Here is a 576,716-nt window from a genome sequence, read left to right as displayed (position 1 = left end):
ATTGTAGAAATTGGCCAGTTATCACTAATTCATGTAGTCTGCATTTTTGATTATAAAGCAGCTCATATACCTTTGTAGCTGTTGATAAAGGCAGGCTATGAACAAGCAAAAGAAGGTGCCAGGAAGTCCGTTTTTAAGTCCTAAGCCATGATGTCTGCAATATAATCAGTATGAGCCGCCACTTCCCTGAAGATTCACCTGCGTGGATGATGTCATCAGTGTAACCTTGAACTAAATCTAAAACCAGTGATGGTACAGGAGGTGCTGCATGTTTCTGCTGCCTTATTCCCGATTTCAACAGAGATCTTCATAAACACATGAACTGAGTTACATCATGTGGCTGTCGAGTAGAAGGGGTAAGCTTAGTGGCCCAAGAGTTTCATGAGACTCGGAAGGGACCCCTTGAATAGTTAGATCCAGTTTTCTATCCCTTTAGACTATATAATGCTAGTATTTAATAAAAACAATGACTCTTAACTCAGTCCAGTTCAGCTGTTTGACAATATTTATAATATTTAAAGCTGTCTTAGAAATTTCCTGACTGCTTTGTGACAGTTAATATCTTCTTTCTGTATGTACTCTTTACCAAAACATAATAATTTTTTTCTGTGTTAAGATTGTCTCTGAATTTAAATAGTACTTCCCCTACTCTAGTGCTTAATGCTATATTTTTAAAGAAGACATCTTTAGATTGTCATCTTCCCTCTTAATTTTATTGGGATAACCAAAATAAGTATATTTTAGCCTTCTATTCTGAGACAGATCACCTATTCAAAAAAAATGTGGGTTTTCTCTTCTTCCAAATCCACATCACATAGTTCCGCTACCTAAAATTGTATATTTTATTGTATGCATCTATTTTGCCTTAGCCAATTATGTCTTCCTCATCTCACTCCTGTAAGTCTCAGATATGTTCTTTCATTGACTAAGATACATATACCTTTCTTTATCTTTCCATTGCAGTAGCTCTGTTCACAGCAGAAATTCTGGTTGTACCTGAGTGCTTGACCTCTGCACTTTTGACTTCACATTAGTACTTGTTCCTTAGATAAGTGATACACAATAAAAATTCACCATTCTTGCTCTCACAGCTAGCAGTCCTAACCTGTGATACTTATGTTTCCTTACGATTACTATTCCAAGTTTTCTAATATCCTTGATTGAAACCAGACTAATCCAGCTCCCACACTTTCAAACCGTGACTTCAATTAGTATACAAACTTTGCAGCTAATTCTTTCTAATTTCATTAGTACTCTGGCTGTTTTGGGTCAAATCCTTTCATTAACCAAACGATATTATGTGAATTGTGTTGCTACCAGTTTTAGAATATATTTCCTCTTGCAAAGGGATAAAATACCACTAAGTAAATTTTACTTCCCAGTGTGAGTAGGTTCCATAAGTCTTACTGTGTTTGTAGTTCACTTTCTGTGTCTTTGCTATCAGAGAAACAATCCCTTCTCCACACTGATAACATAACATAAAAAAAAAAAAAAAAAAAAAAGCCTTTAAGGCTGCAAACATTACCAAGTGAAAACAGGAAGATAAATATTTCAAGCAAAAAGGCACTGAAGATGCAAGGTTATTAACATCCTAACAGTAAAAAGCTCAGACAACTCAATATTTCACTCAGTTTACGACTTTCATCTTGCACCTTGATTTACATCAGGAGCTGTCATGGGCTTGGAGGCATTTATTGTTCAGACTTATTTGTATTTGAAAAGATGTAAGTATTGCAAAGAACAGTCTACATCTATAATTGTTAAATTCTGAAATAGATCTTTCTTTAACTTAAATCAACATAACGAAGGATGTGTCTACTCACAAAAAAATAATGGGGGTATGTATATGGCAATAGATATATATGTTTCAAGTCTAATAATGCAAAATTATTCATTTTTAACATATCTTAGAACTCATATTTAACTGGTTTATGCAACACATGAGAAGCTCGTTATAATCATTTTATATACAGCAATGAAATTTTTCGTTCTCCAAGACAGCTGCAAGAATTTTTACAATTTAATCAAAAATAATATGAGGTAGGAACTGTATTTTACCCACCCTCTTCTCCTCCTACATCTAAGCTCTATATGCATAAAACACCTTGTTGTGTGCGTGTTGAGATGAAAAATTTCTGCCTCTGTTCCAGAATTTGCATATTATGCTAGAGCTTGGGATATAAAAGTTTACTTACAACCAAGAGTATAGATTTTAAAAATTAAGGTCTCTCCACATCTCTTTTTTTTTCCCCTGCTCTGCCAAAAAATCAAGTTTCCCTTGGAACATCACATCGATAAAAATAAAGTTTTCATGTTCAGGTTTTTGGGGGGTTTTTTTGGTTGTTTTTTTTTTTTTTTAATGAATCTACTGCTGCTGATGCCGAAATTATGCCCCAAAAGGCTCTATGAAACTGCTCAGAGACAAAGTTTAGTCTTTAAGCAGCGAGGTATTTATTTTAGGCAACGTTGGGGAACCCCCGGCTCGTGCCGGACAAAAGAGTTCCAAAGCAGTACGTGGAAATCGGACTATTTATACAATTTGCATAAGAGATTACAACATCTTTTCATGCATATTCATATTATTGCAACATTTAATTATAATATTCATAGCAGGCGGAGTTAAGGCGGAGTTATAGGCATGGTCTTCAATTTGGGGAGATTTTGAGGGGTCGTTCCGTTCTTCAGCTTCATGAACCCAGTGTCCTTTCATCATCATCTTCATAAACTCTTGAACTTTCCTTAATTTGGATGGTTTCCCTATGTACCTGGCAAGGATTCCTAGTGTCTTGGCAAGAATACTTGATTTCTTGGCTCATCCTTTTTCTTATCTCCCTTTATATATATATGTTAGCATTTTTCAGCTCTCTCTGTTCCTACTTCATGTCATAGCGTCCCAGGCCATGTCATAGCGTCCTGTTCCTTAGTGAATTATTATCTCCGCTTGTTAATACTAAATTCTCTAAGTTTTTGCTTAAAGCCTACATTTAAACTTTAACTCTCTGATTCCTGTATTGCTACACTGTATTCACTTTCCTGGCTTCACTGCTGAAGTGTCCCATTATTTCAGTTCTTTAGATACATTCAGAATGCATCTATTAGAATGAGATCTTGGGCATCCTAAGTGGTAGCTAGCTGAAGAGTTAAAGTTCTTCAGTCCTAAGCGCAGTCATCGCATCATCTTCCTGGGCAACAATACATCTACATGAAGATTCTGTTGTTTTCATTACTGAAAAGGTAGAAGTGTAGTCTGGGATGACTATCTTAGGTAGTTAAGTCCTACCATAATTCTAATTTTTTTTCAATAACTAAACCTTAATAGTTTTCTTAGATGGTTTATATTTAGTTTTAGTATTGTAATGAAATCATGTTTTCCTAAACATTCAGAAAGCTGAAGAACTGTGTAGTCAATAGACACAAAGTTATTCAAAAAAACCTTCTGTTGATGAAAACATGAAATGCAACTACACTATGATGATATAGTTGAAAACTTCTGCTTGGTAGACATCATATGACTTGTCTCATGTATGCACCAAAGTATTGCCTTCGGACATGGTGCTTTGGTGCATTAATTGTCTTTGCATTAATTGTCTTTGCATTCCAGGAGATGTCCTGTCTCTAGCAGTCATGAGAATACTCTATAGACACTGCAAAACAAGCCCAAACATAACAGGGACTACACAATGAATAGGTGGAGTGACATTACTTGTCTGAATCCTTGCCTTGATTCTTAGTTTTGCCAAGTTGCACACATATGTTCAAGAATAATGCTAGAGAATGTTGGTCTTCACTTTAGGCTTAAATCTTGAACCATCTGTGAGGATAAAAAATTTTTTTACTACTTTGGGTTTTTTTTTTATCTTGACAATATCAGTCTGGTCAAGAAGGCTGGAAAAAGGTTGGAAACAAAACATTTGTAACCATCACAGCAGAGCAATTGATGAAAAGCCCTGAATATGAGTAACATCACCAAAGAAATGGAATAATTTTTAAATGGGGCTCGAACATTTTTTGTGTCATATTAAAAATGCTGTTCCTAATGAGCTCGGAGTTACCTTCCAGCTCTATATTTCTAATCACACTACTATCCACCCAAAAATATATTTTAGGTATTTATGTGAAATTTGCAAAAAAATTACCAGAAATTACAGACAGAGAAATTCTCTGAAAAAGGAAGAAGTATACATGACATCTTAGAGGAAAACCAAGTATGAAATCTGTCAGTGGTATTAAATACAATGCATAACTAGCTCCTTTTTTCTTGATGAACAATCTCAAGAAATTTGAAAGCTGCAAATCATAGTCTCAGACTTGACACAGTACGGAAGCCTGACACAGAAGTCTTCAATTAGTACTGCAGAAAAATCACTGGAGCTGTATCCCCTCTGAAACAGCACTAATAATCAAAACCGTTCTGTAGGTGACAAATGTTCCTTTGTACTTTACTGTCACACATTGAAACTGTCTGTGCTTTGCCTGTACATAGTTGCTTTGTAGTGAAACCAAAGCCAAAGACCGAATAAATGTCACACCTCAAATTGACTCACAGGAATAACGTAAGTATCTCTTTCTCCTTTGCAGTTTTTAGCTGACGAGAAGGTGTCTGCTGGCAGAATTTCTTTGCACTTTATTTCTTAAACACATTATTTCAAAGTTATTGAAATTTATCTTATTTCTATTTCTCTGTTATTCAAAGCAATCCATTGTTCTCGCATATTTTATTCCTTCCCTGTGATCATAATGACTCCCAAATATTATGCTGTCACTGAGAGCACAATATCACTGATTTGGTGTTCAAATCTTTTTGTTAGAAGTCATCAATTAAATTATGGTTTGTTCCCTATTTAGACTTTTGAGTACCTCCCCTAATAAATGGCCTCCAGTCTTGTATTTCCTCTTTCAATGCTAGTGCCTTGTTTTTTACTGGTATTTCTCACCTTATAAACTTTGTGTTGATACTCTTAAGTTTTATGCAAAACTGGAGTAGCTAGACAATAACAATAATAATAAGTGAATTTTATATCTTTTGTGGTGGAACCAAGCAATAGTAGCCATGACGAGCCATCTAATTAAAGTCTGCAGAAAGAACCCAAGAATATTTAACTCAAAACTAAAAAGTGGATAGAAAATACCTTGTTAGTAATGTTCAAGATTCATGAGAACAATCTTTGAAGTCCAAGGTTTAGGCACCTTTCCCATCTGAAAAATTCCTATGGCATGTTCTTTTCTTTACATCTTAAAATTGGCTTTAGAAATTAGTTTTATCTTCTGTGTGCCTGGAAAAATAGTTTATCAATTTAAAAATATTTGCTTCTGAGGAGAGATTAAGACCTTAAGTTTTAGAGGAAGCCCATGGATTTGCATAGTGATCTATGCAGGCCTAAAATAAATTTCCTGGTTTTAACTTCAACTTATTATCCTGAAAATGAGAAGATATATATTACTCACGTATTTAAAGCCATTTAGTAATAGATGATGAACATTTGTAAAGAAAATCCATAATTGAGCATCTAAGTAAGAAGCCTAATTTTTCAGAATGTCACTCAAAATTCTCATTTCAATCAAAACTTACAACTGTTCAGGACACCTGGATATAATCAACTAAAAAAATCTTTTGAAATTCAGCTTTTTGCAGCTCTAGATAATCTGGATTTTACCAAAGTAGGCTTGTATGGGGTAAAAAATGGCAAAATGCTGTCTTCATATTTATCTTCCATTTCCGATCTACAGTCTGTACATTGGGTTAAAAAAGAAAAAAAGCTAAAAGGGCACTTGGTGAGCTTGTGAACAGATTTAATATTTTCTATATCTTAGCATATCAATACGCTTATTGAATTGAGCAGCTAATATTTATGTCCAAATGTCAAAGTATACCTACATTGCATAAAGTTTTTTTAAGGAGATTTATTTATATGAAGCATAAGTTTTTCATTGACATTTAGGACACTTCTGTTCATATATTTCCTTCGAATTTGCATCTTAGTTACGTTATGCTTAAAAAGTAATTGCATCACAATGCAGGTAAATAATCAATGATCAAAAACCATACCATTATGTTCTGCAGCAGAAGTCCTCATGTATTCATATACGCAGAGACCTGGTTGCTTATCACCACACTGCATTCAGATTATATGCATATGCACTAAGTAGTTCCTCCCCACACCCCCCAGTAAGCAATTGCTGCAGTTGCCAGAGAAAAAATCTAGTATCACAGACAGAGGACAAGATAACTAATGTGACTGAAAACAATGGGTGCTCTTACTACTCATCAGGGAAGATATTCAGGACTAGGTGTTTCATCTGAAAACATCTGGAGATTCAGTGTATACTTCTATAACCAGAAAAGGTGAATCTCTCTACTACATCAAGATAGATTATGACTAAATATTACCGTCCATTACCATATGTAAAATTCACAAATAAATTTACAAATACAAAATTGAAGTTCAGATTATAGGAACAGAACTGGAAAGGACAACTTGGTGACAGAATCCGGTCTCCTAGGTATACAGGTAGCCATGTTACATCAACCCCCTCACTAAAAAATTAAGGTTAGCTTAAAATTTTTATTTAAAAATGCCATGATTTTGGGGTTGGTTTTCTCATTACCTCTGTTGAATAGCTGCATCAGAAACCAACTCACTTTTCAATTTTCCAGCATCTTTTATTCATTTGTATTTTATTTCCATTTACTTTTGTGCTGTTGGCTAAGCATGAATATTTCTTCTGGCTTACTTCTTTAATTCTCCTCTTATTTTGAGTTTTACTAGGTGAAACAAGACACTGTTATAGATTCTGCTTTTATTTAATTTCCAATATTGTATAACTAACCCTTCTCCATATAGGTCTAGTGTGAATTGATGTTTCTCACTGATGGACATCAGGTATTACACATGATTATACATATATATGTATTTTTTTATTGAGTGTTAATGTACTTTATGCACGAGTAATCCCTGCTGAACTAAACTTCATGTATGAATTGCTGCAAGTGCACTCAGGCAAATTCATAGTTGAATCAACTGTAGGTTTTGTGTTTTTCTTAAGGAGAGTAAATTCATGTCCAAAGTTATAAAATTTTTGTCAATGAAGTTTATTTTCTTAGAGTTGTCATGTTAAGGTAGCAATAGTAATATTTTATTACTTACTTTCAAACACTGAGTTCTACTAAAGCTGATAACATGGTGTATAAAGCACCAAGTAACTGCAGCTTCTAAAATGTAGCACTTGTTCTGTCTGGACATGACAGACTGCAGTAATGGCAATCTTTTATTTTATCAGTAGGAAGCGCTGAGTATTGTTTCATATTATTCTTACAACAGTAAGAGAGTCAATTTATTTTGTTAGTTATAGCACAATAATTGCACGTCAAGAGGATAATGCTTCACATGTAGATTGCCTTGAGATTTGAAGGGTAATAATATGAAACACTGACAAAAAGCAGGATAGTGAAAATGAAGCTGTGTTCTGGTTTTCAAAGTAGATAATGTTAAACACTTGCATACAGTACCTAATGCAACTACAAGGGCTATATGTGAGAATTTTATACTCTTGAGCAGCTGGTTTTATACCTGTTGCTTCATTGCTTATGTACTGGATAACCTGTCAGAGTTTTCCAGATCTTCTTTGCAGTGAAGTAGATAAGTAATGTTTATTTTTGAGCTTACTGAAGCATTATGGTATCTACAAGAGCATACGGAAATGAAAAAACAGCTCAATTTCAGTAATTTATTGCCTTTTTCTAAAAATTATTCAGTCCATTTTTAAAATACAGTTAGATTTAAATTCTTTATTAAAAAAAAATCCACAAACAGGAAAGAGCTTGCTTTCTGTAATGGTACTTGCATGCTTTTCCTTTATCACAAAAAATATATGTTTCAAATATGTAAACTATCTGATAGCTTTATGTACTAATACTGTACAATTATTTATTACTGTACTAATAAAGCTCCCCTGTACTTTCATAAAACCACTGTAAATCCCACAGATAACTGAATAGTTCTAGCTTAGTGATTGATACATGGCTGGTGTTTCTGGTTGTCCAATAGATGTATCGATAACATGCTGTTGCTGCTACCTCCTAGCACAGGGTAAGAGCAATGGTTCCTGTACTGAGTATGGGAAATGCCTCCAGGCCACCCACTCCAGGTGCTCAGCTTTTGGAGAGAACAGGAATTCATGGACCTGGCAGGTTCAGTGTTTTCTCAGTGAGTAAGTTGCCATTTAACTTGTTCGCTTCTGTCCTAGCCTGACATATCGACTGATACCCCCTTTATACTATGTGGGGATGCTACTCACCTAAAAGACCTCTTTTCTAGAAGGCAGATGCCAAGGTCTCTTTACCTTATATCTCATTTTCTAAGTGTTTTTGTTCCTGCGGTTTCTGCCTTTCTCCTGAATCCTTTATCCAGCGTAGTGTTGCAGATATCTCAGAAATAAGCTTAATTACCTTTTTATGCCACTAAAATTAGCATGAAATGTGTAATTAGAGTAAGACCAAGATTAAAGTAAGTATCAAGAAGGCCATCAAAGAATTGGCCAAGAAGGCCAATGGCATCCTGGGGTGTATTAGAAGGGGTGTGGTTAGCAGGTCAAGAGAGGTTCTCCTCCCCCTCTACTCTGCCCTGGTGAGGCCGCATCTGGAGTATTGTGTCCAGTTCTGGGCCCCTCAGTTCAAGAAGGACAGGGAACTGCTAGAGAGAGTCCAGCGCAGAGCCACGAAGATGATTAAGGGGGTGGAACATCTCCCTTATGAGGAGAGGCTGAGGGAGCTGGGTCTCTTTAGCTTGGAGAAGAGGAGACTGAGGGGTGACCTCATTAATGTTTATAAATATGTAAAGGGCAAGTGTCAAGAGGATGGAGCCAGGCTTTTCTCAGTGACATCCCTTGACAGGACAAGGGGCAATGGGTGCAAGCTGGAACACAGGAGGTTCCACTTAAATTTGAGGAAAAACTTCTTTACGGTGAGGGTGACTGAACACTGGAACGGGCTGCCCAGAGAGGTTGTGGAGTCTCCTTCTCTGGAGACATTCAAAACCCGCCTGGACGTGTTCCTGTGTGATATGGTCTAGGCAATCCTGCCCCGGCAGGGGGATTGGACTAGATGATCTTTCGAGGTCCCTTCCAATCCCTAAGATTCTGTGATTCTGTGATTCTGTGATTCTGTGAAGTTGAATGTTTCGGTTTTCCTTTTGTTTCCAACCTTCTAAAGTGCCACTAAAATCATAGCACTTTGTTAAATAAAACAAGGACAGCCTGAAGTAAAAAAAAAAAACCTTAATTTTTTTTTCCAGTGTGCAACATACAATATCTTTTTAAGGGACAAATAAACGTTTAATAACTAAAAGCCTTAGATTGTATTGCTACATGTTAAAACTGACCTTAGTCACAGATTATTTAAATGATCAGTGGTGACATGTAAATAATTACAGGAGGATCATTTATGGACACTGTAACATATACTGCAGCATTTTTTTTAAATTAAAAGAAAAAAAGAATTATTTATTTTCTTCCTTGTCTATTCCCTTCGCTTCCACTAGCTTTTTCACTTTATTTTATCTTTTGCCACTTGACTACGTCCAAGGTCAGGCTGAATGAGAGACAATCTTAGATGAGAGATGACAGAAAATGCATTCAAAACCAAATAATGGAATAATCTGTTAGTGGCAGTAAAGGAGATGTTACCAAACCAGAAATTATGCTATAAGTAATAATTTTTAGTCTGTAATTTCAACCTCTACTAAATACTTAATAAATATTAAGAGGATATGAATTGGAAGAAAATATGAAAAATAAAAATAATTCTAGGGTTTGACAAATTGTTTAAATTGAAATGATGTGCCAATCCGTTGTCTGGCTCTGTGATTTCATTCACTGGCTAAACTGCTTCATTATAAAAGATAACACTAAATTGAGAGAAGAGTTTTAGTGGTTGGAGACTCCTTCCTAAAGGGAACTGAGGGCCCAATATGCAGAGCTGACCCCCATCACAGGGAGGTCTGCAGCCTGCCTGGAGCCCGAATCAGGGATATCACCAGGAAACTCCCCAACCTGGTGAAGGCCACAGACTACTACCCCCTGCTGATCTTCCAGACAGGTGGGGAAGAAGCTGCATCCCGTAGTCTGAGGGGGATGAAGAAAGACTACAAGGCCCTAGGACGGTTGGTGAAAGAGTCTGGGGCACAAGTTGTTTTCTCCTCCCTCCTTCCATTTTCAGGTGATGACGTGGGATGGAACAGTAGGATTCTCTCTATTAACGCCTGGCTACGAGACTGGTGCTACAGGCAGGGCTTTGGATTCTTTGATAATGGCTGGTTTTATAGGACAACAGGTGTGACAGTGATACATGGGAAAGGTTTATGTCGTAGGGGCAAAAGGGTTCTGGGACAGGAATTAGCAGGGCTCATTCGGAGAGCTTTAAACTAGATTCGAAGGGGGATGGGGTAGTAGCTGGGCTTGCACCACTGGGGCAACGCTCTAGTGTTGAGGTAGACCAGGAGGCCTCCCATCCCCCTGGGGTGAAATCGGTGTGCTCAGCTCGCTCCCTGAAATGCCTGTACACCAATGCACGCAGCATGGGGAATAAACAGGAGGAGTTAGAAATCCGTGTTCGGTCGGGGGGCTATGATCTAGTGGCAATTACAGAGACTTGGTGGGACACCTCGCATGACTGGAATGTGGTCATGGATGGCTATGTCCTGTTCAGGAAAGACAGGCCGCTAAGGAGAGGTGGTGGAGTTGCTCTTTATGTGAGTGAGCAGCTAGAATGTATTGAGTTCTGTCCAGAGGCGGATCAGGAGCGAGTTGAGAGTTTGTGGGTGCGAATTAAGGGGCAGGCTGGCAGGGGTGATACTGTTGTGGGTGTCTATTACAGGCCACCGGATCAGGATGAGGAGGGTGATGAGGCCTTCTACAGGCAGCTGAGAGCAGTCTCGCAATTACAGGGCCTGGTTGTTGTGGGGGATTTCAACTACCCTGATATTTGCTGGGAGGCCTACTCAGCCAGCCATCCCCAGTCCAGGAGGTTCCTCCAGTGTGTTGATGATAACATTCTGATGCAAATGGTGGATGAACCAACTAGGAGAGGAGCGCTGCTGGATCTGATCCTCACTAACAAGGAGGGTCTGGTTGAAGAGGTGAAGGTTGAGGGCAGCCTTGGTTGTAGTGACCATGAGATGGTAGAGTTCAGGATCTCATGTGGCAGGAACAGAATAGCTAGCAGAATCACAACCCTGAACTTCAGGAGGGCCAACTTTGGCCTTTTCAAGCAATTGCTAGGGGAAATCCCATGGGACAGGGTACTAGAAGGTAAGGGGACCCAAGATAGTTGGTTAGCATTCAAGGACTGCTTCTTCCGTGCTCAAGATCAGAGCATCCCAGCAGGTAGGAAGTCAAGGAAGGGTACCAGGAGACCTGCATGGTTGAACAGGGAACTGCTGGGCAAACTCAAGTGGAAGAAGAGGGTGTACAGATCGTGGAAGGAGGGGCTGGCCACTTGGGAGGAATAGAAGTCTGTTGTCAGAGGATGTAGGGAGGCAACTAGGAAAGCTAAGGCCTCCTTGGAATTAAACCTTGCAAGAGAGGTCATGGACAACAGAAAGGGCTTCTTCAAATACATTGCAGGTAAAGCCAACACTAGAGGCAATGTAGGCCCACTGATGAATGAGGTGGGTGCCCTGGAGACAGAGGATAAAAAGAAGGCGGAGTTACTGAATGCCTTCTTTGCCTCTGTCTATACTGTTGGAGGCTGTCCTGAGGAGCCCCGGACCCCTGAGGCCTCAGAAGAAGTCAGGATAGAGGAGGAATCTGTCTTGGTTGATGAGGGCTGGGTCAGGGACCAATTAAGCAACCTGGACGTCCATAAATCCATGGGCCCTGATGGGATGCACCCGCGGGTGCTGAGGGAGCTGGCGGAAGTCATTGCTAGGCCACTCTCCATCATCTTTGCTAAGTCGTGGGCAACGGGAGAGGTGCCTGAGGACTGGAGGAAAGCAAATGTCACTCCAGTCTTCAAAAAGGGCAAGAAGGAGGACCCGGGTAACTATAGACCGGTCAGCCTCACCTCCATCCCCGGAAAGGTGATGGAACAACTTGTCCTTGGTGCTGTCTCTAGGCACATCAAGGATAGGGGGATCATTAGGGGCACTCAGCATGGCTTCACCAAGGGGAAGTCATGCTCAACCAACTTGATAGCCTTTTATGAGGATGTTACTCGGTGGATAGATGATGGTAAAGCTGTGGATGTGGTCTATCTCGATTTCAGTAAAGCGTTTGACACTGTCTCCCACAGCATCCTCGCGTCTAAACTGAGGAAGTGTGGTCTGGATGATCGGGTAGTGAGGTGGATTGTGAACTGGCTGAAGGATAGAAGCCAGAGAGTAGTGGTCAATGGGACAGAGTCCAGTTGGAGGCCTGTGTCTAGCGGAGTCCCGCAAGGGTCGGTTCTGGGACCAGTTCTATTCAATAGATTCATTAATGACTTGGATGAGGGAATAGAGTGCACTGTCAGCAAGTTCGCTGATGACACCAAACTGGGAGGAGTGGCTGAGATGCCGGAAGGCTGTGCTGCCATTCAGAGAGACCTGGACAGGCTGGAGAGTTGGGCAGGGAGAAATTTAATGAAATATAATAAGGGCAAGTGTAGAGTCCTGCATCTGGGCAAGAACAACCCCATGTACCAGTACAAGTTGGGGGCAGAGCTGTTGGAGACCAGCATAGGGGAAAGGGACCTGGGGGTCCTAGTGGACAACAGGATGACCATGAGCCAGCAATGTGCCCTTGTGGCCAAGAAGGCCAATGGCATCCTGGGGTGTATTAGAAGGGGTGTGGTTAGTAGGTCGAGAGAGGTTCTCCTCCCCCTCTACTCTGCCCTGGTGAGGCCGCATCTGAAGCATTCTGTCCAGTTCTGGGCCCCTCAGTTCAAGAAGGACAGGGAACTGCTAGAGAGAGTCCAGCGCAGAGCCACGAAGATGATTAAGGGGGTGGAACATCTCCCTTATGAGGAGAGGCTGAGGGAGCTGGGTCTCTTTAGCTTGGAGAAGAGGAGACTGAGGGGTGACCTCATTAATGTTTATAAATATGTAAAGGGCAAGTGTCAAGAGGATGGAGCCAGGCTCTTCTCAGTGACATCCCTTGACAGGACAAGGGGCAATGGGTGCAAGCTGGAACACAGGAGGTTCCACTTAAATTTGAGGAAAAACTTCTTTACGGTGAGGGTGACCGAACACTGGAACAGGCTGCCCAGAGAGGTTGTGGAGTCTCCTTCTCTGGAGACATTCAAAACGCGCCTGGACGCGTTCCTGTTTGATATGGTCTAGGTAATCCTGCCCCGGAGGGGGATTGGACTAGATGATCTTTCGAGGTCCCTTCCAATCCCTAACATTCTGTGATTCTGTGATTCTGTGATTCTGTGAGTATTACTTTCATGGCCATATGTGCTTACTTTTAATTAAAAGAAATTGATGTACAAATCAATATGTGATATTAAGTAAAAAAACAATGATATTTTCAGCAATTTTGATCAGAAAAAATAAACAACTTTTCCTGATATAACTCCCATTCTGCCTCCCCCCCCAAAAAAAAAAAAACTTTTAAAATAGTTTTAAAAAACAATAATGGGATTGCATAACAGTTTGATAGACCGTGAGGGGTTGCTAGAAAATTATTTGTGAGTTAGCATTATTTCAACATGGTTTCATTTACTTGATCCATTTTATTCCAGTGCACAGAACAGACATGTAATAAGGCAGAACTACGGTGGATACGGGTATCATAATAGTGATGTCTTTTAACTTATAAATGTTTGCCTTCACTGCTTAATATTCCTCTTTAATTTGAGTAATTTGCTAATAATTTAGTGTAAGCAAGGCATAAACAGAGGCTGAGAATAAAGTCTTTCTGGCAGTGGAAAGCCTTCTTAAAACTGCAGGCAGATGGGACAAGGTCACCCAAGTGGTACTCCTCCCCAGGAGGTCCACGCTGCTGTGGCTTCAGAGAGAACCACACAGGCTTACTCGGGAGGTAAAAGAATAAGGACTAATTAGCCCTACTGGACAAAAAATTAAAAGCAAATCTAATTAGTAGGTAAAGCTCCATGCTCTATATTGCTTCAAGTTTTGCAGACTACCTTACTCATAGTTAGCTTGGCAGTAGTGGACTGTACTATGCAGTCATTACGCTAAAAAACTCTGAAAGTAGGTTCTGTGAAGTCATTTCTGGTTTTACTTTCAATTTTCTGTTATAAATGTCACCCAATACTCTCACCTATTCGTTGTGTCAGAGCCCCTGGCTTTATTATCAGTAATACCACAAGTCATATTTTTAAAGATAGGGGTTTGACTTAATGAGCTACAAATGGACAAAGGAGAGGACAGAGCATACACGCCCTCTAGTTTTGTTTAAATCAGTGTTAGATTGGCTTTTTTACTGTAGCAGATGCTTAGAATTCATAAAGTTATTATTAGTTTCCACTTCAAGCATGAGCACATGTAAGAGTCATACATCCATCCGTATCTGACACTGACGAAGGCAGCAAACCATTTTAACAGATAACCATTATGTCCATTCAGCATTTGTATTCCAGGAAATACGCCACACTGTAAGCTGATCATAAAGTCTTCCCTTTATTTCAGTCTACTGTGGAACAGAATTTGGATGTGGCTTTCTTTTTTCATTTTAGTATGTTTTTGTTGGTGTTTTTTTTTTCTCTTAATGATTATTATAAAATAAAGAAAGCACATTCTTCTTTAACAGATGAGACACAACTGTCTGTGTACTTTTATTAATGATACTCTAGCATTTTGGCAAGGAAATACTACGCATTGACTATTAAGTATTTATTCTATTTATTAAGTAATAACTGAGGACAGAATACACGGGTCAATGTCTTGAGTGAAGGTTAAGGTCTGTCCTGCCTGAATACTGTGGGCTAGATTGCACTTCTGTCTTTTTGGATTTTATACAGTTATAACTTAATTAAAAATAAAAGCAGTGGGGCTGCATGGGTGTAATACAAGTATAATAAGAGAGTAAAATAATCTTGTAAGTATTAGATATTCCCAGAAAGCTTTTTAACATATGCTGTGGTGTTGCTTTTAAAGAGGTTCTTGAAGAAATCTACTAAACACCATTATTTATAACACTTCTTAAGTACAGATTGGTGGTCCCCTCAGGGATGCATCTTGACTAGTGAAGTGCAACAATATAGGTTGCAGCAGGTACTTCTAAACATCATGCCTGAGAGCTTGACAATAAACCAAGCACAATATTTAAGTGTTTCATATACCAGAGGGACAGGATGAACTGCTTTCAAAATTCAATGTTCATGTTCCATTGCAAAATATGTACAAGCATCCGTGCATAAGCAAAGGCAGACAATAGGTACTCAGTCTCAGCTGAGTGCTGTTATCCTCAAAATTTTTCTCTTTCAGATTTCTCTTTCTCTTCCAGACATGGACCTATGCAGAGGCTTATCTTCTTGGAGCTTACGGTGTGTCTGCATCATCTTTGGAGACAGACCTGTGGTTGCTCCTCCTGGACTTTACGGTAAATGGACAAATGCTGGCACTAATCTGAAGGCAGTGTGCCTGATCTAATACCATAATCTCTGCTGGGAGCACAGTGGATTTGGATTGGAGCTGGTGGGCACACAGCCAGCTGGAAGGGAAGATGGAGCAATGGCAGTTCTGTCTGCCAAAGACAGTGATGGCAAACCTGTAGGCTAAAAATTGGTTGGTCCAGATAAACACCTCAGGATTTAAAAATTTCTGAGTGTATTTAAAGCCCAAAATTAGGACTGCAGCCCTTGTTCAAGCAATATTTAAGTGCAAGTTTTAGGTCTGCCAGGAGCACATAAATTTTACAGACTGATGTGAGGCAAGAACACTCGATAATTTAATCAGTGTTATTTGGGGAAGTTTACATTTTCAAATCTAAGTTGGTATGATTTTTTTTTATATATCCCCAAGAAGAGACAACAGCTTTATTCTCTCTTGTCCATCGTCCGCAATGAGAAGCAATTCGTTATATCCACTTTGCAGTAGGCTTGATAACTACATAGGGAGCACATCAAAGTGCAATTAAGATGCTTTATCTTGTTACCTGATGTTTAAAAAGAGAATAAAAGGAATCCTTTAAGATAAAGTCAAGGTTACCAAGGAAACTGAATCTTCCTAACACAGGTGTAGTTTTGAGTGGGGTTATTTAAACAAAAAAAAAAAAAAAAAAAAAAAAGAAGTGAGAAGATATCAGTGGAGGTAGGAAACTAGAATATTGTCTTGACCTAGGAACATGACTAGGGATGGGTAGGTTAAGAGTCTCAGTCTCTTCTTAAAGCAGATAAACAACTGGTGTCCAACACAGACTAAAAAATTAAATATCCTTTTATTCCATTTAATTGGCTATGACAACTTGAACCATCCCTTGCTAGCTTATGAAGACAATTTATCACACTTATTTGCATTAAATGGTCAAGTGAAAAATGTGTGCAAAAATTTTTTAAAGATTCTAACTGTTAGTCTTGATTAGGCTGCTGCAAATTAAGAATATTCACATAAAATCAAGAGTACTATATTTTTGTCAGTCCCTCACTGGAAACAAGTTACTGTAGCTTAATAAAACTGTCCAGAAGTGAGAGCAGATCACCTCTAGCATTGCATGTCATCTGAGTTTGCAACAGTCAAACTGTCTATTCAATGCCATAGCTGCAGCTTCAAGGAAAATACCAAATATTTTTAGATGTACAGAACATTTTAACATTTTATCTGAAAGATTTTTCTTAAAATTACTCTGTCTTTAGTAAGCCTTGGTTTATGGACAAAAGACCCTCCTACATGTTCATGTGCATGTGCTCACACACTTGGACACAATCGTATTTCTTCAAAAACTTTTCTCCCAAGTAAATCAATGACAACATGCAGAATACTGACAGATAATGACAGGGGACACAGTACATCGACTTTTCTGTCAGTACAGTGAAGAGCTGTGCTGTAGACAAATTGCAGCTACATAACTAATTAGTTTGTGATGTGTAGTGGTGTAGGTTTGCAATGGAAAGGAGTATTCAGCAGAAGTGAATAACCTGTGCACCAAGTGCAAGAGGTATATATGGAAGGAAGGAAAAGCATAGTAAAATTCCCCACATAAAAGATAAAAATAGTTTCAAGAAAACTCAGAGTGTGCAATAAGTGTTCAAAGAATTCTGGGGACAGGGGTAAATGCTGGTTTTAGACTGAAATATTCTAAAGTTTTTCTAGCTTGGGTGCATCTCTAATATCTCTACTGCCAAGATATTGGCTTTAAGGGGAAAGGATGAATGTGCAGAAGGAATGTGCATCAAAGATTGAAATAAGGATGGGAAAACTGTTTTCTTATAATCAAAACTAGATCAACAATCAAGAATAGATTTTTAATGGAGGTCATCTTACCTTTTAGTATTCGGACTACTGCATAAAACATGGCATGTAATGACAGTGGTGTATCTCATGGGTACATTTAAATGGCATACTACTGTTAAGGCTTTAGAACATGAATTCGAGTCATTTGCATATAACTCAGAAAAACATTTTAAGTTACTACAACTTGAGTCACCGAATACCAAACTAAATTGTCTATTTTATACAAAAAGGACTTCCTGATTCCTTTTCTCACTTCATATCTATATAAAATGAAAGCTTTATATGGCTTTTCTGCCTGTCTGAGATACAGGGATGGAAGCAACATTCTGATTTCCATGTCATAGGAGTAATTATATCAACAAATAAAAGTTATAAAGATCTGATATTTTTAGATATAAAGCTTAGATTTTGTTCTGCAGCAAGGATGGATTCTGTACCTGTTTTTAGAGGTATGGAATTTCAAATTAGTGGACTGCATTAAAAACAAATATCAGTGTACATAGTTATGATGAAGCGTAAATCTTGTAGAGCATTTTTACTGTTAGCTTAAATCTTACTTAATTTGTTCCTTAATGATCTGGAAAAAAGCAGAAATAACAATAAAATTTCATTTTTGGATCTTTAAAAAGAAATCCATGGCTATACAGAAATGCCAAATTAAAGTGTAAGTTTGGGAGAGATTCTTTATTTGCAAATTGTGACAATTATTTTCTACTGTGGGAGTATCCTTAAAGAAATAATAATAATGTCTGTATTTGGGCAATAAAATAAAATAAAAAGAATGTAGCGCATTTAAAGCTCATACGTAATTTCAAACATTGGAGAGCGGTCCCCATGAATGGGGGCCAAAGTGGGGGACAATCACATGTGGCATCCATTTGTTGTGAGAAATAGTCTGTGAAAGAATAGCTTAAAGTAAAGACTGCCCAAATAAGGAGATGTGAGCTTGTGATAAGACATAAAATGTGATCTAGGGAGAAAATATATCTGGGTGAGTAAGAAGATGTTTGGGGGAGAACAACCCTTCTCTGAGAGGACCCACACATATATGGCACACAGTTTTGGGCTTATTTACTATTTTAAAAATGCTGACATACATTTGAAACAGCAGAAGTTCACAAAGGGCTAAAATCGTGGTTCTATCAAGAAAAATCTGCAGATCAATATTCCCTAGTCAGATCAGCAGCGTTTAACACTTCTGCAAGTATTGTACTTACAATGGTAGAGTCCCAAAGGAATTGTAACAGAAATTTATCAGCAGATCTGACAAGCTGAGGCTACAAGAAAAATTACAGTGATTTAAAGTTGTATTTCACAATGGTGGTATCTACTTGTTTAAAGGTAGGCAAATGCTGGAAGCCTCTTATTTTGAGATTTTGGAAACTAGGAGTTCAGTCTTCTGGAGAGACAAGAAGTCATTGCTTCAGCCTGTCTGCATCATCTGTGGGGCCCATGTTAGTCAGTCCGAAAATTGAAACACGTATCCAGAAATTGTATAGAAGTAAAGTAAATTTAAATTATAATTTGATGCACATGCTGTTAAATCAAACCTTAAATCTTAAAATAAAACTGAGAGGCAACTTGACAATGGTGTCACATAACTGAAAAACTAGTAAGAGGGAAGAAGAGCCTTTAAGCATCAATTAGCACTTGCTGCCTTTTTGAAGAATATTATCAGCCAATGGTTTATTACTGATGGTACTTCATCCCACTGCCAGACTCCAGTGAGGTGTTATATGACCATTGATATGAAATAAAACAGGTAGAGTGTTCCCCTTTCTTTCAAGTTATATTACTCATTCAAATGGATGATATATCAGTTGAAAATTAAATCAGATGTTTCAAATAAGGTGAACACCTTATGATCAAGATATCCACATTGTAACAGCCATAGAAACATACAAGACTTGAGTACAGGTATCCATACCCATCTGCAAACCAAATCAAAAATTTGGAAGCAGACTACATTTGTACGTAAAGCAATGAAGTCCATTTAATGATTTATTCTCTACAGTGGATTCTCTGTATGGTAGAGATACTTCAGTCTGTAGAATCATTTTCCCTTTATAAAGACTGTAAATGCTGCATGGTAATATTTGGAACAGAATATTAAAAAAGCAATTACAAATTGCTGTGTACCAAAGAGTGCATGCTTGCAAGGTTAAATGACTAATCGCATCGTAACAGGCTTTTGTATTCTCATAGAACATCTGTGACAACTTCTGCACTACATTTGGGAGTGCCTTCTGAGAAGAAGTTTTACAAAGATTTCTACGGAAGCTTTGCATCCTTCTGCTGTCTTGCACTTTGAGACAGGTCTCACTTGTACTGAGAGACGGAATTTTGTGGAACACACAAATGGACCGAGGTCAGAGCAATCTTGTTGTGTGCTGTATTCCTCTCATTCTTTTGTTTCCATACCATTCTTTCTTTTCATGTATGTATAAGACAGTTCGATTTTAATTCAAAGAGAAACTTCAGTAAGCTTGTGGCATACTGGGCATAGCCCAAGACAAAATAATATTAGATATGAAGTGTAACCATTGAGAAATATAAGCATTTTAAAAATTATAAATGACACGGAGTTACAGACTGTCTAACCTCAGGTGAAGGCAGTAAAAAAAATCCTAGGGGGATTAAAAGATCAATATGGAAATAGATTTTATGATATGTAAAAATGGTATGTAAAAAGGTTCAAAGAACTTCTTTGAAATTCTGTTATGAAGAGGGAGTTGAAAAAGGGTGTGGACTGGGTAAAAACCCTAAATCTAAAAGCTATGCTACACTAAATAATTGGTAAAATCAATGTATGAACAAGAGGAATTAATTTTAAACTACAAATTATTATGATTCATCTAGTCACATGAAAACAAACTTCATGTCAAAAATGATAATAAAGGGACCACAATTTTTATGCTTGATAAATTTCTTCTGAAACTTCTGGCAATGGCTTTTGAATGTTACTACAAAGAGGCTTTCTGTATGAAATGGGAGATAGCAAAACTAAGGATCAGTTCAAAATATTTTTAGTAATGGCACCATCTCTGGATGTGTTTAAGAAAAGACTGGACATGGCACTTAGTGCCATGGTCTAGTTGACAGGGTGGTGTCAGGGCAATGGTTGGACTCGATGATCCCAGAGGTCTCTTCCAACCTGGTTGATTCTGTGATTCTGTGATTCTGTAACATGATAAAACAAGATAGAAAGAAGGAGTCATGACTCAAACTTTGAGTTGGTGCTATCAGAGAACCTTGTCTCATGTATTAGAGAGGTGGACTCAGAATGCAATATTTCTGATTTGCTTCAAATGCACTCAGTGTGAGAGACTGATACCCTAGTGTATATTAGAGCACTTTAGATTTTGAAGAATATAGCTAGGTTAATACGCTTTACGATTTCTGCTGTGAATGGAGTAGCTTCCAAGCTGTGCCGATAAGCAATTTTAAGTTCACATTTGTAAGTTTTGTTATGTAAAGTAGTAGTACTGGACCCCACATAATTCCTGGGCCACTTAAAGTACTTATTTCTACTGCAACCAGATGAGTGTCTAAGTGGTTGGAGTTTTCACTTGCTTTGTGCCATGTTCACACAACTCTGCTGAAAGAGTTTTAATCCCACATGCAGGAAGAGGAGGAAAGAAAAGGGAGAGATACTGATCTGCTGGGAAGGAGAGAAAGGAAAGGTTGTTTTATCTTATTTGACTCGTTAAGCAGGGATAACTTGACAAAGGAAGGACAGTGCAGTACAAGGTCGTTAAGACAAGGAAACCTCACTTGAAGTGTAAGCAGTTCTAAAATACATCAGGGAAACAAAGCAATTATACTTGAAAGCAGAACGTCAGCCTGAAAACTGGGAATCCAACGCCAGGGGATGGGAAGTAGATCAGGTGCTGTGTAAGTGAGAGGGGAAGTGTGGGCAAGACTTTCCATAACCTCCCCTGTGCCAAATAATTTCTCTTTCATGCTGTGCCCACAACCATGCCCTGACTACATTCTTATACAAGGCCAGAGCCTAAAAAGAGCCAGCAGGATTTTCCCCGTGGTTAAGCTTCAAGGCCAGCTCAGTAGGAAGGCAGGCTGGTTTACATTTTCCCTCTCTCCTGCCACGCTCTAGTTCCAATATTACAATCACATGTGCAGAGAGATTAAGACTGGAAGTGTTCATTAGGTCAACCAATCTGGATTTGTGTATCTTAGACTGTTTAAATTTCACAAGATATTTGAGAGTCCAAATTTTTCTGTAGTTGACCAAAATGATCTTTCAGAAGAGCAGCCAAGCTGAAGAGGTGAAGAAACCCAATTTATTGGAAGCTTGTTCTAATAGTAGAAGCATTCCTACTTTTTCCTGAAAAAAAAAAGCCCCTGAATTTCTCCAGCTTCAGATTTCAGCAATTTGTTCTTGTTCCTTAGAAAGAGAAGCCAGACAGTACTTAATTTAGGCTGTTCTTTCTTCCTCTGAAGTGATATGCTGTAAGAAGATATCCTTTCAGTCCTCTCTTCAGAAGTTAAATGCATTCCTATCTTTAAACATTTGTCTTTGAGCCATGGACCTTATTTGAGAGCCAATTCTCTGTACTTCATAAGTCCTAAATTCTATATCTTGCTGCCTATTAAAACGGTTTCTTTCATTTTTTTCTAAATTCTAAATGATATATAGCTTTCTCTACTGTACTAGGATAGGTCTCAAGGTCAAAGTATTCCCCTTTATTAAATGTGGAAACTTTGGTTTTGGCAAGTAAAACCATTCTCAAAATATTGCTAATTTTCAGTTTTCATTTCTGTCTAGACCTTTCACTTGACTGATTGCAGATAGAAAGGTAAAAAATAACAAAACAATCAAAATATAAAGCACCTTTTCAAATAAAAGGAAGCAGGCAATCACAGAATCACAGAATCACAGACTGTTAGGGATTGGAAGGGACCTCGAAAGATCATCTAGTCCAATCCCCCTGCCGGAGCAGGATTACCTAGTTCATATCACACAGGAACGCGTCCAGGCGCGTTTTGAATGTCTCCAGAGAAGGAGACTCCACAACCTCTCTGGGCAGCCTGTTCCAGTGTTCGGTCACCCTCACCGTAAAGAAGTTTTTCCTCATATTTATGTGGAACCTCCTGTGTTCCAGCTTGCACCCATTGCCCCTTGTCCTGTCAAGGGATGTCACTGAGAAGAGCCTGGCTCCATCCTCATGACACTTGCCCTTTACATATTTATAAACATTAATGAGGTCACCCCTCAGTCTCCTCTTCTCTAAGCTAAAGAGACCCAGCTCCCTCAGCCTCTCCTCATAAGGGAGATGTTCCACCCCCTTAATCATCTTCGTGGCTCTGCGCTGGACTCTCTCTAGCAGTTCCCTGTCCTTCTTGAACTGAGGGGCCCAGAACTGGACACAATATTCCAGATGCAGCCTCACCAGGGCAGAGTAGAGGGGGAGGAGAACCTCTCTTGACCTGATAACCACAGCCCTTCTAATACACCCCAGGATGCCATTGGTCTTCTTGGCCACAAGGGCACACTGCTGGCTCATGGTCATCCTGCTTTCCACTAGGACCCCCAGGTCCCTTTCCCCTACACTGCTCTCCAACAGGTCTGTCCCCAACTTGTACTGGTACATGGGGTTGTTCTTGCCCAGATGCAGGACTCTACACTTGTCCTTGTTATATTTCATTAAGTTTCTCCCTGCCCAACTCTCCAGCCTGTCCAGGTCCCTCTGAATGGCTACGCAGCCTTCCGGTGTGTCAGCCACTCCTCCCAGTTTGGTGTCATCAGCGAACTTGCTGACAGCGCACTCTAATCCCTCATCCAAGTCATTAATGAATCTATTGAATAGAACTGGTCCCAGAACCGACCCTTGAGGGACTCCGCTAGACACAGGCCTCCAACTGGACTCTGTCCCATTGACCACCACTCTCCGGCTTCTTTCCTTCAGCCAGTTCACAATCCACCTCACTACCCGATCATCCAGACCACACTTCCTCAGTTTAGCTGCGAGGATGCTGTGGGAGACAGTGTCAAATGCTTTACTGAAATCAAGATAGACCACATCCACAGCTTTACCATCATCTATCCACCGGGTTACGTCCTCATAAAAGGCTATCAAGTTGGTTAAGCATGACTTCCCCTTGGTGAAGCCATGCTGAGTGCCCCTAATGATCCCCCTATCCTTGATGTGCCTAGAGACAGCACCAAGGACAAGTTGTTCCATCACCTTTCCGGGGATGGAGGTGAGGCTGACCGGTCTATAGTTACCAGGGTCCTCCTTCTTGCCCTTTTTGAAGACTGGAGTGACATTTGCTTTCCTCCAGTCCTCAGGCACCTCTCCCGTTGCCCACGACTTAGCAAAGATGATGGAGAGTGGCCTAGCAATGACTTCCGCCAGCTCCCTCAGCACCCGCAGGTGCATCCCATCAGGGCCCATGGATTTATGGACGTCCAGATTGCTTAATTGGTCCCTGACCCAGCCCTCATCTACCAAGACAGATTCCTCCTCTATCCTGACTTCTTCTGGGGCCTCAGGGGTGCGGGGCTCCTCAGGACAGCCTCCAGCAGTATAGACAGAGGCAAAGAAGGCATTCAGTAACTCCGCCTTCTTTTTATCCTCTGTCTCCAGGACCCCCACCTCATTCATCAGTGGGCCTACATTGCCTCTAGTGTTGGTTTTACCTGTAATGTATTTGAAGAAGCCCTTTCTGTTGTCCTTGACCTCTCTTGCAAGGTTTAATTCCAAGGAGGCCTTAGCTTTCCTAGTTGCCTCCCTACATCCTCTGACAACAGACTTATATTCCTCCCAGGTGGCCAGTCCCTCCTTCCATGATCTGTACACCCTCTTCTTCCACTTGAGTTTGCCCAGCAGTTCCCTGTTTAACCATGCAGGTCTCCTGGTACCCTTCCTTGACTTCCTACCTGCTGGGGTGCTCTGATCTTGAGCTCAGAAGAAGCAGTCCTTGAATGCTAACCAACTATCTTGGGCCCCCTTACCTTCTAGTACCCTGTCCCATGGGATTTCCCCTAGCAATTGCTTGGAAAGGCCAAAGTTGGCCCTCCTGAAGTACAGGATTGTAATTCTGCTAGCTATTCTGTTCCTGCCACATGAGAACCTGAACTCTACCATCTCATGGTCACTACAACCAAGGCTGCCCTCAACCTTCACCACTTCAACCAGACCCTCCTTGTTAGTGAGGATAAGATCCAGCAGCGCTCCTCTCCTAGTTGGCTCATCCACCATTTGCATCAGAAAGTTATCATCAATGCACTGGAGGAACCTCCTGGACTGAGGATGGCTGGCTGAGTAGGCCTCCCAGCAAATATCAGGGTAGTTGAAATCCCCCATGACAACCAGGCCCTGTAATTGTGAGACTGCTCTCAGCTGCCTGGAGAAGGCCTCATCACCCTCCTCATCCTGATCTGGTGGCCTGTAATAGACACCCACAACAGTATCACCCCTGCCAGCCTGCCCCTTAATTCGCACCCACAAACTCTCAACTCGCTCCTGATCCGCCTCTGGACAGAACTCAATACATTCTAGCTGCTCACTCACATAAAGAGCAACTCCCCACCTCTCCTTAGTGGCCTGTCTTTCCTGAACAGGACATAGCCATCCATGACCACATCCCAGTCATGCGAGGTGTCCCACCAAGTCTCTGTAATTGCCACTAGATCATAGCCCCCCGACCGAACACGGATTTCCAGCTCCTCCTGTTTATTCCCCATGCTGCGTGCATTGGTGTACAATGTAAGGTTAACTCAAAGAATCAGGTGATATAAATATATGTAGCATTAAACAGAGGAAAAAGAACAGTATGTTAAGAAGTACATATATTGAATATGGATTGCAAATTTTCTCCCAGCAAGTTTGCATAAGTTCTCATGTCTTCCATAGTAAAGATAATTATGTTCGAGGTTTTATCTTTATCCATTTTTAACCTGACTTAAAAAATTGATAACAATTAAAAATTGATTACAAGATGGTTACAATATGAGAAAAAGAATTCTGATGGGAAAAAATGTAAAAGTTAATATACTAAGTCTCATGGTGCTCCAACAAGTGCTGATATTTTCACTTAATTTCCACGTCATTAATACAAGCCTCAATCCCAGCACATCCCACAGTCTTTTCCTGTTCCTACTTGAATTGCCACCTAACAATTCTCCCATGTGTGGAGAACAACCTCATAGCCTAAGAGCAGAAGTGGTAGCTGAGGTGGGATCTCAATCAAAGACAGATGTGAGAAGGATGCCCCAGAGATGCTACCAGCTGACACTGTTTGGAGGCAGGAGAAGGCTGTGAGCACAGTGGCCTGCAGAAAGTGGGAGATTTCCCTAAACAGAAACCTTTAGGTTCAAAGACTTTCATCAAGAGAAACAAATCATGAAGAAAGGGACAACCACACTCCGACTTCATCAAAGAGGGAGCTATTGACTTTCCAACAGGAAAACTGGGAAGGGAGGAATTAGACACTGACTCAAAAAGAAGACATCATGGACAAAGCAGAGCTAAAAGATGTTCTGTATGACTTTGAAAGAAATGTCATGTCCTAAGAAACATGCTGGGTTTTTTTCTTTAAAGGAATTGAAAATAGAGATGAGGAGAGTAAATTTATAACTAGGTTCTGAGAGTGTTTGAAATACATCACAACATCAAAGATGAATCCACAGGGTCAGCAGTAAGGTGTCATCCAAGGGAGTTCAACCAAACACAAATGGCACTTCTGAAATAAAATATTTTAAGATGGAGAGAGAGGACAAGCACTATGCAACAAGCCTCAGTGTTATGACCAGCTTGTTTGCTGAAGTAGAGACATACAGCAAGACAACTGCATGTCATTGTAAAACATGCATATAAAGTTGAAATAAGATTGGAAAAAGAAGAACATTAATGATGATAGTAAAATATTTGGCTAGAGAGTTGAAATTTGCTTCCTGATGGAAATTCTCAAAAAATACTTTTACTTTCCAGAATAAAAAGAGTACGTTCTGATTTTTTTCCATGAAAGAAAATCCCAGATCCTTAAGATTTAAGTCAAGGTGATGAATTCATACAGAAAAAAATTCACTGAAAATATTTTCCCTTTCAAGTGTTTCAATTACGTTGCCTTCAGGAGCCTGGGACCACTGAACCTTGTCTTAAGCTGATGAATTTTACTTTACATTGAGATGAGCACGGCTTCATTTGATCTGCATTTTCATGTCACTACATTTGACCTTCTCAAATGGATGAAACTAAATTATCTGATAACATCCCATGTGACAGTTTGAATTTCTCTTACCCTCTACATTTGTAATTTGTTCATAGTAAAAAAACTAGGAAAATTCCAATGCTGAAACCTATTTTTTTATGAGGAACTTGTTGAAGGATTTGTCTGAAATTGAAGTGACTGTAGAACAGATTATGGAACATATTGACACAATGAACAATTAGAAATCACCAGGAACATATGGAATTCACCCACTAAATTAACTGAGGGATGAAATAGCAAAGTTACTATAAGGGGTTTGTAACATCTCATTTGAAAGTCTTTTTGGTAACTGAAAAATGAAAGATGGTATGAAAGGCACAAGCATAAGAGTTTCAAGGGGGACCTGGAGACCTACAAAACTTAAGCCTTACCATCCATGCCAGACTAAAGACAAAAAATTACCTTAAAAAAATAGACTTTTGAGATGGTCTCTTTCTGATGACTTTTAAGAAATTAAGCAGTTATAGTATAAAAGGGAAGGATGTTGTTTGTATGCTACTCCTACTTTTATTCATTTTTAGGTACTTACAGCTAGCTACTGTTGGTGACATGATCCTGGGCTACTTGTAGAAATGACTGTGTCCTTACTCTCATGTGTTTTTCTGCCACTGCTTGCTTTGTTAACTTCATCATGTCTCTTAACCTCCCTGTGCCTGCCCTGCTAAGTCACACAGAATATATAAATGAGTTAGTTATTGTGTCTATTGCTTTGAAAGGAACAGCAGCTTCTTAAGTGAGGTGAACATATACTATCTGGGCCATATTAAGCTTTCTTTCCACACTATCCCAATTTAAATTTACAAATCTGAACATGGATGCCTGAAGACTAAAACTTGCAAAACCTTTTTTTTTTTTAGTCAGAAATATGAATAACTTCTCACTAAACTGGAGATGGTTTAAACAGGGAGGTTTAAAAACATTAGGCTGTTCTTGGGGAAATTGTTCTGAAAAGTTGTGCAATTATGCAATTTTCAAGGTAGAGATAAACTCCTAAATTACCTTTACAACTTGTAGATAAGACAGGTTCAGCAAAGGCAAGTTTTGCCCTCCAGTCACCCATTCATATTCATTCAATGTGCATATGTCACGGTTTAAAACTGGGCCGGCTATTAAACCTGTGGCAGATGCTCTCTGTTAACCCTCCCCCTCACCCCCGAAGGGAAAGGGATAGGGAAAAGGGAGAGAGACTTACTGGTTGGAAAGTTAAAACAGTTTTAATAAACTATAATAATGAAAAAGAGTATAATAATAATAATAGAAATAATCAAATATATACAAATATATATATACAAAACCACGATCGAGCTCCCCTGAAGTCAGCCACGTCACCACTGGCACTGCAGGGCAGGCTCCGGGAAGGCCCAGGCTGGGCCCAGCGATGGTCGAGAGCTGGATTCAGGAATGCACAGATCGGGATCAGGAGCAGCAGGAAAATGGACAGAGTCCTCTTCGGATACCGGCCATAGCAGAAAGAGAGCGAGACCCTCGTGATCCCCCCACTTTATACTGAGAATGACGCGTATGGGATGGAATACCTTTGTTGGTCAATTTTGGGTCACCTGCCCTGTCCACTCCTCCCTGCAGGTGCGACCCCCCTTTGGCTTTTCACTCGTAAGCAGTGAGGAATTTAGCAGTGACCTTGGTTTCTCTAAGACTAAGTACAGCAAGAGCCTTTCTGCATAACGTCCCTACCGGTGCCTCAGCGATAACTACAAACTTCGAGCGTTATCAGTCCTGGAAGCAGACACTGTCTGCAAAACATGCAGTTAGTTTCAGAAAGTGCAGTTACTTAGAAGAGACTTAGCTGAAAGTAAAAATCACTGAAAGGAAAATTGGCCTGGTTTAGGCCAAACCAGGACAGCATAATACTGAATGAGCTCCAGAAGACTAGCAAAAAATCTCTCAGATTACATACTAATTGAGAATCAGGTTTTGGTTCAGTATTAGTAAATTAAATTAAATTGGTTTTGTTATTGTTGTTGTAGTTACTTTTATATACTTTAAGGAATGTTTTTTTTCTGTTCATCATAGCTCCTTGTACTTCATTCTTTTGCCTTCTAGTATATTTTCCTATCCACATCAAATGTCTTAAGAGTTCCCTATTCTCCACCACACACTTTTTTTTACCTCCTTTTCTTGCCTCTTTCTTGTCCCTTCAGTATCCAGATGGACCCTATCTCAGCTGTGCTCTCAGTGAAGTCTCCATGTGGGAAGAGTGACTGCTGGCTGCCAGGAAAGTTCAGAGTGCTGGATCCTGATCTCAGCTTGACAATCTCACACCCATTTAGAGAAGTAGCTATTGGCTGTTCGGAGTTTCCTTCACTTTCATCCCACAAACCTGAGCGATTCAGCATTTCAGTTCAAGCAGGAGAACAAATGGCAAAGTATCTTTCTCCCCTCAACTCCAAACAAAAATTTCTGTTTCCAGCTGGTTGTCGTAATGAACAAATCTGCCACTGCAGCATCTAGAGGCATCTGCAGTTATTACTCTTGAATGGGAAAGAGGTTCTAAAAACTTGGGTGTTCTGGGGTATGTACTTGTGGAGAGTACGGGTGCTCCATAAATGATGGTACGAACAGGAAATCCCCTGAGAGACAGTAATATCCAGCTGACTGCACATTGTGAGGTTTCTGTTGGTAAACAGTTAAAAGGTGTTAAATTACTCTACAGTCAGGAACATTTTCATGAACCTTAAATGAATAATTTAACACCAAGAGTGGGTGTATTGTAAACATTATATAAATAGAAATTGCAAAAACATTGTAATCTTCCTAAGGTTCATTTTTTTGACAATGCAAAAGGCTTGTGGAATCAGCTGTTAAAGCTACAGTAAATCCTAATTCACCATACTTACATAAATATATGTTTATATATTTATTATTTGTATATGCTTATACTTATTAATTTGTATATTTAACACAAATTAATACATTTGCACATTAATATATTTTATATTAGTATATTTTATAGAAAAATTTATATTGTATGAAATATATTTTTATATTTATTTATGTACTTAATCTGCTGTTGAACATTAATGTCAAGTCAAATGATTTTCCACATACTTTGGTCTTTGAGCAGAATATCAAAATTCAGCTGCTTCCCCAGCATTAGTCCCTCCTATTTTTGGCCCTCACTCCCTATTTCGGCCATTCATCACTATAATTTTACTGTCCCACATGGGTACAGGTTCCCAACAGTTCTCCATCTCCTTCTTTACTTGCTTTTCCCTATCACCTTATTTGCAGGGTTCTCATTTTCAAAGTTCCTTCATTCAGTTCAGTCTCTCAAAATTTGCCACAGTTCTTTCCTTTTGTAAGTGTAAACTTATTCTTTTAATACCACAGCCAGATGCTTCATTAAGCTCATCATGATGGAATCAAGAAGTATCAATCTCTTTTCTTTCAATCTGCTTCTTGATCAGTTTGTTTCTTTTGAATTATATTTCTTGAAATGTCTTAATTTTTTGTGTCAAGGTTTTCATATTTTCCTTTCTGTTAAACTTTTTTTTCCATTCTTAAAATCCTTGGTTTAGCCTTCTTTTCGTTTTCCTTTAAATTTTTCTATTTTGTTTTCTTTATTTTAAATCTGCAAATCTTCAAATCATTTGTAAGTAGATCCAACAGAGAGGAACACAGCTTCCCAGCCCAGGCCTACAAGTATTGTTTCCTTCCTGTTCCTTCTGCCAGGAGTATATATAATGTGTGTGTGTGTGTGTATATATGTGTATGTATATACATATATGTATATATATGTGTGTGTGTATATATATACACCCCCCCAAATATGCACTATATATATTAAATATTTATATATAAAAACAAAAAAGCATAAATATTTCTATATTTATATAGTATACATATACCTATAGTATGCACTAGAAATATAATTTATAAGTAAAATATTAAGGTTATATATAAATAAAAAAATCTAGATATAAAAATATCAAAAGTGAGATAATGAACTTCCTTTTTAAATTTTTTTTGCATTTAATATATCAGAGTTCAATGAAGAATTAATATCTAGGGAATAGAACACAGTTCTTAATGGACCTCAGTAACAATAACTCCATCCATTTTTTAATTCAACGAATGAAATAAAAAGAACTTGAGCTGTGAGTCACCACTATCTGTGATAAATTCTTATCACTAATACAGTATTTGTAACATCCCACCATTAACTTGACTAGTCTGTGTTCTCCATTTTTGGATAACAGCTACTGTATACAGAACCTGACATTTTAATTTCCAATATTTTTTTAATTCTTCGTTGTATACAGAAATCAACAATTCCTATCTATTTATCGAAATTTGTTTTACACACACTTAGACAACAATATCCTTAGTCTCTTCATTTAATTGTTTAAATTTCCCATGCTAGGCAGGGGATCAGACAACGCAAACATATTGAACTTGCCTTCCTCTTCTGCTAAGACTTTTCCAAATTTGAAGGCAGACATGGCTGCTGCCGAGTATCAGTCTTTCATATTTCATATTTCATGAGTATGAAATATGATTTGGTCTGTCTCAGCTTCTGTTGTGCATGTCCTTTTATTTGAAAACTCCCATTTGCTATGCCTTTAAGGACTCTCTTGCTCTCTTGAGTTCTTTCACTTCAGACAATTTTGTGTGTTTTCCAAAATCATCACTTTTTTTTTTTTTGAGATAAAGAAGCCTCAGCAACTTTAACATTAATTGTAATACTAATTCTAACAATAACATTAACACTTTGATCAAGATAATTAATAATCTTACAAAGGGCTGTAAAGAAGGAGGTAGTTTACGCTACTCCTAAATAGCATATTCATATTAAAGCATTCATATACTCTAAATGTGTCATAAATCAGCTCCCTCTAATGGCTACAGTTAGAATATTTATTACAGATTCTTCTTCAAAGCCACATAGCTAAACTCCCAAAAAAATGAGTCTTTGTCAGAGATTTCGATAGTGCATTCACAAGCATAGCTAGCTGGCTTTGCCAGCTTAGATGAGTAGTGTATCCGTAGAAGCTTAGGGAAATTTGTCCTTATCAGCTGCAGATTAGATAGAAGCCTATGTCCTTTGAATGTCCTATAATTCTACAAAATGCAGTGACTGAGAAGACAATTTTCCCCTAGCATTAATCATGTGGTTTACTGAAATGCTCCCATGTCTGGTAAGACTAGATCAGTACATTAAGACAGCCTGTCAAAAGCTGGCTGCTTAATGTTCTTTACAATCCACTGCCAGACTCCAAGGCTGCCTATAAGCATTAAGATCACAGTCCTCCTTTGCATTTCCCTCACCTTTTCTTAGAATCTATCTTTGTACATCTGTTCTTCTGGTTTAATCATTCAAACAAGGAAACATCCCTACCTGATTTCAGAAAAAAATGCTGATAGTTTTATATAGTTAAGGGTCTGGCTGGAAATAACTAATAGCATAAAATATAAAGCATATGTTGCTTGTTGCAAGTAGTTAATAATATGATGTCAGATCAATATGATTCTGTCTATTCCTTTTACCATGCCTCTGAGGAAGACAAAAGCTTATGGCAATATTTTCAGACCTCATACAGGGATTCTGATTTGTGCAAGGCAGTAGTGTTCTTTGTCAGTATATTTTGGTGCTATTTTTTTTTGAAGCCTTGTTTTGCATGGATTTTAAATATCCAGTATTGTTAGAACTATCAGATCTAGTGTGCCTTCTCAAATGCTAGTAAAATCTAGCAATGGGTTATTTTTATGCTGTTATTCCAGTCAACATTAGCTACATCTACCTTATCATTTCAGTTCGGAGGCATCCTCAGTTACTGTGCACTGGCTATATTGACAGAATGGTTTTGGTACCCACTAGTTAGGCTCCTTTCTGAGGAAACTAGATCTTAGCTCCACAACAAGCATGCACCAAATATGATCCCCAAGGGACTGCATGAAGTGTTGAATTAGTGACTGGTTAGCTTAACACCATGTGTATGGGGAGGATATTTGGCTCAGAGGACCCAATTAAAGCTAATCCCAAGTCAAGTCCCCAAACAACCTACAGATTGGCTGTAAGGCTTCCAACCCCAGCTGTTCAAATCTAGTGATCTTCTCCAGTTATGCTAAACTATATGCTAATATAAATCTAGACATATTCTCTCAACAGCACTAGGTTGCTCTCTATTTTGTCTTGGCCTGCAGAAGAGTGAACATATTGTAGAAAAAGGAATTGAAGAAAATGTTCTGCTTGAAGGTCCCTTAAAAATTCATAGTATTTATGAGTGATTTCCACATTTCATAGAGATACAATAATGCTCCTATTACAATAGTGTACAAAAGATTTTCAATGGCTTCAAATATAGATCATCTATAAATTTCAATGAATATTTTAGTTCTTTAAATAAAGTGAAGATTAGTGTCTCCAACATAATATTTGGAATGAGATTAGTGACTGCTTTTTTTGGTGTTTCAGTAACTGAGCTTGGAAGCCTCAGGACAAGCCATTCTGTCAATACAACCAGTGCACATCCAGGCTGTAATCTTCACAAAAGCATAGTTGTAACATGCTGAAACTTTATTGTTTCTTTGAATTGCTTTAAGCATTTCTTTTATCAATATTAAGACCATTCTGATGCTCTGAATGTCTTTAGATATTGCATAACAGAGCTGTGATATTTAAACCTAGGCTGTGGAGTCTACTATGACAAAAGGACATCTTATGTTCTATACTGCCACACTGAAGTTCTTTTCTGGAGGTGCTTTTTTGTAAAATTGCGACTCCATTCATGATGCAACGTGGCTAATCTTTGTTAGGGAAGCAGCCATCAAAGAGACCATATGAAAAGCGAGAAGAACATGTGGACAGGGAAAAAAAAAACAATGAATAGAGTGAGCAGGAGCCCATGCCATACACTTCTTAGTTGTCAACACCAAATGTAGAAATAGGAAGGAAAGAAGTATAAATTGTCCACCTATGACTCCACAAACAAGAATTTATGGACTACCCAGTGTACGTTGCATGTCAAATTCATACTACATTCTAACAAGATGCATAGGAGAGCTTTTCGGTAGCTATTCTCTGAAGGTGCTATGAAGTCTGTACTTTGGCATGGCTAACAACTTTCAGAGAGGAAAACTCTTGTGATTCTAATATAAAAACATGTTTTTTATTAGGTATAGTACCATGGGACCACTTTAAAAATCCCTACTGGACATCACAGACAAAACACATGCACATGTTTTATGAACTAAATTTGAAGACTGGGATAGTATTGCCCAAAATATATTTGTTGTTGTTCTTCTTTTCTGTGTTTTTTTTTCCACTTCCAAATTTCTTAACGTTCTTAAAACTGATAGTAAAATAAAAGCATAATTATTTAGTGAAAGCAATTTTGGCATTCCAACGAGACTGAGAAATCTGTAATGTAGTAATTATGTCCATGATTATAACCAAAATGTAGTAAAACAAAATACCATAATATTTGTAGCTTGATTTACATACTCATAATGACACAGTTTAAGAAACTCCAGATCTCTGATGTTAAGTCTCTTATCTGGAATTTTTTTTTCTTCCTTCCTCTGCCTTGTAGAGATTGGCATTTTCTTTTGACTCTTTGCTGCTTTATCGTGTCTGACTTTAACACCTTCCCATATAACTTTGTTGTATCATCTAGTCTCTTCACAAAGCCTAAAATAAGCAATATAATTTATAATCCTTTATAAACTTTCTTCCTATGAGCAATGTGGCTGCATTAATAGAATCTACATTCTGATTTAATAATTTGTTTTAATATAAATCCATTCATGTTGTACAATTAAAGTCTGGACTGGAATTTGGGGGAAGGAACAAGTGGAAGAAAATTCCATTGTGTCTATAAAAGAATTAAAAAGAAAAGGATAACATAGTACAGATTTACTGTAGGCCTTCTGTTATAAAGAGAACGTGCATGAGGATATCTGAAAGCACCTAAAGCTTCCAGAGGTTTTCGCATGATAATAACAGTTACTTGTTCTGAAAGTTATACAGGGTGATAGAACAGAGCAGTCCAAAACTTCTTGAAATATTCCTGGCACATTGGAAAGGAATCAGAAATTTTATTTTAATTAATATTAAAGAGGAAGGTGCTAATTTGAAGTTAGTAAGAAGTCTGTGTCAATTATTAAGAAATAAGATTTACAGAAAGAGAAGCATTACAAGAACAGACTTCATAAACCAGTTCAACAGACTCAGGAACCTGATGGCTTCTAAAGGAGACATTGAATATGAAATGCTAAAATGCACAATATGCAGGAAAAGTTTAGAAATAGACAAACACATCTATATTATAAAGTCTTTAATGACCTGCAAATAGGGAACTCAATAATGGGAATAGCACAAAAAGATACAGAGAGTAAAGTCAGAAAGGTGAAGCTGCAAGATGACTTACCACTAGCAAAGAACATAGAAAGAAACAAGAAATGTTACCTGTGTTTCCACATAAAAATATACATAACTACATTGGAAGAGAAAGAAAAGAAAAGCATCAAACCTGTACTTAGGCAGACAGAAGTGTAAATGATGGATTTATGAAATAGAGAAGAGTGAAATAGTCAATGTCTTTTCCTCTTTTCATAAAAATTTTTAATCATTAAAATGATAGATTTTCAAAACAGAATGTTTCAAAACAGAAGTGTGGATCAAAAAAAGAAAACAGGAGGTTGGAGAATATTTAGATGAATTAGGGATGCTTAACTTCAGAAGGCCTGATGGATTCATCTGATATTACCAGGGAAACTAATTACAACAGTTTAGCTGTGCTGTGCTTAAGACATTAATTATTAGCAGTACAGGAAGAAGGGGAAGGGGGCAGGTAAATATAGCAGCTCTCTAAAGAACAGCAAGGGTGAGAGGAGGATGTCCTGGATAAATCTGTTCCAGCCAGCCCAGCTTCGTTTTTGGAAGAACGCTATAAGAGATCATAAACCGACCCATTTGTAAGTACCTAGCAAATAGTGAGACAATGTTAAAAAAGTAGTGTTGATCTATCAAGAACAAATCATGTCAAACTACTCGAATTTCTTTCTTTGACAAGGCAACTGACCTGATGGATAAAAGGGACTCCAAGGTTATGTTATACCTTGACATCAATAAGGCTTTTGACACTTCCACGTGACATGTTCATAAGATTAGTGTTAAAAACCTGGATCACAGAATGGAGAGTACACTTATAAAATTTAATGATGATACTAAGCTAGGAATATTTGCAAGCTCTTTGGAGGACAGAATAAGAAATCAAAATGATCTTGACAAAGTGAACAGATTGGGTAAAAATGGCAAAGGTCAGATTCAGTAACAAGAAGAATAATTCCCTCAATTGATTCTGTTTTGAACAGAAAAAAGAATCCTAAGAAAGGACATGGGGTTTCAAGACTTCCAATATTGTAAAATGATATGAATGATTGTTCTTGGTCCTGAGTGGTAATTTCAAGCTGGAAAAAAGACTTATTTTAAAGGAAAACATATACTAAATAATTATTTAGATTTTTTAAGGAAATTTTCCAACTGCAACAGTCCTCTTCCTCTGATGTGAGATTCCCTTCAGTGGTGCTTTTAAGAAGTATAGTAGATAAATATCTGGTGGGGATGATGTAGGTACATTTTGTTGTGCATCAAAGGATGAGTATGGACTGGATATTCTTGAGAGATCCCTCTCTGTTGTTCTATCATTTCTGCTGTAAAATATGAATTTAAGTATTTTGCTAGATGAAAGAACTGCTGAAAAGAGCCTGAGTGGAAACAAAACATCTTAATATCTCTGTCACATTTTGTTCTTGTTAAGGTAGAAATACCACAACAGTATCTTAGCCTGCATTTTTTTTCATATTTGCCCTTCAGACCAGAACCTGTGAATGCAGAAAAGAACAGTTTTAAAACATGGTTTTTTTTAAATATGCCTTTGAATGTTTTGAAACTTGCAGAGTTTCCCTTCTGTTTCTGTTTTGGGTTATTTAATTTTATCAGCATTACTTCTTCCTAGTAATAACACTTCTCATTTAAATAGGTTCTCTGATGTCCTCCCTAATATACTGTATTAGAGAAGAGATTATTTCACTGAAAAACTAAGACTGAAAGATTTGCATCTGGGAATGTATCCAGGTAGTTTGGGAAGGATTTTCCAGCACATTATTAAGCTGTTTGTATGTTTCCATTCTACTCTTCCTCTTTTTTGTTGTGAATAGGAATGGGAGAGAAGGAGAGAATTAAGGTAGAATTTGGAACAAAATTATTCAGGTGTGTTTAACAAAATTTTCTTGTGGTCACTCTAGTCATAGGAATATAGAACAAACACATTTAGAAAAGCACAGAAAAGTAATTTCCTTTGGGGATTTTTAAACGAGCAGACTTCTTTCTGATTTCATCTCAGCTGTTTTGTAAAAACAAGCAACTCGTCTGAACAGGAAAGCTGGGCTTAAAATTAATAATAGCAACATAATTTTCTAAAGAAAAAAGTGCAAAGATTTGTTTGGGGAAATAAAAGGTTTGTTATGAACCAAATCTGTATGTTACCTTGACAAGTAACACTTTAGTTAAACATAATAAAAATAGCAATATGCTTATGCGTATAAATAATAAAAGAACATTAGCTCTTCTATCATGGTTATTACAACTGTTTCCAAGAATTCTGCAGTTGTTCTTTTCCATTTAAAAAAAAAGGAAATGTGTTTTAAAAGATTGTAATGGAAATCACGGATTTTAAAAAATTCCAGCATGAAAATGCACTTTTGAAATTCAATAGATAGACATAAATAATATTAATAACTTACCTGTCACTGACAAACATGTACCTTTGTCAAATATAAACCTCTGGCTATGCTGCAAAATGAAACCAAGTCCCCCACAGCTTATACCAAGCACCTCACTCCTAGATCCCAGTTTTGTTTAAGGCCAGGTAAGGCGGTTAACAGTGGTCCTGTGCTAACGCAGTCATTGTGGTATTAAATTAAATCTAGGCTAGTGTTTTATTTATTGCACAACGCACAGAGGACTTTGGACACATATGAGCTTTATCAGCAGTAGTTCACTATTCTCTGTATTGGACTGCACTGGTTGATTTAGATGTGTCCTTAATAAAAGATACTGGGTAATTAGTGATTATCAGCATAGCACAACTGACAACTGGAAGAGCTATTTCGGGCCTTGCTAGAAATGAGAAACTCAGAGACAAGGGTTACTTGATCTCAGGTAGGAATCAGTTTGTCTGTGATTAACTTCAGTAGATATAAATGATTTAAGATGATTTCTTAGTAAATTGGAAAAACTCTGAAGTGAGTACAATATTTTATAAAAACTTTGCTAGCTATTGTAGGGATGAGAAGTTGCACCAACCAAACAGGTTTAGCTTCAGAGACTGCAACTTTGCAGGTACGTTTCTTGGGACATAGCTCTCTTTTGGTGGATTTTATAACACCTATACCCCGAAAATGGAAGGTCTGAATTACAGAGAAACTCCTCACAGCCACCTAAGCTGCACTGCCCCCGGAAAAAGTAGCCAGGCCTCTTGTCACACCCAGCCTCCTGTTCCCACCTCTATATTGACTTCTTCAGGTGTGTTTCTTAATTTGGAAATACCAATACCATGACCAGTATTTTAAGGAATGTGTCCATTGATATCAATTACATATTTTTCAAAAATTCTGAATGCGTGGTGTGACCTAACATTGAATTAGAAAATTGTATTTTATCCACAGAAAGAGAAACATATTTTAATGAAGTATTTATTCATTATATTTATATATTTCTAACTATTTTATTCAAGCAGAAGCACTAATCGTTAGAGTTATGCTCTTCTGCCTTCAGTTTCATAACCTGGTATTGTTTTTCACCTGAACATCATTTCACTTTTTAATTTTTTTTGACATTAATGGTTTTTCTTTGCCTGTGTCAATGGCCTAATGGGGAAATAGGATCAGCTCCAAAGGATGGATGATATTGGATGCGCTTAAATTTGAGAACTGAGAGTCTCATAGAGGCTTCTGGGCGGAAAAAAAGAAAGAGGGGCAAAAAAAAGAAAATTAGACTAAATAGCACAATGCACATACATACACAATTGGAAAGAATAAATTAATTGATATTGTTACAGTCTGTTCAAAGTCATAGTGTTTGCACAAGTGTATGTACTGAAGCATATAGATAGATCACACATAGCTATGCATGTGTGGGTTTGTGAAAAGCAAACTAAATAAAAGATCAATTAGTTTCTTCAAAATTTTAAAGTTTTTTTTCCAGTGTCTTTGCAATGATATGACAAAGTAGTTCCTACTTCAGGTCTGTCTAGAGGAATCCTATTTGTATATTGTCATTATATTTAAAAAAAAGTATTTTCTTCAATGCAAGTGCCTACTCACAGACCTCAGAAGCTCTGATTGACTTCAGATATAGTGGCCTAACCGTTAACTCCAAGAAAAACTTGAATCACATGAAAGATTCAATATTGAATTAATCAAAAGATACAGTCAAAGAAAATCCACTCCTCATTTGTCATTTCTTAGATGAGTGCAGCTTTTAAGTTTGTTTTAAGTACATGAGAAAACCTACTATGCTTCTGTAATGACTTTTTAAAATCAGATAATTAAATATTTACATTACAACTCAGTTTGTAGTTTCAACAATCATACAGACTTTCCTTACTAAATTCCTTGGAAGTTGTGACATTTTAGTTAGATGCTCTTGCTATCATACTAATACTTCTGTCGTGTCCCTATATCTCCCATGCACATTTTTGCCTCACACTCTTTATTTGTCATGTCTCATGTGATTAATATTCAAACATAACCATACCAGTTGCTGTGAATCGGTTTCTCGACAAACACACAGAGTCCAATTCACTTCCCAAGGGTTGTGTTTTCTCAGCAATTAAGAAAATTAGTTCATGTATTTATAGTGATCATTGTTTTAAAAGTCAACAGTTACCAAAAAGTAGTATCTGCAATAGTGAGATTTTTTTTTCTTATAGGAATCAAAAACATACCCAAGATAACATTTAAAAAATCAGCAACTAATTGTAACGTGATGATTTATATGCCAAAATGTTTCATAGATTTTGAAAACTTAAATCAATCACTGTCCCTTTTATATCATTTCATATGGTGTTTCCAAAGGAGGAAACTGACTTGGAGAGTTTGAGTGCCCTAAATCACAGAAAAATAACTAGTTTGTTATTCAAAGGCAAAAAGTCTGATTCAACTATATTAGAGAAAAGCTGCACACTGTGATGCTTCACAGGTACGGAAAGGCAAGCTCATTAATAAAGCTCATGGGACTTTGAATTATTTCAATTAGTTGAAGAGCATCAAAATATCTTGATACTTCTCAGTTTTAAAGGTGAGCTGTAATGCTGAGAAATGGTAGGATTGTAAATCATTTAAAGAACAAGAGAAAACTTTTAAATTATGCTTGTTTTAAAGGTGCAGCTAGGTTCTTCCATTTTCACAACTACCTAGGTGCAGTAGTCTGCTCCGGAACTATTGTCTCATGCTGTAGTGCTGTCAACTATTACCAAATAAAAAAAGAAAAGAAAAGGAAAAAATGGAATTTTTAACTATTTCTTGGCAAAAAAGCAGAAGAGTAACATCAAAAATATTGCATATTAAATCATCTTTAATTACTAACACAAATCTCACATTTATTTTTTCAGATTTTAAATTTTTTAAGTCATTTGAGTCATCTTTAAGCATTCATGTAAGGAAAACCTGGTGCCTTATCAAGAGAGGATGGAGTTCACAGATTCCTTTTCCTTTGCTTTTATGTGTTGCTCTTACAGTGCTGCCTGAAGATCTTGTGACATTTAAAGTAGAAGTAAACAAAAGCAGGTCAAATTGAGCAAAGCAGATTGTAATTGCTGTGGCATACATTCCTACCTGAGATCAGGTAAATCCCCCCCAACTCCAAAAGCATCTTCTGAAGAAATCAGATTTGTATGTCCTAAGAACTGCAGGAAAATATGGAAAGATTTTCAGTTTGGTTATCATTATAAAGCAAACTCAAAAGGTCTGGTGCAGAATATGTAAGATACCTAAGTCACTGATGCAAGCGCAAAGATTCAGCAACACTGCAGTGACCAAAAAGTCTTTAAGTCTTGGTAAAATAACTGCATTCCAAAAGATAAAAAGCTAAAACAAATTTTCTTTCAAAACAGAAATTCTTATTGTTCCCATACTCTGTCTGCAGGCAGCCTGAGTTGCCCTTGTTCTTTACAAGATGTGTAGGTTGTAATGCCCCAAAGCTGGTAGTCATTCACACTAACCAAACTGGAGACCCACAACCAGAACAGTCTTTCATCTCCTTCTTTTGGTCCACTTTGAGATTTAATTCTGGGTTAAATTAAATTAATTAGATTAAATCTAGTGTCTAGATTTAATTCTGCTCACAAACCTGAGGTTGGCATGCTCCCCTCATGAAACTCCCCCCTGTAAAAAATGAGAAGTGATTCAATTTTTTTTTGTGTAATAATATTGCTGCAGAACTAGAACGGGAATAAAGCCCAAAGATTTGGGTATGAATATGTACTGGGGAATCTTCAAAGCCTGAGTTAAGCGCTGCAGAAGTCTGATAACAGGCATTAAATAAAATGCACCTTGCTAGCTATGCAGTGGCATTCACATCCTGATATTCCAACATCACTCTAGCTGGAGGGCAAACAGTGAGTCTCCTAAAGATATCAATTAAAATTTTGCAATCAGAGCCTGCTCAAGCATATGATTTTTCACTCATCGAGTATACCCAAATCATGCTCTTGCATAACTGGCTCTTTATATGCTATCTTTTGACTCAGCCTATCCCCAAGCGCCCTGTCTAGCAGGCTGAAGTTGGAATACGGACAAGGGCAAGAAGTAGCGAAGGTTGGAAGCCACTCTTTGATCAGATCCAGCCTTTTCAGAGTAGGCTGGAAAACATGCTCCTCCCCAGCCACTGGGAATCTCCTCTCTTGCCCATGACAACAGCCCTTTAGCTGATAGGCTTAACTGAGCAAATTTCAGCCCTTCTGGTGTCAGAGTGGCTGTATCTCGGCCACCAAAAAAGAACTTTTTGCTAACTCTCAATAATGGATTAACCAAATGGATATATTTTGACATGGATTGTGGTTTTATGTAATATAATGCTTGTAATTTGTAGTACTAACTACAGGACTGAATAATCAGGTTTTTTTTGTGTCCTATGATAATGCCATAATTTTTTTATAGTAATATAAATAAATTAACAGCAAAAGACGTTAGTCATTGGATGCACTGCAAAAAGTGCATATTCACTTAGACTGGACCTGCTACTAGTGTTCTTTCTGTATATGTATAAGGATACTTGCTCGTGCTTCAGGAGAATTTTTTCAAAAGTACTTACATACAGATTGCTTTTGGAGATAAATGTGTTTAAAATAATGTTTGTTGATTATTTTAGTGCTCTTTTGGAAAAGTAAGCAGTATTTATGTTCGTATCTGATCTACGTGATCAATAATAAGTTGAACTTATAACATAAGCATTTTTCAGGGCAAATAAATACCAGTTATTATTTCCACAGAATACAGTCGGTAGCTCTTCTGATAATACAATATTAAACTGTCAGGTTAAATAAGTGCAATTTTGTCATCTAAAAACAAGGAAAGCTGCCATCTCTTTTATGAAGAAATTCTAAAGGTTATAAGATTCAGAACCTAAAGGCAGGACAATAAGCGTGTGAAATTGCTTCTTAAAGCTCTGCTTGCTTATTTCTGCATCATCTGTGCTCTAGGTCTTTTTATTAATACACAGAAGTGGGGCTAATTTCGACATATTTTAAAGTTGGCTGCCACCTGCTGGGGATCTGGCCTTGTTTCTTTTTTAAGGCAGTTTGGAGGGTCTAAGGGAGGTTGGGTTTGTGTTTTAAATTCATAACGATGGTAATATAAACTGTGGGTGCCTAAATGTATGAATTTAGGAATAACTGACTTGAAAACAAAAAATACAACTCCCTGCCTGGTGAAATATGTTTAAAGGGAAATAAAAACTATTCTCTCTGCTGCTTGTCACATATAGGGCTGTTATTCCTTGAATCAGCCAAAAAAAAAAAAAAAAAAAAAGTTGAGTCTAATGAATAATGTCCTCCTAAGGCAATGAAAAACAGCCAAACCCTCCTTTCCTTTTACCAGCATGCAGAAACTATATCTAAAATCATCTATTAGTCAATATAATTTACTTTAACAACTACAAAAGCTCTGCATTATAATGACACTGCCAGAACTTTACCCAAGAGCATCTACCAGTAGTTAATGAAGAAAGGACACTGTGTATTATAAAGACCTACTGCTTTGTGGATGGCGGTATCCGAAGCATCAGGGAAGCTGTCACTTGCTTGGCACCTTGCAGAATCATGGCCTTAATTATTGAGAATAAATTATTTTTTTATTTTATGAAGCCAATTATCTAATATCCCTGCAGTTTGCAATGCCAGTGTGAGATCCAACATGCCCTACTCCTATGGGACCCTTTTTGCAGTCTGCTGTACAGTAGCAGGAGCACAAATCTTAAACCATTTCCAAACCTCTGTAATTATTATTAGCTTTTTATGCTAAACCCAGTTATCCCAGCCAACAAACCCCATCCCACCACTGGCTGCTTCCAGTCTTCAGTGTATAGTAGACATACTGCCAGCATCACTGCCAGAAAAGCTGCACTTTGTGTATTAAAGTTGATTGCAGACAACTGTTTTAGTCAACCTGTTTGTTTGAGTAATTCTTCACAGGATGATGGCACGCCATCCTCAACAGAGGTGAGAATCAGGCTCTTAAACTCTAGGCTTGGATTAACCACAGAGGACAGTGAATGCTCTTGGTATGTGAAGACAGTCCTCAAAAATGAAATAAATCTCAGATAAAGTAATTAATGATCTGCTCAATGAAGAGAAAGACAAACTTGAGAAGTAATGTACCTTGCCTTTCCCTTGATGAATCAGCACTCATCCAGATCACAAAGCTTAAAAGTGCTTTAAACTCTTAGAGAGAAGCAGCAGCCTGGCTCCACTGTAGGGGAAGACCTCTCTGTGTAGGAGCCTCATCTAATCCTCCTTTTCTATAGTCTGCCTGGGAAACACAACACATCCAGAAGATATGTTTGGGTACCTAGAGGAACTCTTCAATTTAGAACTACTTTTTATTAGATTTAGTAAATGCAGAAGTTCTTCTAAGATGACACTGATAGTTAAGCTGTAAATAGTAATTAGCATGCAACTGTTACATACCTCCTTTAACTAGATTTACACAAAGAGTGAGAAGAGATTTTTTTCCAGTTCCTTAGGAGCAGGAGTTATCTGAGTGTGCTTGGCTCAAAAGACAGATGAGACTTGATACTGTCAAGCTTTATATTGGCTCATGGGTGACAAGTTCAGTAAAAATCTGATGAATTGTATTACCAGGAACAGTGAAATAATTTAGGAGAATCATGAACAGATACCCTCTGTATTTTTGCCAGTGAAATTTAGGTAATAATTTTACCTAGTGATTGTATGTTTAAGTTTCATATCTCCAGTACAGTCCACCCCTGCAGAATATTTTCAAAACATGTTATGAATCTGCTGAAATAAGTTAGTGTAGTTAGTCTTAATGACATTAAAAAAAAAAAAAAAGGAAATATTTCCTTACACTACTGTTAGAATATAATAGTTCAGTTCAGAAGTAAGGACAGTGAACATTAGACAGCTGATGCTGGAGCAAAACCTAGATTTGAACACACTAATTGCCCCTCCTACTGTTCAGTTCAAATCTAACAAGCCTCAAGCTGTTAGTACATACTTTATGAACAGATGAGCACAACAGTCTGTGTCCTACCCTATGAGCAGACGGAGTGTATTATCATGTGTAACTGAGGAAGTGCATTGAGAGTGTCACTGGTAAGTCTTGCAACTAACACTGCAGGCAGTGACCCACCAGGCAGAAATCTCCTCGTTGGCACTGCACAGCAGCAGTCTGGGCAGAAAGCAGAATAGTTGTCTCATCGAGGTGTGGGCTCTGAAGCAAGGCTGTCCTGCGGAAATCAGACTAATACTCCTTCCCTGCACAGTGCAGATGTGCCAGGTTGCTGAGAGACAGCTCCTTCTCTGACTTGCCGAGGGGACGTTCCATGCAGAAGCGCACTTTTCCTACTTTGGAGTTCCAGCCCTTCCTGTCCTTTTCACATTCGTCCTCTCCCTCCATCTATCTTCTTTCCTAACATTCACTTCACAGTTAGTCCTGGGATCAAAGTGAATATTCATTACTTCACTCATCAGCCATTGCAGCATGTTACTAGGACTCCTCCTTCAAGGGTACTATAACACCATATCAGTTCCCTTCAGCAGCCTTCCTCTATAGTCTTTGTCATGTATCCTCAGATACATTTTTATCTGCTAGGCAAAGGTAACATACATTAACTACATTTCCCTAGTGCAATGTCACATAACAGGATTGTATTATGCTGTCAAGTAATTCTTACAAAAAAAAAAAAAAAAAGGAAAAAAGGTAGCAGTAATGGTTGTCAGCTTAGTTAGAAGTTGTAATAACATTTTTTTGCACTCAGAAGGTACAGATGCAGCTTTAGTCCACTGATAGATTATGTATCATCACATTTTATCTTATCATTGAATTTACAATTGTAATAATATTTAAGCAAATATCCTCTATGCATCCCTGATCTGTTGGTTTTGTTTTTGTTAAATATGCCTGTATTAAAATTTAAAGTTTACTCCTCTATAAAACTGCTGACCTTTTAAAAAAAGATCGGTTACAGGGAAAATACTCATGTGTAAAATGGCACCAGTAGTATCATTAGAACTGCCATTAATTATCTATGTTCTTCGCTTAGTGGGTGATTTATATGTTAAATGTATATCAAAAAGACTTTTTTCTCTTTTACATTCTTTGCAGATACTATTTTCCATACTAAAGACACGTCCACACTGCAGTTTAGAGCAGGAATTTCCACACTACTTTCAGACAGCCTAGCAGCAGTAGCACAGAGTAACTCCTAAGATAATCTACCTTTCAGGGTATTATGAAAATAGCCTGATATTCTAATTGTATTTAAAAACCTGCTACAGAAAGACATGCCTTGTGAGTTGTGGTGGTAGTCACATTCAGGCACAGAGCTGTGCTTGGTACAAATTAAAGCAGCTAGAAATCTAGGAGCGTAAACAAACTTTAATTTTATTAATTTCTTACTTCATGAGTTCTTTTTTATATTTGAGGAAACATTATCTGAAATTACCATAGACTTTCTCTTCCAGTGTGAGTTTGTGGCTCTTCTCCGCTTGCCTATTGTATGCTCAGTAAATTATCTTGTAGTCAGTCAGATAACCTGCCTGAGAATTGAGCATATTTTTAGTAGAAGCAGGCAGCAAGTAATTGATTATTTTCACCTCTGCAGTCTTTGAATAAAGAAAATGTGCTTGGGGGGAAAATCAACAATCGTTCCTAAACATATACAAGAATTTAATTGTAGTAATTAATTTATCTGTACAACTCAGTGTACTTTTAAAAAGCTTCTTGACTGAGAATGAATGCCTCATCAGTCTTAAATATTACAGCCTGAAAGAACAAGTGAAGTCAGTAGAATAACAAACAGTATTGCAGAAACCTCAGGCACTTGCAGGAAACAAAAATACCTTTCCAACTCTGTGCAGAGCAAAATTATGAAGAATTTGACAAATAAAGGCAGCAGAAGGAACGTCAACTGATAGAGCCACAAAAATGAAGTACATCATTGTATACATTGCCATGTAAAATAAATGAAAAAGCAGAGAAGCCTTGAGTTGCAATTACTGAAACAATTTTGTAGGGTCGTTTAAAGAATGCCGTAGTTATGGATCCCATTTTTATAAATGTCGTGTTCCCCATCAGTTTATCTGTTTGCTACAAATGAGTATGGCTGTCGGAATGTGAGTCATAGGCAGCAGCTGATGGAAAACAAACATCCAGAGAAAGGCAGTAAAGACAGACCAATAGCTTCAAAAGAATCAATGTTACAATGGCTGTGCCATTAGTTGGGAAGGATAGACAAGCCTTTGCCCTCTCCAAGCTTGCAAGGTTCACCCCACCCAAAGATGACAGCCTAAAAATACTGGAGGAAAGCAAACTGAAAGTATACTATCTCAGGAAAGAGGAAGAGTGATCAGGTTATAGGTTATCAATCACCAGGTGACCCCAAACTGGAAATATCACATAGAGAAGGCACTCTGCCAGCAAGAAGGTTTATTTTTTTACAGGACGATGTGGAAAGAAAATGAGATAGTGAACAAGCAGAGGTCTTGGAAGGACTCTGTGGGAGAGACTGAGGGAGCAAACCTGTACAGGAAGAACTGTGTTGAGTAGAAACAGATTTCTACTCAAGAGATCTATTTTGAGTGATTTTAATCAACAGCCTGATCACAGCTTTCTTAATACGGATGGCAGATAGGTACAAATATCCTGTGAATGTGGATCAACACAAAAAGGGAATACGTTTCTGACATCTCGTATTTGAGTTGTTGACCTTCAGAGCTTTACCTAGAAACTAATGTAACCACCTATGAAGTACACCCAGGAGAGACCAAAAAGATCTAAGATATAGCTCAGTGATTAAGGTACTCTCTCACAATGAACTCTGCTTCAGCAGGATTTACTGCACAGCTACAACTTTTCTTTTTCCTCACAGGAAGAAGAAAGAATTATGGGGAACAAAAAGACAGTGGAAGTGAGCTAAAAAATACAAAATGAGTACTTTATTACCTAGTTGTATGCTTCCTCTAGCTCCTCAATGCCACCAAACTCCTTGATATTCACTTTTAGTCAAGTGTGACAGGTAATGTCTGTGACATTAGTCAGAAAATCGTATGAAATTTCCTTACATAATCAGAAATGCAATGATACAGGGACAATATATTAGGGAGCATAACGCAGACGTCAGTCACATATCTGGTGTGGGCATTTTTATCTTTTACAACTGTATGAAGTAGCATGCATTTCTGAGAGAGACAGCAGCATTCAAGTTCATCTAGGAGAGAATTCCAGGATTCTTCAGGTTTTTTCAAAAGTTAAATCTAAAATGTTTAGGAACAGCTAAATAAGACCTTACAACCTTTTTTTTTTGTTTCTTTCCATAAATAACAATTTCAGCAAAATGAATTGTAGGATATTTTCTTAAAGTTTTTCTATGAAAGAGAATGTTTGAGTGATTTCAGTTTGCAGTACTGTAGATACCCATGTATATTTGTAGTCTTCTTTTTCTTTCCGTTGATAATATTTATAACATCTGTTATAAATACCCAGGGAAATTCTTAGGATTCCCTGAGGAGAAAGAGAAAAAGGGAAATATTTTTTTCCCTCAAGAGGCAGAACTGCTGCTGCAGACAGCTGGCTGAAATTATTCCCACAGTCTTCTGAAGAACAGCCAGTCCCATGATAAATCCCATCACCTGATCCAAATATGACATAGTTCCAGGTTGAGTGGATTACTTCAGATTTCCTTAAAACAATGCAGAAATTCAGGATTGAGTGTGAAGTCTAGACTTCATTGATAGTAACACAGCGCTTTTTGTATTTTTTGGTCTATGGTATCCCAGTACAGCGAAAAGACTAATATGTTGAAATTTTCAATCTTTTATGTAATCAAAATTTAAGTAGAGACCTAATGGTCCCTGTCATTGCAGGCTACATTTGCTGAAGTAGTATGCCAGAAGGTAATAAATGTGATTGACAAGAACAAGGAAGGTCTCCCTAGTGCATGAATTCACATTCATGTGAAGTTGCAGAGCTAACGCAGTTGATGGTGGAGCTCAGGATAATAGCGACGATGTAGCACATTATCCTAAGTGAAGAAGCACAGAGCTCTGAATGTGCCTTTGAAGAGAATCGAGAACTACTAGCTTCATATAAGTCAGTTCAGGTGCAGCAGGACTTTTTCTGGTTTTGCTATACATAACAGGAGGAAATGCTGCAGTTAGCAAAAAAAAAAAAAAAATCAATGCAAGAAGCAGAAGCCTTATTTACAGAATCACAGAATCAACCAGGTTGGAAGAGACCTCTGGGATCATCGAGTCCAACCGTTGCCCTGACACCACCCTGTCAACTAGACCATGGCACTAAGTGCCATGTCCAGTCTTTTCTTAAACACATCCAGACATGGTGACTCCACCACCTCCCTGGGCAGCCCATTCCAATGTCTAATGACACTTTCTGAAAAGAAATTCTTCCTAATGTCCAACCTGAACCTCCCTTGGCGAAGCTTGAGGCTGTGTCCTCTTGTCCTATCACTAGTTGCCCGAGAGAAGAGGCCAACTCCCACTTCACTACAGCCTCCCTTCAGGTAGTTGTAGACGGCAATTTGTTATTTGTTATATTCCAGACAGGCTGATGGATGATGACGAATGACAGAACAGATTAAATATTTTCAGTTATTTTATTGTGCCTACTAGCAGGTGTCTAGAGCTTTCATTTTACTTGTTCTACTGGATCTAGGTTGTACATAAACCATAATACTAAAGCTGATACTGAGGCATTTAACCATTAATGAAATTGTTAGCCAAAGCTAAAAAAATAAAATTATAATACAATAAGGGCACACAATTTAGCTTGGCCTGGTACCAAAACTTAATATAAGTATTGCATTAATAATGGAGTACTGAAAATTCAGCAATGAACAGAGAAAATATACAAAAAGACAAGTAAGCAGAAAAGAATAACCATTCCTTTTCTTATATCAAGAAAGATACAGATACAGCACTTACTAAATTGCCAATGAGAAAACCAACCACTGAACAGATGTTTTTCTTTTTTGTGAGTGAGAATAGATGTCTGATCTAATGGGCTGAGAACTAGGAAACAGCAAAAGACATGTAAAACTGAGTGAAACAAAAGAGCATGTTTCTGCTCACATTTAGAATAGGGCAAAACAAAATAGCTCTTCTGAAATCTATAAAATCATGCAGTACAAAACAGGTCGGAAAGAAGTTGTTACCCAATAACCAAAGCAAAGCAGAACAAATATTAACACAGCAACATATTTCATGTAAATAACCTGCAATTAGTAATTTTTATGGTATCTTTTAAAACATGACCTTATTCTCTGGAACTATTTCCGTCATTTGAAATACTTTCCATACATATTATTTATATATTATTTCATAAATTTTTTTTATTATTTGCTTCTTTTGGATTTTAAACCATGCTTGAATTTCTGGAACACATTGATAGAGATTACGAACTAGTCTTTCAACACATTTAATATTACAAAATTGGGGACTTTTATCCCTCCTTATATTCTGCAAAATAGTTGGTCCTTAATATTTTGTGTTTTAAGTTTCTGTAATTATACTGCGAAATTGTTGCACATATATTCTCTGCACAGAAATTTTCATCTCTCCAGGCTGAAAGCAACACAAACGAATTTGCTATAAAGTCTTGGGAGAGAAGGATGCAAACATCTCTGACCTTGGAAGAGTTAACCAGACCCCAAAACAAACAGTTAGTGAGCTCCTTGTACCTGGAGAGCTGCCAGGTCCAATTAAAGATGGGTCCCAGCCATGAGTAGTTACTAATAAAGGGCTTTGGGAATAACCAAAGCTCTGACTCCCCTCAGAAGATATGAGTGTTGAGGAAAGATGAGAGGGTTTGTTATTTATTTATCTCTATTGTCATTAACAATAATGTTACAGTAGGTTGTTGGAATGGTAGTAGTGTTTGTGATAGTGATAAGGTCGAATAGAGAGGCATTTCTGAGCAAGTGTGGTTCCTGGATGTAGTTCAGAGAAACTATAAGGCCCACGGGAGGATACATCTTGCCTGTGAGAGCACCTCTGAGTTTGAACACAAAACTGGATTTTCCCTGTATACTGGGAAAATTGCATAAAAGTCTTTTTGAGGGCTCTGAGGAGAGTGAAACGAAGTTATTAAACTCTGAATCTAGCCAAAGTTGAAGACCTGATGTCAAACTTCAGACTTTCTACATGTGAAAACCACAGTATCAGAAGTCAGCTGTGGTTCAACTGTCTTCAAGGGGAGGAAAACAGTTGTCAAAAAGTGGCTGCTAAGGGAAACGTTTGGCTTTGTGGTGGCCAGCTGTCATGAGACGTACCTTATGGTAAGTTGTCTTTCTACAAATCTAGAAGTGCTAGCTCTTAAAATTACTGCAATTTACCTGTTGGTGTTTTTAATATTACAAGAATTATATTAAAAGCTGCCAAGACATTTTTTTACTCTATAAATGTGCAGAGACAGTGAAATAATGAACCAAAACTATGATCTTGTGCCTTTAGAGAAGTGTGCTCATTTAGATACATTTCCCCATACTTTCAGCAATAAGACTAGGAGTGCTGCTCTGTGGGTGCTTCCTTTCACAGCACCCCTTCATTACCAATCTTGTGGGCAATGCTAAGACAAGGTCAAACTACAGCTGAACTGTTATCTTCATGTGTAAGACAGCATCCACCTGATTCTACTGCCTGCCAAATAGCAAGGAATAACAATTTTTATTCCTGAAAACTAGTGCAATTACCAACCTGTAGGAAATTTGAGGGGCTGTAAATACCCCAACTTGGCAGAGTGGAGGTGGGGAGGAACACAAATTCAAGTTTCCTTCTCTTTCACTCTCAAACTGCCACTCAGCTAGGTAGAAAGCAGTAAGTACTTGGCTAAAGCAACACCCAACTTTTGGCAGCTGTAAAGGAGATGAAGCCAGAAGGGCTACACTTGAGGTGAGAAGCAGCAGTTGATAACATAAATTTCTGACATGATATTGGAATATGAGTAATCTGTGTAGACAGAAGCAGCTCCTGTTGGGAGGGTTTTAATTCTAGAAAGAAGGAAGTAACTCACCAAAAATGTGTGATGATTGCTCAAAAGACTAGAAATAAGCTCATATTATACAATTCCTGTACTCTATATTCTGTTCATATTTTTAACCTAGTAAAGGGACTAAAAAAAAAAAACCTACCAAAACAAAAAGCTAACTACTTATTGGAGATGTTTGGGTTTGTTTTCTTTATTTGCAAGAACAATCTTCCTAGTTTTTGAGAATAACATATTGCTCATAATGTAAATGAATGAAATCCAAAATAATATTGTTGTTCTATAACAGAGGTAAATTACTGTATTCCATGTGTGAAGCGCACTTCTTTGCATGCACCACTTTACTAAAAAGGACTTGTGTTCATCAAAATTGAATCTTAATGCCTATAGTTGGGGACTGAATTCTGCTTGAGCTTTGGATTTTGCCATACTAAAAAAACTGCCACAGTCCTGAACTACATCTAGTCCCTTTCCACCTCTCTATAGTATTTCTGATTGTTGTAAGAAACAAGGGAAGTTACTTGATAAGTGTTATTATAAAAGCAGATATCAGTATTTTTAAGTATTTCAGCTGCTATTGGAGGTTTTAAAAGTACCTGACTGTAAGAGGTTACTCCTTCCAGAAGGTGAGATATTGAATATGTTTCTAGCAGCTCTTTATTAATGACTATCTGTGATCCATGTTCCAGTGCTGTATTGTTGACAGTTGTCCAAAAGTGATGCTGATTTGTGTAAAGGAAGGAAACGTCAGTATTGCAGAGAAGTCATGGGAAATTTGCAAGGGGCTGGGAGGTCAAACTTAATTCTCGTTGCTTCCAGCTGGCTTTCCCACTGTGTAGGCTGCTGTGAGAAAAGTTCGAAGAAAGATGAAGTTTGGGACAAAATAGAACACTGTATGTGTAGTACGCACAAGTCTTGCCATGCATATGCAATGCTTCAGTTTGGAATACAGATAGGAAACACCTGGCCCATATGGCACAACTAACATTCGGTATCTGCTTTGCAAAAAGGAATGGACCAAAAGGTCAGTGTAAAATGATTATCCTATCCAGTGCACAGACCTTGTGATGCCAATTTCTTAATAACAAAATACTCAAAGTTTTTATAGAGTGGATTTTTGAGCTGTGTGAATTGTACCTTTAGGCACTGAAACCCCTGAGAAGAAATAGAAAATAATAAAATGGTTTAGTTCTGTGAAGAACTGTTACCCTGGAAGCTATAACCTTGTTATTTGGAAAAGCTTCTATAAAAAAGGTTAAAAAAGTCTTCAGTGTTTTTTCATCTCTTGTTTGAAGATATAATTTGCTTAATGTACACAGGACTTCTCATATTTCTTGCATACAGAGCACATCTAGCTCATTTTAGATTAGTAACATTTTAGAATTGCTAGCTGCTTTTAATACTTTATCAGAAATGCTGTGCAAACCAGTCTGTTTAACCTGTTTTGAAAATACTATAGCTAACGCAAGCATCTGATGTTCATTTTCAAGTAGACACAAATTTGAAAGCCAAGGGATTTATGTGCAACGTGTATTATTTGTGTAAAAGACGAATAACTTTGGAGTTGAGAAGCAGTGAATATTCCTTTACCAAGTTCATTTTAGCACCAAGTTGTTAGAATACACTTTATTCTCAGAGACTATCTTCATTTCTGAACATGAGTATTGTCCCTTCTTCATGTGGTATCTGGCTTGTCAGCTCCCTATCATGACAAGTTGATATGACCAAGAGAAATGAAATACAGGCAGTTTTACATGAATTGGTTTAGTTTATTCTTCTGCACGTTTCTTGGGCTACAGAAACCTAGGAGAAGCAGGATGGAGTAAGATTCTTTTCTTTGTATGTCTTCTGATTAATTTGACAGAATAATTAGGAAACTAAATGAAGCTTGTCATTGTCTCAGAATTAGGAGCCTTTGTTACCCAGCAGTAAGCTAAGGGAAGGAAGTACTAACTAGCAATTCCATGGAAAAATTGTAGGGATGTGAGAAAAACAGGTGACTGTGCAATAAATGGCTTTCTGATCCTTAGGAGAAAATAGCACTGTAGAGAAGAAATAACTCTATATTTTTTATATATATATGTATATAATATATACACACACACACACACACACAGAGTGTAGCTGGTTGGGACACAGGAATATTCGATTTCTTTCATGCTGAATATGAGTTCTCTAAAGATAATTCTGTGTCTTGGGTTATACTGACAAATAGCCCAGATGTAGCATCCCATAATGCGATGAATGAAATAAGTTTTCCAGCATGAAGCCAAAGACATGTCACATGTCTCCTAATGTTACATTCTCGTTAATCTATTCTAACTTTCTTTTTTCTCCCCCGACCCTGTTGCTGTTCAGAAAGGTATCAATGAAGTACTCCTTACTTTTTTTGAAGCCCATTTTATGTCTTTCCTTAAAATGGCTTGTGTACATGCCCTCCAGAAAGCACAGATAAAATTTTAGAGTTGCTGCTAGTAAGTGTGGTGATACCGGGGAGAGAAAAGAAGATTCCTCACTAGCAAATACGGTTTTGTCAGCACTCAAAATCCAGCAGTGTGCATGCTGTGAACTACCCAGAAAATGTCTTGCTCAGGACCTGTGAACTTAATGAATAAACCCCCTTCATCTCCTGTGCTGTCAAATAATATAAGTCCCCTGTGCGTTACTGATGCTGCAGTCCCAGGAAGTATGAGCCATCTTTCTCCTGTCACTAACTACCCACCTGGGCATTATCTGAGTACTACGATGTCCTAGGAGATTTCAAGCCATAAATATGCCTCTTGTCACACTGGCTACATATCTGATAGAAGACTGGAAACAGTTAACCCTATGGAATATTTCCTAGGGAAAAAAAAAAAAAAAAACAGACTAAAAATAGTAAACCTGTATCTCATTTTATAGACAAAACTGTTTAAAGAACAGGACAGTCTTCGTAAAATAGCTTAGTGTGTGCGTGTGTAAGACCAAGCTTACAGCAGTGCTAAACATAATTTACAAAATTTAGAGTTCTATTAATAGTGATGTAAGTGTCACTCAAAGATTACTCTTCTCCAGGACTGAAAGAGAAAGACACTTAAATATAATAATTAAAATCTCTTGAACTTCAACTCATTGGTAGCTTCCTAAGAGGGAAGAAGGATTTGGTAGGACATACAAGTGGCTTAGACCTACTTTTTTACCACTGCACATGGCTTTTCTACAACTTCAGAGATGCTATGATGTGTTCAGAAGAGAAGGCTTTATAAATGCTTCAAAAACTGTCTAGGTTCTAGTCTTGGTATTTTTAAAGTTGTCAGTTAAACCTGTTCCTAGTGTGAATTGTGGTTATGTGTTTTTTACTTTTCTTCTTAACTACATTTAATAATTCTTTCCAATGAAACATTGAAGGTTCAAGCACAAATAAGACAAAAAGTAGTGTTTCCACTTTATGCATCCTGCTTCAAATACTAATAGATTAGAGTTAAGAACCAAAAGTTTCTCATGCTTTAAAAACGGGCTGCAGAAGTTTCTAACAGCGACTTTCAGAAGTGTATTGCAGGAATCCTGCCACTCGATGTCACTGTTTGTTCTACTTTCTTGTTTTAGGCTCTTAACAGTATAGTCAACTCAGCTCTTGAAATGCTTCCATGCCAGTAACAATAAACGATTCACTTTGAAGTCAAGTCTGCAAGACATAAGAAAGGTGGGGACAGGTAAATCTGTTTCGTGGTCTCGTTTTCACTCTTTCTCCCCCCTCTTGCCCCTCATGTGGAGTCAGGAGCTGTTACTGATTCATCTTGTGGTATGAAACAATTCTGTCTCTACTCTAGCCAAAGCAAAAGTATAGGTCTCCCTTCTGAAATTGCATAATTTCTTATTTTCTTTTTGCCTCTACCTGCTGCCAGGCAGAGGAAGTGAGACTGGCACGTATGTTCCCCTGTTTCTTAGGTCTTAGATATAGCTTAAGTGACTTGTCACCAGAGTACTGCTAGAGCAAATGCTTAAGAATTAAAACAAACATGAATTAGTAACTAAAGCATTTCTGCTTCTGAAGAAATTTGAGCATCTATTTCTTAAATAACAGTACTTGTAAACAAATCTGCTCTTAGAATTAGCCTATTTAGTTAACGTAATCTTATACACAGGGAGGAACTCTGCAGAGAAACTGGGGAGGTTGTGGGGGGAAGAAGGACTGAGAGCTCTCAGCTGATTTTTATTTTAAGCTTTCATACTTCAATGCTATATCAAGTAATACAAGTCTTGAGCCTTCGTTAAGGAATCATAACCTAGAGCTTCATAATTTTCTATATTGATATTTTCTTTATAGCTGGTACTATTTTTTTTTTCTGGTCACCTCTGTATCTTATGAATGACTAGGCTCTTATCAGTCAAGAAATATTGATTCTCCTGATATTTTCCTTTTTCCAGAGTCTTACTGGAATAAAATGTACATAATATAATTTGATCAGAATAATGTCTGATATAAGTTGGTGTGATTTGCCAAACTAAATGGAGTTACGTTATTTGCTTCTGAAGATTTTTAAGTTAGTGACCAAAATGCTGTTTTGTAAAAGAATGGTTTTTAAGGCCTTTCTGCAATGAATGTCAACTGCAAGTTCCATGAACACCGACATGCAGGAGCATCTTGGAAGTATTGTTTCCTTCTAATACAATCAAGTCATACATTTGCACCTGTACAGCTGAAAGTGATGTTGAAACAGACTTCAGCAGAAATAATCCTTTTTATTGATTTCTTGGACTATACATATTTATGTATCTAACTTACCAACTGCTTTGTTCTAGGCATTTAGTTACTTGTGAATTTACCTGAACGTGAAGTTTGTAGTAATAAATGCAAATATTTCTTATCTGTAAAAAGGCCTACATGCCTGGTGGATAATATGAAAAATATGAATTGAAATAATCACTGTCATAAAGAACTGTGTTCTTTCTGACAGCTTGCTATGGTCATACAGTCTTACAGAAGTGCACTAATGCACCTTACTAAGTGCCTACCAGCTGAGCTGCGGTAACTCACTCTGGATGCTCCTGGACCACCCAGCCTGCAAAATGTGACACATTAGCTTAGTGTCCTACTACTGTATGTAACAGTAGGAGGTGGCAAAGAGCATGCATGTAACAGGTTACTGGACCCTGGAAAATCACCTCCTCACTATCACAATTTCTGCAGCTTGAACTGAAAGGTATTCAGTTGCACGCTTACATTTGAACCACAGAGAATTCTTTTCTGCATTATTCCATGGTTAAATCTGAGCCTTGAGACTTTTGATAACTTCAAAAACTTGTTTATTTTGGCTGAGGAAAGAATATGAAATTAGAAGTTTAACTTGAGGACAAGAGGGCAACAAGAATGGTGATTTCTCATATTGTCAACATAAGATGACAATAATGACAGATGATTTCCAGATGTCTTCTGGTACAACTTCACAAGAATACCTTTTCAACACAATTATCTCTCTTTAACTAGAGCTGGGGGAATATATGTACAAGCATCATCTAAAATTCAGCTGAACCTTGACTGACAGAGCTGCTCTGCAAAAGCTTTGGTGTGGGACCATCCATGCCTTGCCACTTTGACAGAGAAGTGTGTGCTAGAGTTCTTTGAGGAAAAAGAATACCTCCATTTGGTAGATCATTTAACAGCATTCATCCTCACCTTTTTAGAGTCAATCTCAGAAGGGTTTTGAGAATATAATATTTTAATAATTAGGTAGTACTGGGAGAAACACTCATAAGCACTCTTGCTCCCAGTTTACTGTATTCAGGATAGAAATCTTGTCTCTGGGAGCAATGGAAGCTTCTTATAGGCACGGATTGACAGGGAACACAAATTTCCCTTTGGATATTTAATTTTTTCTCAAACTGCTTTCTTCCTTTCTGCTGATCTAGAGCACTTAGTTTCTAATTTCCAAGTTAGACAAAATATTTGTCAAGTTTATCTGTTTTATTGTTTTTCCAATCCAGTACCTATTATGAGTGGGAATGCCTCAGGCTGCCACTATGTAATGGGCAGTGTAAAACAGGCATGTGCTCTGATACTTAAGGGGAGTGAGCCTAGAAAGATTTGGAAGATAATAGTTAACCTTTTAATCACAACAGATGATACTGAACTGATACTCCAGTTATTTAATTACAACTTTTTTTTCCAGGATAACTTACTAAAAGAGCAGGAAAAGGGTCAGCAAGAAAGGAAATGCAATAAAAACAGGGTTTCCAGCTGCTTGCCCATCTATGTAGGTACATAATGATTAGGGCTCTAGGAGAGAAGGAGAAATGTAGTTCCAGTTTAAGAGTAAGATATCTTGCATCACAAAAGTGTGTTGCCATAACAGCCAACCTGGTTTTACACTGAGGAACTAATCTTTACCTGCTGCTCTAGCAGGGAGATTTGTTATCTCCATATTATGAGATGATTAATCAATCACAAACAGTGTCTTGTATCATGCAAGCATTAGGGCTAATCAAACTGTAAGTTAGTGCTGATAAGTTATGGACAACTTTGCACATTATATAATGTCTTACTTTGAGAAGAAAATGTTCGGATCAACAGCAAAATTTGGATTCAAGCAGCAAACAAACATGATTTTGTTACACCCTTTGGCAGCTGAGACAAAGTGATACAGTCAGTTCTGCCTTACATGCCCCAAGTCACGTGTTGTTTGTGACTCATTTCATTTCTACAACTGGCTCTATTGTTCTGCAGAGCACAACAGTATGAAAGGATGTCTGTTCAAAGGCAAGAAACAAGTATTGCATTATTAGAAGGAAAAACAAGTCCATTTTGAAGTCATTCATGGCTTAGTCTTTAGAGAGAAATGATAAAAGACAATTAAACTGTTCTTTGTAAGAGGTAATTCTCTTGTTACTGGAGTAGATGGAAAATACATACATACTTTGACTTTGGTTATAACCATTCCCACTTTAACTTGATCTTCAGTTAGTGGCAATTGAAGGTAGTGCAGTTCTCAAAGGGAGGTGAGCCATGATTACATCTGTGTTCTTAGCAGCCTCTGTCTTCCCATGAAAGCACTACTAATGGAATGAAATAATAAAGCGACTATATGAAAGAGGACTTTCTTGCCTAGTAGTTACGGTACTTCAGTGTGGTCCCGGAGAGGAAGAATCACATCTCTGCTTTGAATTGTACTAGGTGTTCTACAGCATTGGCCAGAAACAAGAAGCTTGCAGGAGTGAGGCAGATGCTGAGGAGCACTTGGTTTAGATATTCCTTCAGAATTTATCAAATGTGTATCTTTCTAAAGAATTTTCCAGAACAGTAGTGATGCTTGCTTGCCTGTTATTTATCACTTGCAAAATTGCTGGCTTTGGTTGAATGTAACTGGTGGTAGTTGGCTGGCAAATCGTGGTTAGGTTGGCGTTCAAATAACAAACTTGTTTATCCAATATCAAAAGATTATCAGGATCAGAGCATGTTGTGCATTGTTAATGTTAATGTATAAGAGATGCTAAGCTGCCAAGGCTTTTGCAATGGTGATTGTTTTCAATAGCTGTAGATAAATGCTTTAAAAGGGGAAGATGTAAAAATGACCACTGTGTGATTAAAAGTAACACTACTCATACAAGAGTTACAGCAGTCAGGATCTATTTTTGGGAGCTGGAGTGTCAGGTACTGTCTAAAATTTACTCCAGTTATTGTTATCTGTAAGGTGTTAGTGGGTGTCTTGGAAATGCTCTTTGTGTCCTGACAAAACAGTGATTGCAGAGTGCTGGCTAAGCACTGGTATTATTTTTGTTTTCCATTACACAAAGGACTGGAGGATTTAAGCTGTTCTATGAAATGCAGATAGGGAGCCACAGTAGGGCTGGACATAAGGATAAAGTCATCTTGGTTTGATTCTTAAACTTTGTCTTAACATTATAAGAGGACGTTTTAAAGTCTCAGCTTAGTTTCGTGGGTTTTTTTTTTTTTTTTATGCTGCTGGAACCTGTCCCAGTGTGTTTGCTTGTTGTTATGGCTTGTATAGATGACTTTTTTCATCCAATTGTCTTGAGCAGCTTTCCAAGGTGTTTAATAACTTAAATATAAAGTGGTTAACATTTTGACTGCATTCTCATAACACACTGTTAAATATATATTTAAAACTCCCCTGCAAAATATTTCTATCCAACTGGAATTTAACAGATATGAGTAAAACAACAGGCTATTTCTTGTATCTTGCATGACTGACACTTGAGAGGGAAGCTTATTGGATGAAAGAAGTGCTAACATCAAGATAATGTATAAAAATATTTTATGTTGGAATATTCTGTTTTACTAGGACCTCAATATCTGGGCCCTATTAAATTGCACTTCAGTATGCATGTTTTTAATATCCAATGTAACTATAAATTTATATCCTTGAATTTTTACATGAAACTGATATAAGATAGATATTTGGCAGGATGTGTATAACAAGGTTTAAGACTAATAAAAAAACAAATACCAACACCTGAATCTTCTCAAAAATTATTGCTGAAAATGTTTTTTGCGTTTCTCTTCTGAACAAGCTCCTCTCCTTCTCCAGGGTTACATGTTTACTGTAGCTGCATTCTTGTAAGGACTCAGAATAGCTATCTTAAAAAATATTTACCTTGAATCTTGCTGGCAAGGAACCTAGAGTTTAAGATGTGTTAACAGCATTAATTAGTATTCTTCTAATCTGCTGTGACTTTTCTAAAGCTTTAGAAAAATACAGATGCTTTCAGGATATGCGGTGCAAGGTGTTTAGTTTCAAAAGAAACAGTTGTATGCATGAAGATCTCTTCAGTCTTGGGATCACAGAAGGTACATTCTGATTAGACTGCAAGACCTTTTCTAGCAAGAACAAATAGAACACAATGTCCTGGGATAGAAGCTAAAAAGACCTGAAAGTGTCATCACGAGGGACATATGAAACATTAGAAATTTTCTCTCCACTCCATCATGTAATCATAGTGTATTTTTCTTGACTGAAAACTGTAGTAACTTCATATTTCCCTACTGCTTTGGAATCCTGTAACACAAATGTAACTCTGTGTGGTGATATGTTTGAACTTTGCTTCTGACACTTGAAAATAGAGTTGTGGAAAAACCACTGACATCTAGGCATGAGGTGTACATGTAAATACCATCTAGTAGGAACAACTCCCTTGGGAAGAGGGAGCAATGTACAGAGCTATGTGAAAATAAATTTGGAATAAACAGCACAGCAAGTAACAATGCAGAGGAATGGACAAAGTCCAGATGTGCATTTGCAACACAAATCTCTGAGTAAATTATAATTAGAATCTGCAGGCCAAATACATGCGGAGTAAAACTTATTACAGTCCTTGTCACTAAGTAAAAATGTTTCCTTTTCTTTCTACACATCTACTTATGTTCTTTATCTTGCTTGCTTCATCTATTATCTTGGTCTTGCAAGCTCTGAAGTGACAAGATGTCACGTTACCATGGAGTTCACCATAGGGCATCTGCAATTGTACCTTTTAAAAAATAAATAGATAATAATTCTTCTGTGCACTGTTGTGAAATGACTGAATTCTGGGGTCAAGAAAAAATATGGGGGGGTTGGGGAGGAAGAAAACACCAGACCTGCCATTTCTAACCCCAAGCCTGGCTTCTTAGCAGAAGGAGGAAAGAAATCTAAACATTCTTTCGCTTTTATTTTTTTAATTGAAATCCTTACTTACCTATTTAAACAACAATGAGAATAATATGGATAACATCTGAGTCCCATGCGATGAGCTGTAACTAATGTGCAATTGTGGCCTTATACTTTGGCACCATGTTATAACTCTGATTATTTCCTCCTGTGCTACTGCATGTTCTGCCCTATGTGCACTTTGCACCTCTGGCACTGCAGGAAATCTGCCTGGATCTCTCATATCCCTCTATGCAGAAGCACATAACCTCTCTTCAGCCTCTCGTCACAGCTTCCCTGGCAGTGGATTTATGTAGATCAATAGTTTGAACTTCAGGATTTGTTAATTTCCCCTTAGTGCTGTGGTCCCATCATTGTGAGACTTTGGGACTTCTCTACTTAAAAACAAACAAAAAAGCCACCTACCCAAGCTCAAAACCTAAACACAAGCAGCTATTTTGATGCTTTGTTGGAAAAAGATAGGAAGTATAAGACCAAAAGACCTGATCCCAAATGTAAGCCTAGTGCTTAATTATTTTTCTTTATTGTTTGTTTATTTTGATACCAAAAAGAGTAATGATGATTTTGGATTGACTCTATCACAAAAGAAAAAAAGTCCAGGATATAATTTTAAAAACAATAAATAAATTAAAAAAAAAGCCCATGACTGCAAGGAAGTGGGGGTGGAGGGGAAAATAATAACAATAAATGAATGCTGAGTTTAAATTAGTTCTTATTGTTTGAGATACAAGCTTTCATCATGTAACTTTTCCATTTGTAGGTGCATTCACCCTCTCGCACTTTTCTATGGGTTTTTCTCAGAAAGGCCAAGTCGATATTTTAGTTCAAAAATAAATAGAAATTCTTGCTGAGATTGGACCTAAATGTACTATAAACTTCTGCCACTTTTCCCTTCCCAAAAACTGGAGAGAGAGGTGATAGCTTGTCATATGTCTTTATCAGATTAACATGGTCCCTCACTACTTATTGAGGTAACTGCATTCTGGAATATTTGCTTTAACTTTAAAAGAAAATGTGATGAAAACCTATTGACACTTTCTGTCTTGACTGGTGAGTGTGTGTTTTGTGAAGAACTTTTAAGGCTTGATCATCAGTCTTATAATATATATAGGGAATAAATCAGGACTCAGTCTTTTATTTTCTTCTTGTAAGGGTAAACTGTAAATTCTACCTACTGCATGTTAGTTTCAAAATAATAATATGAATGCTAGCCTTGTACTCCTATAATGCTTTGATGTCAATACCTTAAAAGGAGAACTTGGTGTTGTAATAAGTTGTGATAAATAGCTTAACAAAATAGTACTTTACATCTTCAAAACTTCTGTACAAACTCTATATTCTCCATTCTGGGGAAGGGAGCATTATTCCATTTTTACCACAGAAACCACTGGAAGTGATCTGCCCATGTCAACCAATGCCATGCTGTTTCCTAAACCTCACCTTTATTTTTAAATAATTACTGGAATTATTTGTTCTACCACACCCACTTCAAAATAGATGTGAATCCTACATCTCAAGAAAATACTCTTCTCTGCTCACAGGATCTGCTCTTCTGTCAACAGGATAGCTTTTTTCTAGTCTTGCACTAGGTACTGTTAAGAATACTATCTTGGCATACTTCTAAGAAATAATGGATGTTCTGCAGAAGCAATTATCTCGTGATTTATAACTCTCCCTAATCTATGCTAAACTTTAAATAAAGATAGTTACTATTTCTGAAAAACTTCAACCTACTCACACCTGTTATTTTGGCTTACATTCTGCCCCTCAATATAGTAGATGAGAGAGTACTTAGTGAAAATCTCTTTTGCAAAAACAGATTTTGAAAATGTGGTGGAACTTATGGAGACAGGCCTCCTTAACATAGGCTATGTATCCGGGAGTAGTGTTCATTGGTACAGCCACAGTATTTAGGTTGCACTTTGTGTCCAACAAACAGATAATGTTTGCTAATAAATCAAGCGGTAAATCTGACACAATTTTTTTGTGAATCTTCTGTGGTTATATTAGCAACGTGGAGGGGAAACTTGTTCACTGCAACGGAACCCTAAGTGTCCTTTGTGCTGTGGTGGTAAAGCAGTTCTGAAGTATGGTCTTGGAATCTGAGGAAAAGTTAGGTTGGAAGTAACTTCTGGAGTTATCACCTACAAATTCCTTCTCAAAGAAAGGTTAATTTTAAAAATAAATCAGTTTTTTCCAGTTGTCTTACAAATCTTCAGGGATGGAGAATACACAGCTACTCTGGACAATGCTTCAGTGCTTAACTGCTTTCATTATTTAAACATTTTTTCTTTATATCCAACATAATTTCTCTTGCTGCTACTCATGACTGTCACCTTAACCATTTGCTCTACTTGCCCGAGCAGAGTCTTGCCATCTCCTCTAGATCTCTCCCCTTAGTCAGACTGCAACCAGTTTCTCCTTAGAAATGTCTTTTCTAGCCTAAACAAGCTCAGTTCCCTCAGCCTCTCCTCATACATCATGTGCTCCAACCCCAATCTTAGTAACCCATCACTGCACTCTCCCATTTGCCAGTATTTCTGCTGACAAACTATTTCTCCTGTGGGCAGGCCAAAACTCAGCACAGCATATTTCAGGTGCAGCCTCACCAGTTGCAGGTGCAGAGGAATAACCCATTCTCTTGGTCCATCAGTAGGGCTCTTTCTTTGCGGCCCAATAAGCACGTAGCTATGATTGCAGCAAGGGCTCACTACTGGCTCCTGTTCAGCTTGTTTTACACCAGGACCCTTGGGTTCTCTTTGGCTTACCAGATCAGTCTATGCCTGGCCTTTACTTTGCAATGCACAAAGTTGCTTTTGCCAGGTGCAGGGCTTTTCATTTGTCTTTGAATCTCATGATGTTGCTGATGGCCTGATACTGCTCTCCTCCAGTGTTTCAACAGCGTCCTCACACTGAACTTGGTGAGTGTGTCTTCTGCCTTCTCTAATTTTATGATAAAAACGCTTCTAACTCCAGTACCATCTCCAGGGAGTGCCACTTGTAAGCAGCTACTAATCCAAAATGCTGGCTGCTCATGAAAGTCATTCGGGCTATTTCCTAGAGGCAGATAAACCCTAAAGGTGAGTTTGTTTCTGCAGAGTGTCATGCCAGCAAGTCATACTTCTGAAAAGACTCCTTTCACTACAGTCATTATACTGAATAACCCAGTTCAGTTAGTCACTGATCTCTGGGTTTTTTTCTAGCCTACTTCTTTAAATGTTGCCTCTTAGATAAGATCCAGTGTGTGGTTTGTGCATCTGTTTTATTTAAAACAACCTATCCTAAAAAAAACAAAAAAACAAAAAAAAAAACCAAAAAAAAAAAACCAAAAAAAAAAAAACAAACAAACCACCAAACAAAATGCACCACCATCTGTTACAACTTTGTCAGTCTTTGCATTGTCTGCACGTTGTGTAAATTTTTATATTTTCTTCTTATATCTTACTGCTATTTTGAAGATTGCTATAGCATACTAGAAAAATATTGTTTTACCAATGAAAATTAGTTCTAATGCACCATTTAACTAGTTTTAAGGATTTAATGTCCTATGTTCACCTCTTATGTCTTAATCCAGTTCATTCCCCCAGGCCTCAGAATAACTATGTGAAATGATTTTTTTTTTTTAAGATACTGTATGTATTTCTAAAAAAGTATATGTGCTCAAAACAAAACTTGTCAGCATAATGGATGAAGAGATGTCAACTAAAGGCAAGTAAACCAGGTCATAATAGTTCACAAATATTTGAAGAAGTTCATACAAAGATGGTAAAACCTGGCCTTGTAAGCAAGGCAAAAAAAATGCATCAGAATATGACCAAAGAAAAAAGATAAGCATGGGAAGAAAAGAAGAAAAAACAAAAAAAGGATGGAAAAACAACAAAATAGTCTCTAAACATTGATCTTAATTCTGGTTTTGGCTATTTTCATTTTCACAGAAACTAGGAGAGCAAAAAAAATCCCCTTCTCAAAGGTCACTAAGAAAGATTTCAGATGGAAGTCATGGGAAACAGGAAACTCAGGGAATGCTATAGTATTTTGATATCAGTCTATGAATATCGAAGTGAAAGTATTTATAATCTGTTTAGTTATTCATGCAAAATGCAAAAACTTCTGCAGTATCAAGAGTTATTGGGAACACTTTCCAGTGCTTTTGAAGCAAGACAACAAAACTGTAGTCCATTCTTACTTCTGTCAAGTGGCCATGGGTTTAGATTTATTCCATGAAGTAATTATTCAGTTTACCCCTGTCTCAGAGTTGTTTTGTTTGTTGGGTTTTTTATTTGTTTTTGTTTTTTTTGGGGGGGGGGGGGGCAGGTGGATGAGGATTGTTTGTGGATTTTGGTGGGGTTTTTTTGAGTTTCTTTAAGAACAAGTACTCTCTAACACAGCATGATGGCTAAAAACCTGGACCTGTTCAAATCAGTGATAAAGCACTCTTCAATATCATGGGGTTATGATTTTATCTAATAATTACAGAGTTCTACATCCTTCGTTATACTGCCTATAGGCATATGTAGACCAGAGCTTGATTTCAGAAAGGAAGATGAGCTCTCTTGGTTTAATCTCAGTCTGTCTCTCCATGAAATGTCAGAAGTCTTTTTCTTCCTACTCCCATCTGAGGTTTCACTTCAACAGATGACCCGGACTTCAATGTGTATTCTGCAATACGATGTATGTCTAAAAACTTTGCCACTCTACCTAGGTTTCCAGTAGCAGTCACCTAGGAGATATAAACTGGGAAAATAATAGCCTGAGGGCAATCACTTTCTTTCCTCCACAAAAGTGGTCCTACAACTGGACCAACTCTATAGCTCTATCTGGGCAGGAATAATTTTTGAAATGTATGTCTTAAAGTCGTTTGAGTTAGGAGCTTCTCTCACCTTTTTAGTGAAGAATGAAGCTACGTATAAGATCAGACAGCAAAAGAATTAAAAAAAAAAAAAAAAAGTTGAACCTGCTGCTTAAAATGGAGTTCTTTCTCCAGCAGAGTCTTGAAAACTTCGAGGATGGAGACCGTACGGTGTCCTTGGGCAATTTGCTCCAGTGTTTCATCACCCTCTTGAAGGAACAAATTCTTTCTAAATTCCAGCTTGAACCTCATAAACTTCAATTTTTGGCTACAATAGATCCTTCTTACTACCTTCAGTCTTTCTTGCCCACAAAAATTCTTAATGCCTATGCTGGTCAGCACTGATGAGGGGAAAAACAAGAAACCTAGGTTCTGACTGGGGTCTCGGCTGCTAAATGTTTTAATATCCAGACTTGCAAACATTCTGAAATAAGTTTGTTCTTTCTAGTAACATTGGAGTTTTGTGTAAAATAATTACATAATAATTTAATATGTAGAAATTATTTCTTCTTATCTGAACCTGGCAGTTTTTAGCTGTGTTCTGGTTCATGTACTAATGAATAAATAACTTCAAAAAAAAAAAAAATGGAATAAGTCAACACAAGAGATTTAGAATTCCCTTACATTCTGTCCTTTAATACCTTTTTCACCATCATTTACTGTGTAGAATAAGGGTAGTGAGGAAGCTTTCCTGGAAGCTGCTTTAACAGCATTTTGAGCATGATGGTTGTCCCTCCTCAGTGCCATGAGAAGCAAAGCAGGACTCTGTTGAAATGTTAAGTGGCATAATTAAAGGAAACACACTTGATATAACTAAATGTTGCCTTTGTGCAAATAACATGGGTAACTTAAGCAGCCAAATTCAGAGTTCCAAATAAACAAGTGAAGACAGTTTAACTCTTCCATATTTTATCTAATTAATTATTGCTTAGTGGTACTTAACGTATAGCAGTGTTTCCCTTATTTCTCTACCAGTCTGAAACCTAACGTGCTTTCCTTTGGGTTGGTGAGAAAGGAAAATTTCCAAGGCAAGTAATGCTTAAAAGAAGAAAAACTGTCCTCTTCATTTTAATAACCATTAAATGATATTACACCTTTTAATTAAACATAGGGAAAGCTGTTCTGAATTTCCTGTAATGAGACAGGAGGCTTAAATTCTTTGTAGAAAGAAGTCTCATTAAGGTGTATTGGGTTGCTTACATTTCAGTGCCTAGTTTTCAGAAGAGAGGAGATGTAACTATTTTTGCTTGCAGTATAAATAGGGCGCCAGTGCAATGCTCTCAGTGCTGGCAAGAACTGATGCTGCCATTGAAGTACCCCACGTGATCTGAAGAGAGGAAGCACTGCCCACGCATATAGGGCAAGGAGGTTAGGCGCAGCTATGTAGTCAATGAAAAAACAAGGTATCCTCAGAAAAATGTATGAGAATTACTTCATCCACAAGCTGTAAACAAACTTATCCTAGCAACAGGAATTCATTAAGAATTGTGTCGACATAAACACTGTAACACTGGGGCTTAAAAATTGTGTGCTTAGTAAAAGTTTGGGAAGCAGTTTGTTCAATGTGCCAAGTAGTACGCTAGAGCAGTGATGCACCTCCAGAAAAACTGTGGAAAGCAAAACAGGTCTTTTCCTTGAAGTTTCTAAGAACATTAGGCTCTCATTAACAACTAATGATCACACATGAAATTGATTGTGTAAGTCAACTGGAAAACGCGTAAGCTTTTGCTAGCCTTCTCTGTAGCAGCTTATAGAACTTTTTCTCACTGCAGCCTTTTATTTCACAAATTAAGCTTATTACAGCAGCACAGAGGAGTATATTTAAAAAAAAAAAAAAAGATGACTGAAACCCCTTAATGAAGCGAATGTGCACAGGGGTTTTTATTACCTGTTTCCCAGTGTAATACTGTTTGGTGTATTCTAGTCTGCTTGTAGCATATAGATCAGTCTTGTGCTTTTTTTCATTAACTTCTTCCCTAAAATCATATGACTTTCTGAAATTATTGGGTTTTTTTGGGAAGTATGTTTATGGTAAAAGTGTATGTCTCCAGACTTTATTAGTTAGACTAGGCATCCTGTATAGCCAAACCTCTGCAATGAAAACATTTTTTCAAGGTATTTATATTATGGTACAGGATGGCATTTTTTTTAACAGGCTTTCTCAAAAATACCTCTAAGTATGGTTCTGCAATCTCTTTAGTTAGGTACACCAAGGTGACTCTGCAGAGGGCTGTCCCCAGTTCTCTTTTGACAGCTCTTGTTACAAAGACATCCGAAGTAGGCTCCTGACGAATACCTGTGGTGGTACTTTTTTCCCTGGAGAGGTGGTGAGCGCTCTGCTGTTTTCCTGCTGATCAGAAGAACTTACTCCACACAGAAGCCTATATATCACCAGAGCAAAAAGTGGTAGACATCACACATCATCAGTATTTTATTGAAATATAGAATCCATGGGAGCTCCATGTAGGATGCTCTTATGTAAGGAAAAGCAAGGAAAATGATCGGAGATCTTGTATGTTTTCTAGAGATGCATATTGAGCACTTCTGACTGGGAAGGGAAAAGAACAGAAAACACTGATGTGAGAAGATTTACTTATTTGTATTAAATGCCACTGAACTATGATTCTCCTCAGATTTGTTTCTGACAGCTGGAGTGTCTGTTTACAGCCTGTAGATGATATGCACTTTCCAATAACTAAAGTGCTTTGTGTCTTTCACCGAAGCATTCATCAGTTTGATGATGTGCAGGTATTGCTAAACACTGGTTACGGTTGTCCAACACAATACTAGTAAATCAAATCAGTGTTTGCAGAAAGATGGCATTTTATGAAATTTAATTTCATTTATCAAAGGACACTTTCCACTTACAAAATGCTGCAATTTAATGTGATTAAAGAACAGCTGTATAGAGGACTTGTATCCATTACTGACTAGTAACTGCTATCAAACAGCAAAAGCGTAACTGCGAGTTTGGGGATCTAAGAGTAACAAAGGCGGCTGCCTGTAATTTATTTACTTAAAAGACAATACCTTTGCTGTCTTGCATGACTTTTCCACAAAGTAATTTATCAAGTAGATGAAAACGAGTTAGGCAGTAATTTAATATAAGCAATGCACAAGCCAGAAGGTGAAATCGCATTTCAACTGTATTGTAGATCAATAAAAGAAGGTCTTAAGTAAAATTTGTCTGTTAGATCAGAATAATTAAGTTCTAAGGTCTACCAGGGTGCAATTACTTCATACAAAGAGCAGAACTAAAGTGCTTGGAGAAGTCTAGTACACCTCACACATAGGTTTTGTTCTTACAGCTATGTAAAGCAGCTTTAAATGCTCCAAATTTCTATATAAAATTGGGAAAGTAACAAGGTTAATTTAAATAAATAGCCTGTATTATTTTAGTTATTCTAAAGTAGAAGGTAAAGGCTTTTGAATTAATGAAGCAAGCATATATTTAAGTTGAGTTGAGATGATAAATTAGTGTTATATTGCTTTTAAGACTCTCATTAGCAGGATGACATTCATACTTCTATTGACATAAGTAATTCCTATCAAAATAATTCTTTTGAACTTTTTTACAAGTTAAAAAAAAAGTATACTTGTGCTTTGGATAAATATATTTCTGAGAGCAATATGCTTCATTTCTGCGTGCTAAATATGCAGAACTTGGACTGAAACCTTGTGTAGACATGTACAGGTCACCTCACCAAGCCTCACCTCACCAAGCTCAGCTCGCTCCCTGAAATCGGTGTGCTCAGCTCGCTCCCTGAAATGCCTGTACACCAATGCGCGCAGCATGGGGAATAAACAGGAGGAGTTGGAAACCCGTGTTAGGTCGGGGGGCTATGATCTAGTGGCAATTACAGAGACTTGGTGGGACGCCTCGCATGACTGGAATGTGGTCATGGATGGCTATGTCTTGTTCAGGAAAGACAGGCCACTAAGGAGAGGTGGTGGAGTTGCTCTTTATGTGAGTGAGCAGCTAGAATGTATTGAGTTCTATCCAGGGGCGGATCAGGAGCGAGTTGAGAGTTTGTGGGTGCGAATTAAGGGGCAGGCTGGCAGGGGTGATACTGTTGTGGGTGTCTATTACAGGCCACCGGATCAGGATGAGGAGGGTGATGAGGCCTTCTCCAGGCAGCTGAGAGCAGTCTCTCAATTACAGGGTCTGGTTGTCATGGGGGATTTCAACTACCCTGATATTTGCTGGGAGGCCTACTCAGCCAGCCATCCTCAGTCCAGGAGGTTCCTCCAGTGCATTGATGATAACTTTCTGATGCAAATGGTGGATGAGCCAACTAGGAGAGGAGCGCTGCTGGATCTTATCCTCACTAACAAGGAGGGTCTGGTTGAAGCGGTGAAGGTTGAGGGCAGCCTTGGTTGTAGTGACCATGAGATGGTAGAGTTCAGGATCTCATGTGGCAGGAACAGAATAGCTAGCAGAATCACAACCCTGGACTTCAGGAGGGCCAACTTTGGCCTTTTCAAGCAATTGCTAGGGGAAATCCCATGGGACAGGGTACTAGAAGGTAAGGGGGCCCAAGATAGTTGGTTAGCATTCAAGGACTGCTTCTTCTGAGCTCAAGATCAGAGCATCCCAGCAGGTAGGAAGTCAAGGAAGGGTACCAGGAGACCTGCATGGTTGAACAGGGAACTGCTGGGCAAACTCAAGTGGAAGAAGAGGGTGTACAGATCATGGAAGGAGGGGCTGGCCACTTGGGAGGAATAGAAGTCTGTTGTCAGAGGATGTAGGGAGGCAATTAGGAAAGCTAAGGCCTCCTTGGAATTAAACCTTGCAAGAGAGGTCAAGGACAACAGAAAGGCCTTCTTCAAATACATTGCAGGTAAAGCCAGCACTAGAGGCAATGTAGGCCCACTGATGAATGAGGTGGGTGCCCTGGAGACAGAGGATAAAAAGAAGGCGGAGTTACTGAATGCCTTCTTTGCCTCTGTCTATACTGTTGGAGGCTGTCCTGAGGAGCCCTGGACCCCTGAGGCCCCAGAAGAAGTCAGGATAGAGGAGGAATCTGTCTTGGTAGATGAGGGCTGGGTCAGGGACCAATTAAGCAATCTGGACGTCCATAAATCCATGGGCCCTGATGGGATGGACCCACGGGTGCTGAGGGAGCTGGCGGAAGTCATTGCTAGGCCACTCTCCATCATCTTTGCTAAGTCGTGGGCAACGGGAGAGGTGCCTGAGAACTGGAGGAAAGCGAATGTCACTCCAGTCTTCAAAAAGGGCAAGAAGGAGGACCCGGGTAACTATAGACCGGTCAGCCTCACCTCCATCCCCGGAAAGGTGATGGAGCAACTTGTTCTTGGTTCTGTCTCTAGGCACATCAAGGATAGGGGGATCATTAGGGGCACTCAGCATGGCTTCACCAAGGGGAAGTCATGCTCAACCAACTTGATAGCCTTTTATGAGGATATAGCCTGGTGGATAGATGATGGTAAAGCTGTGGATGTGGTCTATCTTGATTTCAGTAAAGCGTTTGACACGGTCTCCCACAGCATCCTCGCAGCTAAACTGAGGAAGTGTGGTCTGGATGATCGGGTAGTGAGGTGGATTGTGAACTGGCTGAAGGAAAGAAGCCAGAGAGTGGTGGTCAATGGGACTGAGTCCAGTTGGAGGTCTGTGTCTAGCGGAGTCCCTCAAGGGTTGGTACTGGGACCAGTTCTATTCAATATATTCATTAATGACTTGGATGAGGGAATAGAGTGCACTGTCAGCAAGTTCGCTGATGACACCAAACTGGGAGGAGTGGCTGACACAAAGGAAGGCTGCGCAGCCATTCAGAGAGACCTGGACAGGCTGAAGAGTTGGGCGGGGAGTAATTTAATGAAATATAATAAGGGCAAGTGTAGAGTCCTGCATCTGGGCAAGAACAACCCCATGTACCAGTACAAGTTGGGGACAGACCTGTTGGAGACCAGCGTAGGGGAAAGGGACCTGGGGGTCCTAGTGGACAACAGGATGACCATGAGCCAGCAATGTGCTCTTGTGGCCAAGAAGGCCAATGGCATCCTGGGGTGTATTAGAAGGGCTGTGGTTATCAGGTCAAGAGAGGTTCTCCTCCCCCTCTACTCTGCCCTGGTGAGACCGCATCTGGAATATTGTGTCCAGTTCTGGGCCCCTCAGTTCAAGAAGGACAGGGAACTGCTAGAGAGAGTCCAGCGCAGAGCCACAAAGATGATTAAGGGAGTGGAACATCTCCCTTATGAGGAGAGGCTGAGGGAGCTGGGTCTCTTTAGCTTAGAGAAGAGGAGCCTGAGGGGTGACCTCATCAATGTTTATAAATATGTAAAGGGCAAGTGTCATGAGGATGGAGCCAGGCTCTTCTCAGTGACATCCCTTGACAGGACAAGGGGCAATGGGTGCAAGCTGGAACACAGGAGGTTCCGCATAAATATGAGGAAAAACTTCTTTATGGTGAGGGTGACTGAACACTGGAACAGGCTGCCCAGAGAGGTTGTGGAGTCTCCTTCTCTGGAGACATTCAAAACGCGCCTGGACGCGTTCCTGTGTGATATGACCTAGGTAATCCTGCTCCGGCAGGGGGATTGGACTAGATGATCTTTCGAGGTCCCTTCCAATCCCTAACATTCTGTGATTCTGTGATTCTGTGAATATAAAATCAAGTCACCCTAGATTGTTTATGATACTTTTTTTCAACCTGCTCTTAGAGCCTCCCAGGCAAGCTGGAAGACTGCAGAGTCTCCATCTTTACTGGTAGATTCATGTTATGCATTGGAAAATCTATCTTCCTGCAATGTAAACTCATTGCTTGTTATACTATCTGCTATAAAGATGGGAAACATATCTCTTCTTGCTTTTGACATAGTTAAATATTATCATTCTCTTCCCTCACTGCTCTTTCTTCACCTTCTGCCCTTTGAGTTAAGCAGCTGTAAATTCTTTTCATCTCTCTTGAAATAAAATCCTCAAAATTCTACTCTAGATAAGGTCATTACCTGTTATTCAGGTCATGCTCGTGTTTGAACTTTCTAGGATGATGTTTATTCTTTTGGTCTGTCTTAAGTAGCTCAGATTCTTGAGTGTTGTATCCCTGTTGGGACAGTTTCAAAAGAAGGTGTGATAAGCACACAGACCACTTCATGACTTGCTAGTTAGGACACTTGTATGGAATTGGGAAATGTGGGTTGCATTTGAAGGGGAGTTGAATTTGTCTTCCACACCCCGGATGAATGCTGGAATGTATGCAGAAGTTTTCTAGTCTACTTTTGCATTTTGAAAGAACTAGCTGGCAAAATTCTCAACCTTACCATCAGTTGAACATCCATGAATATGCACCAAAGTGAATCTAGAGGTATGAAGGAAATTTTATTTTTATTTATTCAGTTGATTCCTTTAGAGCTTCTCCTGATTTAAATATTAGATAAGGCTTGAGAAGGGGTGCTTTTAATTTGGGTATCTTAAATGTATCAAAGTCCTATCTTTAAATTGCTGGTTTTGCGTTGTTTTTAGATGTGGACATAAGTTTTGCTTTGTTTTGCTTTTTGTCTGTGAATGAGATAAGGGAAGTGCTGGATGATTTAGTAAAGGCTGATATGCTCACTTAGTCCAGTAATGGACTCATATGACCATCTTTCTTACAGCTCCACTAAAGCGGTTGGCTGAATACTGGGACACTTCTTCACCCTTTGTCACATTCACTGCCATAACCTTGCCAGACATGTCTGTTTTTCAGCAGACTTATCGATTTGCTCTCACGTTTGTTGTCTATTATTTTAAGTGACCACACATACTCTCCAAGGTTTTTTTCTCATAAATCTTAATAATAATCACTACAAACATCACCGCTCTTTGTCAGAGAGCTTGTAGGAAGCTATTTTTGGCATTATTGGGTTAACATATTACAGAGCTTCTTCATTAGATCTGTGCTGTCACTGCACAGGGGAAATTAGTGATTGTCGATGGGGTGGATGTGCATCTGCTTTTTATGCAGTTAGTCATTTAGGGTTAAGAAACATTTAAATAATTTTTTTTTATGTGAGGATTGGCATACTTGACTTTGAGTTTCTGTTTCTCAGATTAAATGGTTAGAATCACTAATAGACCCAGGCATGCTATTTTGCCACACCCATATAGACTAAATAAGCAATTTTCTCATATTTACCTTTTGTGGCTCTCCTTTTTTTTATATATACAAAGTGTATATATGTACACATATATGCATACACTTTCCCTGTAAAGCATACTGCAGTTTTCAGCCTGTTTGTCAAAGCTTTAGCATACAGGAAATATTTGAATCCATGTCACTCTATGTATGTACATGTACTTACTCTCTGCATCTTAACCTAATCATCCAAAAGCTTGTGACAGTAAATATAGAGTGGTTTCCTTGTCTACAGCAGCATTCTTTGAAAGGGAAGATTCCCTGGTGAATTCATTATTACACAGAAGTCCCACCCCCATGAAACTGTTGTAGGCACATAACAGGATTACTGCTCAAGAGTTTACTGGGATGCAAGTAAAATTGTTCCAGTCAGTCAGAAGCAAGCATCTTTGACTAAGGTAGGAGAATGCTCTATCTTATACAACTCATGACTGAATAAGGAAGCATTTCTAGTTTATTTTCTATAAATAAAATTTCTTTAGATATTGCAGTATCTGTTCAATTTATATGAAAAATAAATGGTAATCTTTTGAATACTCTAAACCTTGCTTTGTAAAAATGCCTTGTTAGGGTTAATATATTCTCATTCAAACAACCAATAGATGTGAAGTTTGCTTTACTGTTTGGAGTAGAAATATTGTTCAAAAATATTTAAAAATAGTAAAGAGAGGGCTTTTGTACTTAATAGGTTGAACTACTTATGGTTTTGACATTTTTTTATGATGATTTGTTTGAGATTTATGATTTAGGGTATGTTTGTTGCTTAACTTTGTTACCTTATACCTTGTAATTTCATAGCAGCATGGAAATGACAATTTTAGTTTCAAAATGTTGTTCATTTTATATTATATCTTGAAAAAGGATACATATTTTGTCTCTGAATTAGTGTTTTGATAATTGTAATTTGTTATACTAAGAGAAAGGGTTTGATACAAATCTTCTAACTTTCGTAATTAGCTAATGTGTCAAATGCATTCATGTAATTCTAGGAAAACAAATTAGCCAGATCTAATAACCTAACGGCATAGAAGCACTCTCAAAATGTACAGCTGCCTAATCGATGTGCTGACAAATGAAATGATCTGTGGCCTTCAAGGTTAGGAGTTAATTGAATGAGTAGACAGTTTTTTGGGTTTTTTTAAGCTGCCCATATATTCCTAATGGAGAGCTTGGTTTTATTCTTCCTTAAAGTAATTGCACATTCATCGTTAATTGAAATTCCCTGGTTTTATCCAGAAAGTTGCTTTTATATGGGGCAAGGGTCTTTGACATTTATACTTTGGAGATTTAAGTTGTCAATATGATGTATAGAGCACCTACTTGTAGCTATAAGTGACTAAATATCATTTTAACCTGCACTTAAAGTATTCCCCTACTCACAAATTTTAAAAACTGAGTGTGTAAGAGCTGGGAAATATCTCAGTTTATGAAATATATTCCATGTTTCAGATACTGTTTGTTCTTCTCATTACTGTAAGAGGAAATATAACACAATTTAATTTTATTGGAGAAACAGATTATTTATTTGCATAACCAGCTACATACAGTGTAAATTACTTATTCCATGGACAGCTAGGTCAAGATGACTATGTAATGAGATCTAGACTCTTATAAGTAAGTTCTGTTACTAGGATTCAGATATCAGAAATGTCATAACAATTGTTAATGTTCATGTGATCATCTATCTCTCAAAAAAAATTATGAAAGCCAGCTGGTTTTCTCGCACTTTCTCCAAATGCTCCATCTCTGGGAGACACAGTGATCAGAACTAACTTCATTTTTGACTGCTAACCCTGCACATCCACTTGTGCTCGATGAGAGCCTACATCTGTCAATCAGTTTTGGCCCATGTCATGTCTTCTCATCACTCCTCCAACAGCAACCATCCTGAAAGTCTGGATGTAATGTCTTCTCAGACTGAGGAAAGGAGGAAAACAAAGATTCAGAAAAAATGCTGTTCAGCTGCAGAAGCATAAATGGAGTCATTAACTCATGTTCAAATGGGGTCACAATCGGGACTCAGTGAATTACAAAGTTAAAACAATGAGAGAGAGCAAGGAATTACCTGCTGCCAGTGGTCCAGCCACCTGTCAATGATATGACAAGCTGGAGTTTGGCATGAGGTAACAGCATCATCCTGTCCTTTACCTCAAGAGTGACTGATGAACTGAAGAAGCAGGTGATGTCATGACCAGCAATATGTATGAAGCTGTGCCCAAAACCTGGGGTACAATTTTAATACAGAGATATCTGAATGGCTCTTCAAAGTTGGAGAAGGAGGGGAGGGTCTCAGTGGCAACCATGAACAGCAAATATTACTGATACTGGACAGTTTGGCAGCCCTAGTTTCACCCTTCTTACCTAGAACCTTCTCTGGATTGACCTAAACACATTGTGGTTCAGTGTGTGCAGTGGCATACAAACATGCCAAATAGCCTGACCAGCAGATTGGCTTTGCTGCCTGTGGATTTTGGGGCTCAGTTATGCTAAATCCAGAAACCAATAGTTCATCCATACCACTGCACCTACTGAAAGTTTCATATACTATGTCTATTTGATAAAGCAATTGTTTGTTTTATCAGTTTAAACCTTAAACAGGAAATAAAGTGTTGTTAAGGAATTAGAAACTGTTTATTTCTCAACACCCAAGTTCATTTCAGAACATCACTAGTGGCACAGGAATTTTGAACATGTTTTGGGGGTTTATAAATTTTAGATAAACAACTTCATTCTGCTGTTGCTGGATCTGACTCTCACGTCCTGGGCCTATTGAGCGGGGGCTTATTACATTTCAGCTACTTGGTTTCATGGAGGTACTGTGCAATGCAACAACATGAACAGTGTTCTCCACTGGTACCTGATAGTAACAAAGCTGTCCCTGAGCACATGGAAGCAAGTAGTTCTTTTGTTTCTTGATTTATATACAGTTTGGACATATTCAACACTGACAAAACTGCCTGTTAGCCTTAACATTTCACTGTGCTCCAGTGCTTAACACATTTGTGAATTGAGCAGGTTCCCTCCATTCCCATTCCTGTAGCTTAGAAAAAAGCTCTGGGAATCGTATCTCTGAACTGTGCAGTGAAATAAAGTCTGTTTCCTTGGAAACTTGACAATGAAAAATAACCTGTCCTTTGCTTTTCATACTTGAATGTCATCCATATCCAAAAAGTGTGAAAAGTTTCCACATTGTTTGCTTTATTCTTTTTTCCCCACTCTCCCCCTTTGAAACAAAGCAGAAAACACACAAGTATCTTGCATGCTTTGGACTGGAGGTGGCTTTCCAGAGTGAGGAACAAAAGGAGGGAGGAAAAAAAAAAAAAGAGCCAAAGGAAGAGCTTTCCTTTGTCTAAAATGTGTATCCACAAATAGATATCCCACATACTTATAATTCATTTTTTTTTTGTAGTTGGTAAATTACAAAGAAAAGGAGGTCCTACATATTTCTGTATCCCTCCCTCTGGCCAAAGAGCAATCTCACTGTATGGTGAAAAGATAAGTTCCATACATTAGAAATTCATGGAGGTATGCAAAATGCAAGCATATTGTGTAGGGAGAGAGGGAGGGAGAAATCATTCCACCCTTCCTGTGCCTGGCAAGGGCAGAATCTGTGTTACCACTTTCGTTTACTCCAGAGTGAAATGTTATCCTGCCCCTACTGCACAAGTTTTACAGTGGTGTAAAGAGTAAGTTTGTCAAAAGTGGTGTCTCCATGATGAAATCACCTTCAGCAATCCATTCTATTACACTTTTAATATTAAATAATAATAAAAAAAAAAACAGAGTGCAATACAGAGTGTAATTTGGAGGGGAGAAAGGAGAAGAGGATTGGTTTGGGTTTTGGTTGTTGTTTGGCTTGCTTTTTTGTTTTTAAATCCAGAGTCCAGTAAAAAGCTGCTTCAGCTATGTTTTCAGAAGGCAAGAGGAGAATTAATAGCAGAAATCTTAATACACTGTTGGTAATATTATCTTCCTAAGCACCTCATCCACTTTTTCATCAGAGAAGCAGTAAGCAGTTTTGAGTTCTTAAAATTCCTGTGTGCTGGGTTCTTGAACAAGTCCATGCTGACTATGGTAAAGTTGCCACACAGGCAAGGCTTGGAGCATGATAGTGATTTGTTTTTTCTCCAATTCTGTCTCTGAGGTCTGGAGAAAAGTGAAAAAAATGTTTATAGGAATACAGATTTTACTGATAATCTAGTGTAACTTGTGTGAAGAGCCTTGAGGGCAAGCAGTCTTCATAGAGTATACAGACAGTATCTTCTTAATAACTCACCTATATTTACTCATACCAAACTGGCTAGTAACTGATGGCTAACAAGGCTGTTAACTTGCTGGCTTTGATAAAGGCACCTCTGAATGAATGGGGGAATACTAATGCTGATACTTGGCCTTATAAATGCTTACTGCAGACCACCAGAAAACAATCCCTTTGTTATGTCAAATATTCTGAGTTCAGTTTATATTTCCAAAATTACTATATGACCCTTTCTCAGGAGTGAATCATACAGAAATTAGATGCATAGTAGAAAGAAATATTTTTGGACCATCTTCTTGCTCCATCTTGTTGTTTTCTATCTTATTTCTGTTCTTCACTTGATTCATCTCTAGGGAGAAAATGATGCAATTGCAAATGTTAGAGCCGAAATTACTTGTTAATACAGTGATTGGTGTGGAAATCTCCAGCCATCCAGTAGCTAAAGGCAAGTAGATGTGCACAAGCTTCATTTACTCTTCTACTTGTTTCAGCATGGGACATTTTTTTCCCATGCCTGGTTGTCTCTTAAGCATTTGAAAAGGGTGACCTTTGAAATGCAACAGCTGTTCTCACATAGGAAACCACCCTGTAATGCCAAAAGACTAGTAGCTATGTAGAAGAGCATAGAATAGTAGTATAGGATATAACTAAAGCATATTTTGGGGGATTCTCCTGTTTTGAAAGTGGAAATTTGCAATAAAACAGAAGTGAGATGTTCCTGTAGTTGAATACTGCACGTAGAGCCATAATGGGGAAGGAGGCACCAGCAGAAAGAAAACAAATGGCGCTTGACCAAATTTCCTTCTTCAGACCTTCTGTCTATACAGCAGGCACCTCCTTCCACTCTATTATCTTTGTTCTGGCACAAGCTAATTTCATATTGATTAGTTTGAAGTTGTAATGATGAACTATTTGTCTTTTAAATAAATCTTCTTGTGTGATAAAACCATTGATATGGTACAAATACACACGTATGTATTGAGACTATATGTGCTACTTGAGGTCTAACAATTACAACCAAAGAAAATCTTTTCTTGGCTTGAGATGGAAAGACTTATTTTCCTATTACCAAAAAATCAAATGAATGGGCAAGTTTACGTGATTTCAAACTTATCTTAACAATCATCTGTAAGCTAATGAGCTACTTTGAATCCCAAGCTTTATGTATGGTTGTGTATTATATAGATGTATGAATCAGTGTGCTTTGTCAGATGGAGAACAACTTATGTGCTATTTAAAGCACACATAAATATACAAACATATTTAGATTACTAGTTTGTTTTCACAATGCGAACATTAGCATAGCAAAGTAAGAAGCTATGAATTCAGATATCGAAACATGTATTTCCATAGAAAATTCTGGGATTAACTTCTGTTATGTATATGACAATTCTGATGCATGTGTTTATGCAATGTGAGAATCATTCTTTAGTCTTTTGAAATGCAAAGATATCTTTGAAATGCAATACTCTTCATGTACCACTTAAGAAAGATGTGCTTTTGGAAGGATGATTAGACAATGTATCACAATCTGTATCGATGTATGCAGGAGAAATGAGGTAGTTATTCATTATCAGCAATAATGTGTTTAATGTACTTGGTGTTCTACCCTTGGTTTTATTCACTTTACATATAGCTTCCCTGTGGTAAAGTCCTGTTAAAAGCCTTCTATTCTAACAGTTTTAGCAATCAGTTTTGCAGAACCAGTCTGGATAATTTATCTACACTGTTAATTCTGTTTAGACTCCCCTGATGCTACTGAAAGTTATCCGACTTTATTTGACCTTATATTCACTTAATTGAGAGCTCTATTGAAATCAGCAAAAGTCACATGAGTGTAATTATGTATATCCCACTAGAAACTGGTATAAACTAGGGTAATATTTTTCAGCCAGCTCTCTGCTACGCTGTGTTTGTGCCTTGACTTTTTACCAGTAAAACAGCTTGATCTTGGGCATATACTGGGAGGTGCCAAGGGTATCCTGCCTAACCAGAAGGACTGCTGCTCCAGAAGGAACAAAAGTCATCTTCTGCGGAGTTTCAGAGATCTTTTGGCATCTAAAAGAGTAGTAGAAGCCTAGGTGTAAATAACCGAATCTCAAGCTCCTTTATCTAGAGATTTGCAGTAAACAAACACACTTGTCAGCACAGCTGCTTTGTTCATAAATCTAGTCTGAGGTGGCTTTGTGCCTCAATCTCACTTTCCTATTTTAATTTGGGATTTTAAAAGGGAAGTCTCCACAAGTACCAGTAATGTAAACATGACTTACACACTCTCCATTCTCCATATAATAGCTGTTGACAACAAAACGGCCTTGAATGCTATAGAGGATATAGCTATGTATGAGATTAAGAGTTAGAATCATAGAATGGTTTGGGTTGGAAAGGACCTTAAAGATCATCTAGTTCCAACCCACATACCATGGGCAGGGACACCTTTCCTCTAGATCAGGTTGCTCAAAGCCCCATTCAACCTGGCCTTAAACACTGCCAGGGAGGGGGCAGCCACAACTTCTCTGGACAACCTGTTCCAGTGTCCCACCAACCTCACAGTAAAGAATTTCTTCCTAATATCTAATTTAAATCCACCCTCTTTCAGTTTAAAACCGCTCCCCCTTGTTCTGTCACTACTTGTCCTTGTGAAAAGCCCCTCTCCCGCTTTCCTGTAGGCCCCTTTCAGGTACTGGAAGGCTCCTATGAGGTCTCCCCAGAGCCTTCTCTTCTCCAGGCTAAAGAGCCCCAACTCTCTCAGTCTGTCTTCATAGCAGAGGCGCTCCAGCCCACTGATCATCTTTGTGGCCCTCCTCTGGACTCGCTGTAACAGCTCCATGTCCTTATGTTGGGGGCCCCAGAGCTGAACGCAGTACTCCAGGTGGGGCCTCACGAGAGCGGAGTAAAGGGGCAGAATCACCTCCCTTGACCTGCTGGCCATGCTGCTTTTGATGCAGCCCAGGATGCGGTTGGCCTTCTGGGCTGCAAGCACGCACTGCCGGCTTATGTTGAGCTTCTCGTTAACCATCACCCCAAAGTCCTTCTCCTCAGGTCTGCTCTCAATCCATTCTCCACCCAGCCTGTATTTGTGCTTGGGATTGCCCCGACCCACATGCAGGACCTTGCACTTGGCCTTGTTGAATTTCATGCGGTTTGCACAGGCCCAGCTCTCAAGCCTGTCAAGGTCCCTCTGGATGGCATCCCTTCCCTCCAGCGTGTTGACCACACCACAGCTTGGTGTTGTTGGTGGTTTGAAGTTATTAAATATAATGCTATAGTTTGCTGTATTTCATGCAGTTGCCAATCACGTTATTTGAGTTCTATCAAACATACAATTAATGGATTTTTAAACTTGACTGGGCTGTAGTGCAGTATAGGCTTGCTCCTGGCACTTCCTTATGTTGACATGTCATTACTCAAGTCTTGCCTCAAAGTCTTTCTGCTGACTCACCTTGGTTCTGGACTTTGATCAGGCTGAGCGGGTGATCCTTTGGACAGGTTGCTGTCAAATGTGATGAAGGCATTTCCCACCTTTAGTCAGGAATTACTCTGGGTAGACTGTCAGCTCTTGCTGCTTATATTTTCCCTCTCTCTTGCTGGGTGGGATTTGAGCTCTCTACCCAGGTTACCACTCACAGACCAGCGATGCACTCAGATTGTGATAGGTATTTGTAAACTGGGCCACTAACTAGCACTGATCTACACTTCTATAGTGCCTTGGGCTGAGAAAGACATACAGCTATCAAATTCTTAAAAAAAGAAGTTAATAAAAATAAAAAAATCCAGAAGTCAGAAGCCGATTCCAGCCTTTGTGAGTAGGAGGGCAGCTATATTGTTCTTGAACTAGGACACCTAGAACATGTGAAGACATAGATCAAGATACTGTAAAGCAAAATAGTTGGGAGAAATTTATATAATTATTTTCTTAAATGCTATCTTATTCTGAAACTTACTTGTCTTTGTCAAGGATGGGAAAAGGATCGTGAGGAGAGTAAGAAGAATTATTTTGATTCTTTAAATAAATGAGGAAGAAAAATAATATGCCATTAAGGTACTGGGTGCATCTTTTCTTTTTTTTTTTATTCCCCTTGATGTCAAGACACAGATCTGTTACTTTGACACAAAAAAAAAAGAAGCATTTTCTTTCTTTCTCATGCCAAAAGTCATCAAGTAAATCTCTGTCAGGTGAATCTAATGTTTGCAGAAAAGAAGTTCCTGTAAGAAGCATCCATTTAGCCTACTTATGTCACTTAGTACTCTCTGCTTTATCGTTCTCTGACTATAGATTAGTTTCTGTGCTCTAATTCCTACCATTAATATTCACCTGCCATAAGCTTGTTTTGCTATGCATTATTTATCAAGTTTTAAAATTGTTATAGCAAGTTTTAACTAGGAAACAAGCAAAAATGTCGTGCTTTTAACCTAAACAGCTCACACACTGAAGAAGAAACGTGAAAAATGCTGTTAAAAATAAGGCAACTTTACAGATACTAGTGTCATGTTGCTTGCTTGCTTTTTTTACCTGCCTGTATAGCCAGCTATTTCTTTAAACGTTAAGAACGGAACTAAGTTTCTATAGACTTGAATTTGGAAAGTTAGAAAAAAACCCTCAAAGTATATGAAAGAGAATCTTTGGTCCCAGAGGTGGAATCAAGCAACTAACAGTTAAAGGGGCTTTTATAGATACTTCTATAGTTTGCTGGGCAGAAGGGGCTCTTAACAGATGCTTCTATAGTTTGTTTTGCAGAATATGATTGGATCCTCTAACTGATGAATGTAAATCACTAATGCAAATCTACTAGTTAGTCTATGCTATTATTTGCTAAATAATATTCATAGTTTTGATCATGTATCTGAAATTCTTTTTATAAAAAAAGGAAATTTTAAAACCTTTTATGAAGGGCATTTGGATTGGCTGAAGGAACAGAGGTATGTAGAATCCTTTTGGGGAATATAAGCTTTTACAAGGTCTTTGGATCAGGCCAGTCACTAATTTTGGAGAGAATCCATGAAAATTGTCTGTGTTCAATGTGTTTTGGAGCTTGTTTAGACTCAGAACTCAATATAGTAATCATGAAAACACAAGGAAACAAACATGGGAGTTTCACTCCTATGAATTTCATGCAACCGCTTTCTGAAAACAGGGTAGAAGCCTAGGCACAGTCAGTTAAGTGAAAGTTGAAGAGAAGTAAATATCTGCCTGCATGAATGTGATTCAAAAGTGATCTATTTATTTGAGTATTCAACTAATAAACCAGGGTGACCACTGGGCTTGTTGCATCAAGTATCCATTATATATCAAGTTAAGAGCAAGCTAGCTATGTAAACTTGTGAAAGCAGTTCTTCAGAAAAATTGTTTGAATAAATATTTAACCGTATTTAGATGAGTGATATGGCTATACATATGAATACACACATACAGGTAGACACACAAAAAGATGTAACCTGTAGGTATCTGGGTAGAGTTCAAGATCTTATGTTAACTATCTAGAGAAAGGGATATTTAAACATTTGAGAAAGTAATTCATTCAGGAGGAGCTGTCAAATCTGTGTTTAATGTATGACTGGTGATCATATAATGTCACCCTTAAAGAATAGCCTAATGATTAGAGCACTAAAGTAAGGAAATCGGATACTTGTGTTATGCTCCCTTCTCTGTCTCATTAATTATCTATAACAGTTATAGCTCGTAGTAGCCCCCAGTACTTACATTTTTTTCACGAGTTACATTGCTGTTCACTCTATTGGTCAGGGACATTACTGAAGGTTTAACCTCAATCCATATATTCCTAGTGTTTAAATTTCCATCAAAAAGGAAGGGGTCTGAGCTGAAAGTACTGTGGGAAGCTGGACCTGCAGTAGATCTACTTTTAATATATTTGCTTTGACTGAAAAATACTTTTGTCATTCAGAATATCTGGCATTTGGGATTTGAGGAAAAATGTGTGATTTGGAGAAAGTATATAAAGTTTTCGGTCACTAGTTAAACTTTAAACTCATATAAGAATATCTTAGAGCTGATGTAATGCATGAGTTGAAGGAAATTATAAATTGCTGGAGGTTGTTGTCATAGACTTATCCACACTTGTGGTTTAGGAATACATCTAATGTTGTCTTTGTGAAGCCAGTTTGTTTCTATGAGTCACTTTTAAGGCACTTCATAATCCTGAAATTTATTGACTGATTTCTCTGCTTTCTTTAGTAAATAAGTTATTTATTATTACAGATGATGATATAATATGTAGCCCCAAAACATCTCATTTTGAAATTATAAAATTAGAAAGGCTGGTTTTCTATATATTCAATAAATACCCTCCAAATGAAGTAAGACATAATGATGATATACAGTCACACCTTTAAACCAATCCAGGAATTAAAAGGTTCATGTTATTTCACTTAGAAAGATGAAAGTATGTTTTGTGTGGAAACCCACCTTATTCTACTTCTACCATGAAATATCTGTTTTAAAGACATGTGAAGCTTCTCTGAATACAGTATTTAACGCTTCAGCTGTTCAAAATCTAAAGCTTTTAAAGATTTAGATATATAATCATGGAGCACAAATGAAAGCAAACAGGTAATACCTGGAAGTGAAGGGCTTTGTGCGTCCCCTGTGTCCTGCAGTGCACTCTGTGAATCATTCACTTTCCAAGCATTAACCTAAGATTTCTTTAAAAAATATATCCTCTTACTATGTTTTTATTTCTTTTAAACTAAAACAACAACAACACACTTTGTTTTCCCTGCCACACTACCATAACTACTGCTAATGCCAGAATTAAAATGGGAGGAGGGCCTATGTGCCTGGGCTGACTCGGTGAGTGAGTTCTACTGGCTGAACCTGTTTTATTTCTGAGGTATATCTATAATTCCTCCCATAACCCCCAAACCTATCATGTGGGTGACTGTGATACATAGAAGGGGTATAAGGGACCAAATTCTGCTTTCTCTTGTCAGCTCTGTAAGACTTCATACAGTAGGATGTTTCTGTCTCTGTTCATAACTGGCAGCCTCAAAATTCTGAAATTCCAAGCTTGTTTTCTCCATGGGACACCTAAATAATCCTATAGCTCCAATGGTGAGGAGGGCTTGTCTGGTTCAGCACTGGAGAGAATATCCTTTGCTTTTCAAAGGATTGCATCCTCATGTTAAATGTCCAATACTGTTCTGGATGCAGAAGGGTTAAGCAGCATGTCTGGGAAGATGGTAAGTGTTGGTTTCAATGCTGTTTCCAATTAGGTTTGATAACTAAATGTATACAAGAGCAACAGTCAAGGGCAATGGGGAGCTGCTTTAGAAGAAAGAACAGATGGTGAAGATGACAGATTTATGCTCCAGGTGATTGGTATAATAAGCTAAAGGAAACAACGCAGGAGAAAGCACAGCGTTTTAAACAAAGCTTCATGCATTTTTTTGCTGTGCTTTTTGTGCGTGGGCTGCATTAGTCTGTGGAATATCTGACATGCTGTAGTTCTGAATGTACCTGTACCCACCCTGGGAGAGAAGTTGTGGCTGACCCAAGTCACTTAAGCATTAGCACATGCTTCATACTGTAATAAGGAATGCATTTCTTACCCTATTAGTGTTTTTCTGTTTGTATGGAACTTAGAGGCCAAGTTGAAAACTCAAGGAAATATTTTTTTAAAGACATTTTGCATCTTCTGTTTTAATTTCTCTCCTAAGATCTCCCAAAAAGCATAGAACCAATGGTACCAAAAGCAGTTTATATTTATTTTCCAAAGCTGAAAACTTCCTATTACTTACCTAGTTGAGAGCCTATTTCTCCCCGCCCTTGGATTTGAGGATTCCTACCTTCTGTTCCTGGTGTGCTGAAAGATATTCCTACTGTCTACATCTGCTATGCTAATTGTCATCCAATAGAGCAGGACTGGATAGATACAAGATGATGGGGGGTGGGGGGAATGATCTAATCAGCAATGAGCTAAAGGCTGTGTCTTAGACATTGTCCACATAGTTATGTCTTTTTACTATGTGCTTATGGCTGTGTCCTCATGATATGTCCTCCATATTAAGTGTTCAGCATCATCTGAGGAATATTGTGCTTCTTTGTCCGATTGCAAGGCTAGGGCTCCTGGTGTTGCTGCACTTTGGGATGTACCATAAAAGGTAGCCAGACCTGACTGCAACCTCTAGCCTCTGCAGTTGCACTCCAAATCCCATGGTTTCTCTCTCACCATCCCATTACTCATCTCTTTTGTGAAAGCCTACACACCACTTTCAATGGGATAAAGAAATAATATGCATTTGGTGACTGTAAATACACTGCTTGAGATGATGTATTTGACAGCTCACTACTCTCTGGCATCAGCTCTGCAAACTAAAGTCCTGCTAAGAAATTCCACATCAGTTTTGGCAGTATTGTGGGCAATTAATCTACCATTGGAGAAGAGACCAATGATATAGACTGCTTGCTTTGGGAAGATTTTTTTAATGTTTTAGAGTCCTTTTTTCTGAGCTCATGAGACAAACGGATGGGTAGGAAGTTGCTGTGCCACATTGCTGAGGTGACCAGCAGCAGGTGCAAAAAATCAGGATAACAAAATGTCCTTTGCTGAAGGTCTGCACAGAGCTCACCTCGGAATTGCAGAGTAATGGGAAATCTCCCCAAGCAATTCAGAAGCGTGCATCTCTCAGTGTATGGAGGGTCACTCAATCTGATGGCAAACAGTGTCAAAAATTTTAGGGCAGACATCTCCTGAGGCAGGAGATAAGTGACTTGCTTTTAAGACAGTACTGCCATCACATAATTTATCAGTTCTCAATCCAGTTTTAGTAACCTGTGTTACTTTTAACAGAGGAAAAAACAAGACATTTAAACTTCTGAAACATTAATAGTACTGTGATTCCTCCTTGTTTAGGATGACAGCAGGCAGTGTTCCAGGACAATACACTAAAGAAAAATAAGGAATTTATTCACTACTTCCCATCAGTGGGCAGTTGTTTAACCACTTCCTGTAACACAAGGCTTCACCATGCATAACAGTTACTTTGGAGACAAATGCCATAACCATGAATGTCCTCCCTTCCTCCTCCTTTCCCTGAGTTTTTTATTTCTCAGCATGATGTCATATGGTATGGAATATTCCTTTGTCCAGTTTGAGTTAGCTGTACTCTCCCAACTTCTTGCAAACCCCCAGCCTAATCACTGAGTGGGGTAGAGCAGGGAGAAAAAGAGAAAACCTTAATGCTGTGCAAGCACTGTTCAGCAACAGTCAAAACATTGCTGTGTTAACAACACAGTTTTAGATATAAATCCAAAACACAGAACCATATGGGCTGCTATGAAGATACTTAACTCCATCACAGCGAGACAGAGTACAGGAGTTTTATTTGGGTTTTTGTCTTTTTTTTCCTCTTTTTTATTTTAGTTGGGGAAAAAAAGTAGTTGAGATGCCATGGAGTAATGTTGTTCAGCAGAAGGGCTCACAGAAGCGACTGGGTTTCCTAATGTCAAATGGACAGAGAGTTCTTTCCAAGTTATGTGTGCTTGCAGCCCAGAAGACCAACCATATCCTGGGCTGCATTAAAAGCAGCGTAGGTCAAGGGAGGTGGTTCTGCCCCTCTACTCTGTTCTCGTGAGGCCCCACCTGGAGTACTACGTCCAGCTCTGGGGCCCCCAACATAAGAAAGACATGGAGCTGTTGGAGTGAGTCCAGAGGAGGGCCATGAAGATGATGAGAGGGCTGGAGCACCTCTCCTATGAAGACAGGCTGAGAGAGTTGGGGTTGTTCAGCTTGGAGAAGAGAAGGCTCTGAGGAGACCTTCTAGCAGCCTTCCAGTACCTGAAGGGGGCCTACAGGAAAGCGGGAGAGGAACTTTTCACAAAAGCATGTAGTGGTAGGATGAGGGGTAACAGTTTTAAACTGAAAGAGGGTAGATTTAGATTAGATATTAGGGTTACTAATATCTTTCTAATAATTCTTTACTGTGAGGGTGGTGAGACACCGGAACAGGTTGCCCAGAGAAGTTGTGGATGCTTCCTCCCTGGCAGTGTTCAAGGCCAGGTTGGACGGGGCTTTGAGGAACCTGGTCTAGTGAAAAGTTGTCCCTGTCCATGGCAGGGGGATTGGAACTAAATGATGTCTAAGGTCCCTTCCAACCCAAACCATTGTTTGATTCTATGATTCTCTGCTCTGTTGTGTGCAGGAAGCGGTAGTGGATATTATGGATGGCTACCCCTTGATAGGGTAATTCTTTTAACATTTGGCTATGTGAAGCTGCAGTACTACACCAAATAAAGATATAAACCATGCCAGAGAGTGAACTATTTAGGTGTGGATTCTGTGTAAGGCAAGAAAATTACTCTCAGTTTAACAGTTTTTCTTTTCATCCTTGGGAAATCGCATAGCCATTTTACAGTGGTGAAAGAGACTAAAAGCAATACCTTGCTTTCCATGTGCTTTTTGATCTTTGATGTAGTAAATTCTGTACATAACCCCTAGAAGGCTGAGTTCTGACTGTCTCTTGTGGGTTATTGTTACAGTGAAGGTCAGTGTGCCTGCAACTCCTAATAGATCCTTGGCAAGAGTTTTGAGAAAGGGAGAACAGGGACTGGATTTTGAACACTCATAGGCAAAGTCTGGTTAAAAGAATGTCACTAGTTCAACATGACTTCAAGACAGGAATCTTCAAGAATTGATGATAAGATACTTGAAAATTTCTTAAGGCACATGGAAGGCTGATCAGTTTCACAATCTACCGGTGGTTTCTAGGTCCTACTGATGATTTCTAGGTTTTAGGGAGAGCATCATTCTCTTATTTTGGAATAATTTAAAGAAAACTTCATCCCATAATATGCTCATCATACTTTATGCACCTACACATCTGAATTTATATTCCTCATGAAATGCATGAAGTTACAACAGTGAAATCAGAGAGCACGAGGTGAACTGCATTATTTGGGCATTTGGAGTTCAGTGCAGTCAGATCTTACTATTGTAAGCAGGTTTCTTAAATGGAGTTTTACTACTAATGTAATGTAAAGTCTGTACTGGGGGAGAATATCTTACAGCTGAAATGTTGCAATTAAAACATGCAGAGAAAATACTATTTCAAGAGATTCTGTGCCATGCCTTTCATGTATTACACGATGTTAATCCCCAACTCCACTTCATAAAATTGGTTTGCACTCTGCTCAAAGAAGATCTTGTCGTTTTGAGTAGATGCAACGAAAAGATAGTGCCAACAGTGATCTGCTTGATGATGAAGAGAAAAGGATGGATAGGATGCACAATGTGGCAGTAAATTACTACTGTGATGCTGGTCAGTTTCAGAAAGTAGGAGAGCAGCAGTGAGTTGCTGTAGAGGGAATGACAGGAAAACAGGTAAGGACAGATGAGGGTACTTTATGAAGGTATTGCTTAGTTTCAGGCAGTGAACTTCTTAGTGTGCACGGGGAGAACATGATTCTATATAAAACCTAAAATCTAGCTGCTATTTTTACCACTTTTATCACGTGGAATCTGCTGTGGTAGTTTTCAGAGTATAATCTGGAAAAATAAATGAGAGGCATTCACTTAGCAGAAGACCACTTACTTATAATAAAGTCTATTAAATCGAAAGATAAATAGCTACCAGCTGACACATCCAGTGAAGTGGGTAGTCATGTCCACTTTGTGCTCTATGGTACAGCCTCTTTCATAGCAGGGAAGTCTTGGCCCTTAGTCAATTTTTCCTTTTCAAAGTCAGCAGAAACTGTCTTCATTTTTTCTTCCTTTGCCTAAAATGGTCATATCTGTCCAAACCTCAACCTGCAGTGTGTCTTGCAGCAAAATCTTAATGTGGGTGGATTGTGTGAATGTTTTTAAGGCTAGATTCTCGTCCTTGTTCGAATCATTGCTTTTGATTTGACAGTAAATTATATCCTGGTTATGACCCCGTCCTTTAGCAGTTCTCAGATCTATTCTGGTTGTTCTGTTTCATTTCAGGAGCTTACTGAATCTGACTGTTCCTCAACTGTGTGGAAATTTATCTGCGGTTAAGGTTACAAAGTCCAGTTGCAGAGTAATCTGAAGCTTAACGTTTGCTTTTAGAGCAGGTACCCCTCATAGTCTAGTCTTGACTATAGACCAACATGTAAAGAGGCAGGGGGCGTCCAATTATTATGTTTCTCAAAGAGTAGAGACTACACTGATAGGTAGATTAATCCACTCCACTGGGTTATAAAGAACTATTGGATGACAGCTGCAGGATGCACAAACATCCATACCCACCAATTTCATGTGCTATGAGCTTCCTTCACTTTCAGATACAGAATAGACTTGTTAACGGATATTAGAACTGTGTGGTATCTGAACTGAGAGTAATCTGGGTTGTGCACACCTGACTGTTTTCATGTAAATTTAAAATAATTGAAATAATTAAATAATTAAAACATTGGTTTTCCTGTGTGATTTCATATATACCTGTGGATGTAGTGGCAGAGCAGCTGAAGTGTTAGGTAGTACGTATGGAGAATCAGTTTGAGCTTTCTGCTGATTTCAAGGTAACTCAGCTTCAAATGCCAACTGCATCATTACAACACTGTTGAGTGTGACATGTCATACTGATGGGCTACTTAGTTTCAGGATGGTTTTCTAATATTTTGATTTTTATATTTTTTTTATTTTTATATATATTTGTCCGGTAGAAAAGATACACACTTAGCTCTAATTTTCTCTCTTATATTTCCAGTCTCCTCTGCAATTTTTGCCTTTTTTTGCTGGATTCCCTTTACTTTACTAACAGTCTTTTGACAACAATGCACTGATATAGTTTTGCTCTCCACTATTTTGGCTGTATGACTTTGAGAAGAAGGGTTCTCAAGAGTAAGCTATGCAGGAACATCCTTAAAATCCAATGTGGGGGTTTTTTTTGGTGGTTTCCACTTTTTCTGTACTGACCACATGGGACTCTGAACAGTCAGACTGAAGTCTATTTGAAGCAGCTAGAAAGTGCCTGTATCTTACTCATACTGACTGGCCACCCACAAATCCTCAACAAAATTGTTTAAACTTCATCCACCGTTTTTATTGTCTTGGGTCCAACAAATGGAATGACCTGGATATTAGTCACAGATGTATGTGTTACTGCATAGTGAGTGTGGGCACTGCCCACACGTTGCTTGTACATGAGCTTTTTGGAATTCCGTAGTCCAAATAGGAAGAGGGAGAGGGGGCATATATATATATATATATATATATGTAGATAGATATAAGTTGTGAGTGAGCTCATCATCCAGTATTTTTTGATGGTGGGCTTTGGGAAGATTTACTGAAGCAGTTATATTTAGGTATGTTTAACTTTTTGTGAGCACACAGACAAATATTTGCTATAGCTCTATTTCACCTTTCACATAGTACAGTGTACTAAACCACAAAACCACACTGGCGTAAAGGGTGGATATTTAACATTATGCCTTTCTTGGAATAGATGTGTTTGGGGAGGGATGGGGAAGGGGGTTCTCTGTGTGGTTTTTTGTTTTGTATGTTTTGGGGTTTTTTTTCCCTGCAACTGTGCATACTTGGTAGTAACTACTTCTCGTCATTAAAATCTTATCGCTGGTTGCACACCACAACTCAGATGTTCAAATACAATAGATGATATTTCTTTGTTATGTTGCTGTTGCTTTGCAATTTGTCTTTGGCTCCCTTTTCTTGAGTCAAGTGTCATTGATTAACAGTGAAATCCAAGAGAGAAGATGAGATTACATTTAATAAGAGAGACCTTTTTTAGCCAGCAATCTTCTTGAAAAACTCTTGCATTCACCTCAGGAAGAACACTGCTAGCAACAGTTCACTTGGTTTGCTTTTGCATCATTTACAACTTTCATTTTGTGATGGCTCGTGTTTCTGCTGCTTTCTTCTGGCAACCTTCACTCTCATCAAATAATTTCCTCATCAAACTTGCCTCGTTGTGCCCCCTTAAAATGCAGCAGTATCTATTGACGCTGTCCAAGTGTTCACTTAGGATTAGAGTCACAAACTCCTGTTGTGACAGATCTTAGCAAAACTTACTCTCTTTGCCAGGAAACTCATCAAATACTAAACTCTACTGCAGGAGGCAGAGATGCAGAAACTTATTCCATATATTGTGCCCCTTTGCTATATATATATATTGGTTTTGTGTAATAAAGAATATAGGTCATGGAGGTAAGTTTGTAAAAGACACATAAATCTGGACTTCATTTAACTACACATGCCCTTTTATATTTCCACTAATAACTAGTTTATATCCCTGAGTGGCACAGGAACATACTGCCCACAGACAATTTCAGTTAAATAAGGAAAATGCATGAAACTTCTGTAGTGTATCTTCGATGCAGTTAAACTTTATAATAGGAAAATGTTTCCTTTGAAATTACTTTATTAGGATTGAATCATTGCTAATATCGTAAGAGACTACATGCTTATTATTCTTACCTCTCTTAAAGCTCCAGTAATACAACAAATTGTCAAGGTAGACGCTACACTGAATATTGTGCTATCACTGAACTCTGTAGATTTTGTTTATCTCCAAAACTGGTAATAGTATTTTACTCTACAAACAAACTTATATTCCTAACCTTGTATTTTGAACAATACTGAAGGTTTTTGTGAAAATGTTCTGAAAGTGTATTTGCACATATGACACTTTCAAGCTATGTGTTAGTGGATAATATGTATCCCACTTCCATTGTTGCACTGTTTTCTTTTGACTAAACACCTTTTGAAAAATTCTGTACTTTCATTCATATGGAATGTTACCCAGTCACATCATCTTTGCTGCATATATGTGCCGAACTGGCAAATGATTACCATAAAAATTCATAAACCTCACTGTGAAAGTATGATTGATGTCACTGAATCACTCTAAATTACATCTTTTGCCATGCACAAGAGATCTTCTAAGAAGGATGTTTTTGAAACAAGAGTGTAAAGGAATGATTTATATTTTTTTTATAATAACAGGTAATAGGTGCTAAGGGAGTATGCATTAGTATGTGGCAGTCATGCTCCTGGTGAGAAACCTCATGATCCTCTGCACAACTCCTACTTACATACTTTCTTGCGTCTTAACAATAATTTCTTCACTAAAACTGAGCCAGCCGTAATACATCAAACTAGGCCTTGAATCATAGCCAAAAGCCAACACCCAAGTTTACACTCCATATGATTAATAAAAAAAAAAATAAAACCTGGAGTATCTGAATTTATTATTGGATATAATCCAACATAGCTCAACACACTCTATGGGCATCTGTTAAGTTTGTTGGATGGTTACAGCACCCAGCCTTTAGGATGCATAAATGTTGCACACTGTGTACCAATATGCATTTCGGAGCTTGGAATAAATCAGGAATTCCAAAGCATGGCTGTATTAGATTGGTAAAAAGTTATGGTGAGGTGAAGTAGGTCTGGTATCTGTTGCCACTAATTATGGTCTGACATGTTTAGGCTTTGCTTCTCCTCTCTTTCTTCCATCTAAGTTTGCAGCATAAAGTAAAATGATAGAAAATAATGACTAGAAGAAACTATAATCTCAGACTCATCTGATAGGTGATTGACTCTGTGCCCTATGCTCTACAGTGTGTTTCATTAATCATTGTAGAGTCTGCAAAAAGCAAAGCTTCTGTCCCTGCTCCTTCATTGCTAATTAATCCTGAACGTTTGAGAAGCTTCCTTACTGTTCTCTTGTTCTGCTTAATCTTTACACTGACTCAGCTTCTGCGTTTTAATTAGGCTGCAAAACTCAAGTCACTAATGGAGAATGAAGATCTCCATCTATTCTGGACTCACATGGCCTGCGTATGCAGGTTGGACAGCAAGAAGAGAGAACCTACACGAGGTCCTTTAACAACCTGCTGTGACCCTTTTGATAGGCAGGAGAGCTTAAGGGGTTCTTTGAACTGGATGAAGGAAGGAAGTTGTGAAGTATTTCATTAATAAAATAATTCTTTGAAGCAGCAGAGACTAAATCTTCTGAATTGTGATTAGTGATACCTGGAACCCACAAAAAAAAAGAGATAAAGGTGGGAAAGAAACCTTCAGGATGGAAGCTCTCCCAAAAAAAATGCCATTTTTCAAGGGAAAGTATTGGGAGTTCATCTAGTTCATTACATCTGTCAGGATGACTTTCCAAATCTTCCAGATGTTTCCCATTTTAAATAGGCTTTATACATGCTGTATTCCACTTTGAATTCTGCTGGAATGGGAAAATTCTACTCCAATGTGAGTAAAATCTCATGAGCTGAGAAACTGTTTGGATTCGAACACTGAGCTTGTAACAAATCAGTTGTTTCTCAAGATTTTTCATCCTGCAGACTAGCTCATTTTTCTAGTTGTCTTAGACCATATATGATCTATGATTGCTTCCATCTGTTTATGAGGTGAAATTTCTGAACTGTAAGTAAGTGTAGAAGGAGAAATTCAGTTATGCATGTTGCTAACTGAATAGGTCTACTTAACAGAGAAAAATGTTTTTGTAACTTTTACTTTCTTGAGTTGTAGTCACTGTAAATCACTTATTGCATTAATTTATAAATGTGACATAAATCAATTACAGTATAAAAGTGCATTCCTCTTTCTATATTTTAGTATTATCTGTCATGTCCTCAGAAATGACAATGGAATTACACCTGCCTGAGGAGAGTCATCCAGGTATCAGTCCTTGATGACAGCTGCTAAGCTGACTCTTAAGAGGGTTTCTTTCTTACTGAGGAATGTGTCTTAAAGTCCCAAGATTCACAAATCTTAAGATTTGTGTTACTTGGAAGGCTTGCCTCTCCAAACATGAAAGTATTACAGATTTGCCATTTTTCTCTGGATTACTCAGCCTAAAAATAACCCCCACACACATTTATTCCAGTGATTTAAGGAGCTGAGCGTTTGATTATAAAATTGGAATCAGTGACAAAGTGAAATGTAAAACATTAGATACAAGTTGCATTTAACAAGGCTGTTACTGAGATGCTGCAATATTTCAAATGGTACAGTTCCAGTTTAGTTGGAGTGTACTTTATTTTGGATCACTATACTTTCTTTTCAGAAGGAACTTGTCTGTCTTTCATTCATATGCCGTTCTTAAGTACTTTTTTCCTAGTTGCTCTCCATTAGGAACCCTGCTTCAGTAACAGAGCTCTGTGTCAGACTTGGCTATAATGATTTGCAGATCTTCCCTTCAGTCCTTTGGAATTCAGATTTTCTCCCTTTGTTCCTGAAGTTCAGCTAGAAAGCATGGGAATATAGGAAGTATACCCAAGAAGGTAGTGCTGACTAAAGTGAACAGTTCTTTATTATCACCCTTTCAGGTTGATAAAATGAATATGTCATTTGCAAGGCCAACTACTCTATAAATCACATAAAGAATTATATCAATTGTACACAAACATATCTTTAGCATTTCTAGCTCATCATACTGACTGCAGTTAATCCCATGATACAGACAGTACATTCTGCGTTTTTCTGTTTTCCTCTATTTTTCCTTTTCCTCTTCCTTTCTTCAAGTTTGACAGCTTTGTGGTGTAATACAGAGCTAGTACACTGACGAAGAATTTGTCTTCATGAGTTTTCTCAAAATATTTTAATCACAGGGGTCACTGTGTATCTAGAACACCTTCTCTCCAAAAGACATGATTTTTGAGAAGGTTAGTAGTAACTATATCTTCTTTCTAACTGTAAGATGGGAAAAGGATTTAGAATATCCCTTTGATCTTTGCAAATTATACCTAATGCACTCTGTGGGTTACAAGATATGCAGAAAAAGCATACTCCAGTGTTTCCATTCGTGCTCTGCTTTGAACCTCCCTTAGGTTAACGTAACAACTTTGCACTACTCCTGTTAAGTGCTTTACTTTTGCTTTCAGGTATCTTCTAGGTAATTTTGGCAGACAGTGCTGAATCACTACTTAGTATTTTGAAGGGTACGGAAGGAAAAGAAATAGCATCTGTCCTTAATGCACAAAGGAAACTGAGTCACTGAGAATTTACCATAATATTTTCTTTAAAACCATGCTGATGAGCATAAAAAGGGTCAGTTCACTGAAAACAGGGTGCCTATCAGTCTAGCCAAGACAAATAATTCAGCCGTTGATCTTGGTTAGACAGACAAGAGCTCATGTCTAGTATACAAACATTGGCCTTTTCTAGTGCAAAATTTGATTTATTAAAGACAACAACAACAACAAAAAAAAGCATTGTGGAATTCAGTCGATGTGAAAGCGTTTGATATACCTTACCTTGATATATCTTTGCAAGTGTATGTGACTAAACATGTGAATAAAGAAAACAACTTGCAATAAAAGCTTCATGCAAAAGCCTTTGCCATATTTATCACTTTGAGCAAATAGAAGTTTTGTTTGAAAAATTTGTATGATGTCCAGAATACATTCCAGATGTCTGCCTCTCTCTCAGAAAAGCTGGTTTTAATCTCTCTTTTCTCTAGTTTGTAATCTAAAAATCTAGTATGGGGTGAAGGGCATGGAAGTTGGGCTCCTATCAAACATTGATAATCTTGCATTATTCTTCTTTTACTACTCGGATGACAAAAAGCTGTTATCCAAAATTCTCCTTTTGGTTAATTTTAATCTCTTGGTAAAGCATACCTTGTTTCTCTTATGTTTCCTTTAAACCTAAATTTGTCATAGGAGGTGGAGCAGAAACAGTTCCTTTTCTTTGCTTTGAATATGTTATCAGCTGAAACTTCCGAGTCTGATTCACACCATTTTAGGTGAGCACATGTCCTGCTGGAGCCCTCAGATCTTAACACAATATATACTCTTTTTTCCTTCCTTTCCATTTTACCAATTTTAGCTTATTTTTTAAAATATATAACTTGTATCTTTTTCCCTTATGTGTTACTACTCTTTGATCTTCCTCCAAAGTATTTGCCATGTATAATTCATCACCATTTCTCAGGTGTCTTTTCATTATCTTCTCATCTCAAGTCACTTGATAAAATATCTTTTTTTTTATTTTTTCCCCGCTTTCATACCATGATGCATTTTCCTTTTCTAGAGTCTCATTGCTCCTTTGTCCTTTAGAGAAATCTCATTATTAAATCAGGTAATGATAAACTATATGAAATAAAATAGGATTTTACATGCAATGATGAGTTGCACTGTGTGCCAATGTTCATTTTGTTCTGAATCTGGATTGTTTTATCAGTATAAACTTCTGTTTAAAAGACCAGATTCCACAGCTATCTAATTAGCTCAGCAGGGACGTTCCTTGCAACTTAAATATTTATGTTTATATAGAAACACTAATTGGGGTTACTCTTATAAATGATGGAGTATGGGAATAAAAGAGAGTCTCATTCTCATAATGAGAGACAAACTGGATACAATGCTATTATTTACTCCAATATGTTTTATTTATTTTGTCCTTTGTATTTTGAGATCAGTTCTCCCTGAGGAACAATCATTGTTTCTCTAATATTACATAGACTCAAAGCCTACTGTTGTGCTTATCCTGGTTTTGCTCAAGTTAAACATACGGTCTTGAAAAAAGCTGTGAAAACAGTCTTTATCATTGTCAGTTTTGCCATTTCTAGAAGGACTAGCAGCTGGGAAGCTCTGAACAATCATGGCAGTCAGACTAAGAAAAGAAGGAAATCTGAGAGAGAGGAAAAAATGTCTTACTAAGCTAAATTTGGAGAAATGTACTCTAGTTTAAAATACCATGCAAGAACCAAATATTGCCAATGAAAATATCAAGAATGGAAAGAGGAAGAAAGCATCAGCAAGGGATGAATAGAATATTTATTCTGCAAAAAGGGAAGAGGAAACCCTTCAAGATGAAAGCTGTGTGTGATCTTATTTTCTACTAAAAATCAGCAACATATTTTTAGTGGGAAAATATCATAATGGTAATTATAATGAATTCAATACATTTCATCTTTAAAGACAGATTAACAAAACACCCCGATATCTAATCAAGATCAATAAGGGCTTAAGCTCACCCCTCCCTCTGGCAAAACTAACAAAACTTCCCTTGAGACAGGTTGTTTCAGAAACTCCCTTACTGAGGTTTCTTCTTTTTTTTCCAGACTCCTGATACATCTACTTCAGCAGGTTAATGCAAATCAGGAGCATATTTTGAAGCAAATTTCCAGTCATCCCTGTTTACTCTGTTTTGCACTGCATTACAGAGTCAGCTCAAGGAGCATACCACCTTGCAGATGAAACAAAACTGCATCACATGGAGCACACATAATACTTTCAGCCCAGGGCACCCAACTAGCATTAGTTCAAAGAAATAAAACCTCTGAAATGCATATAATGTAGATCTTACTTCCTCAGCTATTTTCCTCTACAGATTTACTTTGATTGGTCAACACTAATTACCAATGTAGACATAATGTGGTCCAAGACCAGATTAAATAGAGCATAAGATCATGTAGACACTGGTACAGCAAGTGTTGTGTGAAAAGCTCAGTGAACAGCTGATATTCTGGCTCATTGGCATTTTTTAAAAAATGGAAGAGGACTTGTCTGGACATAAAATTTTATATGAAAGGAATCAAAACATGTCTCTCTAGTTTTTCACAGTATTAGCTGTTAAAGACAAGTAATAAGGAAGGATTTTAAAAAATAAAGCTATTTGGAGTAAAGGAACTTAAAATTTCCATTTTCGAAAACTGTGGATGAAATTTTGTCTTTCGGCTGTTTCTTCCTGGTGCGTGTTTGTTTTTTTTTCCCCCAAAAAGTCTCAATGCATTTTGGCTGTTTAATCTTTGTTTTTCAAAACCAAATTGTTTAGGCCCAGCCCTTTCTTCAAAGTGCTTTCTTTTTAAGGTCAGTTTCTTAAGTGAGATGTATGTAACTCTCAGTAAGTCTGTCTTGCCTTTAACTTCTGAACCTATTGGCTGGTTACTGCCAATTTAGAAATGCTAGCTCAAAGAGAGTTGAAGGAGAGTGAAAGCTACTGAGAGTGAGTATTCTGTGAGAGCTCAAATACTTTTAGGCATTGAGAATCTAAGTGTAAAAGACAATCCCATAAGAAATCAGGCTTAATTATCCCTGTGGTTCATGGAGCAACTTGCCATTTGTGTGAAATGAACTAGCTAAATGTTATACAGAAATGATAAATTTTAACTCTTAATCATCAACATATTTTTTTTCAAGTTACATATCAGATATATTTCATCTCAGCTCATAGAGACATTACTTGCATTTTATTTTCCTTATGGGTTCTGGGGGCAGATTAATGTGGAAACCACCAAATCTACCAGCTTTAATTTAAACGTTGAGGGTTTTTGTGTTTTGTTGGGTTTGGTTTCTTAAAAAAAAAAGCTTTTCCAAGAAATATATTCTTGCATAAACTGAGATGTATGCAACTTGGTTGCACCGGTATGTAGTGTATGGCTGTGATTTCCCAGCTCACTTCCCAGCAACTGCAACTTTATGTTGCAGGTATGTCTTTGATCATATTTATAAAAAAGTGAGCATATGTCCTGATCCACTAAGAAAATCTGCATTAAATGATTGCACTGTCCCCTTAGACTCTTATCCCATTCCTGGATGGAAGCCACATTTGAAAAATCTGCTGCAGCTATTGATGGCCTCTTTGTTTTCATCATTGCATCCTTCTAATTACTATCTGGCAACTAGAAAGACTAGAATAAAAATATTTTCTCATGTGTGTCATTGCTTTCTGTACTTTTGGATTACTATGTGTACACTTGTGTTTTGAAATTCCTCTTAGCTGTCTTTGTAACAGCTTATCTCAAACTATGCTGTAGGGAGGTAGAGGAGTCTAGAGAACAAACAGGTTTTGATGTCTTTTGTTCTGAGGTTTCCGTATTAGCAGCCAATTGAGATGAATGAGAGGTATTTCTGTAGTTAGTTGCAATTTTAATATCTGCTGGAGTTGGGGGAAGGAGATAGAGGGTAAAAAAACAAACAAAAAAAAAAGCCAGATCTTTTTCTCCCAGCGTCATCTAGCTCTGTGTTATGTGGATCAGACGCTGCCCTTCATGCGGAAAAGACTGGAGGAAGTCTTCCCCCAGGAAGTGTCATTAATTCCTTGGAGGGGGTGAACAATTTTATCCTCCCTACAGAAAGAGGCAGGAGGAGTTACCTTCACCAAGCATCTGTGGTGAGTCAAGCCATCTCATTTAGGACACAGCAACAGGCAGACTTCTCGACACCAGCCCAAATGCTGGAGTGGCCAAACACATTCCTGACACTGAAACCTCACCCACAGCTCACAGAATCACAGAATCACAGAATCAATCAGGTTGGAAGAGACCTCGGGGATCATCGAGTCCAACCGTTGCCCTGACACCACCATGTCAACTAGACCATGGCACTAAGTGCCATGTCCAGTCTTGTCTTAAACACATCCAGGGATGGTGACTCCACCACCTCCCTGGGCAGCCCATTCCAATGTCTAATAACCCTTTCTGAAAAGAAATTCTTCCTGATGTCCAACCTGAACCTCCCCTGGCAAAGCTTGAGGCTGTGTCCTCTTGTTCTATCACTAGTTGCCCGGGAGAAGAGGCCAACTCCCACTTCACTACAACCTCCCTTCAGGTAGTTGTAGACTGCAATAAGGTCACCTCGGAGCCTCCTCTTCTCCAGGCTAAACAACCCCAGCTCCCTCAGCCGTTCCTCGTAGGTCAGACCCTCCAGACCCTTCACCAGCTTGGTCGCCCTCCTCTGGACTTGCTCCAACACCTCAACATCTTTCTTGAAGTGTGGGGCCCAGAACTGAACACAGTACTCAAGATGTGGCCTCACCAGTGCCAAGTAGAGAGGGATGACCACTTCCCTAGACCGGCTGGCTACACTATTCCTAATAGAGGCCAGGATGCCATTGGCCTTCTTGGCCACCTGGGCACACTGCTGGCTCATGTTTAGCTGGCTGTCAATCAACACCCCAGGTCTCTTTCCACTGGGCCGCTTTCTAACCACTCTTCCCCCAGCCTGTAGAGCTGCATGGGGTTGTTGTGGCCGAAGTGTAAGACCCGGCACTTGTTCTTGTTGAACCTCATGCCATTGGTCTTGGCTCATCTATCTAACCTGTCCAAATCCCTCTGTAGGGCCTTCCTACCCTCCAGCAGATCGACACTCCCACCCATCTTGGTGTCATCTGCAAATTTGCTGAGGGTGCACTCAATCCCTAGGTCTAGATTATCTATAAAGATATTGAACAGCACCGGCCCCACATCTGAGCCCTGGGGAACACCGCTAGTGACCGGCCGCCAGTTGGACTTTGCCCCATTCACCACCACTCTCTGGGCTTGGCCATCCAGCCAGTTTTTAACCCATTGAAGAGTCCACCCATCCAAGCCCCGGGCACCCAGTTTGTCTAGGAGGATGCTGTGGGAGACAGTGTCGAATGCCTTACTGAAGTCTAGATAGACTACATCCACAGCCCTGCCCTCATCTACTAAGCAGGTCACTTGGTCATAGAAGGAGACCAGGTTGGTCAAGCAGGACGTGCCTTTCATGAATCCATGTTGGCTGGCCCCGATGCCCTGATTGTCCTGCATGTGCCTTGTAATGGCACTCAGGATGATCTGTTCCATCACCTTGCCTGGCACCGAGGTCAGGCTGACAGGCCTATAGTTCCCTGGATCATCCTTCCGACCCTTCTTGTAGATGGGCATTACGTTTGCTAATTTCCAGTCATCTGGAACTTCTCCAGTTAACCAGGACTGCCAGTAGATAATAGAGAGTGGTTTGGCAAGTTCATTTGCCAGTTCTTTCATTACTCTGGGGTGAATCCCATCCGAGCCCATAGCCTTGTGGGTGTCCAACTGGCACAGCAGGTCACTAACCGTCTCCTCCTGGATCATGGGAGGTTCACACAGCCCCCTGTCCCTAACTTCAGGCTCTGTGGGCCGAGTCTCCTGAGGACAACCGGTCTTGACATTAAAGACCGAGGCAAAGAAGGCATTGAGCACCTCTGCCTTTTCCTCATCCCCTGACACTACACTACCCTCCTCATTCAGCAAGTGGTGGAGGCTCTCCTTGACCCTCCTTTTGCTGTTGATGTATTTGTAAAAGCTTTTTTTGTTGTCTTTGACTGTAGCAGCCAAATCGAGCTCTAATTGAGCTTTGGCCCTTCTAATCTTCTCCTTACACGACCTGGCCACGTCCCTATAGACCTCCCAAGTTACCCGACCCTTCTTCCAGCGCAAATAGGCTCTCTTTTTTTCCTTAAGTTCTAGTCTAAGTTCCCTGTTTAACCAGGCCGGTCTTTTTCCCCAAAGGCTTGCCTTCCTACAGACTGGGACAGCCTGCTTCTGAATATTTAGCAATTCCCTTTTGAAGCATGTCCGGCCTTCCTGGACTCCTTTGCCCTTCAGGACTGATTCCCAAGCGACTCGGTCCACCAACCTCTTAAACAGGCTAAAGTCAGCCCGCCGGAAATCTAAGGCAGAAGTTCTACTCTTGCCCCTCCTTACTTCCCCCACTATCGAAAACTCTAACATTTCATGGTCGCTACTCCCAAGACGGCCACCGACCCTCACATCTCCCACTAGTCCTTCTCTGTTCACAAACAACAGGTCAAGAAGGGCCCCTCCTCTAGTGGGCTCATTTACCACTTGCATGAGGAAGTTGTCCTCCACACATTCGAGGAATCTCCTAGATTGCTTCCTCTCTGCCATGTTGTATTTCCAGCAGACATCCGGCAAGTTGAAGTCACCCACGAGTACAAGGGCCGGCGACCGGGCGGCTTCTGACAGCCGCTTGTAAAACGCCTCGTCCGCCTGCTCATCCTGGTTGGGTGGTCTATAACAGACTCCCACCGTAATGTCCGCCCTGCCGACCTTCCCCCTGATCTTCACCCATAAACATTCAACCTTGTCATCCTCACCAACTTCCTCAATTTCAACACAGTCCAAGCACTCCCTAACATACAGCGCTACCCCACCGCCTCTCCTGCTTCGCCTGTCCCTCTTAAAGAGCTTATAGCCATCCATAGCAGCACTCCAGTCATGAGAGTCATCCCACCACGTTTCTGTGATGGCAACCACATCATAACCTTCCTGCTGTACAGTGGCCTCTAGCTCTTCCTGTTTGTTGCCCATACTGCGTGCATTGGTGTAAACGCACTTCAGCTGGGCTAGTGGCCTTGCCCCTGACGCAGGCCTGTCACCCCAGGTTCATTTGTGGCTGCCCTGGTCTTATCCCCCTCCCCCATCGAACCTAGTTTAAAGACCTCTTGATCAGCCCTGCCAACTTCTGGGCCATAAACCTTTTCCCCTTCTGATTCAGCTGTTCCCCATCCGGCATAAGCAGGCCCGGTGTCATGAAAGCCGCCCTGTGGTCAACAAACCCAAAATCCCACCTATGGCACCAGTCTCTTAGCCACATATTAATCTGTTGTACTTTCATAGTCTTTTCCCTATTTTCACCAAATACCAAAGGAATTGAAGAGAATATCACCTGCGCACCTACCCCCTTTACCAAACGCCCCAGGGCCCTGAAGTCCCTTTTGATAGCCCTGGGACTTCTCTCTTCAATCTCATCCCTACCGACCTGGAATACTAATAGCGGGTAGTAGTCAGAGGGCCTCACCAGCTGAGGAATCCTCCTGGCAACATCCCTTACCCGAGCCCCAGGGAGGCAGCAGACTTCCCTGTGAGTCGGGTCTGGCCTGCATATGGGGCCCTCTGTTCCCCTTAGCAGGGAGTTGCCTATAACAATTACTTTTCTTTTCTCCTTTTTGGAGCTGGCTGCAACCCTCTTACTTGGTTGCTTCTGTTTACGTAGCCCCGTAGAAGGTCTTTCACCTAGATTTGTATCTTCCTGACACTCAGGAAGACGCTCAGGCTCCAGTACCTCATACCTATTCTGCAGGGGGACGTGGGGAGGGGAGGAAGGTCGGGATGGGATTTGCCTGCAACCCCGAGCAGGGACCTGCCTCCATTCCCCCCCATCCCCTAGGTCTCCTCCTGCTCCATGTGGAGGAGGAAGAGGATCCTCCACTATCCGGGGAGCTTTAGGCCCGTCCGTTTTCCCCAGGACAGGCAGGGAACAGCACTGCCCGCCATCCTCTTCCTGGGATACTCTTGTACTCCTTAACCTTTCCACCTCCTCCTTGAGTAGGGCCACCAAGGAGATCAGGTCGTCGACCTGTTCACACCTCACACAGGTGAGGTCTCCATTACCCTCGAGTGCCAGAGCCAGGCTCTGGCACTCCCTGCAGCCTGACAGCTGCACCTCCGCATGCTTCCGCAGCAGGTCCGTTTGGGTTGCCATGTCTTTTCTGGCACCTGCAAGGGACTTAGGGCCCCGCCGAGTGGAAACCATACCTTCCTGCCCGCCTACTCTGCTCGCCCTGCCTGCGCAAACTGCTGCGCAAACTGCCACACCCCTGTTTGCACGCTCCTGTTCACCATGCTCCGGGTCGCTCTCGCTCCCCAGGGGGCCCTTCAAATCTCCCACGGTGCCTCCGGCTACGCCCCCTCCTCTCTTGGGATGGGACTCGGGGGGCTGCTGCTCGGGTGGCCCTGAGTACGGAACCTGCCCGGTACAGCCCGATCTCACCCTTGCCCACACTCACCTCAGTCGCTATCGCTGCCGCCGCTGCTGCCGACTGACAGCAGAAGATTCACACCTCCTTGGCGCCTTCCTCTCCTTGTGCACTGGGAGAGAGTCAGCGCTCTCCCCAACGAGCTGCAAACAGCTGTGTTCTCCCCTGCCCTGGGACACACCCAGTCACTGCTGACTCCCCCTCTACCCTCTGGGCAGGGACCCTCCAGGAGGCTCTTTATCATCCGATCACAGGGAGTGGTGCTACGCCCCCTTCTCTCCTGATTCATTGCCAGGAACTTCCGGGTCCAGGCGGGTCTCGAGCTGCTGCTCAGGGGGGCCCAGAGCACGGAAACCGCTCGCCCGCTACAGCCCGACCTCGCCCCACACTAACCTCAGTCGCTGCCGCCGCTGCCGCCACTGCCGCCGCTGCTGCTGCTGTCGCTGCTGCCGCTGTTGCCAACTGGCTGTTTGTTATGATTTCACCACGTTTAAATCTCCCGTGGTGCCTCCGGCTACGCCCCCTCCTCTCCTGATTCGTTGCCGGGAACTTCCGGGTCCAGGCGGGTCTCGGGCTGCTGCTCAGGGGGGCCCAGAGCACGGAAACCGCTCGCCCGCTACAGCCCGATCTCGCCCCACACTAACCTCAGTCGCTGCCGCCGCTGCCGTTACACAGTGTGTGCATTTGCCTGGTAAATCAAGGAAGCTCATCTCTTTTTTGAGTTCCAGCAGACCCTGTCCTTACTGTATTCAAGTTTTCAGAAAGACCAGTTAGAAAAAAAGCTCGTTCATAAAAAGTTAAGTTTTCTCAGTTTTTAATAAGCTAGTAAGTAGATAAAACCAACACTTAACTAAAATGTTAACAATTATTGTAAGTATCAGCCTTTTCTTCTATCTCTCCAAGAGGGAAATAAAAACAGGCAAAAGGTTGCCAGAAATGTTTTCTTGACTTTGTAATTGGATATCCTGTACAAGATGGAGGTAGTCATAAGAAAACATGACGTAAGAATGGTGGTATTGTATAGCAAGACTGGGTCAGACCAAAAGTACATCTGGCCCAATATCTCACAGTGGCCAGGAGCAGATTCCTAGTAGTGGCAAGTCATGAAAGAATACAAGATCAGGACCAACTCACAAAGAGGATTCCCTTGGTAGTTCTTCTCTTTAGCCCTCTAGTTTCCTCAAAAGTCTTCAGTTCAGCTCAGAAACTAGAGCCAGAGTGTGTATCTTTGCTTGATAACCTTTGATATATCTAATTACAAAAGGAAGAAAGGTTGTCTCTATTGTGTTGCCTTAGATAATGTCAATCACAAATTGGGACCTTCCTTAATTCATCAGAATTCTGAATAAAATCGTAGTAAGATTAAAGAAGAGCAGCATGCAATTTCATATATATTTTTGTACGAACATTTATATTATGCTTAAATGCCTATCTTTGCAACCTGGAGGCTTTTTACGTCTGTAGTATTAGTAAAGTGTTATAGTAAAGTGATTCTCTCCCACAAAATCTCATTGATCTTTATGGTTACTATATCCTAAGTATTTTAAAATCTGCACCTATAGAATTCCTAATAAAAATGAAAAACATGCATCTACACCACACTTAGTTTTTCAATAATTCTTTCTCAGCAGACACATCCCAGATCCCATTTCCTATCTGAAATCTAGCCAATGTCTTGTAGCATGTCAATCTTTCTACATCTTTTGTAATTGGTATGATCTCAACGCTAAGTATGGTACTAACAGAAATTTTATACACAGCTGGGAACCTCTAGTCTATAAATAAAAGCATTCTTGGAACCAAACCTGTGCTGATTTATATGGTTGTTGATTTGAGTTTTCTTTTTTGGAAAACATAAGTAGAAATTTTTTGAATACTGCAAAAATATTCATTAAAACAAATATAAAAGTTATCAATAGGGAATTAAATAGCATTTCTGAAAATATTGTGTCATCTAGAATTTCTATATTTATATGTTTACCAGAGGTTCATGTTAAAGTAAATTCTAAAACCAAACCCTCCTTCTGCCTCTCTTTATGGAAATAAAAGCTGTACATTAAAAACTTCAAAAATCAGTGTTAGAAGGGAAGGGATGATCTGTCGTCACAGAGTCATAGCTGAAAGAAAGATTAGAAAACACACGCATTGTAGAGTTTAAAATACTATCCAGATTGATATCTGAAATGTAGAAATTATTTTTGTTTGCTGCTGTTAGCAGACTGAGCTCACTGACTAGATTCCTTTATATTCTGATCTAGACTGAATTTTGCAAAAGCAAACCAAGTTGCAGGAGAACTTTAAGCTGTTTTCTCAGAGCTCTTCAGGAAGCCATGGGCCACATCAGTAAGGACAGGTTGAGATGATGAGGCCTAGCTTAGGCACATGGATGGGGAATTGTGCCCCCATCTGGTGTGGGGATGTGGACAATCAGTGAACAATTCCTTTTTGTTTCCATAATTAAAACACAGTCTGAGGCAGCACTCAACACTACATACATCTTAAGTAACACAGTGACAACGTTGGTCTTAACTCCAGAATTAACTTACATGTCTTTCAACTCCATGGGTTGGCATGCACTGAGACTGTACTGATATGCATGGCCAAATTTCACCCACATCCCACATGCCTGATCATTTCAAGTTTAAAGGCAGGTTCTTGTCCATGACTTAGTGTAAATATGCTCTTGGTATTAAAAGAATATTTAATTTGTTTGTAAGTTATTTATAACAATTATTTTTCTAATTGGTAATTTAGTAATTATTTCTTTAATTAGTAAATATTTTCAAGTTGTGGCTTTTTTAATTGAGATAGCTAATAACCTTATGTCTAAATGCATTATACTGTGAAGAGATTTGCATACTGGCTGCACATCTACTTTAGTTGCTATCATATTACTAGTTTTTTATTTTTCTGAGAAACTTCCATTTTAGCTAAAATATCTAAAGAGCATTTTATATAAACATTTTCTCCTCCAGGACTACACATTCTATATACATCTTTGAAAGTTTTTGAGATTAGGTGGATGTGGTACCTTTTAATTCTTACCACTTTTCAGAGCCTATATGGCTACTGACAAAACCACTAGAAACAGACCACTATTCCTTCTGTTGTGTAAAATCCTGACAACATGTACAGTCATCTACAGACTCCAGTTCTCTTTAAATTTCAGTAATGTTGATGTAACAGAGATTTTCATATTGTGGTGTTTTGTTGAGGAGCTGCTGCCTTTGATTAATGAATAATATGTTTCATAAAATGAAGGAAGTTAAGAAAGCATACTTTTTTAATACATGTCTGTTAAGGAAGTGCAGCATCTTAGCTTTTTTCAAAACTTTGTTTGTTAGCATAAAGAATTAGACTGTGCACATGATACTAGAAAAATAAAATACTGATATGAGCTTGTTCACAGAAATGAGAATGACTACCTCTTTGTCAAAGAAAAATCCTTATGTCTGTAGAAAGACAACTTTCTTCACACATTCTAAGCATAGTACTGTAGGTACAGAATTGTTCTGAACATCCTTCTACTTTGTATTGTTCTGTTCAATGGAAAGAAAAATACCAGCTTAGACTCTTTTACTTTATCTAATTAGGATTTATCAGTTGCCACTCATAAATATAGTGTTCGATACATGCTTCAGTATCCAAATATATTTAAATAAATCTAGCTGCTGCAAATAACTGATTATCCTATAAGAAATGTAATTTATAGTTATTTGTGTACCAATATTGCCTGTACTCTGAAGTGATAAGCCTGTTCTCATTTCCTACCTAAACTGAATGTCTCTGGTGCCCATTTTTTTTTGTGAAACTACCCCTTTTGCCCCTTTTGTTGAAAGATTCCTGCTATGTAAAAACACAAACTGTAGAAGGATTTTTCTCAGCCAAAAATATATTTAATTCTTTTTTTTTTCCTAGTCTTTCTCTAAAAAACACAGAAATCTTCATCTTTAAGGCAGTAACTCCTAAATTTGATTCCATAAGGACAATATTAAAAGCTATAAATATATTAAAACTATAAATGTGTTTGGTCCAAATTAAATGTATTTCAGGAATGTAAGTTTATCCTTTTGGAAGTCTGGATCTCTCATGGGATGTACCCATGCAGTTCTTGCTGTATTCAAAACTTACAATTTTGAGCTGAATGAATGCTGTGTTTTGTATAGATTGATTGTTCAGTCATCATATATGATGATTTATATTGTCATGTAAATGATCACTTATCAAATAATATATTTCTTCTAATGATTATACAAACTGCTTTAAGGCAGCACAGCATAGCTAAGGTTAATGACACTAAATAAAATGACACCAGGAAGAAATCTATCTGAAGTAATCCAATAATTCCCTATTGTTTGGGAAGTCTGAATTTATTTTGAGTGATCGGTGGTTTCTACAAGAAAACAGTGGTAATTATATTTATGTCTCCCAAGTATTTTCTCAGGAAACAGACAAACAGCCTTGCTTGGTTTGTTTTAAGAGCAAACACAGTACCACTATAAGTATTTTCTTGTTGACTCTGAAGATGAAACGGATTACTAATGGAATGAAATGTGATACTGAAAGACTGAATCTTTAGGGTATTTTTCAAAAAAGAAAATAAAGGCAGAGTTTGCACAAACTTTATGGATTATGGAGAAATGTTAAACAGCGTGTACATATCAAAATGCAAAAAAAAAGTCATTTTATGCTGTTTAGGATGAAAACTGACAATAGCACCACGTATTCAGCTAGGTGTGCATCTTAAAATCATGATCTTCAGTGGACTGAGAACTTATCTGGAAAGTAGATTAACATTATTGAAGTCACAGATAAGTTAGTACAACACGTTGGGTTTTTTTAATGTGATATTTGGCACAGCTTTAATGAATGAAAAGTACTCCCTAGACATTTGAATAAAATGTGCTTTTCCCCAGACATATATAGGGTTGTACAATGTTCTCCAGAACAGCAGTACTGAAGCAATAAATATTTTAAGATTTTGCATTTTGCAAGATGGAGTCCACTGGCCATCGTCCACATAACCTAAGCTATAACTGGACATCCGTTGAGTTAAGATATAGACTGAAGTGATCTTAACCTTAATTTGCATGATTCTCCTCAGGTCTCTGACCCTCAGTCTGTCAAGTGGTTGCAGATAGATCATTATAAGCAGGAGACTTGACATACATACTTTAAAACAATTTTTTATCACATTTAGTTTTTAGTTTTCTGATTTTAAGCTCTGATACAAAATTAATAATGGACTATAATAACTAGTTTGTCATAGTCTCTTGCTAATAATGATCACCAAGACATTTGTTTCATTATTAAATGTGTATTTAGTTATCATTTAGAAGCTCTATAGAGGTTTACAAATAACTTTTTTCATAGATAGGCATGTAGTAACTGAATAATCTAGAAATTATCTTTGTTATACATTACTATCATAATCTTGTTTCTCAGTGTTTGATATTTCGTTCAGAACCACATGTGAAGCCGGAAACAGCTAGAAAAGAGTTCAGTATTTTCAGCAATTATTCATTGACAATGATGAGGTTAAGGGATACAATCGTACATAAAAGTGATGGTCTGTAAATTCCTAATTCTTTCTGGAAATAGCTGTGTGGTTTTAATAGCCTTATAACGCACATAGAAAACTCTGCCAAAGATCACAGAATCACAGAATCACAGAATGTTAGGGACTGGAAAGGACCTCGAAAGATCATCTAGTCCAATCCCCCTGCCAGAGCAGGATTACCTAGACCATATCACACAGGAACGCGTCCAGGCGGGTTTTGAATGTCTCCAGAGAAGGAGACTCCACAACCTCTCTGGGCAGCCTGTTCCAGTGTTCGGTCACCCTCACCATAAAGAAGTTTTTCCTCATATTTAAGTGGAATCTCCTGTGTTCCAGCTTGCACCCATTGCCCCTTGTCCTGTCAAGGGATGTCACTGAGAAGAGCCTGGCTCCATCCTCATGACACTTGCCCTTTACATATTTATAAACATTAATGAGGTCACCCCTCAGGCTCCTCTTCTCCAAGCTAAAGAGACCCAGCTCCCTCAGCCTCTCCTCATAAGGCAGATGTTCCACCCCCTTAATCATCTTTGTGGCTCTGCGCTGGACTCTCTCTAGCAGTTCCCTGTCCTTCTTGAACTGAGGGGCCCAGAACTGGACACAATATTCCAGATGCGGTCTCACCAGGGCAGAGTAGAGGGGGAGGAGAACCTCTCTTGACCTGATAACCACACCCCTTCTAATACACCCCAGGATGCCATTGGCCTTCTTGGCCACAAGGGCACATTGCTGGCTCATGGTCATCCTGCTGTTCACTAGGACCCCCAGGTCCCTTTCCCCTACACTGCTCTCCAACAGCTCTGTCCCCAACTTGTACTGGTACATGGGGTTGTTCTTGCCCAGATGCAGGACTCTACACTTGTCCTTGTTATATTTCATTAAGTTTCTCCCTGCCCAACTCTCCAGCCTGTCTAGGTCTCTCTGAATGGCTGCGCCGCCTTCCGGTGTGTCAGCCACTCCTCCCAGTTTGGTGTCATCAGCGAACTTGCTGACAGTGCACTCTATTCCCTCATCCAAGTCATTAATGAATATATTGAATAGAACTGGTCCCAGTACCAACCCTTGAGGGACTCCACTAGATACAGGCCTCCAACTGGACTCAGTCCCATTGACCACTACTCTCTGGCTTCTTTCCTTCAGCCAGTTCACAATCCACCTCACTACCCGATCATCCAGACCACACTTCCTCAGTTTAGCTGCGAGGATGCTGTGGGAGACCGTGTCAAACGCTTTACTGAAATCGAGATAGACCACATCCACAGCTTTACCATCATCTATCCACCGGGTTACGTCCTCATAAAAGGCTATCAAGTTGGTTAAGCATGACTTCCCCTTGGTGAAGCCATGCTGAGTGCTCCTAATGATCCCCCTATCCTTGATGTGCCTAGAGACAGCACCAAGGACAAGCTGTTCCATCACCTTTCCGGGGATGGAGGTGAGGCTGACCGGTCTATAGTTACCCGGGTCCTCCTTCTTGCCCTTTTTGAAGACTGGAGTGACATTCGCTTTCCTCCAGTCCTCAGGCACCTCTCCCGTTGCCCACGACTTAGCAAAGATGATGGAGAGTGGCCTAGCAATGACTTCCGCCAGCTCCCTCAGCACCCGCGGGTGCATCCCATCAGGGCCCATGGATTTATGGGCATCCAGATTGCTTAATTGGTCCCTGACCCAGCCCTCATCAACCAAGACAGATTCCTCCTCTATCCTGACTTCTTCTGGGGCCTCAGGGGTCCGGGGCTCCTCAGGACAGCCTCCAGCAGTATAGACAGAGGCAAAGAAGGCATTCAGTAACTCCGCCTTCTTTTATCCTCTGTCTCCAGGGCACCCACCTCATTCATCAGTGGGCCTACATTGCCTCTAGTGTTGGTTTTACCTGCAATGTATTTGAAGAAGCCCTTTCTGTTGTCCTTGACCTCTCTTGCAAGGTTTAATTCCAAGGAGGCCTTAGCTTTCCTAGTTGCCTCCCTACATCCTCTGACAACAGACTTCTATTCCTCCCAAGTGGCCAGCCCCTCCTTCCATGATCTGTACACCCTCTTCTTCCACTTGAGTTTGCCCAGCAGTTCCCTGTTTAACCATGCAGGTCTCCTGGTACCCTTCCTGACTTCCTACCTGCTGGATGCTCTGATCTTGAGCTCAGAAGAAGCAGTCCTTGAATGCTAACAACTATCTTGGGCCCCCTTACCTTCTAGTACCCTGTCCCATGGGATTTCCCCTAGCAATTGCTTGAAAAGGCCAAAGTTGGCCCTCCTGAAGTCCAGGGTTGTGATTCTGCTAGCTATTCTGTTTCCTGCCACATGAGATCCTGAACTCTACCATCTCATGGTCACTACAACCAAGGCTGCCCTCAACCTTCACCGCTTCAACCAGACCCTCCTTGTTAGTGAGGATAAGATCCAGCAGCACTCCTCTCCTAGTTGGCTCATCCATCATTTGCATCAGAAAGTTATCATCAATGCACTGGAGGAACCTCCTGGACTGAGGATGGCTGGCTGAGTAGGCCTCCCAGCAAATATCAGGGTAGTTGAAATCCCCCCATGACAACCAGGCCCTGTAATTGAGAGACTGCTCTCAGCTGCCTGGAGAAGGCCTCATCACCCTCCTCATCCTGATCCGGTGGCCTGTAATAGACACCCACAACAGTATCACCCCTGCCAGCCTGCCCCTTAATTCACACCCACAAACTCTCAACTTGCTCCTGATCCGCCCCTGGATAGAACTCAATACCTTCTAGCTGCTCACTCACATAAAGAGCAACTCCACCACCTCTCCTTAGAGGCCTGTCTTTCCTGAACAGGACATAGCCATCCATGACCACATTCCAGTCATGCGAGGTGTCCCACCAAGTCTCTGTAATTGCCACTAGATCATAGCCCCCGACCCCCGAACACGGATTTCCAACTCCTCCTGTTTATTCCCCATGCTGTGCTGCATTGGTGTAGAGGCATTTCAGGGAGCGAGCTGAGCACACTGATTCACCCCAGGGGGATGGGAGGCCTCCTGGTCTACCTCAACACTAGAGCGTTGCCCCAGTGGTGCAAGCCCAGCTACTACCCCATCCCCCTTCGAATCTAGTTTAAAGCTCTCCAAATGAGCCCTGCTAATTCCTGTCCCAGAACCCTTTTGCCCCTGCGACATAAACCTTTCCCATGTATTACTGTCACGCCTGTTGTCTTATAAAACCAGCCATTATCAAAGAACCCTAAGCCCTGCCTGTAGCACCAGTCTCGTAGCCAGGCATTTATAGAGAGAATCCTATTATTCCATCCCACATCATCACCTGAAAATGGAAGGAGAGAGGAGAAAACAACTTGTGCCCCAGACTCTTTCACCAACCGTCCTAGGGCCTTGTAGTCTTTCTTCATCCCCCTCAGACTACGGGATGCAGCTTCTTCCCCACCTGTCTGGAAGATCAGCAGGGGTTAGTAGTCTGTGGCCTTCACCAGGTTGGGGAGTTTCCTGGTGATATCCCTGATTCGGGCTCCAGGCAGGCTGCAGACCTCCCTGTGATGGGGGTCAGCTCTGCATATTGGGCCCTCAGTTCCCTTTAGGGAGGAGTCTCCAACCACTAAAACTCTTCTCCTCTTCCTTGTGGAGGAGGTAGCTATACGCCTGTCAGGTTTTTCTGACTGTGGTGGGACCTCTGATATAGGTTGCCTCTCCACCACATCCCCATTGGACCAGCTGTATTCCACTAGGGCTTCATATCTATTGCTCAGAGGCACCTGTGGAGGTGAGGTAGGCAAGGAGGGCACTTGCCTTTTGCCACTGCCATAGACTTGCCTCCACTCACTCCTTTCCTCTAGGTTATTGTTTTCCACCTGAGAGGGGCAGAGTACAGGGGTCCCTCGATCCTGGGAGCTCTCCGGCAGGTGCTCCCATTTTTGTTGCAGGGAGGGCAGAGCCTGGCTCCACCAGTCTATCTGCATTTCAGCCTCCCGAATGCTCCTAAGCCTTTCTACTTCGGCTTGAAGCCTTTCAACCTGGTTTTGCAGCTGTGCCGCTCGGCTGAGCAGATCATCTACCTGTTCACAGCGCACACAGCCCCCTGTCACCACAGAGACGGTGTAGCATTCCCTGCAAAAAGATACGGTTAACATCATCAGAAGACAATACTACAAACAGTGGCAGCATAAGAATTTTATGCCTTTATACTGAGTAAGAAAAACAAAACCAGCAACAATTGAATATACAGTGTTTTTACTTTTGTGTTCATAATCCATTCTTTTGCAAATAGCCTACGGGTTGATGAAGAGTTCAGTTTTCTTATCCATTCCCTTTAGACATAGCCATGGTAATAATTTTACTAATGCAGATTTTTGTCTCCTGAAACTGAATAGCACTGTTGAAATATACCTGTCTGAACTGGATTTAACCTAATCCACTGAGCATTTCCTGTACTTGTTAAATTCTTTTGGTATTCAGGTAATTTTTTTAGATTAATTCCTGGAAAGAAGTCCACTGCCATAGTTTCTTACTGCAAGCACTCCCAGAATTTGGGCAGAGGACTCTGTGTTTCTCCATTCACCACTGCAAACTTACATGTTATTACAATGAGAGAGAATAAGATCCTGGATGTTATTGAATGCTCTTATGCATCCAGCCACAGAAAGAGGGGTTAGGAAGTGGATCAACAGCCTTTATGTTCTTAGATTCCTCTTTGAATAGGTGGACAAAAATAAAATAATTAGCAATAAATATAAATACAGAGACACAACAACAAGAACAAATCAGTAGAGGATGAGAGGAAATGGCCTCAAGTTGCACCAGGGGAGGTTTAGATTGGATATTAGGAAAAATTTCTGAATGAAGTGGTTATCAAGCACTGGAACAGGCTGCCCAGGGAAGCAGTTGAGGAAAAACTTCTTTACGGTGAGGGTGACCGAACACTGGAACAGGCTGCCCAGAGAGGTTGTGGAGTCTCCTTCTCTGGAGACATTCAAAACACGCCTGGACGCACTCCTGTGTGATATGGTCTAGGTAATCCTGCTCCGGCAGGGGGATTGGACTAGATGATCTTTCGAGGTCCCTTCCAATCCCTAACATTCTGTGATTCTGTGATTCTGTGATTCTGTGATCATCCCTGGAGGTATTTAAATGATGTGTAGATGTGGTGCTTAGGGACATGGCTTAGTGGTGGATTTGGCAGTGTTATGTTTACAGTTGGACCCGATAATCTTAAAGGTCTTTTCCAATCTAGAAGATTCTATGATTCTAGGTCTAAAACGTCTCACGTAGGTTATGCTGAACAGACACAGTCATTGAGAGATTGTGTCGTTCCACAGGCCTGAAAGCAATTAGGAAGGATGAATCCAAATAGCTTGCAAAAGTCTGGAATAAATGGACCACATCCTCAACTGCTGTAAATTGAAGTATCTCCCCTGAGTTTAGTGCAGCTATTTCAATTCTATCACAAGAACAATAACAGCAACAAAACGTGACTTTTCAAGTAAATGTACTTCAATGTCCTTCCAAGAACATTCATATAAATGAGATTTAAGGAAAGAATTGTCTTCGCTGAGAGCTGAAGACTGTTGAAGAACCTGACTGCATACTATCTACTCACACCCCATATTTAATGGCACTATCCTTAATATTTACCATATATAAATGTGTGTCCTGCTTTATTAGTGCCTGTCAGCTCTATGGAAATAAAATGTACCACCCGTACCCATGCAATCTTTTTTAACACGTCTTGTAACCACAATACCTTTGTACAGTACTTGAAAACAGAGGGCAGTAACTTATATCTACATGCTTTACTTTTGATTGAATTTGCGAATTTTAAAACAAAAGTTATCTTCACAGGGGCATGATTTAAAAATTAATAATTGCTTGAAAGACATCCCCAGAATAGAAGATACAGAGTCTTCACAACAGGAAATGTAAGATATAGTTCAGCAATACACAGCTTTCTGAGTTTCTAGCCAAGTTATGACAGAAACGCTGATTGATTACTAAAAGGTAGAAGCAAGGCCAAAATCCGGACAGCATATTCCGGTGAGGCTGGAACCACTTATTCTTCGATTAGCTCTTGAAACTGTGGTTTAACTTCAGTTTACATCATTGTGTAACAGTATTGACCAAAGAGCTTTGCAATGTCTTGCTGAACTTTAGTGTTACTTATCTAGAAACCTGAAGCTGTAGATTGCAGTAATTGTACTCTTATAGGTTTTGTCATCAGTTTGCCAAGCCAAGAAAAGGTGTGTTCATCAACCAGCATGTCCACTAACAGGTACACCTGAGAGCTAATTCGAGGAAAGTTTCATTGCCCTTAGGACATTTAATTGAATCCGACTTTGTTGTTTCTAAAATTGTTCCCCCTACAAAAATAGAGTAGCATGAAAGGATTTAATATGAAAAATTATGAAGAAAAGTTTTTAAAATAGTAACACAGAAATTCCTACCAATATTTGGAGCTTGTGAAGGAGTGAGATTTGCTTGAAGCGGTGGCTAACGAGCCATGTCAGGGAAAATGTAAGCAACTCTAACAAACACACTTTAAATAGCTTAATATATTATAAACAAAATTCTTCTTTTGATCATTCAAACCCAAATTTGAATGATCAAAAAGTCCTAAACAGGAAATAGAACAAACAGTACTAAAAATAGGTAATCTGCGTAAGGATTATCATCTATCCATTTTGGAAGTTATTCCATTCTTTTAATCAATGTTAATCCTCATTTGGCATATTATTTTGGTGCTTGTGCCTGCCTCAGGAGCAGCTTCAGATTGCAGAGTTTTATCTTCTATGGAAAAATTAGGACCTTTGAATAAAAAACAAAATGACCTTAACTTTCTTCTTTACCTTTGATGGCTTAATGACAATCTTTGTTAACATGTTCCTGAGAACAGGAAGGTATATAAGCACATTCAGGACTAAAGGCATTTAAACAATTATCTAAATGTTTCTGTCTAAATTATTGAAAAGTTTAGGTTCTTTGCCAAATAGAATTCAATATTCCAAATTGCAGAAACATAATTAGCAAATTTCAAATGAACAATTTCTTTAGAATTGGGTTTATTTGCTATTTTGTTTTAAAAATTATACATTATTTCTCATAGTGGTACACACAGATATTGTTGCTTCTCCTAGTGAGTGTGAGTCCTGAAAAGTGTCTGTCTAAAGGTTGATGAGGCCATTTCTCAAGTAATTCCAATTCTATCCTGTTCATAAAGTCTTGGCAGTGAAAAGTTTTGCATATAGATGTAGCCTTAACATATTCGAATGAGTGACATTTTGCTGAAATAACCATTTGTAAATTTATTGGAACTGGGAAATTGTAAAGAGCCTTTTTTAGACTTCTTCATGCAATGCATTTATACTGTAGTCCAGTGCAGCAGGACCCAGCAAGGACATAGAAGACATGCTCATGTCCCTGAACAGAACAAGTACATGAAATCCGTGTTTCTCTTGTACCTGGCGACTGCTCCCAGCCTCTCTGTTATGCCAGTCTGTGTATGCCTGATGAATGCTTCTCTGTCCCTCTCTTTCCCTTACTCTCTCTTGTGTTTTATCCCTAATGATTTCATCAAATCCAAAAGTTCTTCATGAAATGTCTTGGCATGAACAAAATAATTTATTTTATACAGTATGAAACGCAAAAGTATGAAATTTTAGGTGTATTAGAAGGGGTGTGGTTATCAGGTCAAGAGAGGTTCTCCTCCCCCTCTACTCTGCCCTGGTGAGACCGCATCTGGAATATTGTGTCCAGTTCTGGGCCCCTCAGTTCAAGAAGGACAGGGAACTGCTAGAGAGAGTCCAGCGCAGAGCCACAAAGATGATTAAGGGGGTGGAACATCTCCCTTATGAGGAGAGGCTGAGGGAGCTGGGTCTCTTTAGCTTAGAGAAGAGGAGACTGAGGGGTGACCTCATTAATGTTTATAAATATGTAAAGAGCAAGTGTCATGAGGATGGAGCCAGGCTCTTCTCAGTGACATCCCTTGACAGGACAAGGGGCAATGGGTGCAAGCTGGAACCCAGGAGGTTCCACATAAATATGAGGATAAACTTCTTTATGGTAAGGGTAACTGAACACTGGAACACGCTGCCCAGAGAGGTTGTGGAGTCTCCTTCTCTGGAGACATTCAAAACGCGCCTGGACGTGTTCCTGTGTGATATGATCTAGGTAATCCTGCTCTGGCAGGGGGATTGGACTAGATGATCTTTCAAGGTCCCTTCCAATCCCTAACATTCTGTGATTCTGTGAAATAATTAATGAAATCAGGTAATTCTACTGTGAAGCAAAAGAGAATATAGAAACTTTGAAAATGGTTAGAAAAATAAAGCTGTCTGCCCGTGTCTTACTTTTCTTTCAGCAGTTTCCAGATGTGTTTAAACAAAACAGATTTTTTTTTTTAATACTTCAGTCACTAGGGGAAATATCTTAAGTTTAACTATATTCTTTAGGAAAAAAAAAAAGGAAGATGTCAGCAACAGCTTTCATGTTTTTCTATGAGCCATATAGCAACTTCTGCTGCTGAGAGTAAGATGTCAGGTGCTCTTTTCTTTTTTTTTCCTAATTTTTTTTTTCTTTAATACACTTTACTTTCTCAGCAGGATTGCTTTTTAAGCATGAAAACAGATTGGGTCAGTCCACAAACCCTGGTGATTCTGTTTCACTGAAGAAGCTTGAATTTTGCATGCAATAAACCATAGCTATACATTGTGTTAATTATTTTCTATACACCAGCTGCATGATTTAGACAAATTCCCATTGATTTATATAGGCACCTGACTGAGCAAGAACCGAGTTATGGAAGAGTCCTACCACCATGTGTAGTTCTAGGTCTAGAAAGAACAGTAACATCTTCAAACAAATAAAGAGCAGCTGAAAATATCCCTGTCTGCTTTGTACTAAAATCTGTGTACAGCTACAACAGAAATTGTTTGAATATTTTGAATTTTTCTCAGTTTTTAACTGTTTTGGTAGTTCATTTTACGTAGGATCATATAAATAACATATTATTAGTTTCTCTTTCCATAATATATCATGGAGTATACTCGGCTTATGCTAGTATGACAAAAATATTCTATATTTATGGATCAATAACATTATATCTATGATAACATTTTCTACATTATTATCATTTTATAATAATTTTAGAACTAAAATATAACTATAATAGGATATTATAATTTTTCATCTAACATTATCTAAATAGAATAATTTCTACTGTTGTCTGAATACCTGATTTATATGACCTAGCTTTGCCATATGGTTTTCTGAACTACAGAGGTACCAACAAAAAAGGCCATCTTAGTGTTTGATTAAAACTCAGAAATAGCAAGGAGCTAAATTATAACGTTTTAGCATAGTCAGGCTGATTGAATATGAAGTGCATTTTATTACTGCATATGAAGTACAGCAGTGCTAACACCTTGTCTCATTAGTGAATTACCTTGTTTCTCGTTACTCCTCCATTCCCCTATTTACATTTTTCAGTTCTGTTGATTGTCCAAGATGCAACAGGATTACTAAGATTTTTAGACTTAGATGTTCTGATTTCAGGTGTTCTTTATTTTTCCCTTTTCACCATAAAATACTGCTATACTTTTCTTTTTATTATTGTTATCATTATAAAGTTTTATTAAAGCAACTTAGAACAAGTGTTCAAACTCTAGTTATTCTCCTCCTTTATGTAGATGCAGTAGTCTGTCCCCGGTTCCAGAAATGAAATCGACAGACATCGTCTACAATGTCCTTCTTTTCTCTTTTTTAGCTATTCATCAAGCATTAGAATATTTGAAAGCAAGTTGTCTTTGTGAAACTGTTTCACAGACAGACCATATCTTAATAATTTCATAACTTTTAAATATGTCCTCACTTACAAATTTTTTTATTCTGTCTTATTCCTGTGACCAGTTTCAAAAAAAAAACCCCTATTTTATTGAAATCAAACTTTCTGATGGAATATTAAGTTCAGCTGAAGAAAAATAATTAGAAAAAAAAAAATTAAAATTCTGTCTTGAAGTATCTGGGGTTTTTTTTGGAAAAATGTATTTCAATTTTTTATCACTTTTTTTGGTATTGTGAAAAACAACATTCTTAGTAAATTTTAACTGTAAGAAAACTAAAGAACTTTTGTTTTATTTTGATTCCCATAAAAACAAATTTCAAAGTTGTTCAATTTATGTGGTTGCATAATTGCAAATAAAACGTGTCCCTTCATAGCCTGTAATTTATTCAGTGAATTCCAAACTGGAAATCTTTCAGGAAAATAGTATAAATCACACTTTACAGTAGAGTAAAAGTTATGCATTTGGATCTCGGGCTAGCCAAATATAGTTAAAAATAATTCTGAAAAGTTATTTACCTCTGGGGTTGCACTTCTAACTGTTCAGAGTTTAGCACCACATATGCCATTTCCTTTTATGGGCTTCAAAGACCTCCTACATTGAAGATGCAGAGGTTGGGCTACTAAGTCATTCCACTTAAGATTGTCTACCTCCACTATAGTGTACATGAAAGCTACTGGGAAAAATTTCAAACCCACTTCCATTTGGGCCTGCATAATTTTGCAACTAACTTTTAAAGTTAATACGGTAATTTTAAGACTGAAAAATACATATATAAAATTACATGTCCAACAATGAAGACCACATTCAGCAAATTTAGCAGACTTTAGCACAAAGTTCCACATGCTGAGGAACTAAAGCTTAACAAATTAGCTCCAGATATGACCATGTTAGTGGAAGCTGGAGACAGCCCTACAGGGCTGGCTTTTCCTTGACTAAAGAAGTGCTCTCGAGAAGGCTCACTTGAGCTAATGAAGGCATTATATAAACAGTTAAAAGGCAGTTGTTGGAGGCTGGTAGAAAGCTCATGTATCAGCAGTTACTGATTATTAAGGTTTCCTATCTTCTTTCAGAATAAATATCCTGTCCCAGTTGTGGCAGGCCTGCTGAATGGTCGCTAAATGTCCAGGCACTATTTTGTGTAGCGTAGAGTATGCGGTGTCTTACCTCTGCATCTCTATAGTTCTCTCTGAAGGCCAGACAAAGGCCAAAGATTCCAATCAATAACCTGATCAGTAACGGTAAAATCATTTACTCAGAGCAATAATTAATAAAGAGGGTTCACACTGGCTGAAGGAGTCATCAGAAGGTAAATGAGGTATGACCAACCCACCTGGGAAGACTATTAAACTCAGCAACAACGCTTCTTTCTTGCTTTAAAGAAAAGGAAAAAGAGTTAGCTTCAGCCTGTAGTTTGGAAATCGTACGTGGTCATTACCATTATGATTCACATGCAATTAAATGAAATAAAAATTGAGTAAGTTATTTCACCTAAATATGAGACCAGTGACCAAAGATGTTTTTTGCATGTGTTTATTAGTAGAATTTGTTATGTGAATAGCTAATATTTATTATTAATAGATACACTAATTAAAGCCAAATTAGTAATTTCCATTAGCTTACCCTCAAACTTCTACAGAGCTGTCCGTCTGGTTTTAATCAAAACCAAATGGTAATCCAGGTTCTCAGGCTGGAACAGCTAAGAGGAAGTCATTCAGAGGAGGCAGAAGAAAGCAGAAAAGATAAACAGATGATATTCGCTAAATTTGTATAGAGCAAAGGACGTAGATGCTGTGGGTTACTCTGGAGACGTGATTCAGGCACCCTGTCAAACTGGAACAAAGTAGTTACAAGTGTTTTATGTCAGCAAAATCCTAATATGATCAAGATGGAGTCTGTCCTTTTGCTTTTGCAGAGCTGGATTTGTGCGACTCTGGAGGATTCTCAGAAGAGGTAAATCAACATATACCACTGCTTGCAATATGACTGTGTTTAAATTGTAGCATTTATTTTCTCAGGTCCGGCTTATTCTCCTGAGTAGGAATACAATCCTAGCATGCGCGTGTAAACAGTATCTGTCTAACTGCATGTATTTTCTCGTCAGAATAGCACTAGACCCTTTGTCAATATGATGTGTTAATTGAGTTTAGACCGTGTTCTCTGCCTGTTTTTCACTACCTGGTGCAAAAGACCAAGCGTTTTGGAGACATTCTCCTGTTGTTCTGGATAACGGCTATCTTTGCACAAACATTAAAGATGCATAAAATATTTTTTCAAAGAAAAAAAACAGGAGGGGAGGGGTTTGAAAACACTTTTACATTATGTAACTGTAGCACAGATCTTCCCATTTGACAGAAAGAGCCCAGCATTAAACTGAATGTCTTGAAATGCTTCGTCTTGTCGTCTTTTTTCTTTCCCCCATCTCTGTGCGCTCTCTCTCTGGCGCAGGCAGGCAGGCTCGCTGTCTCTCTCTCTCCCTCTCCCTCTCTCTCAAAGGCAGGAAATACTTTTCAGGCAATCTGGGCCTGGTTGTTGAGGCCCCTTTCACAAAACATCAGTCTGAATTTAGTAGACAGAAGTCACTGGGAAAAGCTTGACAGGCTCATGCTTAGTTAAGGCTCCCTCAAGCTGCAGAGGGTGTTTTTGTTAGAATCACACATTGAGCAGAACTGCTTAGAATAGAGCAATGATCTCAGTAGCGAAATCTGAACTTCTATGCTAGCAGGAGCTAACTGGGACTGGGCTCTTTTGTTTGTTTGCTCCTTCATTTTGTTTTGTTGTTTGTTTTTTTTTTCTTTTATTGACCAAAGATTCTAGGGAGGTCATGTCCGAACTCCAGATTCTCTTCATCAAGGTAAGGCTGTCTTGGAATCTTTCTGTACTTTAAACTATTTAAAAAAAAAAAAAAAAAAAAAAAAAAGAAAGAAAGAAAAGAAAAATCAGCAAAGAAACAAGCAGTATCCAGCACTGGAGCTTTCTGCGTTCAGGACCTCAGCACTAAAACTGGAGGTAAAAAAAATGATAATCATTAAAAATGTACATTTAGTTGTAGACTGTGCCAATTCTGTTTATCAAAATGAGCCAGGTCTATGAAAAAATCTTGTGAATTTTTCTTCATATTTTAAAAAATATGCTTGATATGCTGAACTCTATTTATTTCCATTCATATATAAATAGAGCTGCATGGTCTTGCTTGGACATTAGATAGGAAAGGTAGACATGTGAATGATTTCTTTTTTCACCTCATTTGCCAACAGGAAGGGCATTTAGGGCAATGTTTTCTTCTCTCCCCCCACCTTCCCTTCCCTCCCCTCCAGCGGTAATGATGATGAGGAATGTTTTAGGTAGATATATCAGTTATACCTCTGCTGGGCTTGGTCTCTAGCCTTTTCTCAGACCTAGATGAAATTTGTGGCATAACTGACAATACATTCTTAAATGTGTATACTCTACAGATGAAATTCCAAGGTTTATTTCTTGGCATTAGTTAAATTAGGTTATTTTTAGTAACCTATGACTAGATACGCAGTTTGGGGTGTGCTGTGCTAGCATTTAGAAGAAGGAAAGCAAGATTCAGTAAATGTCATCTGACTATAATTTTTGGTGAAGATATATGAATTTACTCAGTCTTTTCCTTAACCTAGTAAACATTTAACTATTAAAAATAACAAGAATCTGCTGTGAAGGAGTTTAGGTGGAAATTCGAGATATTATCTTTAACTGATGTGTGAATGGAACTGCTGCTATTTTACATAGAGGCGTGATTTAATTATTAAATTGTTACGGACATCAGAAGCATTTTTCATGGCAATCTATGTAGTATCCTTTGTCTTCCTGAAAATCTGAAAGGACAGTTGTTGCTTATAAGTAATATGAGAATTTCTTTCTTTCTTATGTGCATCATTAAGGCTCCATATATTTATTGGCCAGATCGGTAACTAAACAGGAGTCATCTGTTCACTTATTTCAAGAAGTTTTTAGCTGTGCTTTTACTGAATATTGTTTCAGAATGATTGGAGAGTAATGAAATGACTTTGTGTGAAAGTACTTGAAGGACCAGTAAATACTCCAGAATAGAGTCAAATATCTCCTCTGCAATAGATTGAGAATTGTACACTTTACTGCCATTCAGGTGGAAGAAATTTGTTCATGGTGGTCAGAAGTGGCTCTGGGTTGTGGAGGGCATGGGTCTGAAGGGGACAGGGAACAGCTGGTAGGCAGTAAGTTGTCGCTGGGTATATTGTGGGGTGAATTTTAAAGTTGCAATCACTCGTATGATTATGGACAAGCCTTCTCCAGTTCGGTACCCTGAGCTGGCAGAGCTGTGGTAGATAGGTTGTGGGACTGAGAAGCTGAGAGGAATCTGAACGGCTGAGTCTCTGCATTACTCCCATGAAATTTGTGGTGAAACTTTGATGTCTCGAGGGATTTAGTATTAGCGGCTTTTACTGGACTGTATTCCCATACTAGTTCCTGCATGTGTGTATGTACTTAGTATTAGTGAGTACTCTAGTTAAACAGAAGAGAAAATACCAAATAATAAAAATAATTATTCCATACCAAGGGGCTCCTCCTTCTGCAGCACTGGCTTCTGTGTTTTAAAGGATATAATAACCTCATCTGACCTCATTTGCACATTGAAATACTTGACACCTGAAACAGTTGAACTATAGGGTAGAAAACAAAGTAGAACCTAGAAACTATTTTTTCATTTAACGCCGAAGTTTCTTATAGACTATAAGAAAATGTAACACAGATATCTCTCTATCTTTTTGATTTAGAAGGTTTATTTAAAAGTCCTGAAGAAAAATCACTGTTCAACTCTTGGTTCTACTTAGTCTAACTTCTCTGTTATGCTAACCTGTTTTTGTTTTTTAAGATATTGTGGTTCCAGAAAAAAACAATTCACAGAAAGTTTCCTCTCTAAAAAACCCTGAAAATTATTTTATAGATATATAGCAATAATGAACATGGAAAATGAACATCTAAAGTTATCAACCTTGCTCTGTTCCTTCAGAAATGTTCATCTTCTTAATTTGAAACAATAAAATAGCCCAAGTAGTTATATCAGATGAATCCTTTGAACAATTAAGCACATGAATTGAGGTCTGCAGCCTTAAGAAAAATTAATGCAAGTGGTTACATTCATGTCATAGAAATTATTCAGATAGCTTTCCTTCACCATAAATTTATGTACCTGCAAGCTTATTTTCTTTTGAATCTTGTACCTGTTGACCTCCATGTTAAATTCCATAATCAGAGCACTTGAACAAAATGAGTTCGTATATTTGGGCATAATTCATGAAGATCTCTGTAATACAAAGCAAAATGTATTTCCTCCCAAAATAAAATTAAAAGCAAAGATAACAGCTTGGGTAGACAGTTTTTGAATAAGCAAGGTTTATAGTAATTCTTTTAAATTGCTGACCCTAAAATAAATTTTTAAATTATTCTTTAGGTAGTGGAACAACAGAAGGATGCCCATTTTGGCTTTTTCATAAGTCTCAAAAGTTAATTCATTTTTATTTTTTTAATTGTCAGAAGTGTTAAGCTGAATTTTATATTTTTCTGTTGCTCTTAACATGAATTTTGTTGCTGAAATCTATCTTCTTTGATATAAATCATTCCTGATGAGGGCAGTAGTAGAAGTAGGAAGAGAACTTCCAGTTTTCTCTTTTCTCAGAAAGGAGATATATTTTAGAGTATTCTCTTTTTTTTTTTTTTTTTTAGTCATCTGGTTCCATTTTCTGTTGGTTGTTTGTCTGGAGAAAAAAATTAAAAGATGTTTTTTTATGTTGGTGTTCTGTTCCTTTTACAGGAGAAAAAGGAAAAAGACAAAAATGGAGTAACATAGGGACAAGAGCAATTGAAATAGCATATCCAGAAAGGCTAGATCTTGATTTCCTTCCTGATAGGAAAGAGCCTCTGGAGGTCCCTGGTCCAACCCCTCACTCAAAGCAGAGCCAACTAGAGCAGGTTGCCCAGGGCCTTGTCCACTTGAGTTTTAAATATCTCCAAAGATGGTGATCTGTGTGAATACTTAGTAAGGACTTTAATCTTGGCTGTGTACACAGGTGTATTTTTTATATATGTGTGTGTATATGTATATGTACATGTATACATATGTATGTTTATATATCTAAATAAATTATACCCCAAACCAAATTGGTATAAAATTTTCACATGCAAATCCTATGTATAGTAAGATTGTGAATATTATTTTTACAGAAATAATTACCAATATTGAATTTGAATATGTGGTTATTTTATCTCCCACCCTCTCGCTCACTCTTCATCAGCTCTAGGCCTTCCAGGGTAGGTACCATGTCTTATCAGTGAGATTTTTGTACAGTCTGTTGCACTAGATCTCAAGCATGACAAATAATCTTTAATGCTAGAATAAATAAAGGTTCCAACTTGAACATCACTGTGCTTGTGGAAAGTTTGCCTGATGATCCAAAATTTCACTTTGGATAAGGGGGAGTCAAAAAGAAAATTTCATTAGACTGAGAAGCGAGAAAAATCTAGAGTAGTATGGAGGATTGTTCCAACGTGTTGTTCTGGTAAAGGAGCTGAAAGAAAATGGAAGAGGCAAAATGAACCAGTGGGAAATTTGCCTAGCCAAAGCAGCTGGAGTTACATTATTATAGCTGTATAACTGCAACTTATTAAAGAGCATCCAACAACCTTACTTTTGTATTATTAGTATCTTTGCTAAGACCATCACAAAATATGAAGCTTTTTTCTTCTCCTCATGAACTTTCTCCTGCAAGACACAAACATGTAATGGACAAGGAAGACTTGTTTTGGATTCACTGGTTTAACCCTTCACTTCTGAGCAGTCCTGAGAGGCTCAATGCACTGCAAGTTGTACTGTAGATTCATTACACACTTTTTTGTCTGCAGCTAAATGGACAATAACCCTTTTCATTTTGCTTGAATTGTTTATCTCTGGATAACGCTGGTTTATAAGAGAGAGGTGACAGCTCTCAATAATATAGTGCACTAAAATAAGAAGTTTTTGCTGAAAGGATGGTCTCATAGAGTTGCACCCTCCACAGCAGAAGCTGCACTTGGAGGATTCCATGTGCAGAGACAAATCTACATTTTAATCCTGTTAAATACCTATGTGCAGGAGATGTCAGTGCCTTCCTGGCAACTTCCAAACCTTGAGTCACTGTCAGCTTAACTGGAAATAACTAAAGATTTTAAAAAAGCTTTTGCATGTCACGTGAGAATTGGTAGCTGGTAAAGGAAATAGACCTGAATTAGTTTTCAATTCGAGGGAACATATCTGCATGAGCTCAAGAGTCATCTGGTTTGTTTTTTTTTCCTGTACTCATGTACTCAAAAACAGTAATTTCTGGGGCTGGGTATGTCTTTCCAGGCAGGCTAGAGATGCTGAATAGAAGAGTATCATCATAAAAATGGGAGACCAGCTGATGAGTTTGGAATTGAGGTATCTCTGGAAAATATAGAATCACAGAATCACAAAATCAGTCAGGTTGGAAAGAGACCTCTGGGATCATCGAGTCCAACCATTGCCCTGACACCACCATGTCAACTAGACCATGGCACTAAGTGCCATGTCCAGTCTTGTCTTAAACACATCCAGAGATGGTGACGCCACCACCTCCCTGGGCAGCCCGTTCCAATGTCTAATGACCCTTTCTGAGAAGAAATGCTTCCTAATGTCTAACCTGAACCTCCCCTGGCAAAGCTTGAGGCTATGTCCTCTTGTTCTATCACTAGTTGCCTGGGAGAAGAGGTCGACTCCCACTCCACTACAACCTCCCTTCAGGTAGTTGTAGACTGCAATAAAGTCACCTCTGAGCCTCCTCTTCTCCAGGCTAAACAACCCCAGCTCCCTCAGCCGTTCCTCATAGGTCAGACCCTCCAGACCCTTCACCAGCTTGGTCGCCTTCCTCTGGACTTGCTCCAACACCTCAACATCTTTCTTGAAGTGTGGGGCCCAGAACTGGACACAGTACTCAAGGTGCGGCCTCACCAGTGCCGAGTACAGAGGGACGATCACTTCCCTAGACCGGCTGGCTACACTATTCCTAATAGAGGCCAGGATGCCATGGCCTTCTTGGCCACCTGGGCACACTGCTGGCTCATGTTTAGCCAGCTGTCGATCAGCATCCCCAGGTCTCTTTCCGATAGGCCGCTTTCTAACCACTCTTCCCCCAGCCTGTAGCGCTGCATGGGGTTGTTGTGGCCAAAGTGTAAGACCTGGCACTTGTTCTTGTTCTCATGCCGTTGGTCTCGGCCCATCTATCTAACCTGTCCAAATCCCTCTGTAGGGCCTTCCTACCGTCCAGCGGATCGACACTCCCACCCAGCTTGGTGTCATCTGCAAATTTGCTGAGGGTGCACTCAATCCCTACATCTAGATCATCTATAAAGATATTGAACAGCACCGGCCCCAGAACTGAGCCCTGGGGAACACCGCTAGTGACCGGCTTCCAGTTGGACTTTGCCCCATTCACCACCACTCTCTGGGCTCAGCCATCCAGCCAGTTTTTAACCCATTGAAGAGTCCACCCATCCAAGCCCTGGGCAGCCAGTTTGTCTAGGAGGATGCTGTGGGAGACAGTGTCGAATGCCTTACTGAAGTCTAGATAGACTACATCCACAGCCCTGCCCTCATCTACTAAGCAGGTCACTTTGTCATAGAAGATCAGCTTGGTCAAGCAGGACCTGCCTTTCATGAATCCATGTTGGCTGGCCCCAATGCCCCCATTGTCCTGCATGTGCTGTGTAATGGCACTCAGGATGATCTGTTCCATCACCTTGCCTGGCACCGAGGTCAGGCTGACAGGCCTATAGTTCCCTGGATCATCCTTCCCAGCCTTCTTGTAGATGGGCATTACATTTGCTAATTTCCAGTCATCTGGAACTTCTCCAGTTAACCAGGACTGCCAGTAGATAATAGAGAGTGGTTTGGCAAGTTCATGTACCAGTTCCTTCACTATGGAGAAAAGTCTATTGACTATGACTATAACAGTCATATTCACATTATGACTATTATAGAGGCAGAGAGAAAGGGGATAAAGAGGTGAGATACAAACACCCTGTACACAAGTCCTTTGAAAGATAAGCTTCCAGAATTCTGAAATAAGAATATTATAATGGAAAATGGTCAATGGCAAGGTTTTGTTCCGATGCAGACTTTTTTGCCCCCAATTTCACCAACTTGGGAAATAAACTAAATTTTTACATTCCCTTCCTTGAAGGAAGTGGACTTAATTGAATCCTTCAGTGCACTTTCAAACACTTAGTGTGCACTACACGTTATTTCTCTCTCTAGTTTCAAAGAAATACCTGACCTGGTACAGCAGTCATTTTGATTAATTTTTGGTTTCACATCTTCAGTTACATTCCAGAAATACTTGCTCAGTTTGCTTTCAGTACTTTTTTACAGGTGCATCAAAATGGGATTCCAAGTGACACTGTTATTGGTTCATTCCCATCAAAAGCACAGCCATCTCAGTAGTCATTCTCTCTAGATGCTTTATCAATAGGACAAAATAATTTTCAACACTTTATGTACAAAGTATATGCATAATAACATCAAAAATACTTTTTAGTCCTTTCTACACCAGGAATTAAATCATGCCCCTTACTGTTCAGTAAGAGGACTGGTTGCCAAAAGTCATTGTCCATAGTGCCTCAGATTTCATAGCTCATGGCTATAACAAGCACCAGCAGCTTTTCTTTAAATGGAAACACTATATTAGAACCTTAAATCTGAAAGGCATCAGGAATACAATCTGGTTAATTTGTATTGTTTTCAAAAGGACTGCCTGTAGCTAGAAAATTAGTGTTTTAATGGAGTTGGCTAGAAAATGGGATTTCTTCCATCCTGGGAAAAAAAAAAAAAAAAAAAAGAAAAAAAGGTTTGGGAAAAAATTATCCAAATTGAGGACCAAAAATAATAGCCACAGTTTTCTGGGTTGCTATGTCCTATGGGATGGCCTTTTCTCATTTCACGTCTACTTTTCAAGACGCTTCCAGTCAAGGGAGGGGGGAAAGGAAGTTTAAGGAATCTGCCAAGTACGTTGTTTTTTCCGTTCTCTGGGAATGCAGAGCAGAAATTATTTTGAGAGAGGATTGTAAGGGCAATGAAACTTCCATATAGAAGACCTCCATTTTGGAAAAAGAAAAAAAAAATTCCATTAAGGAAAGAAAAACCTGTGCAAAAAGAAGAGTCCAAACCTTTACATCTTAGATTACTTTTCTTATTCCAAAGAAATGAGCAATTTATATTATGTTGAAATCAAGATGGCATAATATCTTTCAGACTACTAAATTTTGAAGTCCAGTAGACTCACAAATCAGAATTGCTAGATATCATGGCTCTGATTTTCTTCTAAAATATTCCATGCTAGGAATGCCTTTTGGCTTAAAACCTCTTCTCTTTCTAGTGGTCAGAATTGAATTATAATTGAATAATGAATTGAATTCTAGTGGTCATTGAATTATAATTCAATGGCTGTTGTCACTCTGAGAGGATGCTGTGCTGAAGGTGATGGATTATCATAACAGCTAATAAGAATTTAATGATGTTCATTAATATATTAAAGTGCCATTAACAAAATTACAGTAAAGTAGTATAATTACACTATAAATACTTGAAAAAATAGTATTTCTCTGTTTTATTCACTGTTCATCAATAACGAATAGTACAAAAACATAAAGTTGGGTATTTTAAAGTGTCTTTTAAATTGTTTTTTATTTTATAATTAAATTGGGTGTACATAATATAGATCTTAAGTAAGCCTGGATAACTGTGGATCAGTTTGGATCCTATCATTTCCCCTTTCTCATCCTTGAGGAAGAGGCTCACTTGATCTGAGGCTCAGCACTGGAAATGAACCAAATACAAATGCAACCAAGCTAAAACCCGCTGTAATCACATGTTGGCTACAAGTAAAATCCCCTAGTATGATGATGAGCACTGGTAATGCAGCTACTTTTTGTGAAGGAATACAAAGTAAAGCAACTGCATGCTGTTTTATGGTTTCTAGCAATAAATTAAAGCCTATTAACAAAGTTTGGGATCATACCTTAGGAACCAATAATATTTTCACAAAACAAGCAAGAATTTGGATGTCTCTGAACAAATAACTTGCCAACTTAACTTTATAGTTTGGGGCATCTAATGTATTGAGATCTTATAATGCTGCCGGACAGTATCACAATTTTTGTTAAATGTCTTTTAAAGAATGGATGTTAACAACCTTAACAGTATTACACGTTTTCCCTGACAGTAAACTATAATGAGCATATCTGATATATGTCAGAATCTATAAAGGACAAAAGAAAAAAAGCTTGCTAAAGGGATAATGAAACTGATCCCCACAGGAAAGAGGAAATCCTTATCAAGTCACAAGAATGACTTCAGGTATATGGCTTGATTAACTTCTTGTGTGGTTTTTCTTCTGTCAGAAATCACAAACTTTTTGCGGTGTATAATTTATATTTACTATACATTATAGTATAGTATTTCTTTACATGTATAAGCAAAAAAAAAAACTTCTGTTTTAATATTTCTGCTTTCTCTTTCTACTTTGGTCCTCTGCAAGTTGCTGTAGTATGAGGCACAATGAATGAATGTATGAGGCACAATGTAGTATGAGGCACAATGAATGAAACAATCTTCATGATACTGTTGATTTTTATATGTCTCTAAGTCCTCTCTTTCCCAAGTAGGAAATCTTAGCCTATTTCATGGCTCCTCACATAGAAGATGTATCATACTTTTCATTCTCTTTATTGTTTGTTGCTATGCATTTTCCTGCTCCATTTCTCTTTCTGAGATGAAATTACCATAACTGCACAGAATTTTCAGTTCATGGCCTGATGAGAACTTAGAAAATATTATTATGCCACTATATACTCAGTCTCTCTTTTGCCTATTGTGCTACATACTTTCTAATCTTCACTGAGCTTGAACTTCAGTTCCAGATTACCAGCCACAGTGATTCTTAGTTTGGGGTTTTTTTTCCTGATTGGTAGCAGATATCATAGAGACTTTTATTATGCATTTATAGTTAGAATAATTTTTTTATAACTGCATACCATTATATTTATTGGCACGGAATTTCATATGCAATTTTATCTCCTAGCTCTCCACTGCAATTAGGTCCCTCTGTATCATTAACAAATATGGTCATTTCACTGCTTTTCTCCTTCTGAATAACGTAAAAAGCAAAGGTTCTAATAGCTGCTTTGCAAATCTATTGATAGTCTCCCTCTTCATAAAAAAAAAAAAAGAATCATATATTCTCACTTTTGGTTCTCCGTTTCCTTTTTTTTTATTTTTAAATTTTCATTCTTCATTAGATTTTCAGCAAATTTACTGCATATGGAGATCAGACTTGCAAGCGTATAGTTCAGGACCAAGTGGTCATTATTTGATTTGATTTTAAAACCAGCTTTTGATGCATCCCACCATTGCTCGCAGCACCCCAAGGCTGAGTGTGCAGGGCAATTCCCCCTGTTCCTTCAGCCTTTTCATTTCGTGGAGATATCACCCCTGAGGCTTAGTAAGGAGATGGGGATTTGTGGGCCAAAAATCCCTCTGCTGCTTCTTTCTTTTCATGTTAAGAGAGAAAAAGTGTCTCTCTCTTACCCTAGAAAGGCTGTACTTCCAACACCTACTCTGAGCCCTGGTCAGGATCCCTTCTGGTTCTCTGCATCTCCCTCTTCAATTAAAACGCATCTCTGACTCCAAAGATATTTGCCATTAGTTTGGAAGAACATCCCTCTTGCAGCTCCCTAGATTTCCACCCTCTGCCTTCAAGGCATCATAATTGTCCCCTTTTGTTCCCGTGTAGGGTATGTGCTGGTAGAAATGTTTGTGTTGCACTTAGTTCATACCTCTGTAATAAACACTGATACCAAAGCCACACTGTCCAATGCAGTGCATCCTTCTGGTGTGTTTTGAAGGCACAATGCAATATCATTCCAATGCTAGTATTTGAGAGTGTTTCATAAGTGGGTGGTTTTTTTTAATATTGTCTTATTTTAAAGTATTTTACCAGAAAATAAGGACCAAGAATAATTCCAGAAAGCACTGTTTATTATAGTTCATATGGTAGAATGTCACACTGTCATGTTGCAAAGAAATATTTCATTTAAAAAAATACGATTTTCTGTGAAATAAAATGACTATATTTTGTCCATAGCTGTTATTCATTCTCCTTCTTTTAGAAAACTTTTGGGATTGGCACTTGTTGTATTAGAGTATCACCAAAAACTTAGCCTATGGCTTTTACTAATCCTAAATAAGGTAATGTATCATTCAGTTCTTATCCATCTAAGACTGTATTATAAATACTTTCAGAAACTCTCCCTATCTGTGTGGCTTTGTATGCACCAGATTATTAAGTCGCTGAAATACTTCCATTTGGATAGTTATAGCTGAGCCAAACTGTTAGCAAAATTTGTATTAATTATCTCACAGGTGACAACAACTTCTGTCAGGAGACAACCTATGATCCTAAATGTTATGTATCCAACATGGCTGCTAGTATTACCTTCTCAGAAAAAAAAAAATCAATCAACAAACAAAGTGTAAGGAAAGATAGGGGATGGGATTTTTAGTTTTTGTCATTCACTTCACTTTTAATACTTTTTGTCTTGAAAGCCTACAGAATGAAGAAGAGAAAAATTTTAGGTGAGCAGTGTCTAGTAAGCTGTACTCTCTCTATAGTTATATGGATTGCATTGATTTGAGCCCTTTAAAAATAATTTTTAAAGCAGAGCCATATATACAACATACCTGAGTCAGTCAGTTTTAATATACCTATTTGTCTTACTGGAGGCAGGACTTCCTTAGCTTTTCTTGAAAAATGGGAATATCAAGTATGCATACTTTCATAGAAGCCCCAACTCTTCTGTTGGAGCCAATGGGACTTGGGCTATAGATTTCAGTCAAGTATTAATTACTTACCACCTTTCACTGCTACACAAAGACTCTATTTCTATTTCTATTTCTTTTCATTTATTCATGGGCGAAAACAAACAGGAAAAGATCTCAAAGGAAAGGGCAACTACCATGTGAAAAGACACTATTGGGCTATATTTGTGTTTATCTGTCAGCAACAGCTATATAACTGACCTGTGTTCACATTTATAACATATAAGTGTATCGCATGCATACACCTGCAAACCCTACCATTAACATTTATATGAAAGATTTCAACTCTTTTACGATTTCATTCTGAAGAAATACTTGTCTTAAAAGTACATTTTTTCTGATTTTTAGAATAAAGGTGTAAATATTTTCAAAATAGTTATTCATTCAAACAGGTTTTAATATTTGATCTTATATAATTATCTTTTATATATAAAAGCAATTAGGAAAAATACACCTGGTATTTACTAGATTAATTACCCTACAACAAATAATCCTTATATTACTATTCTAGGACATCCAGGTTTAGAACGGCCTATACCTATGCACTACAAAGGCTGTTTATATAGAAACTGCAGACAAGGTGAGCCTCCATGTCAGTAAAATCCGAAGGGTGGTATATATCCAGGAAAAAAAGAGAAGGAAGGATTGTAAATTCTAAAACAGGAGATATTTTGAAATAACTAGCTGAGTGAAGATCCAGAGGCTTATGTTTTATCTCGAATTATTTGTAAACAACATTCTGTCTCAGAGCTTGGTATGGAGTTACTGAGAGAGCTGAATGTAAGCCAGACCAGGAAGATGTGATCTGAGTTTATAGGAAACAGACCCTGTTCACTCAGACTTCCTTAAACAAAGTTTGCTGACTGGGGTCACAGACCAACGAAGATAAAATAATGATAACAAAATAAATATTTCTGCTTGATCTCTGTTGCTTACATATGCCTGCTATGTAAAAAATTTAATGAAACAGTCTTTCATCTCTGTGTAAGTTCATAATCTAACATTTTGCCTTATTTTTTTCACAGAAAATATTTGCATCCCCTGTAAAGCATTAGCAAAACCTGAATTCCACTGGCAGGATGGCAGGGCTTGTACTGCCTGGGCCACCCTCTCTGAAACTCTCCTGCCACTTATACTTAGTCAACTCTCCCATATTCTATGTAACTTTCTCCCGTCCAAAACATTTCTATTTATTGCGATGTAGAGGAGGTCATGCATGGTGCAATGAATTGTCAGTGTGATGGATCTGGTGGGGCCAGCAGGGATGTCAGACCTGGGTCAGTGACTGTCCTTGCCTTGGCCAGCCAGAGATGCCACCGGGGTGTCCTCCTGCATGGCAACTGACATAAAAGACAATAAAAAATGTTTCTATAAATACATTAGCAACAAAAGCAGGGCTAAGGAAAATCTCCATCCTTTATTGGATGTGGGGGGGAAACATAGTGACAAAGGATGAGGAAAAGGCTGAGGTGTTTCTTGCTTCCTTTGCCTCAGTCTTTGATAGTAAGACCCATTGTTCTCTGGGTACCCAGCCTCATGAGCTGGAAGACAGGGACAAGGAGCAGAACAAAGCCCCCATAATCCAAGGGGAAATGGTTAGTGACCTGCAACGCCACTTAGACACATACAAGTCTATGGGGCCAGATGGGATCCACCCAAGGGTACTGAGGAAACTGGTGGAAATTCTCACCAAGTTACTTTCAATCATTTATCAGCAGTCCTGGCTAACCAGAGAGGTCCCAAGTGACTGGAAGTTAGCAAATGTGACACCCATCTACAAGAAGGGCTAGAAAGAGGATCTGGGGAACTACAGGCCTGTCAGTCTGACCTCAGTGCCGGGGAAGGTTATGGAGCAGATCATCTTAAGTGCTATCACGGGGCATGTACCAGACAAGCAGGTGATCAGGCCCAGTCAGCATGGGCTTATGAAAGGCAGGTCCTGCTTTACTAACCTGATCTCCTTCTATGACAAGGTAACCCGCTTATTGGATGAGGGAAAGGTTGTGGATGTTGTCTACATAGACTTTAGTAAAGCCTTTGACACTGTCTCCCACAGCATTCTCCTGCAGAAAATGGCTGCTCATGGCTTGGACAGGCGTACTCTTTGCTGGGTAAAAAACTAGCTGGATGGCCGGGCCCAAAGAGTTGTCATGAATGGAGATAAATCCAGTTGGCGGCTGGTCACAAGTGGTGTTCCCCAGGGCTCAGTATTGGGGCCAGTTCTCTTTAATATCTTTATCAATGATCTGGACGAGGGTATCAAGTGCACCCTCAGTAAGTTTGCAGATGACGCTAAGTTGGGTGGGAGTGTTGATCCGCTGGAGGGTAGGAAGGCTCTGCAGAGGGATCTGGACAGGCTGGATTGATGAGCTGAGGCCAACTGTGTGAGGTTCAATTAGGCTGTGTTGGGTCCTGCACTTGGGTAACAACAGCCCCATGCACCGCTACAGGCTTGGGGAAGAATGGCTGGAAAGCTGCCTGCTGGAAAAGGACCTGGGGGTGTTGATCAATACCCAGCGGAATATGAGCCAGCAGTGTGCCCAGGTGGCCAAGAAGGCCAACAGCATCCTGGCTTGTATCAGAAATAGTGTGGCCAGCAGTACTATGGAAGTGATTGTCCCCCTGCACTCAGTACTGGTGAGGCTGCACCTTGAATACTGTGTTCAGTTTTGGGCCCCTGACTACAAGAAAGACATTGAGGTGCTGGAGAGAGTCCAAAGAAGAGCAATGAAGCTGATGAAAGGTCTAGAGCACAAGTCTTATGAGGAGCGGCTGAGGGAACTGGGGTTGTTTAGTCTGAAGAAAAGGAGGCTGAGGGGAGACCTTGTTGCTGTCTACAACTACCTGAAAGGAGGTTGTAACAAGGCGGGTGTTAATCTCTTCTCACAAGTAACAAGAGATAGGACGAGAGGAAATAGCCTTAAGTTGTGCCAGGGGAGGTTTAGGTTGGCTATTGGGAAAAATTTCTTCACGGAAAGGGTTATCAAACATTGGAACAGGTCTGCCCAGGGAAGTGGTGGAGTCACCATCCCTGGAGGTATTCAAAAGACATGTAGATGTCGTGCTCAGGGACATGGTTTAGTGGTGGACTTGGCAGTGTTAGGTTAATGGTTGGACTTGATGATCTTAAAGGTCCTTTTCAACCAAAACAATTCTATGACTCTGTGATTCTATGGTGGTGTCTTATTAGTGCCTGCTTTTGCCATAGCCCTCCCATCCTAATGGTGTGGGGTGCACGGCCCGGCTCGTGGGGTGGCCTTTGCTGCTGAATGTCTCTATGTTTCTCTCCTTACTTCTTCCACCCTGGGAAAACCAGGGTGGACTCTGCTCCTGTGTCCTAGGAGGCACAGGGAGGAGGTGGAGGACCAGAGAGCTCTGGTTGTGTGCCCCTACCTTCCCACTCTTGTGACTGGGAGGTTTTCTTGTCCCATCCTGTGCCCCAGAAAGGGAGCCGAGTCTCTGACACGTCTGGGTAGTCACAGATACAGACTTTCAAGTAAGTCTCCTTTCTTTCCTTTCCTTTCTCACTCTAGCTCCAACTCCTAGGTCTTTCTGCTGCAGCTTGCACAGCTTTCATGGGGTGTCAGTCATAGGTATCAGGGCTGTTTTGTTTAAAGATACTTCTTCTAGGCCATCATATTGCCTTAAGGAGGGAAGCAAGAAAAGGTAAAATGTATCTTGAAAAATGTGCAGCACCGCCAAACCTGAATGGAATTTCATGAGATAAAGAAAGGGTGTTTCTCTCTGAATGTTGAAAGCCTGCTGGAAACAGTTTAATTTGAGCTTCTCAGAAAAAAAAATCACAGGACTACTCCTTGAAAGAAAATGCTAGACAATCTAATTACAGGACAGCCTACCAGTTCATCTTATATATCACTTCACTCTGTGCTTTATCTGCTGCAAAGTAACTATTAGTTCCATGAGACCTGATACAAAGCTTCCAAAAATAAACAAGCATAAAAGCTTGCCCTATTTTTCATTTCCATTATATCTTACAGTAAAAGTAGACAGGCAGTAAATTATTACAAAATCCATCTGAAATGACATCTTGTTTTGTAAACTGAGTGAAGCATCACAGAGTGTGCTTGAAGGGGATTTTGCTGCAGTGTGATAGCCCACTGCTCACTTCCATTTCCTTTGGTTGAGAATTGCCTATTGAGTCAATATTGCCAATATTCCTTAAGTCACACCCAGGATCAAGATTTTTTTGTCCAGGAGAAGTCTTTGTCATTCATATTTTGTTTCAAACCTTATTCTTCAGAAGTTTAGTATTATTAAGCAGTACCAAACTCGGGGCTATTGAAAAGTAAAAGCAAAATATGAGTCTGAATTATGGGAGCAGCTGAGTGGAGTGTATCACACTGATAGATGCTTTGACCAGTAGACCAAAGTCTTTTCACTCTACAAAACATTTAACAGACTGCTAAGAGTTCATCTGCCTGTCTGAAAAATATGGAAAAAAATCAGACGTCCCCAGTTGTGGGATGGTAATGATGGAAAGGGAGAGAGAGGGATGCTTCTTCCCTTGGTGAACACTACATATGGACTTGAGAGGGACATTTCTCAGAGGACAAAAGATGCTGCAAGTTGAGAAAAAAGTGAGTAGCAATAACAGAAAAGCCATGATCAAGGTAGGAACCCTTTCTTCTGCGAAGTGGCGGTGCACTGTAATCTCTGGCAGAGAAAGGAGCAGAGTTATGAATCTCATTCAGAGATCTAGAGTGGTGAATCCTCCAAACCTCAGCTTATGTGCCTGCATGTGAGTGCAAAGGAAAAAGGTTATTCTGAATACAGAGACAGAAGAGAGAAAAAAGTTCCGTGTTGGCCTGTAACTGTCAAGCAATTATAGCAGGAAAAGAATTTCTAAACTGAATTGTGGCAGATAATGCAGACTTTGAGGAGTGGAGAGGGAGAGGAAGAAAAGTGAGCTTCCACCGAACTATGGGCTCCTCCATGTGCCATGGGAATGAGGGGATTTCAGGGATTGATAGCTGAAACTGCCTGGAGAGGGGGTGTATGTAAAGTACATTTTTCGTGCTAGTGCTAACTTAAGTTCATATTTTAGAGAACAATGAAAGTACCCTTGTCATATATTTATTTGTCTTGCATTTCAAGCAAAGTATTTGATATTCTCCTGTTTAATCATTTTTTCTGCAGTCTGTGAGGCAGCCAAAACTAGTGATAGCGCAAGTAAAACAGAAGGGTTCCTAAAGTAAAATTTATTTGGTTTTCATCCCCCATGAAATATAACTCTCCACATCCAAAAAATGAAAAACAGTAAGGGATCTGTTCTCCCCTTTATGCACACAAGTAACTCCATTTAGCAGAAGCAAGAATAACACACACCCATTAACTCTTTGAATGCCTGCCTTCTGCACTTTAAGAGCAGACTAATTCTTAGGTAGATGGATGCATGTATGACATTAGGAAGTCGTATTTTTTAGATTTTTACGCTTAATATTACTGGTGTCTTGTCTTGGTTTTTTTCAGAAATTCCGCTATATGGCTGGAGCAACTGTGTTTAATCTTCTGTAAAGCAGATGGAGCTACTGTTCTCATAGAGGAAAAGAGAGGGAAGCTACGAATGAGTTGCACTCACGTGCAACTCCAAGCAGTTCTAATGGAGGGCAGCAGAAATCATAGAGCCCCTTTTAGTAAACCTGCCCCTTTTCAGAGTTTGAAACAAAACACAGTGGTGGTGTAAAACTAATTTAATTGCTTCTGAAGAGCTTTAGGGTCCATCAGAAAAAGGTGCTGCAGAAGTTAAAAGTATTATCATTATTGATTTGCATCCTGTGGTAATTTTGGACCATGCACACTTAGAAATAGTAGGAGAATAAAAATAGAAATGAAATCAAAATAAGAATGCAAATGCACTGCAAATTTGTGCAATAATTTGACTATACATTTTAATATTTAGGCTTGCTCTCATATTGAACTAGGAAAGAAAAGAGAATCTTAAAGTTGTATTAACTTCTTACTACCAAATTTTGCCTCTGAAACCAGATAATTTTTTTTGGCCTGGCTCTGTGTGTTATTTTCCGTTTTCCTCAGCCTCCCACACGCTAATGACTTCTGCATGTCATTCTATTACCCTATGAATATATTTTCTTTTTAAGCACAGTCTCCACAGAGGTGGAAAATGTGAATATGAAATGAAGCTTGCCATCCTCAAAGAAAGTTAAAGATCTAGGAGCGTGTACGACTGTATCCTGAAAGTCAGTTTTTCAAGACATAATTTACAAAGGTTCAGTTGCGCAAGCATAATTCTGCATTTCTTTCAAGATGAATACTTTTATACCTTCAGGCATGCGATTTGTCAAGGCCGCTTTGTGGCCTGGTGGGCAATCAGAATTTGCCTTAGTGGACTGAAATGACCCAGAACAAACTCAGTACTTAATCTTCTTTATTGCTGAAATCAATAAGCAGATCCGTGCTAAGTGCTGACAGTTCTTATGTCGGAGTGAAAAGGAGAAGTGTCTGCTCCTTGAACATCTAATGTTTTATGAGCTAGAAGTTTTGTTTCGTTATTTGACAAAGAACTTGTTGATTTTGTTTTATAATGCATAAATTCATATGAGGTGTTTTCTTTGTGCTAATTTGTACATGCAATCTTGCAAGATTAATGTATCTCACATGCCATCATCCAGAAGGCCTGATACAGCAGTCAGTGAAAAGTACCCACCTAGGTAATCGAGTGTGGACAGCGGGCTCTGGAAGAGCCTGACAGTCCAGGTGAGTGGCACTGTTAGGGCTGACCACACTGGCTCACAAGCCACCCTCCTGGAGAGCCCCCGTCCTAAACAAGGATTTCCTCCCTTCCCTACGTTAGTAGATCCCAAATATATTCACCAAGGTTTTTTCAGGTTTCATAATGTATTTGAGGTAAGGAACATGCCAAAAGCTCAAATTAGTTTTCCTAGGGTTGTAATTATTTTACTCCACAACAGCTGATTCCCCCTGCAGTTCCATGTAACACCTGTAATTACAGCTTCTCCTGAAGAGAGTGAAAAAGTAACAGTGAAAATGAGAGCCACTGAATGGGCCAAAGCTACTCATAAGACAAGTGGTTTATAACTTCAGTAAAATTCAGAATAACCCTCAAGTTCTGCTCTACCTCTTTGGGAAACAGCCAAAATTCTGCATTCTACGGGTATCTCTGGATGAGGAAGAAATACAAAACAACTTTGTGTGCGAAGAAATCATAAGATGTAATGCCATTTATATCCATGGAAATTAATATCTTATGACAGACATGGTGAAGAGATACTTATTGTCAAGTTTTGGCTCTGGAGCTACTTGCCTGTCCATGTGCCTGTTTATACCATTTTTGTTTACTTGATATTGGAGACTAATCAGAAAAAAAGTTATACTGAGTTATGAGTGCTGTCAAGTTTTGTATGAAAAGTATTAAAACTTTAAACAAAACGATCTTCTAAATTCCTGTTCTTCTGGTCCCTCCGTCTTATCTTGCATTTACACATTTGTTTAAACTGTTCTTTCCCTTTCTTCTTTTTTTATTTGGAGTTGATTCAATAACCCGATCTTTTTTATTTCTTGCAGATGTTAAAATGAAACCCTCTCTCCCTCTGGAGCAGCGCACAGCAGCCATGACATCTCCTCTGGTCCTCCGTGGAAGGTACGTTGCAGCCTGCTGCTGAACTGTTATGACATGTCTCTAGCAATCAGAAAGAAAAGCTGGGAAGAGCATGTGACCCAGTGGATGGGATTGGCTTTGGAGTCTGTGGAGTACAATACAGCATGTTGTCACGGACTTGTAGCTGATAACTTGCAGACAAATATGGAAAAAGATGAGGTTTTGAGTGTGGACCGGAAAGAAAAATGCGCTTCATTTCCAGAGTGCTGTTATAGTGGAGAGCTGATTGGCTTTCCTGCAAAAGAGCTGGGAAATGTATCAAAGGAGGTGGATGAAAATGATAACCACGAAGATGAGGAGCATTTTCTGGAGGCCAGCACAGAAACTCTAGTCCATGTGTCTGATGACGATGATGACTATTCAGCACTCAACCTGGATAGTGTTAATTACCACATCACTGCAGCAGGAAGGGAACCAAAAGATGAAGAGAATAATTTAAATGGAGTAGGCTCATTGACACAGATGGTATCAATAACAGAGAGTAACAAGGCAACAGAGGCATCTGGAATAATTGCAGATATAAGTAAAGAACCTGGCTGTGACATAATTCTTAAAGAGGTGATGGAAGAAGATGATGTTTGTGGCAGTATTGGCCAAAGCCTGGAGCTTTGTAATTACGAAGGCTTAAATGAAGTAGTAGATGTAGAGAAAGAAAATCTTTCTAATTCTCCAAATGTGAAAGAATTTATTATGCCTGGGAAGCAGCTGCTTCATACTGCTGTAATTGCACAACAGCGCCGGAAATCTGATGCTTTTAAAGATGGGCTTGGAAAGTCTGAGTGTAATGTGGTAGAGAGTGGGATTTCTTCTGAATCATGCACCAGCAGTGACAGACAACTATGTTCAGCAGTGGAATACAGCGACTGCCTTATGCAATCTTCTCCTTGCTCTCTCATCCCAGCAGTGGAAAATGGTCTGGATGAAAGTGGTTTCACAGAAGCCCAAGTGGCCCCTGAAAACAAATGCCTTTCAAATGTCAGTTCAGCAGAAGACATTCAGTGTTTACATGTAGGGGATCATTTGACCACACAAGAATATTCAAACAGTCAAGTGAAGCTGCGCAAAAGAAAGGTAGGATGCTCTTAAACTGCAGACATTTTTTCTAATGTTTTCCCCAAAATTCTTATGAAGGTGATTCCATGATTAACTGTTTGGAGATAAAATGATTTTTTCAGCCTTATGTCAATAACTTGTCAGATTTCTATTCAAAAGGTTCCGAGAATAATGTGTCTGTACAACAACCAAGTTTAATGAGCTGTTTTTAAGGTCTGAAAATAGCTGAGCTGTGCATTTGGAAGGTGCCTTATATCCACTTTATTTTTATATATATATATATAATTTTATATATTTTATATATGTTGTTCAAGGCTAAATGAATAAGTATCTTCTGTGGGTTTAGTTTTATTTTTGGTTTTCTGCTGCTATCAGGTATCATTAGCCCTCTTAGGAAGCAGATTGTGTCTAGAGGTTTGGAAGCCTTATTGAAAAAAAGAAGACGGGGGAGGGGAGGAAGTGCAACAAAACTTTCAAAGGGAAAAAAGGAGTGGAAATGTTTTGCAGTAGTTCTTTGGTTTTCATCTCAGCCTCATGAGCATATGTTCTTGCAAAAAGAAGTATTGCTGAGTTTGAAACAACGTTTTGTAATTTTAAAGCAACCAGAGAGTTTCCCTGTCTACACAGAGAAAGGAAGAGTGTCATTACAAAACTTTAATGGATAGATTCCCTGGCAATAAAACTCCTATTGGCTTTCATGGGAAGAGATGTGCTGGCTGTGGCACCACAGAATTCATCTTAAAGTCTGGCTTTCCCAGCTATGCTGCTTGTTCTTGCTAATAACCAGTTTGTAATTGTTTACTCATCTCTCTGCCTTTTTTCATTTGACATCATCCAGCTTCTTTTTTCTTTTTTTTAAAATCTGGGGGGGGGGGGAGGGGGTGTCTGTCAGCTGTAGCGCCTCAGTAGCCGTTTCATTAAAGCACAAATTCACATATCTGAAGTGCTGCATGCCAACACAGCAACCTGAGCTGCTGGCCTTTGCTTCCTTGTGCAAACCTTTTATTAATATTAACACTCAATTGATATGGTTGGAAGCTGTATGTAACTTTTGCAAAAGGTTTCAGGAGCCCCCACAGCCAGTCTTCCTTTGGTTGTTCATGCAATCACAGTTAACATGGTAACAGTTCAATTGATCTTGCATTAAGTATGGGCTCTGAGTTACGATTAAAAAACAGAAACCTGACTAGCAGTACCAGAAATGCTAAATTTACCCATCTATAGAAAACAGTTCAAATTTAAAACAAAAAAAACAACCAAATTAACATCATAGTTGAGAACTAATTAATTGACTATTATAACCGTATACTCAGCTGCTCTACTTTAGCATCTTTTTCTTTTTTACTAAGCATAGTTGTTAATATTGATGTGCACTTTTCATATTGTTAGTAAGATTAATTTTTATAATGTAATTTCCAAGTCCTATAATTATTATTTGAAAATACATATAAAACTTCTTTTTATTATGTACAGACAGTCACTGTGCTGTGACTCTGCCCCCATTAGCTTTCAGTGTACCATGCTATACCTTTTAATAGCTTCGATGTTGCTAGTTTCCATGTATCTCCTTGTATCTTGTTTTGAGGTCACTTACTCATCTTTTAAATGTACACTCATAAGAATTATATTTGAGAATACATTTGTGATTTGTGTTTGTGCCATTCAATATTTAAAAAGACAATATAAAAATTCCAGTGAGACTAATGGTGAGAAAAACTAAGAAAGGATGTGAGCGTAGAAAGGAGCAAAACAAGGAGTTTCTTCAAGGTTGAGAGTTACGTGGCAGCAGCAACTGCAAAGCTGTGTGTACTGTAAAAGGGGATGGAGTCTGTAGATATGAGGGAGTGGCCTTGTACCACTTTGGTTAAAGAAGTCTTTACCAACTGTAAAATGTTAGGCAAAAGGGAAAAGATATGATCTGCTGTTGCTTCTGGCATTATATATCTCTAAGTTCACAGGACACTTCTACAGATAATGATCCTACATGAAGGATTTTATCACTTCTCTCTAATCATACACTATTTTACAAAAGCCTATTTGTGTTGGTAATAATCTGTAATGAAAAATGTGCCTATGTTTACAAACTTTCCCTGAAAGCCACTTTTGTAATTTTAACAAAACATTAGAAAAACAACAGACTTGAAACTGCATCCGTCCATAAAAGTCAAGTATTCGCTTTGCAGAGACAGAAAGACTTAAGGGATTGGGAACGGTATATAAAACCTTTTCTCTCAAGGTCAGCAGTTCAAACAGTGCAGTTCAGGCCTAAAACACACCACTGTCTGATTAATGCTCATTGTCAATTATAGTTGCACATAAATATGTGCCCATGGAGATGAATTGCTAAAGGTATTTTGGCACCCAAACCTTGGGGTGGCACCTTGGGCCTTCATAGAAAGGTGCTGAACTTCAGGTATTTCCATGACAGCTAAGATCTTAGGACCTTTGAGGAGACATCATTCTGCTCTTACTGGTACTAAATTCTTCTGAAAACCTGTTCCTCATTAACATATTTTAAACTGCTTTTAATTGTGACAACAGAGCATGACCTCCCCTCTTATCTTTAAATCTGCTGTCTTCAAACTGAAGCTGAGGTGAGACAGTGTGGATCTGTCATGCTTGCTCTGCAGATGAATGCAGGTTTGAGGGCTTGAGGGCTTAAGAGCTTAAAGTTTAGCATCTTTGACCAGCACTAGCTCCATTTCAGTAAATTGCTTTAGTCATGATGGATGTACTGACACTGAAGATACTTTTTGCAAACAGGTCCAGCTGTTACAGCATTCTTTGCTCCCTCAAGTCATCAGAGTTCAGATGGTTGACACACAGCACCCTCTTTTCCTCTGCTTCCTCAGAAAGACTTCCTGAGGCTCGGAAATAGGAAGTGCCTGAATTTAATTGTGAGACGTTAATCATGTTAGGTCTAATTGAAAGATCCCACAGTAATCGAGCTGTTCTGGTTTTGTGTTGACTGATAATCAATTCAGTTTATCCACAACACGAAGTTGATGATTACTAATGGTTCAGAGTAGCAAAAGTATAAATGGATTAACTATATGTAGCTACACCAACTAGTCCCTACTGTGTCATTTCCTGCATTAAATAAATTTTAGATTTTAAAACAGTCACTTGAGATTTATACTTTTTGAATTTCCAAAGATTGGAATAATCTTTGGAACTAATGAGCAAACTCTAATGCTTTTAACTTGGGGCACCCCAACACCTCACATGTATGTTCACATGTGTAATGCAATGGAGCTTTTAGAGAACAACATCATACAAAACCAGAAGAGTATCGATTATTTGTTCTCAAGGGAATACCAACAAAAGGAGAGTATTTAGTTATTATACACGGATTTTAAAATGGGAAAAAAATGGTTATTACCTTGTAAAGGATCTTACCAAATTTTGCATGTGCCCCATTTTATGTTTTCTTCAAGCTGCTTATCTCATCCACCTTAGAGATAGCAGGCAAAATCCCTGCTGGGGGTTATTAAGTTGGTGCACAAATACACCAGAACTCTAACACATTAAATGAAATTGTTTTTCAACACAAAAAAAACCTACTTCTTTCAATGTCAGCATATAAAGGTGAGTTGAGGCATATAGTTTCACAATAAATTCTCACCACTCAACTCTTGAAAACAATCACATCTGTGGTGTTGGAACCTATATTAATCAGTATTTTGTAAATGCAATTTTTAAAACAAGGCTAAGACAGCACTTTTACTTGATGAATCAGTAACAGAGTAGAAAGTCACTGTTTTGAAGTTTGACTCCATATAATTTGAGTAAAAATCCGTGAAATCTAAACCAAAAACGAAACAGCAATGAACTTGCCTTACAAAAGAAATTTTAACTTGTTCGCTATATTTCACAGCTCTCACCCTCCATCTCCCGCTCCCAAATCTTAGATTTTAAGCCTAGAGATTATCCCATATAGATGAGGGGAAAACAGCTAGAAAGCCAACAGAGACTGTTCTTTTCTCTCTCCTGCAGGGTAATGTTACATCGTCTATTATTTTTATTAAAATGCAAAGTGACTTATGACTGTGGAAAAAAAAAAAGAAATAACAAAAACCCCATATATAACAGCAAATAGCACTGGGCTCAGTTCACAGGGTGTTGTAATATCTCTGCACTTAAGCAAAGGAGGAGATAGAGTATTGAAAAGCATTCTGCATACAAAAAGATAGAATTACTATTAATAGGCTTTTTAGTAAGGCTCAAGAAGTTGTATTTAATATTTAAAACCAAAATTCAATCCACAAAGTAGCTTAGCAAGATAACACCAGAAGACTGAGGGGAAAAAGAACCTATGAAAAGATCAACAGATTTTTCACTGAATATACACAAACATGTAAGACGTATATTTAGATTTGATCCAGAGTGAAAGCAGGAAACATTCCTTACATGTATTTGGGCTGCTTTGACACAGTGTAGTTTAATATCTGAATGTCAGAAGAAGAAGAAAAGGAATTGAATTAACACACACAAATGAACATTTACATGTCAAAATTGTTAGTTACCTGTTCAATTGTTTTCTTAATTGTATAATGTATATACCTTTGCATGACTCTACTCTCTTGGATTTAGAAATCAAGTTCAAAATAGTTCAGACCAACTTTGGATCAGCATTTAAAGTTGTAGTCGCTTATATAAATTAAGTATTAATTCTGAAACTTCAGATTCTGTTCTAACGTGAAACTTCTGGTTTGATATGGAGATTTTTGATGAAAAGTATTAATAAATTCTATAAGATTAGAGATTATAAAGTACTGGTGAATTTACTGCACACAGTGCAATGAAATAAGAAATCAATACATAATAATTGGTTTCAGAAAATGTAATTACTGTATTGTGCCTGATGATTTGAAATTTGTTATGTCAGCTGTATTCCTTCCAAGAAAAGATATAGCCTAGAAAACTACTTCATGAAGGGCTAATCGGGGTATCAAAATAATTGGAGTATATGTGATGAATTTGTATCAGTTTCACAGGTAATCTCAGACTGCATTTCAGTTTCATTAAAACATTTTCCTTATCATAGAATCACAGAATCACAGAATGTTAGGGATTGGAAGGGACCTCGAAAGTTCATCTAGTCCAATCTCCCTGCCGGAGCAGGATTACCTAGATCATATCACACAGGAATGTATCCAGGCGGGTTTTGAATGTCTCCAGAGAAGGAGACTCCACAACCTCTCTGGGCAGCTTGTTCCAATGCTCAGTTACCCTCACTGTAAAAAAGTTTTTCCTCATATTTATGTGGAATCTCCTGTGTTCCAGCTTGCACCCATTGTCCCTTGTCCTGTCAAGGGATGTCACTGAGAAGAGCCTGGCCCTTTACATATTTATAAACATTAATGAGGTCACCCCTCAGTCTCCTCTTCTCCAAGCTAAAGAGACCCAGCTCCCTCAGCCTCTCCTCATAAGGCAGATGTTCCACCCCCTTAATCATCTTTGTGGCTCTGCGCTGGACTCTCTCTAGCAGTTCCCTGTCCTTCTTGAACTGAGGGGCCCAGAACTGGACACAATATTCCAGATGCGGTCTCACCAGGGCAGAGTAGAGGGGGAGGAGAACCTCTCTCGACCTGCTGACCACACCCCTTCTAATACACCCCAGGATGCCATTGGCCTTCTTGGCCACAAGGGCACACTGCTGGCTCATGGTCATCCTGCTGTCCACTAGGACCCACAGGTCCCTTTCCCCTACGCTGCTCTCCAACAGGTCTGTCCCCAACTTGTACTGGTACATGGGGTTGTTCTTGCCCAGATGCAGGACTCTACACTTGCCCTTGTTATATTTCATTAAATTTCTCCCCACCCAACTCTCCAGCCTGTCTAGGTCTCTCTGAATGGCTGCACAGCCTTCCGGTGCGTCAGCCACTCCTCCCAGTTTGGTGTCATCAGCGAACTTGCTGACAGTGCACTCGATTCCCTCATCCAAGTCACTAACGAATCTATTGAATAGAACTGGTCCCAGAACCGACCCTTGAGGGACTCCACTAGATACAGGCCTCCAACTGGACTCTGTCCCATTGACCACTACTCTTTGGCTTCTTTCCTTCAGACAGTTCACAGTCCACCTCATTACCCGATCATCCAGACCACACTTCCTCAGTTTAGCTACGAGGATGCTGTGGGAGACCATGTCAAACGCTTTACTGAAATCGAGATAGACCACATCCACAGCTTTACCATCATCTATCCATCATCTATGCATCACTGACAAAGGAATGAAGTAAACATTTCAGTGTATGAATTCCTCATCTCTCCTTTATGAGAATTTCACTTTTAATATTTGCTACTTGCAGTTCTTCCTGGTGGCCTACTTAGAAGCTTTCCAGTTTCCAACAGTTGATCTTACCTCAGATTCATTCCTACAAGACTAAAGAGTATAATAGTCAGGGCTATTTCCTAATGCTTACTATTATTGCTACTATTTTAATCCAGATTCCTAGATTAAATGCTGTGTGGTTTGTGAAGGATGCTTAAGGAGACAGCTAATATCAGCATGAGAGCAGCAGCCAGTGTCAATGACATGCAAATTATTTTAAGAAAAAGATTATCAGAAGGATGGCAGTAAATGCAGAAAGAAATGTGGGTAGAAGGTTACCTGGGTGACACAGGTCTTTGTAGCAACGCCTTTCCCCAACAGAAGACCTGTGATTTTTTTAAAGTGTGGTTTTGCATTTTCTGTACTGTTGCAATAAAGTTTGTTTCATTATTTCATCAATTATAATTATACTAATGTGCGAAAAGAAAAAAATTGCTTAGCTGAATTCAGGCCTTTCCATCCATATTTGCTACTTGAGTATTATGCTTGTCCATGAGATGTGAAGGCTGACTCTCTTCCGTTATGGTGTGTAATAAATTCCATTTTACAAGGCTAAAACTATGCTTTTTATGGTGAGTTGGAAAGTTAGGTTCTTCCAGGAGCTTCTGCTTGTACCACCCTGTAAATTGACTCCACAGGAAGCCTATGGACCCTTGCCTGCTGGCTTAGTCCTCCCAGTAAGGTATCTGGGAGAAGTAGTAGGAAAGCTTCCAAAAAATCATAAAAGAGCTACTTGTTTTACTGAAATGGTTTCCTTACAATTTTTTCCCTGCCATTTCTTCTATTCACATTGCATGATACTTTTCAACTGAGCACTTGCTTGTCAGCGTTAGACTCTTATTTAAAAAGTAATGTGAGCTTGCTGTGGACAATAGTATCCAACATTTTAGATCTTTTTCTTATTTTATTGCTGTTAAAATACCAGAGACTATTTCCAGACCTGTCACAAGTATGTCTTTCTGAAGTTTTTATCTCCCTTTACCTCAATTCTGTCTTTGTTAAATGGGCATAATTTGATGATCAATTCTTTTTTCATACCAATTTTTTAATTTAGCTTTTAAGACTCTTTAAGTGTATTTTTTTTTAATAGAAGCTGGTTTAGTAGGGATTCAGTCTAAACCATTACTACATAAGTAGTAATATGTAGGCATATATAGGCTTGTCAGTGATGGACACTTGGTAGTGTTGCATTGTAACAATAACTCAGACAGGTCAGCATAGGAAAGACAAGCATAGAAGATAAAAGTACAAATAAAAACAACAGGAATGTACAGGAAATCTTAATTAAAAATGGAAATGTGCATTTTGCTTTATCTTGATTTCATCATAGGAAATTGAATTTACCTTTTTCTGAGATTCAGTCTGCAAATGTGTGTCAGCCAGAGCAAGAGCTCTAAAAGTTGGTGATTTTCAAAGTCAATTATCTTTAATTGTACCTTTGCAAAATATAATGTACAAATGCATTCATTTCCCATAGTTTATGTTCTCTCATTTAGTGTTTTTTAAAGATAATCTTCTTGCAAATACTCTAGTAGATCAATCCAACAACCAGGAAAAAAATCTGCATTTTCAGATTATAATAATCATTAGAATTTCTGAAAATGTGGACAACAATGAATGTTCTTTGGATGGTTGTAGGCAACCAAGGCTTCACTCCTTCAGTATGGTCATGGGAGACCAAGGCTTCACTACCTAAATCTAGACATTAAAAAAACATTAATGGATGTCAGTGGAACTACTGTGTTCTTAGGGCGTGTTTAAGTGCCTTACTGAACTGAGGTGTTGTAATAATTTGTAACCTTAGAGACTACAGAAGCTAGTTACTACAGAAGCACTATCACAGCAAAATTACTTTCAAATCATATGGTTCTCTAGCTATATTTCCCGTACAATTCAGACCTGCACTTATGCCAAAATAGCTTCATTTTCATATACAGAGATGAATAATAAAGTCTTGGCATCCAGGGAATGTTTTTTCTTAGTTTTGTGAAGGACAATGGCAAATATTGGAAATCTGATAATCTCTTTTAAAAGATGATCAAACAGTGGAAATCTATTTTATCATTTGCTTTTGTTCCATTTCTGCATCTCTTGTAATTTTCAGACTTAGTTTCTAAAGCTTTCAGGAAAGAGCATGGTTCTGTTTTTCCAAACTCATAATGTGAATATGAACATCATCAAAAATTGATGAGAGATCCTGAGCCACAACAGCTTTTTGAAAGGTTAGTTGCTACCCACATGTCTCAAAGCTACAGTCTGTAGTACTAGTACAGTGGGCAACTATTACTGAGATCCACAGTTGCTTCACCACAAAGAATTCGCTGCATTTGCACATTGCTATTAAATGGTCATAATTTTGAAGGCATTGGGAAGAATCTGGCAAGAGCTGCAAGTAAAGCAAAACAAATAGTATGAGTTCTTTAAAAAAAAATGAAACCTTCTTGGCTGTCATGAATATTTGTTTCTCTTTTCTGCATTGAAAACTTGCTTCCTAAATTTACCATTTAATAATGAATATGTGGTTCAAAAATATAAATGGACTAAACCAGATGGATCTAAGTTTTTTAAATTATGCATATTATCTATGGTAATTAGTAGAAAGTGGTGGTCATAAAGCACTCCTACTATTGTGGTTAGATGACCATGAATTTTCTCTGTTGCTCTCACAAAAATATGTATCATAAATATTATCTCCATCTGGGAAACTAAAGAATGCTTTCCCACAGACTTCCTTTGTGTTTGGACTGAAGTATGATGTATTTCAAACAATCTGAAAACTATTTAAAACAAGCTCAGAACAGGATGGGATGATTGCCAGGCCATTACAGTATAACTTTTATGCAAATTCTACTTTGACACATTTTTGTGACAGTGTTCAGCAATAAATTTTAAAGGCTGCCAACGTTGTCTAGACTGCAAATCAAGAGACTGTTGCACATCAAGTTATGCATTAGTTGGAGTTCAGCTACCTAAAATGGTCATAAAAGTATTTGTATTTATACATGGTTGGTAGTCATGCACTATCGCTTCGCCAAAGTGATCTTACACACTTCTAGGAACCAACATAAAGAGCTTTAGTTTCATGCAGTTTATAGTCAGAAATTTCTAATTTTTTCCAGGTTTGCAATAATTGGCTGGAAGAAAACTTTTAAAACATTTTTTGTTTGTTTATAAAATTAATCTTTAAAAAGTTCTGATTGGTAAGGGCCAATTATTTGCTGTTTGTAGTCTATAAATTCTCAGTTGTAGGTCATGTTAAATGGACCAATGACCACTTCCTAAAATGACACCAGATTTGTAATTAACACCACATTTTTGAGGGAAGCTGTCTTGGAAGAATGAATGGGCATAGTACGCAAAAAACAAATTTAACTGTTTAACAAACGGGAAGTGGAATTAGAACACTTGGGCAAGACCTTCTGGGTAACATGACATCACTATCCACAACACACTTTTCAATTGGTTAAAGAAAAATTTTAAAAAAGGACTTCGCTTTTCTGTTCATCTGGCACTTTCATGAGCATAGCATTCGCTTTGAATTAACAATCAAGAGAAAGCGGAGAGATCTGAGAGGCGCACAGAGATACAGCTTCCATCAAAAAAACAGTAAATACAGCAATAACTTGTAAAGTCAGTGTTAGAGCACCCCTACCTATATTAAAGAGCCACTGAAGCCATAGCTATGGCAGAGCAGCTTTTTCAGCACAATCCTCTACTGCAGACGTGACCTGTGTTAAAAGCAAAAGCTTTTCTGGTAGTGGTGCTGTGTCTGAGGAGGCACAGAAGAGCAGCCCACCCTGGCCAGCTCTGGGGCTTGAGGCTTTACGGCACTGAGGTCTTTGCCACTGCTATCAAGGAGTATTTGGCAGTAGTAGAACGGTGGGTAAGTCCACAGGTATCTGACCAATTCCCATGCAGTAGTTAAAAGCAAAAAACGAAAGAGAATCTCCCCGTGGGCTGAACTGCAGCAGGGTGGGAACAATCTGCAAAGTGTTTTCCACGAGGTTTTTTTGTTTGTGGTATTTTGGTTTGGTTTTTTTGTCTTGCTTTCCGTCATGGTAGTACATATGATTGAAACACCTTAAAATTGCGTTGCTTGTGCTTATGTCCTTTCACTGCTCTCCCTTAATGGCAGCATAGGAGGTTTGTAAAAACAAGGGGGTCTATGCCACAGATAGGGTGTGTTGAATACGGCTTTACAAAATGAAACAATACTGTTTCTCCTGCCAAAAACTATTCCAAGCTCCAGAGGATATGGCCTAAAATGGTTATGAATTCAAATTTAGATGGATATTCTTCCTCCTATGAAAAAAATCCAGGCAGTGATACAGCTTCTCTCTATATGTATGTATGAGTGTGTGAGCTGAGGTAAATGTATTGCAAATGTAAAACAGATTCTTGCTCTCCTTCACAACTCTGTCACAGCTGACATCTAATGCTTTTACAACAATGGAACATAAGGAACTTGGCTTATGCACACTGCATTAATGAAAAATTGGCTCACTGTCATATGAGGATGTCCTTCAATAATGTGCCATATTACAGGAATAACTTTCATATCTCAAGTTTTGCATTGTTTTTGCAGTCTCACCTTACGTAAGAGTTAGAACAGCAAATGCAATATGTAAAATATTCATGTTAAATGGAAGTTTATTTACCCTTTCCTGTAAGATGTCTCCTTCCCAAACATTTTTGCACACAGCAGATTCAATTAAACAAAGGTTTCTATTTGGATATCCTGAGTATCTTATTCATTTGGATAGTTTTGCTTTAACATAATCATTCTGTTCTTGTTCTAAATGTTTTTATCTCTTGGGGATATCCTCAACCTTCTCAAAAAAAGATGGCTTGCATGTACTAATAATCATTGATAGGTGATTCGTGGTTGTTTGATATGAAAGCATGAAATACATGGAAAAATTCAGCAGTGCTAAAGCTCGTAGCTTGTGCTGAATGTAATTTAACTTCAAAATATTTTAAAAGCTGGCATCTTTACTGCATTGAAAGTAAAAAGGCATGGCCACAAGCAAAAATTTGGGAATGTAAACTAAACTACTTTCCTACATAGAGATTTTCTGAAACACTACACTTTTCTTCTGATAAATGCTATGCTGTATGTATCTCACACAAATTTAGTAGTGACTGTATATGTACATCACGCTTCACTACATCCACTGAATTTATTCCATCATGGAAAACTCACCTGTTTACAAATATTCTCTACTGCTTGATAGATGATGACAAGATGATGTGGTGGATGAGCACTGTCCTGTTTAGGTTTTACATTTATATAGGAAGTAAAATAGCCAGACAGTGAATAAGAAAAGAAATAAGACAAAAAAGACAGGGATATTGAGAGATCATTTTATAGGTGAGATAAGAATGGAAAATAAGTAGGTGAAAATTAATTGATTTTCCATGTAAAGCGATCATTCAACTCTTAATTGCACAAAGCTTTCTCACCTCATGAAAACAACTCCCAGTTGATCAGTTTGTCTGTTTCCAGGCCTTCTTCAATACTGCCAGTAACAGAGTCAAAGATAATTCGGGGAAATGCTGTTCCGTATTTGTACCTTGATTAATCTTCTTGTGGGTAAATATTCTGCAGAAATTGCAATTTAGCACATTTCACAAACATTTTATTAAGCTTTTAGAAAGTCATATTGTAATTCTTACTGTAGGTTCTTTTAAAATATATGTTTTAAATCAACCAATTGTGTTTTTGAAGACTGAAGCCTACGAACAGTTATGACTGTGGGGAAATCAGCATTAATTAGATTCAGAAGAAATACATATATTCCTTAATTTTGCTCTTTTGGCAATAGCAACAGAAGTCTTAGATTAAAATATCAACTAATTTTTTTCTAGGTCATCCACATTCTCTGTCAGACAAAAAAAATCCTTCTTCATCCTACCCATACTCTTCTAGTCAGCATGTTAAGATCACTAATTCTTCCCCTCACTCCTGCCTTTTCAGAAATGTTTTAATTTTTTTTCCTCATTTCATGTACTAAGCTCAGTGTGGGAGTCAAATTTTGTAGCCTTTTGGAGCTTATGCATATATAAGGGAAATATCACTCAGTGGCATGACAATGCTGTGTACTTTTCTCCTTGCAAGCATCGTGATTTCACAGGGTTTGATTTCAGGCTCAAGGCAGCAGTCAAGCAGAGCCATGCAGTCACATGAACAGATCAGGAGGGGAATATGAAGTTGCTGGGTAAAAGGGTGAGCAACTTCCATGACTCTGACTCCACTTTGGTATGAGGAGGAGAGCTGTCCCAAACACCCTCAAGAGCTAGTTTTGTAGTGGTGATAATAGTTCCTAGTCCCCTTGCCCAGCACTCATTTCTACAGTTGCATAAAATCTCTCCTCAAATCCATTTATGAGGCTATCTGACAAAAACTATTCTGTGTCTTTTTCTTAGCTTCCTTAGCAGGTATAGCCTGCAGTGACTTGGTCCCCGATTCTGGGCTTCCTCTCTGTCTTTTCCATTACACTTAGTTCATGGAGGACAAGCTCTCTTGTGTCAACAGCATTGCCTCATGAAGCATAATAATGACAGTTTAAATGTCAGCACTGCTGGTCATTGATGATTGTCTTAGGTTTAAATAGACATTTCTTATTTTCTAGCCACTCTGTTCAGAGGGAGTGTTTACCAGCAGCAAAGTATAATTGTGGAGCTTTGATCTTTGCTTTGAAATGTCTTTAAAGTGTAAAGAAAATTCATCTATGCTGAGAACGACATTAGAGACTATTTCTGGAGTTAGACCAGGATTCTGAAGGTGAAAGGACACTTCTTCAGCTCTCTCAACAAGTCCCTGGGAAAGTTAAAAATAAGTCTTGCTGAAAAAAAATTTGGCACTTGTTATTTGAGAAAATTTCTTTATTCCAGGAACTGCCTCATGTAGCAGAAATTTATTTACCATCTGTGTAGACTTGAAAAATTTTCCATCTTACCAGATACACAACTGAAATAGAAACAGATTTTCCACCCCTATGCTTTCCACCAACCTCTACTTTAAGAGAGTGCTGTTGTAAAAACTTACAAAATTTTTGTGTTCTCCAAAGGGGGGTAGCTCAATTATAGCCCATCTTCTGAAGTTCTAGTTGTGACCTTTAACAATGTCATCTTACTGTTGCTAAAGCATGTCCCGTGGGGGAGGGAAAGAAGGAGTTCACAAACCCAGTAGCTTAAAATATGTGCTTGTTTTAATTATTGTTACAGTTGTTTTAATTACCGTTACAGTACTGACTTTAATAATAAAATAGTTGCTTGAGAAATTAATTTGATTTTCTTTCAGTACAGATGTACTTCCTTAATTTCATAGCTCGGTAACTGCTGGGGGAGAAAAAAGTTGTTTGTTTTTTTTTTAAAAAAAAAGTTGAATCTTGAAGTGACTTTAAAATGCAAAGCAACCTGTCTGTTCATAACTCTGCATATTCCTGAGTACTGATATGAATACGCAGGCCAGAAACCAACACAAGCAATTCCTGGGACAGCGAAAAGATAAAGGAGTTCAGGAAGAGATGTCAGGGTACATAAACTTAACTTTTGTTTGCAGTTCCTGGTTGTTTTTTTTCTTTCATGTATTCTGTGGGTACATTTTACTTTTGCTTTTATGCACACCAAGGATCGTCAGGAACCATGGGGGCTGATTCTTATTTGATGCTTAGATGTCTTTTGATCCCATCTACCAAAATAATACTTCTGTGAGTAAAAGCTTGGTGTAAAAGGCAGGTGTCAAAATCTTCCTCTTTGAAATCCAGCAGTCTGATTTGCTTAAAGAATAAAAAAACCTGCCTGCCATTCTTATTATCATTGCATTTTTTTCTGCCTTATCTATTTTTACCTGCTTCAGTGTTTGAAGGGACTTATCCTATATAGGCCTATCGCAGATGCTTTTGCTTTCATAGTTCTGAGTCTTTGAACTAGTAAAATTGTATGAGGTGTGACATTGTTTTAACTACAATCATTTCTGAAACCTTTAATCTGGCAATTTTGATGTGTATTTTAAACTGAATTCTGTCTATTTTTGGACTTTTGATAACTTTTCTATTTGACTGCATATGGTAAGATACTTTGTATTTGAGCAAAATCATGTAATTGTGAAAATGAGCAGGTGTGAATTTTAAGCCATTCTATATTCTTTCCCATTGCTGTTAAATCATCTACAATCCTAAAATGAGGAAATTGGAATTTATATACTCAACATGAAACTGCATGTGTTATGGGTTTTAAAATGTGAACAGTTTCCAAAGAAGCAGAATTTTTTCCCATTGTTTTTAGCTAGGTTTGTGCTAGTGGTTAAGGCACGTATGTGCTGTAGTGTTTTAGTTTGGGCCAGAAGCGTGCTTTTGAAGTGAGTTTGCTGATTGTTATAATATAAAGCATGATAAGTGACATGGTAAAAGATATGAGATATAGTGAGATTTGATGTGGATTGCCTGATTTGATAGCTGCATGGCTGATTTGATAGACGCTAATGCAGTGCTTCACAAAGAAAAACTCTATTTTAGGATTACCAATAGCAAGGGAAAATTTTTCAGATATTAGGAAGAAAAAAAAGCATCTCAGTGGGTAGCAGATTCATATCTCTACAGAGGTGTGAATTGAAAGACTAGTTATTAGATGTAGTCACAGCAATGTGAAGACATCCAACTCTGTCCTCTACCCCGACCAAACTGGCTGTAAGATACATAATTGTTATGACTGGACAATGTTAACTACCAACAAATCTTCTAAAGACAGATTTTTGAAAGAGGTCAGTATATTACAGTTTCCTTTTAGGTGAATTTGATAAATATTCCCTGGCAGCAGAATAAGGGTTTCAGAATTGATGTTAAAATTTAGCCCCTAAACAAACTAGGCAGTCTCTCGAGATTTTTGCAGGTTTTGTTTCAGCTGTCTGAAATACACCAGATCCAACGTAAAACTAGTGAAGAATTTTTTTTCCCCTGTACTTGTGCTTTCTAGTTCTCTCACTAATTCCCAGTAGTCTTGTGGTAATGTATTCATTCTGTTGGCCAGCTGTTCAGCTCTCCATGGATGCATCCTACCAATGTGCGTTTCCCAGGATTTTACAAGTCAGTGTCCTATTCCACTTCAACATAAAACTTTTTCGAAAACAAAACTATACACCAGCGGGGATCTAGGCAGGGAGCGTAATGCAAGCATAATCAAACTCAGTCTGAATAAGGGATGAGTGAGGAAATAACAAATACTATGCAGTATAAGCACTAAACTGCTCTTAATGTGTGTTTGAAATAGAAGCAGAGAGAGGCTATGTCTTGTATAATAGCGATTTTTTGTCTCACACACAATTAGTTTTCTTTTGCTTTTCTTAATTACTACCTGCAGTAGAAGGGAACTCTGATTCCATTCTGTAGGCCTTTGATAGTAGGACCCTGTAGTAAAGCAAATAATATCCCCCACCATTGCCATTAGTATTAGCTTCAGTCTTTGGTAAGGACAGAATTGTGAGCTACAAAGGTAAGGTTTGTCTGTACAGAGGGAATAGAAAGCGTATGAGCAGACTAAGACAGAAATAGCTGATTTGTTCTCTCTTGGAACACATTTTTCACCAAAAATGGCTTGTGGGATAATTAAACACCAAGTGTTAAGGGAACTGAAAACAGGGATGTTTTTACCTGTGGTATTACCTTAGATTCTTCAAGAAAAAAGAGAAATTCAGCAGCTTGAAGTCATTGGTCTCTCCTGGTCATCCCAAGGCAGTTTTGGGTGGGTGTTTTTTGATCAAAAATGCAAAGGAAATGTTTGTCTACAGTTTATTTTAAAGCTCTTCTTTGTTTATTGTGAAGCTTAACATTTGATTCAGTGGTATACAGTGCTTGGATTCAATTTGAAATGTAATTCTGTACAGGCTGAGAAAAAACTCTGTTGTGCATAGGATTGTGTAATAGTAAGTACAGTTTATAGTGGGTATTTTGGATTTGGGCCATCTATCTAATTTGGATGCTCTCTCTTATTTAACACTGACTGAGATTTACACCCAGGCCACAGTTCCAGCAGGCACTGCAAATGTGGACCGTGACTTAACCCAGTAATGCAGGAGGAGGCTCCGTGTTGAGAGGAATCTATGGCATCTACATCATTACATTGTTGGTCATTCTCTGCCTGAGTGGTTCCTATTACTCCATGACAAATAGTGGGATTTGTCTTCTCTACCACGACCAAAGCATAAAACCTTCTACCTTTCTCTGGGAGTTCCCATATTATATGCATATGTATTATGTGGCAGTGGTTTTGATCATTTTTGGCAGCGTGTGGAACAGTTGCTTTGTGATTATATCACTTCACGTGTTCTGTAGGGAAATGAGATAAGCATTCATTTGTTCTAGTTCAGTCTGTCCTGCAGAAACAATCTCCATCTGTGTATTATTTGTGTTTCAAAAGGCAGTGTGAGAATTTCTAGAAAGAATCATTGTAGAAATTTTTTGTTAAAAACAGCATATAATATTTATCGCAATCTCCAGTAAACAGCTTACCTTTTTGAGTTGTTGTTTAGGGAATCTAACTGAAATTTAGCAGATTGTGAAAAGAGTTACTGATCATAACATCAGTGCAAACATGAATAAATCAAAATAGAGAACTCATTTGTTCTCAATCAAAGGCAGAGCTGGTGTTAGGACTTGGCAGTTCCTTGAATTCCAATACTTCATTAAATCTTGAGGGTATAGCATGCAGGCAAAATGAGCATTTTATTATTATGTATTTTTTTCAATAGCAAGTAGAATCATATTAATTATGTAACTTATAAAAGGAATATCTCAGTTGAAATAATATGATGTACATAAACTAAGAGAAAGATAGACAGTAAGAAAAGAGTTTGGTTGTGTGCTGGGGATTTTTCCAAGCTTAAGCTTATTGCCTGACCTTTGGTAGCCAGAAATTTTGAACTATGAGTAAAATCTGTTAATAAATAACCATTTAATTATGCTTTTCAATTAAAGGTTTCCTATGGAATCAAATAGGAGTTGATCAGTTCAGACTGGGACATATGATCTTTTAGGAGTGTTCTGATTACATCTACTTCTGCCAGATGTTTAAAGAGATTTGTCTTGGCAGTTGCTGGAGTCTTCCACATTTCCTTGTTTTCACTGAGCATCAGAAGAGATGCTTTCTAACTAGTGATGGAGATATTTCTGCTGGGTTATATCTAATGTCAAATGAACCGCCTCTCCTGAGACAGGACATGGCCAGTCATATGGGGAGGCAATAGGAGCACAAAGGCTGGGTGTATTGGTGAGGAGGATACAGACAGAAAAATGACAAATCTGGAACAGTGTCCATTTATCACTTACTGCTGTACCCTCACAATCTATATGCACATGAGTTATACAGAAGAATCCTATTCTTCTTCACTTGGTGGATTCATTGGATGTGACAATTGCCCTGTAATCTTTTTATAAACAGTAAAAGGGTTTCACGACTATGAGAAAATATACTGATAGAAGGACAGAGAATAATTTCTAAAGAAGAAACAGGTCTCGAGTGTTAACGTTTCACTTAAATGAACTGCTTCATGTGAGCCAGGGCTCCTTCCTACAATTAGGCAGTCTTTGCTAAATTACGTTGCAGTGGAATTTACTAACCGGAAAGATAACGCTTGTTCCTTGAAAGAAAAACTCAAAAGATTTGATAATTAGCTCTCAGAGGATTCCACTGCTTACTTTACAGCTGTGGAAAAAACAGTAGAGACCTTATTTATTGACCTAGCTATCTGATAAATCAGGAAGAGATCAGTGTCATGGAATCTTTTTGAACAGACCACCTCCTGACACTGGGAAAGATCCAGATGAGGTCAAGCCCCTCAGCTTCCTGTCTCAAAGAGGAAAAGGAAAAAAAAATCTGATAAACATAAAGCTACACAGAGCTGCTTTGGAAATCTCTGGAGATGAAGGGAGGTGGGGGAAAAACATTAGAAAAAAATCCTCTTGTTGAATGTAGCAAGACAGTACATGCATTCAATAAATATCAAGAAAACTCTGATTTACATTTTTTCCAGTTTGATTACACTGTCAGAACTGAGCCTGCAACATGAGAACCAGTAATGAAACATCTCCAAACAGACACAGTCAGAGCAAACACAGTCACTACCCCACTAACCAGAGCGTTAAATACACTTCCAAATGTTACCACTCCCGGGATGGATCAGAGAAGCAGGGTTAAAAACAGAGGGGAACTTAGCCCAGTGGCCAGCACTGTTGCTTAGGTCAAGTCCTGCTTTAGCCTTGGGAAAAAATGCTTATCCTGTCTATCGTTTTCACATCCTTAAAATGGAGTTAACATTGTTTTCCCTTGTCACGTGTATTGTGAGGTTAACTGCATTAAAAATGCACTGAAATTTTGTATCAATAGGAGCCATACTATTACCTGAGATGCACAGGTGGAAGTTCCTCAGGAGTCTTGAAAACTAGCTTGCAGTGCTGCAGTATTGCTTCTGCATGTTACACTCCCTTCCATTCGGTAATAAAACTTACAAGTTGTTCCCAGTGAGGACAAGTCTCCCATTTGTGCAGTACCCACGCTTTAAAATCAGATTTAGACGAAATTTTGATACTTACACAGTTCCACACAAAATAACTTGTAGGTGTATTCTTACTCGTTTGCATGTGCTTCCTGTTTCTCTGAGGTCTCCACACAGCAGCTTGAGGAAACTATACGACCCTTTTCCCAATGCCCTTTTCTGCCATTCTTCTCATAAAGCAAGTGTTCCTTTCTGTTCTCTATTCACCTCTCTTCAGAAATTGCACAAAAGCTCAGCCTTTTTTGAGGGTATGTACTACTGAACTTAATTGCATGTTTAGAGATATTTATCTTCCTACGCATAAGTATCAGTGGCAGCAGAAGAATGTAGCATAAATGGAGTCAGAACCATTCCTTTAAAACAGGCAGCTGAGCCCTGGACAAGAGAAAGAAACTCTAAGAATGAGAAGGCCTCTCCTGGGTATGGTTGCCCTGGATGGTAACGCAGAGCAGATGGATGCAAATCACTTTGGTGAAATCCTAATTTTGTTACTAGCAAACTCTCAGTTACATTAAAAGTCCTCAGATTTCACCTACGGTCATCTTGTTCTCTGGGCCTGATAGCAAGCTCTATTATTTCATCTTTTTTTTAAATGAAGAAGAGCCAAATAGTATTTTGCTCATGTTAATATCACACTGACTTAGTGAAACAGACATATTGGCATTTATGCGTCACATTGATATGAGTCAGAGGAAGCATCATTTAACTCAAATAACAAAGGAAATGCAGTATATAATATTTTATTGGAAATTCTAGCACAATTATGCATTTATCTTTCTCCCACATGTAGAAGGATGTTTGATAATAGTAACATTTATTTTAATATTAAATTTATATACAGTAAGAAATACCTTTAGATTCCAAATGTCCTGTTCTTCAAATTGAGCAATCACCAGTCCAGCACGACTCACTACAAAGTGCCTTGAATGCACTTTTGAAGCCTGCAGTGTTCTTGGTGCTGCTCTTCCTTGGAGAGGCCAGCTGGTGGTGACTATAAATTCACTACAGCTTGCCTTGGCACTGGCTCTAGATTGAGTCAGGTTCTTTCCCCAGATGTGTATTTCTGTGTATTTCTGCTATGCATTTCTGAGACTGTAGTTTCACTCTTTTGGCCTCACTTGTGAATCAGTAGCCAGAGTTTTCATGCAATGTTTCTTTCTTCCCCTGAGCTGATTTTGTCATAGTGTGTCTTGTGCTAAGCCAATAAAAGTTAGCACACACCACAGATAAAAATCAAGCCAAATAACCTGATATTAAATACATATATATAAAATAATGTAGGGTTGGTAATTCTTCAATTCTACTGGGATAATGCAGTCATATCTCATGAGATAATGCTTGATTAAATTGGGAAAAAAAATACTGGAGTACACTTAAATGCTCTCAAGCTAGTTATCTCAAGTCCTCTAATAGAAACATTTTGATTGTATGAGGACATAGGCTAATCTGTGCCAGCTGCTCTGTAGTTAACTATTCCAAAAGTCTCATTCTCCCTTCTCGAGCAATTTTTTTTCTCAGCAGACATATTTCATGCAAAAGCTATGCCGACCTTTAAAGATGTTTTACGTTTTTGTCACAAGATGTGATGACAGTGTTTATTTCTTTTAATATCAGGAAACCTTACATCTAAAAGGTTTTTAAAAGTGTAGCAAAACATCTTGTTATTTCTATTTTTCTGAAGGGTAAATAACCATTCAGCTGTATGGTTGCTATAGGAATATAGGGAAAGTTTTAAGATGGATTAATGTTACTGTTTTATTATACAGGAGATGAACTATTATTTTTAAAGAAGTTAGTAAAGTTTCAATCAAGAACGTATCCTTTCCTTTAATTCCTCACCACACATACTCATTAACTGGAGATGATGGCTATTGTTTATCTTATGGACGAACCTGGAAATAATAGGTATAGAAACAGTGTTGCCCTACTGTCTTATACAACTTTCAAAGATACAACCAATAGACATTCTTTTCCCAAAGATTATATACTCCAAAATGTACAGTGCTATTTTTGTTTAGTGTGTTTACTTAATGTGCATTTGCAAGGCTAAATAAGCTGGGCTTTGGCAATTTTGTAGTTGCATTTCCAACTAACAAGTCATACTGCTCAAAGAGTATTTGCATGAAAGTAAGGCAACACTTTTAAATATGAGGTGTGGGGTATACATCTGTATTTTTTTTAAAAAAAAAAAAAAGATTGTTCAAGAAATATCCCATTACCAAAAGTCACTGTGTTGCACTGGGAGAGTCTTCTAAGATTCACATTTCTGATGTGTGAATCATAGTAAACCCAGTCAGATTTTAATCCTGAAAAGCAAAGGATAAAGTCTAAAATTAAAAGTGGCATTTCAGCTTGTTATCAACAAAATCTTAATTTATGACAAAGGCAAATAAGGTAAAAAATATATGAATGCTTCCATCTAGGGCAGATTTTGAAACAAATGTTTCTACTCCATTCTGTGGTGGTTTTATATTTTTTGCTTGAGGATGTGCTATTGTTACTGCATCATGGCTTCATGTTTCCTTAAATTTCTTTTCTGTATATGTAAGCAAACACTTCTTAGTGACAGACCATAGGCTGCCTATTGCATAGCTGCAAAGTGGAATGAGTCACCTGGAAAAGAATTCAGACCAGCTTGAAACTGTGGAGCCAGCCCAGCTGAAATAGAAGAGAGCAAACTTAATTTTTATTTTGCTTTAAATTAAAAGCTTAATAATTAAAATGGCATGTGCTTGTGCATCTTAAGAGACTGAAAAACTTAGAATGGTCAGACATTTCCATACAAATATAAGTACAAAAGATTACCCACGATTTGAGATTTATGGATTTAGATAAACATAACATTTTGCTTAAAAGATTTAACATTTAAAGTGTACTTTATTGTAATCCAGATAAACTGGAATATGCAGATATGTAGATGGGAAACACTAATGCATACAGTCTGCTTTCAGTCCTGTGGTAATTCTTCATTATTCATTAGTAATTCAGTTTACCAACACTCACTGAATCTTGACATTTTTACTTTTTTTTTCAGTTTTTTCAGTTCTACAAATAGTTGTTGTATATATCTGATCCTGATATTATCCCCATTGTTAATAGCTAGATTCCACCACTCTGAATTTAATTCACTAAATCGTATTTGGAGACTAGTCTCATTGATTTCAGTAACACTAATTGTGAAGAAATGGTAAGCAATTTATTTTATTCTGTTAACTTGAAGGGTTGAACAGCTGAAAATGCAGTTCAAACAGAAGCGGAGGATTTGAGAAAATCAGGTAGAGTTAATTGCTGGGCTTTCAAATCTAACTTCACAGTTACAGGAAAAAAATGATCATTCTTATGTTCTGAAATTTCTTACACTTTAATCTTAATAGGTCAATTAGGGTATTAGACTCTTAACTTAAACAATTAAGGGTTCAGGAGGCACAATGCTTAATATTATTCATAAATCCAAGTATTACAAGAGTTTCACCACTTCCATTTAGCACCTGTCTCTAAATGCAATTAATTTCCATAGCACCATCATTGTTATTTAATGGTAACACCACACATGCCCACTAACATGATGTAACTGTTCCAAAAATATAACGTTATGAATTCTTAGAGTTTATATTTGGATTTCAAAGACCTGGCAGGGGCCTTCCCATGGTGCTCATTAACAGTGGAGAAAATATTTTTACATCTTTTATTTGTATCAGTTCTAGCATCTACTATAATCCATTCCATCCTTTTCTAGTTATAGATTACAGTATCTTTTGCATTATTTTAAACTTAAGTAATACTGCAGCTGTCTATGAGTCTCTTGTTAAATATCCTCGTCACTGGCCTAACTGTACCATACTCCTTCCCACTGCTTTACTCACTGATTTTCCACTCAGTCTTTGCTCTGTTGAGGCTTAAATCAAACCCTAACTTTCAGACCACAAGAGCTATGACTCATTCAGAAGGTCCATTTTGCACATTGGACCTGGCAAGAGTTTTCCTCCTGTGCCCACAATGCCCATGTTTATACCCCTGAAAAGTCCAGTTGACTCATCTGTGGATGATGCTGACCAACCTGCCCTGCTCAAAGTCTCCATGTTTCCCTGAGTCCTGCGATTGCCTGCACAGACAGGAAGCTCTTCTCAGAACATCCCAAACAGTTCTTTCTCCTTGGATCTTGAGACTGCAAGGCCAACTTTGATCTTAGGCTCAGTGTTAGCAGACGACTACTGTTGTTGCCCAAATTATGATATGAATGTGACTTATTCATCTCATTATCTCATTGTTTTAGTTTGCCTCTACTGTTTTATTACAAGTTCTTTAAACCTGCATCCTTGCACTAATATGCAATTGAACAGGAAGACACTGTTTATTAGCATGAGACATTAATTAGATATTTTTTCCAGGCTCTCCTACTAGCCTTTATCCAACAGTATTGAGTATGGATTACGCATTATCCTACTTGCAGAACTTGATAAACCAGCCTCTGAGGACCGTTCAAGCGCAAATCAAGTGTTTTCCATTATCCAGGGACTAAACTACCCATTGTCCTCTCTGACCTGGAAACCTTAGGATGTTTGGATTATTTTTGTTTTCTTTTTTCACAGAAATTCTACCTCAAAGTAGGGTGACATCACTGAAAAAGAGAGATTTACCTAGTTTAGGCAATCATTTCTGGTTATTTCACAAACTGTGTTTCACCTGCAGCCACAGATGTGTCATAGCAGACATTGACTTAGTTCTTACTGTGGCCTAGTGGTTATAACTAGGTGCTTGATACAAACTGCTTATTGAAGTTTTTGCAGCTTTAATAGTCTTTCTTTATTTCCTTGTGTCTAAGTTTATGCTCTTTTTTTGATCAAAGATGCAAAACCAGACTTAATATGCCCCACAGCTGCTCTCCTATTTCCTTGCTTTATCAATATATGCTCATTGTTCGTTGCATCTGTGATTCTCCTACTGATTTTTTCTGTTTCTTAGCTCAACCATTAGTGAACCACAACTGCCAGACTCATATTTGCAATGACACAGTACAGACTAACACACCATATAATTCAATGAGTCAGGGAGACAGACTCAAAAAAAGACTTAGAAACGAGATTTTCCTCCAGCACTCTTGAAACCCATGCTGTCCATATTTTGAGAGATAATGATATGCTTCTCGAGAAACATTTATTTTGCAGAAACTCACTTTAATATTTCAAGCTGAGGAACTGAAAGAAAACTTCATTGTGCAATTCTCATCCTTACATCTGTGACCTCTTCCTTAAAAAGAGGAACGCTGTCATGGAATTCACTTGAGGACAGGAAGGCTGAATTAGAACACCATGATTTGTGATCATTGCCTCTTAATCCTAGAGCTTCTTGAAATCTATGTTACTCCCAGCCCAAGTGGCCCTTCAGCAAGATCACGTGGATCATTAATGATCCATTTAATGATCCAAGGCCAACAGAATTGATGGAAGTGGTTCATGTCAGGTAGGTCCATTTCAACAGAGGTTGGCTAAGATTTTTCCACTGGCCTGAATCAGGATTAATTTGGCAGCAGAAAACCTAGCATTTCTCAAAATGCTTGAATAAATTATGTAATTTGCTTTATTTATTCCTCTTGAACCTGAACTGTTGATATGGCTTTCATGCCATTAAGAAATGGCAATCACACTGTACTGAGTTTCCCAAACAGATCCAACTAAATCCGGATGAATACATTTTCCCTGCAACATATCCAAGATAACAGCCTTATTGAATACCTTCTCAAAATGGTAATGTTCAATATTTTTAAAATACCCCTCACTATTTGCTGTTCATATCTGAACTTTTTTACACTTCATTGATCACATGAAACTTCAGGCTACTTGTGAAGAATAACAAAAAACGCAAAATACTGAATTTCATATTCTTTTTTTTTTCTGTCCTGAATGCTACTTTCTTCAAGGCCCTTTGCATCCTCTGTTCTTGGCATGCATGAGTTTTATTCCATCTGTGTTTTTACAATGCACGTTGTTCATTGTTAGTAACATCCTGCTTGAGTGTTTATAGTTGCCTGTTTGTCCAGTTAAAATCCACCAGAAGTGCAGTGCCAAGATCATAGCATGGTGCTGATTGACAATACTGTTGTTTTGTTCATGCTGGAGCAACTTGGAGTTTCTTATTCTTTCCTTTCATATCTTTCTCTTTTCTTACACATAATGAGTTTTCCTTTCCTGTGTTTTTTTTTTCAACTCTCATTCGAGGGCCAGAGTTCCTTTTTATATTTTCATTCAAAATTAATCTTTTCAAAATAAAATCTTACTACAAATCTAGAACATTTCCAAATGTTATATTTATTTTTCAAAAATTTTTGCAGCATGTTCTGAGATTTTATAAGATTTCTAGCCATAATTACTGGATTTCTCTAGTTACTGAAATCTTGACTTCCAGCAAGAAATACAGATTCAGGGGGAGAAAAAAATTTAAAATAATTAAAACCATTTTACAACTAAATCATTAAAATATTTTCAAATTGTTTTGTAAGAATGAAATTGTATTACTGTTTTAGGGAAGGGTTTGGAATGGAATCCATGTATGCTGAACATTAGTAGAAGTATCGGATTTGACCCTGCCCTGTCATATTTGTCTTTTTTATTCTATCTCCTCTTTGAGACAACTCTTCAAATCAAACATCCTATTTGATAAAGTCACACTTGGAACCAACATTAACTTTTGTATCCATTTCCCCCCTTTTTTATATATATATATGTGTGTGCCTGTGCATATATATGTATAATTTATAGTTGTATATATATGTATCTCCTACATAGCTGTGGTCGTATTTACAATGTAGATACATTGACAGTTAGTCAAAACTAGGACTTGTAACCAACCTCACCTCCCATCCAAACTGCCAAGCTCCTAATTGTATGCGCCTGGGCCCTTTGTGGACAGACACATGGACACAGACTGGCCAACTGAACTCAATTTGAGCAGCATGTCATTTCTGAGAGACAGGCACTTCTCCCTTTCTGTTCCCAGGAGGCAGCAGCTGTGAAGGGAAGCTGTCAGTCATCAGCTCCCTGAAATGGAGGGGAGATGTGCAGGCGCATAGATGTGCTGCAGGCTGAGCTGGGAGGCAGGAGCTTACCTCACAGCTGGGACTAGAGCAAAGCACAACGCTTTTCCTTCCCCCTCAATCCTGACTGTCAGAGCTGAGCACTAATATGTCATTATTCGCTGTGGCCTAGCTGAAATTCTCAGAAACAAAAAGGAAAATGCTGTGGCTGCAGTCCAGTCTCAGCTGGACTCAAGTCCAGCTAGGGCATTGCTAGTTAGCTTCCTCCTGGCAATAGGGGCTCAGGTTTCAGCTCCAGCTGTCATTTACTGCTTAGTTACTCCTTATTACTCTCTTGATTGACAGTGTAAACACAGCCTGCATTTTTTTGATAAATATAACGAGAATTCCGGTATGATATGCAATATTCTGTCACATCAATATTTCTAATGTGTTTTATTTCCTTTAATATTTTTCCTCACCTTGGTATATCCATACAAGATGTTCTCAGACTTCATAGTAAGAAAGACAAGTTTTTTGAGCAGCTTATTCCTTCAGTGTCTGAGACTTTTACAATTCCTTCATCGTAAAATAAAATCCAGAAGGAGAAAAATAAGCACCAGGGAAGAATAAAATCTAAATCTGATTTTCCATCTACTACCTGTGCTTATAATTTGAAATAATATGCTTTTGCTATTGTTGATAGAGGAGGTAAAAATCCTTAGACAGTCCAGGTATAGGTCACACAATACTCATAACGGCTGAGTTATGAAATGATGTGAAAGAAAATTATGTAGTGATATCCCCATGGAATGCTGTTGGTGTTGAATTTTCACTTCAGTTACAATAAATTATGGGTGCTTTTAAAAAGAATATACAGTACTATTCAGTTTTGAAGCTAGTTGTTTTTCTTCCCGAAGAGGATTAGTTCTCATATAATGCAGTGTAATTAGTTTGCCAGTTGGCATGCCTCCAGGGTGTGACTGTCAAGCATACTCTGTATGTGCAAGACCATGTACAAAAGCAGCAACACATATCCAACAGCAGTACAAACATTAAGCAGAATGCATTAGAGAGGTAAATCATTGAGTAAAATTATTAGCTGCATTCAGTAATAGTAATAATACTTTCTACCCAATCTTACTTTACCAGTAATTTTTGTAGATAACAATTAGTTTCCATCTAGCAATGGAAAAATTAATGACAGCCTTAGTAATTGGTTGGAAGGGACCTCAGGATGTCTCTACTGAAGCAGGGTCAGATCTGACGTTAGACCAGGTTGCTCAGGGCTTTATCCAGTTGGATCTTGAAAACCTCCAAAGATGGAGCCTGAACAACCTCTCTGGGTGACCTGCTCCACTGCTGGACTGTCCCAGAGGAAAAAAATTCCTGATCCTTTCCTGTTACAGCTTAAGTCTTTTGTCTCTTTTCCTACCGCTGTGCACCTTTGGGAAGTACTGGCTCCATCCTTATCAGTTCCAGGGGCCTCAGGCCTTGCAGCAAGAGATGTGGGCTAGTGCCAACCTGTACCCATGGAGAAGAGGGAGCAGCAGTGCAGGAGAGGGCTGCGGCAACGGCTGTGGAGTGATTGCTGCCTGCCAGTCCCACAACCTGCAAGAAAAGATTGGCTGTACCTGAACTGTTCCTGACAGTCATTCATCTGCTTGTTGTTACCTTGTTAACTGATGGCTGCCAGCTGCCTGAAGGTCTCAGTCAGCTGCCTGTGATTTTCACCTCACAAATGCTGGGAGGTGAAATGGTTTCAACTGACATATATTTGCTGTCACTACAGAAAAATGTCCTGAGCATACTGTGCCTTTCCATTCCTAGAGATGCAGTTTTTACAGCCGTTTCACCTGTAGTGAAGGCAGCGGGTTTTGCAAGTGCAGGAATCTGGAGGAGATATGTGAGAATGGCCAGAGATGGCCCCCCTGAGTAGGGGAAGGAATAAGCCTGAACAAGAGATTAGGGAGGGAACATAATACCATCTCCAAGGACAAAAAAAGTCTAACACAGAGACGAAAAATTGACAAAAATAAGAATTAATGAATTCAAGTTAGAGAAAGATTACGATTCCACATTAGAATTAGGTTTTTAGTGCTAAGGAAGGTAGCACTGTAATAAAACTTTCTTTTCTTGGGGCAGTTTTGGAGGTTTGTAAGAGGAGCTGGAGAACAATTTGTCAAGTATGACAGTCGTGTCATTGAGAGGGAGACAGATGACATGACATTTCAAGATCTCTTCCAGTTGTATTTTTTATGATTCTGTTACTTTCTATTGTTAGCTCATTAATAGTGTATATAAATGTGTAGTATTTAATATTGTATAATATTTAAAGCAGTTAGTGTTGACGGTTTCAGATTAAAATAGTCACTATACTTACTGTTGAAAAAGCAGTGAATTCTTAAAAACAAGTACACAAAATGTATTCATTTAAATATTTATGGGAAATTTCTTTAGTAGCAGTTATGCGGTACAACTTTGGGCATGCTTCTAAGGATTTAGGATAGAAATGCTAAAGGAAAAAGAGTGTTTAAAGTGAATGATAGAAAAATCTAAGCAGCAAACGTTTTTAGGGGAGAATGAATTCAAGGATGCAAAAAGGTAGCTGCAGAAGAATGAGGCTTTCAGAGTAACTTTGTCTTTTAGTTGTGTGTTACATGGGTTACGTCCTCTGAAGTGAATGGATAGTCAACCCTAAAGGCTAGCTTACAGGCCAGTATGTGTGTCTGAGCAAGCCCTCAATGCTGTGCACTGTGCACAGATCAATCCCATTAAACAACATTTAATAGCTAGAATAATTCCAGTGCACATAAACATATTTCAAAGGCATACATGAAATAGCTGCATATATTATAAAGAAAAGCGGAATTCCTTGTCTGAACCACAGGCTTTTACAAAATTCCAGTCAACCACTTACCACATGGTCAGACACTTAGCTTTGATCCATTTCAGACAACAATATACAGAAGACAGATGCTGTTAAGGGGTGTCTGAGGTAACCAAGATTTTTTGGTAGTTGTTACCCAATTTGGGCCATTAACAGCTCCGCAGAAGACATCTTGTAATTGGTGCAGAATTTCGGAGAAGCTGACATGACTGCAGCATCTTGACTATTTAATCCAGGAAATATCTTAGTTGTAAAATATGGTGTGTGCCATGTAAAGAGTGATCCAACTTCCTTTGATTCTGTAATTTCTCAAAACCTCTGATTGCCCTTTATTACTGTTTGCGAGGAATTCAACGTGAAAGAGAGAGCATGCTTTATGAAGACTTTCTGAGCTGTCTAGAATCTTACTTCATGTGGCTGAAAAGCAATAACAGTTCCCTTGGTCAACTTTTCCACTCCCCACATATTTGATCTTGATCCCAGTTTGGAGGGCTTCATTTGCCTGTGACTAGACTTCCATATAGTTAAGCTAAGAAGTCTGACATGAATATCTAATTTTGTAACCTTTTTGTTGAAACACTTTTTCTGAAACAAGTTCTGAAAATTCAAGGGTGTTGGGTATTAACTCAAACCTGAACTCTAACTTTGGTTCGTTCTTATTCACAAATACAAATTTTATCCTCACTCAAGATCAAGATTTTTACCTCCACCTCCTCAGTTACCAATAACTGTTCTTATAAATATCAGTGTGCTGTGGTTTGTGATACAAAACTATCCTTAGTTTTATCTTACTGTGCAGAAGTAATTTAATCAGAAAGTAATTGTCACCGGGACAATTCAATTTTCACATGGGAAAGAATGAGCTCTTTTCCAAGAAAACAAGGCACTTAAACTCCTTTGACTGAATATAAAAAATTAACAATGGATTTTCTCATGCTATCATAGAATCATAGAATGTTAGGGGTTGGAAGGGACCTCTGGAGATCATCGAGTCCAACCCCCCTGCCAGAGTAGGACCAATCTAGGGCAGGTTACACAGGAACGGATACAGATGGGTCTTGAAAGTCTCCAGAGAAGGAGATTCCACAACCTCTCTGGGGAGCTTGTTCCAGTGCTCTGCAACCCTTGCGGTAAAGAAGTTCTTCCTCATGTTGAGGTTGAACTTCCTGTGCTCTTGCTTGCATCCATTGCCCCTTGTCCTATCGCAGGGCACAAGTGAAAAGAGGTTGCCCCTTTCCTCTTGACACCCAGCCCTCATATATTTATACACATTAATCAGATCCCCTCTCAGTCTTCTCTTCTCCAGACTAAAAAGCCCCAGGTCTCTCAAGCTTTCCTCATAAGGCAGGTGTTCCAGTCCCTTAATCATCCTTGTAGCCCTCCGTTGGACTCTCTCCAGTAGATCTTTGTCCCTCTTGAACTGGGGAGCCCAGAACTGAACACGATACTCCAGGTGAGGTCTCACCAGGGTAGAGTAGAGGGGGAGGAGGACCTCCCGCTGTCTGCTGGACACACTCTTCTTAATGCACCCCAGGATACCATTGGCCTTCTTGGCCACAAGGGCACATTGCTGTCCCATGGATAACTTGTTGTCCACCAGGACTCCAAGGTCCTTCTCCATGCTCTCTAGCAGATCACCTCCTAACCTGTACTGGTGCATTTTATTACTCCTTCCCAGGTGCAGGACTCTGCATTTATTCTTTTTGAACCTCATTACGTTCCTCTTTGCCCAGCTCTCCAGTCTGTCCAAATCACGCTGAATGGCCGCACAGCCTCCAGGTGTATCCGCCAAACCTCCCAGCTTTGTATCATCAGCAAACTTGCTGAGAAGACACTTTGTCAGCAAAGTTGCATGTTCTCCTACAAACTTGTGACATAAAAAAAAAATCTTTGGCATTTCATCAGCTGCATAGATTGGCAAAGCTAAAGAAGGATACGTGGGTGAATTAAGGGGCAGGGGACAGGAGTTGACTGCTCTTTTTTGACAACACGCCTCTCTTTCAGACCCTCACACACTAAGTTACAAATGTGCAGACTCCCTTAAGTTCTTTGTAGTGGTGTCCTGAAGAAAAACATTTGAGAAGCCCCCAGACCCTACAATGTCTGTAAAATCAGCATAACCTCACCTGTAAAGACAAGGTTACCGTTATGTTGTCACTTTGCAACAACATAAATCCAGGTTCTTGCAAAAAAAAAAAAAAAAAAAAAAAAAAAAAGAAAAAAATCAGTATAGCTTTTTGTCTTGTCTTTGTTTGGCCTTCCTTGGCCAGCACTGACATTTGCATGGCTGCCCAGAGAACCAGACTCAGGAACTGACCCTGCTCAGCACTACTCCTTTCCCAGGGACAGTGATCAGCTGGATCACCACTGGCTTACTGCTGGAGACAAGTGCTGGCACAAGGGGAGGTGAGGGGCAGCCTGAAAGAGTAGATGAGGGAACAGCAACTTGTAGTAGAACTGTGAATTTTGGGAAAATTAAAGTGACCATGAAACAATGACCTGTATCAGATCATGATTTAGTTATCTATTTTTTAAAACTAAGTTCAGAGGACAACTATAAACAGAACAGAGTACAAAGTTACTAAATAATTGAGTTCTGATCACACTTGAATCTTGAAATATTAAACTGCTATTAATATCATGTAAGATGAAAGTATATTTTAAATCATTGACTACAGTAAGGTTTAGTAGTGGATTTACTATACAGTAGTGAACATCCATGAGAGTTCATCTTGATATTGAAAGGGATCTATGCAAGAAAGAAGTGAGAAGTCTATACAATCCATGGAGATGTGTAGCCTAAAAGCTCAACTCATTGTTAGAGGCAAAATCAAGTGCACTTATATAGCTAACGATCAGTCTTCAGATAGCAAATATAGAGAAGTTATGCAGAATATTGGGATTTACAGCAAAGTACCAGTCTTGCAGCAGTGTGGCAGGCAAAACTGGGAGGCAAGCAAGTAGATCTTTGACTTCCGGGACTTTCAAATAAAGTTTGACCACAACTTTTTCTGATCATTGTCCTTAATTGTAGGAAGAGACACTGGTCTCCCTATTCAAGGTCTTGTTCTTGGAGATGAACATGTTATAAATACCATCACTGTTATAATGATTTTGGAGGTTTTTACATTGACTAAGCCCTACAATAGAAAGGTCATTCATTTTTACAAATGTTTTTCTCTATATACTGACAACTAAATCAATTGTGTCATGCAAGTCACATGCAAACATGAGTTCTGAGAATCTGTTCCAGCATTTTTGTTGCAAAGAATCATAGAATCATAGAACGGTTTGGGTTGGAAGGGACCTTAAAGATCATCTAGTTCTAACCCCACTGCCATGGGCAGGGACACCTTTCCACTAGACCAGGTTGCTCAAAGCCCCATTCAACCTGGCCTTAAACACTGCCAGGGAGGGGGCAGCCACAACTTCTCTGGGCAGCCTGTTCTAGTGTCTCACTATCCTCACAGTCAAGAATTTCTTCCTAATATCTAATCTACATCTACCCTCTTTCAGTTTAAAAACATTCCCCCTCATCCTGTCACTACTTGTCCTTGTAAAAAGCCCCTCTCCCGCTTTCCTGTAGGCCCTTTCAGGTACTGGAAGGCTGCTATGAGGTCTCCCCGTAGCCTTCTCTTCTCCAGGCTGAACAACCCCAAGTGTCTCAGCCTGTCTTCCTAGGAGAGGTGCTCCAGCCCTCTCATCATCTTCATGTCTCTCCTCTGGACTCACTGCAACAGCTCCATGTCCTTCTTATGTTGGGGGCCCCAGAGCTGAACACAGTACTCCAGGTGGGGTCTCATGAGAGCGGAGTAAAGGGGCAATATCACCTCCCTCGACCTGCTGGCCACGCTTCTTTTGATGCAGCCCAGGATACGGTTGGCCTTCTGGGCTGCAGGTGCACATTGCCGGCTCATGTTGAGCTTCTCGTTAACCATCACCCCCAAGTCATTTTCCAGTTCACTGTTTCTAAACAAACAGTGTTTCTAAACAAATTCAACATTATTAGAGAAGAGTTTAAATTCTCAACTTCCCTCCTCTATTTGTCACAAAATGTCTGTGCAAGAAAAACATGACTCTGCTATAACTTGTGGAAGCTTGCAACATCCTTCATCATCCATTGCTACATCTGCCACAAGAGTAAGCCTAAGAAAATCTTTAAACAATTCTCTCAGGTCACTTACATGACTTGAAAAATCTTCAGATGGTGCATTTTTTTCTGATGAAATGAACAAGAAGTAACACCAAAATATTTAAAAGATATTTCCAAATAGCTTTACGTAGAAGGGTAGTCTATGCAGGGACAGAATATTAACAGTATGAGAAAGTTTTGTATATTGCCAAACTTCTGTGAAGTTTGCTCTTCTACTTTTACAGATATTAACTCCACTTTTGTATTTTTATTGTTTTCTGGCACAAAAGTGTCTTGTTTGGATTAGCATTAATATTTCCCACTCTGCTAGCCATTGCTTTACCTTTTAACACCGTTTTCACCCTAGTGGTACTTACTTGTTCCTTCTTTTTTCTACAAGCCTTATTATCTAATCTGAGTGCTGCACTTCAGTGCTGCTGAATAGCACAACAAAGCAAAAAAAAAAAAAACCCAAAAATTATGTTTTCCATTTTACCCATCTTGACAATAGGATGGTAACCGGGTCTTGTCATACCACATGTAGAGCATCCCACATCACATCATCTCACTACTTTCAATCTGCATTCTTAATTTAACTCTTAATTTAATAGGTTAGCATTTTAACCATCCAAGACTGTAATTTCTATTTCTCATCTGGAAGAAGTTGGAGAGTGGTTTATGGGTTTTGATTCTCGTGTGATGTTGTGATACTTTCCTCACTGCACAAACGATATAGGTCCATTCTGCAGTAGAGCAGATTGACTGGTGACTCATTTAAAGTAGGTCTTATGCATCTGGTTTCAGACTTTTTGTGCATTGATTCTGGGTGTCCTTTCAGACACAGGGTTGCTTGGAGTCCCTGAGATTCAGTATGGTCAGTATATACCTGTCTATATCATATAGCTTTCCATAAAAGATCTTGAGCTCTTGTCTCCACATTGAATCTCCCACCTCATTCTTTCCATCATCAGCTCTGAAGTTCCATATTTTCTTTGTTGCCTTTTTACAGAGGTCTCCATAATCTAGTCATGCTTCAGGGCACAGGGGAAAAAAATACTCTGTTGAATGCACCCTATCTCAGCTTTCCTTGATTTGCTTTCTCTTCTAATGGCCTCCTCCAGACACAAGAGGGATAGGAAACTTGTGTTTGGCAGCCAAGCCTAGTGAATCTCTCATGTAAACTGCTAACTTGAGCAAGATTACCAAAACCAGAATGATAAATGAAGTTTCTTCTGTCTCTAGCTAGATATCTAAATAAATGACCAGATTATCAGAAGCTGTAAGCACTGGGCTGATTTCAGTGAGTTGCAGACTATTGAAAAATGTTCCTACATTTTGTCATTCAATATATAAAAATTCTCAGGTACCTCATGGTAATGAGCCAACCCAATCTATTTTTTTAATTAGTCTCTCCAGATAAACTTGTAATATTTACTTCTGCATTTAGAAAATGCCAGATTTAAACCCATCATCAATGTACAATGTCTCTCCATTGCACATATCAGACTACATGCATGCATATGTGTGTGTTTATGTGACTTGTAAATACATAAAAATATAAATAAACCCACAGGACTCAAAAGAGTAATAAAAAACTAAAATAAAAGGCAGAATCAGTTAAATATTTATATTTTTACCAAAAAAAAACCCAGATGAATGATAACTTGGATGTCTTCAAGCTAAGCCCTCATGGCAAGACTTACAAGGTTAAATAACCAGCTAAACCTGCTCCCCTCATATGAGGATTTGTTATAATTTTTGTATAACAGCACATTTCTTCTATAATGTCTCCTAGCTTTGCACAAAGATTTCACTTGCAAAGAAAAGCAAAAAGTCCTCAGAAAGTCTTTGCATTTTTAACTGTGTTATACAGATAATAAAATGGTTATATAACATTTTTAGATAATATAAAATACAAAGGATAATAATAGATAAATTCAAAGAGACTCAGTGATTTGTGATCAATTTACTTACATTTTCTCACATGCTGTTCCTTTCAGATGATACAATTTGGAGTTTGGACTTTCCACAGTATCACAGAAATTATTCTTAATTCATTTGATTTCAATAGATATGAGGACGCCTGCGAGTGATCATTGGCATCAGTTCTCTCTTGATTTACTTTGAATGTTTAGTTTGATAAATCAAAAAGCCTGAAAACTAGGCTTAAACAAAATCACAAAGACCAGAACAGATCTCCTGAAGGGCAAACCCTCCCTCTGATTTAACTGCAAAACTAAACCAAACCAAACCAAAACAGGTCCCTTTCCACCAATTTTGTTATTTTCTTGTCGATTTTGCACAAAATTATTAGATCTGAGACAGTTTTGCAATAATATAAAAAATGCAGCATCAGTTATCTTTCATGTTCTATTTAACCACAGTTTTATTTAATCACAGTATTTTCTCAGTCTGATAATTAGTGCTCAGATTACTGCTGTAATATTGTCCACAAAGCAGAAGTCTTTCCCCTCATAGCAAACAGAAATGGGGTCCAGAAAAGGTAAAAACTTGCTTTTTCTTTACTTTGTAAGTCGTAGCCATAAAAGTTTAGCCATAGAAGACAACTTTTAGAATAAGTATAGTATTAATTTACAAAGTATGAAGAAGGAAAATGGAAAGTAACTGAATACTGTTTATGCTGGAACGAACGTGATTAATGATTTTATGCTTTAACTATGTTTTTTTCCACCCAGTGGAGACACATTATGTTCATGTTGTGCTCTGTGCCTCTATGGGATTTGATTTTGGCAAATTTTCATAGTCATAATCCTGATATGATCCTAAATCAGGAATGATTACTGGGAGTTGGGTGTCATCAGACCACCTACAGTAAACAAGTGTAACTCCAAAGATAGAGAGCTGGATTTCACCCATCATCTGTAGTTTATGAAATTTTATTCTAAGTATAAGATAATTATCTCCTACATTGGATGAGATATACCATTTAGAGCTGTTAATTTTAGGTTTGGGTTTGCTTCTCTTTGTTAACTGAATTAGCACCACCAATTATTATTTTCATGAGTATTGCAGGAAAATTGATATAATGTTAATGCAGTAATGACAGTTTGAGAAGTTTGTTTTCTTTTAATATCTACCTATGGCAACATGACGTTAGCTAGAAAGTGACCCTGATTGACTTAGTTTCTTACTACAGAGCTTCTGTGTTTCAAGAACAACCACATCGTAACTACTGCCTGCAGTCCCTGATGGGTTAACACAGTCATGATGCCTCAGATAGTTTTGTCCTGAAGTTTTTGAGTGATTTTTCCATCCCATCAATAATGAATTGCTAAATTTCATTATTAAAATAACACCTCTGCTAGGTAGTTTACTTGGCTGACATGAAACATGGAAAACTACAATCAAAACTGCCCGAACTAAAATAGAGTACAGCCTACAGGTTGAGTATGTGTTAACAGCTGTAGAAAGGAAGTTACTAAAGAGGAATGCTTTTGTTTAGATTAAATTAGCTTTGAACATGAAAGATGGCAAGTTTCTACAGTGGAAATCAGGATAATTCAGGAGACCTTACCTGTGAATAGCACATGATTTTGAAAGATCTTGTGAGAACTTGAGGAAATGGAGAAGATTCACCTCACTTCTGGTCCTGAAATCTTCCAGTTCCTGGAATTTACCAGCATGAGTATATTTGGATTTTATGCTCTCCGTCATTTTCCAGTACATTTTCCTCTTTTCCCCAGAGTGCAGCATTATTCCTGCAAGCACTATGGTCCATAGAAAGAGCCATATTTTTTGTCTGGAATTATAAAAACCATGCATTTTATTAAGATATTATGTTCTTCAGAGGTTGACTTTTGGATGTTATTGTATTTATTACATTTCTCTTAAGGATACAGTAGTGAAAATCACAATTACTACATTATAGCAATCAGGTGCCTCTGAAGTCTTCACTTTTGCAAATTTAACTTATTTGTGAGTTTAACAGGAACTAAAAAGTGCATGTAAACCACTCCTATGGGATACCTTATATTTGGAAAATTTGAGCCAGCTATCTAAATGTCTTGTAAGAAGAATTAGAAGAAAACCTACTTTCCCAAAAACATGCATGAACGTGTAGAGATATCTGCATGCATGGCCGTGTCTCCTCACCTGTGCATGTGTACACCAGTGTATCCTTGTTATTTTTCAATTTTCAGTCTATTCTAAACATTAGTTCAAAGTATGATTCATAATAGTAATCTTACTCTGATTTTTTCTGATGTCTAGGCCTTGTGTCATGTCAAAAAGGAATGGAGTACTTTCATTTTTTCATTGTGTTTTAACGTTCTCCGCCTGCAATCCCTCCAATATAATGAACAATAGGGCTATAATATGGTACTGTAGAGTATAAAATTTAGGGAAATATAAAATTCTTAGGTATTTTTCAGCGTTTGTGAACTGTACACTGTAATGTAGGATAAAAATTACACATCTGATTTATACACCTGCTAGTAAAGATCAATGGACAATTCCAAAATAGCATATTTTGCATTATTAGTGTTTATTTTCAGTTCAGATGAAAACTTTCACAGTATAAAATCAGTGATTTAATAACTTTCTACATTTCAAAAAGGGCATTTTTTAGCAAGAAAAGACAAGAATGAGTAATTTAATGCCATCTGAAATACAGAGCATTAATACAAGATCTTAAGTCAGTCCAGATGGCTGCAGATCAAGAATACCAGATGAAATTCAGCCAACATTTTCCATAAAAGATCTCTTTCTTTTGTGGGTAATCAAGCTCGCCTTTCCAGTTGTGCAATAGTCTAGCCTCTCAAAACCAAAGTCTCCTTTTCAAAGAAATTATGAGCATCTTGACACAAGAGTGTCAGCGAGGAGTGAGGCTGGTGGTGCCTTGATGGCCCTAACTGGGGGCTGCTTGGAGCAGGGCATCCTCTCCCCTTCTTAACCACAGGGGACCCCACTGGCACTAATGGGGGTGTCTGCGCTGGTCTGGAAACCAGCAGATGCTTTGAAAGGGAGCCCTTACAGGGAAGGTGGGAGTGATTTAATCCCCCTGAGGGTATTAAGAGAGAGTACGAAGTTAGTTTTGTGTACTAACTGTTTCTGTACAAAATTTTTGCTGTGAAAATTAAAATAGATTTTACTCTTAAAAATACACACTTCTTTTCAAAAGGTACCCTTTGCTTCAGCTCTACTCAGCTGAAAAAGGAATGTGGGAAAAGGGGCTATAATAGGAAGAAAATTGGGGGAGTGTGTGCAATGTAAAACAGTGGCTACAGGAGAAGGTGAAAAATACACTTAGAGAAATAAAAGGTTTAAGAGAGAGGAAGAGAAGGGTATCTGCTTCAACTATTTTGCCCTGCCCTGAGAAGACAAAATTTATGTATTAAATCCATACTTAACTAGTGTTAACCTTGACTGGTTTCTTTTATTTCAGAATAGGCTAAAAGCATCATAATGCTCTGATAATATGGGTAGAAAAGTTGTAACCTTAAAAAAAAAGGGAGGAGAAGTTCTTTTTAGAAATATTCCGACTAATGCTACCTTTGTAGTGTTTGTTGTTTGTCCATCAAATGTTCAAAATCAAAAATATAACATTGTGCACAAAGAACATTATATTAAGAAATTGCCAGGTGTTCTCCATGCAGAGTGCTATAGGGACATCATGTTAATAAACAACCTCAGTTTGTAAATGCAGGCACAAAACAGCATGGTAGTAAAAGGACAAGCACTTGAAGACATGGAGTACGTAGGGAGAAGAAAATAGTATTATTCTTTTCAATAACAATATAAGCTCCAAAATGACAAAAGTGTCTAAAAAAGTGTATGAATCTCATCTGTAACCATGTCCTCCAAAATGTTTTCATTTTATTAGCATTGTGTGCAGACGATAGCAACAGGGCCTGTGAACTGTTTTTCTTGTAAAAACATTTGGATTTCTCTTAATATGACCTTAACTTTGGAGTTTTAATACTTAATTTAGGAGTAATTCAAGCATTCTTCACTCTGGGAACAGCTACAATGCTTTCTGTTCTAAACATATGAATATATTCAAATTTAACTAGCTCCTTTATCACACCAGTGAGGATACAAATTAAAAGAAATATTGTTTTTTCCAGTTCATGACCTCAAGTATTTCCTCCTTGTGTGGAAACATGTTAAAAATAAAATCTCCTGGCAAATAACATCTCCTGTTTGACCTACTGTATAAGCTTGTGATACATTCCTGAATTTCCCAATGCAAATGCCTAAAAGCAGAAATTAATGTTGTAAGTGCAGTCTTTGACCAGGCACCTTCTAATGCCTGAGTTTTGGCTTCATAGTGGTAAAGGTAGGATTTTTGTATAATTCTATGTATGTAATTTATGTTATTGTGTACTAATTTGGAAGGTAACTAGCTATCAATGGGGAAACATCTGAGAGACTGGATGCAAAGGAAATACTGTTTTCAAAAGAAGACAAATGAATTGCTAATATCTTGCTGGCTTTAGATCATAACATGCTTCAGTAATCTCAGAAGGAGATACAAAAAAAGACAAATAGGCTATAAACCTCTTGGAAATTTATTAGATAATATCAAGGCTAAAACTGTGTAAACAGAAATTAATCTTATAATAATATTTATTTAGTGTGCCATCAAGATTAGCCTTTTTTATTTGTATGTGTCAAATTTTTAGTATAATGCTTAGGTTTTCATGTACACAATTTGATAGTGCCCTGACCAAACAGAAGGTGATTATTGTGTTATTCAGTAAATTGTAAAAATAGAAACTATAGTTAAAATGTTAAAACTTTTCATGACAAGGTTCATGTCAACAGCAGTCAGAACCACAAACCATTGCTAGAACTTCTAAACAAAACAGCTAAATTCCATACTGATAATATTATTATTTTCTGAAAGAAGTGTTTGCCTGCAAAGCGAGCCCTTTGTGTCAAGCCTGAATATCACTTTGAGCAATATTTTGCCACCTCTTAGTTTCAGCAAATCCTTCTCCAGCGTTCTCAATCTGCTACATGCACAGCAAGTTTACAATTTTTTGCCAGGATAAGCCAAACAATTTGCTTGGGTAAAATTCCAAATTTTTTTTGTCTCCATGTAAAATGCTGGTTATCTCTGTCATCCAAAAAAAACCCCACAAAACAAACAAACTAAAAAGCCCCACCCAGCCACCACCACTCATTTTGTTGTGGTGTGGCAATTAAATTTTGGGTTTTAAGTCAAGTGTAAGTTTTAGGTTGATTAGCCTTTCCAGTGCTGTACTTCCAAGCAAAACTACTAGAAATAAACACACAGTTAGGGCACTGTATAGGAGGCTATTTTTGGTAGCAGCAGTGACACCCTCTGGATGGATAAACTGGGTACGATCTCACCCACTGTGGCAAGCATAGCCCCATGCCACAAAGGAGGTCATGTCTCCTTTGTTAGCAGACCCTTATTTGCTCCATTGGGCTTTCTGCACCCATGCAGATTAGATGAAATAACTGTTCTGACATTTGCAAACTTCAGACATCAATTTAACATCAGTTAAAACAAAGATGCACGGAGTTTCAATGAATCATTTAGGACATTGTATTTTCAGTTTGAAAGAAAGTGAAACTTAACCCATTTCACTGATTGCTATATTGGTTTGAGGTAATATTCTCTCAGGGTCATTATAAACTCAGTTCAGGTTCATCAGGAGGTCCTGCAAATTCATCAGCTTTTTCAGCAAACTGATCCAAAACATCATGTTGTAATAAAAAATCAAATACACAGTTTTCCTGGGTTTGGCCTTTGCTATGAATGCTGTTAATAGCTCTGTTATGGACTGACAGATTTGTATTTCTGCTTTTCTAAGATTTAGTTAACTAACCTTCGGTCACGTCTGTCTTCACGTAAAGACAACGTAGACCATGTTTTATATGACTATTTTATTTATACATTTCCTTTCATTCTAGCAGGAAACATTTAATTCATGTTTTGCGATGTCTTTGAAACAGTCTATAAAAAACCCACTAATAGAATTCTAACTAACTAGAGAAATCACTGTGTAGCCTGAAAAACAGTTTAATGACTATCAAAAAAGGTTGATTTGGGCATTTATATTACCTATTTCTTGGACACAATGAAGTAATTATAACATCTTTGTTTCCATTTCTTGAGAAGGATTTATAAAAATATTACTTTAAGTGAGTTAATGGAACTTCTTATTTTCTAACTTCCTATTGTCGAAATCCATAAAGGAATCAATGGGGGTTTTCATATTCCTGAATTTTGAGGGGGGCTGCTTGACTAACTTTTGTGTTAACTCTATATAAAGGGGACAGAGAGGGAGGAACTCTTTGAGAGCATTATTTAGTCCATCTAACTGAAGATCTTGCTTTGAGTTGCTCTTTTGAGGATCTTCTCTGTCTCCATTTGCTACAAAAGGAGTATAGGGAAATAGGCCACATAAACTTGGTGTATAAGGTTGTGATGTAAATACTCCTCATCTTTCTCTCTTTCCAGCCAAAGTATCTATGATGCTTTGTTTAATATAGTGTTAACATAGCTCATGTACATCAAGAATTTCCAACCAAGACAGAAATCTCTGCCAAGAACTGGCACAACAGTTGTGCTGATGAGTTCTGCAAAGAAAGGTGGTTGTGGTTATCCTCAGCTGGAAAAAGTCTTCTTTGCACTACCTTCTCTCTCATTTCAATCATACATTAACCTTCATCATTTGTATTTGTACAATCGAATTAATTAACTTGGGGTGACTATTTGGAGGAGTGTTTAGAATCAGTATCTCTTTAAAGAGTATACCTATCAAGGAAATTGTAATGATGCATTTGTACCAAACTATGCTTTTTTTAAAAATTTAATTACTATAATGGCTGTATATTAAATATTAATATAAAATGTTTTCCCAGTAGTAAGTCAATGTTCAGTGAATTGATTACACAAAACAGTATTTTTCCCAAAAGAGAGATTTTTCTGCTTATTATTCAATGTAATTTCACGCCAAATTAAGAAACAGAGCTTTCTTAATTTAAGCTTATTCTTTCCAAGAAATGTCGTTTCAGATTTAGCAGTTTTATGTTCTGTTCCTTAGGAAATAACAGAAGATCGGGATCGATCACGACTGGATTCAATGGTGCTGTTAATTATGAAATTGGACCAGCTTGATCAGGATATTGAAAATGCTCTCAGTGCAGGCTCTTCCCCATCCACCACCCCAACATACAAACGGAGACATATACCTGTAAGCCAGTTTGCTTAATATTTCTTATTATTCTAAGTAGAACCTGGTTTTACTTCATCTTCTTTTTTTCTTTCAGTCCTCACATTTATAAGCTCCTTAGTTTCAGAACTAAAGCTCTTTTTGTAAAGAATTTGTCTCGCATATTTCTTTGTGTGTATGTATGTTTTGAAAGCAGTAATATTAGCATCCATTATTTCCTTTCAGCATCATTTCATAAATGAGAGCTTCAGAGTTCCCAGATGAAAGAAAAGGAGATCAACAAGATTCAGAAAATGTCTGGCTCTCCAATTATTCCTGACTGTAAATACAGAGTCAGGATCACACCAGTCTCAGGGCACATGTGTATGTGTCTTTTGACATTACATAGTTGGAAGTGAAAGTATGAGCTACAGGTCTTGTTCTTCTGCTAGTGGGAGGGTCCATGATATTTTTGGCAGAGACACACTTGTGAAATCCTTTGTCATGCAAATTGAGATTCTGGACAGAACTGTGCACTTTAATTGTTTAAATTTCTTTAATTATTTTATTTATTTAAATACCAGAATCCCTTGCTGAGAGTAGTCCGAAGGATGACTAGACAGCTCACAGACATGATTGATGCATCTTTTTTCCTGAAAAATGTTTACACATGTAACTGTGAAGAGCACGAAATGGCTGACCCAAGGTGTTCTCATGCAGGCTTCCTGTTAATTTCAGCCACATGTTCTGCAGCTGTTTTTCAATTTAAGAAACCTGAGAAATACTGCCCCAAGATGTCTAGGCTAACATTCAGGTCATTTGTTTTTGTTAGTGGTATTTTCTTTTAAATAATGAGAGGGTTTTCCTACTAAAGTCAAACTTCATTATTGCTGTATAGTCAAGTGAGTGGTCTGTAGGTGAGAAAAGCTGTATTTAAATTTCAGTGGGTTTAGTCAGCTTCATATCATATAATATGTAATTTTTAAAGGACATAATTACACTTTTAATCGTTCAACATTTTCCCCCTGGATATCAAAGTTCTTGCAGTATCTCCTTGAACACTGATGGAGAGGAAAGCTGAAATACAATGTTAACATCTGCTCTCCATATCTCACCAAAGAGTGCCAGCATTTTAGCTAATTTCTTACAGCAATAAAAGGAGTTGGGGCAATCTATAATAAGCAAGCCTGAGTGAAAATCAGAGGTGATACCTGTTTCCATGCTGCAAAGTAGCCCTCCAGGACAGCTTGTATCAAACATGGTATATGATTATTTATATACACTGATTTCCTAGGACTTTTGAGCCTTTGAGTTTTAGGAATCAGAAGATCAAAAGATTTGGTCTTCAAGACATTTGTGTACTGTGTTCAGTCTCATAATGATTTTATAGTAACAAAGCATTTGAATGTGATGCTAAAACATGGGCAATGGGGCAGGGAGCATGGTCTTGCACTGTGGAAGCATTGCTCTGCTAACCAGGAGCTTCTACGAGCAGCTGACTTCTACAGAGGCATTTCCATGGCTCTGCTGCTGTCCAAATGCTTCACAATGCAGAGGACTCACTGGCAGGAAATATCTGACTCAAATGCATGGTCCTACCTAGAGTGCAGCTTTGTCCCTAATTTCTAACCCTTTTCAGAAAACAGCACACTTGCATACCTGGTGTGGAAACACCTGTACAATTGGCAGCTTCAGTTTGGCAGAGCAGAGACTTAACTGGAATTAATGAATCAAAGGATTGCCATTTCTTTCCAGTTCAGGAGCAGAACCCCCGAGATGCCTCTGCCCCGTACTTCACTTATTCTAGGAAGTTGGTATTAGGAAACCGAGGCTTTGTCTGCACAGTTGGCTGAGGTTAATAGTTCAGGTTTTTTTCTGTGTGCTGTGTATCTGTATTCACACAGGCTGCACATTAGCTAACAATCCTGACAGTATATCGCTGGTTCTACACACAGCCAGCTCTCTGCCAGACGTGTCACAATTTATCTGCAAGCAGTATAATCCCTTGCCCTCACTCTACGCAGTAAATCAAGCGTGTGTTATATTTTTACTTCCTCAAAAATAAAACATACTACATTTCTTCTTCTTTTTATTCTCGAAAAAAAAGGAATGTAATCAGTCTCATTAAAAGTAAGGGCATTTTAACCAGAAATAGCATTTGGCTGATAAGTGTCTGCTGATTCCAAAAAACTAGGGAGCTGTACCTCTGAATTGTATAAACTGCTGGATGGTGATGTCATTTCAGCTGTGTAATGGTTTACAGATGTTCACTGAGCTTGCAACACTGCCAGAGACAGAAGGTGGGAGCACACAGGAAATACTGAACATCAGAGAAAAATATCAGACTTCTGCAACCCCAAACTGATTTTTCTTACCTTGCATTCTAACATTTAGGGGAATTATAGCTTTGATGTTAGTGGTGATTTATAATTTCAGAACAGCAGCTAATGCAAACCACCACTTTGAAAAGGACAGCAAGTGAATGTGTAGGTAATGGAACAGAATAAGGAGAATTACTCTTATATGGGTAATTAACCATATATATTTGAGTGAGCCTATATAAATACTTCCATTATTTAGAAGAATTAGATTTTTGTTTCATATTCGTATTTACTAAAGAGACTTGCAACATTTTTTTACAGGATGTTGAATCTGGTTCTGAAAGTGGAGTGGATGTTGCTTCAGTAAGTCACTCACAAACAAACTTGTCTGCTAACAGCCATGTTCCTGACGTAGCATCTCCCAGTTCGGTAGCCAGCTCTGGAGCTAAACCAAAGACTGGGGTAAGTACGAAGATTACATTTTCTTAACTTCATTCATGATATCAAGTTGGAAGCAAATCCCTAGGCAGGACTAGGGAAGTGATCATCCCCGTGTAATTGGCACTGGTGAGGCTGCACATTGAACACTGTGTTCAGTTTTGGGCCTCTCATTACAAGAAAGACATTGAGGTGCTGGAGTGAGTCCAAAGAAGGACAACGAAGCTGGTGAAGGGTCTAGAGCACAAGCCTTATGAAGAGTGGCTTGAGGGAAGTGGGATTGTTTAGTGTGGAGGAAAGGAGGCTGAGGGGAGACCTTATCACCCTTTACAACTACATGCAAGGAGCTTGTAGTGAGGTGGGTGTGGGTCTCCTCCCAAGTAGCAAGTGATAGGATGAGAGGAAACAGCCTCGAATTGTACCTGGGGCAGTTTAGATTGGATATTAGGAAAAACTTCTTCACCAAAAGGGAAGTGGTGGAGTCACCATCCTTGCGGGCATTTAAAAGACATGTAGATGTGGTGCTTAGGGACATGGTTTAGTGGTAGACTTGGCAGTGCTATGTTAACGGTTGGACTTGATGATCTCAAAGGTCTTTTCCAACCAAAATTATTCTATGATTCTATTCTATGAAATAAAGATATTTTATACTATTCATTACACGGATTGTATGCAGTATGCGTGTGACACTGAAAATAAAAGGGACTAATAATGCAGGTTGTCCCAAGGTGCCATTTGAGTGGCAAACAATCCTAGAAGTTTCACATTTAGAAACACACTATTATCAGCTGATGATTATAATAAGCTGAGGTTTTATGTGAGAAAATAAATTAGTGGTGCTATTCCATTTTATTTTGGAAGATAAGGTTTCCTGAAGTGGTATCACTTGGAATATTTCCTAAGTGTCATGGAGGATGCAGTCAGAGAAAAAGACAATTGAATCATGTAGCCTGATTTAGGATGCCCAAACCCAGTCACCCTAGTCCTCTTGAGAGGCTAAACTGTTGTGTATTGCAAGCAGAGGTATTACCCTAATGAAGGAGAATGTCATTCTCAGGCCAACTTTGGCAAGCAGTTTCATGCGCTGAGGATGTGGGGGAAGCCTTTGCCCAGGCAGACACTTTACTGCAGGTGCCAGTGCACACAAGGCTGTGAAGAAGGGCAGGTCTGAGAGTTCAGAGTTGGCAAGAAGTTCTTGTTAAGCTGTTAAAAACATGTTAACAGCAATTTACCTAAAATGAGGTTTTCCTTACTATGCAATATACAGGGAAGTCCTCCAGGTTCCATTTCCACCATTTTAGTGAAATGCTTGAAAGCAGCCAGTGAGCCTGCTCGTACATACTTTTTCTGTACATATGTGATGCATGTTACTGTATTTTCAGCAACTGACTTTAGGGAGACCAATTCCTCAAGCAGTCTGCTATGTAGTTTACTCCCTAGATCAGAGGCAATGGAACCCTCATCCTTCTGTATCTGTTCGTATATACATATACCTATCAGGAGCATGGTCCTTTTGTCATTGTGCATCTACTGAAGAATCCTTCTTCATAATGCTTTAGCCATCGGAAAGTGCAGAAAAGCCTGGATGTCCTAGAAACTCCTGACATACTTTCTGTTCCCTCTTCCACTTGCTGATTCCACTCCCTCACAAAGCAGAGAAATCTAGCCTCTTCTAAGCTCCACCCTGGCTGAAAAGTCTTACCATAAATCCTGCTCCATCTGTTCGTGAACTCAACTGCTGCTGCTAACCAGACCAGCAGAAAATCTGGGATAAAATATTAAAATATAAAGTGTGGTTAGCATAAATGTATATGTTTATTAAAAGTTTATGAGAAGTAAAATAGAGGCCAACTGTCACTTACTGCACTGCAATAATAGCAAGTTAACTAATGTTTTCGATTGAGGCAGTAACAAAAGTTCTAATAAACATTTACACTTAGGATTGTTCACTTGTACAAAAATAAATTCACTTGTAATTTATCATCAGTGCATAACTATAGCAAATAGAGAGCTCTGCACTCTGTCACTGCGTACAGTGCAGCACAAATTCTCAAATAAGTACATATGTTATGCTAGAAGGTGGTATTCCATTTTGCCAGATCCTGAGGAGAGCACAGACACTCTCTAAGGTATTAAACATCCCTTTTAAATTTAGGTTTCTCTACTAATATTTGGGGAACTCTTAACACTTGGCTTTGCAGAAGTGTGGGTCACTTCCTTTGGAGTTTGATATTATGTGTTAATTCACCTTTAATAAGTATTTATTTGACTTTTGCTGTGATGGATATATCATGCTGAACGTATCTGCGAACATTGCTTTATTATATAGTTTTTAATATACATGATTTTGGAGAGATCCTTTCTTTTTTTTACTTTGTAGAGTAACTGAATATTCAAAAAATCTCTGGTGATGTGTGGGTTGTAGAGCTACAAAGTCACCTTTTGTTAACCTTTTTGATAAGTGAAGCTAAATTTCCTCCAAACTCAACTCTCTCCTAAAGTTTTTCATGCTGCAACTCACCACATTCTATAGTGGGATTTGGGGACGGGCTCTTTTTAGTAAGTATGTTCAGTTGAAGACCATATTTTCATTTTTATCGTAGTAGGTTTGATAACTACAAAAATGTGGATCATTTTTGCTGAAGTGTAGATCTCCTGCAAACTGGGAAAAACAAGATCCTCCCAGATACGTTCTACTCCTTTGGGCTTTGGGCTTTCAGGTTGTTTTGACTGTGTACGCTTATGATCCACAAACTGAGTGCTAATGTGTGCTGGGTCTTCAACTGTTCAAAACTTCAGCTGCCTCTTACCTGCTGTCAAACTTTATTTGAAAGCATACATTTTCTTGGAACGCTCTAGAAGAAAATAACCTTTAGTTCACACCCTTGTGTATCTCTAGCCCTGTTGTTCATCTGATCTGTGTGGCTCAGTAGTCTGCTGCTAGGTGCTTGGCTTCAAACCCATACTAGTAGAAAAGAAGTTCCTGTATTCTTCTCGTTGTGTTTAGTGTTGGGCTCTACTCAGGAAGAATTTTTAAAAAGGGTATATTGAATGACATCTCCTTGAAAAACTGCCCAGAACAGACATCAGGGATGTCTCTGTACAGATGATTTCCATGTACAGTCCACCTGTGAAAATCCTCAAAGTGTGGTGTTCTATCTGTAAAGTGAGACTGTTGTCATAGTTTCTTTTTTTTCTTTCCAGAGTTGATGGTGTAGGAATAGTTTTATTCTGCACTGGAAACTCTGTAAGCTCCTTTTTAATGCTAATGGACTTTTTCAAAGATTTTACTTCCTTTTGGTGTTTGCAACTGCAGATCTTCAAGGATTCCAGATGCTTAGTCTCCAAGGACAACTTATTTTGTTGTGTTTGTTAATAATATGTAAACAAGAGTACCACTGCAATTAGTTACATTATGGAATGATATGTGGTATCTTTAAACAAATTATAGCAAACTGTTGACTGCATCAAAAGCAGACTGTACAACTAAAACATGACGTTATGTGCAGACTCAGGGGGTGGGAATAATAAGGCAGGGAGATATGGGTTCAAATCTAGTCCCTGATAAAAACTTGAAAAAGATATTAACTGCACAAGACCTTATCTTACAGATAGGAAATTTGTGTATAGACAAACTATGTCCATTCAAGTTAATTCAGGTTCATATGGATTTAAAATAAAATAAAATATATAACAATGTTACAATGTGCTGGAATACGCATAAGCAGAATATGATTTGATATTCCTAGTCAAAATAATTCACTCGTTGCTTTATAGAAAAGCAGGACAAGCTTTTCAGTAGCAGAGGTATTCAGAATTGTATTTAAAATTCAGTATCAATTATAATTTTCTTTGCAAATTAATAGTAGATATTCTTTTAAAGAATGTGTGCATGTTTACATGCACAAGTTATTTAACATTTCATAAAAATTCAGTTATGGATAGTCAAATCCATTCTTGTCAGTGTGAACACGTGTGGACAGTCCACATGTAAGCATACACGTGCATGCATACGCGCAAAGAGTACTCCTTACTGAATAGAGGCATAAGAAGGAAGAATGGGATTCTCCCCAGAGCATCATAGAAAGGTATTTCTATAGAAAGGGTTTTCCTAGCTTCTGCAGGGTGCAGCATGAAAGCCTTTGGTATGCTGATGTACATGGTATTTCGGGTTTATGAGAAGTATATAGCTGAATAATCTTCATCCTAAATTTAGGAATCTGCCACCATTATATTTCATGGTCAGGATAAAATAGCGTAGTGTGATCAACAGAGTGTTTGCTCTGCAGTAAAACAACTAACTCAAGATGTACATGTTTGGCAAGGTGCACAAATGGACAATCCTTGTGAAAAGAAGGGTTCACATGATTGAACAGGTACATTTTCCACATAATTTAGGACTGGATAGTACGAAATATTTTTGGCATCTTTACATTATACTTATGTTTACAGACGAAAGAATGTTTGTGCTTCTATAACTAGCACATCTCTATGTTCTGGGGTTTTATTCACCAGTCTCCAAAACAGACAATGATTTTTGTATATTAACACTCAAATATATACACTTGGCAAGCATTAATCACATGGCAGTTGAAATCAGCTTAAAAAATATGAAATCAACAGGATTTTGCCTCAATGGTCATAAGAAACACTGGAAAATGGGAACGTCTGGTCTGTATCTGGAGAGAAAGGAATGTAAATATCCTATATGTCATTGTCTTCTACAAACTAATGCCACACATCTGGACACTTATAGTATTGTTCAACAATAAAGACCAGAAACAATTTGTTTTTAAATTTGGCTTGATTATTATAAAAACAATATGTAGCTGCAGGGTTTAAAATGTATTTTAATAACAAAAGATAAGTTAGAATAACCTTCTCCACACCCAGTTAAAAGCTAACTCATTAAGGAAAGCTTGAATCAATTATCATTGTCTTTTTTTTCCTAAATATAAAAAAATGGTTGAAGGACAATAGTAACTAAGGCCTAAAAGTTGTGGCCAAATTTTTGTCCTTGAACATCTACTCTGCAAAGCCTCTCTATTTTGTGTGCAGGTGAAAAAAACAGCCATGATTATTTTCTACTGCTTTTCTTTACAGTCCTGTCCCCCTTGCTTCAACAGCGTTCAACTTAGCCTTAATCATGATGTGCAAAGGTAATCAGCAATCTATTATCACCAGAACAGCTGGTATCTAGGAGAAGATTGTTTTTCAGACTAGCTGTAATGACTCATTTAAAATACATCCATTTCTCAAAGTGATTTTAGTCACGAGTTGTGCCTGCAAGTACAAAATGATGTCATCTGGCTATGCACTAGAATGAGGTTCAGGTGTAGCTACTGCCTTCAGTAAATCCCTGGGTGAGCTCAGAAGTCCACTTGCAAATCTTGTTACTGGATTGGGATAAAAGGTCGTATTATTTAGATTACAGTTTTGCAAACTGTTCAGTTGTATGTACTAAAATAATTAAGCTTTTCATATACGCATTTGATTCATATTATATTTTTAAAATTTCATCTGTTTAGAGAAAGCCAAATCATTCTGTGAAGAATAATTTACAGATTTGTAGATTAAGAAATAGAGTTCAACTTTCTTTCTACTTTACTACACTGTTTTTTAACTTATGAACTAAAGCTACAATTTATGTTAAGTACAAGGAAACCTTGATTTCAGAACTAAATATTCATAAAGAATTATCAGGGCAGCAACTGTTTGAAATGTTTATATTTCCCCCTGCATTATGTTTTAAAGTAAATTCAATGAACTATGAGGTGCGCAAACACACATAGAATATGTCAACGAATTTGAGCAGGTAAATTTTTCACAGCAGGTCATGTCACTTGAACGGTGATAGATTTTAGTCCTGCTGATTCTATACCTTTATTTTATATTTACTTATATATTTATTAAAGTCCTTTCCTTAAATTCTTATTTTACTCATTCAGGAAAAACTGGAAGTTATTCTGGTAAGCATTAAGGAGAAAGAGTCTTAATATGCAACATAAAATAAAATATTGTTTCTTTAAAACTTAAGAATTTTTACAAATAGAAGATGAGAAAAGACTGCAGGATCTGACCATGTTGATTAAGTTAGTATTGTCTTTTGTAGAGGTTTGGTTAAGTGAGAAGGGGCACGATCTTGTGCCACTGAGCAGTCTGAGCAACCCAGGCTTTGAGCAAGGGTTAAGCCCAGAGCTAGCGACCTTGGACTCCCCTTGCACGGTGCAGAACAAAGAACCCCGTGTTGCCTGCTTCGCGGGAAGCAAAACTACGTCCGGGAGGGGGGGCGGTCACGGCTCTGAATATGTAAACCTATGGACCAATCACAAGTGCGATCGGGGCGCGTGATTAGCATATGCATAGTCTATATAACCACTGCTTTCTTTGTTAATAAACGAGAAGCTTCCATACTCACATTGAGATGGTGAAGTTTACTCCGGTCCGTCCCCCAGCACCCGCGAGCGCGCCTCCCCCGGTTTTCCCCGTACTACAACTGGTAGCAGAGGATGGTTCCCTTCGGCGTGCTCTCTCCGAGACTGCGGTAAGCAGCGAAAAGGAGGTGTTGGGAAAAAGACAGCTGGGAGCGGTGATGTTCGGGTTCAATTAAGGACAGAGCAGACACTGGAAGAGCTGGCCACTCAGCTCCCAGAGTTCAGGTGATGTTCGGGTTCAATTAAGGACAGAGCAGACACTGGAAAAAGGGCAGCCATGGAGATAGAAGCTGCAGCTGCGCTGATTGCAGATATCATCTCTAAGAGAGGGAGCAAGACAGTGGAGAAACAGCTAATTAAGCTGATAAAGTTGGGCCAGCACTGGGGACATTTTAAAGACACAGCGCTTGTATTTTCTGTGGAGGAATGGAGAGAAGTGGGAGACATTATGTGGGAAAAGACTGTTGAGAGGGACCCCGAGGAAAAAGAAATTAAGGAGGTACGTGAACTCTGGCAAAACGTGATAGAGACTTTAAAAACTATGAGGGCAGAAAGAGAGGTCGCCCGCACGGCTGCTGAGATGCGGCCGGCGCCACCGGAGCCCAACCCCCCCGCTAAACCAGAAAAACCTGGGGTTCTGGCTCGTTTCTTCGGGTTACCGGCAGTTAAGGGCATGTCGGCAAACATAAAGCCATCCCTGGCGGAGGTTCGTACGGCAGTAGAAGCGGCGAGCTCCCGGGAGAAATGGCGCAGTAAGAATTTAGAGGAGGAGGTTGCGAACAAAGAACCACGTGGCGCTCCTAGGACCGCGTGGCAAGGGGAGCGGAAACAGGAGGGGGAGGGGTGGTCAGCCCCTCCAGACGCTGCGTGGATGGCCGGTGGAGAGGCGGGCGGGCTCATCCCCTCCGCGCCGCTGGAGTACCCGCCCTTTCCGCCCTCCCCCTGTTAATCAAGATCCACACCACCTGACCGTGGGAACCTGGAAACGGATGTCACGAGTCTCCTGCAACAGGTTTTGCGGGAATTGCAGGATTTAAAGGTACAGCGATCCGAATTAAGAGCATCCGCTCCTGGATTACAAAACAAAGACAGCTCCGCTTCCACCTGCACCTAGGGCACCGAGGTGGAGTGGGGTGATTCGTGATGCCATATTAGAAGGACACTGGAGTGCAGCAGCAAATCTAGGAGGAGTAGGAGCTTTTCCAGTGCTACAACAGAATGGAGTAGCTACTTGGGAACCACATGATTGGAAAATTCTCCAACAAGCGAAAGCTGCAGTTACCCAGTATGGAGTAAAATCAGATGCTACAAGGAATATAGTCTCCTGGATTTTTTTCTGCGGATCTTTTATGCCCGCATGACTCCCGGAATTTAATGAAACTGTTGCTGACACCTACTCAGTTCCTGTTGTGGGGTTCAGAATGGGCACAACGAGCAGCCAATGAAGCTGCGCGGAGAATGAACGATCCAAATGATCCTTTACATGGAGTTACTATGGACATTCTCACAGGCCAAGGAGCTTATTCTACGGTGCAAGCACAGTTACAGTTACCAGCAGTAGTACTACAAAAATCTGCACAGCTTGCATTTGAAGCATTCCAAGCCTTGCCTGGCTCCGCGATCCCGTCATTCGGATCAGTGGTTCAAGGAGCTACGGAGAAATATGAGAACTTTATTAATAGACTATGGGAAGCCGTAATGAATCATCCTGATCTTGATGAGGATAACAGGCAGCAGATGTTAAAGATCCTGGCTTTTGATAACGCAAACAGACAAACTAAACAGTTGCTCGCTAGCTTACCTAAAGGTGCAGGAGTGGAAGAAATGGTGAAGCGAGTCGAACGTGCTGATATGCAGAGAGCTAACAATACCGTTGCTGCTGCTGTACAAAGTGCTGTTAAGGAGGTGGTTCAACCTTTGGCAGCGCTGGTACAACAAAGAGGGACACGACGACCAACACGAGCGGGACAATCCTTTCAAGGAAATTGCTATCGATGTGGAGAGAACGGACATGTCAGAAAAGATTGCCGAGCTGCTGTCTGGTGTGATACCTGCCAGAGGAATAATCATTCAACTAAGGCGTGTCAGGGGAACTTCCAAAGGAGCGCGGAGAGGGGCCGCATGAGGAAACAAGTCAACCCATCATACGAACCAAAGGTTTTTTACAACAGCACCAACCAGCAACCCGAGGAAGCCTGGGGTTCGACGTGGAAATTACAGTAGATGTCACCTTGCGAAGTCAAGAAGTACAGAAGGTCCCTACTAATGTACAGGGTCTGCTAAGCGGGGATTTCGATCCCATGGGAGGACTTCTGTTAGGACGATCTTCTGCTGGTATAAAAGGACTTATAATACTTCCAGGAATCATAGATGCAGACTATACCGGGATCGTATATATTATGATGTATACACTTAATCCACCTATGTTTGTGCCAAAAGGTAGTCGAGTTGGACAAATAATCCCCCTTTCTGCCTATCAACAAGGTGCTAATACGACTACCTACCGTGGAGATTGTGGATTTGGCTCCACAGGACCAGCGGTATGTTTTACCACGAGAATGGACAACAGACCAAATATGTCAATCACAATGTCTCAGAACAACACTCGTATAAAGGTACAGGCCTTGCTGGATACAGGTGCCGACGTCACCATTGTCAGTCGACGCGTCTGGCCAAGTAATTGGACACTAGAAACACCTGATTCACACATTGCTGGCGTTGGCGGGAATTCTATGACAGCTGTTAGTCATCACCCTGTGACCTTACACTTTCCAGAGGGACAGCGTGTAACTTTGAAAGTTTATGTTTTGTCCTTGCCTGGGGTTTTGGAAGCACTCATAGGGCAAGATGTTTTAAGTCAGATTGGTGCGGTTCTTACAACCACCCATTTTTGATAATGGCCGCTGGTGAGCAGTCGCCCAATCCACCCTTGACTTGGTTATCAGATGAGCCTGTGTGGGTTGACCAGTGGCCTATGACTGAAGAGCAACTGCAGATTACGAAGGGACTGGTAGAGGAACAGTTAAAAGCAGGACCTATCAAACCCTCAGTTAGTCCTTGGAATACACCCATTTTTGTCATCCCTAAGAAAAGTGGAAAGCGGAGATTATTACATGATTTACGGAAAATTAATGAGCAAATGCAAGCAATGGGAGCATTGCAACCAGGTATTCCGTCACCTAACATGTTACCAGCAGGATGGCATATATTGATTGTAGACTTGAAGGACTGTTTTTTCACCATATCTTTACATCCTCAGGACACCATGAGGTTTGCCTTTTCTATTCCTGTTATCAACAAAGCGGAACCAGCTCAGAGGTATGAGTGGGTAGTTCTACCGCAGGGTATGAAAAATTCACCTACGTTATGTCAGCTTTATGTGGCATGGGCACTGAAACCATTGCGCCAGCCATGGCCACAGATTATCATCTATCATTATATGGACGATATTTTGTTATGTCAGACCGATCCTTTTTCAGAAGAAAGTCTCCACAAACTAACAACAACGTTGGCGGAGAAAGGTCTCGTGATTGCACCAGAAAAGATTCAACGAACTGATCCCTGGAAATACTTAGGATGGACAATTTCGGATGCTCAAATCCGGCCTCAAAAGGTGGAGCTACATACAGATTTGAAAAACCTGAAGGATGTACAAACACTTCTCGGAGATATTCAGTGGGTCCGCAACTGTGTCGGTATCTCGAACACCGAGATTGCCCCCCTCACCGAACTGCTGCGACGATCACACCCTGCTGACACCATACAACTGTCTGAGACTCAACAAAGCGCATTGCGGTCAATCATCGCCAAATTACAAACTGCATGGTCGTCGCGATGCATTCGTGAACTACCTGTATCTCTGCTTGTAATTAACAGTGAAAATATGGTTTGTGGTGTCATTTGTCAGTGGCAAAACAAAAAAGGGGGAACTCCCCCAGGGCCTAACAACCAATGCCACTACAAATGCCACGATAAAGATGAAGCTTTTTGGGTGTTGGAATGGGTATTTCTTAGTGTACAACCAAAGACAAGCATACAGACTAGACCAGAAGCCATAGGGGAACTAGTGAGAAATGGTAGATCTAGGATTGTAGAATTAACAGGACTGGATCCAGCGGATATTAGTATTCCTGTTAATGCTGTAGACCTAGAATGGTGGTTCCGTAATTCTCGACCCATTCAGGAGGCGTTTTTTGGGGTACGAAGGAAGAAGTCCATTCACAGCAACCGAAAGGTAAATTATGGCAGATATTACAGAAAAATCAATGGATAGAAAAATCTAAAGTACAGAAACACCAGTAGTGGAAGGGTTAACGGTCTATACAGATGCGGGAAAGAAACAGCACAAAGCGGTGTGTGTGTGGCAGGAAAAAGGGAATTGGGTACACCACATGCTGTATGGTCAGACCGATGATACCTTACAGACTCTGGAACTATCTGCCATAGGCTGGGCCTTGACAAATTGGCTGGATGGGGCTATAAATATAGTCACAGATTCTATGTACGTAGCAGGTGTCATCCCACGATTGGAGGAGGCATTGCTCCGAAACACACAAAATCCCCGCCTTGGGCAGTTATTCCTGCAGTTACGGTCTATTATGTGACAACGCAGTGCACCTTGTTGCATAATACATGTGCGGAGTCATCAATGGGATCTTGGTCTGGGGAAGGGCAATCAAGTGGCAGACTCTCTGGTTAGCCCTGCTTGCCATATTCCTCCTTTAGACAAATTTCAACAAGCTAGACAAAGTCATGAGCATTTCCATCAAAATGCAAAAGGAATACAGAGACAATTTGGAATAACAGAAAATGAAGCAAAATCTATTGTTCAGGCATGTCCGAGGTGTGGGGCTCAGGGACCAGGCATTGGTATTGGTGTAAACCCGAAGGGTTTGGCAGCACTTGAGCTATGGCAGATGGATGTAACACATATTCCAGAGTTTGGGAGACAAAAATATGTACATGTCACAGTAGATACCTTCTCGAGGTTAATCTGGGCATCTGCAATGTCCAGAGAAAAGGCACAACAGGTTTGTAAACATTTGTTGGTGTGTTTTGCCATTATGGGGGTGCCAGAACAGATCAAAACAGATAATGGGCCAGCATACACCAGCCAAAAGTTTCGTGTATTTTTAACACGCTGGGGAGTGAAACATGTTACTGGTATACCACACTCCCCGACAGGTCAAGGGATCATCGAACGCACCCATAGAACCATAAAGGAATATTTAAGGAGACAGAAGGAGGTAGATACTGATCCAACATCGTGGTTGCATAAAGTGTTGTTTACTTTGAATTTTCTGTGTTTAACAGGGGACCGAGAAGAACCACCGGTTGTTGTACATCACCAGCAGTTGAAATTTAATAATGACACCATTATACCTCACTTACAGGTGATTTATCGGGAACCTGCTACAGGGGAGTGGAAAGGACCGGTGCCAGTGATCCTTAGTGGCCGGGGATATATGTGCGTGGCCACTGACCAGGGACCACTTTGGGTGCCGAGCCGATCAGTAAAACCACACCTCCCCGAGAAATCGGATGGGTGATGGAACTGGTAAAAATGGTTCTTACAGGAGTTCTTGTGATTACAGTTATATTGTTAATGTTACCATGTTTATTTTCTTGTTTGCAGAAAGCGTTAATGAAACTTGTGAATCAGGCCTGGCTTGCTCACAAACAAGAAGGGGGAATTGTAGAGGTTTGGTTAAGTGAGAAGGGGCACGATCTTGTGCCACTGAGCAGTCTGAGCAACCCAAGCTTTGAGCAAGGGTTAAGCCCAGAGCTAGCGACCTTGGACTCCCCTTGCACGGTGCAGAACAAAGAACCCCGTGTTGCCTGCTTCGCGGGAAGCAAAACTACGTCCGGGAGGGGGGGGCGGTCACGGCTCTGAATATGTAAACCTATGGACCAATCACAAGTGCGATCGGGGCGCGTGATTAGCATATGCATAGTCTATATAACCACTGCTTTCTTTGTTAATAAACGAGAAGCTTCCATACTCACATTGAGATGGTGAAGTTTACTCCGGTCCGTCCCCCAGCACCCGCTTTCATATCTATGTATAAAAAGTGTTTTAGAAGACAGGGTAAGATAATTAACAATGAAAGCAAATTTTAACACAATCTTATTTTCATTTTAATTCTAACAGCCTGGTACTTCACCCTACAAAAAGTTATGACATCTTTGACAGGGCTGCTCTGGTCAGGGACAGTCTCTCTCTCTCTTTTTCTGTCCCTCGGTGTTGATTCCTGAGCGACCAAAGCATGTGGAAACTCACAGCGCAATAAAAGGTTTGCCATTTTATACAGCTGCAGTATGACCCAGGAAGTACATGTATTAGGCTGTCCACTTTTGTTTCCAAGTTTTGATCCCAACACAGTATTGGGACTCTTAACTAAATACCCAACTTGTGAAGTGCTAAGCATGAAGATTTATGAGTCTTTCCAAGACATCAAGTTGTACGTCTACATCTCTGTCTCTTCTTGCAGCCCTTTTACAGCAGCTATGCTTATATACAGGTTTTTTCTCATGTCTTCCTCCTTTCTGTAGAGTTGCTGACATTGTCTTCAACACTGTATCAGTCTGGTTATGTACAATAACCTTTTTTTATAAACGGAAGCAAACATTTATGACTCCTTCATCAGTAACATTGCTAATTGTACTATTTCTAACATTAAGTACATTTTTTCACTGTATGCTGCCATCTGCTGCCTCGCTCTTGTAAATGAAGGGCACCGAGCAAGGGACATCAGGCACTTACACCGCATCAGGCAGTCATGCCCATTAAAACATTTCATAAATGAACATAGACTTTTCATCTTCAGAAAAAAAAAAAAGCTCTTCACCTTGTACAGATGCATTTCAAATATTTATAAGATGTCATAGACTAAAGGTTGACGTTTTTCTGTTGGAATGAAGCTTTAATGGAAATTATAGTGGATAAGGATACTTTTAGAAATGTTAAAACATTTCCACTTGGTCCTAAAAATAATTGATTTTACAATAACGGGGAAAAATTCAGCTCTTAATGGATTTAAGATATTTGGAAGATTTTTAGATTAATCTCTTGAAATGTAAGTTTCACATTAGGAATTCCGCATTTTGTATTCACACATGCAACAATTTACTTGTACGTTAAGTGCGGTAGCCAACAACATAACATCACAACTGCATGTGTACCACCACAGGAGGCGTGTGCGTTCGAGAGCATTAAGTCTGTTACGTTAGAGTGCTATGATTCCTCTTGGCATGCTGCTTTTTGCTTCAAGTGGACCCAACCGGGAGAAAAAAATACTGAACATTGCACAGCCTCCCTGGAAGATAGTCTTTGTTTGTTTTGCAAAATCCAAAGTGTTTTTCATTCTTCTCATTTTATTCAAGCCTCTTGTGTTTGAGAATAGGAAACTATTTCTTGTCTGTAAGAAAAATTCATATTAAGCTAATAATCTTACCTGAAGTTGCCAATATTTGAGTAGTTCAGTAGAAAAGTGTGAGCAAGACTGTATTTATATTTAAAGGTATCATGCTTAAATGTGTTAAAGCTTAATGTGTTATGGTTATGTCTGCCTATAACGGGCTAAGAGGTCAAAATCCTCCAAGATCAGCTCAGACCTGTGAAACATTGTCGCATCTTTTCTGCATGAGCTAAAAAAAGCTGAGGGAATTATCATTTCTAGTCACTTATGGGAATGTTAGTGTGGTAGGGAATCTAAAAACTGCAGTCCTAGGCTCTCTGAACATCCTGTTTGCATTGGGCCTGGGCGAGACAATTCCCAAATCCCTCAGAAAGGAAGGGCAACCCATGCTTTGCTCTACTATTTCTTCACTGCAAGTCAGAGTTACTGACACGTGGAATCAAATCTGTTATGTTCTTGCACATCAGCATTGCATTTATTAGTACTGTTATATCTATGTTTGAGAAATGGAAACTGAAATCTGTGACTGGATGAATTTTATTGTGTTGCTCTCAGGACCAATATCCTTCTATGTAGTTTAAATTTAAATACCCAAGGCTTAATAGCAGGAAATCATTTATGTTGTTGTTAAATGACCATGAGCAGATGCAGAGAAAGAGAGCTTTCCAGGTTCTCTAACAACAAATCATATGAACATCAATCATATGAAACATATGAGGTGATACAATTTAAAATTTCGGCCTCAGTTTAGTTTGTTTCTTTAAACCTTGTTGTGCAATCAGTTAAATGCATTTTCTTGCAGGAGTAAATACATTTAAATTAACAAGATTGTGCATGTCAGAAGTGTCACTTGCATGGGCATGTGGATATGTTTTTGCAGAATTAAGGTGTTGTGTCAGAGCTAAAAGGTTTAATGATCAGAATGAATTGCCACAAGGACATAGAATACTCCTTCCCAATGCCATGTGCCCGGTATCTTAAAAAATACACACAGAAAAATTATAAGTGATCTTTCCCAAGCATCAGGAAGCTTACCTCATGCCTATTATGACTATATATTCAAAGAGTTGACTCATGCTCCATTGGTTAATAAGTAATTGTTATGCCGACACTCACCACAGGGTAGCCAGAGTTTGCATTCAGGCTCATGACACGTGAGAGTCACGTGTCCTCCAGTTCCGAATGAATGTGTGATGCCTAGAAGAATTGCTAGTGCCCCATCTTACAAAAGTCAAGACAGTCAGTTCTATGTGTCAATTATTTGACTGCCACAATGTACCAGTAAGATAACATTGTGACTTCAGTCCTACCAAGTACTATGGTCTAAGAAATGTGTCAAGCTTCTGCATAAAGATAGGCTGAATTTCAGTGAAGAATGTGTCTGGAAACAGGAATATAATACGAGATGGAATGTGAAATACAAGAGTTCAGGCTAATACTCTAAACTACTGTGAAACTGGGGAAAAAAAAAATATATCTTCTATTTAGCTTACGAATAAAGGTGTTCTGGAAAAACATATCAGTAATAAAGAACAAATTACTCAGAACATTTCTTTTGGATTTCAGTACTTTTTCAAAACTAATGACTATGATAGCCAAAAAAAACCATCCCACCAACTTATGATTCTGCCTCTGACTTACTGTTATGCAACCCGTGACTATCTAGGGAATAGCTGAGGCTCATTCTACGAACGAGTAGACATTAGCAAAAAAAAAAATTAGGAAAAATTGTGAAGTTTTAATATTATTTTTAGGTAAATGTACCATGATTTTTTTAAATGAGGAACATATCCTTTGACGCAAAATTAAATAAATAATATGGCTTAAGTATTGCAAAAGCATTTGTGACCATAGGACCATATTCTGAATAACATAGTTCAATTCTTCCTATTTGAAAATTGGTATTAATGAAGATTCATGTGATGATAGATTACTAACTCAGGTTTGGGGGGAATTACTTTCTATATAATATCTAACAAAAACATTAGTATGCTTAAATAAATCAGTTCTAATTAGCTGTTAGTCTATTTTTCAGTCAATATTTAGAAGTGACACGTTATGACTTTGATAACCAGATGCTTTGACTGAAAAAAGAAGTGGAAGTGAACATTTATAAGTCACCTATTGACTAGCATGTTGTTTCCAAATTGTTGTTTATTTTTGTGAAAGAAAAGAAATATGCAGACGTCAATTTGCAAGTGTTGAGCGCTGAGGCAAAAAAAGTTGATTTATCTATTATCCATGGGTAAAATAACCTGTTCAGTTATTTGCACCCCTTTCAATCAAATAGAGGCCTCTCATGATGTCCCGTTTACTGCCAGGTGCCTTGTCTTCCTCCAGTGGTTTGTGAATGTGTATATACTGTCTCATTGCTAGCACCTTCCAGGTGAAAATTAGAAATAAAAGACTTATTTCTTCTGAAAGCTATTGTAACCATTAGGTTAAAGAGTTAGCTTAAATATTATGGGTGATAGAAACAGTGCGTGGACATTGTCAGTGTGAATATAATTAATGCAGAAATGGGAGGTCTTCTGCAGAAGAGTTGAAATTCCCTTAGTTTAAGATAAAGAGACAAAAGAACTTTCAAACATAGTGAATAGCAAATTTTAGATGGGCTTACATTGACACTACATTGAATATTCTGTTTTATCAGCCACAGGATTCAGCTTGCTTTATTGGATATAAACCTGTGAAGGAAGCAAGCAAAATTACACTTTGTGTAAACTCCAGTGTATTTAGACTTAAAAAAAGTTAAAGCTTATCTAAAAATATTGTTCTTCATTAGTAAATCTTTCTATCATGTGAAATCAGCAGAAGAAGGTTCAGTTTCTTTAGCCATTCAGAAATGGTAGGTTTGATAGAATGACAGGTTATCTATGTTTTTTTTAACTTAAACAACTCTGACATGAAGCTGCTTGAGTCTGAATTTTTGAGAGATTGCTGGGCTTTGCTTTCCATGGCAATATGTTCTGAATGTCAGACACTACATGAAATGTTCCCATTTCTTCTCCAGTTTTGTTGCCTGATAAGTTTAGTGCAAGTGTCTCTTCTATGCTCTTCCATATGGACTGAGTTGAATCCTTACCAAGTTTCGCCTCTTTTCCTTAAAGTTACTTAAATATGTTTAACTGTATGTCAATATGAAATTTCAACTCTTTTTCAGCACCTGCCAAGAAAAGCTTACACAACATTTATATCATTGTTGGTTTGTAAATTTCCTGTGTCAGCATGTAATCTATATTGTGCATCTCTGCACTGAAGAACTTGAATTCTATAATCCAGCTCAGAATTGTTGTTGCATGCATGAGCAAAGATGGGTAAATTTTTAAATCACTGTCAGTTAAAAGCTTGTGAGTGGAAAATTGCTGAAAAAGACATTCTTAATGTCAACGGCATAAAGAATTTATTTTCCCTGAAGAAAAACAAAGTTCACTGAGCACTAAGCAGTTTTATCAATAGAATTTGTTGTTGTTTAAATTGCTATAAGGCTGAGGTGTATACATCTGAATGGAGTTGCATTAGTTTTGATATGAGCCAACACTTGCAAAAGAAATCACTGCAGGAGATGATGATTGGTATAGGTGAGGTACGTAGGGAGTAATCACTTACTACTTCTGGAAACCAAAGGGCAATCTTTTTTAAAGGTTAAATCTCTGGAACTTACTGATATTTTGGAAGGTAAAAGTTAACTGATCTTAAAAAGTGCTTGGACACTTTTTGGGAAAAAGTTTATAACCCATCCAAACAGCAGGCAGAAGCTTCTACTCATTATCATTACAGTCTTAATGTCAAGTTGTGATGAAATCCTAATGCATTTGACTCAGGAGCTAAAGTTTGCCAACACCTTCTGTTGGGCCTGTTTGCAGTACATGTATACCCTGTAGCTAACATTGGGATTGACATGTTTTTATACACATCCTCTAACCTACTGTGAGTCTTGGGAAGAGAAAAATAGTCTAGATTGATCCAGTACCATCATAGACATGCTCTGAACCATAGACAGCTGGACATGGAAGCCCTTACATGCAATGTAAGGGCTTACATAACCTTGCAGGGAATGCTACACCGTCTCTGTGGTGTCAGGGGGCTGTGTGCGCTGTGAGCAGGTAGATGATCTGCTCGACCGAGCAGCACAGCTGCAAAGCCAGGTTGAAAGGCTTCAAGCCGAAGTAGAAAGGCTTAGGAGCATTCTGGAGGCTGAAATGCAGATAGACTGGTGGAGCCAGGCTCTGCCCTCCCTGCAACAAAAATGGGAGCACCTGCCAGAGAGCTCCCAGGATCGAGGGACCCCTGTACTCTGCCCCTCTCAGGTGGAAAACAATAACCTAGAGGAGAGGAGTGAGTGGAGGCAAGTCTATGGCAGTGGCAAAAGGCAAGTGCCCTCCTTGCCTACCTCACCTCCACAGGTGCCTCTGAGCAATAGATATGAAGCCCTAGTGGAATACAGCTGGTCCAATGGGGATGTGGTGGAGAGGCAACCTATATCAGAGGTCCCACCAAAGTCAGAAAAACCTGACAGGCGTATAGCTACCTCCTCCACAAGGAAGAAGAGAAGAGTTTTAGTGGTTGGAGACTCCTTCCTAAAGGGAACTGAGGGCCCAATATGCAGAGCTGACCCCCATCACAGGGAGGTCTGCAGTCTGCCTGGAGCCCGAATCAGGGATATCACCAGGATACTCCCCAACCTGGTGAAGGCCACAGACTACTACCCCCTGCTGATCTTCCAGACAGGTGGGGAAGAAGCTGCATCCCGTAGTCTGAGGGAGATGAAGAAAGACTACAAGGCCCTAGGACGGTTGGTGAAAGAGTCTGGGGCACAAGTTGTTTTCTCCTCCCTCCTTCCATTTTCGGGTGTTGACGTGGGATGGAATAGTAAGATTCTCTCTATAAATGCCTGGCTACGAGACTGGTGCTACAGGCAGGGCTTTGGGTTCTTTGATAATGGCTGGTTTTATAAGACAACAGGCGTGACGGTAATACATGGGAAAGGTTTATGTCGTAAGGGCAAAAGGGTTCTGGGACAGGAATTAGCAGGGCTCATTCAGAGAGCTTTAAACTAGATTCGAAGGGGGATGGGGTAGTAGCTGGGCTTGCACCACTGGGGCAACGCTCTAGTGTTGAGGTAGACCAGGAGGCCTCCCATCCCCCTAGGGTGAAATCGGTGTGCTCAGCTCGCTCCCTGAAATGCCTCTACACCAATGCACGCAGCATGGGGAATAAACAGGAGGAGTTGGAAATCTGTGTTTGGTCGGGGGGTTATGATCTAGTGGCAATTACAGAGACTTGGTGGGACACCTCGCATGACTGGAATGTGGTCATGGATGGCTATGTCCTGTTCAGGAAAGACAGGCCACTAAGGAGAGGTGGTGGAGTTGCTCTTTATGTGAGTGAGCAGCTAGAATGTATTGAGTTCTATCCAGGGGCGGATCAGGAGCGAGTTGAGAGTTTGTGGGTGCGAATTAAGGGGCAGGCTGGCAGGGGTGATACTGTTGTGGGTGTCTATTACAGGCCACCAGATCAGGATGAGGAGGGTGATGAGGCCTTCTACAGGCAGCTGAGAGCAGTCTCTCAATTACAGGGCCTGGTTGTCATGGGGGATTTCAACTACCCTGATATTTGCTGGAAGGCCTACTCAGCCAGCCATCCTCAGTCCAGGAGGTTCCTCCAGTGCATTGAAGATAACTTTCTGATGCAAATGGTGGATGAGCCAACTAGGAGAGGAGTGCTGCTGGATCTTATCCTCACTAACAAGGAGGGTCTGGTTGAAGCGGTGAAGGTTGAGGGCAGCCTTGGTTGTAGTGACCATGAGATGGTAGAGTTCAGGATCTCATGTGGCAGGAACAGAATAGCTAGCAGAATCACAACCCTGGACTTCAGGAGGGCCAACTTTGGCCTTTTCAAGCAATTGCTAGGGGAAATCCCATGGGACAGGGTACTAGAAGGTAAGGGGGGCTCAAGATAGTTGGTTAGCATTCAAGGACTGCTTCTTCTGAGCTCAAGATCAGAGCATCCCAGCAGGTAGGAAGTCAAGGAAGGGTACCAGGAGACCTGCATGGTTGAACAGAGAACTGCTGGGCAAACTCAAGTGGAAGAAGAGGGTGTACAGATCATGGAAGGAGGGGCTGGCCACCTGGGAGGAATATAAGTCTGTTGTCAGAGGATGTAGGGAGGCAACTAGGAAAGCTAAGGCCTCCTTGGAATTAAACCTTGCAAGAGAGGTCAAGGACAACAGAAAGGGCTTCTTCAAATACATTGCAGGTAAAGCCAACACTAGAGGCAATGTAGGCCCACTGATGAATGAGGTGGGTGCCCTGGAGACAGAGGATAAAAAGAAGGCGGAGTTACTGAATGCCTTCTTTGCCTCTGTCTATACTGTTGGAGGCTGTCCTGAGGAGCCCCGGACCCCTGAGGCCTCAGAAGAAGTCAGGATAGAGGAGGAATCTGTCTTGGTAGATGAGGGCTGGGTCAGGGACCAATTAAGCAATCTGGACGTCCATAAATCCATGGGCCCTGATGGGATGCACCCGCGGGTGCTGAGGGAGCTGGCGGAAGTCATTGCTAGGCCACTCTCCATCATCTTTGCTAAGTCGTGGGCAACGGGAGAGGTGCCTGAGAACTGGAGGAAAGCGAATGTCACTCCAGTCTTCAAAAAGGGCAAGAAGGAGGACCTGGGTAACTATAGACCGGTCAGCCTCACCTCCATCCCCGGAAAGGTGATGGAACAACTTGTCCTTGGTGCTGTCTCTAGGCACATCAAGGATAGGGGGGATCATTAGGGGCACTCAACATGGCTTCACCAAGGGGAAGTCATGCTTAACCAACTTGATAGCCTTTTATGAGGATGTTACCCGGTGGATAGATGATGGTAAAGCTGTGGATGTGGTCTATCTCGATTTCAGTAAAGCGTTTGACACGGTCTCCCACAGCATCCTCGTAGCTAAACTGAGGAAGTGTGGTCTGGATGATCGGGTAGTGAGGTGGGTTGTGAACTGGCTGAAGGAAAGAAGCCAGAGAGTGGAGGTCAATGGGACAGAGTCCAGTTGGAGGTCTGTGTCTAGCGGAGTCCCTCAAGGGTCGGTTCTGGGACCAGTTCTATTCAATAGATTCATTAATGACTTGGATGAGGGAATCGAGTGCACTGTCAGCAAGTTCGCTGATGACACAAAACTGGGAGGAGTGGCTGACACACCGGAAGGCTGCGCAGCCATTCAGAGAGACCTAGACAGGCTGGAGAGTTGGGCGGGGAGAAATTTAATGAAATATAATAAGGGCAAGTGTAGAGTCCTGCATCAGGGCAAGAACAACCCCATGTACCAGTACAAGTTGGGGACAGACCTGTTGGAGAGCAGCGTAGGGGAAAGGGACCTGGGGGTCCTAGTGGACAACAGGATGACCATGAGCCAGCAGTGTGCCCTTGTGGCCAAGAAGGCCAATGGCATCCTGGGGTGTATTAGAAGGGGTGTGGTTAGCAGGTCAAGAGAGGTTCTCTTCCCCCTCTACTCTGCCCTGGTGAGGCCGCATCTGGAATATTGTGTCCAGTTCTGGGCCCCTCAGTTCAAGAAGGACAGGGAACTGCTAGAGAGAGTCCAGCACAGAGCCACGAAGATGATTAAGGGGGTGGAACATCTCCCTTATGAGGAGAGGCTGAGGGAGCTGGGTCTCTTTAGCTTAGAGAAGAGGAGACTGAGGGGTGACCTCATTAATGTTTATAAATATGTAAAGGGCAAGTGTCATGAGGATGGAGGCAGGCTCTTCTCAGTGACATCCCTTGACAGGACAAGGGGCAATGGGTGCAATCTGGAACACAGGAGGTTCCGCATAAATATGAGGAAAAACTTCTTTACAGTGAGGACCATAAAGAAGTACTTTACTTCTTTGACCGAACACTGGAACAAGCTGCCCAGAGAGGTTGTGGAGTCTCCTTCTCTGGAGACATTCAAAACGCGCCTGGACGCATTCCTGTGTGATATGATCTAGGTAATGCTGCTCCGGCAGGGGGACTGGACTAGATGATCTTTCGAGGTCCCTTCCAATCCCTAACATTCTGCGATTCTGCGATTCTGTGGTTCTGCGATACTTCTCTTACATGGAAGCTATTTTTCTTGCATAGAGCTTTATCTCAATATAACTTGTCCTAGTGACACATGCCTTCCCTGTTTCATGCCTGACAGAGCATTTCAGAGCAAGTAATAAATGCCAGACATTACCAGGAAAGTGTTGAAAAGAAAGAATCTGAAATCTCCTGTTAAAATTACACTGAGATATTTTGCATCAGTTATTACATCTGTACATCTCACCATTTTTAGAATTCTGTCTCTTTGAAGGGAAACAATTAGAAGATATGGTGGGCGATAAATTTCACCACATGCAGAAGACTAGCATGAGGATTTTTAATGGTTTAAGTCCTTAAAATAGTGTTGAAGAGCATCTTACTGTGTTGAAATGAGCAGAATATATGTTGCATAAAAGCCTTTAGTAAAGACCATGGAAATAGAAATATTCACAGATTTGTTACTGTTTCCATTCTGTTCAGTAATAACTCAACAAGGTATCTCAAAATCTCTAGAACAAAGGAAAGAAGGTTCAAGAAAAGGTCAGTAGGTCCCCTTTCTGGACAGTGTAAAGGAGTGGAAAGGGAGAAAGCTACTTGGAGACTTGCTGCAGAAAGCTAGTTTGCAGATTTTCTGGAAACTGGGGCTAAGAAGCTTTAAAGCTGTGAAAAAAAAGTTGAACTTTTTGCCAGTAGACCAATAGGTGATAAAAGGCTGCAACTTTGTTCAGTCCAACAATGTTGCACAAGACTTTCAGCTAAGATAAACTGTTGTCAGATGCTGAATTGTTGGTTAACTTGTAATTTGCCAAGTGCAACTTCAGTTTTGGTTTTGGATAGCTCTATGAAGAAATCCATTGTTTCTCTATCAGACTCTGGGAGTGCTTATTACATCTTGCTAGGAACTAGATCACTGGGAGAGAAGCAGTCAAACTAAATAGCACAGACTTAAAATCATCTTGTGGACTGAAAGCCACGAGACCCTTACCTTATCCCTCAGCAATTCAAGAGAAGAGGAAGCTCAGAGTGGTTTGAAGGTGGAGAAAATAGTGTGATCTCAAGAGGTCATTTGTCAGGTAATGCTGGTTTAAGGGTGAGGTTGTGTCCCAGAAATACTGCTTTTTTTCTCCTCTTTTGTATGACATTCATACAAGGAGGGCGTTCAGATCACCCAGTTGTGCCATGATGGTATTGTCAGGCAGAGCAGGTGAGATGCACTATGATTGCAGGTATCACAATCACATTAGAGCTGCTTAAAAACCCTACTGTTTTGAGCATCCACAGTGCTAACTTCCAAAGTGATAATAACCATTAGAGGCCATTTAAACTGATATTAAAAATGTCCTGACAAGATTGGAATTGTTCTGTTTACTATAGTGTTACTTACTGTAAAATTGTTTTCAACTAATCTCCTAATATTCATATCCAAAAATTTGGTGCTCAATGGGACTTTGGCCCACATTGAGATGTTATGGATTTTTAACGCCTTTTGGTAGAATTGTGTATATATAAACAGGAAAGAGCAGAATGATTTTAAAATGATGCTTTACTTCAGCGTAGCTATGCTCCTGAATCTTTAAAGTGGTCTTTTTTTCTGTTTCTTCTTTTTTTCTTTTTTCCCCTGTTTTTTTTCCTTTTTTCTTTTTCCCCTGTTTTTTTTCCTTTTTCTTTTTCCTTTTTTTTTAAATTTATTTTTTTCTCTTTCTCCTTTTTATCTTTTTTTTCTTTTATTTTCTCCTCTTTTTCTTCTATTTTCTTTGACTTTTCTACCTTCCGAACTTTTTTTTCTGGATTTGCATCTTGCATTCAAGTCAGGACAGTTATTAACACCCAAGCTGCTCCAAAGTACACTTTCTCTTCCCCATGGTCCATGGCTGTCTTTCACCAGATCAGTCCCAGCAAGATCACCGGCATGATTGTGCAGCCACAGCTTTGCCTGTCCCTATAAGCATTTAAATTACTTCTCTTCTTCTTATGTGCAGCTGCATAACATGTCTACCTGTGACTTGAAGAAGGTAGAAAAAATTTCAGCATTTATAGCAAATATAGATATTAGATGTTTTCCAAGCCATGGGCTGAAGACCAGTCCCTAATCACTAATAATTGTTGTTTATGCTCTAAGTCTTTTTTAATACTGAATTCATCTTCCATGAATCTACGTCTCCAGTTGCAGCTGTGGTTAGTTTATGTGGGCTATCAGCTAAGTGATTTTGGGAGGATTTCTGATGTCTGAAATAACGTGCACTTAGCTGTAGAGGGACTATGCGAAACCTCAAGAAAGAAAAGCAGTATTAAAGAGGAAAGAAATAATATAATATGCAAATATGCCTTTTGGTGAGAATTTCCTGTGTTTTAACTAAGAAAGAATTTCAGGATTGAGTCCAAAACAAGTAAGAGAGCACAGAACGAGGGGGCAAAGACATAGAATTTGAGTTTAAAAAGTAGCGACAACAGTTTAATCTCTCTACCAGTAGATGGAGAGCACAGGAAAGTAGAAGCATGCACATGAAGAAGGACGAAAAAACCTTGCATCAACTTCTTGAAGGGGTGAGAGATGAAAGAAGAAAAAAGCAAGGAAGGGCAGGAAGGGGAATAGATTGTAAAGTAGGAGGAAATTGGGAAAACTGATTTCTAAAGGGTAAAGAGGAAATGACAAGACCTGAATTATCAGCTCGGTGAAATCAGCTTGCTGGTAGTGAATAAATATCTAGATTAACTTCTTTCATGCCTCGTACATGGTATTCTTTACTCCTGGAACATGGTTTGAAAATGTGGCATGAATAGTTTGCATTACTGGAATGAAAGAAATCCATGTCTGCCTTTTCAAGCACTTTTCCAGACACAAACATGCTGTGAGTGATATAATGGAAAACCATTTCTTCTTGTTCTTTACACACACCTCTCTCATAAGGAGTTCTCTTGCTCCTGCGCTCTCTTTCTCCCTGTCTCTTGCCCTCTCCGTCTCTCACTCTCTACTATGTCTCATTTTGTGCTTTCTTTCTCTTTTTTCTTACTTTTATTTTCTTTCCTTTCTTTTTTTATTTTTTTTTGGTCTTCAAAGCCAGGGTGGGAGCAAGAGAACTGGTTAGCTCTCTGTTTAGTAGTTGAAACAGCTTGGTTTGGGGTTTTTTAATGCACAAAATTCCTCTCAGTGAGACATGCCACACATTCTGATCTCTCCCCTTCAGGCAGTTACACGCTGTTAAATATGGGGTTGGAAATTACATGAGTCTGAAAATACAGAAATGAAACAGCCTTCCACTTTCTGCACTGCACTATACAATGAAGGTGTTGTAAATTGTTAATTGAATGGCATGGTCTTCTAGTTTGTTGGGCTTTCTATAAATAGAAAGTGTACATTCCAGTGTGTTGAGACTTTTTATTTTCTGCAGATTAACTACTGTACTTTGAATCTTTCTGTGTTCTAACGTAAAGATTAGCGAAGTTTTTAGTTTGTCTGTTTTTATTCCTTAAAACATAGCTTGCACTCTGAAATTTTGTTCTATTTACCTTCTCTTACCAAACCATCTTTATGGTATTTTTGTAGTATCACTATTTTAAAAGAGAAGTAAAATCCAAGCAACCTATAATGGTACTTGAGGTATTCCCTGTATTCTACAACCAAATGAATAGTGAAATATGATTATTGTATATTAAACTATACTGCATGCATTACATAGAGATAAATAGTTAACATATTGCCATGCAGAACATAGAAAGGCAAACTGGATACTGCTCGAGATGGAAAGCGGGGAGATCCATTGGTCTTCCAAAGTCATTCTGAAGTTTGGGTTCCCACTCTGAGAAGACAACGTTGTCTGCATGTGAATGGCAGTGGACTGGGAAGCTTATTCTTCTATATGTTAGGTGAACCTAAAAAACCCACATGAGAGGCAGCCGGTAAGGAATTACAGGCCATTGAGACTGAAGACTGCAATGTGAAAATAAAGTAGGATTTCATTTGAGAGAAGGGAGAGGAGCAGATGACGATCTCTCAGTAGTCCATAATCCTGCATAATGCTACCACTCTCTTTACAAAGCTGTAACTCTCAGTCCAGCATATTTTATATTGTAGTAGTATGGCCTTAGGAGTGTTCAACACAGCTTACAAGTATTGATGAGAAGTAATGCGAGATTAGATAAATGTGACATTGAATATACTGTTTCTTTAAAATGTGATGAGTTTCAAAGCACCTCAAATGATTGGCCAAGATGCATCTCCTTGAAAGCCTGAAGGAACTTTAACATAACAGTAAAATGTAGCATTCTCTGCAGTTGGCAGGTTTATCTAGAAAAAGTGAAATTAAGTATAGACCTTCCAGCTGAACAGGAGCATTGAGTTTATTTTCACAACAAACTCACATAGTTAGTATGTTGAATGGACAAAAAGTTCAGCAACTCACTATCTCGTTGGAGAATTGGTGGGATGATAGGCATAAGGCAGATAGCAAAAATGCAACAGAGTAATACAGCCAATGTTATATCCAGCTTCCAAACTGTTAAAACTGGACTATGTTGGTTCATTGTGGAGCTTTGCTACACAGTCACATGCAATTTTTCTAATTCTTCTTTTGCTGCTTTGCCAATACAAAAGCAGTTCAAGAAAGATCCAGTTTTGCTGTTGCCATCACTGAGGGATGTTTCGACACGCTTAGGGATTTCAGAGTGTTTTGAGAACTCTGTATTCTTGGGAGAGGAAAAAAAAATCTTTAACGGGTTTCTCACATTGTTTACAACATCCTGTGGGTAATCTCTTGGACATACAGAAATCGCAAGAAAGGAAAAGCAGAGCACATAGAATCTATGTTAGGAAAAGACAGAGATTTAAGATTTATTTTTAAAAATTCAGAAATTCTGGGTACATAGAAGCCATCCAGCACTTCAGGAGGATGTGTAATTGTCCAAAATTGTTTTAATTGAGCCACTAACTAATAATTTTGAAATTACTAGAAGGACAGATTTTTTAAAAACCATTTAGAAGTTTAAAGGCAGAAGTAGACAGCTGCTGACCTGAACAAATACAAGGGACCTACCTGCCACTGAACATTGTGAATTGCACCTCATGTGACCTCAAGTACTAAGACGATTTCCAGGAAGGAAAACCCTGTTGCTGTATCTACTCGTGTTACAGAATCACAGAATCACAGAATCACAGAATGTTAGGGATTGGAAGGGACCTCGAAAGATCATCTAGTCCAATCCCCCTGCCGGAGCAGGATTACCTAGACCATACCACACAGGAACGCGTCCAGGCGCGTTTTGAATGTCTCCAGAGAAGGAGACTCCACAACCTCTCTGGGCAGCTTGTTCCAGTGTTTGGTTACCCTCACCGTAAAGGAGTTTTTCCTCATATTTATGTGGAACTTCCTGTGTTCCAGCTTGTACCCGTTGCCCCTTGTCCTGTCAAGGGATGTCACTGAGAAGAGCCTGGCTCCATCCTCATGACACTTGCCCTTTACATATTTATAAACATTAATGAGGTCACCCCTCAGTCTCCTCTTCTCCAAGCTAAAGAGACCCAGCTCCCTCAGCCTCTCCTCATAAGGCAGATGTTCCACTCCCTTAATCATCTTCGTGGCTCTGCGCTGGACTCTCTCTAGCAGTTCCCTGTCCTTCTTGAACTGAGGGGCCCAGAACTGCAGTTTTGCCTAAGTTTCATGCTTCTGAATTAGTTTTGAAAATGTCTTGGTAATGTCTTGACTATATATTCAGTAATCCGACTGTAAACACTGAAAACCTTAACTTGAGTGCTCTTCCAAAGCTTCTTGCTAGGATGAGAAATTCTCCAGGAATTACCCTAGCTAAGGAAGCAGGAAGGCAGAAGAACAAAATTCTTCCTATGATTATTTTATTACTTGGTCCTGATTGCTCAGAAGACAAATAGGGAGAGAAGGAAGGGAGAATGGATGTTAAGGTACACTATACAAGTAGGAACTACCTTCTTGCAGGTAAAGATCAGGGGAGAAGCACTAGGACCATTTAGCTGAATCTGATTACGTTTACATCTCAAAGTATGCTGAAAGATGTCACAGGTCTCATTAAATATTCAAATATAGAGAGATTTTTTCATTTGAAGTGAGACTTCAAAGTATGACTTCTGCAACCTTTTTTATTTACATGTCTACCTGCGATTATCTATCACTGAAGATCTTTTTTTCATTAAATATTCCATTACGGCACTGAGGCCATCTCAACGGCAGAAAAAACATTGCCAAGAAAAAAGGAGTCCAGGGAGTTACATGTTCTCCTCCTTGTACTTTTAAGGAGGAAGAACTTATAATTTCTGCCAAAAGCCTAATTTCTGCCTTGAAAGCAAAACTCACAGAAAAATTTTCAGAGGTCTAATTGACTTTATATTAAAAGTCCTCCTTTGTAGGCAACTTGGACATCTGGGAGTCAATGAGGTTAGACTTAAAAGTACTTTTGAAAATGGGCAGCTTCTCTTCTTTTCCTCTTTTTCTTTCATGTTCCAAAGATATTTGCACTTTTCTGGAGTAGTTGTTCCCTTCATCCATCTGAAAACAACACACAGTACTAGATTCAAAGTAGAGTTTTCTCAGTTATGGGCTGATGTTTGTGCACACATAGAATGCAAGTTATTTTTCCAAACAAAGTGCCACCATAGAGAATCTGATAATGTTTCCCTGCCCCACATATTTATAAAATATTTTCTTTTTTTCTTTTTTTTTTTTTTGTGGGTCCTTTGACACACCTATTGGAAAATGTATAGCTGATAGATGAGATTATTTGCCAAAGGAATTTTGAAGATTGAGAACATATGAAGAGCGAGACCTTGAGTCACTGAGACAGACCTGATCTGTCTTGTAACTTTATTCAGAATTTCACAATCCTTGCTAAACTGCAAGATAAGGGCCAAAGGCAACAAACCAGCAGGAGCCAACTCAGAATGTGACAAAGTTCATAGAACGGTTGCTTAAGGCTGGAGTTTGTTGACCCTTAATCACTCGGGGTCATCAGTGGTTCTTCTGCAGGGCCCTCCAGAACGTGAGTCTGATCAGATCTCCTGCTGCTGCTGCTGCTGTCCAGGCTACCGGGCGGAGTGAAAGCTGGGATACGCTAATTCCAAGGCAGTATTTCATGGGTGTCTGCCTGTCAGCGTGCTCTTTTGGATTACCATCCTTGTGTAACGTGTGTTTTCTAATTCTAAACTTCCTTAATCTCTTGCAAATGGTGTAGGTGGAGTTAATCACAGCACAGGCAGAAGATCCCTTCCAGTTAGCATACCTTTTACTCTTTCAGTACTGTGTTTTAGCATTAATTGATATTAGTGTAAGCATGTACTTATACAGTTTAAGTTTTAAATCATTTTTTGTTAAGTCACAGTGATAACATTGTCATGAAATGACCTTTTCCTGTTAAGTCTCCTTTGACTATTAGTATTACCCTTATGACCGCGTTGCAGTGAGTATGCTAGACTGCTGTAAAGTAGTAGCGGAAAAGATTGCTATAGGGAAATAAATGGCATTTCAGACCCTAATCTTGCAAAAAATTCAGCATGTAAGCATGCACTGATAAAAACATGCTTCAGTCTTGTGATCTGTGACTTGTACAGAGTAGTAGCTACTAAGGAATATTAACTAATTTAACAACGATGCCATTCAAAGTATAATAAAATCTTTAATGCATATTTTTATGGGCTGTATCATACATTTGGGCAGCTCACAAGTTTTGACAAAAGTCATCTTCTGGCTATGATAGAACTTTAGAAAATATCTCATTCCTACAAGCTAAAGAGACATTTGAGTATAATCCATCCAGCACATCAAATATATAAAAATGTTTTGAAAATTCATCCACCTTCTTCAAAAGCTCCAGAATTGTCAGTGATTTTCCGTAATCCTCTCACATATGAAACAGGCAAAAGAGAGAGGAGGCGTAAGGGCATATTGGCCTCTGGAGCAGTTGTGTGCCACAGGGTCTGAGTGTTTGGGAATCTTCAGAACTGGATGATTCTCTTTGAGAGGAAACTGTAAGTGGGGGAAAAGGAATGGATAATGACAGTTCATGCTTCACTACAAATGAAAAGATGAAACAGTTCATGAAGAAAATAATCTGATCATTGCTATGACTTTTAGCAATATTAAAAAAAAGAAATAAGCATACCTTTGGAAAGAATCTGTAAGCACTACTATACTTTTTTAAAAAAATATTCTAGATTAAAAAAATATTCTAGATTCTGTTATGTTTATGAGATCCTAGATGCTTCAGAAAAATACTCATAGGTTAACATTCACAAATGCAGGTAAAGCTGGAATATGGGAGACTGGATTCCTTCACGTTTTTCCTAATAATGACCTTCCCCACACACATCATCAAAGCTATCTCATTGATTGTTCCTAATGTTTACTGTAGTGTACTCTTTGGCTGGGGTATCTGAAAAAGTTTGATATCAGTCAAGATCCCAGTGTTCCCAGACTACTTAAAATATTATTTATATGACACAAATGATCATTTTCCTTGTACTCCCACATCAGTCTGCATGAGGATTCTTGCTTTATGCTAGTTACATTCCTTCTGGTATATGGGTAATTCTTCTGCCCTGTTTGTACAGGATCTTGCACAATGAGGTTGTGGTCCAAGTCTGTGGCTTTTGAGGGCTTTAGTAATACAAATAATGTTGTCACCACTTAAAAATAGGTTTGTGAAGTGTAAGCATGTCTGATCTTGATGAGAATGAAAGCAAAAATACTAGCAGGCTACTAATATTACCATTATTTTTACTTTTTGAATTGCTGCAAAGTATACTATTTAATTTCAGTAACAGAATCACAGAATCACAGAATCACAGAATCACAGAATCACAGAATCACAGAATCACAGAATCACAGAATCACAGAATCACAGAATGTTAGAGATTGGAAGGGACCTCGAAAGATCATCTAGTCCAATCCCCCTGCCGGGGCAGGATTGCCTAGGTCATATCACACAGGAACGCGTCCAGGCGCGTTTTGAATGTCTCCAGAGAAGGAGACTCCACAACCTCTCTGGGCAGCTTGTTCCAGTGTTCAGTCACCCTCACCGTAAAGAAGTTTTTCCTCAAATTTAAGTGGAACCTCCTGTGTTCCAGCTTGCACCCATTGCCCCTTGTCCTGTCAAGGGATGTCACTGAGAAGAGCCTGGCTCCATCCTCATGACACTTGCCCTTTACATATTTAGAAACATTAATGAGGTCACCCCTCAGGCTCCTCTTCTCCAAGCTAAAGAGACCCAGCTCCCTCAGCCTCTCCTCATAAGGGAGATGTTCCACTCCCTTAATCATCTTCGTGGCTCTGCGCTGGACTCTCTCTAGCAGTTCCCTGTCCTTCTTGAACTGAGGGGCCCAGAACTGGACACAATACTCCAGATGCGGCCTCACCAGGGCAGAGTAGAGGGGGAGGAGAACCTCTCTCGACCTGCTGACCACATCCCTTCTAATACACCCCAGGATGCCATTGGCCTTCTTGGCCACAAGGGCACACTGCTGGCTCATGGTCATCCTGTTGTCCACTAGGACCCCCAGGTCCCTTTCCCCTACGCTGGTCTCCAACAGGTCTGTCCCCAACTTGTACTGGTACATGGGGTTGTTCTTGCCCAGATGCAGGACTCTACACTTGCCCTTGTTATATTTCATTAAATTTCTCCCCGCCCAACTCTCCAGCCTGTCCAGGTCTCTCTGAATGGCTGCGCAGCCTTCCGTTGTGTCAGCCACTCCTCCCAGTTTTGTGTCATCAGCGAACTTGCTGACAGCGCACTCTAATCCCTCATCCAAGTCATTAATGAATATATTGAATAGAACTGGTCCCAGAACCGACCCTTGAGGGACTCCGCTAGACACAGACCTCCAACTGGACTCTGTCCCACTGACCACTACTCTCTGGCTTCTTTCCTTCAGACAGTTCACAATCCACCTCACTACCTGATCATCCAGACCACACTTCCTCAGTTTAGCTGCGAGGATGCTGTGGGAGACCGTGTCAAACGCTTTACTGAAATCGAGATAGACCACATCCACAGCTTTACCATCATCTATCCACCGGGTAACATCCTCATAAAAGGCTATCAAGTTGGTTGAGCATGACTTCCCCTTGGTGAAGCCATGCTGAGTGCCCCTAATGATCCCCCTGTCCTTGATGTGCCTAGAGACAGCACCAAGAACAAGTTGCTCCATCACCTTTCCGGGGATGGAGGTGAGGCTGACCGGTCTATAGTTACCCGGGTCCTCCTTCTTGCCCTTTTTGAAGACTGGAGTGACATTTGCTTTCCTCCAGTCCTCAGGCACCTCTCCCGTTGCCCACGACTTAGCAAAGATGATGGAGAGTGGCCTAGCAATGACTTCCGCCAGCTCCCTCAGCACCCGCGGGTGCATCCCATCAGGGCCCATGGATTTATGGATGTCCAGATTGCTTAATTGGTCCCTGACCCAGCCCTCATCAACCAAGACAGATTCCTCCTCTATCCTGACTTCTTCTGAGGCCTCAGGGGTCCGGGGCTCCTCAGGACAGCCTCCAACAGTATAGACAGAGGCAAAGAAGGCATTCAGTAACTCCGCCTTCTTTTTATCCTCTGTCTCCAGGGCACCCACCTCATTCATCAGTGGGCCTACATTGCCTCTAGTGTTGGCTTTACCTGCAATGTATTTGAAGAAGCCCTTTCTGTTGTCCTTGACCTCTCTTGCAAGGTTTAATTCCAAGGAGGCCTTAGCTTTCCTAGTTGCCTCCCTACATCCTCTGACAACATTCCTCCCAAGTGGCCAGCCCCTCCTTCCATGATCTGTACACCCTCTTCTTCCACTTGAGTTTGCCCAGCAGTTCCCTGTTCAACCATGCAGGTCTCCTGGTACCCTTCCTTGACTTCCTACCTGCTGGGATGCTCTGATCTTGAGCTCGGAAGAAGCAGTCCTTGAATGCTAACCAACTATCTTGAGCCCCCTTACCTTCTAGTACCCTGTCCCATGGGATTTCCCCTAGCAATTGCTTGAAAAGGCCAAAGTTGGCCCTCCTGAAGTTCAGGGTTGTGATTCTGCTAGCTATTCTGTTCCTGCCACATGAGATCCTGAACTCTACCATCTCATGGTCACTACAACCAAGGCTGCCCTCAACCTTCACCGCTTCAACCAGACCCTCCTTGTTAGTGAGGATCAGATCCAGCAGCGCTCCTCTCCTAGTTGGCTCATCCACCATTTGCATCAGAAAGTTATCATCAACACACTGGAGGAACCTCCTGGACTGGGGATGGCTGGCTGAGTAGGCCTCCCAGCAAATATCAGGGTAGTTGAAATCCCCCATGACAACCAGGCCCTGTAATTGAGAGACTGCTCTCAGCTGCCTGTAGAAGGCCTCATCACCCTCCTCATCCTGATCCGGTGGCCTGTAATAGACACCCACAACAGTATCACCCCTGCCAGCCTGCCCCTTAATTCGCACCCACAAACTCTCAACTCGCTCCTGATCCGCCTCTGGACAGAACTCAATACATTCTAGCTGCTCACTCACATAAAGAACAACTCCACCACCTCTCCTTAGTGGCCTGTCTTTCCTGAACAGGACATAGCCATCCATTACCACATTCCAGTCATGCGAGGCGTCCCACCAAGTCTCTGTAATTGCCACTAGATCATAGCCCCCCGACCGAACACGGATTTCTAACTCCTCCTGTTTATTCCCCATGCTGCGTGCATTGGTGTACAGGCATTTCAGGGAGCGAGCTGGGCACACCGGTTTCATCCCAGATTCACCCCCTGAATTCACCCTAGGGGGATGGGAGGCCTCCTGGTCTACCTCAACACTAGAGCGTTGCCCCAGTGGTGCAAGCCCAGCTACCACCCAATCCCCCTTCAAATCTAGTTTAAAGCTCTCCGAATGAGCCCTGCTAATTCCTGTCCCAGAACCCTTTTGCCCCTACGACATAAACCTTTCCCATGTATTACCGTCACGCCTGTTGTCTTATAAAACCAGCCATTATCAAAGAACCCAAAGCCCTGCCTGTAGCACCAGTCTCGTAGCCAGGCGTTAATAGAGAGAATACTACTGTTCCATCCCACGTCATCACCTGAAAATGGAAGGAGAGAGGAGAAAACAACTTGTGCCCCAGACTCTTTCACCAACCGTCCTAGGGCCTTGTAGTCTTTCTTCATCCCCCTCAGACTACGGGATGCAGCTTCTTCCCCACCTGTCTGGAAGATCAGCAGGGGGTAGTAGTCTGTGGCCTTCACCAGGTTGGGGAGCTTCCTGGTGATATCCCTGATTCGGGCTCCAGGCAGGCTGCAGACCTCCCTGTGATGGGGGTCAGCTCTGCATATTGGGCCCTCAGATCCCTTTAGGAAGGAGTCTCCAACCACTAAAACTCTTCTCTTCTTCCTTGTGGAGGAGGTAGCTATACACCTGTCAGGTTTTTCTGACTGTGGTGGGACCTCTGATATAGGTTGCCTCTCCACCACATCCCCATTGGACCAGCTGTATTCCACTAGGGCTTCATATCTATTGCTCAGAGGCACCTGTGGAGGCAAGGTAGGCAAGGAGGGCACTCGCCTTTTGCCACTGCCATAGACTTGTCTCCACTCACTCCTCTCCTCTAGGTTATTGTTTTCCACCTGAGAGGGGCAGAGTACAGGGGTCCCTCGATCCTGGGAGCTCTCTGGCAGGTGCTCCCATTTTTGTTGCAGGGAGGGCAGAGCCTGGCTCCACCAGTCTATCTCCATTTCAGCCTCCTGAATGCTCCTAAGCCTTTCTACTTCGGCTTGAAGCCTTTCAACTTGGCTTTGCAGCTGTGCCGCTCGGCCAAGCAGATCATCTACTTGCTCACAGCGCACACAGCCCCCTGACACCACAGAGACGGTGTAGCATTCCCTGCAGCCTGCAACCTGCACCATCGCCTCCTTCCGTGGGAGCTCTGTCTGGGTTCTCACATCCATTTTGGTCTTCTTCCACCGGGTAGATACCATTGTTCTTCCACTGAACTGGGAAATACCTGTTGGTGCCACCCCTGGTTCACAGCTCCTTGGCACCTTCCTGGCCTTGTGCACTGGGAGGGAGTCAGTGCCCTCCCCAACGAGCTGCAAACAACTGCAGCCTCTCCTGCCCTAGGACACACCCAGTCACTGCTGACTCATACAGGCACTGCTGACTCTCCCTCTCCCCTCTGGGCAGGGACTAGTCCCTGTCCTCCAGGAGGCTTTTTATCACCCGATAACAGGGGGTGGAGCGTTTAAATCGCTTAAATCGCCCGCGGTGCCTCCGCGGTGCCTCCGGCTACGCCCCCTCCTCTCCTGATTCGTTGCCGGGAACCTCCGGGTCCGGGTCCAGGGTCAGGAGGAAGCAGCTCAGGGCTGATGCTCGCGGGGGGCTCAGGGGGGGCCCAGAGTACGAAAAACCACCCGGTTAAGCCCCATGTTGCCCTCGCCCCCGCACTAACCTCAAGTCGCTGTCGCCGCTTTCACTGCTGCCGCCGCTGTCAGTCCTACTTCAAGAAGTTTTCAGTCTAAAGACCAAGATAAAGCAGTTCACACTAGGAGACGGACAAAAAAAGTTAGGAAATTATTAGTGAGTAAAACATTTTCTCAAACATTTTCTCATTATCTTCTTTTCAAATAACAATGGGCTAGGAACAGCATTTGACATGGGAAGGGATGCTTATAAGTCTTTGGGGAAATAATAGTTCAGAGAAATCAATTATTTACTGTACTTCATAAACTGGGATTGAAAATTCATACTATACCAATAAAGACATGAATAAGCCAGTGGACAAGGCATCTATTTGCATGTTTGTCATCCAGGAAACAAGGCATGCTGGCAGAAAGAAACAGATCGGGGGTCAAAATCTCTGTCAGAGTAAAGATCAGAAGCAGGGAACGAAAGAATACAAATGAAGATATTGATTTGGACTGTGTTAGGTAAAATATGAAGATGATGACTGGTAATTTCCATCTGAAATTGGTGGGTCTTGACTGTCTCTACAAATGAAGATGAAAACAGTTTCAGACAGCACTTACAATGAGTAATTTGTATTTTGAAGTATTGAAATTGCGTAGTAAAAGTATCATTCTAGGAATATACGCAATACATAACTATGATAGGAAAGTGTAAATGGAGAATTAAGTAGGAAGTTTAACTATGAGACTAGTTTTATTGATACAAAATGCACTGATGAATTAAAAAAAAAAAAGCCTGCGCTTATTTTTGTCTAGTTTGATTTTTCTTTTTAAAGATTCTCTCTCCCCTAGCTATTGAAGAGTGGCTTTTTATAATTAATCTGTGTGAATAAATTCTACTTTTGTCTTCTTCAAAAACCACACATCATTGTCATCTACTAGCAGATAATCTTTAAGATTTATGGGAAAAAACTTGGCATGTTTTTACATTCCCTGCTGTCTTGTGGTCTGACAGTATTACTAGCCAATTCTACCCAAAAAAACACCACCAGTACCACCTTCCAAAATGAGAAATGGACTCAGTTCTTCCAACCAGTAAATCACTATCCCGTGTGAATCCACGTGGAGTATGTAACTTGTTCCATAAAATGCATGGGAATTCTTTCCTAATTCCCGTTGAGTTCTGTGTGGTCGTCTGAAGTTCCCACAGAAGCAGTACAAGCTATTAAATCTCCCCTTATTGTTTTCACTGAAGTTCTAGTAGCTCAGCTCCTCAAAATAGTAATTATGCTGTTACTATGTTTTTGTCTCACGGGTTGTGTGTACGCATGTACGAAGATCCCACTGTTACAAGCATCAGTGCAAGTCAGCTGTGAAGTTCAGCAGTGGGAGCTCTGGCGTTTACCATTTCTATTTCCACTGCTGTGTCAAACAGATCTGCTCTGACTGTCAAATTCTGGATACTCTGGAACTGACTCTCACTCAGCTGAGCAAGTATTTTCCTAAACAGTGCAGTTGTTCTTCCATTAAAAGGCAGTACATGAGGAAAATTATACCAGTTCCATCTGTGACTGTTCCAAGTCTTGGCCCAATCAGCTATTCATTAAAACTGTACTGATCTCACTGTGTTAAAGAGCTGTGTTCTTCACCTACAGGATGAATTCATCCAAATGAGAGAGACTAACAGACCATTTCATTCCAGTATTCCTACTCTACTGCCTATTTTATTCTGGAATAAAGTAATTTTAAAATATTTTGGTAATTTCATTTATAGGTAGCAGGTAAGTTGTTCATCACAAAGTCTGTATAACACAGATTAAATAATTACGTATAACAAGATCTTAAATTATTCTGAGAAAATTATTTTCAGGTATTACAGTACTGAGTTGAATAAAAAATATTTTGGTTATCATAAGCTGCATCATGTTAGAAGACATTTTAGACAGATGTTCAAGATTCTTTTTTACATGGCTCCTCTAACTAAACACTTCATGATAAATCAAACTCTTATCCCCTTCTGATTGACTCTTATTACTCGGGGAGGAGTGGAAGATAATTTTTTCTGACTCCTCTCTATAGCTTGCAGCAGGGCACAGGCTTTGTCTTATTTGATTTGTGAGCTAGGTTACAGAAGGCTCTCTGAGTATGAGGCAGCACAACAGTTCCACCTCCTTCCCTCACGAGATACAACATGACACAGGTATGACATGACCCTTATTTAAAGGGGCACATTCCATTGGTTTCCAGGTACCAGTTCTCTCAAATTCTATTTCAGTAGCAGTTTGTAAAACTGACTGGGTGAGTAAAGCATCTAATGAAGGTGAGATTGAATTGACCAAAGCAACATCAATTGCCCTAGCACTGAAGTCAGAAAAGATCACAGAAAAAGAGAGTCTTTAGTGATCTAGGACAAAAATCAGTGCTTGCCAAAGCTGAGGAAGGATTCCCATTGATTTCTCTTAAGTTTAATTATCAAAATACCTCTGGTAGAGCTGTAACACTATTCAGTTTTACATGGGGACATGCTCAGTGATTACTTCTGGAAAAGTTCATTTATTCACAGGTAATTCAAATTAAATATATACTCACACATGAGATTGGGGTTAATTTTGTCACTTCAGGAGAAGTGAATACTTTTATAGCATATCATAGCTTCAGTTCCTGGTAAGCACTGAGGAATCAGCCCAAAGGATAATGAGTAGTTTGATAACTGTATGTAGGAATGTGGAAAAGATATCTAAGAGTGGATGGCTTTTAAGTCTTGCCAGAAAAGGCATAAGAAGATTCATTTGCTGCAGAATGCAATTAAAGTTCAGCCTTGCAATAACATTCACTTTCATAGCAAAAGGGTAGTTAACTGTTGATACAGCTTATTAGAAAAGGTCACACCTTGGAACCATTTTAAGTCTTTAAAACAAGTTAGGTTAATGTCTGTGTAACAAGGTTGGATCCATCCTTCCTGCTTGTCTTTGGAAAGGTGTGACATGGTTGCAGAGATCTCTCTTGTTCCAGTCGTTCCCATGCACAATCATTTCTTTCCTAGATTATGGGAATATCAAGAATTGTCCTGAATCAGTGTGCCTGCAACTTTCTTACTTTAGTTTTTCAGAAAAATAAGAACTAAAATAAAACCTCACACTTGATTTCATCACCTCTAGGCATCAGAACAGGATAATTATCCGTGGCTGGTCAGGGGTATTCAGAGGACAACGGACCAGCTATTATTTTCTCTGAAGTATTCATCACAAACAGAGATAGGATGCAGAGCAGAGAGGACCAGTGATGTTATTGAGACTCTCTTCTCTCCTGTTTACCATATACTCTCAGTGCTAAACTCATCTTCAAGAGGACTCTACAACACTACTGGCAGAAATATTGATGTCTTTTTTTCTTCATCATAATGTCCTGAACAAAATGTGCCTTTTTTTTTCTATCTGGGTTATTCAAGTTAATTTAATAAATTAATTTACTGCTGAACACTTATGACCTACAACCTGAATCTCTCCTGAATATTTTAGTATCCTGAAAATTACTTATTTGAACTGGGTGGTAGATAATTGATTATAAGACACAGAGATCAGACTAGCTGTTTTGTTCTAGTTTGTTTCATGCAATTTCTGTAATATTGGATCAAGGCTCATGAAAGTTGAAAATAGTCAGGTGGAAATTTTGAGCTGTCTTATAAAAAAAAGCTAAGGACAAGACCAAAAAAAGAAAACCTAGGAGAAAATATAACTACATTACTGAAAATCTTTAACTCCTGAAATACTTAGCTATGTATGTTAAACAACTTGCAAAAGAAATAGGAATAACAGTGGGTAATAATTTTCAGTACTTTGTAATTAGTGATGGATTTAACTACTATCAGAACATTAAGATTGTCAACAGCAGCCAGAAATCTGTAGCTGCAGCAGCTTTTATATAGCTTCATATGAAAGAACAGAGTTCTTGAAGATAGAGGCTGTCTGCAAGTGCACTTTATAGTAATGAAGCACTAATGTAATCTCTTGAACATATTTTCCTTAGCCTCACCTCCTAATAACTTATTTGTGGAATTTTTAGCATAGGAAAAAAAAATCAAGACATTTGCTGCAGTGTATTTGTTTGTATGCCACGCCTGTTCCTATGTATACAAAACCAAGTTTTGGTTTTCTCTAGAACTAGATAAACGGATGTTTCTAGTGACAGTATTTTAGGACTGCGCTGGGTTACTGTGAGTCGGTTAAGATTATTCAGGTTTCATAAGACATACACCAATCAGGAGAGCAAGTGCCGAAATATATGGTGTTTTGTGTGGTGTTTATTAAGCTGAAAGTTTGGATTTAGTCCTGTTGAAATGTAGTTTTGAAGCTATGTGCACTTGTAAATGCTGTCACATTCTCACAAACATAGATTGAGTTTGCTCAGACTGCTTGGAAACCCACGAAAATGTCTTATTACTACTTATGGCAACACCATCTCCTGCTGCTGCCATTATTTGTTTTCTTGATGTCCGTGGAAAGTACTTCAAGACAATGTATCATTTATCTGCAGCATCTGTAAGGGTATGCTTTAAGCCAATGTCTTTTTCCTGCTTGGATTTCAAGTTTGAATTTATGCCTTTCTTCAATGCCTTCACAAGAAATTCTTACGCTTTGTAGTTCTATAAACCAAGCTCAGTACACATAGCAGGAGCTATTTCAGCTTCCACAATTTCCCTGTGTGTCAGTATCCCAATCCCTTGTTATTTTGGGGACTCCTTGAAATTTCACTGACTTCAGTTTTCACAGAATTTCGTCTTTTTCTCAGACTGAGTGCGGAGCTGCTCTTCTGTGTTCAGTAATGTTTGGCATTATCTTCTCATCCATATTGTCCTGCATCTAAAAGATGCATCTAGATGCCATTAGGAACTCAGAACAAATGAGTTCTGTCCTCATTCTAAAAACTCTAAGAAATAAGCTGGTTTTGAACTAGATACTCTAGCTGAAGATGTCAGTTTTAATGGTTTGACAGTTTCGAACAATGTCAGTCCAGCCAGTTTTCAACCCATCTCACTGTCTGCTCTTCCAGCTCGTACTTTCTCAGCTTCCAAATGAGACTGCTTTGGGAGATAGTGCATAAAGTTTTACTAAAGTTAAGGTATATTATATTCACTGCTCTCTTCTTGTCCACGTAGCCAGTGATTACATCTTGGAAGGCAAATCAGGTTGGTCAAGGTTGATTTACTTTTAGTAAACTGATGTTGATTGCTCCTGATTGCCTTCCTGTTACTCCTGTCTTTGGAAATGGATTTGAAGGTGTGCTCCATGATCTTTCCCTGGGCTGAGGTGAGCTGACAAGCTTAGAGATCATTGCCTCTTTGCCTCTTTTGAAGATGGGTGTAAGTCTTTCTCCAGTCATCAGGGACACCCCACAGTTGTCATGATTTTTCACATATGTTAGTTGGCCCTGTAATCACATCAGTCATCTCTTTCAGCATACTTGGGTAGACTTCATTTAATCTCACAGGTTGGAACAACATCCAGCTTCTCTAAATAGACCCTAGCCTGTTGGGTCCTCACTTCTTGCTGTTCCTCTGTTTGTAAATCATGCTAAACCTAGATGTCAGGGATTAGGATTTGCCTATAAAAAGTAAATCAGAATGGTCTGGATTTTAACTAAACTAGAAGTACAAAATAACGGAGAAAAGAGCATAAAAAAGGGCAGACTGAAAAATCTTGATCTAGTTTATCTGCAGGTTGGCTTATTTCTTTCTCTCACTCTCTTTAGTACTAACTGTTAAAGGTGGGGTTTTTTTTCAGCAGCTGCAGGGTGATGAGTACCCTCCACTGCTATCACCACGTTTATTCTTAAATCGAAACAGACAAATATAAAATAGAATTTTCATTCTGTCCTTCTGTTTTGACAGACATAGCAATTTTTTGCAACCTGCTTCATACACAGACTATTCCATCTTCATCAAGTTCAGCGTGCAAACATTGAGTTTGGAAAGTCTAAAGTACATGGGTGGTCAAGAGTACTGCATTCTTCTATTCTTTCCAATGAAAAACAGGCACTGGTAGAAGGATTGGTACAGTGTTGTTGTTTTGTTTGTTGGTTGGATGGGTTGTTTTTTTTTCACTAAGCCTTATTTCTGCTTACTTTGCTGCCAAGACACAAGAAAGAAATCCTTTTTTTAAAAAAAAGCCATCTACCCTTCCCATGGCAGCTCTGTAATTGAAATTTACAGACAAAACTAGGGATTAATGTGGGTGGATTTAAAGTTTTATATTTATTCTACTCATATAATTCTTTTCACAAAATCTTTTTCATATGAAATACAGCTATTTTGACAGAAATCTGCTCTGCCAGTCTGCAGGCTATCTGCTTTCAAAAAAACACCTACTCTTTTCATGTGGTGAAATGGCATTTGTGGCTTTCTAGAGCTCTTTGCACCATCATTAATGGTCAGGAATATTTTTAAAGGCTTGTGAAATATTGGTTCTAGGAGAGTTGAGTGTGAACATAAGATTCAATCAAAAGTGCTTTTGCAGAAAATGTTTCATACTTGTAATAGTCCATCTTAACTAAAATATGGAATAATTCAAACTCTCCTCAGGGGACTGGTATTGGTATGAAAGCCAAGAGTGTACTTGGACTCTTGTGTGCTCTTTCCCTCTGGAAAGTTTTGAAAGCTTACAAACTGTGAACTACATTTTTGTAATATGTCACACAAAGTTTGGGAAAGCTGGAACAATTCAGAAAGAAACTGCACTATTAGGGCATGATCCTGGGGAAATACAGAAAATGCCCAGCACTTCACAGAATTGGACCTACTTACTACTCTCAGGATCTGCAGTGCATCTGTCTGCAAGTCTGAGTGAGATTTTCATGGGAATAGCGTGGGAACACAGAGGTTGATGAGATACTTCTTTGCTTAGTGCCCACATAAAACAAAAATAAAATTCAGAGCAAAATAAATAAAGTTATCCTGAAAAAAGACCAATTTTAGAACTTCTGGAAAAGGAAGGATCTTAAAAGGGCTGTCTTCATAGTAAATGTAGCAGTTAGTAAAAATTTTGATATAAATCCTGGCTTTTAATAGTAGATTTTATTATCTTTTATGCATATTCATATATGCACACACAGAACTGTGTCTTTAACAAGGAAATGGACATAGCATACACAGGAAGATTATGAGTCAGGCAACATCCACTTGAGCCTTTGCTCACTGGAGTATTCGGCAGAGTTCCTACTGACTTAGCAGAATTGTGCTCTTATCAGTAACAATTCCTTTTTTCCATGAATTAGAAATATATCATCTATAGAAAATAATAATGTTTGGAACTTATGTTAGATAAATGAGTGGCAATATTGAATATCTCCAATTTTAAGTGTCACATAAAAGGAGTTTAAAAAATAAAGGTTTTTCAGACAGAGCATATCCTTCACCAGCTATGGTTAGACATTCTTTGAACAAAAAGTTATTATACCTGTTAAGATTAAAAATGCAGTGTCATTTTTATGTTGTAAGGAGTTGTGTCTACTTTAACACCCACTGATTCTAACAATCAAAATTTTAGAAATAAATGGACTAAAATATGGAAATTCTTACTGGAAAATGTTTTTGTTTCAGAATGCATGCTACAGAAATACATAACATGCTAGATGATTTATAGTAAAAAACTTAGCAATTGTAAGTGTGTATATGTTCAAAAGTTGATTGATTTGTTTTGTGTTAATCTTGTAACAGACTACACTTTTAGGCAAAACGCATAGAAAAGTCTATCATAGAACAATCAGAATACTTTGCAGAATTTTTTTCTAGGCACTTCAAAACCCTCAAACGTCCCATTTAGTGATAAAGCATCATTATTTACATCTTAAAGATGAGAAAAATGAGGTGTTTGTAATATTTGTAACCAGCACAAAGATTTTCCAACTAATATTCTTGTTCTGATAACAGATCATGACTATCCCCAGTGGTCTCGCTCTAAGAAAAGCAACAGCTAGCCTGTCATCTTAACTGTGCAGTAAGCTCATCCTAACTTTAACCTGCAGCATTTATGGCTGAGCCTTAAGGTGGTGAATGGAGCCCAGAGTTCCCTGTTCTCAATTGCAAAACACTCCTCCTTCCTCTGAGGCTTTTAAAATATGTCAGCCACATGAGCAAAACTTCAGAGATGTATGAGTACTTCTATTGGTTTCTGGATTTTTATGACATCAAATATCCTAGCTTGACAGATAGTACTTGGGAATAAAATGGGATTACTGCACAGAGCTGGAAGGCGTTTAGCATGTGTGTTGTCTGTGCCAGTGTCTGTCCATGTAGGTATGTACTATGAAACGTTAGCGCAGACATCACCGAGTTAAGCAAGGCGTTGCAAGACCCTAAAGAAATGTAACAGGAATTGGGCATGCCACAGACCTGGAGTGGTGCTCTTACTGGTAATACTTCCAGCTGAGGAAACTATATGGCAGATGAAATATGTATTTCTCTCATTTATTAACTGTACCTGAGGAACCAAGCTTTTGGTTATATGAGCAAAGGAAATTTGATACTCAGTTTGACCAGAGTTTAGATGTTAAGTTAGAAATAGTTATAGTTGGGGTTTTTTTCTCAAACAAAAAAGTGGGATTTGGTTACAAGCATTTTAGCATAAAACAGCTGTGAAGATGAATGTTTTGTTTTCTGAAGAGGTTTTTCAAGGGCTTGAGATATTTTTTAGAGCTTTCATTGTTATATTTGGATTTTAAAAAAATCTACTTTGCACCATTTCCACAGGCCCTTTTAGGAGACAAAGCAGGAGACTGTTTCTTTTCCCAGTGATAAAGAAACTTCTCATTTTTACTTGCTACATATTTTTTATTTCTTTTTTCTGTCTTTTCCATATGGAAAAAAAGGAAGTTATTTTCATATAAGCAATATCTTTCCTACTTAAAAGAAAATTAATTAGCTGGAAAGAAACAGAAGTTCTGTTTCTTACTTCTTCACCCAAAAGATGTCTCTTTGTTTTACTGCCTCTGTCTGTCACCCACAACCTTGACAAGTGCTTAAAGTTTAGCACACTACATATGCAGAGAGCACTCAAAAGAACTCATTTCATTTCAGCTTGCTTTCTCTTGGATGACCTAGGGAAAAGCTAACTTAGTAAGGTCACAGTAGTGGTGTTTGGTTTTTAAGCTCACACTCAGTGCACATATATGTTGGAGCATGAACAAACTGGGATTCCAAGAATATGGTCAAATAAGCAAATGAGATCCAGATAGCATATTTTAGTGTTTATTCTCCTCTTTTCTGTCTCCTCCTACCCAAGACAAAGCTACTGTCTTGTGTGTTTCTACTCCTTGCTACTTGTCTTTCCTTGTAAAAGCAAATAGGGTGGTTTTACATAAAAATGTTAATCTATTTTGCTCTATGTTTTAAAAAAAACAACAAGAAAGATGGTAATTATCACATCTAGCTGACTTGGTGATAACTGTCTGAAATGCATTAATTTGGCAGTTTCTCTCTTATGCTTACCCCTGCTACCTTCCAAAGTTAGATGCACTTTTTTCCACAATAAAAAAACCCCACTGATTCTCCCAAACCTATCACTGATTCTGTCTGGCATGCTACCCCTCTCCTCTATCCATCGTCTTATGATTAACATCACTATTATGTGACTCTTCAGCTTCCTGAGCAAAGAACTATGTGTTCTGCAGAAAGTAAAAGTTTTATCATCATAGAAGAGATGTAGCTTTCAAAGTAATTTATTCTTCTATGCCTGGATAAAGTTCAAGATCAAGAGCCTCCCCGGGGATCTGCTTTTGATCCTTTCCCACCTGGTCTGACAAATGTAATATCCCAGTGACTGAATTCACATGAGACTGTGAGCATAAAGATTTGTGCCAAAACATACATACCATGTTTTAAAAATTAGTTTCTTGGGTTTTGCTTTTTTCTTTTGAAAGAGAGAAAACTCTAAACAGTTGGAGGCACCTGCTGCTGCTAACAATGGGAAGAGTAGCCAGCTGGGATTACCTGCAGAGATTCAAGAGAGCAAACTCACACAGGACTAGACTGTTAGGTGTCAATAGTTGCTGCCCTCCCAGTAGGTGTCAATAAGTTGCTGCAATGCTCTACACCTGAATTCAAAAATTTAGATAACAATCAACCATTGGATTTAGGCTGACCTCATAGAAAGATCATTACAGTCAGGTTCCTCATTTACATACCTGATGTATTGCTAACCTTTTCTCAGCTCACGAACATGCAGCTTCTGTATCACGATAGACTCTGGCACTTGCAGCAATAAGATGAGCTTCCTGATTTTCATGTCTGCACCCTTCTAAATTATTAAGAGTGACTTGTTTTTCTTGGGATGAAGGGTGAAGGGCTCTTTTGTTTTCTTTGAGGTGGCTAGGGTAAACATAGGAATTGTATGGGTTTTTTGTTTTTAATTTCCCCTTTTACTCTGCAGGTAAGTGCTCAAAGGAATTTGTAACTTAGAGTCATTGTGTAACAAATTTTATTTTCTATCATCACATGATTGAAAGAATTTTTTATTTACATGAAATATGGACTTATTCTAAGGTTTGACCAGAGGTTGTAAGTTTTACATATAAAGAGGTGAGAAAACACTGAAATCACCTAGGATTTCTGTCAGCCATGTAGAAGCATTCCCCAGATTTAAGGGCTTTAAGGCGAAATCACATTTGTAGACATTATATGATGTTGAAACAAATGTGGAACATGAGAGTTTAATTATCTTTTACTGCTGCCTTCTAGAGCTGGATGCCCTCTGGTTCCCAAGTAGTTCAGCTTTGCCAGTGTTTCAGGGTTTATTGATGTGTTTGTTATTGTAAAAGGTTTTATAAGATAAACATTAGCTAAACAAATGACTTCTGAGCTTGGGAAAAAGCTCTCTATGTGTAAATGAACCCTATAGAACCTATGGTGATTGATGAAAAGCATGAGCACTCTTGGGGCTGCTCCAGTTCTAGAGGTAGTGTGTCACATCTCAGCTTTGGTGTTAACATTCAAGCTATGTTTTCTTCAGGGAAGAGATACATACGTTTGATTGAACCAGAGGAAGCGTAGGTTTTATTATTACCAAAAGCTATATAAATGTTCCTTAACATTAAACTAAAATTTAACTGACCTCTCTTTCAAGTACTGTATGTCCACTGCAGTAATCAAAGAGCAGTTCAAGTGGAAACACAGTTCCTTATCTGGAGAACTCCTGGGAAGTATCAAAAACACGTTTATTTTACACGTTGTTTTTTTTTTATTCCAAGTTAAGTCCTGGTATGCAAATAAGCTGAGATCTATGGAAAATCTATAATAACACCAAACAGAGCACAAGCCAGCTATCCTACATCTTTGTTTTGCATTTCCAACCCAGCAAGAGTCACACAGTGCCAGTTGAATGACAAAGAGAGGGAAGTTACCAGACCACCCCAACTGCAGGCTCTTGGCAAGTGCCTTGTGGAAGGAGAACTGCCAACCATCCAGCACTAACTAGAAGGGGTCTCTGTGCATGACCTCAGTGGCATAAAGAGGCTCAAGCAAACAGAAATATCTAGTCAGAAAACAGAGTAGTTGGGGAGAGGCATAAAACTGACTGGAGGAGAACATATGCAGGCAAGCGTACAGCTTTGTACTTCCACTAGAACTAAATTCATAATGTTGTCATAAACTTAGCCAGAGACCTCTGAATGTGACATTAATTTGTTTTTAAAATTGAGTTAATTGATGCAGCTTTATTGTTGGGTAGATTTTAATTGCTTTCTGCTCTAGTTCTAGTAATTGCAATCTTTAGTAAAATAAAAGATCACAAGAAGAAAGACCTTGCTAAATTCCCCTTCCCCGGTCTGTCCTGAAAGTTGATGGTTTTGTTTTTTCTCGTTCCTTATGCAGAGGAAAACAAACCGAAATTGTAAAATTTGTAAAGAACTGAAAACTCCCTTTAAAAACTTACTAGTTTAATAAAATAATGTTTTGTAAATAAGTCTGAATTATAAACCAATCATTCTTGGTTTTTCTTCTACATTATTGCTATGATTTCAGTTCAATGGTAATACCAAAAGACTACTCTATTTTAAATTAATTATTATTTCCAAAAGGGCTTTCTACATGTTTCCTCTCTTAATCTGATTCATTAACACAAAAGTCTTTGGTTTCAAATAATCAAACTTTTCTGGTAGAGATATTCATTCAATATTTTGTTGTAATGGTGATATAACTGAGGAAATTTCTGGTTATGGACTGCAGTCTTTCTCTAATTTCAAACCACCTTAGTGATCATGGATTTGTTTCTTCTGTAAAATAACTTAGTTAATTTTAACTACTCCTTACCCAAATTAAGAAAACTAGAGCATACCTTCTAAATAAAATAAAATATCTATTTAAGGACTCCAGATGATACAGAACATACACTGTTTGAGAAATTATATAATGCTTAAAATTGTTTTTCTGTCTGAGTGTTGTTTACCTCAGTTTTCAGGTACAAGATTGCCCTTGTTTACTGGAATAGGGAGTTCTCTGTCATTCAGTTCATTAGTCCTTCCTTGGTAATTGTATATTGTGTTGATATCACCTTCTTTCTTTCTTGTCAGAAGCTCAGTAGATCGCTCTTCTTTAGAGAATTTTAGATTTTTTATGTGCTTTGATCATTTGAGTAGAAAGAAGACAACAGATATATTTCAATCTACATAGTTATTTCTGGTCTTAAAGTCAATGATCCTATTTAAACACTAAATATAACATTCATTTTTGTGTTTGCAAGCTTTGGAGGCTGGTCTATTTTCTGCTCCTAATGCAATATAGGTTTTTGAGAATAGGAACATGGATTTCGTCTTGAAGCAAATAATTTCAGTAAAAAATACAATTTTTACTAAAACTGTTTTGCATAAAAGAAGCATCCACTAAGGTGAGAATTTAGACCATGATTTTTAATTGCAGGAATAAAAGGTGATTACCATAAAAGCGCTTCCAAAAATAAGGTGTGCGATTTATAGCAGCTTGAGCTCAGCAACAGTCACCTGCTCACAATTATTATGAAGACTGGATTTTCCCTTTCTAGTCAAATCCCAGTAGGCTAGTGTTTATCCTGGAGTTTTCCCTTCACCCTGGGCAGAAGGAGATATTATCTCCACAAGCAAAACAGTAGAGAAATGCTTGCGAATCAAGATGTATCAGATCATTAGCATGGAAATTTCCCAGCATGTCTATTCAAATGCATACCTGAAAAAAGTCTGGATATCTGACAGCCTTCTATGATGGAAGGGCTTTGTAGAGTATCCGTCATGGTTGGATGGCAGCACTGAAAATGTGATTGAAGTAATACCAAATGTACTTTTATCTTCTGTAATCCAAAAAAAATCCCAGAAGTGTTAGTCTGGGGAAAAAGGGTGGATTTAATGGCTGTAATATAAAGATGCTATACCTTGTTTGCAAGACTGAAATATAGACTCACTCCAATTGCTTTATCAGATACTACAAAAATAAAACAATGTCACTAGATCTTTATTTCAGAAATTGCATGTTATATGCTCCCCTACAGTAATTTTGCCGGTTTATACAGACCTTTGCCATCTCTTGTAGCCCTCAGACGAGGCAGCATTGATAGAGCTGTTCATGTTTTTTGAGTGCAAGGAAACAAAATATAGCTAGTTTAATTTTATTCATAATGGCTTTATCTGCAGGTTTGGAATCGGTATTAAAAAAAAAATATAGCTTTGAACTCCAGTTAAGGGAGAGGCAAGCTGTGTTCAGGTCAGACTGGATGTGCCTCAACTTTTTGCAATGACAGTCTTGCAGCTCAGCGTACCCTCACCGCTCCTTTCAAATGGACTCTGTCTTCTTCGCAGATAATACCTCCCCCTTTCACCACCAAGACACCCCACACATCTCCTGTCTATACTGCTTCTATTCTTGAAAGTTACAATAATAATTTTTTAGCCCAGCTCAGAGATGAAATATGTGAATTTTGACTCTGTAATGGAAGGAAGCTAATTTGGGGAGTGGGGAGGAATTCTTTCTTTCCTCTTCTCATAGTGAAGAACTGTTCAGAAAAAAAAAAATAGATATTTTGACTTCAGTCAAACAAAACTTTTCATTTGTGCAAAAATTTTATTTTAAGTTTTGATTTACCAGAATTTTCCACCATTTTCTTTCTTACTGGAAGGCAGCTTTTCCACCTAACTTCTAATGAAGTTCAAAGGAAATTGTTATTTAACCCAGTATTACTGGCAATCATTTCTATCTGAGCCAGGCAACTGCAACTTCAAAGAAAAATGTCCTTTACAGTATTTCACATGTACTTTACAGTCATATTTGCAGACATAATATATTTAAAGGGAATCAGTTGCAATACAACAAGGATGTATAAAAAAAATTTCAATATGACATTTCAAGTAAGATTTTTGCAGGTTAAAATCATATTCTCTAATTTAAAAGAAAATCCTGAGCATAATTCAGCAATGGTTTGATAGGGATTTTCTTTTTTTTATTATTTTTATTTTTCTTTCTTGGTGCTGCTAAGAGCACATACTATTAAAAATATAGAGAGGAGCCTGACTTTAGGAGGTGTTTGTCAAAAGCTGTGAATGGGGTGTAAAAAGGGCGTGTGCCTGCTTTTTTAAAAAACACATGTGATTTAATCATGTGGAAATTGTTAGTCCAGTTCTTTAGTTCTATGAGGAGAGTGAGAAATAATGTGAAGTTACAGTGAACACATCTGGCCAAGTAGGAAAATCCAGTTTAATTGCTCCATTGCCAGAAATGTTAAATCACTTCCTGGGAATGCAATTCATTTGGAACATATGGAACTAGTTGGAAGAAGGTCTCCAGTGAATTCAAAACTGTCCTGGAGATGAGAGCATTTCTCATAAGTAACAATCATGTTTTCCCACTGGGGAGCATGTAAGCAGTATGTGTAGTTGTATTAACAAAAAACTAAACCAATAGTAGGGCTGTCTGAGATCTTGTTGAACAAGATTCGCTCGTGTTTGCTTCATTTTAAATTTTCAAGAAATACTGTGTTAATTTAGGATTTTTCAGCTTTTAAGCAGCAATAGAACGTTCTGACATAATTTTTAGCTCATTTTACATCTTGATTCAGCAAAATTACACTCTGTTTAGAAAATAGATGTGTTTGAAAGTATCGTCCAAGATGTCTTTGTACTTTGTGGATAAAGAGAGTAGTTTTTTGAGGTGTTCTTTGGTTTGGTTTAGTTTTGTTTTGTTTTTTAATCAAGGACTTTACATTTACTATGTATTTTAATAAAATGTAAAGATTTAAAATTTTTCTGTAAACTAAACAAATCTAAAACTTTGAATAAAATATGATATATATATATATGAGTTCTCTTTAAATTGTAAACTTGCTTGTTTATATACATTATTTTAAGGAAAAAAACCTTCATAACTGTCATAATGGATTCAGAATTTATAAGTATGCCACAGTGCCATGTTCTTAGTTAAACATTCATGTTATTTGCAGTCTCTACAATGAGAAGAATATTGATATTCTTTGGAAAAAATTTGCTTCTTATTCTGTTCTAATGAAAAGATTTTACTTTCATTAATTTGATGATAATATAAGGGCTTTTTTAGAGACAACTTCTTTTTTCTTTTTTTTTTTTACTTGGATTCACATGAATTTGAGAAAATATTTGGTTCTTGGAAAATACTATACTTTTTTCTTGTGCAGTTAATCAATAAGATCAAATCAGAGAAAATTAGTTCTTCTAATTTTAAAAGCACCTGAAGGAAACAGAATCATGTTTTGCTGAAAAAGTAGGCTAGTCTGATATCAGGAAGAAAAGTGAGTCAATAAAAAGAAATCTCTGTATTTGCATAATGCACTATAGAGAACCTGGAGTAGAGAAAAATTATGGTGACAGGTAGTTAGCACTGTAGGAGGTCCTTCTCCTAATTATTCTAGGAAAACATATATAATGTACAAGAACAACCCCATGTATGAGTACAAGTTGGGGACAGACCTGTTGGAGAGCAGTGTAGGGGAAAGGGACCTGGGGGTCCTAGTGAACAGCAGGATGACCATGAGCCAGCAATGTGCCCTTGTGGCCAAGAAGGCCAATGGCATCCTGGGGTGTATAAGAAGGGGTGTGGTTAGTAGGTCAAGAGAGGTTCTCCTCCCCTGCTACTTTCCCTTGGTGAGACCGCATCTGGAATATTGTGTCCAGTTCTGGGCCCCTCAGTTCAAGAAGGACAGGGAACTGCTAGAGAGAGTCCAGCGCAGAGCCACAAAGATGATTAAGGGGGTGGAACATCTCCCTTATGAGGAGAGGCTGAGGGAGCTGGGTCTCTTTAGCTTAGAGAAGAGGAGCCTGAGGGGTGACCTCATTAATGTTTCTAAATATGTAAAGGGCAAGTGTCATGAGGATGGAGCCAGGCTCTTCTCAGTGACATCCCTTGACAGGACAAGGGGCAATGGGTGCAAGCTGGAACACAGGAGGTTCCACTTAAATATGAGGAAAAACTTCTTTACTGTAAGGGTGACTGAACACTGGAACAGGCTGCCCAGAGAGGTTGTGGAGTCTCCTTCTCTGGAGACATTCAAAACGCGCCTGGACGCGTTCCTGTGTGATATGGTCTAGGCAATCCTGCCCCGGCAGGGGGATTGGACTAGATGATCTTTCGAGGTCCCTTCCAATCCCTAACATTCTGTGATTCTGTGATTCTGTGATTCTGTGATTCTGTGATTCTGTGAATGTCAAACTCAGGTAGCAGATATTTAACTAGGCAGAGTACAGGTGGAACAGAAAGAATCACAAAAGGATTCTTATGGCTTTTACCAGTCTGTAAGGTATTTATTAATATATATTGTCTAAGACATGTTCTATTTGAAATTTTGTACAAAATACCATCCAGAAAATGCTATAAAATACTATTTTATATAGCAGGACAAATCAAATCCTGAAATGAAATTTTCAAAGTCTATTTCAGGAACTCTATAGAGGCTGAAACTGACTGGTTTGTGATTTCTGCCCATCACTCCCCTCTTTCTTTTTCTGTGAAATCTGCAGCAGGAAAATCTGCTGAACAAAGGCTACACTGACACAAGTGAAAGGGATGTAAAAATGATACCTTAACACACATGGCAGTTCTGCATACATAGAATCATAGAATAGTTTGGGTTGAAAGGGACCTTAAAGATAATCTAGTTCCAAGCCCCCTGCCATGGGCAGGAACACCTTCCACTAGACCAGGTTGCTCAAAGCCCCATCCAGCCTGTCCTTGTACACTTCCAGGGAGGGGGCATCCACAACTTCTCTGGGCAACCTGTTCCAGTGTGTCACCACCCTCATCCAGACTTTCTTACCTTTGTCATATCTGCAGATTCTTCAATTCTGTTTATATATGTGTCATATCAACTGCATTTTACTAGTCATTCAATCTATAACCTACTTATTTTAGGAAAAATACACTCAGGAAGTTCTTCTGTATTAGTCTGAAAGAAAAGCATAATATGAAAGATTTTTACATCCAACGCGAAAAAAAAAAGAAAAATCTGAGTCCAAAAACAATTACAGCCAATATGAAAACACTTTTACTATTTGTCTCTGAAAAATATATAAAAAGGAAGAAACTGGTATGTTATAGAACAACATACATTTGAGCCCAAGTCCTAACTATATGGAGTCAATGGCAGAACTCTGCCTGAGTTCTACAGAAGAAGGATTAGGCACTTTAGTCTCCTCTTCAGCCACACAGTTTTTGTCTTCACTCCTTCAGAATTATTTAGTAATTTCCCAGTGGAATTTGTGGGCATGTATTCTAGGATAATTATTTCAAAATGTGAGCTTTGGAATATCTTATTAACTCCATCTCCTCCCTTTTCTCCTAGTCCTTTTTTTTTTAACTGTAATTAGTTTCATAATAGACTATAAGCCACTCAAATGGGAACTGTATGTTTCTCTCCAGAGTGCTTAACACAGTGAGACCTCAGTTCTTTCCAGACCTTCTGGACACTCATAAAATCTACCTTACGATTTTATAATGTTTCCCTAATATTCTTATTTTTTTAATAGTGGTACCATTTGTTTTTTTCTTTCAGGCTATGCCAACTATTTCAGAGAAGGAAAAGGCTGGTGAGTAAATATTTACTTGTTTTCTCAATTCCTTGTATTTGTTTTGTGGAACACAGCGTTATTTAACTAAGTGACGAAAGACAGACTTCAACTGTGGGGTTTGAATGTGTGGGGTTACAGACCTGACAAATGTCTGTGTAAAGGTTATTCATTGTTTCTTGAATAGGATATTTTCTCTTTCTGAAAAGCCATCCAGCTTTCTGTGTGATGCTAATAAAGGTGTTTGAAACTATCCTACAAACTACTGGGTTGAATTACAGCTGCCCCTTACATGTCAGTCTTACTCTAGATACTAACTTGTTACTTAGTGTTAAAATCTATTTTGATTTATTTGATGTCTTTATTAACAGACATGGATGCTAATGGGTTTGTTCAAGTCAGTGGAATCTGATGACTTGGTGTGAACTTTGCTGTCCATCTTTATGTATGGCAGGAAATTTTGGTTATCTGGAGTATTTCACTGGAGATGAAAATTTTTCTTTTGGCTAAGTACTTCCAGAGTATTGAAAGGTTGTTTTTCTGTTCTTTTCTGCTATATGTGGTCTCTGAATACTATATGTACTTTGGTGTTAGTATATGAAATCTGTGATTGTCTGCTAAACACTGTCAAATGAGTGTATTGTTATGATAAACATGAGGGAACACTCCACTCTAAGCACTATAGATCTCTAGAATCTGTTGTTTCTTCGTCATTTATTTTAATTGATAGTTTGCTACTGTACTTCAAATACAGCTTGAAAAATACCTGAAAATATCCAAATGACACCTAGCATTCTTATTTTTGTTGGTGGTGTTTTCTTGCATTATCCTAGTTCTGATTATTTCTTTTCTTTTACTTATTAAGGGAGAGGAATAAATTAAAAAGAAGTTTTTGAGAGAAAAAACACAGTGATAATCAGTACAGTAAAGCTATGGAGCTGTCTGGTCGGGATGTTGCTATTTTAGCTGCTGAAGTTCATAAATAATTCTCAAATTGTGACCTATATTTAATAAGCATTTTCTGCCTAGATTTCACATTTTGTATTTCTTTTTCTGAGGCAGTTCATATTTGACCACATCCTTTAAATTATGTCAACATGCAAACTGATTATAACTGGTCCTACTATTTGCAGCTAATTTCAAATACTTTGTCAAGCAGCCATGCCACATTATAGGTTTTTGTACATCTTTAGCAATTATGTACCATACCAGATTAAAAGATATCTGAAAGTCATTTAAAAAAATCTTCAGGGCATAGAGATGTAATGACCCCAGTTTTATTCTAGAGGAAAAGAGCTGCAACAGGTGTTTGCAATAGCTAATGGCTTGTAAAATCAGAAATAAATCTCAAAGCCCTATGCTTACTTCTTCAGTGTCAAAACTATCATGTCGGGGGGCTGTGTGAACCCCCAGTAATCCAGGAGGAGACGGTTAGTAACCTGCTGTGCCAATTGGACACCCGCAAGGCTATGGGCCCGGATGGGATTCACCCCAGAATAATGAAGGAACTGGCAAATGAACTTGCCAAACCACTCTCTATTTTCTACCGGCAGTCCTGGTTAATTGGAGAAGTTCCAGATGACTTATTGCAGTCTACACCTACCTGAAGGGAGGTTGTAGTGAAGTGGGAGTTGGCCTCTTCTCCCAGGCAACTAGCGATAGGACAAGAGGGCACAGCCTCAAGCTTCACCAGGGGAGGTTCAGGTTGGACATTAGGAAGAATTTCTTTACAGAAAGGGTTATTAGACATTGGAATGGGCTGCCCAGGGAGGTGGTGGAGTCACCATCTCTGGATGTGTTTAAGAAAAGACTGGACATGGCACTTAGTGCCATGGTCTAGTTGACACAGTGGTGTCAGGGCAGCGGTTGGACTCGATGATCCCAGAGGTCTCTTCCAACCTGATTGATTCTGTGATTCTGTGACTGGAAATTAGCAAATGTAACACCCATCTACAAGAAGGGTCGGAAGGATGATCCAGGGAACTACAGGCCTGTCAGCCTGACCTCGGTGCCAGGCAAGGTGATGGAACAGATCATCCTGAGTGCCATTACACGGCACATGCAGGACAATCGGGGCATCGGGGCCAGCCAACATGGATTCATGAAAGGTAGGTCCTGCTTGACCAACCTGGTCTCCTTCTATGACAAAGTGACCCACTTAGTAGATGAGGGCAGGGCTGTGGATGTAGTCTATCTAGACTTCAGTAAGGCATTCGACACTGTCTCCCACAGCATCCTCCTAGACAAACTGGGTGCCCGGGGCTTGGATGGGTGGACTCTCATGGTTAAAAACTGCTGGATGGCCGAGCCCAGAGAGTGGTGGTGAATGGGGCAAAGTCCAACTGGCAGCCGGTCACTAGCGGTGTTCCCCAGGGCTCAGTTTCTGGGGCCGATGCTGTTCAATATCTTTATAGATGATCTAGATGTAGGGATTGAGTGCACCCTCAGCAAATTTGCAGATGACACCAAGCTGGGTGGGAGTGTCGATCCGCTGGACGGTAGGAAGGCCCTACAGAGGGATCTGGACAGGTTAGATAGACGGGCCGAGACCAACGGCATGAGGTTCAACAAGAACAAGTGCCGGGTCTTACACTTCGGCCACAACAACCCCATGCAGCGCTACAGGCTGGGGGAAGAGTGGTTAGAAAGCGGCCCGGCAGAAAGAGACCTGGGGATGCTGATCGACAGCTGGCTAAACATGAGCCAGAAGTGTGCCCAGGTGGCCAAGAAGGCCAATGGCATCCTGGCCTCTATTAGGAATAGTGTAGCCAGCCGGTCTAGGGAAGTGATCGTCCCTCTGTACTCGGCACTGGTGAGGCCGCATCTTGAGTACTGTGTCCAGTTCTGGGCCCCGCACTTCAAGAAAGATGTTGAGGTGTTGGAGCGAGTCCAGAGGAGGGTGACCAAGCTGGTGAAGGGTCTGGAGGGTCTGACCTACGAGGAACAGCTGAGGGAGCTGGGGTTGTTTAGCCTGGAGAAGAGGAGGCTCCGAGGTGACCTTATTGCAGTCTACAACTACCTGAAGGGAGGTTGTAGTGAGGTGGGGGTTGGCCTCTTCTCCCAGGCAACTAGCGATAGGACAAGAGGGCACAGCCTCAAGCTTCACCAGGGGAGGTTCAGGTTGGACATCAGGAAGAATTTCTTTACAGAAAGGGTTATTAGACATTGGAATGGGCTGCCCAGGGAGGTGGTGGAGTCACCATCTCTGGATGTGTTTAAGAAAAGACTGGACATGGCACTTAGTGCCATGGTCTAGTTGACAGGGTGGTGTCAGGGCAATGGTTGGACTCGATGATCCCAGAGAATCTCTTCCAACCTGATTGATTCTGTGATTTTGTGATTCTATGTCAGTGTTAATGATAATATGAAATAAATATATTTTTGACGTACACTTTATAACCTATACATATGCATGTGAATCTGTCTCTTTCTTCCTTCTTCCTGCCCAGACTTCAGTGTTGTGTTTTTTCTGGACAGCCTTATATTTAATATTACAAATATTAGGTGGAACTTCATTCTGTGTGGAGTCAGTTTGCTGACACTTCCATGTATACGAGCACAAGCTAGACTGTGAATGGAACTGTGGTTGCCTTTTAATAAGTTTTTAATAAGTCTAGCTTTTGTTTAACTCTTTGCAGCCCAGGAGCTCACAAGGTTATGATGTTTTTTTGGAAATATTAAGCATGTATTAGGGAGATGATTATGTAAATCAGGTCTACTGACTGAAGTCACTTGGTTCTAGAGGTAGTTAGTGCTATTTTTTTCAAATGCGATTGGATCTTGATTCAGACATTGAGGTCTCGTGTTTTGCAGTTTAACTAGCTGTTGTTTGATCATTGTGGCTTACACTTCACCAGATAAATGACATTGAGTAAGACTCATGAATGACAAAGCCATAACTAAAGTGTGAAAGTCTTCAAAATATATATAGCATATTTTCATGTCTGCTGTAAGAGAACAAAATAAATATTAATTTTCATATTTATTTGGAAATACCAACAATCGAACTCTTTCTACTTTATATTATTACAAACAGACTAAAATATATTACAGAATATTACAGAACAGTAAAAATGAGTTTTTTTACTACTGACGATGCTAATAACACAGTAGGCAGAGAGATTGGATAGCATTGTATTAAAATTAATATTGGATTAAAAATGCACTCAAAATGTCTAGTCAAACACCTTTTCTCATTTTGAGAATCTAAAGTAATAATTTCTTGTAGCTCCCTCTTTCCTACTTAATTACTCTCTGGTTTTATCTGGGACTGGAATGAGAAATACAGGAAAGTAGAAAGGTTGTTATTTCAAAGTTTCTGGTTTAGAAATTACATATATATATAAATAAAAACCTGTTTTTACAAGACTTTCTAATCTGTAGACTCTAGATACTTTAATACTTTCAAATGGTTTTCCTGTAGGCAATCAAACATTTAGATCCTTAAATGGACCAAGCTGCTTAAACAGCTTAGAAGTTCACACATTACTGATTATGTTTATAGCAGCTTTTAATCCTTCAAATTAAATATTTTCTCAGTTTTATATATTTTCTAACATGCAGTAAATTTTGACTACATCAAATACAAACTTTCAGATGGTGTACCTAAAAAAAAAAAAAGGAAAAAAAAAAACCCGCATACTATTTTTAGATTAAAAGCAAAGCAAAACATAATCTGAAAATATTGCTACTTTTGTCAATTAATAACTCAGGAGTTCCATAACCAATTATTTTTTTTACAGTGGAAAGACCAGTAAAATCTGCAATTGCAGAGTCCCTTTGGCAAAAATCTATAAATGATCAGTGTATTGAGCAGAACATCAGTCATGCCCAACTGTGCACCTATTGCTTCAAGTTGTGTGAATTAAAGCATTGCAAATGATGTACTGTGGCATCAGCTTTTTTAGAGAAATGCATTTTTAAGAAGTCTCAATATTGTTGACATTTCTGGCAATAGTTAAAAAATAAATCTTTCAAAAGAACTTTTTTAAGGTAGAAGTTAAGATCAAGCAACGTGCACAGTCAGGGAAAATGATGGCTCAAGTCAAGAGATGACTCAGAGCTGGAACTATTGGCACCTAAATTAGGAATGCAGGCCAGTAACCTGCTTGAAAAGACTGTTTTTTCAGATGCATCCATCTTTCTTTTGAGCAATTTATGCATTCCTATGCCTTCACTTACCTTGCTGACTGTTGTGATTTTTATTCTCAAATTCTGTCCATGAACTATGAAGAAATTTGAGGGATGGAGGGTTAATCTCACTTGTCAATAATGAAGGTATCTGTGTCAGTTCACAGAATCACAGAATGTTAGGGATTGGAAGGGACCTCGAAAGATCATCTAGTCCAATCCCCCTGCCGGGGCAGGATTACCTAGATCATATCACACAGGAACACGTCCAGGCGCGTTTTGAATGTCTCCAGAGAAGGAGACTCCACAACCTCTCTGGGCAGCCTGTTCCAGTGTTCGGTTACCCTCACTGTAAAGAAGTTTTTCCTCATATTTATGTGGAACCTCCTGTGTTCCAGCTTGCACCCATTGCCCCTTGTCCTGTCAAGAGATGTCACTTAGAAGAGCCTGGCTCCATCCTCATGACACTTGCCCTTTACGTATTTATAAACATTAAATGAGGTTCACCCCTCAGTCTCCTCTTCTCTAAGCTAAAGAGACCCCAGCTCCCTCAGCCTCTCCTCATAAGGGAGATGTTCCACTCCCTTAATCATCTTTGTGGCTCTGCGCTGGACTCTCTCTAGCAGTTCCTGTCCTTCTTGAACTGAGGGGCCAGAACTGGACCCAATATTCCAGATGCGGCCTCAACCAAGGGCAGAGTAGCAGGGGAGGAGAACCTCCTCTTGACTACTAACCACACCCCTTCTAATACAGCCCAGGATGCCCACTGGCCTCTTGGTCACAAGGGCACATTGCTGGCTCATGGTCATCCTGCTGTCCACTAGGACCCACAGGTCCCTTTCCCCCTACGCTGGTCTCCAACAGGTCTGTCCCCAACTTGTACTGGTACATGGGGTTGTTCTTGCCACTGATGCAGGACTCTACACTTGCCCTTGTTATATTCTATTAAATTTCTCCCCGCCCCAACTCTCCAGCCTGTCCAGTCTCTCTGAATGGCTGCGCAGCCTTCCGGTGCGTTCAGCCACTCCTCCCAGTTTGGTGTCATCAGCCGAACTTGCTGACAGTGCACTCTATTCCCTCATCCAAGTCATTAATGAATATATTGAATAGAACTGGTCCCAGTACCAACCCTTGAGGGACTCCGCTAGACACAGACCTCCAACTGGACTCTGTCCCGCTGACCACTACTCTCTGGCTTCTTTCCTTCAGCCAGTTCACAATCCACCTCACTACCCGATCATCCAGACCACACTTCCTCAGTTTAGCTACGAGGATGCTGTGGGAGACCGTGTCAAACGCTTTACTGAAATCAAGATAGACCACATCCACAGCTTTACCATCATCTATCCACTGGGTTATGGCCTCATAAAAGGCTATCAAGTTGGTTAAGCATGACTTCCCGTTGGTGAAGCCATGTTGACTGCCCCTAATGATCCCCCTATCCTTGATGTGCCTAGAGACAGCACCAAGGACAAAGTGGTGTTAGTGGTGTTGGCTTCATTTATAGTCTTTGGTTCACCTGGCTATATGTCAGCATTTGGTTTACTCATGTGAATCACCCACGAGACTTCATGAATGGTGTTGGTTAAATCTCCAGTAACCATAGAGTCGAGATGGCTTGTAACGTAAATACCAATATTCAGTACGATCAATCCACTGTGAAGTTCCTAATTCAGGGCTGACTTCGGTTTCTGGAGCAGTGTTCCCAAAACAAAGATGAAATGACTATAAGTCAATATTAGAAGTATTGCCTAAGTTTCTTTGTGGACCTACTTCATGATTTCCCAATTTATCCTCAAATATTTGTAGGGAATAGTGAACTCTGTTTGTGACTTAGAAACATTGCTACAACAGAGCCAGTGGGAGGGGTAGAGTGAATATCCACATCTGGTCAGGGACTAGCACAGCTTATTTCTCTTGAGGTGATGAAACTATGTGCTATCACATAAACAGGGCAGAAGGTTTAGACTAGCCCTAAATAAATATTAACACCATTGGTCCATAATGTTCAGCATTATAATAAATAATTTTTTCCTGTGCCTAGAACAACTGACCTCTGCTATTTTGGTTGAACACACATTTAGAAGAGTTGCTGCTCTAAAAATAAAATAAGATTTTTTTTAATTCAATGAGTTCTACATTTTAGTTATTAAGTACAAACCTGGATCAATTAAAAAACACAGAACATATGACTTGATATAAAAAAGCAAGTGACACTACTCATCTGTAGCAGCAAAAATTCCCTAGCAGAATAGCAAGTGAACATGCTTTTAAGAGCTTTCACAATTCTACAAAAATATTCCCTTCTGCTTTAAAGATATACTATGGAAAAGTGCACGACCTCTTTGGGTGAATGTCAGTACTCTCTTTAACTAGTAGGTTAGAGAGGTTTACTTCAACATAAATGAAAGTGTCAGTCTTTGACATGGAGTAGAACAGATTTGATAGCCCATTTCTCATCTGTGTTTTGGTGATCAGCAAGCAAAGACAATAAAGTATTAAGCACAGTCGAAGACAGCAGGCTCATTGGATCTCTGGCCCATGTGAAGTGTTTGAAAGCCCCCCAGTGTTAGTATTACAATACGGGCTCAGCAGTGAACAAGTCTCACTTTTTTTCTGCATCTCCTCCAGATTTCTGGTAAAGATGCTATTTAATAAAATACAGACTCAATGCCCTTCGGTGTTAATTTCCCTGGTTGCCTTTGATGCACAAGGAAGACAAATACACAGATGATAAAAGGGACCTTAACGGCAGGGTATTTCCTCTCACAGACTCTAACTGTCAGTGTCAGGCAGCGGAGGACACTTGGTGCTCGGCCCCATGGTGAGATGAGCTGCAGAACAGGAGGTGACAGAGTGATGACAAGGTGGGTCGGGCCCATCTGTGAGAACTCGCAGCAGAGGACTTGAAATCCGTAGCGACAGGTTCACTGTCATAAACAAGGCACATAAAGACCATTGCTTGGCGTGCTAGGTAGAGCTCTTTTAGTTTCATTTAATTTAACTGCAGCTCTAATCAAAAAGGAAAAAAAGAAAGCTTCACTAGATTTTACAAACATGTTCTAGATACAGAAAAAATCCATTCTTTCTATGAGCAGTACCCACGGGATGGTCTGTTTTCATAAAATCATTAAAGGTTCATCCATACATAACTTATTTTGAACCTAGAGCAACATTAAAAAATTTAATCTGACTGGCTACAAGATATCATTTTCCACATAAACTGGAGAGAAATACAAGTTAATTGGCACAGTTATGAGCTTTTGGTTGCTTTACAGTATCTATAGCCAGTATTCTAGAATAAACTGGGCAAAATTAATTACTAATTGTTCCTTTTTGTAAGTATTGTATCTGGTTTTAGTAGAGCAGTTGTTTTAGTGTTTTTGTGAGACCTTAGTATGAAGTACCAGTTCCTAGCTAGGTAATCTTTCTTTTACTGTTGATGTTGCAACAGTTATAAAATTTGTTTTAGCTGAGTGTTTGCTTTCTAAATAAAAATGTCAGGTGAGCACTTGCACTTCAATCTGTCACACTAAAAAACAGTTCCAGAAACTCTGCCAGAATATGCATAGGTGTCTGCCAAACACTAACAGATACTAATAGATACATTTTTATTTCACTGCCATTTATTTCATTACTAGAAAAAAGGTTTGTGATGCCAATAGGTAGCAAAAGCTGACATTTCATGCTAAGATTCTTGATGATGTTTAGTTGTTGAGTTTTCTTTATTTTTTCTAAATGCAGTAAAATAGCTGATGTCATGTTTTTTGGTATTTGATTTTTAGTGGCTTATTAACCGCACAGTACCGTAGTTGTTCTTCTGAATAAATTACTTCACTTTTAAAAGTCACACCGTATTCACTGTATGCATATGGATATAAACACATAAATTTTAAAATGCATGTACCACTGTGTGAAACCAAAGTCTCATTAATCTTAAGGTGCCATGGCCATTTCCTTTAGATTTTGGAGGAAACAGTAGATCCTGGGACTGCAGCTTTGCTACAAAAGTCCACTTAAAACCATGCTAAATGCACTGGAAGCAGGATGGCCCCTAAAACTCCTCATGATTGTCTGTTGCCTATTACTTTCTTGAGTCTTAAAAAGTGAAGCGTAAGGCCAGGTAGCATGAATGTGCTCTGAGGGGGAGCCAGCAGTGAAGAAGGATGTATAACATCGAAGAAGAGCACAAACATTCAGGTCCCATGCCTGAACAGGAAAACAGATGTTTTCTGGAAGGCTAAAACAAATTCAATGAAATCATTGCATAATAATAAAGTACATCTAAAGTATCATCTGAGAAGTAACACAACCTCTTGGGCATTGAATTCTTAAATATTTAGCCAGCTTCTGTTTTCTTATTCCACCAGCATTAGTATGGACCATCAGTATGGACCTGCTTTTATACTTCTTTGGAAGAGCTTTTTAAATCAAAATATGCTGCTGTTATCTTCAAAGACATTTAATTTTGTTCATTTCTTTAATATAGTCTCATCTATTTTGATCTTTAAAATACTTAGAGAGAAAAGTGTAACAATTATTTTAGGCCAGTAACAAGGATAGGCCTTTATTTTACCTTGCATTTGTCCATATCATGCACTTTAATGCTTTTATAGCTATGATATTTTTCTAGATTCTTTGATGATTGTGTTAATTGTGGAAACAATTTTAAATATTTCCTCAACAAATATTCAAATGTCGTAATTCACTTTAGAGAAAACAAGCAGTGCTTCAGTCTCTTATATTCCTGTGGCAAGCAATTGAATTTTTATTTCTTTGCTGTTTTGCTGTCTTTTCGTAAGTTCTGTAATAGAATTACCTTATTCTAATCAAGATATTTCCCTGATATGAATAAAGATATATATATAGTGCCAGCTGAGTGATTACTGCTGCCAGCCATCATACTAAAACTTTCAGCTGTCCTTTTTCTGTCCTATCCAATGTGGTTTAAAGGCACTATATACTTTCCTTGTTAAGGCAAGTTATTTTTGTCCCAGAAACTATGTGATTAGAAAAAAAACAAGCATTGGCATTGAAGTCTTTTAAACATATTTTGACATTAATAAGTTTCATCACATATTGATAAATTGTAAGAATGTCTCTCATAACAGACTTCACCTATTAGTGAAATACAATGGTGAGATGAAACACCTTAAAAAAAGGACAACTTAAACAACGGATAACTTAGGATAACTCTCTTGAAAGGGACCTTTGGAGGTCCTTTCTCCAACCTCCTGCTCAAACAGAACCAGCCCTGAGGTCAGACAAGGTTGCTCAGGACTTTATCCAGTCCAGTCTTGAAAACCTCCAAGAGTGGAGCCTGTGTAACCTCTGTAGACTTCCTGCCCCACTGCTGTACTGTCTTCATGGAGGAGACAGTTTTCCTTAAGTCCAGTCTGATCGTTTTTGGCTTCAGTTTATGCCTGTTGTCTCTTGTCGTCCTCGCATGCACAACGAGAAGAGCCCAGCTCCATCTTCTTGTTGCCCTCCCATGAGGTCCTGGGAAGCTGCTAGTAGGACCCCAAAAGCCATCTCTTCAGGCTGAGCAAGTCCTGCAACCTCAACTCACAGGCCAAGTGATTCAGATCCTGACCAGCTTGGTGGCCCTTCCCCAGACTTGCTCCCTTTTATTGATGTCTGCCTTGTGTTGGGAGGATCCTGAAACTGGACTCAGTAGGGCAGATGTGGTCTAACAAGCACTGAAGAGAGGGGGGATACTCCTTTCCCTCCATCTACAGGCCTTGCTTTTATTGATACATCCCAGGATGCTGCCAGCTCTCTTTGATGCCAGGGCACACTGCTGGCTCATGTGCAGCTCACTGTCTGCCAAGACCCCAGGGCCTTTTCCACAGAGCTGCTCTCCATCCAGTTTTTTATCATTTATTTATCCACCCTTCCAGACTGTAAAATCCCAACTTACAAACAAAAATATTGTGGGAAACAATGTTTAATGACTGAGCTCTTTGTTGTCAAAGCAGAAAATACAGCAGAAGGCTTATGAATTTGTTGCTTTCAGCAAATTCAATTTAGTATTACATTATAACTAATTATAACGTGCTCACATTTTAGAACATCACCATACAGACTGTAAACTGGTACTCAGTATATTCTGGTTAGTATCATATATTTAATCTTAATCAAGTTGCTTTTCAGTATAAAGTTACTTATCAATTACACAGTGGTTCAGTAGCATTTATATTACCTAGCCCAAATTGTTGTCTCTTATTGTACTGGACACCAGAAACATTCTAAAAGAGGTAGTCCCTGACCAAATATATCTTTAAAATCAAAGCAAACATGAACAAGTTGTTCTTCCTTTCCTTTTTTGGCTATAACAAGACTAGCGGAGAATGGTGATAACCAGTTAATCAAGTTATTTCTAGCCTAATTTTCTTCAGACTGAGTTCATGGTAAAACTTGTGTTGATTCAGATGAAATATGAACTAGTTCACTTGGTCCTAATTGATACTGACATGCAGTCATGAGGTCGTGGTTTCCAAAGCAGTGATGTGACTGTTGATTTGGAAATCAGGTGATAGGCTTTTTTTTTCAGTGTCCCAAAATAGAGTCAGCTTCTGAAAAGCTGAGGTGCCCAGAGCCAAATTTTAAAATTAACTTTTGGCTACATTTTCATAGTTATTTAGGTACCTGAAGATGAAAAACAAGCTCTCTGTTATGACACTTGCTAACTGTACACAAATTCCCAGTAAAGTTTAACTCCGGGCAGTAAAATCTGCACATGGCACAGAATTAAAAAGGTAACTAGTAATTTCTAAAAAATTTAATATGCTATCCTTTACTTTTTTGGCTTCCTAGACAACATTCAAAACATCTGTAAAATCATGTTATGCTCCTGTGTTCATATTTGAAAATAGGGCTTGGACTGCTAAGCTGTTTCAGAGTTGTTGAAGATGAACCAAAGACTGAACAATTTTAAATCTTCTTTAATATGAAGAGCTTAGAGCACTTAAGAAAGTGTGACAAGATAACTTTCTCTTTTCACATATGTTAAAACAGAAGGGTAAGAAACGGTTTCAGTCCCAGATCATCTGGGACATGGGCTTTACTCCACAAAGCCAGCACAGGGTTTTGTTGTTTATATATTTTAGGTACTTACATGCACACTTTAAACTCCTGTTTTATTAGAATAAAAAGCTCCTTTTCACAACTCCTTAGGGAAAAGAGAGAGAGCTCTTTGATGTTTGATGAGAAGTCATGCTTATTTACATTCCTCTAAGGACATGCTGAAAACTCAGGTGAGAGACACCTAAACGCACACTTTGGATTAGGCATACCTGGAGGCAAAGTGTATTCCTGATGCGGAACTGTCCTTGGCAGCACAATGACAGGGCTGTATGTAACTGCAGTGTCACAGGTTGCTCGGACTGTGGGGTTTTTTTTCCATGTTAGAGTTGTTGACTTGTGCTCTGAATGCCTTCTGGTACAGCAAGTGATGCTTGAGAGAATTGCTGTATCTGCTTGTAGTATGTTCAGTATGTTATTGTCTATAAACTCAAAGATACTAACCATATCTGACAAAAGGTGTTTTTCACTATCTTGAAGATTTTGAAATGCCTTGTGATATCTAGTTATCAAGTTTAGCCATTGTCTCAAATCTCCTCTGCAAATACTCTTGAAATGACAATCAAATAAAATGCTGATTCTCTAGCATATGGAAGATGTCATTGGTCTTTATAATGCACCAGTGTACAATTCTTATATACAAAGTCAATCAGTTGTCTCATGCAATTGCTTTAGTACCATCTTCGGTCTATCTTTGTCTTGATTTTGACTGTTAGTGAATCTCCCCTTCACAACATGTTAAGAAAGAGTCAGATAACTGCATGAAACTGCTGCTTAATTCATAAGTGTTACAAATACAGAAATTAATACCAAGTTTATTGATAGACACAACTGCCAAATGGCCTATAAACTATAAATCTGGAAGGAGTTGTTCCTGCAGGTAAACGTTCCAGTCACATGAGTTTGGACTAAGCTTGTAAGTAGAAGTTTGCTAAATCCAAGTCTGAAATACTTTCTCTGAAAGTTTCTCTGAGTGAATAGCCTCTTTAGTTCAATTGGTAGGTATTAATTTAAAGCCCAATCTCCAGTGGATTCAATTGCACCTGCTGCTGTACTTTGGTCTAAAAGAAAAGAAGATACTTGATAATAAATTTCAGAGTGCTAGGCAGGTACATCGTATCTCAGTGGCTGCCTAAAAGCAGAATTGAAAAGCAAAGAGGAAAGTAACCAGGGATTTTAATACATATCAAAATACAGGCTTGAAATTAAGGTAGAGCAGTTGAGATACCTGTTAAAAGGCACGGAAAAAAAAAATAATAAAATAAACCACTGCTTCCTCCAGGCAGATTGCCTAATTTACAATGTCATCCTGGAATCAATGTTTCTTCATGTTGCAAGGAAGAGAAAGAAAGACTGAGACTTTTGTCAAGACTTTGTCATCTATCAATTGACTTACACAGAGCATTGTTTACAGAATAAAGACCATGCCTACACTAGAGAGATTTTGCTCTTGTAGTTACCATGGGAGGCTCTCAACACAGGGACAAAACTCCACAATGTTCGGAGCGCGCCAAGGACTTATTTCAGTGGTATATCACAGAATCACAGAATGTTAGGGATTGGAAGGGACCTCGAAAGATCATCTAGTCCAATCCCCCTGCCGGAGCAGGATTGCCTAGACCATATCACACAGGAACGCGTCCAGGCGCGTTTTGAATGTCTCCAGAGAAGGAGACTCCACAACCTCTCTGGGCAGCCTGTTCCAGTGTTCGGTCACCCTCACCATAAAGAAGTTTTTCCTCATATTTAAGTGGAACCTCCTGTGTTCCAGCTTGCACCCATTGCCCCTTGTCCTGTCAAGGGTTGTCACTGAGAAGAGCCTGGCTCCATCCTCATGACACTTGCTCTTTACATATTTATAAACATTAATGAGGTCACCCCTCAGTCTCCTCTTCTCTAAGCTAAAGAGACCCAGCTCCCTCAGCCTCTCCTCATAAGGCAGATATTCCACTCCCTTAATCATCTTCGTGGCTCTGTGCTGGACTCTCTCTAGCAGTTCCCTGTCCTTCTTGAACTGAGGGGCCCAGAACTGGACACAATACTCCAGATGCGGCCTCACCAGGGCAGAGTAGAGGGGGAGGAGAACCTCTCTTGACCTGCTAACCACACCCCTTCTAATACACCCCAGGATGCCATTGGCCTTCTTGGCCACAAGGGCACACTGCTGGCTCATGGTCATCCTGCTGTCCACTAGGACCCACAGGTCCCTTTCCCCTATGCTGCTCTCCAACAGCTCTGCCCCTAACTTGTACTGGTACATGGGGTTGTTCTTGCCCTGATGCAGGACTCTACACTTGCCCTTGTTATATTTCATTAAATTTCTCCCCGCCCAACTCTCCAGCCTGTCCAGGTCCCTCTGAATGGCTGTGCAGCCTTCCGGTGTGTCAGCCACTCCTCCCAGTTTTGTGTCATCAGTGAACTTGCTGACAGCACACTCTAATCCCTCATCCAAGTCATTAATGAATATATTGAATAGAACTGGTCCCAGTACTGACCCTTGAGGGACTCCGCTAGACACAGACCTCCAACTGGACTCTGTCCCGCTGACCACCACTCTCTGGCTTCTTTCCTTCAGCCAGTTCACAACCCACCTCACTACCCGATCATCCAGACCACACTTCCCCAGTTTAGCTGCGAGGATGCTGTGGGAGACCGTGTCAAACGCTTTACTGAAATCGAGATAGACCACATCCACAGCTTTACCATCATCTATCCACCGGGTAACATCCTCATAAAAGGCTATCAAGTTGGTTGAGCATGACTTCCCGTTGGTGAAGCCATGCTGAGTGCCCCTAATGATCCCCCTATCCTTGATGTGCCTAGAGACAGCACCAAGAACAAGTTGCTCCATCACCTTTCCGGGGATGGAGGTGAAGCTGACCGGTCTATAGTTACCCGGGTCCTCCTTCTTGCCCTTTTTGAAGACTGGAGTGACATTCGCTTTCCTCCAGTCCTCAGGCACCTCTCCCGTTGCCCACGACTTAGCAAAGATGATGGAGAGTGGCCTAGCAATGACTTCCGCCAGCTCCCTCAGCACCCGCGGGTGCATCCCATCAGGGCCCATGGATTTATGGACGTCCAGATTGCTTAATTGGTCCCTGACCCAGCCCTCATCTACCAAGACAGATTCCTCCTCTATCCTGACTTCTTCTGAGGCCTCAGGGGTCCGGGGCTCCTCAGGACAGCCTCCAACAGTATAGACAGAGGCAAAGAAGGCATTCAGTAACTCTGCCTTCTTTTTATCCTCTGTCTCCAGGGCACCCACCTCATTCATCAGTGGGCCTACATTGCCTCTAGTGTTGGCTTTACCTGCAATGTATTTGAAGAAGCCCTTTCTGTTGTCCTTGACCTCTCTTGCAAGGTTTAATTCCAAGGAGGCCTTAGCTTTCCTAATTGCCTCCCTACATCCTCTGACAACAGACTTCTATTCCTCCCAAGTGGCCAGCCCCTCCTTCCACGATCTGTACACCCTCTTCTTCCACTTGAGTTTGCCCAGCAGTTCCCTGTTCAACCATGCAGGTCTCCTGGTGCCCTTCCTTGACTTCCTACCTGCTGGGATGCTCTGATCTTGAGCTCGGAAGAAGCAGTCCTTGAATGCTAACCAACTATCTTGGGCCCCCTTACATTCTAGTACCCTGTCCCATGGGATTTCCCCTAGCAATTGCTTGAAAAGGCCAAAGTTGGCCCTCCTGAAGTTCAGGGTTGCGATTCTGAGTTCATATAGTATATATATGAGTATATATACATATATACATATGTATATATGTGTATATATATGAGTAAATATACATATACATATTCATATATATGAGTATAGCTCATGCTTACCCTTTGAGTGGAATAACATTTTTTGTGTCAAGACAAGTGTGTCTTCGGCAGGGTTCTATTTCACATTCATAACCAATATACCCTCTCTGACAAAACTTTAAAGTGTATATCAGGTTAATCAATTTTATCAGATATAATTTCATCGTTATCAGGACATTTGTGGCTGGAAAATGATTGGAAAGTTGAAAGAGACTCGTGGGAACAATCTCTAGTTGTTCTAAAATTTCTTTCACGCTTTTAGAGGAAGATGTCAGACTTGTACTTTTTATACAGATCACCCTCACAACTTAAGTCTGACACCATGTTTTGAAGCACAGATCCAGACTAGCATTTGTAGGAAAAATGCCTTTTAGCAGCCATTCAATAAGCTACTGCAGGACCAGAAAATAACAATGGTCAGGTAGAAGACAGTGTTTCTGGCACACAAGTTAGGGTAGGATTCACTGCTAGCTTGGAAGCAGTACTGGCTTTTTCAGTCAGGGATTTAATACCTGCCATTCCTTCCGATAGTAAAAGTTTTTGCACCTCATTTCTTTTTTTTTTTTTTTGGTCTCTCAGCACAATAGTTATCCACGTTCTATTAGTGTGTGTTGATAACCATTTGACGTTATGTGCAATTGCTTGTCTCTTCCCATAAAAGAATGAGAGGACATCAAATGAAGGTGGTAGGTTCAAAACAAACAGTAGGAGGCATTTCTCCACACAATCTAGAACTGAACTATAGGGCTCTTTGCCTCACTATATTATGGACGCTAAAGTTTTACACATGTTTAGAAAAAGTCTAGACAAACTAATGACAGAAAATTGATTAGTATAACCCTTTCCTCAATGAAATTAATGACAGTCCTACCAGTGATTTTCATAAGATTTACCCAAATCATAACCCTCTATGTACCAATTCAAAACTTGCCCAAGATGTCAAATTAGTACTGCCATATTTCCAGTGGATAACTCAATATCCAAATATTGAATTAGTTTTTATTGTGTCAGAAATGGTATTTTGTAGTAAAAATGTATTGAATATTCAGCCCTAATATGTACACTGAAGATAATTTTATTACATGAGTGTTTCTTATGTTTTGTAAGAGGTATTTTTTTCCTCCAAGAAACAGTACCAACTATTCATCATCAAATTAAGGATACTATCCAATTTACACAGCAACAGCAAAAGTCCTCCACATGTTAGGAAAATTTCTAGCAAGAATTAGAAGGATCTTAAAATTTGCAGAAATCAGTCAATGATCAGAATACAGTAAGTCAAGGCAATTCTTCAGCTGAAAAAAAGCAAAGGAAAAAATAATATAAGCATATCTCATAAGAATAGAAAAACACAGACATAAGCAAAGACCATACTAAAAACTGTAAAGATGAATATATATATATTACAGTTGTAATCAAAACTTAGCATCTTTTTTTTTTTTAATGAGGAACTGGACATTATTGAAAATATAACCAAGAAAAGTTCCAACCTGAGAAGTTGCTACATATATTAACTTTTGCAATACATTTCAAAGGCATCTCCAGAGAGGCAATGTATGTCACATTAGACAAACTAAGAGAAATAAGAAACAGGCATCTTATCATAAAGTAAATCTAGATAAAAATCTTTAGCAAAGTAAATTGCATTTAGTTATATTAAAAGACTGACAGATAAGAAACGAGCCCCTCCCTCCCCCCCAAAAAAATCATCATAGCTTAAGCAAGTTAAGCTAACTTTACTGATCCGTAGAAAGAATTCCACATCTGGAAAATCTTTGCTACATCTGTGTTGGGGTTTCATGCTTTTTGGTGCTTTGTTCACCAGTTCCCATGACTTTAATTTAAACCTCTCTCTTATTTTCTTAAGTGCATTCCCGTTCAACTAAAGAGGTAGTGATCATTTCATTTCCTGAGATCTGTTATTTAAGCTTCCTTACCTGTTTTCCTTAAACAAAGCAAAATAAACCCTTAAAATAAAGCAACATAAAAAGACAAAATAAGTGGTGGTGTAGTATTCTGCAGTATAAACCATGTTAATAGACTGAAGTGAGATGGAGAATCGTAATTGTCAAAGATAACAGACAAGTAAATGTGTTATTGTAGACTTACAGCTGTGTTTAGCAAGCAGCAGCAGCAAGCACAATGCTACTAGCTGAGACACTCCAGAACCAGAACTCTCTGTCTGCCATGTACCATGCAGTAGCAGCACTGCTTAAAATCTGAATTGCATTGGCTAAACCAATACAGTGCAGACAACCAGAAGAGAGTTGGCTCCTATATTCCCTTATAGTTGTTTCCTACATAGTGCTATACAGTTGCTTCCAAGTGCTCTTTCCTTCTTCATTTAGAAATCCAGGAGATGGATTTAGAAATCGAATGATGACAAAGTACCACAAAGTACTTCCCAAAACTGGGAGTTTCCACTCTTAAAAGAGTTCTGGGCTGAGTCATGTAGGTTTGTTTCATTTGCACTGAGAGAGGGAGGTATAGGCTAAATGATGATCAAACTTTGAGTGCACGCATCCAGCAGCCAGTGACCAAGGAGAGAAGGGTACCTCATCTAAGAACTCAGTCACACAGCAGAATCTGTACAAGTAAACTAAGCAGGACTTTGGCTCAAGTACTGACATGCAGTTATCCCTCTTATTTACTTATTATCATGCTTCCTGCTGTATTTTTGGGCCTTGCCATCTGGCACTTTTCTAAACAAGACCCATGAACACCTTGGGAGATAGTATGGATCAGGGACTGTTTGAAACTAGCAGTGGTAGGAGATTCATCCTTACTCTTATTGTGAGGTCTTGATCAAAAAATCAATCAGACAAATTCATTTTGGCGTCCTTTGTCTACCACTAACTCCTCCTGGTTTAGTCCTTGCTTAGAGGATTCAAATATGAATTTATGAGCAAATCACTTTCTTGGTGGAAACACCTTTAGCCTCTTGCTTCCCAGACAAGGTCTGGGAAGGGCAATACCTCTTGTAATGCATGAAAAATATACCCTGGTGAGATTCTAGCATAAGGATTGAACCACTGTTTTCACCTAACTCTTCTCTCCACCTTCGCTCCTTCTGACAAACTATCTTCAAGGTTTTACATTTGAACATTTACTGAAAAGGAAATTCTGGAAATTAATTCTTTTGGTTACAGAAAAATGGGCCCGGTGATTGTGCACTTTTGCCTTTTAAATTTTTAGCTATCATCCAATTAGCTGTCCTGCTGCTCTGTTCCACATACCTGGAGAGTGGGACACAAATGACTTCAGCTGCCTTTATGCATCTCTAAACTGCAGGGCCAGGAAATCCCTGGCATAACTGTAGAGAAGAGGTGTGGTAAACAGTGCTCTGGCAGGCAATGACAACTGCCCTAGTTTATGCTCCATGGAGAGCAGCTCTTTGTACCAGAAGTTGCTGCCCCAGTGCTCCCCCTCCTCTGGGGCAAACCTTTGGAATGGGCAGAGTTATGCCAAGACGTGCTTAGCACTTGCTGCTCATATATCAGTACCAATCATATTTTGGATAGCATGCTGAGTTATTAGTGGTGGTAAGTGGAAGCCTCTGTAGCCATAATTATAGCCTGAATACCAAATTGTTATCTGCATGAGTGCTCACTCTGTCAGCAACCTAACTACAAATTGATGAAACCAGACAACACCTCACATCTGTGTGACAGAGAATAAAGAAGCTCAGGGGCAGGGCTCCACATTAATTTGGGAGAAAATCAGCCCTGTTTAACATCCCAACCCTACCAGCACTGAGCAAGCATTGCCTTACCAATGTCCCCACACAGCAGGAGTCAGGATTTGCTTTTATTCCTAATGGACCTTTGAACAGCAGATCTCCCTGATAAGGAGCAGCAGATTTCATTGATTCAGTGAAGTTACGGTCGAGTGAACTCAAAGGCATAATACTTTCCCGAGCCTGCAGTAATTAGACACTTATCCATCAATAAAACAGTCCTTAAAGAAATAAGAAAAGTGTGCTATACTCTGAGCAACTCTGGTTTATGCTGTAAATCACACAAATTTTGGAGCACTTTTATCATAGAATTAGGATATCCTCTTTCTTCATATACTCCTCCCTTACAATTTTTAAAGCATTTCTATTTTCAGCATTTTAAGAAATTACACAGCCTGTAGCAAGAGATGTTCTGGTCATTGTGCTAAACAACCTGATTTGTTAAATATTGGTGTTTACTACTGAATCTTTTGAATTATTGCAGCAAACAACAGTTGTAAATAATAGTAGGAATTTAAGTGCTCTGTAATTTAATTCATGAAGTGTTAATAGCCTTCATGGTTCATCAATTAAAAGATGAAGTTCATTGAGAAAGAAAAGGCTAATTAATAATCACAGTCACAAAAAAAAAATCCTTACACTGAAGTGGAGAACATGTGTCAACTGACCCTGCCTATCTGTAACTGAGGGATAAAACACATTGCAGAGGAGCAGTTATCATTAAACCAAAATTTACAAGCTGACAAAATTTAAATTAAGGGTTATTCTTAAAGAGCATCAAATAGATTAAGGTAAGAAAACCAAAGACTCATAATTCTGCTCTCCAGTTATAAAATAGATATACTGTTATTACTAAATCATAATCATATCTGTAATACCTAATTATAGTTAACTGATTTTGAAGGTGCAATACAAATGCTTTTCTTTCCTTCATTGCCTGCTCTGGATTCTTGAGAGAAACACTGTCTAACTTGCAGACTGAAGTCAGTAAACTGCTTCATGTCTAACCCTGAGAGGACACATGCTGCTCTGCAGCTTAGACTGCACTGCTTCATCTTGAGAGCTGCATAAACTCATGAAGAAATGTGCCAAACCTTATAGGTCACCGATTCACTTTTAATGAGACTCAGTTAAGTTTCCTATGCACCTTTATAATTTTTACTCAACATTATAGAACTTTCTGGATTTAATACCCATACGAGTTCTGTTAAAAACAGGGAACCCATTGTCAATTTGACCAGCATTTATGAGGGTTGAGCTGGATTGCACTCCACTGTGCCCTCCAACTCTGTGCTTCCCTCCAAGCCTTTCTGCTTTCACTGTTCTACCCCAAACATCTCCTGAGTGTGTTTACTGGGCTTTCCCAAAGAAGACCTGTATAGCTTCAGGCCTCCAGCTCCAGAGCTGACCCCCAACTAAGTGACAGTTTAATTCTTCTGAGGCATCTAAAGTTTTTAAGTAAGCCAACCAGTTTTGCATAGTATGTGAGGTATTTTTTAATAATGTTTTTTTTTGCTTGATTACACAGAAAACAGAAAAATAACAAATCCAGCATTCTTTTTCTTTCATCGGTTTCCTTACTTGTGGCATATACTTCTGGCTTAAGTCTGGTCATCTTGAATAGCTTAGGATCTTACTGTAGGTCATGTTATGTTACTTGAATGGGGGAGTCTTTCCAGGTCATTTTCCAGAGCATTTTCCTATTCACTAACGCAATCAACAGAAAGCGATGATTCAGTCTATGATAAACTGTCAAACTAAGTTCATCTCTACCATCTTCTGCTAAAGCTTTCTTGACACCTATTCAACAATTCATTTCCTTCACAGTTCCTCTTTGTTAAGTTTCCATTCCTTCAAGCCTTTTCCTCACAAATCGGAAAGAAATCTAGTTTCCCCAGTGCTATTTGTCACGAACTATCTACACCACAAGAGCTAATCAAAAAGCAAAGTTAGAGTCTGAACCAGACCCTGGAACGAAATGTCCTTGTTCAGTAGCACCTACAAGGACTCACAATCCATGTGCACATCCCTCTATTAACATATATACCAGTTTTTTGTGTTTTAACATATATACCAATTAATGCAGTATACTGTTTCTTGTAAAGTGGATGTCTTAGCTCAGTATGATTTTATCCTTTGTCTTCCTTTCCTGTATGCTTTTAAGGCATTTTTTCATTGTTCTTTTAAAGTGTTTCATTCAACATGTAACCAGGTGAGCGTGGTTAATTATCTCATATTTCATAAGGAAAAGCTACTCAATTGCAGAACAAAGCAGACCTTCAACGGGAATTGAATACTTTCACCACATTCTTACTGTGCCTGTACTTCATTTTTCATCTCTTGGCATTAAACTGGTCAGCTGTAGTATGCTCAGCCACCCGTATGAAATCTACCTAGATGAAATGTTGAGAGAGGGGTGGAATCCCTAAAAGTTGTAGTAGTTGTTTAGCTGTGGATCTCAATGTAGATTTCTGTTCAAATACATGCTGTCAATTTTTAAATGTGATTTATAGCCTGGCTTACAGTTCGGGCAATAATTCCTGGTTTTCATTATGCATGACTCGGCTATGCTTGCAAAATATATCCTTCTTCATGTATTCTGTGGGCCAGCTTGTGATTCACCTTAGCACAGAAACATTGAAAGTAATTGCCTGAAAGAGAGCTTTGTGTTGAAGGTGAGTCAGAGTGTTGCTTCCCCAACTGTATTTCACTGCCTTCTAAGTTCAGGAATTCAAGCATTTGCTGTAAACTGGATCACTGAAATGATTCACATTAAGTCTGTCTATTTTTTAACCTAAGTTGTGTTAGTGAGCTGTGTTTCAGTAAGCTGTGCAAACAGTTGTCCCACTACCGAATCAGAGAACAGTTTGGTGCAATAAGAGACAGAGACAAAAAAACTATGAAGAGAGAAATGAGATATTTCCTGTAGCAGCTTTCTGCTGCTAGTGTCTTAGGAAATAAATGCCTTAAAGAGGCTGCACTAGCTGCAGACAGGCATAGAGAATTTGGCATAGAAAATATACTTAAATGCTAAGATGATGCATTTCTAACTGACCTAGAATTAGGACTTGAAGTGTCCACACAGCCATTCAAAATCTACTACAACAATCTCTGGTATTTAACAGCAACTGTGGACTTCCTTCAGAGATTTGAGACTGTTACAGACTGTCTGTTTGCAGACTACACATTCCCCCCTTCTACCCTTGTATTTGCTGTGGTGGCATGGTCATGCCAGGTACATATATGAGCTACACAGCCATCCTCATCTGGACTCCCCTGGTACAAGACACATGACTTGCCTCAGTTCTGCTGCCTTTTGGGACTCTCCCACCGGTACAGTGTCCATTGCATTAGTCCCCTAACCTGTTCCTGCTGGACTGATTTTTTTCTGGTTCCTTTAGCATTTCCAAAATTATGTCACATATTCACAATGCAAACCATGTCTTTACATAGACTGTTGCTATATAACCATGCTCCTAGTCCTTTCTCTTCTTGCTAAGGGCTACTGTTCCTAACAGAGCTCCCCACAATAAACCTCTTTTATTTCCTGCCAGGAGTATAAAGATCATGTAACCTCCGTGCAGAGAGCGCTCTGCTGGGAACTGTAAAAACAGTGTGTGTTTACAGTAACAGTAGACAACGTTTCAGAAAGAGTCAGCATTTTTTGCCCAACAGGAATCCAGCACATTGGTTCTCAGGCAAGGAGGAGCAGAATGACCTAAGGTCAGCATGTGCTTGCTGCTAATGCAACGGATTTCATGAACATATGTGACTCCAGCTGCCCTCCTACACGCACTTCTCTGAGAGCACTCTTTTTATTGAAATCCATAGAAAGTTCAGTTCTTTGTGTCAAGCTTCAGCCTTACACTTATCTAGGCTTTTTTGAGCTTCCTTGCTTGGTAGATGTTAGGAGTGTCTATGGTGGGTGTCCCATTATTTTTCTAAAAGAGCTCCTTTCATGAGGTGATTGTCATTGAGAAACTAAATATAGTAATTGCAAAAGTTTGCATGACCTTCTCTACGTTCCACGCGTTCCCATCTTTATGCACCGTGTGCAACAATGTGAAAGTCACAAGGAGAAAAAGTCCCTTTTTCCATAAAATGGTGCAGAAACATCTATCCTTCTCCAGAATATGAAGTTTTGCAACAAGCATGAAGTTAGATGTGACAAGTGAGCAGGGCATTTCTGGAAGGACTTTGGGAAATGACGATATTCAGAAAACTGGAAATAACCAAGACTTCCTTGGTAAAATAGAAAATATTTCATTTGGGATATATTTATGTTTACTTTGTATTGCCTTTTAGAGAGAAAAAATATAACTACTGAGGATCAAAATAAACAGAGGGGTTTGGTGAGATATACATTTAATATTTCATAGGTAGGTATGAGAACTATATATAGACCATGTTTTGGTTGGTGATCAGTAGTACTTTACTGAAAACATCATAGCAAGGGCATGTGCATAGATGCACAAGATGCATATAAAGATCTTAATTTGAAATTAGAGTGAAAACACTTTTTTCTGAAGTCTTCTCACCTCCAAGGCATGATAAGCTTTAAAAAGGGCATGATTTCCCTAGATGAAGACAAGTAAGAGATCTTTAATCTTACAAGCCCAAAATCCAGGATCTAACTAATGTACATTTGATATAAATTAATTTTCAATATCTATCAAGAACATATTTGAGAGCTTTTTTGAAAGTTTATTTAAAATTCTACATCATTCTTAATCCTAGCTGCCAGAAATTATTGTTTAGTAATTTGATTGTCCAGATGCTGAAATCTTACAGTTCTTATATAGGGGAGGAGGTTTTCAACATCAAACAACTAGGTTGTTCAGGTTGAAATGAGGTTAATTAGGTAACTTAATTTAATCCTATTAATTGAAACTCAGAGCTGTCATGACTTTGTAGGGACAGAGCCTTTCAAAGCTTGTTTAATATTGAGGACTTACATTAAAACTTGTTTTTCTAATTGCCCCTTTGGTTTTTCTCATGCATTTTCATATACAGTATAGATTTAAGTTTTGACCTTTTGAAATATATTTCTGTTCTGGTCATATTTTATGACCAGTTAGCAAGCTGAAATTTGTTATCAGTACACTGATAGCTGCTACTCCACTATCGACTCCAAATTTCAAACAAACAGTCTAGAATCAGTCTTTTAAGAAGAGTTAAAGAGTAGAAGAGTATAGGTGCTTGTCGTACAAGAGTACAACATTTTCTCCTATAACTTATGGTGAAAGTTTTCATTGAACTTAAAGATTTTATTTTAGCCCACATATGTAATCTTTTCTAGTACTCAACTAATGGGTAGTATGTCCAGATTGAACAAACCTTAGCATCCTTGTAAAAAATGCCATCCTTTCATATCCTCTTCTAAAGAACTTCGAAGTTACTCTTTCATTTGGTGTATAAAGTGTTAAAGAGCATCACTGACATAAAAAAATCTCCTGCTTTTCTTTCAAATGTCACTTAAAGACACACTCATTCTGTAGTAGTGCCTTCAGAAAGCTGCCAATATGAGCAAACAGAGCTGAGCTGATTTAGCCCATGAAAAAGCACCCAATGGGTGTCCACTGACTCTTTTTCTTTCTTTGATTTGTTGTGTAAAACAAGCAATGATACCTGTATTTAGCCTGTAAGCACACTGAGTATGCAAGTACTAAGACTTAGTACAGTACATTCCCTATCTAGCTGTGCCTGCTGCTTGTTCAAATAACGACCGATAAGTGAGATTAGGTTCTTGGGATGGACTGATATGTGAGTGTGTTTATAGATGCACATGTGTGAATGTTCCGCATGTTAAGTATTGCTTAAATAATGTGCGGATTCATAAATGAATCATTTAGACTTTAAAAGATAATGTTCCTAAAATAATGTTCTCTGTTTTCATCTGTGCCTTAGACTGTACACTGTCCTTATTTAAGAGCAAATAAGGTATATTGAGAGTGATGTATGGCCTTACAGGTGAACTAGTTTGCCAAAACATTTACAGAGGACATCTGGTTCCCCTGTCTTCACGGGGAATTCACTGGAATTCTCCCTGTATATGGCATATAGGAAGAAAGGGAAATTATATCCTTGTATGTCAATATAAAATGATGAGGTAAAAGTCCAATGATGATGTTTGAGCATCTTTCATCTGCTGGCATCTTTGTCATTTCATCGTCTTAAGTCCCCATGTCTTGTGATATTCCATGTCTTTGTCCAGTTTTTAAATCAAGGTGAGAACTGAACTAAAGACTTCAGCGTTCATGATGTGAACTTTGTAGAGATTCTGCTCTGGATCAAGCCTGGGAGAGACAAGTGAGGCAAATTAGGGCCACTGTTATTCTGCAAATGTCATATCAGTCATATGAAAGAAGCAACAGAACTAGGGCTGGCACAGCTCCTTTCTATCAATTCGCAGTTCCTAGAGATCAGGGGACCAGAAGGAAACAGATACTAAGTAGAAGTTGTGCAAATATAACAATTTGGTAAAGTTGTTGATGAATTTGTGTAGAATAGACGTGAGGCCTACCATTTTTCAGAAAATTTTAGAGTAGTGGCCTTTAGCATGGCAGAACCACTATATTTCAGCCCTTTATTTATGAGGTCTCCAAGCTTCTGCAACTGTCTATCAGGCATAGCTAACCCAGCGCTGCCAAAATACCCTTCATGCCAAGAGTGCCTTGGAGTCATTAATTTAAAGGGGAATTTTCAAGATTTGTAAGGGATTTAGACTCATTGCTCCCACTGAATATTAATAATCAGAAAATAACCAATAAAAAGGTACCAGAAATGCAAACCTGACAAGCTGTTTTTCCAGAGTTTGAAGACGATTAATGTAGTTTTTTGTGTGCACCACATTGGCCTGAGTTTGGGAAACAAACTTTTTGACAGAGCAGCTTGATGGAGGCCCTTCCAGCTCCTTGGTGCTGTGGATGGGCTTTCAGTTGTGACAGTCACAGGCATCTTTACAAGAGCTCTGAGATCAAGTCAAATGTTCTATGGTAGAAATATCCTAGATATTCTGAAAACCTGCCTGGAAGAATGAGATTCACAGCCTGTAACCTCTCAGTAGAGATCTATTGAGTTTAGCATTCAGGGTACTCATTAGTGTGCTCATTCTTCTGACCTCTCCCATCTCCCCTCCCCTGATACTTCCTTCATCTTGTCCTTTTCTGATGTATTTCTGCGTGTAACACTGGACTGAAAGGAATGCAGAATCCTATTGATAGCTTGCGTATCGGACCACCTTTCAGTTATAAGACTGAAGTTTTGATATGACAAATTTTATGTCTAAATAGGAGGTCCTTTTTCACCAGGAAGGGGTAGCAGGTTATCAAGGGGTTGTAAAACTTTCTGAGCAAAGCAAACCTACTTTCAGGGTCAGCTATTTCTAAAAAGGGTATGAAGTACGATACTGATACATGCTTCCTCTAGTATTACACTTTGCTCGTTTGTCATTTTAAATCTTGCTATTCCAAATCTGATCTTGCTAACTTCTATGTTTAAATATATACTACATGGAGAATTTGCACCATAGCTGATATATGCATCCTTCTGTTTTACATTTGCACTTTTTTCTCCTTGATTTTGTACTCGCATATTTTATTTTATCCTTACATAAGCTCCACAGATTAATTAGTACTGGTTTGGAGGTAAAACATGCACAAACACAACACTCTCTTCAATGTCAGCTCGGTGTTTTGAAACTTGTACCACCTTAACACTTCCACTCTTTTCTTAGTGTGCTCACGCTTTAAATACTTGTAGGCTGTTATCGTTACTCTCCCCTTGCATTATTAGCTGTCATTTGGCTAAGCAGAACATGTTTTAATCTTTCCTCATAAATCAAACTCTCCAGCCTCTTAATCATTTATGCTGCTGTTATCTGAATTCCTTCAAAACTTGTTGACATCTTCGTGGTACTGGAGAGGCTGAAACTACATGATGCATTCAGGAAGGGATTCATTTGTGCCAAATAGAGTATTACTGGTTGTTCTTTATGGAAACACTGAGAATGTAAATAATAATTGTTTTTTCTATTATATAGGTGAGCAAAATAGTTAATATTATGATTAAAACATCAGGAATAGTAAAGAAGAAATGCCATATATTTTTACCACACTTCTCTTCCCAGTCAAACATTTGAGATGTATACCTTTTCACTATTACTGAAATGCTTTATTTGTAATAAATATACCTTAAAAATATTACTTTAACCTATTAATCTCAGATGTGAGCTTTGTTGTCTTGTTTGTTTGCTTCCTCAACTTCTTTGGGGAGTATTTTATTCCATTCTTTCAAATACCGTATTTCTTCTAGAAATTTCTACATCAATTACTCATAAATATGAAATAATGTTTCCATTATTTCACTAGCTCTTTAATTGTTTTCTTCATCCTTCCTGTTACAAAGTGCTTAGAAAAACATTTGTACTTACCTCGCTTCTAATATACATAAAGATTTGTAAGTAGTTTTTCCATGTAGGTGTTGCTGCTGCTATTCTAGATATTCCGTTTTTTCAAGGCCTACTTTTGATTAGTCCAGAACCATTAATATTTTGCATTGAACCCACCTCATTATCTAGATATCTTTTAACAACAAATGACTACAGTATTTTTAGACTGAAGAGGACCAGAGCAGATTATCTTCATTTCAGAACCAGTTCATAGAATCATAGAATAGTTTGGGTTGGAAGGGACCTTTAAAGGTCATCTAGTCCAACGCTTCTGCAGTGAGCAGGGACATCTTCAGTTAATGTGGGAATGCTACCATATCTCTTACCTTTTAAAATAATAACTTGACTTGACTGTAAAACAATGTTAGATCAGCTATAGAGACACAACAAAACACAGGTCAGGGTTTCAGCCTTGAAAACACAACATAAGTTTCGCATTTTCACCTTTCTCTTGAGTCTGTGAAGTGCAAAGTTTGCTGAACATATAATAATGAAATGTCCTCATAAAATAAATTAGGGGAGCTTGCCAGCCAGTAGCTAGTCTCAGGACCTAAAAGTTAGGCGAAGTGCTGCTGTACCCTATCAGCCTTCTGATCCCAAAATCAGCTAGTCCAAGCTCACGGTTCTTCCCCAGCCAGCCCTCAATACCAGTGCAGTAACCTGACTCTAAGGGAAGATTTTCCACACGCTGTAGTGATGCTCCAGAGGGCAGATATGCCATGTCTAAAATCAGATGCCAGCAGGAACAGCAAAGTGCATGTAGAAGCAATTTTGGATGATTAGCTGTGAAGTAAATTAAGTAAAGATATGAAGAAATCCAATTCCTGGAATAGCAAACCAGAATGTCTCATTAAAACCTTATTTAATAGTGTTGCTAACTTCATGGAGTAAATATGAAACATTAGCATCTAATAATAACTTCAGCTGGAGTTTTAGATTTCCTTTGTAAGTGTTTAAATTATTCTGTGTACATTCATTATTCACAAAGGCTTTATTATGGATAACAGAATGTATCTTTCAGTTGATATGATGACTGCTTTAATCTTCAGGATAATTATGTTTGACACTCCCCATAAAGCTTTAACTTGCATCTGTGATACATTAAGCTTACAAAAGGTGAAGTGAAACGTTAGATTCTTTATCTCTGCAAGATTAGGCATTAGAAGTTGTAATCAGTAGTTACTGCAAGACTTCAGTTGAAATGAACCCCACAAGAAAGACACCCTACAAAATAGCATGCAACACTTAATGGAGTACCATAGGTTTTTCTTTTTTATTTAAAAAAAAAAAAAGTAATATAAATGTAGCAAATATCCTGAAAAAAAATCTATTCAGTGCAAAGAAGACAATTGTTTAATATTATGTTTATTCCATTCTGACATTTATTCCACTCCATCAGAGCAGGACATAAGGAAAGTTCTCCCTAGCTATGTAATAGCTGAATTTTAGTTGCCAAATGGAGGTATGCAATTAAAACTACAGTAGATGACAGATACACTTGCTCTCTCCTTCCCTTGCATCTCTCCTCCTGTTCCTGCCTCTGCTTCATAAAGCTGTGTATACGAATCTCTGGACCCCAGCACAACTTTCTCACTTCCGCCCCTTTGTGAGATGAAGCAGTGGGGACAGCAAAAGCCCAGGTGAGATGCATTCTCTTGTTCGTGCAGCCTGCTGCAGGGCAGGCAGCAGCCCAGAGCTGTGTTTGGAAAGACTTCCCAGGCTGCACATACCCCAGGTGAGAAAATATTTCTGGGCTGTAGGCCACTAACATCCAATGCTGCTGAACTGCTGTGAAATAGAGTTTCTCAGAGGCTTGTCAATGGCCACAACAAATGGACTTTCAGAAAGATGAAAAAAAGAATATGTCTACAAAAGAGCAAATTCCCATACCAAATCATAACCAAGTATTTAAGGAAAACTTGCTAGAATTTTTCAACATCAGGAAAATAACGTATCCTTTCATTCATTTTCCTCAAAGAGCTGGATTTAAAATGAACAGAGAAATAAAGCACCTCAAAGAAGTTATGTCACAGACAACTTCAGGACAAACAGTTAAAGCATGGCAGATACCAGAAACTGAAACCAGGAGTCTAAGGAAATTAGGCAGTGTTAAAAATAAATCCCCAGTCTAACTATGCAAATAAATATTTGCACAAAAATGGAGCAAAGAAAAGTTACCATTCACAAACTGTCCAGCAGTGCTTTAATTAGTGAAATCTTGAAATCTACTGAGGGTCTGTTCCAATACCTATCCAAAAGTTTAGATTCAGTTTGGATCCTACTTCCTATCTCATTGCTTCCTATGGAAATTCCAATTTGTTTCCTCTTTTCTCTGCCACCGAAGCCACAAACTAGCAATTCAGAGAGGGTTACATCCTGCTTGTCTTCACCATGACAAACAAACCTTCTGTAGAGATTGTGTTTCACGGTGTCGCAAAGGCAGCAGCAGGGATGAGAAGGGAGGAGGACAGCTCAGCCTCTTTACATTACTTAATAAAACACACATTACACAGGGCAATACTAATGAAGCAACTTACATGAGCTCTCTACACCTCACTAAATCTCCTCAGGAATGAACTTTTTCCATCTTACCCTGCAAGCACTGGGATGGTTTCTTTGGTTTAAAATTTCTTGCTTCTCTTTGATATCTCAGTTCAGAGTTATATCAGTCTGTACTCTGAATTGTCTTCCCACTCAACCCCTGACTTAGATGAGTCCAGCTCACATAACACTCCCCACACTGCCATTCTTCTCACTGCACTGTGCACAGACACCAGCCAGCCACCACTAGATTACCTTAAACTCATGTTTTACAAGGAACTCACCATCTTAGTACGACAGGGTAGACATGAACAGGAGAGAGGGAAGGAGTGGGAGAGAGAAAATGCAGAAGACAAGAAAGGAAAATTGCTAATTATGAAAGAAGATTATAGAGACAGATTTTGAATAACAAGTAAAAATAGGGGATTTGTTTGGAAAGTGTTGGGCTGGTTTTGTTCTTTTTTTTTCTGGTGGGATCTGCAATGTTCTATTACTGCAATTTCACTTAGAGCTTCGCTTAAATGCAAATGCATTTCCACTGGAAAGAAAGAGTACCTTACACCATGTATCTTATTCTATGAAATTTTATTTCTCCTGCCCTAACCACACTGATGGGACCACTCAAGCTGTAACGTATTACCTAGCTGACAAAAAGATATCTCAGTATGGGCCATTTGCATGTCAGGTCAATGTGAAAGAAGAAAAAATGCTGTTTAATACTATTTTGCTGTGGTAAAGCATAACAGATGGCTAATGCTGAAAACTAATCGCAGTTCACAACCTATTGCCATCAACTATTCTGTATGAAAGAGATATAAATGAGAAAGTTCTACAGCTCAAGTTAGGTATTTGGAAATGTTTGGACACCCTTATAGATTAATACCTCCTTAAACTCCTCTAGGCAGGTGTCTCACATATGGCTAAACAGAATGAAGCTTTAACACTTCCTTTCTCATTTGAATTTTAAACTATGGCACCAGTGTTCAGTAAATGTCCCATTTTTTCTCGTTAATATGCAGTATTTCAGAAAACAGTTGGCAGCAAGGGCAAGACTGGATTTTCTGATAATGTAAGGATAGTTTATAACCAGTTACATTAAAAACAAGTTAATATGGAACAGTGTACAGCTGAAACTGTAAGTATATCTTCTTTCATGCTATTCAGTTCCTACTTATTATTTTGTATTTATAGCTGTAATTAGAAATGTTTTCAGCTTTCCTGTCGGTTTGTTTATTATTCTTGGAGCACACAGTGATAGTGAGACAGCAGTTCAGAAACAGCCAGATAAGCTTACACTTTGAAGTTCACAGAACTCCAATTAAGCTACAGGTTTATTTGCAAAGCAGGGCCATAATCACACCATGAAGTTTACTAAATATTGTTAGTGTTCATTTGGGATCATGTTTAATTTGAAACTTATAAATGTATAATAGAAGACTACTTGGTTTACATGAGCCCATCAGCATGTATTTATCATACAACAAAAGGCAATTAAGGTAGGTATTTTGACAAGATCTTCTCAGTGTTTCACTGAAAGAAGCCTTCAATGTTTAGGCACTGAAAAGTCCATGAAAGCAACAACAGTCGTTGTGACCTGCATCATGGACTGCTGCTAGGGAAGGTGGATTATGTGCATTTTCTTTCCAACTACTTAAACACTCTTGTTCAAAAATACAGGTCTGGGCCATCACATGAGGGTATAAAGCCTGCACAGCTTACAAAAGTAGCATGCACAGAGGCAACGGCTGGCCCCTGGAGAGGGGAGGATTGTCCTTGGGTCTTCCCCACACCTCTGCTACCACAGGAAAGCAGGTAGTGCAAGGAGAGCAGGCAGTACACTCTTCCTATCCGTGGAGGCAGCTCAGGAAACTTTATCTGTTACATCATTTCCTATCTTTCCCACACTCCATCCATTTAGCTTCTAGGCTGTTCAAAGGTTAACTACAGGGAGTTGACATGTGTCACGGGGCACTTTTTTGAGAGCTGAATATGGTGGGACACAGTAACGTAGCGTTGAGTTGTGCACTCCCATCATCAGCACCTTTGCAGCAATCGCCAACCAAACTTTTGTTATTATCTTACATGCAGCTGCTGCAGAGATCAGGATGCAGAGCAGCTCCAGTCTGTTTTGTCCAGTGCAGCAATTCTCCCACTGACACAAAACACTCGCAAGACCTTGCTCACTCCAGCAGAGAGGAGTCAAGGGAGCAAAATGGAGGAGAGCAGTGGGCCATAGGAACCAGAGGTCAGATGCTGGAGTAGAACTTAGTTGTTAGGACAGGGATGGGGAGAAAACTGTATAAAGCATGATGGAGCAGTCTTTAGAAGGTAGAATAGAAAAACAGCACCAAGGAATAACTTGTAAAAGAGTTTGGAAAGTAGAAAAAGAAATGAAGAGGCTGAAGAGGAGAGGGCATCGTGCACAAATCAGCAGACAAATCCAGTCTATGGGCTGGGAAGATTCCCAACTTGTTCTACGCTTTCTTCCTTCAGTGACTAATCTTCACTTTTATTTCCTTTTATCTATACCTCCCAGTGTCACTTAACACAAGAAAGAATCCTAATATTCTCCCTCAGTACCATGTAAGTAGGAGGCTGAAACATGAGAAGAAAGAATAGCCTTCCTCACTATAATCCCCACCCTGCCTGCCTTCCAAGTCTGGAGGTCTGGGCTTCCATAACGTGCTGATTTTCTCTCCTAATGAAATAATGTCTTTCTGAAATTTTTATTCTCAACTTGGAACAAAAAAGCAAAACTTGTCATGAAAGGATTTTTTCATTAAATTGTCTCTTTACAAATACCACTGTATTACATATCCATCCCCTTTCCTCCCATGACAGAAGGGAGGAAATTATGATGACCGAGAGTGGCTGCCACTGTAAGGTCAAGTCCTTCCACCTGCAGGCTGCTCCCAGGGCTGCTCCCTAAAGAGCCATGGAGAAAGATGAGCACTGGAATGTAGTCCATGGAACAGACAAATTGCCCAAATGCCTATGTGCTAAATGAAACTTCTGAATATTTTTACCTTATCTGATTGACAAACAGAGAATTTTTAAAAAAACAAATCAAATTGAATAAAGATGTGGCTTTGTCATATCGAGAATTGTTGAGATTTGTCAAGCTTCTATTGAAACTTTTCTGTTTCAACAAAGTACATTTTATTTGCATGTCATTCAGTAGGAATTTCTCTAAATCTTTACAGTCTGTTCTGATTGGTGGCTGCTTCTTGTCTAAAGATCTGATATGTATCAGATCTCTCAGATACTGCAGATGTCGCAGTACCAGATTTTCTTTTGGAAAGCAACATGTGTTGAAGTCAAAATTCAAAAGGCTCCTTTCCCAGTCTGGTCTCCTACATAGCATTTGGAGACATCTGCTGAGAGATGAAACAATGACGCATGCTATGTGCCCAGCAGGCATTTTTTTATTAGACCTAAATTTTTGATTCTGAATCACTCTTTTGTTTTATGATACTTTTGTAGAGTTATGGTATTACCTTTCTGTTTCTGTAACAAGGGGAAACATGGTTGCATGCATCAGATCAGACAAGCTGCACAGACCACCCAGCGAAGATGGTCTGAATTTGCCATACCGTTTGTCGCAGCCCGCACAGAAGTCACAGCAAAGCTCAAACTGGCAGCATGTTTAAAAAATGATGTGTCTCTGACTGGCTATGCATATTTTGGATGCATACATCCTTCCAGACTCAAGGGGCCAGAATCACATAGATGAACCAGAGATAAACATAAGAATTTGCACATTCGTAAACACTCATAAGGGAAGTTGATGCATCTTGAGCAAGCCTGAAGAGAGTGAGGCTTGCATAACTGTTTACTTCCTAGGAGCTGGATGTTGCCAGAACTAAAAATGAGATCACCATTCCCGTCCATCCTAGTACCTGACGCATTCTGTCTGCTCTTTGCCTCAAAGAGGAAAAAGGATCTTTAATGTTATCTTTGCAGACTGAAGTACGGACAGAACCACTAAAGGACAGAAAACAGATATGTTTGGCAAGCTTAGATCCTTCAGCTTGAAATGCTGAGGAGTGGTAAGGTTATAAGGAATTAGCCTCTGCCTTCTGCCCTCGTCTGGTTTAAGAACGATGTGTTTAAGAACAATGAGTGGCACAAGTAAGGAGATCCGGCCTCAAGTGGGAGATTGGAGAGGCACAGCTATGCTTACATTAACAAGACATTTCTAAAAATATTTCTGAAAAGAGAAGTGGGAGAGGTCAGTGGCTGCAGTGCGGAGGCAGGCTGGGCCTGGGTAACAGGAAAGATGCCGTCCTGGGAGCCGCGGTGGCAGGGCCGACCTTGGCTGGGGAGAGCACCAGGAGGGCAGGGTTCAGTCTGGCTCCAAGCTGGCTGGGCGGGCAGGTGGGGATCTGGCCCCTATAAATACTTGCCTCTGGAATTCCACAAAGCCCCTTCCCTGGGCATGCATGCTGCTCCGCACGTGTGTGTAGCCGCCTCTGTCCTGAGGGCGTACTGTCACCTTTCTCCCCGAAAACTGGCTGCTGCATTCCTCTCTTGTCAGCAACAGACACCTCTCCTTCAGATTCCCGTCATATTATCTTTAGTCCAGCACACATCTTTGTTCACCCATCCAGTTTACCTTTTAACCACAACTATTTCTTTGGGCTTTTTTTCACCTCAGACATTGAACAGGAAAAACTGAATAAAATAAAATAAAATAATTCTGGAAGATAGCTGGAATATTGACTGTACTGTGACCGTGATCACCCTGAGTACTATTCAAATACAAAACCTGTGCCTGATGGTGGTCCTCCTTACACTTCCAGACACAGTGAAGTCAAGAGATAGAGCTGCATTGTAAATTTTACCTCAATGCTGGGTGGGGGCTTAGGACTTTGCTTATTTTTGCATGCATTTTGCTGTAGTACCTGTATACAGCTAACTGAATTGTAGATGTAACATATGGAAGGGTGCATAGGCCATTTCCCAGCTAAAGGAAGATATTTGTTTTCAGGAGATTTTCCGGTATATTTTCAAACAGAGCAGCAAAATGTTTTGCCATTTTCTTTGCAAACATTTTCTTTGCCAGTTTGTAAATCTCACCATTAAAACCTTTTTCCTTTAATGTCATTCCCAGTGCTCCAGTTTGATTGTTTAGTTTAACAGTTTTCTTCATAAATTAATCTAATATATTCATGTTGACCAACATCAGATATTCACCAGCTGAATCTGTACACATGTACTTGGCAGCACTGGCATCCTCTCCCATTTCAGACTGTGAGCCTGAGTTTACAAGAGTAATGGAGAAAGCTTTTCCATACAAACCATCTGGAGGCAACTGCAGGTGTGTGATTCAGGCAGATGTCTCCCTGCAAACAGCTATACCTGCAAGAGGAGAGGGAATATTTCTGAGATGAAAGGGAAAATATCTCTACCTGGGCAGGTATCATTTAGGCAGTAACATTTCTCCAAACACAGAGCCATGTCTGGGAACGCGGGAGGGGCTTGCCTGAGATGCAGCGTAGAGCTCTCAGCAGGAGCATCAAATAATGGCACAGCTTTCCTCTGAACACATGCATGTTTCCCAGCACAGAACTAAGAGCCACTGTCAGTATCCCAGCAAAATGGGTTTTACAGATGCCTTTTCAGCATCTTTTTGGGTATTGTGAGCTCCAGACCAAAACTGAGTGCGTTGTTCCACAAGGGGTGTTATTTAAATAATGCAGAAACAGAGACTGAAACACAGTTCTGCTCTGATGCCTTCTTTTAACATGATTTAAAAATCATTTTATACTTTTATATTGCATGGCAAACTCTTAGCTCATTTTATGACCATAGGGAATGTTATGCATCTCAAATTTCTTTCTTTGATTGTATATATTTGCTTTTAACTGTCTTCCCTGATAGATCGCTCAGTCTACACTTCTCTAAAATGAATGTCCTTTTATTTCCTATTCATAGTTCTAGCCTATCTACACCTAATTGTTTTTCTGCTCATGGCCCATTAAGAATTTTCTGACTTTTAATTAAATTCTTCACACAATCTTGCTTAGATTATCCATTTATATACGAAGTAACATCAGACAAGCAGACTCCCTTACCCATCTTCCTCTGTTTTTTTTAGAGTTTATCTTCACTTCTCCCTTGCCCTTTGTTGGGTCATTCTGACATTTTCCAGCCCTTTTCACTGAACTGGTTGCTATAACTGTTTCATATATTTTGAGCTGTGACATGTCTACACGTGTAACGGAACCCACAATAACTCTCAAAGAATTAAACTCTGATCAGCAATATATATATATTTCTCTTTTTATTTTTAAATTTTAAGAAGTTGCTTTAGCTGTTAAAATGAATAATGGTGGGTGTGGTTTTATTGACATTTTAGCCTGGACCAGGCATATGGTTTTGAAAAGGATCTTCCAGCACTGCCCTTTGGTTCATATCTCCAAGCAGTCTTGGAGCATGTGAACTGAATGGCTTTCAGATGAAACCAAGCCAGAAGATATACACTGGCATCATTGATCTCCAACCCCTGGTGAGGATTCATTCAGTTCATGAGACTGAGTTAGACCTAGTTCAAAGTAACCCCACTTCAAGATGTGTCAGAACCTTGATACCATTTATTTTGCTGTATAAATCCACTCTTTCTGGGCCATGTTGTTGGTAATGTAGACACAGCCACTGGTAGTAAAAATCTGCTGGGACTGCTTTCTCCCTTGTCACCTTCTGTTCTCCTCTGACGGTGGTACTTAGCTGAAATATGGAGGTATACACATTCAGCTCCAGATTTAAATATTGGTTACTGCATCCTCATTTAAAAATGAACTAGTGCTCTTCTGAGTTGTCACTAATAGAAGCAATGGCAGATGTCACCTGAACAGGGTGTACAGGTTTCAAAGTAGGTAGATAAATTATGCTCTGGTCATCATGTCTGCATTTGCTTATGTAAGCATTGTCCCTTGCTCTACAAGGAAGTTTTGCCAGAATCATCATAATAAAAAAAAAAAACACCACCACGCATTTCAAGACTGTGTCATCATACTGAATTTCTCTAGAGAGCTGGCTGCTGCTTTCTCCATCCAGCTTCAAAAAGTAGGAGGGTTGTAATGAGGAAAGCAATTGCAAACTCTAGAGATCCCTTGCTGCTGTTGGTTTTGTTCAAAGATGTACACAGGACATTAGTGTTTGCAGATGCTCTATAAAGATAAAAGACAAAGGCCTAGATGGGAAGAAATTATGATCTGCATTAAATAGATGCTGAGCCAATTCTTCCCTTGGTTACACTATGACAAATCCCGTAAATTTTTTTTCATTGTTGAAATGAGATCATAGTTTGTCTTAGAGGAAATGAGGACAAGCGAAAATGAAGAGAACTGAGAAGGCACTGGAAAAAAGTTACAATAAATAAGAAAGTGTGAAATAAATTATCTAACATAGAATGAAAAGAAAAACTGTTTTTCAATAGCTGGCCCAGCTTTAAACTGTGACAGTTCTTTGTAAGGAATTCAAAGGGAGTAGAAATCCACAGGCTGAAACTTGCGATACTGTAATTTGACCTGTGTGTGCCAACCTTGTGAGAAGTTAATCAATCAATTTTAATGATTACATAATACTTCTCAAGAAAATAATGGTATCTGACTTTAATGGCTGTAGTTGCTGTAAAAATGAAGGACTCCACCTTGGATTAACATGAAGACAACTTTATTCAACAGTTTTTGCTTTCGCTAATAACAAAGGAGATTAAGGTTTTAGGCTGGGATCTCTCACCTCTTCACACAGTACCATACATAATATTAGGAAGGGAAAGAGTTTCAGCTACTTCTTTATTCCTTCCTTTCTCCCTCGGGGAAGCCACAGGACGCAGTAATCAATTAAAAAGGTCAAAATAAACAAGGTCAAATGGCTTCATTTACTGTGACCGTTAATCTCGGTTACATGTATAAAATTTTTACATATGGGACCTTATCTTTCCATTCAGCAAAGATGTGGAGGTGTAGTTCCCTCCCCTGTTTTCTCCTCTCCCCTTTTGCTCTCATTTTTGTATTTCCATCCCTTCATTACTGCATTGGCATAAAGTACTGCATACACAGAATTCAGAATCAGGCCCTATTCTGTACCACAGATAGGGTGATATGCAAGAAAAATATGGTAATGAAATATAATACTTGAACTGCAGATACTTAAAATTACTTTATCTCTTTTTTATTTCTTACCTTTTTCATGTCAAAACATGAAAGATTGCCTGAAATATCAGTTAAGCAGGGAAATATTATCTTAATAAATGAGCATGGAAGTATGTGCCCAGTAAGTTATTTGATTAAACAGGAAGCTAGAATCCTATAGATATCCACAAATAAAGCCCCAAATCTAAATGACTGTATCGTTAGCTCATTTGTAAACTGTTCCAGATGTAAGATTTTGGCAGCTTGCCAGTAGGCTGGCTGCAGTCTGAGCTTTCCTGCATCCGCAGTGAGAACTGCAATGCCTGACTCTTCAAGGAAAAGCTCCACAAGCCTGACGACAAATTATATAAAGTAACAACCTGCCAGCCTGGCAAAGAGAAATTCAGACAGATCCCCCGGCAAAGAATGCCCTTTTTCCTGGGTCCAAGCTATAGCCGTTTGACTCCGGATGTGTGATCGATCTGCATTATGCATCACCCAGTGAAAGCCCCTCTGAGAAGATCATTTAGTGATCATATCAGGGACTCCACTACTAGAGCCTTGGATGTTATCTGGAAAAACACGAGAGACAGACGACTGGCAGGTGAGAAGGACATTTCATAATCATATTTTAAGATTCGTAAGTGACCTTAATCAATAATGGTAATTAGTGGTATCATTTGCATAATGTACCGATGTCGCCTTTAAGTATCTCTCGAGCTTTTTGTTTCTGTGTCATGTTACTTCGGTGCTATGCCTACAGTTGGGACTGCATGTGCTCCTCTAACTAAATGAGATAAACACCAGTTAAAAGAAAAGGAGCAGTGAATTTTGGTCTGATATTATGGTGCAAACTCCTCAGACTGAAGTGTGCTGAAGCATTTTGTTTTGCTGTTAGGTCAGACCCTGTGCTTTACTGCTGTGATGTGCTTCAGTGAGTTGTGTTACAGTGTGTTTTGCAGCCAAGGAGTGTGTCAGTTAGAATATCTGGGCTGTGCACTGAGTGATTACTGGTATTTCCTCTGGCAAGGATTTCAGTGCTGTGAGCTCCAAGTGAGTGTCAGGTATGCCAGAGCTAGGCTTCTGAGGTATAAATTACCAACCAACTATATGGTTACAGTTCACATTTTTATTTTGACTTGCAAAGACTCAAAAACCCAAGGCAAACCACAATAGAGGGCTGGAGGAGAAGATAATTTAGCTGGCTTTATTTTCCTCTTCTGTTATTGTCTGTCTGTTAGATCGCATGTTTCTCATTCACCCGGCTGGGGTTCTTACTTTTATTATTGTGGCATTTAGAGGTTTCAGACAAGGCATCAGAGATGCACAACGGGTGTGACATGCCAGAGGGATCACTTTGGTTTGTTTGTATACTTACAGTGGGGGGCGGGTTATCCTGGGGGGGAGCGAAGGAGGGAGGCAAAATGTGAGTAATGATAAGATCAAGGATGAGATGACCAAGAGGCAGACCGTATGGCTCATTAATGTAAACTGAACTTTTACATCATTCTCCTGCATTTTTGTTTTGGAAAAATAAGAGCAGCTAAGTGCATAACAGACACTTGTGATGGCGGGCAGATTCCAAAACTGATTACATCAGGTAATGAGGCAGTGAGTGACCACGGCCTACAAAGAAACACAGGGGCAGAAACCTGCTTTAAATTAGAGCAACTCTCAAAAAGTTTGTTCTGCCCACTGTGTTAGTGGCTGGATAAACTCTGTGCCTGTTCCCATAGGTGGCAAAGGACAGTGAGTTTCCTGGGCAGAAGATCTCAGCTTTACCACTGTTTTACAGTAAAGCCTTATGGTCATGGGAAATGGGGACATCATTACATTTGCTCTAGTGCTCAGCAGTTAGTCATAAACATGGCAGAGTTGTGAAAGTGTTGGACATTAACCTCTCTTCTCTGGCAAACCAAACTGGGCACAGTTCGTTTCATCTCTCAAAGGTGTGTCAGAAAACTGGACTTCTTTGGTAGCTTAAAGACTGCAGGGCATGGAGCAGCAGTAACAACACGGGTCTTGATGTTTGGGACATTGCTGAAACTCCATTGGAAGGATCACCAAGAGGAAAGAAAGTCTGAGTTAAAAGGCAAGGATGTCGCACAAATCTATAAAAGGGAAGCTGGTGGGGCCAGGTCAGCCTTTGTTCAATCTGTGTGTTGCCTGGTCATCTGGACACTTGTTTACCCTGGCATTCGTTTCCATTCCACCTACTAGAGAAATTTATGAGAATGCTTTGAAGCAAGCTTTTTAATTTATAGTTAAGTTCAGAATGGCATTTGCATCAACAGGCTCCAAGTACCTCTGGCCTGTGTTCATGTAAGACAACTACTACCAACTGTCTTCTGTAAAATTGCTTTCCTCTCATCAGTTCACATAGGAAAGCACATAATGACATGCAATTTATACCTTCTGCATGTGACCTACATATGAAAATATGCAGGTTTTATCAGGATATGAAAAGGCCTTGATAAATGTATATATTTAACCTTGCATATGATTGTCAAATATTTGAGGGATAGACAACTGCTAATTATATTTCTTGAGACTCTGTCACATTCCTAGAAACGAGGAGTGAACGTGAACCCTTTAGCCTCTTTAGCTGTGCTGATAAGGGTCAGCATGTTTTTATTCTACTTGGCAGATGGTTATGAGCCGTCACAGCTTTTATCAATACAAAGCTTAGATGTTAGAGGACCCTTAACAGCAGTGACAGTTCCATTTTCCAGGCTGTGCTGGTGATGTAGGCTTGTCAGTCCGCTAGTATATTTGGGCTGCTGTCAGTCAGAAAGTCAGAAAATCATCAGGCTAAACCCCCAATAAGCAGTGCAGTATAAAACTGGAATAGATATCAGCATGTATTCCTGAAAATACTTCATCAATAACAGATATTCAGGAAGATAAACAAAACAGCAACAAGTTGTGTTGCTGTTTTGTTTGTTCTCTGGAATATCAGCAGTTTAAACTGCTGACTACCTAAAAATGGTAAAGAAGGGTCATGACACTGAAATAAGAAATCCACTTAGATCAGCAATTTGTGTTATCAGGACACACCTTTAAAAAAGTACATGCTATTCGCAAAAGAAAGAAGAAAATGTGAAATATACATTCTTCATGGCATATTCAAGAAAAAGTAATGTGAAAAAAGTTTTGCCTTTAAAAAAGCCTGCTAGTTTGCACACAGAAATAGTAAATCATACAATATAATCTGATACAATCATCGAACAGGCAGTACTATCTACCTCCTACAAATACCCTGGGAAAATATCATGGAAAATGTCTTTTCCATTAGATCATGTAGTCTTAATGACACAAAAGAAAGGTAGCATTAGTCTTGGACAAAAAGTATCTAAAAGTATTTAAAATGCTATTAAAATTGCATGGAACTAAAAGATTGTAGCTAAAGATGCTTTAATTTTGAGTGGCCGTGCTAAAGGGATGCAAATGAATATGGACTCTCCTCTCAGATCACCTCTGTGTGCCATCCTACCCTGGCCACGACGGAGTACCCCAGAGTGGCATCCTCACGTTGCTTTTGAACCCTAACAGCAGGGTTCAGTTCCTCCATGTGCCATCTCATCATGTGGCAGAACGGACTGTGGTTCAGCCAGCTCAGGCCAAGCACACTTGTATAAATATGGTATATTACTATACCATATTATGCTATATTATTATTATTATTGTATAAATATGGTATATTGTATAAATATGGTATATATTTATACAATACCTGTCCTGAGGAGAAGTGAGTAGCAGTTCGGTGTAGTCACATCATGGTCAAACTACTTTTGATGGCAGCATGGCTTACAGTTTTCCGCTCAGTGTCTTTTCTCCTCTTTCTTAGTTTATGCAAAGAAAATCTAGACACGTGTTAATAGTCATTTCTGGTGATCTTAAAATGTGGAAAATTAATCACTAAATAAATCACTAAACACAATGGAAGCATTTTCAATTGCTAGGACATCAGTAGAGATAGGATACAATTTGGGGCAAAGGAATGAAAAGCAAAGAATAAGATGACAGAATGAGTCTCAAGTTGCCAAATCCCCTAAACGGGCAATACAAAAATTGTAGCTTTTCCTGTTAGTATATTCACAAGAAATAGAAACTTTTCCTTGGGAATTCCCAGTTTATTCCCCTTACTGATATCAGGCCACATCCTCAGCTGGGAAGGGAAGCACATTCTGGCTTCTTCAGTGGACAGACCTCCCAATAGACACCAGGATTTTATGCACAAGAACAGCAGCAGCACAGGGAGAGCTTCCCCAGGGCGTACAAGCATCATTTTCAGCTCAGAAACATACATATCCTCAAAACATTGTAGACAGATTTCTTGTAGTGCCTCCACTATTGGCTGAATTATCTGCATGATAGACTGTAGATGACCCAGTGTAGCACTTATCTCCATTGTACTAAGATCCGTTATGTCCACTATATGACATAACGAAAAGATTCTGGCTTTTTCACCTTCACCAGCATTTCTTAGAGAACACATTCAGACACTGAGCACAACAGACTACTCATATACATCTTTTTTTAAATTGTCTAAATTGTCTTCTGAAATATCTGGTATCATACACCAAAAAAGAATTTGTAGGTAGTCTAGGTTTGGCGAATTATTGCCAGTTTTCTGCAGTGGCTTAGTCAGTGAAAGTCCAGGGTAAAACATTACTCATTTGGTATTTTAAAAACAAACTTTCAACTTTTCTATTTGAAATTATATTATCATTATTTACCTCCTTACCATATACAATTTTCAATTACGTCAATTTTTTATTAATTAAAGTTCACTAAGCTTCACAATATTTCATTCACCCCAGAATTAAATTCATTTTGTGCCTCTTGGCCCACTAAAAATAAAGTCGGCTTTTGCCATCCTTGTTTCGTTCTCTGTTAATTGCCAAAGAAATGAAAAATGACTCATATGCAAAGATCTGTTACAGACCACTTCTCATTATGCCTACTTTGCTAGTGTTTGAATCATCTGGAAAGATTATATATGTCCTTCTAAGTTATTGCTAAAGATGTAGCCACAGAGGGAATTCTGGGACTGCAGAAAAAGTAATACCATCAAACAATTATTTTCCATTAAGATTCCTTTCAGAAGACTTTCAGTCAGCTTTTATCTAGTATTCATGTCTTTAATAAAGATTAGGTTAATTTTGAATCTACTTATGAAGATTCTCTTTGCAGGCCCCTTTGAGTAGATCTTTTATTTTTTAATTTATGATTATTAGCTAGGATTATATCATTATTTTTTTCTTACTGCTGACCATATTGATCTTTGCATGACTTGTCTAGGATCACTGGGAGCATCTGAGACACTTTCTGCTTTTGCTGATGGCGAATTTGGTCTTCACTATCAGCATCCCTTTATTTCCATTGGGTTTATAATTGCTGTTTTCACTTACACTATAATTGGGTTTTCACTTATACTTTCCCTTAACTCTGATGCCTTAAAACATGCCTTTTTATGAATTGCAAAATCTGTGAGTATAGGACTTACTCATTTTTTAACAATTCCCAGTTATCGCTTATACTTCCAGGCACATATGTATATACATATGTATATACACATAGGAAGTAAAGGAAGTAAAGAAAGGAATTTTCATCCCTCAGAAATTTTTGAAGCCCGAGGTTAAGGTAAAGTGTTTTGCATTACATTTTGCCTATCTCTAAAATTTATACTTATGCAGAAGATAAATTACTGCTTTAAGTGTTTGCTTTGTTCTGAGATTGGAGAAATAGATTTACAGTGTGTGTAGGTGAAATAAGGTTTTAGAAAACTGCTATATTGTAGAGCCTGAGACCACTTGATATATAGCTTCAGATATGTCACAGTTTAGCTATAACAGCATTTTTAGGAACTGACTAACCCCTGATCTGGAGACAACCTCCTATAGGTTTGATGCTTTATTCAGGCTATTACATAAATATTAAAAATGGCCACTTGCCATGAGGTAGAGAATGATCAGGTACTGATTTGATATGTACGTGTAAATAGACTGTAATTTATGGAAAAGAAACAGGAAAACAGTAAACAACAATTGTCTGGTAACAAAATAATCTATTTGTATAATAAAGCAGGTACAGCATATCCAGTGCTAAACATAATACCTTTATCATGTTAAAGTTTTCTCCCTTTGAGAGTGCTCAAGAGCTTAGTTATTATCCATGGAATTGCTAAACAAGCTTGTAGTATAACCAATTTTCAGAGAAAATATTGATTTCACTGATGTGATTTATAATTTTTCACATCTTTCAAATTCAGACATCAAATATAATCAGAAATAATACATTTCATATGCAGTGTATGCTTGTCTATTTTTTGAAAAGGCTGACACCTTAAATTTCCAATAAGATATATAAAGTATTATACGCCTTTTTTAGCACTGTTGTTTTTATCATGGAATGACTGGAATTTATTTAAGGCAAAGTTCTGCAGTCAAAATCGTCATTCAGAATGGCGTTTGGAATTAAATGCATCATTAGGTACTTATTCCATGTTCTATTTTTTAATTTCTCACTATCCATATGAAAATGCAGAGAAGTGCCAGTAAGATCATAACCGCTTGTATCATGATTCTGGTGTTGTTTACTTTTCAGCTGCTGGAATGTCTTGTTTCAACACCCTCATGCTTCTAATTTGAAGTCTGATACCAACAGAGGTTGGAGAACTCACAGGGAAAAGAAAGTGTGCATACTCTGTCACCTTGGTATTTGTAATGGATATTTTCATATGGCAGAACTAAATTACAGTGTTGGTGGACTGGACAATCAGAAAGTTTTATTTATGTCTTTCACATTTTCCTTCATTAGTGAAATTTAAAACATTTATTTCATGGAGCTCCACCGTCATTTCTGTAATCAGGCTGCAACAATGGCACTATTTTGTCCAAGTTGGCAATAAGAAGTACACAGTATGAAAACCATATTATAAAAGTGGTTGCTACAAAATCCTCATGCATTCAAGCTACAACAGCTGAAGGGGATTATGGAAATACACCCTTTTTTTCAGCATTCTGTTTTTCCACAGTCATCATAGCCAATTGTAGGACTGCAGCAAACAGCCAGCAACCCCATGTCCTGTCCTGTGCCTGGGATTCTAGGGATGTGCATAGAGGAATTCAGTCCCAGGACACTTCAGCAATGAGCAATTTTTAGAAATAACTTTGCTGCTTTCTTGGGGACTCCAAACTGATTCTTTATAAGCATGGGAGGGAGCACAACCAGAGCAGCCCGTAAAACATGTCTGAGAGGAACTGAGCGGTCGTGTCTCTCTGCAAATGGAAAACGAGTGCCAAAACGTGAAAAACATCACCGTTACATCAGGCAGCTTGGACATGAGGGGAAGGAAAAAAACAATACACCTGGCAACCACCTGTTAGGAAACCAGCCTCATCATTTATACTTTTCAGCATGCAAGGCTTGTATGTGGTACACGTTGTCAGACAGGGATTAAAAATGAGTGAGAAAGATGAAAATTATGGTCTGCTCTCTCCAGGCCCAGTTTCATAATTCATCATTGTGGATATTGTTAAACTCATCTTAAATGCTAGATACCACAAGATGAGCAGCATTGTGTTTGTGCTAGAAGTCTCTCCTCATGGTAGACAAGCGGGAGGCCTCATCTCCTGCTCTTTGAACATTCACTTCCCAAAAGCAGGGGCTCCCGATTCCTAGACCCAGGTCCCTGGACTGTAGATTCATTCGGCACCAAACAGACATTTCACACATCTGAAAGACCATTATATATTTGAAACATTCCTAAAAACTGCTGAAAGTGCTGAACTGCTTAGTGTCTGATTGTTTGGAAGGTGCCTTGCTCACAAAATATTTCAACTGTTACAGTTCTGCTAACATCTGGACATCTTCCTTACGTCAGAGGTGGATGATGAGATCCAGATGCTATGACTTACTGATGTTTTCATTAACTTCTTAGCAGTTTTGTCTTTGTTTTGTTTACCAACTGCAACTTCTTAACTCCAACTCACATACTGGGCAGAGCGGGGAGAAGAGCTGGAAAGGAGGGGGACAGCCAGAGAAATGAAATTAAAGTTTGGCCTAGATCCAAAATAACTGATTTCTCTTATTACAATGTGCTGTTCCAGGATATGCAGCCTGTGGGAAGGTCAGCCCCAGATGATAGGAAACATTTTGCCGAGCTGCTATTTTCGGTAAAAATGAGCTGCATGATTTGCAAATTATGTTCTAATTTAAGAGTAAACATGTTAAGCTATGAAGACAACAGGAAATAAAGATGTAAGATAATATTAATGGCAACCTCCTGAACTTTGCATTTACAATCATGCCTAAACCTAATTGCCACATAGAGCGTATTTATTACTCTGAGGGAATGGCGCTATTGCAGCAGACACAGGAGGGAGCCCAGTTATATTATAGGCTACACATTAGGAACTAGCTGAATACTTCTTTTAAGGAAGATATTGGCAATAAACGTAGTATGAAAAAAAAATACAGAGCCAAGCAGCTGTATAGTATCTCTGTGGCAATAAATGTTTTATATGTTTGCTAATTTTATATGACAGAATTCCACTTACAAGAATTTCAACCATTTCCAAAGGCTAGTTCCTTCAGCTTTTTCCCACTGAAAATAGAATTAGTGCTGGTAGAACAGCTTCCCTTGCAATGCACCTCACGTTAAGAGGCTGAAGTGAATTTTCAAAAACTGAATAAACTTGCATTTTGCATTTTATGTAGTTATGCACTTAAATCCGGGGAGGGGGGGTGAAAGAGAGAGAAACATCAGAGCACACTGACTGATTGATACTATTATTCACTAAACATTGCAGTGTCCATGGCACTGTGTAAGAAACTGAGATCAGGAAAGTCCTGTTTTGAAGAGATTATAACGTGTAAAACAATCACTGTCAGTGCTCAGTGGAAGGAAATAAATTCAGAAGCCATATGAATATATTTATTATGTACCCAAAAAAATGCAGCAGTCACTCAGACCAGCACAGGCAGAGAATCACAGAATCACAGAATGTTAAGGATTGGAAGGGACCTCGAAAGATCATCTAGTCCAATCCCCCTGCCGGAGCAGGATTGCCTAGACCATATCACACAGGAACACGTCCAGGTGCATTTTGATTGTCTCCAGAGAAGGAGACTCCACAACCTCTCTGGGCAGCCTGTTCCAGTGTTCGGTCACCCTCACCGTAAAGAAGTTTTTCCTCATATTTAAGTGGAACCTCCTGTGTTCCAGCTTGCACCCATTGCCCCTTGTCCTGTCAAGGGACGTCACTGAGAAGAGCCTGGCTCCATCCTCATGACACTTGCCCTTTACATATTTGTAAACATCAATAACATTAAGAACTCACCAGTCTGCTAAGTTTCCTCCTGCAGTGCCACGTTTACCAGCTTGCAGGGCCCCAAGGGTGGCTGGGGCTCTGTGGAGGAACAGGGGAGAGAAAAAATGGGCCAAATTCTCTCAGTGCAAGAAGTATCTCACTGTACTAGAGGTTGCTCATTGGTATCAGTATTTCCAGACTGTGAGGTCAATTAGCAGTATAGTGTATTTTTTGAGTTATGGATATGTTTGTCTGAGGGTGCTCGATGTGTACATATCTGTGTTAACCTTATACAGAGGCAACTAATAAAAATAATAGGAGAGGAATGTTCAGGCAGACTCTACTTCCAATCAAACATACAAAAAACAATGAACAAAAGAAGTGGATAGCTGCTAGCCAGTCAGTTACTTGGACAGCAGAAAAAATATGTGTAGCACAAGTGGGTAGTAAGATCTGAGAAGGAATTTTCAATGTAATAACTTAAAAAGCTGTGACCAGATGTGCATAGAGATTGCAAGGTATGATTTTGTGACTTCATCCTACTTCTTCTCTCCCCAACTCTCATGTGCTTTGACTTTAGTTGCATCTTTAATTTCTCATGTTCTCTTATGTGATAATAGAGTAGAGCCCATCCATGACTGTAGCTTTTGGATTATAATCTAATATACATTAGAGTGGTTTATGTTTTGCAGTTTCTGGCAAATAGGAATGAGAGTTTTGCATATTTCTCTGAGGGAACTTGCCAAATCGAAAGCCAATTACTGAAAAGGCATAGGGACAAAGGAAAACCTGCATTTTGCTTTTCTTCTGTGCTTTCACTTTTTCAGGTCTCTATTGTGTACCAGTTCAACTTCATTTGGCAGAGAGATAAGACAGAAGCAACACAAGACTATGTTCAGCTTTAGATTATTGTCTCTTTCTCTCTGCTGATGCTCCAAAAGGCTTTTAGTCTCTATCAGTATTCTGAGAAGCTCATGTTCAAATTTTGCAGCATCCTTTCAGAGTTTCAGCCATGTTACTCTTGCTACTTGATGATGAAGCTCTATTTTGGCAGCTGTCCTACAGTAGCAAAGTATATGCCACCCTATCTGAAGTAACAACTGGCCTGCCCTGGTGAGCCACAGACAAGAAGGGTTTGGCACGTGCCTTTGCCTGTTGCTGCCAGTCATGGCAGAAAATCTCAAGGCATTAAACTGCCTCTGGTCCATAAGACTGAGGAAAATGGAAATTTGTGTTATCTGGTGTATACTTTATATAACATTAAATGTACGAGATGCTCTTGTTTGCTTTTACTTGGTTCATTAATCTGATGTTCTTCAAGGCAGCTGAATCCTTGAAATATATAAAGTTTAACTTAGAAAGGCTAGGCACTAAGCAGTTTTCTTCCAGGCAGGATTTTTGTATAACATGTCTTCTTATCTGCACTTGTGCTTTGCAATGTCATTTGCACACCTTTGCAGTCAGTGTTGAGAGTTGAGGGGACAGAGACACAGCTGTGAAGTGTTCCAAGAAGGCTGGTGCAAAAGCAGCCTGGCCTCAATCTTTTGTTTTCTCTCCTTATCTGTCACTTGTCAAACATCTCTGGTTTGCCCTCAGACAGGTACACAGATTCCTGGTGTGTTGTGTTTGCCTTGATATACTAGCTCTCACATGTCTACTTCTTGTTCATCCTGAACACTTTCATTTAAAGATGACAAATTAAAGCTTCAAGCATGTGAGAATCATCTGCCATGATGTTTCTGCTGATCAGCAGTTCAGCAAATATTTCTGGGGTTTGGTGAACCCCATACAGAGGTGAACTTCAGGGAGCACTGCCATACACAACCATGTACTAAAGTGATGAGAAAGCATAAAGATTTTCAATGCAACTGAAAACAACTTTCCTGAGCAGCCTGGTAAAGAGAGGTTTGCTTTACTCTCAATTAGATTGTTGAAGAGTAATCAGTAATTTAGGAAAAATAAAAAAAGAAAAAGAAAAATTTTTGAGTGATCTTGTTGGAAGAAAGAGAGTTCAAATTAAGACAAAAGTTTGGTAGGTTTCAAAAAGCAAAGAAACCTTGGATAGAAATTTTGAGGACAGTTGCATAAGTCAAGCAGAACACAGATTTTTGCCTCCTGCTGCTTTTAACTAATGATGCAGTGACAGAGATTCATGTAAGGGATCTGAAGAAGAAAAACCTCTAATCTTGTTCCTAACATGAGAAGGTGCTGCCTAAAAGTCTCTTGCTCAGAACCAGGAGAAACCGGCTTGCGATCAGACATTTATGTTGATTAATTTGTTTGTTTTTCTGCTGTAAGAATTTGCTGAATGGACATGTTCACAATTCCAGCTCTTTAATACAAAAGTGCTGACCATATTCTTCTGCACACCACATAGTTTAGAAACCTAAGAACCTATTGAGACTTACACTATTGATAAAATCCTGACACTCAATCTTGTAGCCAGAATTAGAGAATTTTTTAAAGTTGTATCAAAGAAGAAAAGGAAGATGATGTTTCCACAGCATTTTATCAGTCTAGTATATATTAGTACCTACAGTGCATACATAAACAGATATATGTCTGACTCTTGCTATGTAGATTGGCCTTTTGGATTTCTATAATAGGGTGAAATCAATGAGATAAGAAGCATTTTTAAGCAAAAATAACCCTGTAGTTCTCTACTAATGATTCTTCCTTACCTTTAGATCTAATTTTGGCTAAGTATGGAACCTCAGTATGGAGGTACCTAAGTATGGAGTCACAAGAACTCTTTGTTGGTGGATTATGAGTTCATCTTTTTGCATCTCAGATCATATGGAATAGCCATGGTCCCTTTTCTAAGGCCAAAAAAACTATTATGATCAACAGTTCTAACCTTCTACATTACAAATGCTGTAAAATCTCACACAACAACTTGCACATTATTTGAGAAAGCTATATATTTTATTTTAAGAGTTCAGATATCTATTTTCTGAATTTTCATACTCTAGTAATAGCTTCTGTAATTTGATTTTGAGTCTTTTGTTCATTGGAAGATAAAATTATCTGTTGTCTGTTAGGACCCTCAAGCAAGCACTCAGATACTTCAAGCAGGAGGGAAAAAGACTGCACAAATATTTATCACTGGTATCAGCAAAAGTATTATAGACTTACAGACTCCTTGGCTTATTTCCCAGCCATGGCATCATTTAAGAGAACTTGAAGCCACTTTTAAATTTGAGACTGTTCTTTGAAAGTACTTGGTGAAATCTGTTCCATTTCTTATGGGTATATGTTGTCATCTGTAGGCTTTAAGGGTTTGGCCTGAAACCTGACATAGTAAAATATTACTTATGTTTTCTTTGTGTCGTTTCAAAAGAAACCTCCTTCTGTACATGTTAGAAATGTAGAAGTACAGTGAACTATATGCATGGTTATGTTCCATGGTATTTTAACCTTACTGAAGCTGACCAGTGCATATGGTATAATCCTCTGGAGATTTTTTCTTCAACTGGACAGTTATGCAGAACAGTTGAAAGAATGGACACTCAGTGAAAATGAAAGAAAATGAGAGATTAGATTAGAAATGAAACACCTCAATTTTTTATTGAATAGTAGATACTGCTAACTTGAACTTAGCTTGGGAAGTTTTGTAAGTATCTTGTAATAGGCTATTGGACATGAGCAATATAGTTAGATGATCTCAAATGGAAATACTTTTTTATTGCAGAGAATTTAAATAGCTTGTCTTACTAGGAGCAAGGAATTTTGCTGATGTGAAAGCAACAATAACTTCACTAAGGAAAGAATGTAGTCCAACAGAAGAATATGAACAAGTTGAAGATAGGTATTTTGATGAGATTTCAAAGATCAATAAAAAGATAGTCCATATTTCTCAATCTTTCCAACTACCATGAGAAGTAGAGATAATTCAGCAAGCCTACATAGAAAAGCTTGTAACTTGTACCCTTGCACTTAACTGCTGTTGCAGCATTTATAGGTGACCATAAAACCTAATTCCTTTCCCAGTATCCCACTATTTGAATTCCTATATTGTTCTCACTATCATCCCATCAGATCTATGTATTTAAGAATAGAAATAATGACAATCTATCTCCTCTCTTTATTTTTTTTCTCGGACCGCAAAAAGCAAAAATTATTGCCAAGAAACTTGTTCTACTTCTCCCACAGGTCCATATTCGTCTTCCATATTTTAATTAGTAGCATTTATAATACTTCTTTTGGTCATAAGACACCTTATATTGTAATGTCACTGGGGTTAGCATCCTCAGACGGCCCATTTGAAAGTTGAAACCAGTAGTTTCTGATCCCTGAGCCCACCACTGCTTTTAATAAGATCTACTGAAGCTGTTAGGAATTAAAGGTCATTACTGCTTTGTGTATATTTGGGCTATTTGGCAAAATTAGCTTGCCATGGTGGCCTGGTGGGTAATGATGAGCACATCTGGTTCCATTTCTTTGGAGCTACCACAGCAAGATGTAATTTCAAACATGAGGTTTCAGTATCCACCACCTGGGGAAATCTCCACAGGGATTTAACTCTCCTCTGCCCCCTTTATTTAAGATCATTCACTTCAGTGCTTCCTTTGTCTTCAGTGCATCATACCATTTCATTTCCATCATTTCAGTTTTCTGCCAGGGCCCAGTTCACGATATTAGGTACAAAATTGTTCAAGACAAGGATAGACAACAAACATGTGTTCGAGTAATGCCTGGAACAGGTGCTGAGCACCCTCTAACTAGTACTTCCCTCCATCCAGTGATAGTGCTGTAGATGAAGTTTTGCTTGAAGACAGAAGGTTCATAGCAATGAGTAAAACTGACTTTTTTCCTCTGAAAATTAACTCTATCCCAGTCAAAACCAGCACAATGGGAGAAACCTTTTATACTGTACAATGTGTTGCAAGAAAGAGATCAGAGTTAGACCATCAAGAAAATTTATCTTTAAAAAAAAGGTATTTAAACAAATTAGCTAAATAAAAATGTTAAAAACTATGATCTTTATATATTAGATTTCCACAGGACTGCATTTTAAAGACAGTAATGTCAACTCCAGTACCACAATAGGCATAGCAAAAAAAAACCCCACAGATTACCACAGGCATATTTTGACAACACAGTTTCTTAGTGCTTAGAAATATATGTAATTATTTTTATTATGAAAAACGTGCCAAATTTAAAATATTACTAAATCCACTGATTGGTACATCTTATACTTCTCTATTATTTTGTTATTTGTTTTTCTGGTCACAATTCATTGAATTAAAAGGGCTTGAGTGGAAATGAGGGGCAACACATGTTTGGCTATATGTAGGAGTACACCAGAAATTCCATTGATATTTTCCTGTATTCTCACAGCAGATAAGGTTAGAATGCACACCTGCCTCTTTTACCATTATCGCTTACTAGAAAGCATGAGAAATGTAATAAAATATTATTCAGAAATATAGGCGGAAAATATAAAAAACAGGAATAGTTTAATGGGACCAAAACTAATTTATATGAGTTTTTGAAAAACAGACTGCATTTTACACCCAGCAAGTGGGGGCTTTTCACCTTCTGTTTCAATTCTTTTTATGTTTCTAAACCACAATGAGAGGTAGGCAATAGGAACACCTTCTCTGTACATGAAGCAACAGAACTAAATTCTCCACGTGGATTTGTTCTCTTTCTCTTCTTCTTATTTGTGTGAATGCTGGCATACAATTAAATTAAAGGCAAGATCAAAACAGGCACTTTGGAGCACTTGCTCGTGAAGCAGAAAGCAATGGTCATCATCACTCTTACAGGAAATCCCATAAAACTGTATTTGCAAATTTCAGGTTGTTAATTGCCATCAGCCATTTCTTATCGTACATAAAACGCCATCTGACTCCTCCTGGGGTGTGGCAAAACCATGTGGCTTTTAGCAGAAAGGTGCCCCAGCACAGCTTTTTGAAGAAAGCCAGAACAACAGAAGACTGATAAGTGTTAGAAAAAGAGCAAATGGAAATAATGGAAATTCCCATACTGAGACTGAATCTCATCTGCCTGACTGAGACATACTCTCCCATTTGCATAAAACTTTTAAACAAATTTCTCATGAACCATTTGCAACCTCTCAAAAAAACTACAGTCTCAGAGGAATTTGTCTCTGTCATCCTGAAAACACTGCTTCTGACCAGTACAAATAAAGCAGCATACTGGAACTAATTTATAACTAGAAAAGATTCACACTTGCCCCCCACCTTTGATGTCAAAATTTATTTACTAGTTTAATCTGTTCTAACAAAAGTAGAACATATATAAAAGTACTTATTTTATGGATACAGAATAATTACTGCCCGGAACTGGTGAATCAGGATAAGCAGGAAATAAGCCTAAAATAGCCTTTTCATTAGTAAGACACCAATCTCAACCATATTTGAATTTTCTTCAGCAATAAGGAATTATTATTATAATTCACAGCTTAATTGAGATTGGGAACACCGAGTGTTCTAGTATGTCGTACTGGATATTGCAGAGAGGTCCTACTCCAAAATATTTTTTCTTTTCTCACAGACTCTGTCTGGAGCACACTATGTACCGTAGTGTGGCTGAACTGTGTTTTTCATCAAAGAGAACATTAATTTTAATGGAGTTGCACCAAATGTTCATTAGCAAAGTCATAACAACACTACAAAAGGCCCACAGCACATGAGCAAGTTTTCCTTGTCTCTTTTTCAGAATCGACATAGAAAGTCCTTTCATGTTTGAAGCTCCATGTGTATTTCTGCTGCCATTCCAGTACTCTACATATGTGCACAGAAATAACAATTCCAACTTTGAAATGCAGCTGTTCAAGGAAAGGCAAAGAAGAAAAATCTGCACATCCAGCAGCTTTGACCTTCTAAAGCTAACATAAGACTGCCCTTTCCAGAAAAGTGTTACTTGCAAACACCACGCTGTTCATGTCAGACAGCAGGATCTCCTTTCTTAATGTTTTCCCTGCAACATGCGTACACAGCAATGTCATCCCATAACAATTCCCCCGGCTCAATCAGCTCCCAGTGAAGGTGTGCAGAGTATGAGTACAGCCACCACTCCAGAGAGCTTGCTGTCTCAGATGAGGGTGGAGGAAATTTTGTTAATGCTTATCTATAACTCTATCATTTAGTGACTGGCAGTTACACAAATTAATTCAGAAGCATTTTTGATGTCACATACATATTTGTGTGTGTGATACTGAAAGGCTTCAAACATTATTCTCACTCACACTTGAGCCCTTTTAACAGTGTCTTGGTAATACCCTGATCCTTTGAAGTCCCTTTAAATTCAACGTGGTGGTACAAATAGCAATGAAACTCCATGCAGCTTTAGAAACCACCCTTCTCTTTGCCCAAGGTGATGATGAGCACCATACCATAGTGGTGGCAGTGTCTGGAAGCGTACTGCTAACCACAGCATTTTGGGCAGGGTGGCTCCTTTTAAGAAGAGAATATAACTGCTGAACCTTCACAGCCGGTCCCGGATGCACTCAGCTGGCAGCGAGCACGCTTCAGTCTTACCTTACTCCTCTCCCTGTGGGGCCAGGCAAATGAAACTCTGATCTCTTGGACTACAAGCAGGCGAGCATGAAGGTGGGGTTTCTGTTTTTTCCCCACAAACTCAGCGTGAGCAGATCGGTTTACCACTGATTTCTCAGACAGAAGTGAGTGCACTCGCTCTCCACTGGATGTGAGAAAGTAAAGGTGGGAAATAGTCTTGCATTAAAAAAAATAGAGCAGGGCTCAAAATCAAGTTTTATAGTCAAAATGTAATTCCTTTATGTGGTAACACAATAAAATTCCAGGAGAATCAGGATCTGTTCTCTGAGTTATGTAACCCCTTTACCACTTGTACCTTAATTTGAACCTGAGGCACTTTTTAAATACTGCTGTAGAGTTAAATAAATGGTATAAATTGTAATGTTGCTATAGGTAAAAAAAGAAAAGAATAAACTGTGCTGAGACTTATGTATTCAGCAGACAAGTCTGTAAATTAAGGGTAAAAAGGGAAATTAAAGAGAGAAGCTCAAAATGGCATGCACAAGGACACAAGGCACTTGAAGAAAAATGATGCAGCATTGACATTCAACTGGAGGAGAATGAAGGGAGCTCGCTATTTAACTTACTACTTTCTGTAAAGCCTTGTGAAATAGCAATAAAACTGAGAATTAAATAATCCATTATTTCAGCAACAGCTAGTAAACCAGACAAACAGCAATGTGGATGAATCTTATTTTACCTCTCTTTGGCATGACTGTTCACAGATTCTTAACAACTTCTACAGCAAATAGCACTCCCGAGAGAATGACCTTTAAAGCTCTGCAAGCTTCTTTAAAATTCTGAACTTTAAAATTAGCTGGATTTAGGCACTCTGTCTTCAGAAAGTATATGCACATCAGGACTGTCATGAGTGTAAGACACTGTGTGTGGTCAGTACAGATCTTGTTAAATTGTATAACTTGGTGAGCAAAATACATGCAATATACTATACTGATAAGTGTAATGGGAGTAAATAGGACCCCCTTGACTTATGCAAATAAGACATCATTAATTTATTTAGCCATCTGTTCTGATTTGCTTAAGTATTTCTAAGTATGCTAGAAATGACATTTGCTTTGGTAGACTTTAGTTTTCTGCAAAAATTATTCTGACAAATTCTGACGAATTCTGAAGAATGATTTCTTCTATCACCTGATTTCATTCGTTGCAGATAAGCAAATATCAGCTTATCTAACAATGCATTACCTCTGTCCTTCTCACCATTCACACTCTTTAAATATCATCAAGCAGTCATACCATCCATTTACAAAGATATCCCACTTATGGCCATAAGTGACATGAGCGCTTTATAGCTCTGTATTTACAAGATATCAAAGTGGTTTCTTAGAGAGCAGTGCAATTTCCCTCCTGCCCTGGGCACATGAAATCAGTGAACCTAATAAACTAGAAAAGCCTCATTAATGGAAGCAACTGTCGTTTTTGAGCAAGCAGCAGAAGCCAGCAGATCAAAGATTCCCCACTTCATTCAGCAGTGTCTGCACATCTGTTTTCGTTATATCGAATGTGTGGTTAAGCTTGCTGGTTCACAACAACAAAGCTTTTTGTTATTACTGTTTTTCTAATATATGCTGACTTCAGTTTTCAACCCATCTTTTTCTAAAAATATTTAAACATTTTAATATGGAGTTATTGCTCTGACTGATATAAGCTCTGAACTAAATTTAACTAAGGTGTTGAGGGATGGGATGCTCCTTATCTGTCTATACTAGATGTAAATAAAAAGATTAGACAGCACTATGCTGGAGTTAACTTTCCTTCAAAATAACCCCAAAAGCTGGTACTTTTTTGCAACTATATCCAGCTGCAAACAAGCCCAGGACTGGATCCGCTATTATAGCAGTAGGTGTGCTCTCTTGAAAAAAAGACAGGAATCGTAAAGAACGGTATAACCTCTGTGTAGTTTAAGAAAACCTAAATAAAATCATCATTTCATAAGATCTTATTCAGCTGGGAACAAATTTGAAGAGCTAACTATTACTTGGCAAAAATCTCATTGATTTCCTTTTTTGAAATCTGAAAGAACCAGTTTAAATACTGACATGTTTTCAAAACATAATGTTCTTTGACAGTAATCTTCAAGAAATGTTTTTTTTCTACTTTTTGTCAAATAGGAAAAACTTTACACTATCAAATTAAAACACTGCCTACCCAACACTATTCTAACCCTTTTCCGTATATTTTTCCACAAAAGATTTTGTAGTTGATCATTCTTATGGAATGTTACCCATATTCTATAAGCACAGACTGTCACATAGTAGTAGATGATTGGCAATTAGAAAATGTACTGGAAGCTACTTTGTGGATAAATGTCTTAGTACTGAAAGCGGCCATATACGTGTGGCTGAGCAGCCCATCAAAACTGTAAGACACTAATCTGATTGTGATGAACAGTAATTATAATGAACAGTGACAAAAAATGAAAGAAAAGCTAATCCAGTAATGCACTTAGCAAAATGTTGTCTGAGAGGACAACAGTAGTCCTTTAAATTGTTCCCTCTCCTTCCATCTGGCATGCAGAACTGAGGAAGCTGATCAAATAAAATGAAAAATGCCACCTATTTTTGCATAGTACTGTACACGTGTGATTAAAGACTGTGCTCAGTTGGTATGACCCAATGTCCATTTATGTCCATTTGACTCCTTCCTCCTGCTTTGGGAGACAGGTGAAACAGTACTTACAGGATTACGAAATACTGCAAATCCTTGAGTCAAGTTCGCTCCAGGACTTCATGATCAAGCTTTGCAGTGTCCTTATTTCCAAGTGATTGCAGTACTCACAAAAAAAGACTTCTATTTACTTGTGAGAATGCAGGAGAAATCTGAACAATTTGAGAAAAATAAATCTCTCATGTAAAACATGTCAAGAAACCCTTCTCTCTACTCAGGAAGGAAAACAGATAATTTTAATTCTAGTGTTTCTATTTGTAACCTAACATATTTCTTCAGCTAAAGAGGACAAGCAGTGACTTTAAATAGGTCTCCTTGTTTCCTCTTGTCTGTATCACTCTCCAAAGTGCTCTCCACCCTATCCTTGTTTGAATGATATCCTTATTCATTCTTATTTATGAAGGTTAGGTCATGCAATTCAGTTACAAATTCAAAAAGACAAGTTAACCAGGACTTTAGACCACAAGCAAATATTACATAACATATGCTCTAAGTACAAACTAGAAATAGCATACACAATTATAAAAATATTCAAGGAAAATGGATGTATGAAGAATGTTTATTTGTTTATTTAGCTTTCCTTTGTTCACACATTCATTTGTTATTTGTTTAAAAAAGAAAACTATACAGTTGTTTGACTAATACTAACTTTAGATAGTAGAGAGAATGTGTGTATAAAAAGCTGAATTTTCCTCTCAAAGATGGAAAAGACAGCCAAAGACCATCTTAATGGAAAACTTTAGCTCTTACAAGATTTATTCTTCACAATATGAACCAAGTATTGAAGGTAACAAGCGTGTAAACTTAAATTTTGCAAGTAGTGATTTTAACTGCACTTCATTTTACATGCTTGTCTCTTAATGATTCCAGAAGGGGCTGGGCTGTGTGAATCTGAATCTAGAATTTAGGGTAGCATCTTACAAGTAAAAGCTTATCCTACAAATAAATTTGAACATACCCTATATGTATAAGGCTGCTCACAAACAGTGCATTTACATTTGTCAGCAGAATTAAGCCAGAACCTGAAAGCATAAGAGGAAGTGAACTGGTCATCTATGTGCTGAAAGTACACATTTAACAATACATATCACCCAATAAAATGAGTAATTTCTTTTTATCTATATCATGAGTATTACTTTAAATACATAACATTTCTGTAATCTACTTTTTCTTTTCAGAACTGATCATACTTATTTAAACCTAAATGATGGTGCTAATGGATATTTTGTCCTTAAAGCAGGCTAACAAATAGCAAGATACTATTTTCATGAGGCTTTTGATGTCATTGGTTTTCACCCAATTTATGCTACTAATCCCCATGACAGATTAGCAGTCTGTCTTGGATAGCAACATAATTATACATGAGAAAGAAAAGGTGAAGTCTGGCTGACCTTTGGCAACTCATGACACCTTTGTTAGACGCAGTCTGTAATCTATAAATACTACCTTATGTCTCTTGCTATTCCAATAAAAAGAGGTCTCTGTGTTCATGGTAGAGTAAGACTTTCTGAATGCCAATGCCATTGAGCTGACTTTGGTAAAGTTTCTAGGTCCACACTGCTGAGCCACATGTGTAAAAAGAGGCATGCAGCTTTCTGGGGTAGCATTGGGGTATTGCTATAAAATAGCTTGCATTCCAGTATTGGTACTTAAGCTACAGCCTGGACACTTCTGTCTTATTTCCTTTTTTTCTTGTGATCTTAAGAGAACTGAAAAACAAGAACAGAATCTAAGGGGGATTCTAAGTCATGTACTTATAAATTTGATGATACTGTGAATGTTTTGAGAAGGCATCATGAAAAAGTGTCAGTTTTCCAGTGTATTACCTGTGGTCCTCTTTCCCCTTGATCTGGTGAACCTCAAAATATCTGTCTCTTAAGATCAACTCCTACAGGCTCTTGCTGAGGACATAAGCCAAGTATTGAGGATATGTGGTCATTATGGAAAACGAGGACTAGACTATGTTTTTTTTAATACACTTTCAGATATTAAGGCACTTAGTCTCCACTCTGTCACACTGATGTCCAGAGTCTTGATACTTGCATTAAATGGAAGCGAACAGCCAGAACTTTGAAAGTTCAGTCAATGAGAAAATTGCGACAAGCACTCACAACTTGCTAAAGTGTATGTTGATAGTTATACAGAGAGTGTGTATGTCAGTGCTTTCAGCTTGGCATTTCAATAGCTTTTGAGAAGCTGTAGGGAACTTTTAGATGCGTAGGGGACTTACCTGAACTGTGGGAACTCAGTTTGAGAGACAAAGTATGATTGTACATACTGAACGTATATAAAACTGGTTTTATTCACTGCCTCTTTAAGCACAGTTACTTTTCCCAATTGAGAAAATTATTGCCAGTATCTAGGACAGAGTGGATATATATAACTGCCAAATCATTTGTCAGATTGCACCTTTGTTTTTATTTGTAAAATAGGGATGACCAAATAATGACTTTCTGAAACATAACTGTTTCTTGAAGGTCTTCAACAGAAGTATTCACCAAGTTTGTTTCTCCCATATGTTGTGAAAAAGTGATTTTTTTTTTCTATCAAAGGATGAGTGATTAGCCACTTTGTTTGCATTACTAACAAGAGTATTTGGTAGTGAGATGTGGCTGTTCCAGCATCCCAGTCCTCACTCAGCCTTCTCTGGGAAATATTATTCCACAATAGTTTAGTTATTTTATATCTATCAGTGTGATTGAGCTACAACCCATTCTCAGCAAGGGAACCTCCATAAGCCATCTTCTACTTCTGCACATGTGCCAGCCTAGATACCATCTGACAATCCTGATTTTAGACGCCAAAGATTTCTACCCTTTCGCTAATGAAACACTTAGTTTGAAACCCTGTTGCACTGAAGGAAGTGGGAATTTTGCCAGGACTTCATCCTATCTGCTTTCTGAGACTACCCATGAAAATGTGCTATGTCACATGACTTTCCCAGCACAGTGTTGGGTAGGGTATATCCTGCAGAAAGACATCTCTTGTAAACAAGATTTAGCAATCTTGGAGGGAATTTCCTGCTGTTGGTCAGATTGTTTTGAACACCATTGACCTTGCTGCAGATTTCTATTCTAAGAGCAGCTATTCATCTGTGTCCTAGGATGAGTTGCTTTGATGACAGTAACTGCTGGGGAGGTGGATAAGGAAATCTAGAGACACTCGTTCCCGTTGTGAGGCCTGCTGATAACTAGCCCAGACTGTGCTCTGGCTAGTCTATACCGATTTAAACACTGTTTGGAAGGAAATAGCTTCCCTGAGGAAGGAAGCAAGGGAATGCGGAAAACAAACCAAAAAAATTCCAAGTATAGCATTAACCTAAACCACATCATGTTGCCATCGTACTACCAATATTGCACAGCAAAACACAGTGCGAGCATGCCTCAGATTGCACCAAAAATCTTTCTCCAAAATACACTGGCATTTGAAGCATTCTCAAATGCTCTTCAGATTGCCAGTCCTTATTAAGCAGATGAATCTGCACCATTTGTTCCTACTTTGCAAAGAATGTCACATTCCTCAACAAGAAAAAATATTTCATACACTTGTGATTGTAAAGACTGAGTCACAGACAGTTTTTTCTGAACACAAGGAGGAGATCTAGGCACAAAAGCCAAACCATAGGGAGAAAAACAGACTGATTTATTTAGTTAGCTTCATGTCTTCTAGCTCAAAAACTCTTCTAGCTTTTTAATCTCACCTCTATAAAAGTATATTTATGTAAGAATTATGTTTTAGTGGACTTAATTTCTGGAAAATATTTTTTTTCTTTGGTCTCTTTGGATGGTCTGACTTCACAGTCCCCAGGATGTTTGTAACATAAAGTAGTTTTCATGTGTCAAATAATTCATAGCCCTCACAGGCCCTTTCAAAAAAGTACCTAATCAGACCATGGAAATTTAAGGTAAAACAGAGACAATCAAAAATTGCATCTTGATCACACCTTATGAAGAGCATTTTCTTAATAGGGCTGATTTCTCCAGACAGTCTCAACATTTCACAGGAAATCTTTCCATTTTCTGTCTGGTTTGCTATGTAATAAAGAACAGACTATGACTATATAATAAAGAACAGATGTAGTCTGAAATTGTCTTAAATGATTAGAAATGTTAAAAAATTTGCAAACTTGCATAAAGAGGATCAAACTTTTAGTAAATATTCAATATCATCATTTGATATTGAAACTATCAAGTGTACTACATCATTTTCAATATTTCAGATTCTTATGTAAAGAATAAAACAAGATTTTAATATAGTCACTTGCTAAACACTCTCAAACAGCTCTAAAAGAATAGAATGGATGCTCAAGGTATCAGTTTATGTAGGTATTCGGAACTGGAGTTCTGAGTCATACAAACTACTCTAATTTAGTAACTTTTCTTTTATTATGTTTAACAAATCACTGAATGTAAATGTCTCAGTAGTTCCTCAGTGGAGGTTCTTGATTTCAACAAAAGTATATTTCTTATTACGTCTTCAAATGGTTGTGGTTGTTAGTGGTAAAACTTGCAACATCTTCAGAAACCCTCCACCAACAGTTATGCAATGACATCCCAACTTTAATTTCATATCATGTAAGGTCTGGTTCAAAGGCTAACTAAAATCATCGAGCATCTTTCCACCAGCCCACAATCTTAAGTTAGTGGCAAAGCTATGTTCTAAGTCTGCACACCTATGCAACTTTGTCTGAAACTGAACAAGTATTTCTCACTGAACTGTGTATGGTCTCAACTGATGCTCATATCTGAAATGAAAAGTAAATGATACAAACAAAACAGCTTAGACATAGGTTGGAACCCATAGGGTACAGCATGCAAAAGGTAGGGAAAGAGAAATCACATTCGATATTCTTCCTGAAAAGTTGTATGCTAAATGTAAGTACAAAAGGCTAAGGATAAAATATTATCTGAAAGATGAAGGAGTATATTCCTTTATTCAAAACCAAGTATATTGAATTTATAATCTGGACTTCTTATTCTTCTCTCACATATAAGAGTATTAGAGAAAATATAAACCATAAATTCAAGATCCAAACGAGAACACGATACAAAGGACAGTGAGGGTGATGCAGTGATAAAGGACAGCACAAAAGCAAACTTAGCTTATTCCATCATCCTCTTAATATTTCAGTTAAGAGTCAAGTATTCAGGCTGTATAATGTTCTCCAGTTTTGATTAGGAGAGTAAGAACCAAGTTTAAAACAGTATCATGGATGTCCTAGTTGTTAAACAAATTCAAGAAAAAACAAATCTGAAGAACTCCTTTTGGATGCAATACAGATTTCCATCTTGGGTCTGTAGAATACCCGATGACTAACGTGACCAAGCTTTCTGTGGCCATGGACCACCTGTTTTGAGGAGAGAGCATAACTTCTGTCTAAACAAGTTAGTGGAAGCTAGGCCTGAAATAAAAATTATTGGGCAAGATATTGGTCTGCATTTTAGAAAAGGTCTGACTACATAGTCTGGTGAGTCTCTTTATAATCCCAGACTACTAAATCTTTTTTTTTTCTCACAGACAACTGCACTGTCCTGTTGTAGACATAAGAGGTAATTAGCATTTGATTTTCCTGAAATTAGTGTTTAGAAAATCTGATTATTTTCCAACATTTTTCATATATTTCTCAGAACACAAGCTGAGCCTGATCATAGCATATACAGGTCATGTGTTTACCTGTCATTGTTTTCTGTAGCTTAGACTGAGGTTAATTTAATCTGAAAGAAGCACCAATACGCTCCTCAGATGTAACTGCGTGAAGCAGGTCCCCTTCCCACCACACTCTTATTTTGATCACATCTGACCCTTCCCGTGTCATCATGGCATTTATGAACAGGGAATTTTCTTTTTCACAAAGCCTTATACAAAGAATAAATGGCTTTCCAGGCATCTTTGGTTTTTGACCTTCTTTATGTCCCCCAAGGTCAGGCTACTGAACATTTAATGTATTTTGAAGTATTTTCTACTGTTAGTATGCTTCTTGAGCGGGACAGAAAAAAACAAAAGACACTCTCTGCACTTTCTTCTGTGGCATTTCCACCCCAATATAAAGCTCTCTCTTAGGCTTACACAGCAATCAGCTATCACCTTTCCTTGTGTTTCTGCGTTTCATCACTCAGCTTTCCTCTGGTCTTGCTGACGCTCCCTGGCACACCTTCCTTGCAGTCACTTGCATGTCAGTCAGCAGCTGCCTTCTCACACATCCCAGCCCATTGACCAGTTTGTGAAGTACTAGCAGATAGTGCTCTTTTTTTTCCCTTTCTGCATTTTAGAAAGAAATTTAGTAATATAATCTATCACAGGTTGATCAGACACACATACGTGCATGCAAAGTTTATACTGAATTGTGCATAGATTAATACTTTATTTAAAGAATGAAGGATGCCATTCCTGTGCCAACATTATGGGGAAAAAAAGGTGAAAAACATGAAACCTCAAAAAATGTGTGATAGTACTGAGAGATGTTGTTTCTGATTTTGGAAGTGCCTAAAAATTATTAAGGCATAACTGTACATCTGTACGTTGACTGAATTTGATTATTTTAATACAAACAGAAGGAATAGGAGATCGCAAGTTTCAGTCTAATATTTCTTTAATCCTGGTAACACTTCTGAGTTACCAAATGCCCATTCTCAGGCCCACCTACTCTTCCCACTTTCCTTTTCAAGACCTTTTCCTATCACAACTATGGCTGTCTTGCTTAAATATTTTCCTCAGTGCCGCATAATTTCTGGTCTCAAGAAAAGAACGATTTTCTTAATATGTCCTCTACCATCATGCTGTTATTGCCTGTTGAATTGTACCTCATAATTCCGGGAAGAATGAGAATATTTCACCCCAAAGTTTACTAAAAAAATTCCGTCAAGTTGTCAAATATGTGCTCAAGTGTAATCCAGCAGACTCAGTCTCTCACTGAGTGTTTTCCCATATCTTATTTCTGCTCCTTTTGTTTTGTTTAACCAGATTCTGACTTTTCCTTTAATATGTTTCCTTTAATAAATACCAACTGTTTCAGCCCACTAGTCAGAATGACCAGTCTTGCTTCACATTTCCTCAGTCTTCTCTTTCTAAAAGGCTGTCAGGGCATCTGCATACCTTCTCACAGATTAGAAATTGTTATTTCTGCTGAATGAACAGTTATGATGAGGCCAAAACGGGCAGCTGAACATGGCACACCAGTGCACATAGGTTTTTGCAAAGGAAAGTCACCATCTGGCTGAAATGCAGCCAAGATCTTTCCTGGCCCCATCTGCAGGTGAGAGGAGATATCAGTGGAAGCAGCTGGTATGAAATTAGACTACTTAATCTTGCAAGATGTTGACCTAAAATTAAGAGGCATATGTTCATGTATTACATAACACTGGCTTTCACCTCACCAGTGGACATTTATTTTATTAGACCTACAATAGTTGGGATAAATGCCATAGTGGTGGGCATCCTTCTAAGATCTAAGATGTTTTATTCTGTGCTGTATTTGAGTACAGCTTTTCTGACAAACCTAGAAGATTACAAAATTACGGGATTTTGAGATAACAATGATACAGTTTAATGACCACTTCTATAGGAGCGTGTAAAAGAAACTAGAGAGTCAGGAATAGACACGCAAATGAATTAAAAAGATTAATCAAGAATGTTTAAGGAAGAAAAAATGGAGCAGAATGATATAATCTCTTGAATTATAGCCTAATGTCTAATATATCCTAATGTCTAATGAGGAGAGTTTTTGCAATAGAAAGAGAAGAGATGTTACCCATTCCAGCCTGGGGAAGGAGGATCTTACACCTCTGTGTCCATCGAGGAACCTTTAATGATAGAATGAGGAAAAATGTATTTCTGAAACAGTATAAAATCTAAGTCAGTGGTGGAAAGATACGTAGATCACCTTACCAGCTAACAGCTATGCTGAAGTGGTTAAAAAAGATTTTAACTGATAAATATAATCCAGGGTGGTTTTACTGCCAGTGTTGCAAATTCACATGCTTTCTTGGCTAGTGTTAGCCAGAGGAGCAGGAAAGTGAAGAAATGGCCTATAACTCACCCCAGACTTGACATGTTGTGCTTCTTCGGAGTCCATTGACTTGGAAGATTAGTAACAGTGGTAAAACAAGGGCTGTGTCCTTCCCGTCCCTGCCTTTGTGCTGCTGTAAGTGTTCATACTGTCAGATGCTGAGCTGGAGCAGGAAACTGCATTAGCTGAAAATCAGTGAAGGTTTTTGGAGATGGGGTTGATTTGTTTTGTTTGTTTGTTCACTGTCAGGTTAGTTTTCAGCCATGGAGTTTCCTGATCCAAGGCATTGTGTGGCCTTGTGAACTTCTGTGGCAGAACAAAGGCAGGAATGGGAGTACATAGGTGGGGATGGAAAGCAGAGGAAGGAGGCAACATGTTGGTCCCAGTTCTCATTTACATCAACTTTAAATGACCATGAAATCACATCCGCCCTTATACATATGCCTTTACCTGTGTAAAAAAAAGTCCAGGATGGGAGCACTGCTGAGATGTTACAACATATGCTCAGAAGTGCAAACGGACTATCCCCTCCCATCCCTGGCCTCACCACTACCAAAAGACCTGCACCAGCATTTGTTGCAATGAAGGATCAGGATCTCCTGTACTCCATGTCATCCTCTTCATTCTTCATGTTGTCCATATATATGTATTACTTGGCACCTCCATTACACAAGCTGATCCACAATTACACTGCCTTGCAGTTAAAACATTCAAAGCACATGTTTGCAGTTGTGTTGCAAAGATCTTCACAATGCATTTTGTGATGTAATGCAATATATGTGACCTGCTGTCAGGCAGCTATGAGCCCTGTCATAGAAGCCTAGAATTTTTTTGATATGATCTATGGTTTAAAATGTTCTTAATCAAAGAAACAAACCAAATAGCTCCTTTCCTTTGAGACTCCTCATAAGCCATTTTTAAGACAATTTACCAGACAAAAAGGATGATGTAAGCACATACAAAATAAAATACTCATCGTTGCAATCCCCACCCCCCAAAAGTGGCCGTTAATCAGTTGTGTGCTACACAAGCATCCTGTTCTTACATTAGAGAAAATATTGCCAGAGTTCTTCCACTGTGCATCAAATAGTGCAAGGCTTTCAATTTTAATAAACACGCACACACAAACACACTTGATATGCCAAGACAGGAGGCCTGGAGTATTTGAGACACGGCAGCAGTGCCACGCAACAATAGTGCAGTTTGTATTGCTGGCAGTACTGGCATACCACTGGCCAGAACTTCAAAACTCTTCAAAAGACCAAAGGAACGGCTGCAAACAGAGAGCAACTTTAAATGCCCATAGAGTACTTTGAAGCAATTATTAACAATGCATCCCATAGCCCGAGGCATGCACAAAGTATGTCTGCACACCAAGCTGCTGAATGGAACAGGATTTGTTTATCAGCCCCTCCACCGAGACCACAGAGGCTCCCTCTGAAACAATTTATTCTTCTCTGCTCCTGCAGCTGGATGTGCCACAGGCATTTTCTGAGGGACAGATACAGCTAATAAATGATGGGTTCACTGGAAGCGGTAGTAAGTCCCATCTGGAGAAAGCTGTGAGCTATCTTCCACATCAGGAAGCAAAAGGCCCAAAGACAACATCCTGTGTTTGTGTTCCCCTCCTGGCAACACTGGTTTGAGCTTTGGTGGCCAAATGCAACTTCCGTACAACTGCTGGCTCCCTGGATGTTGTAGGGGGGCAAAGAAGAACCAGGAGAGATAGCCTGTACCATCATGAAGAGAGTGGTAATGAGCTTCCCCTAATTACTGTTAAGACTGGTGCAAACCATTTCCCTTCTGCAGGCTTCTGTTTTCCTGCTAAAATTTGACTATTTTACTGCTGTCATGCAAGCCCAAATTGTGCCTCCATCATTTGTCTGTATGGTCTGTCTGTCTTTTCCTGGGACCCGGACAAAAGGCTTTCTGGGGCATGAATGGCTGCTTTGTTTCCCTGATCTGAAGAGATCTTAGACAAATGTAGTTGAGCTCCAAATGTGGAAAAAAAAGAAAAAAATTGGCCAGGTTTGTAGCCCTCAAAACCAGAGTTGAATACTTTGAATTTAGGATAGAACTTCTTCACAAATTTTCTGTTCTCTGTGAAGAAATGACTTCAGCTGTGTGGCTAGGAAGTAATAGTCAGGCATGAAATAAGAAAATTACTATAAAGATGATGACTTAGGATCTCACTCAAAGTTAATATATCCCACTTCAGAGCTCAGTGAAGAAAAGAAAGAATCTAAGAAACAGAATTCTTACAGAGGCTGAAGTATAAAAGACTCATTAATGACAATCTCTGGTTTTGTATGCCTTTTGAATATGTATTCATAACCCTGTTGCCCTATGGACAGATACTGTATCAAGATATTTTTGGCTAAAAGACATAACCAAGCCACAGAGTTGCACTGCATATTTCAGGAAAAGGGGGATCGGTTGCATTTAGTTTGCAGAGTGTGTCCCTTTATTCTTTAAGACTTATTTAGTTGGATAAAAACAGAACCATGATTTTTATTAGTAAACTCTAACTTCAGCTGTTGCCCATCTATTTCCATGTATTTCCAAGAGAAGTGAATAACAAATGTTTAAGCTCTTTTTTTTTTAATAGAAGTTTAATTAAACAACTATCCTGTTTTCATCTGTGTTGCTACACTGAGTTCTGAACTACCTGAAAAGATTAGCCAAAATAAAATGTCAGCATTTGGTTTTGCTCACTAGTTACTAGCTAACATTTAGGAGTATAAATGGATTTCAGATGGGAATGTCAGCTGCATGCTCTGGCTAGAAATGTAGCTCTGACTCAGAGGGGTAGAAAAGATATGATAATCAAAATTTCTCAAATTCATTTCTTCCAAGTAGGGGAGTGACACCGAGGTGGAACTCATCCTGTACCCATTCCAGTATTTTGTTCTACCCCCAAATAACTGCTAAGTCTTCCTAAATCGTGGTATATACCATTGTGAAGTCTTTCTTGCCACACTGCTGTTCCCATGACTGGCCTAAAATCATCCCACACCATGTTTTTCAGGGTTTCCCACAACCTTGCAGACTTGTATGGTTTTTAACCATCGAAGCAAAGCAGCAGGAGGATGGATTTTGAATTAAACAAAATAACAGCTTGGGGAGAAATGTCTGTTTTATGCTAAAACAGAAAGACTTTTCTCACTTTGAATCAGGAAGCAGTTTTGTTCCTGTTGTAGACATGTCTAACCATGCTAGTAAATGCTTCATTTAAGGCATCAATCACAAGAAGAAAACAGTAATGACTCCTGAGTGCTTTAGTCAGTAGCTCAGCAGTTATGGTATTAATACAAGATAATTAGGACATACATACAGCTTCTTGCACTGTACCCTGTGGATACAGTGGCTCAGGACAGCATTGCTCACACCTCTGCACTGCTTCTCAACTGCACTTTGTTGAACTGCTAACCTACTGAGTAGAGCACAGAGGAGTGACAATATTTCAGAGCCAACAAGCTCTTAACGTGTTTTGTGCAAGTTTTATCTTCACGTAAGTCATGCAGTCTCCAGTGGGAAAACCCAAGCTCACTGGAGTTGAGTCTGAAAGGTATGGGTCTTAACTCCTTCAGGTAGCAGAGAGAGGAAGCTGAGACACATTCAGGCCACATTCATTTTGATGATGGAGATGGGTGCAGACCAGGACTGCTGGGTTGCATTCCCATTATGCACCTCAGTACAAAATTGGTCAAATATCTCTCCTGAGATGTGAAGGACTAAAACACAGCTAGTTATTATTTTTCTCAAATCAGTAAAGTCAGAGGGGCTATGACTTGGGTTTACAGGGAATGTGCAGCAGCTGCAGCCACTGGATTTTATTTGGGGCTATATGTAAGGAGCATGTACTTGTAGTTGGTTAGCATTCAAGGACTGCTTCTTCCGAGCTCAAGATCAGAGCATCCCAACAGGTAGGAAGTCAAGGAAGGGTACCAGGAGACCTGCATGGTTGAACAGGGAACTGCTGGGCATACTCAAGTGGAAGAAGAGGGTGTACAGATCGTGGAAGGAGGGGCTGGCCACTTGGGAGGAATAGAAGTCTGTTGTCAGAGGATGTAGGGAGGCAACTAGGAAAGCTAAGGCCTCCTTGGAATTAAACCTTGCAAGAGAGGTCAAGGACAACAGAAAGGGCTTCTTCAAATACATTGCAGGTAAAGCCAACACTAGAGGCAATGTAGGCCCACTGATGAATGAGGTGGGGGTCCTGGAGACAGAGGATAAAAAGAAGGCGGAGTTACTGAATGCCTTCTTTGCCTCTGTCTATACTGTTGGAGGCTGTCCTGAGGAGCCCCGGACCCCTGAGGCCCCAGAAGAAGTCAGGATAGAGGAGGAATCTGTCTTGGTTGATGAGGGCTGGGTCAGGGACCAATTAAGCAACCTGGACGTCCATAAATCCATGGGCCCTGATGGGATGGACCCGCGGGTGCTGAGGGAGCTGGCGGAAGTCATTGCTAGGCCACTCTCCATCATCTTTGCTAAGTCGTGGGCAACGGGAGAGGTGCCTGAGGACTGGAGGAAAGCGAATGTCACTCCAGTCTTCAAAAAGGGCAAGAAGGAGGACGCGGGTAACTATAGACCGGTCAGCCTCACCTCCATCCCCGGAAAGGTGATGGAGCAACTTGTTCTTGGTGCTGTCTCTAGGCACATCAAGGATAGGGGGATCATTAGGGGCACTCAGCATGGCTTCACCAACGGGAAGTCTTGCTCAACCAACTTGATAGCCTTTTATGAGGATGTTACCCGGTGGATAGATGATGGTAAAGCTGTGGATGTGGTCTATCTTGATTTCAGTAAAGCGTTTGACACGGTCTCCCACAGCATCCTCGCAGCTAAACTGGGGAAGTGTGGTCTGGATGATCGGGTAGTGAGGTGGATTGTGAACTGGCTGAAGGAAAGAAGCCAGAGAGTAGTGGCCAGCGGGACAGAGTCCAGTTGGAGGTCTGTGTCTAGCGGAGTCCCTCAAGGGTCGGTTCTGGGACCAGTTCTATTCAATAGATTCATTAATGACTTGGATGAGGGATTAGAGTGCACTGTCAGCAAGTTCGCTGATGACACCAAACTGGGAGGAGTGGCTGACACAACGGAAGGCTGCGCAGCCATTCAGAGGGACCTGGACAGGCTGGAGAGTTGGGCGGGGAGTAATTTAATGAAATATAACAAGGGCAAGTGTAGAGTCCTGCATCTGGGCAAGAACAACCCCAGGTATGAGTACAAGTTGGGGGCAGAGCTGTTGGAGACCAGCGTAGGGGAAAGGGACCTGGGGGTCCTAGTGGACAACAGGATGACCATGAGCCAGCAATGTGCCCTTGTGGCCAAGAAGGCCAATGGCATCCTGGGCTGTATTAGAAGGGGTGTGGTTAGCAGGTCGAGAGAGGTTCTCCTCCCCCTCTACTCTGCCCTGGTGAGGCCGCATCTGGAGTATTGTGTCCAGTTCTGGGCCCCTCAGTTCAAGAAGGACAGGGAACTGCTAGAGAGAGTCCAGCGCAGAGCCACGAAGATGATTAAGGGGGTGGAACATCTCCCTTATGAGGAGAGGCTGAGGGAGCTGGGTCTCTTTAGCTTGGAGAAGAGGAGACTGAGGGGTGACCTCATCAATGTTTATAAATATGTAAAGGGCAAGTGTCAAGAGGATGGAGCCAGGCTCTTCTCAGTGACATCCCTTGACAGGACAAGGGGCAATGGGTGCAAGCTGGAACACAGGAGGTTCCACTTAAATTTGAGGAAAAACTTCTTTACGGTGAGGGTGACTGAACACTGGAACAGGCTGCCCAGAGAGGTTGTGGAGTCTCCTTCTCTGGAGACATTCAAAACCCGCCTGGACGCGTTCCTGTGTGATATGGTCTAGGCAATCCTGCCCCGGCAGGGGGATGGACTAGATGATCTTTCGAGGTCCCTTCCAATCCCTAACATTCTGTGATTCTGTGATTCTGTGATTCTGTGATTCATCTGGCATCTGACTGATTATTTGCCTTTTTTTTTTCTCCAACGCCCAGAACAGTGTGCTATAGTATGAATGTCCTACTTGGCATGCTAATATTAACACCATTTCACTAACCAACAAAATTCCATGTGCAACTGAGGTGACTTTCCTGTCTGATGTTGAGGCTGACTATTTTTCCTTCAAAAACGGGTATCAAGTAGCCACCTCTAGGTTTGATTTGTAGCTCAAAAACAGGTAAATCCAATATCTAGCTCTATGCGGAGCTTGGTCATCTACTCACTCACTCATTCCCCTTCTCCCAATCTGTTTAAAGCAAGTCTCATCCCAAACACAGCTGCTTATAAAGCCTCTGTTCCTTTGAGTGGCATTACTTTTATTGTTGGCTTAAGTGTGGCTCTAACTCTACTAAATGATTAACCAGCACAGAGTTTCTTCATATGAACACAGTGTGTGGATCCCCTCAAAGGACTTCCAAATCTCCTTCATTCTCTGGACAAACCCTCAAGGTCCAAGTCACCAAAAGATGTTTTTGTCTTTCCTTCCCTACCCTTTGCCTTTTTTGCCAGTTCTAAGCAACCATAAAATATCTGCTACACACTTCTGTGATGCATGGAGAATAATAATCAGCCCTGGGCCAAGTCACGTACAGAAGCAATAGAAGAGTATTTTAACTGAGCAGGAATGTTATTTATCTCTAAACTACTTACATTTAACTGCACTTCAAAAAAAATCCCCTGCTTTGACCAAAACAAACCTCCAAACACAGATGTTCACTAAGTATCCAAACATGAATAAAAGATATTCAGAGAAATTTGAGGGAAAACACTCAGAACCTAAATCCCAAAATCCTTACACAGATTTTATTCAGTCAAGATTCTCTCTTAATTAATCAAGGCGAAGCAATGAGTAAAGCTTTCAGAATTTAACCATCTCCTTACATAACTGCATTTTTTTTAAATTAGGCTTTGTAATCTTATACTTTCATGCAGCATTGCAGCAGTGAAGTCACAAGCTATAAATGATCTCCTAAAAGCACTGAAATTGAAGCCAAGAGCTGTTGACTTGCTGCTGCAAGGGATAAATGTGCCAGGTCCTAGTATGTGGGTCACTTGTTTTGCCAGACCATCCAGTGCATGAACAGACTTGTATCTCTTCTCCTGAGGAGGGCAGAGGATAAATATTTTGACCGTTTTCAGCTTTTTGTGTCTTATGGGCAAATGTGTGATAATGAAAAAAGGGAATATGAAATGAATTATATTCAGATCATAGCTGTGAATTTGCCCTTTCTTAATATCCGTGCTGTCAGATTCCATCCTAACAGTTTGGTATGCACAATACAACATCTACCTACTGCCAGAACAGACACTAATTAGCTGAAGGGTATGGATTGGTAAATTGAATTACTGCCAAAACCTGTCAAAATAGGGCAAAAGACTATTTGGAGGGCATTTTGAACAAACATGCATAGCCACTGCCCCTACTTTTCCTCTCCTGTCAACAAATATGGAAATTCAAATACCAAAGCTCTCAATAAATTCCACATCTGATAAGAAAAACAAAATAAACATGTTTTTAATTACCTTTCTCTCTGTGCATCACAGTAGTGCATAGTCCAATCTTTGCAAAAAAATTTCCTTAGGATCATGAATCAACAATATCATTTCTTACTCATGTGACATGGGAGCATATCACATGATTATATGCTCTGGGAAGTGTATTCTGTGAATCTGAATCAAATAATGACTAGGCTAAAATTCTTCATGGATCAATTACAATAGGTAATTTTGCTTTTTATTTCCCATTTTCTTTAACTAATTAATTCTGAAATTGAGCATTAGGAGTGCACTATATTAAACTCTTTCTACAGTCAGACCATTAGAAAGCAAGGAAGGAAAAGTTATGGAAGAATCTGTTTCTGTGATCAAAGAACAATATATGCTGTGCAAAAAATGGATTAAATCCTTTTTAGTTAAGCATATTCTTGTAGCAGGTTTTCTTTTTTATGCTTGGTTTGAGTGAACTTGTCCTTTATTGCCTGTCATGCACAGGACAGCTGTTCGGATTAATAGTTTTTAGGCTGTGTTATTCAGATATGCAGGGGTTTTGTTTTTAACTGCAATGTTTCTGCGCTTCAGCTTTCCAACGTGCAACATGTGATCTTTGTTAAAACCCTGCTGTGGAATGCTGACATACACACAGGATTATTTTCCCTGCCAGGAGTTCATATAGATTTATATGAAGTTTTAAAAAATGCAGACTCAACTTTTATTTTCCATTCAGAAAGAAACACAGCTGTCATGCTGGTGACAAATAGCTTTTAATTTAAAACTTTTGGATGAAAGGAATAGGCATCTTTCCTGACCACACTGTGGCAGGATAGAACTAACTGCATCCTATGACTTGAGAACCACATACAGTATCTGTACGTAACTGAATATAACATTTTACCAACTGCTTCAGTAAAGAGCTATTCCTAAATTCAGCTTTCCTAAAAATAGACCATGGAGTCTGCTTCCTCCTACAGCGGGAATTAATTGATGTTCTGAACCTCTCTGACACTTCCATCTACAAGCACAAAGCAAAAAGAAAGATACCTTTTCCCAGAAGGATGGAGGTACATTAGGGAAGATAAAAGATTTACACAAAGGTTGGAAACAAGACATAAATGTCTTAGAAGCTAGTTGTAATCAAATGCTTTCTTCGCAAAGAAACTCTGAGGTACTGTCAGCAGGAACATTTCACTGGACAAATGTTCAAGGGAAGGAATCACTTTCTCAAACCATAGATTGATTGCAGGGCCAGTCAACAAGCCTTGCAGAAAATGGTCTCTGTGGTAGCATATACCCTGCCTGAACTAACTGACACGATTCCTGTAGTAATCCCCTCAAATCTTGCCCTTGCTGTAAGGTTTGCACCTGCAGAGTGCCATGTTTCCTTCTTTGTTTCTTCTTTTAAACCCCTACCCGTTTAATTTGATGAGACAATGCAGTGGCGAGACAGCCACAATACAGCACCGGGGCATGGAAGTGAAAACCATGTGTAGGCCATCTGTAGGGCACTGGGCTCCCTGACATCTGTTACCCGCATTCCTAGGTTATATGGCCAGATCATGCTCTGAGGTCCCCGAGCAGGCTGTGCCTTGCAGAAAGAAGGGAGTGCTGCTGCTGCTGGGCTTCCTCTAGCTGGGAGGCTGAAGGAGGTATTTCTACCCTTCCCACCACAGGGAAACACTGTCTTTGTAGCTTATGTTGTTTTCCTTTTTGTGGTATAAACCCCACTTTGATGTGGTTTTAGGGTAACCACATTGGGAGTGTCTCTGGCTGGGTGGCTCTCAGGGGCCCACAGCAAGAGGAGGCAGCTGCGCATCAGCCCCATGACTATGCACAAAAGCAACCCTTACTGGGGTCCTCTCTCCCCCAGCAAATCTCTCGGTATTGCTATAAGGAAAATTTGCCTATCTATCTGCCCATCTGCCCATCCACCCTCACCTGTACTTCAGTCTCTCTTGCCAGTGAAGGAAATCAAAGAGATTTCCTGGCTCAGAAATTCAATCATTATAAATAAATGTGTTTTCTTTCATGATGCTGGCACTTTGCCACTTCACAGCAGCTGAGATCTGTGCCTACTACGCAAGACAGATACAAATGTTTACACAGTCTATTCCCAGGCTGAGATTTTAAAATATAAAATGAGTCTGAATATGTCAAAAATCGGGCCTGAGAGAGGAGTTGCAGGGAGTTTGTCCTGTGTTGCCTGCAACAGATTGCTCTGTAAAAGTTGTAAATATTACTTTTGCTATGGGATGTTATAGATTTTTCCTGCCCGATAGATAACTGTAATGATATTAATGAAAATGAAATTTAATTCCATTGCCACTACACCCACATTAGGGGGACCATCCAAGCACAAGACTTGGTGAAGTGAAAACAGTTTTCTTCGGTCTTTGTAGACATGGTCTTCGCCGACAAGGTCTTTGCCCTCACCCCAATTTCATGTTCCAAATCAAAGCTAAAAAAACTGAATTTACATAATATAATGCAAATCATCATAGTAGTTTCCATACCTCAGCATAAAAGTACATCAGGCAAATTACCTACCAGAAGTCAATTAAACTATCCTACTCTTCCATAAGACTAAAAAATGAGTTAATAATCTGAATGATTGCAGGTGGTAAACAAACCGTATCTAATAGCACTTTTAAAACTTTCCAATTGTCTAAAATGACATTTGCCAGAAATTTTATTTTACTTGTAAAGTATTCTATCCATAATGGAATAGGAGCTTCAAAACGTTGTACCCTTCACAGAATAAAATATTTTTTTAGTTCTAAGAACTGAGTAGGATATCTGTAATGAGAGGAAAATATTGCTCTGAACTTACTGCATCTCTGGCTCTTTATTTCTAGGTAAAAAGTCAAAGGAAAGGAGTTTGAGCTTTACTCTATCTAAACTTATCTGCAAAATATACTCAGATGTAGTTTGAAAGACAGAGACAAATAGTGTGTTTAACCTTAGGAGGTGCTTGGGTTTTCCCTAATCTTGACCTGCCACATAGCTGAAAGTGGAAGCCTTTGAAATGTTTTTACAAAAATATTTACCTTTTATTAAAATTAGGAATGGAGAAGATTAACAAGGCTTTTCCTCTCCCTTTCTTTTAACCTTGCAAACAGTTTAGTCATGAACCTCTGCAGGTCGGCATGTTCTGTTGTGTTTATCTGATAGTGACAGAACAAACTTCAAATATCTCAAGGGCTCAGTTTAATCTGTGGAGCATAGAATAGCCTTTTTTCTAAAGATGTCTAATTAATAGACCACTCATTCAGCAATGAGCTCTGCATCATGTTAGTTTCTGTGGGAATTTTTTCATGACAATTATGCATTAAAAAAACAGAGGAAGTGCACAAAATGAGTCAAAGCTGCAGAATTCGGACATCCTGGAATCATGTGCTGCTTAAAGTCTGAATGTTAGACACATTGTCCATCTGCTTCTCCTGCTGATTTATTGACTAGCCAGGTGAGCTTTTTATGTTGAATACTGGGGTACAGACACTGGGAAAATAAGCCAGCACCCCGTCCGACAGCCTTAACCATACAAAACTCTCCTTGGACCCAGCCTTGCTGTTCGTGATACTCAGTGTAGATTTTTTACCAAGTCCAGTAAGGACTGGACAGGTGAAACCCTCAAGGGCAGTTACCTTGGTAAAGAGTAAGCTGGAGTTAGTATGCAGGCATTTTGCAACTGGATGAAGGAGTAAGGGTTTCAGCATTGGGGCACAAGTTGTTAAGGACTGTTAAGAGTGCTTCTCTATATAATAAATGTATACAGCATAGTGATTCTTTGTTGTGAGCATTTTCTAGCAAAAGCTCAGCTCCTATATAGTATACTCAACTATTATTAAAATCTAAAAGTTCCAGAACTAAAAAAGAAAAATCAGACTGAGAACATTTTTGTTTCTTTAAAAGAAGCAAAATCTGTTGAAAGAAAAATAAAACAGAAATTTGGCATCACTGTCAGTTCATCTTCATATGCAATAAACACACCACAAATTAATGACACATTGAATATTTTTGGCTATTTGAGTTCTTTTTCATAGCTCAATTGACATTTCCATAAGCCTCTTGGCAGCAGAGTCAACTTTTCTGCACTCCAGTTTGCCCTAGTTTAAGAGTACATTTTCCTGTTTCTAATCATCCGTAATCTCCTACTACCTTCACTCATTATAGCAATTTCCCAGCTAGCATGAGCTGCTGCTGACAGTGCACAACGCATGACATCTCCATGCTACTCCTAGATGCAAAAGTCATGTTGTGTCCTAGCCAAAATAGCAAGTATTAAAATGACTGACTGAGAAACAGTTAAGGAAAGGGAGGGTTTGATACCTGAGTAGATGACTGAACTTTGAAGCTGTAGAGGAAAGCTTGAAATTCCTAAACAACCCCACTCGGTTTATTTTCTTTAAATTCTTTTCTTTCTGATTTGACTCCTGCTGATACATGGCAATGTAATTCTTTGTGAAACAAGAAAAAAATTGTATGTGAGGCTTGCTTTCTCACAGAAAAATTTGATTTTCTGTTCAGTGATGAACATGCAAGTGGCTTGTGAAATGATTCACTTGGAACCACTGTTAAATTGGCCTACAGTTCTCCTAGGACCCTTGACCTGAGGGCTCCCTGCTCCAGCAGTTTGAGAGGAATGCATTTTCTAATGCTGTTCTGCTAGTGTTCGTTTTGTTGATGCGGCTGTTGAATTATGGAAGACAACTTGTACTGCAAGTCAGCCGTGGAAATGCTTGTCTTAAACATGTTAACTCATTCCCACAGTCTTGACAAAAGCCCAAGCCAGCTGCTAATCTGTGTTAAATGAAGAAAAGACAGGTGGTTGGGATTTATGTTCAATTTATTTATTAGTTTATTATGTGGCTTAAAAGTCTGAGATGAAATTTTAAAAGGTTTGGTCTCAATTACATGGATTTTAATACTAAATACATTCCTTTCAACCAATAATAGCAATCATGAAATGTTTTCAAGCTTTTTCTACATGCTACTTACACAAAATATACTCAAATGAAAATAGTAAATCTGGCCAAATACAGAAATGAGTATGAATTCTCCAATATGTCATAGCAGCAACAGCAGCATTAAGATTTAATCAACCTGTCATTTGGACAGAAGGCTGTGGTTGCCAATGGAAATATTCAGAGTATACTTTTCCAACACAATTTTCTGAAGAAATGTGTCTTATGGGAGAACATTGGCCCTTCATCCGCCCATCGGTACCCATTCCTCCAACTGTAACTGTATTTTATTACGGGGCAGATATTTCTAAGACACTAGAGGAGGCTCTTGAGCCTTGTGAAGAACAGTTTTTAGATGGAGGAGACTCTGACTAGTTTACTGGTCCTGCTTTATATGCTATCGCTTCCTTCTCTCTTTCTGTATTGTAGTCTACGTGCATACAATTTCCTCATGGGTCTCTCCCTAGAGGGTTAGAAGGGCTAAAAGAGGAATTTGGCTAAATAAGTACTCTGAGCTGAATAAGGAATCCTGGACCTCTTCCTTGGCCAGTTTGGGTGCAGCATTCATGAAGATTTTCCACTCTGAGGTTCACATGATGACTCTGACTTGCCTCTTTGTTTATATAATGCACATTCATTCAGGGATATCCTTAGATTTAGGGTCAGCAAATGGATGAAAGGCTTCCTGACAGTACATGAACTATTCTGCAAGGAGCAGTGTGGCTTTGGTGCGTGGTAATGAACCAATGAGAGGGCAAGGTTCTGGAGACTCTTTACTGTTAGGAAAACAAGGTATTAAGCAAGATACAATGACAAAATCTTGACACAATCATTAGGAGGGTTACGACTTTGTTTTAACTGGTAGGATATTAAGCTCACAGCTTACATTCATTTTGTATATCCATTATTTTCTATATTTAAGAAGACACTATTTGGCTTATACTCTCGGACATACCTCCTCTCTCTACGTTAGCCTCCTACTCCTTGTTGTGGCCCCCAGTGAAAATGCTAGCCCTTTTTGGCAGGTTATTTACAAACATTAAGAAATGGTTCCTGTTCCAAAGAGGACAACTGGGCAAGACAATGGAAAAGAGAAATAATGTAATGACATTACTCTCTCAAAGTCATGCATTATTCCAGGGGAGAAATGCAAATAGAAGCCAAGCCTCCTGGTGCTCTGTACACTGCTCTCTTTTACTCTCTCTCTCCCCCCCTCCCCCCTCCAATTTCTAATTTTTTCAGTCTCCTATCTAGATTTTTCTCCCTTTCTCACTTTCCTTTCCCCTTATGCTGTATCCACCAAGCAAGGAAGGAAAATATCTTTTCCCTCCCTCTGAACAGGACTCCTCCTCAGAGATTTTTCAACTTTCCTTGGGTGCTGCATTACTACACAGCTTGTAGTGCCTGAGCTCGCTAGATTAAAGCTTGCTGAAGACTGCCTGCATGAGTCACAGCTACTATAGTGACTAAAGTCTCAACATATCTGGAGACAGCCATCTATGCTGACATGTTATATATTTAAATATTATTCTAGCTAGAATCATCTCTAGTGTCCCAGGGACTCCATATTTCTCCTAGTATATTGAACTCAAGCTTAACCGATAATACGCTTCAGGTCTTTCACAGTGCAATTTTCTTCTTTTTGTATGCTCACATGTCAGATGGGTAGTAGTCTCAGAGGATTTTTTTTTTACCACTTTGGCTGAAATGTTTCTTAGGAAATAACATGGCCGATACTGCATCTGAGGAAACCCTGCAGAAGCTGTGTTTTGTCTAGAAATCTAAAGCAAAGTTGGACTTTTATTTTTAAAGGAACAGAATTGTATTATTTTGGATAAGTAGGGGATTTCTTTCTGCACTTGTGATCTCAATTTGCTCTGTTTTTTTAATTAACTCTGTTTTGCAACATTAGATAATAGGTAACATTCATGAAGAGCTTCAAATTCTCTGTTGGCTTTGAAACATGGAGAGCTCCATCAGCATATTGGTCTAGTTCCCAGTGTGACCAATTAAGTGGGAGGATGCAACAGTGGGAAGATAGAGAGGTTTCTTGAGCAGTTTCCTTCAGGCATTGGGCAGAGTTGATTTGGCAACCTCTTTTACTGCACGAGGAGAAAGTTGGAAAAACTTGGCAACCATGTGCCAATAAACAAAGAAAAGTTTAGTGGATGCTTCTGTTCATGGCTGTGGAGGAACAGGGAGCTCAGCGTTTCCAAACCACCCTGCAAACGAAATTATCTGCTGGTAATAGCTAGGTCTTAGCTGTGGAATGGGCTGTGCTTATTTGCACGTGCATAATGCTGCCCATTCCTACACACCCCAACAAAAAGTCTTTCAGTGGGGTTTACATTACCTGTATGCTAACTTTGGTGGTGTTACTGCACCATACTCTGCACCATTATCCTTCTGTAGAGATTGGCAGACATTTTATTTTAAGGTCAGAAAACTGACACGATTTGGTGGACATTTTGATTCTTCTTTGTTGTGGAGTTAAAATAAATTCCTAAGTTAAAATTCTCTTTCTGCCTTGTGTATATTAAGAAATCATGCAAAAAAGCATGGGCCTAGCCCTGCAATCCATTATTCACTTGAGTTTCTTCCTTAACTTCATTGAATTACTCATAGGGACACACGTATGCAGAATGCGGTCCTACTATTGTTGAGAAAATACTGCTAACTAAAAAAAAAAATAATTAAGACTGTTTCTTGCCAAAAAACCAAAACCATTTATTTGCATTTTAAAAGTAATATTTATTATAGTTTTCATACAACAGGCTAAAGTTTTAGCTAAAGCAAGCAGTGGTTTTACTTTCTTATTGCACGTTTTGGGAAAAGAAAAACTTTAGGTCATGAAAAATTCCAATGGTGTCTTGTATTAAAAGTGTTAAAACCTGAATTAAAGAACATAATTCAGATGGACTTCTGGTGACTGCGCCAAAGATGACATCGCTGGCTGCTGACTGCATCCAGATTTTTAGAGCAGGTGTGTTGACTCATTCTCTGAGAAGCATGAGGAGAAACGCTGGCCTTGCTCCAACCCCATAAGGCAGGTCTAACAGCTCCATTGCTATACTTTGGGACTAACCACCGCTGTCAGGCAGAGTGATCTGCATGGAAACGCAAAAAGTATTGCTTTAACATGATATTCTGGAGAGATTGGCAATGCTCTGTCCGCAGGCTAGGGGACAATTCGCAGCCGTACATTTACATCCAAGCTGAGTCGCTCCACTGCTAACGCAGCTTGTGTGTCGGGAGGTTCATCATGATTGCAGAAGCAGCATCCCTCAGATGACCATTTTTCCTGAGAAAGTTGCTGGATGCTTGGCCTACGACTCCTCACTGGTTTTGGAAAACACATGTCTTTTCCAACACATTTTGAACATTGTTGAAATTTTTATTGGAGGCTGTCAATGCTTCCTTTAGTATATAACACGGCCTCTGTTAGGTGGTGTATCATAAACATCACGGTATTTCTCATCTTGCTGGTATACTTCCTGGTTACCTTTTTTCCCTCAAATTATACGCATTATAGGGCACTTATAGGAGTATATTTTAAATGAACTCACTGTATCAACGATGAGATATTAAGGATTTTAGTTTACAGTTTATTTCTGTTTAATAAATATATATATATTTATATAATATATTTTTAGCAATCTGAGGAGCAGATTGGTGCAATGTGAGAGTAAGTTCAGAGGATATGTCTGCTTCCTGTCCCCTTCCTCTTTTCTTTAAATCTCTCACAGAAAGTTTGGAAGAACCCATAGACCTTGCAGAGAGACCTCAAAGTGAACATCGAGCAAGGAAAAGAAAACGGCTTTATGGAAAGCTCTTTTCCTACAGCTCCCTCATGATTAAATCCCATGGCTATTAGTGTTGCTGCCTTAATTATTTTTAAAAGTAACAATTGCATCTAATAGGAGTGCTAGTGTTCAGGATATCCAGTGTCACTCCATTTAAACCTCAAGAGTTCAATGAGCACGTCCAGTTGCACAAAGTACGGTGGAAACCAGAGAGCCACTTTCTGGATTAGTTGAAGTTCATGGAATACCTTTCTGTCCATTAGGAAAATACAGTCAGGAAGTCAGGAAAGCCCACATCACAATGTTGTTTACATTTCTCTATAGGCAACAAATGCATTTATTTGTGTAGGCTGTTGGTAAGTGGCAGAATAAAACTTGGAAATTAATCAACAGATCTCTCACGCTCACTGATAGTAGTAGCCGATGTTTTTGTTGCTAGTATCAAAATGGTCGAGGGAGGCTGGGTCTGCTCTAAAGTTTCAGTGCAAATATGGAGCACCTCGGTGGAAATCATGAGAATGATGGCAGCCTGAAATCTAAATTTGCTTTAAATAGGAGAATTTGTTCTAGCAGCCTCATGATAGCAACTGCTTAAGATTGGGTTTTCTGGGAGGCGTGCACAGCCATCCCAGATCTGTCAGGTGAGAAAACAGGACTTCATGCAGAGCTTGCAAGCATTCACCTTTCACAGACCCTTAATCTTGATTATGAAAAATAAAAGCATCTGGAAATATGTCACTGTAATCTCTAGTCATTAATTTTGAGAGTTTTGAATTCCATAGTGGAAACAGTCCTTTGAAATATATTTTTAACTGCTGAATACCTGTGATTATTTTATTCAAGGCATCTATTTGTTTAAGCAATTCTTCCCTGCAAGGTTTTGTATTTTTTGTGAATCCAAGTAAATTTAAAAAAAAAGTATTTACTTAACAGGCTGATTCTACATTAGGTTCACCTTAAATGCTGGTTCTGAGTCTCCTCTCCTTTGCTCTCTTTTGTTTCCACAAGTCATTTTCTAAACTCGATGGGGATATTTGAAATGGGAAATCAAGATGTGAAGGAAGATGCTTGGTGTGGTTACTGCATGGCAAGACACATTCCAGCTCACAGCTAATTACAGGCAATACTGACATCTCAGAGAACAAACTGGGATGTTAAATCTGCTTATTTGTAGAGTAAAATCTTTTCCACAAAGTACTATTTTACTTCACAGAGCCAAGGGCAGTCTGCAACATCAGTGTTAGTAGAAATTTAATGTTGTGTTAATAAGGGATAGTAAAAGATGATGTAGCTTTATTAACTTAGTATAGAGATAGACCATGGACCAAAACATTAATCATAAGCATTCCTCTATTGACCTTCCAAAGGGCCAGACTCCTTCAGCTAGGCATATTAATCCCCATGGGAACAATAAAATCCTATTTCAACAGTGAGAACCAAATACTTGTCTTGGTTTCAGTTGATGGATGGCCTAAATATTTTTATTTTTTATTTCTTAAAGAGAAATAACATCCCTCTCCTTTTTTGAGATCAGACAGCATGGTAACAGGCAGAGTCTGAGAATCTCTGCTGGATGGGATCATTGGTGATGTACTGAGTACTCCCTCTCATAAATACCAAGTTTTCTTCCTCTGGGCAGTTTCTTTTCATGACACTATTTCCAACATATGGAAAGCTCATTGCTTAACATAATATGGCCAATACTTCCCTCTCCTGCATGTTGTATCCAAAAGTGACCTAAACATGGTGAAATAATAACCCCACATTTAATATTATTGTAAGACAATCAACCAGCTGCAGCAGATTTTCCAGAGGGTATATTGACAACTTGCATATGTGTTTGCAAATATACTGTTTTCAGCTTCTCTATATTATCTGCGTTTGTGGCTAAACTCATCAGAGAAAATACTCATGGCCTACTTATTTTTGCCAATGTATAAAAGGAGGGAGTTCTTGGCTTTTCTGGAATAATTTGGATGTAAAACTAGGAGAATCAGGCTTTGCCTCCTCTAGAGCACTTACTGATATATCAGCAAGGAATGGGCTGGCACAACTCTTCAGTAAGTCATTTTCAGTTCACTTTTTCCAGCACCTCTCTGTTTCATAAGATAAGACAACAGAGCTGTGGAAAAATGGTATGTGCTGAAGCATTTCCCATCTCAGGTTTTCATTAAAACAGTTTCCTTGCTTGCTTGTCTGGGATCTTTATTCCAGAGAAATAATTTTTTTGTTCATTTGTCTGTTCCTGATAAACGTTTCTGTTTGCATTTACAAAAACAGTAAAACTGAGCTACAGAAAAATATTAAGGTCAAACTTTTGTATTAGCAAGTGTATTTGGTCCTCTGTTCTGAGGTGAATAAAACAGTGTGAGCTAGATCCTCTCCCAAGCCAGTAGGACATAATAACTAAATCCCATACTTCTGGACTTTATTAGAATAAATTACAATGATTAGTAAGCCCATGTGCATTTTGCTGTAGCCCTCAGAAGCCCCCATCATTGTGGTTCAGCAACAAAAATGGCTACAGGAGATTTCTTCTCTTTCCCTGACCTGTTATCATTCAGTTTCTAACTTGTGGCCATCTCTTGACCTGTGACAGGGGGTTGATGAGCTTTCCCTGCACTTAAAAAAATCTCCCTTTTAATGTAAATTGTATTTGGAGGTTGAGTGGAATACACAGTTCAGGGGTTGAACCCGGTGTATTGCCCTGAACGGCAGAATAATAACTGCATGCGTTTTATTCACTCTGCCTTTTCCCTCTCATTTATGTATATTCCCTATGCTGCCACGTCCAGCTGGAGAACAGACATATTTGCATCAATTTTCATGCATCAGCTCCCACACCAACCCAGCTGTGCACCAGCCCCAACAGAGAGTCCTTAATTTTGTTCTCTCTTTAAGCAGGAGGCAACATTTTAAAAAGTATTTAGCTAGGTGCCATGAAATGACTTCATGGAAATTGTGTGGCTTCAAATATAACCCCGAGCACATACACAGTCAGGGAGAAAGGCATTCCTCCTACATCCAAGTTTTGGGAGGGTGGAGAGTGAGGGCTGGAGGTACAAATCCAAGGTCCAGGACTGGTAAATCAGTCTGCTGTGCAATATCTCTCCCTCCTTTCTACGCAAGTCTTCTGGCTGAAGTAGCACCCGGACCTCTCAGCCAGTGGTCACAGGACGCTGTGCAATGTTACAGGCTCACACAAGGGCTCTGGGGGAATTGCAGGCTGTGAACAAAATCTGCTTGGAAAACAAAGCAGAGTGTGAATAAACTGCTTTCCCTCTGACAAAGGAGGAGTCCAGAAACAGAGAAGATTTTTCCAGCAATTGGGCTGTGAGAAGACCCAATGGAGACAGCTTCGAAGGCAAACATGTCTGGGGAGGCAGTGCCTGGAGCGGGGGGTGCTTGAGTTTGGAGCAAATGAAAAGCCAGGATCTGAAGTCCGTGGTGGATCATGGAGGTGACAGAGGCAGAGCTTGTTTTTCCCTACATAGTTTGAAGACAAAGGGTGAAGGGCTTAGCAAAGAAACTCCAGTTTGTCTGAACTTACGCTAGGGTTTGTTTCATGGGTGTTTACAGTACACGTATCAATGTCAGGAGAAAATATACAACCCTTGTAACCTCCCCACTGGCCTGTTCTTCTGGGTGCCTCCTACATGTGCTCAGTGCAGGTGGCTGTCCCAAGAAAGTGTTGTGCAGGCAACGTGCATGACTGCTGTCATCGTACAGTGTCTCCGCTTGCACTGCAAGTGCGACAGAAAGCCTTTTCCTCTGCTCATGCTACAGGAAATGCTTTCAGCGTGCTTCTTCGTGTCCTTCAAACTGTCATCTAAAACTCCCTCTGTTGTTTCCATCTTTTCTTTACTCTTCTTGCACCCTACAGAGTTTCTGCAGTATCAGCTCTGATTGCTGTATTTATATTTTGGTTCTGCATTAAACAGCTTCATTTGTTACCCCACGGTGCTTGATGCTTTTTAGCACAAGTTCAGGTCTGAGAAAAAATTAATTATTTGCATTTTCACTTAAATGTATGCAATTTCTTCACTCATTTATTCACATGAGACTGGCCCTGCCAAATATTGTAACATTAAAGGAAGCAGAAGTGGTTCTACTTGGAAATCTTACAGAAAAGTCAAGTCGTACACTGACTCCTTGAACAAAATAACAGCTGCAAAAAGCAAATCACACAGGCTTTAAAATGTTACCATTGCAAAATCATGAGGAAATAGTAATTTAATTATGTTTAATTATCTTCCATTAGAAGAAAAAAAAAATCTGCTACACAGCATTTCAAATGTAATTGCTTCTGTAAGGAAATTTTTTGTGAGTCTCAAAACCTCAATTATACATTCATACACCTGTGCTGAAGAACTGATTTATCTATGCTTAATCATTCAAGAAAATGTACTATACTGTGTGTGCAAAGGAGATAAAATCAGTCAAAACACATGAAATTGTTTTGCTGTCCCACTCTTGCAAAATGGAGCAATTCCCATTTTCCTAATATTTGATACCACTGAAGTTGTAACTAAAAAAATCTACTTTTGCATCCTGTGCTCTTCCCGGTTGGTGAGTGATTAATATATAATAGGAAGGTTTCTGACACTTTAAAGACTTCTTCAGCCAGACCTCAAATGAAGCCCTTTCTGTTGAATTGTCATTCAGAGATGACATATCTGAGAAATATTACGATCAAGGTAAATTTGAAGTCTGTGTGTCTCAGACAATCCTTATTTTATTTCCAAACAAGTCCTTGGCACCGGAGTACACATATAGGTATAAACAAAAGATGCAGCTCAGAGAGGTCATGTGAAAGTAGCTGAGACAGAACTTCATCCTGAATATGTAAACAGCAGCAAATACAGAAGGCGAAAAACTGAGTGGAGAAGGGAAAAGAGAAAAAAGAAAAGGAAAAAGAAAGTGAATTTTCTGTTTATTTCAAGGTGAACCAGGACAGTTCTTGAAAATAGGAGAAAGTTTTTTTCTCTCTCATTTCCCTTACCAGTACCATCACCCCCATTAGATAACTAGTCTGGTTTTGTAGTCTGAGAAAACTGAGCTCTAGGAATCTGAGCTCCGGACATTTAGTTTAAACTAAATGGACCTACAAACCATTTGGAGATTTACCCATCACTGAATGCCAGAAAATATGAAAGTGATCTATCTTAGAGTACTTTGTGTTCCTGACAGGGAGTTCTGGGGATTCACTGTCTTATTGCATAACATTGGACACTAGTAACAAAACATCTGTTAGCAGAGAATTCAAGCTGCAGATAACCGTTGCATCAAAATGACCAAGAAATACATATCCTTGGATACTTAGAATTACTTTGGTAAAGTGGTACAGAATGGTATAGCTCCACTGGCAAGATTATGTCTTGCATCAAGGATTTCAAATAACATAACCACAAAGGTTATTCCTAGACAATCAGACTATGAATGTTAGTGATAAGGTAAAAGTAAACTACATGGGATGTATACCTGAATACATACCATACACCAAACATCAAATGCAACCTGTGTTTTCTCCTCCTTCTTTAAAACAACACAGAACTTGATTTCTTTCATGGCATCCTAGATGTAACCATTATATTTAACGGCACTCTCGAGACACTGACATGCGTTAGGAGCAATGTGCAGCCACCTAGGTGAGCTCTCCTCTCTGAGATAAAGATGATGCTACCTTTTCTGGGCTCTGGTAGCCCTGGAAGTGTGGTAGAAGTGGTCAGATGCATGCTGAGGACAGAAACTTCCAGCAATTTTGGGTCTTGTGCTGGAACTAGTTGAGTTTCTTCATCTTGCTATCGAGGTGCAAAAGCAAGGCACAAGCCAGGTGTGTCCTGGAGGGTTATGGGATGCTCTGAGTGGTGCCTAAGGCAAAGCCCAGGAAAGGGGAAAAGACTTGCAGGGTTTGTTCACAATTTTCTCAGCCAGTTCAGAAAGTAGCTTTGGAAAATGCTTATACCCTGTCATGTGCTTCAGTGTCTCTAACTGTAAAATGAGAGCTTATGCATTAAAATTTCTTTGAGACTAAACACATTGTTTGCAGCATGCTTTGTGGACCTCAGTTGAAAGTATCACAGTAATGCAAACAAGTGTGTTTCTTCATACAGTATTGTAGGCTCCTTAGTCTAGTAACAGCACAGATAGACATGGCCTTTTTCATCATCTTTTGCCTTTAAGTTCCTAACGTACAATCAAACACAGAACTACTCCATTTTCTGAACTTAAGCTAAAACTATAAACCAAAAAAGCTGTTTTGTTTTTGGTTTTCTTTTTCCTAGGAAAGCTGTAAAATACTTAGGTAGGCTATAGTAGTTCGGCTGTTAATGATGTCTAAGAAGTTACTGGCAGTAATTAAAAATGAATGTTTTCCTGTATCATATAATCAGCAATCAGAAACTGCTAGGAAAAACAGTGGTGATGTGAAATCTGTCACCATAATGTCTTTTGACAAGCCTCCTCATTAAGAAAATAATTACCCAAGCCACTAAGTATGTAGGAAAAATATATCTTGCAAGTCTGGCAAATGATGAGCATGTTCCTTCTAATTTTCATCAATTTTTTCTATGAAATGCAAGAATCTTCTGAAACATATCTGTAATTGCAGCTAACCCTCCAAAGGGAGGTATCCAAGACTGTTATTTCTAGTGCCAAAACAAAACAGATAGTTGGCAGTCGAAGCACACCCACCCATAAAGTACATTTTGGTCAAAAGTAGGCAATTCCATTTTGACTCCAAGGCTCACATCCCATCCTTAGCTCATCGCAGCTGTCTGAAACACCCAGATATCTCCGGCAAAACAGGGAGTGGGGAGATTGCATTGTTTGCTTGTCAGTGTTCGCGAGAGGGCACGGAGACACCGCACGCAGACCAATATGATCGTTAAGCAGATCTCCTTTATTTACGTATCTGAGGGTACATTTATACTATTCTGTTTTTGTACACACTCTGTGTACATGTCATTTCTATTATGATTGGTTAGTATGCTTTGTTCACACGCCTCTATATTAGTTCTGATTGGTTTATGCTAAAAAGCTATATCTTGCAGGTGCAGCATTCTTTCTTATTTTTCAACTTCCCCATATCTTATTTTTCTCATAGCCAAAGTCCTTGTTCTTTATTATGATTGGCTAGTTCATTACCACCCCATTACCACCCCCCTGGACATGCCTGGACATAGCTCGTTCAGTACCTCGTTCCCACCATTGTCCCGTGGGAACCCCACAAATCCCCCTTTTTGTTTTTGAACGAGCTATGTCCTGTCCTGTCCTTTTTGTCTTTGTTTCTTACTTCAACCTGGTTCCCTGCGTCTCTCAGAGCCCGGTCAGAGAATCCCAGCCTTGGTTACCCATAAACCCTGCTCTCTGTTGTTGTGCCAAAAAGGCTGTATTGACCGTTCGTTGTACAGTTCTCTGCAAACATGCAAACAAACAGGGTAACACAAGTAGGATAATGCCTATTATAAACATTCCCATAAGCAGACTCTATCTACAAAACATGCAGTTTACTTCAGAACATACTGTTATTCTCTATTATTCTAGCTGAAAGGAAAGTTACTGACAGGAAAGCTGATTCTGTATAAAGGTAACACAGAGCAGGCCTTTTAGAGCCTACTCTGAGGCCTACTCTTGCTAAACCGTTGCTAAACCATCCGGTATCAATTTCCCCCTTTGGAAGTAGTTAGATTTATTATCTCACTACTTCCATATACTATTCTCAATGATTGCCTCAACACAACCCACGCAGATCCCTATGATAACTATAATCACAACTATATAAACTATTCCCTCTAATAATGTGGCTAACCATCCTTTTAGAGACAATCCACCTAATTCTTGCAGGATTTTGTTGAACCAACTATTTCCTGCTGCATCCCTGATTGCCCTGCTGTCTTCTGCTACTCTGTCGGATCTCCGGATCTGGATTCCACCTCCACATATGGTTTAATACATTTGATCGGAAACCATCATACTCCTGTGCCTGTAGAGACAGAAGCATAACCTCGACCCATTAGTAATAGTTCCCCTGGTCCTAACCACTTGTTAGTACCTGTTTCCCTATACCACACTTCGCCTTTGTTTTGCACATAGCTTGCTCCCTGTCGATCTGCCTCCCAATGTACTACAATTGGGGGTCGCTCCTTATCTCCTGCTAAAGTTAAATGGTTAAGTACATAAACAGCTTTTGCAAGTCTCTCAGAAGGTTCAGTCACCTCTCCCCCTTTTTGTTTTTGCAGAAGCTGTTTCAATGTACTATGAGCACGTTCCACAATCGCCTGACCTGTAGGCGAATGAGGAATCCCAGTGACATGTGTAATACCCCATAGTTGACAAAATTGACAAAAAATCTGTAAACAATATGCTGGTCCATTATCAGTCTTAAGTTGTTGTGGAACCCCAAGACTTGCAAAGCAAGCAAGTAAACGTCGTTTGACATGACGACCTGTTTCCCCAGTTTGTGCTGTTGCCCATATTACATGTGAAAACGTATCAACAGATACATGAACATATTTGAGCCTTCCAAATTCTGCAATGTGCGTAACATCCATTTGCCACAGTTGCAACGCACACAACCCTCGAGGATCTACCCCTATTCCAATTCCCATGCCAATTTTCTGACAAGTAGGACAAACACTAACTAATTCACGTGCTTGTGCCATGGTGAGGTGAAATTGTTTCGCTAACATTTTCGCTGATTGATGAAAGAATTGATGGGATAGGTGTACTTGTTCAAACAAATTTGGTGATACTTGCGTATAGGACACAAGTGTCTGCTTTATTATTTCCAATGCTCAAACCTTGATCAAATTGATGATTACAAATGTGGGTGACAAAATAAGGTATCTCTCTGAGGTTTATTGCTTGATGCAACTGTAGCAAAATGGTGTAAAGTCACATATTTCTTATTGGTCGTATAAAAGCTTTTTCAATTCGATTTACAATGCCTGCTGCATAAAGAGAGTCTGTTACAATATTGACAGGTAAATCCTTCCATTTTACAAAAACCTGATATAATGCAAAAAATTCAAGTGTCTGCAATGAGTCCTCAGTAAATTCCTGAGAATTTACAATGTTTCCATTGTCCATCCTTTTGTCAGGTAATAACTGCTGAATGTGATCGCTTTCCTGCATCAGTAAAAACAGTTAGTCCAGTCACAGGTATCTCTGATCTGATAGGTTTTTCTTCCCAATCCTGTTTGCAAATAAACTGTAGCTTTTTATCTCTTGGCAAATGTGTTACCAATTGTCCAGTAAAGTCCTGTAAGGCTATTTGAAAAATAGTTGACTGATTTGTTAACCACTGTAGATATTCCTTCTTGATAGGTAAATAGATAACATCTGAGTCTAGTCCAGTAAAGTCTAGTCCGGTAATGTCTAGTCTGGTCGAGCATTGCCTTCTGCAATAAACCCAGGCAAATTAGTATGATTTCTTACATGTAAAACATAAAACAATGCAGTTCAGATTTGAATTTCTTGCCACAGAGCTCGCAGCAATTCAAAAACACACTGATTACATGTATTGTCTATAACAGATCTATCCAATTGTTTTACAATGCCAGCTACATATGCTGAATCAGTAACCAAATTAAAGGGAATGGGAAAATTCTGAAATACTTCTAATACAGCTCGTAATTCTACCACCTGAGGTGAACCCTTTTGTTGTACTACCATAGATTCCCACTTGCCATCAGAATACCAGACAAGGCCCGCCTTGCCTGTTTTCCCAGATCCATCTGTAAAAATGGTAATTCCATCCACGGGAGTGTCTGTACACCACACTCCCGTGGCAATTGGAAGTTCCGCACTCAACAACCTGTCCCGAGAAATTCTCCATAGCTGTTTGTAAAGCAAAGCTATTAGCCATACACCACTCAAAATACTGAGCTGCAATAGGAACAGTTAGTGATGCAGGATCTCTGGCCACAAGCTCCCAACATCGCATCCGTCCTTTGATGATAATCTGTGCCAATAGCTCTGTAACGAATCTGATCATTCTGAATTCCATTGACCAATTATTGCATACGGAATTTGCCTATCAAACAAAGTGATAATTTGTATTTCCTGATTCAAATCAATACGATGTACAAATTTGGAATGTAGCCTGCTTTCTATTTCTGTAATCAGTTGCTGTATCTCTGAAGTAGTGTGTCGTGGTGCTGTTAAAGTTGTGTCCCCTGCTAATAATTGGAATAGAGACTGCAATTGTGACGACGTAAGCCCCAAGTACGGCCGCAGCCATAACTTGAGCCTTATGTTCCACAGTACCCACTTTTGCACATGCCTTTATCATAACATTCAAATCTGTTTTTCCAGGTAAAGCTTCAATGATCTTTTGACAATCAGCATTAGCATTATCCCTGTTTGCCACAGGTCCAAGGCTTGGCAGCCGCACAGGTTAACCCCGCGTGGAAACACCAGCCCTGCGCTCTGCAGCTGGTTGTTATCAGCTGACCTTGAGCATTATACTTAGACCTGCACAGCTTCACAAAATGCCCTAGCTTCCCACAGCAATGACACATCAAAACAGAGTTATCTCTCCCACTCAGCTTCGACTTCTTAAGGCAGTTTTTCTTAAAGTGACCTTCCTGCTCGCATGTATAACAACGATGAACTACCTTAACTGCCGCCGCAAAAGTTTTTGTTAAATGCTCCATCTGAAATGTAGTGGTTCCTATTTTCTCACAAGCATCCATTAGCTCAGTTAAGGTGGCATTACTATTTGCCATCCCTGCAACAACTTTTCTGCAGTCCTCACCTGTGTTGTCTTTCGCTAACTATAGTGTAATGCTTCTTTTACAATTTCCAATCTAACAGTTGTCAAATATTTCTTCCCTCAGGACCCGCACCCACAATCACTGGATATGCTTGTGGAATTATAACTCCTTCTAATAACGCATCTCGACGCATCTCGAATGATCCCTTTCCATTTTACTCCTCCCCCGCCCCTTCCCCCGTATACGCGGGCGGATGCTGATTCTCTCCCTCACCTCCACATTACCAGATGGACGCAGACCTCCCCCCCAGCCCTGATCTAAAGGTGGAGTAGGGATTTGCAAAGGAGGTTGAGGTGGCCCTAATACTTGTCCCGAACACAGAGGGGGGTTTTGGGGAGACATAGTCACGTGTCCTGAGGCATTGGCTGTACGATGCTGCTGCAATTCCGTCTTTAATTCTTCCAGTCGTCTACCAAGCTCTGTCATGTCAAGTTCATGTCCATTTCGTGATGGTAACGGTCCTTTAAGTCCTTGTGACTCTGGTACTGCTAACTCCGTAACTGGAGACTTTAACGGTGGTTGTTTAGCGCCGGAATGTAAACTTTGTTCAACAGACTCAGGAAACAGCGAATCCGGTAAAGGTGGATACGAAGCAGGTTTACCCTCCTTCTTGTCCTCCTGCTCAGCCTCAGCCGTAGAGAGATCAATGAGAGGGAGGGGGTTTCGGAGGGGGTTTCTGCCAAGTCTCCTGTTCAGCGTCTGAATCAATTAGTCCAAATCGAGCTCGTGTTTTAGGGCGCACTATCAGTCCTGATGGATCTGTATCTATTTTACTCGCTCCCCGCTCCTCAGCTTTTTTCGGAGCCGTCCGTACCCACGGTGATAAAGGAGCTGCCACCGGTACAGCCACCGGGGCCGTGGAAGGTGTTGGTCCCGCAAACAGTGAGGGGGTAGTAGACGTCTGCGGTCCTAAAGCCATAAAAGCTGAATGTGTGACTTCTCTCTCTGCTTTTATTCCCTTTAACGCTTCACTAACCAGCTTCCATGTAGCAGACAATTTAAAGTCTTCCTTATCACCACTTGACACCGCATTCCAGAGAGAGTCACCAATCTTCTCCCATAAAGGCACTTCAAAGACATCATTAAAGGTTGTAAAATGTCCTTTGTCTTTTGCCCAAAGCACTAACTGCTTTAACGCAGCTTCGTTATATTTAATTCCTCTCTCAGAGAGTATATGTTGGAGGAGTTTCACCACTGCCACTTCTGTCTTGGTCAGGGTAGACCCCATTCCTCCCCCAGCTGCCTGGGAAGCCCTACCCAGGTTTTCCTTTGCTAGCAACACTCAGGCTTACCGCATCCGTTCCTGCCGGTGCGAAAATCCAGTGCCGGGGCAGCACTCTACAGCTGGCTTCCTCTCATCCCCCTTTCGGTCCGCTGTCCGCTGCTTCTCCGCAGTCTCCGGGCCGAAGAGTCCCTGTCCCGGGCGCCACTTGTCAGTGTTCGCGAGAGGGCACGGAGACACCGCACGCAGACCAATATGATCGTTAAGCAGATCTCCTTTATTTACGTATCTGAGGGTACATTTATACTATTCTGTTTTTGTACACACTCTGTGTACATGTCATTTCTATTATGATTGGTTAGTATGCTTTGTTCACACGCCTCTATATTAGTTCTGATTGGTTTATGCTAAAAAGCTATATCTTGCAGGTGCAGCATTCTTTCTTATTTTTCAACTTCCCCATATCTTATTTTTCTCATAGCCAAAGTCCTTGTTCTTTATTATGATTGGCTAGTTCATTACCACCCCATTACCACCCTCTGGACATGCCTGGACATAGCTCGTTCAGTACCTCGTTCCCACCATTGTCCCGTGGGAACCCCACATTTGCTGATCAGTATGAACTTGCTTTTTTTTGATATCTATTTCCCACCTTCACAAAACACTGACCTGATTTCTAGCATTATTCAGGATTATCCCTTTTTAAATCTCTGGTGGGAGATAATCTCTAATGTTGACTATGGAATCAGTGTCCAGGCAAGGGAAGAAGGTCCACACTGTTTAGGACTCCTTTGTGCCACTCTTTCACCTCTTCCTCTTCCCATGTATTTTCATCTGTAGAAGAGATTCCTCACATTATTCTTCACTTTTTAGCATAAAAAAAATCAAAGTGGTTATAATAAGCTTGGTTAACCCTGTCCTTGAATGGTCCAAGGGACCAGTAATGAATAAAATAAATAGAGGTCTGTGTTAGCTAATAAAACAGAATTCAATATTGACTTAGAGCTGCTCCTCTTCCAACTGCAGATGCTATCAGTCATCCATATCTACCCTTAGCCTGTTTCAGAAGATCTTTTACATGCACAGATGCGATGTTTCACCAGGTCTGCCTCTTCTTGTATTCTTCTGGCAGCACTTGTCTTGGTCATAAAAGCACACAGCAGCCCTATTGCATGAAGTCTCTCCCTGATCTCCCATTCTGACCAAGTTCATATGCTACTGAGGAAGAACTGAAAAATCCACACCGCACAAACAAAATAAAAGAAAGTAACAAATTGGAAGACAATAAAATCTGGTAACAAACAAACCAACCAAAAACCTAGACTCAAACCCTGATCAGGGAAAAAAATGCCAACAACTGTGCAAAGGCTCAGCATAAGAGAACAAAAAGACTCCCATCCACCAGTTTGCCATTAAACAGAGCTCCATCCTGGAAGAGTTTAGAAACTGAAAATTACTGGGCTACAAAAAAAAGTTATTTGTAAGAAAATTAGATTATCATGCCCAAGTGTGAAATAAAAACCTTCCACCCAAGGCAAGGATAATTCATGGGTGGAGCATATGCCAGACCTCAGGAAATGCATAGCATGTTCCTCTGATATGGATGGCCTCTGGCAGTCCCATGGATATCCTGCTTGTTGTTGCTACGAGGGTTACGGTAGTACACACACATTTTCTACACAGTTTCTTGCTGGTTTGGTAGGGGGAAAGAAGAAAGTTGTAACCACAACTTGTCACTTGCCTGACTTGCATTTTAGACACTTTTCATATTGGCTATATTCAAAAGTCTTGATGGGTGACAAAGTTGCATTGTCTTTCTGTTCTCCCAGCAGTGCCAGACCATCTCTCTTGCTCATTTCCTAGCGGCTTACCAGGTATCTTGTCCAAGAAGTGTTCCTTCCACTTTCTTTGTGGGTTTATTCCACACTGAGTGACTGTCACTGTCAGGAAATCAAAGTGAACTCAAATTGAACCTAGCAAAACCTTTTCTTAGGGCTCAAAATAGTTCATTTGTTTTGTTTTTCTTTAATTTCCATGCATCTCTGACTTGCTGATATCTTCCAGAAGCAGAAGTTCCAAATTTCCTTCTGAGAAGACTTTTCCTGGCCCATCAATAGCAGAAGATACAGGAAATTGTATGAGAAATGTCCATGTAGCTGTCACCATGATTTCCAGGCTAGAAAATGAGAAGAAACTTTCAGAAAATGGAGTTGTTTCTCTGAAGAGATTCTTCTCAGTCTCATGCATGAAAATGATACTCTAAGTACTTTTGTATGTGGGGTTTGCAGTTAGATGTTACAAAGGGTTACTTTGACATTTTTATGGTCTGTTTTAATTAAGTGAAGCCGATTCTGCCCTTCTGAGTGATTCATTTATCCTATCAACCTTTCTATTTTTGTAAGATTAAATCAGGAAGTTCGCATTAAGCTTCTTTTCCTGGAATTCCAGTTGAACATTATTACCCTTTGTTTAGACTGTATCACTTATTCAGCTGATAAGAGCAGACTATATTCCACTGCAGATAGATACAAAGATTCAGCAATTTAGATCACTTAAGGAGCATTCTATATTTTCCAGTAAATGACTATACCTCTACATGCTTCAGGAGGTTACTAAAAATGATGACTTTTTAAAATCTGCAGACATGAAACTCTATACCATTGCAATGATGTGTCTCAGCAAAGCATAGATAATTTTTTTTTTCTCCTTTACAGTAGGAGGCATGTTATAGCTTTGCATCATGTAGTTCTTATTGCAATACCACAGCTTGATCGTGATCTTCAGGACACTAAAAAAGAACCTGAGCTGGCAGACAAAGGCACAAAAATATCAAAAGACTAGATACTGATTCTAAGAGAATCAAAATTTGGATTAAGGCACACATCTTAAACTCTGAAGTAATTTCTCACATTTTAAACTTCGAAGTTATTTGTCACTTGAAATCTTAAAATCAAGGTACATTCCTAAGGGAGGCATTGTAAAATGCCAGAGATACATCTTCAAGCAGGAATCCTGAGCAAGATTTGTAGTTTAGGTTGTTGCAATGATCCTTAAAATCTATGAATTAACAGTGATGTAAAAATATGCATACACTCTTTAATTCTGGACTGTTTTCTGAAATTACAACTTACTATATACCACAAATATGTTTATACATGAACACATTTGCTGCCTGCGTTCTTTGAATATTACATTTGTTTTATTCTGTAGTATCCTGACTCCTGGTCATATAAGTGAAAACTGCCTATATGTGCAATGTTTTTAACTTCTTAGATAATTGCAATTAATTTGGTTTACCTTCTCATGGAGTTGGTTTTAGGGTTTGTTTTTTTTTTGCCTAGGACAAAGTCTGGCCTCTCAAACAAAGAAAACCACATTTGTTCTTAAGCTAACACCTGAATTTCTTCTCACGCTTGCACTAGAAGCAGCTAACACTCCAGTTATGCTTCTAACGTAGTCCAGCTGAAACCCAAATTCCTCTTTCCCAGGATTTCCTTTAGTGACTGGATCCAATTTGTCTTTCAGCATGAATTAGAGTAAGAACTCTGCTTCTCTCTTTAGCCAAAGGTATCTGACATCATATTTACCTATATTCGTAAGTGAGGGCACTAATCTATAGCTTTATGTAGGGGGCAGATTTTCCAAACCATCTAAAGCATACGGGAGCACAGTGATAGGTATTCCTAAACTGATCCCCCACAAAAAAGATAGGTATATAAGATCTCTATATATTTAAATAATAGAGACAGATAGACAGACAGAAAATAGAACTTTATAGATTTTATATGAATTTTTATGTTCTCACATACTTGTAAAATATGAAGTGACATTAAATCTGCAGAAAAAATAATACTTTTAATCTTCTCCAAATCTACCAATATCTAATTCACTTGTATGTTAGGCAAAATCTCCATAAATAAAAGTAAATCATAAAAGGTTAATTAATGTGTTTGCAAAGGACAAATAACTTGTATTCCTATTAACTTAGAGGGGGCTAAACCTAAAAGGGTTTGTAAAATAACTTAGTGTCTAACCCTAATTATTGCAAACAAAGATCAAAAGAAGAGCTTATCAAAAGTGGAGACAGTTTATTTCCATCTTGGAACAATGGACAAAAGACACAGTGTCTTGTCCTTTCCTTTGAGGTTTCTCCATTTGCTCCTTTCCACTCCCTTTCCTGATAGGCTGCAATGTCTTGGTGGCTGATCTGTTGACTAAAACACAATAATCGATTCTGAGGAACATGTCAGCTACTTATTTTTGTAACAGGAACAATGGAAATAGCATCACATTGTTAATAGAGGTAAAAGTGATTAAAAATACCCTCTTGAGTTTTCCTTTCTAGCTCCCACGGTCACAATGTACTGGAATTGATCCAGAACAAACTATGACTGTTGAGACACACATTTTTACAGGAATCGGAGAACTTTGATTCATCTTTAGCCTATGAAGGAATGCTTGTCTTTTAAAACTGCTGCTATATGAACCAAGAATAACTAATTAGCCTTTTAATGCATATATTTATTTTTTTCAGCTTACTATTCCAAATCTGAAGCAAAATAGAAGTATTCATTTCTAAATCAGTCTTGGAGTGTATATTTGTTTCTTTACAGTATATGCATATATAGTCTATGTTGTTCTACAAAGAAATCTGACTAAGAGCCTTGTTTGCTAACACTGCAAATTGCAGAGACACATTCACTAGAAGTTTGTGGCATTACACAGAGTTTGCATAGTAGCATGTTCTGAAAATTATATCAAGTAATTAAGTTTAGAATTAAAAAGACATCACACTTATAGGTAACATCTTTAAAAATACATTAAACTCATGCATAGAGAAAGTTTTTATAATATTTGGCTGGCTTAAAAAAAGTAATTCTTAATTGCTGTCACTAGCACAAAATTCTCCAGAATTTTAAATAAGTGCAGAAAATGTTGTCCACTGTCCAACAAAGAAACGCTATTAAGCACACCAATGCAAATATCTCTAGTGTGTTTTTATTTCCTTATCAAAAAAAAAACAACCCTGTGTTGATTTTGAGGTTATCATATCCAGTATAAGCTTCTTGATGGCTAAGACAAAGATAATTCAAATAGGTGAAACCTATTTCAGTGTTACAAAGATCAGATAAACAGTTCTTGGTGCACTCCTTTGAGACAAGCCACTCATCCAGTGCCAAGTATTATTAGAAATTCATTTTCTTAGCTGACACATGGACTTTTCATGCAGAGAGACCATTATGAAAAGCCTTGCTGTTCTGAGAATCTGTACTTTGATTTCCGGCATTATCAGCCAGATCAGAAATAGTAGGTACAAGTGGACAGAGGATAAAGCATCAGCTTTTCATTCTTGAGAAGCTGTTCTTAATGGAATGAGTTGCAAATGAAGTGTGGTTGAGATCACAAAAATGGTCCCTGAAAGAGCCTGAAAATCCATCATCTAAAAAGTAAGGCCATGATCCTTCAAGCATTTATGGACTCAAATTTCAATACAACCTTCAACCCAGAGTTGCATACATGGGTTTGCAGGAATGAGGTTTAAATTCCAAATTCCTTTTTACCCTGAAATAAACAAAGCCCTTTCTAATCAAGGAAGGAGATCGTGCAAGATGACAAATATTACTTCAAGACAAGCAGACCAACCCATCGTAATTGTCTGAGCTTTCCACTACGCTCTGCACTACATTATAGAGTAGCTATAAAACGGTAGGTAGCTCTCAATTTTTTTTACATTATACTGTGTGCTCTGATGATTTCTGCCCTAACATAACTAATTGCTATATAAAGCAATTCTACCAGAAATTCAGCAGGATGCTTGGAGACCATCCTCTTTCCTGTTTCATTTACTTCATTTGTTCATATCCAAGGCTTCTGAGCACTGGGCATCACCTGGCTCCATGGAACCATTAAACTAATTACTAGATTTGTGTTAGCTGTACAATTGCAGATATGGCTTGCCCAGTCACAGTTCACTCAGTTTACCAGTGATCTCCTGTCTCCCAGTCTTCCTATATTTCCCTTTTGAGCTTTAGATTCCGAGTTCCTCCTAGAAACTAGATATATTTTTCTTTCAGTTTGTATGCTTTTCCATTTTCCCTCATTGGGGAACACTGTTCAACAGCTCTGGATCTCATGTTGCGCCTGCTCTTCATTCGCATTGGCCAAAGAAATAGGAGATGAGGAAAAGAACTAAGGAGGGCACTTCTACCCCTCGCGATCGCTATTGGTAGCAGCTAGCTATGAGGAGGCTAAAGAAGAGGAAGACAGAAATAGAAGGAAAGGAAACCACCAAAGAGGTCCCACCACAGTCAGAAAAACCTGACAGGTGTATAGCTACCTCCTCCACAAGGAAGAAGAGAAGAGTTTTAGTGGTTGGAGACTCCTTCCTAAAGGGATCTGAGGGCCCAATATGCAGAGCTGACCCCCATCACAGGGAGGTCTGCAGCCTGCCTGGAGCCCGAATCAGGGATATCACCAGGAAACTCCCCAACCTGGTGAAGGCCACAGACTACTACCCCCTGCTGATCTTCCAGACAGGTGGGGAAGAAGCTGCATCCCATAGTCTGAGGGGGATGAAGAAAGACTACAAGGCCCTAGGACGGTTGGTGAAAGAGTCTGGAGCACAAGTTGTTTTCTCCTCCCTCCTTCCATTTTCAGGTGATGACGTTGTTTGGAATAGTAGGATTCTCTCTATTAACGCCTGGCTACGAGACTGGTGCTACAGGCAGGGCTTTGGGTTCTTTGATAATGGCTGGTTTTATAAGACAACAGGCGTGACAGTGATATATGGGAAAGGTTTATGTCGTAGGGGCAAAAGGGTTCTGGGACAGGAATTAGCAGGGCTCATTCGGAGAGCTTTAAACTAGATTCGAAGGGGGATGGGGTGGTAGCTGGGCTTGCACCACTGGGGCAACGCTCTAGTGTTGAGGTAGACCAGGAGGCCCCCCATCCCCCTGGGGTGAAATCAGGGGGTGAATCTGGGATGAAATCGGTGTGCCCAGCTCGCTCCCTGAAATGCCTGTACACCAATGCACGCAGCATGGGGAATAAGCAGGAGGAGTTAGAAATCCGTGTTCGGTCGGGGGGCTATGATCTAGTGGCAATTACAGAGACTTGGTGGGACGCCTCGCATGACTGGAATGTGGTAATGGATGGCTATGTCCTGTTCAGGAAAGACAGGCCGCTAAGGAGAGGTGGTGGAGTTGCTCTTTATGTGAGTGAGCAGCTAGAATGTATTGAGTTCTGTCCAGAGGCGGATCAGGAGCGAGTTGAGAGTTTGTGGGTGCGAATTAAGGGGCAGGCTGGCAGGGGTGATACTGTTGTGGGTGTCTATTACAGGCCACCGGATCAGGATGAGGAGGGTGATGAGGCCTTCTACAGGCAGCTGAGAGCAGTCTCTCAATTACAGGGCCTGGTTGTTGTGGGGGATTTCAACTACCCTGATATTTGCTGGGAGGCCTACTCAGCCAGCCATCCTCAGTCCAGGAGGTTCCTCCAGTGTGTTGATGATAACTTTCTGATGCAAATGGTGGATGAGCCAACTAGGAGAGGAGCGCTGCTGGATCTGATCCTCACTAACAAGGAGGGTCTGGTTGAAGCGGTGAAGGTTGAGGGCAGCCTTGGTTGTAGTGACCATGAGATGGTAGAGTTCAGGATCTCATGTGGCAGGAACAGAATAGCTAGCAGAATCACAACCCTGAACTTCAGGAGGGCCAACTTTGGCCTTTTCAAGCAATTGCTAGGGGAAATCCCATGGGACAGGGTACTAGAAGGTAAGGGGGCCCAAGATAGTTGGTTAGCATTCAAGGACTGCTTCTTCCGAGCTCAAGATCGGAGCATCCCAACAGGTAGGAAGTCAAGGAAGGGTACCAGGAGACCTGCATGGTTGAACAGGGAACTGCTGGGCAAACTCAAGTGGAAGAAGAGGGTGTACAGATCGTGGAAGGAGGGGCTGGCCACTTGGGAGGAATAGAAGTCTGTTGTCAGAGGATGTAGGGAGGCAACTAGGAAAGCTAAGGCCTCCATGGAATTAAACCTTGCAAGAGAGGTCAAGGACAACAGAAAGGGCTTCTTCAAATACATTGCAGGTAAAGCCAACACTAGAGGCAATGTAGGCCCACTGATGAATGAGGTGGGGGTCCTGGAGACAGAGGATAAAAAGAAGGCGGAGTTACTGAATGCCTTCTTTGCCTCTGTCTATACTGCTGGAGGCTGTCCTGAGGAGCCCCGGACCCCTGAGGCCTCAGAAGAAGTCAGGATAGAGGAGGAATCTGTCTTGGTTGATGAGGGCTGGGTCAGGGACCAATTAAGCAATCTGGACGTCCATAAATCCATGGGCCCTGATGGGATGCACCCGCGGGTGCTGAGGGAGCTGGCGGAAGTCATTGCTAGGCCACTCTCCATCATCTTTGCTAAGTCGTGGGCAACGGGAGAGGTGCCTGAGGACTGGAGGAAAGCGAATGTCACTCCAGTCTTCAAAAAGGGCAGGAAGGAGGACCTGGGTAACTATAGACCGGTCAGCCTCACCTCCATCCCCGGAAAGGTGATGGAGCAACTTGTTCTTGGTGCTGTCTCTAGGCACATCAAGGATAGGGGGATCATTAGGGGCACTCAGCATGGCTTCACCAACGGGAAGTCTTGCTCAACCAACTTGATAGCCTTTTATGAGGATGCTACCCGGTGGATAGATGATGGTAAAGCTGTGGATGTGGTCTATCTCGATTTCAGTAAAGCGTTTGACACGGTCTCCCACAGCATCCTCGCAGCTAAACTGAGGAAGTGTGGTCTGGATGATCGGGTAGTGAGGTGGATTGTGAACTGGCTGAAGGAAAGAAGCCAGAGAGTAGTGGTCAGCGGGACAGAGTCCAGTTGGAGGTCTGTGTCTAGCGGAGTTCCGCAAGGGTCGGTTCTGGGACCAGTTCTATTCAATATATTCATTAATGACTTGGATGAGGGATTAGAGTGCGCTGTCAGCAAGTTCACTTATGACACAAAACTGGGAGGAGTGGCTGATGTGCCGGAAGGCTGCGCAGCCATTCAGAGAGACCTTGACAGGCTGGAGAGTTGGGCGGGGAGAAATTTAATGAAATATAACAAGGGCAAGTGTAGAGTCCTGCATCTGGGCAAGAACAACCCCATGTACCAGTACAAGTTGGGGACAGAGCTGTTGGAGAGCAGCGTAGGGGAAAGGGACCTGGGGGTCCTAGTGAACAGCAGGATGACCATGAGCCAGCAATGTGCCCTTGTGGCCAAGAAGGCCAATGGCATCCTGGGGTGTATTAGAAGGGGTGTGGTTATCAGGTCAAGAGAGGTTCTCCTCCCCCTCTACTCTGCCCTGGTGAGGCCGCATCTGGAATATTGTGTCCAGTTCTGGGCCCCTCAGTTCAAGAAGGATGGGGAACTGCTAGAGAGAGTCCAGCGCAGAGCCACGAAGATGATTAAGGGAGTGGAACATCTCCCTTATGAGGAGAGGCTGAGGGAGCTGGGTCTCTTTAGCTTAGAGAAGAGGAGACTGAGGGGTGACCTCATTAATGTTTCTAAATATGTAAAGGGCAAGTGTCAAGAGGATGGAGCCAGGCTCTTCTCAGTGACATCCCTTGACAGGACAAGGGGCAATGGGTGCAAGCTGGAGCACAGGAGGTTCCACTTAAATTTGAGGAAAAACTTCTTTACGGCGAGGGTGACTGAACACTGGAACAGGCTGCCCAGAGAGGTTGTGGAGTCTCCTTCTCTGGAGACATTCAAAACCCGCCTGGACGCGTTCCTGTGTGATATGGTCTCGGTAATCCTGCCCCGGCAGGGGGATTGGACTCGATGATCTTTCGAGGTCCCTTCCAATCCCTAACATTCTGTGATTCTGTAATTCTGTGATTCTGTGAAACAGAAGACAAGAGGAAAAGAAACTGGCAGCAGGTGAAAGAAACACCCAGCATAGGTGCTACAGACACAAAGATGAGAAACTCTTGTTCCAGGAGCAGAGATCTTTACACAGCTTAGGGGAAAAGAGGTGTTATCAGAAGGTAATGCAGGAAGCTATTCTGCCCTTTGGAAACAGATGGAGCACCCAAGAATGATAGATTAGCTTAAAGCTTGCCTTGGTGGGCAATAGCTCGCTATTTAAGAAGAAGAGTTAAGGATGAATTGTCCTTGTTCGCATTCTGTACAGTAGCCAGGCAGTTTCCCATGTGGCCCAAACCTCACGATGAAGTCAGCTAATTTTCTGAAATGCAACAGAAATAGCAAAGGAGATAAGCTACTGAACTCTTCAGATACCTGTCTAACATGGAGGTGAACACTATTTTTTTGGGTTTGATTCAGTTTTTACATATTGGCAATCACATAAAATTCTTGTCTTTGATATAAAACCAGAAAGTTTCTCAAATGTGCGTTTAAAATTTATTCCTTGCAAGACATATACTTTCTATGATTATGGGGTATCTATGTGGCTCATAATTTTTTGACACATGGGATTCTTGCACCCTAGGCCAAGTGGGATGCAGCTTTTATTTCCAAAACTTTTCCAAAGAATTCAATTCACTTCATTAGCTGAGAAATTTCATATTCTGACCTGTTAGAATTTAAGTTTTCAGGATGTTTCAGGATGTTTTTTGTTAAGGATTTTTCTTAGTGCTGTCACTGATTTACATTAAGGAGCTGAGAGGCAAGCATGTGGTTTCTTAGCGCTTAGGTAATTAAGTTTGTAAGGTCAATATGACATGCATGACAGATTCTAAAGAGCTACTGGTAAATCAGATGGAAAGTTCTGCATATACACCTTTCAAGTCTTTGTTTATACTTCCTGACTAAAAATCAGATGCCAGGAGCACTGTTAATCTTGAGGTTTAATAGACCTTCTGTATCTGGAAAAAATAAAGATTCCTCAGCAAAGAAAATTGAGACTAATTTCTGTACTCTAATGCTGCTCACGAGAAATATAATTCTACTGAGTGCTGTAAAGGCTCTTGTTTCAAAGGAGAGAAAATTCTGGTTTGAGCATGAAAGGTGCAAGATGTCCTGTCACTGTTAATCACTTGCCCCATTGATCCTAGTACAGGTATGTCCCTGGCTGCCTTGAACTCTCTGAAGTTGTGATCAAACAAAAAGCAGGTGAGCTGAATCAGGCTTTTTTCTCCTGTGTAACTTTTCTCAAAACAGATCCTTCTCATTTTAGAAGTACAAGACCAGAAATGATCCATATCCTTCTTGGCACCACATCCTATAAATAATGTTGTTCATACCTTCAACTGGGGTCCATGAAGAAATAATTAGGTGCCATATCTATTTAAAGCTTATTGTTTTGTACTACCCATCATATATGTTAATGAATCTTCAGTAAAACCACCAGAAACAAGAGACCCAAAGAATCCAATGGCAAAAAGGTTTTAAAAACATCAGAGCTGTATCTTTTCCATGTATGCAATTTGTCAGATCCCCACAGGGCACATCACATTAGCAGCTGGACACTTGGTGGTGGTGGAGGAAGGAAGGGGTTCTTCAGGATGCATTTGTTGCTATACTAAAGGTGGTGTATAAAATGTGAATCATTTGCTGTAGAATGAGTTAGCCTGTTATCTGGAAGCTAAATCTGCATTACAATAGAATAAACTGCATTTTGAAGTCTGATGAAAAAAAAAAAGGCATTTCAGAATATGAGAGGACCCTGGTTTATTCTTTTTGCTTCAGTAAAAATAATGCTCTTTCATATATTCCTAGGAATAAGGAATAGTAAAATAACTTCTTTTTTTTTTTAATTCAGAATTTAGATGTTTAAAAACTGTTCTGGGCTAAGGCTAGGTATAAGAGATTCTCAAGAACAAACTCATTTACCATGTCTCTTTGTAAAATGATATGAAGGCAAAAGTAAACCTCAGAAACAAGCAGAGCAAAAAAGGTAGCCCTTCATAATGTGACAGCATTGAAATATAAAGGTAAACTAACCGCTTTCCATGTTTCTTTTTCTTGTGGTCATGTAACTAAATATGTGTCTTTGTTTTTAAAACATGCAAGCTCCTATTAACCTGTCAGTCACTTCTATGCATTCTATCATGTTCACAAACAATATCTTACAATACTCTCACTCTCTGTAACATGCTGGTATAAAAACAGAAATGTAGCATGGAAGAGGAGAAAGCATTTTTCAGCTAAACTGGCCATCCATTTAGAATTCACAATCCTAAATTTTAGAGTGACGAATGAACACCCCAACAATTCTGTTACTCCTCCTAATCCCCATCAGGTCTTGAATCTGTTGATGAAGGCCAAACAGCCACTTCTTTCTGCCTGACCCTCTCCCCTTGCTATTGCTGGCTCTCATTCAAGCCAGGATCACATTTATCTGGGTAACAGACACCTAATAAATCTTCTCCAACTCAGTTTGTTCTTGCTGGCAAGACAGCTAGCTTCCCCCTCCACTTCTCTCATCTTTCTTCAGACATCATTATGGGTGTTGACACTCCAGCAAGTTACTTAAGGTGCCCTTAAGTAACTGTCTGCATGTATGCATCTCCCACTAAAACGCAAGGTAATTGCTGCTGCAAGCTGTTCTTCAGTTACAATAAGCAAGAGCATGTGCACGGACAATCAGAGAAGCAGTCAAACTGGCAATCTGCAACAGGATTTTTATTAGGCACAGTATCAGCATAATAATCTCATACAGCACTTTCCACAGTACATCTCAAGGGCTTTGCAAAAGAGGCATGTATTATTCTCCTTATTTTGTCTAGGGAAAAATGAAGTATGAGAAAGGGAGTGGATAGACCAAGGCTGCCCAATAAGTTAAAACAGGACAAGACTGCAGATAGGTATTTTGAGTCTCAGTCTAGTGTGCTGTCAAGAACAGAACCAAGAAGGATCATGAATCTATCCTGACTTACACCGGGCCTGACTTTGTTCACTGGGCTTATTAACATAAGCCTCTGTAGCTTCACATTACATTAACAATAGCTACTTTCCATGCTAGTACCTCCCCTGATGAATGCTGAGGTGAAATTAGCCATCACGGTGTATGTGTTCCAGTTGCCATAGTTATCATGCTTTATTGAGTCCTGGGTTTAAAATGATTTCCTGAGTCCTGGAGATTCCCCAAGGCTAAAACAGCAGCAGTCTTTCACATACTGGGTCAACAGGTCCAGGTGGATGCATGTGCCTATTTCCTCCAGAGGAAATAAGTTTAATGAATATAGAGTTCATTTAACTAAAAAGCCTTGGATCACACAAGATGGAAGTAAGAAAAATTTTGTTCTTAAAAGGAAATTTTTCATTGTTCATATTTTTTTTACTTACTATAATAAAAAGAAAAGAAAGGAAAGGAAAGGAAAGGAAAGGAAAGGAAAGGAAAGGAAAGGAAAAGAAAAGAAAAGAAAAGAAAAGAAAAGAAAAGAAAAGAAAAGAAAAGAAAAGAGAAGAGAAGAGAAGAGAAGAGAAGAGAAGAGAAGAAAAGAAAAGAAAAGAAAAGAAAAGAAAAGAAAAGAAAAGAAAAGAAAAGAAAAGAAAAGAAAAGAAAAGAAAAGAAAAGAAAAGAAAAGAAAAGAAAAGAAAAGAAAAGAAAAGAAAAGAAAAGAAAAGAAAAGAAAAAACTTACTTTCCTTCCCTTCTGCTCTTTTTAACCCCAGCTAGGCACTGCATGCCTGACATGGTCTGTCCCAGGGTATCATGCTGAAAAGTCTAGTATCTCATGTGTATTGTAACAGCACAGCATAAACCAGTTTTAACCACTGTTTTGACATGTTTAAGGCACCAGTCTTTCAGTTTTCATCTGCTTTAGTGGGCAACTTGCATCTTACATCTTGTTTTAATGAAGGTTACTGTTGTCTCTCTATGAAAGCTGACCTTTTTTCTTCATCAGACTGGAGGTCATGCATGAACACAGAATGAGGTTTAAAAAAACCCTCATCTTGCCATTGGAATGCCTTGGAAATGGGTAGTTTTAAAGGTGGAAGGTAAAATCTATTTGCTTAAAAATGAAGAGGGAAGAGCTGGTTGATTTAGTAACAATATAGCTGCTGTCACAAGAACACAGAGTGAAAACAAGAGCATTGGTCTGAAAAAAAAACTCTTCTTTCCCAAGCAACACAAACCTGAGATATATATCCTGCCTCCATATTCATCACCATCAAGTTGCTCATCTTTTGATCATTCTATAATATATATTTTGAGTAAAAGCATCCTTTATGCTGTCTTCCTCTCCCACTTCATTGCACATAGTGACTTGTAAGTGCAGAGGAAGAGAAGCAGGGCTGCGAATCCAGGCACGGCCGCTGCCATTCAAAAGACCCACAAAGAGAGAAGAGGGGCCAGGAATGACTCCTGGTGCCATGAAGCTCTGCTGCCACACAGCCACCAAGGCAGCTACCACAGCTAAACCTAGGGATGGTGCCTTGGCAGAGCCAAACCTTTGCTACAGCTTTCTCTAATTGAGTGTCTTAGAGTCGGTCCCCTGTGACCTGCACATCCATTAGGTCTCGCTGACATGACCACTTCCACGATGTACATGCAGAGGTTTTAGTCCTGATAATTTCAGGTTCAGACAGTGATCGATTATGGATGCTGTCTTTATCAGTAAAAGAACAGTTATATTGAATTTTTTAAGTACAAGGAAGGACTTCTATGTGCCGCAAGCTACATATTTACTCTGGATCATATCTGAGCCTTCATCACAGGTTAGAAATTCTAACTACACTCCTCTAGCACTTCTTTTAAATAAGGTTTAGTTTAACCAATTCTGTTTTCCCTACTTTCTTGAAAGTTAAATACAGTTGATTATTTTTCCAAAGGTGAATGACTTTTTTTAATGTAAAAACATAGCTTTTAATTGAAGGGAAGGCAGACCCATTAACAGTAGAAAATTCTGCAGCCTTCAAAAAGTAAATCATCACCAGTGACAGCATCTTAGACACAATACAGAAAAGATACCCTACATCTCCACCAATTTCTATAAATCAAAGGTATTCCATGTAAGCTAAGGAGCTTACCCTCTGTGTTTAAAACAGAATGAAAATATCTATTTTCTCTCCTCCTCCTATTTCAGTTTATCTGTATTTATATTTTACCAAATTGTATGTTTGTCAAACTATATAATTAATTTTTATTTCTCAGCCTTTTGTGCATCCATATAACAGAGCCTTTCTTAAGTACAGTGTGAACCCAGTAATTTCGTTTTCAGCCTGAACTGTTGAACTCACAGTGTTTGAGGGCATTCAAAAGCAAACAAAAACAAAGAGCTCACTGATCACTTCTTTTAAAATAGTCAGTTATATGGATCACAAAGAATAATTTTCTTTGTTGCTTACTGTTAAAAAAAAAAGGAAAAAAAACACCTAAATGTTGCCTGGGATCAAACACAAGAGTGTCCTATACATGATGAGCTGGTAATATTTCTTTATACTGTTTATTTCTAAAGGAATATTTCTAGAGCAGAGAGCCCATCAACAACAAGCAGTAGAGCAGCACCTATGTGTATGCAATATAATAACTTTACTATGTATTTTCTTAAAAAGTATTTTTGAAAGATGCTTTCTCTTATTTTGTGATTCTCTAGTAGGTGAGACAATAGCTTTCCTTCTCTGAAAGCAAGGCACTCCTAATACCGCTTATCTCTGAGAAGTGATAGTGCAAACACTCTTTGTCAAGAGTCCTCAACAATTACAGACCCCTTTAAATAATTACTTTTCAGTAAAGTCAAGTGCTAGAAAATGCAAACTTAATTATTTTGCTGACAATGGCTGGAACACGAAGGTTCTTTGGACTGTGGAAATACTACACACAAGGAATCCAAGCCTAGAGCCAGAGGCCTGGAAACTTGGGCTGAAACTGCTCTATAATCTATCACGCTGTGGCTAAGAAGATATTAATACTAGCATTTAGAATTGCAATCATGTGTCTGACAATCCTGTGTTTGTACCAGCAGGTCAGTTGACTAATTACAAATTGGGACTTCTCTGTGTACTGCACTATTTAGAACAAAAAGGATGACAAGGGTACAGTTAACCATTAAGGCATTTGGGCCTGGGAGGGAAAACAGAAGACAATCAAGTCCTTATTATTAGATGTGGTCCTGCAAATCACTCCCTTATGCAGTTACAACAGGAGGAGAATTCACCTTTTAAAGTGAATAATTGTGCCTGTCGGGCAATCCTTTACAATTACTTTACCATCCAGCAAGAGCTCATTGATTGCATTAAGGATAACAGTACTCCACAGAAACAATCCTCTTAGGCAGGCTGCTTCTGAAATGCTGTGTCTCTGTCAGGCAGCTGCCTGCTCCTTGAATAGCCAGAGAGATAAAGAAATAAAAATATTAAAGGCCAAAGCTCTACTGATTTCACAACACTCTTTAAAGCCGGATGAGTGATTAGGGTGGTTGTAGCCTGCTGAACACCCATGCCTCAGGTGGAATGCTCCTCTGAGCACGTTTTACAGCGAATTCGAGACTGGTGCCTTGCTTTCCAGCTCCGAAAATACGCCTGCTTAAGCAGCCCTATAGAATTCCAAGTTAAAATGCAAGCCAGAGAGACTGCGTGTCTTCAAGGGTTGATAACAAACTAGAATCAAAGCCTTTCTCTTTCAGATTACCAGCAAGAATCTAATCCAGGTCAGTGATAATCCTCCGGCATCTATTTAGCAATGATCCCAGCAGATAGACTGCTCCATCACAGGAGTCACTGGTTCTGACATTGCTGAGGGAATCCACAAAGATTGAATGAGGATGGAGATTCCTCCTTTACTGTGGGAGCTGATTAGCTTTGCAAGCAGAACAGGAGAGCTGAACTAAAGCACAAACATAGTGTTTTATCATCAGCATCATCACTCATTTGCTATTTTACAAAGTGGTAGAGGTGAGAATGATAACCCTTGATTTAACTACTGAGAGCTTCCCATCTTCTGTGTCTGGGCCACATTTGTCAAGTATTCACCGATCTGGTCACTCACCCCTTTCAGAATCCTCAAACAAAACTCTCCGACTTCAAGTTCTTGTTTTGCATCTATCACACAACCCTCTTGCTTCGGATTATACTTCATTGCCGCACACATCTCCTCCTCTCATTCTTAGCTTTTTTTCAGTTCCCTTTCACGCTGCTGAGTCCTCCAGATCCTTCCCATTTTTTTCTGCAGAGTAAAAGTCCATTCTCTCCTTCTTCAAAAGCTTCCTGTGGGTCCTATACAAAAGCCTGCTATACAGAGACTCAGGCTTGGTCCAGGAAGCAGCCCAGGCAGCCCATGTTTACAAGAATAAACCCTGCTTTTTACTGAGGGTATTGACACATGGTGGTCTTCTGTTTCCAGCATTATCATTGTGATGGAAACGCCTTGGTACCAGCATGCTTTCCTACATAACTTTTTTTTCTTTTTTTTTTTCCCTTCCTTTTGAGGATGCTTATTGGAGAAACGATTTCTCTCTTTTCTAGAATTCAGACTCTGAAAATCACACACAATGTGCAACCAGCGTTTTCCATCTCTTGTCATGACTATTCTGTCACTTCCTAGTCTACCAGCTGCATAAAACTATAGACGATACAGACAGAAAGCCAATTAGACTGGGATTACCTTGTCTGTTCAATAGCTGTGGCGTAGCGTATGTCTGTCTTCCCTGTGTTAGAGTTAAGAATTCACATTTTACAGGCCTGACCTACCTTGTAAACATATATCCTGGTGCCTTACAAGAAGCATTCAAAAATGCAGGTAAATGTGGCTATGCCAAAAAGAGCTGGAGCAAGTTTAGCTATGAAGAGGTAATTGATTAAGTGAGTAACATATGTACATGAGTCAAGCTTGAAGATATAGTGCAGTTCCACCCTCTTCTGGGCTATTAAAGTAAATTAATAACCTGGAGCTGTGTAGGGGTTTCCAGAAACAACACTATAATAGCCAACTGGCCACAGTTTGCAGCCTATAGAAGGGGGAGATGTTTATTCTTCAGCAAATTGCCTGCTCAGGCACCACACTATATATATAGTCTATATCTGACAGTTCATAGTGCAGACATGACAACTGAATCTTAGAATAACACCAGTGAGTATAAAATACGATGTTGGCTTGGAAGAAAATGAACCAATCATAATCTTTGATGGGACCCAGATATTTTCAAAATTTCGCAGTACTCTTTTCCATGCTGATAGTTTGGCAGCTGCTCAAAAGTAGCTATTTTGTGCCATTTTAAAGCCCTGAATGTGAGCGTCAACCAAGAAATACACATTCGAACAATCTCTGCAAAATATACAGGGGCATGAATGGTGTAGGGAGTGACTCCCAGGCACACAGCTATGAAGCCAGGCTTTGCTTCTCTATTGGCAAGCCATACCTATGGCCGTGCTGAGGTCCCCATAGGGAAAACACTTGTTGGTTTCCATCCAGGTCCAGTCCAAGACTTTGACGGTGTGCAGGCATTTTCAACGTTTCACAGCACTCTTCGACACGCTGCCCGGGGATGGAGGCACGAGCATCCCCCGGCCACCCTGCACAGCTTGTTTCAGGCTGAATGCTCTGCATTCCCCGTGCCAAGGGCTGCTCAGGCCTTCCCTGCCCTCGCCAATTTCTGACACTAGGCTGCCTTCTCTATTAGCACTCTTCTGTACATTTCCTGGAAAAAGCATTCAGAGCTTTTCTGACTGCTTTTTATAAACATCACTATCACCTAAAAGGACCCCCGCAATAGCTGATAGCCATTAAAAACCACAAAGGAGAAAAGGGGACAGAAGCCATTAGATCGCCTTTGACAGCTTTACCTTTGGCTTGTGAAGTTCCCCTTGACACCCGAGCCTTGCTACGGCGGGGGAGAGCGGAGGGGGGGGGGGGGGGGGGGGGGGGGGGGGCTGTCGCTTTCTGCTTGTATTTATGGGTCGTGACCAGGTAAGCGCTTCCGCTGGCTGCGCCTGCCTGCGCGCAAGTGCCTTTCCCTGCGCGGCGGGGAAGCGCGGAGCGGAGCGGGGCGGGCGGCGGGGCGGGCCCCGTCGGTGGGGGCGGGGGCGCCTGGAGGGGCCAGGCGGCCGCGCCGCTCCTCCGCGCCGGGTGTCAGTTGCGAGCCGCCGCCGCGCAGGCAGGGAAGGAGGCAAGGGCGCAGGCAGGCAGCCCGGCAGGCAGCCCCGCGGAGGCACCGCGGCAGGCGGGAGACCATGATCCTCACACGTAAGCCCGGGGCTCGCCCGCCCTGCCCGTTGGGTTGGGTGGGTAGCGGCTGCGCGCCCGGGGGCGCAGGCTCCGCGCATCGCGGGCAGCATTGCCGGGAGGTGCTTCGGAGGCAGCGCGGTGGGGTCTGGGGACACGAGGGTCCCTCTTTTGTTATTCCGCAGCGCCCGAAAAGGCAGCGCTGGCAGGAGCGGGGGCGGCGGCTGTCCCGTCCCGTTCCGCGGTGCGGTGCATCCGCAGCCGCGGGTCTTCGCCCCGCCGGCCAGTCCGTGTTTGCGGGGTTGAAAAGCGCCCGTCGGGGCGGGAGCGGCCCCAGGTGAGAGGGGAGCGCTGCGGGAGCCCGGAGTGACTTTCACCGCTGGGAAGCGGCGGCCAGTTGCGGCTGTGGCCGGGGAGCGCGGGACGAAAGGGTTAACATCGCAGGACCTCGGGCAGGGAGCTGCGGAGGTGCCGCGGGAGCGGAGCGGCGCGCAGATGCGGCCTCTCTCTGTGGAGGGCACCGTAGCCCACCTCTTCGCTGTCATTTTTGGTGGTTTTCCTCTTTTTTTTTCCTTTTTTTTTTTCCGGGAGCCCTTGCGAGACGGGAACCGTCGAGTTTCCTTTGAAGTTCTTGGTAATTAGCCCGATGGCCCCCAGGAGCCGGTGGCTCCCCCCGGTGCGACGGTGGCCAGCCCTGATGTCACCCCGGAGGCTTTGATCCCGGTGGAGGAGCAGCACCTCCCGCCAGCCGCGATCACCCCCCTCCCGAGGCGTACAGAAAACCGATGCTGTTTTCCAGTCGGGCAGTTTTACCTTCCCTCTCACCCTCCCCTTTTTTTTGCAAACCACCACCAATAACTTACTTCCACCATAACTGTGAAGTTGTTGAGCGATGTGTTGCTATTAGCCTAATGAGCTCTGTTGCCAGTCAAAGGCACTTACTATTGGTACAACAATCTTTTTTTTTTTTCTATTTTTTTATTCCCTTTGTTCTCTTTGGGAAAATTAGAGTATTGAAGAAATAACTACATTTAAACAATGTGTTTAACTAGGTCAGAAGGTTCTGCCTGATGTGTCATAGGACTTATTCACACATGTGAATTGAAAGACTGGGGAATGTAATTTTCTCTTAGCCATCAATTATAGATGCTTTTATTCTTTTACAGGAGTAAGTGTGATCTGTTTGAATTGCCCTGATCAAGAAATTCCCAGCAGCAAATCAGTAACAATGCTCTGAGTCAGGTTGTGTTTTAAGGCTGTTTGTAGTGAACTTAAGGAAGATAATAGACAAGCAGATTTCATACGAGCCTCCGAGCATGAATCTGTCAACAGTTCAGTGCCAGACTGATTCAGCATCCGTCTGGCACCCAGGCTATCGCTGGCTGACAGCACACCAAGTTGGTATTAGGCATGTCTGTTGATTCCGCAGCTGTAGCCTGCTATCTTGTCTTCCAGGTATCCTTGCTGATGTCCTGTAGGCATCCTGGTTTGCATCTCCAGTAGAAGCAACAAAAAAAGAGAAAGGCTGAGGCGGCCAGGAAGTGGGATCGATGTCTCTCTAGCAAATGGTTTTGGGTTACTACTTCAGTTTGCCTGTAGGATCCTGATGAGGGCTGAGATTCTTTGATTAGGGAATATAGTATATGCAAAAGATGATGTAGATACTGTTTTGCGAAGATGCCTTTCATCGACAAGTTCGTAGAAATCAAAGCATTTGGAGCTACCTTTTGTAACCTCTAGGACTTCCTGATCCTTTATCTGCTTTTAAAATAACTTGGTTTGTTAATTGATTTTTTTTTTTATCAAAAGGAAGTGCAAATATATTGTTTTAAACACCATGGAGCTATTGTTAAATTTCAATTCGAAGTGGTAGTTAAAAGCAAGAATATAACTTGTCATGTTTTTATTTGGGTTTTAAATCTCAATTGGATAGATTCAGCCTAGATTCAGATTAATTCTTGAATCAGGGTCTTTTCAGCCAATTCTGAAGCTGCCTGTGCTGGGCCTGAGAGGAAGACTGCTGCTAGTCATGGAAACTCGCAAGTTCCCTGTGTATTTTCCTCTGGTGGGGGCAGGAAAAAGGTACTGCAGTTGTCCTTATGCACTAATCCTGAATGTTTATGTTAGAATTCCTAGAAGAAGGAGATGAAAGGTGACTTGGTTTTACTTTTCTGGTTCTTCTGATTTATTACATTCTAAGCAATGGTTTGTTTGAGGCATGTGAATTTATGAGTTCTGCAAATATTTAGAGATGCAGTTTGCACGATAAAGTTTTTTCTGGTCAGAATACCACAGTATGTTATGTTTGGGCTTCTTGAGAGATTGAAACTTCTCTTCCAATTCCCCTCTGATGGGAGTTGTGCTATTGGCTTCAGCATAAACACAACTGCACCCTTGGCTGGTTAAAAGGAGATGGAGAAAGAGAACTCATGTGCTTAACAGGATGGTCCTGTACTGTAAACAAGCACTTTTCATGCTTAGCTATCCTTCCTAGCAACAGGAAGAAGGAAATGAGGCTATGCAAAAGGACCCTGACACATTTCAGACAATGCCAGACCCACCCTCACATTCATACAGTATAGCCAGAAGACTTGGGGAAATAAAAATAACTTCAGATGTTTCCCCTTCCTTCCTGTGCGTATTGTAGAAATACAGCAATCAAATAATCTGCGGTTCACAGAAAACTTGCTGGTTTGATCTCCACTAAGTAAAGAGATAATGCCCCTATTTAATTTATGTATCTTCATGGGGTATTGTATTGTTCTGCTTACAGTCTGATCCTCGGTGTTTCAGGGCAAATGAATTACAAAACTCTATATCCTCTCCAGTGATTTAGTGAGTGTAGATATCCAGTAATTTTGGTAATTTCAGCAATTCCAGGCGTATTTCTTGCTTGTACCTGTGCTATCAGTAATTCTGACTGGTGCAGGGTATGAAGATTGTCTTCCGTGTTTTTTGATTTCCAAAGGGTTTTTTCCAAGTTTTTTCTTTTTTCCTTTTTATTTTTTCTTCTATTTTTCCCCCTTCTCCTGTTCTAAGGAAAAAAAGCGTGTCTTCTGGCAGTGATGAGCAAGTCTCCCGAAAGGGGCACAGGACTGGGCTGTGGTTGGAGCTTTCTGGTTGTTTTCACTGGACACTTATCCTGCCGTACTTGCTGACATTGAGTACTACCGTATCCTGCACAGCATACCTTTGAAATCAATAGGTCTGTTAGTACGGTATACCATTGACATAACTGGTATAAGTAAAATAAAGTGTAGAATGACTTAACAGCTAGCTTTAATTCACTCAGTTTCATTATCTGAAAGTTACAGGTAATACTACATACCTTTCTGAAGTCCTTTGGTGTCTTTAGAAGAGCATGATAAGCATTGTTATTTGTTACAATGAATATTCTTTCAAATATTGTCTAGTATTTGTTTCCCTTGGGAAGGACTGTGCTAGATGAGACTGGATCAGGAAAAAATGTTATATGGTCTCTCTTCTAATGAAGATACAATATGATGGCTTACTTATTGCTGGCAGAGGCATTTTTTTGAAGTCCAGAATGGTGCAGAATTCCTTAGACTTGGTTTTAAATATATTTATTTTATATTTGTCTAAATCTCTCTATTCAAATGCTCATCTCAGTCTGTGCAAAGAACGCTTCCTGAGGAGATGCACAAAAGACATTTGCTGAAGCCAGTGGTGGACACAGTTTGACCTTCCCAGATCTATTGTCATTTACTGAAGATTCAGGATTAAGAAAAATATACCCCCCTGCATTCTTGTGTTTTGGGAATGTTCTTTCTGTGACCCTGTGGACCCACAGAACTGGATGCTCTGCTGGCCACCCTTCCCTCTACTCTCCGTATGTGTCTCTGAGAACAGATTTCCTGTGCGTTATAAGATACAAGAAACTTTCCAGTGTAAAGCTTCATGATCTGTTTTAACTTCCCTTCTTCTTTCCATACACAGTCTCTTTTCTTTCCTTTGCAGTGCTGCGTTGGCTTTGCAGCGCTACCATGTCTCTGCTGCCTTTAGACTGTTCTCTCAAGGTGTGACCATTAGATCAAGTACTGAGAAAACCATTTTCAACAGACAGAAGACTGTAACTGTTGTAATATCTGGAAATAGAGAGTTCATAGTAATATTTGCTTTGGGAAAATCCAGCTTTACATCTTTAATTCTGATTTAGGGAAAGAGGCGTTCAGCTGGGACACTACCAGCTTTACGCTGGGCTGTGTCAGTGCCACTGGTGTTTTGTATCTGGTGTTGTATCAGCCACCCAGGGTGCAGTCTGGGGGCTGGGTCATCAGTGAGGTAAGCACTAAATGGTTATGATGCAAAGGTAGTCTTTCTTCCATATAGTTCTTCCTATGTGTGTGGATGGTTTTGAGGTTGAGGCTTAACAAGCTAGAAGAAGTAACTGTATAAAATCTGCTTTCTTCTGTATGAACCACTGAGACAGCTTAGATCAGCTCTTATACCATTATTATTTCCTGGATCTGAACAGGTAACCCAGACTGTGGGCGTTTTAGGGGAAGTGTCTGTCATGCTGGACCTACTCACTTTTGCCTCCCTCCGGAGCTCAATGAGCCTTTGATTTGAGCTTTGCACACAGTGTGCAAGTTTACTAGCTTGCAGACAGGGTGCAATGGGAGAATATTAATGCTGGGCTTGGGAGTAGCAATGGTTAATGTTTGCCCTTCGATATGTTTTCAATATGTTCAATATGTTTTCATAAGGTCATTCTAATCAAGTCATTTCTGAGAGAAGAGAAGGTTAAAGCCATCTTCTGATTCCCAGCCTTTGGAGGAGGGTTCGTTTCTCACTCTGGAATCTGTCAACATGACCTCCTTCAGAGGATATGACTAACTGCTTTCTCTGCTCCAAATAATCCTCCTCCAAGACCACCCTGTGTTAATCAGGCCAGATAAATAACCCACGTGCCCAATTATTTCTTAGGGTTTTTTTAAGTCACTTGACATCTTGTTCCTCTTCATCTGTGAACCTTCTTAAAAACGAATGGGAGAAGACCATCTTTAATCTATAAAAAGAATTGTTCTTTGTCAGGGAAACTGCCACATGAAGCTTTAGTTTTCTGTTTAAACAAAGTTAGTTTTGAACTTTAGATTGTGTTGTTTTTTTAAATTTCTTTCTTAATCTTCCTGTATATGCTCAAAATGCTAAAAAACATTTAGGAATAAATTATGATCCTGATTTACAGAGTAAACCAGGGGTTGTGATGGTTCTTTTGTGTCCTAGAACATGCTTTCCTAACATCTTCAACAAATTAGGAAGTAATGTATCTAACTTTGGGCACTTAGAAGCATATTTAACAGTGTGAAAATAAGCAGGAATCACTATCTGTTACAGAGTGTATAGGGAAAGTGCTTGACAGAGACATGGGGAATATCCTTTATTCCAGTACCCCTGTATTGAATCCTGAAATGGTGCTGTTGTGATGCTTTTTTGGAGCATAACAGTTGCTCCAGGCCCTCTTGACAGAGGGGAGGACCTCTTGCCAGCCAGGGCGTGGTCTGGGAGTGGTGGTTGGGCCCTTTCTGCCCTCCTGCCATCAGGCACTGTCCTTCCCTGTGCTGTGATGAAAACCTGGGCTGGTCCCCATTCTTGGTATGGGGCTTACAGCACAACTGGACTTGGAGAAAGCAAGTCTCATTTAAAATATTTTTGGGGTAAAAATAATGAGGAGAACTGTGAAGCCGATCCCCTTTATTCCTGAAATAGAGTATTGTTGGGTTTTAGAGACCCGTGGATCCATGTTGGGAAAGGGCTTAATTCCTCTGAAATTCATGGAGGCTCCCATTGATTTCAGCAAGTGTTGGCTCAATCCCCAAACATTTTAAATATTTTTAACAAATGCTGTTTCTCTTGTTAAGTTTCGAGCTGAAAAACTTTTGAAGTGATTTCGATACGCTGCAGACTATGAAAAGGAGATTCAAGTTAATTAGATTTTTGTTCACAAAAGCAGTATTGTGTTTCCTGTGCTAGCCAAGAGGATTGGTGAGCAATTAAAACTCCTATATTGTGTAACCTGGTACAGTTGGTAGGGAGGGAAATTACATACAGCCAACATACACTTATGCGGATATTTTGGAAACGTCATGTGTATATATATATATTTTTTTAATTTAGCTCTCATCATTAAGGGAATAAACAAACTTAAACCCCCATAAGTGGAAGTAAGCCATTTGCTCTTTCCAAAAGCTCTGCTGACAAAAAAAAAAAAATGTTCAAGCTTCCTGACTTTTTTCAGAGAAAATATCAATATATGATCTTAAACATCTGTTTCCTCGTTACTTCTTCATCTGTTCCCACACAAATTCCAAACATACTCTGTTTCTTCTCCCAGTGTCCTGTGGTTTATACATAACATCAGCAGCATATTACTGTCTTGCTGCAAGGCTCCATAACTTGAAAAAGTCAGTCCCATGTTTAACCCAAAGCCAGCAGGAACACAAGGAGAGTGTTTCTTCAGTCATCATCATATAGTTGAGAAATATTTAAGTAACATTCTCCACCACCACCTCCTTCTAGGGTTTTTATGACTAGAAAGCAGTATATATATTTGGTGTCATATATGGTTTCTTTCAACAACTTGTTTTTTTTTCCCCCCAGAAAGTTTTTGGTAATAAGTATTTTCTTAAAATTGTGCGTGCATCCACATCGGCTTGAATTGACTGTTGAGGCAGGCAGTGTGAAGTGGAGATCACAGGATGTAGCGTTTGACTGTATCGTTTTACTTCAATCGTAAACTGAAGCACAGTGAAATACAGGAGCACATCAAAAAAGGCAGCTGCTATTGCAAAATGTAAGTTGCGCTTTAAAGGTGAAAGGAGAAAAGGGACCCTCTCAGGAAGGTTGTTAGCTTTCACTTCAAAACCTGCAAGCTCATCATCAGTTCAAAAGCCATACTTGTTATTCTCTTGGACTCACTGGTTCTTCCAGAAATGAATCCTTCATGGGCCGAATGTGTCAGACTAACAATTTAGGACAGCTGTATAAGATTAAATTGTTCTCTTAGAATAAGAAGAGATTCCAAACGTTAGAAATTTGGCAAGAGCTTTTAATGGGATTTTCAGAATTCTCTAGCTTTTAGTGGTTGAACATTTATTGACAAACTTACCAGGTTTCAGTGTTTGAGGGCATTACCCTTATAAAATGCTGTTCTTCATTAATTACATTGTTGCTTTCTTTAGTCCTTGTTACCTGCTGCTTTCTTGAAAGGTGTGGAGCACTAAGTTGATGATACTGCCTAAGGAATGCTTAACTATATAGGTTTGAGAAAAAACAGACTTATGAAAAGGAATTTAATTATTTTCAAGCTACATTCGCATATCTTCAAAGTGAAAACCATCTGAGGCCATGGACATATAGCAGGCTAACTCATAGGAAGTCGTACTGTCCCAACTTTAAAGGGCTGCAGGCATATGACATTACACAGAACTGATTTATCATTTTCAGTGCCTGGCCTGCTCATTTGTAGACAGCTGCCATAGTGCAGTTTTTTTCCCAGTTTGGCTCAGATTTCACATCCGTGTTCATGTATCTACAGTCTGAGTGGTTGGATAGTGTGATCAAATCTAGCGTTGGGACCACAATTCACATCTCAGGGATGTAATTCAAGCACTTGAAAAAACGGTTGCTTGTACTTGGGCAGTGCAATTCTATCCAGAGAAGAATATTTCTCGTATATACCACAGCTGGTCTTAAAAAATATGATCCTGAATGATCTCAGGCTTCTTAATAGCTCAGGAGAGTGTTTTGGAGTTGAACACAAATTTTGCAAAGCACCAGAAATTTCAGAGGGACGCGATATGTAGGGACAGGTAATTTCTGATACAGACAAAAAAAGAGGACAAGCTTCTGAGCAGGCAAGCCCTTTTGCAGCCATTAAACTGGAGCGTCAGTCCTGGGTGGTAAAGAATCCCCTTTGTGCTCCATCTGTGCCTTAGAAAATGTGCAGGTAGTTTATGGAGGTTTATGCATTACAGTAAGGAGCAAGTGGGCTCATCTCTAGCATTCACGGTGAGAAATCACATTCTCTGCATTGCATGGGAGAGAGTCTCCTGCAAAATAATTCAGGAAGATGAATTCATATTCAATTTTTACAATTTTTTTTCTTTTCTGAGAAAGTCAAATAGTGAATTTCAACCAGAATGACCTGGTCAAAAATTAAGACCAAAAAGAACCCTAAACAAACCTGTTGTTAGGTGTGGCATTGGAGTGAACCTTCAGCAATGAAGCCCATTTTTGCTGAAATTTGATTTTAACAGCATTGATTTGACCAGTCTCGCTACAGATTTTTACAGTCTGTTCTCTTAACAGAGCCAAAAGGTGAGATGAGTAGAACTGACATGTGGAGGTGCTAATATGGCTGTAAAGGTGTCTGAGTTGAGGCAAGAGGAAACCATCTGCTTAGAAGATCTGTTCATACGATGTTTAGCACTTAGGTGAAAATGGAGTCAATGCATGACTGTACAAAGGTACATCTGCTTTGCACCTTGTCCTGAAGACCCTGAAAGAGCTGGTGCTTACGTTGCGTGTTATTTTGTGGAAGCAAGAAGAACGGAAGAATGACGGCAAATGATCTTGCTTCTCCTAGCTAGACTGCTATGATTATTTTTTTCTGAAAGGACATTATTGCAGCATCACACTGTGTGGTTTTTATTTTCTATAGGAAGAAAGGTATCATCCAACAAAAGACTATAGACATCTTAGAGTCTTCCCTTCCGCAATTGCAGTATCAAACAAGGTGTGATTGAAATATTTTTACTGTGAAGTTTTAAATTCGCAGACTTGCAGGGCCAGGAACCAAGATTAACCAAAGTTAAACAAAAAGGGAGTTGGAAGTTTCCATTTTCACTTACCAGTTTGGGGAAGAATTGGGTCCTCCTAACCCCCCAGGAAGTGGGTAAACAAGTACTAATGGTTCCCGACCATACATGAAAGGAACTTCTACCCTTGATTTGAGCATGGAGGCCTGCTTTGTGAAACGGACTAACAAATAAAGCTGTTTCCAATAAAAATTTCCTGTTTCCTCTTTAACACATTTGCCTGTTGTTTGCACCAAGAATAAAGACTTCATTGTACTCCTTTTTGGGTTTTTTGTTTTGAGCTTTTTTTTTTTTTGCGTTTGTTTTGTTTTACTTTCTAAGAGATTTTCTTGTGTATCAGGACATTTAGAAATAATAGCACGATTTCTTTCTTGCCAGCGGTTCTTGCGTACAAGAACCTCCTGCTGCTGTGGGAGGGCACAGAGGACACATCTGAAAAGCTGCACATACATTTCTTGCTTGGAATGTATACTGAATTGTAGTTTATTGTAAAGGCTTTAACTGGCAAGGATGTTTGATTCAGAAAGGAAGTGGCACCGCAGGGATGGAGCAGGGAGGAGGGAGTGAGACCAGTCCCTTGCCCACAGCAACTTGTTTCAGCTCAGCTGGCAGGTCTTCATCGGAAAGATGTTCGTGGTGGGAAATTGCTTGCATATCGTGGCAGATTAATTAGGGCTAAAATAAGGCTTCCCTAAAATGGGTTGGAAAGCGGTGTAGAGTTCCTCTGCAAGCTCCCTCTCCTCCCTGTGGCTCTCAGCTGTCCCCACCAAGCAGATGCTGTGCTCAGCAGTGAGTTTGTAGCTCAGGCAATGATCTGTAACCTGGGTCCCTTGGGAGACTGAGCAAAGGCTTCTGGGTGCCCTGTCCCTTCTAAAACTTTTTAGAAGTAGTGGAAAAATCTGATTTTGGAAGCTTCTCTCTCTTTTGTCCCTCATTATCCCAGTTACCATTGATACAGATGACAAGGACTTGCACATATTCCCATGTCCACCTGGGTATGAAACCGTGGCAGCTGGCAAACCAAGAGTCCCAGTGCTGATGCTGCTGAGCTGGAAGAAAAGCTGGCATTTGGAAAGAGTGCGAATGAGCTTTCTTCTCTAGTGTAGTTTAAATGATTTGGCCAGAATCTCAAGTTTAACTAATGCATTTTATTCTCAAAGGCAGATTCCAGTTAAGTTGTGGTAATGAACTCTTTCTACCTATACAAGCTTTCAGCTGTTTAAGTTTGTCTCTCTCATGTGAGGAAGCTTATTCTGTGTGCTCAGCGTTCTGTGTGGTCTGTTCAGTGCACCCTGGGCTGGATTCTCCCTCTGTCTATATTTTGATCTGCCTGAATTTCACATACATACACAGTTTTGTTCATACTCTGGCTCCTCAGTAACCAACAGGGTTGTGATGGAGAAGCTGGGTTGCAAATGACCTTTCTGTTCATCTGGTCATAGCACATTGATACTGTCTAGGAGCAATCCTGGGTTTGGCCAACTGGAGTTGAACAAAAGGATCTGCTTTGTTGAACAAAGGTCCTGCCTCCACTCTGTCGCCCCTACACCTGCCGCGTCCCTCTCTGACACATGCTCTGTGTGGATGGAGATGACTCGGAGAGAGCCCTGGCCACACGGAACTCCCTGGCCTGTTCTTCAAGACAGCTCTCCAAAACCCTCGCCCTTCCAAGGATTTGCAACAGGAGCCAGAGGCTAGAGCCCTGGCTTTCCCAAAATGTTTGAGATGGAAATGGGGCAAATATTGCTTTTAAACCCTTGGTGCTGTCCTGTACCCAGCCCTAGGCATTTGCCTAATCTAATCTATGAACAAGTGCACTGGTGGTTTATTATTCTCTGCAATTCTTGTGGCCAACCAGGAATAACTCAGGTGTTTCATTGCCTAGGTAGACTTCTTAGAGGATTCTCAAAGGTATTTTGAAAGCAAATATGCTCTGAAAATCCCAAAGGCACATGATACCTGGATGCCTGTAAAATAGGACTTCCACATAACTTGCATATATTTTTGCAGAAAAGATACACAAAGCTTCTGTAGAGAACCTTAAAAAAAGTCTGATAAATGCATATTCATAATTTTCTAGCTCTAGAAATATTTTACAGGTCATACACCTGGGGTGCTCAGTAAAGGACCTATGAACAAATATTTAAACACATTTAAGAGCCACTGTAGTAGTAAGGAATCTGACACTTTTTTCAATTAAACTACAAGCATCTACCTGCATTTTTAGGTAAATACTGGTTATCGGGGATAATTTTTTTTTTCAGTTTTAAATCAAGTAAAATTCTCATTCAATCCAGACACTTCTGCAGGATGTGACCTATAAGATAGTGCATTTTATTTTAAGTACTCTTAAAAATGAATTGCAGATTTTTTTCACTTTAGTATTTTCATTGCTTCTGAGATAGTAATATCCTGTTGTTTGTTCTTGCTTTAGCAGTACAAGTTTTAAATATATTTTAGATTCTCTTTTTTTCCTTCTTTATTAACCTTCCCATGTATTTCCTTAGGATAATGAAATTAAAGTACTACTTTAAGCAAAACTTTACAATCGCTTGCAATTGGAATTGAAGAATGCTTTTTTTTAATGAGTAGCTGAGTCAGTATGTCTGTACGTGCTTGTTCTCATGTGGTCTCATAACCCAAAGGTGAAGCAAACACAAGTTACACAAATGCCTGCTTGTCCTGACTTCAGTGAGAGTGGATTTTTAGCTGTTTATTTATCTGGAATGTTGTGTTTTGGCTCACCTTAACCCCTTGGTTTGAGTATGGATCTTAGCAAAGTAGTGTGGCAAAGCACAAATATTTTAACCCTGTTGTAGCAATTTGGAAAATTAGAGGGGGGGGGTGCCGTCAGTTTGGAGACGCTAAAAGGTGCCTGCCATTTCATCTGATTTTAATTGTGTACCTGTATCTCAATGGGAATATTTCATAATGTGCCAAAATCTTGAGATGTTTTACTTGTGTTATGTTTGACTCTTCACTGCCCTATATGCAGTAACTTGTATTCCGAGCAATTCTGAGCAAAACCCTTTGCATGTGCTTTCTGCAGCAGGTAGCTATGGTATCCTCTCCAAGTAGGTGGCAAAATTGTCTACTCAGTTGTACATAATGAAGCTTTTCTTTTCTGGTCCATCAAGAACAGTGAATATAATCAAAGCCAGATGAACTTTAAGAGTTTCTGACTGTTCACTGTCTTGTTTGATCAGTTCTAAGCAGGGAGCTAAATTCCCAGTAGCACTTTCTTGAATTTTTAGAACAAAATTGACCCAATCCGTTTCCTGAACACTTGGAGAATACCCTAAATACCTTTTATATATTTTCCTAGTTTGAGCTGATAAGATAACATATTCTTTATTTCTGCCTGTATTAGGTAACAAATGAATTCATGTATAATTTATTCATAGACTAATATAACCCATGTTCAGAATGTTTCCTTTCTTTCAGTGTCATGTATATGTATGTGAATAATTTCATTTTGCGGCATGCTGTTTTGGGCAGCGTGAGGGAAAGTTAGCTGACTTTCCTGTAATATACCAAGTAACTCATAAATGCCTTGAAGACCTCCAGTGAAACTAAGTTCTTGTTGGGTAGTAAATATGTGCTTGAGTGAGCTGCAGTACAGTGTGTCGGTTGTTCTTGGGCTTGGGTCTGTCAGTACTACCTACAAGATGTCAAAGTGCACAGTATTACAAGCTCTAGTAGAAATTGCTTTCAAGACAAAATACTTGTGCCAAGAGGATCATAAGATTTGTTGAACAAATGCTGCTCAAGTTGATTGCGGTGCTGGTAATAGGTAACAAAACCTGTATGGAATGATCCATAACTCCTGCAATTTTCATCTGTGCCTGTTTCTTTTAACTATTAAAATGATGAGCTGTTGATAAATCGCAGATGAATGCTAGTGACTTTCCAGAATCTAAGATGTGTTTAATCTCGAGACAAAAAGCAAACTGGGATAAGCAAACCCGTGTCTCAGTTCAAAGTTGTTAAATATCTTCATGCTTATTTTGTAACAGGAATAGTAGAAGTGGTGGAGAGGAAGTTTTTGCTTTGCAGATCACTAATCAGAGGGTGTCTTGTTTCTGTCCTCTTCCAGAAATCGAGGCCAAGGAGGCTTGTGACTGGCTGCGGGCTGCCGGGTTCCCGCAGTATGCGCAGCTTTATGAAGGTAGGCACCTGAGCTTGCAATTTGATCATCCCTGGCAATTTTTGGATGATAAGATGTGATATTCACCAATAAATAAGGTTCAGGGGCACAACTGAAGTGCCAGCACATAAGACGATTTTTAGGGACTGGGCTGCTTTCTGCTACCCACCACATGCATAGATGTACCAAACCCAGTGAGACTCTGAAACACTCTTGGACTTTAAATTTGTTCAAGGTTTCTGTTTCAGTCTGAATCTTCCAAATATCCTCATAGCACAAACCGTATGTTAGCACCATGGTACATTCCCTGTAGTTAAAACACAAATGAACCATATTTTTTGTAAATGTAATCGTCCACTGCTATGAGCCCAGTCTTAGAGAAACACAGAAGCTGTGTCCAGCTCCGCCGGCCAGCTCTTCTAATGGAGCAGAGGCAGGAAATTCTGCGTATGCGTGGATGCATCTGTATGCCTCGTGATTCCCAAGTCTTGTGTGGTTTTTCAGAAAAGTTTGAGTTGGTGTTAGACACAGGCTAACTATGAAGGGAAAAAAGAACATACAAGCTGTTGTTGTGCAGATGTGCAGCAGCTCCTCGAAGAGATGGCTCACTCCTGCACTCACCATATTTGTCCTTCTGTGAGATGGATTCACTTTGCATATCTGCTTTTACAAAGATTTTGCTCCAGCAAAACTATTGTCTTCATTGCCTCTCTCACCTACTAGGAACTTGCAGTTTTGGCATGCAGTTCTTACACTCTGATGCAGAGTAATATACAGAAGTTTGTTTTAAAGTGTGACATCCTAGACGTCCTTTTTATATATATTGTGCAGAATTTCCCCCCCTACCACTACTTAAAACTACTTGCATTGTAGTGAAATTATTATACACTCTTATCTGCCTCTTTTTTATGAAACAAACTCCAGCTGCTGCTTGTAAGAATGAGCATAGAAAGTCCATTATTTACAGTGAATAACTGTTGGAAGTCACAGCAAATGTTAAGCTGACCTTCTTGAAAAATGATCTCATTGAGCTTTGATTTGCAGCTGCATTCGCAATATGAGATGATAATAGCACTTTCAAAAGCAGCACTTGGCGAAACTTTTCTTCTCCTGTTCAGAAATTAAATTTCCTTTTATTATTTCTCTTCCTTTTTTTTTTTATACCAATGGAGCTGCTAAGATTTTCTTGGGATGCAGAGCTGGGACTGTACTTACAGTCTTTCTTAAAACCAGGGACAAGACTCCCAGCTGAATATGTGGGCTTGTGGGTTTCATGTTATGCTGAACTGTAAATCTCCTAACCAATTACTTGCATTCAGAAAACATGTCCTACCTGTGGTTACCATTGCCCTACCTAAAGACTCTAATGTAGGACCATGTCCTACCTAACATCAAAAGGACTGCAAAGGTGAAAGCAAGAGTTGAGAGCAAGGCCTGCCATACCCATTGAAAAGACAGCTGTCCTTATATGAAAACAATATACCATTGTCCTTTGCAAGCGTCCCTGGCAGCAGCAACAACAACAAAACCAGCAGCAGGCTAAATTAAGCATTAAAAAAAAAATGGGCTCGTGCAGATTATCATCTTCTTCCAAGTCACCTCTCTCACTTAAGTTCTCCCATATGTTTCCTTGTGGGCACTCTAAGGTTCTAACTTTCTCAGAGAAAAAACTTACACCAGCAGTGGTGAAATATGCCAATTGAATGTGCTCAACCCCTTTACTTCCACCTTGGACGTAAAATAGTGAAGGGGAGACCTACGAATCAACTGGGTATAGTACGAGAGTTCTGAGAAGTCACTTACATGGAGTGGTCCCACGCAGTATGCATTTCAAATGGAGATTAATCAGTGAACCTTTGTCAGTTGCTTTACTAAAAGTGCAGTTTTCTGTAGAAAAGCTACAATTTCTTGTATTTCACAGAATATGTCATATTTTTTTTATTCCTGAGGCAAAATCAGGACAAATAGTTCATTTGAGAGTTTATCTATTAGTTTTTTAAAAAAAAAGCCAGAATATTAATTACCTTTCCACAAATTAGCACCAATCCTAGTCTTTCCATCATTTCAACTCACTCTTTCCTAGTCTCTGGAGATTAAAATATTTTATAGATAATCACTTGGACCAGGAATGTTGTATGCAAGTCCAACAGTATATTCAGAGTGTGTTCTTGTATTGCTGTGTGCCCTGAACACCCAGTGGCTTTGGTGGGAGTTTTGGCTGTGCAAAGAATGCCGGATCAGGACCTGTATGACAGTCAGGAATCTGTGGAGGACAGTAAATAATATATATGTGGTTACTGCTTCAGAGCTGTAGTAAATTTTCAGCTCTCTGCCAGCATTGTTTCCTCCCCCTCACTCTCCCAGTTGTTTATCTAAATAATCTCCTAAGGAAAGGAGGCAGTGTGGGCTCCACACAGCTTGGCTTGCTTTCATTTCAGTCCATATCTCATTAATGTTGTAACAGTGTCAAACTTCTAAATAGCCTGATTAACAGCCAAGGAGATTCTGTTTTTCATTCTTTTCCAGAGATTTAGGGTTTACTGACCTTTCTTCTTTAATGTGAGATATTAGTACTTTGATGGAGAATGTGTATTTATTTTAAATAAAGCTAGCCTGAATCAGTTTCAGCTTCTGATGTCAGATAGGGAGCTCACATTTGCCTCTTTCCCTCTCCCATTATTTCATCTCTGCTTTTCCCATTTTTCCCCCATTTTGCATATGAGCTTTCAGTTATCAAAGCTGCACGTCGAAAGCTTGTACATGAAAAGGTAGCATCTCTGGCATTTGAGATGGTAACGTGTGTTTACCCAAGAAGTGCCCATCACTGGCAACTTGGTGAGCTCAGCTGGAAGCAGATGGTTGTTTTGTAGTAACTCACCGATGGGAATAAGAGTCGTTTTGATTCCTCATCTGTCTCTGTTCCTACAGATCTCCTTTTTCCAATTGACATCGCTCTAGTCAAGCGAGAGCATGACTTTCTGGACAGAGATGCTATTGAGGCCTTATGCAGGTAGGTGAAAAAAAATCACACTATATTTTGAAACAAAACTCTTCCTGTGTCATAGAAAGTATCACCTGGGAAGAGCATAACCTCAGCTGAGTTGTGTACCATTAAATAACCATTTGCTTGAGACCTTTTTATTATCTGCTGTCAGTATGCAGTTTTCATTAGAATAATATATTGGGCTAAGTAATGTTTGGGGATCTTATTTATTGGGAGGAAAGTGGCAGGAGTCTTTGTGACATATTTCATAAGCATATTTTTTATTGTTATTCTTAATTTGCTTTTATTACTAATTCCCAAATTAGTTAGGCATGTGAAAACAGAGCTGTGCTGGCTATAGCCATCTGCACATACAACCATAGCATCAGTTCACGCACACTAATTATTTTTTGGGGTTGGTATTAGCAAAGCCATGCTGCTGCACTCCATTACCCTCCTTTCTTACATTGGTGAGCAGCTATGTATACAAACCAAACAAAATGCTGTGTATACAAACCCTCATGCTGACCTCAGTGTATTGCCCTCTGTGCACCATGATCACCAAAGTGAGTGTGGGTATGGCTGTAAGGGATAATAATGTGAGCGTATCTAACAGTTTACCACCACAGTGAAGGCTGGCCTGCCCTCAGCCATGTGCTCCCATTACGTATCTATCTTTGCTGTTTATGAGCCCCTTCCACAAACCAGTTCAACTCGCCCTGCAAAAAGAATCTGGATATTTCCTTGCTGGGTTAATAAATTAAATCAGCCCATGGAAAGGCATAATGAGGCTCAGAATAGGTGTGAAGGATGGGGCAGGACCCCACAGCCAGCTGCAGAGGCAGGAAGAGGGATGGGTATAGAAGAAAAGGGAGCAAGACTTGCCGGTGTGTGGCAGCATGTTTTTACAGAACTACAGGCTCAGCATTACCAATTTTTTCATAAGAGAAATTGCAGTGGCCCCATCTGGCACTTACCCATCCATCAGTTATCTTCTCTAGTGTGAGTCCAAGATCTTAAATGGCAAAAAATGGCTTAACTTTTCATATCTCCTGTTACCTAGAAATGAGTGCAGTTTTCTCTGTCTTCCATTATGGCAGCTTTCCAAATTGTCTGCAAAATGAATGCTTTTGGATACTGCATGCATGATGTCTGCAGCTCTAAATGCCAGTAATTCTAATTACAAAACCTTTATAAGAAAGGCTGTAAGTGTATAGTGTTTTCAAGCCATCACTGCCATACTTGGAAGGGAGAGAGAGGGACTGGAATCTAAAGATCTTCAGAAGTATTTGCAAGCTTTTCAAACTAAGAATACAGATTTATTGTCCAGTCATTGGGAGGTGAAAAATCTCGTTAATGTTAAAATCACACTCAAAATGTGCCCTACTCAAGTGTAGGGCACCTATTCCATCGATATTAAAATGTGATGCATTGGTGTGCTTATTTGTGTGCTCTGGAACTTGTGAAGCCATTGAACAGAAAGGACAGCAATGTGAATAAATGCTGGTTCCAGAAGCGTGGTCTTCCCTTGCCAGGAAAACAAGGTACAGCCAAGCCAGCGTATTTTGGACCTAGTGCTCGCCTGCAAGAATACTTTTTAACCTGGTTTTATTTACTTATATGGGGAAAAAAAGGTAGCAGATTGTTTCTCACTGGTGCAAGTAAGAATATACCTTCCATATCTCTTTGAGATTTGCTGCTAGTGTGATCGATAAAAGCAGTTAGCGCTTTTACTGAACATAAAAACAGTAAAAAGATCTGTATCCTAAGAATGGCAGCTTGCACTGTAAGTCTTCTAATAAAGGTAAGCAAACGCAAATGATGTGGGTATATAGATATTTTGTGAAACTAGGAAGTTTTTCGTAAGTCTGCTAATCATAAAATAACCTCTTTGCTTTCATCTTCAAATTGTTTTCTGTGTACTATGTGTAAGAATCACGGGTCTTACTGTAGTTCGAGACAAGGATTTTAAAGGTTAAACTACATCATTATGAAGCCTGTATCATATATATCAGGGTTGTCTTTTGGAAGATAACTTTAAAACTGAAGCTAATGTTTCTCCAGAAGCGTTCAGATCCCACCTCAGAATAAAACGAGTAATTCAGTTAATCATCTTGGATGTCTGAATTTGGCCCTTTATCATTTGTGTTAGACGAGAGCAGTACATTATCACAACATTTCCACCTTTACGTTTTTTTTTCCACATCTCCTTGTTTAATTTTGTAAAGCTCATTAAAAAACATGGAGAAGGCACAGCATTTGGAATGCTGCATTTCTGCCTGAAGCCTGGGTTTATTTTGACTCATGCCATGGTCAGTGTGTAAACAGTAAAGGGTTTTACTCAGTAAAAGACTTAGAGCTGCTTCACAACCTTAAGTCTATCACTGTTTCTTGACTGAAAATCGGAATAGTTTGGGAGTTATTTGCATTTTCAGCACAGAGTTAAACGAACACTGTATGCAGTGGATGGTAACACTGAGAATCTGCTTTTGTGTATAACAACCAGTGTTCTGCCAGCAGTTCTAATCACCTTGTTCTAATTACTGCATGTGAAGAAATCATTTTAAAAAAGACTGTAGAAATCACAGTGACAGGGATTTTTTTTTTTTAAGTTTGAAGCATTTTAAATTATAGTTTACATCTGAACAGTATCATAGATTATCATTTAATAATCTTATAATGGAAGCAGGAAAACTAATGTAACTTTAAAAACAGCTTATTAGTAAAGGTTTTGCCAAATTCCTTTCTAAATGGAAAAGGTATCAATAGCCACCCCATTAAGGATTTTCTTGAAAAATTTTAAGTGAAAAGTGGGTTGAGACTTGAATTACAGAGATAGCATATGGCGCTTGGTAACAGTAGAAGACAGATGGTTAAGAAATGTCATTTAGTGATCTTATCGTTAAATGTAGGGTTAAAAATGTAAGAGTGATGACTCTACTTTAATTTGCTAGGATGCTTCATGTAGTTACTGTGCAAAGTACTTCTGGCTTTGGTTTCATAAGACTTTATGTAGATTAATGACTGGGAATTTATCTCCAGAGGATAACTGGCTGCATAATGCGCTGATGAAACTAAGTACAAAAACATGCTTATCCTAAAGGTTGTTGCTAAGTACAAAATACATAGCAAACCATGATGGAAATCCTATTTAATCTCCTTACTCATAGCTAGAAATCTGCCACACTGTCTACACAAGAGGCTTCTTAAATCTTTTACCATTAGGACTTCTCATCCAAGAAATGGATGGTAATGGAGTGGCATGAGCAGCATTCACTGCTCATATCATTTGATTAGTAGAGAGCTGGCCTCCTTTGCAGGTTAGAACGTGCAGATGAACCCCAGGAGCCAGCGTAGAGGCTGTCCGCTGCAGTGAGACGAGAAAGCCCTTGTATCATCAATTAGATACAGGTATAATGGAGTTGGAATTTGCCCTGTAAGAAGGAATTAAGAATTTAAATCTGTTCAGAAAATATTTTCAAGTTTAAAGCTAGTTCATACTTGGATCGAAAATTGTAGTTTAAAATGCGTTAAGTCTAATATTCTGCATTGCTACCACTTTTCTTGGGTGCATGGGGTGAGATTTTTCTCCTGCTAATGAGGGCAGAATGAATTACCTGGGGTTATAGCCAACGTAGAACTTACTGGTATCTAGATTAACAAAGACTGCATATTATAGACCCATATTTTAATTTATAAATTAGCTGAAGTTACCTGTTCACACTGCAATTTTTGATAGTGAGTGTCTTGTTCAGGCTGCCTTTCTTAAAAGAAGTTCAGGCTAAACTAGTTTGGCCCCTTCTGAGGAGAAGACTAGGAAAAATGCATCATTTGCTCATTCCTGAGAGAAGCTCCAGTGCCTCATGCTTTGGGTGCGGCAGGTTCAGGCTCCCAGTGTAATTGCCACTCAGGGCTGATACGGGCCAGTCTCAAATCTGGGGCTGGGACTGAGAGGCAGGTCCTGTTGCATTGGTCACCCTCGGGAAGAAGGGTTTTGCAGAGCCGGGGTGAAGGAGGGTGAGAGCCTGGGTAGGAGTACATGGAGGGTGAGGAAAAGTGACATCTTGGAGATACAACGCTCCACAGGAGTAAGATACCATCTGGATGTGAAGATGTATAGAGAGAGGGCTGACTCAAAGGCATTTATCTAAATGATGGGAAAGAATATTATCTCATCATCCAGAAAGAGGCTGGGGTAGGAGACATTATAGAAACTGAGACTGAGATAGCCAGTCAGTGAAAGCGGCTGTAACTGCTGTCTGCAGCAATCCTGCCCTGTCCCTCCATCTCCCATCTTGTCCTTGCGAAGGTGTCGCAGAGACAGGTTTGGGCAGAATAAGACGGAGCTAAAGAATGAGGCAGATGTGATGACTGTCAGTAGGGAAATGATAAGCTGAATTTATACCTGGGAATAGAGTTACCAGAGAAGAAGGTCCAGAATCAGAAGAGAAAATTGTGGTTCATTGAGAAGCATCAATTTGATAAGAAGATCTGTTGGAAATGAATGCGTGCTTATGTGCTTAAAAAGTATTGCAAAGCGTATGTGAACTGAAGGTTAATGAAAGTTGTATAGGTAACTCTCATCCTGGCAAAGCCTAAACTTTGTAAGCTTAGCTTTGCAGACTCATTAATGTGTTTGGAAGGCAGTTTTGCATATTGTACTTTGTTTTCAGCATCCTAGAGCTCTAGCAACTGGGCACTGCTGAACTCGGAGCAGAAGTTAAAGCAGGGTGTGTGATGTATATAATGAAAGTTGCAGACCTGAGGCAATTGCTGCAGAGCATTTAGGTTTTAAAAGGGAAACTGGTTTTGTGATGAAATCATGTCAGATGTGTAACAGAGCCTTTATTTGCCTCGGTGCTATTGTATTTAACCTCGCTCATTGGGGGTTACCTTATCTTGCCTTCATAATCATTTTTGTGAGGTGTGTGCCAGAGGATTTTTTTCTTAAACGCCCTCTGTGGAAACAGAGGTCTTTGCTCTACCCTTTTCCACCCATTTCAGGGGTTTAATTCGAATAGGAGAAAAGTCTGGGGATGTAATCTTTGTGAAATCAGAGATCGTCTTTATTAGCAGTCAGACAGGCTGGAGCTAGATAGAGCCTGATACAGGCATTTGGTGATAACTTCTCTCCGCGTAAGTCAAAGGTTGCAACACTGTGAAATTTGTAAATGATTATACAATATAGAACTGAAACCACTTTAATATTCCCTGGTCTTGAGGTCCAGGAGTTTGAGAGGAGAATGTTTTTATAGGAGAGAGAGGGAGACAGCTTTCTGCTGCTGTGTGGCCTCTTAAAAGCCAAAATACCAGTTTTGTTGTGTAGCACGTAGATGGGACATTCACCCTTCACCCATGCCGTAAGTACAATTCCTCTGAAATTCACTGGACTGGTGTGTGTACCCAGCAGCTGCAGCCAGGAGGACTGAGCCTTCTGCCTTTTAAAGTCAGAGCAAAGATGAAAATAGAGAGATCTGGATAACTTTCCTAACCTGCCACTGCCCTACTATTTGACCCATGGCAATTCTTCCTGTTTCTCTTCTTTTCTGCTGTGTTGTGGCTGGGTCTAATTATAGATCAAACTGCCTTTTTTTTTTTTTTTTTTTGCTTCACGGCTGCAGCAAAAGCACCAGTAGGAGCTCTTCCATTTTCTTTGATGGCCTCAGGATCAAGCCCTGTGTAAATACCATCTGCAACCAATCCTGTGCATAAAAGGAGAGAGGAAAGAGAGGAAACTAGTAATTCTTCCTGTGCACACATTTTCTAGATTCAAGTTACAAGTTTCATGCATCTGAAAAGACTCATCTGAAGCAACAGGACAAGTCAGCATTTCTTATTTTTTTTCTCATTTTTCAAAGCTGCTGATACAGGCTCTTTACACTTTGCTCAAACGAATTATGTGAAAATTATACAACTTTCTTCAGAATTAATTAGGCTTTTTACAGCTCAGTTTTGCTTCTGTTGAATTTGGGCTGCGGTCCGGCTGAAGGAAAGGGGCGGCTCTGCTCCTCTGCCTCCCACTTGCACACTGCCCTTCATGCAGCTCGGGGAACTGACCTGGGAGAAATTCAACCCAACGAAGTATGGAGAAATTAGTTTTCAGCTCGGTTAGTCTCCTCATCCAGCCCACAGTACAGCCTCACAAGTGGAAGTATTAACACAAGGGACCAAACCATCTCTTCCATGAAGCTGCTGCTTCAGGTGTTCTGCCTTCTGCATCACGCCCAGCCTATGCCTGCCCTTTGCCTTGCCATACATAATCACACAGAATCAATCAGGTTGGAAGAGACCTCTGGGATCATCGAGTCCAACCATTGCCCTGACACCACCACGTCAGCTAGACCATAGCACTAAGTGCCATGTCCAGTCTTTTCTTAAACACATCCAGAGATGGTGACTCCACCACCTCCCTGGGCAGCCCATTCCAATGTCTAATGACCCTTTCTGAAAAGAAATTCTTCCTAATGTCCAACCTGAACCTCCCCTGGCAAAGCTTGAGGCTATGGCCTCTTGTCCTATCGCTAGTTGCCTGGGAGAAGAGGCCAACTCCCACTCCACTACAACCTCCCTTCAGGTAGTTGTAGACTGCAATAAGGTCACCTCTGAGCCTCCTCTTCTCCAGGCTAAACAACCCCAGCTCCCTCAGCCGTTCCTCATAGGACAGACCCTCCAGACCCTTCACCAGCTTGGTCGCCCTCCTCTGGACTCGCTCCAACACCTCAACATCTTTCTTGAAGTGCGGGGCCCAGAACTGGACACAGTATTCAAGGTGCAGCCTCACCAGTGCCGAGTACAGAGGGACGATCACTTCCCTAGACCAGCTGGCTACGCTATTCCTAATAGAGGCCAGGATGCCATTGGCCTTCTTGGCCACCTGGGCACACTGCTGGCTCATGTTTAGCCAGCTGTTGATCAGCTCCCCCAGGTCTCTTTCCACCAGGCCGCTTTCTAACCACTCTTCCCCCAGCCTGTAGCGTTGCATGGGGTTGTTGTGGCCGAAGTGTAAGACCCGGCACTTGTTCTTGTTGAACCTCATGCCGTTCACCATAGCACGAGCATTTCTCTAACCACGCTTTACCAGTGCAGATTTTAGCTGAGCCATGTCTCTGGAGCAGTTTCTGGGGAGGCAAGGGCTGGGAGAAGGGCAGGAGTAGACCACAGCAGCCTGCACTTATCTGTGCATAAACCGCCGTGGAGCTGTGTGTTTAATAATGCCAAGTTTTGATCTGCTTTGAGCTGTTTGTGCTTAGGGCTGCACACTGAGCTTCTAGGGGAGAGGGAAAAGAAAGAGAATTTTTTTTGGTTTTAGGGGTACCTGCCGGATCATTAGCTCATCAGGGAGTAGAGGGATGCTTATATACATTCACGCAGTACTTCAAGATACGCATCCAGACTGCTGTCATGTTTCACAAGGAGGCTGGTTAACTTGTTGCTGTGGCAATTTATTTTTGTTTAAATTTTAGTCCTTCGGAACAACATTCTTATGTATAAAAGAAACTTTCAGTTTAGGAAGGAAAAAATCAGGTTGTGTTTCTTTTTTTTTTTTTAAACTGGTGAGTTGTCTTGTCCCAGGACTGTATTGAAAATAATCATTGTTCACAAACAAGACACCTAATAATAAGTGGAAAATAAGTTTTCCTCTGGGAGATTTTAGCTTATAAAGTACCATTTTAAAGCAGCATGCTGTTTCACATGGGCACGCATACACAGTGTCAAATAAGAAGCCTTTTCCCTTATTTTCAGTCTGTTGAGACTGATTGTTTCAGAGTTTGGATGTCTGCTATTTGCACAAATGTAATTATTACAATTCATTGTATATAATGCACTTCTCAACCTAGTCTAAGTTTCCGTTCGCTTCTCTTTACTTTGATTCAGTTAATTGTGACAAAGAGTCATCCATCCCTCCCTCTGGAGTTAGAATACAGCCAAATGCAATGGGTTAATGGTTAAGTATAATTAGGGCTCTAATTGAAACTCTGCTTGTGGCTATTTGTATGCAAAGCAGTTTGGGGACAGCCTTCACAAAAGCTTTTGAACTGGAATAGCCTGTGTCAACACTGGAGTGTTCTCTTAATATGGTTTCCTTTGCTTTGCAGGCGCTTAAATACTTTAAACAAATGTGCAGTGATGAAGCTAGAAATTAGTCCCCACAGGAAAAGGGTAAGTTCCTTTAACATCTTCTGTTACAGCACTGTACCTTAAGAAAACTGAGAAAGACATCTAGCAGATTGCTTAGCTGCAGTCTAGTATGACACCTGAGTAGAACTTGGCAAGGACACACAGTCAAAACTCTGCTTACTTCTCATTTTATGTTCTCACTGAGTGAAAACTGCAGGGCTTGGCTGCAGGTACAGGTTATTCGTCTAGCTAACTCTTCCCCGGGATGCCTTTCCTCTCCCAGTCTGAAAGGCACTGGGCTTCTCTGCCTGCCAGTGAGGTTGTCGGTGTTGTAGCGTATTACCCTGCACTCAGGCAGGATTGTAAAAAGTAGGCTTGGTGAAGGAGATCCTGACCCGCCATGATGAGCTGACCTGAATGTTAGAACATTGTGTTTGGCGTCATCTTCACAGTTTTGGTTCTTTACCATCACGTTAGAATTGTATTATTTTATTATGATGTAGGCAGGATCAGTTAGACTCTGCTTGGCCTGCAAAGGAAAGAGCCAATCCTTTGTAGGATTGGGCACATTGTTTCCTTGTTTTTTAACTACATAGCGCAAAATTAAAGCAAAATATTTACAGAATACATCAGCTACCTTTTTAGAAAGTTTGCATGTTCCTAGGGAGCTCAGCAGGAATTAAAAGTGCTTCCTGAATCTTCAGGATCCCTGTGGAGAGTGGTGAGAAATAAGAGAGCACCTACTGTAATTTCAGTAAGGTAGTACGGACAGAAAGCTGAGTTGCTGGGTTTTGCTAGTAAGGTACCACTCAATGGCTGTCTTAAAACTGTGTGTGTGTCCTAGGAGGGATCAGTAGTTTATACGTGTCCCCTGGGATATGACAACTGCAGATAAAGATGACTGAGCTAAGGCAATACAATGCTGCCCTACCCTTAGCAAGAATGCATACAAATGCTCTGAGGTTGTTTACCAGGAATTAATCCCCTCTTTCCCTATCTGTTTGTGGTATGTTGGAAATAGCATCCAAGCTCCAGAAGATAACACTCTGAGGCAGCATATATAGGAGCTCTTTAAGGAGTAGACAGCTGGATTGCTGTTTATGACCACCAGAAGATTTCTCCTCCTTGTTCCCTGAACCCTGTTAACACTGGAATGATCAGTATTGCTATTAGAGGTCAGACCAGACCTGACTTCAGGTCCAAACCCCAGGTCTTCCAGAGTCTGGACACTACCTTTTGTTTCAGTCCTTCCTGATTTTCATTCACCACCCATGTTCTGGCAGATGGACTTGGATCCTATTCCCTTTTGTTGTTGACTTCATTAAAATCAATATTTAGCCTTTAAAGCTTTTTAACACTCAGGAAAAATTGTGCTGACAGAAACATATGTTTCCTCATGTTTGCATTGACCCCTTTGCAAATTAAGATCACTTTACTGCTCCTTTTTCTTGCAGTCAAACCACATTCACCACTGAACCATCATTATTATCCATTGGCATTTTCAGGTGACTTTTTTCCTCCTGAAAACTTTAAATAAGCAAGCCAGTCCTCTTAGGTTTTCATGTGCGTTCTGGGCGGAAGTAGTTTGCAGTAGCTGGGAAACAATTAAAATGATGCTTGTTCTGTGTCCCATGTGTATTTGGTTATAAAAAATAAATATGGTGTTTCACTTATTTTGCTGAGCTGATGAAATGTGCTATTAAAAAAAAAAACCCTAGGAGAGGATCAGGAGATAAAGTATGAATAAATAAAATACTTGAAATATGAATAATTTACTTGTTTTTCAGAGTGTAAATGTTTGTGATCCTGGCACACAAATAGTTACAGTTTGGAGCATGCATGTGTGTTTGTTTTTACATTAAAGCAATCTAAACAAATGAAGTGAAACTCATGGAGCTGGGTGGCAATTAGTGGTTCCCACTCTGAACACCAAAGGTTATTTTGTGGTTTCATGGTATTGTATTAAAATATCTTCATTTGTTTTATTCTTCCACCATGAAATTTTCCAGATATTTGGAAGACCAAATATGTCAGTCCCAGCGTCATTCCCTTTCAGTATTTAGATGAAAAGATTGTAGGCACAAGTGATGTAAGTGTAATTGTGCCCTCAGGCATTACTCATACATCAAACATCATCAGCGGAGATGTTATTTACAATTTACTTACGTGCTATACTGTCAGTGAGCTCTTGCTGCTCACTATCTATGAGTGTTAAAGTTTGCCTGGAGCGAGACTGAAGTAGAAACTTCACAGGACATTCTTAAAATGTTAGCTGCTAGCCTGTGGGAGGAAGAGTGGACCAGGTAAGAGCCTGGAGGCATCGCACTCTTGCAGTGCAAGAGTTTCTTTTGCTGTCTCATTAGTCACAGCGAGGAGACCATTCAGACTTCCTGAACGGGTAAGGAATTAAGGCGCTACAATTCAGAACGTATGAGAAACATCTCGTAATTGCAAAGAGGAGTATAAACACACAGCCACTATCAACAGAGTGTAACTTTGGAGAGAGTCCAGAGGGACCCCAACCCCTGACTGACTCCAGTTCAAAATTTTATGCATGCCAGGAATTTCCATTGGTCTGAGGGCTATCCACTGTGACCAATTAATTAGAAGTCTACGGATACTAGGGTTTTTAGAAAAGAGCAATTTAAAGCAGATCGTATTGTTTGTTTCTTTTTACGAAGCATATATCTTTTTGTATTTAAAAACTGTTAAAATATATTGCCTGTCCCATGTTATCTTTTCCTGTGATGGGCTTTATGGCCTAATCTTCCTCTCCCTAAAGTAAAAGACTGTTTTCACTTTAAATACAGTGAGAACAAAGTCACGCTTAAAGCAGTTTAGTGAGCATTGTATTTAAATGCAACCCCCTTTGCCATTCTGGCAGTTTGCAAGCAGTACGTTAAGGGTTTTTCTTCCTTGCAGAGTGAAGATTCAGATGAAGATGAACCTTGTGCAATAAGTGGCAAATGGACTTTTCAGAGGGACAGCAAGAGGTGGTCGAGGCTTGAAGAGTTTGATGTGTTCCCTCCAAAACCGGACTTGAATACCCCCTCCCCAGCAGCTCCTCACCTTACTAACGCAGCAAGCCGTGAGAGTGTGCTAACAGACCTCAGTGAACGCCAGGAGGTGGCTTCCATTCTGAGCATCAGCAGCACCAGCAGCCACCAACCAACCCTGCAGAGCGAGGCATCTACCACCAGGACAAACTCAGTCGTGAGCGTTTGTTCATCGAGCAATTTCGTAGCAAATGATGACTCATTCAGCAGCCTGCCCTCACCCAGGGAGCTGAATAGCTTCAGCTTCAACACGAAAGCCAACGAGAAGAACGCCAAGTCCAAAACAAAGAGTCTGCTCAAGAGAATGGAGAGCCTGAAAATCAAGAGCTCTCACCATGGCAAGAGCAAAGCTCCTTCAAAGCTTGGCCTTATTATTAGCGGGCCCATCCTGCAGGAGGGCATGGATGAAGATAAACTGAAACAACTTAACTGCGTGGAGATTTCTGCCCTCAACGGCAATCACATCAGCCTCCCCGTGGTACGAAAGAGGAGCGTCTCCAATTCCACCCAGACCAGCAGCAGCAGTAGTCAGTCTGAGACGAGCAGTGCCGTCAGCACACCCAGTCCCGTCACACGGACACGCAGCCTCAGTGCGTACAATAAAAGGGTGGGCATGTACCTGGAAGGCTTTGACCCCTTCAACCAGTCAACGTTCAGCGATGTGATGGAGCAGAACTTCAAGAACCGGGGAAGCTTTGCAGAAGACACAGTGTTTTTTATCCCTGAAGATCATAAGCCCGGCACTTTTCCCAAAGCACTCTCCAACAGCAACTTCTCCCCGACAGAAAGCAATGCCTCTGTGAACTGGAGGACAGGGAGTTTCCATGGACATGGCCATCTCACCCTCCAGAGGGAAAACAGTGGCGACAGCTCCAAAGAGCTGGGCATGGGGAAAAGGCGCAACTCCTCCAGCTCAGTGAGCAGCCGCCTGAGTATTTACGACAATGTGCCAGGCTCGATCCTGTATTCCAGTACAAGCGACCTGGCTGACCTCGAAAATGAGGACATATTCCCAGAACTAGACGACATCCTGTACCACGTCAAAGGAATGCAGAGAATAGTAAACCAGTGGTCGGAGAAGTTCTCAGACGAAGGGGACTCTGACTCGGCACTTGACTCCGTCTCCCCATGTCCTTCCTCTCCAAAGCAGATCCACCTCGATGTAGATAACGATCGAACAACACCAAGTGACCTTGACAGTACAGGGAATTCGCTGAATGAAACAGAAGAGCCCTCAGGGATGCAGGACAGGAGGGACTCTGGGGTGGGCGCATCGCTGACACGGTCCGGCAGGTGAGATCATGAGCGCTGGGAGTTGGGGTGGCCCCAGTGAGGTTCCCTCTGGTGTGAGTGACTTTATAGTAGCTGCACCACACTCAGTTAAGGTGCAATAGAAGTTGTGGCCATTCAAGCACACACGTGCTGTTCCCATCACCTCCAAAAAAAATTCTAGGTGAGGAAGGTACATGTGCAAGGCTTTTAGACAAGTGACTCCCACACCTTGTAGCTGCGTGTTTGTACATTCAGCCCGAGTTGTCACTGAAAAATAGCCCTCAGCGAGTCAGCGTTAGGAGCAATGTTAAGGCAGTTTTGGGAGATAGTGATTCTTCAAACTGAAATGGTGTGTGGGAGGGAGAGGGACCTCAAGTAGGATTATTCACTTTTTAGATTTGCTAGGAGAACCAGTGTAAGTATGGTCTGGTTTGTGTCAGTGTGTAGTAGGAGCCTTAACTTTTAGACTGTTTCAAAAAATTGCACTCTTCAGTAGCAGGCTGTTTCTTAATAGCATGCTAGGGCATTCAATCTGTGGGAAAAATGAGGTTTATTTACTTTCCCTTGATCACTGTAGCACAGTGGGGGACTGAGGGAGCTCCAGTGGCCTCCCAGTTTCTGTTGGGAGTTTTACCATGGGATGGATGACTGTATTTTGTATTGTGAATAGAGCAAGGAGTTGAACTCCTTCTAGCTTTGTTCCCAGTTTTCCTTTAAAACTGGTGCAAATCACTTAGGGCCTGGTTTCTGCTGTTATTTAGTTGGCTACAGCTGCTTGTGTAAACTTAATGGAACTTTTAGAACTGCTTAGTTCCCATTTGGTGTGTCTTAAAAATTTGGGCCGTTTTTTCTTGATGGAGTTTTTTGATTCCCACTGTCTTAATACTAAAAGTGCTTCTGAAAAAGGATGGTGGACCTCACAGAGGATATCTGATAGGGAAAGACCGTGTAGTTAACACTGAGCTATGGGGCAGCTTGGAGTGCAAGTTCCCACCTGAAGCACCTGCACATGCTGCATTGCATCAGGTGAGGCAGAGACGCTGCCGGCTCATGCCTGTGAAATCTCAGAAGACAGCAGCTGCCAAGGGCAGGGAGCTCAGCAGTACGTTTGCCATAATTCCTGCATGTGTGTTGCAGAGACGTTTCAGTGACCGGTCCTTGCTCTGTCCCCCATGCTCTCTGCAGGCATAGGCTGAGGTGGCACAGCTTCCAGAGCTCCCACCGGCCCAGCCTCAGCTCGGCGTCGCTGCAGATCAACTGCCAGTCCGTGGCGCAGATGAACCTGCTGCAGAAGTACTCTCTCCTCAAGCTGACTGCTCTCCTGGAGAAGTACACGCCTTCCAACAAGCACGGTTTCAGCTGGTAAGGGCGCAGTGCCATGTGTAGACGAGCCAGCTATACAAGCACGACAGTTGCGCTCGTCCTAGGCAACCTTTGGAAAGATGCAATGAATCCCTCCGTCCCTTTTTCCATATTTGCACTTCTTCCTCCAGCCTGTGCTGACAGTGATTTGTGGTTTCCTAAGACAGGGCTAAAATCACTAACCCTTTACGTAAGTGTAATCTTATTAGGCTTGAGAAGTATGTTTGTAGGGGGCATGTGAGGAAATAAAAGCAATGAAGTACAGGCCAGCTTTCTGCGCAGGAAGGTGTCCGCTATCCATAGCAAAAGAAGGACTAGTTGTTTATTGAGGGCAGTTAGCAAGCAGTGGCACAAACCTCAGCAGATCTTAAGAGGCTTGATTTTCTTCAGTTATTCTTAAATATTTGCATTAGTTTCTCTATATAATTATGTCATTAAATGATGTAAATTTCCTTTAGTTCTAGTGTTTCGTTAGTTTCTTTAAAGCACAATAAATCCACCACTATAAATCCAGTTAACTTGCAATAACATGAGGAGGGAAAAAAAGAAAGGTTTGGTGAACCATGGAGTTGTTGTAGGCAGCAATTTCTGCTGTGGCCAGGTGTTTGTAACTCAGTTGAACGTTTTTTTGTCGGAAGAATGGAATAGAAAGCTCTTTTATTATTGTATCTGCAGTACAGCCTGTGTAACCTTCATGATGCAAAAGACGCAATGAAATTTTTCTCCTCCCTACCACAGGCCAGCCTCCTCCCTTCCCCAGGAGTCATAGAGAGTATTTAGCTTCAGCATCAAAGTACCTCCTGTTCAAAGGCTGTTATTATGTCAGCCTTTCTAAATACAGAAGTTGTTTGTTCTGAAAGACAGAAATAAGTATTGACCAGTTATCCCTGCATGCTTCAGATTCTCGGTGGAGATCGCAATGTGTTTTTTCACATTCCATTGGCATGTTTTTTGACAAAGCAAGTATTATTCATACATATATCAATAATGCCCTAAACTTAACTATACGGCGATACAAATTGGTTCTGTTTTACTGTGTAACAGATTAGTCAGCTGTAAATCTAATGCACTGTTTGTATAGCTGCACTGTATATTGAAATGTTAAATAGGTCTCCCTGTTTTCCAGTTCTGCTGTGTCCTATTAGTTGTTGCACTGGACATTAGCTTTTCTCCCTATTTAGGAAAATGATCTCAATATTTTCACATTTTAATGGCTTTTTTTTTTCCCCTTTATGAAACCAATGCTCTAGGGGACCTGGGGGTAAATCATTCTTTTGTGTTTAGTAACTTTTTCCTTGGAGTCATAAGCAGATGGAAAGGCCTCTCATTGAAACTGGAGTGGGAGGTGGGGGTAACAACAGTCACTGGCTGACAAGGAGGGGGGTCCCTCAGAGGGGTTGTTTATAGAGCTGAAGTTTTTAGCTGACAAACTCAAATGTATTACATCAGTTTCCTGCTGTTATGCACACTGGTGGGTGGTGGACCCAGTTTGAGGACTTTGCAGAACAAGTAGCTGACATACAAAAGCTCATTGTTCAAATGCCCATCTTTTTCAAAAACCTAAAGAAGCAGTGTTATAAGGGGTCACTGACCGCAGGATTTATTTTGACTCTTTTGCAATTCAATCTGGCCCCTGCAGTTTTACCCTGTAGCTCTTGTCCGACTAATATTGATGGAGTAGCACCACATTAATACTTGCAGGCAGCATACTGCCCCGAATGTCAAGCCTTTCTCTTAGAGAAACTCTGTTTTCTGTCCTCTCCCCCTTCCCAGCCCTGAATGGATTAGCTGATTTATATTGTCACTACTTTTCATATTACTAAAATATTTCATTTATTTTCACTGACTTTCTGAAATACTCGAAATGCATAAGATAAATGGTCGACAGAGGTTTAATTTAATTTTGTCATTCCTTTGCTTAAATAGGGCAGTACCAAAATTTATGAAGAGGATAAAGGTGCCAGATTATAAAGACCGAAACGTGTTTGGAGTACCACTGCAAGTCAACGTCCAGCGCACAGGGCAGCCTCTTCCACAGAGCATTCAGCAAGCCATGCGGTACCTCCGCAACCACTGCCTGGATCAGGTGGGTTTTGCTGTCCTCCCATCCCACACACATGCAGCACCCACAACTCAGCCCTTCCATTAATTTTTATTGTTCCTGGGTCAGACTGAAAAAGTAGACTCAAAACAGGACAAAATAGGTAATTAATGCAGGGAAAGCTTTCCATGAAATTAGAACTCATACATAAGAAGCTAAAGAGCATACTTCTATTTCAAATTTGCTGGACTCATTGTAAATGTATTTACCTTTCCCTATATCTTTAGGTTGGACTCTTTAGGAAATCTGGAGTCAAATCAAGAATTCAGGCTTTGCGTCAAATGAATGAAAATTCAACAGATAGCGTCAACTACGAAGGCCAGTCTGCTTATGATGTAGCAGACATGTTAAAGCAATTCTTCCGTGATCTCCCTGAGCCTCTCATGACCAACAAACTCTCCGAGACCTTCTTACAGATATACCAATGTAAGTACTGAGATTTCTATGGCTAGAGGGCAAATGGTTATTTGTGTAGCAAGGGTGGAACTTTCTAATACTGCTTCTCTGGGCGCTACATGTGTTGTATATGTTGGTCTTTGCCTTTCTCCAGCAGCCATTATAGTTCAGGCTGCCTCATAAGGAACTGATTTTTGATGTTCCAGTTGTATAACGATTTATAGTACAAGTTCTTTTCATTTCAGCTTTCTCTGTAGTTTGGGTACAAATATAAATCCTCCATCACTTGCTATAAAGTTTTATTTCTTCTCTGAGCATACTAGATGTTACAGTTTGAAAATAAGCCACGTCTGATGTGGCTAGGTAGAGGAGCTGTGCAAACACTACATGAACACAGTCTGGGGCTTTCAAGGGGATTGAAATCCACTAAATTACTGAGATTTTTTTGTAACAGCAAGGTTGCCAAAAAATTTCTATTTTCTTATAATTTATATTCTTCTATCCTTCACCACAACTTTTGAAAACAACCTTTAAATTGAAAGCTCTTCTGTTACTCACTTGTAGCTATTTTACTGATAGGTGCCATAAACAGAAAGTGCTTAGAATAAATCACGTCAAAAGGAGTTTATCAGTGCACGTGAAAATAAATAATTAAACTTTCTGAGATGACAGGTTCAACTCCAGCAAGGGAGACATTCTCTTTTGTGAGCTAGATAAATCAAGCTCCATATAGATGGTAATTTTGTGCTGGGTCTTTCCAAACAACACGTTGTCTTTCAAAAATTTTCTTCAACACTGTTTCATTGGGAATACTCTCACTTTATAAAATGACCAAAGAGGAATTAATGTTTGGTGACCAGAACTCCAAAGCTTTTTGAAATATTCATGGGGGTCCAAACTGATTGATGCACTATGGGCACCTTGCTGATCCTGTGGTTTCTCTCCCTAACACCACCCCAGCGCTCTCCCCATGTATTCTTCCCATGGTAGCACACCTACAACGGAACTTACTTCAAAGAACACCTTCTTTGAGCCCTTGCTGTATTTTGTGCCTTCCTTATGATGATGGTTACAAAAAGGTTACAGGAACTTCCTTCAGAGCTCTGTAGGTGGAGGTGACAGTTTAAAATAAAAACATACATACCATTATTTCAGTGCATGCATTTTTTTTGTGTGTGTTTGGATTCCCAGGAAGGTTTATGGAGGAAATTAATCAGACTCTCCACTTCTGTGCACATTAAACAGCAACTCTTTGTGGGTTTAGTGCCAGAGAAAGTTTGACAGAGCATTGCAGAAGTATCTGTTCCTTTTCTTTTGCAGGCGGTAGGTCTGAGGAATCCCCAGAGGTGGTTGGGAAGTATTATCTCTGTGTAAAGCAAAGAGCCTTAGAGCAGCTGTAAATTTTGCTTCCCTGCAAAGGACAAAATTTCCCTTTGCTTTGGTGTTATGCACCAGGCTGTGCACTGGAATTGTCCGCACGTGGCTTAAATGTGCTTTGAGCTGATTGAGGGGAGTGGGTGAAAAACAGTGGATTTTTGCTTAAAATTGCTTTCTAAACTCACCTGCTAACCTTATGAAGTTGCTGAAGCCCAAAGCAAATACCAATTAAATATCTGATTAGCACCACATGCATTATGAGACATGCAGTGAGGGTGGTGTGGTGCTAATGATGATGTAAATGCCCCAGGACTCAGACTCTGATGTTGTCTTTAGCCATGGCTTGTTGGAAATCCCTTTATAAGAAGCAGATCTGGTCTGGGTTATTTCATTTTTCGTTCCCTTCAAGTTTGGAGGAGAGGGCCTTATATAAAGACACACGTCAAATTTTTCCAATGGCTGTTTGTTGTTAGTAACCAAGGAGCTGTTTAATGGTATGGGGCTTCACAGCATTGACTTTCTTTTTCCACCGCATGACTTTGAATGATCTGCTCAATAAAGCAACCCTCTGTGTTTGGTAAAGCACTTTCTGGATATTTTATGACATCATTGTTGAAAAGGTTTGCTAGCCAATTTATTTAATTAATTCACCTATTCTAAAATACATTCGTGTTTTGAATTTCTTTGAAAGCCAAAGAATTTCTAAATTGGCTGGGCTGTTTGCTTGTTCACTGCCTGACTCCAGGCTTCTGTCATTTTAGTGCATCTGTGGGAGCATGTAGCTGTTGAGATTAAATCTAAAATTAACTCTGGCCTAGGCACAACTTCTTCTTTCTTGCATTTCTTGTGAGGCAGGAAATAGCTGAGGGTAGCTAAACTAGTGGGTTAAAAAAAAATTCCTTCATGTTTCCTACGAATGGTATGCATCCTGAAGGAAATCACTTCAAACTCGAGTCAAATATTTGAAGCTGGAGTTTGCTTTGGGATGTATTCATGCTGTGTGTGTGGAAAATCAGTGGGCTGATGAGAGAATTACTAATATTATGCAGATGTGCCAAAGGATCAGCGTCTCCAAGCTATCAAGGCTGCCATTATGCTTTTACCTGATGAGAACAGGGAGGTCCTCCAGATTCTTCTCTATTTCCTGAGTGATGTCACAGCTGCAGTGAAGGAAAACCAGATGACACCAACAAACCTGGCCGTCTGCTTAGCACCTTCCCTCTTCCACTTAAACACTCTCAAAAGAGAGAATTCTTCCCCAAGGTATGTCTCTGGGGAGCAGGGCTCATTGCTGCTGGTCCTGTACCACAGCCAGCGGTGATGTGCAACAGGCACTGTCTGGCATTGACCCTACCCATTGTGATCACCTCGGATGCCTCAGAGGGAACCGGGTGTAGAACGGTTATGGGATCCTACCTTTTGTTAGAGATTTGATAAAATATAAGCAAGTTCATAAGAAGGAAGAAACGGGGGGGATTCCAAAGAAAAAGTTTAGAGAGAGTAGAAAGGGAAGTCAATAACACCATGCCAAGATTTGGTCCCAGGCAGCACTGCTGTAAATCACCAGCAGATTTGGGAACCCTACTGTTTTGTTACCAACCATCATCTCTCTTGCTCTACATTAAATAACTGGATTTGTGTGTGTGCGCTTTTTTCCCTGGTGAAGGGTGATGCAAAGAAAACCAAGCCTGGGAAAACCCGACCAGAAAGACCTAAATGAAAATTTGGCTGCAACCCAAGGGCTAGCTCATATGATCGCTGAATGCAAGAAGCTCTTTCAGGTAAAACACCTATTTGAAAAACTGATGGGTGAAATATTGGCCAACATGGCTTAGATCTGCTGTATAATGGAAAGCTAGGAATGTCAATTTATTTTAATAAAGTTTAATACGTGATAAATAGCTTTTTAAAGAACTTTGCAGCCTGATCTGGGTGCTCTCAAAAGTCATGAGGCAGTTGTGGGGTTTGGGACATTTTTGTTAACATCCAAGCTGCATTTGAAATAAGTTTTCAGGCTTTTATTGTGCAGCCATGAGGATCTGTGAACTTCAACTCTAATTACAAAGCAATAAGCTATTTCCAGGAATTTCAGTGCTTGTTTTATACTTAAATTCCCAAGAGTTAGAAAGACTAGGCCACAAAAGCGTCCTAGAACATGACACTGTCAGACCATAGGTTGAACGGTCTGTAGGAACTAAAGCATGTTCCCTCTAGGGCCCGGGATGGAGAACCAGACAAGTCTTGAGTCCTGGTTTTCCTCACAGTCGTCGAAGCTTTTCAGAGTCCACGACTGAAGATGTGCCTGTCTCTTTTCTTGTGGCTGACAACTGACCCCTCCTTTGTTCAGTCTGCAGGATAAACTGTGCTGTGGGAATGGATCTGAGCTGTGTAGCAAAGAGGGATACTCCACAGAAAAAAATAAGACACCCCATAAATGAGAGACTAGTTTGAGTTAAATCAAAGTCACAAACTTAATTTTGGCATTTCTTCACATTGAGTGCTTGACCTGACACATACACATCCCACCACTTACAAAACTAGTGTACCCATCTTCCTGTGGCTATTAGACTAACTCTGTGATTTGGGGAGAGAGCTGCAAGAGGATGATTTCACCCTTGTCATCCCTCAGATACCCGAAGAAATGAGCAGGGGCCGGAACTCGTACACAGAGCAGGACCTGCGTCCCCTCAGCCTGGAGGAGCTCCGGGGCGGCAGCAGCACCTCTGAGCCCTCCGACTACCACTGCTACCTCCAGGACTGCATGGACGACTTGCTCAAAGAGATGAAAGAGAAGTTTAAAGGCTGGGTCAGCTGCTCCACCTCAGAGCAAGCAGAGCTGGCCTACAAGAAGGTATGTACCCTGTCACTCGTGCCATAGCTCTGGTTTTTAGCTCATCTTCCCTAATAGAAGCAGGCTTTTGACAGGATATTACAGAGGGTTCAGTGCACACCTTTATTTTGCAGATAGATTTAAGAAAAAAAAACCCTAGTCTTTTGACATAGTTGCACACGTCTAAAAACAGCATGCCTTTCAGCAGTAGTCAGTTAACGTGCACTGATTTGTGTTCTTCTGTTTATCCAGCCCAGGAATGTTCGCTGTATTGCATTTACACGCCTTCACTTACATGTGCAAAGCCTTGACAGGCTGAGTGAAGCCTCCAAGCACTGTCACTACGCAGGCAGTAGGAAAGAAGTTTCTTGGCTCTAATCTTGCACAGCTCAGAGCTAGCACAAGGAGAAGTGTTTTAATGAGATTTAAGATATTTGAAAAATAAAGTTGGAAAATTAGGATATTTTTCTGTAGCATCACGATTTAATAGTGGCCCATACTGGAGAAGATAACTGTAACTTAAAAATAATATGGAAGTCAGCATGCAGATGCCTTTGGCTGTTAGGAAAACAACCTTAGTCTGAGCTTACGACAAGCTTAGTACAATTTATACATATATGTGTGCATATTTAATTTGCTGTATTTAGCCAACACTAAAATAGAAAGGAAAAGAAAGTGTAAGGAAGAGTAAAGCTGAGGACTCTGTGCTGATTTCCCCCAGGTATGCGAAGGTCCCCCACTCCGTTTATGGAAAACTACCATTGAAATCCCAGCGACACCAGAGGACGTTTTAAATCGTTTACTTAAAGAGCAGCATCTTTGGGATGAAGATCTTATAGATTCAAAAGTAATTGAACCTTTGGATAGCCAGACAGATATATACCAGTATGTCCAGAACAGCATGGCACCTCACCCAGCCAGGGACTTCGTAGTCTTAAGGTAAGACTTTTATACGTGATGGTGTTTATATCCTACACATATGGCAGCCTTGCCTACAAGTTACGTGGAATGTAAGTTATATAGGTAAATATCTGCTTGTGTATGATTTGTAGTCTTATTAGATGTTTGAATTACTTTTTGTCAAAGATAAGACTTTTTTTCTTCTTTTTTCTTAGAACATGGAGGACTAACTTCCCCAAAGGAGCTTGTGTGCTTTTAGCAACCTCAGTGGACCATGACCGTGCTCCAGTGGCAGGCATTAGAGTCAATGTGCTCCTGTCTAGGTATCTGATTGAGCCCTGCGGGTCAGGAAAATCTAAACTTACCTACATGTGCAGAATTGATTTAAGGTATGAATTTCCACTTTGTCCTTTAGCGGTGGTAACTTTTCTTGTATAGTTCCCACGTAGTCAGCACAAAATTTTGACGGTTTGACAGGCTTTAGCTTGGCCAGTAGTACGTGCTTCTCAAAGGCATGCACACAGGTGTCTCAGATATCACAGAAAATTGCCTTCAGTGCACATCTAATAGCAGGTGTGATTTGTTGCATTAGAAGCCCCCAGTATGTGCTCCATCATAGCTAATGGTATATAATCCCACCCCTTCCTCTGACATGTATTTGGATGCAAGGACATTTTAATTTTAATATTTAGTAAAGAGGACCAAGTTCTCACAAAACTCATAACTTTTCCTCACTGCAGAAAACTTGTTTTTGAGCAAGTCTATATATTAGAAAGGCTGAGCTGAGCAATAAGCAGTAATGAGGAGATTTCCTAGTCGGACATTTAAGCAGCTATATATATATATATTTGATTCTGACTAAGAAAATGCATGCAAAGTTACTGGTACCTACTTCATCATTACTTTTTCTCCATGCACCAGGGGCCACATGCCAGACTGGTACACCAAGTCTTTTGGACACTTGTGTGCATCTGAAGTCGTTAAGATCCGAGACTCTTTCAGTCATCAGAGTCTTGAGAGCAAGGAGGTAAAATCCAGGTGACTACTGAAGAGGAACAGCCATGCGCTCCACTCCTCAGCAACGTAGACGTTGTTACCCAAAACTGAGGCTCATCCGCTGCAGACCAGACTAGTGTACCATCTGCAAGTCATGTTGTGAAGGGATGACAGCATGAGAACTTGACTGTGAGCATTACTATAGGACTGTGGCCATACCATACATTTTAAAGCTGCTTCCTGTCTGTGTAAGGTCTATAGTGTAGGCCTCGACTGGAATACATAGGAGGACTGTGTGGGGAAAAAAAAAAAGTATTGTACTATTAGATGGTTTGAATTGCTTCTGAGAAGCAAAATTCTTTAAATGCAAAATATATTATGAAATATGGTGAAGGCTCATCATTCCCATGTGAAATACTTATCTTTATGTACATACCCATGTCATTTTATTTGTAGTGCGTTGAGGGACTGGTGTATCCACTGGAATAGTTGGTACTCTTCAATGTGTTCTCACTGAGATAAGCAGAGAAAGGTTTGCACAGAGATTAAAGTGTGAATGAGTGTGTTAATGGTTGAAAGGATAGCAGAAGTTGAACTTGAAATGTGTCTGGTACACTGATAGGCAACCAGAATGGATTTTAGTATGCTGGATACAGTTCAACCTAGAACGGGACTCCCCTCTGGACTAGGAGTAGCCATCCTTCCCATGTGCCAGTTCTGCGTTTTCCTCAGCTCTGACCTTGTTAAAAACCCTAAGCAGCTGTTACAAGAGGCTTGCTCCGATTACTGTCCACTCCTTATCCAGACGATCTTTTAGGAGTGATTCGCAATTCTGTAGCAATTTTAAGTAAATATACTTTTGAGCAACGTAGCAGCTTAGAAATGAAATGTCTATGCAATGATGAAGAGAGCCAGTAATGTCAACTGTTAATTTGCCAAAAAATGTTTGTTGCTTTCAGTCCTACCTGTGTTAACTATAAGTGTTTTAATGAGCTTTTATATATTTTACTGTATTCTAATGGCTCAAGAGGAAAAAGTCAACACTGGAGTTGCGGTGCTGGGAGGTGACAGGACTCCTGCAGCAGCAGGTGGGGTGAGGTGGCTAGGAAGAGTCACACAAGCTCTCTCCCTTTCTCTCCCTCCTTTGCCTGTTTTCCTAAAAGCTGCACGTTAACATGAACAAAACCCAGATGTGAGCAATTTGGAGGGTTATATTTGGGGGCAGAGAGGAGGGTGGGTTTTTGTCTTGGGTTTTGTTGGGTTTTAAACCCTTCGATATTCCCTGCCTCCTTGAGAATCAACTTGTATGAACTGTACGAAGTCTTGAGGTCCTCTGGAAAGGTGTCTTTCTGTAGGTTTTGCTGTAAAGGTAAAGATTTGCTGTCGAGGTGCAGTATTAAGTGACAAATATATTTTGTGGCTCTAGGGTATGAATGAGTTGCAAGATGGAATTTTGACTGAGACTTTGTTACCGTTGTCAGTATTATTTTAAGCTTTTTGATGAAGATTTTTTTATTATTGCAAATAATGTAGTACTTTCAGTAACGATGTTCCTCATGAGTAGGAAAACCTTGTATATTCTTCTACATGAAACACTTTTGAATTTGTAAAATTGTATGTTGTACATACCATTCTATTGTAAACATGTATACTTGCCCACAGTGTACTGTCAAACATAGATAAAGCATGATAAAGATTATTTAAAATATACCTGTATTTATACCTCAGATATTCTTTTTTGGGTTTTTGTACCTCAAGTATGTTTTCTATTGTAAATGTGCTTTACATGACTATGATCTACGTGAGAGAAAGGAAAATGTTTAACTTGCCATAGATGTCTGTACAGAGTATACTCAATAAGTGCACTATTAAATGTTTAAAATTGAAGCAGCATAATGGTTTTTATTTTGTTCTGCATTCTTCCTTCTGCTCTCGTGCCCAGAGGAGGAGGCATTTTTGTTACCACCAGTTCTTTACATACTACTACCAACTGCGTAGCCACCCCTGCCCTCTCCTAGGTGAGTATTTTTAGCATTGTTAAAGGCAGGTACCAAAGCAATTTCAAAATTTTTGGAAGACAAGCCTTCGTGGTGGCAGACAGCTGGACAGAAGTACTCCCCAGTCAATAGCTTAATGCATTTAAAAGTAAGAAGAAACGTCCAGTTTGCTGCTGTCTTGTAGAAAGGTACTCCTGAATTTAACAGGGAGCAAAGCAACCTCCTGCTTGATCAGCAGCTGTATGCAATGCTGAGAAATAATTCACCACTTTCCTATTTTCTATGGGGACAACGAGGGCATGACAAGTTGTGGAGTCATAGGTTTGCTTTAAAAAATGCAAGTGTGAAAGTAATTGGAGAAAGTTAAAGCACATACAGCAGCGAAATGAAGCCAAAGAGAAGTCCAGGAGGATACACAAACAACTAAGGTGAAGAACGAAGCCAAAGACAGCTGTTAATTCAAGCAACTTTTAAAAGTTTTTAAAGTCTTAGCCAACAGAAATATAATTTGGGCATCTGAAAGGATTTTGATTTGTGAGGCTTGTCTGACAGAGTGGCTGGAAGGAGGCCTGCTGCCTTTCAGTTACCAACACCATCGTATTCCTTCTCCGCCTGAGCATCCCAAAGTCCTGATCACTATCACTTCCCACTACATTCCTCAGGGAGCAGTGAGGGATGCTGCTTCACAGTCTGGCAAAAGCAAACCTCTTGCTGTCATGGTACCAGTTCTCACACACCAAAGAGTCTTTTAGAGAACCTTCCTGATAAGGGACTGTAATTTGTTTGGCTCTTATAAAATCTTTTTTCTTCCCAAGTCAATACTAAAAAATAAAACAACTGCGCAATTTAAAAAAAAAAAAAACCAAACAGGTTTGTTCACAGTTTTGGGCCTTTGGAACAAGCAGAAATAGAGCTAATCTATTTTTCTCTGTAATGATGGTTTTGTTTGTCTTTTTAAGCACACTAATGCACAACAGACTCCTCAGGCACTTCAAGGTTTTACTCTGCATTTTGTTTAAAGTGCATTCAGGTTACTTTCAAATCAGCATTTCCCTAAATATTTCTAAAACATGAGTTAATTTTGAATCTTCTGAATAGCCTCAATCTCCTGAATGTTTGTTTTCTTGGCACCTTCATTTGCAGGTGTCCATGTTGTAGCTGGACAATAGAATTCAAGTTTCCATGTCGGTGTTTCTTGTCAGGTGTCACTCACAGCGGCGCTAGCTCTTGCTCGGACACTCTCTTGCTTTAAGCAGTGGTTGCCGCAGAGGAGCGCAGGCTGAGCCCCCGTTCAGTTCTGGCAGGGTGCTGGTATGGCTACCTGTGTACACAGCATCCCTGGTGCAGCACTGGTCCAGCCTGCTGTGTGCTTCAGTAACGCTGAATTTCAGTACTGCTTTCTAACTCATTCAAATGGAAAAAGTCGTGTTTTACTGTCATTCCTCAAGTAATGCACTCCACAATCAGATATTTATGAAGCTGTAACTAATCAGTGGCCTTCATCTTAAAGGCCGGAAGGCAATGTCACTAACACACACAGCCATTCTGGGATAGTGAGACTGAAATGATGCAAAACAGCACCTCTGCAGTCTGGTACAAGACCTTGAAAAGAGTAGGACCTAGTATATATCCACAGTAGCCTGTGCCAGGAGGAGCTGATATGAAAATAGTATCCGTGACTTCGGCTACATAATAAAAGGTAGATATTTCCACTTAAGACATGTGAAAATTAAATGTTATACACAGATCTTCTGCTAAGTGCTGGAAGCAGTGTCCTACAATCATAAGGAATGAAATCAAGATACTGTTTTAATAGAGCAATGTGTTAAATTTACAAAGACAAAATGCTAATTCCTTTGCCTGTGTTATGCTATTCCTTTTCCTGAGTGCATCCATTATACCAGGAAACACTAAACATTTCTGGAAAATTATTTTCAGCTCTCTCTCCTCTGTCAACACAGCTATTTTATTTCTCTAGCAAGGAAAGGTATCAATGTCTAAAATGATGACTAGCATAGCACCAGAGGTGAAGGTGATGTACTGGTCTTATTACTGATGCTAATGCGCAACTTTTGTGTCCATGCTTCTTTTGCATCGAGCACTATCCCAGACACTTGAGGCTTGCTCACTTTTCCCTTCCCTCTGCACCATCCTACTATATTTTCCTGTATTGCCTGAGGCATCCAGAATGCTCACAAGAAATGAACTTCGAAGCTGAGTCCAGGGACAGTAAAGGGCAGTGAAGGCTGGGAAAGAATTCAAAGAAGAAAAAAATTCCATCAAAAGAGATTAAGGCACTGAAGGGGTACGTTTATACAGAAAGATTCAATACACATAATCTGGCCACTAGACAAGAGGGATGTAGTAAACATCTACTAGCACTGGAAGGTCATAAAAACACAGAAGAGTTCAAACTAGCTGAGTGGGTGTACAAGTCAGGATAAAAAATTGTTAATGGAAAATTTGAGGCAGAAGGAAAGGAAAAGGCACTTTCCACACAACAAGAGGTCTTTGAGGTTGTGGGACAATCTCTTCCTGAGAAGCAGCAAGAGCGTAAGTTATTTAAAACTGCTCAGGCTCAAACCCTGTAATCATTCCTGCAGTAGCTTCCATAAAGCATCATGAAGTCCTAAAAAAGGTCCTCTCTTCATTATTTGACATGATTACAGGACTTAAAGGCCACCAGTTTTCACCTGTAAGTGTCAGGTAGCTCTGCCTTTCCGAATAAGAAACAATATGGTGTCAAAAATAAAGTCACAATTAAGTAACTCAATTATTTTGGAAGTTGCTAATGAGCAAGTCTTTCCCTAAGAATTACACTGGAGGTTGTGGAGTGCACTTTGCTTATTTTTTATAGAAGTGGACATTTGTTTAAACGAGAAGATGCAGTGTCTCCTCGCTATGGGCCAAGAGCATGAAGATCAGCACGGGTAGGTTACCAGACAACTGGGATCGTCTTTTGCTTTTCTAACATTTACTCAAAACCCAGAAAGATCTATAACTGATAAGCATGATTTCCCTGTCATAGCAGGAATCAAATCCATTATTCCATAGGCTCATTTTTTTTGTTGTTGTTGCTAGAAGGAGAAGAAAAAGCCCTACAGCAAGTGTATTGCGTATGCTTCTCCAGGTACCGGGCCTCTACTAGTCACTTCATTAGTTCAAGTAATAAAACGGTGATGTGGTGGGTCTGAACATCACAGTTTCTCCTGACTCACGCAGACATTTCTTAAGGCTTTATAACACTAAAAATTGAAAAAACCCTTAGGAACAGAATTCTCAGTGAATGAAAGAATATTACGATTCCAAAAATAAAATATTCAAAAGGTAAAGTGTTAAAAGTTCCAGAGCAGTTATGTATGTGTTCCAAGGAGCGAAACTAAATAGCATTTTTCCATGATATGATGATATAAGCCTGTTATAAGCATAAAGACAGGATGGTATAGCCGAGATGGCTCTGGTTTGAGGGGGCTTCTGCCTCATTTATTAGAGAAGTTGGAAGACTGTTTAGCAAATGAAATGGGAATTTCAAGAAAAGGTGACCTCAATTAAATCAATTGAGTGTCACTTTAGAGAACTATCATTTTTTAAAAAAAGCCAGCTAATAGCAGAAGTAGATCATGTTCATAACAGCCCAGATGAAGATGGTATGCAAGGTGTGGGTAATAGGGGAAGGGTTCTTCTAAAAGGAAGAAGAGAACCCAGTCGGCCAAACACCTTTGACATGTTTAATGACATAGCAGTCTGAAATATCTATTCAAAACAAACAGGTCATCTGGTAAGAAGTCTCCTTTGTTTCAAAAACAGTTAAAAAAATAAATTTTGGTCAAGGCATTGTTGTGAGCTAGCTAAACATGTAATCTTCAGCTAGGCTAAAATTCAAGTTTATAGAAACACTGACGGTATGCTTAGCAAAATTCCTATAGGCCACTTTTTTACCCCTGCCACTGGGGAAAGTTGTACAATAGAGCATATTTTAAGTAGTCCATTTAAACATTTGAAAAGGAATGTAAAGATACCAAAATATTTGGTTTAACTCAATCATTTAGTCTCCAGCAGTCTGTACTCTTTTCATTTCTCTAAATACCTGCCAGCACCACAGCAGCACAACACAATGTCTGAAGAGCATACATGGGGTTTTTCACTGAGCTATAGGAATGCTTTTTTTTTCTTTTGGTAGAATATAAAAAGAGTTTAGGGAATTTTGCAATCTTTGCCCTTAACACTTCTAAAATGTACAGTCCTTACTACTGCTGCCCACAGGATAAAAATTCGTATTGAAGCCTTTGTCACCTCCATCATTTATCAACTAGGGCTTCCAAAGCATGCAACAAGTAATAAAACATTCAGTAATGATAATACAAATAATAATCCAAATTGATTTTGAATACCCCACCTCAGTGACATGCCTACAAAGCTAGAACTACACTAAAATCAGTACTCAAGTAAAAGCAAGAAAATGTTAAAACTTTACTACACACGAACAATTTCATTCACCAGCAGCTAATAATGAAAATTGCTTTGTGATGCGCAGAAAAGCAGCTTTGAAAGCCTTGCTAGACCTTCTTAATAAGAAAGGGAAGTCCATTAAGGTAATGTGTCTGGAAAACAGCACCTGCCCTCCCTCTATATAGACACTGTACTCCGTTATCTAAGACTGGGAGAAGCACATACAGAATATTGAAACTACAAAATTCTGGTGCTGCCTTCTGTAAATCCTCAGCAACGGTGAAGCATCCACCTCCCAGTGAGGGGAGAAGCAGATGGGATCAGAGGATACTCGGTCTTATGTGATGAGAATCAACAGTGATTCTCTTCCCCCAAGGGCATCCCATCTCTCTGCCGTGCTCCTCATCAGATCAAATGGTCCATGCAGCATAGAAACATGTATTCCTAATAATGCGGGGCAAGTACTCAATTAAAGTGGAAACACACCACATTTAGAAGGGGTCATAACCACTTGTGAATTCCAGACCGTAACGGTGTACTCAGCAGCGCTAACACTACACAGCACTTCGCCTGCAAGCTCCCTGATTTGGCTTTGGAGGCCTCCAAAAACACATTAAATTGTGTTTGGAGGCCTTTTAAGAATGACCTTGAGGAAGCAGAAAAGTAGAGATTTCTTAGCTAATGCCTGAACCGTAGTCTAAAAAAAAAATACATTCACATTTGCTTTCTTCCCCTTTCCAGCCGACGACAAGAATAAATGCTTGTGTATAAAAACAGCATATAACCTTCTAGGTAAAGCACTCGCCTTGTGGCATTCGTTGCAAACAAGATCAGGCAGAATAGTTATCGAACTAGGTTCAATTAATCAGACTTATTGGACTGGGGAAGGAGGGAAGGCTGTGCCCCAAGCATCCTACCGGGTAACGCAAGATCGATGAGGGAATGAGTGACCTGTCAAGAGCGGTGATGGAGTTCAGAGGCCCCGCCACTGAGGGGCACAAAGGTTTTAGCAGGCCAGTCACGGCTAACAGACTGTTAGGCAGTATTAGATAAAAACCTAAGCAACTGGCAAACCTTGGGGAGTTTTAAGTGTCTAAAGTTTCAGGCTTGGATAGAACCATATCCCCAGCTTACTTCTAGAAATAGAGCCCAGAAGCATCAATTCAAAATTGCACCAAGTTGTCTGAGGAAAGAAGGCAAAACAAGCTGATTCCTGGCACCATCATCAGCTCTGTTACAGAAGTAATCATTTTCAGTATATCGTTAACATTTGGAATTCACTACTAGTCTTCAGAGGTGGAGTTTTTGCAGAGCTTAGAGACAAATATACTTACAAAAGTCCCTGTTATTTTTCTCATGCTTCAATTTCTGCACTAGCCACTGGGGCTTACCTCTGGACATATTTTTCACAAGAGCCTGCAGGAAGTTTCCCGTGCTGTTTTCTGAACAGTCTTTCAATGGTCACTGTCAGAGAGAAAGCATTTGTTTAAATTGATCAGCAGCACGATCCGGGACATGACATGATACTTACTGTGCTTCTGTTTATAATGCACCATGCGGAAAGGCAAGCCCAACATGCTTTTCTTTCTAAATTTCTTGAAAACTCCTACATATTTTTTACTGTTTAAACACTCTTACTGATTTAGATTTTCTATGAGGCTTTATACAACTTTTTTTTAAAAAAAAAGCTTCTTTCCTGTGCCTCCTCTTCTCTCGTTAAATTGCTAAAACAGTTTCCAGGGCCAGCCACTCTGTGCAGTGGTTTGCTGGTTCCTGATGAAAGAGCTGCTGCCAAATTTTATAAAGAATGTTCCCCGGGGCACAGAGGGGAGGGAAGTATTCTTCATGGCCTCTGTTTTCTTCCCATATTGTTTAACAAACAAGCAAACTGCTCTGTCCCCTATTTAGACATATCCCTTTCAGGCAGCCGCACAAATGAACTAGGAAGGAAGTGCCATCACAGCCCTTAGAAAAGATAGAGAGAAATAAAGGCAAACATTGTGTGTCTAAACAAACAAGCTCACTCTGCTCTGCCCTTGTCTTCTACCTAATTCTTACAGGAACTGGTCCCAGAAGTAGTAGTTGGGGCAAGAATATTTCTCAGGTTGTGCAGGGCTCAGTTCCCTACCCGCTCCATTCCCACTGCCCTGCCAGGTTTTGCCCCAGCCTCAGACACGAACAAATAATCCAAAACCTTTGGCATAAATGGGAACGAAGCCCAGGCTCTTTATATGGCTCAAGCCTGTCCCTCAGTCTGGTTTCCCACATGGACCTCATGCCCTCCATGCCTCAGTTTCCCTAGACTTCCCCAGCACTTCAAGGGGAAAAAAAATTATTTTTGTGCTTCAGTAATCATAAATTGAAAGTGCAAGTATTGCAGGAAGCTGAAACAAAAATACCTAGAGGCCAGGCTGAGAACAAGTTTTCCTTTGAGCTGCTTCTTGCCTATACAAAACTCCAAAGGATTTCTAAAACCAATTACTTTTGATAGACAAGAGATGAAACAGATGTGCTATTAACCCCATTTTGTGATGGCGAGCTAGAGCATAAAGGATTTTGGAGCTAGAGATGCAACTAGAATATTCAAAAAACAACCCCAATGTTGCATGTTAATTGCATTAGCAAGTTTTGACATATCAGAGCTGATAAACCTGGTTTAAAGAATGCTTAAATAAACTGGAAAAAAAGAGAAAATACAGTAATTTAAAAGATTATGAGGATGATTTTTAAAGTATTTCCACATTTCTCTGTTAACATCCATTCATAGTAGTCCCATCTTGCTGAAACCACAGATGGATATTTACCTTAAAGCGGTTACCGAATCCGAAGCCAGCACTGGCTGACAAAGATGTGGCGTTGCTGTAGGACCACGACCCAGCACAAGCCCTGCATCACCCGTGCACCCCTTGGGCTGCTGCAGGTGCCCTCTGCTCGCCAGGGCTCTTCTCAACGCACCAGACCTTGGGGCTGCTTTTGCCCAGCTGTCAGCTTTAGCCATACTGAAACACGGGAAATCCAATTTCAAACAAAATGCTGGACTGATTGTAAGAGAGCAGTCTTATTTGCAGTCTACGCTCGTGCTCTGTGGCTAACACAGATTTCTAGGCTTTGCTTAGGATTTGCCAGAGGAGTGCACAGGAGAGCAATCCAAACATTCATGAAGGATTTGTCAAGAGCGTTGCTGTGCCCTTGCTCGTAGCTCTTTGTCAATAGCGCCACGCAGAAGAGCAGACAGAAAACAGAGCTGGATCTGGTCGTCATCATGCACAGACTGCGATACGTGCATATTTGTGCCCGAGGAACTACCTATCACCGTGATGAATGGCATCGCATTTAGCTCTCTTCTTAAAGAGAAAAAAACCTGTAAGAGTTTGTTATCTGTTGTGCCCAGATTTGTGCCATTAAACAAAAAATTGGATTAATATTTTTAAACAAATCAGATTAATGTTTTATATCCATTGTCATGCTCCAGGGGGTCATAAACTGGGATTAAAAAAATACATAGTATTTGCTGTCATTTCAAGCCATGAAACAGAGAATAGCCTACAAGATGCCCTTTGTAAGGAAATGTTTCCTAGGGTGCTGCTCCCTAGGTCTCACCACTCTAAAAACACTGTTTTCTTTCTTTACCCTAATTGTTAATCAAGCATGTGATTTAAAGATACACACTTAATTTCACAAAAGCACCAAAAATCCACCAAATGCTTCCCAAGCACAGACTGGGTGTTCCGTATGCTCTCTGCAGAACACAGCAGAGCAGGCGGCCGAGGGCGAGCAGCAATCGCTTCTGAAGCCGCTCGCTGCTGCTGCAGCCCCACTGTTTTCTGTATTGCCGCTTTCTGTTCTGCAAAGCTCCCGTTAGAGCCCGCAAGCTCTCATTTTGCAGCAGTTCTCCACTGCTTGTGCGTTTTGTCTGGTTGCGATGGTCGCTCCGTCCCGCCAGAGCCAGCACTGCAGCCAGGCCAGGCTCAGTCCTCACGATCTCGTTTCCTTCTCCCTTTTCCCCCTCTCTGATCCGATGCCAAACCTTTCACAGGCATACGCACGGCTCGGGCTAGGTGGCCTATTTTGCATATAGATTGCATCATGTTTAGCAACGCTTGGAGGTAAGGGGCCTGTCATCACCCTCTTGGAGGGCTTGAGTTCTGAACAACCAGCCTTTCCCCTAAAATGCATGAGTTTATCCAAGGGGAGGGATTGTCTACCACTACCATGTCCCTCCCCCAGCTTTGCAGTGGTGGTGGTGGGGGTGGCAGTCATGGGCAGCTTTACTTAGACTTAACTTTATTATTTAAAACCAGCCACACACAATGACAAAGGATCATAGCTATTATTTCATCTTCTGCTTTCCCTGCAGACCAACACTTTGCCTCAAGAGGCCAACTGTCCTCTGGCTGTTAGCTCTGGGACAGCTGGGAGGCTTGCCGAGGCATACAGGATAGCAATGGAGGAAGCTGTTCATTAAAAGATATCTCAGACTCTCCCTTGGTCGTTTTTCTTAATCACTGCTCCACAGAGAATAAGAAATACGACCCCTCTGAGAGTCAAATGCAACACCTGTAAATTAATCCCAGTCCAGATAAACCCACTGAGCTAGCTTAGAGGGTATTTATAGCCAAGACACAGCTTCCTCAGGGAATTACAGTCTCCAAATCAGTGCATTTGTTCCAAAAAAAATCTGAGAAAAGCTGCTGCTTTCTCCTTCTCCTCAAGTACAGTGAGTTCCTTTCACCACAGAATTGCAAGTATGAAATTCACTCTCAAATGCAACCAGCTGGCTGAAATAACTTCTTGTTTGTGTGGCTGCAATGCCATGTCCAGAAACCCTGACCATCACTAACTACACAGTCATATTCACATGATAAAAATATGGTGGCATTAATAACTTGTGCTGGCATGCTTTCCCAATTGTCAGGGCTTTACATAAATATAGAACTTGGTCTACAGATTTGATTCAGAGACTTTTTATATCTGATTATGGCTCCAGGCAGATCATAGTCTGTACAGACACAGTAATTAAGGATCGGTAATTCTGTCCAGCAGCCAATATTCCCTACAGTGAGAGGCATATGATGGGTTTTCAGCTGCTGTACGAGGACAGAGCACCAGCCTCAAAGGAAAACAGCCAGCAAGCGTTTCCATTTCAGCATCTCGGCAGGAGAAAGCAGTTCCCCTGCAGACCTCTATAGGAAACAGTTTTACTTACACAGCTCCACAGATGCACGTGGAAAGACGTAGCTCCCATCTGTTAAACCCGGGGACAGGCGCTGGGAGCCAGCACTTCCCTCACGCCTCCATCTCAAACAAGTATGCAGCCACACCGTTTCTTGGGAACGAGTTGGATACACACAGGAAAACAAAGGAGGGTTCTTAAATTTCTGAAGTACATGTCATAGAAATAGCAAATAAATAAAACATCATAAATAAAAACATTTTTCTGGAATGATTTTACAGAGGTGAAAATTTCAACAGCAAAACAAAACTTGACTGCAGCAGATCCCAAAAGTTTTATTCCCATACTTCACATCCAAGGTTTCTGTCACTGGGAATAAAACACAGCTGAGCTAGAAATCATGGATGGTTGTGAACAGCAGGAAGAGAGCGCAGCATAATAGCAGCACCCATTCCAGCACTGAAGACATCAGTCTTGAGTAGAATTGCGATTCTAACACAATCAGCTAGTTTTCTTGGGTTGTGGTTCCTGTAGGTCAAGTCCCCCATGGGCACTCCTAGCTCATCCTGAGAGCATCGGCTCCTTCCTCCAGCCCTGCACTATCACAAACCAATACCCCTATGTATAAGCTCTAAGAACCTTTTAGCTGAAAAAATTGTATGAGCTTGATTTGAAACACATCAGAATAAGGAAGAAAAGTGTAAGACTTGAAGAAGAGGTATGCAAGAGCTAAACAACAGTTAAATAACTAAATAACTGAGGGACAGAGGCAAAGGTAGGGCTGAACTAGAGCCTCCAGCTCATACAGAAGAGTCTCCCTTAAGACACATGTGACATTCAGGTCCCAAACCTCCCACATTTACCTTGCCAGGAATAACAACCTCCTATTGGCTTGCAGCCGAGCTATTCACAGACTCACATCTCAGTGGAAGGATGGCAGATGGCAGTTCCTGGTGACCTCCAAAGCGCAGTCTCTGCTAGATAAATGGCTTTAAGAATCGCTAGCACAGGCATGCTATTAACAACAGCACCTGAAGAAAATCAAAGAAATTGAAAATCAAAGAAAAACACCTTCCAAATCAGCATGTTTCTGGGAAGAGTCTTCCCATGTCTGATCCAGTGGGGAAACTCACTGTTTACTATAGTACCATGGGCAAAAAGAGACAATTTTAACATTCTTTATTGACTCCATGAAGCTACACTATAAGGCTCTTGGTGTTGGGGTTTGAAGCACTCTGTGAAGACAGGAGCTGCTTTTTTTCTCATTTTACAAGCAGGGAAGCTGAGCTGAACAAAGAACCATAGAATCATAGAGTAGTTTGGGCTGGAAGGGACCTTTAAAGGTCATCTAGTGCAACACCCCCACAGTGAGCAGGGACATCTTCAACTAGATCAGGTTGCTCAGAGCCACATCCAACCTGACCTTGAATGTTTCTAGGGATGGGGCATCTACCACCGCTCTGGGCAACCTGTTCCAGTGTTTCACCAACCTCATTGTAAAGAATTTCTTCCTTATATCTAGTCTAAATCTACCCTCTTTTGCTTTAAAACCATTACCCCTTGTCCTATCACAACAAGCCCTGCTAAAAAGTCTGTCCCCATCTTTCTTATAAGCCCCCTGAAGGGCCACAATTAGATCTCCCTGGGGTGAAGATGTGTGAAGAGAGTTGCTGAAGGACAGCACATAGCCATTGAACTTCTGGCTCCCAGGTCCTCCTGCAAAGCCTTGCTGCTGCTTCCAGGACCTCCTGGGCTCCAGCGTCGTGCTGCCCCCGACCCCTCTGCCAGACCCACCACTGACAGGCAAGAACAGAGTGGTGTTTGTATTTCATATAACTACCCCTCCTCTGGCACAACTGATTCACTCCATCTTTTGTTATGCAAAATGAGATACAGCTCTGGGTGTTTCAGAGGGAAGAACAGCAAACCAAGCAGCAAAGGATTTTTGTAGCTGCTGTCAAGTCTATCCATTCTGTGCATCTTTCAAAGCTGTACAAACAGACCTACAAAAATATTCTGTTCCTTCTCCATCATACATAGCCAGGCCCCCAAACCAATACTTAAACAATGAAGAGGAGCAATAAAAAATATCATAACCCAATTTTTAGATTGGGGAAGGGGTTATATTAAAATATGCCTTAATAACTCCTCTACCAGATTATTTTAATAACATTCCCATCACTCTAATGGCCACTGGGAGAAACCTAATGGCCAGGTGAATGGGAGAGCTGCACAGCGGTGAAAAGAGGTAGCCCAGAATACAAGAGTAGTAACCTGGCAAACACTACACTGATAAATTAAAAGCAGAAGTGAAGAGCATGTGAAAGAAGGGGTTTTCTGCTACCTGGATTCTGCTGAGGTAAAAGACCTCCATGGATTACAGAAAAAGTTGTTAGCAGCAAGCAAAAAAGCTCTTTATCTGAGGAGCAGAGCCAGGGATCACGAAGACAAGACTGACACTGATGCCAGTGTAGCAAATACAGGCTGTACAATAAAATACCACATTGGTGGTTCCTTTTGGATCTCTACTTTGCCAGATCACACAGCCCAGCAGCCACAGACCAAAAGCAAAAGGCCAAACCAACAGCTCTTTGGGCAGCCTGGGGAGCCTGTCCCTCTCCCTGACACCTTTATGGACATTGCCCTTGCTGGAGCACAATTAGTCTTTAACCCTTTCCCTGGTGAACATGGGGTATAAACTGAACTGTTATCACAAAGCTGCTGCTCTCTTTTAACAGGTACCTCTAACTTTTGCATCATGGTCCTTGACCAGATCTTCTCAGGTGGTTGTTCCCATAGGTACCCTGCCAGTCTTTACTGAGCTGGGGTGGAGAAGGACCCTGCAGCTCTCAGAGTAACATGTTTACAGAGCCTCAGGGATTAACAGTCTTGATTTACACATACTGATGCATCTACCTGGGTACAGTAGGCAATGAAAGAAGCTGTAGCCCATGTGAATGCAACCTGTTCAGAGCAGCTGCATATGTGAAACATTACTAGAAACTGTATATATCTGGAACAGACTCACACAAGAGATGGGCTGTTTCGTTTTTATGAAGCTGAACTGAAAAATGCTCTATTTGCATTCTCTCCTCTTGTGCCTTCTGTAGCATCCTTTGGCTCCCTTTGTCTGGTAGGCAAGTTTTGCTCTGCACCATCATTTTTCTTTTCTTTCCTGTAGACCTTTCGGGTGCTGCCCTCCCCACAGCAGCTGTGGTCTGGCCAAGTCTGACACAAGGAGTGGTCAGTCGTCTTCAACTGCCATTACAGCTAGTGATGCAGGGCCAAGGCTACCATTGGGGAGAGTCATGTCCGGCTGCCTTTTTCAAATCCATATTGACACCCTCCTCTCTCTGCATCTGTCTTTTCTTCTCTCCTCCCTTTGACAGTCATTTCCCGCTTTACATTTCCGCGCTCTTCTTGCACTCTCAAGTTCTTTCCCAAGACCTTTCCATGCCTTGCATGGTGAAAGGTGACAGGGTTTTTTAATGCAATAGCAGTTCAAAGGCTCAGTGCTTTGGAGCTTCCTTGAAAAGTGTTGGTTTCTGCTTTCCATTGCAAGGAGAGGTATCTGAGGCACCCTTCCCTTGAAATGGTCAAATCCTGCTGCTGCTGGCTCAGGACTGACATGAAATAAGCTCCATAGGCAAGGCCAGCCTGCCCCTTCTGCCCCTTCTCTTGCTTCCTGCTTTCAGCTTTCCCCGGAATTCCTTGGTCATGGATCAGCTCTATCAGGCTTGGAGTTTGTGGGGTTTTTCTTGACTGCTGTTAAAGGGAAAATGTAAAGCAAACAAGAAAACATGGAGGCACAGCTAAAATACACAAGTCATCCATTCGGTCTCATTCTTTCAAAATACTTCTGGTTGGTATTCACAGAAAATAACTATTTTTAGAGCAGCTCTGTATCTGCATTTTGCTGTCGGTTCTCGGCTGCAGCTAGAGCCTATATAGCCACAGAAATAGATTGACTGACACCTAGTGGAAAACTGAAGCTTTGCTTTCTCTTATTCTGCTGAGTGGAACGTTTTAGGCAGTAGTTAAATCGACTTAGTACACATTGCCATCATTGTAGAAAACCATAATATTACCAGATCGCCTGCATTTAATCTCTGTTTCATTAGCATATACAAATATTCAGTACCATCACAGACAGGACAATCAACAACAAGTTATTTTAAATATATACAGGTTCTTTGGTTAATGAAGGAGTCATATTCTTCACATTGAGCAGATCAGTAACATGTAGCTCTGGAAGCCCCTAAAGTGCAAAAAAAAAAAAAAAAATTATTTCTTCTCGAAACTCACAGTCTTCTGGAGTTGTTGTTTCTACTGAACCAGAATTACGGATTCCCTTATTAATGACTTAAGCGTAAATATTTAAGAACCGAAAAGTAATTTTTTTCCTAACTTTTTATTTCTAATGGCCTTAGAGAAGTTCATCATATGGTATCATTTAATCTGACTAAAGATAAGAATGCGAAGATGATTTTGCTTTGTCGTTAGGATTTGTAGATGTTTTAGACTCTTGTCTCAGTAGTCGCCTAATGTTCAGCATCTGTGAAGGGATTTTGCAATGCAAGACAAATGCCAAGCATAGCTTAGCTGACTGCAGAGTTCCCACAGACTGATGTAGGTACCATCACCCATATGTGCGTGTGACTAATAGATGTGATTGGTGCAATGCTGTGCTTTACAAGCCTTGCGGAGAAATCACTTTACAAGGTCCAGCTGGAGAAGAATTAAACAGAGGGAATTCTCTTGCAGATAAAAATCTCTGAAAAAAAATACCACTCCCCTGGTAGTGAGAGGCTTTTGAATTCTCTTCCTTAGGACAGCAAGTCCGTTCTCCCAGTACCTCTGTCTGTCCTTTCCAAAATAAGTTATCATCTAACCTGTCAGATCCTGACTCAGAAAATCCATATTCCTCTGCCCTGCTCCTCTGTCTCAACTGAGTGGGATGTGGCTGTTTAGAGTTAATCTTACACATAATTTTTGATGAAGACTAGATCATATAGTAAGCAGCTGAGAATAAAACTTGATACTACCAGCAGTGCCATTCACACCCAAATCCCAGAGATCTGAATGTTAGGTTTGATAACAACGATCTAGAGGGAAGCAATGCACAAAATTACACAACTTGATCTGAATAGTCACCTTAATATATTAGTAGGTCCCAGGATGTTATTTATAAGCCAAGCCTGTTTAAGGCACTGCTACCCAAACATTAATATGCCTACATAAAACCCCAGACTAATGACCACATAAAAGCTTCTGCACTCCAACCACAGAGTGATGTAAGTCTTACTTCTAATTTTGCCTATCAAAATAATTAATCACATTACATTATAGAATCAGTTAGTCTCTGTGTTCTCATTCCAATTTGTCATATACAATTTTTAAAAATTCAGAGTTGTACTGAGTCAAATATTAAAAATTTAATAGTTATTTAAATGACAATTAAACTCTTCTGACTATTTGTATTCTTACAAAGAAAAGCAAGGACCTTAGATCATAGCTGTAGATCCTGTGTTTGTATTCTGTCTTTCATAACACTTAGCTGCTTTCAGTTGGCCCCTAGCAGGATATGGGAAAGTCATCTTTTTCTGCAGGGTTTTGGTTTTTTTTCAGTTTGGTTCATTTACCATCTTCCATTTTCCTCTGTCCCTACTTTTGGCCTCTGGGAACAGCAGAAACCACAAAATGTTTTTTATTATCCACTTAATTTCCTCAGGCAGTGTAGTGTCTTTAGTCTAGACTTCAGTGAAATGACATTTATTTGTTGAGCTTTTATTCTCAATTAAAAAAAAAAAGAGTTGAGAAACTTCCTGTGGTCCCTTGTATAGACTCTTGGCTGGTTTGTATGAGAAAAACACTGCCTTATATTCCATGTTCATAATTTTTGATCCTTTGCCTTAATATTTTTTTAAATTATCTTATTTAATATTTCCTCCTTCATTGTGGCGTTCTGCACCGCTCTTAGGAATATTCCTAGTCACTACTTTTCCATCCCCTCTCTCTCTCTCTCTCCCATTTCGGAATCCTTCCGACTTATTCGTTCAAAGCTTTGCACTTGTTCCGAGGGGAGGCTGGCACACAAATGTGGGAGACTGCTATGACATCGTTAGCAATGACCTTGGCCTCGGCAGGAAAATGTCACTTCATGTTATTCTCTGCACACACCGAACCCATTCAGGAACAGCAAGCTTTGGTACATACAAGCTGTAGGGATCAAACCAGCTGGAACATAGTACCAGATAGTGTGCTGGTACTTCCTTTATTATGTTACCTTTCTCTATAATCCCCTTGTATTTAAGAAAGAATATGGGTCTACAGATACTAGAGGCTGCAGCAATGATTTTCATACTGTCAACTCAATGTAACCAATGTGGCCTTCAACGAACTAATATCTCAGAAAAGCCCACCCTACCAAATATATCTTGACAAGGATGCAGCTCAGATATGGACCACGCCAATGGTTGAACATCATCGTCATTCACAGTTTGTTCCTCAGGATGTGAGGAGAGGACCATGAGTGTCTCAGAGCTGCATCATTCACTGAGAGTGACACCTCTCCAGTGGGTCAAGTTTAGAAGTTTGGGAATGTGCAATCGTCTCCCCCTTGTTTGACCCTCCTTCCATTCCATGGTTTCACATAGGCATCCTATAGCCTGTTCCATAAAGCGAACAACCCTTCTGACCCAAGTGCACAAAGATACAACCTTCCCCTACTTCTGTTTCATCTGCCAACAACCTGTTTCCATGTCATCATCCCTGAAATCTCCATATTTATTATCAAGTGGCTATCACTGCACATGACTCTTCCTTTTTTTCAAACAACAATGTAAGAGTGTTGAAACTGTTCATGTAGCTGCTGTATTAAATCTCTTTTTGATATTTATCCACTTCAACATGTTTTTGATACTTTTGTCTCCAGTGAGTTCTCATTTATGCTTCTTTACTCTCAATAAGACACAGCTAATATGTTACCACAGAGACATGATCCAGCGCAGATTGAAGGGCTCATGTAGGTAACCTGCTCAGAAACACTAATGGTTTGTTTAATATTTCATAGATATGTCAATTATAAAGACAGTTCATATTTGAAAGGCTTCTTTGCACAGCACTAAATCACTTCATGTTTCCTGTGAAGTCTTTATGTGAACTGAAAGGCAAAGGTGAATCTGAGGACATGCAGGGTTGCATACAGACGTTTCCCTACACTGGCCTGAAAAAACCTGCATCCCAATAGCAGGCGTGCACTCTCTGTGGCAAAATGCCCATTTAGGAGCTTGATCCAAACACCGTCAAAGTCAGTGGATGTAACTCAAAGCACATTCAAGTACAGAATCACATTTTTTGCACAAGTAAGTTTGAAAAGTTTCCTTTTACCCCATAATTTGGTCTCTCTGGCTGAGCGTCAGGTATTTTTCATGGTAGCTAAGAATACAGATGCAAGGCTTCGGAGCAGGTGAGAACATGTCACAGCCCCAGTCTGCTCTTCATGCTTGGGTTTGTTGGTTTTTTTTTTAATTTCCTTGTGAATCTCAGGTAGAGGCTGGAAAGAGAAATGGAGTTGGGCGTGCCAGTGGCTCACTCTTCAAGGGACTACAGAAACACTCCTGGGCAACTGTGGTCAAACATTTGTTCCGCTATTAAACTGACTGGTCTACCATATATTTAAGCATGAAGTAAACCACCCAGGGATCTTTGTTTCTCCTCTGAATCAAAGAAAAGGAAATCCCAGGTTAAACAGGCATTTCTGAGAACAACCGATACAAAGATCAGGGAAGTCAATGGAAGACTTTGAATCAGATTTTGATGTAATTACTCCCAGAATCAGGCCAGGCTTTGCAGGCTTGAGCAGTTTTCTGTTACTCTCTTAATGCGGTTCTCCTAGCACCCTTCTCTTCTTCCCTGCTGCCTCCTTCCAAACATGCCATGTCTGGCAGCTCGTTTGTACTGATGGCTTAGTCCTTTCTTCCTCATTATCAAATCGTTTGTTTGCCTTTCACAAATTGCACCAAGCACTAGTTACCATTGTATTGTAATGTAAGTAAAACCTTGACAACATGCAGAAGGAAAAAAAAAAAAGAAAATTAATTGAAAAAGGTTGCATCAACATGTATATACATGTACATTTGTATCTGTTCATTATTTAAAACAGGACTTAGAGTAACCTTTTTAAATGGTCCAGTGGTCAGTGTTGGAACAGCCAGTCTTCATAAAATGGAAAGAGCCAGCTCCCAAGAGGCATTGAGTGCTCTTGACTGTTATTGATGTTGATAGGAGCTGCTACTGTTCAGTACAGGCAATGACCTTCATCAGGCTATGTCATTGAATAAAACATCAATTTAAAGCAGCCTGGAGATGCTGTGTGTGACTTAGTCTCTATTAATTTCATCACCGTCTCACTTCTGGTGTTCTCCCAGACACACTGGAAAGTGGCTTTGGCCAGCGAGCCACAGAATCACAGAATCACAGAATCACAGAATGTTAGAGATTGGAAGGGACCTCGAAAGATCATCTAGTCCAATCCCCCTGCCGGAGCAGGATTACCTAGATCATATCACACAGGAACGTGTCCAGGCGCGTTTTGAATGTCTCCAGAGAAGGAGACTCCACAACCTCTCTGGGCAGCCTGTTCCAGTGTTCGGTCACCCTCACCGTAAAGAAGTTTTTCCTCATATTTATGTGGAACCTCCTGTGTTCCAGCTTGCTCCCGTTGCCCCTTGTCCTGTCAAGGGATGTCACTGAGAAGAGCCTGGCTCCATCCTCATGACACTTGCCCTTTACATATTTATAAACATTAATGAGGTCACCCCTCAGTCTCCTCTTCTCCAAGCTAAAGAGACCCAGCTCCCTCAGCCTCTCCTCATAAGGGAGATGTTCCACTCCCTTAATCATCTTCGTGGCTCTGCGCTGGACTCTCTCTAGCAGTTCCCCATCCTTCTTGAACTGAGGGGCCCAGAACTGGACACAATATTCCAGATGCGGCCTCACCAGGGCAGAGTAGAGGGGGAGGAGAACCTCTCTTGACCTGCTAACCACACCCCTTCTAAAACACCCCAGGATGCCATTGGCCTTCTTGGCCACAAGGGCACACTGCTGGCTCATGGTCATCCTGTTGTCCACTAGGACCCCCAGGTCCCTTTCCCCTATGCTGCTCTCCAACAGGTCTGTCCCCAACTTGTACTCATACCTGGGGTTGTTCTTGCCCAGATGCAGGACTCTACACTTGCCCTTGTTATATTTCATTAAATTTCTCCCCGCCCAACTCTCCAGCCTGTCCAGGTCTCTCTGAATGGCTGTGCAGCCTTCCAGTGTGTCAGCCACTCCTCCCAGTTTGGTGTCATCAGCGAACTTGCTGACAGTGCACTCTATTCCCTCATCCAAGTCATTAATGAATATATTGAATAGTACTGGTCCCAGTACCGACCCTTGAGGGACTCCGCTAGACACAGGCCTCCAACTGGACTCTGTCCTATTGACCACCACTCTCTGGCTTCTTTCCTTCAGCCAGTTCACAATCCACCTCACTACCCGATCATCCAGACCACACTTCCTCAGTTTAGCTGCGAGGATGCTGTGGGAGACGGTGTCAAACGCTTTACTGAAATCAAGATAGACCACATCCACAGCTTTACCATCATCTATCCACCGGGTTACGTCCTCATAAAAGGCTATCAAGTTGGTTAAGCATGACTTCCCCTTGGTGAAGCCATGTTGACTGCCCCTAATGATCCCCCTATCCTTGATGTGCCTAGAGACAGCACCAAGGACCAGTTGTTCCATCACCTTTCCGGGGATGGAGGTGAGGCTGACCGGTCTATAGTTACCCTGGTCTTCCTTCTTGCCCTTTTTGAAGACTGGAGTGACATTCGCTTTCCTCCAGTCCTCAGGCACCTCTCCCGTTGCTCACGACTTAGCAAAGATGATGGAGAGTGGCCTAGCAATGACTTCCGCCAGCTCCCTCAGCACCCGCGGGTGCATCCCATCAGGGCCCATGGATTTATGGACATCCAGATTGCTTAATTGGTCCCTGACCCAGCCCTCATCAACCAAGACAGACTCTTCCTCTATCCTGACTTCTTCTGGGGCCTCAGGGGTCCAGGGCTCCTCAGGACAGCCTCCAGCAGTATAGACAGAGACAAAGAAGGCATTCAGTAACTCCGCCTTCTTTTTATCCTCTGTCTCCAGGGCACCCACCTCATTCATCAGTGGGCCTACATTGCCTCTAGTGTTGGTTTTACCTGCAATGTATTTGAAGAAGCCCTTTCTGTTGTCCTTGACCTCTCTTGCAAGGTTTAATTCCTATCTTTCCTAGTTGCCTCCTTACACCCTCTGACAACATACTTATATTCCTCCCAAGTGGCCAGCCCCTCCTTCCATGATCTGTACACCCTCTTCTTCCACTTGAGTTTGCCCAGCAGTTCCCTGTTCAACCATGCAGGTCTCCTGGTACCCTTCCTTGACTTCCTGCCTGCTGGGATGCTCTGATCTTGAGCTCGGAAGAAGCAGTCCTTGAATGCTAACCAACTATCTTGGGCCCCCTTACCTTCTAGTACCCTGTCCCATGGGATTTCCCCTAGCAATTGCTTGAAAAGGACAAAGTTGGCCCTCCTGAAGTCCAGGGTTGTGATTTTGCTAGCTGTTCTGTTCCTGCCACATGAGATCCTGAACTCTACCATCTCATGGTCACTACAACCAAGGCTGCCCTCAACCTTCACCGCTTCAACCAGACTCTCCTTGTTAGCGAGAACAAGATCCAGCAGCGCTCCTCTCCTAGTTGGCTCATCCACCATTTGCATCAGAAAGTTATCATCAATGCACTGGAGGAACCTCCTGGACTGAGGATGGCTGGCTGAGTAGGCCTTCCAGCAAATATCAGGGTAGTTGAAATCCCCCATGACAACCAGGCCCTGTAATTGTGAGACTGTTCTCAGCTGCCTGTAGAAGGCCTCATCACCCTCCTCATCCTGATCCGGTGGCCTGTAATAGACACCCACAACAGTATCACCCCTGCCAGCCTGCCCCTTAATTCGCACCCACAAACTCTCAACTCGCTCCTGATCCGCCCCTGGATAGAACTCAATACATTCTAGCTGCTCACTCACATAAAGAGCAACTCCACCACCTCTCCTTAGTGGCCTGTCTTTCCTGAACAGGACATAGCCATCCATGACCACGTTCCAGTCATGTGAGGTGTCCCACCAAGTGTCTCTGTAATTGCCACTAGATCATAGCTCCCCGACCAAACACGGATTTCTAACTCCTCCTGTTTATTCCCCATGCTGCGTGCATTGGTGTACAGGCATTTCAGGGAGCGAGCTGAGCACACCAATTTCACCCCAGGGGGATGGGAGGCCTCCTGGTCTACCTCAACACTAGAGCGTTGCCCCAGTGGTGCAAGCCCAGCTACAACCCCATCCCCCGTCGAATCTAGTTTAAAGCTCTCCAAATGAGCCCTGCTAATTCCTGTCCCAGAACCCTTTTGCCCCTACGACATAAGCCTTTCCCATGTATTACTGTCAGGTCTGGTGTCTTATAAAACCAGCCATTGTCAAAGAACCCAAAGCCCTGCCTGTAGCACCAGTCTCATAGCCAGGCATTTATGAAACAGTCTGTTTTCCTTCTTTTTAAGTAGAAAGGTTTAATCTCATATTGAATGGCTATGCTTTCTCTGCACTAGAGTATTTGTTCTGTTCAAGTGGCTTATTCCTCCTTTCACAGGAAACACTTTATTTTAGCCAGTCCAAATGTTCAGAACTAAATCTGACCATCCTGTCATCAGTCCTGTGGTAAGGAAGCAGATGTGTGAAGGGTCAGTTTATTCTCAGTAGTTCTGACATGTAGCATAGCCTCTTCTATAAAGACACAGAAAAGAACATGATGTTGCCTCACCAAAAAGCCTCCCACGAATTACTTTTATTTTTATCCTGTGCAAGAGGAAACATCAGCTTTCAATCTGACGGTGCACACACAGACTTCTTTGTTAGCACATCGGTAAGAGGTGATATTTTCAGCTATGGCGTAAACATCTGCTTCTTTGTTTACGCCCCCTTTCTTTATCTTTGTCTCTTTTACTCGTGACAGCTTCAACATGCCTGAGAGCCATAGAACAATCCTCTCTCCATTCACGAAAGAGAATTTTAGATGCAGTACGAACAGTAACAACAAGCAGTTAATATTCTGGAGAAATCAACCTGCTTTGTCACAACAGAAGAGGGCAACCTAATACCATCTCACTGTTCCTGCATCCACTGTCCTATCCAGATACCCCTCATCAAAGCAGAGCGTAGCACCTTCTCAACAGGGCTAAAGGGGATGAAGAATTTATATCCAAGAATCTTTTCAAAGCTAGGAGCACCACTCATAATACCTACATTTTCTTTCTTCTCGCACATTTCCATTTCAGTTTGGATATGATCACAATTGCTGAAGCATCTCCTGTTAGGGGTTTTTTGTTGTTGTTAGTTTTGGGGGAGGTTGGTTGGTTGGTTGGTTGGTAGTTTTTTTTTTAAAACAGATTATTTGGATTCTATTTAAGACAACTTTTCTCTGTTGGGCACTGGGAAAAGCAGCAGGCACAGGTGCTGAATTGCCACAAGAGCAACAGAGGCATCTGCTGTCCTCAAGCACCCCAAGCTCTAGGAAGCTGTAAGCATAGCCTAAAGAGTTCAAAAGGTACCTAAGTGAAGACAATGACCACTAAGTAACAGCTGAGAAAAAGGAAGAAAAAGAATTATGTGTAGACGATACCATTACGTTTTGCACTATTACAGATTTAAAGTGCCCATAATCCCTTAAATCATTGTAATGAGGTTTGCTATGATGCTTTGAGGTATGAAGGGTGGGGTTTTTTTCACTTTTGTCTTCAGCTGTCAGAGGTAGAAGTATGAAAACAGCTTGTAAGTATCATTACAAGTGGAAATTTAAAGGTAAAAATGAGAAATACATACATAGTTGTGGTAATCTGAGGTGCTGCTGCTATATTTGTTGTTTGGCTGTGTCTGTCAGAAAAGAAGTGGGCTGAGGCAGGGAGTGTTTGGTAGGAAATTCTCAGAAATAAGAAAACAAATGAACTTAGAAAGAAACAGAAATGAAAGAGAAATAATGGAGCACTTGGTCAAGCAAAGGGAGTCTGTGCAATCACATTCACCTGAATGCAGAATGCTAAATGTATTTACAAAAAGCAAACCAAGTATCTCGTAGTTCACTCAAGGCAGATTCTGAAAACTGTCTAAGTATCAAAGATGCAGGTGCATGCCTGCTACAGTCTTCTACAGCATCTACATACCTAATGCATTAAGGGGGAGTCTCAGAGCAATCCTTTCTTTGCTCTGGATAATGTACAAATACTAACAGCAAGCCACTGGTATCCATTAACTGCTGCATATGCACATTTTTGTGCCTTAATGCTCGTTTAATCCCTACAACCCTTTCTACATGCAAAGCTTGTACCAGTGCAACTATATGGGTAGAAGAGGTAACTAGGTAAAACAAGCACAACCCCAGATTGTGGGCATAGCTGAGGAAGGTCAAACCAACCAGAGCGAACTGAAGCACTCAGCAAGAATAAAAGGAATCAAAACAGCACATACTGCAATGAAGTGATGGAGACATAAAGGAAGGAAAAATTGTTATTCCTAGCCAATCTTCCTCTGCGTATGCCCAGCCTTGGAAGTGTACAGGGAAGAGTACTGAACTCCAAGTGACACGAAAAAGGTGCATTCCTCCTTCTGCACAAGCTCTTGAAGGAAGATGGCAGGGAGATTTCAACTAGACCCTACAGAAAGTACAAGCAGTCAAAACAGGGACCTCTGCGTATCCTAAGAACATCCAGCAGTGCTCACTGTGCTTTCTCTGCTGTGATTGCTCCCATCTGTGCCATTCCCCTTCATTTCTCTGTATACTTCCTATCTTTACTCTTTTTCCTTAGCTTTTCTCAACACTGTATCAGATTTAATTCATACCCTCTTCACAAAGACCATTCCACATCCCCCTGAAATTACATTTGTTACCACCCTATTGCCCAGCCTGCGCTCATACTTTCCCGTAATCTAAATACTATTAGGTTACATACTGCGTACTACTGGGCATGTATTAATACTCATCTGGATAGTGCTTAATTAGCACAGGTCCTTAGTCATTTAGTAGGTCCTTAGTCAATCAGTAGGTCCTTAGTCATTACTACAATAAATGTATCAGTACAATAATTGATCACTGTAATTGTACAAACGCAATAAATGATCACTGCAACTGTAAAAAAACTTTTAACACATTATAGGTGTAACCTCACCAGGCAATTGCATAATTCTAATTACATTCTTTTTTCTTGTCTGAATTAAATTGGTGCAAAAAAGAACGTTGACAATCCCAAAGAAATACTTCAATGTTATCTTATACCACAAAGCTTAGTCCTGGATACTGTAAATAAATCAGAAGGAGCAGGAAATGTAACTCTGTAGCAGTTAATTCTGCTGACCATCCTGCTTTTCTATCAACAGGACATATAGTACTGACATGGTTAAAAAACACATTTCAGCACATTTATTTACCTGGTTCAAGTAATCACATTTATGGCTAGGTTGACTGTGGTTGTCTAAAGTAAAGACAGACTCCTTGGCTTCATAGCAAATCACTACGCTTACCTGCTCTGTATCATGTCCATGTAGTCTAACTACATGTAGCACTAAGAGTCTTCTCAAATTTAACATTCATTAAGAACCGCCCCAGACACAGAGTTTCCAGTGGCTAATATATTTATTAACTAATCTGAAAGCACAGAAGTTCTGTAGGAAATAATATTTTAACCAAATAGGATTCATTTTCTGTCAAATACTGGAGAATAGGTTCCATGTATGGACAAAGAATTGACTACAGAGCAGTACCTAAGCATGGTTTTGACCAGCAGATTGGAAGATAAAATCAGCAGCTGCCAGAATTCATATACTGTAAGAATAAGAAATGCTGAACTCACTGAAAAGATATACAATTGTATATATTTAACACTGACACACTTCATTTTCCTGGAGTACTAAAGTAGTCACAAATCCTGTAAAACTGAGCAAGAAAGTGGGTAGACCAGTAGATTCAACACCATGTTGATGCTAATACAGCCCAACAGTGATATCAATACAGCCTGACGGAGGCATGACATGGCAGAGGGGACACAGGATCAGAGCCATTATTTCTATTCAGAATCTACCCATGCAGTTCACTAACAATATTCTGCTGGTGGAACATACACAGCTCTTCACCTAGCATTTTAAACTGTGCACATAAGTAACTTGTATATAAATATGTCCCAGAAAGAAATCTGCCAGAATATTTATAGCTTTCATTCCTCACCTGTGCTTTTAAAGTTTGGAAGAAAGTAAATTAGTCACCATTAGTACAAAAAAAAAAAAATACTTTTGCACTTCTAATATAAATATTTTCTTGTATTAAAAAAAATAAAATGGCAATTTAAAAAATCTTGCAATTGTATTAGTACTTCAAAAATAAGTCTGTTCAATTGTGTCTTTTTATTGCAATTGTCCATTTGGATTATAGTCTGTAAGAGTAATAAGGTAGCAGCTTTTGTTTAGCCAGTTCAGACTGACAACGATACTAGTAAATTAAATAGTAAAAAACCAGGACATCTTTTCTCGTGTAATCGAGACTTCTCCATGTGCCATGTAAAGCTAGATGAGCAGCTTAGGAGCAATCCTAGCCCACTGCAGTCAGAAGCAGGTTTGTTATTGGCATAACTGGGGTGAGAATATTGCCCATTTGTTAGACAATAAATACAAGAACACATTTGCCTTTTACCTCATAAGAGTCAGATCTTGTAGTCTGGATATTACTAAGAGTTTTAGCATGCAAGGACAACTGGGCTTTATTGATTTATTCATTCATTTACTATAGACTTTTCAATGGTATACACACATCTCTGAGCACATTAAGTATGTCTGTAAGCTATTAAAGATTGGGATCACAGGGACTCTTCTGGAAATTACATTTTGCTTAAGATGGGCCTCAACAAAAGAGAAACCAATCAAGAGAGATGTTCACCATGCTCTGAGTGAGGTAATCTGGCTTCTTATGAAATGATAAAGCTGTTACAGACCTAGGCAGCCTCTATAAATAGATGGGAGACCGCATACGGGAACAAAGGCTTGCTGTGCAGACCTCACTTTCGTGACCTCAGCTGACTGATCCCCAGTCTGTAAAAATTATGTTATGTGGTGATTATACGTCCTCAGAGGAAGACTGAATATTTGAAAAGAAAGCAGTTTACCAAACCTCCCTTTTCCTTCCCCCAGGAATTTATAACAATACAATCCAAACTTGTATGCAATGCAACTTAATGGCATCAGCTCAAAACAAGAGAAAATACCATACAGAAATAAATAATTGTGAAAAGCATCCCCAGGCAAGAATCTCAAACCAAACAATGCATGGAAAGTCAACAAACACTAAAACAGTTTAAAGTACCTCAGTGTCTTTGAGCTCTTTTTCATAAGGCTGATAGAGCAGGAAGTTTTTACTAGAGCCTGAAACACAGATTCAGCCTCTTAGAAGGATAGTGAGTTCCTGTTGTAAAGGCAATGGAAGCCTTTTCTTTCTTAGTTCACTCCAAATTTCATCAGCCTGCATGACTGCACACCAAGTACTCCACAGATAGACCGCAGAAGTGCAGATAACAAAATGATAATGTTCCTTCTCCCAGCTAACTAAACCCAGCTGTCAGTTTAGACTAATAATATTTTATGAATATTTTTTTATATGTGTAATAGAGTTTCTGCATGCTGGAGAGTAGGGATGAACTTTCAAAATTGGATATATGATGATAATCAATTATCTCCTTCCTAAATATGGCCCAAATTCCAGAGATGCCGAATATCCACTGACGTATCTTATCCAGAAGTAACTGAGTTTTCTTCTAAAATCCTCAACCTCCACCAGAAATTTCCAACAAATGAGGCAGGCCTCCAACATGAGCACATTGCAGATGAGGTGTGGAGCTCAGCACGATCCACGCTGGCTCTGCAATATGTCGGCACGGACATCTTTGCACTGTGCTCTAAAACTGGAGGTTAAGGATGCAGCAGGAGCAGCCCCGCAGCCACAAGCAGCTGGACTCAGCAATGCCAGGAATATTTCCAGTTTTCTAAGGTAAGGCTCGGACACAGTGTCTGAGAACCACAGCCCCAGGGTGTACTGAAAGTAATATTTAGAGTGGAATAATATTTCAGAAGTCTCAGATGCGTGGTTCTTTGACCATGCTTTTATTTTCAAAAGGCAGTGGGGAGTGCAAGTGGTACAGATCCAGGAAGGATAAAGTACAAGCATCCCAAACTATGAGGAAGACAGAGATGATTGTTCTACAGTCATTGCTCCAATAGATAAATCTATAATACGTTACTATGTGGTAATTCTCCTCGGCAGCTATATCTAAAATTACTCATCACCATCAGGGCTTTCTACTGAACAATCCAAAATCCATCTACTTACACAGCATAGACTGGAAAAAATTGATATTTCACTCCTGTTGCTTTGTATTCAAAGTTATTTGCTCATTAAGAGGGCAGCCATCTTAATTATGTGGGTCTCTCAAACTGCTGTATCAAAAGGGTTGATCTTTAGGGTGAATCTGTGCAGCTCCATTAAAGGTAATGAAATCACACCAGCTGAAGATGTGCCCTACATTAAAACCACTGACTGTAAATAAAGCCTAAAAACGGAGTAACTTTGTGCTAACAAGGCAAATAGCCCAGTCCAGCCCTATTTCAGTTGGTAACAATTACAGTTTCACACTGATCTTCAGAAGCCAAGTGGATTTTATCCACAGCAAATATAACTTCTCATCACTGAAAGGAATGAGATTATTTGGGTGTAAAGAACTATATGAGGGCAACTGCTACAATCTAGTACAACTGGATGATGACGAGGCACCATGTTCAGCAAAACTGATGTCTTCCAGGGAATAGGAAAGTTCAGCAATCTATTATCATTTAGGTCTCAAAAGGTTCATTTAAACTGCAGAAGACAGGAATTTGTATTTTATATACAAGCTGGACTTGTACCCTCTTCCTATCCACATTATTTAACACACCATTTAATATATATTCTCATGTTAGGGTATGAGGAGAGCAAATATGACAGCTGACCAAGTATGCACTGGTATTTTATTAATTTTATCTTAGCTTCCCAGGCTTATCAAAAAGATGTATGTATCTCAAATATTTGATATTTTGTAACCTTTACATAATACTGATACTCTCACGAATCCCTCTGACTTCTATGTACACAGAACCAATGAAAAACTACAGCAAAGGAAATTAAGATAAAGTATTTGTGAGAGCTAACATATAAAACTTAACCTGCACCTGAGACACAGATTAGATAATTTTTAAAACAAAAGTCCAAAATACTGTTTAAAATTTGTTCTGTTATTTGCTCCCAAATACAAACCTCAAATGACAGAACACGCAGAGCTTGCTTTGTACATGGTTTTTGCCCATTAACAACTCTACTCCAAACTAAGTAGCACCGGGACCATGCTTGCTCCCAGTTCTGCAGCATGCACTCTAGCAGTATATAGTCAAGTACGTTTTTAAATGTGCCTCTATAGGACTTCAAGAACAGGAAGTAACATGACACATTTTCAGCGTTTGAAGAACAAAGCCTAAACTTTCTGCTGAGAGGGTATTTCTCATAAAAGATGCCCTTATCCTCGTTTTATAAAAAGGTTTTATTTTTCAATAGAAAAGTATATTTAAAAACACAAATATTTGCTAAAAGCAATATAAAACTCTCCAGTTTTAACTTCATAAAATTTTAACAAAACATAAATATTGTTTACCACTTACTTACATTGCTATACACAGACTTTGCATTAGATAGTTAAATAGGTAAAGAGATAGCAACTCAGAAATAAATGGCACACTACTACATAAGATTCAAATTCCATGTCACACTGCACAGTCACAGGAACACAAGGAGCAGCTTAAAATCCTCAGTTACTGAATTCTGCTTTGTTCTCTTTGCAGCTATGTTCCTCTTTTCTCTGCAATAATGCACCAGTTTCCATGGTCATAGCAAGAAGAAAGTATCTGAAGCTCAGGTACGTTCTCTTCTACCAAGGAGCACAGCTCCCCTTCCCGAAAAACATGATAATAACGCATGAAGGCTTTTGTATCCAACATGCCATCAGTTTGGTCCCCAACAGACACTGCTGAATCCAAAGCAGCATCAGTGGAGTCAGTTGTTGAAGTTCTTTTGAAAAACTTGCTGGCATTAGACTTACCAGCACCATCTCTATTGCAACTGCAGCTGTAGTCCCTGTCTTCCACTGGGACATTTATAAATGAAGCTTCTTCACTCTTGCTCTGAGCTACACTTCGGTGTCCTCCATTTAAACTTAAATCCTTCAGTGCATCTATGGCTGGTGACCACTGCGGTTTTTTGAGAGGCAGGCTTTCCATGAACACATCATCATCATCTAAACTTTGTTCTTTTAACAGTACCCCATGGTGACCTAAATCCAAACTGCAGTGTCGCGAATGCTGAACGGGTACAGCACTGTTTGCCCAGTCTCCTTCATTCTTCAGAGGCTTCATTTTGTCAGTTTGCTTTCTCAGGGCTGATTCATCGAGTGATCTGGAGAAAAACCATGAGCGGAAAGATCTTCCTAGAGCACTGTAAAATCTGTTTTCTTCTTCAGAAATTTTCATGCAGCAGGCTCTGGATAAGCAATGGTCCATATTGCGGGAACGTTTTGAATCAGTTTCTGGCTGCAGATTGGTTTGGTAGCTGCAGTCAGAGATGACTAGCTGTGCAGGGTGTATGTCTTGGCTTTTTACAGCGTGCACAAACTCACCCTTATCTTCAGACTGATTCGATTCTGACAAGTGCCGTGAGCACAAGGCCTTGTTCCAAGGAACAAATACGTCTTGTTTCTCAAAGCGACGATTCTTTTGTTCCATAGCCCAAACATAAATCATCACCTGGCCTCCGGGTATCAATACCCTTGCCATTTCCTTTACTGCTTTGATTCTTCTTTGTTTAGTTGAGAAATGGTGGATCACTGTGAAAAAGGAAAGGCATTCTGTATTGAATATTAGTAAGGACATAGCATTTTCGTCTTCAACCTGTTTCTATGTGTTTACTCATTTTAGTCACCATATCACAAACATCACTCATTGCAAGTCAGCAACAGTGCTGAATTTATTGGTACCACAGTGCAAGTTTACCCCAGAATGATCTCTTTTACCTTTCTGTTCAATGGATAAAAATAGGCAAATCCCAAAGAAGGAAATTAATTTAATTTCAAAATAAGTCAGATATATAATCTGGAGGTTTCTGTTTCTCTACATCACCCATAAAAGACCATAGCATGATTAGCTTTCACTTAGATGCCTGGCCTTTAGGTGAATTAGGTAAGATTAAGTTTGACTTTAGATTTGGGACACATTTCAGACTTATCTTACTGGAAACAGAAAATGTTTTCACCATGTAACAAATACAGCAAAAAGTAATATCAGTAAAAAAGAGACTCTATTTTTATAGCAGTGAACTTTCAAAAGAGCTAGTGAGAAAATTTAGACAGAAATATTTTCCCTTGTATTCATTTTGTAGAAAGGTGTTGCCTTTATAGGATGTTTGTTTTGGAGGAAAAAAAAATGAAAAGAAAGTATCTCAGTCTACATCTGTATGCCTGAGAATGACGATTTTTTGTCACATTATGTAATGCTATTAAAAAATAAAAAGTCAAAATAAAAAAAAAAGCTATTGATCACTATATTCGAATTTTCTTTCCATGATAATTTCCACAGTTTCAAATTTCAATGCAATGTGAAATGAAGCTATGTTTCAAGATTTCCACACTGTTTATATCTTCCTACTCACCTGAAGGAAACAATTTTGACAGACAGTGAATAGCTAAGTCAGCTCTTTGCTCTCTAAACTCTCAGAAACTTTAACTTGTACTGAGATCGGTCATGTTGGTCATGTTGTTCTACATGTCGTCAGTACTAGATTTGATTCAAATCAACGACATAAAGAGGACTGATTCCATAATTTGTTTCAAGTGGACTTGAGTCAGCCACTTCTACATGAAAAACATTCAATCTAACCATATAACAACATATAATAATCATATATGTTCTTAGCTGAAGACATCACCATACCTTCAGAAAAATTAGATTATCTTTATATGTGCCACTTGACAGTAGCCAATTCTATTTGTAGAAATAGCGTTATTTCAACACTGCAGTTGCGACAAGTGTGTCCAACTAGCCCCAACTTTATTATTCAAGACAATGATTAAATTACCAAGGGGAAAAAAATGTAGCTTTTTTACCACAAGCCAAGAAAAGCATTCTTGGCAGTTGATATTAACAAGGCCATCACAAGCAGCTCAGAACACAAGATAGCAAACTCTGAGAAGAGTTCCCCAGTCTATATGGTCAGTGCTTATTTCCATGTACTCCTAACTCTTGTCAATATTTTCTTGAACTTTGCAAAAAAATTATAAAGTACTATTTCAATTTCTTTAACAAGATGAGGAGAAAGGAACTGATTTTTTCTCTCATGCTGGAGTTAGGCCATGTATCACCACAGACCCTCCTGCAAAATAACATCAAAACTGACAGAGACAGTAAAAGCATGTGAGCTTAGTTCACCAAAAAGAAGTGCCAATCAACCAACAGAACCTGTGCAAGCTCTATCTAAGCAATTCATTTAATGGGTTAAATATTCTTCATGGTTAAAATTATATAATCACTCTGGTGGTTCTGCAGAAATATAAATCCTACAAACAGGATTATATTAGCAAAGCCAAGAAGAGTATTTGACTATGTACATAAATACTGGCTATTCTCTGGAATGGGATAAAAAGCACTTTATTTAGAATCAGATGGACACAAGTATACCATGTCTCTATTCAAGATGCATTAAAATCCATTGTTGTTAAATGTACAGAAATACCACATGAACTTTTAAACTTGTCAGGCTTGTAATTGGTATAAACATTAGATAGGTACGCTATCTTTCAAAGTCATCTGATCTGATAGCACTGAAATTACGCTACAAGACCCGAAACGTGGATAGGGCTCACTGGTTAACTAGCCAACATGAAAGCAAAGTAATATAGATACTGCTTGCATATTAGTCACCCTTTCTTTTACCTTGCATATCTGAAAAATACATTTTAAAATACATTGCTGTTATAGTTCAAGTAGTTTGCTGATTACTACCAATAATAATTATCATGCTTTATATTTTTGCTGATACAGTGAACAGCCTGAAAGAAGTTCAAGAGTAGAGCTAAAAATGTAGACTGTAACTGGGTACTCCAACTATTCCTCATCTACCCTTTTCCAGTTCATACTTCTCAAATTATGAGTAATATTTTCAAAAAGAGAGGTCAGAGGAGTTAAGATGCTGAGATGCTTCACTCATTTGAGACAACAGGTACATGTATGGCTCTATGTTCTTATTTCATGACTCTTCTAAGATAAATTTGTATTCATAACACATAATAGTTAACATGATTCAAGTTCTGCTACAGAGAAAGCAAGTTTTCATTTCAATGCATTTGCTGGTCAGAACATCCTGAGGAGGAACCAAGAGTTTATCTATCTTGACCACTTAATTTGTTTAAACTGTGAGCAGCCATGTTTATATTAGTTTTGATTTGTTTAAAATGCACGCTGGAAGGAAATCTTTTCTCCACAGGGTGAACAATACCACATATAAACAAACAAATGATCCACATACTTCCCTGGTCAACAGCACCTCTGTGCAATGGAACTAATTTGTTTTTTTTCATGTGTACCACACTCATTTCAGTAACATCTGCTGTGATTCTAAGGGAATTGTTTCAAAACAAGTTTAACTGAAATGAAGACACATCAAAAGAAAATGATCCAAGAAAATCTGCATTTGCTGTGGGCCAGAATGCATGTATGTCATCTTACCTCCAATGGAAATGACTGCATTGAAGCACTGGTCCCGAAAGGGAAGGTTAAGGTTGTCGCATACCAGAACTTCATCATCTTTCTTCCTTGCAATCTCTACCAATGGTCCACAGTAATCACAGCCAAGATTATACACCTGACTGTTGACACTGAGATACTTTCCAGTTCCACAACCTAAAGAAAAGAATACTAGATCAGAAGATGTATGTTCCAAACACTTGCTATCTCTCCCCAAAATAACAGGGAGGCTTTCCTAATTCTAAGGTTTCCTGGAAAACAAAAGGAGAGCTTGCTCCTACTAGCCTAACAGCTGCAGGTTTCATTTGGACTGTCTGAAATTACATGTACACACCATTAGGAGTGTAACAGTACCAACAGCACCAATAAAAATACTCATTACACAGCCCTGTGTAATAGCAGGCTATGTGCATTTCTTTAGAGAAGAAGGGTAAGAGGAGGAAGGAGTGGTCCTCTGCAGCCACTATTGCATATCTTAGAGCAAAAAAACAACCCTGCTGCTTAATACTGAGCCTTTATATAGCCTGGTATCCTGTTTCCAACAATGAGGATAAATGGGTGCCCAGGAAGGAGTAAGAAAAGGGTAAGCATTATGACCCTTTTCCTCAACACCCTTCCAGCTTCCAACTACTTTCTGTTCAGGGGTTTTCCTGAAGCCAGTGTGTTTTGTCTTTTTAGTGACCTGCAACAGATCTCTCTTCCAAGTACTTCCCCAGCCTTTGCTAAACCCCACGCAGTACCTCTCCAGTCCATCCCATTTCTCTACAAGAAGTCCTAAACCACAGCTGTCACTGACACAAGTCAGAAAGGACAATTTTAACTTCAGATACAGACTTGAAAATAAAACCATCAATTATAAAAAATCCTGCCATGTCACAGGCACGTTCTCTTTCTGTCTTTGTGCCAATGCATTATAATACATGTAAATGTAATGAACTGTTCCAGAATGTCTTCCACCTAAAAGTACGTCTTCTCAAGAGCTGTGCTGTACTAAATTGAAATCTTTCAGTGTTCCTCAATACCGTATGCATAACAGGCACTTTTCAAAATTAGATTAGGAAACTTTCGCTGCAGTTATGGGTCAGTAGTGAAGAATAATTTCTGAAAGTTGACAGCCAAGCAACGGGGTAGCAGCTTGGCAAAGAGAACCATCTCAGTATTGGTAATTCAATTTAAAGGCTTGGAGTTATCTTTAGAAACATCACTGCTTCTTGCAGCGCTGCTGCTCTCGTTGATGTTAATGTGCATCAGTATTTAGAGAGGCAGCACAGGAACTGCTGGAGAACAGCACAACACTTCAGTGGTGAAAAAAAAGAGCATATTTCTAAAGCAAAAAGCAAGCACTATTCTTTGAAGTAACACTTGAGAGAAATGGGAAAGATTAATATTGTTAATGCAGTTCAAGGAACGTGCAATAAAACATGAAGCTCTGCATTTTAGTTAGAAAGCATAAGTTTTAAAATTAGTATAAAGTATTATCTGTTACTGTGTTTGCAGAAGGAACACAATTAGTCAAACGTACATTAATTTAAAAGATATATGGCTTTTGGTGGAGTGCTCTTTAAACACAGTGAGTTTTTGGAAGTATAAGGTCCTCTCTGGAATGAAGCTAAATAGTGAGAACACTCTCAATACTCTAAAAATCTACATTTGCAGGAGATTCTCTTTTAAATGAGTCATCAGGAGGTGGTTTCCTCCATGAAGCTGTTAACAATGGCCATGCTATTGTCATTTATTTTGATGAATGAACAACAATAAGGCAATTAGACAAAATGATATTTTGTTCTGCTACCATTGCCATGCTTCATGTAAAGCTAGCAAACAAAAATATTTTAATAAAAGGTGGTATTAAACAGAAAAGGAAATTATCAGTTGAACACCTCATTTTGAAAATTTTGGTGCTACTAGGCAATCCTCCTCCCAAAATACATACCAAAAATAAACACAATAGTCAGATTTTTGGAGACCTTATTAAACCTCATAAAAGGAGGTAGCTTGTGTGCCTTGATGGGAATATTCTTATTGGCAACTGTAAGCATCTACCTCCTCTCCAGATGTACCACATACATTTAAATTATTTCAGCTGAAACTGTAACAGGGTGATCTTAAGCTTTCAGCAGCCACTGTGATGCCTGCTGATAAAGCTTCAAAGAACTTCAGCTAAGCTTCAAATGACTTCTATTGAGGTGACAAAAAAATTTGGCTGAGAAATGTCATGTTAAGCTGGCTGTTGAATGAGTGTATGCCGTAGGATATTTCCTGAGATTATTAGTAAAAATGGTACAGTCACATAAAAAGAGCAATCAAGTATTTTTGGGGTACTGCTCAACAGCAGCAGGAGAATTATGTATTATCTTTTGATTATGGCCTACAACATCTTCAAAGAATGGTTTTCTCTGATAGGATGAGGCAGACGCATAATTTATTGTGTACATTTATTACACTTCGCTGCGTAACAGCATTTTATTAGCCGAAACATTGAGGAAAATCCAGCATCTTGTTTGCAATGATGTGCTGTATAGCACTGAGGTCATAACACAAATGCAAAGCAAACACACCAGGATCTGGAAATCCCTAAAAAGCTGGGAAGTCCAACAGAAAATCAAGACATAAATTGAACACATAGGGAAGACAAGGCCATAGTAGGAAGATGAGGTTTTGGTGTCTGTATTAAGGATCATAGGGAGATTCTCAGATCATAAGTTGTTTTTTTTTTAACAGTGATCACATCTCTTATGTTAAAGCCTTGATAGGAGGAGTTTTAGAACAAATGAAAAGCATTAAATTGCAGACCAGCAGTACTTAAACCAAGAGATCTAAAGAAACTGAAATATGAAATAATTGAGCCATTAACACCATTTTTTAAAAAGGGCTCCAGAGGAATGACAGACCACAAAGTCTGTGGGAAAACTGGTAGATTAAGGCTTAGCTCAATCAAAATAAGGCAAAAATACTATTTACTGCTTACCTGATACACTGTCAAGGAAATAAACCAAGTTGTATATGGCATCTAATGTGAGTTTAAAAACAATTTTAAAACAATCTTTTAAACAAATTTAAATGAGTTTTAAAAACAATTGCTCTGAAGGATACATATGATCAACAAGAAAGTCTATAGACAATCTTTCACATAACCCCAAGGAATGGCTTACCTATGTCAGCAACGAGACTGCCAGGCTTTTGCTCCAGCAGAAAGTTTCGAACACGAGGCCATGCTTTGCTCTGCAGATCATTAAAGTAGGCAGCTGTATTTTCATACACACTATGTACGTGCTGCTTTTCTAGCAGGGTAGCCTCATATTCCATCCTGAAAACATAATGAAGAAAGATTATGTACAACAGAAAAAAAACTGTTGTAATGTAGACTTTACATTTTATAGACATGCATAATTCAGGACCTTGTAAGTTTACATTCATAAAATCATTCCACCCATCTAACAGCCATCATATTTATAAAATGGTCTTTACTCAAAGGATCTGATTTTATTTCATGAAAGTCAAGAAAAAATTTGAATGTATCATCGTGCCTGAGGAGCATTACATAACTGCATGTGCCTATTCACAGAATCACAGAATCACAGAATCAACCACGTTGGAAGAGACCTCTGGGATCATCGAGTCCAACCGCTGCCCCTACACCACCCTGTCAACTAGACCATGGCACTAAGTGCCATGTCCAGTCTTTTCTTGAACACATCCAGAGATGGTGACTCCACCACTTCCCTGGGCAGCCCATTCCAATGTCTAATAACCCTTTCTGTAAAGAAATTCTTCCTAATGTCCAACCTGAACCTCCCCTGGCGAAGCTTGAGGCTGTGCCCTCTTGTCCTATCGCTAGTTGCCTGGGAGAAGAGGCCAACTCCCACTTCACTACAACCTCCCTTCAGGTAGTTGTAGACTGCAATAAGGTCACCTCGGAGCCTCCTCTTCTCCAGGCTAAACAACCCCAGCTCCCTCAGCCGTTCCTCGTAGGTCAGACCCTCCAGAGCCTTCACCAGCTTGGTCGCCCTCCTCTGGACTCGCTCCAACACCTCAACATCTTTCTTGAAGTGCGGGGCCCAGAACTGAACACAGTACTCAAGATGCGGCCTCACCAGTGCCGAGTACAGAGGGATGATCACTTCCCTAGACCGGCTGGCTACACTATTCCTAATAGAGGCCAGGATGCCATTGGCCTTCTTGGCCACCTGGGCACACTGCTGGCTCATGTTTAGCCGGCTGTCGATCAGCACCCCCAGGTCTCTTTCCACCAGGCCGCTTTCTAACCACTCTTCCCCCAGCCTGTAGAGCTGCATGGGGTTGTTGTGGCCAAAGTGTAAGACCCGGCACTTGTTCTTGTTGAACCTCATGCCGTTGGTCTCGGCCCATCTATCTAACCTGTCCAAATACCTCTGAAGGGCCTTCCTACCCTCCAGCAGATCGACACTCCCACCCAGCTTGGTGTCATCTGCAAATTTGCTGAGGGTGCACTCAATCCCTATGTCTAGATCATCTATAAAGATATTGAACAGCACCGGCCCCAGAACTGAGCCCTGGGGAACACCGCTAGTGACCGGCCGCCAGCTGGACTTTGCCCCATTCACCACCACTCTCTGGGCTCGGCCATCCAGCCAGTTTTTAACCCATTGAAGAGTCCACCCATCCAAGCCCCGGGCAGCCAGTTTGTCCAGGAGGATGCTGTGGGAGACAGTGTCGAATGCCTTACTGAAGTCTAGATAGACTACATCCACAGCCCTGCCCTCATCTACTAAGCGGGTCACTTGGTCATAGAAGGAGACCAGGTTGGTCGAGCAGGACCTGCCTTTCATGAATCCATGTTGGCTGGCCCCGATGCCCCGATTGTCCTGCATGTGCCGTGTAATGGCACACAGGATGATCTGTTCCATCACCTTGCCTGGCACCGAGGTCAGGCTGACAGGCCTATAGTTCCCTGGATCATCCTTCCGACCCTTCTTGTAGATGGGCGTTACATTTGCTAATTTCCAGTCAGCTGGAACTTCTCCAGTTAACCAGGACTGCCGGTAGACAATCGAGAGTGTTTGGCAAGTTCATTTGCCAGTTCCTTCATTACTCTAGGGTGAATCCCATCCGGGCCCATAGCCTTGTGGGTGTCCAATTGGCACAGCAGGTCACTAACCGTCTCCTCCTGGATCATGGGAGGTTCACACAGCCCCCCGTCCCTAACTTCAGGCTCTGGTGGCCGAGTCTCCTGAGGACAACCGATCTTGACATTAAAGACCGAGGCAAAGAAGGCATTGAGCACATCTGCCTTTTCCTCATGCCCTGACACTACACTACCCTCCTCATTCAGCAAGTGGTGGAGGCTCTCCTTGACCCTCCTTTTGCTGTTGATGTATTTGTAAAAGCTTTTTTTGTTGTCTTTGACTGTAGCAGCCAAATCGAGCTCTAATTGAGCTTTGGCCCTTCTAATCTTCTCCCTACACGACCTGGCCACGTCCCTATAGACCTCCCAAGTTACCCGACCCTTCTTCCAGAGCAAGTAAGCTCTCTTTTTTTCCTTAAGTTCTAGTCTAAGTTCCCTGTTTAACCAGGCCGGTCTTTTTCCCCAATGGCTTTCCTTCCTACAGACTGGGACAGCCTGTTCCTGAATATTTAACAATTCCCTTTTGAAGCATGTCCAGCCTTCCTGGACTCCTTTGCCCTCCAGGACCGATTCCCACAGGACTCGGTCCACCAGCTTCTTAAACAGGCTAAAGTCAGCCCGCCGGAAATCTAAGGCAGAAGTTCTACTCTTGCCCCTCCTTACTTCCCCCACTATCGAAAACTCTAACATTTCATGGTCGCTACTCCCAAGACGGCCACCGACCCTCACATCTCCCACTAGTCCTTCTCTGTTCACAAACAACAGGTCAAGCAGAGCCCCTCCTCTAGTGGGCTCATTTACCACTTGCATGAGGAAGTTGTCCTCCACACATTCTAGGAACCTCCTAGATTGCTTCCTCTCTGCCATGCTGTATTTCCAGCAGACATCCGGCAAGTTGAAGTCACCCACGAGTACAAGGGCCGGCGACCGGGCGGCTTCTGACAGCCGCTTGTAAAACGCCTCATCCGCCTGCTCATCCTGGTTGGGTGGTCTATAACAGACTCCCACCGTAACGTCCGCCCTGCCGACCTTCCCCCTGATCTTCACCCATAAACATTCAACCTTGTCATGCTCACCATCTTCCTCAATTTCAACACAGTCCAAGCACTCCCTAACATACAGCGCTACCCCACCACCTCTCCTGCTTCGCCTGTCCCTCTTAAAGAGCTTATAGCCATCCATAGTTGCACTCCAGTCATGAGAGTCATCCCACCACGTTTCTGTGATGGCAACCACATCATAACCTTCCTGCTGTACAGTGGCTTCTAGCTCTTCCTGTTTGTTGCCCATACTGCGTGCATTGGTGTAAACGCACTTCAGCTGGGCTAGCAGCCTTGCCCCTGACGCAGGCCTGTCACCCCTAGGTTCATTTGTGGCTGCCCTGGTCTTATCCCCCTCCCCCATCGAACCTAGTTTAAAGACCTCTTGATCAGCCCTGCCAACTTCTGGGCCATAACCCTTTTCCCCTTCTGATTCAGCTGTTCCCCATCCGGCATAAGCAGGCCTGGTGTCATGAAAGCCGCCCCATGGTCAACAAACCCAAAATCCCACCTACGGCACCAGTCTCTTAGCCACATATTAATCTGTTGTACTTTCATAGTTTTTTCCCTATTTTCACCAAATACCAAAGGAATTGTATTCAATAGTATGCACATTCCTAAATAAGTTCATCAATGTAGTAAAAGCTTATCATCTGGTGCAAAACGGAGCCTGTGTTCAGCAGAAGAGCAGAATGATAAAGAACAGGAAGTGAAGAATAGACTTTCCAGTTGTAGCTAAGGTGAGTAGGTAGGCAAACTGTTAGTGTGTTATTTGAAATATAGCCTGGACACTGAAACCAAAGCCCCTAAATCATGCATAAACTATTTGTGGTTTACCTACCCTCTAGAAGGGATGAGAAATTTTTCAGCAACAAAACCATGATTTCCCTGCCACCACTCTGCTATCTTAATTTCTCAGCAAAGTATTTCAGTTTAATGGTTCATTTGAAAAGTGGTATCTTCTTAGAGTTTTAATATTACTCCTCAGCGCATGTAAAACACCAAGCGGATGCAGACACTGAATTCCTTATACAGAATTTTACATCTTCCATAAGATTTCCCCTCATCCAAGCACCACCAGGTCAGACTTTAGTATCTGATGGAGGCTGATGAGATTACATTTCAAAATGTTAAGGCACTCTTCAAACTAATTCAAATTGCCTGTTTATTCAGGAAACATTGCTTCCCATTATTAAAATGGAACTTATTTAATTGTCCAAGTACTCAGCAGAGATTAAAGCCTGTTTCGAAACTTCTTCCAAGAAACTAAGCAATATATTATCAAGATGAAATTATAAAAGTGACTCCTTTGGCTGCATTTGAAAATGTCAGAAGCAAAGAATAAATACACAACAAGTTCTTCTTTTGCTTTCTTTGATTTTCAAATAATACACATTTTTGAATTATAATAAAAACTGTTTGTTACCTTCACTTTTATTGTTGAAATAAGTTATGAGAAATTATTTTAAATAAAATATTACATTTAATAACAAATAATGTGAGCTCTTCAAAACACCTATCCTACAAGCAGAATCTTTTTAATTTAGAAAATGGGAGTTAATCCCAGTGACTGCAAAAAAAAATTAATGTCCTTCAAGTTAAGTGGGTGTGAGTGTCTACAAGAATAGTATGTCAGACTTGATCCATTTCACTGGTTTTCTGTACTCTGCTATGTAAGGGGTCAGGCCAAATTGTCACAACTGTCACAGTCTATTCTGACTGTAGTATCTATGAATAACTCTCTTCAAAACATTTATGTTGAATGTTTTCACAATCCTAACTTTCCTTTTTTCTGGCATGATCCACAATTTTCTTTTATAATGCATTAGCTCACCTTTTAGTAGTTGAAAAAAAAATATATATATATATATAAAAAAAATTCAGTAACAGTATAGTAAATTCCTAGTAGCCATATTTTCAGTGTCATCTTGGGTGGTGGAAAAACTATAACAGACTGAACAACAAAAGTAGACAGTATTGAAACACAGACTTGAAATGATATTACATGTGCCAGAAGTTACTCAATCAGAACTTTTCTCAGAGTGCCATTTCAAGTTATGTTGTCAAATACAATGGGTTAGTTGCAGTAATTTAAAATAATTATTCCTTAGAGTCAAAAGCCCATTCTTTTTTTCTTATTTGACCCTTAAATAAAACAAATTGGGTGTTTCATGTCTGCAGCTATCTTTCTTCTTTGCCTCAAAACATACTCTATTTTGTTGTTCAACTGCCTAGAAATCCTCTATTTATAAGTAGAAATTCCAAAGACTCACAATCATTTATTCTCTTTTACCATCTGATATGCTCCTTGCTCTAGTTTATATTTCATGTTTGGTTATGTGGTTCAGTGTTTCCAAGTGTTTTTATCTTTCCACTTGAAGCTCTTTGTTCAGGGAGAATGTTTTCAATCATTCATACTGAATTCCAAATGCTACAGAAATTCCAGTTTATGCCAACTACAGAAGTAGCTGTCTGAACTGAAGGTTAATTTGAATATTTTAAAGAAACACAAAAGCCAGCTTTGACTTGTCTTAGAAAACAGTAAGAATTTTCCCATTGATACAATGTTATATTTTATTTTTCCTAATATTACTTTACTGAATTCCAATGTAGGCTGAAATTTGGCGTAGTTTCCTACTTATTCGTAAGACCATTAAGTTTTTCCTTTAACTTTCTCATTCACTGGGACTGATACTGAGTCTTCAGCTATACAAGACATGCTAGAGACTTCATGTGTTACAACACTGCATTAGAGGTTATTATTTTTAGATACGCTTAATAAACACTGTGAAGATAATAATTTGGTTATAATCTTAGAATAACAGCAGCCTACTAACTTACACATTATTTCATTTACCGTTTCATTACAATTTCCATTCCTGCTGATTGTTTATATTTTGTAGATAATTAAGTCATATGATGAAATTAGACTTGTCAATTTGACTTTCCAGTCATGATCCATAACACTATCAGGTTTTACTTTGCATTACAGCAGGGTAGTGTCCTAGCAATAAACCTCTTCATTTCAATGTTTATGAAAGGCAAGAAACCTGTGGAGTCTGACCTGGCCTGCAGCTGTACCAGTTTCACACAAGTCTAACGTCAATGAAAACATCAGAAACTTAGAACTATTTAACTTTACAAGCCAGACTCAATACCTCTATATCTCTTTATAAACAAAAGCAACCATTACAACTTTTTTTGCCTTGAAAGTACCAGACAGTGTCTCTGTTGCACATAAATTGTAGAAGATGTTCAGTTCATCCAACTTCTGGATCGCAGCTTCCAGGATAATTCCAAAGTCTGTTTTGCAAAGGAGGTAATGAAAATTCAAGATGTCCAGAAATCCCACTGCTTCAGCATCTGCTCCAGTTCTCATTTGAGTTACCTGGAAGGTGTCTGATAAGCCAGCAAAGAGGAGAAGAAGAACAGAAGGTGGTAATTATGGACACACTTTCCCCATGCTCAATTCTTCTTTTCTTGTGCGGTAGCTTATGCTCCTGTCAAAAGGTTCGCACAGAGACTTGGTGCAGAAAAGGGAGTGTGCGGTAAATTGGCACCCAGCTGTTCAGTCACTCTGCAGCAAGTCTTGACAAGTCCCCAAAACGCGGACGCAGCTTAAGAAATGTGAGACTCCTGCAAACAAGCAGTCTGGATAACAAATGAAGAGCGGGATTCTCTTCCCTTTCAATGCTTCCTGGTCATTGAGGTTCATCCATGAGGCTGTAACAGGCCCTTGTTGCAGCTGATCTATGAAGTGAGAAAACTGGATGAAAGTTGTAGTGTCATTTCTGTTGAACTTGCAAGGAAATGGATCACCAGTCCATCACATGTAACTGTGGTATACGAACAAAACTGCTTCAAAGTAAACAGGTTATAGTCCATTGACTTTTTCCTACATTGCCGCTTTTCTTCTTTTTTAAAAAAATAGCAAAATAAAAAATAAACTAAAATATTACAGCTTTCCAGGAGGTAAAAGGAATTGTACAAACACACGACATCATATATTTTCATAGCTACACATCTCACTAAAAGTTCCCTGACACCAGGAAATCTAATTTCTTCTTTTTTCATTAACATTTTGAAACCTTTTAGATAATTAACTTTTCAAGGATATCACTTTAAGGAAAGTCATGTTGCTTGGACATTTTCTATCACTGCTGAAGTAATAAATACATTTAAACATGTGACCTTGAAATGACAACAACCAAATATTAATATTCACAGTTTCCTTTAAAAAGTCAGGATTATTTTTATCTGTGGGGGGGTTTTTTGCAGACTTTTTTTTTGTTTCGTTCTTGAAAGTGTCTGACTTGCAATTTTGACTAACTGTATTAAATACTTTATCCTCAAGTGGACAAAACAGTTGCTGGCTCCCAGATGCAAGGGGTGCCCTAACATTGAAGCTCAGGAGGTAGTGTTCAGTCCAAAAACTCTGCCTCTACCACAGCCTACCCAAAGCTTTCCACACCTTCCTGCAGTTCTTCTGAATCCCTGGCAGCCCTCCTCATCCACCTTAACTTATCCCTCCCATCCACCTAAGATTTCCACATGTTCCTCCATCTACTTTAGCATGAGCTGTGTCACCACCACTGTTTTAATCTGATGTACAATACTGTGAAGTCTTGACCTGGCTCATGTTCAGTTCCTCCTTGACTCTATTTCTAGGCCAGTCACAATCTCTGGAACACATTCCAAACTTTTTGTCAATGGCCTCTTGGAAGCACCCTGTGATTTTCACGGTAGTCATCAAATCCTGCATTGCTCCTATTTGTCTTCGAATCAATTGCTCTTGATTACTTTGAGCCACAGGATTTCCTTCTGCCTTCTCTCTTGCAACTGCCTATTTTCTTTAACCCTTTGATGAGCAGCAGGAATTTACTCAACTCAGCTTGAAAGCCAGATATGCAAGATTTCAGTCTATTAATGAGGCCCCCTCTTAGTTACACTGTTCACACACTGATGGGAATTCTCAATCCCATTTTGGATTAGAAGAACTCCTGCTTCAAAGATCTAAGAAATTCAGCACAGTTGTGCCTCTCTGTGTTGCTATAGCAACATAAATCTTGGTTATGCATGCAACTCCAGCTATGGATGCAATAACCTAAGTAATCACTGGCCTTAAATCGAGCAGTACAAACCACAAGGGCCAGGTCTACATCCCACAATACCCTGCTCTCCAGCAATAACACATGCAGCTGTAGCTGACACTGACAGTGAGGTAAAAAGTGAGGCTTTCACTCCCTTCATCTACAGAAGAGGGAGAACTAGCTATACAGTGAGCAGTACTTTCAGGTTACTTCCAGCTTGCTTCAGACTTACCAGTCTTTTCACTCAAATATAAGTATCCACGGAAAGCTAAGTGTACAGCCCTAATGGTCGCCTATAAACCATAGTCTTTTTTTCCAAGCAAATACAAAAAATCCAACTAATCTCCAACCGCAAAACTTCCTTGCAGCCCTTCTCAAAAACAGACCTAAGATTTCTTTATCAGAACTTTGTTTACCCTTGAGACTGAATTTCTAAACCATGGTAACAACCTCCATGCTGATTGACAGTGCTTTCTCATTTCATTAACAAAGGCAACAAATAGGAGCATGATGACATACTAAATTGCTTCCAGATATGAATCATTACGTAAAACAGCTTTATTAGTAAATAAAGGATAGTGAAACAAAATAATAGGAATCCTGCCGTGAACAGTTAAAGTAGCTGCAATGAAAGTTTAGCAAGACGAGATGATTTGCTTACTTAAGGCTAACAACTCTGGTAATTGATTTCACCCACACATGAACTGTTATAATCCCATGAAAATGCACAGCCTGAAATCAGAGCAAGGGGAACTCTGTGCAGCATATCTCAAACCTTAATGAGCTGAAGTCCTGATTCAGGACCCTTCCTCCAGTAAAATTTGGGAAATTCTGAAGTGAAAAACAAAACTGTTAGCTGAAACGCTCACTGTAAACCTAGCATTTTAAAGTAATTTCATTATTGAAATAAAGTCACTATTATTGTACTTCTTCTTACTAAAAAAAATAGAGGGAACCTTGCCCTAATGAAAGATTGAAAGCATTGAGGCTATTCTTTCAAGATCTTGGACTAAATAAATTGATGGTTCAAGCTCTAGTTACTCAAAATTATAACCATTCACCATCACATTCATTTTGTCAGCTTTATTTTTCAGTCTAGACAAAACCTAGTACTATTCACTGCACATTCTTTGATCAGTTAATCATTTAATATTCCCCTTGCTGTTTTGCATTTATGGTCATAGTCTATGTAGATGAAAGGTTACACTGTAAACAGATTTATTTCACTAAATACATAAACTCCATTCTGTAGATAGGTAACATTGTGCTAAGATGACAATGCACAAACACAGACCCTTTGCCATTAAAAATCACAGAAAGGAGCATACTTGTGCCAAAGTTGCACCGTCCCTTTAAGTGTCAGTTCATCTTTAGTATCACATCAAAACTCGTAACTCAGCTCCCAGCAAAGAGGGTCCCTTCCTACTGGGGTCCCACACAGTCAAAAGTCTCTTCTGCTAGATATGCACTGATTTGTGTCTTCAGATCCTGTACAGAAACACTCTGTGCAGATGTTAGGAGAAAAGAGGGAACTAGGAAAAATTTAGTCTACGAAGCAGAAAGAAAAATCCAATAATAAGTGGTGCTGAGAAGATGTCTAGTTTTGATTTTTCTTATTCTTCTTCACTATTCACATTAATTGTCATCAGGCAGCCAATACATCAGTGACAAAGAGAGAAGAATTTAGGATGGAATGGGAAAGAGTAGCTTGGGGCTTTTCAAATAAGTTCAGGGTTTTCAAAACAACTAGACTAAAAAACAGCACTTAGGGAACCAGTCTCAGATTAGCCAGTCTCAGAGCCAGCAGAAATTCAAGAGAAACGAAATTTGAGAAACTGTGGGCAACAGGTACAGTCCCCAATCTCATAATATTCTCATAAACAAATTAGGGACAGTTGGTTTAGATTAAATTGCAGTAGAAGTTGGTACCATTGGAAGAGAATATTTAGAGTTTAGTTATCAACAATTCACTCTCACACTGGAAGGATACCCTGAGAAAATTTGTTCAGGAGTCTGTTTTGGGTACTCCTCAGTGATTTCTTCGCATGATGGATTAGAGAGTAGCATTGTATCTCCAGATGGACTAAACTGACAAGGGTTCAAACGCACTGGATGATAGTATTAGAATTCAAGTGTTTTGACAGATTGAAAAGACAAAAGTAAAGCATTTGCTTTAGATAAGAATAACGAACTGCACAAATAAAGGCTGAGGGAGGCAGGACGGGATGACTGGCAGCAGTTCTACAGCAGTGGATCCGGGCACTATAATATTTCACAGATTTAACACCATACATGCTATGGTGTTATGGTGGTTTTTGCAACATACTGTTGCAAAAAAATGAATACCAGCACACAGAAATAGGGCAGGTACTTGCAAGTTACATAAAACTGTCCTTCTACTACATTCCGCACTGCTGATATATCAGTTTCAGTAGTATGTCTGATTTCAAGCAAGAACTATGTAGACCCAGTGGAAATATTACAGAAGAGAACAACAAAGATCAGAGATCATTGTAAAACTCTAAGAGATCAGAAATCAAGTAAACCTCTGGGAAAGGTGTTAGTTTCTTGGATGGACCTCAGGACAAGAGAGGACCATCTCTTCTCATAAAAGAAGCGCTGTTGCAGAGAGGAATAATCTGTTCTCTAAAATGAAGGGCAGACAAAAAACAGTGGGCTTAAACTACAGCGAGGAAGATACAGGTGAGGCATTTTAAAACCAAGAAGGACAGAAAAGCATTGGAAACTATTTTGGAGTGGGTGGGTCATGGAGCCTCCATCAATTAGGTCTTAAAAACATAAGTTAGTTAAGTACCTGTCAGAAAATACACTGATGTAATTGATGCAGCTCCAGGGGAGGAAGATGATGCCCCAACATCTAGCCTTGTGACTCTGTGAGTCTATGAAGAATAAAACTTCAATTTTTCAAGTTATAAGCAAGATTTCAGTGACCTGCTGTAGAAAAAATGAAAATGAAAGGCTGAAAGGCTGCTTCACAATATTTATTACTCTTTAACACAGGGGTTGTTTCTGCAGCTAAATTAGTACAGATATTAAACTAATTTCCTCCTGAGTTTCAGCAGGTTGGTTTGTTTCCTAAGAGCCCTGTGTCAGCACCTCAAAGCCCCTGGCCATGCTACACTACTCATAAGCTTTAAATGTAGCTATTTTCCCTCCTTGGTCACTGTATCTCTCAAATACTTTAAACAGATATCTTGTCTTCTCTCCTTATTTACCACAGTTAACCAAGCATTAAATATTTAGTTCTTTTCATCCTCCCCGATGAATCAAGGTGGTCTTTTACAAGTGTTGTCATTCTCTGTATTGTCTCCATATGCCTGTGTTCTTCATGCCAAACTATATTCATAGGAGTATTTGATTTCTTAATGCCATCCTACAATTCTGGAATTACAGCTTTCTAAATTCCTTCTGTTTCCTCACACTCTGGATTTGGATTTAGAGTACTATTTCCAGACGTATTAGTTTTAATTTATTGAGTATAATTCTCCTTTTTTTCCTGCCCGTAGAGCTCATCACTGTTGGTACTTACATTGTACTTGGTGCTATATACAAAGCCTCCCCAATTAAAACAATTTACAAACTGACTTAAGTAAGACATTCAATTACTTGAAAATACATCTGCTGAAACTTAATATCTTAGTGACAGAAAGATAAACAGCACATGATCAAATAGGATCCCAAATTAATGCTGTCAACGGTTACCTTTGATCCCAAGATTAAATATTAAGTATTGCACAATTACAGTAATTACAGAACTAAGTGGATTCTCTTGATACCTTTTATAAACTACTCTTGATTATCATGTTTATTATAACTGAACACATAATTTCCTATCTTAAAATATTCATATACAAGCATATTCAGTGTTCAGTATACTCTCCAAATACAGTTCCGAAAGAAGAATAGGTCTTGTGGCAGACAGCATCAGGTATTAAGTTCTCAGTAGATCATCATCATAATGAGAGCAAAGATGGTATAGCATTTTTATTATCCGACAAAACTCAAAAATCTGACTGATCAGCTTTTATTCTTCTGTATTTTTTAGTCATAAGAAGTCATGTATTTATATTTGCTTTCTTGAAAAAGAAAAGGTGTCTTACATGTCTTTGAGGTTAGTTCTCAAAGACAAAAGGTTATCCTAAGCACTACTAATAATAAGTACTTAAGTAAGATAGTACTTAAGATAATATTGCTTACACAGCTGACAAAGGCATCTGAAGATACAACAGTAATCCTATCAGGATTCAGAGTTAGACTTAGACACAGAAAAATTGCATTATGTTGTTACTAAAAGGTCAAGGTGTAACCCTACATGAAGTGTCTGGCCACTGTCACAGACACGGGTTCTTCCCGTCACAGCTGTCGTAGACTGAGCAGTGTGAAGGCTCAGCATCCCTGTAGTCAAAAACCCTAGAAAAGATCCTTCATTTCCATAAATCACCAGAGTTTCACTGAAAGATTATTTAATTTTAAATGCTTTATAGTGTGAGTGATACCTTTTTACATAACTTGATATTTCTAAGTCCTCTATTTTAAGGCAAAGAAAGACACAAAGCAATTCTTCCTATTCAGCATGGAAAGGAAAATCTCCCTGAGGGAGATGAAATTTCATATAAACACCACTGAAGTTCTCCATTTGGAAAATATTTTAATACCATGGCCTTTTTAGATGCATTTTTTTTTTCTTAAAATCAATATTTTCCAGGAAATTATTGTATCATGGTGAACAAGGGTTGATACCTACAAAAATCAGTATCTGGAACACCAATAGAAATATTTTCTTAGAAGAAATGTGGTCCACAAGTAATTCATTTTTCTGAAATAATTACATGTAGATCTGAATGTAAACTTTTCTTCAAAACGGAGTATTTTTTAACAGCAAAACACAAACCAAAATATACAGTCCCTTTGGTCCAACTGTGTTATGTCCAAACTTTTCTGAGGAAAAAAAAAATCAGCCAGGACTCTGTATCACATGAGTTTTAGTCATTTACATAAAGTATGGCTATGACAGAAATGTTTATTTTGTTTTTCAATAGTTAGACTTCTTTTCTCCCAGTAATTCAGTTGATACTTCTATCTCCACTTATGAAGGCACATACATAACTTCTGAAGAACCAGTGTCTTTACTGCTAAGCACTTTTAAAGAAAAGGAGTTTGTTTTTCATTTTAAAATTATTTTAAAATGACTTCATAAGTATATAAATGGGAAGTGTTTATCCTTTGATGCAGGGCTGATTTCAAACTCTGAATTTGCTTTATAACTTCAGTTGTGGATTTATGATTGTTTTACCTTAGAAAATGCAGAACATGATGAAGTTACTTGTATTTTTAATCCTCACCAAGTTCAGCTTAGCATTATACATACGTCTGAAAATGTTTCATGCCTTTGAAGATCTCCTTGCCAGAGGTGATATTAAAATGCACAGCCACAGTTACCTACATGTATCTAATTTGCCCAAAATGCACATCTCCATAAGTTAAACAATAGCAGCACCACTGAAATATCTCAGTATGCAATCCATTACAAACACAGAATGTGAGAAGGAAATCGGTAAATAAAAAAGCACCGGGTCAAAGACATGCTCTATAAATAGCATATGTAACTGAAATAAATATATTGATATACTAGACGGAAAACAAATTACAAAAATGAAGCTCAAGCCCCTGGGGTCCATTATGGGGCATTAAAAAGTCCCGAGAGGACCTTTTCTATTGCTCATGTAGAGATTGCTGCATGTTTTTCTTCTCTGTTTCTCAAGTTTCACGCTCAAAATCATAAACTCCAGAAGCACGCTTCACCTCAACAACTGTATCAGCAGGGAGTGTCATCGGATGCACTCCATCAACACAGCAGTGCTGCTGAAGCAATTCTGCTCCTTCCTTTTTTTTTTTTTATTTTTTTTGCAAAAGAAAAGGAGCGGGTGACCTGACCCCCGGAGCTCTGGCTGCTCTCACTGACATTCAGTGGGAATGAAAATCCCTTTACAAACATTCATTGAGCAGTGAACGCTCTGCAACGCTGAGGGCTCTATGTGGATTTACAACGGCAATCCTTAGGTATTTCGAATTTTCTAGGAAACGGAAAAAATATTGTTAAGTATTATGGATTAGGATTGCTCCAGATCATTGCTTAGGACTGTTTGCCAGTGCACAGCGCGTACTTCATTTTTAATTAATCAGGCGACCACAGAGAAACTTATTATTTCTGTTGCAGATTCACCCCACGTCTCTTAAAAACTACCCTTCCCAACTGCTACGCCAAATCCAGCGCCAGCATCCGTGCTGGTTCCCAGCTCTGCGAGCCGCGGCTCCACTCCATTAAAATGGGGAGGGGGGTGGGTGGGTAAAACAATTAGTTATATCTCGAAATCCCTCCGTCCCGGGCTGGGTCAGCACCTCAGGGGCTATTCCCGGCTCGGCGTGCAGCGTTTTTAACAGGATTATCTCCATTTGCAACAAATCCACCTCCGTCAGCCCTCAGCGGTGCTTTTTTTTGGGTGGTTTTAGGTTTGGGGTTTGGGGTTTTTTTTTTATTTCCCCCTTCCTTTTTGGTCCCTATGGCCAACCTGCGGCGAAAGCGGGGGGAGGCTGCTCTCTGCATGCCCTCCCGCGCAGCTCGGCCACGTTCCCCCCATCCTCCTCGGTCCCCCGTTCCTTACCTGCACCCCCGGGGCGGCGGCGGCGGCTGCATCCCGCCGCGGAGGCGGCGCTTGGCCGGGCCGGGCCGCGGGGGTGGCCCCGGGCAGAGAGGAGCGGGGGTGGCCCCGGGCTCCCTCCCCGCTCCTCTCCGCCCGGGGCCACCCCCGATCGGCGGGTCCCGATCCCCGCCCCCCGCCTTTCCCCGCAGACAAGAGGAGGAAGGCGGGGAAAAAGGGCCGGGTTATCAATTCCCCTGTTAACTCTTCTCCTTGCGTTCTTCTCTCATCCCTTGGGCGTCTTCCGCGAGGAGATGAGGAGGGTGGTGCTGATGGAGATGATGGTGGGGGTGGTGGGATGCTTCGTCGAGGGAGGGAGCAGCAAGGTCCCCGAACTCCTCTAAACCGAGGTTGATGGGAGCCGTGCTGTCTCTGCCGGTGATAAAAGCAGCCAAGGAGGATTAGCCCTGGCTTATTTAAAGGTTAAACTCAAAGCTAACCTTTGTGACTAGGTCCTGCCTGCAAGGCTTCCCATCCCGAGGGTGTTGAGGGTGAATAGTTTTTTTTCCCCCTGTTAAAGCCGTTTAAAAATGGCAGATTGCTTCTATACTTGCATATATTTATAGGTGTTTATTAGACAAGTACACAGACCGCCAACCATGCGCCAGGACCCTGATGCTATTAGCACTACATAAACACGAGCTAAAGAGATAGTCCTGTCCCAAGACCTTATACATTATGTATAAGAGATTACAGATAGAGAAGAACACGATGAAACAATACGAGCCAGTACGACAGGCAGGGAACTCGGCACAGCATCGCACAAAGTACTGAAGGTACTGAACTACTTACTGCTATGTGACACCTTTTGCTCACATCAGCTTTGAAGGTACCTGGAGACAGGATTATGGGGAAATGGTGCGAATGTGACTGTGTATTGATGGGGTTTTCAAAACTGTCAGAATGACTTGGGAACATACATTCCTTTTATTTTGACAATACCACCTGATCTAAAAAAAAACCAACAGTGACAAAGGAAGATTATAAAAACAAGCTGAGAAAAACTACACTGAAGACACATGAACCTAATATTATATTACAGAATCACAGAATCAGCTAGGTTGTGAGAGACCTCTGGGATCATCGAGTCCAACCTTTGACCTAACACCACTGTGTCAGCTAGACCATGGCACTAAGTGCCACATCCAGTCTTCTCTTAAACACTTCCAGGGATGGTGACTCCACCACCTCCCTGGGTAGCCTGTTCCAATGTTTGATAACCCTTTCGGTGAAGAATTTTTTCCTAATGGCTAACCTGAACCTCCCTTGGTGCAGCTTGAGGCTACGTCCTCTAGTCCTGTTGCTAGTTGCCTGGGAGAAGAGGCCGACCCCCACCTCACTACAACCTCCTTTCAGGTAGTTGTAGACTGCAATAAGGTCTCCCCTCAGCCTCCTTTTCTCCAGGCTAAACAATCCCAGTTCCCCCAGCTGCTCCTCATAAGACTTGTGCTCTAGACTCTTCACCAACTTCGTTGCCCTCCTCTGGACTCGTTCCAGCACCAAAATCTCTTTCTTGAAGTGAGGGGCCCAGAACTGGACACAGTACTCGAGGTGCGGCCTCACCAGTGCCGAGTACAGCGGACAATTACTTCCCTAGTCCTGCTGGCCACACTATTCCTGATACACACCAGCATGCTGTTGGCCTTCTTGGCCACCTGGGCACACTGCTGGCTCATGTTCAGCCATCTGTCCACCAATACCCCCAGGTCCTATTTGATATTAAATATATCAAAGTCATGGAGTTACTATGAAGCTCTTGGCTTTTATTGTCAAAGTACTCAGCAGTCAGGGCTGCTGGCTAAATCATAAATAACCTTCTTAACTCCTTCAAAGAGCTTTGACTGATCTATAAGACATGACTGTCCTTTACAAACATTGTGTTGACTTGTCCCTGCTATTCCATACTTCCACATGTCTGCTAATTTCATTCTGCAATGCAGTGTCAGCTAAATTGACTGGTGCGGACAAATCAGGGTCTGCCATTCCCAGTTTCTCTCAGAGACCTTTTTCACAAGACGCCATCGCATTTGCCTCCTTCTGCCTTCAGGTACCAAAGCTGATTTCAGCAAAAGGCTACACATAACAGTTCATATTCAGCACCTGCAATTACTTCATACCTGAGTTTCCTAAAAAATCCTCAAGTTGTGAATACCATCTGGTCCATGTGGTTTGTTGACAGAATTATTGACTTGTTTTAAAAGCTCTTCAGTTTGAAACAACTGCCTCAAATTTAGCCTTCTTAGAAAAAGATTCTGATGTAGGCGCTCTTAAAACTCCCCCATTCAGGCAGCCTTTTCCCTTACAACTTAATCTTTTCTGCATGCTCTTTAAAACCATGATAACCTACCGGTCCTATAGATTCTCTGGCAGACTTCCTGCTTCTGATGCATTTAAAATAGATGTTAGTCATGTAGCTTAATGCACATTAGGAAAAAACCCACAGGTATTGAGGTCTCAGCATGGTATACAAATTTATGCAGAATAAAAATAGAATTATTTTTCCTTTGATGTACTATGCAACTACAATTATATAATAAATCGCAGTCCTTAACAACCCCTCCTCCCTAAACAATTAAAAGGCCTCATAAAAATCAATTTTTTTCTATATTAAAAAGGATTTAGGTCACTAAATTAAGTGACCAAAGTTTGGGAAAGCCAGAAGGCTACCCACGAAACCTTAATTCAGACCTCTTGTGTGTGTGCATTGCAACCCTGTACTTAATTATGAGCTAGTCTGCAGAATACTAGGCTCCATTTGGAACATTTGAAATTACGTGGTGGCAAGCATGTGAGACTGGCTAATTATGTCTCCTCCTGTGTTTCCATCCATTTATTCCTTTACTTTCTAGGGTCTCTTTTCTGCTTATCCCTTATTATCTCTCATGTGGAAATTTCTCTTTCCCGGGTCTGTCCAAAGTTCTTACCTTTAGACAAGCACTTTAGTAGTGAATCAGGTAAAGTGTTTTACCATAGGGTCAGAGAGATTGCTAATTATTCCTTCAAAGGTTGTTTATGATTTTTCTCCAAAGGTGAGAAAAAATGAAAAGGAAGGAAAACAAAGACAGGAAGAAAGAGAGTGAAAAACAAGGACACAGAAGTTTCCAGGTTGAAGCAGAAGGGAAATAAGGAATTGAGATCAGTCTTCACGATATCATAGAGCTTCCTTCTTACAAAGGATCAGCTCTCAAATTACAAGCTTTACAGAGACAGACAGCTGTAGATGAAAGCAAAAGGAAGGCATTAAGTTGCCTGATGTCTTGGAGGATCATACTGTATTTATAAAGAATGCTGCACTGTCTCAGTAGACATTTTGGAAAATTAATCATTTTTTTTTTTAATTTGTGACAAAAACTCTGCTTTCTATCTGCTTTTCTTGGAAGAAGGCCTCACCAGTCAAAGCCATTGTTTCCTCTCTACACTAGGTATTACAAAGAATAAACACTTTTCGGAGGATTATTTTCTATGGAAATGCTTGAAATGTAATGATGAGCTAATAACTTACATCTTTGGTTGGTGAATTTGGTCTTCACATAGAATTAGGACGTTACCTCCAAACTGTAATGTTGTTTTAAAAATTTTCCAGCAGAACTAACAAAAACTGGAATCAGTGGTGTTTGTGACATTATCAGTAAGTTAGCGTTATTACAGTGGACTAAAAGCAATATTTCCATTTCATGGAAAATTTTAGAAACAGGCTACAGCACTAACTATTCAGTATTCTTTTTTTTTCTGAAACACAAAAATTCAAAGAAAATTTGAGCTAGAAAAACATACTATTTCCTAAGTGGGGTCTCTGAAGGCTTAGTTCTCCAGTGAAACTGAGTATAAGAATATTTTGTTTGCCAGTCAATCTCCATATCACAAAACTGACATTTTCAAAAGAAGTGGCTAACAATGGTAGTTACTCTCCTGAGTGCTTCAGTCTAAATTCAGAGACTTTCTGACCCTTTCCCATACACTTTCTTCACAATCATTGGCACTAGAAACTTGATTTCTTAAATGAAATTAAGATTCTCCACTTCTTATTTGCTTCCAGGAGTTTTAATAACAAAAAATACCCTCAAAATTGTGATAATACTGTGTGCTGAGCCATGCTGCAGGGTATAATGGATTTACCTTGAATTGGATAAGAAAGCAGAACGAATTTATTGAAAGCAAGGCATTTAACGGTCCAGTAAAATTAAACACTCATGACTTTAGGGACATAACTGTGCAGATATTTTTTCACATAGGCTTAGTATGCAGGCAAGCTCATACTGTGGGAGATTTTTAATGTGTGGCCTTCATAACCTACCACACAGAGCTGCTGTGGGGATTAACTAGTTAAGATTTGTAAAGTGCTTTGAAGATTATAAGGCATTAAGTTGCATAAGTGGTAAGCACTATTATTTAATACTTAAGTATTATAACCAAGTTTTACAGGACAACTCATGTTCACCTCATTAGTATGAGTCTTTGTAATTTCAATATTGTTGCAAGAGGTAAAGCAAGCAGAACTGACCACAAGAGAGTGAAATTCCTTTCTTATTTCACTGTCAGAGACTAAAGTGAGATACAACTGTAATGGTGTTGCAGAAAATTTAATTGAAAAAAAATTATTATTAAATGCAATAGTAGATCCAAGAAATCCACATAAAAATGCAGGGGTCCTTAAGGTGCCAGTTCTGCCACCCTTACTTAATCTATGTCCTATCTTACCCCAGTAGACCCACTGGCTATTCTCCAGGAAGAACAACTCCAAACCCCAAATCCATAGATGGACCCAATACATCAATTATATCATCTGAAAATGTTGCCAAGTGACAGTAAGGATGTGTAGAAGCTGTACACTGTTAAATTGTACTTCATACATAATTTAGCTTTGACTTAAAGCAATTAAAAACTATTTAAGTCAAAATTTTGGAAGAAAAATTAACACGGAGAGGCTGTTGTCTTTATTAATCAAATTGAGAACACCTTTTTTGATACAGTTTCTTTGTTGAGTTTAATTTTGGTATCAACCTTCCTCTCCCTTGTTTTGTAACATCAGCTTTCAGTAGCAGAAGTAGTTGTTGGGGTTTTTTGTGGTGGCAAAGGGACAGAGCACTTGTTAATGAATCAACAATGCCAAACGGAAACAACATGACATAATTTTGTGTCTAACTATGCTGGAGACAGAGGAACACAAGTGTTTCAGGACTGGTGACATCCATGCACTATAGATGTTATGGTGGCATATTGTCAGACCCTGAGCTTCATCCCAGCATCCTGAAGGCATAAAACCCTATTTGGCATGCAGGGAAGGAGAGTTGGATTTATTTACCTTATAAGGACTAATTATTATTCAATGGCAGTCTCTTTGCAGGACAAAGCACTCAGTACTGAAATTTCTTGACTCTGCAAAAGTGCTGCAGACATTTCACAAAGACAGGCTTTTCAAGTATATGCATTTCCTCTCTGTGGCTAAGAATAAAGATTACTCTCCTATAGTGTCTTGACATTTTGATCCGAATTGAAGCATGTAATATATATGCACTTCACTGAATGTCTCCAGTATGAACTGAAATTCAGCATTAGAGACAAGTAAAAGTAAAAGAGGGCAAACAGAGAGTGAATAGTGCACTTGTACAATAAACACAGATCCTTGTCCTTTCCTTGGCCAAGGAAGCTGCAGGCCTCTAATGCTCCTAATTCTCTTTGGAAAGCATAAACTTTGCTTCCTCTATTAAGTTATTAACAATCATTGTGTCACAGGAGATCAAATTATTTGTTCCAAAACTCACATAAAGTCCATGAAAAAGTCAGAGCTCAACTTAAGTTTCTAGACACTGATCCTTGTCCCAGACTGCTTTAGCCATTCAACTTAAAACAGACTAGAACAGCACAGTGCACATTGTTCAGAGAAAAGATTTGTCTACATATGGTGGCAAATTTGACTCTATGAACTCTGTTAACAGGCTCTTACCAGTCTTTTGATCAGCTATCCCAGGAGATGTGGCAAACCGGAGGTAGTATACTTCATTCAGACTCAGCTCCTTAAGCTCAAAACTGTTCACGCAGAGATTCAGGGCTTCTTTGTTCTCATCAGGTTTTATAGGTTTTCCAATCCTTTATCTGAGGCTCCGCTCACTTCCGCAGTTGCTCTCCCACCTCAGTGTCACAGCTAAAGCAAGAAAAGCAACTCAGCTGTAACGTTCTTTTCTTTTCTCTTTTCAGGAATCTTTTTCTTGAATTTTCTTACTTCTTTCTGTTCTGTGTAGAGTCTTAAATCGTACAATGGCAGCTACTCATTATTCATTTTAGATTCAAATTATGGGTTAGTTATGCTGTTGCTCAAACCAACAGCTCAAACCAACTACTTGACCTGCATTAGTATTCTTAATGCTTATTTTGGCAGAAGTGAAATTGTGTTTCTGAAAGGACAGATATTTACCAGGTGCATTACAAATCTAGTTAGAATTTGAAAAAAATACAGCTGGGTCATCTGATGACTGAGTTACTGAGCTTGAAAGATACAATGACCGCTATCAATTTCACATACCTGAAGGTGTACGAAAGCACCCCTAGGCTGTGCGCTGGATAGGAATTAAGTCATTTATTAGGTCCTGGGAATCTTACTCTCTTTTCATATCTGAAACTTTTCGATATGCTGTCCAAGAAGGAGAGAAATCTTGGGGAAAATCCTGACAAGCTGCTAAACAGCTATTCCAGCCCCTTGCAGTTTCAGGCTACTTGAGGTTTAGGCAGAAAAGAACACAGCCTCACTCAGAAATTTCTCTTCTTCGTTCAAGGCAAGAGCTTCCTCACAGCCCTCCCTCCCAAGAAGACCCATGCTGAACAGGAGGACTCACTGCAGTCGCGGGGGCAGTAAGTACTGAGTTGCTATCCTGCTGGCTACAACTTTCTCAGGTGGTGGTTTTAGTACTGGGAATGGGAATTACAGAACTAACTGGATTTTGAAGCGAGTTGCTTATAATTTGCAGATGAGTCTTTATCAGAGGTTTCCACTTACTTGTTGACAACACTTTTTTTATCTTTTTAGAACAAATCATCTTTCTGAATTTCACTTCTCATCTTGAAAACACGCCTTCTTTCATTTACTAAAGCTGTAGGTTCACCTCTCTTGTCTCTCTGAAGTGAGATCCTAATTCCAGTAAGATCACCCAAAATACGTAACACAAATTTAATAGACTTTGAAATGGTTAACCATTTTAGACTTACCCATACAGTTCACTTCCCGAGGACTTCCAGATTTCTTCTTTGGAAGCAAACTGTTGTTACACTAACACCACTGGCGGGGAGGAGAAGTTAACATGGTTCTCTGTTGATCTCACTTCGAGCTTTTAGGCCTTGAGAGAGTGACTGCTGGCAGGAAAAGCACCTGACAGAAGGAGCAGAAAGATGTAGTTAAAATGTAGTCTCCCCCAAATTCTTTAAATCAAAAAGATGTGTAAAATGCTCTCCTTGAGCACAAGTAGACTTTAGGTTAGCATCTCCATGTTTTGACAGGAATTGCAACAAACATCTGAAGGGAAATGGCTGATCTGTACCAGGGAGGGACAGAAGTTAGAGGACTGAGGTATGCTACACTACATTCAAATCAATGCATCAAACAGGCCATGGCACCCCTACTCCCTGGCCACGATGCTGAGTGTTATTGCATGGGACAGGGAGCAGGGAACCACCTTTTAGGAAAAATCTCCAGCCTGTGCTGTCTTCTGAGCCAAGCTCAGGAATTGCCTTGCAAAATCCTAGCTGGCATGTGTCAAAATATTGCAGGAAGCATGCTAACAGCTAAACAGTTTGGACAATCAGAGCACAGCAGTGGAGCCCAAGCCCCTGTTTTTTTTTTTAATCCTTGCCAGTATAGATGTAGACCTAGGTCCTGTTTACCTGAAAAGAATCCTATGCTCTGCTATCATGGACAGTGGCTTCTCTGATACGGCTTCAGCTCAGGCATGCCCACCCCTCACAAACAAAAGCTGTGTAAGGTACGCCATAAAACAGATTTTTCTTTCCAGATCCAATGGATGCCACTGAGGCAATTGCTAATGGCCTTAACGAGAAACAACAAGCTCTGAAAGTGGCTCACTCATGAAAAACAATGCCAAAGTTAGTCGAAAACGAGGAGGAGGAAATGGAGGTGAATTAAAGCTATTGCTATGTGCCTAAATGAACTGTGTGGCGAGAAGAATGTTCCCGCTCTGCTTTCCTATTTTCTACAGATAGAAAACGTGCGTCTACTTGTATAACATTACGATCATGTATCATTCATGATCCTTACAGCTCTCTCATGACTATCTTCATACTGTAATGCAGCCTCTACCTTCTCTGCATACGCTTACACAGTAAGTTGTTTTGCTTCTAGCAGTTTAACTGCTGCCAATCACACTTGTCACATAGCTGTGCACTAGTTCTGCATCCACAGTGCAGGTTTTTAGAGCTTGATAAGCACATCCCTGCACTTACACTTGGACAACATATACAATTTGCCCTAAATCAGACAAATGGATGCTGCTGAGCCATCTGTTTGGAGATAAGTTTAGTTATACAACCTGAGCTGCAAGTATTTCCTCACAGATGAAGAGATCTCAATTTAGACAGCTACAGAGAGGGGCCTCTGCACCTGAAATATCCCCACAAGACTGGAAAATATAATGCAGGAACTGTTCAAGACCTGTGCCCTTCTGCAGCACTTTGTGGAGGCCTGGAAGGATCCCCTAGGTCATCATAAATGGCCTTGAAGTCTATACTATAACACTGAAGTGATTCCTAGCATCTTCATTTGAGTGAATACCTAAGATCCCTGTAGCCAATATGAGCTCTACTCAGAACTATTCAGCTGGAGTTCAGAGATGGCAAAATAGAGGGATGCTTGGATTTACGAGTCCTTTCTAAAAAAAAATGTTCTTTTTAGTTAATTCAGGGTAAGAATCACAAGACCATACTCTGTCCCCAAATTTGCACATGCTATTAATGTGAGGTGCCCACTGAGATTCTTGTGTTGCTTTAATAGATGCTTACAAGCAGCCCAACTAGAAACTTGACTTGCTTTCCTTGGTGTACTGTGTACAGATTAACTTTACATATTTGTGGAAGCATGTAATTTGTTAGGTTTTAATAAAATTTTAGTCATCTATACTGCAGCATTAGTAGTTCACTTGTATTACTGCACAGTTTCCTTTATATCATTTTTTCATTTATAGTAACAGAAACAAGTATTTATCAGAAATTTTCAGTTCTCTTCTCCAAGAGTAAAGATATTTTGCCTAGTTTCTGTTCGGTATTATCACAAATGAAATGTTTTTGCTTTGGATATGTGTCTCCTTGTTCATTTCACTGTATTTTTCTGTTCTAAACAGACTCTCAACCTGTACTCATCATCTACGCATCTGAATCACTTTTCAAGCATGTGAGGAGTATAGCATCAGTCAGCAGTCCCACAATTCTGCCTTGTCTCTTTTGCTCTGCTCTTGCACCCCAACCTGATACCTGAGGCTGGAGATGAGTTTAGTGGACACTCCAGCCCAAAAGGCCCACTACCCCAGGACAGAGCAGCTGAATTCAGCACTATGACAGGAACGTATGGTGTGTCACACCTTTCAAGCATACCCTAAAATCTCTAAAGCCTTTCCATGAGCATGGGTGACCTTATTGAGGAGTCTTGCTTGAAAGTGGTCCTCTTGTGGAAGACAAACATGTGAACAAACCCTTCCAGAACATGTGCTGGTGTGCATTCAGGACATACAGTTGTCAAGATCGCAGGATCACCCTAAGGTGGGTGCAAATTGTACATTTGCTATGTACAGGCCTAGATCAAATATGATGGACTGACTGGTCTCAATGAAGGCAGCATATATTTCTGAGGTGACTATACACACGGAAATGGAAACAGATTCCTGCATTACTCATCCAAGACCCAGGAGTTTGATCTTATTTCTCTTTTACTTCTGAGGATTTTCAGGGCTCTGCAGAAAAAATATTTCAGCAACGGTTATCTGTTTGTCTACTCTGAGTAGGAAAGATGGCAAGTTTTGAAAGAATTTGCTTTGCTCAGAGAAAAGAGTATTGGTCTGAAACACAAACCACTTCTCGGACAGTGGCGGACATGTTCTTCATGCAACACTCTCTACTCTTAGTGACCATGACCTTGATAGGATATCCCTGACCTCCAGAGAGCAGACTGTATATTCTCAGTCCAAGGCTGCCATTGCCGTAGGACATGGAAAGATAAGGAGAGACGGGCAAGATCTTCACCCATGGAGAGGCCCTTCTAATCAACACCGTAGCCTTTATAACATCTTCATAAAGGAAGACACAGCTAGCAAATTTTTATTCTAGCTGCTGGGAAGTTTTATCCACCTGGTCCCAGCTTGGTCAGTAACATGCCACTGTTGTGCTCCTTCATTGATTACCCTTGCTTCCACAAAGGAAATGCAAGTGCAGGTGCTCATATCCAGCTGAGCTTCCTGTCAGAGATAACAAGGCTCCACGGAGAGGAAGACAACATCAAAAAAGCACAAGATCATCAGCCAAGAGGAGGAGAATTGCCATTCCTGTGACAACCAGAGCACCTTCTCTCAGAACTAAGGTGCAATAACCTACACCTCCATCTACCTGCAGTTTCTTCTTATACCAGCAGCCCCTTTTAGCATGAGATGCCTCAAAACAGCATGCAGCCAAGGCCAAGCCGTGAGCTATAAAATTATATTACAGAACTGAGTGCATTCCTTTTTACTTATGCACATACTTGTGAGGATTATGCTAACTTCTACAACAAGGAGCAACTCTTTACCATCTGGAGTCAGGTAAACAATTAGCTTAAATATCTTTGAATATTTGATATTTTGTACAAAGTCTGGCAGAGAACATCTGAAATACAAACATTTACATTACACTTATATCAGTTATTGCTTTATCTTATGTAAAAAGGCTTTATTTCTAAATATTTTCATTTTCCTTTATCTCAGTTCTTTCAAAACTATAGCACCTCTATATTAGAAGACTCTCTCCCTAGAATTTCAAATTTAAATACAATGAAGACAATATAACCCTTGAATTTTTCTCCAGCCCACACAAATTCTCAAGCCTAATGTTCAAGAGCTGTTCGTTTTGGCAACATTGAAGAATTTCAGTTTATTAGCCTTCTCATTCCAGGAACTTCAGATAAGTGATTTTAGCAAATTAAATCCCATAAGCACAAATCAAAAGATATTTGATTTGCTGTCTTGGTAAAAGTTTTAAAAGATAAATGGAGCATTCTGTTTACTTCAATTGTCAATAATTTTCATGTGTTAAGAATTTAACAGAATACTAGCAGACTCTTTCCTTAGCAGTTTATTTGCCAATATTTTGTTATTATACAAAAGTAGGACCTTATAGATTCCTACTTTATTTCTCAAAGAAAAAAAAAAGGATATCACTGATGGATTCGTCTCTGTTAACTTGGTACCTAAAGCTACCTGTCCAACCAGGTACATTTACCTACCTAACAGTCCAGACGCCCATATAGATAGGAGAGAAAGAGAGAGAGCGACCTCCACAAGGCAGTTTGTCCCACTCTAACAAAAGTGGGATGACTTGCCTTCCAGAGGTGCCTCATACTGTATGCTAAAAGGTTAATTCAACAGTCTAAACTGAAGCACATGCTTAATGTTCAGATGGCTATGGTCAAGTAAGAGGAATATAGCCCCAACAAAGCTATGTGATTTGACTAAAAGAGGCGATCAAGGGCGAGACTACTGTTTTATACTTCTTCCAAACCCAGAAATATAGCAAAGAGCAAATGCAGGGTGAGATCTCATTATCACCACTCACATTCAGTAGCACTTTCTAGTGGAATAAGTTGTTACTGTCTACCAATCCAAACCTGCCTAAAGAAATTTAGCTTAAGTTAAGCAAAATCAGACTGAGAGTGAACATATATTACTGAAATGTTCTGTCTTTGGATGATTAAAAGGAGGGACCAAGTTGTTTATCCAAGGACCAAATTTAGACTGTCAATCAGAGTTGGCTATATAATACATCTGATGATCTGGACACAAGTCCCAGGTCTCCCTGATAAATAATAATTAAATATTAAATCTAATGTTCATATGAATTTTTAACATGCCATGAAAACCTGGGGTTCATAAATCATATACAATAATGTATGAAGGCACTCTGTCATCTCTGACTGATTCATCCCTCAGATCAACAAAAATCCTTTTAGAACTTTGAGATAAGCTAAAATATATACCTTTGTAATATATGCCTCTATAGAGATCCAGAAGAGCTGGCTCTTGCCCTGTAAGAAAAAACCTACATAGGCTTCTGTTGCATTTAAGAGGGCTAATTTGGCAGAAGCTAAACCCCCTTGCATTCCAGCCTGTCCTCAGATATTAGAGGGGCTGGGGGCAGCTGAGCTTAGCCTCTGAGTGATGCCTGATTTGATACCTTAAATTTTGTCTGAGATAGGCCAAGGTCAGCACTATCAGTCCGGCTGCGTTCAACAGCTAATATGTTGAACTAACACAGGTCCAGGTGCACTAATAGTGCAGGGCCCAGTTGCAGTCGATGAACTAACACGGTGCCAGATTATGCCATAAATATGGGTGCGTCACCGAAATAAAATCCTCAGGACCTGTTCCACAGATAAGGTAATTTATTTAAGCAACAGATACAGATTCTTTTAGATTGCTGGTGATGAACACTGTCTGCAAAGTACGCTTAGGTACCAATGTACATATGTATGTTGCAAGATGACTATATAGCGCTACTAATACGATTACAAATACAAGCTTGATTTCTAAGTTTCCCGGGGAAGCACCTGGTATAACCAAGTGTACGAATCTTGCCCAAAGGCGTCCCTATGGGTGGGGAAGAGAGGTTCAGCCTGTCTACTGATCCCAGAAGTCTGTAGTGATGTCTCCCTGGCTTTGTAACGATGGTATCTTCCCCCCTTTTCCTATGTTTAGGTGGAGCTTGAGCGAATCTAGTCATACATAGCTTTATTATTGATTGGTGTAAAATTATCTCACTTCAATTTTAAAGGTATAGAGTAAGAAAAATTCAGAGAGCATGCTCAGGGGCAGAGAGAGGCAGGTAGCTTTTGGGATGGAAGTGTGTTTTGGTATTATAATGAGATTATAATGAGCAAAGTTCATCCATAGGACACAATTTTGCCACAACTGCTAACTCAGCAACCAGTGTTCTGGGTGGAATGGGGCATTATCTCTTGTTTGACAGTAGCTACGTGATTTATCCGCTATGAGGTACCATCAAGTTCCTGTACCTGCCTTGTTTACACAGAGCCTGGCCACAGTTATCTCCACACCGTTCCACCCTCCATTCTCTCAGTGTTAGCACACCAAGCTCCCTTGGTGCAGAACATCTAAGAATGCAGGCCAGGTTGCCTGGGGAACTATCACAGAGGAGATTCCTTACATGCCAACCATGTCCCACCCTAGACACTTTCTTAGTTCCGTAGGATGTGCATATAACTTTACTCTCAATAAGTGTGCCTCCAATAATTAGTTTCAATAAGGTGTACCCCGCTAGTTACTCCACAGCTTCCAGCCAAGAAAGAAAGGGAAGTGGTATATACATACTTCTTAGGAAGGATCATCTCAAACAAGAAACTATAACAACCACATAGGCTAGACAGAGAAGGTTATTTTCCTTGACCATAAGACGGATGCTGCTGCCTGACCTAAAGAACAGTCTTTGCTGTCCTTACTGTTGATGTGGCAAGTTTACTCTATTCTTTTGTTGGAAAGGAAAAAAATGTGTCCAACAACTTTTTCTGTTTGTGAAGAACAGAAACATGGGGAAATATCACATTTTTTGGTCATTATTGTTCAAAGCAGTATAATCAGAAGAATGTCACCTACAAAGGTATCTACAGATGCATGAGTAATTTCATTGTAGACAGCTATGCTCACTAAGTATAAAGGTATCAGTGACAAACAAAGAAACAAGAGAAAGAGTGTGTGAGTTTTCTCATCTTCTAGCAAGTTCCCACATTTCTCTTTGAGTTTTCAGCAACATTTCTGGAAAGAGAAGCAACTTCAGTGGTAGCTGCAGATAAAAATATCTATTTTTAGGGCCTGACAGAACAGTTCTGTTATAACTTCTTTTCCCTCTGGTGGTTTCTGAGGGACAACCTCTTGTCCTACAGTCTCAGGCTGCTTTTTTCTACCCTTGCTTCTACCACAAACATGCAAGGTTGCATTTTCAGGAATGGCCATTGCTCTTGGGATCCAAGTAATTTCTTTTTGCATTGTCTGCCTGACAATATATTTGCAAATCCCTAATGGTTCTGACATCAGTATCTAACCCCTTCATTCACCATCTTGAGCAGAATTTCAACACACAGGGCTTAATTTAGCTACCAAAGAGATCCACACTCATAGGTACACCGCATTCAACACTTGAGCTTGCTCGCTTAAATCCCAGTCTAGGTAACTTTGCACTGAAGCTCAGCAGGCACTATAGACGTAGCCACAGTGGTTTCTTTTCGGCTCTCTGTTACAGAGGAGAGCATTGAAAATCAGCTTTATTGAATCCCTAAATATAAGGCTGAATTTTTTAAATGAAGGGATTAGGCTTTTCCAGGAAATTATCTGTGGATAAAGAGCCAAATCGTTCAAATTTGGAAATCTAACTCCTAGGGAAAGGTAGATTTTTTTCCTAAAGCCACACAATCCATTATTCACATCTTCTAGTAGCTAGCTGAGGACAAGATTCATGTGCTATCTTCTATGAATGCCATCCTTATGTGCTTAAATCTCACCATATGGATGAGCTTTGGCAGATGCCAAACTGTTAGTGCCATGAGACAAATGAATGTCTGAAAGAGCAGAGCTTTCAATGATGAGCACTATGACATCTACATCTGCCTCAAGGAAGCAGCCTCTCTGTATTCTTAGCCAAAGTCCCTTTGTTAAGGGACAGTGCCTTCTGCCTTGATTTCACACTGTTCTCTGCTGCAGTATTAGTCTAAATTTCCTGTCCTGGCCCATTACGTAAGCTTCCTCTTAAAGCTTACTTGAGCAACTCAGCGAAAGATACATCTTTTTATAACTGATATCCAGTAATTAGAGTTTTACACTTCAGTCTCATTTTATCATTTCTGTAAAAGTATCTGAAAGGGTTAATAAGATTTAAATATTTTAAACAAAATACAAGGCCTTAATTATCTGCCTTATTTCATGATAGAAATTATGTACCTAATTACAATGGAAAATTATCTACCAGTGTATCTGAGTCATTCTCCATGATGTTATCAAAGTTAGTAACAGCCCTGCTGGGACTGTCCAGGGAATAAGAAATGCTAATTACATTGTCTGGTTCTGACTGGTCTGATAGTACTTTACAAAAATAAAAGGCTATTGTACACAGCCTATTTAAATCTAACGTAATTGGGCTGCATGAACAGGAGTTTAGAAAAACCCTGATGTGGGATTTGCTATTTAAAGAATCTTGCAGGCAAATTCAAACAAAGAATAAGCTTTCTAAAATGTGTGTTTGATTATTTTTTCAAGCTTTTCTGATTGATTTGGCATGCAGGGGAGTAACAGAATTGTAACCACTATGACTAAATTGTCTTGAGCAGAAACTGACATTCCTGACAAATCATTTTGATTTTTTATTTTTTTCTTAATGTCCAATAGATTTGAACATGAACACGTAATTCACTGCAGAAAAAATAATAGTCCTTAGACCTTTTTATGAGACTAGCCTGGAAATGATGGGCTAATGGGACTCTGAGACTTATTTCTACTTAAACAAAAGAAGAAATCATATCTTATACATCATCTGCTATTCAAGACAATATTTCTTTGCCCTGTCTCAACCAAAGCACACAGAATTCCTAATCTGACTGATTTTCCTTGATAGCCTATCTGCTGCATGCATGGCATTTTTCACAGAAGAGAAGCAGTGAGGAGGATTTTTTTTGCAATATGCTGTCTTTGCATATAAGCAATGAGCAGCTAAAAAGCCTTTTTTAGAGACACACAAAAACTTCTTGACAAGAAGTATGACAATTACGAGATAAATGCAGCACTTGTTTCTGAAACTGAGGGAAAGGGTCTCAACAGGTTATACCCCAAAAATCCTATGGAACTGAGAGTGTTAGAGAGCAAAGAGGTAACGGTTATAAATACAGGCGCTAACAAGGATACTGTAGCTGATTGGTGGAAAATTGAACTCTACAGGGAGCTAGGTCTCAATGTCTCTACCACACCTCAGGTATGAGCTGTATGTTCCTGTTTTCCGGCAGCTGAGGATCTGCTGGAATCCTGCTAGCAGGGGAGACTACACAAGGTCTTTGCTTCTCAAGGCACGATAAAGGACCAAATTTACATATTATATTCAATTCCTACATGAAAATGTGTCCTAGCAAGAAAGAAAGATGTCAGTTTGGCTGTGGTTTGTGTCGTAATGTTCTTGATAGTGTTCCAAATGTTCTTTTTACAATATTTCATCCTATTCTCTGGATACTATTCTATTTTTAAGAAATCTTATGGTTTCTCTCTCTTTGGATGTTGTCTGGGAATTACTAATGGGTTCTTATAAAAGTTTTTTATAACATATCCTAGAGGTTTATTGAAAGTCCTGAAAGAAATTTTGGCAGTGCTGAAGGTAAGCAGCAAGGCAAACACATTACAGCTACATGTTACAGAGCCTCAGTGCTCATCTAGCACCTCAGCTGCACCTTCTCTAGTCTCCAAAAATGCATCTGATGCCGTTGATTTCAGTGGCTAGGTCCATGAGAAGAAAGGATCTCTCACACAACCCATACGCAGATGCCAACTTTGCTTTCTCAGACTTAATACACTGTACTTAAAAAGAACGAACACATGTATTCTAAAATATTTTTGTTATAAAAAACTTTATCTTCTATCCTGATCCACAACTAACATAACCAGCAAGCCCCTTCCCTCAGTTGCTGTAGTATTATTGCCTCTTTAATAATCTTTTACTTCTTACCTACATAGGGAACTGTCTGGGCAGCTTCACGAGTTCAGGATGTGGGAGAGATGTGCATCAGTAATGCACAAAGCCAGTGCTGCAGTCACTTGAGCACCCCTGCTTTATATTTCCCAGCGCACTGACTGGGGCCACAGTGCTGCTTCAAGCCTTTTCTGTGCATTAACACATCACTGTCTAAGCTAAAAAGCAAAGCATAGAAAAAACAGATTGTCATCACCACCTTCTTCTTGTCCCTCTCTGAGCTTCAGGGCCATCACTGTTGACCACTTTGTTGGCAGGTCACAGAATCAATCAATCAGGTTGGAAGAGACCTCTGGGATCATCGAGTCCAATCATTGAAGGTCTACAAGGGCCAGCCCTGAACTTCAGCTAAGACTCCAAGTTGAAGCCAGGTTAAGCTCATTCAAAGATATCTGGGTGTCTCTGTGTTGTGCCTCCCATATGCCTGGCTTTGAGAAGACGTTTTACCGGTATGCAGTGAGCTAGCATCCAGCTGGGCCTCACAGCTCAGGCTCTGCTCCAACTCAAAGCATCAGTTCTGCTCCAGATGAGCTGTCCCTCAAAGCAGAACAGCTGTATTCCTGTGACAGTCATCTCAACTAAAGTGCTTGCACAGATACACTTCAAGCCAACCCACCAGTGAATAACAGAGGCAAGTGCAACACCTCATTTCATCTCAACTCCCTATTGTCACGTGTTTCTGACATATACATAGTTTAAAAAAAATTGGCCTCAGGCTACCTTATAGGATTCAGGTCCCATTTCATGTTGTGTCTAGACTCACTGTACACAAATAGTAGACTCTTATGGCCTCTCTCAGAAACGTGTGTCACACAGTACTGTTTTTCCTTCCACACATCCAAGAAAAACCTCCCAGTCAAAGTGAGAGAACTCACAAATTGAAATGAAATACTGTATCAGGCTTCAAAACACCTTCATTGAAGAAGTGGGCAGGAGGCAGCAGATTCCTTCCCACTGCTTCTCCGAGATGTCACGCTACACACCTGATAAATGTACTGCAGCACTACAATATGGACATAAGTCCACATTTAGTGATAAGAGGAAAATACTATATTTCAAAGTCAAAATACATCAACAAATATTTTGCTGCTTTTTGTATCTGAAAGCATTAAGGAAGGACTAGAATTAAACTTTGAAAGTTTAGATTTACCCTCTGTTCCTCTTCAAACACCCTGAAGTCATAACTACTAACACTGAAGAAATAACTACCAATTTTAAAGGACTAAAAAGTTTCAGAGCCATGATCTTAGCTCTCTAACTGTTGAATGACAGTCACTGATCAAGTGAAGCAGCTCACATGCACGAAGATTTTCATGTGTGTACATTTTGCAGAATGACAATTTATTGAGTGAGACGTGCTAGTGAGTAAGCATGTCCTGTTAAAATCCTTCTAAGCAGCTGTGTGAATGGATGTTAGCATGATTGGAGGACAATTCCTCCGCGAGTTATCTTTGGCGTTCTGCACAGTAGAAATGATATCACAAGAAGATATTAAAAACATTGTGAAAATAAGTCATTAGACCTAGAGTTGCAGGTGATACGCTCCAAGAAACATTTGGATGTATTTCTAGAGAGTGCATCACGATTACTGCTGCCTTCCTGAGAAAAAAGGTGATTCTTGCAGAATAATTATAACTACAAGAATCTTAGACTTACTGGTTCATACATTACTGTGATTCTCCCACATGAGTTTTGAAAATACCCAGTATTCTACTCAGTTATATAAAATTCCCTTTAGATGGCAACCTTTAAGGGATTTCAAGGGAAGAGGGGGTTTTTGATGTCTGTGCTTACAGACATGAAAAATGTTTTGCCTCATAGCCCTCCCTTAGCTGTGCTGCTTAATTTCAGGGCTCAATGCTGATATTATCAACTAAATTGCATATTGTATCTACTTTAATAAAAACAAATAAATCTTCTGCAATGGAGGTATTCAAGCACCTCAAAATTATCTAGGGTCTTTGTTCTCATTATACCAACATGGTTCCCTTAGGCCCCCAAATACGAAAAAGAAATAAGGCCTAATGTCTGATATTCCCATGAGCTGATCCTGCACATACAGCACCTGTATCCCTACCTATCCCACTGTAAACCAGAAAAAACTGGACTGAGAACAGTGGGGCTGGAATAAGACCTTCCACTGCTTCTATTCCATCTGTGAGGTTAATTAAGAATTTACCTTCCAATAAAAAAGGCTATATATCTGACCCACAGGCATTTTGCCTTTGTCAAAATACCTAATACAATTTACAGAAATACATGTTTTGAGCTGTAGACAAATAAATGTTGCTGACCTGCTGCCACCTTAAAAGACCCAGAGTTCCATGACAAAAAAATGTCAAGAGAGTTATCCACTGCACACCAGTTTCTATATACTGCAGCTGACAGCACGTTAACTGTCTTCAGGTCCTCTACTGGCAAAATTATCCAGTTGTTTTCATTGATGTACATAACAATCTTTGACAATCATCATAAATCCTTGAAACCCTCAAGGCTTCTCTATTTTTCTTCATACGTGAAAATATTGATGATATCTGTAAATACAGAAATCATCAAGTAGAACCCAGAGTAAAGAATAATTTTTGCAAGCAGGTTAAAGAATGAGTTCTTTTTCAATAGAATTCCAAGGAGACTTCACAGAAATTTAATGAACAGAATACTTCCAAACACTGCAACCACTGGCAATAAATGCCAGTTTAAATCAAGAGATCACTCATACCTATTGCAGAACCTTGGTTGGCATAAAACTAGTGGTTCTATGACCAGACTGGAATTTGGGGATCAGGACTTTCCCAGAACTTGTCAGGCTTACAAAATCTCTCTAAATGAGCTTACATTTGGGTCAAATTACTCTCAAATACTCCTTAAACAAACAAACAATATTCAACAATATTTCTAAATGTGTTTTGAATAATAACATTGGAAATTGTATCCAATATAAATAAGCACTGTAAATTATTTTAGCTTGAAAGGGTCATTATCTGGCAAAAGCAAACTGTGTCTTCAGTGCACATAGCCAGCACTGTGCATGAGGCACAGAAAGCAGCTTTCTGCAGAAGCCAGAGACAGACTGGTTTATCTCTTAAATTTTCTACCTGTACTTTGCAAAGACTAAATTCTTTTACCCGGATAAACTATGATTGCTACGAGACTTAAGATCAGAGGGAGAAATGGCTTTAAATACATTAATATGAGCAAAAATAACTCATTAATTTTACTATTGCTACTTAAAACGTCAGCCATAGCAGACATACTATGTAATGCTAAGAGGTCATTGCACATTATCTATCATCTCCTTGTTTAATATGCGATTTTTATGTCATGTGAATGTAAAGAAATTAACAAGTAATGATAATCTAACATTATTTCATTCTAGCTGAGGAAGACTTGGTTCACTGTTTAAAACATTGTCGCTAGTGATATTTATTTTCCTCTGACAGGCCAAGATTCAACAAATTCTTTACATTAATCTAAATATATTGGATAATACTTGAAAAAAAATACCATCAAGTGGAAATGTATATTCAGGCAAGTTAAAGAATTAAAATCTAGCAGATAATAATGAAATAATCCCTCCTACAAGGATTCATTACTGTTCTACCAGGAACTTCAGCTAATCAAAAATTCCTGAAACTATCCTTTCCCACTGCAGAACTACTCTCACGCCCCACACTATATTGGGGTGATCAGATAATACTAATAAAGAAAGTTGCTTCAGATTTTTGAGATTCTATATATATCTTCTAATCACTTTACATAGCTTTTCATTAGAAACCCACACGCTAACTGGAAGAGTAATTTCTTCTTTTATTTTAGATTATCATGCAGCATTACAGTAGAGGGGAGAATTTTGCACTTCCAGATACTAGTACTCACAACTTGCTTTATCACAGAATCACAGAATCACAGAATCACAGAATGTTAGGGATTGGAAGGGACCTCGAAAGATCTTCTAGTCCAATCCCCCTGCCAGAGCAGGATTACCTAGATCATATCACACAGGAACGCGTCCAGGCGGGTTTTGAATGTCTCCAGAGAAGGAGACTCCACAACCTCTCTGGGCAGCCTGTTCCAGTGTTCGGTCACCCTCACCGTAAAGAAGTTTTTCCTCATATTTATGCGGAACCTCCTGTGTTCCAGCTTGCACCCATTGCCCCTTGTCCTGTCAAGGGATGTCACTGAGAAGAGCCTGGCTCCATCCTCATGACACTTGCCCTTTACATATTTAGAAACATTAATGAGGTCACCCCTCAGTCTCCTCTTCTCCAAGCTAAAGAGACCCAGCTCCCTCAGCCTCTCCTCATAAGGGAGATGTTCCACTCCCTTAATCCTCTTCGTGGCTCTGCGCTGGACTCTCTCTAGCAGTTCCCTGTCCTTCTTGAACTGAGGGGCCCAGAACTGGACACAATATTCCAGATGCGGCCTCACCAGGGCAGAGTAGAGGGGGAGGAGAACCTCTCTCGACCTGCTGACCGCACCCCTTCTAATACACCCCAGGATGCCATTGGCCTTCTTGGCTACAAGGGCACACTGCTGGCTCATGGTCATCCTGTTGTCCACTAGGACCCCCAGGTCCCTTTCCCCTACGCTGCTCTCCAACAGGTCTGTCCCCAACTTGTACTCATACATGGGGTTGTTCTTGCCCAGATGCAGGACTCTACACTTGCCCTTGTTATATTTCATTAAATTTCTTCCCGCCCAACTCTCCAGCCTGTCCAGGTCTCTCTGAATGGCTGCGCAGCCTTCCGGCGCATCAGCCACTCCTCCCAGTTTGGTGTCATCAGCGAACTTGCTGACAGTGCACTCTATTCCCTCATCCAAGTCATTAATGAATATATTGAATAGAACTGGTCCCAGTACCGACCCTTGAGGGACTCCGCTAGACACAGGCCTCCAACTGGACTCTGTCCCATTGACCACCACTCTCTGGCTTCTTTCCTTCAGCCAGTTCACAATCCACCTCACTACCCGATCATCCAGACCACACTTCCTCAGTTTAGCTGCGAGGATGCTGTGGGAGACCGTGTCAAACGCTTTACTGAAATCGAGATAGACCACATCCACAGCTTTATCATCATCTATCCACCGGGTTATGTCCTCATAAAAGGCTATCAAGTTGGTTGAGCATGACTTCCCTTTGGTGAAGCCATGTTGAGTGCCCCTAATGATCCCCCTATCCTTGATGTGCCTAGAGACAGCATCAAGAACAAGTTGTTCCATCATCTTTCCGGGGATGGAGGTGAGGCTGACCGGTCTATAGTTACCCGGGTCCTCCTTCTTGCCCTTTTTGAAGACTGGAGTGACATTCGCTTTCCTCCAGTCCTCAGGCACCTCTTTATATTCTTTATATTCTGAGCTCGTTCTGTCATATACTTTCACACAGAACCACAGAATTGTTTTGGTTGGAAAGGACCTTTAAGATCATCAAGTCCAGCCATTAATCAGTTGCAGGTTTCTCAGGGGTCCTAGATGCCTAGGGAAAAACTCACTTTTAAATATTTAATTTTCGGTAATTAATGAATGAGATCCTGCCTGCACTGAAGGAAAATGTAAACCTCTTTTGACTTTAAAAGAGACAGATTTTAGCCCAACATAGAGGACATGGTAAGTAATTCCTCTCCAATATAATTGATAATAAAAATATAATCTCCAATAATAATTAGAGAACACTTACACTCAAAGTCCATTTGGTCTTTGACTAATATGTTTTTATATATGAATTTATCATTTAAAATAATCAAAGACAATAAATAATACTATGTTCTGAATGTTCAACATTTTTTTTTGTTCTGCAGCAGTTTGTAAGAAGTGAGTGAGAAAAAGAGATGGAACAGGCTCAAAATGACTATGGATGTTAACACCCAAAAGGGAAGGGAAGACCAAATAAATCTAACACTTAGATGTCTTAAAGTGACTTAAAAGTGAAGAGGGAATTATGCCCTATTAGGTTTATTTACCATTATAAAAATGGTCTAAAATGTACTAAAAAACACAGGGAGACTCGCCTTTGGCATCATAACTACAAAATATCTTCAGCCTGTAAGAACCATAACAGTTGCAAAAATAATGAAGACACAAGAGTGAAAAGGAAAGAGATGAAAAACTGAGAGAGGGAGGTTTCGCTAATATCCATTTAACATCAGAACATCATGGGTATTTTGTTATAGCATTACAAGTCCTGGGCTTCCGTTCAAGTGTGAGCTGATGATAGCTGAGCTAGCCAAGAGACTGTACCAGCAACCTTGGATTAGATTGTTTCAAAAAGAGCGCTATTTGTAACACCATTTACAGTGTGATTTTTTTTCTCAACTTAAAAGCCCCCTTTACAAAGGGATAAGCTCAATTTCAAAACAAAATCCTTTGCAAGTCGCCTTTAAGTCCACCATCAACTCTTGTTCTAACGTAAGAGTTTTATGTAAGCTTAGCTGCTTCTATCAGCTCTCCTAAGTATGTTCTCTCTCTTCTGGAAGAACAAGGACAATAGACGCTTGCATATTCAATGATTATTTGCCCTTAAGTTTCATGGTGGGGAGACTCTGAAGTTGAAGTTAAGGAAACTGGTTTTAGTTTGATTTGGAATGTAATGGGTATTAGACTCCTTATGTCTTCTAAAAACCTCCTGGGCTTCCAGTGCCTGTATAAGCTGTCACACAAAATGTACATTCAAGATTAAAACAGAGCATCCAAGCAATGCTTGTTGGTAAGCCCTGTAACATCTAATACTGCAACACTCTGGTTGGATGGTTGAGGTAAAATAATACACCTGTCTAGGCCCGAAACTGGTTATGCTCAGATTCTTCACATCATAAAGAAATGCTGGATAGTAATCACACTATATTTTCTGTAGGTTGTAGTCCACCTTCATAACTGTATTTCACACACACACACACACCCAGCTCCTCCAAGGATATGGACTAGTTCAAACAGGAAATAATTCAGGACAGTCCTCTGTCCTGTTTTATTGAGCAGACCGAATGACATCATTACAATGAGTTCATTGTTATCTATGAAAATCCATCTAAATTATTTTCAAATAATTGTTGCAGTTCTTCTCTGGGGCCTCACTATTTTTTTTCTGTGTAAAAACACCATAATTCCATTATCAGTTTACAATCATTTTACCAGTCATGTAGACTTGTTGACTTTACCTACTCGAACTTTCTCAGGTACTGCATGAGTCCTGACTGCAAAACTGCCCTGAACTAATCTTAAATGGCAAAAATTTTTGTCAGAGAAACAAAATAATGTATGTGCAGTTGATCAGGTGCAAAGGGATATTAGGAGTACACACAAGTCAGCAACATTAAGAAGGTGGAAAATAGGCTAGATACAAGTGCTTCAGTATCTCTTCAGCAAGAAGCATTCATGACTAAGACTCATTATATACAACTCAAATCCCTCTTTCTTTTGTGGGAAGTAACAAATGTCACATACAGAAGTCATGCCACCTTTCTACTCCTACTTTACTAGTTTATTACTTCAAAATTTCCACTAGTCTTTTTACACAGCATCAGGATTGGAGCATTCATTGTATTGCTCATCTACTACATCTTTCAAGTGTTACTATTTTTCACACTGCCATGCTCTAAAGAAGCCCTGTACGATTTATACCTACATATATGATCTTGCATTTTTTTGTATTAAACATCTATTTTTCTTGAATAGCACGCTTGAGAAAATAATTCAGACTGTTTTGTATCAATTATTGTGATATCCGGATCATTAGTGATAATATTGAGTAGTCTATTAACTACCCTTAAGGAAACACAATGGGAAAAGACCCATTTAGCAAAGGCTGCTGTGAAAGGCAGCCGAATCCAGTGAGCTTCATGATCCAGGGGACTTCTCCTGGATCCAACAGATGACAGGATGCTGCTGAAGCTCCATGTCCCAAAGTCCAGCCGCTGGCCAGGCTGACCATGTATACCCAGTAGGCACATACACACACAGAAACAAACTGTGTTTCTGTGTGAAATACATTCACACTCAAGGCCATGGACCAACAGAGAGCAGTGCCCTTACTAGCACCCATGTAAGCACAGACAGTGCTCATGTAGACACGAACAGCACGGGAAGCCTGATCCTGTTACTCCCCTGTTGCTGATCAGGATTGAAGTTCACCAGCACTCACATACATGCACAGTGCAGGTCTCTTCAGACACCAGCCCAGGACACTCAGACTGTGCATCTGCTGGCCTCCAGGCCCCAGTCTGCCCCAGTTGTTGGCATCTGGACCTACAGACTGCAGAGGCTCCCAGTCCCATCCCAGCAGCTGGCAGTCAGACCCCTCCTCCTACTCACTGGCTGGTCAAACTTGAAGCTCACTAGTGCTCACACAAAAGGCTCAGACTAGAGAGTGCACACACACAGAGACAGTTAGAAATAAGATTAATAAGAAGTTAGGACAAACAAAACTCCAGGGCTCAGTCAGATAAGTCCATGAAGCAGCCGCCTACTTGACTAGACCCTTTCATCTCATTTTCCCTCTATTTTCCTACACTTGTCTCCAGCCCACCTTGATCACTCCCTTCTCCTGCCTTCGCTCCTTCCCCTAAACAACCCCCAGGAATTTTGACTCATTCCTACAGTTGTCTTAAAACATACATTTTCCCTAAATTCTCCCTCTGCTTCCCACAGCAAGTCCCATATCCTTTTAGGCAATTGCTCTGTTCAGTTTGCATGGCTTTCTAGGAAGAGAGTTTTTGATTTATTCCTTTGCATGGGCTTCAGGCCAGGATCAATGGGAAATCACTCTCCTTTGATGGTCTTTAGGAATTAGCGGATGCAGGATGCTCTGCTTCCACTGATCAGTGTAGCAGGGTTCCTCCACCCATCATTGTTTCTCCCATTCTTACTGGGATTTCCTGTTTAATGTGATTAGCCTTTAGTCAGGCAACCTAAAAACTCCTATTTGTAAACTATAGCTACCACAATTATCACTGCATTTTGAGTTTTATGTCATGAAGATGCTTTTCGAGTTTACTCCCTTTTAGTCCAATGACCTCCAAGGTCACTGTTTTTCTGTCAAATTGGTCCTACTCCTTTTTGGTTTTTGCCAGAAACTCTACAAAATTTCCCATCAGAAGAACATAGCAATGGCTGGGATTAAAAAAAAAAAAAAAAAAAAAAAGATGATTTTCAGACCAATGAAATTTTATTTCAGTCTATTCTACTGACTTATGGAGTTATGAACTTGTCACAGATGGTAATGCTTTGATTCACAAGTCACAATGGATCAATTTCTGCCCTACATATCAGGCTGAAAAGACAGTATGACATTATCCACCACTGATGAATTCCAGAAACCTTTTCTTTTGAACAAAAAATGGATCGGGATAGACTAATAAGATTGGGCAAAATAGGTTTGAATAGACATAGTCTGAGAGGTATTTTTTAAAACATACAGCTTTGTCACACTGTAATAGACTACAGTTTAGATTTTTTTGCCCTAGGCTTTTAGCAAACTTGAAGAAAATGGGGTAAGGCTGAATTACAAGCTATGTTTTTTGCTAAGAGCATTAATATACAAAATGGAAAAAGTGGAGTGCAGATAAGCAGGAGGAGATGTTAGTCTCTGTTCTACAAAGCTTGTAAAGGAAAGTAATGGTTTTGGACTTATACTTCCATTTCAAAAGATACATTCTCTCTGTTCCACTACTCTCTACATTCCTTGTCTCTTACTCTCTACCTTTCAGGCCCTTCTCCAGTTTCTATTTAGCACTTTTGCTTTTTTTTCTGATACCATCTTCTTCTCCCATTACCCTCACATTCTTTCCTTCTTTCACGTCCTTCTCCTGCACTGCATAGCTAACTATAGCAGAGCAAGCAGGGACCTTCCCCTCGCATACATCTCATGATGGTGGCAAGGCCTGATTCCATGAAACGTCATGCAATGCATTGCAAGACAACTGGAAATATAGTAAAAAACAATTACTGATACCCATCATCCAAGTGTCTGATTACATCCTGCTTTTGCCTTTCCCGATAGTCTCTTCAAGTCGTTTCCTGAACAACTTGTACTATTGTAATTGTCTTTCTTTGCTTATAAATGGTGTTTAGGAGAGAAAAATATTTTTCAAGGTTGTCCCAGATGCTGAATGGAAGCTGTATGATTCTCTGCTGCTTTAGTGCAAACTGTTCTAGATTCCTTGCCTGTGTGCTACACTCTGAGGTTTTCTTAGGGCTGGGGACATTTTTTTTTTCAGAAATCCTTCCACATCTAGGGAAAATATCAATAGGAACACTGACTGATACTCTAGAAGGGCAGCTGCATTAGGCAGCCACCTGTATGCTAGGTAACTTGTCAATTCATAGTAACTGATCTGTGCCTCAGTTTCCCCATCTGTAAAATCAGCACGAGAGTACTTCCCATCTTTGGTGAACTTTCAGATGAAAAGCACCATATTTATAAAAAAGTCGTGACTTATATCTTCTCTAGGTCTCCCTTCCTCTACTGCCAATTTGCATACCAGTCCAGAATGAAACAAGAGTACATTAAAGAAAAGAAACACATGCACACACAAGCAAGCAATTTTGTTCATTTTCAGGACTACCATAAAATCCTGGCAATTTCCCATGCATCCTTAGGGACAGATAAGAAGGTACAGAATTGCTCTAGAAACAGATTAAGATGTGAATACATTCTACAAGATATTTTCTATGCAGTTTTCTTTAAGCAGAGTATGTCAAAATCAGTCAACATCAGAGCTGACCATGTGCTGACCATTGCAGTCCATGCACCTGTTTACCCATTTTCCCAAATTCTCCAATGATTGACAGATTTTCAGTTCAGAACAACCCCTATGATTGTGTGTCCCATCTCCACCCAGAAAAGCTCGAACGATTTTATGAGTGATTCCCCGTCTCAAACTCGTCTTCTGTGCGTTCTCCAGAACTCTTGACAGCTTTGAATTTGAATATACGAGGATCCAGATTTGCAGCTAGTCTCAAGAGAAATGCTTTCTGCGTTGCACTAGTCAGCACTGGTGTCAGAGACAGAGCTTCTTGTGTTTCCTGCTTTCACGTTTCTCCGCTGCCATTTGCATTATGAGGTGTCAATACAGTTTTGTTTATAGACTTTAACAGCATCAGTAAATGTTTAGTGTCGCAAAAGCCTTTAGCTACCATGTCCCATACTGTGAAATTAATGCCACACAGCTGAAGACTTGTCTTGAATTTGTCCTTGTAACATTTAATTGGTCTCCCTCTTATTTTAAGGTCATGAAAAACAGTTTTTGCAATCTGTCATTTGACATGTGTACCAGCATAGTTAGCAGATGGCCTAACCTAGATGAGCCTGCTGGAGCATTATTTTTATGCTGAGTATTTAACAGCACCCTGAGATTTTACTGTTCAGGATTTTATTCTGCCAGCAATAGACAACGCAGAAGCACACTTTGTTTATTCTCAGTAAGGTAGAGAGTAAATCCTTTTAAAAAGCAAGCTTGTGGCTATAGAGCATTAGATTTTACTCTGATCTAGAATGATGGCATTACTTGCTTGGAGGGCATTACCTTCCAAAATTAACTTATCGTCTCCTGGCAACAAAACTGCTCTCGCTAGAGTGCCAAAGAGCCTTCCGCACTGACCTGACGGAGTAGGTGATGCTAATTCTCTTTATTTCCATCTTGAAATAAGGCCAGTGGAAATACTGTAACTACTTCCCCTATTTTTTTTTCTTGCAGAAGAAATTGCTAAAAGTGTTACACGGATTCTACTGTATTGTAATGCAGAGGAAGATCTCTTCAAATGGTGCGATGTAATATCCCTAACTGTATATATTCCTAACTGTATTAAGCTTGTCAGCACCTGCCATGACACAAGATAAGCCTTCTGTTTGCTGTCCCACTTGCCTTCAAACTGGCATTCAATATATATCCAGGTTTTCTTTATTCAGCCCCCATAGATGTTGACAACAGATCAGAATCTCCAATCTGTTGGTAAGAAAGCACATCAGATCTCTAGCAGACCTGGAAGGCCAGATAAAGTTCTTGATGATGATGGCAGACAGGTGATCCCAGGAGAGGAGGGCAGAAAGAGAGAAGCAGCTTCCCTGCCGATTCTCTTGAGGGTGCTTTTGAAACATTGCTGAATTTTCGGTTGGTCTTCTCGGACAACTCTGTGTTGTGTTCTCCTAACCAGTAACAGCTGCAGTATTACACAGGCAAAGGATATTGAAGCCTTTCTGCTGCTGTACAAAGTCTTAGATAACAAATCAAACTGATGAATATGTCAGTAGTATTTAGTTATGTAATTTTGTTTCATTGCCAAAAATAAGACTTGTGGCTTTTTAATAATCTCACAGGACTGCACCTTGAATATTTTTCTTGTATTGGTAAAAAGAGGGTAATTGCAAAAGTTTTTCTACAACAAAAATTTAAAACATGCACACACATACACACACACACACACACAAAAAATGCACAAAAACCTAAGCAGCTAATATATCCTGGACAAAAGCCAGAATTACCAGAACTGAGCAAGCGGTTACACAATCTTCTGAGAACAGCTCTGTAGAGCTCATACCCTGAGGCTATGCCATATATCACAGCAGCCAGAGGTAAGGTGCTACAGATCAGAATACAATTCTCAGTATCAGTATTAAACTTTTCTCTGTTTATCCCTCATGAATAAAAATAGCAGTAGCTCGCAGGGCTGACTTAATAGCTCTGTCAAAGGACTGTTCGCACTTTCCAACAATGCTATTAATACAGAAGACATTAAATTCTATTGCTAAGTAACTGGATGTACATCAGCTGAAAACATGTCTCTGTGCTAGAGCAGATAAACATCAAAATACGTATCAGAGTGTGATAGAACTAAGTATACGATTTAACAAATATTTTCCATAAAGGAAAATCTACTAAAAGGCCCAGAAGGATATTTGCATAACTTGCCTTCATGAGTTCATTATCGAAACCCAATCTCTATTGCTACGCTTCCTTTGCTGTCACAGTAAACAAATGAACTGACAAAACACATGCAAATCCTGAGGATCTTTGAAAGCCAAGTTCTTTTTAGGGGCCAATATACTGACTATAAACTTCAGTGTATCTGCAAATACTAGTTTGCAATGTGAGTAGGAAATTGTAGTCTTGCTAACCCTGATGAATTCTCCAGGAATCCTATCTGGAGCACTGAGGACAGCTTCAAAGATCAGTTTGCACACAGAAAATTTGAAGCCTTAATATTATATTTACTTTAACACCGTCATCATTAAGCACAATCAAGAACACTTCTAAGGTACAGCCACTGTTACTTGACTAGTATGTCATACATGGGTGGCCCAAATTTCAGTTAGAGACTCCTTTCACAGTGCACAAAGGCGTTATCCAGGTCTGGGTGAGGCTGCACATCCATACAAGCAGGGTCAGAAGCATGCACAGGCTTGTAGTCTAGCTGCTGGGCTATGAGCAGGAACAGGAGGAAGCAGGCAGCTGTTAGGGTAGCACGAAATGCCAAAGTGGCCATTCCCTATCTCCTCCCAGGGAAAGGCAGCAGTTCACCAGTCAGACCATGCTGACCTAGAATAGCCAGTAAAGTTATTGAGAGAGCCACTGCTCAGTACAATTTAAAATATGACATATGTGGTGCATTGTTCACATGACTATGCTGCAAGATATATCTTCTGCTGCAGTGCTACCTGAGGACCTGCATTTAAAATACAGCATAAAAGTGGACTGTGCTTTACTTCCCTAATATGAAGATCTTCCCACTAAGGCAGCCACAAAGTTAGATGTCCTCATGTATAACTGTTTGTCTTTGCTGTGTGTCAGGTTCCCCAAATTCACTTCAATTTGCAAAACTGCTACTCACAGAAACAGATTAATCACTTGAGCACCAAATCTTTGGAAAGCCACATGAAGCCATTTAAAAGACAAGCTGTTGTAATTTTTTATTAGTAGTTAAAAGTGAATCTGGAGAGACGAACACTACAACCATCCATTACCTGCAGTTGTCAAGGTAACATCTGCTTTAGGATTAATGTCCAAAAGATAGTTTCAGCCTTCATCACCAACACTACAAAGATTACATGCGTTAGTCAGCTGGCTACTCGCCAGTCCTTTCTTTCTTGGTGCACTTCCCAGGACAGTTATTCTATTAGCTTTTCAAGAGCAATATAGTACTAGCTTCAAATCAGGAGGGATTTTTTTAATTGCATGTTTATATATTATTTATTTATTTATCCTTCAGCAGGCATATAACTATTGCCAATTCACCTCTCAATTTCCTCATCCATAATGGTTCATTTTTCTTTCAAGAGAAATATATCACCTCTCTAATTTAATTCTGTGAACATATGTTGCTTCTCTCTGTCTTCAGAAATTTCAATGAACAACTTCTGTATTCCCAAAACATGTATTTTTTTTTTTTTTTTAACATTGTATACCCCTAAAAGAGGGCATTAGATCTTTTCTTAAAGCAGGACAGGTTTTCCCCAATAAGGAATTTCTGGCACTAAGAAATTAGACTTGCTCTTAGGATTTTCCAAGCATCCTACATGGCATAGCTCCGAAGACTGAACAGATATTTAGAGGAAATTGCCTTGGAAACAATGAACTCATCTCCGTATAAATATTAAAAGGACACCTCTGGTTCACAGACTTTGGTCTGCATAATAGAAAATAATTCATCAGACATTGGCAGTTGGTGTGAACTCTGCTGGCAAAAAACGCAGTCTCTAGGGACTTCAGTGAATTTGTTATAGGCATCTGAAAATATACTATTCTTCTTCTCTTATTTCTCTCCTGTAAGGATCCTCTATTAGTTTTGAACAGCACTGTCATTTATGCCTTAAAACTTGTCAGTGCTAATCAATGATGCAATCCAGCATCCCTCTGACCTTGCTTGTTGTTACATTGCCTCAAAAGAACTCACTAGACTTGATCTATATACACTATCATCCAATATCAGTCCCGAAGTAAAGGAATACCATCATTTTGTCTAAGAATACAGGCAGAAGAAATACACTAACTCCTGTCAGCCAAAACAAAAGGTGTTAAAGGACTATTTTTACAAGAAAATTCCAATCATGGGAAATATCAGACTTGGCACATATGGCATTTTTTCCTCTTCTAGGCAAATATCACGCAGTAACTGCTCCTTTCAACACCCAACTGAGAAAAGCATGTGTTCAGGAGATTCTGGTATTTAGTCTTGTTGTCATTCCACACTTGGACCATCCTGTGTAAGCTGAAACACTGCATTCACCTGGCAGTTACCAGCTCTGTTTCAGAGTCAAAAATTCTATGACTAATGTCAGGTGTCCAGTATAAGACCTTCCACTGAATGCTTGAAATACCTCCATGTAAACCCCTAAATAATCATAGCAAAAGATGGGTTGTTACTTGTATCCTTACGATACAAAACAGTGCTCTGAAAGCTGCTTCTGTTTTCTTTCTCTTTATGAATGAAAACAAAAGCTGAACCTGCAAGAATACTTTTTTTTTTTTTAATCCAATTGCTCAGATAGCTCTAATAGATTGGGCAGAGCTCATTTCTCTTTCCTGTTACTCAGGCTTCGCAACCATCATGTTGACATGAATTTATGTAAAAGAAGGCAACAATTACAATGTCCCTAACACACATAAAATTAATTTATCTCTTTTGTCATTAATCATATTAATGTGATGTCTGAAACATCAACTTGAAAGGATGATGCTCATCTCCCAGGATATAAACCTCTTGTTTGTAAACAATGTTGAGTAAATCTTAGTGACATACTGACAACTTTCTGAAAATCATGTCATATTCTTATGAATTAAATCTGATGATATGACATCAATACTTCTAATGGTTAGAGCTACTTCTAGAAGTAAAATAATTAATGATCTCTTTTACATTTCTTTAAATTTAATGTTAGAGAACAAATCTTGAGGAAGCTGATTATATCAGAAAACTTGCTGGATAAATTTCAGAGTACAATAAAAAGGATGGGGAATGTTTTAGGTGTCCTAAAGGTCAATCTGCTTAGGAAGTTAACCTTCATAGTCTAGTTCACCATTCTGTTATAACTCTTCCATGTAGATTACCTTGGAGTACACTAAAAAGAGTAAACTACGTCCTGCAATGGCATTTTTAGTGATTTATTCTCAGAGTTAACATTTTCATTAACTCTGAGAGTAACTATTGTTCCAACAGGAACACAACCTGTGAATATAAAAGCACTGCAACATCCAAGGTAGCCTGCTGTGCTGAGCTATGTGCAGGCTTATAATGTTGGGCTCTGATTTTAGCAAGAAACAACTCATTTACTACCTTGTGAATCATTATAAGAGAATCATTTTCTAGACAGCCTTCATTGTTAAACTGATATTCAGATACTGCAGTTATGAGTTCTGCCTAAACATCTAGTTAAATAATTTCATTCCTTTTATGCTAGCTTATCATGAAGACAAATTCTTCATTTCCTCCTGCATTAGAAATAACATCCCTATGCTCACAGCTGTTTTATCTGGAGCACTGAGGAGAAAAAAAGCAGCCAATTCCTTATCATCAAATTTACATGACTTCTAAATGTGCCTCTGGGTGATGCATTTAACAAAACAAGGACAAGAAGATTAGTATTATCCTTCACAGGACAGTCCTCATTAAGCTAGCTGAAATAAATCAAGTACTGAGATGAGCTACATTGCACAAGACAGTGCCCCTTTAAAAATGGAAAACGGGTGCCTAGCCATAAATTTGGTCTTCGTTGTATTAGCTTGCTGTCACTGAACAGGTCTATCTGAGTCTGAAAGTTTGTTCCTATTGAATAGGTACAGTAACTTCACAAGCTACAACTATCACAGAAAAGCAGTTATGCTGACAATGGGCACAGTCACATATTATCACATATCATCAGGATGAGGGGGAACGGTTTTAAACTGAAAGAGGGTAGATTTAGATTAGATATTAGGAAGAAATTCTTTACTGTGAAGGTGGTGAGACACTGGAACAGGTTGCCCAGAGAAGTTGTGGCTGCCCCCTCCCTGGCAGTGTTTAAGGCCAGATTGGATGGGGCTTTGAGCAACCTGGTCTAGTGGAAGGTGTCCCTGCCCGTGGCAGGGGGGTTGGAACTAGATGATCTTTAATCACAGAATCACAGAATGTTAGGGATTGGAAGGGACCTCGAAAGATCATCTAGTCCAATCCCCCTGCCGGAGCAGGATTGCCTAGACCATATCACACAGGAACGCGTCCAGGCGGGTTTTGAATGTCTCCAGAGAAGGAGACTCCACAACCTCTCTGGGCAGCCTGTTCCAGTGTTCGGTCACCCTCACTGTAAAGAAGTTTTTCCTCACAGATCTTTAAGGACCCTTCCAACCCAAAACATCCTATGATTCTATGATTCTATGATTATTGCAAGTAAAATAGGGAGCAGAGGGGAGGAAATGAGGGCTGAACAATCATGTGGTGTCACATCACCTAGAAGTGCAGACAAGTAGCTGGTCTGTCTCATAAATCCAGGCCTGCCTATAGAACCACATATTTTCATTGCATTCTCCAAGTAATTACATTTTCTCCCTACAAAAGAGAATAGTCAAAGGTTGGGGAAAAAAAGGGAATGCTTTAAAAAAGAAACAGAATATTAGCTACCGAAAAAGAGCTCAAAGTGAGTTCTTACAAGAAGACATGATCTCTGGACAAGCGATGCTTCAAGGGGGGTTTGAGAGCAGAGATGTGAGTAAAACTTGGAAAGGAAGTTGGAGGAAAACTCTTCTAAGGATTAAAGATAGCATACTAGGAGATACAAAACCAAGATGACTTAAAAAGGAGACAGAATAAGCCCACCAATTACAAGGAAATTCAGCCCTGCATGATTGCCCTGATTAGAGTAGGGGTGATGACTACACCACAGTGCATGCCTTCATCTGAGCCCCAGGATCTGCCCAGCCTGGTAACAGATTCCCCATTTTAAGTCCCTGCACAAATAATTGTAACCTCACTGTTTCTGCGCTATGGGGACAACCCATGGTCTTTTGCACTGCAGTGCTCACGTGTCTTACCTGGGAAGTTAAGTCAGCAATATGAGAACTTATTTACCCATCAGGAAAAATGACAATAAGATTGTTGGAAGATTTGCAGACTTTTTAGGTAAGATGAGCATGTTTTAGCCTGAGCTAACAAACTGCTTTATATAGCCCATCTGGAGTCTTTTAAACAGTACTGAGAGTATTTTAATGTAGACAAGACCTTAAAAAAGGGACACAGTCATAGAATTAACAGCTTGTGACAGTAAGGACGCAGAATGACATATGCGTATAAAACAATATTTGATTAACTTATTTATAGACAATCTTTTTACCATTATTGTTTATTTATTATCATTAGCTTTTAATTATTTGCTTCCTTTTCCTGATCTTTATGAATGCTGTGATGCCCATCTCAAATTGAATTTTCCATCACAGTGCCTATGATCTTAGAGATTTCCTGTAACTAAAGAAGAAGAAACAGAGCACACAGGATGAGATCCTAACAGCATTACATTTGGCTGCTCATTTCAGAGGAAGGACAACATTTTGCCTTTGTCTGAACGACAGTTCCTAAAACACTAGACAGAGCCTTAAAGAGCAGAGGGCGGATGACAACTCTGACTCTACCTGCTGTCAAGCCTCCCCAGGTTGGCTGACTCCATCCGTAGCTGCCAGCTGAATGCTCAACAATGGCTATAGTACACAAGCAGGGACCTCATGCAAACCTTACAGAATCTATGTAGGTCAATCTTGGTAAGCAATCTGACTGTTGCACAAATGTAATATTTCCTTCCACTCTACTCTGGACATAAAAAAGGAAATTACGTGGTGCAAAAGATGCTAAAAACACACATGCAATTTCATTGTTCAGTTTCCTGCTACATGTATCACCCTGGCCATTCTGAGCTTATGATTCTTCCAAGAAGAACTGTGATTACATACTTTTTGTTTATATTGAGATTGATTTTCGTATAAAGCCACATTAAATCTCTAAACTGGAGGAGGAGGTAGTAAGAAAAAATAATTCTGATTTGGTTATTATTAAGGAAACCAAAGTTTGCAGACTTTCTCTTCTTTATAATACGAAACAGGCAGACTATTACCATTCTCAACCCCATCAGAAATTTTACCACTATGACAGAAAAAGAATGCTGAAATGTCTAAGAAAGCATCATTGTGATTCCATATATCAAGAATTATTTAATTCTGAAATGTGAATCCCCTACAGGATTATATGTTTGGAGCTTGCAGGTCACTGGTGATGAAAGGATAAATACAAGTGACATTAGACACCCACACACTTCTACCAAGTTACTATCCAATATATTATCAGAAGAATCCAGACAGTAAACTAGTAACTTGCTGTTAAACTAGTAACTATTAAACTAGCAACTTGCTGTTGTTAATATCCTAGCCCACAAAACCAAAGTAAATTTTATAAGCTTAATAACATCTTGCTACTGCTGTTTTTAACTTCATAGTAATAATGGCCTTTCATATGATACATAAACATTAACTGACATTAATGACATTTTTAAATGTCCTTGCTGATACTCCTGACAGTCTTGTAGGCTGTTGTTCCCTAATAGATTAGATTACCATAGAAGTCAAAGGGCCCAATTAAGATCAAGAGCCCTTTTGTGCTAGGCACAGAGCAAACATATCCTGTTCTGAAGAATGTATAAGCTATAAAATGAGGGATGCTTGATGAGTGTTGACAAATGAAAGGTATAACCCAATGTTTACAAATTATTACTGGTACATTAAAAGATTGCAAAATATTCACATCTGCTGCTTTAGCTGCCATCATTGACTAAAACAGAAACGTTTGAAAACCGAATTTGTCTTTTGTCCTATGTCATATTGATTCATTTGTTTTTCTTCAATTTGACCAAAAAGAAAAAAACAGTTTAATCTCATTTTTGCTTTGGCACAATGCTATTTGTCTAAAGCACAACAGCAGAAAAATGAGTTTATTTAAGACATTTTCATCAAGAAATAAAGAGCACACTGTGAAGATATTTATATACATAAAAGTGCAAGGAACTCAAAGAGAGTACTTGGTGAAAAGTAAAACTTGTGTTTTAAGTGTTTTGCTGAATCAGGATCTTAATCATATTATACCAATAAATTAACAAATTAATCAACGAATGCCAGCTAGTTCCACATACCTTTTTCCTTCCATTAGTGCAAACTTAAGGTGACCCCACATTGCCCAAATCTCTATACCAGAACAATTGTTTGCGGGCTGAGGTGACAAATCAGATCAATGAACTAATTCAGGTTTGAAGGGTTTGGGTTTTTTTATTTGTAGGGTTATTTTTCACTTTGGTCAGCTCACTTGTTTTATGTAAAGTAAGTGTTACGATGAACTACATGCTTCAACAGATTTATGAATCTATATTATATACAACATACCAATTACAGTACAGAAACACTGCCTCAGTCATCACTCTTGGTGGCTGCAAGACTAGGAATTTACTTCCACAATAGATTTCCAGTTTCTATACTATTTAAACACCACTTTCACTTCTTTAGGCACTCAACAGGTGAAATGCAGCTCTTAATAATGTTTGATGAAGAAACAAGTTCTGTAAGGAGGATAGTGTCATTTCTAAACTATTTTTATTCACTAGAATAAGCCAGAAACTTGCATTTTTCCCTTGATTAGCATACCTGCAATGATTTTTTTTTAAAAATAATAAGATTTTCAAGATTTCATAATCTGAAAAAAATAATATGCTGTGTATTTATGTATGTGGGCTGTAATGATGTGAGAATAACCCACACAACATTAATATTTTGTAATTAATAACATTAATTAATAACATAATAATACGTGGTGATCTTACTTCAGTGTTAATTTTCTGTGAGTGAAAAAATGAGGCTCCTTTGTATGGGGTGGTGGTGGTCTCACCGGTGGTACTGGGCAGCTGCCCCTGCAAGGCTCTGGAGGGTGCTCTGGCAGCTGGACTGTCATGTCTATTATGATCAGTCCTAAATCCAGCCTTGTGCAGGCCACCCACTCTCAAAGCCATAGCACAGTGGTTCAGATGCCAAATCACCAGCACTCTGAGCAGGGGGACAGACATTATCATCCACCAGCTGAAGAATAACCACTACTGGGCCATTAATATCTGAATGCACAAGACCACTGCATGGTCCTGAGTGATGAGCTCACAGTAGTTCTTGTGCCACAGCACGCTCATTTTTACATATCCATCCTGTCCCAGAAGTGGGTCAGTTTGATGCCAGGAAATCTTACTACACCTCTCATCTGAATCCATGGCACAAACAGCTTTGCGTCAGTAAATCCACTGCCAGGATCATCACAGTGGACCTGTGTGAAGTAATACACCATCTGGGTACACCCTGTCTGTGGTCTCAAACATCAGAGCTTTCAGGCCAAATCACATGCCTAAATATATCAAGATTATCAAGAAGACACGTTTCCAACCCAGTGTTCCCTGGAAGGGGGCTTCAGTTGTCATAATCACAGAGAGTAATACTCCAATTATTTCCCATGGCCTCACTAACCACTGGAAGAACAGTACAGGAGCCCCTTGTCCAAGCACTTCCAAAGCCATCTTGCCAGAATACGTGTGGGCTTGCCCCCAGCCCAGCACCCAACGCTGGAGCACAGCCTCAGCGGTCGCGGCTCTGATGGTGGGAGGTGACATCCAACACCACACACGTGCTTTTCCAGAGCACACATTACCATCTAGCACTGCAGCTCTGAGCACTACCTAGGTGTGCTTCTCTTTCACCTCAGAACTGAGGGATACAACTATACCGGTAAATCAAAAGTACCCTTGACTGTTCCCTAACATAAAGGCCAACTGGCACTGAATGCCCCTCTATTACTAATGTCTCATACCCTCCAAAACTGTAGAAAATGGACAAAGATAAAAAAAAAAAAGCAAAGCAGCAGTTTGGAAACAGAAAGTGAGGAGAGCAGTCAATATGCTGGAAGTTATGGCTGCTTTTCAGAGGGATCTTGACAGGTTGGAGAAAGGGTCTGTCAGGACCCCATGGAGTTCAACTAAGACAAATGGAAAGTTCCTCACCTGGAAAGGAGTATCTCATGCAGTAATACAGCCCGGGGGTCAGCTGGCTAGAAAGCAGCTTTGCAGAAAAAGACCTGGGGATCCTGGTGGACAAGATGTTGAATAGAAATTAGCAGTGTGCCCTTGCAGCAATGAATGCAAATAACATAACTGTGCTTTAACAGTGTGGCCAGCAAGTTAAGGGAAGTCATTATTCTCTGCTATTTATCACTTGTAAGATTGCACCTGAAGTAATGCACCCAATTTGGGATTCCTGGTACAGTAAAGACATTTATAGCCTGAAGTGAGCCCAGCAATGGGCCCAGCAAAAATAGTTAGGGAGCTGGAGTACGTAACATACAGGGAGAGACAGAGCGCGCAGTGTTTGCTCAGCTTCAAGAAGAGACAGCTAAGGGGAGATCTCATTGCTGTACTCAACTACGTAATGGGGGTTTTAGAGAAGACAGAGACAGACTTTTCTCAGAGGTGCACCACAAAAGGACAAAAGTCAGTAGGCACAAGTTGCAGCAAGGGAAATTGTGGTTAGATATACAGGAAAAATAATTCATTATGAGGGCAATAAAACACTTGCAGATCCTTCCTTTTTCAGTTGTGCTCTGCCTCCTGCCCATCAGGTACCAGGAAGATGGTAGGAAAAGGCTATCGCTGGCATGGTCTGGGATTAACTCATGAGGCTAATCATACCAAATTATGATCCTCAGTGAAGTAAAGATCGATCACAGACTTGGTCTCATGTCCAATAGTGATTTAGAAGTGGGAAGAAGTCAAAAGTGTGCTCAGGAAATAGGCACCTGATTGAGAGCTGGTGTCATCAGTCTAATGGTTCATCTATTGGAAGTGCAGGTTAACAGCCAAGCGTCAAGGCCCAGTGTGTTTCCCCCACCCTTTCCAGAAATATCCTTTGGCTCAGAAGCTTGCTAAGAAAGTATCCATGCCCTGGCAGGTATATCCAGGAGCAATGCATATCTGCAGCTGGAGAAACTTCCACCACAAATGGGAGCTGTTGTCTTTGACACAGCTGTAAGCCTCCCTCACCTGGCCTCTGGTGTCAGCTGGGAAGTCATCCTTCCAAACCTGCATTTGTGCACATATTCTTTAAAAAAGGAAAAGATCTTAAGTCTCCACTGTATTGGGTGCAAATGGTAAGGTTCTGGTAGCAGGATGGGTGCTATTAGGGTGGCCTCTGTGGGAAAAGGTCAGTGACTGCCCTGTGCCAGACATGGCTCAACAAGAGACCTAATGCAGGCCACAGCTAAGCCACTCAGAGGAGTTCGAGGCACCTCTGTGAAAAAATATTTAAGAAAGGTCAGGAAACACCAGACAGGGAGAGGAGGAGGGAACAAAAGAGTAAGAAACAGCAGAGGGAATGAGGGAATAACAAGGTCAGAGGAGAAGGAGGTGCTCCACAGTGGAGCAGGTACCCCCTGAAGGGACTGCAGTCCACAGAGGAAGCACAGCAGAGCAGGTACACCCCAAAGGGACTCTAGGTCGTGAAGGACCCATGCTGGACCATAGGAAACAAGGGAGAAAGAAAGGCCAGCACAGAAACCACTGCATCCTGACCCCAACCCCCTGCACCACCTGCCACCTCACTGAAGGGACTGAGTGTAACCTGTGGGGGTAACAAGGGCTGAGGATAGGTGTCTGGAGTGCAGGAGCGAAGTGGAGACTAGAAGTGGGGAGAGAGGTGTCTGAAGTGGAGTCTGGGAAAGCAGGAGGGATATTTTATCCCTAAGTGTTGCAATGTTTGGAGGTTTTGTTTCCTAATACCTGATTCAGGAATTAAATATTTATGTTAATTGGCAATAAGTTAAATTCCCCATCAAGTTTGTACTTGGTAAGTGATTTCCCTGTATTTCCTTCAACCCACAAGTCTTCGCACTTCTATTCTTTCTATTTTCTCCCTCCATCCCACTGGGACGGGGGCGGGGGGGGGGGGGCGTGCGTGTGTGTAAGTGAGGGGCTGTGTGGGTGCTTGGCTGCAAGCCAGGGCCAACTCCATAAATATCCATTTATGTCACAAATGGCAGGTTCCAGGCTACTGAGTTTCTGGCAAGAATTCTGCACCATGCTGAAACCAAGCTTGTTGCCTATTCAGAATTTCTGCAGAACATAAGAGGAAAACTTGAAAACAACAAGGGGGTCTTGGGTACGTATCAGGGAACTGAGAATAGCCAAGGTGAGTCAGGCCTCCCTGAGCCAAGACAGGCCTCAGTATAATGCTGCTACTCATCACAGCAAAGTACAGGGAATTGGTAAGTCAAGATGGGCTTTGATGTAACTTTACTAAACCTTCACAAACCTATTTGGCATTGTGGCAAGACAAGGACTAACCAAATGGCTGGTCGCAAGTGTGAGACCTTAGTATATCTAGAAAATCATAGAGGAAATCCTGAACTAAAAAAAAAAAAATCAATTTAACAAATTGCTGATTGGAGGCCATTAATAAATTCCGGGAAAATATTGCAATAACAGTGCAGTTATTCCACACCTGTGGAATGAGGGCAGAGGGATGGTTTCATGGAATCAGCACCGCAGGGAAACAGTTGTAGGATGAGGACATGGTGACCAGAGGACAAAGTGACCAGTTGTCTTTAGATTGAACTGACTCGACAGAATTAATGAATAATGATGGATGTACAGAAGTACATTCTGAGAAGTACAGAAGGTCACAGATCACGGCACCTTGAGGGTATAAAAAGAGAACTTAAAGACTAACAAGGATCTGCAGAAGAGGATCAGTGTTGAAGATCCCAGCATCTAAGAATGATTACAGTGATGAACAGCCACCTAGGCCCTCTCAACACACGAGGTGGGACATCCTGGGGACCCTTGTGCCAGGAGCGTGGGCTCTGAGGGCCAAGAGAGGAGTATTGAGGACCTTAGTGGATTGTGAGAACTCAGGTATTTGGTTCCATAACGGTAACACTGTGCTGCTCATGGCTCAGACTAATGCTGCTAACATTTGTTACAGCTATCCACTGCGATTTTCATATTCCATAAATTGTTATAGTTATCCAATGTCACTATCATAGTTATCTCACAGTTACCTCATTTGTTCTCTCTTAAGTATCATATAGTTAAATATTGCAAAGACATAGTTGCATCTGCTACTGCCATGCTTGAGTTCTCATACTTACACAGTAGAGTCTACATAAGCTGTTAAAAATCATCATATATACAGCACACCGACACAGTCTCCTTCCTTCTCCTGTTCTTTCCCAGTAACAGAGGAGCATCCAGTGCATGAGAGAATATGTGCAGTGGTGCATGTAATGATGTTTGCAGCGGACTGTGTGGACCACTGAGATAGGTGCTAGAAGACTTGGCATTCTAGGTGGAGGCATTTATGAATACAGATCATCAGTACAACACATATATGGGCCCTGGAAGGCACATTAAGGACTAGAAACACTTGCAGTAATATCAGGTGGGTGCTCTTATGGAAAAACTAACGATGTTCATGTGACTAATAAATTTGGAGAGCTGGGGAAATTGGCCTTAAAAGCACTGACAAGGCTATATCCCTACAGAACAGGGCAGTTGCACACCTCATTTACTAGAAATAAATTCCATTCCAGTAAGTTACCATCAGAGCGAATAGTCACAAGAACCATTTTTCTAAAAAGAAGTTGTATTTTCATATTGTTATTATTTCATGAAGGCCTGCCTTCCTTTATTTTCATGGATCTGCTGGTCCAGCATTCCTATTTTACTGTCAGTTAATTCCCATTTATTATACTGCCAGTTATCTCAGGCAGCTGCTTTTCCCCACACTCTACACAGCATGTGCCAATGCTGATAATAAGGCAGCACGTGTGTGGAGGAAGGAGCAAAGAAATACTTCCGACGTCTGAGACTGCTAATGAGACTAAAAACCAGCACAGTTTATGTAGGCAGTGTAGTGAAGCAGAGTTTTCTAAAAACATTTGGTTTGGATCCAACTCTGGTTAACAGCAACTAGAAGCTATTGTCACCCAATGGCTCTTCTGTAATCCAGATATGGGAAGGCGTTGAGTTCAGATGAGTTATTTCCAAAGTGCAGGGATCCAATTCATGAAGAAAGCTGATACATTAGTCTAACTGGCCCCTTTTGGATCATCTCAGAGAAGAACTAGGAAAAGCAGAAATGTGTTCTAAAGTCTAAGTTGACTGACACAGCTAAGACATGAAACATAGGGGAAAATTTTTATGGGATTCTAGCTCCTGGAGCCATCATTCTTTAAAGTCATTTCACTGAACTGTATGTGAGCCTTAATGGCCATTGTGTTATTTCATTTTGCATGTTAAATACATTTTTCTCTGAAAATTCCTGGTGCTTCCATTTGTACTGGGCTGATGGAAAATCTATATTCTGCACGGGTAGAAAATCCGTTCATTTCTAAGGAAGTCTTATTAAACTGACAGACAGTAACAGTTGTCAACAGCTCACAGCTCAAGGCTCTCACTGCCTTACTATTTCATATAGCCTTACTATTTCTTAAATACGGAATAGCTGCTTGTTTCTATAACTGATTAAAGAATGTTACATGGGTCTCAGGAAGATGGAGAGATAATATATAAAGCTGTCCTGGTTTGGCCTAAACCAGGCCGATTTTCCTTTCAGTGATTTTTACTTTCAGCTAAGTCTCCTCTAACTAACTGCATGTTTTTGCAGACAGTGTCTGCTTCCAGGACTGATAACGCTCGAAGTTTGTAGTTATCACTGAGGCACCGGTAGGGATGTTGTGCAGAAAGGCTCTTGCTGTACTTATTCTTGAGAGAAACCAAGGTCACTGCTGAATTCCTCATTGCTTACGAGTGAAGAGCCGAAGGGGGGTCGCAGCTGCAGTGGGGAGCAGACAGGGCAGGTGACCCAAAATTGACCAACGAGGGTATTCCATCCCATACACGTCATTCTCGGTATAAAGTGGGGGGATCAGGAGGGTCTCGCTCTCTTTCTGCTATGGCCGGTGTCCAGGGAGGACTCCGTCTGTTTTCCTGCTGCCCCCGATCCCGATCTGTGCGTTCCTGAATCCAGCTCTCGACCGTCGCTAGGCCCAGCCTGGGCCTTCCCGGAGCCTGCCCTGCAGTGCCGGTGGTGACGTGGCTGACTTCAGGGGAGCTCAATCTTGGTTTTGTGTATATATTTGTATATATTTGATTATTTCTATTATTATTATTATACTTTTTTTTCATTATTATAGTTTATTAAAACTGTTTTAATTTTCCAACCCAGAAGTCTCTCTCCCTTTTCCCTTTCCCTTTCCCTCTGGGGGGAGGGGGGGAGGATAACAGAGGGCATCTGCCGCAGGTTTAATCGCCAGCCCAGCTTTAAACCGTGACAGATTTATTGGCGCCCAACGTGGGGCACGAGAGAAGCTCCGACAGGTTGCTCTGATAAGTCGAATCCCAGCTCCCGTGGGAGGAGACCCGGACAGCTCAGCCAAGAGAGTATCAGATTTCTTCCTTTGAGATTTACGAGGGGTTGGAAATTAAAACAGATAGCTAAGATGATAATGTTATTTGTGAGCCTTGTGTTACCTCTTTTCTTTATAAAGCTTGTTTTAGAGTTATGTGTAATGATACCTTACTTGCCGTATGCGCTGTGTGTTAGTGCTTTCATGTGGTTTAACAGGGCGTGCTGGTCGAAATGTGTCTTTTTGGTATGGGTTTTGATACTGATTTATGTCATGATAAACCGGGCAGTTATTATTCCGATCTCTTATCTCTATGATACAATGATGGGCAGCTTTAATCGCGAATCCGTAGCTGCGCACACCGGGCGTCTTTTAACTGATTTTGATAGTATCTGCTCCTTTTTTGCCAAGCTGATTCCTGCAAAATTCGAACAGGGCATGTCGTTATTTTTGTGTGTCCGGAATGCATTACTGGTGTGCTATGTGATTAGATGTCAGTGCAGCAACAGCGGGAGGTATCATGCTGCCCCTGTAACCAGGAGAAAACACCGAAAGAAATCAGCTAGTAAAGTGAAGGATGATGACTCAGAGGCTTCTAAGGCAGAGACAGCACGGGACCCAGGTGAGGGCCCTTCTCAGTCAGAGTCAGGGCCTGACACAGAGGGGGGTTTCCTTGATCGTCTTTTTAAAGAAGGCCCATTACACAAGAAGGACAAGAAAGGTCCTTCTAAAGCAGAACAATCACAGGAGGACTCGGACTCGGAAGTAGAGATAACCTACCACTCCTTATCCCTGAAAGAACTGCGAAATATAAGAAAAGATTTTAGTCGTTATGACGGTGAGCCAATAATTACCTGGTTGCTCCGATGCTGGGATAATGGGGCAGATAGCATAGAATTGGATGGCAGAGAAGCCAGACAGTTGGGATCCCTGTCCAGAGATGGTGGTATTGATAAGATGCTTCCAAGAAGGTCGAACAGTATCAGTCTCTGGAGGCGACTCTTGTCAGCTGTAAAGAGCAGGTATCCCTATAAAGATGATGTTATGAGCCACCTAAGCAAATGGACCACTATAGAAAAAGGTATTAACTACCTTAGAGAACTAGCTGTGCAAGAGATCATTTATAAACACCCTCAGGACATTGTAGATCCTGTAAATCCTGATGAAGTGGAATGCAACCGATCCATGTTCCGGAAGGTTGTGAAGAGTGCTCCACCAACACATGCCCCTACATTGTCAATATTAGTCTGGGGAGAAGATGCTATGGCACGACCTAGTGTGGGCGAAATGGCTAACTATATGCGACAGTATGAAGATAGTATTTCTTCCCCACTGCAGGCCCGTGTCTCGGCTGTGGAAAAACTGACTAAGGAAAACAAAGACTCATTGAAACAACTGTCAGACAAACTGTCCAGGATCGAGAATAAACTTGACTCTCTACCTACACAGGCCCGCGTTGCAGCCTTTAGGAGGCAACGCCCTCCTACTGGACCGGCTCAAAGGAAACGGAACACGTCACGAGGTATCCTGTGGTTTACCCTGCGTGATTATGGGGAGGACATGAACAGATGGCATGGACAACCTACCAGTACCCTACAGGCACGAGTACGTGAGTTGCAAGCTAACAGAAATACCAGAGAGAATTTTTCTAGGAGGATGGCTGCTCCAGTTACCAATGAGCAGGACCCCAGTCAGGGTAGATGGGCCTCAAATCCTTTTTTTCCAAGAGTGAATAGAGGAAATGAAGGTCCAATCCCCGTGAGCAGCACGAATCCAATCTTTAATTAGAGGGGCCCTGCCTCTAGCCAGGAGGAGGAGAGGGATAACCGGATTTATTGGACTGTGTGGATTCGATGGCCTGGCACATTAGAACCACAAAAGTATCGAGCCCTGGTAGACACTGGTGCACAGTGCACCCTCATGCCATCGAATCATAAAGGGACAGAATCTGTCAGTATCTCGGGAATAACAGGGGGATCTCAAGAGTTATCTGTATTGGAGGCCGAAGTGAGCCTAACTGAAAATGAATGGAAAAAGCACCCCATTGTGACTGGTCCAGATGCTCCGTGCATCCTTGGCATAGACTACCTTAAGAAAGGGTATTTTAAGGACCCAAAAGGATATAGATGGGCCTTTGGTGTAGCAGCTGTAGAGACTGAGGACATTAAACAGCTGTCTACCTTGCCTGGCCTCTCAGAGGATCCTTCTGTTGTGGGGTTGCTGAAAGTTGAAGAACAGGTGCCAATTGCTACTGCCACGGTGCACCGACGACAATATCGCACCAATCGAGACTCCCTGATCCCCATTCATAAACTGATTAGACAATTAGAAAATCAAGGAGTGATTAGCAAGACTCGCTCACCCTTTAATAGTCCTATATGGCCAGTGCAAAAGTCTAATGGAGAATGGAGATTAACTGTGGACTATCGTGGCCTAAATGAAGTTACACCACCTCTGAGTGCTGCTGTGCCAGACATGCTAGAACTTCAATACGAACTGGAGTCAAAGGCAGCCAAGTGGTACGCCACTATAGACATTGCTAATGCATTTTTCTCTATTCCCTTGGCACCAAAGTGCAGGCCACAGTTTGCTTTTACCTGGAGAGGTATCCAGTACACCTGGAATCGACTGCCCCAGGGGTGGAAACACAGTCCTACTATTTGCCACGGACTGATCCAGACTGCACTAGAAGAGGGTGGAGCTCCAGAACATTTGCAATATATTGATGACATCATTGTATGGGGTGATACAGCAGCAGAAGTTTTTGACAAAGGGGAGAAAATAATTCAAATTCTTCTGCAAGCTGGTTTTGCCATAAAAAGAGGCAAGGTCAAGGGGCCTGCCCGGGAGATCCAGTTTTTAGGGATTAAATGGCAAGATGGGCGTCGCCAGATCCCGATAGAGGTGATCAACAAAATAACAGCTATGTCCGCACCAACTAACAAAAAGGAAACACAAGCCTTCTTAGGCGTTGTGGGTTTCTGGAGAATGCATATTCCAGATTACAGCCAGATTGTACGCCCTCTTTATCAGGTGACCAGAAAGAAAAATGATTTTCAGTGGGGCCCTGAACAACAACAGGCTTTTGAACAGATTAAACAAGAAATTGTGCATGCAGTAGCCCTTGGACCAGTCCGTATGGGACAAGATGTTAAAAATGTGCTCTACACCTCAGCTGGGGACAATGGTCCTACCTGGAGCCTCTGGCAGAAAGTGCCAGGGGAGACTCGAGGTCGACCCCTAGGATTTTGGAGTCGAGGATACAAGGGCTCTGAGGCCAATTACACCCCAACTGAAAAAGAGATACTGGCAGCATATGAAGGAGTTAGAGCTGCCTCAGAGGTAATCGGTACTGAAGCACAGCTTCTCCTGGCACCCCGATTACCAGTACTAGGCTGGATGTTCAAGGGTAAGGTTCCTACTACTCATCATGCAACTGATGCTACATGGAGTAAATGGATTGCATTAATTACACAGAGGGCTCGAATAGGAAACCCTAATCGCCCAGGAATCTTAGAAGTGATCATGGACTGGCCAGAAGGCAAAGACTTCGGAATGCCACCAGAAAAGGAGGTGACACGTGCTGAAGAAGCCCCACCATATAATGAACTACCAGAGGATGAGAAGCAGTATGCCCTGTTCACCGATGGATCCTGCCGTCTTGTAGGAAAGCATCGGAAGTGGAAAGCTGCTGTATGGAGTCCCATACGACGAGTCACAGAAGCCACAGAAGGACAAGGTGAATCAAGTCAATTTGCAGAGGTAAAAGCCATCCAGCTGGCTTTAGACATTGCTGAACGAGAAAAGTGGCCAAGGCTGTATCTTTATACTGACTCATGGATGGTGGCAAATGCCTTGTGGGGGTGGTTAAAGCAGTGGAAGCGAAGCAACTGGCAGCGTAAAGGTAAACCTATTTGGGCTGTTGAACTGTGGCAAGATATTGCTGCTCGACTAGAGAAACTAGTCGTGAAGGTACGTCATGTAGATGCTCACGTACCTAAAAGTCGGGCAACTGAGGAACATCGAAACAACCAACAAGCAGATCAGGCTGCTAAAGTGTTCCAAATAGATTTGGACTGGGAACATAAAGGTGAACTATTTTTAGCTCGGTGGGCTCATGACACTTCAGGTCATCAAGGGAGAGATGCAACATACAGATGGGCTCGTGACCGAGGGGTGGACTTAACTATGGACTCTATTGCACAGGTTATCCATGATTGTGAAACATGCGCCGCAATTAAGCAAGCCAAACGGTTAAAACCTTTGTGGTATGGGGGGCGGTGGTTGAAATATAAATATGGGGAGGCCTGGCAAATTGACTACATCACACTCCCTCAGACCCGCCAGGGTAAACGTTATGTACTTACCATGGTGGAGGCGACCACCGGATGGCTGGAAACATACTCTGTGCCCCATGCCACTGCCCGGAACACTATCCTGGGCCTCGAAAAGCAAATCTTGTGGCGACACGGCACGCCAGAGAGAATTGAGTCGGATAACGGTACTCATTTCAAAAACAGTCTCATAGATAACTGGGCCAAAGAGCATGGCATCGAATGGGTATATCACATCCCCTATCATGCACCAGCCTCTGGGAAAGTTGAACGGTATAATGGGCTGTTAAAAACTACCCTAAAAGCAATGGGGGGGTGGAACCTTTAAAAACTGGGATAAGCATTTGGCACAAGCTACCTGGCTAGTTAACACCAGAGGATCTATCAACCGAGCTGGCCCTGCTCAGTCAGACCTTTTACATACAATAGAAGGGGATAAAGTCCCTGTGGTGCATGAAAGGAATCTGTTGGGAAAAACTGTCTGGGTTCTTCCTGCTACGGGCAAAGGTAAACCCATTCATGGGATTGCTTTTGCTCAAGGACCTGGATGTACTTGGTGGGTGATGCTGCAGGATGGTGGAGTCCGATGTGTCCCTGAAGGTGATCTGATCTTGGGTGAGAATACTTAATTCTGAACTGCATGATGTTAATTGCTGCATAATACTAACAGTGTTCATAAGTGTCTTTCAGGTTGAAGCAGTGGTGATGAGACCGGAGCTAGCTGCAAGTGGCGTCCAGTAACCTCCTCGAGACTGACATCTTTAACCTGCAACCCGTGGGCACGAACTGTGACAAAGCTCATATCATCTCTCCTACCCTGGGAGACTCCTAGCCAGATGGAAACCCACAATCCTGAACTAAATGAACTTGATGAACTTTTTTTTTTTTGTATAGAGATGAATCATAAACTAATGTTATCTGTATATATTTTAAAATGAAAAGTTAGTGGTGATCTGAGTATGACGTGAATGGTATGGAATAAGGGGTGGAATGTCCTGGTTTGGCCTAAACCAGGCCGATTTTCCTTTCAGTGATTTTTACTTTCAGCTAAGTCTCCTCTAACTAACTGCATGTTTTTGCAGACAGTGTCTGCTCCCAGGACTGATAACGCTCGAAGTTTGTAGTTATCACTGAGGCACCGGTAGGGATGTTGTGCAGAAAGGCTCTTGCTGTACTTATTCTTGAGAGAAACCAAGGTCACTGCTGAATTCCTCATTGCTTACGAGTGAAGAGCCGAAGGGGGGTCGCAGCTGCAGTGGGGAGCAGACAGGGCAGGTGACCCAAAATTGACCAACGAGGGTATTCCATCCCATACACGTCATTCTCGGTATAAAGTGGGGGGATCAGGAGGGTCTCGCTCTCTTTCTGCTATGGCCGGTGTCCAGGGAGGACTCCGTCTGTTTTCCTGCTGCCCCCGATCCCGATCTGTGCGTTCCTGAATCCAGCTCTCGACCGTCGCTAGGCCCAGCCTGGGCCTTCCCGGAGCCTGCCCTGCAGTGCCGGTGGTGACGTGGCTGACTTCAGGGGAGCTCAATCTTGGTTTTGTATATATATTTGTATATATTTGATTATTTCTATTATTATTATTATACTTTTTTTTCATTATTATAGTTTATTAAAACTGTTTTAATTTTCCAACCCAGAAGTCTCTCTCCCTTTTCCCTTTCCCTTTCCCTCTGGGGGGAGGGGGGGGGGATAACAGAGGGCATCTGCCGCAGGTTTAATCGCCAGCCCAGCTTTAAACCGTGACAAAAGCTAATCAGGAATTTTTCTTTGGAAAAATTGTCCCATGTTATCAAAAGTTAGTTGTGTCATTTTAAAGAAATCCTGTTTCAGAAACTAAAAGAATTATTCACATTTGCTTTCTGGGTTAAATTTTAAAACTTTCTAGGTTTGTCTCACTTCACCATGGCAAAATTTTGCAAAGTTGCCACATTTGCTATAATATAGAAAATCTAAATTCTACCCAGCACCACAAATAAACATAAAACCAACTTTGCTGAATTCTTATTCTCTTTTTTTTTTAAAAAAAAAGAAACAGCAGTCTTTATGGGATACCAGTTACAGAAAGTGGGAATTGAGGGTGAAATTAAATAACAAGCAGATTCCTCTCATCTTTTTCATTTGAATAACTCCAATAGCTAGTAAGTCTTAATTCAGAGAATATTTTCAAAGGCACAACTATGGTATAAAAATGTTGGGTGGTACGGTAGTATCCAGGCAACAGAATCCAGGCAATAACCAGGATTCAAGCAGTATAAATTAAGTTTCCTTTCTATCATGTATTTTCTTGTGTGACTATGTGCAAGTTATTTGTGTTTCTCAGTACCTAATATATAACAAACAACACAAGCACTGGGATGAGGAAAATATGTTAATGACTGTAAGAAATTGAGGAAAAAGCCATACAGAAGCTGATGGCTGTGTGGCATATACATATCACCAGTATCTTTAAAAAGCTCCTTTTGCAGATGAAATTTATGCTTTGAGCATAATAAAAATGTGCTACCTTAACAAATATTATTAAACCTTATTATATAAAAATATACTAATTATCTGAATACAAAGAGTAATAAACTATGTATCCATACAAGTTTGAATAACTGACATAATATAACAACTAAGTTTGTGACATTTAAACTAGAGAATGATAAAACATAAATCGCCAATGAAGTGATAAAATTAGTATCTATTAATCTAAAAGTAGATAATATTAGCCTCTATAGACCTGCTTTTCTGCCCAAATTAATTTTTATGAACTAACATGAACAGACCTGTGCAGCTCATCTAACAGTGAAACATGACAAATTCATTCCTGTTTCCTCCTTCTGTGGATCCAAACTCTTGTTTATGGACTCCCTGAGCTCTGAAAAGGTGAGGATTGATCGTGGTATTATGTGTCTAAGGGAAATACACATCCTCAGGTCTCAAACCCTGGGTGTATTTGGGTTCTGTTGTAAAAGTACTTCTCTTTTCTTCAATCAGTATTCCTGACACCGGAAATATATAATAAAAATACATATAGATTTACAAGAATTTTATTCAATATAATGTTATAAAAGTATGAAAGGGGGCTTCTGTAGATGATAACTAAATATAAATGATCATTTGAAAGTATGGTCTCTGGGTAAGTAGTTCCACGCTTTTTTTAAGCCTGAGGAAACCGATCTATCCTGCAGCTTGTCAGAACACCAGTGAATACCGATACGTGTATTTCTGTTCATTTAAACAGCATAAATGAATAAACATGTGAAGGGAATGAGCTGAGCTGAACAAAATGGTGCATTATTCATGCAGCTAACAACACTTACTCACGCTCAGTATAAATTGAAACCTAAAGTGCAAATCTAGGACACTGAGAATATTTTCAATCATGCTGAGTTATATTTAAATTCAATCTATGCCAGAAATTCTGTGTTCATGTTTTCACATCAGCACAGAAACATTTCACACTGTAAAACTTCCTTTCACTGGCTACACTTTGGGAAACATCAATTATGAATGCAGCAGATTTTGCAAATGAATGGTAAAAAAAGCTATGTGGGTTTAACTTGAGATGTAGTGGACATGAAATCAAGTGAAAAGTATAGCGCTGGTGACTAGTTTAATTCCACCTGACATGCTCCTGAAGAAAAATATTTAAATCAAAACAAAACTGAAAAATGAGCAAGTTTTCCAAGCGAGGAAAAAGGTAGTTGTATTTGCAATTCTATGTTCTTTAATGAAACATCCGTATAACAGCATTTCTGATATGCTCTGTTAACTCAAAACTGTGAAGGGAAGACAATAATTTCTAAAACATGATACTTGGGTTTTTGTAATTCATGTTGTTCTAATCTCTCAGCAATTCTTATTTTCAAAATATGGAAATCATGCTGAACTCCTACACTGAGCCACTGAAAAAGCGAACTGGCATTTGCAAAGTGGAAAATCTTTTCTGTTTCGCATAATCTATAACAATACTTTTCCCAAGATACCTAAAAATCTCATCCCTTAACTTCACTTAGTCTTAATTACCCAAGGAACACATGGCTGGAAAAAATAAAGAGAACAGATACTGCTACTGTCTTGAAAGAAGAGTTTCATTCAGTAGAAGAATCTGGATCTACAAATTAAGGAAAGCAATTTCACCTCTCTAAATCTGCTTCTTTCAAATCCTGTTAGATTTTCTTATCTGAATGCTAAGACCATTTGGAGGTAGAGGTGAGCTATTATAGCACCTATGACAGTATCGCTCTTGTTTCAGTTGGAGCCTACTCGCACAATTACAAAATAATTTTTATCAAATGCAAGCAGTTCGGCCATTTCCTCTTCTCTTTCAAGTTTATGAAACAATAGGACCATGTAAGTCGGAAATCTGAAACATCAACACTTTCTTACTGTAAATGTATCACAGCTTGCAATCAACCTCACAAGCCTTTGCTTTCCGATATTCATCCCAGGACATGTGTGCATAGCACAGTGGAGCAGAGACACCCAGTCAGCTTAGATGCAGCATAAGGTACTTTAGCATAACATTGTACCTGGGCTAACTGTTTGCTGTCACATAAACTATCACTACTTCTGTAAGAAGAGGGAGAATATCTATCTATGGTGTGGTTTTTCCACTGAACAAGTCAATTAAGCTTTATGTAACTGCCATTAGGAAATGATCCTGCCTATGAAAAATCTGCAGACAGATCCAAAAAGACTGTCATCAGACTGGAAATTCTTTTTCTTTTGAGATTTTCCAGACCTTAGAGAGGAAAGCAGTTGCAGCTGAGAATTTCTTTTATTTACTACTACACTGTCCTTCAGAGGACTGAACAAGAACTATGAAAGAGCATGAACGAGACTGGGGATCCTGAGGCTGGAAAGAATTCAAACCCTGCTCCAGAGGACTTTGCACATGGGGTTGGTTACAGTTTGTTTCCCAAAGAAGAGTGTTAGGCAAAAGGTCTGAGTCAGAAAATGTGTTATAGTTCCAGAACAGTGAAATAGGCAATAACCAGATTTAATCACCTTATAGTGGATTAGAGTCACTCATAGTTTGAGTGACGTGAACAGGCAACTCTGAATTTCTCTTGTAGAGACAATGCCTACACAACTGAGACCCATTGCTGAACCTATTTCAGATCTGAAAGGATGTGGTGAAAATATCACGCAATGTCTTGCTTTCTAAACAACCCCTACAACGACTTCAGCCTGGCCGAAGTATGTTTGCAACAGCAAATAGAATACTACTTGATCCAAGGTTAAGGCTTTACAGCTTCCTCACCTCCAAAGAAAAGCACATACTCTGGTAATATGATTACAGAACTTCCAGCAGCTCACACAGCATTCAGACAAGCACATTATTGGCAGCAGCTGCTCAAACAAGTACTCACCTCACTGTGCTCACCATATCCCAGCAATTGAAGGAGTGAGAAATTATGTCAATGCAATCAGCCTTTTCTGAAAACTCACACAGTGTGCTTCCATATCAATCCAACTACTTGCTGAGCAATTAAAGTTGCCAGCTTGACAAACTATTTAAAGGTTACTTAAATCTATCAAGGTTATTTGATCATTGGAAAGAAAATATTTTAATAGTCTGGATATTATCAAGTTAGCATTTAAACCACTAACCTGCCAAATTACTAGGCATTTCACCAGGTTATCATGCAACCTAAAATAGGTGAAGATTACAGCTGTAAAATAGTAAGATAAGGCTTTTACGATAATTCATCTGACACAATTTAATTATGCATATAAATATAAGTCTACTGTATGTACAGCCCAACAAAACAGAAGAGAACAAAGTCTAACAAAACAGAAGCTTAGCAGCTTCTCTCAGGGAATTTTCTCTAAGGCCGTTTCTCTTCATTTTGCTTGATTGGTTATCTTTTTCATCTTCCTGCCTTAGAAAAGAGTTATACTTTGTTGGCCTGCTGTCCCAGCATGCAAAGGATTACAATCTAAAGCATCTCATGATTATGTAGATAAATTACACAATAAAAATTAAATGTACTTGAATGGATTAGAACATCTAGTAATAATATCAAAACTCATTTGATAGAGAACCACCTACAAAAAAACAAGGGGGCCGTAAAAATGCATCAAATTACCTGAAAGACCATGGGTTAAGTTGGTAAGAAAATAGTTTGATTGCCACAGCTTTTTAAAAGAAATAGCTATATGAAAATACCCATTAAGAGCAGACAGATTATTACATGTTAGTAAATTCTGGATACAGCACATTCTTTTGCCATTTATTACATCACCTAAGTAATTATCAACAATTGACTTCTAGTCTGGGCTTTACACATCCCTGCACAAGAGGGAAAATATAAAATCATTTGTGCATTTTTTGGCATAGGTTTCTACCATAGATATATGGTAGAAAAACAAATACTTGAAAACTCTCATTCTACTTTTGCACACTCCTGTTTTATAATCACAATGCATGTATAGCTATATCATTTCTTAATCTTGATTTCCAATTCTACCCATATAAGTATACTGACATATTCTAGTCTTATTTGAACTCCTGATCTCAGTTTTGATTCAGCTTCCTTACTAAACTAATTTTAGATCAGAAAAATATGTTTATCAGTCGTTTTTCACAACAGTGGTGGAATTTTAAAACACCATTATCCTCCAAGATCTTCATATAGTGCCAATATAGTTTCAAGTAAGTCAACGTAGCTGCTCATTAATATCATCTCAAGATCTGGCCTTTATATCAGTTGTGAAAATTCAGTAGATCTAAACTTATGCCTCTTCATTGTTTATGGCCCTTATATGTCCTAGTTGCCATGATTCTACTGGACCAGCACAACAAGGTTTCATGCAAAACATTCACATATGCCATTCCTCAATCAGCTCACCACTGTAAGAGATGCAAGAATAATGGCCACAACAGAAAAATGGCAATAGTTTCATTGACAGTTTCAGTGGCCAGCAAGGTACATAGCTAGATCTGTCAGATCATTTGGAAACCTCAAGCAAGTCCTGAAGGTATTTTTGATGCCAAAATGAACCCCCAAACTACAATGGGATGAAAAATCTAAAAGTAAAGAAAAAAATCAAATTAGAAGTCTCTCCCTCTTTCCTCTTTTTCCAAGTCTCCAAAATAGGCAATTGGATTAGTTCAACCAAAATTTTAAACTGAGAATTTCATCAAGTCTTCTGAGTCTTGATCATTTTTCATTATCATTAAAACAGAAACACTTTTCAAAACAGCAATCTTGTAAAGAAACTGAAAATTCAACAAGTCGAGAAAACAACTTGGCAGAACTATCCTCTTTCAGAAACAGCCTTTGGTTCTTATGAATTAATATTATCTGATGATAAAGCATTTGCCGCAGAATTCTATTTGACAGGAATTTTCTATAACACAGTTTTGCCATCGCAGATGAAAATCTGGAATGATGGGAATACAAACAGAAAATCTTCTAAGATGCCTTGTAAGATACCACGGGGATCAGTTTCTTTTTAATCGCGAGGTGATGATATCCTATGTGTTGGTTTTTTTAAATGTAGGCACATACGAATCACTTAAACATTTAGATCTAAGATCCTCTGTTTATCTAGAAAAAGAACTATCTGCCAGGATTGTATGCTGGCTAGATATGAGTGCATCCAACATTATCAACATTCTTCTGCTTCAGCAAATTACTTTATTAAATTTTCCTGGCAAGAGTTTGCTCTGTATGAAAAATGGATGTACTTGATACACTTCCAAATTGTTAAGTAACTGACACGTTCTTTGTGTTTCTCTAAAAGATTTCAAAGAACAAAGATGCAGTGTAGATCTTGAGATCAAAAAACTAGCAGAATTTTTCACTAGGCTCTCTTTGTTGAGTAAAACACATTCCCATAGATTACATCAGAGCCTGAACACATCACTGGTTTGTCAGATGAAGACACAGGGTTAGCCTATGTGGCTTGGAGGAGAGGAAAAGGTGTGATTCCTCTGCTGGCAACATGCGGCAGTTAATGAATCCTTAGCACACTGGCATTTTTTATAAAATGCTGTGCAAGTATTTCCAAGTTCCAATTCCATTGCTATATTTCATTCAGAATCTCTTTGGGGGCTGTTGTTGCTCTTTAAGGGTAATAGCAATAAAAAGATCAGTGGAAGTGTGCCGATGAACTAATGCAAAAATGCCCACAAGACATGCCTGTACTTTACTAAACTGAGGTGCTGTTATCTTCTCATGCTATAGGCAAAGATAAATTATAACTTGAAATACTAGTTGGAAGTTTTGAGATGTACATTTCATTTAATCAGAATTTGAAAGCACATAAACATGAATCTCAACTCATTCTGACATTGTCTATAATAAGGAAACTGCACAGTAGCAGCTCTAACAATCTTTGTCAATGTAATTATCTAAGTCAAAGCTGAAAGGTCAAACCTTGAAAATCGTGTGCAGGCTAATCAGGTAAATCAGTGAGAACAGAAGGTTTTAGCAGAACAATTTTCAGTTGATCATGTATACTCTTGTACATTACAGGGACATCCGAAGTAACTACAGCCTAATAGTTCAGGATTCTGACTTCTCTAAGAACTTCAGTTTTAGCATGGTTTCTCCTCTACAGATGGTAGGTGGAAAAGTAGTGAAGAAAGCAATGTTTGATATATCTATTATTTATGATCAGGGAAAAAAGGTAATCAACAAAGACAAATTTACATATGCGTACAGATGATTGACTTAAGAGTAGATTGACTACAAAGACGTACAAACTGCATCACATGTACAGAAACTAATTTCAGGAACTCAAAGTGACAGCTTCCTTTTCTGGATTTTTGAAAACAAGGTCTACTAATTAGTCTGAAGTCTAATCAGTTACAAAGTTCCCCTAAAAACAGAGCAGATCAGCACTTCAATTTTCCACTTCACAGGAAACAAAAGCATTTCAAAATCTGACCTCTTTCCAATTCAGAACAAATCTGAGTACTCTCAAAATTTCCTATGACATACAATTAAAATGCTGTGTTAAAACTGATTTTTTCATGCTTATATTTATTATTTTTGTCTTATTCTATTACAGGTACATTCTATATATGTTATTGGATGTTGTCAATGCATAATATGATCTATATTATGTCAAGTTGTCATGTTACATCATGACATACCAGATAGTCCAGTATTCTGGTTTTATATTATTTTCATTTAAAAGTAAAATGCAGTTGCTAAATTGTTTCTGAAGAAACAGCTTATTTTCTAAATCGGGGCTGCCTAGCATTTTAAGAACTGTGGCTTGGTATGAGTTTTGAAACTCCTAAAAATGAAATTTATCATTTCCTGGAGATGGATAGGCTCAGTGGTAGTTTGCAGAACTAGCTGATCAGCATAACTGAATCAAAATTATACAGATCTGAGACAAATTCTTCCTTCAGGCCAGACAGTTCACAGGCCAGCAATTCAGTAACCTTGCTGTAAATCAGATTGGTTTTGATTCATGCTGCAATGAGACTGTGCGATACTTTGATGCAAAATTTATTGTTTTACTTTCAGGGCCTAATAGCATCAGGAAGAAAACAAGCTTTTGATCTTTCTGAATATTCCCTAGACATGTTTTTCTTTGAATATCTTAGTCTTCTTAAAATTATCTGTTACTTTGTCAGATGTTCTTTATTAATCAGTCCTTGCACCCATAAGATAAAGAGAAGACTAGCGATATTTCTCATAGCTGAAATATACGCATAATGGATAATCAGAGGCATACATTGAGTTAATTTATATCATCAAATGATGCAAGCTCTCAGCTCTTTCCAAGATCTTGGTCCCTTGATTACACATACTGCATGCATCTGAGTTCTGCTCAGGCTCTCATTTGGAGCAAACTAACTAGTTCCTCTAAGATAAAGCTTAGGTGCAGTCCAGAGGTAATTCGTTTCAAGGACTTCAGCCTAATTGTAGTAGGGACAAGATGACATCAGGGCTGGCTCTTTCCTCCTTACATAAGCCCCCAACACTATTTCAATAGACATCCTCACTAGACCAGTACTCTCAAACATGTCTCTACTACCCTCACATACATGCTCCATGCATGCAGTACATAACCCTGGTATCATCTTATATAAATGTCACTCTAGCAGCCCTGACACAATCCTTACATGACTGCAGACATTTTCAGCAGAAAAAGCACAAGCTAAAAATTTATGTCCCCAGAGGGACACCAGATGCAGCCAGTGAGGTCCAGGGTGAATATTCTTCTATGTGGATATAGAAAGTCCTGTCTAATGGAAGCAACCATTAACAATATACTTCACTGGTTTTTGGCTTGGAGGACATGGGATTTCTTCTAGAGATAGTAACCTTTACTCATCTGTCATCATGTTATCTATTCAAAACCTGAATTTTCCTCCTCTGATATGAAGAGTTTGATTTTGCAGGCACAGTTGGAAATGAAAGACATTCTGTTCTGGCAGACTAGAGTTTCAACAGTAGCTACTGGCAGACTATAGTCCCTCCTGAGAAACAGGGTATTTTCTGCGAAAGACAATGGTAATTCTAACATTAAGAGAGAGGAGCTGTTCTTCTATAGAAGAGTACAGGTAGGTCATATTAAATATCATTAAAATAAGGGTAGCTTTTCTGGATATTGTTTCAATGAGAGGGAAATAGAAAAAGAACATAAAACTCTAGAAATATAAAAGAAGGGTAACATCAAAATGTAGTTATAAAAGCATTCAGGCTGTAATTCCATGCTAAAAGCATTCCTGCCTTGTTTCTGCTGCCCCCAGCTGCTCGTTCCTATCTGCAACTTTGTTAAGCGCACGGCAAGGCTTCAAAAACACAACTTGAAAAGGGCAACAACCTTTGAAAGGGCTTTCTCACTAAGTATGATGTAAAACTGTGACCTCATCGGATTACCATAAGAAATGGCTCTTTTTTTTTTTTTTTTTTAGTTTAAGTGTTGACTGGAATTCTTGAAATCCTAAAAAATGAATTTATCTTCTTGTGAGTAAGGAAACAGTTGTGGTTTGTTTTTTGGGGTATTTTTACATCTTTGTCGATAAATGGGGGCATTGCCCTTAAGACACACGATTTCATGCTTTTCCTGACAGAGACAACCTGCATGAACCTGAATTTTGCTTCAAAATAAGGTAACAGCTGATAGTGTTTGATGCATAAACTCTTTATTTTCTTGCTTTTGCATATCTGCATATAATACATAAAGAAGCTTTATTTGCCTCACAGCATAGTGTGTTTTGTGAATTAGAACCTATACCTAAATGGACTTTAGCTATAAGAGATGATCTTCAACATTTCATTAGTGCAAAAGCAGTTTGCATCATCTTCAAGCAATAGCTTTGTTGATTACAATTTTCAGTATATTCTGTAAAATAACTTAATGCATAGCATAATCAGTAAAGCTATACATAAAAAAAAACAAATACAAAAACTTCTTTTGTGGATAATTTCAAAGAGAATAAGAGGAGTAGCTCTGTTTTTTCTAGATATGTCCATATTATATATACATGCTCCTGCGCTGGTTCAGTTCTATGTAACCATGCCAAAAATAGAAGTATAGTGCAGAGATCTGAACTGAAGCTATATTTGTAATTTCAGAACTGGAAAAGTGATATGACTCTGTTCTGAGTGCAACACGGCCATTATTCACAGCCACAGCATATTTATTCACTGTGAATGAATATTCACTTGGCTGTGAGCAGCCAAGTGCCTAATCAGGAGAAGGTAAATGAAATCCAAAAGGTTCCTCCCTCTTTTAGTGCCCCTTGGCACAGATTCCTGAAAGGACTGGGCAAATAGAATAGCAATTTTATTGCTAACAATGCTAGCATTAATAGGCCTTTGTATAAATATCCTAGAAAGAGCTGAATGGCAATGAATAGTAAGTATACCAAGAAAGGTGTTCAACTAAAAAAGGGATTGCTCCTGTCATTATCAGAAATTGGTTTTAATTGAAACAGGAAATAATCATGTACCAATATCATCAGTGTCCTGTTACAAGAGTTTTTGTATTTCAGTGAAAGACCAATACAATCTACAATAAAAAAATGTGTTTGCTTTATCACATACTATTTCCCATTGGATATACTTGATTAGTTGATTGGCTTAAACTCACTGTGCCCTGATCCAACATGTACTTCCAAATAGCCTTCAAGATGGAGAGCTACCTAGTGCCAAATGAGTTTGGGGACAACACAAGTAGTGGGTAAACAAATTAAGGTAATTACTGATGAAATATCATCTTTAATGGGAAATACATTTGCAGAAAGACAGACTGCCCCAGGAATGTCTTGGTAGTGGTTCTAATCTAACAGAGAAAACCTTCTTTTGCTCTTACCATTCACATGAACTTTAATCACTGTTAAAAAGTTGCTGTTGATGTTTCTAGGTTTTATGATTCTGAAGGAAAATGTTTGGGACGTGGTATATCCCTTGAATATGCACACAAAGATGAGCCACCCGCAGTAATTTTTAAATCCTAAAAATGGCCCGCAGCACTGAATTGCTCACAATCACTGAAGCTCTGAAATACTGGCTGGATTCCAAAGCAACTCAAGTGCCAAAAGACCAAGTGGCATTACTTTCAGATTATTATTAAACTCACAAATCATTTACAGTATTTCTACTTTCTTTTTGATCAACAACAACTTTGCCCGCCCTGTTAATGCAACTGCTAGAAGCAATTGGCTGAAAATCTAATTTACTAAAAAACATGTTTACTTAAAAAACAAAAAGCAAACAATAAATGACAAAAGCCCACAGCAGGTTAGATGCTTTCTGGACCTAATATGTAAAAGCTGAAAAATGGCATAGCATGAAGCATAATATTGTTCTCTGTGACCATCAAAGAAGCCTGAAAATTCTGAAACTGCTTTAGCGGCCAAGCCACTTCCAAATATTGTAGTGGCAACCAGATCAGGAGCTAACTCGTTCCTGTTACAGCAACTTTACTGAGCTCTGGAACAACAGAGAGTGCAAATCAAACATTTAAAGGAGATTTAAGAAAAACAGTAGAAAGCAATAAAAATTGGCAACTATTGTTATGCAGTATTCTGATAGTTGAGTTCTTTCGAAGTTCATGCCGAATACCAGATGCAGCTACAAGTGCATGTTCTTTTGGGCAGTAATACATTTGTTAGTGATAGGATGGAGAAGAGTCAGTATTTTCATGCTGTCTTAATGACCTGCATGTTTTCATAGCTAAAAAAAAATGGTATAAATCAATCAGAGAGTAAGTCAGATAAACAAACGAACAAAAGATAAATCCTTGGAAAACACATAACCTGGTAATATTTCTGCTTAGGCAAAGCTCCTAAATAATTTTAGACAAATAATTGTGGATAAACTGCACTTGTCATTTGCAATGTAGTTAGACTACATTGTAATGCTACCAATAAAATTGAAATGTCTACTAGCTGAAAGATAATCAATGACATATATCTCATGAATCAAGTGAAGTTTTACCAGAAAGGCACTTCTGTTTTACAGGATCCAGTAATCATACTTGGATTGACCTCTAAATTAATTTTAACTTTCTCAGTAATACTCTCTTGGATTCCTGACAGCAATATTCCAAGCCTACAATAAGCTCTCAAATGAAAAAAACAATCTGGATACGTACAGAGGTTTCTAAGGTCTGTTCAGAATACTGGTCTAATGCCCTGAGAATGTAATGTAAACTGAGGCAAACATTTCAGTTATCCATCAGTCTAGATGGAAAGTAGGTAGGAAGGACTACAAAAAAGTTATAAATTGTTATGTGGACTAGTACTGCTACTACTATTTCCAAGAAAATTTATGAGGTTGGATAAAGGATATTAGAGACAAGGGCAGTGCAGACAGAAATATGCTTTCTGTTTAGAATACAAATTATTTTCCTTATTTTTAAAATACCAGGACAACTTCCATCTTGCTCAGTTCTGTCAGTATACTGACTCTAGTATACCACCAAACAACAATAAAAAAAAAAAAAGTAAGATTTCATTAAATGAACTTCAAAGCTTATGCACTTTGAGAATAAAGGAAAGTGTTGGGAAAATACTAGAGAGAAATGACTATGTTTTCCTCTATCTGGAGCTTGCTCATGCTAAAAAGATTATTTAGGAAAGCAGCAAATCCCTTTCAGGTACACTGCGACTGAAAGAAGGAAAAATCCATCACATTTCATATTTCAGAAATTTCATAGAATCATAGAATGGTTTGGGTTGGAAGAGACCTTAAAGATCATCTAGTTTCAACCCCCCTGCCATGGGCAGGGACACCTTCCACTAGACCAGGTTGCTCAAAGCCCCATCCAATCTGGCCTTGAACAATTTATTATTTGATGGGAGCCGACACAAAATAAATTATATAACTGATTTCTGTAGTGAGCAATTCAGAGAAAATATACATAGTCTCTATTCGTATGTTTGTCTTAGGAATCATTGCATGGTCTTCTTAATTTGGAGCTGAAGAAAACCCCTAGTTTTATGAAAAATTAATTATCAACTACTCAACAGCTCTCATCTGGAAGTGTCACAGGTGTACATCCAAAATAAAAAGTGACAATTTAGATATCTGGAAAAGGTATAATTTGAAATCTTGGTTCAACCATACTTTATCCTAACCATAGTCAATGTTATTTGGATCAAAACTGCAGAGGAGTACCTTGTTATTCACTGCTCATGATAAGTACTTAACGCTGACACCACATGTATATATCTGTCATAACTCTGATTTTATAGTGATCTCTAACACAGAGTTTCAATCAGGGAAAGTTGTAATGATCTCTCATCGTTCCTGAAAAACAATACTAGTGTAGTTGCAATGTGCTTAGAAAGGCTGTCTCCTTTCTGCAGACACAGAAATGATTCAAATACCTAGCCCAGGAGGCTTAAAAGATGGGGACACCACCACAGAATGTCCCGTGTGGATGGCAGCTTCTGACAGTGAACAAATGCTGTTTCTGACAGCAAGCAAATTCCTGTAATGAGCTGTAAGGTTAATTTGCCAAAATTTGGTCTTGAACTAGAACATAATATTGCTATCGGTCAAAAAAACTTTTACATGTAGGGAATCTACAGGAAATATATAGGGTTATATATAGGGAATAAAAACGTCCATTTGTCTCCTATTATCAATTAACACGTTATTAACCCTTCAGCCTGCTGCTGAAGTTACATTTCTCTCAGTTCTGCTCAATACTAGTATTTGTTTCACCACTCTCAAACAGATCTGTGAAATTATCCTAAATTTAAAACCAGAAGAGTAGTGTGAAGTATCTAGGGTAAAATCCCCATCATAAAATGGATTTTTTTATTACAAAACTTTAGCAGATAGAGCAATCAAGTAAATTGCTATTGCAGCAGAATAAACAGTTGGGGTGGTAATTGCCAGCAAGGAGGTGATAATGCACAGTTGGGAGAGGGCCAGGCTTGGTATCTGGATAAGCCACTAGTAAAATCATTAGTAAAGCCACAGTCTTAGTCTGACAGAAACCAAATAAGCAAACAAACAACAAAGACCAGTCACTGACAGGAAGAAGAGAAAACAAAAACAGAAAAACAAGATCGTAAAGTGACAAAACTGTCAGAAAGACTCGAGCCAGTATCCCACAACTTTTAAAAGTCACTCTTGTGAGTCTAGATTTACTGCTTGTACTGAAGTATATTGTTAACAACAAAACCACAGCACAACAGTGTCTTGCCCTAGTTCACCAGTGTCCTTTTCCCAAGGATGTGTAATGTAATGGAATGGAATAACCTACTACTGAGAAGGAAAAGCTCGAGTGAAAGAATGATTGAAGAGTTAATCCGTTCATCCTATTTAGAGCAAATAATTTCCTCCGTGTCTGATAATGCAGCTTACGAATAGGCTAACAAAGAGAGAAAGAAAGAAGCTGGAAAGCCTCTCCCCTCCCTCTCCCAGTGTATCACAGCAATAAGCACCGAACTGCTCTTTCGTCCGCGGGAGATGCCGTCCCTGCTCTCGGGAGCCTGTTCGAGCCCCAGGAACTCGTCGGGGCCGGGAGGGACCCTTCAGCCATCCCCTGGGCCTCTCCTATCTGCAGCTTCCCTCAGCACCACACCGTGGGAGAAATGCAGCACTGCAGCTTTCCACCGGCAAACCGAAGCACGCAACTATCGGCTCGTAATTTTTTCGCTCATTTCCGTCTCCTGTCTTCTTGTGAGTGGCTTCTTCCACTGCTTTTTAAACAAAAAAACTATCTTTATTCCAAATATATATTGACTCAAAACACCCTCCTTACCAACCTCTGCCTTCCAACCACAGCATCTATTACCTGCACCATGTGATTTGCAAGACACACCATCACCATCCCCAGAAACATACCCAAACGCGGCGGGGGGTGGGCACCTTGATTTTTTCCCCTCCGTTGGCACAGCCTGGTGTGACATGCACTCCCACGTGTTATAATGTGAGGCCTGGGAGGCTGCAAAGCCCTCCTGTACCCCCTTCCTATTGCCCTTCTATACCAGTCAGCCCAGGCACACTGTAAAACTGCGTAAGAAGTCCTACTGATGTCAGTACCACTTGGATCAAATCTTTTATACTGAGATGTAACAGGTTACCACACCCAGAACCTGATCTATTTATTTTGGAGAGTAGTAAGTCCCACTCCAGCTCCATTTTGAACTCTCCTACTGATACGCCAAGGAAATTTTAAACTGTCCCCGTCTATGACGCACTGAAAGGACGCCAAAAAGATCATTTCAGTAGAAACGGAAAATGTTACTGCCATTAAATGAAAAATTCAATAACTTGTCCACTGCCCTTCACCTCTGCTTTAGTTAGCTTCCAGAAACAAAGATAAAGGAAAGTAACCTCAATCTTACAGTGAGCTCCTTAAAGAAAAAAGGATTCACTCACAGAGATACCCATGCTGAATTCTATTGTCATTTTACTCTTTACTAGACCAAAGATTCACACAAAATAGAGTCATTCTGCAAGTAATTAGATTTCCAAATCTTTACTTGTATGGAAATATTCCTCCCTAGTTTCCAGAAAAATCTACTGTTCATTTTCATACCTGTCTCCTCCCATAACAACTCATATAACAAGGGAGAGTCCTGGATGCTTCTAACCTGAGCCCATGTCTGGGGCAGAGGATGTGACTCTGACATTTGAGACAGACACTGAGACTGAGAAATTTGAGACAGCTGAAAATTTTAATGCAATAAAGTAGAAGATAGCTTAAGGTTGCTAATCCAAACCTGGCTGTTAATAATTATGATATCTAATACTTCAGATTTGTGTAGTCTGTATCCTAGCTTAGCAAACCTTTTTTTTAAAAAGTAATACCTTAAAATGGGTTAGATAACAAGCAGTAAAGAGCCACAAAGCTCGCATACATGCCGAGGTAAAATAGATGTGCATCTTTGTATTAAACCATAGAAATCCTAATAAAACATTCTAAAGAGCAATTAAGGCCTAAAACGTTTCTAAGTGACACTGTGCTGCAATGAGGCCAGTGCCCTGCCAAATCTTACCCAGTCTACAAATAATGGGAGATCCTGCCAGAATGCTCAATACCAATGTGCCTTGATTATGCAATACTTCCACCGGCAAGGTTCAAAACATGTTGACCTTCAGAACATGCTTTCAATCTGTTTGCTCTGGAGTTTAGAGGGATTGAGGCATCTGGGTAAACTGGAGGGGAGAATAAGGTCTCTGTAACAGCTGAAATAACCTTCTCGGGTCTCACTGGCTTTCTTTTGCTCTGGGGTGGACTTCTTGCTACTGTCTAAACAGATATTAACTGATAGTCTTTTTATACTGACAAGTATTATTTTATATTTATACATAACTAAAATGGACAGATCCCAATAAGAAGCCTTCTGCAAATGAAATATCACTAGCCCTAATACATACCACTCTTAAAAATGTGGTCATTGCAGCAACAAAAGGAACAAAACCATAAAAAAAACTAAAGAGAAAACACCAATCTAAACACTTCTCAGAGTTATATTAATACGGCAGTTGTCAGACAAGACCATAGATGTTAAACAGTGCCAGTGTTCTTCAGACAAATTATACCTATTACCTGCACAACTCCAGAAAATATCCCTTGCATCTCAATCATTTGGCTTTGCCTCAAGTCTTGAAAACACTTATCACCCCTCTTCATATTAATTAAAAGCAGAAGTTGAAAAAGGACCTCCACCCTGACAAGATTTACCAGTTCATCATGAGCAATTGTGCTGGTGTGGGCCTTACGAGGCCAGCGACCAGCCCGGGCCATGCCGTGCGGTGGGAGCGCGGGGAGACGGTGGGTGAGCACAGCCCGGGGACAGCCCTTCCCAGTGCCTGGAGACACGGGCCGCACCTCCAGTTCCACGGGGCTCGCGGCTGCTTCTTCAGTAACTGCCGTAATTAAGGCGTTTGTACTTAATGTATTGAGGTTCATGGTAAGTCTCCCTCCTTCCCTTTGAGTATATCCTCTTTTTGCAGCTCCAACAGGAAGTGCATAATATGCATGAGTGTGCAGATTGATTAATCAAAACCTTTATTAACTTTTTCCATGACTAAGAATCATAGAATGGTTTGGGTTGGAAGGGACCTTAAAGATCATCTAGTTCCAACACCCCTGCCACAGGCAGGGACACCTTCCACTAGACCAGGTTGCTCAAAGCCTCATCCAACCTGGCCTTGAACACTGCCAGGGAGGGGGCAGCCACAACTTCTCTGGGCAACCTGTTCCAGTGTCTCACCACCCTCACAGTAAAGAATTTCTTCCTAAGATCTAATCTAAATCTACCATCTTTCAGTTTAAAACCGTTACTCCTCGTCCTATCACTACATGCCCTTGTGAAAAGTCCCTCTCCAGCTTTCCTATAGGCCCCCTTCAGGTACTGGAAGGCTGCTATGAGGTCTCCCTGGAGCCTTCTCTTCTCCAGGCTGAACAGCCCCAACTCTCTCAGCCTGTCTTCATAGGAGAGGTGCTCCAGCCCTCTGATCATCTTCGTGGCCCTCCTCTGAACTCACTCCAACAGGTCCATGTCCTTGATCAGGCACAAGCATAAAGTACTATAGTACTTTGGGCACTACTACCAAAGAAACATTTTCAATTACAAGACAACATCTTCTGAGAAAAAGGATACAGCTCCACAAAATGTCTTCTAATTGCATGAAAGCTATCACATAGCTATTCACTCTGCAAACAAAATATACAAGTCGGGACTTCTCCACAAGACATGGAGCTAGATTTGCTGAGAGGGCAGGCTCCAGGGAAGTTGGAGCAACATATGGATTTCTCAGGAGGTTCAGCAGACTCAGTAGCCATTATTTTAAATTTAATGGTATTAGTTAAATGCACAGCATATCTTGTTTCAGCATAGATACAGAAAAAGCACAAAATGAAACATTTAATTGTTCAAATTCCAGGAAGCCCCTACATACTCCACCAAACTGTTGAGATGATAACATCCTTCTGTCCCATTGCTGGATGCTCGCTGATGACTGGCTTAGCCTCCAACACCATGAACAGTCCGAACAGAAGCTCAATTGCTAAAAAGAGCTGATTTGTTCTCTTCAGAAGAGTTAGTTTCCCATAGGATTTTCATGATTCTCTTCAGCTGAGTAAGTATAACTCATCATAAACATATTGTTGACCCTTGATACTGCTCAGCAGATTAATGAAATACTTACTGCTTGTAGAGGTGGTCACCTTTTCTCTACTTCCTGCAGTAAAGTTGTCTCCCTCAGCCCTGGTGACAATGCTAGCTGGCTGGCAGAAGTTCCTGGGGAGAAGGAGCCGTTCTACCATAGCTATGAATGAAAAACCTTCAGTTGTCCTACTTTTCCCTGAGCCCTGGGTAAGCTCATGCTCATGCTTTGAGCTGGCAAAGGCTGATTGCACAGAGAGTACTCAGAGTTAGCAGTTACGAGACAGTGGAATCTCTCCACTTGAGGCATTGGGCTTTCTCTCCTCCAGCAGAAGAATGTATTCAATCCACTGACCTGGACTCTGGCTTGATCCTTGTGACTCTTCTAACAAGTCACAACAAGCTGGGAAACACAGACCACCAAGAGCAGTGGCTACAGGAGAGCCGTCAGGCACTAGAGTAAGGCGTTTGTTTTCTCAGTGATAAATGGGAAAAAAAAAATAACTGTCACAGAAAAGTGAGTGGAAGAAGTATTTTGTTTGAGAGTGAGAGCAAAACTGTAATGAAGTGCCAAAGGATTTCCAGTGTTTGTGACCAGCAGACCGAACTGTGCGTTCTTTTTCCTCCAATGCTGATTCATTGAATAGTGAACCTGGCATCACTGGACTGCCAATGGACCCTTGCAACAGGTGATGAACTCATCCACAGCTTTCAGAGCACTATGCATGTGGCAGAGGGCATGGAGGGAGAGAGACCCAGGTTGTACAGAACATACATTTCAGTGGAGAAAAAACATCTCTAAAAGAGGACATCAGAACCATGATAAATAACGACAATAATCACTGACACAGCTTTTAATTTTGAGAAGAAATAAAGGGCTTAAAGTTTCATCAGCCTCACTAGAGCAATTCAATGAGAAACTGATTTTATTTTTGAAGATGGACCTTTCTGTTGTATGCAGTGGAAAGTGTATACACATTGTTATAATTATCATTAAAATAACTTGGAAATTGTGAATATTTCATTGCTAAGTGCTACGAAAAATATAATTACTTCCATGCTGTAAAAGCTTTAATCTGTCACTGATTTAATTATTTGTTTTCATTGTTTTTCAACCACACACATAACAAGGTCCTCTCTGATTACACCAATTTCACCAAAACTTTTGTAGACTACTTCTGATTCCCCATTGTATTAATTTCATAGTAATGAAACTGCCAAATGTTCCAGATATCACACGTTAACAGTTGTGACTGCTGAACAGAGTATCAGTAGTGGAAAAAAACCCCTGAGACTCATTTGCCTATTACACCCCTGAAAAGAAATTGTTCCATCTTCTCCATACTTGTTGCCATAGTTATAATCTGCTGGTAACTCTACAGTTTTTCTGTTAACTAAGATAAACCACAAATATGTGTTAAACTGAAAATCAATGCAACTATTTACATTAGAGAAGTAATCCACTTGATTTGATCCTCTAGCTGCAGTACACCAAGTCTGCGCAGGGCCTTACAGGTCTACAAATATTTAATTAAACTGAGACTAAACTAAACACTAACAACTGAAAGAGGAGGGGGAAAGAACCACAAATTCATGACTGATAGCAACGAGTTCCTCTTAAATGTAGGCATGATGAAAGGGATTTGGCTGGAAGTTGATCACATCTTTTACCCTCAAGTTTTTGACACACAAAGAAATGAAAACGCATATGCAATGGAATGGACCAAATATTCTGCTCTTGAGCAAACCAGAGATGTTGGTGACCATTTTTTACTATTCTTCCACAAATGCCTGAGAGATGTGACAATCTATGCAAAACAGATCACTGAAGTTCAAACTCATTTTAATCAAAAGTAGTTAAAATTACTCCAGTTTGGGTGATCTACAGCCTTGTTTGTCAACAAAGCAGACTACTGGTAAAAAGTATTTTTGAATACTAATTTCTAATTCTTACAGTTCTGGCTTCTAAGGCTAAAAACATGACTACAAAATTGTGAATCCACAAATCCCTGTACCTGCTGGTAGTGGCAGATGCATTATCTTCTCAAGAAGGAATTAACAACAATGTGGGGAAAAAGGACATAGCTGTATAATTACATGATATTTGAGGATACATAGAAAATCCTCACCTTGGCTTGCCTATCTCACTCACCACTTATCTAATGATGGCTAGCCCTATAGTGATTTGGGATTAGATTTTGAAACCTCCGTGAGACTGGGCCACTGCTCATTTCACGTACTCATCCAGTGGTTTTGAGCCACATTTTCTAGTATTTGCACATGATAAGGGAGGGATGGGAGGATATGGAGGAAGTGCAAGAGTAAACGGAATTCTTATTTGGTAAGCCTCCTTTTTATCATGGGGCAATTTAAAGGACTGAGTACCAAGAAAAGATTTCATGGGTTTCTTTGCCAAGTTTGATGGCAACTTGTTATAGCTACTGGGAAACCTTCATTTAAGGAAAACATTTTTAACTGGTTAACAGTAAGTAAGCATTTTAATTTTAATATGTACTTTTTAAGAGGAAGACCACCTTTTCATAAGATCTAACATACCTTAAATTTCTATTGCTTTGTATTTGTGGTATGTAGGACTTTGATTGAAGTTCGTCATTGGGATTTAACAAAGAATCTCAAGTAAATCTCTGTCACAAACAATATTCTTATTCCCACAGTTAGTATTTCTGTCTTCTCTTCATAAAAGGCTTTCTTTCTCAGGAGTCTCTGAAAAATTTCATGGATGCCAATCCATTTCTTTAGGGCACATACACTAAACAAAGGAGAGCCCAGTCTTTTTATTTTGACTTCCACCCAAACAAATGTCTGTAAATGACAGCGATATGATAATATCGGATCAAAAAACAGAAAGCTCTTGTCATCCTTTCCTGTACCATACGAGAGCATCACAGAAGTCTCTGCATCATAAACTTGCAAACCTATTTCAATTTTTTGTTAATAATTATTTAAATGGAATATTTAAATATAATTTAATGTATTTTAACTTTTTTCTTGTTAAATACTACACCATGTATTTTTGAAAGAATATCTGCTAAACTATGATAAATAGAGATTAACTATGACAATATGATAGGTTGTGGAACCTTCCAAAAAGATTTAGCAGTCCAAAAAAGTTTCTGTCAGTTTTGAGGGATCTCCACAATGCTTGGCAGAATATAGGCTCATAAAATCCATCTGATCTCTTCCTTATGACAGGCATTATGAAAGTTGATTGTGTTTAAGGATTGATCCTCTTTGCAATATATTGTCCAGTAGTACCAGATAAAGCAACGCATGAGCCTAAAGCAAGGCTTATGATTCACTTTTGCACTGTAGGAGAATATTTAATCTTTCCATAATATTGGATATAAGTGACTGCATAATGGTGGATCATTTCTAGCAAGCTCTTCAGTTGCTAATACATAAAACTTCAGATTCTGCAGACAGCTTTGGAGTAACGGTTTGCAGAAAACTAAATCTGTCTATCAAATAGCTTCTTCCATATCTATCAGTGGAATGAACTCCTAATCACCCAAGAGTTTATTTTTCTCCTAAGCATTCTGCCACAGTGACAGACATACTCTGTCACATCCAGAAAGCTACCTGAATCTTCAGCAGACTTACAAACTGAGCACGGAGTCAGTGCTGGAAACTACTAAACAGGGATGAGGTTTGGACACTGCACAGAAAGGCACATCCATCACTGCAAATGTTCTACTAGAGACACATTTATATCCCTCTGTATGGGTCCTGAGATCATACCCCTTCCCAGAGGTTTGGCTGCCTGGGCTTAGGGCTAGCTTAGAGATAGTGCAGTTGAGGGAGGTCCCCCTCCTGCTGGCAGCCATGGACAGAGCCCTCCAGACAGCGTTGTGGGGAGGCCTCTGCCAGGGCTGATGCTGCTTTCCCTCACAAACTGCTTTTAAGCTGAGCCCACTACTGCTTGTCTCCCACATGAGCTATGAATCCCGCTGCACCGCAGCTGTGCCTGCGCCTGGCCACCAGCCCTGTTGACTCACGCCCAGACCCTGACATGCAGGCTGACTTTCTGGCCTGGCTCAGCCCTGCCCCATCACTATGGACTTGTCTGGTGCTTGCTGGGCTGTGCCTTACCCTGGGTGCCCTGGCCAGACCTGCCCGGCTCCACAGTCCTGCGCCCTGGCTGGCATGGCACTTCCCTCTGCTGGCCTTGTAACCATGCTCGGCTTCTGGCTCACCTTCCATGCTGCAGCAGCTGGCCTCGCTGCTCTGACACTTTTGTTAATTGAGACCCTATGACAAACTAATCACAAAGGTACGCAGGATGCCAACTCTCTATGAAGACCTAGGTCCAACTATGTGGCCTGAGTTTATAGTTGGGTGGATGATACGTAAAATGTCCAGGTTGCTCTTACACAGTAAAACAGAATATGAAAATATTCTGTGGTTTCTTGACTGAAGGGAAACCCAATGGGCAACTTTTCTGAGATGTGAGCTGCAAATAAATATTGATGAAGTAAGGTATTTGTACAAAACCAGTGACTTAGAATTTTGTAGCTTGGAACATATTTCCAGCTCTACAGATGAGTGCTCTTCTCAGGCTATAACACTGTGCTGAAGAAAAATTACAATGGCAGTCCACCGTGAATCCAAAATGCTTTTTCCAATCAACCTTCAAATCCTTTTCATACCTAGAAAGCCCACTTTGGCCAGCCATTTCGGGGTTTCTTATTTTTTTTTGAAGACTGCAAATTTCTCAACTCTTTGGCATATTGCAGGTCAGCTCCACACCCCTTCGCTACACTTACACACACCAGTCTCGTTCCTCCCATCTGAGGAATACCTCCACTCTGAGCCATGGAACAGTGGAAGAGCCTCAGCAATAGAGTATAGTCAGAGGAGTGCTACTAAGGTCATCACCATTTTCAATCACCATCTCATTCTGTGGAAAAGAAAGTATCTACAGCTGCATTATGAGAAAGAATGGAAGCTCTCGGAGATTTACTTCTTCTGACTGAGTCTGTACCAGAAGGTGACACTACAAGGTGCCATTCTTTTCTGTCTCAGAGACTCAGTGTGCTTGGGGAGAAGCAACACATCCAGCTTCTTTGATGAGTGTTTCTGGGGTTAGACGGGACCAAAGAGGTTCAGAGGAACAGGCAAACAATAAGACATTTCTTTCTTACCAAGTAACAGTCAGAATCAGGTGTCCAGCCTGAGAATACCCAGAAGGTGCTATTCTTTCACAGACTTACACTGGCTGTTTTGGGAAGCAGTTATATAAATTGCCTGTGTGGAAAAGACATTGTCTAATGGACAGAGGTTCACTGGCACTGAGCAAAGCTTTAGCCAGAATGCAAGTACACCCAGTTATGTTGCAACAGCAAACTACATCTTTTCTTTGATCAGGCCATTTTTTTAGTAATTCAACCTATTTTCTGAGTTATTCTCTTGAAGTTTAATAGCAGCTAAAATTGTAGGTCAAGTAAAACCATGCCCCTGATTTCCTACATAAAGCTTTTCAATTGCACCTTGGTGCAACTTTTCAAATTTTAATGATTATTAAAGAAGAAAAACCATCAAAAGTCTTCAGGGAAATGGTCTGTCTTCTGCATGTGGCAAGGAGCTGCTTAAACTCTGTAGAATTAAGCCTTCAGTTAATACTTACTCTCAAATAGGTTCTTAAACTAAAAACTATATTATCTGCTATGCTCATACATAAAATAGATTTCTGGACATGTAATAGTTATGAGATTAGCAGGCTAGAAGATGTATATTTAGACGCAAAATATTTATAGAACATCTCAACCTCTCAACAGAAGATTACACTGTTTTAAGAACCTTTTAAAATAAACAAAGCAAAACATGAAGTAGATGTTACCAACAGCTTTCCAACACATACAAGTTTTCTTTAGTATTGAAAGGTTAATACTTTAGAGCAAGAATTTCCAAAGTTTTGTTCATGGTAGGACTCTTAATGGGTGGGAAGTCAGGCAAGGGGCTGCATAACAAAATTTAAAGTGGAGCATCACCATAGTCCTGGTTAACTCTAGAAGAGGCATTGCTGCATTTTTTGCTGTCATAAAGACTAGTAAGAAAGGCTGGAGAAGCAGCTGAGGCCTGGAAGGTATATGTCCAATCTCAGGATGACATTTCTTGTCAGACACAGTCTTTCTGCCTCTGACATTCACAGCTCCTGCCCTGTGAGGAGCCAGACAACTAACAAAGGCCCAGCACTGTCTTGGTTCTGTCCTGACAATGACACAGCTAAAAGCTTGAAGAAAGCCTGTTTCAAAAGCCCCTGCTCAGTACATCGACTAAAAATATAATCTTGAGATTATCTTTTTCAGATAAAAACCCTAAAAGGTCATCTTCTATGCCACAAAAATGCATGCCACACAGCATAATTTCTCAATGACTCTGAATCGAACATTGTCATGGTGTTAAATGTGCTTTCTGAAGATAGAATTTCCTTTTTTACCAGATTTATAATCTAAGTTTTATAAAATGTACAACTTCATATTAAAAACTGATAAAAAGTTATAACTAAAGCCTATTTGCAGCCTATTTGTCTCCGTTTAGCCCGTGCTCAGGGCTAAACAATAACCAGTTGTTCTATCAATCACCCAAGACCACTCCCCAACCGAGAAAGGGAATTGGAAAAAGGAGGGAGACTTGTGGGTTGAAGTTTGAACAGATTTAATAAAATACGAGAACGAATACAAAAGACACAGTTATACTTCGCTCATAGAGTGGTGGCAAGTCCCTCCAGGTATAGCAACCGTTGAGAAGAGAGGAGAAGAGAACGAGGGAAAGGAGAGCAGAGCAAAAAGGCCCCCCATCCCCAGCAGCTTTCCCATTTATAGTGAACCTGATGTTAATGATATAGAATACACCTGTGGGCCAGCCTGGGTCAGCTGCCCTGGCTGTCACTGCTAATGGCCTTGATCACCATACCATGGCTGGCCACAAACTGAAACAAAATGTAACAGAAAATTGACTCTACAAATTTTATCCCCACAAAACCAGGGCAATCCTTTAAAGACATTATAAAGAAAATACGTAGAACAACAATATAATATATACACCACTGTAGAGGGGTTTTTGGAGGAGAATGGTCATGTAATGAGCCAGAAGTATGAGAGTATGGAGTGAGGGCCTAGCTGCGTGACAAGATTCATGTAGCTAGTGTCAACAAACCGACCTTGGAGAGATGAGGAAAAACAGTAGCTGAGCAAACAAGAATTGAGGGAGTAGCCGGTGGGAACCGAACACGGAGGAGAAGAAACAAGAACTGATGGAGCCAATTAAGGAAGGACCAGTGGCAGAGCAGTGACCAATCAACACATCAAAGAAGAGTATGTTTAGTAATATTAACCAGTAGCAATGCACATGCTTACAGCCAGGGAAAGTACAAAATGTATAAAAGGGACAGCTTATGCTTAATAAAGCATCTTCACTTTGATTCACATTGGATTGTGTGGAGGCGTGTTCCTTCTCCTCAGATGGTGACCCCGATGAGACGCTGATCAACGGCAAGTTCGGGGAATAGCCCAGAAGGAGGTACACCGGCTGGAGTACGGCTCAGCGGGACTGAAGACTGGGGCGAGCCGGAGGACGACTCGCAAGAAAAAAAAATAGTACGTTGCAACGGGACACTTAGTGAGGTGAGCAGCCGGGGAAAAAGGAGATGGGCCAAAATATTTGTAAAGAAGAAAGTGCGATAGTAAGGCTTCGCCTACATATCCTCTCTAAGAGAGGGGTAAAATACGATGAGCATTTGCTCCGGAGACTATTGATGTAAATAATTGGTGTAAATAATTGTAAATTATGGTGTAAAAAGAATAATTTGCCAGCTATGGCGCAGACTGCTTTCGAAGTTAGTACGTGGCAAAGCGCTGGAACTTCTCTGTTTGAGGCTGCCTCAAGGAGGGACAAGATCGCCACTGTGTCGTTTGACGATGTGGAGATTAGTTATAGGCTCACTGGAGCAATTGAAGGAGGATAGAGAGGCAAAGGCGGCGGCTGAGGCGGCTACAGCTCCTTTCACAGTGACTTCGCCCTCCGCGCCGCCAGAGCTCCCCCGCCACCGCACCGCCAGAGTTCCCCCCCTGCCCTCCGCGTCGCCAGAGCCCCCCCCCTTCACCCTCCGCGCCGCCAGAGCCCCCCCCCTCACCACCCAGGGAACAGCAGCGGAACATTGATCCTTCTACCATCCTGTTACCCGAATCTGAGACTGAGTCACCCTTAATAGACCTTTCTGAAAAGGTGGAAGCGGGACACAATTGCTGCAGAGCCCGAGGGTCGGGAAAGTCAGGCAGTAGCGTGGAGGAGTTATTCGCGCTGCAGCCAGTCCAGGTTACTGTGACTGGCCCGGCCCCGGCCCGGTTCTGGAGAAAATTAAGAGAGCACGCACTTGCGAACAGTGATTTCGGGGCTGCGGCTGCTATGGGTGGCGGGCTATTGGCTTGCTCGGTATATCGAGGGGACGGAAGCGGCCCACCCGAATGGGAGCCATTCAGTTGGGGAGTGATTTGCCTTAGACAAACAAATACAAAACGGGGCTGCTAAAGAAGCGTTGTTGTTACAGTTAGCGAAGGACAACGCAAACAAGGACTGCAGGAAAGTTATTGCAGAGATGGCAAATCATAACCCCACCTTAACCGAACTAATGGATGCTTGTGGGAAAGTAGGAACCACCACATTTCAGATGGAGCATTTAGCAAAAACTTTTGCAGCAGCAGTTGAGGTAGTTCATCGTTGTTATACATGCGGGCAAGAAGGTCACTTTAAGAAAAACTGCCTTAAGAAGTCGAAGCTGAGTGGGAGAGATAACTCTGTTTTGATGTGTCATTGCTGTGGGAAGCTGGGGCATCTTGTGAAGCAGTGCAGGTCTAAGTATAATGCTCAAGGTCAGCTGATAACAACCAGCTGCAGAGTGCAGGGAAACTGGAGAAAGAACGCGGGGAGGAACCGTGTGCTGACACAAATGAATCTTCCCAACCAGTTCCAGGCCTAAGCAGTCAACTCGCAGCCCGAACCGCAGGGAGCGCCAGGCTGGATGTTACCACAGCAACCGCAATCACAACAGAGAATAGCAGAGTGCATAGGGTACCACTGAATGCCGTGGGACCCACTAGAAATGGGCTAAGTGCACTATTACTCGGACGTCCTAGTGCAACCTTGCAAGGTCTATTTGTTTTACCAAGAGTTATTGATGCAGACTATACATTTTGGTTATTGATCTGAAAGATTGCTTTTTCACTATCCCTTTACATGAAATTGACAAATGCTAATTTGCTTTTTCAGTACCTAGTAGGAACAACATGGTGCCCTGTCAACGATATCAGTGGACTGTATTGCCGCAGGGCATGAGGGGCAGTCCCACAATATGTCAATGGTATGCAACAGAAAAAGGTACATCGTGTGGATTTAGAGACACCAGTAAGTTTATATGTAGCCATTGCCAGCTGTCATCCCATGGGATTACTGGGCCAGTGGAAGGAGCGCTGGCAGAATCCGCTACACGTTATAGAGTGGCTGTTTTTATCCGTTCAATAACAAAAAACAAAACAAAACAAAAAAAAAGCGCGCTGGGTATGAATGCAATTATATACTACTGTAAGACAAGGACCCAAGGAGCTCTTTTTATCCTTTGTTGAGAGGCTACAAGAAGCAGTTGAAAAGCAAGTTTTTGATGTTGATTTACGAGATACTCTAGTTACACAATTAGCTAGGGATAATGCTAATGCTGATTGTCAAAAGATCATTGAAGCTTTACCTGGAAAACCAGATTTGAATGCTATGATAAAGGCATGTGCAAAAGTGGGTACTGTGGAACATAAGGCTCAAGTTATGGCTGCGGCCGTGCTTGGGGCTTACGTCATCACAATTGCAGTCTCTATTCCAATTGTTAGCAGGGGACACAAATTTAACAGTACCACAACACACTAAAGCACAGAGGTACAGCAACTGATTACAGAAATAGAAAGCAGGCTACATTCCAAATTTGTACATCGTATTGATTTGAATCAGGAAATACAAATTATCACTTTGTTTGATAGGCAAATTCCGTATGCAATAATTGGTCAATGGAATTCAGAATAATCAGATTTGTTACATGTATTGGAATTGGTTGTTTCTACCTTTAAGAACAAAGAAAACTGTCCCCATGATTGCAGAGTTATTGGCACAGATTATCATCAAAGGACAGGTGCAATGTCGGGAGCTTGTGGCCAGAGATCCTGCATCACTAACCGTTCCTATTGCAGCTCAATATTTTGAGTGGTGTATGGCTAATAGCTTTGCTTTGCAAACAGCCATGGAGAATTTCTCGGGACAGGTTGTTTACCACTTGCCCTCCCATCCTTTTACAAAATTGAGTGTGGAACTTCCAATTGCCACAGGAGTGTTGTGCGCAGACACTCCTGTGGATGGAATTACCATTTTTATGGATGGATCTGGAAAAACAGTCAAGGTGGGCCTTGTCTGGTATTCTGACGGCAAGTGGGAATCTATGGTAGTACAACAAAAGGGTTCACCTCAGGTGGTAGAATTACGAGCTGTATTAGAAGTATTTCAAAATTTCCTCACTCCCTTTAATTTGGTTACTGGTTCAGCATACGTGGCTGGCATTATAAAGCAATTGGATAGATCTGTTATAGAGCATACATGTAATCAGTGTGTTTTTGAATTGCTGCGAGCTCTGTGGCAAGAAATTCAAATCCGAACTGCATTGTTTTATGTTCTACATGTAAGAAGTCATACTAATTTGCCTGGGTTTATTGCAGAAGGCAATGCTCGAGTGGACTCTTTGGTTTCTAACCCCACAAATTCTACTACAATGACTGTACAGGTGCCGGACATTAAACAGCAGGCACGTATGTCACATGAGTATTTTCATCAAGGACATCGGGCACTGCGACGACAATTTCATTTGGCACACAGTGATGCTCGGAATATCGTGGCTATGTGTCCTGATTGTCAGCAACTGCTGCAACCTACACCGATACAAGGAACCAATCCTCGAGGACTGCAGGCCTTGGACATTTGGCAAACAGATGTAACTCACATGGCTGAATTTGGCAGGTTAAAATATGTTCCTGTAACAATTGACACTTTTTCTTCTTTGATTATAGCTACAGCGCAAACAGGCGAATCCAGCAAACACGTTCAACGACACAGGCGTTCTGCTATTGCTGCCCTGGGCATTTCACAGACGACTAAAACGGACAATGGCCCAGGCTATGTGGCACGCACCATGCAGGACTTTTTCCAACTGTGGGGTATAACACATGTAACGGGTGTCCCACATTCACCGACGGGACAAGCTATTGTGGGGCGCATGAATCAAACTCTGAAACACTTTTTACAAAAACAAAAAGGGGGAGAGCCAGGGCTATCTCCTCCTGACAGGTTGTGTAAAGTGCTTTATGTACTAAACTTTTTACGCTTGCCACAGGACTACTCTGTACCTCCAGCGGTAAAACATGGTGCAGGGTTAAAGGGAGGTATGGAGGCTTTTCAGAAAGAACAGGAACAAGCCAAAGTGACGGTAAAAAAATGGGGTAACTGGTGTGTGGGAAGGTCCAATGAAATTAATAACGTTGGGTCGAGGGTATGCATGTGTCATTACAGATACAGGAGCCAAATGGGTACCAGCTAAGTGGGTGAAGCCGTGGGTACAAAACCAACCCGAACTACATGAGCCAACTCAGGATCTGCCTCGGAACACTGACCTCTCAAGAGATCCAGTGCCCTGACTGCGGGAAGTGAAAAAAGGTTTGCGTGGGAGGTATAGAAAAGGGAGCAAAAGGCGCAGTCATGATGAAGCAAGGGGTTGTTTTTTCTGTGTTAAGCCTGCTTTGGATCCTGGACCTGACAAAAGGTCATCAACCGATAGTCCTTCCACCGACACCGTGGAAGGGGAGTCACAACGTTTGGGTGACTCTGATGCGGAGCCTGAACCCGACACAGTTTTGTGCCTCCTTAGCTCAGCCTGAACAACCCTTTCATACATGTCTAGTGGGGGTCCCCTTAAAGGGATCTGAAAGCAAAAATTACGAAAGGGTCTATTCCTAATTTATGGGGATAGGACTTGGCCAAAGTTGCCCAGTAAGAAACTGGGAGATCCGTGTACCATAGGTAAATTAAGTTTACTAATGCCTATGTGAAAAGTCATACTAACCATACTAACCTACATAAGGCCAGGTAAAAAAGAAGTGTCACTAACATAGGGATAGAATGTAACAATGCTGACCAAGGGTTAACACAATTGTGAAATTTAGCTTGCTAGGTTGCAAAAAGAGCTAACCAAACTTCTAGAATTTTAGGAACATTAGCCAATGATGTAGATAGTGTCCGACATGCTACCTTACAAAATAGAGCTGCTATAGACTTTTTATTATTAGTGCACGGTCATGGATGTCAGGATTTTGATGGGATGTGTTGCATGGATCTGAATGATCACTCCAAGTCAATTCATAAGCAGATCAAAGAGCTCATGGATACCACGCAGAAAATATGGGAACAGCATGGGTTCCTGGATGGCTGGTCGGATTGATTAAAATGCTATTGATGGGATTGTTCGTGATTTGTATTATCATGCTTGTATTACCGTGTTTATTATCCTGCTTGCAAAGGGCCCTGCAGCGGATGATAAACACGGCCTTTCTGGCTCAAGAAAAGAAAGGGGGAATTGTAGAGGGGTTTTTGGAGGAGAATGGTCATGTAATGAGCCAGAAGTATGAGAGTAAGGAGTGAGGGCCTAGCTGCGTAACAAGATTCATGTAGCTAGTGTCAACAAGCCGACCTTGGAGAGATGAGGAAAAACAGTAGCTGAGCAAACAAGAATTGAGGGAGTAGCCGGTGGGAACCGAACATGGAGGAGAAGAAACAAGAACTGATGGAGCCAATTAAGGAAGGACCAGTGGCAGAGCAGTGACCAATCAACACATCAAAGAAGAGTATGTTTAGTAATATTAACCAGTAGCAATGCACATGCTTACAGCCAGGGAAAGTACAAAATGTATAAAAGGGACAGCTTATGCTTAATAAAGCGTCTTCACTTTGATTCACATTGGATTGTGTGGAGGCGTGTTCGTTCTCCTCACACCACAAAGCTGGTTTGAGAGTTTGACAACAACTGCATATCTCAAAAAAACCAAACATTTTTATCCATTAGGTGACTATGATCACTTTTCATCTATATTAAGATTTACCTGTTGTCTCAAGTAACCAAAAAGAACTGAAAGGATAACAAATGGTGATATTACTACACAAGTTGTCCGTATAGCTTGAGTTTAGATCTTTCTTTATCTTTTTTCCCCTCTCACTTTATTCTCTGACTCTATTAGCTAGTCAACTTTTGCACTTGGTGAATGGAAAAGATTATATGCATAAACCAATTAGAGGATTGGAAGTGCTTTCCTCCTATAAGCTAGAAAACTAGTTTACTCATGGTGAATGAGCTAATTGAGGCCTAGCAAGGTGGTAAGCTTTTTATATACCACCAGAGACAACTAGAATAGTCAGGCAGAGAATCTAATCTATTACATAAGCATTACGCAAGGACATTAACTGGCTCTTTCCTGCAGCAATGCCAAATTTAATTCAGATATGCTCTGGGTTTCATTATATCACATCCTGTGTTAGCAGTTAATATGTAAGACATAACTGACACAGGTTATGCGTTAAGTGCTTATGCCAAAGGAAGCATATTTCTGAAGAAGCTCTCAAGGTACTAAAAGCTAACATTGTAGTTCACTACACTTTGCCTGAGGTCAAAAAAAGACTATGAACACTGGACTTCCTCCATTAAATCTTTACCAGTGTAAGTATTTACTCAAACATTTCAAAAGCAGTAAATACTGTTCCAGAAATTGATGAGCCTCAAAAGGTCGAGAGATCTAGTTTAGATTGGAGCTTATTGTCAGAGATCAGCTGATGTATCAAGCCCACACTTAGCTCCTGCCCGAAGTGAATCTTCCTGTGATACATCACTAATATATTAACAAGTAGCTCTTGTACAAACGTTCCCCCTTAACCTCTGCTAAATCCTGCTTATCCCTGAAGTATGTCCCTGACGACAAGGTTGAGCAGCTGGACAAATTATGCATGTTTTTCCATTGAAATGGAAAGGTTTTCAGAGAAATAATCAAACAGTAAGGCAAACTGCTCTTGCTGGGCACTTTTTTCTGAAATCTATGGGATAAAATTGTAACTCTATCAATGCCAAAAGCAGGGCTCCCTTGACAAAAAATAATAGCAGTGGCCATTGGCAGCCTGGCAGATTCAAAGGCAGATTAAAAGAAGAGAGGAGAGGAAGCAGCCTCCGAACATGGGTGTGATATCAGATGAAATAGACACATTTTCCACCATCTGCATGTTGGCTTTGCAAGGTCCTAGTTCCTTCGGAGTTCTACTGAATAAGTTTTGTACTCATGCTTTAATAGAGACAAAAAATCCAGGATGCGAGTGGGAATGGTAATTGGGCTCTGCTCTTGCCTTTCTTCCTTTCTGTCATACGTGGTTTTAATCCAAGTTGTTTACCAATCAGGCTTCCAAAGAAAAATTAAATACTTTAATTGTGAAGAGTGCACTGTCCAGGGTGAACATTAGAGAGCATTAACAAGGGAAAAATGCTCTTGTATTCCTTCCAGCTCCAGAAAATTGAGTCTCTAATCTTCATTTGGTGTTAGAAATCAGATCAGACAAGGATCTAAGATCTACAAGACTTTCTAGCAAAAGGAAATGGGAGAAAAAACAGGCAAGCCAGAGCTCCAACTTAGCTACAACAGCCCTAGAACTTACACAGTAATAGAAGCACAAGCCTAAAAACACAGAAAGCTCAAAGAAAAAGTACTGTAGTGAGTCAAGGATGCACCAAGCAGTGAGCATAGGCACGTTGTTAAGGCCAGACTCAGGAGTAAGCATCAGACCGATTCCTTAAAGAGCGACACCACTTTGGCCAAAGGCAGCAACAACAGAAACGGCCACGTTAGCTAACCTCTCTCTTGAGTGATGATCACGCTGGATAAGCAGATCCTAGGGATTACATCTGGTTTAGATCAACAACAACAGACAAAAGAATACCCTGGTGTATCTAATGGGGCGTGCATGAGAGGACATAATCCATTCTAGAAGGCTTACAGCTGCTTACGTAAAACTATTCAACAAAAAAGTAAGTTTCAAACCACAGTGTGATTTTTGAGAAGGCACAATCTCACTCACAGAGCAAAATAAAAGTGAATCAGCAAATAATTTCAGAACAGCCCTGTACAGTCTAATCCTGCACTGTGATTATGGGAAGATGAAAAAAGTATTAACAGAAACAAGACAGCATATGGGTCTGAGAGATAAGCAATTAGAAAAATTCCCAAATAATCTAGTACTCTAGAGATAGTTAGGAACATGGTTCTCCAAAGCCACTATACTAGAAACACCATCTTCTGAGGATGCCCAGATACAAGAGGAAAAATATTCCAGAATATCTACAGACAATATCTCCCTAAACCAATACAAACACAAAGGGAACCAGAAAGGAGACTGTAACATGTAATGAATTAAAAGAAATAAAAGAAGAACAAAATAATCCCAATAGTATTACAGACAGTGACAGCTAATGCTTTTGTCCAGCAAATGACACGCCGTACCAGAAATGCCTTGAAAAAAATGGGTGCACCTCAGTCTGCTTATGTAAGCACCCCACAGAAGCTGCTTTTCAGGAACAAGTCTCAGAATGTACATTGCATTTTCCTTCAGCCATGAGGGGTGATTAGCAAGAACTAACTATGTCTCTTGGGAAAACATGAACTAGATGCCAAAACAAAACTGATTGTAGAACTGTGAGATCAGAATCTTTCCACAGGAAAATAAAAGCACCAATTCTTCCAAGCCAAAGCAGATACTGAAACTGCTGACTGTATACATTAAGTTTGAAATTACAAATCTGGACATTCTACAGTTAGGAGATAACATTATATCCCAAGAGAGGCATATATACTATGCTTTACCTGGATGTTGAACAATCAAAATGCTAAGCACTATTACAAGGAGAGAATCAGTGGGCTAACCCTTAAAACAGGAGATTTCCAAAATTACTCTTACGCCTGTGGACAACAGAGGAAGAATTAAAGCAACACCTTGTGTCCTGTCATCACAAAACAATGATTCTTTCTTTTCTTTCTTCTGCTGCTAGAATGAAATCAGAAACTAGCCATATGAAACAGATATACTAAGTTTCTTAAGAGGTAAATTAAATTAGGGATATGCAAGCATAGTAGTAGTCACAACAGCAAATTGTAAGATTCAGGACTGTATTGAATCAAAGATAGCCAGGCTTTCAGAAACATCAAGCAGTGCCTGCACATTACTCCAGCTCTGAACTTATTAAAAAAAAAAAAATCCTCCAGTGCAATTTCAGCTGATTCCTTACACTACGAGCTTTGTATATTTTCTAGTTGGAGAGTGTCTAGTAGCATATGCCTCAACAACACTCTTCAAAACAGAGCAGCACTGAGCACAAATAAAAAAAGCAGCTAAACCAGACTTGCACGTTTCAGGCATTTTCTGGTAGGCACTGATTTTCATATAGCGATTGACCTTGAACTACCAGTCACTTTCATATTCAAAATCCTAGGTGACTCATAACATGAGATAAACCATATTCATAACAGATGAGCTTTCAGCTTTCAGTTGTTTATTTGTCTCAAAAGAACTTCATAATGGCTGATAAACTCTCCACCTCTGTGACTGCAGACACTTTGCCAGAGGTGAAATAGAAAAGACTTGTTCACGGAAGACATAATAAATTCATTATTTATTTTATTTTCATACTACAGGTAAATACTTAAAAACAAAAAAAAATATTAAAAAACAAGAGCAGATGGAATACTGAGCCAAGTCATAAACGACTGCAAAAAGGCAGGACAAAGATAATGATCAGAATAGGATAAAGAAATTTCAGAACCAGTTCTGAAAATACTTGGGCCAGTTCACCGACCAAATTCTCAACTGCAGGGAGGGACCTAATCATTAAAAAAAAGTAAGAAAGAGTTAGGAAGTCTGATGTTTTTGCTCTCACAAGATCAGTGTAATGAATTCTTACTAGTATTCTCTCAGACAGGACATGGTAAGAAGTAAAAATTTATTTTCTATCTATCTGGCTAGGACAGCTAATTTTCATAATAATTCTTTTTTTTTTAATTGCTGCAATAATCAAGCTGTTCAACACTGTTGATAATGAAGTGCTGATAATGAAACTGATTTTTTTCCAGTCTTCAATTGCAAGAGTAAAAAGCTTTTGACAGGATTCCATTTTGCTCTTAGACCTTTGATTTTACGTATGCCACATCCAATCACACAACTTCTCTAAGTATATTCAGTAGATAAAAACAATAAAACAAAACAGGATTATTTATAAAGCCGCATATTTTCATTTTGTCCAGTTGCCTTTCCACCTAGATTCTTGTCTGATTTCCCTCATATCTAAAGAGAGAAGGAAGACTGATGTTTGAGGGGAAGACTGAAGAAAAAAAAAAAAAACTGTCTGAGTAGCAGGAATGACTTTGTCCTCCTTGGTTAGCAAGCAAATGAAAATTAGCCATCAGAATATGCATTGCTTTGAGGCATCTTCAGACAGATTTCCAGTTCCTCTCTCTGTGGTTATTAACTTGGTAGACAACACTTCACCTGCCCACACAAAACCACCTGTATATTCTCCAGATCCACTCCTGGTAAGGCGATATCCAACTGAAGGGAACTGGCCTCACATTCCTATTGGTCTATCCACAACCTTGAAAAGCCAAAATAGAAGTAAATAATTTTGAAGGACAAAGTTGTATGCAATCTACCCAAACCTTTGCAAGGCCACTGGTTTTGTGTTACTCTTCAGGGATTCATTATGCTTTCATAAAAAAAAACATATAGGTATTAACTGTGAATGTTTGACATCTCTTTTTTTTTTAAAAACAAGTCAGTTGTGATGTAGCATTGCTCTAATAGGAGAAGACGGTATGAAAACAGGAAAAACAGGCAGTTTTGCATTCATTGCAAACACAATGTTTTGTCCACACACCCCAAACAAACTCTCCCCTCAGTCCCTCCAAGCCTCACTGTCTGCAGGATTTCTACTCACCCCTCTTCCGCATCTCCTCCCATTCACTGGCTGCACAATAAAGTTCAACTTAATCTCCATGAGATAATTCAGAGACATTTTGGAAAATCCAGGATCTAAAGATCTCAGAATTTATATGTCTCCAAAACAAAATGAATGGAACACCTTTCCTATCAAATCTAGTATCCAAGCTCTGCAACCACAGGGAAACAATATAGCAGCAATTTAATCCCTGGCAAGGTGATGGAGAAAATTACACTAGAACTCATTTCGAAACACATGAAGAGAAAGAAGGTGATTGGAAGCAGTCAGCATGGGTTTGCAAAGGGGAAATCATGCTTTACCAATCTGGTAAATCACCAATAAGGTGACTAGTCTGTTGGATGAGGGGAAAGCAGCTGATGCTGTTTACCTCAACTTTAGTAAGGCTGATCTTGTAACATCCTCATAGACAAGTTGACAAATTAAAGGCTAGGTAATTATACAGTGAGATAGATTGAAAATTGACTGAATGGCCAGTCTTGGAGGGTGATGATCAGCAGCACAAAGTCCAATTGGAGGCAAGTCACTAGTGGTGTAACCCAGGGGTCATTACTGGGGCTAATATGTTTAATAGCTTCATTAATGACCTGGATGATGTGACAGAGTGCTCCTCAGCAAATTCACTGATGATACAAAACTGGGAGCAGTGGCTGAAACACTCGTGAACATGAAGCACATGGTTGTGCTACCATTCAGTGGGACCTTCACAAGCTGGAGAATTGGGTCAAGAGGAACCTCATGAAGTTTAATAAGGGGAAATGCAGTGTCCTGAAGAGGACTTTGGAGAGGAATAAACTCAGGCACCATATATACTGGGGGTCAAGCTGTTGAAAAGCAGCTCTGCAGAGAAGGTCTTTGGGGTCCTGGTGGACAAGCTGACCATGAACCAGAAATGCACCTTCACAGCAAAGGCGGCCAATGCCATCCTGAGCTGTGTTATGCATTGCCCACAGGTCAAAGGAGGTGATCCTTTCCCTGTACTCAGCACTGGTGAGGCCACACCTGGAGCACTGCATGACCAGGTCTAGACTCCCCAGTACAAGAGAGACATTGACTTGATGAAGTGAGTCCAGCACAAAGATGATTAAGGGACTGGGGCATCTTTCATATGAGGAGAGGCTAAGAGAGCTAGGACTCTTAGCATCATAGAATCGGTTTGGTTGGAAAAGACCTTTAAGATCATCAAGTCCAACTGTCAACCTAGCACTGACAAGTCCACCACTAAATCATGTCCCTAAGCATCACATCTACTCATCTTTTCAATATCTCCAGGGATGGGGACTCAACCACTTCCCTGGGCAGCCTATTCCAATGTTTGACAACCTTTTCAGTGCAGAAATTTTTCCTAATATCCAATCTAAACCTCCCCTGGCACAACTTGAGGGCATTTCCTCTCGTCCTATCGCTTGTTACCTGAGAAAAGAGACTGACATGCACCTCGCTGCAACCTCCTTTCAAGTAGATGTAGACAGCGATAAGGTCTCCCCTCAGCCTCCTTTTCTCCAGACTAAACAACCCCAGTTCCCTCAGCCGCTCCTCATAAGACTTGTGCTCTAGACCTGTCATCAGCTTCATTGCTCTTCTTTGGACTCGCTCCCGCACCTCGATGTCTTTCTTGCAGTGAGGGGCCCAAAACTGGACAAAGTACTCGACGTGCGGCCTCACCAGTGCCAAGTACAGGGGAACGATCACTTCCCTAGTCCTGCTGGCCACACTATTTCTGATACAAGCCAGGATGCTGTTGGCCTTCATGGCCACCTGGACACACTGCTGGCGCATATTCAGCCAGCTATCGACCAACATCCCCAGGTCCTTTTCCACCAGGCAGCTTTCCAGCCACTCTTCCGCAAGCCTGTAGCATTGCATGGGGTTGTTGTGCCCCAAGTGCAGGACCCAGCACTTAGCCTCATTGAACCTCATGTAACTGGCCCTGGCCCATCGATCCAGCCTGTCCAGATCCCTCTGCAGAGCATTCCTACCCTCCAGCAGATCAACGCTCCCACCTAACTTGGTGTCATCTGCAAACTTACTGATGGTGCACTCGATCCCCTCGTCCAGATCATTGATAAAGATATTAAAGAGAACTGGCCCCAGTACGGAGCCCTGGGGAACACCACTTGTAACCTGTGTGTCAGCCTGGAGAAGACAAGGCTCAGAGGGGTTATCAATGGGTATAAATACCTGATGGAGGGAACAAGGATGATGGAGCCAGACTTCCCAGTAATGGCCAGCAACAGGTCAAGAGGCAATGGGCACAAATTAAAACACAGGAGAGTCCATGTGAACACAAGATGACACTTTTTTACTGTGAGGGTGGTCAGACTCAGAGAGGCTTTGGAGTCTCCATCTGTAGAGATACTCGAAATCTGATGGCCATGGTCCTGGGCGACTAGTTCTAGCTGACCCTGCTTGAGCATGGCAGCTGGTCTAGATGATTTCAAGAGTTCCCTTCCAAACTAAATGATTGTGTGATTCTCTTGATACCTGACAAGACTAGAAACAGGTTTTTTTGCAAGGGCAAGGTAATGTGGTCCCTAGTACAAGGGGATCGGTTGCCAGAATAGACTTTTCAACCTGCATATTTGACATATGGACATAAATGAATAAGCGAAGTTGATGAGCCAAGGATATGCTAAAAGCAGAATTTGTTCTTCAGATGTATCCAGATAAACCCCAGGGCTATTCTCCCTGGTTATATGAAAATGAGATTGGTAAGGACATGCTTTGGAGAGTTCTATTACACTCCTCATAGTAAGTTGCATATTGTACTACTGCATTTTTAACAGGGAACAGACTGTCACCACCATCTTTTTAGGCAGCAGGCTACAATCCCCAGGCAAGATAAAATCTGCTGTTTCCACCAAGTTTCTGCAGGCATTGTGGAGCAAGCTGACTTGGAAGCTGCTGCCTAATGCCTAGAGGAAGATAATTCTTACAGCTTGCTTCACGGGTCTGGTAGGAACACAGCTGAAACTTGGGAAGAGCCAGCAGCTGCTAATTTGCTGATTGGTGTTCTCTTGTCTCTTTGCTTTATGCTTATGCCTTGTCAGCAAGGCAGCAGGGTTTATAATCATACCCAACTTCTTTTCCAAGCCTTTCAGAACTATGAATTTGATACTGTGGGTTTTGGCAAGACTGAAAAACAGATAAATGCTTGATATTTTAACTGCAAAACATTATCTCTGTGTAATCTAGAGTATGAATTTATAAAAGGCCAGCTGTTACAAGTTATGCAACTCTTGCCCCATATTTAATAGAATTTAAAGAATTCTACACCCAGTTAGGGGATATAAACTGAGACTTACCCACACAGGTGGGCTTTACAGCAGAGTAGCTAATGTACAATAAGCCCATACCCTAGATTACCACTTATAATTTAAGTAAATAAATAATTACTGTCAGAATATTGCAATACTTGTCTGATCATGCATCATCTGCTTTTTTATCAACAATGATGAAAAAATTAGCCAACAACCATCATTACTTGTGAATGTTTAGGAGGTTAATTTCAACCAGTCAAAAGGGATTTCATAATTAATATATTTAGAGATGTGAAAGAATCCTGACACTTAAAAATTCTAAAATGGTGTGCATGGGAAAGGTAAGAGATTGTATGTATAAGTGACGAGGTGCTCTCTTCCTACACAGAAATGGAGCTGAAAAGCTGAAGATTATATAAGTGGATTAGGAAAGCTGTAGATTCCTCTCCCATCTGCTTTGTTTGCAGATTTTACAGTGCCTTGATGTTACAGCAATAAATCAGGATGACTGTGTTTAGCCTAATTACCTCCTCTTGCAAGGACAAATCTTTGTTAACCATCTCTACAAAGGGCAGAGCAAAGGATCATTGCAGCAAAGCATCAACGTAAGGGTTGGATAATTTAATACAAACCATGTAGCCTGGCAGGAACTTCCTGTAATCGGAGCCGCATTTTTCACTTTCAGCATGGCAGAGAACATACTGCCCTGTTCTCAAACACTCATTTATTATGGAATCCCACTATCAGAACAAGCTGTCAACCGCAGTTTTAAAACCACAGCATTTACAAAGTGATGTAACATGAATTCCACTTTGACTTCAGATTCACAATATACAAGAACTGTTCTTATATTGTCTGCTTTTAAGGCAACAAAATATTTTAGGTCAGAACAGTTTTCTACATACAAAACACATGCTAGAAGAAACAGTATGGAACTTAACATATGCACTGAGTGCTTTGCAACATGCTACTCCATGCTCATGTTACCTACTAAGAAATAGGCTATAATGGCAAAACACATTGTAAAATGGTGACAGAGAGAAAGTGACAAGAAACATGGAATGAGATAGATTTTCTTCATAATTGAAAAGGTGTAAAGATATCAACAAAGTCATACTGATTACAATATCACTAATTCCCCCATGGTTTTTACTCCCAAATCCATTCATGTTTTACCCCCTCAACTCAAAGGAGACGGTAGTAAAAAAAAAAACACGAGGAGGAAATCATCAGCCCCTCAGCCCACATGGCTGGGTGCTAGGGAAGGGGCATAGCAGCACAAGCCAGACAGTGGCAGCTCAACAAGTTTTAAAATAGTCTATTTGGAAATATGTCATGATTCTGCTTTCTGATTATTTCTTTACCCTTAGTTTTGCTTTCAAACTAATTTCTTTAGGTTCATCATTAAGAAACTCTGTTCAGTGTGGAATTTCACAATCATAAAACCTCTGGCCTTCCACACATAGGTAAGATAAGATGCTGTCATTGAGTAATCATGTAACTTCACCATATGTAACTGTCACTACACTTAGTACTGTATATGTAATGTGCAAAGGAATGTTTATGAGTTGAATAGAAACAGTTCAGCAGAGCTAGACACCAGTGAGAAGATGAGACATTTAATTAGAAGCAATGTTTTGAAGAAAACACAAATTCACATGCCCATTATTGTACCACCAACTAAAAGGCATGTCCTCCATGCAGGGAAGTGATAGGAGCTGGGGGCATTATAGTGCATGCAGCCACTGTAGTTTATCTGTACTCAGATCAGGAAAGTTAAATTATAATGCCCAAGGATCTCTCTATACATACTAAAGTTTATTTCTGGTGGAGTCAGTTAAACTTCATGAACATCTTTGCTGCCACAGCTGGAGCACTTCAGATCATGAACTGTTTTATTTCAAGCTAATTTAGGTACTAAATACTACATTGCCTTCTGGCATAAGTTATAAAGCAGATAATAATAACAGTCATACACCCTCAGACTATGCACAGCATTTAGTGAAAATGTCAGCAGTTAGTTACTATAGATACAGAAAGCAAACCATTTCCACATGTGAAAAGCGCTCAAGTCACAGCCCACAGCAGTAAGGTTGCACTGTGGCTCACCTACAAGAGATACTATAGTGGCATGATTAAAATGGTGAAAATCACACTCAGCATCAGCACAGGCTAATCCAACATAAACATATCCTCAGAGCAGAACCACTGCATTCCATTCCTTCAGAGTGTCTGATGGATGTTAGTGTTGCATGAACACTAATAACTTATCACAACTAAACACATGCCCAACATTCCTTCCTTTTCTTCTGTTGGTGACTGATTCAAACTAATTTCCCTACACTGTTCTTCTAATGAGGGAAACGTGTGCCTTAGAAACTATGCCAAGGAACTTTTCTTTAGAAAGACCCCAAAGTAATTTACAGTGTATGCAAACCGTGCTGAATGTTTCTTATGCCCAGGCAAGACAGCTGTATTTAAAGAATGTGACAATTGCTTAACTTTGCAAGCATCAGTATAGGCCAACCTTGACTGGAAAGCAAAGACATTTTAGATTTGTAGTATCTAACTCTCTAGGTATGAACATAGTCAGCAGACCCAGATTTGAACATTTTAACTTAAAAAATAAAGCAAAATTTCACTGCTGAGAGGACATCAGGTACCACATTTAAACAGAGCATGCAAATGAAAGCTATTATTATTCTTTACTAATTGTTAAGTTTCCAAGTGATCTCAGTATTTCACTGTAAAAGACAGGAATAATGAATTCTCTCAGGTTGAAATATAAAATAAATGGGAGTATATCTGAGTATACTGTAATTTAGAATTCTTTTTTTTCCCCTAAACTACACAGTAACTCCTGATCTTTCATTCATCTTTCCCTCTTTAGAGTCTTATAAAGCCTCTTCAGAAACAGTTTTGTGATTGTGTTTATTCTGTTGAAGAAACTGTCCAGTCACTAATGGATGGGTTTGATGAGATAACACTGGCAACATGACATTTAGAAAATAATTGTAAATCTGAACCACACTATGAAAGGAATGGGGGTTGCAAATATAGGAAGTATAGATATGGTGGAGAAATAATAATTGATTAGGATAATAAAATTATCCAAAGTGACGCAGACCATTTAACTGTCAGTGAAATTCGTAGTATTTATTGTTTTAACAGAGAAATCACCATCAATGAAATTAGCCGATCATTTTTTATTAACCAGACATAGCATCAATGAACTACTGAAATAATGTGTAAATGGTTCTTTAAATTTACATTAAAAATTTAAAATAAAACATATCAGTGCTATATTACAGAAATAATCTGTAAATAGTTCTTAAATTGGTATTAAAAAGTTATGCCAGTGGTATGCCTGCCACAGTGTTCTAAGCGTCTTCTCTAATATGCAAGGAAATTCATAGTATAATTAAATAGCGTAGCATGCCCTGAGGGGAGAAAAAGTATTTTCAACAAAGAGAAAACATCTGCAAAGACATTTATAGAGGCATGTGATATACAGACTCATGTGCTCATCAAGTTAAAAAAGAATAACATTCTTTTCTGATGAATTAACAAAGCTACCATGTATCATAACTTAATTAATCTGAGTTTCAAGATTTCTTATTTATGTATTTGTTCTGCTTTGATTACTTCTGCGTTATTAACCTTCTCAGTGCTGTAACACAAGTCACTATGCTGGTTTGAGAAGTAGTCAGCCACGGTTTTAATTTCCAGCACAAGTAAACTAAGCTTTGTTAACAGGTAGATTTTCTTCTGTGCAGCACTTTTTAATCAAAGGTTACAAAGGTTATGATGAGGATAATCTAGGCAGTCAGAGGACTGAAGATCAACAAATTGCTTATTTTTTTAATTTTCTTATGTAAGTATGATGGCTGAGATCCAGTTCTCCTACTCAGAGAGCTACTCTGAGTCAACAACACGGTAGATATTTTGGAGGAGTTACAACAAACTAAAAATATGAATTCTTATTGCTGTCTTTTATGCCTTACAAAAAGTTTCTGTTTGAAAAATTTTTCACCAAAAATTACTTCAGAAAATGACTTGCAAAACCAGAATAACTAATGCAATATGTTTTTTCCTTTGACTTTTTTGGACATCAAATATGCTGTCAGAAGGCAACTAGCTAAGCAACAACTAGCAGGGTCATACATGCTTGCAGAGGTAACGTTTAGAATTGTAGGCAGGAAAACAACTAGAAGAATTCAATGAAAATAAGGTAGATAATTCTTAGTCTGAAAAACAGAAAAAGTTTCTTACGTGTTTGGCCTTCTGTTAAGGGATGGTTTCTCAGGGAACTGATTGCAACTCTCAATCTGGGGCATTTAAAGCTCAAAAGCTGAACTCCAACTCAATGTAGAGCACAGCCTTGCATGGCAGAGGGAGGGACTGCAGGGCCCAAAGAACACCCATTCTGTCTTCCATGACTGTCTAGCAGAGAGTTACTGGATGTGAGCTCCCGCTCATCTCCCAGGTTTAACAAAGAATCAGAATGAACTGCTGCAGAATCACTAGTTCTTTTAGACACATTCCTCCTTCAGCCATATTTTAATCACACCATAGCCTTGGCGAATGCAGATCGCTGACAGTAAAGTAAGGTAAGGTTTGTGGGACAAGTATTATCTTCTACAAGATCACCTGATGTAGCTGGAAAAAAAGACAAGTTTAGGGCACACAATTATTTGTTCAGGTTTGAAAGGATAAATAAAGGTTTGAACAAATTGATCCTAGTTTATTTTACGTATTATTTAAATTGTACAATTTGAAAGAAAAATGTGATTCCCCTGTAGCAAGCGAGAGCCGATGAGGTAACTAATAGGGCAAAGAATGACAGAGAAAAACAGTACTGCTACTGGTAATATTAGAGGTTCTTGTGAAAGACAAACAAAGAAATGATGTGGAAATGATTAAAGATCTTCCAAAAAATTAAACACATTTAAATAACCGTCATGGAATTCAAATATCATCAGACACAAAAAATGATTACTGCTTCCAAGAAAATAACAAGATAAATAATTTTCTTGGTAATTCTATTACAGTTGAAAGAGTAATATATTAACACTGAAGAAATGTACAATAACTGAGCCCTGAAACCACTCAGTAAATCATTTAACAGAGTTTGGCAAATAATATCAGGAAATGCTTAAAAAAAGTCTCTCCCTCCCAAGACACAAATCACTGCATTATGAGTCTGAGATACTGAAAAGCTCTTTGTGCTAGTTTTATTTGTTATAAAGGTGAAATATTGCATATTTGATTAAATTTCAAGTTTTTCGAACTTTGTACATTTTAAATTTACATCTTGTAATCTTCTTGTTTTCTTACTTATATTTATTTTTACCAGCGTTAAACCATTGATCACATACCCAACTAAAGGAGCTGGCATGTAAAGCTAAGGTGCAGCAGGAAGTGACATAAGTAAGTCATTAGGTAATCTCTGATCCTCTACTCAATCAGTGTCAGAGTGTGATATTTCTACTAAAATAGTATTTCAGAAACCAGCATTCTTCAGATGGGACCAAGATTCTTGTCCTAACAACTTTCGTAAGTTTTACTCAGTTTTGGGGAGAGTAGAGATGTCCATTCCAATGTCAAGAGGTGAATCTCATGTAAAGGTGTATTTTTTGTCTCTCAAATCTTTGCACTGCAGTATCAGCTAGGCATTGTGCTTTACTTCTTGCCCTAACAAGTTATATTGCTGAAATACAGCAGTTTCTTCCACCCAACAGTGGGAACAAAAAACCTCCAGTGCTTCGTAAATGATTTACACTAAATATATCTTGAGATTAAAGGTACATACAGAATGCAAGATAAATACACATCTTAAACAAAGGAATAATGAAAAGAAGTGTAACTTTTCATCAACAGTTTGCCGTATGTACTATTACAAGCATAACCAAAATCCTAGCTGTGTCTTAAAAGACTGAGGTCATACCAACACAACGCCAAAAAGTCCTTTTGCACTACTGCTCCGCTGCTGAAAGCTGTCTAACGAAGGTATTCTTAATGGTAAATCTTACTTTTATTGCTCTGTAATGGCAGCATTTTTCAATGTGTACTTACCAGTGTTATGAAGAGGGAATGTGCTAAGGCCATTTGATATCCTCTGGTTTTGAAAGCATTTAGTACTAAATAGCGCTGTGTAAGACTGAACAACAAGAAACACCAAACAGCACCAAGACCAGGAAGGACACGTCAAACATGTCACAGTTTCCCTTATATATTCATCTTATAATGTGAACTCTGACTGTATTTATATTCTGTTGCTGTAAATTAGTTTCCTCTAATTGATCTGAAAATTTGAAGTTTTTCTGCAGCTTTTCTCTTTCCACAGAGCTTCACTCAGGTAGCCATTGGTCCATGACTAACATTATTCCACTGAAACCACATTTTATCATGGCGTAAACATGAGCTGCCAGAAACTGTGGATTTGCACAGAGGATTTGGGAAATCCGTGAGGAGGCTTTATTATATGGGAAGACAGACTGCACAAAGAAACAACACTCAATGAGCCAAAATTTAAGATCTTTAAAGTTGCTACATCTGAGCTAGTGAGTGCTTTTTAAGAATACAGATCTCTAGGCTTTGCTAATATGAAAACCTTCTTTGAGAGATAGTTTAGCTATGATAACTATTTTATTTATTATGAAAAACATGTTTGTTTTATAAAGATTAGGTATTGATCAAAAAGAGTTCTTACTACAAGTATAGAATACACATTCCTATTACTTAAATAGACTGTAAACCAATAATGTTATTTTCCATACTGAAACCAGGCTAGATGTACTGGAAGGGTCCTGTAAAGCACTAGAGAATACCTCAACATCTTAACTCTTCTATTTATTCTCTTCCAGTTCTTCACTGAAATGCTCTTGCATACCATCCTCCTATTTGCCATCATACTTTTGTTTGTTACACATTTTCAGCTTGTACATCTCTCTGTAACTGAGTCAACTGGTTGCTAATATGTACTTACTAATTTGGCAGTGAGGGGCACAGTTGCATTTTATAAGCTTCTGGAAAGCTGTGGGGTTTTGATAACCCAATAATTCACCACAGGCCTATGCTTCTTTTGGCATTAGTTTTCGAACCAGAGCTCATTGGATAGGTTTCCAACTGGCAAAGTAAATTCACATTGCAAAGACCACCCTGAAATTTGTGCTTGGTAGTTTGCATATAATATCTGCTGAAGTAGACACACAAAGATATGATAATGCCATTCATCAGAAAAAACATACAGATGGTAGTTGGATTGCCTCAACAAGGGCTCCTATTCTGTATTCTCTCTCTCAAGTAAAGTTGTCTTGTTTGGTTTTCATTATGATTCATCTGATGATACCTGGTGGGCAACTACAGTGCTCAAAGCCTAGTGCGGACAGAGAATACAGCCTGGTAGGCATTCCAGTACTTCTCTGATGTCCAAATTTGCACTTTCAGTAAAAGCTAACACATTTCTAAATGCATTCTTGCCTATTCTGACTTCCTTTCCCGAGTTCTCTGTGACATCTTGCATTCTGTTGTCATCTGGAAACATTTATGCTTCTGTTTGAACATCAGTTCATAAATCTCTTTTGAAAGAAGTATCATTCCAAAGACAATTCCTGAACTCACTACATCTGCTCTCTTGCTTTGTGTATGTTCAGTATGTGATCAGGAAAATCTCTAAGACTAACTGATTGACAGACTGACAAATTCTACCTGATTAGTACTCACCAGATTAGCCAGTCATCTTCAGCACTTCAAGCAATATTCTACCAATGTAAGATCTTGCTTTTCTAATTGCTTTTCTAATACCTGAAGATTTGCATGAGTCAAAGAGAATTGTTCAATGGTATTATGTCTTTCGACAAGTTTAAAGGTATTTTAAACCTGAAGTGAAAAAGTAATGTGATGTAAACCTCACAAAAACTAAGCATGAGCTTAAAAAGAGTGGATGTGCAAGAAAAATAACACTATGGAACACAATTTGCATTCTGGATGATATCTTGGAAAAAAAACAGCCTTTGAAAGATTATTACACATTAAAAAAATCTACCAAACAATACAAATACATGACTTATTTAAGAAGGGTTAACTTCAGAAGCAGTTTATTACTACTTGCACTACTAGACTAAATGGGAGTAAAATTTAGAAAAACAACAAAAACACTTAAAAAGATTTTCTCCCAGTTAGTTCCAACTAGAGTTCTTCTCCATGAAACAAAAATAATAATGAACAAGATTATTTTAATACACTGCCATACAACAAATAGATAATGTACCTACCAACCACACACACACACTATATTGTCTGAATATCAGATGTACAGAAACACAATACATTTGCTATGGTTAAGACAGAAATCGAGCCACAAAGATAGCTTGCCCAATACAGTACAGGAGATCAACAAGAAAGGCAGGAATAAAATTCAATTCTTGCAAGCCCCTGTTTTAACCACATCATCCACTTTAGGAATTCCCTACAGTAAAGAAATTTATTTTGATACAGACTTATTTTCTCTTCAAAAAAAGCTCTAACATAGGAGCAAACACTGCTCTCTGATTTTTTTCAAGTGCTTTCAGATTTATGCTGGCCTAATGTGAACAGAAGTTGCCCTATAAGTTTTAGAAGTACTTGGCTAGACACCAAACGCTGCACTTACATAAGGCCATATAATCACCTGACACTTGTAGCTGCCTCGCTGATTTTCCAAGAATTTTAATCCTCTTTTCCTGAAACTATCCCTTTATTGAGAAAATATGTTTATTCTATGACTTATATGCTTGTTTTGGAGACAAACAGTTTCATTTACCAAACAGGAGAATAATATTTTCCACTCTCAAACATCAGAAGTCAAAACATTTATTTGTACAGCAAAGTACAAAGTGTGGCTTGTGATATAAAAGGGCCCACTCCTCAACTGTGCACTCCCAGGCTGTTTCTACATGTTTAAGAGCCTTTCTACAGAATAATGAAGCTTCCCAGCTCTTTCTTCCTGCCAAACAGACAGATCATCATGCCAGCAGGTAATGCACATAGCTGGTGCACAGCAACTACCAGACTGTGCAAAGAGCGGACCAGAGAGAGCTGCTTGATGGTTGGAGGCAGAAGTAACTTGAGCTTCCTAATATCATAGGTTTTGCTTTTATAGAATGTTTAAACTAACCTGTTCACTTTGCTTTAATTCATACTTTATGTCAGATATAAAATGTAATGGGTCAAATCCCTAGCCCCATGAAGCCAATGGAAGTTTTAACTACAGACTTCAAAGAAACCAAAATCTGTCTCATTATTACTCAAAATATTTCTTATTAGTGACTATACAACTGGAGCTATTCTTTAACAATGATTTTGGTGTCTGCTTTTTTGCATGTGTAATTTATACTTACATCCTCTGTAATAATTATTATGCAAAATTAAAGGTCGCTAAAGTGACAACAGAATGTATGAAGAAGTCGCTGAACCACAAAATTGTGGGAAGCCAGAACAATACTCCAGGGAACTACAACTTCACTTTAAAAATGGACACTGGAAGTCTTTGGTCCACCCTCTGCCCAAAGGAAGGTGAACTAGAACAGGTTGTTCAGACCATATCCACTCAGGTTTTTAACATTTCCAAGGATGAAGACTCCACAAGCTTTCTGGGCAACCTCTTCCAGAGGTTGACCACCCTCAAAGTAAAAAATATTTTTCTTATGTTTAAGTATTTCAGTTTGTGCCCATTGCCTCTTGTTCTGTCACTTCTTTGCAGTGGTGTCACCTTGTAGTTGTACATATATCGGGGCAATATCTGGAAATCTGCACTGTTGCAAAACCACCAGCGTAACTCCACTTTAGCTGTACAAAAGATCATGCAAAACATCGTTCACTGTCAATCAATCACTAGTGTGTCAAAGCAAATTTAAATTCCCACCACACTCCTACATAAGCACTTCCTACTATTACTCCTTCAAGCAGTTTTTCCCTAAAAACCAGATCTATCTCATAACACTTCTATACCACTTGAAGTTCCAGAAACCAGAAAGGACTTGTCCTACAAAAGGGGTGGAGGGTGGGTGAGGAAATGAGCTGTGCCTAAAAATTCAAAAGCAAATTCTTAGAAAACAAGTTTTACTTCTGTGGTAGCATGATCCATAAAGTAGGAGGAAAAAGGAAGAGGACATGAAATTAATGGCTGGGAAGAGCCACTGATGACTCCACACCAACTACTATTCTGTGCTTTCCAACGCTTTCCTCCCTTAACTCAGCAAAGCAGCAAGAGGAAGGGGCTACAGGCTGTACACACTGCTGCAGCTCTGGCACAGATAGAACAGACAGCGACTGCTCCCAGCAGCCTAACACCCTTGGCATCTGCTTCCTTTGCCTGTGCCCAAAGACAGTCTTCAGTGGAAATTCCGCTAGTGCAAAACCAACTGGTAGTTTGTGGTTACACCAGCCATTTCGTTCTTCTAGCACTTGTGCAGATACAGCGGTTGAGGTAAGAGGAGAGCAAAAGGAACAAAACAGTGCACAGGAACTCCTATCGCTACCTCATCCCGTTCTGCTCTGACACAACACAACTGGAGGCCACCCAAAGACAGACAGGTAAGGACAAAAGTCAGTCACTTAAAAGTACAACCACAGGAATACATTTCTGCGTGAACATAAATGATTCCATATTCTCGCCCAATGCCTGACATGCCCACAACCTCCAATACGAATGAAGCTTTGGTGACCAGAACTCAGCTGCCTTCTGTTGGGATTGTGCAGCTCAAGTATGGAAACTGTCCTGTGGTACTCATGAAATTCAAACTCTGACGACAAACCAAAAAGCATTAAATATAACCTTGCAGTTATTCATTAAAATTCCTGCCTAACTCAATAACTACACCATTCCACTGAAAACTTAATCTCCTCAATAAAAAAAATGCAGTTTTTAAAACTTCACTACCAAACCGATCATACTAAATTATTTGAAAGGTTGGCAACAATCTCTATTTTTGTCTTCACTTTCCTAAAAGTGGAGTTCTTTTACATCCAAACATATATTGCTTCTGGGATGCATTATGTATGACAGGAAGTAATGAGAAAATTGCTTAAAATCTTAGACCATCAGTTTCATGCAAATAGAGCTGACTTCAGTTTCTTGCTTGAAAGATTTTTTGACAAATAATGCAGTTGTTAACTGCCAATTTTCTAGTGGGAAAATGAAACAATTTCAAACTGTGATATTTTGTTTTCTCCATCTCATCTGAAACATTGTTTCCAATTAGTTTATTAAACACTGATCTCCAACTCAGCACATTTACCAAGTTAAGCATGAATTCAAACTTCCTTCTATGGGCCAAGCCTGCAGGAAAACAACATCTGCCTGGAGATCTGTGAATTTTCTTCTGCATCGTGAGAAGTACTTTCTGGCCAGAGAATCTAGCTTGTACAGCAGAACAGGCACATCAAGCCCCTCTAAAATTCCCGTGTGGTACTGACCTAAAATGGAAAATGCTGAGAGTTGAATTTACATGAAATAAAGCATGTTAGGTCAGTTGTTGAAAAATAAACAAATAAATAAAAAGAAATCCAATTTTAGGGATGTGTGTTTGTGTGTCCACCTGTAGGCATCTTAACTGAGTGTAGAAAAATTTAAAAATTAACTTTTGTTCTACCTGGAATGAAAGAAAACAAAATTGGACACTGCTTTAGAAAAAACACTTCCTAATTTCATTCAGCACTACCTAACACCTTCCATGAATATCAATGGAATTTTTGATGAGTATCATGAATTTGCTTCACAATTAATTTGTAATTGCTCTAGAGCATCTTCAGAGACTTTTTTCATAGAACCTGCTCCTAAATCCAAGAGCCAAGGAGTGGAACTACAAGATAGTGTCTCTGCTGCAGGAGAAAGAGCAGTGCCTTCTCAAAGCAGTATGTACATTTTGATAGTGCAGTGCTCACGGTTTGTAACAGAGGCTAGAGCAGGAATGCAGGCATGCACAGCTACGGCTTACTGATGAAACTAATGCTGATTTCTTTGGAGGAAAGCTCATATACATTATGAACAGTTCAAAAGATCCTTTTCTTTCCTTTAACCTGTAATATTCAGTAGTGATCCTGACTAGAAGACCATTGTACGTCAAGGAGCTAGTGACACAGCAGGTAACCTTGAGTAGGTCCACCAGATCTGTGCCGCACACCCAGTTTGGCCTTCAGGTCTGTGTCATGTGGCACGTATACCTTGGTCGCAGGGTAAACCTAGCCAGCTCATCGCAACCGGCAGCTCCCACTTGGTTCCAGGGATTCCACCACCTGCGTGTCCTTCCCTTTACCTAGAAGTGGAGCAAGGAGTTCCCATGTGAACATCCTTTCTGTCTGACAGCAAAAATGAAGCGAGCTGTTTACTTGTAAGAAAAGTCTATAAGAGCTCAAACAACCAAAAGAGGGTAAGCCTTTCTAAGATAGGACTTGCACAGCATACTGCACACTGATCGCAGGGAAGATAAACTACTGACATTTTTGGAATGCAGAAAAGTACACTGTACAGACAGAAGTACAGAGAGGGACAAAAGTAGTATTTTATTTTTTATTTTTTTACTTTTAATAGCACTTATTACTCTCTTCATTTAAAACTCTACTTAATTTTTGTTTCAGAAAACACCGAGCCTTACAGAAGCTAATGCAAACTGTTTTTAAAAAGGTTGTAAATACTTCATTCACAGGTACATACATATGTTTTCATGTATATATTTTAATTTTAATAGAATAATGACATGAGAATTGTAGGAATGAAGTACGCAGTGGAAACAATAGTGGAATCTAAGGAAAAACCCAGTATTCTGAAAACCAAAATTTTCAATAAAATCAATTGACTAGAACATCTAAGACAATGACATTGTACAAGTGCTTATTTAAAACAAATGATCAATCATTCTATAGGCATTGTTATTTCTTAATGTAAATCACCTTAAAAATTATGATTTTCAAAGCAAGATTTCTTAAAACAGTCATTCTGGGGAGAAACGGTTATTTGCAGCAAGAACTGATAAAAACATTATGGCTTTCTATTGAGATCTACTGAAAGGTAGTCATTGTCTCAAAATGAAGCAGTATCAAGACTGAAGACTTATTTCAGATTTACTGGCACATATTACCATTCATATGCTTCTGTTTGGGGCAGGAAAGGAAGGATCAGAGGTTCCTTCCAGATATTGTGCTCCCAAAACACCATGGACACAGGGAAATCTGAGCTATGGTACAATCTGAACACAACATATATTTTGCTTTAGATGACACCGAAAGCAGGAAAGTAGCCCCATCTTGCCAGCTTTACACCATCTGGAAAGAGATGATTTCAGTGAGAAGAGTGACAGCTCAGTCCCACTAGTGTAAATATAATAAAAAGGATTTGCAGCATGTCTTTGGAAAATGTAAATGAACTACCTTCCCTTTTGCTTCCACCCCCTTCCAAATAATTATTTATTCTACCTAAATTTCCCTCTTCAAACACCTGATATTTCTCCTTCAATGTAAGCCTTTTTCAATGAGAAAGCCATCTGGGTAAATTAGACTACAGGCTGCCACCTTCTTTGCTCACACTTCACCATTCTTGACATGCGAACTCTGATAGGCTGTAATCCATCAGTTTATAGCTTACTCAGAAACCTTTCATTCTGATGTATTATTGTTTACTTAACTGTAACAGTTCACTTAACTCAGCTACTCTGCCTAAGATATGAATCAGCCTTACAATCAGTATAACCTGTTTTTAAGCCTGGAATCAGTTACTGGCCTGACTACTAATTTTGTTAATGACGTTGCAGAACTCAAGAATTCCGACAGTCTGTTACCCACCGGCGCTAGTACTGCAAACAGAGTATTCCGCTCACCATTTTTATCAAGGTACTGCAGGTACCAAAAAAAGCACCTTGGAGAGTAGTACATTTTTTAATAAATGTTTAAATATAATAAAGAAAAACATGCTGCACCTTCTATTTCTACAATTAATAATAAATATTTACATCTAGTCTACATAGTTAACTTTTGGCTTAGATTTATGATCAGGAATTGGGGTGTTAAAACAGTCCCAGCGAGAGGATGAAATATTACAGGAGCAATGAAACTTGACACAGTGAGCCATACATCAAATCTCCACAGTTAAGAGCCACAGCAGGCAAACTAAGTACTTTGTAACAAGAAGGCTCTGCAATGTGTCACAAAGGAAAACAAGGACAACTGCTTGTCAGGTTTTCAGCTCTTCAGTGAAGGACAGGCATGAACTGGGGGTGGGGTGGGGCTCTCAGGTGATCTACCAATACCAGCCCAGGAAAATGCAAACATCAAACAGATCCAGCATGCCAACAAACCTCTGAAAAACAGCAGGATAAGCTGTTCACTTAAAGCATCGTGATTTTTTTCATTAGAGGTAGATAAATAGAATATATTATGTGATTTTAAAAATACTTTCATATGCATGAGCTTATCATGGTCTTTCAGCTCTTGTGAAACCATTCCTGGACATTCAGGAGTTGAGAGATGCAATCATTAAAAATATCCCTAAAATTTAATGCTTATAAATAGTATGACAAGGACAGAACACGTAAGACAGACAGAATCCATTTGGGATGGGCTACTTACCACAGAGCCACCTGTAAGAGTGTGATCAGCCTAAATCCATACAACTGAAACTTTGTACCACTGCATGGACAAATTATGTCCAACATATGTTGGAGGAAAAAAAAAAATGTTTTGTTCTGTTTTTTCAGGAATGAAAATGAAATTAAATGAGATGTTCTTTTGTCTCTACATAGACCATTTGTGGACAACAGCCAAAGACCAGATACTCATGTATCTTGTATAAATATGGTGAAGGAGAAAGGCAGGAGAAAGACTGAAACACTAAACGTTCTTTATGCAGTCATGCTGAAATGAAGAATTTGAGAGTGCTCGCTTCTCTCCTGTACAGTCTTGTGCTCTGTTGAAAAAGCTAACGATCTCTCAATTCAATCCTGTCATCTGCTGTCTTTGGCAGAAGGGATATAAAGCTGTACACTTCCTGCACTATGCTTGTAGGAAAGGTTGAAAAGATGTGGCTGTGATATCCCAGCCTATAGTGCACAATGTGCTGTGTGATGCTATTAATGCTCAAGAAGCAAACAGGACATAAGTAACAGTAAATAGGTATGAGCCAAAGTAGAAAGAGGATACGGAATAGTCAGAATAAAATGTAACATTCATCTTGTTGCTAAGAGGTAAACTATTTCCAATGAGGCCATTTAATTAAATAAATGTTTTCTGCCACCTTCATTAAGTTTAAAGTAATCGCTTTTTGTCCAGCTCAGATTTTTTTCACATAACACTACATTTAGTAAAGAGTACTATTCCTAGTCTTTGAAGAAAATTCATGCGTTGTCTGTTCTCATTGATGGGAAACAGTTGCCCAGTGCTCTAAAACCTCTGAAGGAAAGATGCTCACTAGATAAGGAAAAAGCAGATATACATGCAAACTCTACGGAACTCTATGAATGAGAATATCTAAGACAAAGCGCGGTTGCTCCTCTGATGCTAAAGAGTGAATCTAAGAAGAATAAGTAAATCCAAATTTTGTAACTATACTAACCCCTTTTGAATTTTTAAAGACTGGTAACTTTATCGTTAACTATCGGGAAACTCAGTGATTTATCTAGTACTAGCAGCACTGATGTATACTGTCTGGTTGTAGGCAAAGGTACTTGACAACCATGGTCAATAGTATTATACCCCATCTCAGCCTGAAGTCCAGTCCAGTAGTAACAAATAATTTTTTCCTCACTTACCACTGTAATTAGGCTGTGAAGTATTTTTAAGAAACACATATAGAAATCAGAAATGTTTTTTAATTGACTGAAACTCTGAATTTCATTCCACATTTACTATTGACCCAAAAAAGAAAGGGTTTTTTTCCAAGAAGCTAGATATCAAGCATAATAAGTTTTTTTTTCTTCCTTCTCCCTTGGTTTAAGATTTGGCTTTACAACACAGGCATACTTTTAATGCGAATATGATGTAATAACTGTAAGTTTTCCCCTTTTTTTAGTTGTATAAGAATGAATAGCAGTAATTATTAGCAATTAAAAGAGCACTCCCCTATTTGGCAAAATATATTCAAAACTAAATAGATCTCAATATAATTTCTCTCAGAGGATGATCATAAGTAGATGCAAAACATCCAGCTTGATAGCAAGGGATGTATTAGAGAATACACATATATATATATATATATATATATATATCAGGGAACATATTAGAAAATATTAGTGAATACAGATACCAAAATAATTTTTTCTTTAAATATCAAATTATAACACAGAACACATATCCAAATAATTATCTTTTAGTTTTGCTATACATTATTTTAAAAATAACCAGCTTGTACTTTTTCTTTAATGTGAAACCATTAACATCCAGAAAAAAAAATTTAGCATGTGCAACGCAACTGTTAGCCAGCAACTTTCCACTGAAGGAAAACATTCTGATCAGCTGAAAAAATGCTGACTTATTTGCTTTTTGCACACTTTCTTAGTGAGCAATTTTTATTAAAAAAAAAAATCCTTCTTTAATTAAAGTCTTTTTAGTACTTCCTTCACTATTATTCTGCTTTTTGTTCATTATTCAGTTACAGTCCTGCACTGAGAGCTTTAACTTCAAGAATAAGTAACTGATTATTCAGAGCTCTGTATCTCTTTAAATTTAGTATTTCACACTGTAAGTGCATTACTATTTGAATAATTACAACATATATTAACAGGAACAAATATTCCACTGAATATTTAGCTGTTTTATAAATCTGTTGATTATATGCGGCTCTCCTACCGGGCAACAATGGCAGAATGAAGGAGTCCAATCAGTCCAAGGATTCTCTTCCGAAAGAAAAGACAAATATGACTCATGTCATATCTGGAGCTAAATTACTTTTTTAAACTGGACAAATTTAAAATAAAACCTTCTTGATCACATTTTTAAATTTGTTGTCCTGCACATGTAGAAACATCCAGCTATCTTTTGGAATGCACAACCATATATCATCATATAAGGGAAAAGAAAAAACACAGTGACCATGAAAACAGGGAAATGAGTGACTCCACTCATTGGTGTTTCCAGGATAGTCAATGTATTTCCACAATTTCAAAGTATAATTGTCAGATTTACTGAACTCCACTGATTAATAGGAGTTGATATTAATATCCATACAAACATCCATATATATCCAAACATATCAACATTAAGTGTGACAACTGTGTAGCATTTTAGAAGGGGATAGATTCGGTCCCAGTACAAGCAAAAGAATGAGTTAACTGAACACCTATGGATTGCAAACGGCTTTTCAGTTTTCTGTTTTTCCTTTCCCAACAAAGAATCTAGAACTCCACATGAAACACCCACATATCCTATACAGTATGTATGATGAAGTTTGGTACCGTCCTGAGGCATCACGGTTGTGTAATGCTAGTCTGCAAGAAATGCAGCAGTGTTATTGCAACTCCTCAGAAACTTAGGTCAAGACACAGACACCCCAGTGTGCCTACAATTCACAGCCTAGAGTCCTCTCTTAACTGTAGGATCCAATTACCATTCTGTTAAAAAAAACAGAGTAGGGCTTGCTGTATTCTGTTATATCACAGCCAGAATAACAGAAGGAAGTGAGAAAACAAACGCCTCCCATATAGCAACCTATTGTTGCTGTTTATCCCCTTTAAACCAAAAGGATTCAAGTCAACATATGGCAGAAAAGTGATCCTACCCAGCAAGAGACAGGGCTATTGGAAACAAAGACGACTCTGCTCCATTCCTGTCAAAAGTTGTGCCACTGTGAAGCAAAGAATTCTGTAGTCTGTAGGAATACAAATGATGTGTGAGATTTATCCTAAGGGACAGGGCATTTAGCAGGGAGTGACACATCCTCTTCTCTAATTCATGCTCCCAAGACAATTTAAATTCATGTAGTCACTCTTCAAGATAGATTACTTGGAGGGAGAGATTGAGTGTGAACACTCTCAGACAGAACCAAACTGAATCTTCCAACTCTTATGTCAGTAATCTAACAGATCGGTTGTTAAATAAAAGGTTGTTCAACCTCCCCATCCTTCATGTTAAAAGTAAGCAGCTACACCAAACTAACAGTCTCTGAATATGAATGTGTGCTTGGTGTGGCCTGAGAATACTGACAAAATAGAGCCCTTGGACACTTAACCTGAGGGTTGTAAATGGATGAATGGGAAATAGTGCTAAACTGTTCTAGCTGCTGCACACTGAATGTACACAGAAGTAAAATCCTAGGCGCTCTAGAGATAGATTTAGTTCTGGGCCCTGCACTTCAAGAAAGATGTTGAGGTGTTGGAGCGAGTCGAGAGGAGGGCAACCAAGCTGGTGAAGGGTCTGGAGGGTCTGACCTACGAGGAACGGCTGAGGGAGCTGGGGTTGTTTAGCCTGGAGAAGAGGAGGTTCAGAGGTGACCTTATTACAGTCTACAACTACCTGAAGGGAGGTTGTAGTGAAGTGGGAGTTGGCCTCTTCTCCCGGGCAACTAGCAATAGGACAAGAGGGCACAGCCTCAAGCTTCACCAGGGGAGGTTCAGGTTGGACATCAGGAAGAATTTCTTTACAGAAAGGGTTATTAGACATTGGAATGGGCTGCCCAGGGAGGTGGTGGAGTCACCATCTCTGGATGTGTTTAAGAAAAGGACTGGACATGGCACTTAGTGCCATGGTCTAGTTGACAGGGTGGTGTAGGGGCAGCGGTTGGACTCGATGATCCCTGAGGTCTCTTCCAACCTGGTTGATTCTGTGATACAACTTACAATCAAGGAAGAGCCTTCTGATTTTAGGCATCTCCTGGGTTAGGCAGCAGCTGCATGAGATTTCTCAGATTGCATTTTTGGACTTAGGCACCTGAATTCCCCTAAATCCTGCTTTAGGTACTTAAGTCCTTTATTGAATTTAGCCAATAAACTCTCTCTCTGTCTTTACTCTACCTAGTTAAGTATTTCAGATCCTATTATGTTTTGCCTCCCTTTTTATTTTTAATGAGATCCTTATCTTTCTAACATGTAGTTAATTGATTATCTTATGTGTAGTTGGCTTTTTTGTACTCACTAGTGCACACATGATTACTAAGCGTAATTAAATAATTTACTAAGGGCCTTATTTCAGAGGTACTGAGAACCCACAGCTCCAGTTTTCTCAAATGGAATTAAGATCCCTTGGAAAACCCACACTGTACAGAAATGACAGAGACAGTGGAAGCAGTCTAGCCCTGCTTAGCTCACTTTAACTTTTGAGACCAAGCTGCAAATGCAGTTTTGTGGTCTCTCGTACCTAAAAAAATTTACTCAAAGCCAACTTCTGCCCAACACTGCATTGCACAAAGGTTAGCATTTGTCTTACTGCAGCGATGCTGCGCATTTTTCCATTTAAAAGTCTGCTTGTCAGAACTGTCTCACTAGAGCCCCAAAAGTCTACTAAGCAACAAAGAACAAACTGAAACAAAACAAAACCAAGTTGGTTCTGAGGATTCATTATTCCTCAGTCATGATGAAGTGACTCAAACATCACTGGCTAAGGTCTTCAAAAGTTATTGCCATTCAAGAATTGCTTTTAATATGGTTTGAGATTTGGTTTTTATGTTTATTTGTTTTTTTCTAGAAGAAAAGGTGATAATAGCCTCCCAGTAGAACAATTAGTTCTCAGGAACATTACGCTTTTTTTTTTTTTTTTTTAGAGTATGACTCTGATTTGTCTAATCTAATCTTTCTCCGATTAATTTTATTTGCCTTTGCTACACATATCTTGGCAAAAAGTTACAACAGCTGGATAACTAGCTAGCTTACCTTTCAAGAAATAGAGGGAAAATAACCAGAAACGGCCATTACCACATTTCTCTTAGAGTATAGCTATCTTCTTTGGGTTAACTACTTTTTCTTGGGATATATGCCAAGAGAGACTGTACAAATGGGGCTCAGCTCCAGATTTCCAGTACACAGGTATTAATTTTTAGGTCCACTGCCTGTTCCCTTAGCCTGAGTTGGTTTTGTTTCATTTTGTTTATACTGCTGTCGATTTCTGAAGAATAATTGTATATAATTTACCTAAAGTGGGGTCAAATACAATTAAAACAGTATTTTATTATCATCCCATGTTTCACTGGGTTGCAAACACTATTTCTACAAGGAATTGCTTATAGAAACATCCAATCAACATCTTGAAAAGCATAAGAAGGGAATGGAGTTCTTCCTCACTGTACTGAAGGCATAGTACTTTGTAAGTACCTTTCTGAACAAGGGCAACTAAGACTTCACAAGCAGTTGTAAAATACTGCTCTGCGGTAGGCAAGGGAAGGACTATCCCTGGAGTCTTTCTTAGAATGGCCCATGTGAAGTGTGCAAAGACATGGTTTTGTTTCGTTTTTAAAGTATCATTTATCTGACCCTAAAAGAAGAAAAAAAAACATTTTTATGTGTGCACTATTTTAATGGAGTAGTGGTGGACCTGTGGTGTGTTATCTAATCTAGTAGAGTTGCATGTCTTTTTTTTCCTCTCTTACATAACTATCACATCCTGATGGTACACAGTGAAAGATGAGAAAATTGGCGTTTTTTCTTGTTTAGTTAAATATGCCAAAGGTGAAATAATGCACCAAAACCTAAATTTGAAGAATCAACAGTAGCTTAAAGATATGAGAATGAACAGCACTGGGTAATACTAAGGTCCAACTATGGCCCAGTATCCCGTTTCCAACAGTGATCAAAAATGAATGTGTAGAGAATAAAGACTAGGTGAATATATAGTCAGATTCTCACCCAAATAATCTCCCATATTCTAGAGATTCTGTGGCGTCAGGGATTTCCTGATACAAGTGTGATTATTCTTATGCAAAGGATTCTTTCCTATGAACTTCTCTAAACTCTTCTTGAACCCAGCCATAGCACTCCAGGCTCCAAAAAATCACTTGATATCCAGGAGGATTCACTATATTCTTGCAGCATACTGCTGGCATATATTTAAGAACAAATTTGAAGTCTGTATCTTTAACTTAATGAACTGCTTCAACGTCCTTCTACAACGCACACAGAACAAACTTGGGGAAAAATCGTCTTTGTCTACCAGAACCTAGACAATCTTTTTTTCCCCTGATGCACAGAAATCCCAAGTTCCTAAGAGAAACATAATAAGGGCAACTGCGAACATCGAGAACAGCATGTTATCACAAACATTACGAGACAGTAAGGGGTTAGTGACAGTTAAGTACTGCTAGCAGAAGGAGCAATCTCCGAAGAAAAGCACTCACTAAGGATAGATTTCTAAAACTGGTGGAAGCAGTGGAAAACAGCAGGCTCCCTATCCCATCTATGCATCCACCCTACCCCTACTCCCTTCTTTCACTGTTTTTAATTGCTTTGAAGTGAAGGATGATGGGAAAAACCTCAACTCTTCTGTTCCAAGACCCAAGTATTTTGTTCCTGTACATTGGGAATTACGAAAAATAGTTGACTGTAGCTGACAATACTGCTTGAATCATCAGTATAAAATGCCAACCATATGAACTTCTATAAGAATCATCAGAATGGCAATGGTGGAAAGGAACAGGTTTTCATTTCTGCTTTTTTTAATTCTTTCTGCAGAGGACAACCGTACTATCCTATCTCCACCTTTTTAAGGAAGTTCCACACACCCCTGAACTTTGTCCTGTTTTATTTTTCTTCTCCATTTCCATGAGTAATCTAATCTGAAATGCAAAATAAACTACTGTTCTCTTTAATGATGGCCCACAGTACTTCTTTCAGTTTTACTTCTGTCCAAACTCTTTATCTCCCTGATATCCCAGCTAGCACCTGACACGTCTAACCCAGAATCCATAACCCATTCAAACCCTTCATAATTCAAAGCATTTTATCTCAGCCCACCACCATTCAACTTCACACTACAGGCATGTCTTTTACTTTGATCTTTCCTTAGACTGTCACTTCCTAACTCATGCCATTTTTTAATGAGTTACTGTAAAAGACTATCTTTCCTACCTCTTCATATTGAAAATACACCCGTGTTCTCCCATATATTTCAATTACCATAACATCCTTTTTCTTTGACTTTAGGAACTTGAAAGACACTGTAAAGGCAAAGGATGCATTTTAGAGTGGATGAGTTCAGATAAAACACCTGGATATAAAACCAGATGTGTTTGGCTTTTTCCAGTCACAGCATCTTTGCCTACAGCCCTCCTAACAGCCTTCAGTATCATCCTCTAGGCTGTCACACGTGAAATACAGCTGAAGACAAATATAGCTTTGTTCCTTTCATAAGGCCATAAATTAATTTTCCTAATGTGTAAGCCTTGCCCTGGAAGGTTTTAGGGGAACTGCTATATTATCTGAGATGTCTGGATTTATGACAGCCTTCTAACTTAAAAAAAAAAAAACCAAAACATCGTAGCAGCTACAAATACATAGCACTTATGCAATAGACTTTAAGCTTTCATTAGAGGCTGACATACATCTAGAAACCCTGAACATTTCCCCACGCAAATGCACTCTACTACTACCTAGTTTAGGTAAAGTAGATCAGGTACTTCCCCAAAAGCGCTCGACTTCCTATTTTACACCTGTGGAAAACATAAGGTTTATTGCACCAACGGGCTGTTTACAGCGTAGCACACGCACAGCAGGTCTAAACAATGGAAGCATCGGAGCCCATCCTACCGGCGTGCTGCACGAAGTGCTGGAAACATTCAAAAGAAGGGGAGATACATGAACCCTAAGGACAAAGAGCTTTTTCTTAATCTGGTAACTTTTATCGTGCCCTCCATTAAAAACTAAGACAGAAGGAGAAGGGGCCAGCCCAAGCTGCCGGAGCCGACCGTAAGCATCAGCCGCCCGGCGGGCACCCGCCTGGTGAAGCCTTTGGGGCCACAGCAGCTACAGACGCCCGAGGCGCTCCGACACCCGCCGGAGACCTCCCCTCCCCGGCGGCTCCATCCCTTCGCGCTCGGCTGCTTCCCCCGCCTCCCACCAGGCACCCAGCCCCAACAGCGCGGCTACTGCCCGGCCCTCGCAGCCGCCCTCACCACAGCAGCCGCTCCTCAGAGCGCCGCCGCTCCCAGGAGCCAGCCCGGAGCCCGCGGGCCTGTCCCTCTTTCCCCAGCAAACTACCTTCCTCCCCCCGGCCACGCTAAGCCGCTCCCGCCCCGCCGCACTGCCCTGGGCTCCGCTCCGGGGCGGCGGACGGGCCGCGAGGGGCACTTAGGGAGCGCCGCACCCCCGGCCGGCCCTTCCCGGACCCGCCCCCTCCCCTGCACCCCTTTCCCCCGCGTGACTCACTCCCCGGCCGCCCGGCGCCAGCCCCGCCCCGTCACGGCGCGCGCATGGAGCGGTGTTTTGCAACCTCCTTCCATCTTGCACCTCCCTCCTTCTGCCCCGCCCACTCCAAGGCGCCCCCCGACGCCAATAGGCGGCCCACCCGCCAGTCGGCTGACGTCGCGCTTTATGTAAGCCGGCGGGGCGAGGGCGCGCGGCGGAGAGGTTTGAAAAAGGGGGGCAGCGTTGTGCGCGCGCCGCCGCCTCCTCGTAGGGCGGGGGACTGTGGCTCCGGGTCGCGCGCGCGGAGGCGCGCACGTGACCCTCTCCCATCCCTCTCGGTAGGGTGCCTCGCTTCCTCCTCCTCCCCGCGCCGCCAGTGCCTCAGCGTCGCGCGCGGAGCCGAGTTCGGCGGCCGGAGCGGGAGCGCCACACCCCCTGGGCAGCCGATGGCGTTCTCTCCCGTAGCCGTGGGCTCGGAGGTGTCGCCGGAGCCGGGCGGCAGCGGGAGCCCGGGCGAGGAAGCGGATGGAGAGCGGGAGCTGCTGCTGCCGCGGCTGGGTGAGAGGCTGGTGCCCGGGAACCGCCTGAAGGAAGTGGTGGGCGCGTCCTTGGCGTCGCTGTGCCTCGGCCCCCTTGCCGGACCTCAGCGCCTCGGGACCCTTGTGGACTGCCTGGTGCTGAACTACCGCCTGCGGCAGGGGCTGAGCTGGAGCCGGGACCGCGGGGGCGCGGCCGTGGGGCCCCTGCGCTGCTGCGGCTGCGGCAGGTTTCTGAGCGAGCCGGTCACCGTCCCGTGCGGGCACACCTACTGCCGCCGCTGTCTCCGGAGGGAGCTGCGGACCCGTTGCCGCCGCTGCCGGGACCGGCTGCCGCCGGCGGTGGGCACCGGCACGGCTGCTGCCCCGCTGCGGACCAGCGTCGTCCTCAACCAGCTGGCGGAGAAGTGGTTCCCGGGCGAGTGCGAGAGGGCGAGGACCGGGAGGCGGCTAGAGGAGCTGCTGGCCCAGGGCCGCTTCCGAGAGGCGCTGGGCGCCGCCAGCCAGGCTCTGCGAGCAGGTAAGGCTTGTGGGGAGCAGGCGCTTCCTCCGCCCGGTCCCGCGGGCTCCCGCCTCACTCCCCGCCCTTGTCCCGGCGGGAGCGTAGCGAGGCGCGGCGGGCTCGGGGGGCTGGAAGTGTAGAGGAGTAGGTGGGTGTGCGTTTCCTTCCCGCCCTTCAGCCCCTCTGCCCTGCTGCTGAAGCCGTCAGTGGTCGAAATGGACCGATAAGGAACATCCGAAGTTTTCTCGAGTTTGCTGAGAGGATTCAAGGAGCTTCCCCGCAGCCGGGTGGAGTGCGGGGACCGACTACGGGGCGCACAGCTGTTGGGGCCTCAGCTGAGTGCCAGGCCTGGCAGGGGGGGTGCACTTGAGAGGCATTGGAGGAGCGTCCGACATGGGCTGCTTCACGTCTTTTTTTCCCCCCTGCGTGCTTTGTGAGACTTGTTAACAGATGAGTTTGTGGTTGTGGTTTTGGTTTTGTTTTGTGTTTAGTAATCGCTGTGCATGGACAAAAGAAATTCTGTTGCTGTGTTTAACCTTGTTTCCTGAGAGAGACTTATTTTCACAGTCTTAAGTGTCACCAAGACAATTCCCAGCAGGCCGGGCCCAGTTGCGTAAGCAGGCAGGCATGGAGGGGGACAGGTTGTGTAATGGCAGTGACATCATGGGTGGGTGTGGTTGAAGTTTTATAATACACTGTTGAGAGAGGGTGCAAAGACAGGAGGTAGAGGCACGGTTTTAGACTATCCTGTATCGATCGCACCAGGATGTCTGGTACCACGAACGCTTGAGATACAGTCAGTTTTTCAGAGTTTAGTCTTTGTAGAGGGAGTCACATTTGTCCGATGGATACACCTAGATGGATTCCTTTGTTGTTTTTATTCGACTATGGATTTTAACAGCTGGTGACCTGTGGGGTTCCGTTTCCTTTTGTGCCATTTTATTTCTGTTCAGAAATTTAGGAATTAATATTTTTACAGATTAAGTGTGTTACGTTTGTACAGTTGTCTGCAGCAGAGAAAAAAACAAAAGCTTGCATGAGTCTAATCCTCCCAGTCTGTTCTGGGGAGGTACATTAAATCTAGTTCCAGAATAAAATGTTTTCAATATAGGTGGGATTAAATTTAAGATATATTTTATCTGCTGTTTGGCAACCTAAAAACGTTCGTTTGTGGCCTTCAATTCTATGTTACTTGCCAGGGTGTATCCAAAATATAGGATATGGGATAGATGTGACCTGAGAAAGTGGCTGATGTCTTTTAAATCTTGGAACTGTCAGAAGCAGACTTTTTTTTTTCTTTGTGTGTTCTGAATGACAGCATTGACTCACACAAGTCGAAGAGAAATGGAGTCAAAACTCAGTGGCCTTCAGGGTACAAACTGATGAATCCATTATTGATCACAAAAGTTTACAGGGGTCATGTTTCATGCTTCAAGATTGTTTTGAAAGAATAAAAGAGCAAATTAATTTTACACATTCTAGTTAATCTTTCTTTTATGGATTTAGCAATACTATTTAGATATCTGTGATTCCTTTTATTCTGAAGGTACATCTTAAATTTTGGCTTTAAAATTTGAGAATAGTTATCAATTGTGATGCTTATCGATGATTTTATTATTCAAATTTAGTACATGTGCTAGAATTCAGTGCTAGAAGCTCAGTTTAAGATCCTCTGTACAACTGTTTCCTGTGTCTCTTGTCCTGAGAACTATCAATATTCCAAGTATATTCCAGGCATTCTGGTGAAGAGACTAAAGAACTTCATGAATCAGAATGCAGACATACACTGTCAATTTAGAGCTGTGTGCTCACACCTACAAATTGAAGGTGATTTCAGGCTAATAGAGAACTAATTAATAGCTGCTGGTACACTTTCTTTCTCCAGAACATGAGTTCTTGAAAACACTTAGAGGTGTAAAAGATGTAGCATAAGAAATGTATTCATGTTTAAAATCATTCATGTTCTGTTTCAGTGTTTACTCACTGCTAGTTCATCTCTCTTTTTAATGCAGATAGTTAAAAAATTGTGATAAACATAAACCTTATGTCCTAAATAAGGTATTGGCACTAAACCTTTACTCAAATGTTATCTTTTCGTAACTTTCTTACATTACTTGAAACATCTGAAAGAGAAGTACTTGCCATGGTGCAAAAGTGACTTTTGAAAAACAGGAGGAATGTTAACATTCATATGGTTAATATATTCCTTGCAGGGGTTGAAATACTTTAGTTAAAGGAAGTTGATTGGATTAAAATCCAAGTGCAGCTTGTCTTTAATCAAGTATCCTGAAAGACACAACTAACAGGCTTGAGTTTGGTCTGAATCACAGACTAGTTCCTGCTGGAGTAGGCCTCGGGAGGTCAGTTGACCAATCAATCTCCGGTTCAAAACAGAATAAACACTGAGTTCAGAGCGGTTGGCTTAAGGTTTTGTCCAGATGGATCATGAAAACCTACAAGGATGAAGAGTCCACAGCCTCTCTGGGCAACTTGCTCAAAGTTTCACTCCTCATAGTGAAAAATTTTCTCCTTATTTCAAGTCCTTGTTTCAGTTTATATCCATTGTCTCTTGTTTTTTCCCCGTGCACTTCAGTAAAGAATCTTTTAGGTAGCCTCCTCTTGGATTCTGGAAGGCTGTTGTGTTCTCCCATGGCAGGGAGTTGTTTTCCACTAAACAAGCCCAGTTCTCTCCGTCTCTTCTCAGGGGTTGTGTGTTCCAACCCCTGACCATTGGGTTGACCCTATAGTACTGTATTAATAAATACTGCATCTTACATTTTTTCTGCATAGTGTTTGTGATGTGCATGTCTTTTAATTTGAAGAATTTGGTATATTTTTGAGAACCATATAAAAAGCATGCAGGATCAGACCAGAGATTGTCCATTTATTGATATGCTTGTGCTGACAGTAGCCAGAAGCAGATGCTTTGGAAGTAGTATAAAAAAAGAACTTGTATTGAGTGGGTTTTTGTGTGTATACCTTTGTATACTTTCCTATTAATGTAGTAATAACTGGTACACACAGTTCGCACTGAAGGTACTTGGTGTCTTTTTTATTAAAATCATTTGTCTTTGGATACGCTAGAAGTGAGTGATTTCTGTATTTACAATATATTGGGTTACTGAAATGGAAAATTCAAGCGCAAATTGTGTTTCTGCTCTGTTTAGTCTTTGGTCTAAGGGTCTGAAATAGTTTTGCATCCTCCCCTTAGGTGGCAAACATTAAAATATAAGCTGAAACATTGCAAAATTATGCTTTCACAATTACAAAGCCTAGAAATTAAATTATGGTTGCAAAATTAGACATATAAATTTAGATCATTTGGTCTTGCAAATATTTAGACCCAATTTGTTGTATGCATTTGATCATTCATTGGCAGTGTTTGTGTGTGTTCAACAGCAGAGTTGGGGTCCCAGTTAAACTCCTTGGTTTAGCCCTTTGTTTTGTACCAGTTCAGTTGGAACTATGCTTTTCTCTTTGAAAAAGAAATGGACAAAATGTCCACCTGCTGTAGACTTGAGCTCACATTTTATTCTTCAAACTACCCCTCACCCTCCCCCCAGAAAAGGAGGCTCAGAGTTCCTCAGGTCATCTTCTACACTTCAGAGTCTGAAAAAGATGAGCTCCCTCTGGTTATGTGCAAGTAGGTAGCTTATCAGACAACAAAGACCTGCACTTACTGCTGCCTGTGAAGGTTTGATACTAACTCAGCTGGACACCAGAGAGTCAAATACAATAGAAAAAACAGTCTGAAGAGTTTGATCTGAGCTCCAGCCTTACTAGGCTGTAACAGTCCACAAAACACAGAGCCACAGGAAAGCAGGCTTCAGAGTTCTTCTGCTTGCAGAATTATGTGTTTTAAGTTAGACAATTTCCCAGGCTTCTGTTAATGCAAACATTTTATTATGTCTAAAATAAAATAAAAACCAAACAAACCAGGTTTGGGAATATTTGTATTTGTAGGGAAACTGTCAACTCAAAAGAAAGACAAATCAGAAGGACACTTTAGTTTCAGCTGTGAAATCTTTTGTCAGTTTTGACTTTCTTAACTCTTCCTTTTCCACTAAGGTCTTTTTACATGTAGCATTGTGGGTCTAAATACAAAACAATATGTTGGAATACATGGGAATATTGAACAGTCTGGCTTTTAAATGAAGAATAAACTCATGTTGGAAATTATCAAAATTAAAGTAGATGTTTAGAATTGACTAAGATAGAATATAGAATTGAAATTATCCCCTCCCAAGAAAATCTTGTTGAAACAAACTCAAAGAACTATTTTAGTATTGTTTACAGTAGATCAATGTTTGACCTCTCTCATCCAATGAAAAACACAGGTGCATTTTAAAAAAAAGTCAAGAACAAAGCAGTGTGCTGGCATTTTTTCCAAACAACAGCTACAATTAGTTGTGTTACAAAAACAATAGTTTTAGTGGTGTGGAGATGGGTGTGCTTCCCATTTAGAGGTTGCTTTATTAAAAGTGCAAAATGCTGTACATTGCACAGGAGAACTTGTGTTTACTGAACACATACCAGTGTTTTCCCATTGCAGAAGTTCCAGTAGTACAACTCCTGACAACAGGGCTGCCAGCTCGTGTTAAAGGCTTTCTGGTATCGGCTATCTCTTTTCAGACCACAGAGTGGTAAAGCCTACTGCTGGTACTTACCAGATGGATACCGTCGTGAAAGTGGCATCTGTATCTCCAGCCATGATTGGAAGGGGTTGGACATTATAAAAACAAATGACAGGCTAAACAAAAACTTGAATGTTTGAAAGCAAGCTTCATAATACTTAGACTTTTTTAATACAAGTGCGGTGAATTCCCAGGTTTCTGTGGTTTTGAATGGGTATGCTGTAAAGCTAAAGTCTACTTACTTAGTTGTCACAGCAGTACTGAGCAATACTTTGTTCTGTCAGCCTCAGTGTTCGATCTTTTAAATATGTTTTCTTGTTGCTGCAAGATACATTAGAGGGAACAAAATTTGTTCTTTAGCTTGGAAGACATGAGACCTGGAATTACTGCCACTTTTATTAGCCACACACTGGGGGGTGGGGGAAAATGTACTCCAGTGATTTTGAAAGTGAGGTACAAAAAAGTGTGGTTATGACATGTCACTATGAAAGCATATATAATTAAAAATTACAAATTTCTGAATTTCTAAAACTTTTACTTAATTTTTGTCTTCAGATTCCAGTGACTTAATGCTAAGAACTTACAGAGCTGAGTCATATGTTGGCCTCCAAGAATATAAAACAGCCATAGAAGATCTAAATTTGTTATTTCTAAAATGCCAAATTGGCCAGAGGTAAGTTGATATGAACTCTTCGTATTTCAAAATCTGTGTTTATAAAAATAATGATTCTAAATTATACTTGCATCAAGTTAAGAACCTGGGTCAGCTACCTTAAACGTTATCTTGTAAGACATGCAAAATGCTAAAAGGTATCTTAAAGTAGTTACTTAGATGAGACAGGCTCCTGATGAGTATGGCAGGTTAGCGTTGATTGATGAATCTACTTGAAGTGTTAATTTAACCTTCATCAAAAAGTTCAGGTATTTTTATTGCAGATCACAACATGAGATGATGTCTTTGGACAAAGGGTTAAGTACAGTAGAACTGACTTCTTGGGAAGTATTATGAAGTACTTTTATGCTGTCTGTAGTTACTTGTTACTGGTTATTTATAAGAACATTTTTATGTGTTCTCTTAAGAGAAGTTATTAAATATTTACAAACTTAACTTCAGCTTAATGTTATTTGACTGGATGGTTGGCTGAAATTGTGCAGCCAGCTTTAATTGCTTGAAAGCAGAACTTCTGAGGCCTGTATGTTTGTTAGGTTGATGTAATTGAGTTTTAAATTTTCTTATCACAGAATCACAGAATGTTAGGGATTGGAAGGGACCTCGAAAGATCATCTAGTCCAATCCCCCTGCCGGAGCAGGATTACCTAGACCATACCACACAGGAACGCGTCCAGGCGGTTTTGAATGTCTCCAGAGAAGGAGACTCCACACCTCTCTGGGCAGCCTGTTCCAGTGTTCGGTCACCCTCACCGTAAAGAAGTTTTTCCTCATATTTATGTGGAACCTCCTGTGTTCCAGCTTGCACCATTGCCCCTTGTCCTGTCAAGGGATGTCACTGAGAAGAGCCTGGCTCCATCCTCATGACACTTGCCCTTTACATATTTAGAAACATTAATGAGGTCACCCCTCAGTCTCCTCTTCTCCAAGTTAGAGAGACCCAGCTCCCTCAGCCTCTCCTCATAAGGGAGATGTTCCACTCCCTTAATCATCTTCGTGGCTCTGCGCTGGACTCTCTCTAGCAGTTCCCTGTCCTTCTTGAACTGAGGGGCCCAGAACTGGACACAATATTCCAGATGCGGCCTCACCAGGGCAGAGTAGAGGGGGAAGAGAACCTCTCTCGACCTGCTGACCACACCCCTTCTAATACACCCCAGGATGCCATTGGCCTTCTTGGCCACAAGGGCACATTGCTGGCTCATGGTCGTCCTGCTGTCCACTAGGACCCCCAGGTCCCTTTCCCCTACGCTGCTCTCCAACAGCTCTGTCCCCAACTTGTACTCATACATGGGGTTGTTCTTGCCCAGATGCAGGACTCTACACTTGCCCTTGTTATATTCTATTAAATTTCTCCCCGCCCAACTCTCCAGCCTTTCTAGGTCTCTCTGAATGGCTGCGCAGCCTTCCGGTGTGTCAGCCACTCCTCCCAGTTTGGTGTCATCAGCGAACTTGCTGACAGTGCACTCTATTCCCTCATCCAAGTCATTAATGAATATATTGAATAGAACTGGTCCCAGTACCGACCCTTGAGGGACTCCGCTAGACACGGGCCTCCAACTGGACTCTGTCCCATTGACCACCACTGGCTTCTTTCCTTCAGCCAGTTCACAATCCACCTCACTACCCGATCATCCAGACCACACTTCCTCAGTTTAGCTGCGAGGATGCTGTGGGAGACCGTGTCAAACGCTTTGCTGAAATCAAGATAGACCACATCCACAGCTTTACCATCATCTATCCACCGGCTTATGTCCTCATAAAAGGCTATGTACAAGTTAGTCTTTTTAAAGCTCTGCACTTCCCTGATGTGTTTGTGCTTTGCTTGTATTTCCCAAAGTCAGAGCTATTTAAGCATTATCTGTTCCTTGAGCATATCACGTGAGATGAACGAACACTGTTGCCAGTCAGGACTAAAATTCTTGGCTCTATGTTAAGTCAATATTTCTCTCATATTTTTTGAGTTTTATTGGTAAAACAGTTTGCTATATAAATAGGACAACACAGTTTTCTTTTCCAAATGCTACCAAAGAGTCAAAAGTATTTAGCACAAGCAGTAAATTCTTTTGCAGTAGTATTGGCTAAAAAAACGTAAGCATGCGTTTGGGGCCTTTTTTAGTGTCTCCAACACTTAAGAGTTGGGATGGTTCATGGTTATGTAACCTGTAACAGCTGGGGTTTGCGGTTTGTTTATTTGTTAATTTTTATTAAGAGAAAGGACACTTTGCTCTTTTAGCTCGGAAAGTTTTTCTTCGAAAAGCCCAAAGAAACTCGGTGGGAACTGAGCTTTGCAAATAGTGCAGGCAGCTGGGGAGTCACTGGCCTTCAGAACTGTAAGATACTGCATAGTGCAGGACTGTTTAAACTCTGAGCACAGCAGGAGCAGCAAGATCTTGCTGCACAAGGAGAGACAACTACTGCTGTCTTGGTCTCTCCTGTGTTCAGCAGTTCCATGGCTACTGCAAATTCAGAGAGCAACCTACTTTTTGCCTCTCAGCATTGGTAGGACTGTCTACTTTTTTCTCTAGGTTTGGAAACAAACCTCAATTCACTTAACTGAGATTGGTTTGATGGATTTCTTTAATGATTCTTATCTCTGTAGGAAAATAAACTGTCTATAAGAGGAGGATTAGCGTACGTTCCTTCTTCAGGATACATCTTAGTGAAACTGCCCAAATCCATCAAAGATGATGCATGCCCTCATCTGACAGCCTTGTTTAACAGACTGTACCGTAAATACTGGCAGTCATTCTGTAGAAACTGCACTCTGGGGGTTTTGTTTGGTTGTTTTTTTTAAATTCAGTTTTCTGGCCCATTATCCAAAAATCTCATATACAACTAGATGTTGTTGGTTTATCAAACTTGTATGTATATTACTGAAAATGCAACTTTTTAAAAGTGAGATAAGTTGGATAAGGAACTTCTTAGTTCCAGTGTCCTATAGTTATAGGTAGGTTCAGCAAAATTCAGTGGTCTTTTCTCACCCTTTTTTCTTCTTTCAGATAAAATAGTAAACAGATTTTTTTTTTTTCCCCTAGCTGCTGCCTAGTCTTCAAGAATAAAATACAGTTGAAGGAAGCAATTCCAAAAGTGCATTGCTTTGTGTTAAGAATATAGATTAAGATGTATGTAAGGGATGCATGGTTGTGTGGATTGTGGTGTTTGTAGTTACTCTTCTCCTGCAGGCTGGAACCATAAGGCTTTTAATGAAACAGAGGGCAAAAAGGGTATCCTGTAAGCTGTTGTATGAGGTTGTGCAATAATTTACATTTCATGTCCCTCTTCTTCCACTACAAAGGCTCACAGAAAGGGGAAAGTAAGGCCTTTTGTGAATTCAGCACTAGTCAGGTTTTTAACCCTTGGTGTAAGCCAAAACAAATTAACTGGAAGCAGACTAGCGCCAGTCTGTCCCATGACTCTTTTCAAACACGGTAGGGGATGTAGACAAGGCATATAGGTAATCCACACTGTGCACAGCTAAAGTTTGTTGAAGAGCTACAATCTTTTTGTCAGGGAGGGTCTGATTCTAACTCTGTTGTAATGTCTGTAGGATGAATACTGCAGTTCTTCATACTCTCTAGAAATGTCTTCGTGGTATTTGTTTTTCAGGTCTACTTCCGGAAAGGAAAAGTGCTGCAAGACTCTGGCTTTGTAGGTGATGCCTTACAACTGTTTCTACAGTGCTTAGCCCTTGATGAGGACTTTCTTCCAGCCAAGCTAGAAGTAGAAAGGGTAATTTCATTTATGAAAATGGATTACTATCTCTGACTTGGTTCCTTTAGAAAGCTCCCGTTATGGTAGACTTTGAGCATCTAAAAATCTTCAATACATACAGAGAAGGCTCAGGTGGCAGATTAGTTGCTTTCAAGATATATCTTACTATGTTGAAGAGAGAGTCCTAATGTACAAGTTTTAAGTACATGTTTCCAAGTACATATGCTTTTGAGGTTACTAAATGAAAATCTAGAAAACTGGAAAGCAGGCAGCAAGTTAGAGTATTCTAAGTTGAACTCTGTCATGCCCAGAGCACAACAGTTTTTCTTTGATAATACAAATTCACATTGAAAAAGCTGCATGATACTGAGTTGATAATGTCTAACTCTGAAAGCTTCACTCATTTGTAGTACAAAAGATTTCTGGTTAACTTATTTTTAGTAATATAGGTATGTAGGTTTCTGTTTGTTCTCAACTGTTCTTTCTTGGTTACTGCTTAAATAAAGCTCTATTTATGAGGATAACTTGATATAGATTAAGTTCTTATTTTTGGTATGTAGTTTTATAATAAAGCTATGTCTAGATCCTTTTTCATTATTATGAACATTTAGCTGTTTGTTTTCTAGACATTGTGTGATGTGCTGTCACCAGACAAGTTAGGAGAGAGTCTGAAGGAATCTGCTTGGAATTCACCACATATTCGAAATAAACCTTTTGTACTTGGTTCTGAGGCGACTGAGTCGTACTGCAACTTACAGCATTGTGCTGAGCAGGTAACAAAAACTATAGGATAACTTTTCTCTTTGGCTGATATGCAAATATCAGATGTATCTTTATTTGTCATACTTACTTTCCAGCCTAAATGCTGGCTTTGTTCCAGTTTATCCAATTACAAAAAATAATTGTTATTTAGGAGTAATGTATTTTCATTTGTAGTGTTAGACATCTCATTCCAGTGAACTACCTATTAGAAGGTACTGAGATTTGATATCAGTGACTTCAAAATAAAGAGAAATACAGTTTTTCTTCTCTTTGAAGCAGATGAAGATTTTTAAATTGTTAATGCTAAGCAAATTTGACTACTGTTTTGACTTAATCAAATTCTTCTAGTTAGCTAATGAACTAGCTGTGGGTGTCAGTTTGGCTTCTATATCTTTGCATGTTCACATTTTATATACTTACATTTGTGTTACTCTTTAAGTTAAGTTCAGTTCATCTTACTATTTTAGAGTTTAGGAGGATCAGAGGTACTGGAGCCTGTCAGTGGAAGCTTAAATCGTGCACAGTCTGCCCATACTCTTAACTCAACAAAAGACCTTGAGAAGGAAGATGGCTTGAAGAGAGTGTGTTCTGAACCCCTTCTCTCTGGCCAAGAAAAAGGTGCTTTGTTGAAAAGAAAGCTTTCCTTTTCAGAACAGGATACAGTTGCATGTGAAGATGGAAGAAACAAACACAAAAAGCAAGGAGGTAAACAGTCACTTACTTTGAAATTTAAAGTATTTACTGTCTTATGCCTTTCTTTGAAGGAGTGTTTTGTCTTGCTTTTCCTTAGAAAGTACAAAAAGGGACATGACACTGGCTTTTGGAACAATTCCAGGGGATTTGATTGATGTATCAGATTTTGAGTGCTCTCTATGTATGAGGTGAGATTTTTCTCCTTGATTCAATATTTCTGTTACAGCTGCTTGGCCATGTATCTTGCACCTACAAACTGAGGTACTTATAGGTTGTGATGAGTTCTGATATCAGTCAATAATTTTCAGCCTTCCTCTATCCCTGGAGTTAAATGCCTTATTTAAATGTGTCACTTGCTATAGTGCTATATAATGCAGCATTATTCTAATCAAGTTGCCTTTTAAATTAAACTTGGCATTGTTAACTGTTAATCTAAAAAGGACAGGATCTTTTGTGGTTAAATGTTAGGGGGTTTTTCAGTCAATAAAACTATTTAACTTCTTATTTTGGGAAAGCTAATGCTTAGAAGTAGTACCTGTGAACCTTGTATTTATCTAGATGTAGATACTGCAAAATGTTAGTCTACTTAAATGTAGCTGATTTATTGAAAGCTCTTATTGAGTCATTTTGGTTTTCAGAATAAATACCTTAAAACATATGGTGTCTATTAAACTGTCCATAGTTATGTTACTAGTATGTAATACTGCTATTAAGACAATGTAGCTCCTCAAATAATCACTTAATTTTGCGCATTCTGAATCTCTGTGTAGCAAGAACAAAATCTTTGTACATTGGGATAAATGTTCAGATATTTAGAGTGGTGAAATGTGTCCAGATTCATCAGAAAACCCAAAACAATGAATGGTGCGATGGTAGATGGAAGAAAACTGCAGTATAGGGGGGAAAAGGAGAATAAGGAGATACGGGATTAATTTTCTCTGCTTTGTTATGATGTAACTAGTCTTAAAAATTAAACAGGTCAATCACTGATGTTTTTTTAGCAAAACACACACTTGCTATGGTGTCTTAACTTTTAATAACTTTGTTTCAGGCTATTCTTTGAGCCAGTGACAACCCCTTGTGGCCATACTTTTTGCAAAGGTTGCTTGGAACGGTGTTTAGACCATGCTCCGCAGTGTCCACTCTGTAAGGAGAGTTTGAAAGAGGTACTGTTTCTTAGTAGAGCTCACAAATACAAATATTTTATCATTTTAAACCCAACAGCTTGGATTCACTTGGGTTATGGATTGCTGCTAGAAAGGAAAAATTTGAGACATACTTTGTCAATACAAGTTCATTAGGTTTGCCTCAGGGTCTTAGAGGTTTTGTGTTTCTGTGACCATCTACTTCATCGGTGTAATTAAATCCTGAGCATTTGTAAACTTTGGTAACTGCTCAGTTAAACCTCTCTGTGATTTCTGTACACTTTCTTTGTTTGTATGGCTGTATAACCTGGGAAATCAATTCTGTCTCTGGTAAGCGTAGAAATACAAACTGAGACAATTGTGTTGTCGGACATTTAAGAACTAAAATAGAGAATCTCATTTTCAGATATAGAGTAACATTAGGTGGTAAGTAATGAAACATAAGAACTTCAGAGCTGTAAGTTTTCATGGGTTTAAATCTAATTTATGACACATCTCATATCATGGTTTTAAATAAAAGCTTCATTTTCTCAAGCCATTTGTTAATATATATGAAAATAAATATTAATATATTTTTTAAATTGCTTACAGTACCTTGCAAGCAGAAAATACAGCATCACAGAACTGCTGGAGGAGTTAATAATGAAATATTTGTCTGATGAATTATATGAGAGAAAAAGAATTCATGCTGAAGAAACTGCTGAGCACTCAAAGTAAGCTTGCTCTCTTTTATCTAGAAAGCGTGGAAATCCTTTTTTTATCATTTTTATCATTTTGTGATTATTCATAATGGCATATTATGGATGTAAGAACGAGTATAAAGACACGTTAATTTTGTGTCTTAAATGTGTGTTTCAGAAAATTAACAATTTTTTAACTACTGTGGCAAAAAATCACGCTTTGATAGTAGCAATGTGAGACTCTTAAGTCCTCTACAAAATATGTTTCCCCTTCTGTTTCTCTTTCTGTGTGTTCTGTTGTGGAGCTTCAGTTTTGACTTTGCTGCTGTTAATGGAATTGTCCTCTTGAATTGGGTGCAGAAGTGTCAGATACTTGAATTTCTTTCAAAGCAGTTCATGATAGACATTAACTGTATAAAGATAGATGTGATGAGAAGAAATCGTTGGGATTTTTTTGTAATCTTGATGTTTATATCTAGTAGAGTTCTTTAGATGTATAAAGCATCATGTATTGTAGATATGGATGTTGGAAAACTATTTAAAACCATAGCTTATGCAGCTTACATAACAATTGATACATTAGAATTATGTTTTATAGTCTGAAAGGTATTAAAATTAAATACCTGGTAATGTTTTAATGCTAACTTGTTTGTTATCTGTACTATCTATCATATATGCTATATGTACAACTATCAACTGTACATACTTGATAAAATAGCATGAAAAAAATATTTTTTCAACTAGGCTTGCTGAGGCATATTGCAAGGTAAAAATTATACCCTGGGTTGCATCTTCTGATCTGTAGTCCATCATTGAAAATAATCGAAATGGTGACCTAGCTACTATGTAGTTAGTGCTACACCTTTTTAGTTCCAGGAAAACTGTGACTCTGAGGGCATAATGGCTTGTATGGCTCAAAATCAAAACTAAAAGGAAAAAAATAACTAATACCCCTGTCCCCAAAACAAAGCCCTTCATTCACTGACTAGATAATCACTAACTAGATAACTGAGGCGTACTGTCCAGTATGTATTCTAATCAGTGCATAGGTATTCAGTCACTGTTATTAGTATGTGTTTTTATTGTTTATGAAAGTTATTACAATGTGCTTATTATTAAACTTTGAAATGAGTGCTTTATGATCTGAAATATAGCAAACATAACTGAAAAAAATGTATTGTCTTGGCATAGTTCAGTGTTTAGATTTTTAAGCCACATACTTCTTTTGATGTTCTCTTGAAGCCTGACCAAGAATGTTCCAATGTTTGTTTGCACTATGGCATATCCTACTGTGCCTTGCCCTCTACATGTGTTTGAGCCAAGATACCGACTAATGATTCGGAGAAGCATGGAAACTGGAACTAAACAGTTTGGGATGTGTATAAGTGATTCTCAAAATGGGTAGGTTTGCACCCTAATTCTAAGCTTCTCATCTCTTATGTTGTTTGTTTTAATTCTAAAAAGTGTCCTTTCAGAAGTGTGTAATTGCATTACTGACAAGATCTCTTTTCTAGTTTTGCAGATTATGGATGCATGCTGCAAATTAGGAACGTTCATTTTCTACCTGATGGACGGTCTGTTGTTGATACAGTGGGTGGAAAGAGATTTAGAGTTTTGCGGAGAGGGATGAAAGATGGTTATTGCACTGCGGACATTGAATATTTGGAAGATGTTAAGGTATCCAGAATGCTGTCTAAATATTTACTAGTATTAATATCTCAAGATTTTTGCTTGATTTGTTCTTGAGAGCCCTGTTACAAATTTTTAGGTCCCTATACTACTGGAAGATTCAGTGCCAGCATGTGAAAGAAATGGAAGCTAGCTTGATTTTTTTTATTAGTATAAAGCAACAAAGAAATACTGTGGTTTTTGTTTGAACAGTAGTTTGAAGCTGTAACTTTTTAAAATATCACTGGACTTCACTACTATTCAGTCATTATCAATAAGGGTTTAGGAGAATGCAAGAAATGTATCCAAATATAGTTGAAATTGAGTGGTTTTTTATTTTAGCTTAAACACCTTAGTAATTGTTTCCTTATCTCTAATGACGTTTTCATAATATTCCTCCTATAGGTTGCTGATGAAGAACTAAAGAAACTGAGAGAGCTTCACAATTTTGTTTACAATCAGGCCTGCAGCTGGTTCCAAAACTTAAGAAACAAATTTCGCACTCAAATTCTTCAGCACTTCGGGCCAATGCCTGACAGGGAGGAAAATATACAGGTGAGACATCATTTAATATCAATTACTAGGTGCTTATTTCTGAAAATAAAAGCCCTGTTGACAACTGCTAAACACTAAAAGGAAAAAAAAAAAAGATTTTTTTCCCAACTTTGAAGGCAATAAGGCTTGCATCTTGTTTCTCTTATGATGAGCAACAAAAGGCAATTCTGTCACTGTTTGATAGTTTTTGCAGGAAAGGATGATGTGCTGCTGTGGAGATAAAACTAGTAAACTTGAGAACACTTCAAGTTCCACTCTTGGTTTGTGTAAAGCTGTTAGAATTCAAACAAAAAAAAAAACCTATATTTTGTTGTCTGAGACACGTACAGGCAATAATCTTTGACAAAGAGGTAATCACAAATAGCACTTTCCTCCTTTCTGGGCTAGTGCCATAAACTGCTACAGCTGCTAGGATTTGACAAATGTTTCTTAAGAAACTAGCTGCAGCAATCTATTTTAGTGGTTATTATAAACAATTAATGAAGGTTTGTGAGATCCTGAGAGAGTGGAGGCTGGAAAAAGTAATACTTAAAATATGTAAAATTTGGCTTTCAAAGTGGAATTTTACATGAAGTGGGATCTTATGAGAGCCTGTCCCTCACCCATCTGCTACATACTTTTATGAGACTGTATTAACTGATCTGGGAGGACTGTAGATGCTGTGGAGGCCAGTGCATGAATTCAGAAGAGATTTTAGAACAATTTAATAATAAAAAAAAGATGTAAAACAATATGCTAGGAAAGAGGAATAAGTATGCAAAACCAGGATAGCTAGCAGGGCAGCAATGCTGTGTGTACCTGAGATTTATAATAGAACCTAAATGTGTCAGCTGTATCATACAGATGAAAGGGAGGAAATGTCATCCTAGAGTGTACCACTAGCAGTAATATTTTTGCAAGTGGTTTGAGGTATTAATCTTCTCTGCAGTGATACGACCTCTGCTGAGGAGTATTATGTCCAGTTCTGGGCATGACAGCTAAGGCTTGGTGTAGAGAATTGAATAAAGTAAAAAGCTACACAGTATGATTTATCAGCTTAGAAGAAACTGATTAAGTAGTCCTGCTCTGTCTAGGAGGTAATGAGAAGGGAGTGGAATTGTAAGGTGATAGAGGAGTTCTTCAAATATAACAAAGACAATTGTAATGAAAACGTTAGGCTTCAAGATTATTCAAGCCTCAAGAATAGCATGATAGCTAATGGATTTAGTTTTTATCAGGGAGGTTTGTTATTAGGTGACTGTGCTATACTTAGCCACGTTTTCCCAAGGAAGCTCTGAGCCTCCTTTGTTGTCTTAAAAATAATTGCTTTATCAAGCTTAGTTTAGTGTACTTTATTTGACTTTTCAGTTGGGGAGGGATCAGAAGATATCCCTTCAGAACCATTCTGATCTGATGGATCTGGAATTCTGTAGTTAGTATCAAACTTTAGTCTTTGTCGTGATGACTTTGTCTTTTGATGTCTTCATGTTAGTCAACTATACTACATTGGTTATGAGTAACCAACTTACTTTTTATTTTTAGGCAATGCCCGATGGTCCTGCTTGGTGTTGGTGGCTTCTAGCTGTTCTTCCAGTAGACCCCAGATACCAGCTGTCAGTTCTCTCCATGATGTCTTTAAAAGACCGTCTGATAAAAATCCAACATATACTCACATATTTTTCTAGAGACCAGTCCAAGTGACTAACCGCCTGGGTCTTCCTGAAAAGTCGCTCTGTTCTGGTTGTAGTAGCAGCTGGAATTTTTGCTGCCTTTGCACATCTAGCGCTGGTTTGAGAAGTGTAATGGAACTGCTTTTTCTCTCTCTTCCCCACCCTCCTGACTTCCTGAACCGTGTGGTTCTTCGAATGCACACTTTCTTCAACTATGAGAGAAGACCACTGATGATTGCACGAAGTCAATCCAGCTAGATATGTTTTTCACGTTACCTACATTACAATTTGCACTATGTAGAAGAGAACATTTTTGAGACTTGATAATTTTAGCCACTGACTTTTTAAAGCTGTGGGAAGTGCAGGACTTAAGGCTGACAGTCCAAGTTTACAAAATTGAGGAGTTATGAAAAGTTCTGCAAATAAGTTTGCCTCATACAACTGTTCTTTTGCTGTTTGCACAAATATTTGAAATATAGTATTGAATGTCACTGTTGGATATTACTACTCTTGTTGAATTATCTTGACCATGAATATGGCACAAATTTTTAAGTTATCTTGTAAATGTATGCGTCACAGAGTAGGTGACATTATGAACTGTATGCTGAACTGAGAGCCAATTTTAAGGAACAAATGCAAAAAAAAAAAAAGGTACTTCTGTCTAAAAATACTTAAGCTGTGAATATGGTTTACATACCTAGGCCTGTACATGTTAAAGAGAAAACTGAAAACTAAATGCTAGTACCAATACATTTCTACTGGGGTTTTCAGGCTGGCTGTTCTTCCAGAGCACACACTTAGTTTGTAGAGCTTAGAAGAAGAAATCTTAGAGTGTGCGTGCGTGTGTGCATTGGGTATTGGGCATCCACAATTTAAAAGCTTAAAGTTTTATTTGAACTTTTTAAGTTGGTGCAAATGTGAGTTCTATGCCTTATTCATATCACCAGTAAAGCACACTGC

The 576,716-nt window shown here is 39.8% G+C and overlaps 3 protein-coding genes across 6 annotated transcripts in view; 2 read left to right on the top strand and 1 right to left on the bottom strand.

Moving 5' to 3' along the window:
- Positions 1–121,976: 121,976 nt before the first annotated feature.
- DLC1 (DLC1 Rho GTPase activating protein) lies at positions 121,977–394,757 on the top strand. Of its 4 annotated transcripts, XM_068402769.1 has the most exons (19): positions 121,977–122,041; positions 122,899–122,942; positions 141,582–142,746; positions 184,688–184,837; positions 187,438–187,578; positions 240,849–240,882; positions 367,589–367,660; positions 370,568–370,649; positions 378,719–378,782; positions 381,663–383,089; positions 384,254–384,430; positions 386,357–386,516; positions 386,759–386,957; positions 389,354–389,567; positions 389,971–390,085; positions 390,934–391,155; positions 391,856–392,073; positions 392,250–392,423; positions 392,956–394,757. In XM_068402769.1, exons 3-19 carry the CDS (start codon positions 141,691–141,693, stop codon positions 393,074–393,076), a joined length of 4,626 nt encoding a protein of 1,541 aa, XP_068258870.1. In that variant the 5' UTR covers positions 121,977–122,041; positions 122,899–122,942; positions 141,582–141,690; the 3' UTR covers positions 393,077–394,757. The 4 variants fall into 4 exon arrangements, with proteins under 4 accessions (XP_068258870.1, XP_068258869.1, XP_068258871.1 ...); XM_068402768.1 differs by lacking the exon at positions 121,977–122,041 and having other exon boundaries at positions 122,815–122,942; XM_068402770.1 differs by lacking the exons at positions 121,977–122,041; positions 122,899–122,942 and adding an exon at positions 123,075–123,097.
- A 28,929-nt stretch (positions 394,758–423,686) lies between these two features.
- TRMT9B (tRNA methyltransferase 9B (putative)) lies at positions 423,687–430,940 on the bottom strand. Its single transcript, XM_068404123.1, has 3 exons — positions 430,787–430,940; positions 427,617–427,790; positions 423,687–424,723 (listed from the first exon to the last, which is right to left on the bottom strand). The coding sequence occupies exons 1-3, from the start codon at positions 430,938–430,940 to the stop codon at positions 423,687–423,689; spliced, it is 1,365 nt and encodes a 454-aa protein (XP_068260224.1).
- A 127,837-nt stretch (positions 430,941–558,777) lies between these two features.
- LONRF1 (LON peptidase N-terminal domain and ring finger 1) overlaps positions 558,778–576,716 on the top strand; it is an 18,528-nt gene continuing 589 nt past the window's right edge. Inside the window, 13 exon segments of the mRNA XM_068403091.1 lie at positions 558,778–559,607; positions 564,779–564,859; positions 564,862–564,896; positions 568,500–568,622; positions 569,231–569,377; positions 569,834–570,071; positions 570,157–570,247; positions 571,111–571,225; positions 571,796–571,917; positions 573,127–573,285; positions 573,399–573,561; positions 573,958–574,107; positions 575,629–576,716. The exon segment at positions 575,629–576,716 is cut by the window's right edge and continues 589 nt beyond it. Of these exon segments, the coding sequence (XP_068259192.1) occupies positions 558,998–559,607; positions 564,779–564,859; positions 564,862–564,896; positions 568,500–568,622; positions 569,231–569,377; positions 569,834–570,071; positions 570,157–570,247; positions 571,111–571,225; positions 571,796–571,917; positions 573,127–573,285; positions 573,399–573,561; positions 573,958–574,107; positions 575,629–575,787 (2,193 nt within the window). The 5' untranslated portion in view covers positions 558,778–558,997 and the 3' untranslated portion in view covers positions 575,788–576,716.

Source organism: Nyctibius grandis, chromosome 6 (assembly GCF_013368605.1).
Source record: "Nyctibius grandis isolate bNycGra1 chromosome 6, bNycGra1.pri, whole genome shotgun sequence".
Taxonomy (NCBI): domain Eukaryota; kingdom Metazoa; phylum Chordata; class Aves; order Nyctibiiformes; family Nyctibiidae; genus Nyctibius; species Nyctibius grandis.
Note: the sequence above shows the minus strand (reverse complement) of the source record. Positions and strands in the feature narration are given on the sequence as shown.

Coding starts and splice junctions, on each gene's coding strand:
- DLC1 (XM_068402769.1), top strand. CDS start 141,691: ATGTCTCTAGCAATCAGAAAGAAAAGCTGGGAAGAGCATGTGACCCAG. Junction 389,568..389,970: donor AGAGAGAATTCTTCCCCAAG/GTATGTCTCTGG, acceptor TCCCTGGTGAAG/GGTGATGCAAAGAAAACCAA. Junction 390,086..390,933: donor AATGCAAGAAGCTCTTTCAG/GTAAAACACCTA, acceptor GTCATCCCTCAG/ATACCCGAAGAAATGAGCAG.
- TRMT9B (XM_068404123.1), bottom strand. CDS start 430,940: ATGGAATATGAGGCTACCCTGCTAGAAAAGCAGCACGTACATAGTGTG. Junction 427,791..430,786: donor CAGTCTCGTTGCTGACATAG/GTAAGCCATTCC, acceptor TCTTTTCTTTAG/GTTGTGGAACTGGAAAGTAT. Junction 424,724..427,616: donor TGCAGTCATTTCCATTGGAG/GTAAGATGACAT, acceptor CCTTTTTCACAG/TGATCCACCATTTCTCAACT.